The sequence below is a fragment of the Vanessa cardui genome, chromosome Z (assembly GCF_905220365.1).
Source record: "Vanessa cardui chromosome Z, ilVanCard2.1, whole genome shotgun sequence".
Classification (NCBI taxonomy): domain Eukaryota; kingdom Metazoa; phylum Arthropoda; class Insecta; order Lepidoptera; family Nymphalidae; genus Vanessa; species Vanessa cardui.
The window spans coordinates 7007070-7583785 of record NC_061154.1 but is presented as its reverse complement, the minus strand read 5'-3'; the positions used below and the strand labels follow the sequence as shown (position 1 = coordinate 7583785).

Sequence of the window (576716 nt, the reverse complement as noted above, 5' to 3'; positions counted from 1 at the left end):
CATATCGAAGGTATAAACCTATATTAGTTAAAACGTCATTTAAGCCTATCAGACGTTCGATAAAAATCTTTATTCATATCTATAAATTGTCCTTTGTATTAATTTAAAAGTTCTCATATTTGTAAAATAATAATTTACTTAAAAATATATCATTTATTGGGAAAAATCCACGGATTTAAACTGGTTCTTACTTTAAAAAAAGGAAAATTATAACCTGAGGAGTGTTGATATGGTAACTACTACTGTAAAAATCATTAGTGGTTATTTTATTTCATACAGTGGCAACATCTTACCATCAGGTAAACCCACTTTAACAGCGGAAACTATGTCTACATCTTTACAAACTATATCTTAAAAAGAGTTAACCTGAACAGTTGAACGTATGTAAATAATGCAAATCGGAAGTATACTTAATTTTGATTTTATTATTACTTTGCTGTTGATTTTTGTAACAGATAAATAAATCCTTCCTGTTTGTAATACATAATGCGGTTTCCAATTTAAATGAAAATTAATTCAATGCTGAATAATTGATTTAACAGTACCGATATTGATTCTATTATTAAACAATACAAATTGGTACACGTGTGTTAAATACAATAATTAAGCCACACTAATGATATAATTTAGTTAACATGCTACAATGTACTTGCAACGGCTAAGTTAATTTAGTGGTTAATTCGTTTACAAGGGATTATATTACTGTATCGTTAAATATATGCACTATAATGTATTTTAGAAGTAGCAGAGATAAACAAACAATTGATTTACATATTGCATGATATTCGCTTATAGCTCTGCTGTACTGACGGAACTATTCAACTAATGGTATAGTATTTAACTTTACCTCCCGAGTTCCGATGACAATATCGTCGAAATTCAAGAAGTCATTTTTTACAACTGTTTATCATGCATCTTATTCTCCGTTACTAAAATAAGAAACAAATGCAGCACACGAGACGCACGTGCGTGTGTGTCACGCTGTGGTGTGTTGTCTTTTATAAGCGCATAGATTATTCAATGAACCAATGGAAACGTTTAAGTTCAAGATTTATTTTATTTATTTGTCTTTAGTCCTATTATTGTAAAATAGATCGTAATTATGATTTCGTCGCGGTAGCATCAAAAGACGGATTCGGTAATGCTGATTAGATATTAATTGCTCCGTAGCTAACCGGAACACGGTGAGCAAGGGCAAACATTAAGCGTTCTAGGTACCGGCGATTTCCCCATACGATACGATAAAGTAAAATTGATCACTACAAAATACGGACTTCGTGTCCTATCGAAATCGAAAATTCAATCGTAATAATATTTTATGGATTTATTAGATGAAAAATGCAGTTTTTTTTATAAATAATTTATAGTAGACTCTAGTTAATAATACAAGCTCTCTTTATCACGAAATCTGCTTAGATCCCAAAACAATATAGGATGGCGAATATAAATAAAACTTTACTGAAAACTACGTTTAATATATATTCTGTGTCTTATAAGTAAATAATAGGAAAAGTTTTCTTATAATAATCGTAGATCCACCGGGGAGTTGGCATCATTTTCTTCTTAAATATCACTGGCCATGGCGCTATACACTACAGTGAGTACGCGCTGGCCGCCCGTGCCAACCAGAGCAAGGAGTTTTAAAATACAAAAGTAAAATAACGGATACAACTAATAGTCATATATTAAACTAATTCTGTCTCCATTTACACGATTTTCTTTCTTTGCCAAATTTCTTTTAAAATGCTGATTTTTGACTTTTTGGTACAAGTTTATTTTTATACTAGCGGTCGCCCGCGGCTTCGCCCGCGTAGATAACGGTTCATGATCAGTCTTCTAATATCCCTACTGCTGAGGCACGGTCACATTTGAAGAATTACTGCAACCGGCGCTTGGATCTATTGTGATAAACCTCAAATTCGTGATCACATCACCTCAGCCAGACCAACATCAGCCACGAATCTGATGAGGTTCTTAGGGTCGGAGGCCATTGTGCCCTCTAAGGACCGGAGTTAGAACATTTTATAGTTCTATCTATTATAGTTTAGGCATCATACGCAAAAAATCAAGATTAGATTAGATTAGTAGATTTTTTCCTTTTTTGTCCGAAAAACCCAAAATATCTTACGGAACCCTATTTTTTTTCAAAATAAAACTTAGCCTATGTTATGCGGGATTAATTAAGCTTTCGAATGGTGAAAGAATTTTTAAAATCGGTCCAGTAGTTTTTGAGCCTATTCATTACAACCAAACAAACAAAGTTTTCCTCTTTATGATATTAGTGTAGATTTAAAACAACAATTTTGAATACATAATACTAGCTAGTACTACTAGTTCGACTTTGAAAGTAAATTCAATAATAATTATAGGGATATAGGAACTTTGTTATGAATGAATAATATTTCATAACGAACTATTGAATCTTCTTCGGCGCCGGTGATTGCCGCATATGTTACAAAAATATATAAAAGTCTTAATATCTAACAGGGGCTCACAGGTTACTTCGTTGCGCCCTGCGTTGCATTTTATTAGAGGTAAAATTTATGATGTTACTCCAAATATAACATTAGTTTTAAAGAGGTGTGTGGGATTGCATTAATTTCCTGATTTATTAAAATATAGTAAAGATTTAAAAGTTTTTAAATTTAAAATCTGAAACAAAAGCTGTTCTAATAATGACTTTACGACATTTTTTAATTTTAGTAATAGAGTTATTCTTACATCATTATTTTATTTTAACTTGACTTATCTGAAGCATTTAACTGGAAACAACAACTTTAATATATGCAATAGAACGGTATTTGAGATATTAAACCTATTGGGTATCTTTTAAAAATGAGTTTTCTTCTTCGGTAGTCGGTAGTTAATCGATCGCTTATGCAATTTACAATTTTCAATTCTATTTTAAAATTATGATTCTTTTTATTCGTCGATCTAAATTAAGAGACAATTTTCGATTTCTGCGAAAATAGTGAACTAGTCATACGCTAAATCATGTTATATTAATCGGAACAAGCAATACTTGGAAGGAGAATTACACAGTGCATCCGGAAAATATCTCAATTCAATATGTGTGGGCCGTTTGAAATATTTTCTACGAATTTTGTGTCATGAGGGTTGTCGCGCAGAAGAACAGTTTCGTCATATGGTGGTAATCGAATCGTTTTTCTCGCACGCGGCTCATATAATCGAATAGTCAGGTTGTTGCTACGCATCACATTGTACACAATACCCTTCCGGTTGCTAGATACACAGTATGACCGTTGAATCATGAATATTGGACTTTGGATACAGGCTTTGGATTTAATGCTAAGGTTGGCGGTTTACGGGTAAAATTCGAATTAATGTATTGAGTTATTTGTTTTCAAATTTTTTGCCTGTCTAAAACGAGAATTGTCTTTAATGATGAAATAAACGTTCTCGTCGCGAAAACATTACAAACATAAATTATCAATCGACGCAATGATATCACCATTAACTTAACATTGGACGTATTATTTTACTTAAGCGTGAATTTTACTTTTGGAGAAACAAAAAGTTTCTAAGTGAACGATTATTGTGTGATTTCATAATGTAACTGAATATATAAATAAAATTATTTCCTAAAGTCGTTGCATATATGTATACGAGTTTTTGTGTAATTTATTTCTATAAATTATAATACTTTATTGATTCTTATTTGTTTACAGATCAAGACTGATTATCGTTGAGTTTGAGCACGACTATGGTATATCTCATCTTTAAACTCGTACTCATTTTGTTCTACCAAATAAACCAGGGATAATCTTTTAGATCGATCTCTCCATATATTGAAATACATTGATTAATAAAGTCTTTTAATAAATATTACGTAATATAGATGATAATCTTGGATTTAGTATTCGTTGATTCATAAGGGATAAATAATAATTTAACTAAAATACGAAGCGTCAATGATGCAATGGTAAGCCACAGCCTTCCTAGCAATGTAAAAGTCGCGAAATTAATCCTGACCCCTTGGGCCATTGCCTTACCTACTTTTAACACAAGTGATAAGATTAAAATTAGGCTTAAATAGGAGTATTACAAATTACTTAACTAATGGAGCAAAAGAAATGTCCGTGGGTATCTCATAGTATTCATGAAAAAAATTCTATACGACTTGTTCAATTCCCAGATATATTTCGTATTCTTAAATCACCTGCCGGCAGCCAGTTCTCAGCAGATATGTTATGGCTAAGGGGATAAAATATAGATTAATTTAATCCCAGTCTTTAGGAGAGCAAAAACGATTTTCGTAATAAAAAAATTATATACATCCATTGATCTCGATATCAATTAGATAGATGGATGGATTAACTAAATTAGTTTTCAGAGCTGGCATCCATGAAATACTCGTCAGAACATCAGCTGGGTTGTGTCAGACAGCTAGGAAATTGATACTGATATAGAACCTTCCTGGATAATCTAAGTTCCAGGAAATTAGTCGTTTAATTAATAAAAAAAATTATGGCAGTAAAACTAATAAATATAATTAAAAAAAGCCTATATATGTTTATTTCAGGAAATTGTACAAGCTTAAAAATTTTGATACCAATGTGAATGATGACCCATGAGACGAAAACGAAAAACAAAAAGTAGATTAACAAAATAAAAACAGGAATCTAATGACCGACTACTTAATTTTTTTTCTAATCCATAAATTTTCTAGTGATTCCATACAACAACAACAACAGCCTGTAAATTCCCACTGCTGGGCCAAAGGCTTCCTCTCCCTTTGAGGAGAAGGTTTGGAACATATTCCACCACGCTGTTTCAATGCGGGTTGGTGGAATTCACATGTGGCAGAATTTCTATGAAATTTGTCACATGCAGGTTTCCTCACGATGTTTTCCTTCACCGCTGAGCACGAGATGAATTATAAAGACAAATTAAGCACAAATTTGAATTCAAAAGTGCTACATCAGTATACACTATAAGCCTTCGGAGTTGAAAGCTGACGACGCACCTGCACCTGTCAATGCAGATGTCCATGGGCGGTGGGAAACACTTTCTACTAAATTAAAAGAATAAATAAAAATATACATGCACATTCAACCCTTACTTTCATAATCCAATGGGACGTCGATCTAACACTGAAGAATAAACAGATACAGGACCACAGGTTTTTCCGAGATTATAAGTACTTTTTGGTCTCCTACTCAGAAATTCTTGACAGATAAAATACCCTTTCTTATGGTTTTAGAAGGTAAAAAGACTAATGAGTCTTTAAATTTCCAAATACAGCGTACATTGATTTGAATGACCAAAAGCATCAAATTTAAATTTAAATACTCATGTTTTGTTATCTTATAATTTAGTACCTTGGCTTGACTTTCTTGCCTTATTGATTTATGTTTTTGTCGATAGCCTGCAGGCCGTAATAGGCCAGTCGTAATCAATCATTGAGCAACATCGGCGGTGTGGGAGGTCATTTTAAAATCGATAATCTCGTGTGGCTTTTAAATTTATCTCACTTTCATATATAAATTATGTATACATATATACAAACAGGTATTATCGAAAATGGTGCCTTTTGAAAACTTAATAGTTTTATTTATAGAAAGATTTTAGGTAGTAAATACATATTTTCCCTTCGGCAATTTTTACTGTTTGCATTGTATTATTTAAAGTTCAATAAAGGCGAGCATTACCTTATGTTTTTTGTGCTTCTTTTAATTCGTTAAGTCCAAAAATAAAAATATCCGATATTGAAATAAATGTTATATAACTTGTAGGAGCTTAAGTTAAATCTCTTTTGTAGGATGGATTGACGGAACACTTAATGGTAATTGTCATCACCACTTATAGCTATTCTCACCGCAAGAAATTGAAGCCGTTAAATCATTTCTTATATCCCTTGTGCCTGTTGTTACACTGTTTTACTTACCCTTAAAACGTAGTTTATTTTATATACTTTCCGAAACAAATAACCTCTGAACATATAGTTTAATACTTTTAGGCTCAGATTTTCAGATAGGCATTACAAAAAAGGTTACTCGTTTATTATTATAGATATTATTTATAAACTAAATTAAATCGAAGGAGATCATAAAATTCCGAATATACTTTATTCAAGGCAGCTTTCATGAGAAATACGCGAGCATTTTTATGACTATAATATTTTAAAATAATCGTAGAAGTAAAAGATAACGAGGTACCTTATATAGCTCATGTTATTTTACTTAGTAGTACTTTAACATTTCAGATTAGTACCATCACGTTTAAACTACAAAATAAGGTCTGTGCACAAACCTACACAATTCAAAAAAAACTTGTCAATATATCAATGTGTTCTTACCTTAAGAAAAAAAAACATTTTTTTACAATAGTTTTATCGTCTCGTCTATATGTTTTAATTAAATTTAAATACCCAAATAAACTGTGTAGGAATCACACAGCTTAATTAGGTAAATTTCCTCTTGATAAGAGAAGAGAAAGCTTAGTGAACTTGTCCTAACATTCTTAGAATAATACAAGTACTTGTATAATTTTGAACATAAATCACACTAGTTATTTCAATAGTCTTCATTCAAAGCGAATGTCTCTGCAAAATGAAGCTAGTTATATATATAATAATATTAAAATCTAGAACGTTCTTGAAATGCACTGCATCTTCTTGTGGTTTTTTCAGTTCGGCGTTTTAGAAAAAAGCATCGGTTCATTAATGACATTTTATGTTGTTAATAAAATATTTCTGGTAGTTTCAATGTAATACTAAGTCCATTAGGTTGAGTTATTGCACAAAAGCATTAAAATTAATAATATCGGTCCCCTTTGAAAACAATGACTAAGCTCATATATTCTATCGAAAACGATCAAATACATTTAATTTAATGTATCGATGAATCGTGTAAGGTAAAATTTTATGGGCTTTTATTAAATTAGCAAATTATACTAGTATTTGATATTATATACATATATAACTAAGAGATGACTAATTAATTTGTATTTAAATCAAATCATATTATGCTAGAGCGTTCTAGAAAACAATAATGTTTGTATAATGTTGTCTTAAGTTTTCGCAATTATTACACATTTAAACACCCTCTACCCGTGACCACGAACGCTGTAAAGTGCTCGAAACGTCGGGATGTCAAAAATAATTAATATACGCGATTCAAATCCGTTGTAACTAGTTTTGTTTAAATAATGTTTGTTTATTTAATTTGATACAAAAAAATATATACAGAATTTTTAGTACTCGCGCTAATATAATGCCTACATCACTTGCTAAATCTTAATGACGTTTATAAAATTTTGAGCTACGTTGACATTTCAATACATAATATCGGTATGAATATGTTTCAGCGCTTCAGCGCTTACGAGTATAAGCTTAATTATGAAGACCTGGCATCGACTTGACTTGTCCCTAAGCTTAGTAACTGTAAGCCGACTTATGACATATGCATAAGAAGGATTCGGGAATGTTATCAAAGTATTAATATTTCTGATCAATATTGCCTTCGCGCATTGCATAACAAGGTAATATATAATCGAGAGTCGAGATGGCCCAGTGGTTAGAACGCATGCATCTTAACCGATGATTGCGAGTTCAAACCCAGGCAAGCACCGCTGATTCATGTGCTTAATTTGTGTTTATAATTCAGCTCGTGCTCAGCGGTGAAGGAAAACATCGTGAGGAAACTTGCATGTGACAAATCTTATAGAAATTCCACCACATGTGTATTCCACCAACCCGCATTGGAACAGCGTGGTGAAATATGTTCCAAACCCTCTCCTTAATGGAAGAGCCTTATCCCAGCAGTGGGAAATTTACAGGCTGTTACTTTACTTTACTAACTTTACTATGTAATCGATAATAAATTTTATACTACAAGATCAATAGTATATTTTTTAATTGATACTTCATCTAGCATATATTCTGTTATTATATTTAATCTATATTATTATTATAAATGTGAAAGTAACTCTGTCTGTATAATATTACTATAGATTTGAAATTCAGATGCTCAAACTTTTAATTAATAAATAGAACACTTTCAACCTGAAAAATGAGACTCAGGATAATTTAATCATTAAATATCTCAGCAAACTTAAGAATTTTCCTTTAAGGCTACGATTCTTTTCGTGATTTTTTATTTCATAGAACAAAGAACTTCAAATAAAAATAATTTCCTCGCAGTTGTAATTGAATAGCTAAGCTACATATTAGGTTATATGTCAATTAAATTAAAATAAGCTAAAATATCATTAAAAGAAGATACACATATGAAAGTCGAACTATCGACTTTCATTTAAAAAAAATATGATCCTATTGACGTAGATTTAAAATAATAGTGTATAAATCAAGCCGTTGAAATATCGAATTTAATTTTAAGCATTGCAAACATCTCTTCCCGCTGTCGGCGAAAGTTAAACAAATAATAACTTTTCGTACTGTCTGGCGTATTATCATTTAACCTCACGAAACGGCCACTAATTAAAAGTTAACCATTCACTGTGTTAGTTTAACTAGTTAACGGTATTGTACCATACACAAGAATATGTACAATCGTTACTAATATTATAAATGGGAAAATTTATCTGTAACAATTTTAAAATTAAACAGCTGATGTAGATAATGGCATACTAGGCAGGTGTGAAGTTTGTGTGAGGAATAAATTACCAAAATAAAACTAATTACAATTTAAATTTGAATAACGTTTGCGAATTTTTGACCAATCAAATTAATGTATTAAAAAAATCTCATAATTTTCGTGATGTAAAGTCGCGGATTCGGCTAGTAAGTCAGTGGGGTTGATTGTTGAAATAATTTATCATTAAAATAAAACCAATAAAATATGTGGAGTAAATAAGTTAAGACTAGTTCTATAATCAAGTTTATAAGTGTATACGTGACCCGCACACGGAAGAGCAATGCCGACATGGCATGCGAGTCCGATCTTACCCCCAAAGAGTACCAATAGATATATCAAATCAACAGACAACAAAAAATATCTCTCTGTATATCTATTCTAAATATATACATATAACATTTAAATTATTGTCTAAAACAATAAGTCCTTTGGTTTCAAAGTTAAACCTTTTTCTACGTACGTGACCTTAATATTGTTATCGTCATAAAATTACTAAAGTCTGCGTTGGACCTGACCTAATAGTCTACCTTAATTAAATAGCTTAAAAGGACACAATATTCGTTGTCAAAGAGAATCGTTAGAACTTTGATAAACGAAACCGCCCATTAGAGTTTGACTATTTGTGTGAATTAAATAAGTATGTCATAACAGGCTAATTTTAAACACGATAAGAAGATAACGACATCATGACATTGAAAATAAAGCTCCGATGATACTTCGATTCCCATGACAGTTTTGTTGATGTATTGAATATTGTTTTTTTTTTTTTTTGTAACGGCACTAACTCGTTCTACCTTTCAAGCTGGACAGAAGCAAGAAGATTTTTTATCCATTTAGAGAAGTCACTACAGATCGAAACAGATTTTAAGCAACTAAATATTGAGAGGTACCTTATAACGCTATAATTTACCCCTTGTAATGTCAAATTGTAAATTCATAGCTATTGCAAATTGTTTAAGATAAATTATTTATTTATTTAATTGGAGTACATACAATAATACGTCTTCTTAAAATTATATAAGAAGACGCATGGAAGAAGAGGCGTGGGTTGAGTAGTATTATAAGTAGACCTAATTGGAAACAGCAAAGATTTCCTTCATAAAAATATTTGCTTCATACTCGTGAATCTTACATGATTTTACAATTCATATTCTACGTATTTGCTCTTGCAAATGAGCTTATTTAAGTTATAAAGGCATGCATAAACTACCGTATTGGAAGTTATGGTAGAAAAGTATCGAGTTTTGATTGGCCGACGGCGACTATAGCTTGTTCAATTGGTGTGACTAAGTCAAAAGCGATATTAAAAGCCGACCAATCAGTGACCGCTTCATTCAAAATCAAACATCACTGTTCATTTTGTACAATTGTCAAAGAAACAATTGATCCAAATTTGTCCAGTTACGTTACAATGCGGCTAAAATTAGCCCGGGATATTGTATGAAATGAGACGATTGTCAAACTCCGTGCATTTGTAATATTGCTAGTGAAATTATGATATCACGGCTTTTACAATAACGCTGTCACATTTACGTTTCGATTGTGAACAATAAATCATATTTGTATTGTGTTGAATCCGTAAGCAATAAAAGGTACGAAGTAACTCAATATGTGGTTCATTTGAATATTTTGAATGGTGAAACATTTCGACGAACGTACGAGGGCATATACATTTCTGTTCCTAGGTTTTGGCTGAATGCATTATTGATAGTTCGTGGAATCATATTATCAGATTAATCGTATCTATGTTTTTGACATGAAACGTTGAAACGTTGAAATGTTGAACATATTGTGTTGTTCCGCTAAAACGCAACTGAATAACGAACTAACGAGAATAGGATAACAAGAATTTGATGTTTAGTCGCAATTATGTTTAAATTCAATGATATCAATATCATTGGTAATGTTACTGTAATTCGACGAATTATTCAACAAATAACTTGTCAATATTTAATACGTATACAACAAACAATGATAATGTTCGTATATTATATATTCGTAGCTTTTAGTATAAATAATAGGAAATGCAATAAAAGATCTGTCATGGAATTTAAAATAAACATTATGAATTTCCTTAGAAATTATTTATTGTCGAAGGGACAATATTTAATGCGATCATTATTTTTTGCTCGTAGTGCGATTCTGTAAAAAGAAACTCATCACGGAACAAGAGCGTTGAATGTCAGAATGTAATATACGACATTGACTATAATAATTATAAAAATACACGTATTGAAATTGCGAATCACTGTGAGTCGATTTTCATTTATAGGTATGATAGGTATACAAAGAGATTTCCTACAGAACCGTACACGCGAATTGTATTCTAAGACTTTTATTTTAAACAAGCTGTACCCGCGACCTTGTATGCGTTTGAATTTAACAAAAAAAATATTGTAGCCTAAGTTTCTCCTTATTACATCAGTTATCTGCCAGCGAAAGTCCTGTCAAAATCGGTCCAGCCATTCCAGAGATTAGCCGAAACAAACAGACAGACAGGCAAAAAATCTAAAAATGTTAATTTGTTATATGTACCATGTATACATATACAGGGTTACAGGTTAAGTCGACCGAAATCCTTTAAGAGAGGATAGATTCCATCATTCCTAACCGATTTGACTATGAAACCCCATATCCTAAACCTAACCCTTCTCAAGTTATTGGCCTTTGAATTTTTTTTATAAAAATTACAGATTTTTTGTCGATTGCCCCTTTATTTTTGTTTTGTGTCCCAATTTTGTATTCTTTTTGCTAGTTTTGAGTAGAGGGTTAGTTGCTGTATTATTTTAAACTACAAAACTGCCAGTAACTATACCAAATGAGTCGTAGTAGACAGTCAATTGATAAAAAAAATAATTGCAATTTAAAAAAATATTTTTTATTTGTAAGATATCTTTAAAAAAGTCTATGACAGATGTACTGCAGATGTGCTAAAAAATATCTACGGCTCTTCAGCTTTCCGATAAGGTATAATAACATAGGGTATTATTAGAATTCTTGGAAAAAATCTTTAAACAAAGACGCCCGAGTAACAAACGTTAAGCCGCTCGCAGCGTCTATCGTCCTGCAATGATTGCGAGCGGGACATTTTTTAATGTAAATAGGTACGAGAGGAATAGGCAAAAAATATTTTGTTGTTATTGTGTGTGATTTTTGGTAATTCCTTAATTCCTTATTCAGTCTGCTTACGCGATTCGTCCGTGGTAGATGCGATACATAGTGCTCTTGGTTTTTTACTCGATTTGGCTTGTTTTCTGGACCGTTTCTTCCTATTCGTGACTATGCTTGTTAACTGGACCTTGATTTGTGCTTCTGATTTGGAACGGTCGAATTTTGACTCATCAGTCCACAAGATTCTTCTAAATAACAACGGATCTTCTAAATCTGCGTTGAGCATAAATTTACAGAAGTCTAGTCTCCTCGCAGGATCTCCTTCTTTGATGATATGTACTGGCGTGTAATGGCAGGAGTAGATATCAGCAGTATGCACTGTAAACCACACTTTCCACTGTGAGAGTCCAAGTTCTCGAGAAACAACATTAGTTGACGTAGTGGGATCCTGTCGAAATCGTCGAATTATCTCATTATCTTGCTCTTCGTCTTCATCATGAATTCGTGGTCTACCTACGTCTGTTCGTCGTCTTGAAACAGAGCCAGTCTCTCTAATTCGCCGATAAACTCTGTCAAAGACACTAATATTCGGTATACGGCGGCCAGGATAAAGTGCTATGTATTCTTCACGGGCTCGTGAAGATACACAGTTGCAGTACCCATAACAAATCAGAATATCAGCATATTTTTAATTTGTAAAGGTCATTATTTTCAACAGTTCCAAATCAGAAGCACAAATCAAGGTCCAGTTAACAAGCATAGTCACGAATAGGAAGAAACGGTCCAGAAAACAAGCCAAATCGAGTAAAAAACCAAGAGCACTATGTATCGCATCTACCACGGACGAATCGCGTAAGCAGACTGAATAAGGAATTAAGGAATTGCCAAAAAGCACACACAATAACAACAAAATATTTTTTGCCTATTCCTCTCGTACCTATTTACATTAAAAAATGTCCCGCTCGCAATCATTGCAGGACGATAGACGCTGCGAGCGGCTTAACGTTTGTTACTCGGGCGTCTTTGTTTAAAGATTTTTTCCAAGAATTCTAATAATACCCTATGTTATTATACCTTATCGGAAAGCTGAAGAGCCGTAGATATTTTTTAGCACATCTGCAGTACATCTGTCATAGACTTTTTTAAAGATATCTTACAAATAAAAAATATTTTTTTAAAATGTAATTATTTTTTTTAACAATTGACTGTCTACTACGACTCATTTGGTATAGTTACTGGCAGTTTTGTAGCTTAAAATAATACAGCAACTAACCCTCTACTCAAAACTAGCAAAAAGAATACAAAATTGGGACACAAAACAAAAATAAAGGGGCAATCGACAAAAAATCTGTAATTTTTATAAAAAAAATTCAAAGGCCAATAACTTGAGAAGGGTTAGGTTTAGGATATGGGGTTTCATAGTCAAATCGGTTAGGAATGATGGAATCTATCCTCTCTTAAAGGATTTCGGTCGACTTAACCTGTAACCCTGTATATGCAGTTAGTAAAGAGTGTTTATTTTAACATAACAAACAGACACTCCAATTTTATTTAATGTATGGTTTAATTAAATCTCTTAATTTGAAAATTACACACAAAACGTTTTTCTTTTTTATGCACACGGACTTTGGGGTATAAACTAGTTTATGTGGGACCCACAAAAACCATTACAATAGCCATAAACGACACGAATCGAAGAAGCTACGGGATCATGTTAATATAACGCAGTCGCGATCCTCAGTGCTCGAAGGTGATCTTGCCCTCAAAAGCCCACCCTCTCAATCCTCGCATGTATGTGCGGCAGCGCGAGACAATCCTAGCTGTCGTCCTGTATGTATAGGGCTAAATACAAAATCTAACCTTATCTCTTATCAAAAGTAATATTATATTAAGTTTAATATTATCAAATTCAAACTAATCTATATAACTATGTTCCTTATGACTGCTCAAAGTTTTATATAGGTATTTTGAAGACATTATTGTGAATTGTACACCATGATGTAGCTAAGGTTAAGATGTAAGAAAGCTGAAGTACTTGTAACTTCTATAAATAACTTTATATGAAGACGATAGATAAAAACATCCCTGCTACCAGACGAAGTGCAAGTGAGCGTAACGTCTACCAAGTCAGGCAACTCTTATAATAACGTCGCAGTTGTTATGTCTCACGGGTTTTACCGTAGTCGGTAATTCTGTTTCGCGTCAATACCGATTTCATCGTCACCCAAGTGAGATCATACCTATACTTTTAATTTACACCTTATCACGTTTATAATAAGGTATTGAATCGAGTGGTTGAATACATTCACAAATTTAAAAGCATTCTTTATGTACTCATTCAATTGAAATGGTATTAAATTACATTGAATTGTAATTATGTTACACCATTTTAATTTTTAGTACATCAGCCTGCACCCAATCCGTTGCAAATTCGTTGTCAATATAGACAACATTTTCGTACACAATTATTCGATATTACACGCTCGTTGACTACTGAACTGATGGTATTATATCATAGTCTGTTTTAATGTTACAAATAGTACAATATAGATATAAAACGAGGTATATGCTAAATAGGTTTTATATGTTACTAAATATTTAATTTAGCTTCCGTGTTAATTTTATGTGTTTTGTCTCCTATTGAATGAAAGAAATATATTACTGAACGACCTCCGTAGTCGAGTGGTGTGTACACCGGTTTTCATGGGTACGCCAATCTGAGGTCCCAATTTCGATCGGTCCCGGCCGAGTCGATGACGAAGGTTTATTAGTTTTCTAAGTGTTGTGGTACCTTCGTTAATTCTGATTTTCCATAAAGCAAGCGCTTTAGCTACTTATATTGGGATCAGAGTAATGTATGTGATGTTGTCCAATATTTATTATTTATTTATTTTTCTTCATTCTTGTTCTTCCTATCCACTTAACACTAGAAAGACTGGCATTTTGAAGTTTATCGTTCGATAATTTAGAAACTAATAGTTTTGGTGCTTTATCCTCCCGTGACTTTTAATGAAATTGTTTATATTTCAATGTACTGTTGATGTAATTGTTATATTATCACCATATAAACTTAACATTTACCTACAAAGACGGCGCCGGGTCATTTGACCCAAGCGGCATTTATTAATATATATAGTATCCATTTGAAGGTTGGTCATAATATTTACATTATTCTTTTATAGCTGTGGATGTGACATGTGAAACAAATTGTATAGAATCATACCAACTGTTAATTTCGTGGAGCAAACAGTGTTATTTAGTTATTTTACACTGTCAAGGCTGAGCGACCATTAAATATATTTATCGTTATAATCATTGCCTGATGATCAGGCAGGCGGTGACAGTGAAGATGTGGAAAGGAAATAAGATTCAGAAGAGAAGATGAACAAAGAAAGACGTGACATTACTTCCTACGCCAAAAATCTAAAATTAATTTCATATGCAAACATTGTTTTGAAGACAGACGATGACCAATGTTTTATTACTCAGCATACTGTATGATGATACTCAAGTGGATGAAAGTACCATGAAGACTACTCTACTAAATATGGTAATGATGTTGTCGACCAAATGGCCAGAAAATACAGCAGTTAGCCGTAGCTACTGGAAAAAGACGCAACTCTTCTACTTCTAATTGTAAGAATAAATCGAATAAAATATATAATATGTGCAAAAACTATTATGTGGACAATGCAATCAATTAAAAGTATATTTTTGTCAAAATTGTAAATAAATTCATATAAAAGTTCAAGTTATTTAATAACTGTATTATTTCGCAAGAAATTAATGGTTGTAATAATAAGAAAACATAAACACAAGAGTATTTTGCCGTCTTTCTAGTGTTAAAGCGAATAGCAATTGTAAAATAATTCATAATCTTAAGTAACATATTTCGATTAATATTACGATTTTTTGGTGATTCTATAAAACTTCAATAAATACTTAGACATACGCAGTTATTATTTTATTTTTGTGCCTATAATAGGTATATAAAGCGTTTGCTTCCATAGTAACTTAAAGATCAAGGTGAAATAAATATACGAAATAAGCCTTACCTCATAATATATGCTTGTCAAAAAAGTCAACTAATTAGCGCCGTGAGATAGAAAAATATATTTTTTTCGCATGTTAAAGGTAAAAAGAAGAAATATCATATTAATATTCTGAAGCTATTTTGTTATCTTCAGATAAATAGCGTTGCAAGAACATGGATTATCATCGTCTAGGTTTATTGCGAAGCAAAGCTTATTAGTCTCGTACCTGCGCCCATGTTAAAAGCGTTATAATCTGTTCGGCGTAGCTGTGATGTCTGGATTTCAAATTTGCAAGCATCACAAGCACATAAACTTTTTTTGAATATTGAAGTTGCAGTTAATACATTCTCACCTTGGAGTAATAGTACAAAAGCATGTATAATGTTAGGATGTTTAATGTTAGGTATAGATAACTATTGTAATAAATGATAATGCTATTAAGGAAATAATACCCAAAATTTTATACCCAAAACTCTATGTTGTTATTTATATAATATATGTATATATGTATATTGACGACGTCTGTGGTCGAGTGGTGTGTACACCGGTTTTCATGGGTACGCCACTCCGAGGTCCCGGGTACGATTCCCGGCCAAATCGATGTAGATTACCATTAGTTTTCTATGTTGTCTTGGGTTTGGGTGTTTGTGGTGCCGTCGTTACTTCTGATTTCCATAACACAAGTGCGTCAGCTACTTACATTGGGATCAGAGTAATGTATGTGATGCTGTCTCATATTTATATATTTATTTATTTATACCGTACCTATTTTTAATTTAGATTCTTATAGTTACTTCATTTCTCCAATATCAAATTGGATTCTGAAAGTCGGAAATATTTTGATTCCTATGCCTGGAAGACCACGTAAAGGTTGTTCCTACGTCTGAGATCTTTCCGATCGTAACGGATTATCGTCCATCGGATTACGAGACCCTGCCTAGTTAGCTAATCTCCACTGTGAATGATCAGGACATCATATTCAATTAATCCAATAAATTATTGATTAAAATTGTAATTAAACATAGCTCTATTCAAGATTAAAAATAGTACCTGTGTTGTTTCAAATGGTTAAAGTTCATATTTTCAATTCTTTTGAAATACAAACATGTGTAAAATTAAATGTTTCCATATCATGGAACAGAGTTTCTCTTCGCTCTTATTATTATCATTCAGTATTCATTATTTATAAAATGACTGTTGACTTATTATCGATATAAGAAATGGTTCATATTTTACAGCGCCAATGTTAAGGGTCACCATGGGGTGCTCTATTTGTACATCTGCCAAATTATAAAAAATACGTCTTTTCTGCAATACAGGTAAAAAGTTGTTTTTTTTTTTTTAAAAAAAACGTACGTGTTATTTATTTAATGTTACAAGATTTCATGATATTATCAATATGTTTTATCCTATATACAGTATGCACAATGTATACGAAAGTGTTTTTCTTACTTATGTATAAAGTTATTATAAACGAGGTAAAGAAAACTAGTATAGCAAAGCATAGCGTATTCACGAGTATGTTTATGTAGATATACTAGTAACGATATTTCAATGGTCGAAGGCGTATCATTACTGTCATATCTAAATCATCTTTTAAAATAAATTTATATAGCTTTGGTGCAATCCATACACAAACAGACAACACGCAAACACACACACACACACACACACACACACACGCGCGCGCGCGCGCGCGCGCACACACACCCACAAATGCGCACGCGCACGCAATCATACTCATACATTTTAATCCCACATTTGCTTCCTTTTTGGTAATTACTTCTCTTAGTATTACTTTTTTATATCGTTTCTTTATTATTGTTGTACCTTAAATATCTTGTATACTTGTACCTAATTCGTGATATGGAAGAGCGGAGTTTCCTAGCACAGGCTTTTTATATGCTTAAAAGGAGACTCCAAAAACTTTATATTTAAGGACAAAATTGTTAAAGAAAATAAATAATTTTTATTTTTATTATTATTGATTATATCCTTTGAATGTAGTTACTTAGCAACTTATTTGTCGTTACGTCATTAAAAAAATATGTTTTAAATAAAATGCATGTTTTGTTCCATTTGCTGTCGAAACGCTTCATCAAAAGTATAACACCTCGCCTCATTGCCTCCATAGGTGACAGGAGGGCTGGTTCGTTTTTTGCCCAGAGGATCGGAATTGCGATTCAACGGGGAAATGCTGCTAGCATTTTTGCCACCATTCCACTCGATCAAAATTTATACAGTAACTACTTTTAGTTCATATTTGTATATATATAAGCATTTAATGTTATTAATTCTTATGTTAATTAATTGTCAAATTGTATACTTTTAATCAAAATGATATTTTGTTATACATTTTTATAATTTATTAAAAAATTTAGTAAAAACATATTAATTACAATGTCACAATATTTTTATAACCCTTGCTGTTATACTGTAAAATTTTTTAATGCACCATATTGACGTGACGTAGTCGAAAGTATCATAATCATTACTTGTATTATATTGTTTCTCTGCTATCGTTATCGCTTTGGTAACTACTGAGCCGGTTCTCCTCGGTAAAATCTACTTTCCGAACCGGTGGTAGCTTCACGTTATATTATTTTAAAAAATGCTTGTAAAAGCCCACTCTAATAAAGTATATTATGATTTTGATTTTTTTTTAATTAGATCTGTTATCAAAAAAATGTAATCGAGTTTTTGGTAAGGAACCATTTTTTAATTAGCAAATACTAAATTCCCACGTAAAATTAAAAAGTTTAGATTTAAAATGTTATTAAATAAAAATATTTACCAAATAATTGTTAGAACGATGTCATCTCGAAGTGAATAGAACAACTGCAAAGCACGAGGTATAAGGCGATCCTAACTCAGGGTACGACGAAAAATTCATCTGGAAAATGGATGTTTCCATTTTGTAAGTATGACTGTGGAATAACTGAGATATTTCCATATACAAAGTTGCATAGTTTTTATTGTTATGACTACAATTTACGTAAAAATTCGCTTAGAACAAACCAAGGTTATTCAATTTCGCTGAAACAAAAAGTACTCAGAGATTTTTTAAGTCTCAATTAACGAAGATATTTGTTTGATAAAACATTAAAATAAAAACAATGGATCTTATTTTTATACTCGGACATGTTATATCACGTTAATAACATCGTGTCAAACCTTATCGGCTTTAGAAGCAACACTAAATCGAAATGAAAATTTATTGAAACTCACTGCAAAATTATGTGATGAATTATTTTAATACGAATATTTTAAAGAAAAGTCCGAAATAGTCTCGGCCAGTAGTGAAACATTTGACGACTATTACTTTAAGTAATAAAAATGCACTTTAAAACTGCGAGACTACAGAATATACATTTATTTTCGATTGTTTTTCAGTTGTGCAAAGAGCCCAATGACAGTTTTTAAAATTGCTGTCTGAGTAGATTGTAAACGTGTCCGTCTGAATTCAACTGTCAAATTTGTATTAAAATATTTTATATAGATTAATTTTAAAACTCTATTTATTATTAAAACAATATTGGAATTGTTCATTTTGTCGATTCATTGTTATATAACCACAATAACATTTCACATATACATAGGGCTTATGTATTCAATACATTTAAAAAGCTAAATGCAATAACGGTAGTGCAAACATACTTTTGCATTAAGGTTCCTTTTTTATATTTCTGTTTTTATAGAAACATGTAAATTTTCTACCCACGTAGAACTCGAGAAGGATTGCAAACATAAATAACATAGTACTTTTCTAGAGTTCAGTGTTATCTAAGATGCACTCTATCTATCTATGTATCACTCGTCTGTTTATTGATTTAAAGTCATAGTAAATGATGCACGATCGTTAACCAATGAAATTATTTTAAATAGAGAATTCGATTCACAAAATATTGTTTCGTTTTTTTTTTTTTTATTTACAGGAGGGAGGAGCTCCATCTGATTTTAAGTACTAAGTACTATACGAAATATTACCTTTAACACTGCCAACCTTTAAAGAAGTTTTGTAAATTGCATATATAAGTAATTAAGTAAACCAGCCCACTCAATCATTAGACCATAGACAAAAATACAAAGCAGTGCTTTGCAGCTTACTTTTTAATGGTAGAATGGTAGAAACTGTATTCGGTAATAAGACCATAGACAATGATACAAAACAGTGCTTTGCAGCTTGCTTTTTAATGGTAGAAACTGTACCTACTAAACTATTTTTCGCGTAACCTGACACGAATTATTACAATCCATCGATTTTTTTTTGTAATATTCTGTTTATAATATTTCTCCAGATATCTCGCCAGTTCATTACTAACGTCGCTTCAAAATTTTCGATAGCACATATCATAAACATTTCATTATAGTTTATAATATTAAATTTAATACATCAAGTTAATATTGTATTGGTATTGTAGTAATATATTAATCGTAATGAAAAGTTTATTGGTTAATGAGTACAGTGTCTAGTTGAAATCAAATTTTAATGATGTCATTTCATTACAATAGAAAGCTCGAAGCTAATACTATTTTTCATTGCCAATTGATTAACTTCGTCAACCCTTAAATCTAAAGATAGTTTCATTCGAAGTTTAAATTTATAAAGACGTTCGAAGTTTAAAATTATAAATTTCGGCTACATTAAGACATATCATGTATATTTAATCTCATTTAATTATTTATATATATTAATAATTTTGTGCAGGTCAGATGCAATCGAAACCTATCCTAAAAATTCATATCGTCGAGACATTTCGATATTAAATCCATAAAATGCAATGAGGTGACACTTGAACGAGCAGCCATGTTTAATGTTTACGGGTGATATTATAGATGGTTGATAATCACAAAGTTTTTGAGGAATTTATATGTCATATGAATAAGAAATTGATAAAATAATATTATTTTAATAAAATAATATAATGTAATTTCAGTAGTTTGGGATGGCCAAAATAATATTATCGTTTTACAATGATGCTTCCATATCTTTTGTTAGAATGCCACGCTATCGTCCCATTGTTTTATAATGATAGCTCAATCATATTTAAAATAAGAAATAGAGTTACATGCCAGTATTTAATTATATGCCATCTAAAATAAAATTAATTACAGTTGTACAAATTACAATAATAATTGTATATAATAAATTCGATAGCCTCTGCTATATTCATAATATGCAATAATAATGTGATGTAAATTATGATATAGAATCAAATGTCATAAAACCGTATTGAAGGCTAAGGTTACTCTCGTAACAATAGATATATATTTATTTTGAGCGAAGCCGGGAATTCGTATAAATAATTTAGCTTATTTTTTAGCGATGGTCTCATTTTGTTGCGCAATGTATGATAGTCACAATTATGAATACATTATAAAGTATTTAATTATTCATTATGTGTACTAAATTTAAAACAAAATATTTCTTTTGAAATTACTTAAAAATATGCTCGTTACATTCAACTTTGAAAAGCAATTGTATTATGAAAACTATACAAACTATGTATAAAATCTTGTGGATTTATAGTGAATCTACATATTTATTGAATTTTAGTTCACATGTAATACAAGAATAAATTCTTAATAATTCTTTTAAGTCCGCATATACTATCAGTACGAGTACATATCTTTAATATAAGCAATATCGTATCACGTCGAGAGTTATTTTATTGGATATTCTTAAACACAAAGCGACGAAGCGCAAAATAAGATGCAAACAACACGACAGTCGTACATATTTCTTACCAATTCAGATGAGAAATTGAGACACATTATTATTCTTTTTCATTTCAATCAATTAATAAATTCTCTTTTTTTAAAAAAAGAACTCGTTCTTAACTTGGCAGAAAATGAAGACCATATTTATTAATATTGTGCGACTGTTATAAATTCTATTTTTTAAATAAAAAGAAGAATCCACAGATTATTAACGTACATTTTTGTAAAGAATTGATATTTTCAGTATTTTGAAATCTGACAAGCTGTCATTCGAATGCTTAAAACAATTTTCAAATATTCGAATGTCAGTATCAAAAACAAACAATACCAAATATTTAGAAACTCGTAAATAAAATAAGTGCACACCGACCAATAGTATTCTTTAGCGTTCTTTTGGTATAATTTGTTTTTATTTAAATAAGATTATCGATATATTAAAAAGAAAATAATTTAATTATGAATTTGTGTTTCGTGTCAAAAAAGATAAAAATAATAAAGTTAAGTAGTAGTAAGTTTAAGATTTAATCATTATCATTGATTAAAAATACAGACGAATTGATAACCTCCTCCTTTTGGAAGTCGGTTGCAAATAAAAATATAATGATATTTTGAATAGTCATACATTTTTTGACGGCACATTATCTCTTTTTTTGCCTGAATATTTCATACAAAAGTTTATCTGAAGTATAATCTCAAAGATTACAACATGTAAGACCTACTTTGGTGAAATTATACACCCATTTACATTTTTACATTTTCTCCAATAAAGTATAAAAAAGCAATACCATCCCTCTTTCGTAGGTTGTTCAATTACATTGAAAACTAATGAATTGTTTTATTATGCATCTAACGTCTTAGAAAGTTTTACGAGTATTTCTTAGTTACGGATCAATTGGAAAACAACTACTAAGATTTCCAGAATACTAATTAACTATTTTAACCGTAACAATTTATACCCAACTCAACATATAGTTACATAGGGACTATAAATTATATACTTAACTCATAATATATGGAATGTTAAGTGTAAGTATATAATATGTATAGTACGACACAACTTAGATGTAGCATCGACAAATTCAATAAAACCGATTACTGCCGATTTATACAACAAATAGTAATAGCTCCCTATCGCGCCATTCGACGTTCTTCGTCTCTATAGATTATCGGGTCAGTTCATCCCGAGAAAGCAAGTGCATGTAAATCGATGTGTTAAATTGACGAATACAATAGGTCATATGACATTACAAGTTATTACGTTTGTGTAGAGATCATATTAACATAAGAAGTAAATATTGATAATCTTGCATAGTGTACTTAATTCGGATGTGATCGGTTACGAATTTTGCCGATGCTACATCTGAGTTGTGTCATACTATAGTTATTACTGTTTGACTTGTTAGGTATTTTAACAAGCGTTTAATTAACATCACATATTAGTTTGTGTGAGGCAAATCTTGAATTTGAATTATAAACCAGTTCCACTGAAACCGCGGAGCACAAGAACACTCCTGGTGTAATTTCCTATTTAAGTCACCATCTAACAATCAAAGATCGGGGTTTGAACGTCATGATATCGTATTAGTAAAACATCCGTATAATATTTCACGTATATTATTATTATCGGATAAATTGGAAGAGCCTTGCTCTCTGAACAAATTAGAATTAAAGTACTTTTCCTTTTAAAACTATTCTCAGTACCTGATAGCCTCGTACTTAATTATCTTATTTAATGGATTTCATAAAACTACCTATTTGGTGGCAGGGCTTTGTGCAAGCCCGCCTGGGTAGGTATCACCCACTCATCAGATATTCTACTGCTAAACAACAGTACACAGTATTGTTGTGTTCCGGTTTAAAGGGTGAGTGAGCCAGTGTAACTACAGGCACAAGGTACATAGCATCTTAGTTCCCAAGGCTGGTGGCGCATTGACGATGTAAGGAATAGTTAATATTTCTAACAGCGTCATTGTCTATGGGTGATGACTACTTCAGGTGGCCCATATGCGGGTCCGCCAACCTATTCCATAAAAAAATGACAACTAGTTTTGAAACGTAATATAAAGTAAGATGGAGTTAGTAAGTGTTCACTATCGCCCATAAACAATATTGTAGAAGCGAATCGTAGCATTAACCTTCTTACACTGTCAATGTGCCTAACCACAAACCACAGGATTCGACCATGTTCCCTGTGTAGGTAATTAAACTGGTTTACTCGTCGTTCGAACAGAAACACGGCAATATATTTTTTGTCAATTGATGGTGGTGATGGACACTGCATACTGTATCGAAACGAGGCCGTCATCCACTAACATTGAATTAGTAACAAAACAAAACCTCAAAAAAATATTATTTTTATGTGTTTTATTTTTAATAATGTCTTTGCCAAATGTACGTACTCTAAAGTATATTTAGAACGTCATATTATAAAAAAGGGAAATGAATTAAGTTTGACAAAATTATATACACCCCCATATTCGAAATACTTTTAAGTTTTTTTCACTCTACAATGATTTCCGTGCGAGCTTTTATATTCAGCGAGATGGTATGAATGGAAGCGCTCCGAAAATGTAATTCAACTACGCAACGAGTTGCTAAGCGCGGTTTCTCTCGACATACCGAATATTTCTATAAATTAATATTTTAAAATAATTAATGTGAAAGTAACTCTGCCTGTTTGCCTGTTTGTCTATCACTCTTTCACGATCAAACCGCTGAACCGAATTTAATGAAATTTGGTCTGTAGCAAATTTGAACTCCAAGAAACCACATAGGCTACATTTTTTCCGTTAAGGAGAGGCTTTGGAACACATATTCCACCACGCTGATCCAGGTTTCAGGCAGGTTTCCTCACGATGTTTTCCTTCACCGCCGAGCACGAGATGAATTATAAACACACACACATATATATATATATATATATATATATATATAGTGGTGCTTGCCTGGGTTGGAACCCGCATGGCTCATCTCCGCTCTTGATAACCAACACCCTAAAACGCGATGGAAGTCGCGAACGAATACTAGCACGTATATATTTTACATTGCAATCGGAACCGTAACCTATTTTGCATATTAACAAAAAAATCGTTTATAGTGTAACTTTATTACAGAACGCATTGCAGATTATTACGAGGGTAGAACTAAATTAGTGGACACGTGACGTTTTACCGACCCTTCCCGATACATGAATATTGCACATACATCAGTGATTTATACATAATGGTTGAGATAGGGCTGTCAGATCCCCTAATAACTAAGGGGAGCTAAGTGGTATATACAGCTATAGGTTTTAAGCTCTGAATAGTACTGGATTATAGGATGACGAAAATCCTCACTAATTCAATTCTCAATATTATAAATTGGTAAGTTTAGATTCTTTGTATTTTTTTTTTAATTCTCGTAACAATAACTAATACATGAATATTTCCCGTTAGGTATCCTATAGCTTCAGTACACGGGCCATATGTTATCTGTCAAAGTACCAGTGGACTCGCTAATAAAGGAAATGGCTTTGGGGCTAAATCAACGAGCGATGCTTCGGATTGGCCATCATGACTGTAAAGTCCTTTTCGTATGACATTAGACTTCAAATGCTTGTATACTTGTATACTGTATGCATATTCACTCCTATGAACCAAAGATAAGGTTTAATATAGTTATGAAATTGTATTCCAAAGTAAGCCATACAACAACAAACAACAACAGCCTGTAAATTCCCACTGCTGGGCTAAAAGCCTCATCTCCCTTTGAGGAGAAGGTTTGGAATATATTCCACCACGCTGTTCCAATGCGGGTTGGTGGAATACACATGTGGCAGAATTTCTATGAAATTTGTCACATACAGGTTTCCTCACGATGTTTTCCTTCACCGCTGAGCACGAGATGAATTATAAAGACAAATTAAGCACATGAATCAGCGGTGCTTGCCTGGGTTTGAACCCGCAATCATCGGTTAAGATGCACGCGTTCTAACCACTGGGCCATCTCGACTCACAAGTAAGCCATAGTCACATCTGAATAAGATAAGAAATATACAGATTAAATTTTTTCGAACCAAATATTTTTTCACCCTTTTTTATATATATATAGATGGAATACAATATTCCGTCTACATCAACTGAATAGGGATGGAATTGAACAGGAGATCGCATCAAATTTGCATCGTTCCTACTTGAAGTCCTCTCGTATTGACCGAAGCGAAAATTGCCCGAAAATATTTTAAGTCAATACGAATGCACGAACTCGACACAAATTGGTATTTAAAAAAAACGGTATCCCTTTTTTAAAGTGTTAAATGAAATATCATAAAGAAGTCTATAAAAGCCAAAATAATAATAAATAATCTCGCAATAAATGTACGTTTTCTTCATCACAAAACACTCCCTCGGAAAATAATATCGAAGTGGCTTTATCTATTTTCATATTTTCTTAAGATGTTTCATAAAATAATTCCTCGAAAGCTTTACCTACGCTCTTTAAATTATCAGAAAGCTGTTGTTTGTGAAACTAATCTCTCTCGATTGTCTAATAATAAATAAATTCTTGTTAAAAATCAACTGGTGTAGGAATGAATAACATCACAAATAATTTTATTTGAACATTTTACACAACGCTTTTATTGTCTGTGAGGTTTTTAAATAAGGGTGAGCTAGCCAGGGCTTGCCATATTTGATCGCACGGTTGCATGAACATTAATATTACTGAGGGCTTGTCAAATGCCCGCGGCAAATTAGTACCTAGATATATTGTGAGCATTAACAATCTAAGGACCCTTCCGTATCGGAAACATTATTAAATGTTACATCGACCCGAGAAAGATGACGTCGAAAATATTTAGCGTAGTAAGTTATGTTTAGAGATACAAGTATGTTAGGTTTAAAAGTCTTTGTGAAACCATTAACGGGAAGGTGTAGAAATGTTGACTTTTCTTTATTTTGGTGCTAAGATGAGTCTTGCTCAAATTACGAATAAGGATCATTTATGAAACAGATACAAGAGACACATATCTAAGATGAGATAGTGCTAGCTTAGTAAAGATTTTTTAGAGCGTATTTTAACAGATAATAAAACCCGTCACATGACACTAAATGTTTACCGTAGCTAATGTGCATCAGCAATACCACGCCAGCCAATTCTAGAAGAGGAATATTTAACGAAATAGTAATTCTAATGAAAAGTCACAATATTTACATTTGTTGTCATTATAATCTTAATTCTAATAGAAATATAAGTAATTATGCTATGAATAAATTTACTAAAAAGGTGACTTGATACAATTATAAGGCAGGCGATGTCCAATCTAGAAATTATTAACAAGTAAGCGATGCTCCAAACAGGAAGCGTAGTAATTACTGCTACATTAAAGTCTTTGACGTGCTAAAATTAATTTCAATATTCACGCTACAGGTACGAACGAAGTATTTTAAGATGATTACCTCCATTTCTGTGCAGCCGTGCATATCTTCTTGGAACAATGTACGCCATTACAAATAAATCAACTTTATAATTAAGACTACAATTAATTATATTTGATCTTTTAAGCATTTTTATTACTGTTTTCACAGTTTACTTCACTTTTGTTTTTATGCTTCTTTGTTTTTATCTGTAATGTCTTATACTCGATTACATTATATGTATCAATTGATTCATTGTATATTTAGTATTAACACAATTTCAATCATCAAGTTATTTAAATGAACACCACCACAATGAATTTTTTTGTTTTTTCATAACAATCTTTATCGGACGAGTAATTTTGGACACTGTCTTGTTAGAATTTTTAACCATTCCTTAAATCGCTAATGCGCGATCAGCCTTGAGAACTACGATGTCATATCCCTCGTACTTTATTACTCTGGCTACTCACCCTTCGAAGCGGAACCAGAGATGTCATTGGTATTTGGTGGTAGCATGTGAGTGGACAATGCTCAAACAGGCTTTCACACAGCCCTGCCACCATTACCTACATCCATCCAATGACAAAAATAAAATGCTTTATAAATTTGAATTCAAAATTTGTTTAAATAATAGCAACCTGCCCCGGCTTCGCACGGGTGCAATGCTCATACAAAATGTACAACGGAATTTATTTGTTAATATCGGCCATTATGTATAAAAACCTTCTTGTTGAATTACTCTATCTATTAAAAAAGACCGCTTCAAAATCTGTAATTTTAAAGATTTAAGCATACATAGGGATAGACAGCGGTAAGAGACTTTTTTTATACTATTTAATGACGATGAAATAATTGTATGATATTTGTTTGGAACAAAAATTTTTTGAACGTTTCAACTATTTTCTAGCTGAAATATTTATATGTCGTGAGTTACCTATGCTCGCCGGGCTCGCTTAAGGATATCCTTGATCCCAATTATGGTAATTTCCTAGACTTAAGTCGGTGTAACAAGCAGAAGAGATCAATCAGAGCAAATTAGGGGAAGTCTGAAAAGAGATCGTAGACCGTTTACAATTCACGGCCGCATTAAGTATGGTTGAAAACATTAATTCGATAATTTAATTTATACATAACATATTACTTGTATATTTACTCACATTCCAACGTTAGTATCTAATATATACGCATTTCTTTACTAATCTATAAAACTGAACAATTTGTTCCATTGAAAGAGCGCACAAACTCCTCCGATTAGTTCGAAAATATATTTTTGTAGGAATCAATAATTAACAGTTCCGAAAAATAGTATTTTAAATTATATTTTTAAACGAAACAAAAGAAAAATATAATATTTATTGAGCCATCTTTTACTTTTTAATTTCTGGGAAACCTACAGAATTATATAGAACTACAGTGTTTGTTTTTTTTTAAGTAAATATCGAAACCTATAAAATGATGATACTGTTGTACGGTGATCACCTCAATATACGATTCAAATAAATATACCGATAACCAATAAAAATGACCTTCTTAATATAAATAATACTATATGTAAGATTTATTATTTGGATATAAAAGTAAATCACATTTTCATCTGTTGGTTTCTGCAATCAATGAGTTTTTTCAAACTAAAGCAATTTAAATTTTAATGATAGCGATTGCGTTCGATGAATTGTGCCGTGCAACATATTTAACAAGCACTCAACCTTATCTCTCTATTGTGTCGGGCCATTACATCGTATGGTCTCGACATAGGACGTCACCATTCCCTTATTTATTTTTACATCCGCGCGTCAGGTCCACGCCGCCGACATTTGTCTCGCAGCGTATTATCTCTAACGTACGACGTGTGACTGTCGCTTACTTCGGGTACAATCTAGCGCATAAATCATTCTCGAGAAGGCTGTTTTATTTTCTACCTGCACAAATACATCGCTTAATCGTATGTTTTTTTTTCTTTACGACTGTATAAAATAACTCAGTAAAGGGGAAAATGCGCGAGGATATAAAGCATATCATTATGAATTTGTCACCGTTTCCCTTGAGGTTAGTCTTTTGATGTCATCTGTAACTGACGTAAGAACGGTTTTTTGTCGGTGCATTTTCATAATCAACCAGTTGAAATCACTTAAATTTATCCTTTTTTTAAAACAATACTATAATACATTTTATTTCTGAATTCGTTACAATAAAGCTATTTCTATCGTAATAATTTAATGAACATGTTTATGAACATGGAAATCAGGTAACATCATAATCAAAATTTTGAGTATATGTCATTCTCACCAATAAAAAAAAGCATATATATAACTAAGTAACCCTTTATGTGAAAATACACGCAGCGAAGAGTATGACATTTGGCACAGTTAAACTCTATATTATTCATCTGAGCCTAATTTTAATATTGTATATTGGTTACCAATGAATGACTGTCGAAGTTTGACCACTAAGCGACGACAATTTCATTGTAGATAGCAAATAAAGAAAAACGCCACTTCAAGAACCTTTCCCTTCACGAGTAATAAATGATTTTAATTATATATTTTCTATATGGCTCGGAATAAAAGTTTCTATTCTTTGAAATTATATATGTAAATTTCTTTTGTATAACAACAAATGTCTATATTTAACAAGGTTAGCTGGTTGATAATGCATACAAGAGTAAGCGTGCAATCAAGTGCAAATTATAAAAATAAACTTATTTAAGATTAAAATAAAATGATTTTCATTTTCGTCCAAGCGTGTTTTATTTTGTAATTATACACATATTTAACTCTAATTTTTAATTACACGTAAAATGATTCATGAGTATCTTGTTGAAATTAAGTTCGTACAAAATTTTACGTATCCAAAATAAAAGTCAAAATGTAATTAGACAGGTTGTACGAACATATTTGCTCGTTAGTAGCGACGGTAAAAACGTTAAAACGGGAAAAATAAAGCTAGTTTAAATGGAATAATACGAGCTACCTTTCTACTAACAGTAACACAAACACAAGAAAATTAAAATTATACATAATTGTCTAAAAAACACAGGTTCATGCTATTAAAATGATTTTGCCAACATCGAACCGTTACTTGACTCATATTCACCAATTGGTCGAAATTCGACAATACTAGATATTTTAAATGTTGATAAAACTTCATTTTAATAATAAGGTTGCTCAAAGACACAAAAGACAATCGGTTATAAAAATTGACTGTGAGAAAAACTTTCAAACTAACTGTATCTTTCATCTTTACCTATTTTTATATAGTAGTCACACTTTGGTCGAAATTTCGACAACAATTTAATGATAATAAATATATAAAATATAAAATCAGAGTCAAGGTATACCTTTCTATAGTTAAATAACGACGATTTAAATAATCTAAAAAAAAAAAAACTGAGATTCAAGGCGCTGATTTAGTACTGGTTGACTTTTAAGCACGAATTATATATATTTAATTGTTATTAATGATTTAATGACAGAACTCTATGTTCTAAATGTTCGAAAATACTCAATTTTTGGCCGTTTCTTACTGGCAAAATTGAAACAATTTTATAAAATTACCATTGTGAAGTAGTAATGTATCAGAGAGTACCGCGTACACTACACATAATATCCATATCTAAATGTTACGTACAGAGAAAACTTGGGGTATAAAGTTTTTAAGATATTGGGCGCACGGCTGAGTGTGAGGTTTGGCATAGTTAAATTGTATATAGATAAAACGCGCTGAGAGCTAGAATTAGTACATAATATGTGAGACAAATACTAAAGAGAATAAAACATTCAATTTTTTTGTTATGATTTTAGATTAGCCTCATTTTTCCTTTCGAAACAATGCACCTTCTATTTTATTAGATCGGTCGAATTAACATCAAAGGACCGCTAGTGGTATTATTAAGTACACTAACAATTTTAAATGACACAAACATACATTATTTATATGATGTATTATGTAATAGTTTATACATCGTAAATCAAGAAATATATTTATTACATATATATTTTTTATGATATAGGTCACCATCACCCATAGACAATGAAGCTGTAAGAAATATTAACTATTCCTTACATCGTCAATATGCCACCAACCTTGGGAACTAAGATGTTATGTCCCTTGTGCCTGTAGTAACACCAGCTCACTCACCCTTCAAACCGAAACACAACAATACTGAGTACTGTTTTTTGGCGGCAGAATAACTGATGAGTGCCCTACCACCAAGTAAAAGTATTATATATAGTCTAATAAATACTACGACTTGTGATATGTAATTATTTGTTTCGATTATATCGATACGAGTAATATTCTGATATGGAGTAATATGTCTGTAATCAATTAGAATATCCAATATTTTACCCTTAAGCGAGACCTCTCATGAAGTAATAACAGTTTGAAAGTGTCGGCTCGCTTAGCTTTGTCTGCTACAGAAATTGAGGTAACGCTTAGTTGTTACACGCACTTGTCTAATATGGGGTTCACAATGGGCTTTTGATTAAGATTTTGACAAACTACGTTGTATGATGTAAATGAAATACGTAAACGTAATTCAAGTATTTAGGTATTTTGATCTACAAAGGAGTCGTAAGCCAGCGTAATTGTGTTGATTTTATTGTATATATACAACGGAGGTAAATGAAGACTTCGTTACCAGATTCTGTTTTAATATTTTGCTCCTTTAAAATCGTTTATTGTCTTTTCATAATTTTGATAATTCTTCTATTTTTCTAATGATGGCTGTCAACCCGTGACCGACGCTAATCAAGTCGCCGCCGATTTATAAACTTCTCTAAAGCGTACTAAAGACGACAGTGTTAATGCAACTGATGGTATCTGCGTCATATAGTACATATAAAGTAAAACACATAAAGAAAGAGTTTCAGAAACATGTACCATCTACCAGATTTACACATTGTAGATATACTAAGAAATAAAAATAAGTAATTTAACAGCTTTATTTATTTACCAATAAAATTACGATACGAATAATGACAGTAATGATTTTTCTGGACGAAAATTCAACCGTTTCCCGGTCACTTCAAAGGCAGTAAGATTGGGTGGCATAAGTTTTGGAAATGGGTTAGTATTATTATACAAAAGATCAAGTTTTCCGACTGAAAATGGAACAAAAATATATTTTGGTATTAGAAACAAAATACAAAGTGTAATTGATATAATATAATTTTCTTATTAATATATTGTGACGTTGTGGTCTATAAAATCAAAAAAAAGATGAACGTATGTATTTTAAAGAACTAACACATGCATAATTCTTGATTATGGAAATTACCATACTTTACTATGCAGTATATTAATTATATTAAATGTGTTATTTCTTACTGCATTTTTCATCAACGTTTCCATTATTAAAAAGGGACAAATTAGAATTTACCATTAAAATTGAATCTTATGGTTTTTAGAAATGCTTCTTTTTGAAATTTCGTCTATGATGACATTTCATCAATTATCAACAGCAATGAATGGAATCAACATTTTACCAGTAATGCTATGAACCCAGTTTAAATATTTACCAAATTATTAATTAACAGTTTTAACGAGGCTTTTGGCTTTCAAGTATATGTAACAGTGTACAATCATTGATTGCACGCTGATAAATAGCATTGTACCTTGTAAATTGACTTCTCAGTAAAAAAATAATTCGATTTAAATATCTATATCTGACTATAAGTATTTTAATTGCTAAAGGAATTAAAACAAAATAATTTGTTTAGAAAAACAAGTTTATCTAAGAAAAAATAGAGCTTATTTTGACGCAATAAAAGTTTCGTATTTTCGCTTAACATTATGCCACAAAGTTTGATGAAAAAGGTTTTCCTATAAATTTGTGTGTTGATCAGTTTATGGTAAGTGATGACTACCGCCAATAGTCAATGGCGCCGTTTAATCATTTCTTACATCTCCAATACGCCACATTCCACATTTGGGAAAAAACATATTGTCCTTTGTGTCTGTAGTTATACTGTCTTATTCACACTTCAAACTGGAACAAAAGAATACAAAATATTGCGACTTACCTAGACGAGCTTACATATAGCCCTACCACCAAATTATGTATTTACATAACCTATTTCAATACTTACATAAATAAGTAAGTCTCTGACTGAATGACGAGACTGACACTGACCTTTTGCTGTTTACATGATTATGTCTTACTGGAGCTGAAATTGGAAAAAAGGTGCGAATCGATATATAGAGGAACAAAAATTCCGAAAGCTATATACACCTTACCTTTTTCAACCGACTTCCAAAAGGAGGAGGTTATCAATTCGTCTGTATTTTTTTTTTTTTTTTTTTTTTTTTTAATGTTTGTTACCTCATAACTTTTTACTGGGTGGACCGATTTTGATAATTTTTTTTTTGTTTGAAAGGTAGTGCTTCCCGTGGGGTCCCATTTTTTTTTTCCGATGATGGTATCCATGTGAAAACGACATAAGTCTTAAATTTGCCTTATGTATATGCGCGACAAATAGGTGAATAACTGAAAATCACGTTAACCAATTTTGAAAATTCTTTTTTTATTATAAAATATATACTTCTAGGGTAATTTGGTGAAAGTTTGGTAAGGTTCTGAGCACAGGATCCATGACAAAGTAACGGAACGGAAGGGAACGGAACAATTCTGAGGAGCACGTTAGCGATACTCGGTCGAATCTTTTATTTATAGGTTATTTGGATATTTGAGTCACCTTCCGTAATGTGGTTATGTTTATGTAATTATCATAGTCGAATATTATAATCAACTAGCTACCCACCCCGGCTTCGCACGGGTGCAATACTGATACTAAATATACTACAGAATTTGTTTATATACGACATCACATCGCAAACTTCTAAAATTATCAGTGTTTCTTTACTATATTGTTCATGTATTATATACACAAACCTTCCCCTTAAATCACACTATCTTTTAAAAAAAACCGCATCAAAATCCGTTGCGTAGATTTAAAAATATAGGGACAGAGAAAGCGACTTTGTTTTATACTATGTAGTGATGGAACTCCTATACGGCTCGCAGTTAGGGTGCGATATGGGGCAGAATTTCTTACTATCTTTAATCAAATTTTGTGTATGTGATGTGATGTCATATGATGTACGAAATATAGTTGGTCTTTTTCAAAGTTTTTTTGCTGAGTTCGATTACAGCTCTTTTGAGGGATCCTTGTAGTTTACGCCGCATGACGTATTAAATGAGACCGGCTCCAAATATACCAATAACTATAACTACATGATATAATCGTTAATCGACTTTTAAGTAGTCTAATATTTTTCATTTCATTTAACTTAGGAAGACTCTAAAAATATGTTGAATACGCAATTATTTTTATTACTTTTTCGTGCATATTCATTTGTTTTAAAATAGTGTTTTGTTTGAAGTCGGTTTTTCTTTTTGTTAAAATTTTTTAACTATCATATTCAATTGACAAACTATAAAATTACAAAATTAGATTTATTAATAAAAATAATAAATTATGTCATACCGCCATACTATGATTTAAACAAAAATGAGAGAACTTTAATAAATCCATGACTGGCAGGCAATTCAAAGTGAAACCCCTCCCCCCCACTACACCTAAAGTGGACCACAAAACAGTGATATATCACCTGTCAAAGATAAAATAAATACTGACATAGAGGACCAAGAGCATATGTCGAATCAATATTGATAATGTGTTGATTACCATAATGCATACAAGAATGGATGAATTGACAGTGCATCAGTAATATTATTTATTCTAACAATAGTCGAGATGGCCCAGTGGTTGGAACGCATGCATCTTAACCGATGACTGCGGGTTCAAACCGAGGCAAGCACCGCTGATTCATGTGCTTAATTTATCTTTATAATTTATCTTGTGCTCAGCGGTAAAAGAAAACATCGTGAGGAAGCCTACATGTGACAAATTTCGTAGAAATTCTGCCACATGTGTATTCCACCAACCCGCATTGGAACAGCGTGATGGAATATGTTCCAAACCTTCTCCTCAAAGGGAGAGGAGGCCTTTAGCCCAGCAGTGGGAATTTACAGGCTGTTGTTGTTGTAATAACATGATACCTTTATTTACTGACTCTGAGTACATGAACTTTCTCAATAGGATTGCACTCATTGGATGGAAACCAAAGGAACTATACCTTCACGTTCTGTTCACGGGAACATAATTTATGCTTATAAAATTTTAAGCTTAAATTCCAGGGACGGAAAAAGTTAACGTCCTAATTGTTTTCACTTTAGATTTTCGTATAAACCGGTACGAATTTTTCTCAGAGTTTTTCCTCGGGTTTGCTTCTTAAGTGGAAATGAATTAGCGCTACCGTCTAATGGAGCACCTTACTTTCGTCTTATTTTTAGTGGAAACCTATGATCGTAATAAACTCTCGTTTTTATTGCCTTCGCTTAAGAACAGATAGATAATTAAAACTACCCTCATTATTGTAAATATTCATTGAACTTGATAGATTAAGTAATAATTAAATAATTTAATGATTGAAAAACGCTAACATTATTTTCTGTGTTGATTGTATATATAATTATAAATGTATAAAATTTAAAGTATTCACGCTTTGAAAGAGTATATCATAGTTATTGTGTTATCAATTATACGAGCGATTAAAAGTGTTGCTATATACTATTCTTTAAGTATATTGGTAAATAGAAAAAAATACATGCATTTTGTAAATCTAACGTGTTATTAAAAAAAAAAAGAACACGATTAAATGGCCGTTAAAGTAATAGTTAGTTTAAATAAGAAGGTGAACGAGGATGAACTTACTCGTAAGACTTACACACACACACACACACACACTTATTGTGTTATTCATTGTAGAATATACACATAAATATTATTCTCATTATAGTATTTACCTAGTAATGTGAATAACTTTATTAACATAAGAATTAACAACATTAAATGCTTAAATATATATATACAAATATGAACTAAAACTAGTTACTGTATAAATCCTGACCGCGTGGAATGGTGGCAAGAATGCTAGCAATGTAATGTGATGAAATAAATAAAAACAATTCTGAAGACAAGAATGTTCACTGCATAAAATATTCCTTCGTCTAATATGTTTTTTAATATGTCAAGCTAATTGCTGTAACATACATAATTTGTATAATGTAAATCTCCTTGTGCGATATAACAGTGTTTGTTTATATGTATGTATTATTCTTTTGTAAAAAAGAAGTAAAGAAGATTTAATTACGAATAATTTTAAAGGGATTAGTTTATAACTTGAGGTAATGACTAGACGGTTGTATAACATTTTTGGAGCTGTAAGATTTTTAAACGGATATACCCTGATAGGAAATGTTTACTCTCAACCTTAAGCCTTTTCATTGATAGGTATAATGGTTATTTTTATTATTTACTAGTTGTCATGTGTTGTTATATAATTGCTTCTAATTCTTCAAAGTTTTGAAACATAGTTCCAAAATCGGTCCCCATTGGTTGAATATGTCCATGAGGAACTTAACCAGGAGGAGTAACTGTTTATATAACTTAATTTAGTTAAATTAACGTGTTGTTTATTTGATAGTTACAAAGTTACAAAATAGCTGAAAGATTTTTTTAACATTTTCTGTGTGTTTAGTGTAAGTGACTATATGCATCAAATATTTTGCGTTTAGGTGGTAAAAATATTGGTATTTGAGACAAGCTTACTAGTTAAAATCCGGTTTTAACAGAAAATGACCATAAATTTACTAAAAACGTTTAGTATCTTAATCAGATATTTAAATACGCTTATAAACCATTTAAACTGTTGCTTTGTCAGATTACAATTTTCTAATAAATTAAATTTGTTGTTTCCAATTGTTCGTTCACCATTGTATTTTACGGTATCTATTTTGAACAAGCGACTTCAAACAACAGATAGTACGCTAATATAGAGAAGGAACCACAAAATCGGTAAAGACGGAAATCCATTTCCAAGCAGCTTTGTGATTTGTAAACACTTTGACGTTTCCAAATGTTCTTGTAAGAATGCAAAATGAGATGTTTATTTATAAAAGTAAAATACATTATCATAGCATAGTTATTCCAAACGGCATAAACTTTAAAAGTAGCTCAATTAACTTTGTTACAGAAACTATTATACGATACTCTTAGGATGGTTACGAGTTTAAACAACGATATTCTTCCAGATTCATTAATTTATTAATCAATTATTTATAATTATTAATTTAATAATAAATATCACAAAACATGTACGCCGCATTCTATTTCTTGACATTCTCTTTCTTACCGGCCAGTATCAGACATTCGGCCAGTATTAATCGTGAAAAAATAAAAGATTACGTTACAACATATTCTAAAAATAGTCAATCGACATATTATTAACTAAATTATTCTAATAAATTATAGTTATACAGTGTGTAAAAAAAATAATTCTAACAATATAATATAATATAACACGAAAGAGACACTAAGCCCTTATATACGAAAATTTGATAATAATGATAACATAAAACCGTGTCACAGATAAACTATTCCATAACATATCCTCCTTTTCAGTGGATCTTATTTCTATGAAGATTTTTTATAGTTTCAAATTGAATGTTGTTTATATACTAAATTAAAAACCTTCAATCTGTCAAAACTTATTGAGAGCGTTGTGTCCTTCTTATCTTTTTATAATAATACAAAACAACTACTTAGAAATTGTTGGTACGTATTTGTGTATTAAAAAAGAACATTACGGAGGTATTGTGATAGAAAATATAGGAGCACTGGAACCATTTCTATAAGAAAAAGTTCTGAGGTCACTAAAGTACTTAGTGAAGTATTGTGAACTGTCTTTATATATGTGGCCGTTTATCTCTCGTACACTAGTATGCATTCTGCAAGGCTTCCGTTTGTGAGAGCATATAATTTCTCACACATAGTTTAAAGCGACCATCTGACGTCCCATTAACTGCAGAAAATATTACCTCACAGGATATTAATAGCGTCAGCTAAATCTTACTAATACGATGTGAAGTTCATATAATGCGTAACGGATTATTAATAAAAACATAAATTTCTTTTTAATTATTACCTTAATTTTTTTATTATTATGATTGAAGGGTTTTTCGTGTATATTTAAAGTGTGTATCATGGAGGATTTATTAAAAAGAGTTTTATATATATACATACTAGTTGATGCCCGCGGCTTCGCTTGCGTTTTAGGATGTTGTTTGTCATGCTAGGCAAATAAAGTAGCCTATGTCCTTTCTTGGAGTTTAAGTTTACTTTAAACCAAATTTCATCAAATTCGGTTCAGCGGTTTGGACAGACAGAGTTACTTTCACATTTATAATGTTACTTTAGATAATACAATACACAGATTTATATAAAAATTGTAGATGTCTATGGGTGGTCGTTTTCAATCATTTATATGTTCCATCATTTTTTTTTTCGATAAATTTAAGTAAATAAGATTAAAGTACCTATTGTGAATTTTGGTAATTTGAATTATAAAATGATTTGAATACAGAATTTCTTCCCATAGTCACACTTTTTTATTATCAATGAGTTCATAAGTATATATTTTATTTATCGAATACATATAGAAGATAAGTATTAGATTCCAACGTCTCTCGAGTCTCGTGCATTTATTTATTATGCTGGTATTTCTCCTCGATACAGGGTAAAACCACAACCTAACGGTGTACTTTCTTTACTTGTTTCTGCGGCTTGCAAACGTCTGCGTCAGTGTGATTTTCTTTGTAAAAGAAATGCACTCTTCTTACAAAGCAATAAGTCTTCATTATTTCAAATTTCGAATACCTTTCTATAGTGCACAGCGTTTGAATCTAACTTTTACACCGAAATAAATGAAGTACGAGTATTTTAGCATTATTTTTTGTATACATATCATTCGAAAATAAAAGATATGATATTCAAAAAACTTTGAATAAAAATGGTTTACTGTTACAATGAAAAATGCTTTTATATCGTACGTTTGCTATTTTGGGTTAAGCGAATCTGAAAAAAATTAGCTGCCCACCAACCTAAGCTGCCGTTCGTGTCATGATGCAATGATATTGACTTCTTTTTTATGAAACTGTCGATGAATAGTTTAAATTCAAATCTGAAAATGTTATACAAACAGGTACATATAAATATATTTGCCTAACAATATAAAAGGTGGCTATGCATTGGCATTGCCATGGCATATTGTGCATATATACCCTCCGATTATTGGTCAAGATTTGACAATATTGGGTATGAAAGAAGCTTTGTCGGAAGCACTTTTGTACGGTCCTTTGCTAGCGGAGATCATACACAGTTTTGAACTTTTATAATATTGATGGTCTTTTTATCACATAAATAATAATAGTTTTGTAAATTGTAATAATTGTTCTAATTGTGTCTTGACACTGTCACTTTAATTTTCGGTAAATTGTTGTTATATATTTGTTCATGTTGGTATACATGCGTAGATACGCATATTTTATTACTATTGGTCTTAAAAGATCTGTTTTATACATTTTTTAGGTTTATAAATCAGATTTACACTATTTTAAATAAATTTATTAAACGGTTGTGATGGTATTAGTATATGTAAATTTAGAAAAGTGTTAAGGTTTAAAAAACGGTTATTTTATTTATAATTGTACTAACGAGTACTTAACAATTGGTTTTTTAATTATCTTAGATCTGCTTTTTATTAAAATAATATACTGGTATTGGATTATTCTAAAAAGACATCTTAATATACAGTTAAGCAAGTTTTGAGATTTGAATTTTTTAATACTTTTCTAATATTTAAATATTTGTTATTTTTTTCGTCCTTGTAGCAATTTATTGATGACAGTCGACTTTGAATTGACTCTTATTTCTTTTGTACTGGGAACTGTAAAATTGTCTACGGCAAAAATTATTTAATGTTGCCTAAAGTTCGTTGAATATTTATGGACCCAGACAGACTAGCAATTGGCTAATCAAATATGTTAACGTAAATGATTGGAGCGTCAAATGGAGTGCTCACTCGTTAATAATAAATACCAATAAAAGCAGTTCCGTATTGATTCAGGCTTTAATTTTTAAAACGAGTGCTGAGAACTTGTGAATAAAAACGTCGAACTAAGTCAATGAGCTATCTTTGAAGTAAGTCTTGAAAAAGATCCTGAAAAGCTACGTTTTAAGTAAACGAATTTGTTTAAATTACACGCTTTCAAATCACTGTAATCAATTTTTGTACAAATATGTATACGTAATTTAATATATCCTTATTTTTTGCATATCGGAAATGAATATACACGATTTTGGTATTTAAAGACAACATTTCAAGTTTTTGTGTGTGTTTGAAAAACCATAATCTATAACAAATAAGGACAAATAGTGTGAAAGCCTATACATTAGCTATTAAACTAAAATTAGCAAAACTTTATTAAACTAAAGTTAGCTACTAATATTTATTACTAATTAGGATAATTTTATTACATAACGTGATAGTTGTACTATCAATTTATAATATGTCATGGTATTGTCAATTTGGCGTACTGTTTACACCCTTAATATTCGTGTAAAATATTCTTTAATTTCAGTTAGTCGCTTATGTTAAAATATACTTCCATCAAAATAAACTGTAGCGATATAGCCGTTTTACGACATTATATTTGAAATTACCTCCGGCTCGAATTGTGATATCTATTGACAAGAAAGATAATATAGTTACTGTTCCACAAATTAAATTACATATTTGTGTTCAATACACATTAATTATAAATTAATATATAAAACAATTGCTGAATACTGTTAAATGAATACTTATGACTTCATTTTATATTATGGTTTCCCGCCCATTGTTAGTAATTTATTCATTGTTTGCACACGCTCAAAATTGCATTTTCGATATTCATTTGATTCGTGAAAATCAAATAGTAAATGAAATTGAAGCTTATAGTGGTCATGTTCTATCGTAACTTAATTGTTGCATTTTCTGTCGGTGAAAATACTGTGTGTTAATTTTTTCAAATGACGGATTCTTTTTACGCACGGTTGTCGCCGGCGGCGTTTGCTGTGTTGTCGACGTACCGGACAGAACCGACTGAAAGCGATGTTATTATTAAATGGAACGAAAAACTGATCGGTTGTTTCTTTTTCAGTGTGTATCTACGTTATTTAAAATATTCTGCTAGTATTACCAATGTGATGCTATCAACGTCTATTCACTAGAGAATAACAATTAAAAGTATTTAACGACTCATGCGGTGTCGGAAATTAGCGAAAAAATGATTGTTACAGTACTAAATAAAATTAGTAACTTAATCTTTATTGATTGTGGTGATCACTTATAAATCAGCTCGTCTTCCTATAGTAAAACAAAATGCGTTGTAAAGAGCAGGACCCAATTACAGAGTTAAACCTACTATTTTGAAGCAAAATACATCGCCTATCAAAAAATATTTAAATTCGTCAATTTAAAAGCGTCATCGTCATTCCTGAAATTTTAATTTAAGGATACAAATAACCAAAAAGTTTCTGAGTGATTTCAAATTTAAATAAAGCAAATTTAGAGAGCGAGAAGCATGAGTATCAGTGGATTACGATCCGCTGAAAATTCTTTTTTTTAATATATAGAACATGTTTTGAAAAATTACCGTAATAACTACATACCTAATAATATAAAAAAATTAAATTGCATAAAAAAATATATCGTTTTAAGCCTCTTAGATAGATTTGTTTTAAGCCTGCATAAGAGGAAACTGTTACTTTCCTGGAATCTTCTTAGCGCTTGTGTAGATAGCTCATTAAAAATTGTGAAAAATATTTAAAAAAAAACGAACTATGATGAAGCCTGTGGATTGATCCTCAAGAGAGGTCAAGACGTCTTCTCCTTTAAATATCGTAAAGCTAGCATAAAATGGCCTATGAATGCTAATCAGTACTTCAGATATTCGTTTCAGCGCATCAAATGTATCCGTACAGTTATATCGCTGTACTGAAAAATATATTCATTTCCATCGTCTTGATAGAGTGAACTCAAGCCGTTAATTACCAAATATTTTTTTCTATAATTTTATCTGAATACCATAATCACCAAATCGTAAAAACATTTGGAAACTTATCCACCAATAAAAAAACAATAGTTCTTCATTACACACAATCAAATAAGTATTTATCCTGCATGAATATGTATAAATTATTGCTATTGTGTAAAATAAATTTAAAATACAAATTCAAATGATATTATATAATAATATTTGAGTTCTACGCTAGAACTTATTATAGAAACGAACATCAAAGAAAATGAAATTCCTTTAGGTGTTTGGTGACAGTCTTTAGTTCACGTGTGTTTTAAACACTGTTTTTATCGAAGTAAATAATATTATTATGCACAATAACGTTGTGAATATAATGTAAGTATTTTAACATTATTAAGAATATTCCGAAAGAAATCTCAAGCAATGAGACTTAATAGCTCTTCATAAAAAACGATATCTTACTGGCAACACTGTAACTAGTAAAAACGGCTTACACCACACACACACATATAGACTGGAATGCCTTCATTGTGTAGATATCATTTTGAGGGCAATGTAATTCTTTGACTTTCATTATTTATAAACTTAAAAATTAATTTAAATTATTGGAATTTAATAAACGTGTCTTGCTAAAAACCCCCACTAGCACTACCACATATGTACATTATTATATTTTATTACTAGCGAGTAATTTTAAAAATCTAAGCATACAAAGGGACCGACTGCGGTAAAAGACTTTGTTTTATACTATGTAATGTTAATGCTGTTGACGGGTAAGCTTTGTATAATATACATATATGTAGATATAAATTGCTGAATTATTTCACAAAATTCTCTTAACAATATAAATTTAGGAAATATATTTAATCTCTTTTATTTTTAAATTACAACGAATGGCGAAGAAAAGAAAAAAAGGCGTGTGTATTATACAAGGTTGCAGTAAAATTGATTTCGCTATAAATGATGTATTAAATGACAATGACAATTAATTAATAACAGTTTACAATAGAAAGAGGTAGAGGTAAAGAGAACCTACGTGACGATTTCTGTTAGTTCACTCTATTGTGAGCCCCGTAAAAGAGCCTCGTTCGAAAAAATGTATCTTGCATACATCACAAACTTGGCATAAGAGCGCTTTTCCTATGATCATATCATGATAATACTTTGAATGAACAGTTTAATGAATAACACGAATTGTTGTTTAATTATCTTATAATAAAATTTGGTTACGATTGCAAACTACATGCGATATCCAATTAAACTTTATTAATAGGAAACTTAGTAATGGTCCACCTGATGACAAGTGGTCACTATCGCTCATTGTCATTGGCACTGTAGGAATATTAACCGCTTGCATTGCCAAAGCGTCATCAACCGTGGAAATTAGAATGGATGTCCCATATTATTCACTCACCCTTCAAACCGGAGCACAACGATAATCAACGTATAACTTATATCCTGAGCATACGTCAGGGTGGTAACTAACCAGGATAGGATTCCACGAACCCCACACTGAAGTAAATACGTCAGAGATATTTCAATAATTCCAAAAGTTGGTATGTATAAGATTTTTATTAATAGTGATTGTGATTTGTGTATCTTCCATTCGATTGTATCGAATTCAATCACACAACGCCCGATGGGTTTTACTTGTTATAAGGAGCAAAGACAAAAGGTCGATTCTAAGGCACTCGTTCTTACCGCCGGATGCTTGAAACTTTAGTATGAGGATTATTCGAACAAACAATTTTGGAATTCGATATTGTTACCTCACTTAGCCGCAAGTATTTTGGCTCAAATTGCTTCTCCATTACAATACATTGAGTTAGTTAGGAACATTACATAATGTAATTACAAGACGTTCGAATTAATTTAGCACTAAATCGAATAATTTAGTCATTGATTAACAGCAGCCTGTAAATTTGCCACTGCTGGACTAAGACCTCTTCGCCCTTTGAGGAGGAGGTTCGAAATATATTCCACCACACTGTTCCAATGCGGGTTGGTGGAATACATATATTGTAGAATTCCTATGGAATTAGACACATGCACGTTTCCTCACGATGAGATGAATTATAAACATAAATAATTGATCAATGATCTTACCTAAGGTAATAATGTCTTCGTACAAAGAAAACTTCAGTCTGACCTTTCGCGTATTTTCAGCAGTCCTCTATCGCTCACGAATACAGGTAAATAAAGTATAAATCCGCACGTGCCACATTGATGTGTTACAGAGCTGAGATTGTGTAGCCATTGCAAAATAACAGAGCATTTCTACTATAATACGATCGGTGAAAACGAATTCTTATATTTTATTTTTGAATAGTTTTATACAAATTTAGTATATTTGTAAAATATGTTTATCATATCTTTAATTGCGAATTTTGATTTTTAATTCAATATTTTTCTAAATATTCGAAGCGAAATACATATTAGCGTGCTTCTGAGGCAATGCTGACTCGAATGACGCAACGGCAAATAGCATAATGTTTATAAAGAAACCAAGGGAAGAAACTGGCTTATGCGGAATTCGTATCCACTAAAACCAATGCGATTCTGTTTTCTACACGGATTGGAGAGGCTGCGGGAACGAGTTGATGTAATGCATCCGCGTCTAAAAAATCAGTCAGAAGTAATTTCGTATGAAAGTTTGTACAGAAATTCGGATTATTCTCGATGTTTGAAATCGACGTTTAGGATTATATTTGTTTTAAAAAATAGAATGTACAGTCATTTGATGTTTGTTGAAATTTTCAATTCAATATACCAGTTTAATTAGTTTGAAATATTAAATATAAACATTTCTCTTTGACACCGTGACACGTGCTGTAACAGTGCATGGTACATTCTCTGTATTACTTTATTAATATTAAATATTGTTTGGTCCGTCTTATTCAAGTCATAAGAGATAACTGAAGACTAACTCAAGTCCTGATCAGGGCATAATTTGATTTTAAGAAATAGTTTCCTAAAATCTGTCATTTGAAAGGACGCACTGCGCCAGTTCATGTGACCGTGTAGTACGAGTCGTGCTATCCTTACATAGCGAACTGCAACCATAATCGGTCAATTTAAAGGGAACGCGTAATCACAGACTATAAAAGGCCAGCATTATTATAGTTTTAGTATCTATGTGTGAAATTATCCAATTTACAAATAAAATAAGAAAAAATATAAGATCGAGGAAGTTAAAACGGTTTCAGACGGCTTACTTAGCGTTATTGAATAATTACGGAGCAGATTCAAGGACGCGATAACTCACATAGTCACTAATAGATAACGATCGCAGTGTTTGGGATTACGGGGCCTTACAAGGTTACCATTTGGGTCAGGCCCTAAACATCGGGATCGGCACTTCCCATTATTATTACGTCCTTGAGATATTTTATGAGCGTTTAGATTATTTATTTCTAGGAATTCGACTTACGAAAGAAACTCACACTTAATCATAAATATAAGAAAAATTAATACGATGGCAGTAAAATGTGCAGGCAGAAACGGTTGCAGATAAAATAAAAACATGTAAAAACAATAAATTAATTCAGTTGAAATTATCACTAAGCAATCTGCTTAATTAGTCTCAATATAGTGTTATATATCTTAAAATAACGTCTAAAAAGGAATGTCTTTATTCATCAATCGCTTTACTTCAAAAAGGAAGCATGGCCACGTGAAGTGAAATTTTTAAAACGAGATATCTTGCACTGAGACGAGTGGACCCTTTTTGTAAAATCTGACTTTGAGCTTTGGCACGCAATCCTTCCTTCGTGCGAGGCTAAATCCTTAATAGAAGTAAAGAATGTTTCTAGACTGTGACGTATATATTCACGTGTGACAAATAATATAACATGAGATCATGCTTCGAATAAATAAAAATAAAATGCAAAACAATCAGAAGTCATATAATTAACTTTCTAGTACATCATATGTAAATTCACACCCTTTTATTTATAAATAAGAGTGACAAATATAATCAAGTGACTCACACCCGTATTTATAGACAAGTAACTACTTGATACTAAGTTATTTCTTAATGAAGTCATTACTTGAGATTAGAATTCTTAATTACCAAATTATATTCTATAATCGAGCAACACCCATTACTTACTTGAGCAAATGTTTAAGTCATACTTGACGTTTAGTTCTGAATTATATGTGGCAACACTTCTCGCCTGCGTTTCGTTTCATTAATAGGTAAACATAAAATCTAGATTTCAAAGTTTATACTGCCAAATAAAAAACGTTAGCAAAACTATTAAATATAATATATAGAATGGTAATTTAAAAAAATACTTATTCACCATCAACCTTGTTCACTTGGTGGTAGGGCTTTGTGCAAGCCCGTCAGGGTAGGTACTACCCACTCATCAGTTATTCCACCACCAAATAACAGTACTCAGTATTGTTGTGTTCCAGTTTGAAGGGTGAGTGAGCCAGGGTAACTACAGGCACAAGGGACATAACATCTTAGTTCCCAAGGTTGGTGGCACATTGACGATTGTGTATGGGTGATGGTGACCACTTACCATCAAGTGGCCTATGCAGTCGTCCGCCAAGCTATACCATAAAAAAACCAAAATCGATAACCCTTTTTTCGAATATAAGTCTGTAAATGGTGAAAGAAGTCTAATATCAAATACACTTAGGATTTTAAGTAACCGTATGACTCAAGAGTAAACCTCAGAAATCACGAGCCGGATTTTAGGAGAGAGATTTTGTGTTCTTGTAATAAAAAGAAGAAGATAAATATTTTAGAGTGAGTGTAATAATAATCTATATGTATTATATGTAGTTAAAAGTTTGAATATAGTGTTAGTGTAAAATATAATCAATATAAATTTCATTTTTGTATAATATATTTCAGGACTCAATGTCAATAATGAATTCTTATGTTAATGTAATATTACAACTTAAAAATAAGGTATATATTTTCCTATTCCTATATATTTCTTTACCAGATTTCTATTACAATTTGTTGTAATTGGTACCAAAAGGACGTGCAAAATTGCAGCTAAATCAGTCGAGCAAAACGGGCTTAAAATTCAGTTGCAAGCTTAGATTCACACATGCTAAGTTTAAATTGGCCCATTGAATTGAAAACGTGAATCTTAAGCAAAGATAGCTGGATTTAATCCTGTTGAACTATTGAGATCTATGCCGAGTTATTAGATCATTAAACTAGTACGAGTATAACTATATGTTTTCCAATATTGGTGATATATTGGTGATATGTCAATGTCTAGGCGGTGATGACTACTTACGATTTACCAATATTTGCTTACCTATATTTACACACATCGTAATAAAAATCTATAAGCTTTGTAAATTATTATCACAAGAACTATGATTGTCGTGAAATTTTAAAATAATATAATAGTTATATTTGTTCTAATAATGTATCCAATATTAAAAATGCTAATGTCATTAGGACTTAAAACAATATAACGCGTAACTTTTGAAAGGGCCTAGAAGCTTGGGCAGTCTCATCAGTTATTCTAGCTTCAAACATCAATATAACTGTATTTAGGTTTGAAGGGTGAGTGAGTTGCTGTTATTACAAGCACGGGAACATACAACTTAAGCCCCATAGTTAGTCCACTACGCGGTAAGTGGCTTACATTTCTTTCTATAGCAACCGGCATTGTTTTATAAAAAGCCACTTTTACTTAAATAAAAATGAATTGTTTCAAGTACACAGCACGGGCTCAGTAATATTCGTAGAAATATAGTATATATTATTTTACAAATATGCACCAATGAATAAAAATAAGTACCAAACATTTTTCAAATAATAGTAATTATACTAAGCAATACGCCGAATTTAGTATAGATTATTATATCCTAAAAACAAACGTCTAAAAAGTAATACGGATTTATTAAACAAACGCTTTACTTTGCATAAGGATCATGGTCACGTATAGTGAGAGAAATTACATTAAAATTGAATAGAAAAAACTTTCATGATTAAATAAATAAAAAGTAAAGTTTGAATTAAATACGTAGCCAGCTGAAAAGTCACCGGTTCCAAATTTAATTCTTACACTGAAATTCAATAAACGAAACAAGATTACTATTAAACTATCAAGTACGTTCTAAAATGATAATAACGACTTAACACATAACACATTCCAGAACGAATTAGATGCACGAACCATTAGAATAATAAGCATTCGATCAAAACACACTTCAATGGTTACGTACACGTACTAGAGGAAATTGAAAACTGAATTTTCATTTGTAAGCATAAATGAAATTCTATGTAAGGTTCCTCGATTTCCGCTCAAAATAATTACCAGACGAAGGTGAGGCGCGCCATTAGAGGATAGCGTTAATTCATTCCCACTCAGAAAGCAAGTCCGCATCCAGGAAAAATCCGTTGCATTTTATACGAAAGTCAGAAGTGAAAATAATTAGGATGTTAACACTTTATGTTACTGGACTGTACCAAAGATTTTTTTTATTATATACATTCTTAAAACCTGTGAAGTTTTAAGAAAGATTTTATATGTATTTTAGACTACACATATAAACTTGTCTTATTTAGTTGTCTATGTATTTAATTTGGTTCTTAAACACCGTTTGACAACACTGATTTAAATAATCTGATATTTAAATTATTTAAAAAAGAAAACAAAGAGAAAACAAACCAATACATCAACCTAATGTAGCTTATTAATTTTGAAACTACTTAAAAACATTTTATAAAAGATCTATTTTTATAGATTCATTTTTACTGTCCATCTGTTTCATAGATGCAAGGCATGTTGCATTTAGATCGACACTATTATTATATACATAGAGACAAAGGTCTATTTCCAGTTAAGATTCATCTCTCTCAAGATTGATACTAGATGAGATTTCAAATTAGTTATGATTGATTATTTTTTACTATAAGGTATTAAGACTCATTTTTGTTTTTTATTACACCTGCTAACCAAAAGCACGAAGGCTAGGTTCCGATATTCCTTATGGATCCCAATTGAATGAGGTCAGTCGCTTACTCACGTAGTTGGCTACCTTTCTTATGCTAATACTTATTTAACTGAATATAAAGTACAAATTTCGGTATTTATATTAGAAGCGAAATAACGTGATACGTTCAGATTTCTTGAGTATTTTTATGATATAGGCAGTTGAAGGAGCAAATTGACTACCTGATGGTGAGTGGTCACCACCGCCAACACACAATGGCGCTATAAGAAAAATCAACCATTTCTCACATACAATGCGCCACCAACCTTGAAACCTCTGACTTTATGAAGCTTGTGTTACACAGTCTGACACACATTCAAACCGGAACACAACAATACTGTGTACTAATGTCTGGCAGTTGAATATCTGATGAGAGATTGATACCCAGGCGCGCTAGCATAAAGGACTACCAGTTTAAATTGAGTTTTAATAACATCTTAATAGATATATCAGACCTTCACCATATTCGGCATATAAAGTAAACTAAACGATTATCCACAAGCCGATTAGACTCATCATCATTTCAATGGTTAGACCTTTAGTTATGTATTCCACATACAACAGCTGCATGAAACATAAGACCGTATGTTTAATGGTCATTGACCCTTAGCATGATACGAAACATAATGTAAGACGGGTATATAATAATATAATTAGAATATGAAGTGTGACAGAAATCAAATGCGGTACATGATATACTTCAAAGTTATTTATTATAAAATGAGTTATGTAACGAAAGTACAGTATACTTTAATTGTCATGTGGGAGATTCTATGCTTAACCATAACAATGAATAAAACAATTGATAAAGATTATTCTAATAATATATAGTATGTGTGTGTTGATATAAGAGGTTTTTGAACTTAAAAATATTCCATTTAACCCTAGACAAACTATATGAGCTACTTTTATATAAATGGTAGGTACTTATTTAAGTTATAATATTTCGCTCTGTACTACAGAATGCAAATTGAATTTTCTTTAGCTTGGGATCGATGGCGATATTTCTTTGCTATATGTTTTCGTAATCCCATACTTACGTTCTCAGATCAAAATATGAATGTTTGTATAGGATTATTTTGTGATTTCTTTATTTCACCCAGAACTAGTTTCTCGTAGAGTTCAAAGATAGAGTTAAAAAATATAATTCTAGTAAAACCTTATTTGAAAAAAATAAGAAAAGCGGTTGAGTTCTATAATGTTGCAATTAGCAAATAAGCACTCAATTGGCGATACAATAATTTTGTACTTGTAGTATTTTGTTAATTAAGGAGTATTTTGATCCGACACTCTTTATTGTAACCAGTTAGAAATGTATTAGATTATATGATAGATTATATGTGATATGTGAGAAAACGTTATGCAAAATAATCAAACAATTAATCATAATGATACGCGCATGAAAATAAGCTCGTCGTATTAAGTTATTTGTCAAATATTCAAGTGAAATTTGAAGTGAGTTTTGACATACCAGCTCAACAGAATAAAAAAAAAGCAAATTATTAGAATCAATATATTACTGAAACAAAAAGGAAAACACAAAATTCGCTTTACATCTCCCGATCTCAAAGTAAGTAGAAGGTTAGCTAAGTTCAAAAGGTTCAAGACTAAAACTAAAATTTTCACTTACCCAAGTAGCTGGTATACTTCTAGGCTATCAAGATATAAATGGGCTATTATTATTTCAAGCTCACACAAGACTTTAAAATGTGCATTTAAGAGAGAAAAGACTTTGGTTATCTTTTATACTTAGTTCTGTAGCTTGTAGCAAAACCCGGACTATTAATCATGTTTCATTTACATAATATTAAGAAAAATACAGTTATAAGCAGTATTTAAATAGAGTAGCTAGATTGTCCTGATTCTTGACCATACGGCTTCGAGCTCCCTTTGCTATTCTTCTTCAAAGGGTTGTGGATACACAGGGTACATATATTCGAAGCTGAACATAAGTGATACACATGTGATATTGAGTGGACATAAATGATATTAAACACTGTATACAATATCGTGATGCGTCTGGAATTCGTATCTATGTGCTCTGGGCCAAACCGGTATCGAAATAAATATACGTAATAATTTATACATTATAGTTAAACAAAACGTGCCGAAGAGTTAAAGCTGATTCAAAGATGGTGATGTTTTTGTGGATTCCACTGACACGAGTGTGTATTTTTTTTATACGTTCCAGGAAGACATGACATGAGTATCTTAATATACTATCATATTATACTACGGTAAAGAATAAATTCTGTTATTTTATTTCAGGTATGATTACAATAATTTAGGTTGTACAATAATTTCTGGGACAATTCGTGAATTTCGCACGAAAACTATTATTTCATAATAACGTTTCTCAACTTGCTATGATTTACGTGCACAATCCTATTAGCTCTGTTAAGTTGTTTAAGTAAAGAAATTTGTTCGTCGGTAAACCTTACATTTGTCCTTGGTTACCATTTGCTCGAAATGACTTCCACAAAACAGAAATAAACGTATTATATTTTTTTTTACGTTTACGGACATACAATCCGATGATAACCGGTTTGAACCGGTTTTATATTCCCTCATACAAATCGTAAGAAATATTTAATAATTCTCAATCTATCGATCCGTCGCTAACCATGGTAACTGTAACTACCCATTCTCATCATCATTTTTAATGTAGTTGTTGCCTAGCAGATATTTGCTCCCACGTTGTATGTAATATCAGTTCATTAATTGCTAATTTCAAAGCTATATGAAAATATTTTTTCTTATTATGACTATATATGTACATATGTGTATTTTGTTCCAGACTGTATTTATTTTACACACACACATACAATCTTTATTGTGAACGAGTGTGTGTATTTTTAAATAGATTTTATATTTTGCCACATAGCGACAAGTAAATCTTTATGGGCATTATTATTATATTACGATATGTATAAATTATTATTTAATAAATAAATAATTTCGCAATTAAGTAACTTTCAAATGCATGAACCAGCTTAAATGGACCTGCGTTCGTCTTTTTACAATAAAATGACATAAATGTCAATAAATAAACAAACATTAAATTGTCCCTTTTTTTGTTCCAATTGAAGTTACTACTTTGTTACAAAACTTTAGATAATCCCACACTGACAAGTATTAGGATTGACTACAATATTAAATCCCCACATCCTCACCTCAGAATGAGTGATTGGATTAATTTATTCACTTAAGTTATCCTAATTCCAATATTATATAAAACGCACACAAAAAAAAACATTAATATTTTATTTTACTTGAATAAAAAATATAAATAGATACTAATTGTATACTAAATATTTTATAGAAAAGAACGTTTTAAACGTCATTAAAAGTAAAAGACAAAATCGTTCCAAGCAGTCTGGCACAAGTTCTTCGCTAAATGAACTAATTTAACTTAGCTTGCTGAAATAATGACCACGGAATATGAATCTGTAAAATACATTTAAATAAATAAATCATTGGATGGATTCGTCCTCTATTAAGAAGCTATCGTGGGTTGGTTATGCGGTAGAATTTCATCGGATGAAAAATGGAGATTTCCTCACGATGTTTGAACATCGTGTTATTAAGACTTACGTTTCTAAACAGTGTACCTTCTGTACTTTATACAACAACAGCCTGTAAATTCCCACTGGTGGGCTAAAGGCCTTCTCTCCCTTTGAGGAGAAGGTTTGGAACATATTCCACCACGCTGTTTCAATGCGGGTTGGATTGTTGGTTGGGTTGGCAGAATTTCTATGAAATTTGTCACATGCAGGTTTCCTCACGATCTTTTCCTTCACCGCTGAGCACGAGATGAATTATATAGACAAATTAAGCACATGAATCAGCGGTGCTTGCCTGGGTTTGAACCCGCAATCATCGATTAAGATGCACGCGTTCTTACCACTGGGCCATCTCGACTCGACTATACTTTATATAACATATTTATTTCAAGATTCAAATTAATATGCGTTTATATTTTACAAAGAACTCCACCATCGGACTTCACCGTTTATTAAAAGTAATAAAAATATATGTTATTTAGATTTCCAGTGTAAACGGTATACAGACATTTAAAATATTTATGCGAAAAAGAAACATTTGATGAAAGCGGAATAAGCACACGAAGCGAGAAATTAACGATCAAGGTGTTCCTTTTCTTGTTCGATTTTTAAACATCCCTTAATACAACGGAAACTGCTGATCCAGATGATGTAATATAACGACCGTTTTAATTTATATTCGTGGTGTTTCTGTTTTACATTATCTTTGCATTACCGAAATTATTGCTAACATTTTTCAAACGTATTACAAAAATGATAACACAATACCTTTAGCTTCAATATAGTTAAGATTATCACAGTCGTAATTTTAATTTAATTGTGTATTATGAATATTTATGTGCTTAATTTGTGTTTATAATTCATATCGTACTCGGCGGTGAAGGAAACATCGCGAGGAAACCTGCATGTGCTAAACTACATTTGTATTCCACTAAGCCGCATTGAAACAGCGTGGTGTAATATATTCCAAAACTTCTCCTCAAAGGGAGAGGAGGCCTTAGCCCAGCAGTGGTACATTATATTAACGCTTGGACAATGTAGGGATGTGTCATCCAGTACTTAGTCTGTCTTATTGCAACAAATAAGCATTATGACGTAATAATGCTATCAAATTATAAATTAATCATTATCAAAACACTCGTGTTTCCATCTTGTTTACTAATCTTTCATTTGTGAAACCCTGATCAAAGTAGGATTAACTAATCCGAGTAAATACTGATCGCTTATTGGTCACAGGTTGCCATCGCCCAAATAACTATTCAGACCAAATTTTGATTAGTTAATGTAACTTCCATCAGAAACTAGAGGTTAATTGGATCAATTTAACTTGTGTGCACTATTTTTTTCTTTTCATATAGATTTTGGTTGAGTTGAAATTGTAGGCAAAAAATATAATTAAAAAAAATGAGACAACATCACATACATTACTCTGATCCCAATGTAAGTAGCTAAAGAACTTGTGTTATGGAAAATCAGAAGTAACGACGGTACCACAAACAACCAGACCCAAGACAACATAGAAGTCTAAGATAATCTACATTGACTCGGCAGGGATTCGAACCCTCGGAATCGGGACCTCGGAGTGGTGTATCCATGAAAACCGGTGTACACACCACTCGACTATGGAGGTCGTCAAATATAGATGTTAGATTTATTCAATAACTACAAGAAAATTAAAGAAATGTTCACTCAATTAAGTCAGACATTTACGTTATATTATTTTGTATAATTTCTATTTATGCCGATGCTTGTACTGTCGCTGAAAAAAGTACTAATCTAGTTCTAATTAACTATTGTAATGTCCAATCTACTCGTATAACTTGTTTCATTTACATTAACTCACTCGGTTGGTATATACAATAAATATATATATACAATTACTCATATTATATTATGAAATGCGGTCTAATTAATAAGATTGTAAATTAAAGAACAAATTTTTAAAAAGTATTCTAATTTATATTATGTTTAAATTTTTTTATATATTATAATTAGTTATGCTACATATTCCTGTAATTTGGTGAATGTACATGTTCTTAGTAAGACTTCTTATGTCTCTCGCGAAGTAAAACGAATGCTCTTCTAATCCACTAAAGAGTTTTCGTTGCTTCACTAGCTCTTACACTCAGTTATGTCAGTGTAAAATAAATCATAAATTAAGTGTCACAAAGCTCAGGATTTATGTTACCTCAAGGCCTCAACGGATAATCTGCAAGGATTTGAGCCTTATATCGAATTAAGAGAGATTACGGCGCCGAAAGAGAGGCACCTTCTTGCGAAAGGGACACGACTTAGGGTTGGAGAAAGTTGCCGTAATAAATTCTAGTTTATCTCTGTAAGAAAAACGAAATAGATTAACATTGTGGATAAAAGAATTCTGAACGCTTTGTATTCAATGATTTAATAGTTCCAAATTCAAAAATGTTCGATAATTAATAAAAAGGTTATATATATCGAAATAAACAATATGTTAATTCAACGTTTTATTAATTATATGAGTTTTCATTTACTTTTACACTTAGTTATAATAGTTAGTATGATATCGATGGCTCTAAATACGAAACTGTCATTTGGACGCTTCTTGGACATAACGGGGACGAAATAAAGCAGTCAGTTGATCCAGTAGTCAAAATCCCTTTTATTACAAAATAGCGTTAATATTGCTAAATTTAAGGGTCAAAGTCCTCTGACGACTGTACTTCACGTCGCTCAACAAATACAATTACATTTAATCGTGATCTTGTAGGGCTTAAAGAGATTTAATTGAGAGCCCTTCAGTAAACGGATCTTAGATGTTTTAGGTCATTAGAGTTTAGCTCCAGGAGCGTTATTTGAAGGTTAGATAGGACATAAGTGCGTTGCTTTAAAGTACATTAGATTAATTCATATCTCAGTTAAAATAGCACACATCTATGATTAGATGTTCTATTTCAATGTATTATTTCACAGATTAGTAGAGTTTGTTTATAGAAAATTCAAATCAAATGAAATTTAAAAGATCACCAGTAAGTGGCTTTTGAGTGAGATATAAAATGAGTTTCTACAGAATAGCGCTTTATATGTTAACAAACAGTGTAACATTTCTTTCTTTCTTAAACAAATCTATTTCATCATCAATGAGATCTACGATGTTAAACAAAACGGGTTTTTATCAATTTTGTAAGCCTATGTTACGAAAGCGTGACCTTATTTGGGTTTCGTTGACATATTTAATCATATCTCATTAGTATATTACCTTTATTTTCTTTGTCAAATATCATAACAATAATTTCAATTGACAAATTGAAAACAAGAATTAAAATGAAATTATCTTATTTATTTATTTGACAACACCAACAAGTAGTACAACAAAAATACACAGTGAATCAAAAGTCATAATAAGTAAATGGGTAAGTGCTTACTTTTTTACAGGCGTTCTAAGATTACTTGGAAATGAAAATATAAGTCAACATTGTAAAAATTTAATTGATAAAATAAAATTATAGAATTAATAAAAGACAATCGGAAAACATAGAGAGACAATCGGAAAACAGTCTTAATACGGTTTTATGTCAAAATCTTATAGTGTATATGTATTAATCTTATACTGTATGAGTATTCGTTTGTAATATGTTTCGAAACTGTTTATTAAGTACAAGTGTAAGTTGTCACGGCTCATAAATATTTTCTCCGTTGTGATAGCTTTTGTTTCATCTCTAACTTTGTTAGATACTTTCAGTTTTGTTTTTATTTTTTATTTCAAATAATGCGTAATTCTCAAATAGTTAAGGTTCAAGCTAAATTAAGCAACTCCTATTATATACAGTGCTATGAATATTCGAAAGTAATAAAAACAAAAAGCCAACTTACTACGTATTTATAAAACTTATTATTCCATTAATATCATTATAATAAAACCTATTTATATCGTAAACTTTTTGCAAAACATGACATTACAGTACTCATAATCAAAAACAGGATGTTTTCTATTACTGTATTCGTAATATAATAATGTTACAAAACATTTATCTATGAAATTTAATGTCGCTTTTACTCCAATACCAAAACATCAAAACAGCCTTTTATCGACCCCGACGATGTTTGGTAAAAGCTAAAATTATTTGTGTGTACTCTATTGAACTTATATTATAATTCACTAAACCGGCGATAGTGTTTATTTTGACCATCACTAAATAAGTACAAAGCTTCAATATTGAATAAAGAAATTTGAGTTCGAGTTTGAATTTAAGGATTAATCAGTTTAAAAATTCAAAACCAGTAGAGCCTTACTACGGAGATCTTCACATACACACTGTTCACGTCAATTAAAGTGATTATTAATAGAATAAAAAGGAATGATACGCTTTTTATATGTTATTTATTAATGTTGACTTAATTGTTTCAGCTAATAAATTGATTTATAAATTTTCACAATATTCCCACTGAATATTAGTTCAGCAAAAGCACTCGATCATTTATATTAAACTATCCGTCCAGACGAACGACGATTAATTTGGAATATACGATTAACATAGTTGGAAATAGTATCCTATACTCTCTAATAGCTTAAACACATGATAGTGATCGCTGATGTGTATATGTCGACAGGCTAACAGCTTAATTCGTCTGTTTGCGAATAGCTTACGCTTATTGAACGATGTTTTGCAAACTATTTGATGATTGAACATGCATGAATATCATGTGACAATTTCGGACGCTTTTAGGTAGGCTTGCCGACGCATGATATATTGAATTCTGATCAAAGTAAAATTAATTAATATATCAAAGGAAATTATGTCAACTTTGATAGTAAGCCTTGGTTGAGTTGAGCTATTTTAGTCGGATTTTGATTCGCATCAAATTTCGTGAATAATTAATTCTCATCATGGCTGTGATTGTTAATTATTTTTAAATGACTAATTGCATTTATTATATGACCAGTTAACTTAACAGCGTAAACAAAAATAAATCTTTGTGAATGGGCTTACTCGTGTAATCCGGTTTATGTATCAACGAGCAGTGTTTACTGAAAAGCTGTACAAAGGCCATTACAAAAATTCGTTGTGAAAGATTAGCATTAACGAGTGCCACCCGCACACATACATACAAACGGGACGGAGGATATTGAAGAATGAATCAAAAAGGCTTTCAATATTCTCTCATTTTGTCTCTAAATCTTAAACGCGTTAAAATCGTATCTTTATATAAATCGCTTTGTTTTATTTCAAAATATTCTTTTGTTTTAGTACTTTTTGATAATCGGTCAATCTTGTTACAGGATTAAATTAAATATAAAGCTAGCATCGGAATATAGATTGTTCTGAAAAAAATCGGAAATAATTCAGTAGTTACTATAGTTGAAGACCTCCGTGGTCGAGTGGTGTCTACACCGGTTAACATGGGTACGCCACTCCGAGGTCCCTGGTTCGATTCCCGGCCGAGTCAATGTAGATTATCATTAGTTTTCTATGTTGTCTTGGGTCTGGGTGTTTGTGGTACCGTCGATACTTCTGATTTTCCATAACACAAGTGCTTTAGCTACTTACATTGGGATCACAGTAATTACACAGTAAAATAACAACTTTAAATAACATATTTTACATAACATTCAACATATGTATGTCTCTAGTTGAATTCAATTATTTATCAAATCAGACTGGTCTTTGTAAGCCATAAATCGATTGCTGTATAAGTTTGTTCATATTAATCGATTGTCTGTATGAATAATCACATAGCAGTTAACTGAAATCCTGGCACTTGACAGATCAAGTAACATTCAAGTGATAAGCCTCTATTGACATTTGAGTTACCTGAAATAGATTGGACGAACACGTAGCTGTAAATTATTACAAACGTTTGTAACAAGATACAAAATACTTATTAATTTCCGTACTAATTCAATACAGCCTCAACTTCAGCTTTCAATATTTATACTGTATATAAATAAACTTTTAATACATTATTAAATACAAGTATAAGAGTAAAAAGTTATGAGTAATGTAACTTTGTTTCTTAAATACACGAGGAATACGCGTTAGAATATTCTGCCGTTTTTTATTGCTTTTTTTATACTCAACTTTTAAAAATGATATCGTAATATTCTGTCTAGTACTAATTGGTTTTATAAATATGTTATCCTGTAAAAATCTTCAAATAAATGTAAAGAAACTTTCTATATAATTGAAATAATACACAAATAAACAAATTTACCATTTAATACATTGACTGAAAGACTTTTCATGGTAAAAATCGGTTATTTGAGACCCGCGTAAAAAGTATCAAACAAAAAAACAATGTACATACATAATATGTATATATATTTCATACTGTTTTCGTTGCGAAATAATTCATTGTTCCATAGCGTATTTTATATAAAGCCATAACTTATTAACTTTAACAAAAGGATACAGTTTGCTACTAATAATGGCATGCTCTACGCCAACACTGTGTTTATTATTTTTTAAAACTATTAGCTCCTGTATTGTACTTATTTCATTATTGTATATTGTTTTTAGAAACTAAAAGCAAACGAGAAATAAGCAGCTTAAAGTCTCAAATAGAAAATAATATTATAAATGTATACTATATTTTTCTGGAATTACACAAATAAAAATATAACATTCAGTAAACACTTTGTTCGCCTACACGCGGTTTGTTAAGGATTAGTACTATTGAAGATCTTCAAACAATATATTAGCAGGAATCCGGTTACGCCGTATCTGACCCACACACAATATGATAACACAAACAATTTTAGTATTTATAGCCTTTATGTTACAGAGGCTTATTCCATGCGTAGTTTTCTATATTATTTTCAGAATAATATCCCTTAAACGGCTGGAATTGCAAACAGCTGAGGGTTGCGGTCTAAGCTGTCTTTGACAACGAACTAAGGATTTCCTGTACTTTAACGGAAAATACCCGATGAGTTACAGAACATGCCTCATTAGTGAAAATAATCTTTGATATATTTATTTAATAAATATTTAAACAATATCTAAATTTGCTAATCTATACATATTATAAAATTGAACTCTTTAAATATAAAATTAATTACTTTTTACCAAATGCATATGTATACTATTTTGCCAGTCCGTCTGTTTGTTACCGCTAATCTCAGGAGCGACTGAACCGATTTTGACCAGACTTTCACGGGCAGATAACTACAGAATGGGGAGTAACTTAGGCTAATACAATAACTTTTTTGTTAAAATCAAACGCACAAAAAGTCGGTGGCGCTACTAGTTAAATTAATATATTTAGTGTATTGCTTCAAATGGTAATTAAATAGTATGACGTTAAATGATTTTTGACAGTGATATATCGTCTTAGAGCCGCCAGGTCGGTTAATTTACTAGCTACGAGTAAATGTGGATAGGTCATTAATGTCCCAGACGGGCCGCTATATGAGAAAACTTTGCCGGACGAGAATTTATATCCTACTATCAAGTCCAAAATGCGCCTCGAAATGAGACATTTTAGGAAAAAAAGTTACAACAACCTCACAAAAATTAAGACTTCTATTTAATTATTAATGTTTTTTTTTTGTATTTTAATATTTATATTTTACTTTAAAAATAAATGGGGTTAGAAGTTCTCAGTAGTCCGGAGTTAGCAGTCTTACTTAAAAAGTAAATACGTAGTTTCTTCGCTTACTTATCAAACTGCGAGAGTGTGGGTATATAGATTGAAACTGTGTTAACGTGTTGTTCGTTATATTAATTTCAACGCAGGGAATTAACCATTGGGTAAGAACCATTTTTCACCCAGCTTTAGCTGAATACTGATGTCCCGATTTTTAAATTAATCCTAGTAACTATACTAACATTAACACTCAATAAATCGAGTAAATAATTTATGTATAATTATTTAAATAATTTTGCTTGCGAATCGATTTTTTAATTTAAGGATTTTTATTTAACATTAATCTTTATTATATGATAATCTTTGTATGTAGCCTTCGTAACTAGTAGTAACAATTTGTAGAAAGAAAGCTAAAGAAAAACGGAACATTTTTCTAATATAATAAACCTGAAACACCAATATAATGCATGATATTTAATATTATCACAAATAAAACCATATGTAAATGATAATTTTTAATTTATTAAAAGTACCGTTAAATCGTTAAGCGGCTTATCTAAATCGGCTTTATAAATTCGACATTTGACCCCGGTCAATCAAGCCTAATGGTACAACAACAACACAAGCGCTCACCACCCTACTGATGTAGTCTCGACGTCATGAGTCGAGGTGCGGTGTTATAAGAGAACCCCTCTTGATGCACGTCATTTGCAGCCCGAGATAGTTTAAATCACAAGGCAAGTCCAGTACTGGTAACTCGGTGATGCTTCAGCCAGTAGGATTAATAGAAATTAATAATAACAAAATGAATAGCGGGGAGTCGCATACAGCCACGTGCAATACATACAACAGATTAATATTCAAATAAATCTCTACATCATACAATACAAAGTTTCTTATCAACGTGTTACACTTAGATCATTTAAAGTACGCAATAGATATTAATACGGTTTGTCAATAAATAGTGATTAAAGAAGGTTTTATATATACATGTTTTACAAAACAAAGGCAAGATTTACTATACGAAAAAAAAAAAATCTTTTTATGTTTGTTCTTCAATCTAAAAGTTTTATAAGGCATTTATCGTATCCGTGTAAAGCTGGGACGAGTAGTTAGTAATTTAATATAAGCGAATAATGCTCTGTTCTTTATCCACTATGAAACCGGCTCTTCATATTAATAAATTGCCTTGCGTTTAAAAACAAAGTCAAGGGCTAATAAGGGCTAGTATTATAAATTCAATAAGTTTATTCCTTTCTTCTTCTTTCATGCAGCAATAAGTTATAAAAATATATTTCAAATCAAAGTAGAATTATGCCTAAAATAATAACAATAAATTTATAATTTGAGAGAACATAATCGATTTCCACATAACTATACAATTATTATAACATCTTTCATGGTTTGTTTACTCCCTAAAAAGCATAAAGTTAACAGCGATAAAATCTGTCAGAATAAAATATGTGAGCGATTTACTGTTGTCAGTAATTCTCGTCTCTTGTTTGAATAATGACATGAAGAATGTAGTGGGATCCGACGCGATGCGGAATGCGGTGAACCGGCAGCTTTGGTGTACCTTGAAAGATAGGCTCGATTTGCGTTCGTCTGATAATTAACGATAATGTATTATTAATGTTATAATGAGGTTTTTAGTTATAATGTTCGCTGTTAATAACGAGTCGCTTGTGACCTTCTTAATTATCATTACTATGATTACTATGGATATAATACCAATACATTTTTAGACCTTTTAAGATATCTAATCAATACAACGTGATTACAACAACAGTTGAACGAAATAATGTAATTAAAGTCTATATTCCATATTCAAAACTATATAGAATACCTTTTAAGACAAGATCTTCAATCATATATATATACAACGTAATTACAATAACGGTCGAACGAAATAACGATATAATTAAAGTATATATTCCGTTTTCAAAACTATATAAAGTTTATTTGAAATAGAACACTCGAACACCGTGAAATATTTTAAATATTTCAATTCAGTGAGCATAGTCATCGTAATAAAACTGCACCAATTGCGTGCAATACAGCTGCAGTATAATTTGGAAAAAAATGTTAACTGTACCTTTTCACTATTTCACACTATTTTTCCTGGGTTTAGTTTGTTTATTGCGCTCTGATCCATTTTGGAGTATAAGTGACTTTAGCAGAATAAGTTATAATTTGGGTCACCAGTAATACGATTTAATCTTCACAAGATTCGATTAATTTTGACCTTATCTAGCAGCTGATTTTCAAGCTAGCCTTCAGTCGATTAAAACCTTACCAACTTGTATTTATTTAGTTTAGAATATTATTAAAATTGTATCTAATGTATATGATACAAACTTTTGTGTAAGTGTCTTTTATATATTTTTAATTTCAGTATGCCTGCATGTTTTATTACCAGGCAGCATCACGATTTAAGTATTTTATGTTATCAGCCAATCAAAAAAAATATGCTTCACTCAAGAGTAGGCTTTTACAAGCACTTTTGATTCGCATTTTTCAGTATTGTATTCAGCGTAACGTAAAACGGTAGAATGCGGATTCAAAAATTCTTATATAAGCCTACTTGAATAAATATATTCGGACTGATTGCCCTTGTTTAGAGCTATTGATGGTTCATAATGTTGTATCTTCCGAGAAAAACCCGAAAGAAACTGAACCTGAGTCAGGTTCAGTTCGGGGTTCTTTTCCAAATGATGAAATACAAAATTATCTAGAATAAATACAATAAAATTTGAATATTTTAAATCCATATTGATTAATGACCAAAGACCACGGGGTTCAAACATGACTACACATTAGACTCAGAGAGATTTAACAGGATAAAATAATGAAGATGATAGCAATAAAGGCCAATAAAACGCATGAATAATTTTAATTGCAAAGAAAAACTGTTATATGTTAAAAAATCTAAAAGTAAGTATGATAAATTATTGAGATTAAATTGGAAAATGAAAAAAATACCTTATTTCCATAATGATTTATAACGTTTGCCGGAAAATATACGCACGTAACAAATACTCGTAATGTTTGAACCCGAACGGACTGCGAGCAGGCGCGCACACGATCAATTATAGTATTACACCGCGCACTCTGATCCGCCAGGGATTAGAGTGCGCGTCGTGCGTATTAGCCGTCACTCAGGTGAATCATTCAACCATTTTGTTAGCAATAATGGTGAAGAACGAAAACCTACCCAGCATGATTCAGGGATGTAGATATTTTGAATGAGTGCAATCTTGAACTGGAATTAAGGTAATTTACGCAAATAAACAACTTTATTGCAAGTATAAATGCAACAAAATTATGTGATAGTCAATTTATAACATAATAATGTTATAGTGTAAGCCAATTTTTGACTCGTTGATGATGGGACGATAGTTGCATATCAAATCAAATTGTTATGGTCTCATTTTTAAGATACGTGTGCAAAAAAAGTAAAGATGGCTCTTGGCAGCAATTAACTAAATTGATAGGAATTAACGAAGAAGTAATTTTAGAGAGCTGAAAAAGATTGGCCGGTTACAGAGTGGTACTACGGCTGAATAAAAACTGAACGTATGTAAACTATTTGATATTAATTTCATTTAAAAGAGGTTTCATTTTGGCGCAAAATGTAAATAAGAGACTAACAGTTTACAATGATATGAAATCAAAATAAAAACTTGAAAAATTCCTAAGGAATCTTTTGCGTGAACTCGAAGTTTTGCAAAACACCCACAAATACTTTAATTCCAAAAAAAAATGTACTAAACATAATTATAAAATGGAAGATAACATTGTCAATTGCTTTCAGCTATCTCTCACGCGAGCAAAGCGGCTGACATCAATCACAAACGCTTCTATATTTGCTTCGCCTGTAACACATATCACATCAAAATATCTTCGCGTCATTATCGGCATCTGCTACTTGAGAAGCGTTTCTTTTACGACCCTTTGGAAAATTACTCATGTGTATAATCATAACTGATGAATTGTTTATAAAATACGTTACGCTGAATGATAAAATTAAAATTAATTATTCAAATATGCTCATAAAAGCACTTACGATCACGTTAGTGTGGAATTATAACGAAATCTTCAACCACTTCGGAAAAGAGGATTTTAATAAGAACAGGCTAAAAACTCAATTATTACCCCTTTTCACCATATTATTTATAGAGTATGTTAGGAAAGAACAATGGATTTACATATTTGATACCTAGAAATTAACGATTACTGACGTTAACTTTTATTAACTGGTCGTAGGAATTTTCACAAACAGATCAGTCTAGATCAATCAACACCATTCATTTGAATACTAAGTAATTACACGAATATAATACGAGTATATTCAGGATCGAAATAGTAGCTATGTGATAATAAATGTCATTGTAATGACCTTATTTTTCGAAGAAAATAACGTATCTAAAATTAATAAAAGTAATTAATAAGTTAATACGTTGCGAAGTTTTAAATTATTATTGCATACATAAATATTTTTTTTTCTCATGACATTAAAATATGTCTTCTTGTAAGATATTGTCTATGGAATCTTTATCTCATCTGTAAGCAAAATTAACAATATCTTAATATTATTATTTTTCTCGAAATACTCTCGATATAATCTGTGCGCCCTATCGGCTCAAAGTAAGAAACTTATTCTTCATGAAACTCGAACTGTTTTAAAAAAAAGGAATAACTACAGCCTTTGTATGTAATTTGAACTGAATTGAACTATTTTTCCGTTTTTACTTACCACGAACGATTTCAAAAACTTTTAAAGCCGTTTTGCGATACTTGAAACAGACAAGTTTGCTTACAAATAAACTTAACATAAACAAGCTTCGGTACGAGAGATAAGTTTATATTAGTTGGTGCAGTTAGGCTAGAGGCCAAGTCAAGACAGGATAGGACTTAGTAACTAATCTCGCAACCACGGAAACCCCTTTAGGTGCTAAGGTGGGACTTACAATAATTTAATGCTACTACGGTAACAATACTTAGTATTTTATTAGCGTAAGCATAACAATAATGTAAGCATTATGCATCTATTTTATCTACACGGTTACACAAAGTAACTGCGGTGACGTAGCCGTAGACTCAGACGTAGCGCACGCGTAGGCGTGACGTAGACAGTAAAGCAACGGAGAGGCTGATATGTAGGGATAACCTACAAGCCGTGTTATTGTATATATTTTTTGACAGCGAGATTAACTGACAGATTCAGACAGATGATTATACTTACGAACAATTTAACTCAATTTACCGAAGTAAATCATGGGTCTTATAATCCCACTTGATGCGAGACCGACGCAAAGAGTGACATAGAGTGCTTAGCGTTTGAAGTTTACACTTTTCCATTCATGTGATACATCATGAATTATGGAATTTTTTTGAATGAATTGAGATATGAGTATCTTTTTCTTCGTCGGTTTGTAATTTTATGTAAATAGCTATGAATTCGATAGCTATGAATTCGTAGTGCTATAAGTACAATTTATATCCACAAATATGTTATATATTTTGGAAATGTTAATGCTAACGTCGGCGTCGTATAAGTCGTATGACGTAAGATTTTCGTGTTAACATAAACGCAGGATGATAAATACACTCAGATCAAACTCAAATATACGTGCTAGTATAATTATAGTTCAATTATTTTCAGGCTTATCTTTGATATAACTTATTTCTAATATGGTGTACAGGCAGTCCACGTACTTACGGCATGTTAGGTTCTAGTAATAAGCGACGTAAATCGAAACGACGTAAGTCGAGACATATTAGATTGCTTCGTTTCTTTCTTCTTGCTATGACACCTTGACCTCGCGACAAGTGAATCTCTATCTCTCCTAAGCCGGAAATCGAAACAATTGACGTATGATTGAAGGAATAGTATCAAAACATTGTCGGACGTAACTTGAAACGACGCAAGTCGAAACGACGTAAGTCGAGGACTGCCTGTAATTGTTAATATTATAATGTTTTTATTTTACTGAATTTGACACGACTACGAATGAGAAATGGAACGTAATAACGTTTTCAAAAGATTGAAACAATGAAATCTTGAGATCTTGAAATGAAACTTCTAGTTGACTGAACCCAATAACACAGTAAATGTGACTATTTTGTTCTGTTACGAAATTATCAGTAGCAGCCTAAAAGATTTCAGTGCTAATACTCCAGTGCCGTGAAAAGAAAGCAAAGCCTCTGATTTTGTACCTGAAGGTTCTCAAGTTGTCGGATTGTTATCCCGACAGATTATAAGACTGAAGGACTTAAAGGTGTCTATGTTTGTGGAGTGGTTTGTACAGATGTGTGTAATAATGATAAATAATACTAGAATAAAATTAATAGAAGTATGTATCTTTAATTACCGATATAATACATGTTTTTCAGTTAGAAGCCTTCTTGTTTTTTCTTCCTTCAAACGTAAAATATTTACTAATAATCAGCTGACAGAAAAATAAACAGACTGTTGATGATGGTTTAGCATTCATTTACATATATACTTAGGCAAGTAAATAAGTAATGTCTAAGTATAATACAACGTATATTATCAAGAAATTTATTGCCTGTAACGCTAACGCTTGTATATTGTGTTGTTATTCATATTCGCTATGTGTGGTGCAATTCCTTTGACGTGTATAAGCAAATAAATATTTTGCCTAGTATTAATATTATATTAACGATGTTTGATTATAACGGTTGTTTCTTCCTTGAGAACTCCAGGCAGAGGTGTTCGTGGAAATGTACGGACTCTGGGTGGAAGCCGGGATGAGTAAAATATTTAGGGCTCGTGAATTTCCAAAAGACTATCGACGGAGATTTTAGCATATTGTTCATTATTAACACCCTACTCGGTAGTGGTTAGATGGTAGGTGCTCCAAGTATTGGGTCACCGTCTCAGTCGAGGGGTAAGTGATGATGCGAAGTGGGTTCAAAATGAAATGAACGTAATTGGGGCAGATATGTATTATCATAAATAATATTGCAATATTTTCCCAAATTACAGTATTTGTTGAGGGGTTTAAAATGAATATATTGGTAATTAACCAACTGTCAAACCGATAACTGTTTTTATTATCTCTCACGTTCTCGATTTACCTGTATCAAGTTAATAACGGTTTATATGCCCAAATTAAATGGAATAATTACGCAACACTTATACAATAATTACATTATAACAATTAATAGCATATAACAGTTAATTAAAATTGTTTTGATCATAATTCAATTCTAATAAACTAACGTACAATCAATAAATAAGACGATTTTTTTTTATTCTTTAATTAAATACCATAGTTAATCACAAAACTTATCCCTAAAAGATAAAACGAATTTTAAAGTGATTTTAATATTATGTATACATGTATATTTTTGTGCTAAGCTAACAACTAAGCGGTTAGGTACACGCACTCATCAATACATATTATTCCGCCAAACAATACATAAAACTGAAGTACCATTGAATACCAAAAAAATGTGGTACCATTTTGAAGGGTGTATTAGTAACGTCTACAGACGTCAAAGACACTTTTGTTCTCAAGGTTGGTGATGGATTTTCGACGTAAGAATGGTTCTTATTCCTTAAAACGTGCATGTCTGTGTAATGGCCACCACTTACCACCCACCACCCTCACAAACAGTCAACATAACAGACAACGTCTGATAATCGAATTACTTGTTTCATTAAATCATGTAATTACTCATTTTCGTAAAACACACGAGTAAATATATTATAATTTAAAGGTCTCGATAATTATATTGAGATCAAATATGTCAGGAATACAACGACAATAATCTATCTGTATCAGGCGAAGGCAATAGCTAACCAAATTATACCCTTATGTATATAGCACACATGGCAAGTCGACGAACAAGCCTTATGTAATATATGTATGTACTTAGTGTGAACGTGAACGGCTGCGGTTGATGGCTTATATATATTTCAAAGTGAAACTAAGATCACGTAGATAGTGTTTGCGTATGTGAAAGACTTAGCTGCTAAATATCTATAATTGTATAAAACACACCCTACATATACAAAATTTGATTCAATTCTTTTGATCACAGTAAAACATTGGATATATCTCGAGTATTTTATTGCCCATTTAATAATTACTTGATGTTTACATTATAGTTTTCCGATATGTTATTTCAGTGGAAACAAATGGAAAACAAAGACACTATCTTGTGCTCGTAAGATGCTTTTAGCTATTTATACATAAACCAAAAACAGCTTCCCTCTCCCTCACTCATCAATATAACTAATAAAGTTGTTATTTGTTATAATTCCTAAACACCTACATAACAAAAGATAAAATCGAGTTAAAATCAGAAAACTAAAATTATATTACAAAAATTTAACAACACAGCGGCTGTAAAAAAAATGAAAAGGTTATTCTTAGACTTTGTATTACCGCATTTGAAAATCGAATCGCGTTCGGGATGTAACTTTGTTCACATTTTTGTGTTTTCAGTAAAGTTTCAAGAAAAGTTGAAGTTTGTATCTCGTATACTGTAGCTTTTCCTTTAGCCGTTTATAAAGTTTTGTGATCTATTCATTCTTTATTTCAAAATTTGATTGTGTCATAGAACAGTACACATATTTTGAGTGTCATTACCTTAAAATTAAGACCATATGGCTCAGTGGTAGAGCGAGTGCATGTTAACCGATGATTGCGGGTTCAAACCCAGGCAAGCTCCACTAAATATTCAAGTGCTTAAATTTTGTTTATTTCTTTGTTATTTAATTAATCTCATGCTCAGTGGTGAAGGAAAACATCGTCAGGAAACTTGTATTGCATTCCGCCAACCCACATTGGAACAGAGTGGTGGAATATGTTCCAAAACTATTCCTCAGAGGGAGAGAGGCCTTAGCCCGGCAGTGGGAAATTTACAGGCTGTTGTTGTGTTGTTGTTGTAACTTAAAATGCGGCCTCAAGATCAAATTTTCAGTTGGAACCATAGACTGTGTTATACTACGGCATCCTTAAAAGTTCCGTTGATTAATGAGAATGTATAAGTAGTGAATGCAGTTTTTGCGCAAATACTTGAGCACCAAGTTACTTCCTGAACTTTACTTACTTTGACCACAATTCGGCCAGGATATCTTACATTCTTGAATCTTTTTTCAGAAGTCAAATTTCAGACGGACAACTCTGATTACAATTTACTCTTAACCACATAATATAAAATTACGTTTTGTAGTTACAATTCCTCTATTTACTTTTCTACACATGTGCTTCACAAATATCCTAAACATTTTTTTACTAATAATAGAAAATTATAGGATAAAGTTGAGATTCAAACTATTTATTTTTTCATGAATATGAGCCAACAGATGTTCTCAAACTTGCTTATATTCATGCGGAGAAAATATGGATTTAGCGTACGTGAGCCGAGTTCTGAGCGAGAATCCAATCGAAGCGAGCGCCGACCACAGCTGATGTGCTAAGGGTGCCAGTGCCAGGATGATTGTGCAGTTTTATATAAGTAATAACATTTATTCAAATTCGTTGGCAAATCTAAAAAGGTCAATAATCTATTAAAAACTCTTTATTGATTTTATTCATATCAGCGTCAAAAAAATTTAAAAAAAATTTAACTTTTTAAAAATAAAGATCCACCCTTCTATATCGAGTAGTGACTCCATACTTATACTGTACGGGGTCATGATTTATTATAATTTCTTCGTAAATTTTCAATATAAGTGACTACGATAATTCTTAAGCCATACGGTGTAATAGGATTCAAATTTACACAGGAATTCCTTTGTATTAAAATATAATTACTAAATTAAGAATTAAAATATAACGGAAACAGCTAATTTTAAAAAACGTAGGTACTCAATCAGGTGATGAAATTAGATATTCAAATTTTATAAAAACTTTCCTTTTTGACTATCATATCCATATAAAGCGTTTATGTTTTAACAAAATATAACATCCGAGAACGAAAGAATCAAGATCATGTGGCACTTTTTTAGGACGATAAAAGCGGCTGTTGTAAACGTCATCTTGGAAAGGATTTTACGGTAAGAAATCCCTAAGGGAGCGCGTGGGTACAGATTAGAATAGATGACATTCTGTTTGTAACGATAATTTGAAAAATTCAATTTGACAGGTGATCCTTTATATTCACTGAAAATTTTACGATATTAAGATTTAAACAAAAATACCTTGAGTGGATAATATGCCTACGAATGTATGCCAATGTATGCCTATAAATTAATGTATATATGTCGCGGCATCAGATAAATAAATACTTTGATTGTAATCATGCATTGTAGAGATTCGATTCTAAATGGCCAGTGCGGTCAAGCTCTTCGTCATGTTTTAAAAACAAGGAACCGTCAACTATGACAGTTGGTGTCACGTCAGTAGTTGTCAGTATGACAGTTGGTGTCACGGCTTATGATTAAAATATTTTTATTATATTTCTTAATATGTAAAAATCAATATACGATAAATCCAGCTATCGATTTGTTGTATTATTTCGTGAATAGGTATGACGAAGATGATGATCCCGTGATATACGTAGTTACCTCTATAAAAAGTATGAAAATTTTATAAACAGACAGAACTTTTTATTAATGGAGTAATTGTGTTCACTGATACGTTTAATATAGTAATTAATGTTGAAATTAATTGAATTCCCTATTCAATTGGCTAGTGATAATGATTTTATTATTCTAACATCGATATGTATTCATAACGATTAAAATTCGAATCTATAGTAACCGATTTAGTTAGATAAGATATGTGGCCGATCGTTTAAAACGTAATACGAGCGTGTAATATAACATTGAGGGACTTAGATTATTTAACAATCAATTAGTATCACAGTTATGTTGCACTTTCCAGACATTCTCAAAGGGAATTTAAACCATTGCGTACCTTTTTTTAGCCTAGAAAAAAATCATTAACTTGTAGCTCAATTATACAAAAAATAAAATCGATAAACGTATATTTGTTGTTACATCAGTGTCTGTTTATCTATCTGATGATGCGTTTTTGTCATACATACATATAATTATCTCTTTGTCTTATAGTTAATAAATTACAATTGAGGCAATTTTCAGCCAACTAAGTATTTTTGTAATATTAATACACTTTAGTAGTTATTTAGCACTCGTGTTCAGCGCGCTGGGCTACTACTATCTATATTATGAAAAGTGCAATTTCACTCTACGCTTGTTTTGCTCAACCATGCAGGAACAAAATTAAACATTTAAATTAATACGTATTAAATTAAATGAATACGACCTATTTCTCATACGTCGAGCATTCAAAAGTATACAAATACTAGACGAGAATAGTACATCCTTTAATTTGATTTCTTCTTGATCCTCAATCCTGGTTTAATCACAACCTAGATCAGCAAACAACACAGTATTTTAAAGCATTATATTACTGTATATTATATATATTATATTACTGTTAAAATCTAGAAGCAATCGGACTTTTCTACTTTCTAAGGCAGTGAGCGTCTTGAGACAGATTTGTAAATATTGGTAATTTTCATATTCTGGGGCTTAAAGATACGATCTTGATTTAGCGATATTCTAAGCTAAGGAAAAGACTACAGGGTGGGTACCCTTAAAAATACGTCATTTTTATTTAATTTTTTAAGTAAATGTTTTGATTCGATTCTTTTGAGCGTAAATCCTATTGATTGTAACCTGATCGGTTGTAAGAACTTCCAAAGTTATTTAGTTACTATTTTCCAATATTTTACTAACATTTAAATTTTTAACATTCACAAATGTGTAATAAGCCTTACGTTATTAGCTTTTACCAGGCTTCTTTTTAAGTCAGTAAATAAAAATCAGATTATTACTACAAAATGTGCAAATTATACTTCAATCATTGAAATTGGAAAAACCTGACAAACTAATACCCGATCGTCAACGTGTAATGCATGTAAATGGGACGTGACTTCCAAATGTCCGAACTCTGACAATTCGAAACTGCAATCGAGTTTATTGTTTGTATCGAATAATCGAGAAATGAGATTTGTCATTTTGCTTGCACGTTAAAATTAGATTTCAGCCTCCAGACACGACACAGTCATGTTCGACAAATATTGGTATTCATCATAGACAATAATGTTCATGATTATGCTTTGATACACAGAATAACCAAAGATATTGAGATTAAATTTCCTGATAATGTTGTTCGCTCGTCTGGATAGTTAGAGCTAACAAATATTTTAACAACACATTGTACTTTCAAACATAAAATATACTAGACGACAGCTAAGCAAAGTAAAATAAAAGAGGCTTGGCATCATGCAACCTGACCGCAACCCGCAAGCTTCGAATTCCGCCAAGCCGTATATGAGCCTCATGAGTATGTGCGTAACAAAGGCCCAGCCACGCAACAAAACAGATATGCGTGACTGGCTTCCAGTCCTCCCATTATGAGCCTGCTACGACGTAGTCTGCCTGGGTTTGCCCGTAGAGTTGACTCACACGACTGACCATAGACCATGCCCCATGCGATGAATTTAATAGCGTTTTACGAATCTTATTATCAGATACAGGAGAATTAGAAACATTAGATGAAATAAGTTTTAAGAAAGAGTTTATTATTGTTTAGTACAAGTAAGATTTTTTTTAGAAGAAGCATTAGTTGTGACCTTCTTCAAGTCTGAGGAGTATAGGAATATTTGAAGATTCAGTAGGAGATTTGCCGTCCTATTGGAAAGAAATATTTTAAAGTAAATTATTGTGAATGAAGCGGTCTTTGGTTCTGTATAAAGACTTTTGAAGCAAAGTTAAACAATTACGAAACACTTATTAATAAAAATTTGTAAATATGTATGTACAAAATGTAGAAAATTAATTTTTTTCCATGAATTTTATTGAGATGTATATCATTTGCGAAAAAAGTAACTTTGGAAATTCTTGCAATCAACGAAGGTGGAATTAATATGATTTATTTACAAAAGAATCGATTCAAAACATTTACTAAGAAAATAAAATAAATCGGTCGAATTTTATATACGACCTCATATTGAGTAGTGTACTATTTTGACTACGAATAAGTAATTGTAACACTATATTTAATAATTATTTATTCGATTTATTTTTGTAAGAAGTTAACTATGTTACAAACTAAATGTAACAGTAATGTAATTATATATATTTTTAATTAGTTCAGACAAATTTGCACCGTAAGCATGCAAGCTCCACAATTTTCACTTAAACTTTAAACAAACATGTCTTCGCCAAAATTTCCTAGACATGTACGATACTATTTCAAAATTTATTTTATGATATCCCTGTAGACGGAAGTAAAGTACTGATAAATAATAATTTGAAAAATTCATACCTGCCGGATTTTATATCGCAAGAAATAAAACGATGTTTAAAAAAAAAACTAACAAGAACAAGATTACAACGCAATGATAATTAAATAATATAACTTCAGACCTATCTTTACCGAACACATACATACAAGTTGGTATATCGAGGTCTATATGTTTTGTTTTCTATTTAAAATTGTTAATGAAGTGAATGATTATAACATTTATGTGCTTCGCAAGATAAGAAGGAATACTGAGAACGTACTAATTCTGGAATTTAATTTCCTAACCTAAACATTCGAAGTAGGTTTTTGGAAATTTACAGCCAAATACATTACTCATCAAACTAGACATTTTTTAAATTGAATCCTAAATTATTAATTTTTTACTATTGAGACTATTAACTGTACTTAATATTGTGAATACTTTAGCAATCTAAGCAATTGAAATATGCATCTACGTACAAAGCACACTAAAAAGCTTCACCGTTTGTAATTCCTTTTACGACTAGCATATTGATCGCACGGGTGTTTGTAAAAAAATTCACCCACTGCCTGGCTCGCAGGAACAAACGATGTCCGTACAGAGCAGAATATTCAATAAGTCAAAAACGTTTAAATTGAACTCTGTGTAGAAACAATCTTATTAAAAAAGAGGATGTGTGCCTGTGAGCACACGATAAAAATGAAAATAACCAAAAAAACTTAGATTGCCTCAAACCTTTTACAGGAACAAACTACAAAAACTGATGAAGCGGCAGTGGTTCTATTCTTCAGTCCTATTGGTTTTAAACTCCGTGTATAAAGATAGTTTAATATAAACAACCAATTTAGGTACATATTGCTTCCGACTCATGCTGGCTGAACAAACATAGCAAATAGCAATGGTATGATCTATATATTCATATCAAACTTTGATTGTCTTTGAGACATTTTTAAACCAGAATTTATTGTAATTTTTTAAAGTAACGCTCGCGCTCGATTGGAGCCTAGTCGATTAGTGTCGCAGATTATATCTCGATGGTTTAGTTTCGTTCACTTCTAAAAGGGTTTTCTTCTAAAAGGGTTTCTCATTTGATAAATGTCATATTCAAAAATTGCCATGACTTTACATAATTTTATAAGTAATCGTCGGAATTCGTTATTACGTCGATAAATATTCAGCAACTAATTAGCAATTAAAGAGCAACAGAATATTTTAAATATAATATATTCAGATCCATTGATCTCCTTACTTATGTGCCATTGAAATTAAAAAAAGAGAGAAGGAAATATTTATTACATATTTTAGCACATTTAATTTGCGAAGTAAACATGATACATAGATTTTTTTATTCATTTATATATAGAAACATTTGATTTACTTTTTAAATCATAACCAGCCGTGACTGCAACTTCGCACGTATTTGAATTTAGTAGAAGGATTTTGTTTAGTTCACAGATTTTACTATAATTTATTAATTATGTTTTAGACAGCATTTGTGATATTATGGGAGGAACCCTACGTGACGGCGTCGTAGGGCCATGCGCGAGAGTTGGACAGTGTTTGATTTATTGCAGCTAGACTTAATTATTATTTCAAATGTAATTCTAAAATTAAAGTAGCCTAAGTCACTCCTTATTATATCAATTATCTGCCGTCATCATTAATTAGTTATCAGGCAAAAAATTAGTTGTTTTGGTATATACCATTTTCACAAGTTCATGCTGATTTCCCATAAAATTTAATTTACTTTCCAAGGGACTGGAATTAAGGCATCTAAAAATATTTTGGTCAATCTCAAAAATAGACAATCCAATTTAATTATTTGTATAGATTTTCCTAAGGACTAAAAATGTGAAAAGCCGTCTAATATACGTTAAAATGACTAATGGTTTGGGCACGACAATGACTCAGAAGATCAACTTTACGACTTTTCCGTCACCGGCGTCTTGTATCGTTGAGCCGTTTGTCAATAAGAAGCATGTATTATATGCTTTTCATTTGATTTTCAATTTTAAAAAGCAAAAATCTGTACATTTATTTTACACGTAAACTGTTTTCCTCATAGCATCCTAGCTTTACCCATATTTTGTGTCGAATAAGAGTTCACGATAAAAAGTATAGAGGAACGGTAACCGAATTTGTGAACGATACAAATACCAGGTGCGCTACATCCAAACGAGTAATAACGTACTGGAGAAAAAGCTTATCAAGGGAAAAAAGGCCTTCAGTCAAACCAAGAAGAGTCGATTTTGCTGTTCATTTATTGTACTTCTTTGGGTCATCTTTTATTCGGCTGTATATGCTATGTTCAGTCAGTGAACATAGGATGCAAAGATTATTGTGACTGTTATTAGTATGCCTATACCTACATACATTTTGCTCGTAAATATTCGTTCGAAATTTATAATTCTTTTTTGGCAATTTATGTGAAATCTTTTTAGCGTGTATTTCAGCATGGTGTAAGGACCGCCTAGAGATGTTTAAATTCTAATCTCTGCTGTCATTTCCGTGTATTGCACTAGCTTTAATCTTAATTGGGTGGTAAAAAGAAACAGTAAACCAAAAGTAATTCCTTACAGTACCATTGCCACTATTCTATTCAAAATTTAAATAATAGAATTTATTTTTTTGGTAATGTATTTATTTAAATAAAAATAGTGAACTTTTTAAAATAATAAATGCACTACAAATAATAAGTAATAGATTAAAACATTCCAAAATTATCCGAATAAGATTAATATAACAAAGAAGGTGAGGCATATAAACTTACTTAAACCTTCTTATTCCTTCGGTATCTTTCAAAAGTTTAACTTTTGGTTTTAGAATTCACATATATTTATTGGTAGGAAATAATTATCAGTGCGCCTTGGGAGTAAGACAGTATATCGTGACAGGCTGTGTGTGCGTAGTGTACATATAAGTAGCACTACACACACACAAGGGAGGAACGAGTGACGGCGAACGAGATCGTCATGCCATCACGGCGTGACGTCACGACGGATAGTCATATATTTGTTTTATTAGCGAGTGACTGTTTGTTTTTTTAGTTACATTTACTTTCAATAACCATCTTTTTCAATGGGTTAATTAAAATGAAAAAAGGTTTATTTTAATAGCAAATGCATAACATTTGAAATCCACATGAGTATGAATTAAGTTAAAACATAATATAGCATTATGTTTATTAATCTATATTGATATTATAAATGTGAAAGTAACTTTGTCTGCCTGTCGCTCTTTCACAACCAAACCAAAGAACCGAATTTGATAAAATTTGATGTGAAGCAAACTTGGAGTTGAAAGATGGACATGGGCTACGTTTTTTGCCTAGCACATGATACTAGGCTGAATTACTATTTAATTTTCATACCGTTTCAAAGGTGGATTGTTTCACAAAACTCATAAAACTATGGATCTTCTCAACAAAAGTATATATTATAGACTTTAAAATATTTCATTTACACCCTGAGTATGGCACTAAAAAAGCGTTGCGAATGCGTTTTCCAATAGAAAAATAATTAAACTTTTAGTTTCGGGGATAAGTGAGCCTTAGGCTTAAGTGAGCTGAGATGGCCTAGTGGTTAGAACGCGTGCATCTTAACCTATGATCGTGAGTTCAAATCCAGGCAAGCACCACTATATATATGTGCTTAATTTGAGTTTATAATTCATCTCGTGCTCGGCGGTGAAGGAAAACATCGTGAGGAAACCTGCATGTGTCTAATTTCATCGAAATTCTGCCACATGTGCATTCAGAGGAGGCCTTTCTCAGCAGTGGGAAATTTACGGGCTGTTACTTTCGGGGATAATCTATATACATATTATAAAATAACTTTTAGTCTTTTATTCCGTTATTGTGAATACAAATATTCTTACTGATTCTAAATGCTATGGCTATTTTTTTTTTGTAAATACTTTCCATCTTCATATTATCACACAATACACAAAATGTTTCCATATCTGATATAGTTATAACGCCCGCTTGGAAGGCGCCTGAACAAATTTCGCTTCGACTAAGTTGACATAACGCTCGATATATCAATAAAAGGAAACACAAAAATATACCATACTAGCTATATCATACCCGGCTTTATATGGGTAAGGTAAACCTGACAACACCTACTAGTTCCAATATATTTCAGCGAAGAGCTTACTCAAAAACACTAAACACGTGATAATTACTTATTTATTTATGACATTATTTTATTTTGTGATTTTAGTTTTTTTTTTAAATCTTGTAATCGATCAATTCAAAAAATTCTTTGATGTTTTAGTATTTTATTTTTCTCTTCTTTTTTGTATTCATATATTATGTAACAAATATGTGCAAGTGTGTCTTAATCAATAGAGCAATGTCGTTTTCTTGGCAGGCATTAATAACTGCACCACAGTTTTATACTATCGCAGTTATTATCGTTAAAATCTTGTTTTTATTCAATGGGATGCTTAAATAAATAAATTATTATTATTATAATTAGTCCAATCTTTAGACGAGTTGATTGACCAACCAAGTACCAACCTTAGTTGTCTTCGTCTTAGCTCCCAAGGTTGGTGGTGCATTGGCAATGTAAAGATTTTTTAAACTTTCGGTGGTTAACATGAGGTTGTCCAATTTGTCCGTTGGCCTCTCGATACTATAAAAAAAAAAAAGAACATTTTTTTAGAACAGATTAAGATCTCGAAATCGTAATCCGATCAACCACTAACTTCATATTGTATGAAATTAAGCGCAAAACGGTAACCGGCTTAAGTGGCTCTCGGTTTCAATTAAGTTCAACTTATGTACTCATTGTATAGTCTGCGTACTAGGCACTGCATTGCCATGATAAACTTAGTACTACTAACCTCTTTGTCCATATCAAAAGCGAGCCATTCTCCGGCAAAGTGGCTGTATTCTGAGCCGTCATCTGTACAGATTAATACTACGAATGGTCCTTTAGGTCAATGGTATAACATAAACATCAATTATAGATTCTTCATAACTTAACTATTCATTCATTAAGACATTACGATATTGTAACTGCTTTTACTATTAATTAAAAGTGTTTTTTTTTTAAGTATTGATAAATAAGACATTTTACTAGATGGGAAATTATACAGATAATAAGGATTGTATATAGCTAGGTAATATAAGTACGTATAAAAAAAGAGTGACTACTGAGTTACTGGCCAGTTTTTTAGTAATAACCAAGTGCTGAACACGTAAGCTTTAAAGTTCATTTTATATTTAAAATTACATTACAGAATTGCTTAAGCCTACTTGAATAAAATATATTTTGATTTTGCATTCATTAAATACTTGCTCAGAATTTGACAAGCCGTACGTTACTACTGTTATTGCAAAAATTGTGTATTTGGCAGGAGGATAAAAATGTTTTCTATATTTTACAATTATAATATTAGTTTTATTTGTATATAATTTTTAATCCCAGCGTTCAAGTCCCATATCAGGGCGATATACGTATATTATTGGGTTCATATATCGAAAACGAAATCATCACATAAAGTTACATATTTAATAAATTTGTACTTTAAAAATTATTGGATAGCTTGAATTATTTCATTCGAATAGACTTAGCTTCATAATTGCATTGGAGTTTCTCAGAAACTTTCTAGAAAATTAAAAAATATGTAAATCGTAGGTACGTTACAGTAAATTACCACTACTACAAACGCGAATAGAAAAAATTATAGCGCTTATAGCAAACCGACGTAACTTAGCAGTGGTCGCATTTCGTCGAAGAGCAGAGCACACTCAGCTCACATTGCTGATATCAAAGTAAGCAGAGTTGTTCGCTTAATGAAGGCATAACTCAAAGTTTGTAGCATCAACAACATGTATTTCAATATTATGAACTAATCACATAATTGCTAATTTTTTTTTAATTTTTTCTAAATTTATTAGTAACTTTCTTAACTCACATCACTTAACTATTCCAATACTATAAAAAATATTTTTTAAGGATTTTTCTTTGGTGTCCCTTGATAATTAAATTTTTGTGTTATTTCGACAATACTTAGGTATACGCTACAGATAGGAGTTTATTTAATAATAAATAAGTGTATTTTACTTTAGCTTGTAATGGATAAATTTATTTTCTAAATCATCATTAGACTATTCGTACCTTTTTCTTTTTTCTAAACACGACTACTTCGTGGTAGGACTTTGTACAAACCCGCCTGGGAAGGTACCACCCACTCAGCAGATATTCTACCGCTAAACAACAATACGCAGTATTGTTGTGTTCCGGTTTGAGGGATGAGTGAGCCAGTGTAACTACATGCACAAGGGACATAACATCTTAGTTCCCAAGGTTGGTGGCGCATTGGCGATGTAAGGAATAGTTAATATTTCTTATAGTGTCATTGTCTATGGGTGATGATGACCACTTTTCATCAAGTGGCTCATATGCTCGTCCGCCAACTTATTCCATAAAATAAAAAATAAAAGAACGAGATAGATTCCATATCATAGATATACAAAAATATGAGTTTTAAAAACCAATCAGTATCAATAACAGTGATAACAACGTCCAATTTTCTAAATTCACACCCCGACACTTACACAAATGATACATTTACAAATTAACCACATAAAAACAAAAATAATAAAACAAATTTCGCAAAATAAATCCGTGACAAAGTAATATTTTCATTTCAGCTTTCAGTGTGAATTCTACTAAAATATTACATCGAAAACTCTTTTGTTTCCTTTAAAAAATATTGAATCAAAAAATACCTATTTAAAGGCTTTAAATAAATCATAGAAAAAACGGTATAAAAAATTTATGCTTCAATTAAACAGGTGTCAATGAACTATAAAAATATACCATGTATATTTCGACTAAGATAAGAATTACATACTAACTATTTCACGCAACTCTGCGTGTGCCTCTGTAATCGCAATTTAATTCCAAGTAATTACTGGCTCACTAGTCTAGCCGAAATTAAATGATATAAATAAAGACAGACATAATTGGTATCCCATTAATAACGTTCATCGTATTATCAACTAAGAGTCCGCTATCAAATAAGTCTACATATTAAAAAAAAATATTTCTTTTTAGGTATTAAACATAATGAGTTTTTTTTAATCGCCTATATATGAGATATATAATTTGAACAGCCTTTGTCCACGATGTCTGTATCTTTGCTACATTTCAATATTATTGATATTTCCATATATTAAGATTCCTTATAAATGTATTAAATTGTGATTAGGTAACTCTATAGTTTGTCAGTATAGACGGACAAGCTCCTCTTACATCTATAACATTTGTATCACATCACATCATCAGCCCGTTTTTGTCCACTGCTGGACATAAGCCTCTCCAAGTAGTCTTTCTCCGGCTACTCCAGATCCTGCCTGCCGCCTTGCGTATATCGTCACTCCACCGTGCCTGAGGACGTCCTACAAAAATACATCCTATTTGTATACAAAACTTTAATAAATATTCGGTTTGAATTCTCTGCCTAATGCAAAGATATTAAGTATAATATGTGTCGTGTTTGTAGTAAACATTACAACTTAAGTCAAAAATTAGCTTCTATGTTGTCAAGTGAAATAAATTTGAAGAACAAGAAAAGAGACAAAGAGAACTCAGTTATAACAAAGACTTTCTCCGACTCAGTGTCAATAGAAGCTAGCTTGAGTTTTAACCACTAAATTACTTTGACTGCTGTGCAGAAAGCTTAATGCATTTTAACGGTATTCTTTATTTGAAAAAAGAATATCTCATTTCGAACACCACATGCTCACCATTATATAATATAATGCAATTATTATTTAAAAATAATTGCACGTTCACACGGATTCACGTTTTGTGAAATGAATTAAATATTACATTTAATAAAATACGCAATTACGGTAAAATTTAAACTAGCTTTGTTCTGCATTTTCATAAAGCCGTATTTGTTTGTGCGTATGTTTCACCTGATTAATAGTATGAAGCGTCATAATGTATACTTTGTTTAAGAAATTAATAAACTACACGCAACTTTCTGTTATAAGTAATTCAGAACAACAATTCAAACTTTATTCCATTTCTAAACTTACACTTCCTAAAACCAACGCAATAATTTAATTAATTAGAACATACACGAATTGCTAAACTATTATAATTTAATGGTAAAACAATATATATACACAAAAAAGCTATTATAAAAGCCATGCGGCGACCACCGCTACCAAAGGCTCGCACAAAAAGTGGTATGGATGGTGTGATCACTCTGACTAGCTTCATTGGTCTACCCGACAAAGCCTTGATAAAAAATATGAATTGTCTCCAGTCAAGGAATTTGACTCCAGTCAAGGAAATGGATATTCTATGTAATTATCTAAAAATAAGTTATTAAATTGTAAAGTTTGAATTTTCTATGATAAAATGGACAAAACTATCATACTACTATTCATAAACGTAACTTGTAATAAAATTTACTACAATGTTATAAAAAGTACATATTTGGACTTATTCTGAAAATGACATATTAATTTATTTTATTCTGGATAGAATTATAATATCGAAAAAAGGATAAAATATGTTGTATTAAAATACCTACAATGATATACATTGATTCAAGTTTGAAATACGTGTATGTTATAGCCAACTACTGTCTTGTCTATTTACACAGAACAGTAGCCTATATGATATCCAATATGTTTTCCGATCATATATATAGGATAATTAGACAACGCAAAAATAATCCGATTATTCTCAGTTTGAGAGGAGGTTCTACACAAACTTATATACTTTAATTTTTTAGATATATTATTCATTCTACAAAAACGTAATCATCAAAATAATTCAATGAACATATCCAACTCATGCATAGTAAGTCGATAAAGCTAGCTAAATAAATGTATGTAATAAATAAAATGTATGATATTTTATTAAGTCAAACAGAATTAATGTTTACGTCTTCGGACGACACCGCGTGGGCGCGTATGTGGGTGTCGTGTAAAAATTTAATAATATATTTATAAATCTATGATTTTATCTTAGTTATTATGATTTATCTTTAGTACTTCTAGAAATTTTCAATTCTATAAACATATCTGTACTACCTAAAATATTGTAGTACAACAACTTTTAACGCCATCTATTATTTGAAATAGAAACTAACTTACATGAATGATAAAATAATTTCATAGAACATCATAATTTAATTATGTATTTGTAAATTTACAATTTAATTCTTAATAAAACAGCTTACAAATATGTGGTACGATTCGGTTGTATAAACAAAACCGCCGGACATTGTATTTCAGGGGAAACTATAGTTTTTGTTACACAAAATTAGTTCTAGCAGCATGTACTGGCCGTTATTGTAGCGGAATATTGTACACATATAAAACCTTATTTACGGTATACAAGTTAATAACCGGACTAGCAATTCACGTCCGAGGCAGGTAGCGCCATACGTAAGTACGCATTGCATAATTAACGAACGAAATATAGACTATACTTTACCGATATGAACTTATGAAACATTCATTAAATAATCTAGTGTAACGTATGAATGGACGATTTGCTAGATTCGTTCTATTTTATGAATCCATCCTAACAGTACTTACAATTGAATGTATAAGTGCCCCAGTAGCAAGTACTTGATTTAGTTCATTTTTAGTTTTAATTAGATAATTAATATGAGTACCTTTTTGTTGGATTGATTACCTTCAGCTGAATTTACTTGATGATATTTATCATTTATGTAAATAAAACTACCTATTTAAATTATTTGCGTAATATAATCGTTAGCGTGATAAATTTCATTAAATATTATACATTATCGATTACAAGAATGAAGATGCAAAGGCGCTTACGCGGGAATTGTTGATTGGCCGTAAAATAAATTGAAATACAACTACTTATTTTAATTGGCTGTAGAAACTCATTTACGCTTTACAGGTGAAGTGGGAGGCTCGCTGATGTTAAGTACGTGGACATAATTCGCTACAAAACTGACTGTTTCCACTCCGTAGTTGGTGGGGTCATAAAACCGCTTACGAATACTATCGTGATGCTTCAATAGGCGGCTCCGTCCAGACGGCCAAAACCTAGAAGGGAGTGGAGAAGCGTATAGCACCGACGATTTCTCCTCGGTCCTCTCCGATGGAGCATTCTCCCAGTCCAAGGCTTCCTTCAACATAACATTTTCGCAAGAGTCGTTTCAAGGACATTATCAAATTTTAAGAGAGTACTTAATAAAAAAGAAATCAATACCATTACATAGAATTTCTTCTTATCAATTAAACAGTAATCGAAATTAAATATTCTCAACATATTAAAAAATGCGTTCGTTTTGAATGTAAAAGCTAGTAATGAAACGTAGCGATCATATTAATATTTCAAAAATTAAAAGTGCGTCAAAGGGCGTCAAACACACTATAGTGCTTCATTAATTTGAAAAATAAATCCACCAGTTTTTTAAACATTTCACACTTCACACATCAATTTGAATCCGCCTAGCAACAGTAGGTAGCTTAGCAGAGGTATTTTGGCACATTGGATATGCGTCATTGGCAATTTGCTTTGTGGCAAGCCTTTCGAACGCCGTGATTACGTAAAGTCAATATTACGATATTAAAAAAATGTGCAGTTATGCAAAATCCATTATAGCTTTAGCTATTGCAGCGTACCTGTCACGTTTCGTATTACATGTGCCTTTAGCATGCGATTTTTAACCTGCAAGCGTCCCCTTTTCAGAGGATTTACCTAGTTTAAGGTAATCTTGTAAACTAATGATTCAAAAGTGCTTGTATCCTATAAGTCTAGCATCTGGTATGAGAAAATCTTTGTCAATTTTGAATATCGTGACCCAATAAAATACTGTGAGTAAGTACAGTTATTAGTATCGTAGTCTGCCATGATTCGTTTTAATTATACGCGAAACTTATCGATGACCAGTAACGACTGATTCTGATGTATGAATAATAACAAAATTAAAAATATACGCTGAAAGAATATTAAGAAGTTAATCAAAACTACAAGAATAGTTAATCATTCCTTACGTCCCTGATATGTCACCAATTATGGAAAATAAGATGTTATGACTTTACAACTGTAATTATACCAGCTCACTCACCCTTCAAATTGGAACACACCAATCATAAAGTATTACTGTGGTGGCAGGAGAATAATTGATGAGTGGGTGGTACCCACCTTGCAAAGCCTACCACCTAGTGAAGGAAATTACTCTACATTAAACATTTGTTGATCGTTTATGTCAATTTCTTTTCAACTCTCATTTGAATTTTAAATTAACGCGGTGAAATGAAAAACGTATATAATTTTCTATTATATATAATTTAAAATAACTTTTTGGACATTGTAATCATTAGCAATAGCCGAAATGATTTTTGATTAATTTTGAATTTAGAACAGGCCTATGTTGTTATATTTTAAATACATTTTTATGTAATTTATATATGTATTAAATTCACAATGCTTTAAGGTACCTAATTGGATAATGATTACTGTTGTATTGCTTAAAATTGTTTCGTAAATAAATTAATTATTTATTTCTCGTAAAAATTAAACGATATAAATTGGTTATTCTGGGATATTGATGCGGTTTTTATTTTAGATAAAGATAACTCTATCTAAAATAAAAACCGCATCAATATCCGTTCTTTTATACCATGTAGTTATATCGTGATTTTCTTATAATTAATAGATACAAATTGATCTTTAACGCATATTTCTGGTTTAAGCTGGGGAAATTATTGCATCTCATATTATGTGATCGAGAGAATTAAAGGATGAACTTTACTGTACACAGGTAGATCCATCGCATACAGGTATAAAGAGTTTTATTTTCTTAAAAATATTTAACACACTTAAGATATACAACTTTGTTTTGAAGAAGTGTGAAAAGTAGCACACCCACGTAACACACACACACTCACACACACACACACACACACACACACACACACACACACACACACACACACACACACATAAACCTATAGAAAAATGCATATTTCAAAAATAAAAAAAAAACAATTAAGTGTCGCCGTTCATAATATATTTGTCTCATATAAACAGAGTCTGAAAATTCACATTCTATTGAAAGTTTTCCTGTATACTATAAATGTTTTAATATTCATTGAACGCAATAAATAATAATATAATGATACTTTAACTCAGTTAACCGTATTAGATAAATGAAAAACAATTTACCTTTAAACCGTTTAACCGCTTCCGATCGGTTTGCAAAACCACGTTTCAATGTAAAAAGTGAAGTCGAAAAATCTTAAGTGCCTCTTCCTACGTCCTCAGTTTTCCGATACATTAATCTCGTTATCCATTACATTTCAACGATCCATGTAATAAATACTATTGCATACAATCCACAAGAACTTAAATATTATTTACTCTCCTAAATATATATCAATGGCAACGTATACATTTGGCTACAATATAAAGTTATCATTCATTGACATGCAATGTTATTTAATTAATATATAGTTGCATATAATAATTACCCTTAATGTAGTTTGTATGTTCGTCTAGAAAGATAATAATAAAATGTGTTATGAAATCTATTATTAGACGAAACATTTATAAAGTTCTAAAGTCATTTTTAATGTTAAGTTAAGGCTTACTTAATTATTATTTGTACATTTTCCTTAATGGTTCATTAATTAAATTGTATGTATGTTTTGCGTTGATGGTGGAATCTCATCTGTAAATATAGTAACTAATGAGTTTATAAGATCTATATTCGCTTGGTGGATATTAAGAAACGGTAGTTGCTTCATATTTAATCCTATATATAAAGGAAATGTTATTTGAGTTAAAATATATTGCAATTTTAGCCCTATAATATTTAAATTTCCGTCACTTATCTAAATATATTTCTATTATGGACAAAGTAATGGCATTTTTACTATCACACATTTTAAAACAATAAACTTTTTAAAATCTGAATTGACTACGTATTTACTATGCAAAACTATTGCATGATATCATGAAAAAAATTGTAAGTCACATTTGTAAAGAAAAGAAAAATAAATAATTGTACGGTACTTCCTAACTTGCCATTAAAATCAGTCCAAGTAATACTAGCAAAGCTACTGTAATGATTCATTATAATAAATTTATGTATAACAGTTTCAACTCCGCAACAAAATTGAGAAATTATGAATAATTATAATCATTTTGGTACGGACGTGAGAAAATTTTATAAGCTGAACGACGTCCGTGATATTATGATAACAAAAGATCTTAACAATTTTCGTATAATATATTTGCATAAAATCTCAGACACTATAACAGGTCCAAACATAAAATCGACAGGTAGGATTTCTATAGGTTTTAGACAACCGTTAACAATGGATTTTACGAATAACCACGCTTAAATGAGGGTAGGAAGTATGTGTTTTTTAAATTGCATTTAGTAATTTATATTTCTTATCGACTTTAATTTTATAGGTATGTGTGTCCACTTACCATTTTACCGTTGGACTAAAATATGTAAATGTCCAACTTCTTGGCTAAGACCAGCTCTACCAGTGTGGAGAAGGTTGGAACTAACTCCACCTCGTTGCGCCAATGCTGATACACGGGTGGCAGATTTTTTTTGAAATGTAATACATACAGGTTTTCTTACGATGTGTGGTAAAAAAAAGTAAAGTAACAGCCTGTAAATTACCCATTGCTGGGCTAAGGTCCAAGGTTGGGTGGTACAATGACACAAATTAAGTACATAATTCTGTGTTACTTGACTGGCTTTGAATACGTAATCATCGGTTGATACCCCCATCACCTACCGATTTTTAAAAAAATAAATAGAATACTATTAAACATAATATAATTACTTTTAGTACCAGTTATTCAAAAACTGGTACAAATTATTAGTCAAGCACAGAAACTCATAATGTTTTTGAATTGGGTTACAAATTACACCTCTTTGTGACTAATAGAAGCAATGAGACAAGGGTTTAAAACCCAATATAATTTTTATGATTTATAACTCTTTAACTCTAACGTCCTAGAATTGCAATCGGGACAAATGAGTAAATTGATATATGAGACAAATATAAGTGCCGTTTCTGATGAAGCACTGTCTGCTGTGTCCCTTAGCTCTATTTTACTGTAAGTAAAGAGGTGATACCAATTTTGCAATTTCATATGAAAATATAGAGTATATTATACCAATGGAAAAATTTAAAAAATAACAAAGCGTCTAGAAAAAAGATACAATACCTTTGCGTTATTATGCTTTCCTTTATCGAAAAATAACCAAAAATATATTTTATTTAATATAATAGCATATGGTTTCTGCTTAAGATTAATAGGTTTTGACACTTGTTTGTCTCATAACTTGAAAATTGGCACACATGTATAGTTATGTACTTTTATTAAATTTATCATGACATTATTATAAATTATTTGACATTGCGTGAGTACTATTATTAAATAAATGAAGTTGAATAATCGATCCCACTAATTAATTAAGAGAAAACAGTTTGTTGAAAACAGACACGTTTCCTGGTTTTTAATTAATAATTATTGTCGTGGTTTAGCGGTACCAGTGTGGCTTAACAGCAACGGCTTAGAACGCTCTTTAATGAGGAAATACGACGTTTAGGTGTCATTTGCTCATGTCGAAATCGTTAAGCGATAACAATAACTAAGCTGTGAATTAAAACCAGAAAATACCACTTAAATTTATAAAATTTTACTTTTTATAATTATATTTTATTTAACCTCATCAAACCATCTCTCTGCTTTTACTTAGGTTGGCTATTTCCTCTTTTATAAGTACGTGTGAACTGCACGTCAATTTATTTTTTTCTTACGCGTTCTACAATTCCATACGTGTATGTAATCCAAATAATATTATATTTTTAATCTTAATATAGTTACTTAGTATCACGATTGGCTCCTTAAAGATTTTCGAGAGACTTTCTGGGGTTTCTATCCACTCCAAGATTTGACTATGGTCGAATTCTTTGAAAAGAATCCGATCATAAGTGGACCTGCTTGAAGTCTATGATTATCTAATAAAATCTGCCAAACACTACAAAGGTGCGTCTAAGATTAAGCTAGAAAAAGCATAAAGATCTTCCAAATAAATGAATAATTTAATTTAAACCAACTTTCACGAAAAAAAAGTTCGATTTTTATATACATCTTATAAAACATTATAGAAAATTATTACCCTTAAAAAGTCAATAATGATTCATTTATGCGTCTTTATCTTAACAAATGTAAGATTAAGTAAATGCAGGATAACAAGTCACATAACAAAGATCGTTACAGTATTAGACTTACTAATCCAATCGACAGTAATTCCTCGAAGGAACTAGACACTAAACACAAACAGTAATAGATTTTGTTTGATCTTTGATGAATACTTAATATTGCTTGTGGTACTGGATTTATTTATTGCTCGCTAACTTTTTATTTTTCATAGAACATTTTATGTAAGGGAACCTGCAAATGGGGCATCTGAGGATAAGTGGTCACAACAGAAAAGAGACCTAGTTGCCGTAATTTTTTTTTAATATCCCTTACGAAGCCAATGCGCCACTGACTTTGAGAACACTATATGCATCTTATATCTCTTATCCCTGCAGTTACATTGGCTCACATGAGTTCGAAGGGTGACCTTCGAACCATAACACAATGATACTGAGTATTGTTGTTTGGTAGTTGTTAGGTATGTACTGAACACTTAAAAATAGTACTAGTAAAGAGTTTAAAAAAGATTACCTACGGCTAATTTTCATTAATTTAATTATATAAATGTTGTGCTATCAATAGTATTCGCCCAATATTATAGAAATTTCTAGAAATCCAAAAATGGGACTCTTGTGGTGTCTCAAATCAAAATTAACGGATATACCTCATTCACCTCAAATTAGCATATGATGTCATGCTGTTTAACGAGAAGTTAAACAAAAACTTGCCACAAATACCGATTTAAATCGGAGCTAAATGACGATTCAGACCTTCTCTAAGACAATGAGCATCCTTTGTCCAGTTGTGGGATATTTAAAAGTACTTCTTACGTCTTTTAATTTAATACCAAATCGATTACTAAATTGACATAAAGTTTGAACATTCGATTTCGCAAAATTCAAAGCAATATTAAGTTAAATATTTTGTTGAAAACTAAACTACTGCTAACAAAATTCGAACACGTCGAACGCTAGTTCATAGCGTATTGAAGTTACAAACATTTCCATCGTACGTATGTAACTTTTGCGAAAGATAAATTCTGTTAATGATATAAAATCAATATAAGAATGTTATGTTTTTAAGTAGAACATTTAGCAGAACGATCCTTTTTTTTAATTACATTAACTTTACCAATGCTGGGCTAAGGCCTCCTCTTCCTTAGAAGGTTTGGAGCGTTTTCCTCGAAATTGCTCCAATGCTCCAATACTTGTGATAGTATTTCGTTGAAATTAGTCACATGCCGGTTTCCTTATGATTTTTTCCTTCACCTACGAGCAAAAAATTTATTATAAACACAAAATAATGAAAATTGAGTGGTGCTTGTCAGAGTTTGAATCGGCCAATCATCGGTAAAGATGCACGCATTCTAACCACTGGGCCTTCTCGGCTCATAACATCGGCAATAATTTTTTTTATTATTATTATATTTATGTTCCTATGTCGAGAAGCAATAAAACTATTCGATGTAATTTTTTACTCATATTTACGGTTGTCATTTGATATAAGCTTCTTCTTATCTTGAAAAAATATGATCAATTCTCATTCAATATAACTATCATCTGCCAGGTCGACCCGAAGAAGGTGGCAGGACACGACTGGATGTGAAAGCTGGAAAACCGTGATATTTGGCGAATTTTGAGAGAGGCATATCAAGCAGTGTATTATGATTCGCTAATAATGACAGCTACAGTGTATTTCAGGATTATTGCTCAAATCTCGAGGGGCCATAGTAATTTTCTTATGTGTAGTAATTTGAATGAGTATTCGATTTTGTAATGTTGGCTTTTTTTAATTTTATATAAGCTACTTTTTGAATGTACTAAGTTATTATAAATATATAAAAATGTTTAATTTTATTTTTATTAATCCTCATGCTAAAATTGAAAAGCCCTATACTATAAAGTCAATAGGTACTACAAGTTTATTCCTATCAGCTGAGAGCAAAAAGTAGTTATAATTATTGATTAAATGATTAATTGTGACCCACGAAGCGTGTTGTGTATACTGACATAATTGTAAATTAGAACAATATTACTAATATAGCAATTAAATTTATACACACGTCTGCACTTTGATAAAGAGATAACCACACCGTCCTGCAATTACTTTAGCGCACAAATCAATGAATGCATCGATAAATTCTGTGATAACTATGTAATGACCAATTAGGGTGATATTATTATAAAGAAATATTCACCCTCATTAATATATTTGTGCTAATTATTATACAATTTTAAAGGAAATGGTAGGGCTCTGTGCAAGCCCGTCTGGGTAGGTACCTCCTACTCACCAGTTATTCTACCGCCAAATAACAGTACTCAGTATTGTTGTGTACCGGTTTGAAGGGTGAGTGAGCCAGTGTAACTACAGGCACAAGGGGACATAACATCTTAGTTCCCAAGGTTGGTGGCACATTGTCGATGTAAGGAATAGTTAATATTTCTTACAGCGTCATTGTCTATGGATGATGGTGACCACTTACCATCAGGTGGCCCCTATGCTCGTCCGCCAACCTATTCCATAAAAACAAAAAAACAAAACAAACGAAATGATATAATTTTAAAGCGCTAGAATGTTATTAAAAAATGGGTGTCTACGTGTTATCCCATAATTAACAAGACTCTTCATCAATCATAGTAGACTAATATTAATAAGGTATTTATATTATTGTATTTTAATTAGGATATCGTTTTATTTATTTTATGTACAAATTGATAAATGAAAAATATGTTACAAATGTACAGTTAGAGTAAGGAAACCTTCGTCAGTTTTCAAATTCATTCCTTTATTACGTTTTAAACTCTTAGTACCTTTTGAATCTAAACATCAAATCATTGCGATACAAAATGTCATTCTAGATCGGTAAAGTATATTTATTATCTCTCATACTGAGCACATGAATATAGATATTAAGGTGACGAACCTTTTCTTACCTCGACTGTACAAGGATTGTTTTAATTGTATTGTTGTACGTTACGTATTAAATATTGGTTTCTATTATTTTTTATTTATAACAGAAATAGCTGAAGCATTTAATATTAAATGAAGAATTTTAATCCAAGGAAGAACGATTAAGCATTGATTAATTTTAATTAGTTTAAATTTTATCACATGCGTTATCAATAGTGCTTCATTGTATTATTATTATTATTTACACACAGATATAATTATGTAATGTTGCAACCGCCTTCTTTGAGGTCAAGGTTATTGAAAATACATGATACGGGATTACTGCGTCAAAACAATCAATAAAAATAGAGACACTGGTTTTCCTATAGCTGACTAAAGCCGAGGATTGCTAGTGTAATTTGTTCTCTACTCCATCGTATTTGCACAGCACCGATACGACCTTAATTCTATGTATTTTTATACAACAAAGGAAAATATATTTATTTATTATTGATTATCTTTTGTTAGAAAATATTTTAATAAACATTAATTTCACTTTGATTAAAAATGGAAGAACTACAAGCTACTAATAAATTAAATATTTTTGAGGTGTAAAGTTTGTCTGATTGTAAGGCTCTAATTCCATTTCCATTAGAACGATACGTTGTTCCAAAGTGATAGGGTATACATTATATTAATGTATCTCGTGTGTATTAGGCGAGCTATCACAAAAATTGTTTAACAAGTCTTCAAGTAATAATTCTCAAAAAAACGAAAGACAAAAATTTATTCGCTGCAAAATAAACGTTCGAATACATTACCAATCAACTGTTGATATTTTTGGTAAAGTTACATATTTAAAATATATATATTACAGTTATTGTACTCTTAGTGAAAATTATATAGGAATTTGGTTTTTCAACGCCATTTGGTTAACTATTACATTCGACAAATCTCTAGCTATCCGTTTGCCCAACTACGTGACTAAAATGAAAAATAGATTCACATCAACACGGATTACTTATTCAATGTTTTATATTTTATCAATAACACACTCCAAGATATCATATTTTGTAGGGCAAGTCCTTCACGACTTTTCCTCGTATCTTGGAAACTCCCGGAAGTTTCTAATATACGAGGAAAGGACCAACGCTCCGCAGTATGGTAACATAAATAAAACAGAATATTTTTTCTTTTCAATGTATATTTTTCTATTTTTATATAAGTAACACTCTCAATCACATCACATTTTAAGGTTCGACAAAGTGCTTTCTATTCGTGACACAAGCATACTCGTAAATACATTTTATTATATACAAGATTACATATAAAATTAAATAACTAATTTAAAACTAACAATTAAACCTAAGCGTTCAAACATAAAATTAACATATATGTGTGTTATTAAAGATTTTTCTTTAATAATTGTTTTAAAAACTTTTTCCATATTCATAGATTATAAGTAAATTAAACACCTAGAAATAATTTTATATTTATGTTATCTATAACAATGACAATATGTTAATTCTATCAGTTGTCGTGTGCGGTTGAAGTATATGGAAAAAAAAAATATGGATAATTGATTTCAATCCCATTATTAAGTTAAGCGGATTGTTTTATATTTCGTTTTTTTTATAGATATTATTCCAACTCATTATTTTCGATCAACAATCATAAGACTTCTCTTGAACGAATGATGTTATAAGCTTATTTAATTTCCATGTATGTTGATAAGTATTCCTCTTTGCCTTAATTTCAGAACATTTTGGATTCTTCTCTGTTCTTTTATTGCAACAGCTAATTTATTAAGAAAATGATTTAAGATCCTATATATTGATCATTTGGATTTCGATTTTTTAAAAATGAAATGTAATAAATTTTAAATTTCTATAGATACATGTACTTTACTTTAAAATTTAAAAGTAAAATGTAAATTTCTCACAACTGATCTAAGGCCTCTTTTCCCATTAAGAGGTGGGCTTTGAACATATTCCACCACGCTGTTCCAATGCGGGTTGATGGAATGCACATGTGGCAGAATTTCTATGAAATTAGACACATGCAGGTTTCCTCACGATAATTTCCTTCATCGCCGAGCATGACATGAATTATAAACACAAATTAAGCACATATATATGTATAGTAGTGCTTGCCTAAAATTTAACAGTGAAAATTTAAAATAAATTGTTACTCGTAATTGACATTTCATTCTAAAAATAAATTCTATTTACGTAACAGCATTATGTTCTCTTTGCTTACATTATTAATCCGGACATTTTGAGACAAATATATCAAGTTACGTGCAATGGAGCAGTGAAACAATGTAGGAAGGCGGAGTAAGCCCGAAATCCTTAACTCAACAGGAAAGGTCTTAATACAAGAAGGGATAGCGAACTGTGAAATGAATGTCTAACTATGTTATTTGACAAAAACATTTTGACTCGATATTTAAATTCGGTTTTTTCAAAAACATAACTGGAACCAAAATAGTAATTATTAATTAAGCTAAATTATTCAATTTTTCTTTGCATGGCTGGATAGACACCGTCTTTTTATACTAAGACAATGTATTGTTTATTTAATTTTTTTATATCGGTAAAAACGAAGAATGGGCTAATAGATTATGTCACGGAAACAAAACAAACTATTAAGTGGCAAATATGTGTTTAATAATATAAATAACGCAGAGAAAGTAAGTAGCCAAGAATTGACTGGGATAATTATTATGATTTTCACATACATGACATGAATATTTTTTTATGACTATTGAATAAACTATATAGCATATATATACACTAGCTAGCATGTTGTTGTTGTTGATGTTTCAATATCTCCGTCGATTTATTTGACATTTGATACGCCTCCATCGTTATCTTTGTTAACGCACTTTTTGTTACCAAATTTCACCTTTTTGTCAAATTCTTGAAGTAACAAATCAACCTCTCTTCTCTACGAAACAAAGAATATGTGTAAAGATCAACAATAAAATTCTGTGATAAAACAGAGTACTACAAGAATTTGTATTATTAATGAAAAGCTAATCATGGAAGACGGCTCCCTAAAAACAAGACGTACGTACGTATTTGCGAAGAGCTCGTCACGGAAGGATAAAGATTTCGTGTTTTCGTGAAAAAATAAATACGAAAATTTCCTTTTGACTTCCTTAAAAGACAAGTTACAGTCTCCAACCTTATAAAGGGTATACACATACGCAAGGAATTACTGCGTCATACACAAATCATGCGATTTTATTATAGATTTTTCCGTAGACATTTGTTCATTGTATATAATACTTGCTGCTTGGCATGGTTTCACCTTGTGTCTAGTATATAGTGATAATGGAAAGTGGGAGGGCTAAAGTGTTACTTTTTGAAAATGAGGGTTAATGAGAATCATTCCCAAACAGAAATACTTTACTACCGGCACAAGTTACATAACATTTAAAATTCCAAGGTTTGTGGAGCATTGGTAATGAATAGAATGTTTCATATTTCTTATGGCATCATATATAATATGTATGTACATAAGAATTAGTAGTCACTAAGCATCTGGTGCTCTAATCTACCTATCTACGTACAAAAAGTTTTTAGTGTAAATATCTTATAAGTACAATTTTCTCTAACTTTTTTATTCTAATGACGATGTCAATTATCTGACGACCTCCGTGTTCGAGTACTGTGTACACCGGTTTTTATGGGTACACCACTCCGAGGTCCCGGGTTTGTTTCCCCGGGTCATTTATTATTCTATGTTATCTTTTTCCTGGGTGTTTGTGGTACTGTCGTTACTTCTGATTTTCCATAATACAAGTGCTTTAGCTACTTACATTGGGATCAGAGTAATGTATGTGATGGTGTCTCATATTTATTTCTTTATTATTATTATTTATATATTTTAATATGTTTCGATTTTTCCAAACAAACCCACCAATCATAATATTTAATATAACGATGAATAATTTTCTATTATGTAGTTGTAAACGTTTGCCAAAAAGCAGAAATACTGTCCAGTTTCAATGCAGCTGCGTTCTAACATAATAGGCTAGCTCTCGTAAAATATGCTGCATATTATGATAACGTGTCGATTTGTATATTTATGCAAAAGTAACAGCTGCCTGTGAGTGTAGCGGATGTCTCAAGAGGAATGATACGATGCTTATGCCGTCAAGCTGGTCCCATACGGGTGGGTTAATATACATGAGGTAGAATGCGATCCTTTTCTTTTCCTGGCACTGTTTTCTTTCACCACCGCATAAGATGAATTTGAAGCAAAAAATACATTGGTTTTTGCATGGTTAGACTGGGAATTTTCAGTAAAAATTTGGTACATGTATGCTGTTGAAATATTCAATACAATAAAAATTACTGGATTGATATTAACATGGAAACTATGCCTAAAGACTATTTTATCGCGATACCAGAGATTGATTTACATGTATTTTGTACTTTGTACCAACTTCATTTTTACCTACCTTACCTACTTTAGCTCGAACATTATTATAATAGCCTTTAACTGTTGGGCAACGGCCTACTCTTCTTGAGGGAAGCCGTAGCAGCTATATAATCAATCAAAAAAAATATATAATCTACCATGCTATTCCTAAGCGACAGCTAAAATCCAAACACTAAGTAAGATTGAAAAATATTCAATTAACGAGTGAGTCGTATATTAAGCTAAATTTCGTGTGATATACATATATTATTATATACATTAAATTCTAACATTATCACCACATCGTATACGAAACGAAATCAAAAACGTGACGTCATTTCTAATTTCCCAACTCTCCGAGCTCTCTGTTAATTTGGCAATTACCCAGAAAAGTTACACGCTAATTACGTTCTAGTTGCAGAGGAGCACTCCGTCACTGATACAACCTTTTAGTGGATGGTAATTTTATTGTTCAGCTCCTTGAGAAATTGGATGGACAAGTTAAAATAGAGCCAATTACTTAAGTGTTCACAAGAACAATGCTTCAAAAGCAAGTTTTTCTATCGACATCCCATTCGAAGTGCTTCCGAATGTCTTTCCCTTTATCAAAAGATTAAATAGCTTGAAGCGAATCGATGGTTATTTAAAAGTTGAATTTATAAGTTAGATTTTCAACACAAAATATTGGCACACTTTACTACTTTTGATTATTATAAAGAAATTTCGACGAAAATAATAAAACAATTTGATCGTAAAAACGTGTGTTACCGTTTTTCAGTAACAATTGAATATACCTCAATAAGTTATCCAGCCGACTACCCAGATAACAACTAAAATATTTTATAGCGTTAAGCCGCGCTGACACGACACGACAATCAAATAAAGTGAGAAGTGATGGACGAAATCGGTTTTGGAGCGGGTCCGGACAGAATCACACAATCTGCATTTTAGGAAGATATTATTATGAATGTTTCTATATCAAAAAAAAAATATATTATAACATTTTTGCTATAAAATAATTATCTTTATTCTCTATTATTATAATAAATATATCGAATTCTGATTTTAAAAAAATATAAGGATTAATAGTTAAGATTAGATATAGATTTAATGCTTATAAGAGATGTAAGCTACATGTTACATCGTTAAAAAAGCCAAGTGTGTTCACGACACTTTTAACCACCCTTAAGCTAGTATTTGTAGGGCTTTGTTTGCGCATCGACCACGCCGGGCCTTATTGTCAGCTGTCTCTTACCGAACGCCCGTAGCGGCACATAATGGTGGCGGTACACGTATATGATCTATCTGCTATAAGTTTTAACGATACGCGTTCATGTCAAAAGAAAAGCCTAGACTGCATTCATCATTTTTAAAGAACGTTGTTTTTTTTTTATTGTACATTCTTTTGTTAAAAAAGTTTTATTTCAAATATTTTAAGCTTAAACGAACTTGATTTTTTTATAAAAGATTAGAAATATATTTTGACTTCACGAAATATAATACATTTAAAAAGTATTTGAATTCAATTGAATATAACTTTGAAGTTACTCATCTAAAATAATCTCCAAACTAACCGTGAAAGTCGGTCTTAAATTGTCAGCAAATTAAGCATCAAAATAACGCATTCAAATAAGTTTATTTCGTAGATTTTACGATCCATTGAGCCCCGGGAGACAAATTTGCTTCTGAAGGTCTTTGTCTCTGAGGTAGTTCAAGGTCGAAGCGTACAAGAAAAATGTCTTGAATGCAAACGCGCCACAGACTTGGAGCTGATATGTTTACCGCTATATTGTCATGACAACGAACGAATGACAACGAGCGCATTTCGTTGCCATGCTCGAGACAAATGTCTGGGACGGAAGAGATCGTCGAAGTGGCTCAGGGAATTTGGTGCTTGGCGCTTGTAACTTTGAGACTAATAAAAGCGAGACTATTAAAAACGTAAAATAAAGTTTGTAACAAACGTAGAAGATTCTTATTCCTCACTATGGAATAGATGAAGCCCATGAAAAAACGGTAGTGGTGGGCTGGTTGAATCTTTGGCAAAATTTTGATACGCATACGACGCCGTGCAATGCTTCACTCATGGCTTGGCGGTGGTTTCCTCAGGGGGCGAAGGTCTCAAGCTAATCGTAACCGTACTCTAACCGTACTCCTCGCGACGTATATAGTCACTGTACCATCTCGGCTCGCAGTCAATATGTAATCATAATTTCAAAGGTTGTTAAATTGCGTAGGAAAATTAATTTTATAATTGAATTGTGTCCTCCCTTTCTTTGCTCAAAATCTGGCTCGTGTTTCGATGTAATGAAATTTGTTTGTTAAAGTCCTCTCTTTATGCGTATATTTCGAAGCTCTTTATACTATTAAGCCATTAATATATGTGTATAATCATTGAGTATAACAAAATAATTGTTGTATTTGTTAATTCAAATATTGAAATAGTTATTTATGACAATTGTCTTTATATTAAATTTGTTCTATGAAATGAGATATCAGTATGAAGGTATGATTTGAATAAATTATAATATGAATGTATGTGAATTTATATATGCAAATACTAGAGGTAGCAGTTCATTCCTAGTATCATAATTATTACCTACTATTAATAATTCAAGATATAATATCTCATTATGAGACTCGAATGTTCACAACAACTACATTACCAGTCTGTAAATTTCACACTGCTGGGCTACGGCCTCCTCTCCCTTTGAGGAGAAGGTTTCGAGCATATTTAACCACGCTGTTCCAATGTGGGTTGGCGGATAAACATTAAGCAAATTTTTTGTTGAAATGAGTTACAAGCAGGTTTTTTTTTATGGAATAGGTGGCAAACGAGCAGGAGGCTCACCTGATGGAAAGTGACTACCACCGCCCATGGACATCTGCAACACCAGGGGGCTTGCAGGTGCGTTGCCGGCCTTTGAGAAAGGAGTAGGCTCTTTTCTTGAAGGTTCCCATGTCGTATCAGTTCGGAAAAACCGCCGGCGAAAGCTGGTTCCACAGAGTGGTTGTGCGAGGCAGAAAATGTCTAAGATATCGCGCTGTTGTGGATTTTCGGACATCAAGATGGTGCGGGTGAAACTTAGAATTTTGACGAGATGTCCGAAGGTGAAATTCAGCAGCCGGGATTAATCCGAACAATTCCTCGGAACATTCCCCGTGAAAAATTCGGTAGAAGATGCAGAGTGATCCAACATCTCTACGCAAAGCCAAAGGATCAAGGAGATCGGAAAGGGCTTGACCGTCGATAACTCGAGCCGCTCTACGTTGGATGCGGTCAAATGGAAGGAGCTGGTACTGGGGAGCACCCGCCCAGAGGTGAGAGCAGTACTCCATGTGAGGCCGAATTTGCGCCTTGTAAAGTTTTAGGCGATGGGCCGACGTGAAATACTGTCTCGCCTTGCTGAGCACACCCAGCTTTTTTGAAGCCAATTTGGCTTTGCCTTCCAATTGACCGCGGAACTGAACGAGGCTCGAAATATCAACGCCAAGTATTCCGATACTATCTGTAGCGGCTATCGGGATGTTCTCAAATCGTGGAGATACGACAAATGGTGTTTTTTAGCGGTTAACGCGCAAACTTGCGTCTTTTTGGGGTTGAAATGGACTAAATTTAGCCGGCCCCAGTTCGAGACTTCGTTTAACGAAGACTCGATTTCAGACACAAGTTTGTTCCGGTTTTCTTCGACGTTTTCCCGAGTATAAGGTGTCAACGGTACTGTCGTCTGCATAGCAATGAATGTTCCCGATTTGCAACAAATCATTGATATGCAGAAGAAACAGAGTGGGTGATAGAACGCAGCCTTGTGGAACACCAGCATTGACGAATTTTAAGTCAGAGAATGCACCGTCGACAACGACCTTGATGCTCCGATCTGCCAGAAAGCTGGTAATCCAATTGCATAATTTCCCGGGAAGCCCATAGGAAGGAAGCTTCGAAAGAAGCGCTTTGTGCCATACACGATCGAAGGCCTTCGCTATGTCCAAGCAGCCAGCTAATGCCTCCCCCTTGCTCTCAACTGCTTCAGCCCACCTGTGAGTAAGGTAAACTAGAAGATCACCGGCTGAGCGACCCCGACGGAAACCGTACTGGCGGTCACTAATCAGCTGATTTTCCTCTAGGTACCGCAGGAGCTGGCAGTTAATAAGGGACTCCATTATCTTGGAGAGCAAGGAGGTGATGGCTATAGGCCTATAATTGGACGGATCTGAGCGGTTGCCTTTTTTAGGGATCGGATGCACCAAAGCAGTCTTCCAGGAGTTCGGGACGACGCCTAATGCGTAGGATTGCCGGAAAAGACGCGTTAAGACCGGTGCCAACTCGGGAGCACATGTCCGTAGCACGATTGGAGGGATGCCATCGAGTCCACTCGACTTGTGAATGTCCAAGGAAAGAAGTGCTTTCCAAACTGCACTTTGCCGAAATTTAACCTCCGGCATCGTCGTATCACATCGCGGGATTGATGGTGGTGACTTTCCTTGGTCATCCAGAGTCGAGTTCGACGCGAAGAGAGACCCTAAAAGATCGGCCTTCTCCTTCGCGGTATGGGCCAATGGCCACTCACCGCCCCTGTGCAAAGATGGAAAAGAAGGCTGACAGAAATTCCCTAGGACAGCCTTAGCGAGAGACCAGAACGCACGTGTTCCTGATGGGAAGCGCACCAGTCTCTCGCCAATTCGCCTCAGCTATCACGTTTTTGAAGGACCTGGAGGCAGAGTTATATTCCTTTCTGAATGTGCTGGTGTTTGTATCACGAGACGCCGATGCGTTAGCCCAGTCTTGGTAGCGTTCCCATTTTCGGCGTGAAGCCGTCTTACAGAGGAGACCAAACCAGGGCTGGGACTTGCCACCAATGGGCACCGCAGAATATGGAATGAAAAGTTCCATACCCTGAAGCACCACATCGGCGACAGAGTCAGCAACAACGCTCGGATCATCCATCGAGAAACAAACTCGCCCCCATGGGTAAGATGCAAAGAAGGACCGCATCCCATCCCAATCTGCTGACTTGTAGTGCCACACGCGACGACAGCCCGCGAAACGAGGTCGTGAGTATCGTGTGACTGGCACTGTACTCCGGACGAGACAGTGGTCCGACGAGCCCAGAGGGGGATCGACGACAATCTTATAGCCGTCCGGATGCGAAGTCAGCAGAAGGTCCAACAGGGAAGGTGTATGATCCTCCACGTCCGGTATTCGCGTTGGCGAGGTGACCAGTTGTGTCAAATCATAAGCCAAAGCGAAGTCGAGAACAGATCTACCTGCATGATCAGTGGTGCGTGATCCAAGCCACTCTGTATGATGAGCATTGAAATCGCCCAGAATAATGATCTCTGCGGATGGAGTCTGCTGCAGCACGGAATCTGTAGCCAATTGGACGTGCTCAACCAGTCGGTCGGTTTCGGCATTACCGCTATGGGACCTATAAAGGCACGCGTAGATTCGCGGATGGTCGTCGCAGTCTACGCGCAGCCAGATAATTGATAGGTCCTGCCCTTCAAGGCTGCCGAGGCGTCGAGAGCAGATATCATCTCTGACGTAAACGCACACCCCAGCTTGTGGCACAAAAGTATGCTCCAATTTGTACCCGGGGTAAGAGAGAAAAGACGTATCGGCAGGAGAAGATATCTGGGTCTCGGTAAGAAAGAGCAAGGCCGGCTTCGCCGTCTCAAGGTGAAAGTGAACGGCATTCAAGTTGGAGTTGAGTCCCCTTATGTTGCAGAAGTCCACAGCGAGTGTGGTAGGGGTTGCCTTATGATGCCTGCTCCGCTTGCCCCGAACAGTGGCGAGCGCAAAATTGCCCCCCCCAGAATTCGGAGGGCAGCCTGGGCATCCCTGCTCAGGCGGTGTACGTCCTGAGCATGGATGCCCAGAGAGGGATTCTCCATCGCAGTCGCTGATGGTACCCTCCTGGGGTAATGTCACCAAATTCTGCACAACCATGTTTTGGGGGGAGAGGGATCGGGCCTCCGGAACTCTCACTTACCGGACGAAACGCGGTAGCATAGCTACCACTTCACGCCGATTTTAAGTGAGAGAGTGGTACTTCCCCGGGCGTGCCGGCCCATTCGACTGCAACCGAGAGGTATGCAGTGTGGCACTACCACTTGGTCCTCACGATTTTTCACAAATTAAGGTAGTAGCAAATCAGTGATGCTTGCCTGGGTTCGAAGCCGTAATCGTCGGTTAAGATGCACGCGTTCTGGGCCATCTCAGCATTAATATTTAAGTTTTCATTAATTAAGACAATTTCGTCTATGACGCTATGTGGGCATATATAAAATATATCTAAAAAAAGAAACTATAAAATACACGATATAATTAATTGTTTTCCAGTAAATGATGTACCTAAATGCTATGAAATACGAGAGCATTGGGCACAATGAGCTGAGAGCTAGTTTCAAGCTTGTTTAGCTTTCAATTTAATCACACATAAGGACATTGTAACAGGCATATCTAATGCATCTTACAAATGGACCCCCGGGGATATATGACGTTTCCTGCGATACAGCGGTATTTGTAATATTATTGTAGCCACTGCTGCTCTGAACGCCTTTACTGCATTGCCCTGAAGGCTTTGACGTACAACCATAGCTCTTTATGTTAATGATATCATTGTTATAAAATCAATGTCAATGAACAAATAAATTATCAATAATTGATTATATTATCATTATTATATAGTTGAAATGGCTGAGTGCATAGAATAAGTTGTGGCTTCGATAATTACTGTAGAACAGGGTCGCTAAAGCAATGGCCTGAAAAAATCTATATATATAAAAATGAATTGCTGTTCGTTAGTCACGCTAAAACTCCAGAACGGCTGGACCGATTTGGCTAATTTTGGTCTTGAATTATTTGTGGAAGTCCAGGGAAGGTTTAGAAGGTGAGTAAGTATGATAAAAATGCTAGCAATATAATAAAAACAACGACTTTGTTTTTCCTTAGAAATAGATTTAATAGAGAATTATCATTGATTTTCTATGATTATCGATGTTAGACAATAAAACATTGATGATTTAAAATTGATTTTGCATTATTTAAAACATCATTACATCTTTTTTTCGAATCTATATATATAAAAATAAGTGGCATTTTTCTATGTCACTTTATAACTCAAGAACGGGCTCACCTATCCAAACCAAATTATCAGGGTTTGTTTGGACTATTTAGTAGATAGTTTATGTGAAGTTTGCACAAAATCGGTCGAGTGGTTCTTCATTTATTACATTTTTTGTAACAAATGAATACAAACAAACAAATTCAATAAATGGCGGGTCATTTTGTAAATGGAGATTTTTTAGACGGAAAATTGTACTGTCAAATTAAAAGTAAGTATTAATTGAAAATGAGTACACTCATCCACCAGTTTCAATTGACAAAACGTCTTATTTTAATTTATAAATTCCAAAAAAGCATTTAAAATACATCGTTTTTTTTCATGTTTAAATATACAGAAAAAAGTTTGTGCCATTAATTTTTATTCATATCGACTGATGGTTCGTCCACAAGCACAAAATTATATCTCGAGATGTGGTAAACTATATCATCAGTACATCGTTGGTATGTATGCCAAAATAGAAACTGAATGTCTTAATTTTAATCGTTTCAACCAAGCAAAATTAAGATCCGAAGAATATATTCATTTGCAAGATGCGATAGCGAATGATGCTAATGTAAATGATATCGGGCGATTGACTATATTGCCATCTTCGTTTATTGGTTGCCCATGGCATAAGAACGAATGCACAAGACGCAATTTCTTATGTACGAAAAATGGTCGACCGGATCTGTTACATGTAATCCTCAGTAAGATGATTTTAAAAACAATTTATTTGAAGAACAGTCGACATGACATAGGAACACGTGTTTTTCGGCAAAAATTGAAAGCACTTATGGATTTAATTGTAGAATTATGTATATTTGGAGAGGTGCGTTGCAATATGTACTCCATTGAATGGCAAAAAAGGAGATTTCCACATGCACATTGCATATGTATTAATTTGGCTGATACATAAAATAACTCCGGATCAAATCTATAATGTTATCATAGCTGAAATTCCCGATCAAACTCTTGATCCAGAGGTATTTCACGTTGTCATTAAAAATATAATACATGGTCCATACGGTGAGCTACATATGAGTTCGTTACATCTATTTCTCAAATTTCTTTCAGTTGGAAAAAACGCCGATGTTATCAATTAACATCGATGTTTAGAGCTTCTTAAACATGTTTGATATTGATGTCATTATTAGCTCCATAATCATGTTTTTGTAACATGGGTAATCCCTACATTGTCAAACATTTGATGTTGCCCCCGTTATTCAGAAATCAAATTGAAAGAATAGTTATATCTTTATAACTACATATTATAAAGAGAACAAAAGAACCTTAATTTGAACTAACTTCAGTTGTTTACTGTCTATCAGATCATTTTTATGTACATAGATTATTTGATAAATCTTAAATTTTGTCAGAAAACCAAAGTCATCGACATAGCTCACCAGATTAGTAAGCAGAAATGGCAGTGCGCTGGCCATATTTGTCGCAAAACCGATAACCGTTGGGGAAAAAGTGTTCTAGAGTGGAGACCGCGTCTCGGCAAAAATAGTGTAGGACATCCTCGAGCACGGTGAAGCGACGACTTACGCAAGACGGCTGGCAGGAGCTGGATGCGAGTAGCCTAAGAACGATCACAGTGGCGTGCAATGGAAAAGCCTATGTCCAGTAGTGGACGAAAATCGGCTGATTGATTGATTGAAGTTTTGTCACATTTATGAACGTAACCATAATATTTGACATTTGACAACCAATAAACAGATCGATCCTTTATCGTCTATAGATTCCTCTTATGACAAAGAGTGCATCCTATTATCCCCCTACATATTATTATATTCTTTGCTTCTATCTTTGTGAGTTGACGGTTACCGCTACGTAACAGTGATATTTCAAGTTACTTGCTCTATTTTTTTAAACTTTAGTTATAGTGTGTGTGTGTGTGTCCCACCATCAAATCCCTTACGCTCTTTAGTTTCTGGGATGGGAAATGATTCTAAGCATTTCTTAGCCAACATTCAAAAATATAATAGTTGTTTCCACATGACATCATTTGGCGCAACACATATGGTTCAGGACTATTTTATGCCCACTTTCAAGGTATTATAACGCAATACTTTTTTTATTATATTAAAGTTTGTAATGGAATATATATTCCATTACAAACTTTAATATAATAAAAAAAGTCCAAATGTGATGTGCATAGAAACCATCGCACGTAGCGAATATATAATTGATTTCTTAAAGATTTGTTAAATAAATATTTCTGATATATATCAGACATTTGACAACCAATAAACAGATCGATCCTTTATCGTCTATAGATTCCTCTTATGACAAAGAGTGCATCCTATTATCCCCCTACATATTATTATATTCTTTGCTTCTATCTTTGTGAGTTGACGGTTACCGCTACGTAACAGTGATATTTCAAGTTACTTGCTCTATTTTTTTAAACTTTAGTTATAGTGTGTGTGTGTGTGTCCCACCATCAAATCCCTTACGCTCTTTAGTTTCTGGGATGGGAAATGATTCTAAGCATTTCTTAGCCAACATTCAAAAATATAATAGTTGTTTCCACATGACATCATTTGGCGCAACACATATGGTTCAGGACAATTTTATGCCCACTTTCAAGGTATTATAACGCAATACTTTTTTTATTATATTTATTATATTTAATATATTAAATTAACATTTCTTTAAGACAATTACCAAATCTTTAAGAAATCAATTATATATTCGCTACGTGCGATGGTTTCTATGCACATCACATTTGGACTAAGTTAAGCATTTCGATTATGGCAGTACGAAGTTTGCCGGGTCAGCTAGTATAAAATAAAAATTAAATATCACAAATTTAAATACTGATAACTTTAACGTTTTCATGTAAAGGATATCAATTTATGTAATAGTTTACGTCTCGTTTTCAGAGTTAAATTTTTTGAAGAAACACGAAAGTAGATGATGGTGTTCTGTCACATATAAATCCACCCACCCTGCCTAATCGTGTAATGGATTTAACTCCAAAGCGTTTGTCGTTAGGGGAGAGGATAGCTGTATCCAATAGATGCAAATACAATATTATATTATAATTTTAACTCGTTCACTTGTTTCGCTTAGCACTGATTTTTGAATCAAAGAGACCCATGTCATTTCCTCATTATTATAATTCCTTTCAGAAAAAAATATTTTATATAAATCGAGCTATGCAACCAATTTAATTAATTAATTTGTGGGCTTGTCTGACGTTTAGTGATAGCATCCTCTTAGTTAATGGGGTTGTAGTTGATTGATCATTGCTACTGCAAAAGATATATAAACGTATACAATGTATCCTTCACTATATCACTGTATATACTGATCATGTAGCTTATTTTCTAAGTAATATAAATTATTATCGCAAGCCTGTGCTTAGCCAAAGGTAATACAATAATTGATTTAGACTAACAAAAAATAAACTGCTTTATTAATTAGTTGCAGAACATATGTATCAATTAATTGTCCACGAGATTGAGGAAAAATTCACGACGTATTTTACATTTGAAATATTGTAAGCTGTGTGGGTTACGTTATACACTATCCTGATACGTCCTTTAAATGTTATAATCATTACTAATTTTATAGATGATAAAATGCGTGGAGATAATACCTGTTGACTTCCAAGCAGGATATATTAATTTAAATAATTGTATTTAACTAACATGACTTTGTATTTTTCAATGTTAATAAAGAGTAACTACTGAGTTTCTTGCCGGTTCTTCTCGGTAGAATCTACTTTCCGAACCGGTGGTAGTTTCACTTAATGTAAAATGACGATTCAAAAGTTCTTGTAAAAGCCTGCTTCAATAAAGTTTATTTTGATTTGATTTGACTAATATATTGTTAATAATACATTATAATTTTTTGTAATTACATGATATAATTAAAGTATGATAAGCTTTCTAATGTTGACTCATTAGGAAATAGGTACAAAGCCTGAAGCGTCTTCTACAATACAATCACAATCAAGGCTGTATGGCCACAACAGATTACCATATACATAACTGAATAGACGCTAGACAGACTCGCCCTGTTATCTTGACTATGCATCGAACTCTACAACAAACGCAGTAATCGTTTTAACAACGATTACCATGACAAGGTTCCAAAGGCGACTGTGGCAGACGAAGACGATTTTGCTTTAATGTAGTTATTTGTAAGCCATTTCTCACTATGAAAACTAGAAGAATAAATAATTCTCGAAAAACCTTAAAAAATATGTAGTAAAATTAAGCGTCTGATTAATTTCGTCAGACCTTTCTAAAGAATCTCGTATTTTTTAAGTAGTTATAAGTAAATAACAATCAATGTAAATTCTTAACCTGCAATATAATTATTAATTATCACATTGTATATAATGTTACATGTATAGATTTATGTCAGTATAGTAAGCCTCGAATGTAAATATTTTCGCCTGATACGGAAAATGATACTTAATTGAAGCTCCATTGCGGAATGCCGGATATACATACATATGTCAGGATTTATCCGCGCACGTGCAAGTTTTCTCACGCTGTTTACTTTCGCTGCCAAACTGAGATTAATAACATAGATAAATGGAACTCCAAATAGGCTCAGTGGTCTGCAATAGCGGTTTGGAACAGACTTCTTTATTTAACCTTAAGTAAGAGTCGATTAAGATTTCTCAATTTTTTGTCATCTCTCGACATTGTCATCAATTGATATAAGTAGATAAGTTATTGATTCCACATAACACTAATTTCTCTATCTCGTAGTATTCTAAAACAAACATCCTAATTTTAAAGGCATACGCATTTCAAATTATTCAAATCATTGTTTTGCATTAATTCACCGATCCACTGTTCGGCATCGAGCAATTCACAAATAGATCTATGCAAGAGATTAAACCGTGGATTATTTTGGCCAAATCGTACCTATATTGGAAATTCCTGCATTCGAATAGCTCAAAAGTCCCTTTGCTCATTTACTACGTAATTTTGTATGATCGTGCTTCACATATCCATGTATACAACCAATAAAACACAATTATGCAGACGCAGGATGTTCGCGTTTCTCATATTATTACTAAAGGCTTACTAGCATGAATAAATAATGAATAATAGTTTGCTCTATGTTACATAGTAACGAACCTATACCTTTACGTAATGGAAATTTATAATGCGAACATTTCATGATTAAAACATCACTTTACATATTTCTCTCAAAGTGAAAAAATATATACATTTTATAACTTTCATCAAAGAAAAATTTTAAATAATAAATAAAACACTATAAAGTTTAATAAACTGTAGTCGGATTTCAATGTAATCATTAAAACTAAAAAAAATAAATATCAGTGCCATTTCCATGGAACTAAGTGCGTAGTGTTCTTCGGATCAAAAGATTAATTAGCCGATATCAATTATCCGATGTTACTATGACCATGTAATCGTATTACGATGGCATCGCTTTGTGGCTCTAAATCCACTTAAAGGCACGCATTGAGAGACAGATTTAAACCGTTTCATGGATATTAGATGTAACATAAAACGATCGATGTATCCATAAACGATTAATATATCACTAGTCCGATTAAAGGACCACTTCAAGTTGAAATCGAATGTATTGAACATTTATACACAATTATGGCATAGAAGGCAAACGTGTAATTTTAAACGTATACAATTTTATGCCAAATTTACTTAAGTATCATGCTATTTCATTTGCACTTAACACTTTCAAATTCTATTTCTATCTCTTTCTACCTTATTTTAAATTATATATTTGTCTTAACTGACACCAAAATGGACTTAGATAGGCTATTTTCAGTTACTAACCATCACAAACATTACAGATCATGATAATTGTAACTACGGTATTTTATTTCTGTGTTTCATCATTCACAACGGATCTAATCGTTTGTATTTTTCGTTATTCAAGAACATTTGATTCTTAATTCATTAAGTGATGTGGCCTACCCAAGAAGCGGGGTAAAGGAGTTAAGCGACATTCGTCTTATTGTATTAAGTCCGGAAACTATGGTACTAAAACTTAATATGTGAATGAGACCAGATTTTTCCCTGTTTTTGAACGCTCGTCTCTTTTTAAGTGATGATATTAAAATAGTTAAAAAGTTAGCTTATTATAGGTAACTTATACAAAATATAGAGTTTTAGCTAAAACGAAATTTACTTAAATTTTTCGTTCTTTCGGCATGTTAAAATTGTTTTTAGGTGAATTTATGAATGAAGTATGACGTTATTTTCATTCAGAGTAAATTCAATGCATACTAGTTAATTGATAGAGGAACAACGCACCCTCAGTGGAAATGAGTAGTGCATTTCAAACATCCTCTGCTTGCAAATGACACATTCACGACCAGAACGTTGGGATAGTCTCTACAATACTGATTAATTGTGTTATTACATCATCAAAGCAAGGCTATCAGATTTATAATTAAATTTGAATGTGTACGAGACCTCCAAATATAACGTGAATGTTATTTTCATCAGTATTAAATATAGTACATGTAATATTACATATTTGGCGGTAAGGTTTTATGCAACCCGTCTTAGTAGCTCTCTCTCCTTACATTGTCTGAAGAATGTGCCTTGTATGCAGTGATTGACATTTTTAGCACCCATTTCAATGGGGGATGGACCTTTAAATGGCAAATTCACACTTCCTTCCTGATAATTTTAGTTGATTTGTTGAGATAATTATGACGAAAAATTAAGGAGAAATGAAATCTCAGGATCTAATGTGTAAGTGTTTCGCATAAACGAAGTTAATCCAAACGATTATAAAGGTCACACAGTAATGGATTGAATGGGTCGTAAAGAATTTATCTTAAACTCATTAACTTTATGGGTTTCGGTGTTGTATTTGGTTCGGAACTGTTTAGGTCTAAAATAGTTGTAAATAATAAGATTAACAACGACGTTGGTTTTACAATAACAAAAGGTGAGATTCGTGTGAGAACTGTGAGAAAAAACTCATAATCCTCATTTATAGATCTCGATAACTTTTGTCGACTTTTTCGAGTGAAGATAAACGGAAATCAGCGAAAGCAAAGTAGCGGGCAAAATTTAGCTATAATTAAGTAAGATATCTACATATTTCATGGTAACTATATTTTAATCCTCCGAATGTTGACTAGCTGGATTCGCTATAATTTTTTTCGAAACAAATAGATATTCTCGACGATAGTTCTTTTGCCTGTCTGTGCATGTCTCTCGAAAGACGTGAACTGATGTCCAATTGCTTATTTTTTTGTTGAGATCCTTTCTATTTAGTATTTAATACGTATGTATGTACAAATAACAAAGTAAAGGACAAAACGTGCGGAGCGTAATGAACGAAATCAATTTTATTGATAGAGTACGTGTCTGTCATGATGATCGACGGCCATCTATTATTTCAACCCTCATAGTAGAATAGACAGCGTCTATGATATATAGAAATACTTACGTCGCGACAGGGTTTCACTTATTTGTAATATATACTGAAACATGTACTAACCCGTTTTAAAGTTACCTTATGGTAAATCATTTTATATACCTGTTGTTCCTATAATTATAATCCCACAAAAAACATTAAATGTAAAAAAATGCCAAGTCTCTCGATGTGGTCTTTTCATCGTAAAAATTTTTAAGATCTCATAGAAGCCAACTACTCTTCAAAATATTTTGTAGTTATAAATCAATATTTAGTAATTGAATCAATAGTTTTCTTTATATTATAATTATAGTGACTTCGCAATGAAGAAGAAAAATATAAACGGCATATTTGGAGGAGTTGAAAGTTACACACACCGCATGTATATACCTATTGTTCCTATAATTATAATGCTAGAAATATAATGAATCATATATCAATAATAAGAAAATTTAACGCATAATAGCTTAAGACAGATTTTTTTCAAATCTTTTGCAGAATTCGTGAATATTTTATTATATTATACAAATAATTGTATTTAAAAAAATATTATATTTAAGTTTGTTACAAAGGTTTATCTTTTTGCACAGTGAAGAAACGAGTCCCACTTTGAAGAAGCGTATTGCATTCGCCTGTGTTATTAAAATCGCCTAGCGCCTAGAATATGAGTTGTTCAGGAATTTTATATGAACAGTACTACGGTGGGAGCTTAATAACATGATATTTGAATTTAAATGATACTAACATTAATTAAAATTAATATTTCATCCTCAAATATTGAGTATTAATAATATAATCACCCTTATTTCAATTTATTTGTTTCTTGACATTCTTTTTCGAAGAAAGTGGCTCAAGTGCAGTCAGAGCAAGCTGTTTTTAATATGCTAATTTAAACTCGGAGTTTGTATGGCAGCGAGAAGGTTGGGACTCCGTGCTCTGCTATTTATTATTTAAGTTAAGAAACCTGCGCTAATTCTAATTACTATTTCACCCAACTCGAAGTTAAAGATCAAAGATGAACTGTCAACGTAAATTTAACCGTAACGTATTTAAAAAATCATATTTTTTACAGCCAGTAAATTTCCCACGGCTGGGCTAAGGGCATCCTCTCCCTTCGAGAAGAATATTTGGAGCATATTCAACCACGCTGCTACAATGCGGGTTGGTTATGCATATGCATATCATTTGCAGGTTTCCTAACGATGTTTTTATTGACTGCACGAAATGACTTATAAACATAAACTAAGCACAATCATCGGTTAATTTGCACGCGTTTTGACCACTGGGCCATCTCGACTCATATATACGGAGCATTCAACTACAAGCCGTTTACAAGATGATTATTAAAAAATTATGACGACTTCAAAAACTAAATATTTTCTTAAGTAGTCGTAACGTTTCTTAATTGTAAAAATAAACGTCATTTTCTAAGAATTTCGAATCTCAAGAACTTTTATTTTTCTTCGTGGCTACCGCTCCGACTATTACAGTAGAAAATCGAAGTAGGGATTATATTTTGTCCTCGGTATCCGGTCTGTACATATCATAATTGCACTTCAGATGACAATTCAAGAATGAACTTCAATAGTTATATGATTCCCACTATTATATTCCATTTATATATGTTGACTAATATAATCAATACAGTTGTTGTGTAACATTCATTTCTTTAATGCAATTTTCTATTCATGATTTCGTTTTTATCGACGCTACATTAATATGGATTCAACGTGAGATATTTCAATAATAAATTTTATATCGAATAATAAAATAAAACTCATGTCGCGATGGCTATTATTAAATGAAACTGGGACATGCTATGGAAACGGTTGGATTTTCATTTTATATAATATGAAGTTTCGTACATAGAAGATATATTTTTAATGAACTTAATCATAATAATGACAATATTTTGTATATCGTATTATTATTATTTTTTATATAATAAAATTTTATGAATTTCAATCACGTATCTCCTTCTCCGGAAAATTATTACCGCGTATGAAACATTATTCACTTCTATGATGTCCCAACGGATATCCTTCCGAGGGTATTGTGGAAATCTTATTCGATTAGATGTACTGTATGATATTTAAATAAAATAATTTATTACTGAATTCAACATACAAAGATAAATATTATGACGTCATGCTGATAATTTCTGTTATTAGGATATAAAATTTTTAGATATATATTTGTATTCGATTTTTTGCTTCCCTATAATGTACCGCGTGTTTTATTTGTGATTTTTATAACTATGATTTCTTTTCACCGCCTAAGGTTATAGGTTATATACCAAAAATATTAGCTACAACACATACAGGAAAACGTCCAAGGAAAAAGAAAGTGTGGGTCGAAGAAAAAACTCTTGGATAAAAAACCTACGGTACGGAAAAAGCATCCCCTCATTATTTAGAGATGCGGCATCTCTGGTTTTGCCTTAATGGTTGCAGACCTTCGAAAGAAGATGGCACTTCAAGGAATTCTAGGAGTCACATAACATCATAAGGAGTAAAGCAACGCACATGCAATCGCAGCATTATTATGTAATACATCCGTTTTGACTCGATGTTCATTCTTGGCGATAAAAATGCAAACCGATTTCTAGATAATGAATGAGACTGGCGTATTTAACATGTCTGTTTTATGAAGTTAAAATAGAATATTGATAACGAAATGATTCTTAAATGTAACAATTACGAACGTATATCCTAAATTTCAAGCGGCACTGCCAGTCGTTAGTAAATAAACTTCATCGCGCTTTGCTCCTGAGATAGTTAGTAAGTTCAAAGTTCTGAAGTTTCACACATGACGCGAATGACGCGAAAGTTAACCCAACTACATATATATGATTTTCTATGTATAAGTATGAAGTTTTACCTGTATGGATTTTACTTAAATTTTCACGGTAAATAGTTTTATTTTAAACGATTTACCTTTTTTTCTAATTTTAATACTAGCTGTCTTCACGACCTTGTACGCTTTTCAATTTATCAAAAGAAAATATTATTATAGCCTAAGTTACCCCTTATTATGTCAGTTATCTGCCAGTAAAAGTAACGTTAAAATCGATCCAGTCGTTCCAGAGATTAGTCGGAACAAACAGACAGACAGAAAAAAAATGTAAAAAATGTTATTTTGGCATATGTACCATATATACATACATATGCATTGAGTAAAAAAGGGCTATTTTAATATTACAAACAGACACCATAATTTTATTATATGTATAGATTAATTGACAAAAACGTATGTGTAAGCTATATTGATATTTTGGAGTTTAAAGCGAATCAATTAAGTAAATCGTGCTTCGCGTAAATGCAATAGTCTATAAATAGATCACTGCTGGGCATAAGCTCCCCGGATAGGATACGGTTTTGAGCGTATGCCATAACATTTCATAACATGTAGGAGAATTTCAACTGACAAATGCAGATAGCCTCACGGTAATTATTGATTGTGCATCTCGCGTTTAAACTTGCAAATTTTGATTGGGATTTACGTATTCTAATACCATTCTAATTACCCAGATATTTTATAATTTTAATTTTATTAATCACACTCAATACCAACCGATTACCATTTTATACGCAACAGCCTTGCAATAATCAATAAAGTCACGTAATTACTTACTGTCATGATTTCCAGACAAATTATAATTCTTTAAAATATATACAAGAAATATCCTCCGGTTCGTACGCCTGTTTCATTTTTCTCTTGTTGTCATAAATTTTCGTAAATAATTGTCAAATATAAGTCGGTATCTTCCGAACAGAATTTTATCGGCGCTTAAAACTGACTTTCATTTATAATTAAGACACTTATTAATAAATGGCATTTCTAAAATACTCAATGAATATATCTTCTAGTCATACATGTTTATAAAATAATTTCCCTGAGAATTATAGAATCAATAACAATACAAGGTACATTTATACAATGAATATGTTATTGGTAAAGTAAAAATATTTTGAACTTTAAAGGAGAGACAAGAGCCATCTAAATTTATAAACACTTTCCTAACTTCAAGATCGCTGTTCAGATGACTAAACAGCCATTTTAAGCAACAAAATGTTTTAGTCTGTTAAATTGAGTCTACATAACTAGCATAAAAAAATCTCTAAATATTAATTACTCTGGAAATTAAATATATTTATTAAATTTAATGTACTTGATTTAAATTAGTAATTGTTTTCCTCTTAGTTTAAATGCCTGTTTAAATTCTAAAGTGATTGTAACAAATCCAATCCGTGGATTTCTGGGTTAAACGTAGCATTTGGAAACATCCATCCAATAATGTATAAATTCCAGTAATTCATCAATAATTGCAATATGCTGATTGCATTTACGGATTACGAGTAAACAGGGAAGGATATATTCTATGAATTATATTATTTTATATGATATTACTTTATGCATAATATCTCATTTCGCTCAATAGCACTTGATTGCACGGGTGTCTCAGTTAATTATTATCAGCTTCTTCATCAACTGTGCTAATTATCTGTAATTTAATAGACAAGAATTATGTAGAGATCGACGTATAATAATTAAATTATACGTAAAATTTGTTCTATTGCAATCCCAGTATATGCTTTTTAACATCAAATAAGAAAGAAATATACATTGTGCCATGGAGGCGAGATGGCCCAGTGGTTGTAACACGTGAATCTTAACCGATGATTGTAGGCTCAAACAGGCAAGCACTACTGAATATTCATGCTTAACTTGTGTTTATAATTCATCTCGTGCTCAGCGGTAAAGGAAAACATCGTGAGGAAAACATGCATGTGTCTAATTTCATAGAAATCCTGACGCATGTGCATTCCACTAACCCGCATTGGAAAAGCGTTTTGGAACATATTCAGAACCTTCTCCTCAAAGGGGGAGGAGGTCATAGCCCAGCAGTGGAAAATTAACAGGCTGTTTTTGTTATTGTTGTATTTACAGAGGGTAGAGCACACTTGTTAAATGTACTTAAGTGATCGACAATCGACGGCTGTATTTTGATTAACTATTGCAATATCCTCCGTTTTATTCTAATAGTGTAAACATAGTCCAGCTCACTTGCCTATACAATATCTAAATTCGTTATTCTATAAACATTTGTCATTTTTTGTAACTCTAATAACGTACAAGCAAAATTTAATAATGAGAAGTTATGTAGTTGAGACCTAAAAGGGTATTAAACAAATAAATAAACAAACATTGGCGTTTATAATATTCGTTGGAATAGTTAGAACATACATCTAACATCTCGTCTACAAATAAAAGGCCAGAATGTGTAGTTATTAGTTCAAAGCGAAATAGAAGCATAGAGATAATGTGTACCGGATTATAGCCCTTTTTACATATGAGAAATTAAGAGCCTTTGTATACATATAGGTCTTCAAAATATTTAAAAAATGTATCAATAAAAGTTTAAATAAACGACTTACAGGAAAATGTAAATCTTTTATGCAAAAATAATTTCAAGTTTATCAATATTATACATAAATTAAAATAAACATAATAATAATAAGACTTGAATATTTTAGTTGTGGAATTCGTCATCATGGTTACTTCTCATATATATTTATTTTAAATATATTCTGTAAATTAACCCGGTATCAGTTTCTATGAAAGTAGAACATCACGGTGAATCTGTTATATTTTTCTTTACAAGTGCCTATAGAATATAAGAGACCAGCAATCATAAAACATAATTATGCATACATGTATGCAATAGCGATATCAATTATCGAACATTATTTTTTTTTAAGTAAATAATGGACGTAAATAAGTTTAATATTAAAATGAAAATCAAAATAATCTTTATTCACACTTTTGAATCGTCAATTAAAAATTAAGTGAAGCTACCACCGGTTCGGAAAGTAGATTCTACCGAGAAGAACCGGCAAGAAACTCAGTAGTTACACTTTTTCAACGTTTAAAAAATACAAAGTCATGTTAGTTAATACAATTATTAAAATTAACATATCCTGCGTGGAAGTCAACAGGTATTAATTCCACGCTTTTTTATCATCTACAAAATCTTGTATCGAGTAATACGCCTTTTTTACCAATGTATTTTTTATAAACGATTTGAATTTACGAAGAGGCAAAGTTAAAAATGTCTGCGGAATTTTATTGTAAAAACGGATACCTTGCCCAAAGAAAGTTTAATATAGATATAACGTTTTACCATTAGCATATTCAATAATATCGATGAGTGTTTTATTATATAATATGCTGTGAGTGTGTGTGAATCATACAGACGATTGCACGTTTACAACGGGATGAGTACTTATAGTCCTACTATATCATCTCTGTAGAAATAATACGATTTAGAGTACAACAATTAAAACGGTTTATTGAAAAAAGTACAAGTGACATAACGAATTGACAAGCGCATAGAAAAAGTTACGAGATGGACAATAAGAAGTATTAAAGAGGTTAGGCATTGTTTATATTCTTCCAACATCCTCTCTTAAACATAAGCCCATCTTGGAGATACAGAAAACCAGTTTAGAGTGCGTCGTGGCTTTCGTTAGGACATCTGCGACCATCATGTCCGTCTGCACGTAGCGAGCGTCGATTGCACCACCAAGTACTTTGTCACGAACAAAATGATGCCTCACATCAATATGCTTTGTCCTGGAATGATAACCATCAGAACCTGAAAGTTTGATAGAACTCTGATTATCACTGTAAATAACCATCGCTTCATTCTTCAAACGTGGCCAGAAACTTTCTTGAAGTTGCTTTAGCCATAAGGCTTCTTGTACACAAGACGACAACGACATATATTCCGCCTCGGTTGTAGATAAAGCAACTGTAGGCTGCCGCTTCGATTTCCAGCTGATTGTTCCTCCTTGAAACAGGAACGTATAGCCAGTGCAGGAACGTCGATCATCCCCTGGGCTCGCCCAGTCGGCGTCGCAATAACCATGAGTCATTGTTTCTGCTGGTGTTTGCTTATAAGACAGTCTATAATCTCGAGTCCCCTTCAAGTAGCGCATGACACGTTTCAGTGCAAGCCAATGCTGCATTTCAGGCTTGCTATTGTATTTGCTCAACATAATTATAACAAAGCTAATATCTGGCCTCGTTACTTGTGAAACATACAGTAAACATCCAATTATCTCTTGATAAGGAATATCAGTTAATATTTTAGTTTCCTCCGAATTTTCTTTCTCACTAAATTTTGTATTAGCATCCGCTGGAGTCTTGACTGTCTTACAATCCGACATACCATATTTTTGTAATACTTCCAATATATATTTTCTTTGATTTAAGTATATTATTCCATTATTTCTGTCTCGTTCTATATGTATTCCAATACAATAACATAAGTCTCCAAGATCTTTCATTTTAAACTTTTTATGCAGTTCTGCCTTTACATGACTTTCCATATTTTGATTGTTTGTAAATATTAATATATAATCGACATAAATAGCCATAAAAATCATACTTCTTTCATCTTCAATCTTGAAGTAAATACAGGGATCTAAGTTAGTCTGTGATAAATCCATCTCTTTCAGCGTAGAATCAAGCTTCTTATTCCATTGTCTAGAGGTGGCTGCTTCATATAAATCTCCTCTTCTACATCGCCTTGTAGAAAAGCTGATACTGCGTCCATTTGACATATATCTAAATCATATTTTGCAGCCAAAGCTAACAAATATCTTAGAGATGTAAGTCTCACAACAGGTGAAAAACTTTCAGTGTAATCGATTCCAGGCCTTTGTGAACATCCTTTAATTACTAGACGTGCCTTATACTTAACGGTTTCTCCGTTTTCATTTCTTTTTACCTTGTAAACCCACTTGCATGGAATAGCACGTTTATCTGATGGTAGAGTAGTAATTTCCCAAGTATTGTTTTCAATTAAGGACTTGTATTCCTCATCCATTGCTTCTTTCCACTGCTTTGCATTTGGACCTGATAAAGCATCTTCAACAGTTATTAGATCTTTTGGAGTTATTGGAATTTCCATAAAGCCCATGAAATTATTACCTTCCACGTTTTTTCTCCCTGACCTCAATGAATATCTATTTTGTATATATTCATCATGACAATCATCATAATCATCTGTATCTGGATAGTAAGTTTCATCAGTTTGTCTATTAAACATACTACTGTCAAATGAATTCTCATTACTTGTCAATATCTCATTCTGTGAGCTCTCATTGACATCAGTATCTTCTGCTTGATTATGTGAGTCTATACAACCAACATCTGTACTACTTAAAGGAAGTGTAATTGGCTGTGGCACTGATACAGTTTTCGGAGCATTATTTTCCAAATAATTTTCAGAGTTTTCAATAAATATTACATCTCTACTAATTACAATATTTCGTGTATCTTTACCATAGAGCCTGTATCCCTTCGAATTTTCACAGTATCCCACAAAGATTAGTTCACGTGATTTGGTGTCCCACTTACGGCGATTTTGCTTAGGAACATGGACCATGGCCTTAGATCCAAATATCTTTAAATGAGAAATGTTTGGTTTCTTACCAGTCCATTTTTCATACGGCGTTGTTTCAGCCAGTACACGTGATGGGGACCTGTTTATGATATATGCAGCAGTGGCGACTGCCTCTGCCCAGAATGATTTTTGAAGTTTTGCTTCAAACAACATGCACTTTGCACGTTCTACCAGCGTCCGATTCATCCTCTCTGCAACACCATTTTGTTCAGGCGTATATGGAGTACTGGTTTGATGTTTGATTCCAGAAGCTGCCAGAAAATCAGAAAAATCATTATTACAAAACTCTTTTCCGTTGTCACTTCTTAGAATTTTTATTTTCCTTTCTAGCTCATTTTCTACTTCATCTTTAAATTTCTTAAACACTGATGTAATATCCAATTTGTTCTTTAAAAAATAGACATATACTTTACGAGAATAATCATCTATGAAAGTTATGAAGTATTTCGCTCCACCTACTGATGAAGTCTCCATCGGACCACATAGATCGGTATGAATAACGTTAAGTCATTTGTTCATTTGCTCTAGAACCAGAATTTGGAAACGGTAATCGTGTTTGTTTTGCTTCGCAACAGGGTATGCAAACAGTATTAACTTCTTTACCAGAAATAGTAATACCTTCAGTACAAAAAGGTAACCTCTTTACATCGGCCATATTTAAGTGATCCATCCTTTTATGCCATGTAGTTAAATCTGTCACAGCATATGCATTTCCACTAACAACATTAAGTTTGAACATATTGTCCATTAGCCTCGCTGTTGCTACTAAATTCTTATTACCATTGTAAATGTTACAGCCAGTATTTGTGAATTCAACTTTACAACCACTCTTTGTTAATTGACTGATAGATAATAGGTTAGTAGTTAATTTCGGAATAAACAGAACATTTCGCACCTGTATTCGATGTTCATCTTTGTTTAATTTGGTTTGAATATTTACTTTACCCATACTCTGCACAGGGATCGCTTCACTGTTTGCCACCTTTATTCTATGAACCGGAGGTGACTGTTCATCATACATCCAGTCCGAGCGTCTTGTCATGTGCATTGTTGCTCCAGAGTCAATATACCAGTCATCCTGGTTCAGTGTGCTGTAAGCTGAAAAAGCAATACTACCACAGATGTCTAAAGAAGTATTGATTAAATCCTTAAGTAAGCCGACTTTTCTAGAAAGCCCGGAGTCTTCGAACACATTCTGTAGGTTTTCCCATACTTCTTTTGCCGTTTTAGCATTTTCGATGTGTACGTAGTTCATAGGTTCAACCAACAAAATTATCTTCGACGTTGCTTTCACATCTTTCTTTAAATCGACATCGGTACCCGGTTCAATACATTCCCACAATTCTTCTAATTGTAAATACGACATTACTGCAAATTTCCATGTGAAGTAATTATCCCGACCGGCCAATTTTTCAATCTGTAAATTAGGCATAGCCATTTTTTACGGGACCGATAAGTACAATATATCGCGCAATTCTCTACTTGGACTTATTTTCACGGTAAATATTTAATTTTTACTCTAAAAAGTATACGGTTCTGGGCCCATAACCTGTAGAAATAATACGATTTAGAGTACAACAATTAAAACGGTTTATTGAAAAAAGTACTAGTGACATAACGAATTGACAAGCGCATAGAAAAAGTTACGAGATGGACAATAAGAAGTATTAAAGAGGTTAGGCGTTGTTTATATTCTTCCAACAATCTCGTACTCAGCGGTAAAGGAAATATACTCTTGCATATTTTTTTGTATCCGATGATCCACAAGGCGTAGTGGAAATCTAATTCTTCAAAGGAAAAGAGGCAATTTTGGAAGAGAATTGTGAGACAGTCTGTTACTGTATCGAATGTAGGTTTTAAATTTATCACTCATATATCTATAGAATTATGTTGTATTCTTATGCAGTAGTTTTATTGTAAATTCATTAGTAATTAATAATTTGAATTGTTGAGTCATTCATTAACACTTGGATAGGCCTGCTATTGAATTATTACGACAAAATGTGATTAGAAAATTTGTAAAAATTGAATTGGTATTGCAATGTATAAATGTTTCTGACACGAAGTCGTGCAAATGTCACGTGGCTCGGTGTAGCCGCTCTCGTTTTGTTTACCTGTCTGCTATGCACGTGCACACATCATGGGGAATCCGCATTCAAAGGATTTTAATTATACAAGCGCCGGTACAATTTAGAGACACGATGGATGCACAAATAAAGAAAAAAACTCTGAATGAATTTCCAGTATTTGCTTGTAAATTGATTTATGTACGAAATATTTAGATGCAAAACGTACTTTAAATTTTAATTAGCATTTTAAACATAGCCAAGTGGGAATATCAGAATAAAACTGAACTTTCATTTGTGTTTATGAATCAAAGGCTCGGCTCTGAAGGAAAACATCGTGAGTTGACATATGGAGGTGTCTAAATTTATATAAATTGCTGCAACATAATGAAATAAGATCTGAACTTTCTCAAAGGGAGGCGCATAGCAATATTGACAGCATATTACTTGGCATTAATCCATTTAACATTATAAGCAATACACAATTATTATATTAAATAGTCCATTATAAAAAGTTTTGAAACTTGATAGTTCGTTAATCAGCTATTTGATCTTATGTGAAATTGGGTTGTATTACTTTAGACAACCCAATTTTAGACATTTTTTGCCTCGCACAGCAACAGTTTTTGCAGACGATTTTTCCAAAACGATACGACTTTGACTCCGAATTGCAAATTGTAATCACTTTCCATCAGGTGAGCCTCCTGCTCGTTTGCCACCTATGAAATAATTAAAAATAATAATAATAAAAAAATAAAAAGAGTATTAATTAAATCGAGCAGAGATCGTTTCAATAAAAGGTTGTCATTATCAACTATTACAAATCTATACTAATAATACTGAAAATGAGAGAGAGGGAGAAAAGTGTCTCTGGTTATATGATGCTCTTCCCTAGCATTTGCTATAATGGAAGCTTGAATTCCAAAGAAGGACATAGACTACTTTTGGCTTACAAGCGAGAAATTTCTCGGAAGAAATACCCAATAAGTTTCTTTGAGTCGACTTTAGATTTGAATCCGGCAAGCAAGCCATTAGACCAACAAGGAAGTCTAATATAGATCTATAATATATATTATTCTGAACTCGACTAATCGTCATATGATCGATCCACAAAGCGTTTGCAATCTATGCCATGGAAAATCTAGTAAAATATTCAGAAGTGGATCGTGAGTCCTTATTGGTTGTTCAATGCAGTTGTCTCATCCCATACAGCGTGACATCTATAAATACAGAAAATCGATTTTTAATAAATTATACGCAACTTAACCGTTCGTGCTTTTTATTGATTTTCAAACGTTCCTTTCAACGACATCGAACATTAAATAGACTTTATTAATTATCGATATAATTATATATGATAAAAGAGAAGAAACAATTTCTACCTTTTATATAGTAAGGTAAGGGATACCCGGTGTTAAGTGGTCACCACTGCCAAAAGAATTTCTTTCAACCATTTCTATATATCCAATGCGGCATCAACCTAAGGAGAATTAAGATTTACACTGTCTCACCCTCCTACCGGTACAAAACAATACTGAAGAATATACACCAAAAATCAATTAACTAATTCAATTAAGTTAATATGTTTGTTTCTATAAATTAATAATATTACTGACGCGCTTTTAATCGTGATATTAAATCCGAAATGAAATGAGGAATACTTTAACCGCAATATGATCGAGTTAGTGCTTATCTGTGACCCAGTTGGCGCCAAACGAGTTTGAAAATGTCAGTTGGAATCACGTTAAATTAAATATAAGATACTACATTCCACTTCCGTCTTAGCCTGGCGGCTATCTTCTACGAATTAATAGATTATTTGAGAATCATTATCTATGGCACTCGAGGATACATATATGAGATATTAGCTTAGTTACCAGTTTGCATGCAGATCTTAATTGAAAATCTAAGACCAGATACCCGAATTTAAATCAATTATCGTACAATAAATTTCATTGTCGGTGGTCATGGAAACAATAATGAGGTAAATTTCCAACCGCACAGAAGTACTTTTGTACTTTGTTTAGTTGTTTGTTAATGTTTTTTTTATTATGAAATACTAGTCGTCGCCCGCGGTTTCGCTTGTTTTTATGGGTGTTGGTTATCATTTGCTAGGCAAAAAAGTAGCCTACGTAATTCCATAAAGTTCAAGTTTGCTTCATACCAAATTTCATCAAATTTCGTTCATTGATTTGAAAATGAAAGAGCAGCAGACAATCAGACAGACAGAGCTACTTTCACATTTATATTATTAGTATAGATGATCGAAGCAGTATAATTAAGGTGCAAGGGATATTATTTGGTAAATACCGTAATTAGTGGTCCATTATGTTTAAAGAGTGATTTATCCTTATCACACCACAAGCACGATGATTTACTTGAGTACTTTTCGAAATAAAAAGGCATTTGCGTGTTAAAATATAAAAAAATATATTAAAGTATGAAGATAAATATAAACAGATTGTATATGATGCCAACCAGACTGTTTATGAATAAGGAGACCAAAAAGGAAGAATATTCAACCGCACATAATGTAAGTATTATTGTGCACAAGTGTTGGCAAAAACACAGTTGCATTTTTTTATTCTTATACCTTCAAAAGATATGGTAACGGCATCTCTGTCTTGACCACAAAAAGTTCACGAGTAAAACCAAGAACTTAACGTGCATGTCACGGAAGACTCTACACACTTTCCACTTTCAGATCCGAGTTGCCGTCTGGACTGAGAATTTTCCAACAGAATTTTCCAATATCTTCTACTCCCACTATACTTAGATATATAACGGTTTTTTTTCAACCCTTCATAGATGTTGTCTTAGATTTTCGCGATTATTACACATTGAAATAAAACTTTACAGCATTCGTGGTCACGGGTAGACAGTCTACAGGTGACCACGAACGCTGTAAAGTGCTCGAAACGTCGCGATGATAAAAATAATTAATGTACGCGATTTAAATCCGTTAAAACTAGTTTTATTTCAACCCTTCACTGATTAAACTACAAAACTTATGTATATACACAAGACAATGTTTCCGACAGTTTTGCTTATAATTACAAATCGTCAATCTCAATATGTATTCCACGAACAATACAAGTCAATTTTGTCAATTAAGGGATGTTCTGTCATATCCACACATCACAGCCTGTAGTCGGAACCGGAACGACTATGCCACCACATAACATTATAATACGCTGAATTGTATATTATTACGGATTAATTGATACCATGTCGCACCATGTAAACAATATTATGGCTTACATGCGTTTGAAACATGGGCACTAATTGAATGAAACTTCCTAGTATGTTGTCGTACGTGATTTCCTACAAACAATATGTGGTGAAATAATAGAATCTGATAATTCTCATTGTGGTTATACAATAAATATCAAGACTCGTTCGTGAGTATGAGTTGAGATGTGTAGATAAGCGCTAACTTTTCATAAGCTATATTTGTTTATATAATACTTCTCGTGTTAGGAGGTTAATAAAATCACAATGGAACTAGCACTGGATCCTTATCGGAACAGCGTAAACTTCTCTTCTGGTAACTCACATAATCTTTATTCCGTAATTCTCATAATCTCTTAAATATTACAAGTATTCATTCAAGTTGTTACGTTTTAAATTCCTTAATTCCCTCTTGATACACCTATCACTTTTTTTTGTTTGCGTGAGAAAAACACATACTAAAATTTCATTACTTTCGGAAGAATGAATGTGTAGAGTTTTATGTTGTGTATTTTACATCGTTAAATTTATAGCATATGTTAAAAAACATTCTTAAAGGGGTATATCAATCCGTATTTGTTTCAAATTCAATTTCCATAATAGCTGCGATTATTGAGGTATCCAATGAAATAAACCAGGCCATGAAGCGGTTTGTAATCATCAGATAAACGAAAATGGAGCTATCGGCTCCGCTATTTGTTTAACACGAGCTTATATATCGATATCGCTTTATCGTTTGAAAGTATTTTATTAATTACATTGCTAAATTATTTATATTTCAAATGAATACAATAAATTACACCCGCTCTGAAATATCTAAATTGAATTTAAAAGAAGTAAACACTTGGTGCTATGGCTTTGTGCAAGCACATCTGGGTAGGTATCACCCACTCGACAGTTATTGTACCGCCAAACAACAGTACTCAGTATTGTTGTGGTCCGGTTTGAAGGGTGAGTGAGCCAGTGTAACTACAGGCACAATGGACATAATATCTTAGTTCCCAAGGTTAGTGGCGCATTGACGATTTAAGGAATAGTTAATATTTCTTACAGCGTCAGTGTCTATGGGTAATGGTGACCACTTACTGTGACCAGGTGGCCCATATGCTTGTCCGCCAACCTATACCATAAAATAAAAAAAAATTTGGTGGTGAAGAAAATTGTTTTTAAAAAAACTGCACGCGTCCAATGTAATTCTGTCATTTGTATAACAACAAAAAAATTTAACTAACTTTTATTGAAAAAAGCCGTCATCTTTGACGGCTTTTTTTCAATAAAAGTTAGTCTTAAAATTAATTTACAGAGATTTATACTGAAATCTTTGGAATACATAATTAAAATTCCTGATTCTAAAAATTTATACTATTTAAGGCATTTATTATACCTATGTTCATATTTTTTCCTGTTTATATTATTTACATGTATATAACTAAATCAAATAAAATAATAACTTTGCCCATTTGAAGTCTAGAGTACGTAGAATTAATAACCATTTCTAATATATATATTATATACAAATACGTCGCTTATTAATGTAAGCGTGGAATTGTTTTTGTACATTTTTGATTCTCATCGATTACTTTCTTAACTAGCGTCAAATAATTCTCGTTATACACGTATTCTAATATTATAATAATGCAAATATTTTTATATAATGGACATCTTTATTTTATAATATTTCTATAGCGCAATTTGATTTATATTAAAATATTAAATACCTATTAAAATGTTTTTTGTCCTCACAATACAGTTTTATTTATTTTAAATTTGGTACTAAACACTTTTCATAATTCGATATTGTATTTAGTTTTTAAAATACATATTGTGAAGTTTAATTTAATAAAAAGTTTCTGAATTTATTTAACGTAACTTTTCTAACGTAATTTAAAATTCGAAGTACGGCATCAGTTGACTCAAAATTTTAAATATTGATTTAATATTAAAGTTTATCCTCGTCTAATATTTATAAATGTTCACGTACGAAAATAGTTTTTCACAATAAATCCTTGTTTTATTAAAATGGTTTGATATTAATTTAGTTTTCAATTAAAAAAGGTTTATGATAAAGACATTCAGTTTGTCATAAACCTTTTATTTAATTGACGCTTGCACTCAGAAAGGTTAATCTAACTCCTGATAAGAATTTCCTAACTTGTATTAAACTATTTAATTAATGTAAGGACAGTCCCTCACTTGGAGTATTTGCCTGTTTACCAGTTTAGATTCGAGCATTCATGTACGCAGCCGTATATATATTACCTACTTTGATATGTTATAATTGTCATATTATAATCTTAACGAGGTCAAAATAATCGCATCCATCGATATTGCAACAACCGGTTTTACTTCAGGCGAATGCTCAGAATCGATACTTAGATTGTTACGTTACAAATGACATGGGGTTACAACTGCCAGCAGATGGCGCTGTAAGAAATATTAACCATTTCTAATATCACATTGGACCCCAAGTTATTATACATCTGGTACCTGTAGTTTCACTGCCTCACTCACCCTTCAAACTGGAAAGGCAAAATATTGTTGATTAGCGATAGATCATATGATATGGGTAGTACCTAACCAGAAGGGCTTATAGAAAACCCTTTCACAACAACAGCCTATAAATTCCCACTGCTGGGCTAAAGGCCTCCTCTCCCTTTGAGGAGAAGGTTTGGAACATATTCCACCACGCTGTTCCAATGCGGCTTGATGGAATGAACATGTGGCAGAATTTCTATGAAACTTGTCACATGCAGGTTTCCTCTCGATGTTTTCCTTCACCGCTGAGCACGAGCTGAATTATAAAGACAAATTAAGCACATGAAACAGCGTTGCTTGCCTGGGTTTGAACTCGCAATCATCGGTTAAAATGCACGCGTTCTAACCACTGCGCCATCTCGACTCACTAAAACCCTTTCAACTAGACATAAACTGATCGTGTTATTTGGTGACTGGATGGTACCTTTTTCTTAATTCTATAAGGCTCTGCCAACAGCAACTACCACTTTAGGAAGAGTAGGATATTAATATTAATTACACGGATAATCATAACATCTACTTGTTTAAACGACACAACTCAGCAAATATTAAAAAGAAAAGAACACATAATTAAAAACCTTTCGTCTATTTTTTTCACCGAAATTTAAATTTAAAGAAAACAAAACATACGCGCCCAGTCTTTTAAATTTACTGCTTAAATTATTCCCAAGTAATTCTTTTCATTAACATAAAGTATAAATTACATTTGTTCGTTTAAGTAAGTTTTTCCTCTCGGATAAGAAGCGTTTAAAGAAAACCTTTTTCAACTGATATTACCCTAATGTTATTCAGGGATTCGCTAAATGAGCTTATTTAATGGAACAACAAAAATCTCAGAAGTAAAAGTCATCAGAAAAATCGTGTCTTTTTAGATCGGGTCTTGATCTTGTCATACAATATATATGTATGTGTAGGCTTTGGTTTTATATGTAATATATTTTAATATGTTAATACGCAATAGTAAGTGAGCTCAAATATATTGCTTATTAAAATTAAGGGACAAAAAAATATGCATGTGTGGACTGGTATGTATGTACATACATACACTGCAGAGTTTCCTTCCAAGTATGCAAATATACTCGAGTTACTTGCATTTAATGCATAAGACTAATTATATAATATGTCCTGCTTTAAAGTTGCAACTTCTCTTAAGTTCATATTCTCGCCGAGCTAAAACTATAAATCAAAGTCAATATCATGAAGTCCAGTATACGAAATTAACAATAAATCATTAATCTATCATTTCCGCTAAACTTTTGCTTTTGACCTTTTCAAATTACACGGATAACTTTATTTCGTTCTTTTTCCGGTAGCCTTCTGATTGCCTTCTCGCAGTCTATTTCTGACATAATTATCAGATAGTTGAATAAAAGTTTTCGTACCCATATTATTTTATCTCTTAACCATTTTTAAATAGTTGTTTATTTGAATAAATTACATAATAATATTAAATTAGGACCTTATTTTTTTAATGTGAGATTATTGGCACTAAAGGATTGTATAATGTTATAAAATAATTTTTACGTCGAATATAATTCTATATTGTTTCAAAATATTTTTTAATCTGAGATAATTTATGTATGTTCTTAATAAATATATGTATATATACGCTTACAATATATATGTACATTCTCATAATACTTTTTTTATAAGCCATTTATAAAGCGAAAATAAAAATAAACGAATTTTAATATTTATCAATGATTATACGCCCTAGGTATTCGCTTTTCAAAACGATGATTTTTGTGAAGTTTTAAGGTTTCCAAGTCAATATTTGGCAATGTAATCAGAGACAGCGGATGAAAGTTTTCATTTATAATATTACATTTGGAGTATTTTTATTCAATAATTTACGACTGGCTGGATCAAAAATATTTTTTTAGTAAAATTCGTGATGTGCCACGTATTGTATCAATCCATCCATCCATCCTCCTGACCTTATCCCTATTTTATTTGGGATCGGCGCAGCATGTCTTCTCCTTACATACTTCTATGTCGGACGTCATATCCTAAGTAACGTAGTATTGTTTCTAACCATATCGTCTTTCACACAATCCATCCATTGTATCTTTGTATATACTTACTGCCTATCGCACTGGACTGTAATAATATTTAGTCTTATTTTGTTCCGGTTATAGGATAAGTAAGCTATTTGACCACAAAAACGTCTTAAGACATTGGTGGCGTTTTGGTGATGCCTTGCCTAATTTTTCTTACAGCAATTTTATTTTTTTCTAAAGGGCAAAGTTCACTTCAAAAATTGATGTAACTTATGTATCTGTTTCAAAACATGTTACCCAGTACCTCTGCCAGATCAAAATTGCAAGATTGAGGAACAAAAATGAATTAGGTAATTGGTATCGTAGGATATAACACACGAATTCAAGAATAATGAAACAAGTTGTACTTGTATTTAGGAGATGTAAAATTCAGATATTAATAACTAAAATTTCACAAGTGATTGAATTAATTAAATTAAAATATAAATGCAGTAATATTCAAAGTCTTAGCTTTTTTTATAAATAATTTATATTTTAAACTGAAACATAAATACAGATTTTCATATTTCGAGCATCGTAACAAAGGCAAAAATCTATATTTTTACCTAAAATTTAATCTCTTAGGAGATACATTTTTCGGGATGTTTTAACCGAAGCCGGTAAACTTAATGGAAAACTATATGATATTGTAAAACAATATAATTCGTAGTTACCTTAGGTATTCAATATTGCTTAAAATCGTCGTGTAGAAAATTATTCACTACGAATTGGGTGTAAAACGTTTACTTTTATTATTGGTATTCAAAATTATCCAAATTTTAATCTTTAAGTCTGGAATTAATTAGATTAAAAAAAAATCTATCACATTTCTCAACCGATTTCTTGATAAGTGCATGTAATTCTCTTGGAGCCGGGTCAAATCACTGGTTTTAATACTGATTTTAAAGAACAGTCCATAGCAATATCTCTATTAAACTAACAACAAAAATACAGCTGCTACATAACAGGAAATATTAATATAAAATTTAGAAATGTAATAGTTGCTGGGAAAACTAAATCCAAAAAGAAAACCTACGAATATCCCACTATGACGCTTCAGCGAGAGAATCCTTTTTACTGCACAAGCCTTTATGCACTTAGCGGAAATCACTGGTGTATGTACTGAACAAAGAGCCAGTACGATACGTCTTTATTTATATATCGGAATAAAACTAACGTTTAAACTCTTTGTGATGCTCTGTAAGCTGCAACTCAAAGGACAACACTCGCATTTGTTCCCGACAAACATTTTTCCATATAACGCCCTCACACGTCACTCTTCGATGCCTTTATACTTTGCGTCTTTTTTTTACGCGACAAACTCATAGTGTTGAACGAATTTTTGCTTTTGACATTAACTTTGTAACGAGTTGACATTTTTTTTTGTTCTAAAAAAGGTCAGCTCGTAAAAATACTTTGTCGCGTTTGTTCGCGAATTACAAAACCTGTCGTTTAATATGTAGCTCAATTTATTTTTTTAATTTAAGTTTATTTCATCTTCCTTAATCATTATTAATAGTTTAAGATATCTCTATAATAAAATACACTAATAATATTTATATGTTATTAATATTGGCTACAATTGCTTTAATTGAATTCTTTTTTCCTGATTTCATAACTGCAATAAAACGATAATAGCTTTAAAGTATCTCCATTAATATATCCTACGGGTAATATTTTCAAACGTTTACGGAAACTAGATCAGTATTTAAAATTTATGTCGTAATATGCTTCAACCTGTACCTAGCATACAGTAATTTTCATTTTATGATAGGTAGTCTCATAGCGCGACTACTATTCTCTAGCCATTTGATATTATCAATTGATTAAATCAAGATATTAGTTTTATAAATACTAAGTGATTCGCGTAAAAGTACTGGACGCTGAAATTTTTCCAAAGTTAAATATTAAATATACGTTAAAGATTTAAGTAATGTTAAACGCGAAGCATGACTATCGGAGCAATAACGGCAAACCTTATTGTTTTTCATAGTACTACTTACAAATTAAAATAAAAAAAATTAAAAAAAATCTATCTTTACTGGATGGAATGTATTATAAATCTACAGTTTATTAAGTAAAGTGTTAATTTACTTACTGTAACATGTCGTCGTGTTGACCTTTACGAGATTGAATTATGAATTTTTCCTTCAATGCAATGAGAAAAATTATTAAATTAATCCCGATATAGGTATAACATGATTTATTGAGAGTATCAGTAACACACAGACAATTTAGGGCACAATTACACTTTATAGTACATAGAATGGTTTTAACTTTGCCCACTTAAATGGTCATATAATGTTATATACTATATGATTTATATATGTCGACCGCTTGCCTATACACTCTCGTTGGTCTACCAGATTTAATGGCTACTCAATTCCAAGTACTGGGATCACTTTCCCGTTTAGGATTTGTGTACATTCTATTCCTATTAAGAATTGAGTCAAGATTTTGATTGTTTCTTTATTTTGTAAGTAATAAAGCTAAAGGATAAAAGGTTTAGCAGTCAGCTCATCATATGTACTTTTATGTTATTGGCACTTTATATGTACAATTTAATATAATTTGTGCGGTTGATAATCACAGCCGTTGTTGCTGCAATCACAGCGAAACTCGTGTAGGACTATTTATTTGTGATTACATAATATACTTTAGTATGATGGTCGATAACGATGATGAATTTATAAGCTGTGCTACGCTTCCAAGTGATATAACTTTCAATTGTGTAAAATGTTATTATACGTGCCGATCATTTCGAATTTCCATAAAGTATTTATATTTATTTTTCCGTAAAGCATCTCTTTATAGGCATAAATATAGTAAGTTTTACATGAACAATAATTTCCAATAATGCTGTTCTATAATGACCCCCTCTTTAACATATGGAACACGTGAATGCAATAAGTCCCGTTTTAGAATACTCCATTAAAATCACTGTCTCCACTGAGCCATTTTAGCCCTTATTTATACGTAAACACGGTCATATTATTATTCATATACACCTTTTTCAAAAGATGCCCCTATATTATGTAAATATAGTAAAGCTTCCGTAAAGGTGCATACTTGTCCCTCGACGTATTGAAAAAATCTAGTGTAAGAGCAACATTTAGGTTTCCTTTGAGGTGGACTAACCATATTTTCTTTTGAAATCTTTCAGAAATGACTCTTTGTATGTGTACGACATATAGAAGGCGCTCATAAAGAGTAACCACAAAAGGAATACCTAGACAATTCTAAGGACGAACCTTAATAGAAAATGTCCCACCTGTACCTAAGCAACGAAACATGCAAAAATAAACTTTAAAGTTATATCAATAAAAACTACATTTGAATATCGATGTCATGGTACATTGACGTTTTAAATACTTTTACTTTCATTTTGGGTAAGCCAAGATATAGTACAAAGCTTAAAGGGCTGATTAAAAAAACTTTGAAAACTATACATTGTATGTAAGAAAACATGTTGAGAAAATTCAGTGACATATAAAAGTAGTAAAACGTGGAACAGACTATCAATTCTATTTGTGTCTTGATAGAAGTATATTCGTACTTTTTGCGCGGATCTTTTTATTTCTCCAATATAGAAAAACTTGCCAGTTTTATTACTTTATCATCGGCAACCACTTCTAGGCTAACCAATAACATACACGAGAAGAATGATTCCCGAATTTAACGATTATTAAAAAAATAAAAAAACTATGTAAATGTGCTCTAACGAACTATTTTGGAATTTACTTTGAAATAAGTTTGTTTTACCAAAGAAATACCGGTAATTTCAGCACTATTGAAGTCAATTAGTAGTCTCACTTTTCTAATCCCGAATTTTATTATGATGTGTAGATGCGAGAGATGATAATTAATGAAAATTCCATTAGAGCTTTTTATCTTAAAAAAATCCTTATAAAACACCGTGGCATTATGTACAGTGAGATGTCGTTAAAATTTTTTTGATAATAATAAATAACTAGTGTCTTAGTTAATTATTTTAATAAAAAAATATTGGTGTTAAGTTACCCTAGACATTATTATTGTATCACAAATTAATTCCGTATCTCCAATAAAATATAAAGGAGAACCTATAAGAAAAGATAGAGAGAAAAAATGTATTTAATACCAATTTTAATACGAACTAGGAATCAAATAAAGCCATATTCAAGGTCGCAACAGTTATCATCAATAATACTATAATGTATCCAGAATTAATACTTTTGTAATAACATAAAGTTATTCTTAACTTTGAATCAATGTACTAATACTTTACCTTCATAGATTTCTCTGATACATTAGGTACCGTTGTATGTAGATAAACTTGATTAATGACCGGGCTGACAAAGTTCCCTATTTTTTGAGGGTTTCCCGGATGAGATCCATTAACAAACGTCATAGTTTTGTACGTTTCCGCCATTTATATTCCTTATCTGTGAACTATTTAAATCACTCTTTCATATACGAATAGATTTCATTTGTTTTCATTACTCCTCTTATTTTATGTAATACTGAAAACAAATTCAAGTAATTGGGCTATAATATGTCAAAAGCTTTGCTTCGACGATACGAATTATAAGAAGAGATTAAGCGCTTGAATAAACAACTTAGCATATCCGGACTTGAACTCCTGACCTTTGACTAAGATGACATAGTGACATTGTTTATCCACTAGGCCATTTTGATACGTTTATCTATAAAATGTATTAACAGTCTATACAATATTATAAATGCGAAATTGACTCTGAAACGTTTTCACGGTCAAACCGCTCAACGGAATTTTAATTAAATTTGTACTGTAGCACGCTATAACTCTATAGTAAAGACAAAGGCTACTTTTTTAACTAACACCTAACGGTCAAACAATTCAATTAGTATTTATAAATTGTTTTAAGCCCTTTTAAATATATTGTATTGGGCATTAACATTATTTAAAAAAAAACTTATTTTTTTTTATCTTTATTAACGATAAGCAACAGACTAAATGGGAGTTGAGGAAATATATGTTATGCTTATAATAAAATATATTTGTATAGGTAGCGTTTTTTATTCCATGTAATTTAATAAAAACATTTTGTTAAAAGGATGGCCTGTCTGTGAATTCATCACGAGGATATCATTACATGGATTTTAATTAAACTCGGCATGGTGATAAATTATATCCTGGGGGCAATATACAGGATATATTTTATCACGGGAAATAAAAAGGGGTTCCCCGAGGACAGACAGAATACTGTATCTCTATATTCAACATTCACGTAAGCAAAGACACGGAGACAAGTGATCGTTAATGTTAAGTTTTTTTAATTTCGTAAATAAAACTACATTAAAACTTTTTTTTTCAGTTGGCAGCACTGTGATACGACAAAGAAATTTATTTTGTCTGTTGGTTTAATGTACACCTTATAATAACTTGTAAATAACGTGTAACTTATACAAAATTAAGCATAGAAAACCTTTACGTCAATACTAAATTGAAAAGTTAGATTATATGGACTTAATATCGTTAATATTAGAAATTCTAATTAAGTATACCATAATGGAATTCTTCTAAGGAAAAAATGTCGTAAGGTGTCTATAAGTGTTCCACAGCCAGACTAAAGCGTATTAAGCACATAGATTAGAGCTTATCACATTGATCCTCCAATGCGGTTTGATGAATATACACTGGTATAATGTACAGTAAGCAAAATTAAACGTGGAAGTATTTCATCTGACTTATCGGGTGAATGAAATGAAGTCGAAGTCCACTCAAGATTTTTCTTCACAGCTGAGTTGCGTAATGAATTACAAACACGAATTAACGATATGAAAAATCGGCGATGCCTCCATTTCAACTTGCAATTTTCGCTATGTAATCATTACCAGTTAGGGTCATTCCTTTTTCAAAAAAAAAAAAACAATTGCATTAGGTTTATAGTAACAACTTACTTGGTGGTAGGGCTTTGTGCAAGCCCGTCTGGGTAGGTACCACCCACTCATCAGTTATTCTACTGCCAAATAACAGTATTCAGTATTGTTGTGTTCCGGTTTGAAAGGTGAGTGAGCCAGCGTAACTACAGGCACAAGGGACATAACATCTTAGTTCCCAAGGTTGGTGGCACATTGACGATGTAAGGAATAGTTAATATTTCTTACAGCGTAATTGTCTATGGGTGATGGTGACCACTTACCATCAGGTGGGCCATATGCTCGTCCGCCAACCTATAAAATAAACAATAAAACAACTTTCTTGGCCTCTGGTTATGTGTATTAGTTACTTTCGTTTTTTTAGTTAATATTATTAATATAGTTCCCTCTAATCTGATGCTAAATGTCAAACTAGTTTAAGATAGTATTAGTTTAGATTAGCTTTAAAGGTCAGGTTTAATCCCGCGCCTATCAGATCTCTATATAAACGCCTTACCGTTCAACTATCGAGGATTATGTCTGAGATAAATAATTAGAATTTTAACATTATAGAAGAGTGAAACGAGATTACCCTAATCAGGAAAATATGCGGGCTGACTGACAGACTGGCTATTCTTAGATAAAGGTTTTTCGTCAACGCCACAAGCTACGCACCATATAAAATTTACCTAAAAGTAGTAAAGTAAAGTAGCAGCCTGTTAATTTCCCACTGCTGGGATAAGGCCTCCTCTTCCATTAAGGAGAGGGTTTGGAACATATTCCACCACGCTGTTTCAATGCGGGTTGGTGAAATGCACATGTGGCAGAATTTCGATGGAATTAGACACATGTAGGTTTCCTCACGATGTTTTCCTTCACCGCCGAGCTCGAGATGAGTTATAAACACAAATTAAGCACATATATATAGTGGTGCTTGCCTGGGTTTGAGCCCGTAATCATATGTTAAGATGCACACGTTCTAACCACTGGGCCATCTTATGCTCACTTAAAATTTACCTATGCCATCTCATGCTCACTTAAAATTTATCTACATATATACACATAATATAAGCGGCAAACGCACACATAACTGTTAAAATAGTTATTGCTGCACTACAAAGTGCGTACTATTTACTAGGACGCAATATTGTTGGTTCTGAAAATACGGAACCAGAGATACGTAGACTAAAACAAACACTAGTTTATGAACATTTGTCATGAACTGAAACTAAGCATATGACTTTTAGTTCAACCAACTAGTTGCGGTTACCACAGCGCTAATCAGTTCTCTGTAAATAAAACGACCTCAATTTCAATATCAAATGATGACATGTAACTAGCAACATATATGTATATTTTTTATAAGTATAAACACTAGATAATTGGCCAACCCATAGTATATGTTCACTATCGTAGACATTGGCACTGTAAGACATATAATATATCTTACGTGTCCAACACCAGAGGTTGTCAACAACATCGGGAATTAAGAATTTTCGTATACATGTTTTTTCAAAATTAACAGTGAGTTGATTTTGATAATTAATAACATCAATGTTCAACACTGTAAGAGTGAAAAGTGATGGATTAAAGGACGAAATACATTTATTCGATATATAAATCCTTGATTGTTAACGACGACTCATTATAGGCTCGCGCTAGTCCGCTTAATGGCGCACGTTTTCGTAATTTCTTTCTGAGATTATTAATAAAAGTATCTTCTGATGTTCGATGAATTGTTGACAATTAAAGATTGATTTTTTTTGTTTTTTATTTATTTTAAGAGCTTAGTCACCATTTGTGACTATGTCGCTCTGTTAGTTATATTACAATTTTTGCTAATTAAAGATTGATGATGAACGATATAAATAAAAAGAATAATATCAATTATATTGAAGCCTTTCAAATCATACAAGTTATAATTAAAAAATTCTGTACAAATCTAGACCGCATGGAATGACGGTAAGAACACTAACAGGATTTTTCCGTTGGATCGCAATTCCAATACTCTGGATGAAAAATGTATCAGAATTCCTGTCACTTGCAGAGATAATACGATGAAATATTTATATAATTTAGAAACATTTTTATATTATTACTCCGAGATTTAAGCACCGCTCCTGGGATTCCAGTGATTTGGAGCATTTATTCATTAATTTAGATAACTGACTGACTCATGCCGGTAGAGTATACTGATATGTTAATCCACAATTGTAAAATGCCAGTTCCGAGTTTTAAATAAAACGTATACAGTCGTGGCATAAGTTTGAAACAATAAGTACACATCATGAGGCTATGAATTGAATAAGACGTCAGACAAATGACCGCCTCGCCTTTGCTGTCAGACGCGCTCTTTTCAGGGCATTCAAGGACTGTTACGCATAAATTTTGCTTTAATTGTTCCAGGTTTGTTCACATAAACTTTTGAGTTTTAATAGTTCATACAATTTTTCTTTGGCGTTTCTTGATCTGTATGGCTAATATCAAACTCTAAGACGAGAAATAACACGACCAGGAAATTATTCGTGTTTACCCTCTCTCTCTCTCTCTAGATTCGACGATTCTCTTATGATTTTGGTGGCAAACCGGCAGGAGGAGTACAAACTTTCTACCAATGCCACAATAACATTGGTTCTACCTGACGGAATGTAGGAGGTGTTGAATATAAGGAACGTATACGATATCACCTTTTAGAAACACGCTTTTATTAATAAATGCGCTGAGTACTGAACGACATGAGGTTAAAATGATTGAGACGTAGATTATAGGTAATACGGCGATACCCGAAGTGCTCAGTGCTTAATAGTGATGGCTTGATGGCTTTAATTTTGATTCGTTGTAATATTAAAAAAACTCTGGGCAAAATTCTTAAAAATTTATACAAAATCCTATTTAAGAATTCTAATATTTATTAGAGCCTTATTCACAACAATATCAGTTTATGCTTGAACTTTAATTAACCGTCTATAATATGCCTAGATCGCGGGATCGCTAAAGTATTTCAACAATAAATTCATAAGCGTAGAGCAATGATAATTATTTGCTGTCTGGCTAATTTTCTATGATAAGATTTTTTTGTATTGTATATCATACTGCCATCTACGTAATACCACATAGTCATTTTGTGTAAGTAATTTCTGCTCATTCCGGAGGACTCAATAAAAGTAGCGACATTCATTGTTTAATGTTCAAAAAACGCTATCAGCTTCCCAGTGAGGTGGTTGAATCTAGGTCAAAGAAAAAGGACAACACTAAATTGAATTTGTTTTGTTTTTATTAAGCTAGATAAATTCTATATGTGATGGAACATGTTTTTACAAGACAATTTTATATTTCAACGAACATTTATACATTTCAGACAAATACAACTGATAACCAGCTCGGACAGATCGCAAATTCTAGATATTAATTATTTTCACAGTTCTCAATTGGTGTTATAAGGGATTACGGGTGATGTAAAGAAGGATTGTCGGGATTTTTAGACAACTTGCCACAGTAATCTGTTCAAATCGTTTTTCATGGGATTATGCAAATATTTCATTGAATTAATATATTTAGTAAATGCGATGATTTTAAATAATTTAAGACTATTTAATACGATGATGTGCATCATTGTATGTACAAATTAAAAAATAATATATAATGTAAATACTTAAATGTGTTATATAACTCCAAATTGTTTCTCGCAAATTTACCAGCTGGGTGTCACGTATCTGGAAAGAAATTGAAAACTCGAAACAATCATCTCTATTGGCCCCCGTCATTATAGCTATTTTCAAGAATATAATTAGTGAACTTAAAAAGCCATCAAAAATATGTGCACAAAGCCAAGTGCAGTCACTATTACTTAACTCAAAATCCGGTAGAATATCAAATTCCAATAACCACGTACTCCATACACCGGACGATATCCCTTGTAGCTATATTCATCTACCCAGCCATTGAGCCACTTCAAGTAAAATATAAAAATTTCCAATCCTCGGATACTGAAAATACCTTAACAAAAAACAAAGGAAAATAATATATTATAAAGTCACAACTTCTGGGATCTTGGCTTTAAATCTGGATACCTAGATATACTCGGGAGCTGCCACACTATGAAAATCCCAAACTTCTTGAATTTGTAAAGTATCAACTCGTTCACCGAGATTTTGTTCAGTGCACAGCTTACGATTTAAGTTATGATTTGTAAGTTACCTAGCTATTGCTTATTTATGTCATTGTTTTCAAAAATATGAAAGTATAATTTTTCTTATTCCAAAGAATACCGTTACGTGACCTCCATTAGAAAAACAGGATTGATATTTCAAGAAAACTACCAGCTTTAAAATAAAATTCCGTGACATTTATTTCGAAACACCGTCGAAGTGCAGCGAGTTTCACTATTGGTTTATTCAAGACTTGTTTATAGTCATGAGCCAGTTTGTTAAAAGTTCGAACCCGCTATCAGTTTTGTACTGAGCTGTTTGAATTTAGGTTAAAGGTGAAAAGGCAACGCTAATTATTATCAGAGTTAGTTCCATGTAACTTACTACTAACTAATAACACATATGTCTTTATAAAAATTGATTTGAAATATTTACATTATTTTTAACTTTACGTCCATGGTTTTGGTTTCTAATTGCGCCGACATTCGTATCGTTATTGTTTACGAATCCATAATCAGCACCTTCTTCTTCTGCTTTATTATCTTCTTCTCCTGCTCCTAATCTTACCCCATTCATTTTAATTCTTTTCCAAAGTTTTTCATTTGTGTATAATACTGTGATTAGAATAGGCTTTAGATTAATAACACCTAAACGATAGAATTACATAGATAGACTAGTCTAAAGTCTAAAAACCAATGAATCCCTTTATCAATAGTGCCAATTTTACTAATTATCTTAAACTTAATATCCCTTTGTTAAATTAAATAATAATATCAGTTTCATAGAGTAAGAAAAAATATATTCCGTATATGAATAGTATGAAAAAACATTTTGTTGGAAATTTCTAAATGTACAGAATGGAGGATGACAGTACGTGATTCATCTAAATCACTGTTGTTATGACTTGATAAAACAACACAAAGCAATGCCCATTCTCTCGTTTCAAAGCCATTCTAGCTAGCATTATACTCTATATTCAACGTGAAAGCAACAAAAACTTATTTAACACACCAAACTAAGCCGAACAAGCAAACCAAACCATAATTTTGTCTTTAGGTCATAACTTGTATGCATATACAAAATTTTCAAATGACATAAAAATCTAGTAATTAATATAACAAATCATTGTAGTATTTATAAAATCCGTAAACACACAAACATGACAGCTAGCAACATTCAAATAAAGAGCGCACTAATTTTTTAATTATTTTGCGCTGTTCAAGCGTTTTTTGGTAGACGAACAAATTATAGCACACAGAAACCGAAAAATCTTGGTTTTACAACCATTTCATTGCCAAAGATTCCGATGGTTTTCGATTTGCCCCGTTTTACTGCTGATTTGCGAGAAAGCGCAAAAGCCAATTAGAACTAAGAAAACGTTGAGTTAAGAATTTATGCAGCAACTTGATCGCATAAACCTTTTTTGTAGGCAAAACCAGAAAATTTCGAGATATTCATAATATTTAAGATCGAAACTTAAGGCTTGTCCACATCTACAAATCAAGACATTATCAACGTGGAATAATCGATAACGTGCCAGACTCGTTTTTTCTTTATTGGTTTTATCAGTCAAAAATGATTCAACAAACATCCAGGCGTCGGTTTTTAAGTTTTTGTCCGTAAAATCATCTATTGGGCTAAAGTATTGGGCGTTCTTCGAAAAGTGGAATAAATAAATCACAGTCAATTTTGTCGGACGATGTTCTTTTTATTTACAAATCACAACTAATCGTTCAGATAATGAAGCGTTAATATTGGTTTAAAACGAAGACAGACCATTAACCTCGTTGAGACCTCATTTGAACCTTATCTGAGTTTTAATACGTGGTGAGGCTCAACAGAAAAAAATAAACATTATATTGGGACAAACATTATATTACATTTACAGGAGATATATATTTTTTTTATTTCGTGTTTGTTCCCATTTACGCTGTGGGTTTTTAAAACAAAAGCTATTATATTTCATTATTTATGTTTAAATTTTTTATTTCATTATTTCAAATGCAGTAATATTAAAGATTGCATGTTTAACTTATTTGAAAATAAGAATGTGTAGTCACTTATTCAAGGTACAAAGGTACTACACTAAGCGCAAAAAAGATTATAAAAAAAAAAATAGTACCTAAATATTTCCTGTAGCAATTCCATTCGTTTTGTAGCATTATAACAGTCAATGGAAAAACAACCACGGTAAAAGAAATAAATAATCGTTTCATCGAAAAATCCTGCTTGAATCAATCCAAGTTATTTTTTATTTATTTAACTATTTCATCAATATTAGAAGGTCTTATAATATCTTCGTACTCATCGTATTTATAACATTTTTATGGTCTCTCTAATTTTCAATAATACATTTTTCAATGTCGGTAGTACTATTTTTCAGTGTCATTATACAAATAGCTTACCAAGTAGCACCGCGTAGCAACCGCTTGTGTAACCGCGTAGCAAAAGCTTGCCTTAACTTAATTCATACAATGCTTTATTCCATGTTTCTATTTTTAAGCATTTATTGCCCGTATGCTTTAGCGCTCAAAAATAAAAGTCGAAACACAATAATACTAAGAAGTACTTTTTTTTACTACAATGAAATATTTCATTGTCTAGTACATTTATAATAAGTCCACTTGTTCAGATATACTCAGCATAAAAACAAAAATGGATGTGGTAAAGAACGAAAGTAACTAAAAAGAAAATATTAAATAAAACAAAAACCGGTGCAAGCCGCGATTATGGTTACAATGTCCAAAAAATTGCAATTTTGCCAATTTGCAATACCGATCGCAACGATCGCGTACTTGTAATTTGTAAATGCTGGTTGGAACATATAACAGAAAGTTATATAAAATTTTAGTGCTGTTTCATACACCGAAATGAGATCCTTTATTGAAACTCCGATATTTTCCACACCGATTACGGTCACTGCGAACATACCAAACAAAGACTAGACAATTGCACCTAGGTGCATTTGCACCCTCACTATCCTCATACGATGGAATTTTAATAAGAAAAAAGTGCTGACATAGGACATAAATATATCACTGCCAAGTTCTAAATTATTATCTGTAACTAAGATTTTTTGATTCTAATCCAGGCAGAAAACATTGAATAATTATGTGCTTACTCTGTGTTTATAATTCATATCGAGCTCGGTGGTGAAGTAAAACATCGTGAGGAAACCTTTATGTGCATAAGTGACTCCACCAGACCGCATTGGAGTAGCGTGGTGGAATATGCTCCTAACCTTCTCCTCAAAGATAGACCATTGCCTAGCAGTGGAAAATTTACAGCTGTTATTATTTTTAAGATTTTTTGGAAACCAAATCTCAATATAAGGTTGGCCAGACCCGGCTTTAAATCTTAAGCTAAATCAATCGAAGTAATAAGTTTATTTTTTACATTTTTAGAAGTTGCATGCAAAATCATAGCCATTAATATCAAAGTTACTTTTATGACATAGAGTAATATGTCATGTCTAATCAAAATAGACGTTAGGCATAGCGGGGTCGAGGCTCCACCTTAATGTTGTAGCGATTATGTATTCTGTGGTAGGAATGTAAGTCGTACGATGGGATGCTGATTTGGAAGATATATTAAGAAATAATTATGTACTTGCAGAGCAGTTATATCAGTAGCACGGACCTGCTGCTTTCATGTTATCTGTATCCGTTTGATTCTAAATGAAAATCAAAATATTCTTAATTCAAGTAGGCTCATAAAGACACTTTTGAATGATCATATTAGAGCGTTAAATTAAATTTATATTTTAAAAGAACTGACAAGAAACTTAGTAGTTAATCTTTTATATCTTTTAAAATTTTAAATCCTGCCTACAAATCAATAAACACTAAGACCACGCTTTTTTATCATTATTAGATTAATATCCATTATTTGCCAATATTATTTGTTACGAACATAATTTTTATTTTAAAAAGCCAAATAAAAAGCGGCTTTTGCAACCTATTATTGAAACGAATACTAGGATGAACTTTGAGAAGTAGGAAACTAGGTGTTATTAGTTTTCCTTTCCTCCTTGTGTCCATGCAATTGTTTTTATTTTATAACAGTAACTGCGATTTACCGAGTAATCGTTAATTTTTTTTATTTCATATGTTAGTGGACAAGCAAACTACTTGGTGGTAAGAGTCCACCACTGTCTATAGACGTTGGTCCTATAGGGAATTTTAATTATTCCACATATAGCCTTTGCGTTACCAACCTTGTAAGGAAGGGAAGTAAAATGACGTATATTTTGTGATTTTAGTTTATTGCCTTTCTTTATTTATAAAATCAGAATATGCAGAAAACGCAAAAGACTTAATGGTTAGTAAATCTTATTCTTATTTTTTTGTTTCACCAGAGCTACCTATATCCGTTTTCCTATATTAAGAGTAGGCTTTATCGGCGTTGAGTGTAACAGAATACTGACTAAAAAAGTAGTCGCATTACGGGATCGCTTGTGCATTCTACCGTAAAGCCGGTGATTTAATTCGAAGTCCTATTTTTGGCTGACAATCTGCAACAGTACAAAATAAGAGAGACTTTGATTTATATACAAAATATTTTTTGTATTATTTGAAAGATATCAGTCATGAGATTGGTTATGCACAGGTATAACAACTCAATTGAACTAAAAAAAAACGGTAAAGCATCCGTCCAATAAATTCTTTGACCAATTTACAAAATAATTAAAATAAGAGAATGAATAAAAAAATATTTTCCACTGGTACGTGTATTGAATATTCGTGTGGCAGGCTGTTAACGAACATTGAATATCAATTAGTACGTAGTAATATGAGTGATTCATTACGATATTTGTGTATTGCGATTGGCACAGGATATTGAAAAAGAAAAAAAAAGTAAAGTAACAGCCTGACAATTTCCCACTGGTGGGACAAAGCCTCCTCTTCCATTAAGGAGAGGGTTGGGAATATATTCCAAGACGCTGTTCCAATGCGGGTTGGTGAAATGCACATGTGGCAGAATTTCGATGAAATTAGACACATGCAGGCTTTCCTCACGATGTTTTCCTTGACAGCCGAGCACGAGATGAATTATAAACACAAATTAAGCACATATATATATAGTGGTGCTTGCCTGGGTTTGAACCCGCAATCATTGGTTAAGATTTCGCGTTCTATCCACTAGGCCATCTCAGCTCTCAGATATTGAAATCATCATAAAATGTTTATTAATACGATGGCAATGGAAATGTTTTAAATTGCAACAAGAAGAAAGATTTTATTCGCTTAAATCGTAATTATAAAATTGTATACATTATATTTTTTAATCCCTATCTATACTGAGGCGTATATTTGCAAACAAGACTGTGTAATTGTCTCCTTACATATATTCTATTATGTATACATTGCATAAATACATTCGCTATACAACAAAATAAAAACTTACGAAAAAACGTTTCGCTCCAGTTAACTTTTGATGTCCCTTTATAAATCCGGGGCAAAGTTTCCTTTTTTAGTTCATAATTATTTTTCCAGCGACCGCTAGTAAGTTACCGAGGAACAGAAATAAGTAAAACCGGTAAGTCACGAGTTTCGCTTGTTAAAAGAATTTCTTAAGTCAATATGTGATACATTTTTGCCTCAAGTTTGTGTTACTTAATCGTTCGCAACTACCTCCTTTCTCAGTCCAACCAATCTAATAACTTATTAAATGTTACCAAAAATAACTTATAATATAGTTTTTTTTGTAGGTACCTTACGCTACATTCCGAACCTAACAGGAATAATTTCTAAATATAGAACATTTGATAACAAAATGACGCGATACCATTGGTCGAGAGCTTGACATATATTATGAATTCCATATTTAAAAATGACACTGACACTCTCTAACGTCCATGCAAAAATAGTTTGGATGTGTCTCTTTCTTCTCTTTGTTATATTGTAAATCCCGACCACGAAAGTAGTATTGTAAAAAAATTATAACAAATGTTATAGTCATAAATGGGTATAAAATATGATGAGAATTTTCTTTTCATTGTTATTTGCTTGATAAATCAGCGGTATGTTTTATTAAAATCGAAAATCTATAGTCTGCTATTGAGTCGAAGTATTTTATTAAAAAAATATATATTGCTTTCAGAATTCTTAATAAGAAATTCTTCAGATTTTTTATATACAGGAACATAGGAATGGACTAAATTGTCGACTCGAATAATTGGTAAAATAGTTTGTAATAAGTTTAATAAAAAAAAAATCTTCCAATGGTCGACACTAAACCGCTGCGCTGCAGGCGTTCCGATCGTAGCAATATAATTCTCAGTTTCTTGTTAACTTCGATAACAAACCAACTATCGTTTCTCTCGCAATATTCAATAATATAACAAAGATCCTTCAAAGTAAAAGGAATTCTTTTTAAACGAAGTGAACTGCATCATTAGTATCGAGTACTCGTATAATGTATAGTGGCTAGATATAAGACCGCAATTCCGATGTCTTGGATTCAAACCCGTGGTCGGTTCAATAAAAGGTTATTGGGTCTCACTACCGAAAATTGTTAATTAAAGCTTTGGAATTTAAAAGTGTGTATACTCCCGTGCCATTGACTCTGGTCCTGAACTCGCCCATCACCACCATCACGCATAATAATAACCTAGGAAAGGTTCTGCCAGTGTCAGTTTGTCACCAACCTTGGAACATAAGATATTATGAACATTATGAACAAAGATTTCATATGTTTGTTACACTAGCTCACTCACCCTTCAAACCGGAACACAAGCAAATTGATGTTCGAAGTTAATATATCCAGTGATAGGTCTTACCTACAATGATGGTCTATGTAATTGAATATAATTATTGAATTGAAAATAAATTCATAACAAATTATATATTACTATATTTATTTTCAAATAGGATTGACTATATAACAAGTATATAACAAGTTCATTAAACTCTATCGCTCTGATATTTACTGTATTTGTATAATTATTGTAGACAAATAATTTAAATAAATATTTGTAATTTAAATCGATACACATTATGTTTTAATTATAGTTCTGTTTACTGAAGATATGCAATCACTGACGTTTTTATTTATGGTTTGAATAAAAATCGCAAATATAATATCCAATTGATACTTGTAATTTTATCCGATACATACATATATTTGCATTAATAGCATATCCGTACAATAATCTTATGAGCTATGTGAAATGCTTTACACGCACAGAATCAAGAGTAACATTTTATTTGGCGTTATGATATTTTCGAAGAGTATAAAAATATCTATACATATAATAAAATTGGAGTGTCTGTTTGTAATATAGAAACAGCCCCTTTTTACTCAAAGCATATGCAACATATACACGGTACATATACCAAAATAACGTTAGTTACAATTTTTGTCTGTCTATCAGTCGGTTTGTTCCACCTAATCTCTGGAACGACTGGACCGATTTTGACGGAACTTTCTCTGGCAGACAGCTGATATAATAAGGAATAAATTAGGCTGCAATAATCGTTTTTTTGTTAAATTCTAACGCGTACAAGATCGCGCGCTCAGCTAGTTATTAAATAAAAATAAGTATCAACCTTACCTTATTTCCACGGCAAATGTAATTATAATCAAATCATGCTACAGACATCTTTATAAAAACTATCAGAGCTGTCTAGACGAGCTAGATTAATTGATTAATATTTCAAAGGCTAAAAGAAGCCGTCTTTGGAATCAATAAAGAGGTCTTAAGGCGTGGATATACGTTAATTGCTTCACTGGACTTACCTTGATTCCATTTTTCGCGTTAATCTTACCGGTAAATCTTAAAAAAAGACTATGTTGAACTACATTTTATAGATATTAAGCTTCGAAATTAATTCACAAAAATGGTGTTAAAAATTATTATTTTCAAATTAAAGTGTCTTTTTTATTCGACAAGCACAGATCTTAATGCTTCCTGCCTCGACTAAGAAACATTTATGCCTGTGATCTTTACTCTTTGCTATGAATGGCCCAGTGCTATTATTGTGTGTAATGGAACGAGGTTGCAGTTATTAAATGTAAAAGACTTCGATTATGATTTACAGCAACAATTGCATCTGTATTATCTCTGTATATATAATATAAGTTATGACTAATCCATACATAAATTGAAACCAGAATAACGCACACCCCTTTAAGGCTTTCCTGCTTTGGTAAAAAAGTCTTAGAAAGTAACGTCCGCCCAATATTTTTAATTCCATTTTCAAAATAATTTCAATGTTTCTTTTCAATAATGTATTCTACACAGTAGAAAAGTTGCGCCACGATACATTTACAACAATGTTCACAATGTAACATTGATCACTTTGATTAAGGATAAGCTTATAACGCTAAGACTCCGCAAAGTTAATTAATCTTCCCGGGGGAAATGCATTCGTTTCTATACTTTGCTAATATTTTTAACTGTAAGTATGTGTAGGTGTGCATCGTTTTCAAATCATTTGGTTATCAATATGTACGGCATATTATACAACACAAATGATAAAAAAGCGTGAAAATAATTCTTGTCAAAGTTATGAACCGTTTTAGAAAATCGTTATTTTGATTCCCATTTCTCTATTTGTTTTGTATATACTTGTATCGGAGGATATCCCCAGACACAAACTACAAAAACAATTTTCCAACTAAAAAGCTTCCCTATTGGTCTCATTTAAATTTGCAGAGAAAACTAATTACTCCTTTTTTAATTTCGTCATTATCAGCAGCCCATGTTTGTCCACTGCTTGACATAGGCCTCTCCAAATCATAAAATCTTCTTCAAGTAGTCTTTGTTCCGCTACTTTTTAATTTTTTCGTTAAATATTTAATGAACTTGATATGATATATATTGTTATTGAAGTAGCGTATACATACCAAAACATTCTTGCACGAAGCTATGAACTCATTATTAGATATTCGTTGTTGAAGATCCATACAATTTTACTTAAGCTATCACGTGCCTAAGACCTATAAAGCTGAACAGATAAGGCTAGTTGTAATACAAGAACATAATTGATTACTGTAACACATCACGTGCCTAGTATAATGTAGGTTACCATCTTAAAGTGCAGCTCATCAAAACAAGGCAATGGCGAGTCAACAACGCGTGGCGGTGACGTGGCGCGGCGTGACGGCGCACGATGTCACATGACAAGTGACGTCAGCTGATGGGTATTTATGACGTCATGTTACATGTCACACGTTATTGGTTATCGGGGGCTTCTATTATGTATATAGTGTCAGTTCCATTATCATGAGACGAGATGACCCAGCGGTTAACGCGTGTATCTTAGCGATGATTGCGAGATTAAACCCAGGCAAGCACCACTAAATATTAATATGCTTAATTTCTTAGTTTATTTATTCATTTCGTGGTCGGTGTTGAAGAAAAACATCGTGAGGAAACTTGCATGCGTCTAGTTTCATAGAAAATCTGCACATGTGTATTCCATCAATCCGCATTGGAACAACGTAGTGGAATATGTTCCAAGCCTTTTCCTTGAAAGGGAGAGGAGGCCTTAGCCCAGCAGTGGGAAATTTATAGGCTGTTGTTGATGTTGTTGTCCATTATCATGTGTAAGTTTACACTAAATTTAAATTAGGATTAAAACGCATTATTAAATTTCAATGATGGTTTACTTCACTTACAGGGAAGGCTTCGTACAACGCCAGCCAGCTACCTCATTAATTATTTTACCGCCAAGCAATACTTTGTATAGCTGTGTTCCGGTTTGAAAAGTGAGTGGCCCAGTGTAATTAAAGAAACAAGAGAAAAAGCGTCTTAGTCCCAGCGCATTGAAGATTGGTATTTTAAATATTTCTTACACTTCCAATGTTTATTAGCACTCGTGTACATCCCAAGGCACATGCCTGCATATGTTGTTTGCATAAAATTATAAAACTAACATAGTTTCTGGTGCTTTTTATAACGCAAAAGTATTTTTCAAGTTAGACTAATTTGTTAAATTATTTTATTTTATTCGTAATATATTTTATTATTCCAATTGTTGAATTTAAGGTATAAAATAAGACATTTACCTGGTTTTAATTAAAGTGTCCCATCGTCCATATTGTAAAAGTGTATTACTATTTGGCGTGTCATGATCAAATTGCGATTGGTTAAGCTTAGTCCCAGCAAGCAGGTTTAAGAACTAGCGCGCACTGGTATCTTTTGTCACGGTGACTGTTTCGTCACTCTTGTCAAGTCCGTGAATATGTACAGATGCAGACACAAATGTCAGCCAATTGTCACGTCGTAACGTGCGCGCACCTCCATACATATTCATTTTGTCAACAACTTACACAAAAGTATTTGTTTTATTTATTCAGGGAAAAACGTGCATATGGGATTGGTGATGGTAGGTGCACCCTTCACTTCACTTCACTTCAGTTTAAGCAATTTTTGCCTCTGACTTACTCATCATTTAACGAAACTAAGAAGTACAAAGAGGTTTAATCTATTATGTGTAAAGGGGCAAGAATTCATATAAACCATTTAATAAATCAAAGTTGGTTTTATATGTTATTGTTTTATCACGAAACATCGACAAAACAACAGTCGTTTTGGTAAAACTAGTTACATATGATATATATATTTTTATTTCAATCGTCGAACTAAGCAATAGGCTTATTTATCTTTATTGCTTTTTTATTTTTCGAAATAGAAAGTAATAGTTGCATAGACGTTTAATTTAAATAAAAGTTTGATGTATTTTCATTAATTCGTTAAAACTATATCGTGTATAAATACCTTAAAGTTGAGCGTTCCGCTTCGAAGAGCGTGTGTAATTGAAATTTTTTTCTATCCTCTAGGGCGACTTTCGCTCTGGCTTCGCCAATAAACTCTCGTATCAACTTATCTTTGATCCTTAATCGTATTTTCTACGACATTGATAATAACCTCCTTGTAAGCGATTTTTTATTTGCTACATAAAATGTCAGGTATTAATTCAATATGGGCGGTTTTTTATAAACTTTATTTTATTGCCAAATGTAAGTTATGTATTCTAAATTTAAAGATAAGTGAGGCAGTGCAATAACATGTGTAGGTTTAAAGAATTTATTATCAACAAAGACATACATTGTCACTTATAAGATAACTATAAATTAAAGTAATGTTCACTTACAGTCTATCGTCGTAGCCATTATATTTAATATTATATATAATATAATATATATGTATAATTGTAGGTACGCATACAGAACAAAATTTACGAGCAACAAAGAAAACAATAATCAAGTATAATTGATATGTTTGACTCAACCATGACCTCATACACTCAAATTGAATTTAATTATTTTATAACAAAGTAGATCTAGTTATTATTCAAAAAAAAATACATGTATAAGGGGCATAAAATATGAGATCCTCGGACCGCATTGTCTATGTATACTTCTTTAAATATCATATATGGCCACTAATATTATTTACTTAAAAAATAATAATTATATCCTTATCAAGACCACAATCTCTATGACAAATTTTATCACCATCTATTCATATCTTTAATCGCGATAGAATAACAGACAGATAAAGGTAATTATGCTTTTATAATATTAGCATGCCTATTAATAAGATAGCCAATATAGTTTTAAATTAAATATTAAATAATATAATAATTAAATCCATGACAAAATCTAATAAAGGGTTTGATAGATGTACTTATTAGGTTTCGTACACGAGTCCGAAGTTCAAAAATTGGATTCAAAGAGGGGTTCAATCGCAAAATAAATTAAAAGTGATATCTATTTGTACTTTTCGGAAGTACACACTCAAACGAAGACCCTCCGTCCAGAATTCCCCGCTTATATTCATGTAAGCTATACGTCCGACTGTAAGTCGCATTACAAACGAATTGTCACCCACACTGCGAACAACCCTCCTCGTGTTTGTGAATACTGAAAAGATAGTCCTTGATTTCGAACACATTCACAAATATCACAGACGTACTATTCATATATACACACACTCTCACATACTCGAATGTTACCCACGAACAACGCTAAATTTCACAAACTATCAGATGATCTGATAAAGTCGATATATACGTGTAACAAAAGTAAAGAAAAATAAACGTTATTAATTTTATTTAGTGGGTAATGAGTTAAAAATTGGTGTCTCGCTTTTTCAAAATACGTTATGCAATGTTTTACTAACCATCCCCATAATAACAGTTTTGCGATATCTGTAAATGTGTTTTAACAAAATGAAAATTGAAAATAATATTTTCAAATGCACCAATTGGAAATTCGCAGTAAATGAAGTGACTTTATGCAATCCACCACACTCCTGCGGTCGGGGGTGTACCTCAGAAATGCAACGGTTAATTCTGAACATGCTTTCTCGGTATTTTCATACGTTAAAAAAAAGTAACGACTATCGGCAATCTACTGTGCAAAGCCAAACCGAGGCTATGGGCACATAATTATATGTATACATATACTGCTTTACCTATGAGTAGTAGGGTACATGAAATTCGAATTTATTTCATCTACACATAAAATTTCAGTTTTATAATTATATTGAAACTTGGAACATCAAAGCAAATAGACACCTGGGTTGGAACACACACACTCTCCAATATCTCATACACAGTTGAATAGTCCAGTCACAATTACAGGAATCTGTAATGAAACAACTCAATTTGTAAATAACCAGAACTTATTCCATAATTTATTCCATTTTTAAATAATAAATTTAATAAGTACCTAGTTTAGCTGCGAATGTCTTAATCGTGCCACTTATTCTGAATGCGGTTTTAGTGGGAAACAACGCTTGTTCTTTTTTCCGATAGCAAAATTAAAATGGAGAAAGTGCTAAGCCCCTTGTTTTTCGATATTACTCGACTCTGCAAACGTAATAACGGCCGAAGTCCGAACGTAAGTGCAGTCTCTAGTTAAGACAGTCTTGACCCAGAATCTTTGAATAAAATTGTGTAACAGTGAAAAATATCTTCCTATAATTTTTGATAATAGTTAATTATAGTGAAATTAATGAAGTTTGGTGATAAATTAATGAAATTTGGAAGTGAATTGGATGTTCTGTCTGCGATTAGGCTGACTCTACCCTAATCGTTAGAAGAAACTTAATATATATCAGCTTCAGTACTGGTGTAAAGTTTGCTCTTTTTTAACATTTCACTTTCACGTCTCAAATATAAAACTATCAGTGGTTCAGTAACAAAAAAAACATTAAAAACTCCTCTCCCGAAAAGTACTTTTTTTATACCGTAAACCCTCCAAGAGTCTATAAATTGATACGTTCTCGCTAGAGTATAAAATCGACCTTTTTGTAAAGCTGTACGCATTTCTAAGAGGCATATCTGACTCACGTCATAAAATACTAAATCACTCAATGGACTTTGTCCCTTGAGCTGTTCTAAAAAAGGACTTACATATAGCTCATTCAATCGTCTTATGATTCAAACAATAATAAAATATTATCATACTATTTAAATAAATATAAAAACATTTTAGAAATCACTGGCCGAAGTACTTTATTATGGAGTTATACTCAAAGACACATCGATTGTCATCCTTCCTCGAAAAGGTTTGAAAATAGTTCGCATTAACGATTACCAGCCAGTCCTTCTTTGCTCCAAGAAGTTATTCAGTACATTTAAATGTTTTAATTTTTCTCCTTCGAATTACGTCTCGAAGTAAGTCTACGCCGATTGCTCCACAAAATCGCCTCTCGCAGAATTAACGACACTCATTATAACGATCTCGTAGCTAAAACAAATAAAAGTGTTGCTGCGTTTTAAGAATGAGTATTATGGCAATCATAAATAAATTTCTCTGCTCCTTAATGGTGCAAATAAATTTGTTTTACAAACGCAAATTGTGTAAATTAATGTTTAAGTACAAATAATCTGCTATAATTATGTAAATTAAAATTATTCTCTTCGATAAAAGGTAAATATATTTCTACAAATAAAAAAAAGTGTTCTGAAATAGTCATTGTTAAAAATATATATTTTGCGCTGGTTAAGTTTTGTATAAAAAAAAAACCTTTGTTACTGGCTGACTTGTATTAATCCGCGAAGTTTTAATTTTACTAAAACACGTTCCCAATTAGCGAAAATCGATAACATTGTATCGAAGTTGGATATCGAGTAATAATTTTAGTTTTAATTGAATGTACTTATTTTGTTTCATTCAAGTTTTCAAACTTGTGCCTCAACTATTGTATTAGGAGTTCCAATGAACCGATATGTAATTTAACAAAAACTTTATTAATTAATCGTTTCTTATTACTTTTAATTCGTAGCTGAACTTCGTACTAACAAACTACAAATAACTCGTATTATATATCAATTAATGTGGTATTTAACAGATTTGTTTTCTTCGTAAAAGTCGAGACCAATGTTAGATAATAACGCTTACAGGCTGCGAATGCCTCTGAAAGCCAAGAATGCTGATGGCAGACGGCTATGTACCTTGATTAAGTGCGTATTCATTTCCCAATATTATTTGCGCAGCAGGTAATACATACATATATAATAATAGTAATCATCTGGTTGGTAGGGTTTGAGTGATGGGTTGTGCTAACTCATCCAGGTAAGTTAAATTAAATAGTAATTGGATTATTAGTTAAATTGCCAAACAGTTGTTCTTTGTATTATTGTTATGGTCCGAGAGCCAGTGTAACTACAGATACAACATAGGTAATAAGTTCCCAACAACAAGTTTGGCACTACAGATGCAAGGATGCATAAAAAAAATTACGGATCCAATGTGTATGGGCAGTAGTGAACACTTACCATCGACCTACATACTTTATAATAAAAAATAATAGAATTTCAACCCTAGAGTCGATAGAGATTTAAATAACTTACCATAATCACCAAATCACGGAGGATATATTTTTTTTAATGATAAATGTTAAAAACTCTATACGTTATCAATAAAAAGTGAAACGTATATTTATGGAAGGAATTTACATCGGATACTTTCAGTTCCCTATAAAACACAACAATAAAAGTTGTGATGGTTGCATCCGTAGGTTTTATTTGACACTTTCTGTTCCCGACGCCGCATGAATAAAATTAAGAACCGAAGGAAAGCGCTCGCATTTTATCGTTTTAATGAGGGAAGGGAGAATGCAGCTGCAATGTGTTCGACGAGATAATTTTGATTATTTATGTGAACTTTATTATTTTCATTCAAAAATAAGGAAGCCTTCAAAATTGTAATTAATAATGCTTCTTTGTTTATAATTCATTACTTATGACGTTATTCTAAAAGTTCCTTACGTCAAACAATTGTTTTCAAGGAAAACTTTAACTATAAAGTACAATAATTCACATGAACTAACTCATATTTCAAGGAAAACTATAAAATAACAATTCGATTTTCAATTTCGAACAATGAATTCTCTCTTGTGAAAAATGGATTGATTTAAATTTAAAGTATAATTAAAATATATACCGTTCTATTTTCGATTTAACAAAATTTAAATTAACTTTGTCATATTCGTTTCAGTTTAGTTTAGTTTTGATAGTAGTTGAATTATTACAGGTACATAATACCCACGTAACATTGTAACAACATTCAGTAACAATTTCAAAACCTAACGTTTTCAAATATATTAGAACTTTTATTTAAACAACACGTAACGTACTCACAACATATAGCACATATGCAATTAACACTTGTGTTTTAAACAAAATTTCCAGCGCAAACAATCGTACGAGTTAAGTATTTAATAATGTAAATATCAAACAAAGTTTGAATTAGTTAATTTCGAGAGAAAGATTCGGAATGTTTGAATACCATCAGCGAGTATTGCGCCTCGATAAACACACACAATTACACTGATCCGATGCACTGTTTGATATAAACTTTATTAAACAGCGATGGAATTCAGAATTAGTCTAAAAAAAATTAAAAAAAAAATACATCATGAGGAAACCTGCATGTGTCTAATTTCATTGAAATTCTGCCACATGTGCATTCCACCAACCCGCATTGGAACTTTCCTTAATGGGAGAGGAGGCCATTAGCCCAGCAGTGGGAAATTAGTTACTTTACTTTTTTTTTGCTTTACTAAAAAAAATATGTGAAGTATATGTTCCATTGCTAATACCTTCTGTCCTTTTTGAGAGATAGTTTTGGATATTAGTTCATCCGAACCGTCCAGGATCTTTTCCTTCAAAGCCGAGCGAAATGAATTTGAATATGCCTGTCCGGTTTTGTAACCGCAATCTTCAGTTAAGATTCAAGCGATCCTACCATTTATTATTACTGCTTCATTCGAAAAATACTGTTAAACAAATATTGCCACGTGTGTTTTTATTTAGAGCTATTTTCTTGTAAGCGAACTAAAGCGATAAGTTAATCGGACTATATTATATAAAACAGATATTTAATAGTCGAAAGTACTCAAATCTATGGTGTATTCGTAGAGAATACACATTGAATTGAGACGATTTCATGAGTCAATATCTTAAACAATAATCTGATATGATTTCAAAAGAAAATTTGAATAACTGTAAATGGAATAGTGTTGTATTATTAATAAATATATTAATCAAGAACCGTTTGTAAAACAGAAGAGGTACTAGAATATCGTATGCATTATGTAAATCTAGGGATTGTTTATCTCTACTCCGTCTGCGATTGGAATTGGCTGAGTGTATATTCGCTGAGTTGCAGCGGAATTGTGATTGAATAAACTTCAAATCATTATCGTCAAAAAAGTATTTATATTAAACTCGTATACAGGTAAAAAGACATTAAAAATCAACAGGATAAATACTTCTATTGTCGGAGAGCCATAGAGAATATTGTCGATCTTTTATATAGATTAGTTTATGATTTTTTAGATTAGCTGCCTACTAATTTCTTATAATAATTTATGACAACATTAAAACTTTAGCAATAGACTTAGCTATACAAACCTTTGATTTTTTGATTATTTTTTTTATAATTTAGGTATAGGTACACAAATCGAACTTATTATTACTTATAGAAAGTTTTTAGATGATTTGATTATGATAATGATGAGTATTACATATATATTGTGATATCAATCTCTGTAATATATGTTGCCCAGAAGCGTGTAGCCGTTGTAGATAATACACATTACACATAAATAAAATATAAAACGTTAAAAACAAATTCAATCAGCTTTCAATTAAAATTGGTTGCAAGCTATAGTATAGCAAAGGACTTTTTTAAAACAATAATATAAACATAATATATAAATATTTTCATTTCGAACATAAAACACAAGTTAAGCCCTAGCTAGGGATTATAGTCCATCCCCGGTAACAAGTGGTTCGTTAACATCGTTCCACTAATTATCAGACAAAGACTTGCGTCACGTGCGTCTAGCTGGATTTGTTCATTATAATTGGCAATTTAAGCTGGATAATAATGCATTATATGTCATTAAAGTTTTTATATCAAATTCAAATATAGAACATATTTTATCCAGGATTGCTCGTGTAATACGGAATCGTCATTTCGCTGGTTAAATGAAATGTTTTATAGCACAGGTTTTAAATTCTCAATTTAATTCTCTAGAGAAAAACCGTCACCAAAAATTCGGTAGCAAAATTTCATTAGAACTTTCCTAACAATCACCAAATACTATTGCTACGATTTAACTTTATTGGTTTTTATTGAATTATAGTCTTTCAACGGAATAATTACATAAATGTTTTTATTTTTTAATTAATCTATTTGAACTTTTATATTACGACTGAATTCGTGCATCATAGTTTTCATGTTAATTTTTCTGCATTGAAATTGAACTCGTAATATTAACAATATTACTGTATAGTTCAATTCAAAATTTTAAAACAATTTGCTTTAAATATAGAATGTGTTACAAGATCCATAATTTATATAACAACAACAACAGCCTGTAAATTCCCATGTTGGGCTAAAGGCCTCCTCTCCCTTTGAGGAGAAGGTTTGGAACATATTCCACCACGCTGTTCCAATGCGGGTTGGTGGAATACACAAGTGGCAGAATTTCTATGAAATTTGTCACATGCAGGTTTCCTCACGATGTTTTCCTTCACCGCTGAGTACGAGATGAATTATAAAGACAAATTAAGCACATGAATCAGCGGTGCTTGCCTGGGTTTGAATCTGCAATCATAGGTTAAGATGCACGCGTTCCAACCACTGGGCCATCTCGACTCATAATTTATTATTAATAATTTATACATGCATATTCAAAATGTTACATCGTCGTGTCGAAGTCGCTACAAATACTTTACAATATTATAAACTAATTCTTACCGCGCTCAAATAGCCGAAGCGAGTGAAAACGTTTTTGAAACAGTTCTTGCCGTGAAGTAAAATAAGTACGTCACAAAAGGTTTTAACAGCTTCTATTGTACCACTAACTGCTCGAATAAAAGAGGTAAAACTTTAATTCAGCTCTAGTAAAAGCGATTGTCGCTGACAGCTGCCTAAAACGAGAACATTCTAATAGAACTAGGTCGGCCTATGGTGTTGAATTTAGTGGACAATGAACACAATTAATTTTAAACGTACACTCACTCTTTAAACAAATTGTTTTAAAAACATAAAATTACGAACACATTTTTTAAAAGTTATATTAATTTAAGTAGTCCTAAATAAACTGTTCGTCGTCACATACCCAAAATTAATATGTAACAATTTAAAACAGCAAAGTAATTCAAAATATTGAAGCAAAAAAACAACGATAAATAATTATTTATTGTAATTAACATTTTTTTATCTGTGACAGAGCAGCTATGTAAGTGTGTGGATACATAAATTGGTTTTCGTAAACCTAATAAATCGAATGCAGGCCAGAAAAGGACCATCGAATTTAAAAATAAAAATTTAAATTTAGAATCAAATTACAAATCGGTGTAATTTTCATTCTAAATCTTTTTAAATGGTTGCTAGGATTTATAACAGTATTTACTGGGATGGCCAGATAATAAGTGTAATATACGGTGCGTAGCCGTTACAATGTTTTGGCAAGCGACCGATCGCCAAGTGCCGTAAAACTGTTAAGGAGAAAGCGACGAAAATGATTTAAGTCTTCTCGAACTTTCGTTTGCACGGTAAGTTGTTTTCTGAGAATCAAAAGAATACTAACTAAAGGAAAAAGCCGTTCGTTGAATAAGGGCCACATGGAAAACATTCCATTTTCAAATATTAAAAACAGAATGACTTGAATTTTATTATCCTGGTGTATGTAATGACTAAATGATGAGTTGATATACAATTCTAGTGTTGTACAGTTGTCTTGTGCTCATAACATTTATAATTCTATACAATTCTATTTGAATTGTCTTTAAATGAATATATATTTAAGGTTGCAAAGCTAAAGTCGCTAGAGACAGCAATTATACATTGTTTTCTTGCTTGAGTTGAACTTCAGTCATAATTTATTCGTAACAAAGGAGTACAATAAATAGTATTCTTAGTGTTCTAGATATAATAAAATAAAAATATGTTTTAAAGTAACGAAACGAATAAACTGTAAAATACACTGCATTAGAAATAAAGTCAAACGTAAAAAAACACCTTGAACGTTGTAAAGCCATGTGTGTAACGGGTTTTACAATGACGAAATTAGTATTTTTGTTGTGACATGTGAATATGACATTTCTGCAAATAGAACAACTATGCTAGAAAAAAAAAATCTGTATAAGATATTTAACGTCAAAAGAGGTCTTATTCAAGAAAGTCCTATACATATTGCAATAACATTTGCCGTGGAAGGGAACGAAAGGAAATAAAAACTATACTTTCAATAAATCTTCTCCGAAGTTGGCCACTGTGCTAATGTGTTAGAGTGAACACCGTATATATATGATCACGTAACAATATTCTAAGGCTGGGTCTACACTTTTAACCATTATACAAGCTGTCTGACAAAAAATAAGTAAATATTTTGAAACTGAAAGAGTGTCAGTGTACAACTGAGGTTACAAATATACTCAGTGTAAATAATGTGTACCTACAGAATATCTATATTTTTGTGGTTGTGTGGTTTTTGTGTTTATATGTGGGTACATAATAGAAAGGATACCTTTGCTCAAAAACACTGCAAGATATTACGAAATATAGAGCCTCCTGAAACCACAAATTAAAGTCGACATTTATCCTTCTAAATCGTTAACCATTATTACGTTGATACTAATCGTGTTTGATAAAGATAATAATTCTCAATTATATTATATTTTTGAATTATAAACGAGGTGTGTGATCAAATGTCCTTCTTAAGTATTTAATTGTAAAAGTACATAACTAAATGACGTAAAGCAACATTTTTGTTTTCATTGGGCATACTGGATGATCTTCCGCGCAATTTCGCGATTATTCAAAAGAACTGGAGTTTGTCGATAGCAATTTTCTTTAATTTTTACGTTTATCATTTTTTTTTTATACGGTCCTAGTATCGCTCTCTTACCGGCCAGTATAATTTTTCCGGCCTCTAAAGCTTTGTTAAATCGAAACAATTTACTAAATTGAAGTCAAGAATACTCTTTATTTTTCTGCACATCACAAAAGCTCATCAAAATGAGACAAGAACCGATTATCTATGTGCAGCTATCGCCCCAAAATCACGGCCTTTAAAATCGACTTCCGCTATTAATATATGAGACTGTTGCAAGAAATTATCAAAATTAATGACAAATGAGAAGACTCAGATACATATAAGCGTGCACGTGCTTTATATTTCCGATCTCCACAATGAAATTGAGTTAACACACAAAATTAGGAAAACTGAAGCGCACACCAAGTCGTGTTCGTGTATTACTAAAGTTTCATAGAACTACAACTCTATGCAGTCAAACTATCCAACTTCTAAATAATATAGTTACAGCTGATGAACTATTATACAAGACAATATTATACAAAATGATACTCTGGTTAATGTTGGGTTTCCTCTGCTTTGTAGTTGTTCTGAACCTTGTGCGTTATGTACGATAATTTGTCAATATTAATATCATATTTAGTTATGTTCTAGATCGATATAATGATATATTTTTACTCTAATTAAAGTTCCTATATATAATCTCTGATATTTGCATTTATAATACTTATAAGGATTAGCGAAAAACAAGTCAACCTTTTAAATATCATAGATATTTTTGAAAACTTAGAGATACATTTTTTAGGCGTTTCGTTTGATGATTGGAGATCCGCTAAGAGCGGGTTTTGCGGAAATCAACTCGTGCGGTATGCGGAAGCGTTATCGGCTAAATTCCCGGTATTAAGCAACAAAACTGCAAATCGGTAAAAAGTATTTTATATCACGTATACATTCAACGAAATTGGTTTCTCGAAAATCGTCTTGCAATATGTGAAGTGAGGAAACATAAGAGCACATCACAATAAACCATTAACTGTAAAAAATCCGAACAAGTTTCGTGAAAATTAAAATCAAGGTATGTTGACAATAGATCTTTGTTCACCATTCATTTGATAAAAACCAATGTGATCGACTTGGAATGTGGGCAGATGTAAGAAATTGTAACGTAATTGTTATTAATAATAATAATAGTTATTTAAGAAGACTAATATATAAATACATAGTTTAAATATTTTGTTCTTTAATAATAAATACGCCAAGACGAAGAGGTGACGTCACGGCATAAAAAACCTTCATGCCTTTCATCACGTATCGGCCTAACTCACTAAACGCACTTATGATGATTATGATGACTTGCGTCACCATTTTCTTATACTCCATATAAATATATTATTATACAAGTATTTAATATAAAAGATTTTCAAAAGTCAATTTGTAGTCAACAGGAATCTATCAACTGTAAATTGCCTTTTCAAAAATAGTTTTCTGAAGCGTTCAGCGTTCTCAAGCGTTCTACTTGAAAGGTGATTTTTGGAATTGGTTCCATGGGTCATCACAGTTATTGGAAATAATAGACTTCGTTGTAATTCAAAAACAATAATTTTTCAGTTATATTTATATTTACATTTTAAATTGTAATAAATATTATATTTTATGTTCGAAGAATGTGTAGCTATAATTAAATTTACATACGCATAGGGTTCTCTGTATTTCCTCGTGTTCTCGATATTCAAATGTCATTTGAAAGGATATTCCAAGAACTTCGTGTATTGTTTGTCTCTTTCGAATGTAAAGGTGAGCGTTGACGTTCCGCTGTTCATAACTTTTGATATTAAAATCGAATTTATAAATCTGTCTCGCGCATGTGGGATAGCGATTTAAAAATAGAGCTTGTGAATCACCAACACTTTAAAACATGTTCGAAATTGCGTGCCAAGCTCTTTAAATTAAAAGTGGAAAGAAAAGAAAGGAAACTCTCTTTCAACCAAGATATACTGTAATAGCTTTGAATAGTTCGAGTAACTTGCGATGTAATGTATTGATAAAATCTATAATTTAAGTAAAACTTGTATTTCTTTTACGTTTGAATAAGAAAATGCACTTCTTGATTTGTTTTTTATTTACCTTTAATTTAAAATGCAATTAGTAGTAAAAAAAAAATTTCTTTCTTTTAAAATAGATACAATATCACGTCATGTTATCAATACAATCATACAATTTTAATGATTTTGAGAATTTGTATGAATTTTATTGCTTACGAGAACAGACATGCATAATTGAATCCTATATATCTTTTGCGTTAAACCAAGATGTAGCCGTATCGGAAAGAATAAACTTTAATTAGAAAAAGCAAACAACAATTACTTTAATTTATAGTCGATGTATGTAGATATGTGTAAAAGTTAGATATATTTATAATATATAAATTAGAATATAGTACGTAATACAAAAAAAAAACAAACATTGAATTATATGGGCATCAAAGTTTATTTGAGGATAGTTTTAATAATAAGATCATATATCGTCATTTTTATGACATTTCAGGGGAGTGTACAAGGATTTTTATTTTAAACTAGTAGTCGTCGGCGCGGCTTTACATGCGTTTTGGGGCGTTGGTTGACATGTGTCAGGCTAAAACGTAGCCTATGTCCTTTCTTTCAGTTCAAGTACAAGTTTACTTCTTACGAAATTTCATCAAATTCGGCTCAGCGATTTGGTCGTAAAAGAGCGACTCACAGATATACAGAGCTATTTTCACATATATAATATTAGTTTATATTAATTAAAAATCAATAAATCATGTTTAATATGTTAAATATATGTCCCTTTATTGTAACTCAATTTGTTCAGGTTTTATTCTTAAGGGATTTTAGTAATTATGAAGACACAGCACTAAACTGAATTACTAAACTATATTAAGTTAGCGAAACCTGAGCGAGATCTCTTTAATAAAAATGAAACCAAAAAAACTTCAGCCGTACTGTGCGTTCTTATAAAACACTATAGGACCTTTGGTAATTTCAGAACAAGTCCCAAGTCCGAAGGAATCTCCAACTTTACTTGAAGCTTAGTTTAATACGAGACGACTTGGAGGAGAGAAAGTATTGTTTTCAAGATATCTAAGTATTCTCACAATATTCCTTTATTAAAACGCTAATGTTAAGCGCTGCTTAGTCGAAGGATACGCTACGCTATAAATAATTATTAAACGAATTTCAAATATATTAAATTTAAATTATTTTAACACAAAATTCTCAGCCTCGTTCTAATTTTTCTTACATTTATAATATATTGATATTTCTTCAGGAAATTGTAAGAAATTATGGAATAATTACATCACACCAGGAAAATGTCTCATTATTTTATTTTATTTTAACCGTTACTGATGAAGCAATTTAAATTCAATTTCGGCGTGTCCTCGAGGAGGTCACAAAGGACAAATTAATAATGCGTAAGATTAAAACAGATTTTATTTATGCAGCTTTCACCAGTATTTAAGGTCAGGCCACATACCTCGTTAAAGACGCTTTGACAGTAACGATGATCGATGGTCTGCAACATCCTTCGTAATATCCGAACGCCTACCACGTCCGGACACGACTTCAAATCTTAAAACGCGATTCTCATGATCAACCACATATTTTTCTTAATTCATTTAACATACTATTGTAATTAGCTCGCTTTTCATATGATTAGTTTGTAATATAGCAGATTTTAAACGCTACGTATAATAAAAAGTTCATAAACATTTTTGTAATTTAATTAACAGTAGCAATCTGGAATCAATTTTCGCTGTACATGGATTGGCAGTATTTATTCTCGCGTGCCTGGGAAAATAAGTAAAATCGTTGTGCCTGCGTCTAAGCTACTTCCTTCCGGTCGAGTCGGCAAATCTAAATTTGCCATCATATTGGAATATAGATGGATCTTATATTTGCAAAAACCCTGTGAGAATTAAGATGTAGTCGATTCGGAAATTATCATCAAGATTGGTGTATATATAAAGTGTAACGTTTTTATACATTTATTTAACGTTTATTTTGTTCCATTGGTCTTTCAAAGACTGACGTAGAGTTGGTTAGGAGCTGAAACAGTTTCAGTAACATGACTAGGAGAACCCTTGGGAACTCTATCGTTTCTCGATGTCAAATCTTATTATGTTGATCAGAAAAAGATGCTATTAGTAAGTCAACCTTATTCAAAATATATCGTTATGTAAATATATAATTAAATATTTAATTATATGTACTTGTAAATTATATAAGAGTGTACCGTTCGTTAGACGTCAGTTCCTGCTTATACAAATACAGTATTCAGATTTTGTTTCCACATACCCACACTGAAGCTTCTGGTAAAATAAGCACCAAGCAATTAAAACGGGGTTGCCCGTGCCTTTTTTCAAATTATAGTCATTTTTTTTTTCAATTCGTTTTAATTACATGAACAGCCTGAAATTTCCCACTGCTGGAGTAAGGCCTCATCTCGCGTCTCCCTGAGGAGAAGGTTTGGAGTTTATTTCACAACGCAACCCTAATGCAGTGAGATGAATACATACGTAAAATAATTATGTAAAAATAAGTCATATTCAGGTTTCCTTCCAATGTTTTCCTTCATCATCGAGTGTGTGGTAATTATAACCTTTTCATCAGAGAAAGAGAACTTAGCCCAGTGTTGGGAAATTTACAGATAGTAATTGTTAACTATACATTAAATTAACATACACTATAGACATCTATAGCGTATGTATACTTGTAGAAGCCGCGGTATATCACAATTGGTTTAAAATACTTTAATTGGTTTAAAACCTTTACTTATAAATCAATCTAGAGGCAAGTCTTGTTTATATGTCAATTTGACTTGTTTTCAAATAAATATAACTAAATAAGAATGTTATAGCAGTTTTATATATTTATATGCATGATCACAAGAGCTTTCGCGCTTATATATCATAGAAGTAGCTTAAGTTCAACAGTGAAACGTGGATATTCATGAATCTTATGATTACTTTACTAGTAAGCTCCTATCCAGACTAGCATTAATTAAGTAGGTTTAAGCTTCGTATCCATAAATCAATTACCGAACGTACATTAAAGTAAGTATTTCTTACACGCTTGGTTTACCGAACTAAATGGACTTCGTCCTAAAACATCAAACCGTGATTACAATTCGCACAGAGAGAACGTTGAAAGTTTAACATAATTAAAATGTTTGGTTTTTTCAGTTGAAAAAGTACGTTACCATAAAAATGTTTATTTTAATTTGCTTATTTTACACTTAACAATTAGAAATGGTGACTGTTTTTTTTTTAATTCGAGGTAAATGGGTCACCAGGGAAGTGGTCTCCATCTATAACATTAGCAGTTTAAGATAAAAAAATATGCGTTTGTGGCCATTACCATTGCGTCACCAACCTTGAGAACTAAGTTGTTATGACTCTTGTGTTTATAGTTACACTGGCTCACTAACCCTGTACACCGGATCATAAGATTAAAAATTGTTACCTAACAGTAAAATATACCATCGCAATAACGATACTTTATTGAGATTAATATAAGTTCAGTTACATTATGTAGATTGGCTTAGTCCGCGGATCGAGAAGCTATCGTTGCTGCACAGACTGTTGCCTAATCTCGGGGGAACGAATGAGATAGTTCTCAGTCACTATGCCAGTGTCGTGCGATCGATGTCTCTCTACGGAGCCCATTTGGTCGCGAAGATTGATAGACTTCAGAACTACAGTAAAGTTTGCAGGAAAAAGTGGCTATTTGCATAACGCAAAGATAACACAAGAAATTCTACGATGTGGCAGCAGCCCTAAAGCCCTTTACACCTTTGTGCTTACCAGGTACGACTTGTAAGTTGTAATGGACGAGATAGTGCGTTCGAGACATTGCAGCAAGGAAAAAATTAGACAGCTCCAGCAACGTTGTTTGAACGTCTACGAATGATATGCGTATAAACATGACGTCAGCGCTTAGAAAAATTTGACAAATAACTATACAATTTACATACGTAATGACTGATAATGGATACTTTGGAGAATACCTCGACGACGCCAACTGTCGCATGGCATCAACTAGTTTTCCCACTGCAGCACGAAGCGGTATATTAAGATTATTAATTAAAAAAAAAAGTTTGTCCAACTTTACTTTTACTTTTTTACATTCTATAAACAAAGACTTAACATTGATTTTAATATCGATTAAATAAATGAAGATTTCCATATAAACTCTCAACAAACAGTTATACACATATTCATCCCCTTCAGATATTAATTAAAAAATAATACTTCCTTAATGCTAACTGAGGACCATTCACCATTAAAAAAAACGTACCATAAGAAATTAAAGTGCAAAATTTCATTCTATTAGATCAAGGCGGTTTAGCGTTGAACGCCAGTCGCTCTATTTTATTTCAATGAGATAGATACGTTTAAAAATACTGAATTCCTTGTGTATAAAATAATATTTTCTGTCTCATGAAGTACTACTCAAAGCTTTTTAAACGACTAATTACCTCATAAATTTCATTTAAAGTGCCTTAAACAAACGTTAAGTTTATTAGTATTTTCACAAGACTGCAACGCGACGCAATAAGGGATGCGGATTGCAAACAAAGTTACACAACCGAGTCTTTCTAATTTCGTCGGTTTTTCCACGGACTAAAAGTTGTATTATTGACTTAGTAGAATGAAGGAGTGAACAATTAAAAAAAATGAACTTTGAGACCGTATCGAGGAAAAATCTTTATGAACCAATTTTTGTAGCTTAAACTTGATTTTAAGTCTGTTCAGAAGTTTCGAGTCGCTGTCGATTTAAGAGTTATTCTTCTTCTTTAAGAGCCTCTTTACTCCTGATGGTTGGCCGTTAGCTTTGAAAGCCTATCTATTGCCAGGTGAAACAGTTGTTCGTAGAATTTAAGAGTTGATCGAATTAAATCGATTCGACTGAACTCGATTTAAGGGAAACAACACTGACCTAAATTGAGTTTGGCAAAGTCTATAACCGCCAACTTATTATCGCCGCTTATAACTCCTACAATTTCATGACTGATTAACACTTAAAAAAATATTTTCTCGCTATCGTATGACTATAATAACAGTCTTATCTCAAAGTCAAAAGGCAGTTAAAAACGGTATGATAACTTTAAAGAATATTTAAAAAATATTTCCATCAAGAAGAGTTCAGAGGATCCTGTGTCTACAAGAGCGGAAGATTAAATGAGATCTGTCAAGCCCGTTACATCAGCGCAGCTCAGCTCGTGATAAATGACTTAAAAATAATAATTCCACTAAACTCGATTATAGGCAAGTTAAGTAGCGATCATTTTGCATCGATTGGTAACGTCATCAATATATATTACTTTACGGAAAGAAGGTTTTATAACATTGAGAGATAGGCTTAATAAATGGGTTACTAGGTTTAAAAAATCTCAAACTTCAAACACACGGTATTTTAAAGTTTTGTCATAATGCCGGTAATTGGTAAGTGTCTCCATGTTTCTTTTAATGCTCAGAGTATTAAAAAAATACTTATAACTAATTCCTAATATTGAATACCTTAATATTAGTTCAATATTTTTCGCTATTGTTCATAGTGACTGAATACGAGTAGGCTCAGTACAACCCACTCATATAATTTTCTATCACCAAGCAGAATAAAAGTATTATATACTAAGGTATATTGTGTTATACTTTTATGAGCTTGTGAGCCAGTGTATCAATAAATAAACAAAATAATTAAGCATTTTTAGAATTTGTTTCATATCAAGAAAATCATAAAATATAATTTAAATTATTTCACCATCATATTCTTCTTTCATTAAATAATATAGTTGCCTGCAGTTGAAGGCCTCAGCCTTACCATCGTCGCCATATAAATCATCACCATCAACAAAAACAACAGTCTGTGAACTTCCTACTGCTGGGCTAAGGCTTCCTTTCCTTTTGAGGAGAAGGTTTGGAGCATATTCCACCATACCGCTCCAATGCGGTTTGGTGGATACACATATGGCCGAATTTTGTTGAAATTAGTCACATGTTCCTCACAATGTTTTTCTTTACCGCCGACCACGAGATGAATTAAAATATAAATACAAATTGAGCACATGAAAATTCAGTGGTTCTTGCCTGGGTGTGAATCCACAATCATCAGTTAAAATGCACGCGTTCTAACCACTGGACCATCTCCGCTCATATAAATGTCGTAATGAAATAACCTTATAATATAATAATTATCAATACCAATCTTTCCACCAAAAGATTTCAATCCATATTTTAATATACTCCATTGATCAACTCTTGATTATATTTTTGTGCATATATAATTATCTATGAGAATCTATCATTCCCAGCCAGACATTGTATCACTTATCTGTTGCAGCGGCTTTTGAAGTATGACGCTTGACATAATGTCGATATTAAATCCGATTTTGGCGATGCGCCACAAGATCCTTATCGGACTGTAAATTACTTCAGCATACGTCTACTTTATAAAACTGAAACCAAAATGAAAATAAATTCTTAAAAGGTATTAATACAAATAAAGTATATCTAATAATGATGAATAACACGTGTCGCTTATAAATCAGTAGCATCACAAAAATAATTTAATTTATGGGACTTAAAAACCTTTTTTCAGTAGGAACAATTCGTTCCTCATCCTTTAGAATGTAGTTACTTAGCAACCTAATTATTGTTATGTCATTAAAAATGTTTTGAATAAAATGCATGATATAAAATTACAAATTATTTTTAACATTAACATATTACGTTCAAACGCTTAAAACAGTGAAAATTTTACTATAAAATTTCATCAATTACAAAGCACATAAAACTAGCTTCATTCATAACGGTAACTATATGTAAACATTACATCATGTAGATAATTAATTACACATAAACATGAATGAATGAATGAAATACAACTTTATACTTAAATAAAAGAAATTTTTACACAAGATCAAGATATTCAAATCAAATCAAAATAAACTTTATTCAAGTAGGCTTTTACAAGCACTTTTGAATCGTCATTTTACAATTAAGTGAAACTACCACCGGTTCGGAAAGTAGATTCTACCGAGAAGAACCGGCAAGAAACTCAGTAGTTACTCTTTTTTAATATTTAAAAATACAAAGTCGTGTTTGTTAAATACAATTATTTAAATTAATATATCCTGTTTGGAAGTCAACAGGTATAGATACCTAGGTATTAGATTATTTGACAGCGTGAGACTGAGTTTTCAAAAAGAAGCACGTAATTTTATATTGCTCCAATCAATGAAAAAAATGGTTAAATAATTAATGTTGTTTTCAATTTGGCTTAGGAGACACTGAATAGTACCTCTATGCTAGACTCGTGTCCAGTACGTATACGTCGTTCAAAGATTACAACATAATGTCATATTGGAGATCAAATCACTTGCTTTGATTAAGGACGAAATCCTTAGCAAGAAATTCAAAATAACTTCTAGTTATTAAGCATGAACATACTCTCTTTACAGCCTTTAAATTTCTCACTGCTGGGCAAAGGCCTCCTCTCCCTTTAAGGAGAAGTTTTGGAACATATGTGGAATATGCTGTTCCAATGCGGGTTAGTGGAAAACAGATGGTAAAATTTCGATGAAATTTCTCTCTTAGGTTTCCTTATGATGTTTTCGTTCGCCGCCGAGCACGAGATAAATTATAAACACAATTTAAGCGGCGATTCATATCAAGTCAGTTTGAAGCCAAAATTATCAGTGAAGATGCACGCGTTCTGACCTCTGGCCCATCTCGGCTCTTTTACTTTTACGAAAACTACAAATTATTTTTTTTAATTTGTCATTAATATTCATAATAATCATATATCGTTCTTTGTAGAATCGAAAATATAATCAATGAGGTAAATCTTCGAATTACTTACTTTACAGTCGCTCAACACGAGAATGACGTGTTAAGAAGTTGTTTAGACAGCCATTATAGTACTTGACCGCGTTGTAACCCTTTTATGATATGTCATTAGCGAACAGTGGCTACTCTTTTGTTGATAGTGAATGAAATGGTGTAAAATTACATGCTACGTAGTAGAAGCCGTCAACTTGAGTAGTTGATCTATTATCAGCTTTACGTTTACAAATGCCCCTTGCATTAAATTCTCCGGATCACTCTATAATATTATCACTAGAGGCTACCCTAACGAAGTAAGTACAATTCTTTAAATATGTAAACTTTTATATCTTTATAATACATTAGCTAATTGTAAGTTAAAATATTTACCTGCTTCCCACCATATATCTCTTGGTTTAGAAGTTAAGAATAGTCTTCTAAGCTAGGGATGATTTAGGTCTCCTCCTGAAACATGTTAAAATAAATATTACATTATGCAAGTCGTGTTAGCGTCAGATTGTACCCAACGCTCGATTGACTCGCTTATACCTCATAAATTCATAATAACGCAATATATAATTATAAAGCACGTGAGGGCGCTCTAGCTTCTGTGACTTCAAGGTTAAAGTGTTTGAAGCGATATGAATCGAATACTGGAAATTATATTTATACATTGTTACTTAGGCTCTTTTTCTGTAGATGTTTTGTTTTAATAAGCCATACGCCTAGATAAAATAATAATAATGATACTCTCTACTGCGTCTAGGGACCTACCCAAATTCACAGGAATTAACGTCAAAATCGGCCCAGTTTTGAAGGAGTTACACATACACATACAGAAGGAATTAAAATATTGAAAGCAATTAAATAAGTATAGATAAAAATAAAACAGATAAGGAAAGAAATCGAATTGTTGTTATCAAGAAGCAAAATTTGTATAGAATAAAATATTTATTGTATACCTCCCGTCATCTTTACATAATATCGCCGTGGCTTGGGGCCTAACATTTAACGGAAATGGAAGGTAAAAACGTCAGAAACTGGCGGGAAGTTGCAAGCACATCCGGCGGGCCATAGTACGCTCTCTATATACTGCTTCTTTGTTGAGAGCATTTACATAAATGATTTATGAAAAAGGACCCTTCAGAGCAACGCAACCGCCCTACAATTTATATTTCGCGTAAAGTTTTCGATGAAGATTGGAGCCTGAGGCTTATATTAAAATCACATTATAATAATTTAAAAGAACCACTGATTTGATTATTAGATTACACTTATTCCTATTATTTTGGACTTAGGTACTTTTTATTTATCTTAATCTGTATATTAATAGCCAGCTTTATAATCGAATGGAACATTCTTATTAATATGTATTTTTATCATATAAAAGCCCATCAATAGCTCTCAAATATAACAAAAAGGATGTCAGTTGACAAACACAGTACAAAAAGTATTTACCTTTTTTGTCATTTTATAGATTACAAATACAATATATATACGTAAATTTGGGCAAGAGCTTATTTCCATTACATTAACGGAAACCCTACACTTGGCTGTTATTTATTTATTTTTTTGTTCAGTAAGACACTGGTGTTATAACTTAATTCTACTAAAGATATACATATTCTATGTAATTTCATCGTTCATCATGGTGATACGGGTAGCTTAACCCAAGCGTTAGTTTCGGGAGTACCACGGTCCGATGTGCCTACCTACTTTCATTCTTGTTACTGTGGATATCGATTCATCGGGAGGTTCCTTTTTTGTTTGTTCTATTTCTTGTCACCTTCTTTATTCTAGGTTTTTTATTTTTAAATAACCTAAAGTAGCCAAAGGATTAACTTAGACACTATCTTCTAAACACTACTGTCTTGGATGCAGCATACAATAACTCTAATGCGGACAATATACCGATTTCGAAAAAAAAATAATTAATCAAAAACAAGGAGTTTAGCAATTGAATAATAGTTAGTACATACTTCCCCGTAATATATTTAACAATCAATGATATAGTATATATATATAGTACGACACAACTTGATGTAGCATCGGCAAAATTCGTAAAACCGATCACTTCCGAATTAAGTACCCTATCCCAAATTATTAATATTTATTTCTCATGCGAATATGATCTTTGCACAAACGTAATTACTTCTTATATCATATGACCTAATATATTCGTCAATTTGACACGTCGATTTAAATGCACTTGCTTACTCTGACGCGAGAATCTATAGCGACGAATAGCGTCGAATGGCGCGATAGGGAGCTATTTCTATTGGTTGTGTAAATCGGCAGTAATCGGTTTTATTTTCATTCCATTGCATTTTCGATGCTTCACCTAATTTGTGTCGTACTATACATGCAAATGTGGCGCTATAGTTGAAGAAATAACATCGTTATTTGAAATCTGAAAAAAAATCTGAAATATGAAGCGGATACATAGTAGAGAATATTTTTATCTCTCTGTTGAATCTCTTCTGTCCATTAATTCACTCTTAACCTAATATAATACTACTACTGATCACTGCTTTATCAAGGATACAAAATTCACCAGAAATATGGAAATGTTAAAGAAAGTAGTTTTCACCCTACGTAATATAAGAAAAGTAAATTATATCATAGAGTACTGTACAACATTGATCATGATTTATCCGACGCTACTGTATTTTAGAAATCACATTAGATTCGAAACTTTAGTGGAATCCTCATTTATCGTACCTAACAGGAAGACTCTACTCGACGCGAATAGAAAAGTTAGGAAACTAACTGATATTGATACTGTTCCACTAGTATTTTGTTTATATTCATAGTAATATGTTTCAAGACAAATTACTTTGTGGATATGTTACAGATTTTATGTCTCTTTTTATTTAACAAAAGGAAACTATTTTAAATAAGAAAACATATATTGTAGTTGGCCATAAAGAAAATTTTAAAGTAGCGTCAAAAGATATTTAAATTAAATTGTATATGTATACAGAATATTGATAATTTTGATGAAATCCTTGTATAAGCACGAGTAGTAAGGATAAGCTTTTAATGCCGAGTTTCCGACTTCACAAAGACAATAAATCCTTCCTGTGGTTTTATTTACATGAAATTTGAAAAAGTTGTTATGAATATTTAAACAAGACGATACAGTTTTTATATTTTCATATTTCATTTCAACTCCATAACGATAATGTCTAGACCATTTTTTAAATATGAGATATTTAAGAGCATTTATTATCACTGTACTATAAATACTAATTAACTATTATTAAATATAAGAAATCACTACAATTTGTTTCGGTTGGTAATTCAATCATACTATTATTATGCACTTTAATATTCCTAGTATGTGCATGTAAAAAAGGCAAACAAATCAATTTACATATGCTGAATACTGGGACTAGAAGGAAAATTTATTCAAAAACTGAATGCAGTTCAACTAGTGTTAGATAACAAATAAGTACCTACCTAAGTAATTTTATTACGTAACGTTCCGTACGTCACATTATTTCATACATTATTCTTATGTAGTACCTAGGATACTTGTGAGTTATCACAAAATAGATTTGAACCTGACCTAAAACTAAATATACAGTATAATAATAGAATGTAAGAAAAATGGAAATTTATTACAAACATGTCGGGGTCCCTGCTAAATACTAAGAAGTTTTTCAAATAATATCATGGAAAATAAAACAGTTTAGTATTATTTTTTGGTTAGTCTGATATAATCTTAGTTTTAACCTTATTATTATTACATAATACGAAATAATAATAAAATACATACGTACTAATACATGTTGTATTTATTTTGTAGAAAATTTCTTCCATTAATCTCAATCACTGAGCATATCCTAAATATTTCAATTTTTTATGAAACAGGGCCGGACGTGCATATGGGCCACCTGATGGTAACTGGTCACCATCACCCATAAACAATGACGCTGTAAGAAATATTAACTATTCCTTACATCGTCAATGCGCCACCGACCTTGGGAACTTGTGCCTGTGGTTACACTGGCTCACTCACCCTTCAAACCGGAACACAACAATACTGCGTACTGTTGTTTAGCGGTAGAATATCTGATGAGTGGGTGGTACCTACCCAGGCGGGATTGCGCAAAGCCCTACCATCAATTACTGCGTTCTTGCACAGTTTAACCTTTACACCGTCCACTATTCGTTTTTGGTGTACACTTTGCCTTAGAGCATTCCACGTATGTATATACCGCACTATTTGTAATATGTTTTATATCTTTCCTTCTTAATAAACATAATTACGGTACCATATCGTTATATATAACTCTAATAATTTTTATTTTTTGAAGTAGCTATTTACATAGTACCCATTTTAAAACCACGTACTAATTTCCGGTTCCATGCACCTCACTCAATCTCGACGCTTATTCATCTATCTCAACATTCGTGCAGATATCATTTTCAACAGTTACTTTAGTCGCTTAACAGTCCATGTAACAGACCACCTGTAATTGTTTAGTTTAATACCTTTTTCTTAAGCTTCATAGGAATTGGGTTGATATCCAATACTGGTGATCCAGTAAATTCTGTGACTAAATTCATACCCATGTGTAAAAATTTCACCTAAACAATTGGATAATATATTCACCACCGCATCAATACTGTCTAGCTTTTTTCTTGCCTGCTAAACTAATTATATTTTTAATGTGTATATTACATCAATATTTATTTATTTATTACTAATCCGAGGCCAGATAACGAAAGTAGGAATAATACATTTCTAAAGTAATATTCTATCATGGTATTGGAGATGAATTTTATACCAGCAAAATCATAACGCATTAGCTCAGCTTAAAATATAATTATACTCATTCCTCCTACTATATAATTATATACTATGTTCAATGTTTAGTCTGTGCTTATGAAATGAGTTCATGGTACCTCTGAATCGTTTGTCTGATATACAATAAAAAAATAAAACTTGACTATTTCACATTTAATGTCGCATTTTTTTACAATTTCATAATCATTATTTATTCACCTTACCAGCTGAAGTTCTTATATTATACCAAAATATTGTATTGTCTAAATAATTTAAATAGTACTGTTATTCGAAAATCAAAATCTAGTTGCCGTTGTATTCGATTGCGGAGGTCGATTCGATGGTATAATTATAATCTGTTCCATTTCAAATATCTATATTGTCATTGTGACATTTTTACTTTGAATTGACAATTGATTTGTGTTCTCCTTCTGACTGCACGGAAACAAATAAATAACCGGTTAAAACTTTCGAATATACATTATTAATTCGACAATGAAATTTACAACACAAATGCCGAGATCGTGCGACACCTTTGTCGTCCTGCCTCCACTAACGAATAGAAATGTAGTAATATTTGGGAAAAATTCTGACCGACCACAGAACGAAGTCCAAGAAGTCGTGCTGTCAACGGATCGAACTCGAAATTCTAAATTGAAGGTAATATTAATTAACACCAACAATCAAGCTATTAAAGACAATTCTTAATTAGACATATAACATAATATTATGACTGCTACTGAACGCATATAGCTTATCCTAATAAATGCCAACGTTTTTTGAAACAGTAGTCCACACTAAGTGAAATCGATCCAAATTTCTATTTTCGAAAAATATTTTTTTAAATTTTAATTTATTAATCTAAAAGATAACGTGTTAAGAATAAAGTGCTATTATTATGTAAATTAATTAAATTTTAATTATGCAGGAAGAAATTACGTGCTTTGGCGCAATTTTATTAGTATTGTATTTCTTGTTATATGTATTGATATATTTTAATTAAGGGTTACCTTCTTTTATGCTACCTAATACTTTACATGTTCATTTGAAATATTGATTTAACAACTATGCACTTAAAAACGTCTGATGTATTGATTCTCAGTTTTGGGTAAAAATTGAATCCCAAAACTAAATAATATCTGCTTATATATTTAAAGCCTACGAGATTGAGATTGATTCTGTAATTATTTTTCTGTTATTTCTAAGTATATGTTTATATCTTGATAACAAACAGTGCATGTTTACGACTGTCAGTGAAATTGCATGCAAGGCGCCTCCCACTCGTTAGCTATTTTTTCAGCCAAGCATCAATAATTTCTATTACTGTATACTAGTTTTAAGTAATTAGTGTCATTATATATATGAGGCAGGGCTATATTTTGAATTCTATAGTTGGAAGCTAAACGATGATGTAAAGAGTAGTATTTGTCCATTTATACTTACTAGTATGATAGTTACCTTTGAGAGGCAATTGTTCTATTTTCCACTAAATAATATGAAATGGAAATCCTTTGACTAACTAAATAAATTCACTTCAAACTTCATTTAGTTAATTTGGTTCTAATTTAAATTATGCACAAGAAAGTGATCAATATTTTCACTCTCAAATTATTTTTATTCAGTATATATTGAGTAAATGTGTTATGCAGATATATCAGAATGAGAAGTTGAAGAAAATGACTCGGGAAAATTATTTATTATCAAAGAAACAAATATAATGTTGCGTTTGTTGTAGTATTGTTATTATTATATCTTTACATCATTGTTAGACTATATTGAATCAATAATATTAAAATAAAGATACAGATACAGATATAAATTCACACTTACAAATTATTGTCCTGTTTGAGAATGAATTTTCCTTACCTTACATTAGCCATAATCAATATTTCTAAACATGGTAATTCCATATGTTATGACAGCTCTTGCTATGGGTTTGTCTTTAGGAAAATGTCTCTGATATCATCATGCAGTCATCGTTTATAATTTGTTTATTCATTTCATGCTTTACACAACAGGAGTGCAATTTTATTTTATGGAACCTCCTTTTTATTTTAATTGTTAACCTATAAATATGAAATTATAGCTACCATAATATTAAGCTATATTTGGTATTCATTTATAGTAATTTTGTATTTCTATATATTTTCTACTAGACAATTTGAGAAAACAACTTTAATTGGCCACGCCCTAAATATGTTAATCATGTTTGTATCTATAATTTTTTCTCTACCGGTTATTCAGATAAGTCTTTAATGGTTCTTTACCAATTCTTTATTTAATCTCACACCCACTGTTTTTAAATAATCATCTTTATAACTCAAGTTATATAATGAAATCAGTATATTATTTCATGATTTCCAGTGCACATATATAACAATAGATGAGAGTCCAAATCCTTTGAATAGTGTAATTTTAAGTAAACCGGCATGGATGTGGGGTGCTGAAATGGGTGCTAATGATAAAAGTGTAGTTATTGGCAATGAAGCAGTGTGGACTAATAACAATGAAGGAGACGGTGATGCCCGACAGAAACGTCTACTCGGCATGGACTTAGTTCGGTAAGGTGATATTTATAATTCTTATTCTACGGTGACTTTGCAACCAATATACAACTTAGTCAAAAATACCAACACTTATTTGTTATATTAATAAAATCAAAGCTGAATATTATTAAATATTCAAATGTGTATATAAATTTGAATTTTTTTAATAAATTAATACATTTTAGAAGTGTATTCAATTCAATGATAATAAAAGGTCAGGTTGTTTACCTGAGTGAAGTGAAGCGGGAGCGATCGCGACGCAGTTTCTTGTGTAATAACACAGACACATATTTTAATCCGATATATTGAATGTATATTTTTTTATATAATCAGATTAGGTCTCGAAAGGGGGAACAGCGCGGAGGAAGCATTAGATGTGATTACGTCACTGCTAGAGAAATATGGCCAAGGCGGACCATGCTCGGAATATGACGATAGCCACTTCTATCACAACTCCTTCCTCATCGCTGATTGCAAAGAAGCCTGGGTGCTAGAGACCAGTGGGAAACTGTGGGCCGCTGAGAAGATAGCTTCAGGGTACAGAAATATATCTAACGGTCTGACGATAAAGACGAAAATCGACAAACATTCAGAAGGATTATTCGAAAAGGCCGAGTGTATGGGAGTCTGGAATGGAAAGGTGATATAGTTTAATTAGCTCTTGATGGTTTTCTTTATAAAAGTTTAATATTAATAACGTGCTGTTCTTCTATCAGGGAAAGTTTGACTTCTGCAATGCTTTTTCCTCGGGTGGTGATGAGCAACGCCAACAAGAAGGAGAGAGGCTGTTAAGAGAAAGTTCTGCGGCAAATAACTTCGATGTTAAGGATATGTTCAATGTGCTGCGACACAAAGAGAGTGGAATCTGTCGAGCGTGTGACGACACATTCCCCACCCAGGGTAGCCAGGTAGACTATCATTAAATTAACGATGTTCTAATTATGTATCTGTTTAAAAATATGTCCTATATATGTGTAAATGTTATCTTTTAGGTGTCTCTGCTCTCGTCAGACATGAGCGTGCACTGGTTCACGGCCACACCTGACCCAAGCATCTCCTATTTTAAACCTTTCGTATTTACACCCAATGCTCAAGTCTCATCTCATACGGAGAGTCCCAAAGATGTAAGTAAATATATATTTTTTGTTTTAAGAACAATTTATAACACATGTACAAAGTTTATGGTATTCATAATTACATGTTTTCATTTACAGCCGAAAAGGGAACACAATTTGTACAAACTTCACACCGAAAACGTAGCGAAATCCAATAATGATAAAGTAACCGAGCTCCTTCGCGAAATCGAAAATGGCTGCCTCTCCGAAATCGCCGATTTCATCCAGAAATATGCAAAGAAGGAGAAAACTGTCAGTGAACTCGACGATTTGATGAAGAAATGCGTCGAAAATGAAATACAAATAATAACATCGAGTTAAGAAGGTAACCTCGTATTGTAATTTTGATTTAATTTTCGGCCTACCGTTGCTAGCATTAAAAATAATAAATTCGACTTAATTTATAATAAACATCTCGTAGTTCGTATTTAGTTTTGTAATGTTGCCACATTAACGGTAATTTATTATACATCTCTTTTCATAATATCGTGACATCAACCGCGCAACATGGATGTTTCATTATCGATCTAAGTTTTCAAATATGGTACTGAGTTTTTGTATAGGAATTATTTTGACAATAGAAATTCAGTGTTGCCCGTATACGTTATCCATGACTACAGCATTTCGGTATTTTAATCTCATTTAAATGTAACAATTCGTTGAATTTCACTTTCGGACTGTGTATAAGGTTTTTCTACTAGGGGCTTAGTGAATATTTTGAAAATCGAAGTGAGATTTATTCGCCTTATCGCATGCTTTATCTTATAAACAAATAATATAATAAAATATATTTATTACATCTAGTTACAAAGCGATAAATACTTTAATAATAATAGGAGTGCCATGTTTCAGAACTTTAAATATTATATCGTTAGATTAGTCAAATGTATATTCAATCGTGTTTAAGCAAGTTTTTTAGCTTTTTGTCATTAATGTTACTTAAGCTGAAATTGTGAAAAATGCTTATAAATAATCATAAGTGTCGTCAGGGATAGAAAATACTTAAAAACAAAATTAAATTCCAGCTGCCTCAATATTTAGACAAATTTATTAAACTTTTTTTATGTATACGTACATATATATAATACAAAATTCTAAATAAAAAATAAATGTATATAAGTATACAATTTTTAAGCTGATGATTCTGTTTCAAATTTTGGACTAAAACAAATTTGATACTATTTAAATACTAGCTATTTTTAGTGATAGCATACCCAAAGGAATAAGCTTGTCTAAATATCTAGGTAAAGCTGTTTAAAAATATATAACGAAGCGTTTCTACTGAAATAACTGGTAATAAATAAGCGTTTCACTGACATCAATATGATATACATATATAGTATAGATTTTTTTCACCATCGTGTGTAGTCGACTTTCAAATGCCAATTTTCCTTTAGTGGAAACGCGGTTTTAGGCTCAGTTATCGTAAGGATATCTTATCGTTGTCTCAATTATACTTAAATTGTTCACTTAAATTATATATAAAAATCGACACTGTGATAAATAAGCAGCATGCTAGTTATATTTTTTCATTATATATAAAAGACAAAATAAATTTAAATATAAAGACAGGTTATTTACGATCAAGCTTAGGTCTAAGTATAAAGATGGCAAACTAAAATATAACAGGTATTAAAGACAGCCGCCTTGAAATAATATAAATACATCTGTGCATTATTTAAGGCGAATTACTATGAAGGTTGTAATGGAATTTTAGAATACAGTGATTGATTGTTATTTAAAAATGTTTTATCAGAATATAACGCACGAGCTTTGCTTTCAAGAATCCTCATTAATTAAAAACCGACAAGTATTCCTAAGTAAGTTATTATTATGTATACAGTTAACTTATTTGCACAAACCATCGTCAATGTTCGAATGTAATAGAGAATTTTAAAATTTTTCACGTTTTCTGTAATTAGATTTAATAGTCTAATTCATATATTGTTATATAATTTGATGTGTGCCTTATGTAAATTACATAATTATAGGTCAATGTCACACGCAGAGGCTAAAGTATTAGCAGAACAGTATACCTAAGAAAAAATGAGGCTTAAATAATTAGGTTATTGTTTGCATTAGAAAATTTAGTTTCGGTGCTAGGTTTTTTTTATAGTGTGGTTTGAAGGGGTTTCGTTTTAAAATATTTTTAGAATAAATGAATTAATAATTAAAGTGACATTTGATTTTGTGCTATTTTTGTGTTCGCTTTGAATTTTTTGTTTAGTTATTATTTTCACCTTCGACTTGTATGTGTTAGTCATGAATAATATTAATGCAGTCGACAGCCTAAGATTATATATAAAGTTCTATAAAATACAAGGCTGCTATACAAGGTTCTGTAGTATTTTATGATGTAGTTTATAAATACGGATCGATACTATCAGTGGCGTAGCTAGGTTGGGAAGGGCCCAGGTGCATAGAAAAATAATCGGGCCCATACCCCCCCCCCCCCCTTTCCCATCCCTCTTTAACTAATAATTAAAGATACCAAATAAAAAAAATTGTGCGAAGCGTCGTGATTTTCTAGATACAGAAGCTTAAGGTTTAGTTTAGGGCCCCTTGAACTCCAGGGCCCTGCTACACTGCACCTACGATACCTACGGTGCACCGGCCCTACGATAGCTACGCCGCTGGATACTATAGAGAGAAATTAAGCGTGCCAGTACACTTTCTCTAACAGCTCCTCACTTAAGCTATTTTACACATGGCACGTAAGTGTGGTATTGACCTTAATTTGATTTATATAGCAAAGGATAAATGTATTAGAAAAACAGTTGTTACTAATTGATAAGAATTGTCCGTTACTTTACAAGCAATGTATTATTTTCTTTTAAATGTGCAATATTATGTTATATTGTTGAATGTTTTACAATTTTTTTTAATTCAATGCTATTACATTTTGTCACAATTAGAATAATTAGTGTTATTCATTGATTTAATATGCAATAAACGTAGTGAAGAGCTATTGGTTGTATTATTTATTATTCCACATTTGAATTTGTAACCGAAAATATTCGTCTTTCATTTATTTTTTTCATTAGGTAACACAGCACACAATATAATTCTGCTGCCTCCTAAAAATAAAAATACGTTTCACATTATGTAGATACATGCATTTCGAGATTATGTATGATAGTCGACTTATACACAATGACTTACTGGCACAACAGGTTTGTGCAAAGTGCTTCCGAGGAAACGCTGCATCGACGAATGTCCTGCTACACTAAATGTCTCAAAATCTTCTATATATATATATATATATTTTTTTTTTTTTTTTTTTTTTTTCGAGCGACTCACTTTCTTTACGTCCACGCGCTCGCGATTAACTGCGCAATCTAGTTTGAACTATTTAGTAACACGAAGGGTCCTTCAGCTTACAGTTAGTAATATTTTTTATAAGCCAGCATATATAATAACGACATAAATTTTATCGAGATAACAAAATTTAAAAAAAATGTTTTTTCACAAAAGATGGATAGTATGATGAAGAATTTTATTTATCTATTTTATTTCAAAGTTAAAATCAGAGAGATGATAAAATCAGCGGTAGATCAAGATCCCAGAGAGTTTACTTTTCAGCGTTAAAAATTAATAACTATTTATTTTAATCCTTTCCGTCTACTAATTACCTTTTTAAAAAACTATAAAAAAGTCAAAAAATTGAATTGTAACTATTTTACAAATATTACATAATTATAATATATAAATTTCAGTCAAAAAATACCTGAAGTGAGGTAATATATGTGCAGGTCATTAAAAGTAAGTGACTTCACCGTTCGGACAACCATAATTAGGACCTAATATTTGCTAATTTATAGACTGGCACATCACTACAAAAACTTAAAGCGAGTATTTGTGTTCTAAACTGAAATAATTATAGGCAATCAACATAATCACCATATCTGTCCGGTCAATACCGATCTTGTACAATTTTTGTCAGGCTGTCCGTGTCAGTGTCTGTTTGTTCCGGCTCTCTAACGGCAGAACCGTTTTTGACGGGACATTTACTAGCATATATCGGATGTCATAAAAAGTGAGTCGAGATGGCCCAGTGGTTAGAACGCGTGCATCTTAACCGACGATTGCGGGTTCAAACCCAGACAAGCACCGCTGTTTCATGTGCTTAATTTGTCTTTATAATTCATCTCGTGCTCAGCGGTGAAGGAAAACATCGTGAGGAAACCTGCATGTGACAAATTTCATAGAAATTCTGCTACATGTGTATTCCACCAACCCGCAATGGAACAGCGTGGTGGAATATGTTCCAGAACTTCTCTTCAAAGGGAGAGGAGGCCTTCAGCACAGCAGTGGGAATTTACAGGCTGTTGTTGTTGTCATAAAAAGTAGCTTAGGCTACGACACAACTTTTTTGCTAAATTCAAACGCGCACAAAGTTGCGGACACAGCTAGTGAAGAAACAGAAAAAAAAAACAAGTACAGTTTATTCCTATGACAAATTTTCAGTAACTATCTGAACTTATTGTATGAAAGTTAATTTGTCTTTGTACTCATGCTAAAATATATCAGGCAATTATAATACAAAGGTTGTAATTCCCAAATTAATATCTATATTACACAAAATAAGGTTTGCTAGTTCATTATATGCGTCACATTATGCGGTCACGTGCGTCTTATTCTCTATGTTGATGGTACATGTTAGAAATATTGAAACACGTGCCTTCGCTACAATGTTTCGACTTGATCAGATAACCGATGCGCAAACGTTTAGAATACGGACAAATGGATGCATTCATTTTTAAATATAAAAATGACTTCTGACGCACAGTTCACACTAGTTCAGAAGTCAGGGCTGAATTACTGCCGATAAGGTTTACAATAGATTTTTCTATATATTATTGTGTTGAAACTGAAAGAATACGTTGCCTAGAATTTTGTTAGGCGGTAAATTATTTGATTAATGGATGGTACCTACATAGATGAGCTTATAGCCTACCACTAAGTAAAATTTATAATTAAAACAGTATTACCAAATTGGGATGATGTAATGTTTATTTAAATTAGACTGCAATAAAAAATGAAAAAAAGAATAGGATTAACTTTACATAAATATTTTATCATCATCAGATGTAGCAGGAAATGCTTCTTATCCCAAATGAAATGATTGACGCGGTTTTTGTGATATCATTTTAGATTCGCATATTATCAAGCTGTTCTTATACTTATTGTTTACAAATTTAATAAGCAAAGATACAAGTCGTAACCTTGAAAAAACTTAAATTACGGCGTTAGTAACTGGCTAACCCACCACGATAATGCTTTGGACATACTCTAGCAAAATACTTAAATTCTTTGTCAAAACAATATTTTAAAACCTTGCGATAAAAATAAAATAAAGTACACTAGAATCGAAGAGCCTTTATTTCCATGTACTTTACAACTTAGACTGAAGTATCACATGAATTCGTAATCATAGAAGTTTAGTTGGAAAGATAAATATTAAACTACTTAATTGAATTACAATACAGCTTGTACACTGAAACACCACTTTTTGGAGATTATTATTTAAATGCCACATTTTAACAACTACGCTAACTAATTTACAACAATTATTCGAAAATATATTTTACACCTAACGATGATTGGCTTGATACGATTATCTCGATTTAAAATCGAGTGATATGCGATCGGTTACGACGCAAACAATTTATTAAAAAAAAAAAACCTTAAATTGAATCATTGGCGCTTTTAGTACACACAATTATTAAATTTTTTATCAATAATCCTATCCGTTGCATTTACGACATTTCAATATTAATAATTAATGAGATCTTGTTATTTAACGAGTGGACAGTAGCGAATTGTTATACGAGTAACAACGTTCCGAATGATCTCGAGCGTTACCTTATCTTAACCACCATATTATCACATTCGCATATAGCACTAGCCCGAACAAATTTATTTAAAAAAAAAAAATATTATGCGACAATAAAAGATGAGATCCAATATTTTTTTGTAATATTAAAAAAAAATTAAAAAAAGAACATAACCATTACTCGTACAACGCTAACAGTTAAATCGTTGAAAATTTTATCCATCAATCCACTCTACGATGTCTATTTTTCACAATCAGTAGACATTCAACTGCTAGACAATATCGATAAACTAGAACAAACAATCAAACTGTCATAGCTATCTTTAAATTAAAAAAAATATATATACCAATGAAATGACTACGGAAAGTGACGAGAGTAATGCTTTAACGGTGTTTGAATATCTTACTTACACATTATACCTATTTAAAATCTAATATTACATAATTTCACAACAATTAGCCACAAGTGGGTTTATACGAATAATTCTAAAAATTCTATTCATTTAATTCTACGTACCGATAGGCGGTACAAAAATCACTACGAAACAATACTTAATATCAATTTGTGTTGACTATTGAATTATTCACATTGAAACGAATAAATTCAAACATTACAATTTCTATTTATCGCGTTTGAAACCCACTTGTAACATCCGTCATGCGATTTTCGACTGTATCACTAAAACAACTACATAATCGTAATAAACATCAGATGAAAGAAATTCAAAAATACGTAATTACATTACTAAGTTATCATTATCATTTAAACAGAATCAGAATACATCAGTTTTGAATCACTAGATAAAAAATTTATCACATAATATATTTACAATATTTTCATGTAATTATCGAATATAAAAATATTTCCAACATTCGAACATATCGCACTTAAAAAAAAAACATTGGCAAATTAACACAAAACACTTTTTTTTTTTAATTCACTTACATTAAAAGCGTAAAATAAAAATTGATTCTTCATTCCAAGATATTATTTCATATCAATTACTAAAATACGAATTATGTATATATATTTTCATCAACACCAATATTCATTAATATTTTAATTACTTGCTACGTGTAATAAATTACTATATAGGTGTATTTAACTACAAACATATAACAGAGAATAATTTTATGGCAATCCCTAGCATGACGTCATCGGCCAAAATTGACCCAACCGTTGAATTTATTGAATAACTGACATTGGAAACAAATTCGCGTTCCCTTGATCATATAAAGTTGTTCAATTAAAAGGAAAAAACCGACGAATGAAAAATAATAAATTTGTGTACGTACGGTTTCCCCTTACGCATATTGTTATGCTTTAATTTAAAAAAAAAAATTATTACACAACTACGGGAAAATATGCTTCAGATGACGTCATAATAATGTTAAATGGAGATCCTCTCATTCACAAAAATAACTCGTGTTTGTGACATCATACACGTTAATGGGAAAATAGGGAACGAAAAACACAAACTTAATTACGATATTTAGGCATCCATATCTTATATGAATCACTTATTCATTATTAATACTTACTAGACGTGTAAGAGACAATCATAAAAAACATCAATTCTTAGTGCGAAAATATAACACGATTAAGTATTATCTACTTATTTCAGCATATAATTGTACGTACTTAAATGAAATAATTTACACTATATACATTTTCATACGAAATTATTCCTTTCATTTGGACGATGCGACGTTAATTACGATTCAATATCGAGCCAGACAGTCATAAAAAAAAAAAAACTAAACTAGTACGAAACAATGACATTGCGTAATAAATACTACTGGCGAGTCGATTCAGCCGCTTGAAATATACTAATCAACACCCCTATACTACGACGCTCATATCACGAATATTATTTACAAATTAATATTTTGTTGACTGAACATTTGATAAAATGTTTGATAAAATATGTTTCAACTAAATTTAATAATGCCAAATGTTTTTTGTACGGAACCAATATATAAACTAATAACTTGTGACAACCCTATTCGGTCTACGCCACGAAGGGGTAGCTTTAGTACTTATTTATTAAGATATGGGACTAAATATGGTTCTATAACTTTTACACCTTGACTATGAGAATGAAATAACGCGTACAGAATCGACTCTTGTTCAATGCATTCGAAATATTTCGACCGAAAAGTAACTATGATCGCTACGGAGATTACAGCATTATAAAAAATCTATGTACACAATTAATATTGAAAAAATTTTAGTGCATTGAATTACTTTCTGAATAATTTTCTATAAACATTAATTCTATTGGAAATAGTAATGTTGAATTCATCAAATGTGTAATTTTTCTCTAAATTTTAGAGTAGATATATCTGGAATGTAGCATTTTAAAAATCATCGTTATCATATCGATAAGAAGGTTATCTTGATACAACCCTAAATTTAATTATTGTTTTATATAAAAAAAAAAAATAGTTAAAAATATTTCTACAAAAGACTATTTACAATAAGATATTTACAAATGAAGAAAAAAAAATCAAGCGATTTAACAAATATTCACACTAGACTTAAATTAATAAAAATTAAATTCGAATTATATCATTATTAATTAAATCGGTGGTAGTTTTTGACGATACACTTAATTCGACTTCCATTAAAGCATTTTTAGAGAAGTTCCATTAGACATACGAAAATTATATTTATAAAAGAGAAAAAAATAGGCCAATCAATGTACATAAAATTCATTTTACGATTTATATACAAATTTAAAAAAATGATAATTACAAAAATTCGTGCTAAGTCGATTGTGACATTTTGTACATCTTACTTAAAGTTTTATATTAGTTGTTGCATTGAATTCGCTCGCGATCGATACCATCGAAATCTCGAAAGTATTTTTTTCTATTCGAATATTAATCGAGTTTCTGACGTAACGTAAGATTTATTAAATAACTAAATACTGAACGTTTATTGGTCGACTATTATATCATCGCCTCCAACGGACCAATGGCCAAATAAGTCAATATTATATTGATATGAGTTTCAGAATAGAGGTTAGAATTTGAGAAAAAAAATGAAAATTTTATTAATTAAGGCACTTAATTTTATAACAATACGAAAAAAAATCTTTTTTTTTTAATAATTTCATTCTTTCTAACTCACAATAATCAACATAATGAATTAATGATTAAATAGAACTTAAAAATCAGCATTTTTTATGAAAATATCCAAAATTACGTTAGAATTACCAAAATGACGTGACCATACTTAAAAAATAATAGAAAATATTATCGAATGGTCGCTCAGTAACATAAAGAGAGCATAAATTTCAACGAGACCACGATATATATCGACACAAGCGAAGCCAAACGCAACATCTAATCTATCATAATTATATACGATTGTAACAATAATTATTTCAAATATTTCCTTAAAATATTTTTGTCCATCGAAACCAGGACCTACTTTAACCCATTGATGGGCGAACCAGTAACAATAAAGGTAGTTAGTTTAATTACAAAATAAAACGTTAACAACTGTCGGGGTCATTGACCTTGACATGGCTAAATTAATGTTATAGCAACCACTGTATTGCTTATATGATCAAATCAACTGTGTACGTAGCAAATAACATTCACTAGCTAAATATACATTTATAGTTTCGACTACATACTTTACACCTTATAGTGTACTCCTGAGACCTGAGCTATAATAAGTACACTTCCGTAAAAGCCGAATGTCACTTCACGCAGACATCGAGTAACAAAATCTTGAGTCCTGTTCCTTGCGTTGGTAAATACATTCTATACTCAATAAGGGATACAAACGCTTACTACGATTTATATGTAGTAAATGTATAAGTAAATGTTTTTTAGGTTTAATAAATAAAACAAAAAAATATATTCCATAGTTAAATCAATAATAAAGACAGCTGTAATAATCACTGTCAATAAGAAGAATAAACTAGAATTCAGTTAAATTATTTCAGGCTTAGGGCACACGAACGCAACGGTTCGACAGTCGTACGACGACCGTATCTAGTGTGCACTATGCCTGTTTCTTTCCAATAGAGGGCACTGTTCTTATTGTTCGTCCTTAGCTTAAAGCTTCAAGGTCATGTATGTAGATCAGACACGGTATACTTAGAACTTTATCTGACTTACGTCCTTTTGCTTCATAGCCAAAACCTACCCATATATTTTAATTATATATACATATATAACAGCAACCGACTGACAAAGCATGGCACTATAAATTAATAATAGACCAATAATTGTTATTATACGCAAAGTAAATTCATTAATTTTAACATAAAAAATCAGACAATAAGTTATCAAATTTATATGATATACTTACTGCTAGCCTACAACCAAATAACGTTGACCTCTTTAAGAGAATAGAACATACGGATTACCATTGTTAGAGGGGACAGGCTCATTGAATTTAGAGGTCAGTGATTTATGGTTCGAATCAAGCCGCTATTTATCTTTGGTGTTTTACAATTCGTCTGCGTGAAGATAATCCAGCCGTTATGGGCAAGTAATTAGTAACGTCAGGACTAAAGTATCCATTACGTTATATATGACCACGAGGACTCAGGAGGATAAAGATCATGTCCTTGATACTTATTCATATAGATTTAAGTTCCATAGATGCACTATCACGAAACACGCACTTGGCTTGTAAATATTCATCAACTTCTCAGCTGTTCTATTACATAATCCGGAGCAAACCCTCAGTGAAGAGTTTTAGATCGTTTTGATCTCTTCAAAGCTTTCGACGTCCGGACCCATGGTAGCATGAAGTCGCTACAAATAAAAAAAAATATTACATTAAAATTTGAAATAAGAACGGTATATTAATTGATAAATTTATAATGGTTTCTTTCCTAGAAGGTTTCTCGGTTATTAAGAATAGGAGGATAGAACATTACAGTCAACTTTCAACTTTTGTTGGCTCAATACGGAATTCGTAATATATACACCAGATACAGATATTAAGAGTCAAGATGGCCCAGTGGGAGTCCAAACCCAGGCAATCACCACAGAATATTCATGTGCTTAATTTGTGTTTATATTTCATCTCGTGCTCGACGGTGAAGAAAAACATCGTGAGGAAACCTGAATGTATCTAATATCATAGAAATTTTGCCACATGTGAATTCCACCAACCCGCATTGGTATAGCGTTGTTAGATGTTCCAAACCTTCTCCTCAAAGGGAGAAGAAGCCTTAGCCCAACAGTGAGAAATTTACAGGCTGCTGTTGTTTTACACCAGATACTCATTTGATTATAAATAAATAAATATGAGACAACATCACATACATTACTCTGATCCCAATGTAAGTAGCTGACGCACTTGTGTTATGGAAATCAGAAGTAACGACGGTACCACAAGCACCCAGACCCAAGACAACATAGAAAACTAATGGTAATCTACATCGACTAGGCCGGGAATCGAATCCGGTACCACAGAGTGGCGTACCCATGAAAACCGGTGTACACACCACTCGACCATGGAGGTCATCAAGTCAACATTATAACAACAACAACAACAGCCTGTACATTCCCACTGCTGGGCTAAAGGCCTCCTCTCCCTTAGATGAGAAGGTTTGGAACATATTCCACCACGCTGTTCCAATGCGGATTGGTGGAAAACACATGTAGCAGAATTTCTATGAAATTTGCCACATGCAGGTTTCCTCACGATGTTTTCCTTCACCGCTGAGTACGTGATGAATTATAAAGACAAATTAAGCACATGAATCAGCGGAGCTTGCCTGGGTTTGAACCCGCAATCATCGGTTAAGATACACGCGTTCTAACCACTGGGCCATCTCGACTCTATATTAATATAAAATAATAATTGATATTAAATACTATACTTACGACTCCGGTAGCTTCGGTAACGGCTCGCCGAAACCCGTAACCGGCAAGTCACTGGTTATCTCGATGAACCTCGCGTCCTGCTGGGGCCTCGGCCACACCGAGTACACGGAGGGCGCGCTCACCGTGGAACTCCAGGAATCCCTCTGCCTTAGACGTAGGCGTTCGACGTGACGCTGCTCCCTTATCCGCCTCATGTGCCATCTGGGAAATTGTCGATCTTGGTATAGTACGACACAACTTTGATGTCGCATCGACAAAATTCGTCAAACCGATCACATCCGAATTGAGTACGCTATACCAAATTATCAATATTTATTTCTCATGCGAATATGATCTTTGCACAAATGTAATAACTTGTAATATCATATGTCCTAAGATGTTCGTCTATTAGACGCGTCGATTAACATGACTTGCTTTCTCTGACACGTGAATCTATAGCGACGAATAGCGTCTATTGGCGCGATAGGGAGCTATTTCTATTGGTTGTGTAAATCGGCAGTAATCGCGCTCTACCTTGCCGTATTTATTTATTTTGTTTGGTACAGTAACAGATTAAAACATTTAGATACACGAGACAGTACTTAACATACTTAACAATAAATCTGCTTTCCAATTACAACTGTACACAGCACTTCAGTGTGTAAGAGATGTAAGCACAACTAGACGCAATCAACAAAAGGTAAAAAAAATGACTTAAATTACTACAAAAAGATAAAAAAATAAGGAAGCTATACACGCTAGTGAAGAACAAAGCTAGTAAACAGAGTGGTCCAATACTTGTTCTAATTCTTTACTAGCAACCCGCCACTTCGCACGGATGCAACACTGATACTAAATATACAACAGAATTAGTTCATTTACGACACATTAGAAACTTATAAAATGATCAGTTTCTTTAATATATTGTCCATGTATTATATACAAAAATCGAATCACTCTATCTATTAAAAAAAACCGCATCAAAATCCGTTGCGTAATTTCAAAGATCTAAGCATACATAGGGACAGACAGCGGTGAGCGAATTTTATACTATATAATGTAGTATCGCAAAAACCGTCAAAACGGCTGAAACATTTGTGATAGAATGCAATGAATATAATTAATTCGACTATACCCTACGCCAAGGTAAGTGGCGCCATTAAAGCTATTTATTACATAGCCTTGTCGTACGTAGCCTTGTATTATGCATTACTTGCCCGGTCTATTATACGAGTATCATTTTATGGAGTTGTTTGGTAGAGATGATTAGGTACTTATTAAGGCAGCTCGTTCGTTACGCGCTGATTATATAGTTAGTCTTTACTTTACTGTCGATTATTGTTACAGTGACGTATACAAAAAAAACAGGTTAAAACCAAATTGATATTGTTCTTGGGAATGAATTTAAGGATAAAGTTTTATTAAATACATAAATCATTCAGATCTGGAAAAGTGTCCAAGTATTTTAAATCGGCTTTTCTCTTATATAATATGCATGTAATATTAATATAATTCTTACTCTTGAATCAAACTGTTTATTGATGAAAACGGAATATGATGCGGTTTTTTTTAAAAATAGAGAGTTTCGAAAGGAAGATTTTTATAAATAATACAAGGGCAATATAGTAAAGAAACGCTGATAATTAAAGAAGTTTTTTTAAAGGTATAGGTTTGCGGACGAGCATATGGGCCACTTGATGGTAAGTGGTCACCATCACCCATAGACAATGACGCTGTAAGAAATATTAACTATTCCTTACATCGTCAATGTGCCACCAACATTGGGAACTAAGATGTTACGTCCCTTGTGCCTGTAGTTACACTGCCTCCCTCTCCCTTCAAACTGGAAAACAACAATACTGAGTACTGTTATTAGTGGGTGGTACCAACCCAGACGGACTTGCACAAAGCCCTACCATCAAGTAAAAATTTCTCAAGTTTCTTATCTGTTGTCATAAATAAACAAATTATCAAGAATATTTAGTATATCATCATTGCACCCGTGCGACGCCAGGGAGGTTCACTATCTAAAACTAATTTATATGTAAATAATTAACGTTTTTCTTTAACTAAATTATTGTCCAATAACTCGATAGTGTGTACCTCAACTGCCGCCTCTCTTCAGCTTCTAACTTCTGATGTCTCTTCTCGAAAACTTTATCGTCGACATTTTCTGTACCTTCGAGAGTATAACAACTTGTATACGGCTTCTCTCTCCACCTCGGTACCTGTGCAGATCGAATAGAAATTAAAGATAACACTTTCAATGCAATTTATATTGTATTTCAGTTTAATAAGGTTTATATTTCATTGACTCACAAAAAGGAATTAGTTATACAAAACAACCAGCATTAATTCGTTGTCTACATTAAGATTACCAAAAGTGTCAAATACCGGATATATGTATTCTCATATATAAGAGTGGGAACTAAGATATGTTATGTCTGTAGTTACATTGACTCACTCACCCTGGAAATCGGAACACAATAATAGTAAATATTGCTTTTGGGCGATAGAATATGTTATGAGTACTTAGTATCTACTCAGCCGGACTTGAAAAAAACACTATCATCAATTTTATTTATGTACACACCTCAACAGTAGACGCTTGACTATCCGCAGGTGGGTCGACGTCCTCGAGCTTCAAATCTGGATCTAACCCAAAATACCAGGAGAGATCTTTGTCGCCAACCAACGTGGGGTATGGTTTATTCGTCATCATTCCAGGTACAGGGGATCTTTTACCTCGAGTTGCCGCTAATAAAAAAATATGACATATTAAAACAATCCTCAATTTAAAGTAACTACTCAATAAATTGAATTTATTTCTTTGAACAAATTTGAACTCTATGTGAAATGACATTTGAATGATATTCAATTAATTATCAATCCAAGCATCCCAATCACGCAGCACCTTCCACAACGGCCACGAAACAGAATGTTTCTTTACTTACTGTATTAAGGTCTCCCCACACTTCTCTCTAACGTTGCTAATTTATTAACTCTCGCTGTCTCTCCGTACGTATGATTGAAATATTATCGAGCCAAGTCGCAGTTAGTGCAAATATATTGTATGTAATTATTTTTCAATATCTGTAGTTTAACTTTTATAGTAACCATTCTAATACGCATACTTTAATAATATAATACATGTATTATATATATAGTACATAGAAATTAGAAGAAGTACGAAAGTTCGAATTTTTTTATCTTTTTCAGAGAATATTTATGTATGGATAATAATGAATAAGCATCTCTCATTATCTCGTTGACTAAGTGATACTTAACTTTTGAGGCGTGATGTCCAAATATATTAGTGATGTATCGATGAGGTCGTTGCTAGGATGAACTGCATGGTTTCTACTTACCCTTGCCTCGAGTAGCTCTTGGTTTAGCCGGCCCCTTTGCACTTTGTTTCCCCAGACTAATGGCAGAGAATGCCCTTTTTCTACCCCGCGTGCTAGGAGTACCCCGTTTTATTTCAACGCCCTCTTCCTAAAACAAAAAAAAATCAAATACATAGTAATAATTTTGGTTAATTATTCTTATGTTCTAACTATTATATTTAAATTATCAAATAATACTCAGAACGGAATCTGGAAATTTGTATTGGTTCCCGTGCCAAAAAACCAATGGAGCATAAATTGTGTATAATATGTTATGTCAAGTTAGTTCATGTCTCTGTTGAGAATAGATTTTGTAGCCGAAATCGCACAGGAACATTATCACCTATAGACATTGTAATTACAGTAAAACCTCGTTAAGTCGAACCTCGATATGTTGAAAACTTTCAAATTTCGAAAAAACGTTTTATTTCCTTCCCTCCAATCACCAAGCTTCCATTACTCGAAATCTCGAACCTCTATTAGTCGAAATAATCAGTGAGTCTGTCCAAGACATTTTGTTACATATTATCCCTCCATAACTTGAAAAATTAAATTTTACCTCTATATCTCGAATAAAAAAAAGTTACCGACTGTTATCGATTTTTGTATTTAACTCTTTATGTCGAATCAAAATCCGCCTAAGTCGAAATTCTCTGTCTGTCTCGACTTAAAGAGGTTCTACTGTATTAACATCATAACTAAAAACTTGTTACAGTAACGATATATATATCATCATCGTATTCTGGTCTCAATAATCCGTATATTTTTGATTAGGTAATTTGATTAACTTATAAACATTTGTTGGGTCTACTTCCGCAAACTGTTTTGTCTTTTGATACAGATTGTTTTGATAACAACTATGCCATATATACTATAAAGTCAAATCAGAAAGAAAAATAGGACCAATAGGTTCATTTTTTGTTAAAATTTGTTATAGACTAAGAATAAGATGTATAGGGATAAATAATAGTTAACATGTCTTACATCTGTAGGGCTTATTAGACTCGTTGTACGCGCGTTACGTCTCTTAGTTTTTTCAGGCATCAATTTCTCCGTTGGATAATCCAATTGATTCAAATTATCCAAATTCAGAGCTGCGTCTGACGTGAACAATTCCTGAAACTCATTTGCGTCCAACGAGGGTATTATCGAGGACAGATTACTGTTCGTCTCCCCGAACGCGAAATCACAGAGACTGCTTTCATTCACCGGTTTGTCTGAGAACATTCGCCAATCGATTTCCGGTTCGCCCTTGAGCATGTCTTCGGGCGGTTCGTCGAACATCATCGTCTTCTCCGGATCCTTCTTAGCCTGCTCGTAAGCTGACATGAACCGGTTCAGTTTCGTTTTCGTGTCTGGCAAGTCGTATATGCGCCGTGACGTTTCACCGGATTCCGAGCATATCTTCATTCGTCCGTGATTGGTCTTCTGTAACATCAGCTTCGGTATCGGCGATTGCTCCCTCATATCCGCCTCGCCGAGCTGATAAGGGTCCTCCCCTGTGGGTGTCGTGTCGATTAGCCGCAATCTATCGGACAGTGATCCTGTAAATTGGCTCGTCCGCTTCGTTATGCTTGAATTCCTCGACTTCCCGTATGTGTTTATCATTTTCGACTTTTTGTTGACACTATACGACCGATCGTAAGTTGGATCAGTATTTGTTTTATCTGAAATCAAATAAATTATGAAACTTTAACGACAACGAAATTAAAATAGGATATTATTATTGGTAATTTTATTAAGGACTGTTTTTAAAATGGTACTGTGACAAAATATAGCAACACATATAAACTGAACTTTTATCGGTATAGAAACCTCGTTATTGTCATTCCTCTTGAAACATTCCACTTATCCCTCGCTAGAACGCGTCTCGGAAATAAAGCTCCAATTACTTGCATATGTGCAAAACACAAAGATATATGTATGACTATACCTTTCATCAACATATCACACAATTATTTTATATGGATATATTTTAAACAATGTATAAGCTATATTATAAAATAATAAGTAAATAAATTCCTATGGCACATATCACATGAGTTCTGTCAGAAACTTTCGCGCTTATATTCAAAACTATTCATGTATTTTAGTGTTAGAATTATTAATAAGTGAAACTTTTGTCGACTTATATTGTTATAACTCACTTTTAGACGTGGTTGTTTCTGTGGGTTGCGTCTTGGGAGTCTTTGACATGCGACTCAAACTGCCGATCCCAGAGGTCCTTCGTCTATTTCTCTGTATTCTTTGGATAACCGGAGTGCCGCTGAAAACATTTCTTTCATTAGAATGAAAATTATACCACTTCGAGTATATAACATTTCTTTTAGAAGTTTCTTTATATTCATATCAAATACATTTATATATATTTTAAATCATTAATACGGCATTAACAAATACGAAATATAAACTAATAGAGTTATATATTTTTAATAATGATATTTTTATTTAATATTTATTAAATTGTCTTATTATTATAACGAGAATATTAACGATAGAGAGTTGTAGTTAAAAACCGACTTTTAGTATTGAACAGTATACACAACTTCTTACTAAACTTTCTTCAATAATTGTGAATGGAGACCAAAACCTCACATAAATAGTCCTTTATAAAGATTCATATAGTGATTTAGTAATCTGAAGGTGATACTTTGCTAAAACATTTCAAAACTATCACGATATATTTTCGTGCCACTCAGAATATTTCCCAACAATCGAAAAAGAGATTTTAACGGCCTCAAATCACTGTCAAAATAAAGTCAAAGCAATTTTTTCGATTGGTCAGTTGATTGTCAAATGCAAAGTCTGACGATTAATTCTCGTCAATCCTCCGACGTCATGTCAGTAGATTCGTAGCAATCGTATTTGCACGTGAAATGAAATTGGAATATGATTGATGAATACGAACAAAAAATGGGAATTTTTTCGATATTTGATTCTAGAATTGCCAATCACAATTAAATGTATTTGCAACCCTACTATTCCAGAGGAGTCTAAATATTTAGCTACTGCCTTTCTCATCTTTATGGATTTAGGTGTTTATACAGCGTTTCGTTAGATTCGTCTAAAATGCATACATAATATACGATTAAAGCAAGATTTAGAGGAGACCAGCCAGAGCAACAGACCCAAGCAACTTAAGATATCAAAACTATTTGAATAACATATATGCACAAAAAACAAGTGACCGATGCAATACCTCTAACATTTAAAAGTTATTGGTACGAGTCTTGAAAAAGTCATATGTAAATATATTAATAAAAACCCCGAAATACGAAAACTGTTTTAAATTTATTTGTAAACAAATAATATTTAGGGGCTGCCCCAGGATATCCAGATATCTTAGTCTGACCACCTAGAAATCTAAATAGAGCGTTCATATTAGTAATCACAAAAAGAAAACATTTAGCGCTTCGGCATAAAACTCTTTCGAATCGACAGAATTTTAATTTTTCAAGAAACCATAAAGTATCAACTGTTTCTTACATTTCTACAACCAGAATCTAAAGAAAAATCGCCTCTTTTCAATTTTGTTTGAAAATTTTTACTTTTTGTTTTTAATGAGGTTTTTAAATAATATTTCAAATTTCATTCAACACAACATTAAACTCTTTTGTCATTTAAAACAACAGTTTTAACAATAGCTGAAACATATACCGTTAATTTACATTATATATATATTTGTTTTTTGTTATGTATACTCATTCTATCCTAATTACTGAGTAAGCTATGTTGTCTTGATTCATTTATCGAAAATTCATATCGATAATAAACCACAAAATTTCAAAATTTTATTACCATATTTAACTTCGCATAAATAAATTATATAGACAGCGGTAACGTATAGCTTTACGAAAATTTCAGTACGTTAAACCCACGTAGTAAACTGGTAAATTGGGCACAAGCAGCGACTACCAAGAAGATTCTGGACGACCACACAAAATGAGAAGTGACCCCCTAATCCCTATCAAGTCAAGCTGGCCGGAGAACAACCAAACTACCTGGTCAGAGTATCATGCGTCTCACGAAGATCAATAACCCTTTAATCAGAATTACAGATAAAATAAATTTTTGAATCCTGAGATATTGTCTACCATTTATAATATATTATTGTAATTATAAACATCATCAAGTTAAGAGTACACAAACAGAATCAAATAATATTTCGGTCAATCAAACAAACCATTTACAGGGGTTATTTATAAATGTATTTTTTAAAATCACTATTTTAATATAATGAAAAGTATATTACGAAGAGTTCTATTTATTCAAGCAATAATGTAAATAAACAATTTAATTTTAAAACCAACATAACTATTATATTATTAATAAATTATCATTTTACACACCATTTCAGTAATATTGAGGCCATACTCACACGAAGTGTCAAAAATAATACCAGTATTCAACTCCAACGCAACGAGTAACGCGCCGTGCTTTCAACGTGCGTGTCATTCAAACGCCACTTGAAAATGGCGCGTAACTTAAGGTATTCAATCGGTATATAGATCTCATTAAACATTCTACAGACTGATTTTGTTTGTATAATCTGTGATTCCCGCCAAGTAATATCACGAAGTATTCTTTGACATTACGTGTATACCGATGATTTATGATACTTAAAAAGTAAAATTTAAACTATTAAAATGCATTACAATAGAAAAATCGAATTATGTTTATTTATATGTGTATGTAATAAATTGTCGTCCCCCATGCTGTGGCTATGCATCATTAATTTATAAAACATTTTTTTAATATTTTTTTTTACATTATGCGAAAACTATTATTCGATGAATAAGGCATAAAACTACGTGTCATATGTAATACTATGTATGGTGTATTTGGATAACTACATTGTAACATATAAATATTTCATTTTTGTTTTATTTTAATGTTTTTCTCATACATGAATTTTGTTTATATACTTCATACATTTTGTGTCTGGGATACCTGTTTGTCCTTCGTTTTTTTCTTTCCTTTTTATTTGTAACTCTGGGCTATGAACAGCGTTGATTCAAAAACTTATCAAATTAAGAACCTAGAACCATGATATTTGCACCCCTACAGACCAACGAAACACTCAAAGTGTAGTATTTATTTATACCGTATTGTACGTAGAAATGTAAGAAAATTGGAATCAGTATTATTCTGTACTGTTATCTGCTATAAATGCAGGTCAATTTAACTCCATGCAACTCTGTTATTTAAGAATGACATAGACAAGGATTTTATAATTGCATATTAGTGACGTGACATTTCAAACAACTGACCGGAAAGCAATTATACCGATTTAAGCATATACTACTGGTATGCGCAAGTTCATCTAGGTATCAATCATTGACTATTGTACCATGAAACAGCAAAACTTTATGTTTGAGTTTGTTGAATATACCTATGTCGAGCAACTTTGATTACAGGCACTAATTTTATAGAAAATTTAATAATAGCGAGTTGGATTTTTTATGGTATTGGTGGGCAGACGAGCATATAGGCCACCTGATGGTAAGTGGTTACCATCACCCATAGACAGTGACGCTATAAGAAATATTAAGTATTCACACTAAATATTAAGTACATCGTCAATGTGCCACCAACCTTGGGAACTAAGATGTTATGTTCCTTGTGCCTGTAGTTACACTTGCTCACTCACCCTTCAAACCGGAACACAACAATACTGAGTACTGTTATTTGGCGGTAGAATAACTGATGAGTGGGTGGTACCTACCCAGATGGGCTTGCACAAAGCCCTACCACCAAGTAAATTTGTATTTGTATTTATCACTCCCTCACAACTTAGGAAGGCGGCCGTGTATCTTTCCACTGGACACGACCTTAAATGTTGCAGACTGCAAGACTAAACAAAACGGTAAGATCAACTTATAGATAAACTGACGGCCCTAGAATATTTTTCTTCAGTATACAATGCCTGGAGGAGCAAAGGACCTATCTCTGTCGTAACCGTAACCTATATCTCTGAAGTAATTGAGATTTCGTTTTCGATATATGTATATGCAACACAAATGTCTCGTTGTGATTTTGCGCTCTTTTAATATACCAACATGACAGTTTAATTATCAGAAAGAGTCAGTATATAAAAAATGCGAAATACGGATATAATATATGGATAGAAGTAGAGATACAAAGGAGTAGTACATTTTTTCCCAAAGTTGACAAGACCGGGACCAAAGAACAAACAATCAAATTCGGATTGCCTACTTCCAGATTATCACAAGGAACAGCTTTATTTTAAACGAACTGTGCTCGCGACCTTGTACGCGTTTGAATTTAAGAAAACAAAATATTATCGTAGTCTAAGTTACTCTTTATTGCTTCAGTTATTTGCCAGTGGAAGCCCCGTCAAAATCGGTCCAACCGTTCCAGAGATTAGCTGGAACCAACAGACAGATATACAAACAAAAATTGTAAAAAATGACATTTTGGTAAATGTACCGTGTAGTGTGTACACATGCATATGTATTGAGTAAAAAGGGCTATTTTAATATTACAACAACAGACACTCCAATTTTATTATATGTATAGATATACAAATAACACCGCATACAACTCTTTATTGCTTCAGTTATTTGCCAGTGGAAGCCCCGTCAAAATCGGTCCAACCGTTCCAGAGATTAGCTGGAACCAACAGACAGATATACAAACAAAAATTGTAAAAAATGACATTTTGGTAAATGTACCGTGTAGTGTGTACACATGCATATGTATTGAGTAAAAAGGGCTATTTTAATATTACAACAACAGACACTCCAATTTTATTATATGTATAGATATACAAATAACACCGCATACAGGCCTAAGGTGAAGTAAGCTAAAGGAAATTGGGACTTTCATAGCTTCATCAAACAGTAAATCACGATCCACGCTTTGGTAAATGCTCCTCTAGAATGTTTCATTGAAATTTATTTTACTAAATTTTTAGTTCAATTTTAAGTATTTAGTATTTTAATGAAAGTCACAATGATAAAATTATTTTTGCCTTATTTTATTAGTTTTAGTTACCCTGTATTTTGATTATAAAACTAAATAGATTCTTTCTTTAAATACCCTATTCTCACGTCTTATCCTACCACTTTATAAGCACCTGTTAAAGTTATAAACTACAAAATTAAGTTACGAGCAGTAAAGTAAACGCGATCGAAACACAAGCACAAAAGGGTACTTTCGGTGGTGAAAAATAAATTATGAAAGTTGATAAAACTAAAAGGTTATATAGAAATATAGTTAAAATTCATCGATTTTGAGTCATAAAAGCACATGTATTTACGAGTATGGACTGTTATTTTGCAAAATGACTGACAGCGGGAATATAAAGGGTTAAATTTTAATTTAATTTTCGGACAAGAAAAGGAGTTTAATTTGCTTAAATAAACTTTTTGTGGCTTTTTATGACAACATTTTGAAGTGCTATTTTAAACACCGTAGAATACCCTATTGCTACCATAGACAATATAAACAAACCAATAAATTAATTTATCAAAAAAACCATATATGAAATTATAACAATTATTCAAATTAGCGTTTCTAAGTACTTGTGACAGTCATTAGTCTGTCAGGCGGGTTCAAGTTTCAGACATCATATTTCCTCTTCTGCTCGATTATGTAGTTAACACGTAAATGTATCAAATGAACTAACTTTCTTATTATTAAAATTTGTTACAATAGATCTCCACTTGCGAAAATAAGAACAACCATCAAGAAATTAATTAGCTTTTTCCTCCTGACAAACCTTCGCAATAATAAAATAAAATATAATCTAGGCGTTATCATTCTATTTGATGATATAGACTTTAATTTCCATAGTAACAAATAAGGGCCCTAAGTATATATACACGCCTACCTTTCAAATGTACTGTAATATTTCAAGCCTTATAAATAATTATAAAAATTACGCTTAGATTTAAAATGACGATGAAATATAATAATACATAAACAGCAATGAAATCCGATATTGAACTATGCCCCATTATCGCAAAAGAAAAATGACTCTCAATGTTATTATTGTTGATATAAATTGTATGAAATGATAAAATTAAAATACATTATACTTTATTAAAGCTGCTGATACAAGCACTTTTGGATCTGAGCAGTTTAGCACTTTTTATATAAATAAATTGTAAAGCTGTCACCAATTCGATTTGTATATTCTATTGAAAAAGAAGAAATGCTCTAGTCACTATTTTCAAAAATTTAATAATACAAGTACCAAAACTTCCTACAGCCTAATAACTCCTATACAATTTTGTATTGAGTGTCTAATTTATTTTTTATTCGCCCATTTAGTGTTAGTCAGTGATTCAATCAAAATAATCAATTAGGAAGCAATTACAAGATTTCCTTTCTGCAGAAGTAAATATATTTTAATTGTGTAAAATTACTACAAACACATATATTGTAAAAATAACTAAAATATACTAATCAAGTAGGTATATTTTAGTCCCAATATCAATTTTCTACGAACGTACGTATACTGTAGAGCTGAGTCTTTGTTTTAGTGATGATACACGATAATTGAGTATTAAAGTTTCGAATCTAAGGTGAATACTAAAATACTGTAGTATCAGTAACACGAGGATTACTTTAAAGTTGTTAGCTGTTTTAGTTTTTGTTGTTTAAAACAAACTATTTTTTAAAAATATTTATGCACAAATACATAGGCGCATTAACTTTAGTAGATTGTTTGCATCAAGATAAAATATAGATATAAAAAATAAAAATGTTCACTAATTTGTCGTTAGTTCAATTTCAGAATCTTTTATTCCTACTTCCTTAAAGACTGTTTAAACAATGTTTTAACTTATATAAATATATCATGTTCTACACAATTAAAGGCTTCAAACAAATCTATAGATAATAGATAAAAACGTATATTCTCTCTCGTTCGTGTTATTTAAACTGAAGCGTTTACCAGAATAGTCATCTGTCAGAATTTCAAAGTTTATTTTTTATTCTATACGATGCAGTAGACTATGAATTGTTTTCGTGACCTGAAATTATGACATGGTTCTAACACGGTATCATGAACGTACAATAGTCTGCATGCAAGTGGTATCGAACTTAGCTAATTACAAATCAATAAACTGCATTGATATTTCAAAATATTCCTACAATGCAAACACTAACTACACGCGTGACAAATTAATTATTGTAAATGGCTTAATGCCGAGCTAGAGGGTGAGAAACCACCCTTATCGAGTAGATATTACGGTCGCAAATCGTTATTCCTTTTACACGGTTGCAAGCGAGGTCACAATTTAAATGCAACCCCTCTAGCTACTAAAGTATTTTATATATGTACATAGATAGGTATATCTGCTTTTTATTTTTATGTATTTACCTACTTATTATATCATAATCATCTTTTTTATATGGATGGATGTTATATGCCTTCGCTGCGTACCAAAATGTTCACTTTGCTCGATACAAAACGTGGCAAGTACAAGCTATTATAAATAAATTGTATTACTACTTAGGGTAAAGGGGTCCTTCTCAAAGGACGAGGGTAAAACTTGGAAATATATCATTCTAAGCGCGAGTCATACTTATCACACACGATAGGTTTCATTTAAGCTCGATCTAGGTTCGTAGCTAACAGATGGTGTACCAAAATTATTTTAGCGTTTTTACAGGCAGAGAACTATAAATAAAAAAGCAAATAACCGTTTTGAAAATCCATGTAAATGTCTTTTTATAAATAATTTCATGGAATTTATGTTTGAATATGATTTTAGACAAGTAACCGTCGTCGATGGGGAAATACGCATAATATAAAAGTTTTATAGTCCCACACTCTTCACAGTAAATCGAATTTTTCGGCTAAGCGTCGAATGTTGGCTTTTAAGCGACTCTACAGTGAAAAGTGAATAATCAATGGCACCGAATCGCAGGTTCATTCACAAAATTAACGAGATCGCTACCACTTCTAAAAAATATAAATTGATACTAAATAGTCTTATAAAAAAAACATTTTACAGATGATACAAAAATCCCCTACATCACTAAACGCTGGAAATGTCAACGCATACATAAATTCTTTGTAAAAGTTGTAATTCTGTTTTAATATTTAAGGGTATATTTGTCAAATTAACGTATCACCGTGTTGACGTATGTGCCCCTGAAGGTATGCCGGTTACATTAACCGATCTATATAGAAACGATCAGCAGCTTGATTAATCCTTTTGTCTCGCTCATACTCTTGAGTCTACACAATCAATCAATCTATCTCAATATGAAATCAAGAATCGATCGCAGTTGAGGGTAGTTTGACATTTTATTAAATCTTTCACAATTAAATCTTTCTTTTCGTGGTGGCTAGGTTGGTTAGGCTTTTGCATATTTACTATATTTAACATACTCTTACAAGAAGTAAAAATCTTCTATGCATCAGCAAAATAAATATACCCTTTAATATTCTCACCGGCCATTAAGCACTTCTATTAGTGTACACTCGAATACAATAAAACACAACGTTTTCCATTTTATGAAATTGAAATGAAAGTTAACGCTTGTGACTTCGTTCGAGTTTTTGGGGTGGATTATGAGTTGGGCATAAAAAGCAACCCGTGTTCTACTCTGAAGTTCAAACATACTTCATAGCAAATTTTATCAAATTCAGTTCAGTGATTTGATCGTGAAAGAGCAACGTACAGATAGATATAGTTGCTATCGTATTTATAATACCAGTATAGATAATATAGACAACACATTAGAGTTCTAGTTTTCGTTCTAGCTATGTATCTTTGAATTTGCCTAACGTTTTGAGCTAGTTGAATCTAAGCACGAAAATACAGACTGAGAAATATACAGTGCGAAAGTTTAATTTTTAACTATAAATTAATCTAAAGTTGTTTAAAACAAAATATATATCACACACCTGTTAGAAGTAACCGTGTACAGAGCCTCCGCACGATTTTCAGTCTTCACCTCTTTCTTAATAATTGATCTCTTGTTGTCAATCATTTTGTAATTATCACAATTATGTTTTTTATCGAAGGCCGGAACTTTTATGTCACCTGACGCGTAATTTGGTACTTCTGAAAACACTGATTATGTATTAACTAAATCACATAGCCACCAGGCCTCTTCTGGTTATTTACTATACTATATATATTTCTCTGTAGGTGCATAGATCACTGAATTTCTCATTATAAGGGCAATAATGACATAAATAAATACGGTTTTCAAGATTTTTTTGTCTTTTCGTATGTTTAAGTAGATCCTTGGATGATTTCTGGTTATGGTAATATTGTAACAAATAAAATACATATAAAAAGTTCTTATTACACCCACAGGTCGAGTCAGCTATTTACGTAATATTTATCAACCCACGTATAAACGTGGGGGTAGATATACATATACAGTACTATTACCGAACATACATCATTGAAAACATTTTGCTATTAATATAAAGTATAAGCCGAACAAATAGAACACATCCATAGTTTCATGTTTATTTAGACCAAATAAATTGAAAGCTTAAAATAAACAAGGCATAGTTCGTAAAATATAGTGTAGTTCTTACAATTATAACCTTTATTATTTTTCATGGTATAAAATTTGTATGGAATAAAAAAATATGTATGTAACGTTTGCGCGTTTTAAATGAATTAAATACAGAACAATAATACTGTACAGGTGTATTTCAAAAGATTTTATATTTTTTGATGATAAATTGAAAATCAGAAACTTTTGACAATTTATTTTTTATAAAATCGATAGGACTGACAAATGGACAATCAGACAGTAAGCGAAAACAAAGTCGCCCATCGACACATTCTTTACATTGCCGATGCGCCTTTTAGGTACTGAGATATAATGTTCCTTGTGTTTGTAGTTACACTGAGTCTATTACCGAAATATACCGAAACTCAATACAAAGCATTGCTATCTCGGGTCGAACATGTGTAAAATATCAATGTTTTAGAGTAAAAGAAAGTAACTACGTATAAAATTTATTACTCATTAAAATATAGCAAATGCTGCTTACCTGTCTCTCTAGTCGTTCTTGCTATCCCGAATGTTCCCTGTCCAAAAGGTTTATTGTTATCAAAAAGACATGAATTTCCTTTATCTGGTAAAAGTAGTTCTGTAAAGCTATTTAACATAATCTGAAAATGAATTTAATTGACAACATAAGGAGAGGATTCCGCAAATAGCCGATCACGGCTGTGGGAGGGACCGGGGTGGATAAAAAATATAAAAATTTTAATCCAAATAAAGATAATTCTAAGGTTAAACTGGAGGTAAGTTTTTGTCATGAAACAGACTTCAATTGCGTGGTGAGAGCAGCGCCAATTATTCTAATATATAATAGTTCGAAATACTTGTTTAAAATTATTTTTAAGTTTAATGCCAACACTTTTCTTCAATATCATTATAACATGCTTTCGAAGAGCTCAGACTATATATATATTGAATTTCAAGTAAAAACGCCATTTCTCGTGACAAAACTAGCATTCGACATAAATTCCTATAAAAGTTCATTTTATTTCGTCAAACGTCGATTATTTTAGGAGTGGTCAAACTATTTTCATCGCCATTCAGTGAATTCTCTTATTTTAAACTTTAAATACGAGTGAAATTTTCATCATATCAATTATTGATAAAATAATAAAATGTTTAGAACTGTTTAAACGATCAATAAAATAAATAATATTTTATTTAGTAATCGGAAATCATGAATGGATATAACGAAAATTAAAAACTAAGTCAGGAATAAAGCATATCAAAGCTCATAAATTGGACTTACATGAGAAGCGCCTTGTTCGTTCTTAAGGATGCCCGATGTGATCGTAGAAGTAGGTGTGTATAAAGGAGGATTGACAGTGTGCCGTTGACTCAATCCTACTCTTCTGTCCATTCGAATTAATTTTGCCTTAAGCTGTAATCATATGTAGACACTATATAAAATATTTCAATAGAACATATTTTTACATTTATTCATACAATCCCCATCATCCAACAATATATTTGTAGACAATTGCAAGTCAGAAAATAAACGTATATTATAGCTTAATAAGAATGTAGAAAATATATTAATTAATAATAGAAAAAAAAAATTCAACAAAAATAATACTTGTCCAATGTGTATCAAGTGTTTTATTTTAATTTTAAAAACTCATAATAGTTCTAAAATGTTACAACTACATTATATCTTTACTATATAATAGTAACATGTGCTGTTATAATCTAAATCTAATGTATTTATACGTTCTACTATTAAAAATTGCCTAAATAGAGATTCATAAAAATATTCAAACCTATAAGAATAGCTAGCATGCTAGTCTAAAGACGAAACATTCTATTCAAAACTAAATAATCTTTAATGAAACCTAAGATTTGTACTAATTATATATCTTTTAAGTCTAATCAATATTCTACGGTATTATTATACAAAAATGTATCATAATTTATAAATTTACAGTTGCAGCAAGCCCAGTTTATTGAAAAATAAACGTTAAATAACATATAATTATTATAAAATTTCTGTTTAAAATCAAAGGCAGCTATTGACACTGAGTGTTTTACATTTGATAATCAAATAAAACGTCTCAACTGTGCAAGCATAGCAAAAATGACTGACATGTATGTGTACATAAGATGGCCATACAACTATGATATGATATTAAGTGTAAGTAACTTGGATACATTTTCTTTTAACATTTTCATATTATTTTTATCAAATTATTAGATTATTTATGATACCCAACACACCACCTTCGATTTTGTTATGGCTCTATATTGGGTACTTAAATTAAGTATTTCATAACCTTTAGCACAGTAAATGTCAGTTAAGACTGTCTATAGTAAATTCTTTATTTTATCTTTCCTTCTTGCAATCTTTGTTAACATGCAAAGCAACTTTTTCGCTTGATTTGATGTATTAAAAATGCATTTAGAAAGGAATGTTATGTATAGTATTTACAAAATTTGTTGTACAAAATTAATACAATAAATATATATTATTAAATTGGCAGCTGCGTTCATAATTTTCATGTGCATAATTCGCAGAGGCAATAAATATCTAAATATAAATAATTAAATAATTTTTACAGGTATCAAATAGGAAGTCAATACTTTGTGTTAATATATTTTAACTTTAATTATTATGAATTTTCTATCGATATTAATCTTGTAAAGAATTTAGATAACGTAACAGATAGTCATATGACTTTAAAATGTATTTCATGTGACTATATTTTTTTTTACAAAAGTATAAAAATTGTTGTTGTTAATATTTCAAGGTTTGTTTAATATCCATCAATATATTGACAGAAACGCATTGCAACATTTAGCAACAACTTATGAAAATCAAGTCGCAAAGCAATATATTTTAAAATAACAATTTTTTAATTGCATGAAAAATTTTGAAAATCATTGATAAGGTTTCAATCATACTTAATTTTGCTTATACACCTTAAACTTTAACATACTAATTCAATCAATTCCATAAAAACATGTTCAAACATAAATATAAATAAATTTTGAAGAATTCGCAAATTTATTAAATATAATTAATCAAAACTTACTCTTTAAAGGTTTCAAATAAATTCAAATTGAGGCAAATTTAGAAATTGCCCAAATACCTCTGACCTGTCAAATGACAGGATAAACATAAGTAATGTAGCAGTTAGCAAGCTTTTGCAAATAAAGCTGTGGTTTTAACAACCTTGACGCTAGTGGATTAAAGCTTTAACTTATACAATTAACTGTACATACTTCATTGTACTGATGTTGAAATATATATTTTGATTTTACATAAGCTCAGAGTTGTCTACGTAAAAAATACGAATATCTTATACCAGAGATTGTAATACTGCATGTTATAAGCGCTTTAGTAATATTTTTGGGCAAAAGCACTAATTTTGTTTTTTTTTTTTAATGGAGTTTCATTGCTATGTTAATAAAGTGTAGTATGTTTTCTTAATCAATGTAAAGCTTTTAACTATATCTATATTTCCAGTCTTTTAAATATGCTATTTGTATGTAAACAAAGCATAACATGCATAATATAGAGCTCTAAAAAAATTGTATTTTTTGAGCCATATAAATAACTTACTGTATCATTTTCCTGTTTCAGTGTTTGGTACAATTTATCTCTTTTGCTTATTAGTTCGTTTTGTTGCTGTATAAGATCCAAGTGATAGATTAACAGATCTTTAAGCTTTTTGTTCTGATTCTCAGAAACAGTGAGTTGTTCTGATAGCCTTGTCACATCAGAAGAACTTGCATTCTTTTTCTCTTCTGTAGTAACACAGTGCGTCGACACTTCAACTTCTTTTTCCAACAGAAGTGGTTGCCTTCTTTCTGAACTTTGAGAATGACAAGCGTAGATGTGATCGAATGGAAAACTCAGCAATCCATCTTTTGCATCCAACTGGTTTAATGTTGACAGCTCCGCCGAGAAATTCACCAAATTCGTTTCATTTACGCTACTGCGACTGTTCATTTTTATAGAAAACCGATCGTAAATCACTTACGACAAGCCTGCCGGCTGTCAAATCCTAACTAACCAAATTTGCACTTGTCCGTAACATTACAACGGCTTTTTAATCCTTTGTGCCACACATAAGAGTTCGTAAGGAGAAAAATATTGCTTACATTCATCGGGTATTACATTGTCAAAACAGCTACAATTCTACGTACATCTACTCTTATGTTCTGACATATCTTTCACGCACATGTAAAATGATAATAGACGCAACTATACAACTGTTCCGTGGATAAAAGTTAAAGCAAAAATTTATCTCAAAGCAAGACATTCGAAAAAATAAATATGTAATTGAATTAACTGTTTAATTACATCACTTGTACAATATCAAGTTTTCATGTCAATCATATAAAATTTGTAACAAAATTCATCAACTAGCGTCAAGGCGTCAACCGTAGACATTTTTAACTTTTTTTATTTGCATTGTCAGATGTAAGGCAAAGGAAACACAGAGAAAAGGCCACCTGTTCTCAACCATAGACAATGCAACGCATTTTGAATTGAGTTAAAAAAAATAATATTATTAATATTTACGATTGAAATAATGTAACAAATAAATTTAATTTGCAAGAGTATAAAAGAAATCGCCATAGTGTTAACGACCAAAAAAAAAATTTAATAAATATTTTTAATTATTGTCCGAACTGTAGACAAATTTTTAGTGCAATGAAAGAATTTAAATAATAAAACCTATAACAGAATTATTTCAGGTGAATTTGTATAGATATCTAACAAAATAAACTAATCAATATTAACGTATCTGAAGACTTCCTATAACATCTAGGTAATATAATATTCAGTATATATAATCATTCAATCATGGTAATAGTGTAACATGATATTTGATTATATTTTAGTTGCCTATTCAAAAAATAATTATTGGTTTTATATTACTAACTTATAACATTAAATGATTTGATGTCCAATGGAAAATATTAATTTATTTAAGAAGCATTAAACTTGCATTGTGACAGTGAATCTTAAATGTAAATATTTAAAGAAATTAAAGTTTATCAGATCTCATTTTCTCTCAATAGTTATCATAATTACATTATTAAAATAAAAATAAATGGTATTAAAATGAAATTTGAATATAGATTTTAATTTAATTTAATTCATTATTATTATTTTTCAATATTATTAAATTTATTAAATAGGCATACAGTACAATTCATATTGCAATACCTTTTTAAAAAACAGTGTCTTAACTTCGAAATTTGCTTCAGTACGACTTGTTATGAAATTATAAAAGTTTTCAAATTACTATCAAGAAAAAACTAGTGGAATCGTTTCAACGATATATATTACGTATTGCGTTTGAGTAATCAAAACCTAACACTTTGTGGTATACATAATACACACATACAAAAAAAATATAAATGTCATTTCTCTTATGTGTCTTACGCAATTATTTTAATATTAAAAAAAAACATATTTATAGTGTCTTTGGGTTAACGCTGTGTTCTAAAGACATTATATTTTGTAATAACAGTATTGATATAATAATATAAAGATCATCATGACTTGTGCGTAATGTCATAAAAATAAAGTAGGTAATAAATAGTAAATAAATAATAAATTGATAGGTATTTATAAAATAAGTATAGATACAAAATGTATATAGGTAAAATAGATGCCTAACATAATGTCAAGAACATTGGGTAGACTTGCATTTAATGAACGTATTTTTATTATATTTCCCCTTACTTGTTATGGTAGCCGTTTATAAATTTAAAAACTGAATAGTTTCCCCTAAGTGGTACTTAATCCATGATGTAGGTACTTACCGACCCGCGTCTTGCTGGTGGTTGGTTAGGTGTACGGTACTCAGTAAACCGATCGAATCTCTGTGGAGACTCAGAAAGTCTACTATGCCCGAAGTCCCAGCTACTTCCACCAATAGGTGGACTGGGGCTTCTTTGACGGGATGGCTACCAACCAATTGTTTTTATAGCATACAAATACTCATTTTTCATCATAAGGGGGACGAGTTCGCCGATTACACTCACTTTGTCCAACGAAATCGTAGCAACGCGATTTGAGATCTCACAAAGTAATTCTTGCATTTATTTTTGATGAAATTGACTTTTCAATAAAATCTCCCAATTAACACTATTAACGATCGCGTAAAAGCGAGATACATCAAGTTATAATTGAGACAAATGGCAATAGAGCTACGTTTCCGATGGGCGTTTGATAGAAAACTTTTTCGTTTCGTATAAACACAAGAAGAAGGAAAACAATTCAGAACTAGGTCCAAAACCGTTAGATTAATTTGATCTGTTATATTCACTAAACGATATAATTAGGATTAAAACTAATTTAATTAAAATTTCTGAAATAAATTTCTTTTAATAGCATGAAATGAAGAAGTAAATCAGAAGATCTTCAATTAATTACAACATCATCAACAACATCCATTTTTTGATGAACCTGCAAAACACTCACTCAAGATGAATACATTTAATAGGTATTTAGGTACCACGAATAGAATAAGATTTTATATTTTAAATTTATTATTTTCAAGCCTATCTGTATATTAAGTCTATATATAGTAATAAATTCAAGCACTACGTTAGTTAAGATTTTATTTTATTAGAAAACATCAAAAGGGCACGTAATGAATAGACGGCGGCTGCTAAAACGATACGCGTTAATATGATAGCTATAACCACAAATATATCAATGTCTGGTCAATGAGTTTGTGCACGACCGCTAATAATTATGAACCAACCAAACGAGGGGAGACATCCTTAATTAAAATTACACGTATTGCAAAATGCTGATTTAATATTAATGTGCTCGTAGGTATTGTTCATAACAAGTAAATCGAAATACCTATATTTTTTTAATAATGAGATATCAGAATTCTACTAAATTCGTAATCATTCTAAAGTCAGAGGCATTTATTAAATAAATCTATGAATATTAATTTCAATTAATCGACATCCATCTAAAGAGGCTAGAAGATAAATAGCCGGCCGTGCAAATGAGCCCTCTGGTATTTACGAAGTCACCGTCTCCTACAGACATTGGCATCAAGAAGTATAAACCATTCCTTACGTCACCAATTAAAAACATAAGTATAATGTGTCGCTAAGTATATAATCGAAATAATCTCTAAATAATAATAATTTATTAACATAAGAATTAACAACATTAAATGCTTAAATATATATACAAATATGAACTAAAGCTAGTTACTGTATAAATCTTGACCGCGTGGAATGGTGGCAAGAATGCTAGCAGCATTTCCCCGTTGAATCGCAATTCCGATCATCTAGGCAAAAAACGAACCAGCCCTCCTGTCACCAGTGGAGGCAATGAGGCGAGGTGTTATACTTTTGATGAAGCTTTTTGCACCACTACTCCAAGGGCCCAGCGTTTCGACAGCTATAATAATCTCTTGATGAATATTTAGAAGAGATGTATAATATGAGACTTTTCTTCTAATATGCGTGGCTTCAAACAAGTTTTTAGACGACGAACGTAAGATTTGCTCCACGCGGCAGCGTCTTTTTTTATTTATCCGCATAGAAGATATTAACGCGTATTGAATAATAACGTTTTCCGAAATCAGGAGTACGATTTCGGGGGTTTAACACCTATGACTTCTAATTTTAGCTCTATGTAACTTCAACAATGCCGCCCCCTCGCGCTCTATCTATTGTTATCCAAAAACAATAGAAATGTATCAAAGGTGAAATGTACAAATAGTTACAGTTAGTAAATCCACTAAGCGAAACACTGATTCACCCATTACTAGAACTCAGAAACTATAGGTTGAATACTCAGAATCTATAATTTCATGTTCAAATGGAAACTGTTACTTTGTATACATTTTGGCGATATGAATTCGGGATGGGCTACGAATCACAAAATTTGTAACATACAAAGTCATCATTATTCATAGAATCTGAGTATTCTTATAAAATTATATTCGCTGCGGAGATTTAGATTACAGAAATCGTCACCATCCGCCGCATCCTATTATTTCCGACAACATCATAGGTGAAGTATAATAGGAAACTGATTGAATAAACTCAGCTACAAATGCATAAAATGTATTTTAACTCTATACAACCAGCAAATTGACAAACGCTTACAAAGTCAAACACAAAGGGAGTACATGGTTGCGTGAATATATTAACTGGAAAAAATATATAGTATGCCTTTATGATGCGGTTTTTTTGATCTGGACGTTCGATTGATTGAAACTGTTTAACGTGGCTGACAAAGGTGTGATAAATTTATAACTGTTGTGTAAGTACTTTTAAAATAATCAAGTCGCGTTCTTAATTAGCACTGTAGACTGCTATTGGAATTCCATTTTCAAAAAATATTGTATTTCTCTCATTAAACAATATTTAAACGCAAACATTTAATTTTACGTTGTGCAAATCAGGAAGCAGTAATTTTTTTTTAAAACCACCGTAACGAATGCAGCGATCGAACCTCGAGGCAATTAACTCTATTTATTACTTAAATGTTTGTTTCAGAATATATTTTACGCATTTTAATCAATCAGAAAAAAATAGAGATGTTAATTAAAAAAATATGCATTAAGAAGATTGCCTTTTCCATCGTTACATAAAGTTAGGTCCTAGATTGCCATTTCAGAAACTCATCGTATAGTTGAACAAAAACATTTGGAATAAAATCACCAGCTAACTAAATAAGACGTTTATTATTTTAAGTTTTCCTTAATTATCATACTTAAAATAAACATTCACGGCGATACACTGTTAAATAATGATAGTAATGTAGGCAATCGAAAGTTAAAAGAAAATAGCTTCGTCATCATTATCTTGATGTCAAATTAGAACATTTTTGTGCTTATCATCAACGCACAGAAATTGTTTAAAAAAGATAAAAACTACAATAAAAAACGTTGTATCTTTTCAAATGTATATCTAGGCTCAAATAATTTTCAACCAAATAAACATGATCGCATATGACGATAATCGACGTTCGTGAGTTGGCATAAATTGATACGAAAATCATCGATTTCGTCCATGCGACAAATTCGAAAAATCTAATTCTAAATATGTAAACTTCATTTAACGGCAAAAATCTGCTACTGGTTCGAAAAAACATTGAAGCGGTTGAAAGTATGATGAGGGAGTTGTACACACCCAGACGGTCTTGCAAAACCAAAAAAAAAACGTGACATAAAACAGGTGAATTTGATCATTTTGAGCAAATGCATTTTTAATAATAAATCAATAATATACGAAGGTGCGCCCTTCCACACTAAATTATTTCGTGGGCTTGCATTAGTATGAGTAATACTCGCGCTTAAAAGATGTCTAAGTGTGCGTAAGATGGGTGTAAAAACGGACCAAAAATTAAAATTATTTTATATTTGAACGATTTACCATTTCATTTTCATGGCTGATCAGTCTTAGATTGATGAAAAGAGTTGTGTCCTGAATTGTACTTAAGTAAAGTAAAGTAAAAGCCTTTAAATTTATCACTGCTGGGCTAAGGCCTCCTTTCCCATAAACGAGAAGGTTTGGAACATATTCCACCACGCTTTTCCAATTAGCGTTGGTGGAATGCACTGGAATACAATGCACAAATGAATGTGGCTGAATTTTGATGAAATTAGACACATGCAGCTTTCCTAACGATGTTTTCCTTCACCGCCCAGCACGAGATGAATTATAAAGACGAATTAAGCACATGTATATAGTGGTGCTTGCCTGAGTTTGAACCCGAAATCATCGGGTAAGATGCACGCGTTCTAACCACTGGGCCATCTCAGCTCCTACTTAGGTTACTATGTACTTAGGACTTGCCTCATTATTTTTAGCTTTTATTAAACTATCTTTCATTTCAATAAAATCTTTTTATTTAAGACTACGTCTTCATTTTTATTTCATTAAATATTATTTCTTATTACTGTTTCATTCATGTCATTCATATAATTCTATTTAATTAATTTAGTGACGCATTATTGTAAGGTTTCGTAGCTGTCCTTTTTTGCTTTCTAACTACTCAATAAATAATACTAACAGACTCTTAATTCGAATCAATCATCATAAACTTATGCTAAAAAATCGACTCTAAATACATTACACATACTAATACAAACTTAATCTTCTGGTTTACATTTTATGGACAGTTGGAAAAATGAGATAAAAACAAAGATCAACATCCTTCTTTCGTCGTCCTATAGTTAAACTTTTCTTTAAATTTTGTGGCTTTAGGTTGAATAAGGTACGCCCTCTCTTCCAAATTCGATCCGAACTGACGGTACATCTGTTTGGTATGGGAATTGAGGTATTTTTTGTACCAGTCGCGCCCGAAAGGCCTTTCATGCTATCGGGAATTTTCGTATACGTTTTTTATAGATTTTTCTGCTATAGATTCAACACCGAATTCGAACTTCATATTCGATATATATTGAACTAGTTGAGCATTACCTTAAGCTAAAAAATTTCCAAGTTTGAAAAAATATGAACTATATCTTTCCCCGGAACTCAAATTATCTCAATAACAAATTTCACCTAAATAGATTTAGAATTATTTGATGTAATTATTTATAGTAGAGATATCTCTATGATTAGCTTTGTTAATTGATTATTATTAAAGAGTATTTCAATTATTTAAAACACACAATAGTTAGCTATGAAAGTTTTTACTTGGATGCAACAACAACAACAGCCTGTAAATTCCCACTGCTGGGCTAAAGGCCTCCTCTCCCTTCGAGGAGAAGGTTTGGAACATATTCACATATCACATAATAAATTAGACACATGCAGGTTTCCTCACGATGTTTTCCTTCACCGCTGAGCACGAGATGAATTATAAAGACAAATTAAGCACATGAATCAGCGGTGCTTGCCTGGGTTTGCACCCGCAATCATCGGTTAAGATGCACGCGTTCTAATCACTGGGCCATCTCGATTCGTTGCGGCTTGCGAAATTCGACTCTCGAATCTCCGCAAGCCGTAGTCGTATTTATTTTGTGGTTTACAGTGATTTATGACTCGGTGGAATGATTCTCCGAAGTTGAAATTACCTTTTTTTTTGTAAGCTGGACTTTGTAGTTCCAGTAGGAAGTTTTATTTATACCATATGAACTGTCCTCGACGCGCTTTGACCTTTTACCTTAACTTGGGTGATACGCCGATAATGATATTATTTTTAGCCAAGAGATAATGATATTATTTTTAGATAAAGATATCTTAACTAAGGATCATGCATCGCTGCCTTGATTATCTAGAAATCAGTTTTAATTAATAAACTCCGCTGTGCACTGTGTTCTATAAAGTCCTTTCATTTGATGTCCATTTCTCACTTAAATTAACTGTTAGCCAACAATTGGTAGACCAACAAATGTTTACTGTTAAATAATGATAATAAAAATAATTACATAGAATTAATTCAAATTCAATGACGTTATCTATTAGTATAACTAATTTGAAACAATATTCAGGCTTACAAAACATCACATCACCTTGAATTTTGTTTATAATTATAACGCTTCAATTTATCCGTCATATATGTATTATACTCGTATTTATTTATTAACGTGACGTCCTGAAACATTACTCAACACAGAGTAACGATGTATCTTATAAGCTGAAGTATCAAAGCAACTGCGAATGCAGATTTTGGTCACGAGTTGGAGGTAACATTAGTATAAGGCGATTATGTACACTCCACATCTGCACTGTATATAATATAGTGTTTTTATAACTGATGGCACGTACTTATAGGTATATCTGGCACAGTGTCATTTGCCCTCATCGCTATTTAAAAAAGAAATATAAAATTGCCAGTTTAAAAAGTAAACGACTCAATTATTATAGTGATTTGATTGACACGGAAAGTATGATTATAAGTTTTCACAATTTAAATGCGAATATTGGAGCAAGTTACTTAACATCAGGTAACCTAATTTAATTAAAATTATACGTGCTGCAAGTTAATAATATTATATGTGAAGTTATGAAGGTTTTTATACACATTTTTGTAACGAAAGTAATGTAATCGCGAAACTGTCACATTAGTAAGGCTTTACAGGTTCATCACTATAAAGATGTTAAGCTTATTCGTAATTAAAAAAAATCTTAACTTAAACACTCAGAACATCACGATGATTTTATTAAAACACATACATAGATAATGATCATGAGGCGAAATTACATAGGATCATATGACAATCACAAAATAGTATGATCAAGAGGATGTTACTAAAATACAATATCACATTATCAAGCTTAATTACCATCGATCTGCATTCGAGGAGGGAATGGTAAACATGCTGCAAATAAGTACAGTTACACATCAAATTGAAAATACATCATTAAGCTGTCTCGTCACAATTAATATACCAATTGTAAATGACTGACTAAAATAACATTCAGGCGCGATTAAATCAATACCGTGTGTTTGTGTTGCAGATTTTCCTTTGTCTTAACTGAGCAGTTCGAATATTTTCATCGAATCGTTTTATAAATAAATATTATTATACGATTTCTAGTTGCTTTTTAAATGTATAAGATTGTACGGTGAAAGAAAATCTTTTCAGAACTTTTTCTTATTCGTTACAAATCGTTTAATCAATCAATTTTATCATAGAGATTTAGGAAATAAGAAATTTTGGACGCTAGCCAATCAGTCTCACCAAACTTCACTGTATGCGTTACCATCAAAATAAACATCTATGAATAAATTCTCACGGTTTACACATTCAGTTGGCTTTAGCCTCGTTCACCGTGCCGCCTTGTTTCACCTAATTTTCTGAACTCAGTAAAACTGGCTCATCAGTTTTGGATTTCTTATCACCCACCAACTGGTAAATATACGTGTGACAATATAACTCTCATTTCCAATATTTAACTATATTATACTAATTTTACCTGCTTCGATAAAACCATCTTTTAAAATGTGTTTATATCAATTCTGTTATTTAATTCAGTAACGAAAAAAACTTCCGTTGTAACTGTAACTGTGTAGTGTGATAATACTTGTTACGTTCATATAATTGATTTAAATATTTGATCTACGACAATAAGTATTGTTATTAAAAAACCTATATTTGTTTTATAATCAAAATTTAACAATTGAAAAACTAACATTTCTTTAGAAACTACTTTATTACTTATATTAAACAACAACACCGTATGAATAAATATTAAATATGCAATTAAATAATAAATACAAGATGTGTGTCTATAGCCAGCATGCAATGGGAATGACATGAATATGGTCAGGCTTGAGTTGCAAACAGCTGACAAAGTTACAACAGATAGATAAATTTGGTTGCTTACTCTTAAGGAACGCATAATTATCTTTACTACGGGTGTCTATTCGTACAACTTTCACGTCGTATAGGAGACCTTATTGTGTTTCAGGTGCGAAACATACCTCCGGTGGGGATGAAACGCCACCCATCCCGGAGGAAGAACTGGAACAGCAGAAAATTGAACATGAAAAACAAATGCAAAAGGTGTGTTTTTTCTCACAGTTTAAACATAACGTGTTTATATGGAGGTATTGCAAAATGTTTTGACGTCATAGTTGACTGAAGTTACAAAGCGAACGTGTGATAATAACAGGAATGCTTTGGTTCGTTTTTTCTCTCTCGGCAAATTCACTTTTATGCTGCAAAAAATTATTCAGACAAATATTTTATTACTACGACTAAAACGTGCTAAGCTTATTTATTAAAGTAAAATGAATTATAGGAAAAAGAATGCCAAGCAAGAGAAGCAGAGGAAGTCAGGAAGTTGGATATAAAACTCCTTCATCAGCGGGCTATAGAAGCAGAAGAGGAACAAAAGCGTGAGGTAAAATAATGTCTAGCGAGGGAAAGGTTTTATTAAAATATTTTTATTTGAAAATAAAAATGCGATTTTTACAAAACATTTATTGCTCGGATATTGCCTTCACTCGGAAATCTATGAAAAATTAATATTTTTCAGATAACTATTCAAGCCTCACTAGGTTAGATCTGACCTGACCTAGATTTTCATTACAAATATTATATATATTATTATTTAGACATCTATATTTTATGTTGTCTGTTTGTCTTTTTTTTTTAATGAGACTGTGTCCCAGCAGATCGCTGAAGCAGTCGAAGAGTTGCGAGGGATAAGCACTTCATGGTCACATCATAGATTATGTGACTTACAAAGGCAAGCCGCGAGGTGGCGCCACAGTCGGCCATCAATACCGGACACTAAACATTATAGAGTATGATGATTTTGATTATGTGTTTATATGTAATGAAGTGGTATATAGCTTATAGAATTTAAAATCATAAAATTTAACGATATTTCTGCATATATTGTAAAAAAAATTTGGCTTTTATTTAACTATAATTTTACTTATTATATCAAAAGACATATATCACATAATTTTTCACATAATCCATAACAAAGAATTAAGGACATAATTATATTAGTATGAAAGAGTATTTTTTTTTGTTAATTACTAAATGCACTTTGAAACTGAGCGCTTAGAAATATACATTTATAAAGACCAACCGCAGACAAGAGATTCGAGGAACTCATATGAAATATTGATAATTATTTTTCTGATGTGGTTCCGATATATGTTGCGGTCTTATAATAATCTATGTATATTAACTTTATTGCAGTTAACAATAGTCTAATAATTAAATTGCAATGTGGTAAAACATATGAATGGTCCACTCAGAATGCTATGAAAAAAGCCTGCAGCGCCCAGCTGACGAAACCTCAATCTAGTCAAAGCATAAGCGACAATGAAGGGATCTTCATAAACCTGTCGCGGCTCGGATCTTGCAGAGGTAATCTCTATTTATATAATGTCTTAAGTGTATATAAGTATTTTATATTAAATTGACTAAAAATGCTGGTAGTTATGCTATTATGCTTCTTTCTTCGTCGTCTTTGTAATTAATAGCCAGTTATTAAATATTCAAAAAGCTTTATAGTGTAATAAAATCTCAAAAAAGATAGACACGAGGATTCAGGGAGTACCTGGCTGTACTTTATATTTGTAACTAATGTAAAATGCTGTAATTTAAAAACAAAGCAATTTACAACGAAGAAATACATAGATTTCGTGTAATAAAAAGTTTATTGCACGAAATCTATGTATTTTTGAAGATCGTATCGACCACAATGAAAATCAAAAATTAGAAAAACGCCATCTTAGCCAATATACGAGAGGAACTGCAATTGTAGTAGATTTTGTTTCAACTATTATTGATTACAGTTAACATACATATTTAGGCTTATAATTCGTCTCACAGAGAAATTACTAACTCTTATCACGTAAAGCTTAGTGTTTTGTTAGGAATACTTCACAATTTCAAAATAATCTTTAATGAAAATTAATTATTTATGTATACTTATATAATGATAGTTTTTTCTTTGTACGTCAATCGCGTGAATCGCGCAGATGGTTATTGGAAAATTCGCCTTAAAGATTAATTATTCCTTCTATTTTAATTTTTAATGCAGTAAATCTATAATATCAATTATATTAAATTTAAAGAAGGTCTAGGTATTCCATCTTATTGCATCCTCTGCTAACAGAAATATTAGTTTATTTTTCAATTATGGAAAAACACAGGAAAGCTACTAACGATTTCGCAAACATTCCGCGCAGTTATAATTTTTACAGAAGTTGTTTTATCATTTGTATAAGTATATCTTCACTCTTTGTTTTTATTTCATCCTTCAAAGAAAAATTATTATGTAAATAATTGGATAAATATTATTATTGTCCAATGTATTCAATAAAAAAATAATATTGTTTCATGCAGACAACTTAATACCTCGAGTTGTCTGCGAACTAAGCGAACTAAATTCTTACAAGAGAGCTTTGTTATTGAGACGCTTTGAAAATACAATATATCTTGCGTCGTCAAAGGGATAAACTCACGCTTACGTATATGCTATTCATGTATTTTTTATACTGTATTCCACCGAAGCTCTGAGTTTGCTGCAATAAATTTCAATAAAAACTGCATCGATAACAGGTGGCCGGCATTAGTTATATGGAAATGCGAATTTATTTATTAATTTAAAATAAAATATTTGTTGTTGCTTATAAAATTGTCGTATTGAAATAGTTCAATTTTAATAAAATAAGAAAACATAACATAAATAAGGCAACGCGTTCATAGCAAAGTTATGATTCACACAATTATAAACATATTAATTTATATAATTATTAATAAAAATGGAAAAAGGCTATAAACCTTAATAAGGAAACCCAGCCAGTTTTTGGTAAACAGAATCCAAAAAAACACGAAAGTGAGCGAGTCAAAAAACGCCGAACAGATAAAAGTAAGCAAATGCAGAGTTTGCTTACATATAGATATACGTATGTATGCGTACCGGTGGGTCGTAAACGGAACTTTGCGTTCATTCAAATTTTTTGAGGAAATTCAGAGTCTATGAGTCTTTTTTATTTGATTTCATTGCTAACAGCAAGTCGCTCGACTAAATTTGACAGCAAAATTATTTAAAAGAAATTTTAATGTGAAGTTACATTAGTTAAGTTAATATTGGAGTTTGTGTTAACCGAGCATTAAGGTATTTCCGATCTCTAAAACTAATTATTTTTAAATTGCAATCAAGAATCTTTATTTTCCAAATGAGAGCATAACCGATTTTTATGTCTCATAACTACTAGGAAAAAAATGTTTACGCTACTAATATATAAGATATGTACTTCCCTAAATTTATAAAAGTGATTTATTGTTTAGATGAATCTATTGATAGTGATGGCTGCTGCGAAACCCCATGCTGTATCAGTGGGGAAGAGGCAAGGAATTGGAGAGCGTCGGCTAATGATGTCAGTCCATCAGTCAGAGGCGAGCTCGTCAAAGCTCCATCGTGTCCAGGGTAAGCATAGCTATAATATTCTATTTTATATAAAGCTGTATATTTATGATATAATTTATGTAAATTTAAAAGTAGTAAAAGTGGGTAATCAAAATTTTTTCTTTACGAATCTGAATGCAAATAAAAATTCAAAGAATATTAATTTGGATGAAAGCCAAGAGGAATTGGTCATTGAAATATTGGTTACCATGAATTTGAAATCAAAAGTAAAATGGTTTAAACATCGTTACATAAAGTATAAATATTTTCTTTCCCGTCTATACGTTGCCGCCGACTCTAACATAATTAGGAAGTACGCTTTGCGATGGAGAAAGCCATGTTTCTAACATTTATCCTAGTATGATAGAAATCTAATAAATAAGCGGAAGTTTGTTCGTCATAACATCCCGATCAGGATCGAGAACGTAATACAAAACAAGATATACCCAACGAAACCAATATCAAACTCAGCCAAGAAACACTGAATTTTCATGAGTTTAATTTGTGTTTTTCTACTCGTGCTCGGCGGTGAAGGAACGCATCGTGAGGAAATCTTGGTATATGTATCCACCAACCAGCATTGGAGTTTCTCTTTTAAAGGATGCGACCGTAGCCAAGCAGAAATTTACAGGATCTCAATGTTTGTTAAACGATATGACACTTCATATACATTGTGTTATGTACGAGGTTTAAAAGCGTATTCAAGGAAGGCAACTACTGTTATTATAAAATTATGCTCTCATATGTGGCTACTAATGAGCATTGTGTTGAAGATACTAGCGTTACTAATGGCCGTACTATTCTGAATTGGTTTGTGTGATTGGACCGCATTCAGCTCATCTGAACTTATATAAACGCATTAAAAAAATGTCACATGTGTCTCTTCGTATGCTTGTTTTAATCTTAGTTGTTACTTTAGATATTCTTATTCCGTTTTCACTAAAAATGAGATTATAATATTATGTAGATTCATTTTTATGAATATTTTCTGCAAATTATAGTTTAATAATGTTTTTTTCGATATCGATAGGAGTACCTGAGACCATATAGGTATAAGCTAATTAAATAATAATTAAGCATCATTTATCCCTTAATAAAGTGTAAATACAATTATATATTATTTCAATAACCAATTATTAATAACACACTTACAATTTTTCTCGCGATATTGATTTAAAATTAATAACAATTAAATTGAAATTAAATTTGGATTGCAATTTGTTTTTTAAATTATATATAATGAAGTCAAATTAAGCTTTAATTTAATGAGGATTCGAATAAATTATTGCAATACTTTATTCATATTACATGCAGATATAGTAAAATTAAATCAAAATTAAATTGAAATTTGATCAGGAACCGTAGATTGAAAATATAGGATACATACATATATATATATACTTACTTATTATATAATATATCATGTTATTAAATGATAAAAACATAAAAAAACGTCTGATTGAATAATTTTTCCTTTATATTATAAGAATTTTTATATTTTCTTTCCACTGAGTGCTCACTGAGCGGAAAAGTATCGGACGGCAAAGGTTTGAATAAAATGTTCGCTTCAAATGTGATTTTATTAAATATTGAAATGTAATACATTTAAAAGATCTATCTGAACATCTATTATGATTATAGTATTGGTTGTAATTGATTAACAAAACGGCAGTTTTAATTAATTCTTGTGAATTATGTTCAATTTTATTACAACTATGTATATACTTATGTATACTTATGTGTATATCGAAACCACGATATTTTGTAAATGAAAAATACTTTATTCAATTATCTTTGTATATTATACTTTATTATAGGTTAGTGATCGCCCGCGGCTTCGCCTTCATTTAATTTACGTTGGTAGTTATGTGTCAGGCAAAACAGTATGTGTCATACTAAATTTCATCAAATTCAGTTGATGAGTTTGGTCGTGAAAATGCGACAGACAGACAGGGTTCTTCCACATTTATAATATAAGTACAGAAGTATAGATTTAGGTTATCGAATAGAACTATGTCGAATTATGAAAAATACTGATATAATCTAAAAAATAAAATAGCTTAATCTCATTGTGTTTGATGAGTATCTTATAAATTTGTATATTTCTATCTTTTCGATTCGTATCTATGTTTATTAAATTTATATTTTACAGAATTAACGTTTGTTAGGACTTATGCTGAATACATGTATTATAATAATTAGGCATACATTTAATTAATAGTTACACAACGTCATAAGATAATTGTAATATATGTAATATTATGTGCCTGAAGACATTTAAAATTCTGACTTGCTTTCATTCATTAACGATTTTATTGATTGTAAACCCATCATCACTTTGATTTATTGTAAACTTTTTTTAAGTAAATATTAAAACATATACAACCTTTTTAGATTATTTTCGATATTTATAGTAGTATATCGTTTGAAAAATAATAATATTACATAAAGGATGACATAGAAAATGTGATTCCGTTGCAAATATACATCAAAGGCAATTTACAACCGTTCACTCCTACTAATCAATTATGTATATAACCTTCAATGTCAACCAGACCCAGTCATGTCTTCACTGATACTTATGACATAGGTAGACCTACATCGAATTTAGAGGAAAATAGTCCGTAAAGTACGGTAATAAAGACAATTATAATGTACTTCGTTATACGATTTATGACGTATTGAAATCTTAATAACATTATCTTTTGATATCTTAGATTATTTATAAAAAAAAATCTTCAATCTATGTGTAAAAAAAATCTCTCTTAATCTCCTTGCACGTTTAAAAATATGGCCATACCGAGGCAATAAATTGATAATATATTTCATTAAACAATCTATAAATTGAAAACAGTAGACGTATTAAAATCCTATACTAAGTACAACATATTGTGATATTGATTACAATTAGCCTAATTATACAATTACATGTTATCTCGTAGTTATCTAATTAACAGATCGTCCATTATATACCTGAAGGTAGATTATCATAACCCACTTAGACATTGGAATTATATCACGAACTATGTCCGTTACGCCCTTTTGTCTCGAACATAACACAACAGAGTTTTGCTCTTTGGTGATAAAATTACTGATAACAATAGGGGCGATGTCAACCCCAACGGACTGTGACAAAGGACAGCACTATAAAGGTATGTATGTATGTGTGTACATATGTAGGTATCCGTATCATCATATTACATTGTACCAACATGGTTTTCATATTTTTAAATAACAGACTATAAAATTATTAAAAATACTTATTTTCCTATTACCAATAAAATGGATATTTGATTCAAAGCTTCCATAAATTCAAAAAAATCAATATACTCGTACAACTACTGATGAAAAAAAAAATGAAATCGTAAATTTGATTTCATTGCGAAACGACCATTTATTACTAGAAATTTATATTAATTAATTAAAAAAACACACATATTTTTAATCCGTAATGTGGAGGAGTTAAAAGGAGTTTTTTTTCGTTCCAAGCGTTACAAACAGTACATATATGGAAATTGAACAGAAACCATCTCAGTAATATAGCTGATTTTCAAGCCAACAATCTTTACAAACGCTGCCAATACATCGCATAATTTACATACCTAACATAAATATTAACTAAACAACTTAAACGATATTGAAAAGAGCATTTTCATTTTTTCACAAACATTCAACTTTTCCTCAAAGTAATTTTCTACATAAGTTTGTAATCAATTCCATAATTTATCTTTAATTTTTCGACAGTATCGCTTTCAAGTAGATATGCCATATGTCAATGATTATACAAAGTTACCCATGGAACTTTTTGTAGGTGAAAGATAAAAGCTTGTGATTACGATTCACCAAAAGTAAATTATTGATGTGCATATGTCCTTCTAATATCCGATAAAAAGTCATTCGTAGAGCACAAGACAAAGAGTGTTCCTTGACCACAAATTAGTAGGAGCTTCAACAAATGGATGTGGACAATTAAAAATGGTGATATTTCATATTAATGTTGTATTTCGTCAATGCTGATAGGCAGAAGTGCGGTATGTTTACCAAAATTTACCAAAAACCGTCTGGGCTATTTATTGACTCCGGGTTATTGAATAATACATTGGTTATCTAGTTGCCGAAATTATGAGAAATATATAACATACTTTTCACAAAAAAAACTAGATCTAACTGAAACAAAGTACTTAATATTCCTTTTGCGATGAGGATACACCAACACGAACAAAAATCAGCACAAAGTTCGTGTGATAAAAACAACGTTGACCAGTGCGATTAGAGTGACAGCACTTTTGTCGTATTAACAAAAAGACGCGCCGTTTCGCACTACGTTGATTTTGTATTCGCTTCTGCTCTATTATCATTCGCACGCTCCATCTGTCTATTGTTTTATAATCTGAGTACATAAAATAAAATAACTTATGTTGATTACAACTTTAAATTGAAAATCAAGTGTCACATTTCCGATAGTAATTTCTTTAATTTCAAGAATGATACAGAACTATGTATCGCCTCTAAAACGTAAATGCGCAATAAGTGATGAGTATCTAAACACTGTGAACAGAGGCAAGCCTTGAAAATAGCACTGTACAAAAAAAATAATAAGCATTTGGTTAGCGCAAGCAACGTATATTTCAAATTAAAATAATAAACTTGAATAAATTTTATACGCACCGATTTATTCTACCCTTACTCTTCGCTCGTGTAATGAACGACACATTAAATATCACAAATGATCTCTATCGACTATGAAAACGCCGAAACAACTTGTATTTATTGAGAGAAATAACACAGCATTCAACAAGTTGTTCTTCTTAAGTCGCGCGATCTTAATCGTGATGACATTTTAAGGAAAAAAATGACAAACTTGTGAATAAGAAACTTTCTTATCTAAAAAAACCTAAAACGAAAAAAACACACATTATAACTTTGCGTTACTTTGTACTGAATATATAGTAAATTCGAAAAAAAAAAACAATGAAATTAATCCTTCGGGACCAACGCGTTCGCGATGTTGTACCGGGCGCTGCTGCATACAGACTGCATTTTACCTAGGTTACCAATTCCGATTGCCATCAAAATAAAGAGGAAGTATGTATATATATAAACGAAAAGCAAACGTTTCATTGCCCAAACTTATTGTAATGTTTGAATCAATAAAATTTCAACCAAAAGTTTTTTTTTTATTATTAAATATTTAAAGATTTTTATTTTTAATATTATTGTCTAGGTCACGTAGCAGAAAATTAAAGTGAGATATTACTCATGTATCTTCAAGCTTAAAAATAACGTAAAAACATTCGTTCTCATGAGTTAATTATTTGTTATAGAATAAAGTTTTAGTACAAAGTTTTGGGAATCAATTATACAGGTACTTCATGTAATGAACGTAGCATCTGGGGCTAAATCTAGAAATAGGTCAGATCGGTAAAGCTTGAGGCGCATGCGCGGGCTGGCGTCGCGCGCATCCCTTTGTTCCAACCCTACACTGCGTTACGACACAGTAAGCGGATTTAGCAGTTGAAACCTCGACGGCAACGCTACCGATGTTGAGTAATTAAGCTTATCTGGCGATCCGGTGAGTGCTCCACTCACCGACACAAAATCGACAGATTTACATCTAATCTACCGCGATAGTTCAGTGCTTAGATGTTTTTTCGGTGTGGACCACCCAATATAGCGGACTAGATGTTAGCGTTTAGGGCATGCATGCTTATCTCTGTTTATGTCCTTCAGTGTTAAAACTTAACCCGCAATATCCTATCCTTCGACCGTGGGTGTGTACGTTTCATTACAGATAAGATGTTTGTAGGGAGTTAAGATGCTGTTGCTAAGCGTAGGAGCGGAATGAGGCGGCACGAGATGCAAGGCAGGGAGGGCAGCGGCAAAGACGGCATCATGTCGCGCAGCGAGTCGACGGTCAGCCGCTGCACGCCACATACGCCGCTGGGCCCACCCGACTCCGTCAGCGTCGACTCAAATCCCATGCCCACCATATACCGGTAACTGGAACCTTAGGAACGCCGCACCGTCCGGGGAGAAGACGTAACCTCAAATTGGGGCGTGCTGCGCGATCGATAAACATCATTTATTCATTTGAAGACCTCACTGCAAATAATTGATTTAAATCGATCGTTCAGCGCGCCGCGAAGTCTCTGCGCAATTGCACGATATCCAATACGGTATAACATCCCATACATGACCTTCACATTTAATAATTAAAATCATTAGACTGCAGTCCCGATGCGCCATCCCACTATGTCTTCTCCCAGCGGTGAGTAAAGCTGAGCACTCCGCTGCATCGCGCACAGCGACCGACGCATGCGAGTAGGCACCACCGTGGCGACGTATCTTTAGCAAAATTGTTAAGTATTTTTAACAAGTAATGCCGCGGTCTGATCGCTGGCGAATGTCAAAATTGCTTAAAACAGACTGCACTAAGTCAATAACCTGTAAAATGCTAAGCGACACAATTTTCTTACTGACCATCAAGATTACTTTACATGAACAAGTATTAAACATGTCAGATGCGCGGACTTGATGCGATCCGACCATGGCGTTACATAAAAACAGCTTAAGATACCGCCGAACATTTAGTACGAAGCTTGGCTTTCATCATGCTGCTGCTGCGGAAAGGAGTATATCCAAGGTATGGTACCTCAAAGATACACTACGCTTTTTCACTCTGCCCCATAATTCTGATACCCTTTTCCTTGCTATTATTCACTATCTTCTATATTCACACTATCGCTTCATAGTCGTTTGAAATACATTAAAAATAGGAATTCAAAACCTGTAGATTTAATCTTAGAGTTAAATTGTAGATTTAAACTAGAAATTAGAAAACCGTAGTCGTCCATAAGCTTAAATATTATATAGGTTCGACAGAAGAGAGGCTTTATTCACTACAGAGAAATGAATTCTTAAATAACCATTCCTGAACTAATCTTAACATTCATTATTACAAATGGAATATTTAAAGAATTATTTGTCTAAGCTCGTGGCATCGATTTTGCAGTTGCAAAAGTATATTACTTATTATATATATGTACACATGGCCATCGCAAATGACCGTAATTGACGAGGTTATTCTTGCATGTAAATATGATATAAATGTTGCAAGTAGGGAAAGCAAAGTAAAATAAATACTGTCTAAGTACTAATCCACAAAAACAATAGTAAATATAAGAAGCAAAATAATATCCGCGTCACATTAGGTGTTTTTGCCAATATTGATATCATGTAGATTAGCGATTGTTACTGAATAAATAAATAGCGCTTTAGACTTAAGTAGGTTTTACATCATTAGAGATTAGATGAACAATAGCTAAGTTAAAAAAAATAGTCTAAAATAGTCTAATAATTAGTATAAATTATTATAGTATTCATAGCAAGGTAATTATTATTATTTCTTAATATTTAGCTATAGCCTCTTAAACGTACATTAGGATAAAATGAATAAATGCATATGATTAATTTCATTGTTTTATTCGTTTAATTAATTTCCAGAGGGAATACTGGAATTAATATTATAACATTATATAAAAACAATTTGAAGTATTAGATATATAATTTTTTTTGTTAAAATAGTCATGTATTTTTTATTTTTCAATGAGTTATATATACGTTTAAATAGACGTAACAGTAAACATAATTAGTTCATAGTAAAAGGTCGTATATGTTAAATAATTATGTTTTCATTTTAATTTAATTATACCTGTTATAGAACTAAATATAGATAAATACAATAAAATCCACGTGCATATTTTGTTCAGATGTCGCGCTCCAATCGCTTCGCTTGATTGCATGGACGAATTCAGCGCCAATTCACAGCAAATGTTGGATCAAGGTAAGCATTTTAACTTCTTTTATTATTAGTATTATAAACAATTGTCTATTTGCATATTTAAATTTAATATTTTTGACGGACTGATTTTCTTCTGACTATCATATTAAGCTAATAGCATAATTAGAAAAATGTGTACTTTTCGAAATGAGAATTATCACATTCAAAGGCTTTGGGTAAAAATCCGAACAATGAGGCGTGAGGTAAGACGTCGTGTCGCTAGTAAGCGACTAGGTAAGTATACCTAGTCCGTCCGTTTAGCTAGTTGTATTACTTCTTATGTGATGGTTTCAGTTAAAACAGTCTTTCGAAACTTTTACCACGATATCATTACAGGAACCCCTGTATATAATAGGGACCATATGTATGTATAAATTTAGAGGCTATTAATTTGGAATAAAACTGAAATCAAACTAACGTCGTACAAATTTGTGTTTTGCATTTGGTAATTTTACGCAATTCAAGCCCTACGTGGGCTTGCCAACTGTCAAGAAAACAAAGAACTGAGGATGCGAATTTTATCTGCAGCCGGCGAAATGAATTCGTCGAAGCATATGTCAGCCTACATGGGCAACCATGCAAGTATGCCCTCATCAGTGACGCCTGGTCTTCGTTACAAGAACTTGGGAAAGTCAGGCCTGAGGGTGCCGAATATTGGCTTAGGAATGTGGACGATGTTGAGTGAAGACTGCGCTGAAGACATCATCATGACCGCTTTAGAAAACGGAATCAATTTGTTTGACCTGTCAGAGGCGCATTGTGGTAAGATACCTTTCCAAGATCATGTCGAGTTATTGACTCTAGTATTTGATTTGATTAAAATCATTGCCTGGATAATTACAGCCAGAGGTGAAGTTGAACTGGGTAGAATACTGAAAAAAAGAAATGTAAGGCGAACGAGTGTTATTATAACAACAAAAATATATTGGAGTACGAAGTAAGTGAACCTTGGCCAAAACCATCACATTAACCACGTGTAATAAACTGTGATGTTTTAAGTTTTTGTGATAAACTAATTATATTTCTGTAGATAAACATTTATTTAGGGTCCATGTCTTCGTTGTTTATACAATTCTTAGTTTTGTAAATATATTTTTCGCTTAACCCGATACTAAATAGATTTATGTCGCACAGTAAAAGTATATACAGTAATATAGTATGATTCAATTAAAAATAACTATGAATCGATACTAAACCTATTGAAATAAATATTAATTTTAATAAAACTAATTGTGAAGATCCAGCTACACGCACCGACTTAACTGCGCAGTACGGTTTGCGCAGTCAAGTTGCTGCAAAAAATCGGAACACCAGTATAAGTAAGCATGTGCTATTTCCTTCAGTGTGGCAATAAAACCACGCAAACCACAAACTGTGTTTTATAAAATATCAAGCAAAGCAATATTATCACATATATATATTACCACAAAACTGCACGTTTGGATTTAATCGGTCTACTTTTCTAACGACCATAAACACGCGCTTAACTGAGCAAACTGGTTTGCATAAGTAAACTCGAAGTGATACCGGAGTGTGTAGCTGGGCTTTAAGCTTTACTTAACAAGTGATAAATGAAAGGTTATCAAATGAAATGTCCTACGGAAACAAATGGATCAAATATAAAATAACAAGTAAATATGAAAATAATGAATTGTTATCTTATAGAAGAGACAATTTCTACTGAAACAGCTGTCCAGTAAATTGTTTATACTCTCTTATGACACTTTGCTATTGCCAGCATTTCAATTTCTTGCTTTTAGCTTCTAGAATTGCTTTAACGACAACCGGATGCTTTTTAACGTATGCTTTTGGCTTTTCTAGATCCTAATATTATATGTCCATTTACTAGGTTTCCTCATGCTAACAGGTCAGATGAAAGGGGTTTATCTAGAAAACATATCATTGAAAGTGTAAGAGCGTCACTACAGAGACTTCAAGTTGATTACATAGATGTTGTACTTTTGCACAAAACCGATCCGGTTTGTCCCATGGAAGGTAGGCTCCCAACTTGAATGCTATCTGTTGTCTGAAATTTACTAACGTTTACGGTGTTTATTTCAATTCTCATAATTGTTCCCTGGCAGAGTTGGTTCGCGCAATGAACTTCGTGATCAATCAAGGATGGGTTATGTATTGGGGGACAGCTCGTTGGTTGCCGTCTGAGGTAAGTAATTTTATTGATTTCAATTTTTTATGTTAATTTAATTTCTTTTTATAGCAATAGTCATTTCTTAACTATATATTGCAGTTAAAATAATTATTATAACCATACGCGAGTACGTATTGTATAGTGGTATCTCCGATTTAAAATAGATTTATATCTCGTTATGAGTTACTGACTGACTCATCACAAGATCTCCGAAGCTGTAGGTCCAATTGACTTGAAATTTAGCATAGTTACTAAGGACGCTCAGTAAGTGTACGTCCTGAGTGATGGCGCACTGCGTACGCGAAACCGCTCGCATAATGCAATTGATCTAGTGCGCGACCGCTCGTAGTCTGGACAAACATCTCGAGTATGTTGCTCGGTACGCTGTCAGTCGGTACGCACACCAAGAAAGGTTTTTTGCATATTTCAAATTCAAGGGGCGAAAATTGGAAGTGCAACTTGTGTGTTCTTTACCAAACGAAATCAGGACGGCTAATATTTTTGTATGACCTATTTTGTTTTTATGATTGGAACTATTTCAAAATATGTGACAATTTTTTAACAAGTATTTAAAATTAAAAAATGCCTCATTTGCCCCTACTAACATTATATAACTTATTGAAATTACAAGCGTATGATTTCCAGTTCACACCAGACCACTTGTATATTTAGTTAAGTACTATTGTCAGGACATTTCCGTCAGCCCATATCCTTACGAATTTGAGCGCGAATAAGAAGAACGAGATAATATAAATAATATGATTAAACAGATTTTTTTTAAAGTGAAGTTCAATATATTTTTTAATTACTGTAAAGATTGTAAGTGATATTGATATTTCTCGATAAAATAATTTCGATGCAAGCACCTACATTAGTAATTGTATGAAAGTAAATAAATTGTTGTTACGTCGCATTAAACTGTGACATATTTTTTAGAAGTAATACTGACACTTTCATCAACATTTAACAATATAACATATACAATTTTATCTCTACGTCGTTTTAAAACTAAACCGTCAAGCAATATATTAATATTTTTTATACTTTTACAAAATCAGAATGTATTTCAAAAACAACCCATGTTTAATACAAATATAAAAATATACTTGTAAATTTATGAATAACAATATCGCTCGAAATGTAAAGCAATATCAGGTTTATTTTCCGACCAAATAATAAAGTGGTTCTCAATTTGTCTGTGCAGTAGTGGTATTAATGGATTTTTGTTATGAGTTCACTTTTAAATTTTTTGTTTATGAACCGATTCTTATCAAGCATCATCATTAATATCAGATATTTTTCAGTTTTTTCCATCAGTGTTCACACCTGTAAAAAAACACAGAGTAAAAAAAAATTGTACCCATTTTTTATTCAGATAATGGACGCGTACACTAACTGCCGACAGTTCAACTGCATCACACCTATCGTCGAACAGACCGAGTACCATATGTTCTGCAGAGAAAAACCCGAGATATACATGCCCGAACTGTACCATAAGATAGGTGTTGGTGAGTATAAAAAAAACGATGAAACTCATGTTATCCTAGATTCCCAGTCACACGCTTAACTCTCTGCCAAATCAACTCATTCATGCTATATATTTGTAGTATATTATATTTACGCTTTAACCATTTAATTTTTGATTTACGCAGGTCAATATTATCATATTTATGTAAAAATATCATGTAGATTATGTATTTCATTTTATGTATAAAAATCACATAAATACACACATAAAATATAGGTTTAAATTATTAACAATAAATACTTAAAACCTACAAAAACTACTTTTTGATTTAAGTCTCGTAAGTCAGAATGTTTAAGTAGCAACTAGTCAGTGAAGAGATTGTTATATTACTATTTCGAGAATGCCTACATTTGGCAGGCGAAATAGGCGTGTGACCTATCATGGTTTGGTTCTACTTGTTCATAGGCATCATGTGTCTGATCCCAGGGATGATGGCATGGTCTGCGATAACAACTGGCAAAGGTCGTGAAGAAATAACGGGACTCTTTGCAAAGTCGCGATTCAACAGGAAATACAGCACATTCAGCTGGTGTGAGGAAGACTTAGCTGGTGCAGATGTAAGCGAGGTCAGTCCAGTGAGTCGAGTTCATTTTATTTCACAATTCACCAATGCTCACCATATTTAATGTAATCGTTTTTATTATATTTTAATATAAGTGTTTTTCTCAGATGAGGATTTCCAATAGCAAGGAACAGGTGGCTGGAGAGGAACTGCGCACTTATGGAGACAAACTGCGTGATCTGGCTAATCTTGCAGCTACAATGAGTACATACAATTTTCCTAATTTTTATATTTACGCAATTGTGCCTTAAAATTATATGTACAATAAACAGCCTAGTGTTAAAAAAAAATAAGAAGGCGTTGAAAAAAAGTCTGTTTGATTGCTTAATATATATTATTTTCTGCTACCAGATTGCACTATGAGTCAACTGGCTGTCGCTTGGTGCCTCAAAAATGAGTCCATAAACTGCTTACTGCTGGGCGCCACCAGTGTTGAACAATTTAAAGAAAATATTCATGCTTTACAGGTACATGAAGTTTCATATAAATATTATAAATTGGTGGATGTTCATATAACATTCAAGGTCGTAAATTATGTTTGGAATTAACCTGTGATCGCTTCTTGTCCGAAATTAAGCCAACATTCATTGCTAATAAAAATATAAATTACATTGTATATAAGTATATTGGTTGATTGAATATGTATATATGTGTGTATATATCAAACGCATGTGTGTGATTTTTACTAATATTTTTCTAATGCATATTATATAACAATATTAGCTTTTGCTTATTAACTGTCTCGGTACTTAATTTCATACTCCTCAGTCCACGAACTTTTCTTACAAGTGGTTCGAAGTTATTGCTTAACTTATTAACATGTAGATAAGCGGCTAACATTGTATCAATGTAACAGAAGTTTTAGTGTAACCTTAATGATTTTAAAGATAATCTTTTTTTTTAAATTATTTAGTCAATTCAACAAAATCTGATCTTAAATGTTAACAGTTCTTATCCAGTTTATTATTGTCGTTTATTGTATTAGTAATATTAAAAATTAAAACGTTTTGGAATCAGATCGTACCCCAGCTCACTCCAGTGGTGATGATAGAGATCGAGAGATTGCTATCGAACAAGCCACAAAGACCACCAATGGTCTCGACCCTCGCGATGCGCAATCAACAGAACAGTGCCACAGTTCGAGTAGATTTGACGTGAGAACAAAACAAATTATTTATACGACTAAATGAAGCAACCGGTGAAGGAAAACATCTGAGTAAATCTGATATGAGAAAAAAAAACCAAAATATTTTTATATGTGCAAATGTTTTACTGATGTGTATCATAAATCCATTTTAGCATTTGTTTATGTTCAGAGCATCGTTAAACTTTTTTCGTAATTTCTTAACAAGTTTAACATTTTCTTCGGAATTATCCTTCTGTCCTTCGTGTCCTTTTGTGAATTATAACTGTAACACTATTAAATAAATATGCCAGTGGAGCTTCTACATCTGGTGCGGGATCACCTAAACCTGATGCTGAGGGCGCTGAGGTCGAGATCACCACCCCCGCTAAAGAGTCGGGGCGTGGCTTTTGTGAGATTCAGTGACCGTGGTGGCGCGGAAGCACTGAGTCTGCTTCCAAATCTAGTAAATCAAAGGTATTAATGAAAAATCACTTACAATAAGATCATCATCACAGGATATATTATAATAATGACGTAATTTACAGGAATCAGTTAAGGACGGCAAGCCTAAATTCTTTTTGAACAATGCTGGAGAGGTGATTAGACGCGTCGGTGAGTTGACTTAACCCTTCCTTTCCTTTTCCTTTGTTTATCCCGGGCGTCTTGGAAACTGACTGAGTAAATTTGTATTTTCAGAACATAACGGCGTTTCAACTGATGTGGTAGTATCTATTTCGTCATTGAAAGGGAAACAACCAGCATCAGGGGGCAGTAAAGTCAAGAAATCCAAATCGGACAATTCGAAGCCCCGTTCTGCCTCTTTGCAACGTTCGTCTTCAGGACAGCTCTCGGTTTCAAGGGACCGACGTAGGTCACGATTTGACTTGCCTTCACCAGCTGACGTGTAAAATTGAGACACACATAATGTCATTTTGTAACGATAATGGTTCTTATGAAACATGACAACGGCTGAAGAGTATGGAGTTAGTTAAGAATAAAGTCAGTGAACAGTTTCTTGTTCAAACAGACGTGGGATAATTCCCTTGTATCGTATATTTGTACTTATAAAATGAATATGGCAAAATCGTATTTGAATTTCTCTACGCCGACAATTTTTGGCTGTAAACGGGACTGTGATGAAAAGCTGGATTAACTCTAATATTTTAAAATGAATGTCGATACTATGTAACTGATGCTGGTACCGGGTAGTCTTAATAACGTAGTATTTTCGTGCGCAGCACATTGAGACTACCCTTAAGTTAGTTTCGAATTTCGTAGGAACATTATTAAAAGTAGATTTCTTTGACGTTAACGATTGATGTTCTAATGATTCTTAAAATCAACATATTTGCTTTTCGTTATGTATTTAACGCGATGTAAACGATTTCATCAATTTTCTTAATAAAATAATCATTCAACGACTACTTAATTCATCGTTTAGTTGTACTGTTAGTCTTTTCAACGAATAAGTTACTTAAAATACATGTATCGAAGCACTGTTTTGTGTAGAATTGATTTAGGGAATGATAACCTTAAATTTTAATACGATTTTTGAATTATGTACCGGATGTACGAGATATGACTTAGATATTATGTAGTTTGTGGTAAATCTGTAGTCACAATCGTTACAGTGCATTTAGGGTGTCTTTTAATTTAGGCGAAGGAGGTGGAGCTTACTGCCGCGTTCACGAAAAGGTTTGCACATGCTATTGTTATTAAAAAATAATATAAATAGGTGCCATCATAGATTTATGTTTAGCCTAAATAATTCATATATAAATTATAAAATCGAAGCAAGTTCTATTTTTGTAAGCTTAATTATAAAATTTTAAATAAACGCTACTATAATTTTATAATTTACAAACATTAATTTGACTTATTAAATAATTGTATAAATAATTTATTATAAAAAAGGTTATAGTTCGTGTAAAATAAAATGAAATGCACAAGTAGCTGCGATATTCGTCGCTAAACTATCAATATAAATTTATTATAATTATAGTTATCGATAGTGTATTTACGCAGTTAACGGTATAATTAAAGATAAAAATAAACAACGACTCAACCCTGAAATTACTTTGAATATTATATGAAATATTGTACGAAACTAGCTACGAAGACATATATTAATTAATAGTAAACTATGAAATGCACAGCCTTCTAATCCAGGCGAGTGCGACAATCTGTAAAAATTATTTGCCAAATAAGTTAATTGTAAAAAAATGTTTTTTTTTTTTTATATATTTTAAGCCAGAACAGACAAGCGTGGATGCGGCATAATGTTGGGAGATGTGTCAATCTTTTTTAATAAAGAAAATAGATCTAATTGATTCCTTTGAATACTAAGAAGGGAGCTAGTTTTGTAAGAAAAATTCATGAAGTACCGCTTTCCACTGCTTGCATTAACATAGTAAGGTCTGGCTTAAAAACTATTGTTTCTCGAAACTTGGATAATGAAATATTATGAATGTTATTGTAATAAGTATTTTAAATAATCAATTCTAGTCATTAAGTAACTAATATATAATAAAACATTCGTAATTTTACAAAAAAAAAAATCGCACATAAGAAATACTTTTATCATATTTTAAACTATCATGTTAAATATTAATTTTATTCATTCGATTAACTAAAATTAAAACATAATTATAATTCTTTTGGAGATAAGCATCTGGCTATATAGATCATATACGTATATATACGGTTCAATGTTTTGATAATGTAAACATTTTTTATGATTTCACTTGTTTTTACAAAGCGTACCCGGATGATATTTTATTAGTATTCCTCATTATTTATAATTAATTTACTATAAATAATTAATAATAAACTAAGTGTCTGTTCATATTAGAAATAACACGGTAGTAAGATGAATTTTAATCCATAATAAATTTTCGTCTTTTTATAAATGTACTTTAAATGTAAGATTTTATTTCGTTATTGAAACATCATTTATTTGGTTGAATTGAATGCGTTTTATGCGAACGATTTTATAATTGTGTCATAGTAATTTCGAGGCTTTTATGAGATCAATAGAGTAGGATTTTAGGCGAGGAAAACTACGAAATTACTATTTCACAATCATTAAACAGTTTCGTATGCGTTTCAATTGTAACTATATGTGTGTTTATAGAATTAACAACTACCAGTGTTTATTAGACGTATTATAATTAATATATACTTTGTCTCTCTTGCAACTTGTCTTAGTAATACGGCAAAATATATTTTATTTAAAATACGTAATTTGTTATTGAGCTAGCGCTCTTACTATTAAACGTTGTATCGCCATAGTACAGTTGCATAATTCTTTGTCTTCTGTTCTCAAACATCAATCTACTGACGTTGAAACTTAAAAATCGCTGCGTAAGTCACCCGGTATACAACGTTTATTGGTAAGGTCGTTAGAAAACTGCTGTTATACTATATTATATCAGCATTTCTAGATTAATCATAATAAAATCATTTACAATATATGTTTACATCATGATTATCATTAGTGTGTAGTTTATAATCATTATCATAAAAATCATATCATTAGATAAAATTTAAAACTTTGCAAATTTGTCACGCGTAACTTCTTCAACACGTTTGAATAAATATTGATATACATAACCGGATATATGTGATGTGTCAGTATTTACGCGGATGTGTTACACTAACATTAAAAGCACGACAAAATTTATTGTCTTTTATTTCTATACAAATATTAAATGATAATAGTCTAATTTACTTATTCCCTTGCTCTAGCGAGGTAGCGACGGTTGATGCACAGTTTGACGCCGCGAACATCAACTTCAGGTTTCTACTCAGAACAGATCTCAATATATATTTATTTTATCACAGGAGTAATTGATTAACAGTCTTATAAGCCAGCTGCCTAGAACACAGCTGGCTTAATAAAAAAAAATTCATATGACAAAAAAAAATAGTAAACCAATAAAAAGTTGAAACTGACTAACATTATCTATGGAAGTTTTGTCTGTGTCCATTCAGTCTCTTATAGAATTGGCCCGCTCCCTGCCGTCTTTTTAGGACAGATAATATAAATTCGATTTTAATATTTATTAGACTCATATTTCCATATCTTTATCGCATAGAAACAGCTTAATTGACGTGGGAGAGAACTTATTTCTTTAGGATTAATCATGGCAATATCGATGCAACGATGATTATTTACTGTACCTATGTTAAGTTCTTTTAATTCAGACATCTAGTAGAGAACGAGATCTCTTAAGTACATGGTTATACAAGAACACATTAATAGTTAATATTTAAGTCTAACTTTCACTGAATATCAAACAATATTTTGTATGTAAAAAAGGATGAATTTCTCCAAGGTTAGTTCGTAGTCAACAATCACCGGCAGAAAGATTAAAGAACGTGTCACGAGTGCAAGACGCAACAGACCGGTAAATAGTCAATTAGTGAACCTCATCCCTCTAATGGTCCCGTCCGAGATCCTTCGGAGGATAAATATAGCAATAGAACTGATTCCAGTACCTCTCGGGTACTATTGACCGAGAAAAATTTATTAAATTGTCGCGTGGCGCTGGACGAACGCGGACGCCTTCAAAATGGCATTGGAATATTTTGATTGGTTGGATTATCTGGTATTCGGACTGATGCTTCTCCTCTCCGCTCTCATTGGAGTTTATTTTGCGTTCTTTGCTGCGAAGAAACAGAATACAACGGCAGAATACCTTATGGGTGGAAAGACGATGGGAGTTTTTCCCATATCAATGTCCTTGATTTCCAGGTATTTGATTCAAATCGTATTATAAGCATTACAATATAAGCAAAGAGTTTTTATGATAAAAAATGCTATATTTTTGAATAATAATTTATTAATAAGACGAAAAGCTGGCGAATTTTATGCGAAAGTGTTCATTCATATGTGCATTTCTTAAATAACAATATGAGAAATAGTTTTCACTTATCACTTTTGTTTTTGAGAATAGGTAACTTAACTGTATTTAAATAGTCTTAAGTATTTAATAAGCAAGTACACTGAATATTTAACTCATAAAATAATATTAATTATATATATTGTGACTGGTAGATTTATGCTTGTGTATACACCAAATATAAGATATTGATTTAAAGATTTTTCAATACAAAACATACATATATCAAACCCAAAATATTAGTCCCATACATTTGATCTTAGAATTAACTTAATCAGTTATTTCCACGCACCCTCATTACTGATTCATACGGAAGTCTTGAATGCAATCACTGAGCGTGGGTATTGTGTAAGGGACCCATTGACTACATGAAATTGTAACTTATTAATGATTGATTATTACTAAATATTCCGGTTTCACTTATTTGTTACCAGTATTTATTGAAGAAACTTGACTTATACAATCAAAGTTATTTACGAGTGTCATATTTGTGATACAATAATAATTATTAATATTAATTATTATTATTGAATAGCTGTGCCCTCGAGCTTATACGCGTTTGAATTTAATAAAAGTATGTATTATTGTGTGTATCTGTCAGTGAAAGTCCCGTTAAAATCGGTCCAGTCTTTTATGAGATTACCCGGAACAAACACACAGAAAGACAGACAAAAATTGTTAAAAATGTTATTTTGGAATATGTACCGTGTATGTATGCATTGAAAAAAAAGAGCGATTTTAATATTACAAACAGACACTCCAATTTTATTATATGTCGTCACTATCGATTACCGTCATCCTTAAAATTTACATTTATGTTATATAATAGGTTGGGGAAAAAGTTTCTTCGTATTTTATATGAAAATTCAAAAAGTTTTTTTTATAGTTTATTTACATTTGACTAAAGTATGTAGGTGCCATTTTGTTCTATAACTTTTTGCTATCCTGTTGGTAGTGACATGATCCCATTGCTGTAAAAATTTTGGGGCTTCTGATCGAAAAACTGCGACAAGTGGTTTTGGCAGTCCTTTCGTGATGTTAACCTGACACTGCCTAAGGAATTCTGCAGAGACCGAAACAGATGAAAATCTGGAGGTGCAAGGTCAGGACTATACGGCGGATGCATTAATACCTCCCAGCCAAACTCTCGTAATTTTTGTTGAGTGGCTAAACATGTGTGAGGTCTAGCGTTGTCATGGTGAAAAACCACACCCCTTCTGTTGATCAATTCTGGCCGCTTTCTCTCAATTTCTTGCTTCAATCTCATCAATTGTTCGCAATACAGTTCTGAATCGATAGTCTTGCCGGGCGGTAACAGCTCATAATGAATTATGCCCTTCCAATCCCACCATACACACAGCATTACCTTGTTGCGAGTTAATCCGGGTTTTGCCACAGTCTGTGAAGTCCGTAACAGGGCGACCAGAGCGAGATGCATCTTTGATATCAAAATTTCCGGCTTGAAAACGCTTAAACCAAACTTACGCTACTCTCACAGATACTGCATTAGGTCCATAAACATCACAAATTTTTTTCGCGGCTTGAGTTGCATTTTTACCTTTTTTATAGTAAAATTTTAAAATGTATCGAATTTCTTCTTTAGATTCACTCATTTTAACAACAACAAAAACAAATGAAAATCACACAAATTCCTAATTTGAATTTGGAAGTGCCTTCTTTAAAAATAAAACTTTTTAATGATACCAAAACCAGCCAGATACAAATGGTATAGCCAATGAGATTTTATTACAAGTTCATACACACTATATGCGAAAATACTTTTTCCCCAATATAATATTATAAGAGTCGAGATGGCCCAGTGATGATGATTGCGGGTTCAAACCCAGGCAAGCACCGCTGATTCATGTGCTTAATTTGTCTTTATAATTCATCTCGTGCTCAGCGGTGAAGGAAAACATCGTGAGGAAACCTGCATGTGACAAATTTCATAGAAATTCGGCCACATGTGTATTCCACCAACCCGCATTGGAACAGCGTGGTGGAATATGTTCCAAACCTTCTCCTCAAAGGGAGAGGAGGCCTTTAGCCCAGCAGTGGGAATTTACGGGCTGTTGTTGTTGTATATATTATGTGTCATGAATATGAAGCATTCCCAAGCGCGAGCAATTCTGATGTAACTTGAAGCAAGTCAATAATCCTGATATGCTTACGCATTAAAATAAATACTGGCATTAATAACATAAACAGTCTTACTTAAAAAAGGCATTAAAGTATACATACATATTAGCAAAATTTGTGCAACAGATTATTCCATTTTAGTACTCACAGTCAATATTTTCTCAGACGTCTACGCACGTTTTGAATGTATAACAACAACAACAATGAATACTGCATTTATTTTTGAAAAATTATAATATCGTTCCCTTTGTAAACTTGTTTATTCATCGGATTAAGTTCAAACATTACATAGAGACGTCCAACTTCCAAGCTGTAAGCAGTAAATAGAAACATTTAAAACAAGATTTTCCTCTGCCTTCTTTCCTTACATAAGCCAATGCACCAACAAACTTGGAAGCCAAGATATTTTGTTTCTTGTGGCGGAGTTACACCAACTACAACTATTAACCGAAATACAACAATATGCACTTATAATAAAACATCTGGTGACCTTTCCAACACAGGCGGACTTGCACGGTATCTAGGATTTCTAGATTAAGAAGCTCAAGGGCGTTGCACCTAAAACTCAGACAATAACTTCGAAACTGCTTGAAGAGTATCTTATCAGCGGATGATGAAGGAAGAAGAATGGTCCTGACGATATTGCTAAAGGTAGAGAACTACTTCGAGACTATAAGAGAGCCACGCCGAAAAAAGTAGCCTTCCTATCTCAGAAACCTGACCAAAGTATCTCCAGGACTGGAGCAAAGCGATTTGTTCTTAAAAATCCAGAGGTAGTTTTGGGGTATCCGGTTTTAAGAACCTCCACTTTTTATCATGATATCGCCTTTTTCTACGACAAATCTATATTACTGGATGTTCTTTTGGTATATCTCTTTCACAGGTGTTTTAAGGCCCGAATTGTAAGAAATATAAGACCTTGTAGAAGAGTTTAACAATTCATAAATATTAAACAAATATTTTGACCTATATATAGAAAACTTTAGCCGGGAAAGAGTTCTGATGGAAACCAACGAGAATATATCATATTTAAAAATAATTGGATCTAGGGAGGAATTGCTCGCATGAAATATCACACTACCTGTCTGTATGGGCAATCAAGTCATGAGAGTTATATTTCATAGGAATTTTTCTAGGAAATATTCTTGCAGAGACAATTCATACATCACAGATAAACTTTATGAACATACAAAATAAACATCGATATTTCTGGTTGATGACATAACATTAGAAGAATGAAATAAAAATATAGTTTCATAAAAGAAATTAATAAATTTAATAATATATTGTATAAAATGGAGGTAAACAGCGGCGAAGAGAGAGAATTATAAAATAAGAGAGCTTTATATGATTAACCCTAACGGCATACGAGTAGGACTCACCCCGAAGGCGCACCAATAGATATTTCAAATCAATAAACATTTCACTACAATAATTATGTATTTACTATAAAATATTATATATTAAACACTTTAAGTGTTCCACTTCACCGAAGCACACTGTCACATCTAGTTTTATGTATATAGACTTGTTTTTGTAAATTAAGAAATCCAAAAAAGTCTTCTCCTAAATCAATGTACATGGATATGTTTCTCATTTAAAATCATTTAAAAGTAAATGCCAATTAGAATCATCATGTCTGAGATATTTAAGATTATCAAAATATAAACTGCCTTTGTGTGATGAACAATTTAAAGACGATCTGCATTTGCTCAGCTTAACTTATTTGGTCCATTAGACCCTAACGCTGTAAAAAATATGTGTGTACCTTGCAACCCTTGGTATATACTCATATCATATTATAAAGTCTTGTGTATCCTTTTCCTATAAAAATTATGTTGCTATTTTACATTTGTCGATTTTACGTCAATTACATTTAGAAAAGTGTAAAGAAGATCTTCTAACTTATGACCTTTTTATTTCAGTTACATATCGGGAATTTCTCTTCTGGGTCTGCCAGCTGAGATGTATACATACGGAACTCAGCTGTGGACGATAGTGTTGTCAGAGTGGATCGTATCAGTAACTATATCTGTGATCTACCTTCCTGTGTTCTACAATCTACAAATCACATCCTCTTATGAGGTAACCTCCTTTTGTCTTATAAATTACTTTCATAAATTTGAAGGGATATTCTTATTTTCATTTAAAAGCAATGCTTTGGTTAACGTTAGTTTCACAATGTTTAAGAGGTCGTAAATGCTTCTTTATTATGATTTTTTAAAATGAATCCAGCTAATTATCTATTTGTGATTTTGTGACCACATAAGGTTACTTATAGAAAAATAAAACAATATAATTTAAATCATGAAATAAAATCTTAAATATTTGGACAAAATAATTCAATTAGCTTTTCAAGTTTAGATTTTCATGAAAAAAAACACTCTCAGAGAAATTGTCGAAATTAATAGTAGATTATTGAATTTTAAATAATTTACAATCATTTTAGACACCGTTACAAGCGATCATAATTGTGGTAGCTTTTTTTAATAAACTTACATCCAAAATGTTTATAATTCTTCAATCGCAGAATTCCAATAAAATTCATCCAAATTCTATTTGCTTGTATTTATCTCTATTGCTTTTATATGTTTGCAGTAGCATTAGAGTACACATTTTCATTTCAAAATTTAATTCGGGGATTTTAAGACGTAACAATATACCTAACAGCAATGCTCTTCCCAGAATAATACGCGATCGTCATTTCTTTCTTAGTCCACTATACAATTAGAAATTGTAAATTAGCAATTAATTAATTAACTTAATGATATAATCCAGATCGATTTCGGCTACGGGGGGTTATGTCATGAGAGACACAGCAAGCTGGATATATTATAGTGCACAAGTCAGTGAGTCAGTCAGTGCACATATATGCTCTTTACTCTCACTCTCACGAACCGGTGGGACGGCAAAACCTACACGATCGCTAAGGGTTTAGACACAGGACCATCAACTTTAGGCGCTTCCTTAAGCACCAATGTATAATCTCATTCATTCCTTATTGAGATTTTTTCATAGACAAACCTAATTACTTTTTATCAACCCGACCCAAAACCATGGGAACTGCGTTATATCTAACCACTAGGCCAACAAGGCATTCAAATGTAATAATAAATGTTTAATTATATTATTTGTTATTTTAAACCAGTAGAAGCAATAAAATCATTTGTATGAACAATAGTTTTGTTGCGAATCGCCTACGTGCCCACATCTAGGTTAATTTTAGACAGGCAATTTTGGAGTCTGGAAACACGATCCCAGCTGATTCATAATACACACTTCACGCTAAGTTGTTAAGTAATAATATGACTCTTTATACAATATTTGAAATATTAAATGTAAACTAATGTGTATTACTTCGAAATAATAACGGATTTGACAAGGCTTTATAAAATTACACCTTAGTCTGATTATATTTCGGTCCAGTAGCAACAGATGTTTTAACTCAATTCCATAGCGAGTCAATTTAAATTACTGGATTCGTTGAGGTAAGAATCGATAGGAAAAAGCGATCGGATTCTAATGAAATACGAACCTTATGAATTCTATAATAAGACTGACTTTAGATTTAGGACTTTCCATTTACAGTCGAAGCTTTAAGTCTTATTAAAGAAGACAAAAATAATAACTTTGAAGCCACTTAAACCAATCATATTAATATTAGTTAATATGAAGCTAAACATAAGTCAATATGACCTATGTTATTTAGTATCATATTGACAGTCAATAAATATATCCCAAATCGATTTTGCTGCACGTACTACATTACTAAAATATATGATAACTCTGGATGATGATCATGTTCAACCTAATATTCTTCTTGACGCTTTGGGAACTTTTCTCAACAAAATGATCTCTGTCTAAGGCAGTAAGCTGCGCTTGTCCACTTTCCTGTTTTTATTTCGTTCGTTTATTCTTTCTATATCATATTGAGAGCATGTATCATGTTAAGTATTAAGTATAAAATAATATATGCCCTCAACATTAGTTAGAAATGCAATAAATAGTGTATTTTTCGTTTTATTTTCAGTATTTACGCTTACGTTTCAATCAACACGTTCGTTTACTTGGATCTATAATATTTATTATCAAAATGTTGCTGTATATACCAATTGTTATATATGTACCTGCCTTAGCATTAAGTCAAGGTATTGTATTATATTTATATAATTACATTGTGTAGCAATAACTGAAAAACACTTTTAATAAAAAGATTCAATATAATGGTCTCGTAGCCATCCAATAACTTTATATGTATTAGTTTTGTATAATGACTTGAATAACTACTAAACATTCCAATTTGATCGGACGATAACTTATGTATTTACAACGCTGTAACTAAGTATAGAAAGTATCTTTATGTATTTTACATAAAAATAAATACGTAATATTACCTACGAATCTTATTAAATATTTTTTTATATTTCATTGTCATATATAAATAGTGGTAATAAATTAAAACTAAATCAAGTTATATGTGTGTTTACAGTGACTGGAATAAATCTTCACATGATAACACCAATCGTAAGCATCGTATGTATCTTCTACACGACGGTGGTAAGTTGAATTCGTACACTGGTAATCATTGCTTATTTCCTTGGACCCTTGATTATACTGACCTTATGTCCTTCAGACTGATTTTTGGCACGACGGGCATTCATAGGGGGAACTAAAAAACTGTGACGCTATTATAGTGCACAATTCAAATTTAATCTCTTATTTGTATCATATAGCCAATCCAAAACGAACAGAAAGAGTTTCTGCGGAATGAGGTTTTATATTATTTTTAAAGGAGTGTAAGCAACTGCATCTCATTGTACGGCTTTTACTAAAAATCCTTAAAAAGATACCCAATAACTTTGAACCCAGAAACTAGGGATCTACTGGCCTTATAAGCTAGCCGTTACGAGACAGGTCTCTTAATAGAATGGGGTCGAGTAAATCATTACCATGTTCAAAATAGATCTATTGTGTTCCGCACTGATACTACATTGAAAGGACCAATAACAACGCGTGAACAATATCATAATGGAATTTTATACATATACTACTACTTATCGAAAGGTACTCTGTTATATGAAAAAATATTATCCGTCTGTTTGTCCAGAATAATCTTTAAAAAATATACTAAAAAAATCTTTGAAATTATACTCAATTTAATTCTTAATAAAAATAGAATTATCATCATCATAATTGTGTACTTGCTGGATAAAGAACTCTCTTAAGAGTTCCGTTACCGCCTCTCAAGAAATAAATAATGTAGTCTAATCATATTTTTATTTCTCTAAATTCGGAAACAATTTTCCAGGGTGGATTGAAAGCAGTAGTGTGGACCGATGCTTTGCAAACTATATTTATGTACTTCGGTGTGATATTTGTACTGATTTATGGAACTTGTCGACTCGGAGGTATTGGAGAAGTCATACGAATAAATCAAGAAGGAGATCGACTGGACTTTTTTATGCAAGTTTATCTTTTTGTTATTTATTTAATAAAATAGGCTCTTATATTTATAAGTGGTTACAATAAGCCATTGTCATATTTATTTAATCAAATAATATCTCCAATGCGCCCTTAGAGAGTTAAGTCATTATGTGGTTGGGCTTTGTGCAAGCCCGCTTGAATAGGTTATTACCTACTTGTACAACAAATCCAATACAATTTCTACCAAAGCAAGACCTGGTATTAATAGGTTTCAGCTGGGTAAATGTGCCAGTGTAAATACAGGCGCAAGGGACATAAAATCTTAGTTGAAAAGATGGCGTGTTGGCTACGTAAGAATAGTTAATATTTCTTACAGTATCAATATCAGTTTACATTTTCCAAAATAAAAACGAGTCATATAAAGCAAAATATAAAGAAAAACGATTATGATTAGTGTTCTATTATCAGCCCATGTAATGAATCGCATAAGATATAAAAGACTATTACAAATGTGTGTCAATATTGATATAACAATGTATAGTTTAAATATTAAAATGATTATAGAATGGATATGGATCCAACAATTCGTCACACGTTTTGGACAACCGTCTTTGGGAACTACTTCAGTTGGCTGGCGTCGTGTTCAGTCAACCAAGCTATGATACAGCGCTGCCTTGCCCTCTCCTCTCTCAGAAAAGCGAGAGTGTAAGTTCAACATAAATTTATTATCTATTTTCAAAATACCAATCTAAGCAACAACAAAAACAATCAAGTAAATGTAGTGGTAAGGAAATGCATCCTTACCATAATGTTAAGCTTGAAACACAAAAGTATTTTAAAAGCTGATGTACGAATTGAAATCCAGCTCCTCTAAATCTGTTATCAATCTTTAACATTATATAATTAAATAAATTAATTAACATAATAAATATCCAGAACAATCTTCATAATGGCTGCGGGGATATTCGTCATCGTTTCGCTCTGCTGTTACACCGGTCTTGTAATCTACGCGACGTTTTCAAAATGCGATCCACTCAGCATTGGAGCTATAAAGAAGAGTGACCAGCTCCTGCCATACTTCGTGATGACGATAACTGGTTCTATTCCTGCTTTGCCCGGAATTTTTATGAGTGGAGTCTTCAGTGCTGCTTTAAGGTACAGTCCTGGTTATATATTAAATTATATATGAAGGCACCAAGATCGCCCATAGGTTAGAACGCATGTATCTTAGCCGATAATCGCTGGTCCAAAGCCAGGCAATCATAGATGGATATTCATGTGCTTAATTTATCTTAAGGAAAACATCATGATAAAAGCTGCATCTGTCTAATTTCAACGAAGTGATGTAATCTCTAATTGATTAGCGTAGTGTAAAGTGCTCCTACCTCAAAAAGGAAAAGCAGACCTTTACTTACTTGTCTTTAGTTACTGTCTTGGTTATTTGCTTTTACACCTTTCATGTATGTAGTTGCCTTGCTTTTAAAACTACACGAATTGTTAACTGATCGAATGTGTCAACTTAGTAATTTCTGATGATATTGCTCGTTGTTTTCTATCAGGATATTTATAAAAGATGCATCGTTACATAATCTTTTAATTAATTAGTGATGTTTTATAAAAATTATGTGTTTTAAAATTTAATAAAAAGTCGAGTAATTAAATAGTAAATTTACTCCGTTTTTAATTAAAAATCGGATGCATTCGTTTTTCTAGTTTAATTATATTTAAACAAAAAAAACACACTATAACAAAACCGTATATATATATATATATATGTCATAAAGTATATAAAGTTTAATGTATAAAAATTATTTCTTTAAAATACTTCAATCTTTATAAAATATTAAAGCTTACGCTGAAGTGGTACAATAATTAGTAAAGTGAAGTAACAGCCTGTAAATTTCCCACGGCTAGGATAAGACCTCCTCTTCCATTAAGGAGAGGGTTTAGAACATATTCCACCACGCTGTTCCAATGCGGGTTGGTGGAATGCACATGGCAGGTGGCAGAATTTCGATGAAATTAGACACATGCAAGTTTCCTCAGGATGTTTTTACCGCCGAGCACGAGATAAATTATAAACACAAATTAAGCACATATGTATATATAGTGGTGCTTGCCTGGGTTTGAACCACCAATCATCGGTTAAGATGCACGCGTTCTAACCACTGACCCATCTCACCTCTCAGCTGCAGCAGTTTTGGAAATATTTGCCTACATCAACTAACACACTAGTACTCTTCTCTACAATCAAATTTGAATGTCTGTTAGTAATATTAAAATAACCACTTTTTATAAAAATGCATGTACGTATATATCTAGACGGTACATATAATAAAATAACATTCATTATAATTTTTGTCTGTCTCTCTATTTGTTCCGACGAATCTCTGGAATGGCAGATGAAGGAACACGTAACTTAGAACAAAGTAGCAAGAAAAATACTTATATATAGATTGATTTTTTTCAATATATAATGTACTGATAGAATTACACTAAATAATTACTGAGTGGACCGTATCAGGATAGTAACGCAAAAACTCTCTGTTTCTATAAATTTCCAGTTCAATGTCAACGGGCTTGAATTCAATGTGTGGTGTTATATTTGAGGACCTGATCAGGCCAGCGTACAACAAGCCCATATCGGAGAGAACTGCCAGCTTCATCATGAAAGTCATTGTAGTGATAATTGGTATGTATTAGATAGACTTTATTAATGATATAATATTATATAATATTTATAATTACAATAAGAATATATTGTCATATTCATTTGATATATCTTTTACTCGGCGGCGACGGAAAGTATCATAATGAATCTGGTTAGGAGCCAATGGATTTCTACATAAATACTATGTCACCGTCAAATTGCGTTTGATGATTTTTATGATATAGTTAGGCGATAAAGCAAGTGGGCCACCTCATGGTAAGTTATCGCTTGGTGGTGAAGACGTTATTTCCCTTGGCGCCTGTAGTTGCACTGACTCACATCTTTCAAACCGAAACACAACATACTATTTGAGTAACTGCTGCTTGGCGGTAGAATATCTGATGAGTGAGTGGTATAGTGGCTAGCATAAACCCCTACCACCAAGCAAAATTTAATCGAAAAAAAACTTTTTTTTACCTAAAGAGGAAACAGCCATAGTAAAGTATTGGAACATCAGTTTATACAAGTATGCCCTTTTCTTACTATCAAGTACTATTAAGAGTAAACTCTTGGCATTAACACTGAAAGGAATATACCGTTACCACAGACGATGTAAAGTAGCTTGACAATAGGTAATAAGGTTAATCAAATGAATAATCAGTTATTTTTAGACTGTGTTATAAATTAGCCAGTTCAAGTGCAATTCTCTTAGCCATTATGGCTATAATGAGATGCTATAATGAAACAATTTGCAAACATAAATGTGGTATTACGCTAAGTAATATGATACTATATAATAGAAAATTTAACGTTACGTTTTGTTATTAGTATAAAGTAGTACAGTTATACGGACTAAACAGCTGTTATAAGAAACGGAGTGGCCAATAATAATATAACAAATAAAAAGTGAGTGCTTTACAAGCATTTTTTTATTTAAATATATTTAATCACAATTTACAAACATAATTGAAGCCGCTGATAAAGAACAATACCAATAATAAGGTTAAATTCGTAGACGTTTAATAGGATAATTTTTATTATAACATAAGACTAGTATTATGCATATGTAGCAAATACTAGTAAAAGTTTGTACTTGTTAAATGTATCCTTGCTTTTAAGGTGGTATTTGCGTCGCCCTCGTCTTCCTGGTGGAACACATGGGAGCTCTCATCCAAGCTGGCAAAAGTTTGGCTGGAATAACAGCAGGCAGCCTGCTCGGATTGTTTACAATGGGACTATTTTTGCCGTGGATTAATGCTACCGTGAGTTAGATAGTAATTTCATTTTTCTATAAATGTTGGGCTTACTTTCGTTTGTCTTCAAATTAATAGATATAAATTGTCCAGTTGTTAAATTTTAATTTTAGACAGTTAGAATTAATTAAAAGGAACGAAACACAGAAGGAACCTCAAACTATTATCATAATCAGGAAATGAGATAAATTTAGTACACATTTCTTAAGCTATTAATACTTAATAGAATTTCATATCATGAACATAACTACCAAAAAGTCATTACTCAAATATATTACTCTTGTCAAATAAAATAGAACAATAAATTTACCAACTCAGGTATAGTACCACACAACTTAGATGTAGCATCGGCAAAATTCGTAAAACCGATCACATCCGAAGTAAGTACGATATCCCAAACTATCAATATTTATTTCTTATGCGAATATGAACTTTACACAAACGTAAAAACTTGGAATATCGTATGACCTAATATATTCGTCAATTTGACACGTCGATTTACATGCACTTGCTTTCTCGGATTGAACCTCGGGACGAATAGCGTCGAATAACGCGATAGGGAGCTATTTCTATTGGTTGTGTAAATCGGCAGTAATCGGTTTTATTGAATTTGCCAATGCTACATCTAAGTTGTGTCGTACTATAAATTTATTTACTTTTTCATTTTATATCGTTGCTATTTTATTCAGGGCGCATTAGTCGGTGGTATTACCTCGACAATTCTGGTTGGCTGGATATCATTGGGCACTCAAGCGGCCATGTTGCGGGGAGAGATCGTAGTAGCGGCAAAACCAGTGGATGTGTCTGGTTGCGCCGCAAATTACACGTTTCATGCTTCCCCTACACCAGAGACTACTGTAGAATTTGACAGGTACTTTTAGTGTTTATTTTATATAAGAAGATGTGACACATTCATTACAGAGAAGTAATGAAATTATCACATCTTCTTTGCGAGAGCGAATTTGTTGTTTTCTAATGGAACACATTTTTAGGAATACAAAAAATTACGTAGTTTACGTAACACGTGGGATTTTTTATACAATTTTAGCTCTTTGCTTCTTATTCTTAGAACTTACTTTTGATTAAATGTTTTTTTCCAGGTCTGGAACTTTCTTCATGTACAGGTTAAGCTACTTGTACTATACATTTGTAGGAATGGTGGTGTGCACCGTAACTGGTGCTCTTGTGTCATACTTCACTCAGCCTAACGATTCTTCAATGGTAATTGATTACACATCTATCTCTGCCTATCTATCGTTACGAGAGTATTTTACTTTAAGTTTGGTTCGTTCTCATTAGTCACGTTAAGAGAAGGCGAAGAATTATTTGCCGAATAATTTGATACAATTTGTTTTCTATTAATAAATATTGTCAAGTAAAGTAAATTAAAATATGTATCCAACTAAAATTTTATTTCAAAAAAGAAGTATGTTTGGGCCTGTTGTTAACCGGTAAAACATCTTCAATATCAGAATGTATTTCACAGCTGTTCTAGCTTAATTTATGTCAATTGTTTTTCTAAATTAACAGTATAATATCAGTGAGATTATCCTAGTGGATACAAGATTTGCATTTATTACTCATATCGGTACGGAAAACATCTCGTAAATATCTGTTTAACATCTCATTTGTAGGTATATTCGTATATCATTAGTATTAATTCACGTCGTGGAATAAGTACCAAAATCCCGTTTACAAAGGCAACAAAATTACAGGTCCACCGTGACCTCCTGACTCCAGTGATCCATCGCTGGCTGCCACCACAGAATATCCACTGCCAGAGACCGCGCCTCACACAGCATGACATCGATCTGCACGCGAGGGAATTGGAACTATTACATCTTCGTACAGCATATTTGGTAAATAAAATAAACTAACAGATACCACGCGATGTGGCTAAGTAATCTGTTGAATTTTATTTTATGATAAGATTAAGATAAAAAGCTTTTTAAAATAATTTCGGACTCAGCAGTGAAGAAAAAACACTATGAGGAAAACAGCATGTGTAATGTCAATGAAATACTGTCAAATGCCTACTTGCCCACAAACACGCATTTGTGTAGCTTGTTCTCAGAAGTGCAGTGGGAAATTTAATAGTTGTTACTATTTTTACTGCGTCATTGTCTATGATTCAATTTCTAAAAGCAGCTATTTATGTCTAATTTGATATGAACCCGTAGAATTCTTTCATTTCTGCTATTGTCTATGATTACTTTATTATATTTACGTGTTACTTTATTACTTCTAATCATTCCTCAGTTAAAAATAGAATGCAATCTTAAGTTTATGTTACTACAAATATTGAACAAATTAATTAATACTACATATGTTTATTATATATTATTAAGGCGAGCTTAGGTATTTATTTCTTCTTGGATATAATTAAAAGGGTCTCATTCTTTTCAATATATGATTTTATTGTTGTTAATATGAATACGTTTTCTTTTCAGAAGGATGACAACAGTATTGATAGCGAGCTCCTATCTCCAAGAAATAACATTTATAGTTGATTGATTTTTATTATTATTATTCCTGGTATGTTCAAATATTACATATTTATAATTTCGTAATAAAAATAAATGTTTTTTGAATGAAAGAATGTCTTTAATTTATTTGTTTAAAAGAGGTAATAATCATTTTATATGTAGGTATATTAATCATTTCAGTGACATACTGGCTGTCAATAACTCAAGCACCGGTTAGGAAATAAGCGCTCCAGACCTACGCACAACCAAGAAAATGAGCGGGATTACGGGATAAAATACTTTGTACTTTAATTAGAAATGGTCCGATGATCGATTAGTTTCTAAATTATGACCTAAGCAGTCATTTGTAATTCACCAAAACTTACTTAACTATTTTTTTTTATTTTGTAGTTGCATATGTTCAATTTTTTTTTGGGCACGTGTAAAACCGTATATATTGAGCAAATTATGGTACCTTTATTTGTAAATATATAAGTAATAAGAAAAATAGAACAAAGAAAATAAGAAAATGAAAATTAAAAATCATATCTTAATACTTCAACAGGAAAAAATTACTGGTACTGTTTTTAATTCAGTAAATGTTTATTAGCCTAGCATTCTCGTAAATTTTTTAATTGGAAAATGTATTCTATAAAATCCTTAATATTGTTTAGGATTAAATGTGGTGGAGCGTAGGATTATTTTCAACTGAAATAATACTGAAAATAAAAATCTATATATTTTATATTTCTTAATTGCTGATACATTAACATCGTACGTATTTATTTACAAAACAATTTTTCCGACTTAAAAATACAATGTACCTCTGTTACAAAGGTAAGTTAAAAGGTATACAAAGTATTAGCATTGACTTCGCACTCTGATCATTAGCTGATAATAGATGTAGATTATAAAAAATATTTGGCATTAAATTCAGATAATATTCTATATAATTCCAAACTCTTATTCTTTTAAACATCAAATTATATTTTAAGACCGAAAAAAATAATGTAAATGAATAAAAAATAAAACGAAATCTAAAAAAACTATGCCGCTTAGTTCCCAATCAAAAAGTTAAAATTAATAATATCATTAATAATAAACTTAACTTTATTAATCTTTGTTTGTAAAATTGTGATCATCGATATCACTTTAAAACTAAGAGTAAAAATTTAGTACGGTTTGCGAACAACATCGTGTTAGAAAGCTGGTGCTTCCTGTGGATCTGACGTGAATGACATCACTGGTGAGGCTTCATTCATATCACTGCGTTTGTTTAGTAGTTAAGATTTCAGTTCGTTTCTCCTGCAAGTACGCACGTTCACCGGGAAGAAAACATTCAACTCGATGAGAGTGGCTAGTACCAAGAACATAGCGTACATAGCTAAGCACGCCCGCCCTACCGCCGCGTCCAGCTTAAACTTGTTCAACCAGAACGTGAGGTACAGAAGCAGTAGCGTAGACAACAGGGATATTGCAGAATATTCTAAACCCATCGAATTTATCTTCACCTAATGGAAGAACAAAAGTTTTAACAAATATATTATTATTACAATAACATGCGTAGCAAAGCACTTCGAAATTCAAAAGAGTCGTCCAATTGTGACAATCACTCGAATATTGATATTTTCCAATTAAGTATTAAAAGCTTTATTTAATCATTTTAAAAATTATAACAGAATGACATATTAATCGAAGTTTTATGAGTGATTATTCATAATCAAACTACGGGCCCAAATCGCTTGGCAATATATTTTCGCTGTAAACATTCGCTTTGTATAGTATAATTCGCATTTGTAACATTCATATAACGGTAATAACGATCTAACCCAATAGTTGCCAGGTTCAGCTGGAGTTAATGAAGCTTTGATTAACCACGGTAGACCCAAACACAAAAGTATATCGAATGTGTTTGATCCTATTGAGTTGCTAATACCCATTGATCCATGGCCTGAAAAAATATATACACACCACAGTGAACAAGATTTATTTTTGTTAAATGAAACAATAGATATTCGGACAGTTTTTACTATTTTTACCTTGTTTAGCTACGATCACACTGGAAACAGCTTCTGGGACCGACGTTCCAGCAGCTAAGAAGGTAATCCCCATAACTGAATCTGGTATCATCAGCGTATCACCTAGGATTTTTTATGATAGAAATCACACAGTTATTATTCATTACTGTTAATGTAAAAAACATCTGGTAAATTTACAAAATCCTACCGATAATGGTGATCATCCACGCAACGATATACGACAACGAGCCTATCCAGACAATGCACATGATGAAGGTCAGTGGAAACCAGTTCTTGAAACGAGGTTTCTCGCAATCGGGTATCGTGAAGAGATACACCAGATGTATCGGCCATGTTATAATCCACGTCGTCTGAAATAAACAGCTTTAATATTATTGGAAAATAAATTAGAATCAAAACTAGTTCACTGCAAAAAGTATTGCTAGGGTTGTATTATATTAATACTCCTTGTTACCCAAGATTCGCTCGCGTTTTTTGGGTTGTTTGTCATAAACATAATATCACAATACAATCAGAAGTTTTATTTTATTATTTCACGATAACAATATCAATATCGTCAAAGAATAATACGAAACTTATAATTGTAGACGAGTTCAAAATCTCATCACTTTTATTACTTATTACACTGAGCATATAACTCAAGCTTTTTTATACAAATTGGAAACATTACACTCGCTCATTTACAGTAAAATTAAACACTACTAGCGATTCAGAAAAGAAAATACCCTGGCCTGAGAAGTACCAGCAGAAGAAACTCAGCGGATCTTTTTATTTTGTCCCAAAATATATGAACCTTATTTAATAAACCCATATTGACATCATTATAAAGATCATCATAATGACATTTAATCTTATTTTCCTTTGCTTTCAGACTTTTTGAAGCAATACACTTAAATTTTACTACCTTTGTAAGTTTACTTCTTCCAGATGGCCACTTCCACAAAGAATGACGATATTCTTCCACTACTTCTTTATTCCCTTCTTCTACGTTGCCTTGATTAGCTTCTTCTTGACATGCAATTTCCATATCACTGACCTTCGGTTCGTTTTCCCCACTCACACTTTTATCATCATCATTTTTAATCTTTTCGACTTGGAGAGACGCATCCGAGGAGAGTTTCTTTTCATTTGTATCCGTAAATAGGGATACACTCTTAACATTCCCATTGTGCTGATGATGATCTAGTGGAAATAAATTGAACTTTAATTTTATATCGTTTGTAAAACAATTAATAATATGATTGCTGTTTTTCTATAATGTCAATAAATACATAAATCTATATATACCATTGTCCACTGGTAATACGGAGTCCTGTTTTTCATTATCTTTCTTCAAAAAATTTGAAACACAGATCCAACTTCCTGTTGTGAAAATATTTGAATAAATTAAGAGTTAAAATTGAATCTATTTATAAATAGATCATAAATACTTACCTTTAGCAAAATTTTGAATAGATTTGTCGTAATACATAATACAGATATATACTCCATACAATAACACTAGAAGGAAAGCTTCGTACCACTGCACATATTCGTCGTGCATGATGCAAATAAGTATAGAGACTGTTATTCCATATGCCAGACAATCTCTTGTTAATGGCCACCAATCAAGAGGTACCACCTAAAATGAAACAGAAATAAATATTTTACTTAAACATATATTTTTCTGCTATCTATGAAGTTACAGTACAAAAAGATGAATTAAAAGTATAAACACCTCGCCTTATTGACTCCACTGATAACAGAAGGGCGATTCAATGGAAAAATAATGCTAGCATTCTTGCCACAATTCCATGCGTTCAAGATTTACATAGTAACATAATATTAAAGTGCAGATGCAAACCCTTTACCCCACAAATAAACAATCTTTAATCTACATATGTATGTTTCGATTACTCTAAAAAGAACGATATCTAATCAAATAAATAAGAGAGTCAGTTGTAACTCTCAAAATAGCCTGTACTGGCTACTAAAAAAGCACAAAGCAAGGACATTGTCTCAGTTAAAATTATGGGACGCTGCACTTTCTATTAACGTTGTTTACAGGTTGATTCTAGATAATTAAATAATTTATCTTGTCTGTACGCGCCTATGTGGTTAAATATTTCAGCGTTTTTTTCAAATGATGACAGAAACAAAAAAAATCCCGGTGTATGTAAACCAAAATGCCGCATCTAAATACTGGAATATTATTCGTACCATTCCCGCGCCTATGCCACAGCAGGCGGCCACAGCCAGGATATTGAAGACGGCTGAACCAACGATGGTACCCACGCCGATATCACCCTCAGTTATAAAGGTCCCGATGACGTTCACAAACAATTCCGGCGCCGACGTAGCTGCTGCCATAAATGTGGCACCAGCCACATCATTTGTCATATTTAAAGCTGAAAGTATAAACGAATTATTAATATTTATAATAAGTTTTTATGGTATTATAACTGGTCACTTATCATCAAGTGATGATAATCAGTGGCAAATTTATCGGTTTCGTAAACAATTTTAACTATTCTTACATTGCCAATGCTTTAATGATCGTCCAATGATGTTATGTCCCTTGTGCCTGTAATTACACTGTCTTACTCACCTTTCAAACCGAAACACAAAAATGCTAAGTAAGACTGTTTGGCGAAGGTTTTAAAATATGAAGAATTATATATCATTTCCGTATAAACAAACTCAAAACTCACCGCAGAGTACGAACGCCAAATCCGAAAGTGTATTCTACGTTGACTATAACAATTATGGTAAAATTACAAGGGATACTTCAAATTACCGTTATTACGTCTTTTTATTACGTGTCATTATCGATTTCCAAGGTTTTATTTGAATGAGAAACAAAATGAGTTCTTACAGAATACCACCATTGTATACGGTTCAGTAAAAACTCTACGGAAATTTAAAACAAAGAGGGCTCAGCATTAACTCACCCGTACATATTCTATCAACGGCCGGTACAAAAAATTTATCGCATACAACAGCGAGTGCCAAGAAGAGATAGATGGATATAAATGCGTGTAAAACGATAGCGCCATGCTGCCTCTGAATCTCCGTGAAGAAGCCCGCTGGAAAATCGTCGATGGCCGGCGGCGTGCAATTGCGGAGATATCCGTCTATATCAATAAGAAAAAAAGACATATGAAATAAAAATGACATCCCATTGCAACGTATAAATCTTATTGAATAAATCAAATCAAAATATTCTTTATTGCACACAAGAGGCGGCGTTATCGCTAAAACAGCGATCTCTGCCAGGCAACCTCAAGGAAGAGCAATGAAATACGTGTATAATATGTTTATTTTAAATATATCTTATTAAAACGACCATATTCTCTTCTTTCTAACTACATTTTATTACATAGTAGATATATTTTATTATAAATAAATTATTAACTTCCTTCATCTAATCGGACATCGATCGAAGAAATTAATAAATGATTGATATAAGCCTCGATGATTTGTTCCCATTCACCAGCCACCACATAAAATCTCCTAAACACCAGCTGTAAGAAGTATTACTAATTGTATTAAGGACATTGTCTATACACCATCACGTGTTTCTGTGCCTGTAATTAAACTGGCTTTCTTTGAGCTAACGTCAAAACATAATAATACGTAAAATTGTAATTGTTATTAATGAAGAATGATACAACATGATTTTGAGCATATACTAATTATACTGTCGTATGTATATGAGATGGCCCAGTGGTTGGAACGAGTGCATCTTAACCGATCATTGCGGGTTTAAGCCCTGGCAAGCACCACTATATATAATTGCCTAGTTTGTGTCTATAATTCGTCTCGTGCTCGGCGGTGAAGGAAAACATCGTGTGGAAACCTGCACGGGTCTAATTTCATCGAAATTCTGCCACATGTGCATTCCACCAACCCGTATTGGAACAGCGTGGTGGAATATAATATACCATCTCCTTAATGGAAGAGAAGGTCTTATCTCAGCAGTGGGAAATTTACAGGTTGTTACTTTACTTTTATATATATATAATGTATGATTACAAATTAATTGTTTTTCTTTTAAATTTGAAAAAGTATCTTTTCATAGCTTCTTAAATTATAATACCTGATAGAGAATATTAGCAATAACTCCACACAGAATACATTTTTAGTGATGAAGGAAATAAATAAATAATAGTAACAAACTCTTGAGAAACATCCATCATTTTAGTATTAATAGAATATATTGCGAATTAATATCATGAAACGTGAGCCGATAACATTACAAATACATTTCCTTTGTAATTTTTAATCAGTTAATTTAAAAGCAAATAATGATTTACTAACAAGCAACAATTAATAAAATAAGTCCAATTAAATGTTATTTATTTGAACACTTTGTAGCGCTCACTGTAAGGTTTACTTCCGATGCAAATTTCCTGTGTATTTAGTACGAATATATCATACACATATTTACAATTTCTTCCGGGTTTTAAACATTTGTAATATTTTATTTTTAATTTTAAATAATATAAAAATAAACTTTTAAATTTTTAGTCATGCCAAATTGAGATAAATTATTTTTAAGTCATACATCCATGTAAGAATCAAAAATCTTATATATAAATAAATAATTAACAAATCCTCAAATTAAACCTAACAAAACCTCTCAACACAGGCGCTGCGTGTGATCTTACACAAGGCGTAGTTGCATCTCGTATCGAAATTAAAATAACTTAATTTTAAGTGTACATATTACCAATATTCCCATTGCCTAATCTGATTTTACAAGAATAGTCGATTTACATACATTAACACGTACATATAGAAAGTAATGATTCTTACAAATAAATAATTAGAAATATCTATATTTAATGTATATTAGGTTGCATTGATTTACATATTTTTCAATTTCAACAATTTACAAATATTCAAAATTTTAATGATAATAATAATCATAATCCCCTCAAGAATATTGCACACATAAGAAGCAATTGAATAAAAGACAATATTGCAGTTCACAGCGGTATATTCACGGCACCGTGCGTGTACGCATAACATTAAGTCGTAACAATTAGCATATCTGCTTTATATTCATAAAAAAGTGAGAATCTCAACTAGGAACTTAAAATGCGAGACTCATTAACTTAGAACACGCAATACATTTCATTTACAAGATAACATGCTTTATTATTATCGAAAAAATCTAATTAGTTGTAACTATAGTTTGACAACGTTTATTATTTTCACGTAAATTTCGCGTGGGACGCTTTCATTTATAAAGTAATCTGATATCGAATGAACACGAAGTAGTTTTTCTGGTAAAAAAAGTATTTTTTTAAACTGTTACCTGAGGAGGCTTTTATAATACGATTATATGTAATAATTTAGTGTAGAGCATGTGCATAATAGTTTCTGATCTCGGGTTTAAAAATGAATTAAAAACTGTATATTGAACTATACGTTTTATATGATTAAAAGAATTACTTATGTATTCTTTATTACGGATTATGCATATATTATTTTAATACGAAAAATGTCAGCGTGGGCCACGTCTTCCAACAAGACAAGCTTGAATTCCAGCGGAGGTCTGCTGATGTTAAGTAATACCTAATATAAAATATACAACGACAAAATGTATAATATATACTATTATATATACTATTATACATTTTGTCGTTGTATATTTTATATTAGGTATTACTTACCATCAGCAGACCAACCAGCCAGAACAAAAAAAAACTCTATGTGTTTAATACATTCTAATAAGTATGTTATACTATCCAAATGTTCGCCCCCTTCACAAAACCCCTACTGTCATAATATCTAACTTTTACCAAACATAAAATAATATATAGTTAATTCATAAATAAAGACAAACCCGAAAATGAACTGACATAAAATAAGAAATTCATGAATAATTAGAATGTCATTCGTTAATTTAAATACGACGTATCAACATTTATCATCAGTATGTAATTTTCTTAGACATTGTCACGAAAACTCATTTGATCACGCAATTTGTCACGTGCTTAAACTATATTTGAAAGTGAAAAAATAATTATTATAATTTATTGTTATTCGAGTTATTTTTTTAGTTACCATCTTTATTCCGCTACGATTTTTTAAATGCAAATCGACTGTATGATAATTGTCTGATAAGTCTTCCCAAAAACATTTAGATAATTAATCTTTATACATAAAATATTTAGTAAACGTAAAAGTCACTTCGCATAACACGATCATAAATGTCAGAAAATTGTATGCGACTTTTGCTTATATAATTAAAATGAGGTACACGTATTTCATGTATAGAATATATAATACTATATTTTGAAACCCAAATTGTGCCAGGGATGTATAAAATTAGGTATATATCGAGAGCGACCTAGTTAATAATATTTGTTCAATTATAATCAAACAGGTCTGTGTGAATAGAATATAAATAGGATAGAACTGCTGTCCCTTGTATAGTTTTAACAGCGACTTAACATTCGTACCTAATTAACAATATAATAACATAACATTAGAAACATGATATTCACGATGAAAAATCAACATTTACGTGATCGATAAATTAAAGTAATGACGGCTATGATTTTTTTTCAACATTTAAATATCTCAATCAGGTATCAACTTTGAGGACCTAGCTAGCATGAAAAAACCAAAATTCCGTACGGATTACTATGAATTGGCAGCTCAGCCTTTCCAGGACATCGAGTTAATGTGAAACATAAATTGATATAGTACGACACAAATTAGATGTAGCATCGGCAAAATTCGTAAAACTGATTACCCTATCGCGCCATTCGACGCTATTCGTTGCTATATTTTCTCACGTCCGAGAAAACAAGTGCATATAAATCGGCGTGTCAAATTGATGAATATATTAACTCATATGATATTACAAGTTATTACGTTTGTGTAAAAATCATATTCACATAAAAAACAAATATTGATAATTTGGGATGGCGTACTTAATTCGGATGTGATCGGTTTTACGAATTTTGCCGATGCTACATCTAAGTTGTGTCGTACTATAATTATTGTATGAATTTATGATTAAAAGAAATCAAGAAATAAATGCGCAATAAAATTAATAAACATAATACACTATTCTTCAGTTAAATAATAACAACATATAAAATATAGGACCACTTAACATACCATCGAATTACGAATTAGTCTCAAGAACAGAACGTAGCCAAAATTAATTATATATTAGTAAGGGCACACCAATTGACTTTTTTGTGGGTCGGAATAGTTCAGCAACCTGCCTCTTGAAATAATCATTTAAACGATTCTGATTGGTAACCCGTGTTAGAATACTAGGTATTGTCCTTGGAATTGCTTGAATGAAATCAAATAGTTCAATCGGAAATGATGTAATTAAAAACAATCATTATTTATATTCATATAATCGAGTTGAGATGGCCCAATAGTTAGAACGCGTGGATGTTAACTGATCATTGCAAGTTCAAATCCGAACAAGCACTACCGAATTTTATATGATTTCATATAAATAAAGGAAAACATTGAGAGGACGTTTGAGTAACGTGTATGAATTAGCTCCAAAACTTCTACAAAAACAGGACAATCCTTAGCCGTAGAGAGACTACAACTATGTATTCCCTATACAGTAAAGTAACAGACTACTGTTACTTTACTTTTTCGTCGTTTCTTTTTCGAAATTTAAATGAACATATCATATATGGTTAATAAGGTGGTAAAAAACATACTTCCCTATTAAAAATATTTTATAGCTTTAAAATAGTACCTACTATGAATCGAGATATTCTAAGGACAGAACATTATTTAAATTAATTTCTCTCCAAAACTTTACATGAGTTATCTAAAAATGTATTAAAGTATAGAGCATTTATTTTAAGACATATTTTTTTATTTTTCAAACATAAACACGAGTAGTTTATTGAAATCGACAAGTCTTTTAGTTACTATAAAATCGAATTACTTTATTACATCCCGAAACACGCATTTTAACACTCTTAAAACATTTACGCGTAAGTTAAGTAAAGTAACAGCAGGTAAATTTCCCACTTCTGGGATAAGGCCTCCTCTTCTATTAAGGAGAGGGTTTGAAACATATTCCACCACGCTGTTCCAATGCGGGTTGGTGGAAAGCACATGTGGCAGAATTTCGATAAAATTAGACACATGCAGGTTTCCTCACGATGTCTTCCTTCACCGCCGAGTACGAGATGAATTATAAACACAAATTAAGCAAGGCAGGCAAGCACCACTATATATATATATAGTGGTGCTTGCCTGGGTTTGAACCACTGGGCCATCTCAGCTTCAGCATTTACACGTACATATGAAAAACTTTCTAATACATCTGTAATAAACGTTTAATTGTATTGTAAAACATTGACTAGTTATAATATCGTACATCATTTAATTTATGAAATATTTATAATTGGCAAAGTATTACCCATTCTGATGTGAAAACACAAAGTAAATCGTATTACTTAAGTATTGTTTAGGAAGATGGGCTCTCATTGATCCATTTCCTCCACACTCGAGATAACTTGAAGTTATTAGACGAAGCAATTTATGTACTTGTACACTGACACGGCTTTACACTGTTTTAACAAGCGAACACTTAGAACTTCGAAAAGCGAATAATGAATATTTTTTAAACTTTTTTTTTTATTGTGTTGCATTTATTTCTAGGCTCCATAGAGATCGTATATAATTTTTCTGTGGCTTCTTTCCTTTTCATAGGAGACACGTAAATAGTATTCAACCGATTCCTTGTTTTTATTGTATAAAACACGTGTGACACTTCGGTTTATATTAACACTAATAATTTATATTAATTAATGGCATTATTTTAAAGATATAACATTTAGTAACATAGTCACTTATAAAACATAAAATTTCACTAAAAGAAGAAAAAAATGATAGTCGATATATAAAAAGCAGTTATGTTATGCACTCTACTATTATTATAATAAGAGGATAATATTATCAGTAAGCGCTAAAAGTGCTAAAATCAGTAAAAGCTGTCTGAACAGCTGGCTTAAAAGCTCTTATTCACATTTGTTTTATTTTCAAATCAATACAATAGTATTGCAATGAATTCATTGTAATCTTGTAAATTTATAATAAATTGATTTTTTGTTGTATAAATTTTATCATTTTTATTTAGGATATTTAATCGTACCACTAAGATATTTTATATAAAATTAATATATCACTTTTAAGATCAATTTATTCACTGATAAATATTAACCAGATAACCGAAAGTCTGGATGAAAACGTTTAATAAATAACGAACATTGTACGTACGTTGGAGCGAACGCATTGCTGAAGACAAACAAACAAAGTGACTTCCTCACTAAAAACGCTCCGACAAATAGCAAAGTCAACAGGCAAATTATCTCAAATGACCACTGCGACAACTTGACTAACCGGATTAACCGATTTTAGAAAATAACGTCAACCTCTTCTTAATACATACAAAACGCGTCTAATAAAAAGAGGAATACTCTGAGTTTTTTTCTTTTTTAAACAACCCATTCTTTCGCATAAGTATCTATCTCACTTCAATTGGCGACTTCGTTTTTCTGGAAATTAAATATAATTTTATTCTATTTTGAATAACTACGTTTTTTATATCAATAAAAGAGCTTTTCGACTATTTTTTTTAACTTTTTTATTTTGAAACAGCTTGAGCAGCAAAGTGCATGCAAGCGAAGACTTTAACTAAAGCTCGTCAATGCGTAGTTTCTTTGTTTCGACTAATTTATTTAATGTGATGATGACTTAAAAATTAAATTATTTATAGTATGTTTTTATTTTTTAATCTGTGACACAGATTTTTATTCATTTATCTCAATGAATTTCAGACAAGAACTCCTCGTTAGCATATTTAACCAATAAGTCATAATTACCGATCATTATGCATTGCACTTTAATCTTTCTTTTCTATATACTTTATTGCCGCTCGCGCTCCGGCAATTGTATGCTAATATTACTAAGTACGCTATGTTTTATCGTTTGAAAAATGTGTTAGTGTATGTTTTATTATGGATTGTTGTTATTGTATTTCTTTTACCTCGCGTAACAGAAGACGATATATGTATATATATAACTATAAACTTCCTTCATCCGATGCTTACCTAAATATGTATAGAAATCTAGTATCAAAACAGTTCGTGAAATATGAAGGAAGTTAATTATTAACAGCGTGGATACACCTAATCGCACTCGAACAATTTTCCAGCGATAAAATGCATTTTTTTTAATTCCAAATTTTCATAATCTGAGCCAATCAGAATCATGTTTGACTATCAATGGCTACTGTACTTTAGAGTCGAGCATTTGGCGACGTTAATGATATAATTGCAATGACTTTATCCAAAAAATCGAGCTACAGATGTTTAATTTTATTATAAGAGAATGGTATATCACAATGATCTGATCAATAAGGGTAAATATTAGCTTGAAAAATTCACCGCTACAAATCTCGATATTTTAATCGAACGCATACAAGATGCAGCGCCCATTGTACGGTGATCATATTATGCCAGAAATATACTCAATCAGAACGAGTCGCGAACGCACGGAATAAGGACATAAACAAGCATTATTTTTTAATATAAGATTAAATTTCCCGATTACTGTCTAATATTACGTAATAATTAATTAAATCTATGTTCCCCTCTCTCTCTCTCTCTTCTTGGCGTCTAGTTAAAAAAGTGTTTATTTTTATAGTATTTTAAGCGTATTTTCATCTACATATTATAGCTACGTAAACTATGTAGTTATCATTTTAAAGTTTTTGTTATATTTTTCGTTAAAATTATATATACCTAATGTTGAATTATATTTACAATAAAAACGAATTATATTTAAAATACATGGATATATATTTTTGAAAAACGATTAAATAATACAAATATATTGAGCCGTCTAACCGGAAATTTTTCGCGCCAAATGTCTTACAGATACTAAATTAATATTAATATACAGATACCGTAAATTTTTGGAACTTAATGCCAAACTCCATAGAGTCCTGACTTCATTGTGTTTTCATTTATATTAATACGATTACCAAATACCGTAAAATAATTACAAACCGAAAAACTCCATCTATATCATACATATCGATACTTATGTAACAGTTAAACATGCGAACCGGTAGTTTCTTTAAATGTCCAGGAACGTATGTATTCCACTTAACCGATGTTTCAATGCTACGACGTATAATAAATTAAGCTTTGTTGACGTAAACTAGATCTAATAGCTTTAACGTGACATACTACGTTTGAGGAATAGTGCGTGCCTCCACTCGTTGAGATATCATCGAATGCATTACGAAGGAAATTGACATATGAAAGAAGGCAGGAAGTCCGCATTAAGACCTCTTTGATATTAGCTTCTTTCGATATACCGCCAGTTAGCTACAAACGTAAAGTACCTATGGACCAATGAACGTTTGAAACCACCGTATATATATCTATAGTTAGTGGTTACGGATAACACGAAGTCAAAATACTCGTATAATAATTGTATAATCTTAATATAAAGCGAGGGAAATTGAAAAGCTGAGCTGCTTTTTTTAATAACATTATATATATCCTAAGAAACACGCTTCTATTTCTGGTATATGTTGGTTATGTTGTAATTCAATATACTTTGTATTGTAAACTTGAATGAATTAGTGAAATTCTAAGCATAGACTATTTCAATTTTTGACCAATGGTTAAAAAGCTTTGTTGGTTTTGGTAGTGGTTTATAAGTAATTTTTGCGGTGACAGTATCTATTATAGCATTATTCTCTTTAAAGAGTGTTTTTGTTGTATATACGAGTGACACTCATTATATACACGCCGATGAAATGGAGGACGAGAAGGGTCGTGAGTGATTAGACCTATAGTACATGTGACGATTCCCATTTTTCCATCATAAATAGGCAATTAGGCAATATCGATTAAATAAATATCAATTTTTAATATACATCAACTTATTTAAATACAATTATGTATATTTTTTGAATCTCTGTATCGCATTATACGTGTCCATATGTACAAGTAATAAAATTAGAAACAACTTATTCAAATTTAATGGACGAAGGAAAGGATTTCGATCAATTTAGTTATATGAGGTATAATAAGATAGCGTTTTCACTTAGTTTTACTCGCGCAATATATAAATAAATGACTTTCTAAGATTACCCAAAAAAGCAAAAAGAAATGGTTATTTATAAGTTGGTGGTATACATTTATATTGTTGTCATGACGACGCATTCGCTTCTACGAGTACTACACGTCGCCTCGCTACGGGAAGTTAAAAAGTATATCATTACGTTTGCAGCGCAACATCTAAACTGAACAACGTAGTATATGACAATTTCTTTGTTTCAGTTAAAAAAACAATGTAAATTTTAACGAATTATTTGGAAGAAGTTGAGTGCTAAAAGTCTACAGATGTATGACTTATTGTTAATTGTGTATACATGACTTAACAGTCAGTCACTTAAGAGTATGCCTCTATATAGAATAAATGGTTTGACTGCAACATAAAATAGCTACATTCAAACAAAGTGTTTTACAAATAAGATAAATAATAATGGTCAAAAGACAATTTCAATTATTTAATCTCAAATAAAATATTTAGATAATGTCTTTTAAACAGTTGCGGGCATTTTTAAAGAAGAGAATCCGACTGCGCATAGAACAGTGGCGTGTACTTGGAGAGGCCTATGTCCAGCAGTGGACGGGTACGGGCTGATGATGATGTAGATGATGATGATGATGATAAAACAGTGACATTATTCTGGGGGCCTAATCTAGTCAAGTATAAAGTGTGCAGGTGTAGAAACAACGTTTGTACGTGTTTCTCAAGAAACTGGAGTGAGAAAGACTACGAATTTCTAGACCAGCCTTCCAACCAACGCAGAAAGCTAAGATGTTCATTAGTACAGAGAGCTGAACACAGCTACTATCGATGCCTTTTTTTGCTGGAAAACACATTGATGGTTTTCTTCCACATGGGGTCTGGCTATTTGGCCTGTACACCGTGTGCGCTGGGTAAACACCTAAAAACCCACGGTACCAATACCAGCTGTTTTTAGAGACTTATTGGAGGCATGTTGGCGGAAAAGAGATTGCATATATAAATGACCGAAGCTGGTCTTTTTCAGCAGTCTTTTAAGTAGCGACCAAGTGTGTTAAATCTAGGAAAAATACTAATGAATTACTTTCAATCTTTGAGTTGCTGCTGCAATTTCTCGACAGAAAAACTGGTTTTCTAAACGTTAGCCCTGAGTTGAACATTAACAGTTAAGGAGTCTAACATTAGGGTTTGTGACACGTACAGAGTGGTTGAGCGCTCATTAGGAATATATATTTATTGATTTAGTAAGTTAAATATCATAAAAATGAACAATGTATCAAGTAAATCTCTTCTTTTCGTTTTACAAATACTCCCTAATCAAACAAAATACAACAAAAGTCCAACCAAATCCATCAGGATCAAATACAAACATGAGAAAATGATTAAACTAAATTGTCTACAGCAACAGTCTTTAAATTTCCCAATGCTAAGGGCTAAGGCTTCCTCTCCTTTAAGGAGTAGGTTTGAAGCTAATTCCAAGATGCGGGTTGGTGAACAAAATTATTAACGCTAACTATTTTAATAAAGCAAAACATTTGTGAAACATAAGACACTAATTTACCAATTTACTCGAAGCATTCTTGATTAAAACTTTGAATAAAATAGAAAATGTAAGCATTTCAAGAGATATTAATGAGCGCCAAACATTTCACTACCATTTGTTTCCAGTAAAAAACATATATGAAACCCAATTAGCCACACACTTTAAGGCACAAAGTAAAGGCAAAATATATCAGAATATTTAACAAACAATTTCTACAAACTAATAAATATCCTAGGGCGTCTAAAAAGTTCACTCCAAGCTTTCTAGGGCGTACTGCACCATGAGTTTTTACATAAGAAAATATTACCTACTTACTTTGTACAACCTTTTTGGATAATGTTTAAATTATAATTTTTTCCCCATAATTTAAAAACAACTTATTAAAAATATTAATATGTCTATCGTTGAAGATCATAAAATTACAATTATGAAAAGTATCCTTTGATAAGAATACTATACATACTTAAATTCAATAAAATAGTAGTAGTATTTTTAAAAACTTTTGAAAAAAAATACAAGTTATTTAATCATTTTAAGAGTTAGGTATATTTAATAGCAATTTGATAACATCATTATCAAACACAGAGTATTTTTTTAACTCGGACGAATATTGGCAAATTTGTACAAGTCAATGATAGCGATCTTGTGGAATTTTTGTTTGATTTGAATTAGCTCGTAAACTATAAATATGAGGTAAATATGTTCATATTCACTTAAACGTTATCCCACGACTGACACGACAGACGTTTAGAGAGCCTTGTCTTAATGACGTAACTCCAATAAGTAATAGTAAGCTTAAACAACTATTTTTTTTTAATCTAGATCTTTGAAGTTCGTATTTCAAAATTATTCAAAACATTTTTTTTTCAGGTAGGCCTTTATAAATACTTTTGAATCGTCATAAATGTAATTTACTATTATTTCTGAACGACTATTCTACCATGAAAACCTGGCAAGCAATCTAGTAATAAAACAATTTAGTACATAAATATGTAAATAAATTTAAGTGAACTGTTATCATGAAAATCAATGAAAACTAAGTTCAGATTTTTATATCAAATATATCATTATTAATTCATATGACATTTCTTAAAAAGAAAAAATTTCAAGACGTTTGTTTCATAAAATACGCCAATTATGAAGATACGGTGACACCTCGAGGTAGGTTTCTTTAATATAAAATAAATTTAATTTTATGATATTCATTTTGATCAGAAGTTTATAATACACAAATCTAACAATAATTTATTTCATAAAAATTATAAAACCTAAATGTAACTTTTCTTAGCGATATATATTTACAAATAATTCTTTCGAATTTAAAGTAATAATTATTTTTTTCACAGAGTCATTAAAAACAGAAACAAAAACTTGGCTATTCCCGATTACGTAAAGCAAGTTAATGAACTCACTTTAATGGCTTTAATTGAAATTGTATACAAATATTCTAAAATTAAATCCAATATTTCATTTATTAAATAAACGAAATTGAAATTTATTTACTGTATATTTGCGCTGCGTTTTAAAATAATTCACAGGGTCAATTAAATAACCTGAAGTAAAACGGAAGCCTAACTAGAAGTAACGTCTACACCGTCACTTGTCACTCAGTAATGATCGATAGCGGAGTTTTCAGGTGGAAACAATAGAAATTTAGGCAGATAAAGATGAACGATGATTCCACCATCGCCAGCCCTGACAATTTGTCAATTGTTAACCGGATGAGGCGCTAATCCTGTGCCTCCCCTACTTCTAACTTTAGGAACGCTTGCCGACGCAAACGACCGTAAAATTAGCCGCGGACAAGAAAATTGCTACACTTTAAAAATTATTAAATGTTACATGATGAAATTAAACAATTTTAATATTAACTTCAGATAAGACGTTGATATTTTGCTTCGCGAACAAGAAAATACTGTAAACAATATTATTATTTATATAAAATAAATTTGTTACGGAACCTAAAATATAAATTGTACATTTAAACAACAAACATTACATGCTTATCATGTAATGTTTGTTGGCGCACAGCAAATAATGTAATTTATAAAGTATATCAAATTTGCAATACAATAGAGAAAATGAAATTGTATAAGTTTTCGTCATTTTAAATTTATTTTATTGAAGTCTAAATTCATCCATAATTATATGGAAGAATTTTGATAATGATTAAAGTCAAAAACATGATATAAAAATGTAAACACATTTACACTTTGGAATAAAACACATACGAGATGTAAATATGCTTGTAACAACATAGGCCACTAAAATGTATTACAAAATGTATTTGTGTATTTGTTGATATTGTTAAGTAACCTTAAATATTCATGAGGACATAATAATAAAACGCGATAAAATGCTTGTATTAGATCGTTGCGCCATAATCGGTACTAATTCGTTTACGAATAGTCATTGTCCAGGCTGATAGCCACACCCGTAATTTGTGAGTTACATGTGATGACTTCTATTTTCGGGTCAATTAAATAGGATTATTTCTTTCAAAATTGTTGTAATTTTAACGCGTTCTTGGAACTGCAAGGAGGTCGGACGCGATCGCGACAGCACATACCTGTCGCATTGTAAGCCATGACGCGTCTTCAGTCTTCCATACTTACGGGCCCCGGCCGGCGTCTCGGATGCCACAAGCCACTACATTCACTTCGAATAACAGGCACTCGGGCCGCCGATATAATCTTCTCCCCTGCCCATTAGCTTCGCAATAGTGTGACCTAGCCATTCACAGAGAATAGGACGCACTTCCGACCTGTTTCGATGTATAACCTTGCGGGTACGCGGTGTGCACTTCACAGTCCCGGCTGGGGACGGCTACTCGTTTAATGTAACGTACCTCGTTCGGAGGCATTCATCGTGGTGGCGGAGGGATCGCGCGGAGACGACCGAGAGCGTCGTCAGTGGCGTCCAAATGCCGCGGCCAGCGCTCGACGGTACATAATGGACCGGGCGGAGAGCTCGTCAAAAGAAGAATACGGGATCCAATTATATATTCTCATACAATACACGTACGTCGGGCGGCGCACGGGCGCAGTGATGAAGTGACTCCGAACGCAGCTTCTGCCTTACCGCATATTGTATATGAGCTGGCTACGATTTTTTAACTTCATATGTAATTGAGATCGTTTTGTAGTATTAAATGTCATACCTGAAGCTAATTAATTATTGTTTATAGCTGTAAATGACTGAGAATTTAAGAAAATAAGTCGTAAATGTTGTTGAGCGAAAATCCCACAAATGCAAATATAAAATAGATTGTTGTGTAATTATTTGTGTTTATTGTAAGATGATTTCAAAGATGATATACCTATAACTAATTTAAGTATATAACGATTTTTCTAATCCTCGTCTCCGTCAGTAATTGACGGTACATTACTAACTGCCTTATCTCATATATCGACTTGAAATCATTTTAACCAAACTGCAGATATAATGTCCGTTATTTCAAATTCCGTAGTTTGTAAAAAGTGGCCTATATATTAGTCATTGAATATATTGAATATTTCCCGTAGCATATAACTTTAAAAAAACTCTCCACAACTAATTGAAATATTACGTCAATCAGATTTAGACGCAGTACTTATTTTGGGTAAGTTCCACTACATTTCATACTTGAGAAGTGTATGACAACAAATTGTATAAAACATCATATAAGGTCCAAGCGTGGAGAACATGATATACGTAACGGACACCAACAGCGATTTCACTAATCTAGCGGGTTAAGAGTTCGTCCACCTCCCCCCACTGCACCCACCCTGCACCGGCACGCGACAACACAATTACATTTAATTGCAACAGATTGAGTAGTAACGTATCACGGTTCAGACTCAAGCGACAATTACAATTATAAGAGGAATGAGAAACTAGAGTTACCGCTATGTACCGTACCGTATAGCGAATGTAGTGTTCCGTTATGTCGCCATATTCTTAAGAAAATTTAACTTATGTCCTATTGCTTTTAAAACGACTTTTAAAAGCAACGGGAAGAGACACCTCGCTGCTCTTAAGCGGCTTTATGAAAGTCATGCAAATATCCTTAAGAGTTTTTCCTCAATCACAGTGCAGAAGACAAATACAAATTAAGTACATGAAAAGACAATGTCAATCTTACGTAATATCCAGCCATAGAAATGTCAAGTCAATGCTTTAATTGCATGTTATTTCATCTATGCATGAGTACCAGTATAGGCGATGTACGTTGTTGTACGTAAAAAAAAAATCTATAGTTTAATTGCAAAAACAATAATCTCATTTAGATTCATTAGATACTTTTTGTATGTTCCCTAATTAATTTTGGCAACAACGAAATATTAAAAAACCTAGTCTTGTTAATGATAAACTAAGAAAAGAGGTTGGTTCCGATATTACTTTTAGCCGAGACTTGCGTTTCGACAAGATATGCTGAACAGAGTTCTATATATATATTTTTTCTTTTATGAGATAGGTGGCAAACGAGCAGAAGGCTTATCTGATGGAAAGTGACTACCATCGCCCATGGACATCTGCAACACCAGGGGGCTTGCGGGTGCGTTGCCGGCCTTTAAGAAAGGAGTAATACTTAATGTACCATACGTATATACAACCATATATTATTATATTAAGTGCTTGTTTATACGAGTATCGTAGACTAAATGCACGGGTTCATTTTATATATTTTATACACGCCAAATCTGACTTGCCCATAAAAGTTCAGATGCAAGGTTATAAGGCATTACGTGTTTTGTGAGACATTTGCAAAAATACGACTTACTATTAATTTTTTTCATTAAAAGAATGGTCTTCAAATGACCTGAACTCTATTCGGTCTTGTTGGAAGGAAAATGCACCTGTGTTTGCCACACTTATGCATTGTAATATGGCTTGAGTTGGGTGGTCCCCCTTGAGATCGCCGCCGTAACCACAGTCGACTATGAAGACGACATCCTGCTAGGAAATCCAAAAATATTAACCCCACGTTGTTAACAAACTTCATTAAGAATATATTGTGAAATGATTAAAATGTTTTAATGGTCAAATTGAAAGGGATTTGATTTAATCATAGTAGTTTCGAGAGACGACCTCCGTGGTCTAGTAGTATGTACACCGGTTATCATGGGTTTGCCATTCCGAGGACCCGGGTTCGATTCTCGGCCGAGTCGAGAGAAATAAGTTAATTAGTTTTCTATGTTGTCTGGGGGCTGGGAGTGCTTTAGCTACTTACATTGGGATCAGAGTAATGTATGTGATGTTGTCCAATATTTATTTATTTATTTATCACCACATATTATAAAACAAAGTCCCCCGGCCGCGCCTGTCTGTCTGTACGTTCGTGATGAACTCCAAAACTACTGAACTGAAGGGATTTTCATGCGGTTTTCGCGAATAGGCAGTGAGATTCATAAGGAAGGTTTCGGTATATAATTTAGTATGATATTTTTGTAAATAAGTTAAAATAGAACGATAAAAACAACAATATCCGAAAAAAAAGCAACAAAAAAATATAAAAAAAAATTATGTCTACCCGTGCGAAGCCGGGCGCTATTTTTTTTTTTTTTAAATTAATTCCATCAACAACGAGGTTTTACTTACTCAATTAAAGTAGGACGTCCCTTACGTAATTGTCTCGATTTAATACGCGAGTGTCTTGAACAATTTATCAGTTACGTCTATCATCCTCAGCTAAAGATAAAGTTAATAACATAAAGATGACACATGCTCGTAATAACCAATTTGGCGGTTGTAGAAAGGTTAAATTATAAATTGTTAAAAATTCTATTACAATTATTGAAACTATATACTTTATTAACATAAGAATTAATAACATTAAACGCTTAAATATATACAAATATGAACTGAAACTAGTTACTATATACATCTTGACCGCGTGGAATGGTGGCAAGAATGCTAGCAGCATTTCCCCGTTGAATCGCAATTCCGATCCTCTGGGCAAAAAAATAAAATTACACTTACAGTAAATAGGTTAATTATGGTCCATAAAAATAAGGAAAAGTTAAATATTTAAGTATAAAATAAGTTTTGGTATTGTTAATGTAGAATAAGAACTCCAATTTCGACCCTGAGGATGACGTTTTTTGAGAATTGTAACATCGAATTACACTGCACTATAATATAACACATCTGCACTATAAAATATAACACGCAACACTTGAGATACTTAGTACTTTTAAAAGAGCACATATTCAAGTAGCTCGGTAACATTTCCAAACCTTGCCTCGACTCACACTCTGCATACATGGCCAAAGGTACATACCATCTTTTCGGCCGTTACTCCAACGCGTACGTGTGCATAACATGGGGTGTGGTTCAGTTTTCCAATGAAACAGAAGCATATCCTTACCAGAACTATTCTTTATGATCGCGAGTGATTCCATGTTGATTTTACTTTATTGAAGTAGAGCCTACACAATATATTATTATGTCGCCATTTTACAAGATTTCATATTATACATTAAGAAATTCAACTAAATTTTACAGTTCAAAAGCGCTTGACGTTTTTGAACTGTAAAATACTATATTGCTTGCTTTATTTATTAATCATATCTGAACCTACGCTTAAAATTATTTCATTGTTAAGTAAGTCTTCACTAATAATTGATTCGGATACTTACTCGAGCTATTAATTTTTTTTACTATGATTGAGCATAGTCGCACACCTCACGCAGACCAGGGACAAAAGTAAGGCGCAGGTGATTACGGTAAGGCAGAGCACGCTCGAACCAAATAATGGCATTTGATGATTTAAGCAGTTCTTAAAATGCAGCATCTGAAGTTAATGATGCTTAGAACGTAGCGTTTTTAGTAATGATGACATCATACACTTCTGGGGAAATTTAAAAACAGTACAAAATAGTTTTATCATCTGCAATTGCATTCTATACAAAAAAAAATGTGTATCTCAAAAACACTGCAGGCTGATACGCAATATTGAAACGTGCATCCTATAAATTTAATGATTATTGTAAGTAGTCAATGTAACACATTCTGACATTTCAGTTCTAAGATGAGGTTTGAGTTCTAACAGAAGGCCTCTATTGCTAATGAGTGCCGTACCTTCAAACTTAAAAATATTGCAACAATTCTTAAAATAAATGGCGTATAATGTTTCATTTTCATTTTCATTTTACGCTATTGGCACGCCATTGACTGTACAATAAATTCAAAGTGCATTCTATTTCCAAATAAATCTTAATAAAATTATTGCATACATAACATACACTAATGTCTTATAATATTTAACAGCTCTGTTCTCCTTACGAAAACGAGGGCCATTCTGAAGGGAGACTAGTCAAGTTTAGCACAAGTTTGTGCGTAAATAACACTCACCTATCTCCTCATTTACCGACAAACGAAACTTGTAACTTAAGGGGAAAACCCAATAATTATCTCTTGACCCGGAATTCGAATCCTGGACTTTTAGATCTACGGTCTTATAAGCTACAGTTTATTCTTAGAGGGAATCTAGCTAGCCATTGGAGCAACGAGAAGAAGAATTTAATAATCGAAGGTAAACATGGGTCAAAAGTTATTTCACGATAAAGGTTATTCGAGGTCAAAAGAGTTTATAGATATATTAAAAATAAGTCATAAGTAGAGAAGAAGTGACTGCATAAATATCTTAGCAAGTGAAATCTGTTGCGGTGCGTCGCTCGTACTATTTGTAGCGTTGTATGTTTGACCCAGATACAAACTGACAACGCAATCGACTCAACAATACCAGGCGACAATCTTCTGTACAATCAATCAACGTGGTTAATATTATCCATTTAAATATATGATAAAATTGCCCAATGATCCAAAGTTCTCCCTTTTCTAAGAAGTATTCACATTACATTTGCAAGTATTTTTTGCGTTCATTGTAATCAGACATACACGACAGAGTTGGACTATCAAGTATGACTTTATTAAGGTAAAACGAAGAAGTAATGTTTAATAATTACCAAAACAAATTGTCCCTTGTTGATATAACGATTATGGTAAATATTTTAACAACGTTATGGATATTGATTATTGATAAATATGTAAATGATTGGCTTGACTTTAACTTGACTGTCGTTTATTTATTTACCAAGAATTTTCAAATTATCAAATACTAAACATGCTTACTACAAATAACAATATTGTAATCAAAGGTGAAATAGGTCATAATATGATTTTTCTTTACTATGCACACGTATATAAAAATGGAATTATAATGTGATAAGTCTTGTATATATAGACTATGAAATACAAATTCATAGCTTTTATCCTAAAATTTTTAGTACATTGAATATGAAAGAAATTATTTAGATTTTGGGAAATTTAGTCTCATAATAGTTTATGTCTATATAATGAAAGATTTCTAAGAAAGTACTGAGATAATAAAGAAATGTGTTTTAAAATATGAGCCAAAGTTAGTGGTTGTAGCTAGTTATACGGTAACATCCGTTGTGTACAAGCTGACGGATACTCGCTTAAGTGGCGGAATGTTACCCACTTAAGATTCTCATAATCTGCTGATTAACTACTGTTTTTAATGGAATATTTTTAAAAGATAACGACTTTAAAACCTTGAATAAATTTGATAGGAATTGGTCTGTTAACATTTTAACAATGGAATACTCTAACGTTAGTATATTTCGAATAAAAAACTTAGTTAACTAACTAAAACGCGTAGTTTCTTTTTCTCAAGCACTGTATCGCTATTGTTAACGTGCTTATAAAGCTGTTAAGTAAACTCTATTTCTTCCGTTCCGTCATTATTAATTTGACATTCAAACAAAGTCAGGCCGTTGTTTAAGTAATCCCCCGTTAAACAACGTTATTATGGGCCATAAATGTTAAGGAGAGCGGACTATTCCTGTAATATTCGCCTCAGTATCCCATTATTTCATTCCATCCTCTAATGTGAATTCGTGTGGTCACTGTTTTGATTAACTTATTTACCGATCATAAATATATAGATACGCAAAACACACTTTATTTTAAAAGTACTATATGAACGTTACAAGTAACAGTTAAAAATTTTGTAAGTTTGTTTGTAATTAAATTTCGTACAACTTTGTACCGAGATTTCTTTTTACTTTTTTTTTTCAAGTACATACTATATTTGTTTTATTTTTGTATCAATCTTTATTCATGTCATGACTGGAAATTTATTTATAGTACAAATCTATTTAAAAAAAATTCAATAAATGTTACGCGATAATTTTGTTGTAATTAAAGTAAACAAATACGTTGCAGATTAATAAAATAATAACACAGATAACAAATGTTATTAGAACAAAATAATCAATATTGAAAATATTTTTTTTCGTTAAAATTATATACAGATCAAATTATACATTTTATACTCTTAAAAATAATTAAAATACATTATTTAATAGTGGCAAAAAATCTGAAGCTTCTATTTGTAGAAATAAAATAATGGTATCATAGTAATGGAACTATGATAAATTATATTGGTTTTCGCATTTGCGCTTTTTCTGTTTTTCTTTCTGTTTAGCATTTGCGTTGTTTCTCGATTTACTGATTTAACAATACGCAACTCTTTTCGTCAGTAGTTCTTAGAATATTTATATGTCTATTGAGTATCACATCACAAAGAAGTAAAATTACAGGTGAACTTTATAATGTTGTGCGCGACAGCTACGCATCACACTTAGCATACTACTCTACTGGTGTGTGTTCTTTGTAGCCAACTATTGGCCACTATTTTTTCTTATACTCTGCTTCGACAGCCTAGACATATAAATAATCAAATTATTTAAGCATGCATTTAAAAACTTGTTATACAAATGCTTTGGGATGGAAAACTCGTAGGGTATGTTTTTCATTTATGTCCCTCGTACGTTTGGGAAGTCGGCATTTGTAAATACACATAAGCGAAGCCGCGAGAAGTAACATACACAAAATATTTTGAAATAAATGTGTCAACAGAGCAGTGTGTGATAGCTTTAATCCCTGCAATTCGAGTGACGAAAACATTTTGAAAGTCAACTGTTGGTCAACGGAATAAACCTGCCAGTAAGATATCGATTACCTGAGATTTTTTTTTGTTTACCTTACAAGTGATAAGCTAGATAAAGAAGACCTAATCGATAAATTATATCGATAAACAGTTTCTTGGCCTGCTTGATGAGAACAGTAGTATTTTCATCGGCTTACAAATTACTCGTCTATGAATTTCTGCTCCAATACAATAATACATTTGCCAATGAAATTGAGCTGTGAATACGGGGAAATATACGAATTTTTCATTTGACAAACGATCAAATTAGAATTAAAATCAGTTATTTAATTATTTTTTTTAATTTTCGTATTCTAGTCACATTCTGTTGTTTTGTTTTAATGGCTACCATGTTGTTAAGGACTAGCAGTGCGTGTAAATACAGGGTGGCAGCGCTTGTAAGAGTGCTCTTCTTTTTCAGTATACCATTACTTTATTTCATTGCGAGCGATAATAAGCAAGTGCTAGTAAACGATATTGATTCAGGTAATTTTTAAATGAATACGTTATGAAATAATTATGAATAAAATTTTAATTCATTTAAATAAAATTATTTATAAGTTTTGCATGGAAAATATTTCACGTAAAAATTGTTAAAATAAATATACACTTTTTATGGAATATAAGGGATTTTTTTTTTATTAAAAGATTTATTTTCAGCAGATGATGATTACACGGCGCTTCCCGTTCGACATCTGTTAGGCCTCGTCGATAATCCGAATATGAACTGCACACCGCCTGCCATTCTTGAATTCCCTTCGGATGGTCTCACGAGGTTTCAGAGACAGCATGTAAGAGTATTTTATAAATCCATATTATTCAATAAAATATCTTCGTTAATGCAGTAGTTTTAATTATTATAACAGCAGGCGATTTTAATTTTTCACTGTGTTTGTACATCTTTATAACATAAATGCCTAGAAGATAAGATTGAATAAAAAATATATATAATAAGATATGCGACCTTTTTATATCAAATTGTAAATGATTAAATATGTAGTCGATGAATGTTTCTTTTTATTTAATTATGACATTGGTTGTCTAATATGCAACATAAAGAAGCATGAAATAATCATTATAAGGCCATTCATTCATTAATACCAATTCATTCATTCATTTAAATGTATAAATGATAATAAAATCGAAATCATAATAATGAATACAATAATGTATCGCTTAGTATTAATTTGCGAATGATTTTAGAATATAGAATATTCTAAGCCAATGCGATGTAATTACAGGAGATGTAGCATTAGCATAATTTACATTGTTTTCTCAGGGTTTTATTTTAATTCATTGCTTGCTGGCGGTGTACTGCTTCCTACTGCTCGGAACTGTGTGTGAACAATATTTCGTGCCGGCGATCGAGATTATCTGTGAACGTAGGTGTCACATTGCATAATTTACTTTCTTACATAAATATATGTACCTGGTAATATGGTACTTATAAATTTATCTTTCATTTCAAACATTTATATAACACTCTGCACGTTAGATGTAAATATAAATAGATCTCTACACATAAATAGATGTTTTAATAAACGTTGTTAATAAACGTAACGTAAAGATATAATGAGTAAGTGATCTTTATCTTTTCATATTATTTATTAGTAATATTGTCGTTAGTTATGACAGGTTGCACATATACAAAGATCGATATCAACAAACATGCAATAATAGTATAATATATAAAAATACGATTGCTCTATGATAACAACGTGGATTGAAACACAATATAAATATCAACAGAGCTCATTAAGCGTAAATAATTACCTACGATAAAATAAAAATGCACCTATTTTTAAAGTACTAGTTGCATGGTTAGCAAAATAATATATGAATTATTCTAGTCGAATCAATTCTAAATCAAAATAACCATCCCTTAACTATGTCCTTTTTTTATTAATATTATAAGATCAGCAAAAATCTGAAGCCGATTATTTTCTTATTCGATTGTCATACAGACTTTGAATTGGTTTTCATACACTTATTATATAATGTCAAAAGTTCGTATGAAATAAAAATTAATACTAATAATTGTGAATGAATTGACGTCTGGTTCTCATAAACAGCTCAAATGAGTAACAATCAGTCAAGTTACCAGTAGAATGAAAGCGCAAACGGCTCACAAAGTAGGCATAGTGCAGCTCAGGACACTGACCGTCCCGTCCATTGAATCTTGAAATTCCTCTCGATACCACTTTTCCAATCAAATTCAATTACTCTAGGTACTCATCTTTTTCAGATATGAAAGTTGTAGAAAGAAACGTATGTCCATGTATAGATTACATTAAGATAGTTTTATCTAACGTAAAGATTTTTCGCATCTAGCTTCCTTGCTTTTTTAAAACATCATAGTCCTTATTGACACTAATTACGTATAAATACGACATAAGTAATCGTTCTATTTAATTTGAAATATTTATTTAACACTGAATGACACTAAATCATTTTTCGAAACACGATCATTTTTACTTACTACACAATACTTAACAAAATAATTAAGCAAAACTTTTTTTTTTTTAATTGAATATAATTTAAATATTTACCACAATAGTGCGATATGTTAACCGTTCTTTTTTGTATTCAATATTACCCACTAGGCTTGAATATGGAAGCCGATATAGCCGGTGCGACGTTCATGGCTGCTGCCAGTTCGAGTCCAGAGTTATTTATTAATTGCATTGGAACCTTTGTCACCGAAGGGGATCTGGGTGTCGGCGCAATTGTCGGATCTGCTGTCTTTAATGTTCTAGCGGTACCTGCATGCTGCGCTCTTGTAGCGGGAAGGGTAAATATTATGCTACCTTAATTAGTACGTGTCTGTTTAATATTTCCGCATTGAGGTTGACAGCATTAGGTATAATTATATTAGACATCAGGAATTATAAATAATTTTACACGTAAAACGTAAATATCTTGATGGTAACATAAATAATAATGGGGAAATAATAAAACGGAAATTCTAATTAGTAATGTAGAAATAATGCCTAAAAGAAACAAGTATTATAAAAATACTCAAATGTATTACGATATTAGTCGATATTTAATTTTTTATGCCTTATTTTTTCATAAAATAAAACCGTACTTTCTGACACAGGTAATAGAGTTGGACTGGTGGTCGGTATCTCGGGACTGTATGATGTACGCAGTTGCAGTGGTGGCCCTGATCTTAACGCTTCTAGATGACAAAATATATTGGCACGAGGCTCTACTGCTTGTGCTTATGTATACATTTTATATCCTGGGTAAGGTTTTAGCCAATTTTATCGGTTGCTATACATTGAACCTTGCGTACATTCGTAATGTTTTCCAGCTATGGTGTATAATGGCCGGCTTGGCGATTTCGCTAAAAGTGGTTGCTGTTATATCAATAAGAAGAAGAAGACATATACCGAAATATCTCCTCTACTAACCAAGGGTATGGCTACCAATATCTATATTTATTTTACCTACACGCATTCGTCATTAAAAACTTGATATTCTTAAGTATACCGAAGTTCACGAGGCAGGCTTGTGAACAAGATATTCGAAGATAATGTCAAAATATATCTAGCTCCGAATAAATGTAATAAAAATAACAATGTTAATTTAAAATATTATATCATTAATTATGTTAATAATTATTGTCTCTTTTTATATATTATTTAATTATCTTGTTATAATGACATTAAATTTTAATTTCTAGATAAAAAAAGTCCTTTAGAAACGTCGCATCAAATGCTCAACTCAAACCAAAACGTCAATGATATCGAACAGGGGATAGTGATTACGAAGAGGCACAATTCGACTGATTCTGGTAAGAGGGCTCATAATTATTAACTTTAAGATCCCTCCAGGTCTTTTTGACATATTTAATAATGATGACACATTTAAGGGTGTTCTATATTTAAAAATATTTCTAACCGTACGATATGACATTGACATAATCGAGAAACAGCCGGTCATTTAATTCTTACATTACTTTTATAGGCTTTGATAGCTTTTGATTACTTTTTGGTTTATGATTAATAAACATGTCAGGTATAGTTTTGTTGGTTATCACCGAGTAAAGCCTAGACATAATGTATATTTTGCAAAATCGGCGTATAACCTAAGTGACTTCTCTATATATATAGCAAAGATTTAAATCTATAGTATTTACGATTATTTTATAAGTATAATACAAATAACAAAATATATATAAAGACTTATATTTTGTCAGGACAATATATAGCCCAATTTTATAAAAGCTAAGCTAAAAAAATGTTTAATAAAACCAACCGAATAATCTAGCAAAAGAAATAAGTTCCAGTTAGAAAATTCTTCATGACTTATAGAGATTGTCGAATAAGATATATAACTACTCCAAACTAAACTTTACTTCAATAACACAACTTTGTTTAATTATAATAATTTTTATTTTCTTTTGAATTACTTTAGAGTGTAGTACAAGTTCCGTGTGGTCATGGCCGGATGAGAAGTCCTCACTGATGCAAAAGTTCTTCTGGATCATCACTTGGCCTATGAGCTTGCTTTTATGGGCTACGATACCAGACTGTAGGAAGCGCCAACGGCTGTACCCCCTCACGTTCGTGATGTGTGTCACGTGGATTGCTGGTGTCTCCTACCTGGTAGCTTGGATCATCACTATAGTCGGTAATAAATTATTTTTATTGGAGGATAGGGACAAAAATAGCAAGAGCTCGTTGCGAATTGAATTTACCGAATGAGTTGATATCTTAAGAAACTATTTCAGAAAAGATTTATAGTAGCTGCAAAACTCTTTTATAGCAAAAGACATACGGCTTTTTCTTTTACTAGAGATTAAGTTTTGCCTATAAAAACCATTTAAAAACCCAACAAATATTTTCTAATAAATTACGTTTTTTATGCTATTGGTTGGCGGACGAGCATATAGGCCACCTGATTGTAAGTGGTCGCCACCTCCCATTGACAATGGCGCTGTAAGAAACATTAACCATTCCTTTCATCGATGTCATATCCCTTGTGCCTGTAGTTACACTGGCTCACTCACGCTTCAAACCGGTACACAACAATACCAAGTACTGTTGTTTGGCGGTAAAATATCTCATGAGGTACCTACCCAGACGAACTTGCACGAAGTTCTATCACCAAGTAATTTCCAAAACAAGATCTATTTTAATTCATATCTTTGGCATAACTGTCCATCTTTTCTAAATATGATTTGTGTTTGCATACAATGTTAAATACCGTCGTCATTTTTAGTGTCATTGATTATGGATTAAGAAACAGTATCGTAAAAAATTCCTTCGGCTCACTTGAGCTATATGCTAATATCTTAATAAAGGCATACCTACTTTTAAAGTGCTAACACTATCCCAGGTTTTATTAGTATGACCTATATTTTCCCTGTTGTTGTGATCATCGCCATTCACTAGTGACGTTGATACGTTATCCTTTAAATTAACTGAAACGACACGTCTCGCGTTCGAAAACATTTTGACCTGTATATTCGATTAATATATTATACCATAATGTCATTGGCAATAATCCTCTTTAAAAAATGAAAACCAACACCAGGGCACGAACGATTATAGGAAATCAGCTTAATTATAATAAACGAGATGATATTGTAATATTTACTGAAAATTATTAGATCTCCCGTGAAAGTTCGCGTTTATTCAAAAGTTTTTTTAAGAATTTCAAAACCTATGACACGTTTTATGATGATTTAATTGAATTGCAAACTGCAAGTTAGTCATAAATTTGGCGCCAAATTTATGAAAAATTATTTAAATGAAAAATTTTAATACTTTACTTTAGTTCAGTTAGAATCGAATCGATCATTTATCGAAAATAATTTACTTTAATTTGGTTTACATTTTTCATTTTTTTTCTTATACAGTGTCTGAAGTACTACTCAAGTACTCTCTGATAGACCAGTAACTTATTTCTGCTCTCTAAAATTAAGTCTTTGTTAAATTGTAACAATTTAGTAACTGCATACAAGGATCTGATAATCTTTTTATTTTTCTGTACAACGGCTAGAAGCACCTACAAAATGAGACCATATCAGTATATAATTATTTGGAACAAAGATTTTTTTAACTGTCTAATTAGTTTAACCTAACTACTATGAAGGTTTTATTGGATATATTTTATTTTTAAATTTAGTAATTTTGATTATGTAAATACAAAAGTCTTTTAATTCCAGGTGATACCCTGAACGTACCTGACAGCATTACAGGCTTGACCATATTAGCAGCTGGAACTAGTTTACCAGAAGCTGTTTCCAGCGTTCTTGTAACAAATCAAGGTAAGATGTGTTACATATATTGTTTTGGTAGGGTCAGTGTACCCGTGACCACGAACGCTGCTCGAAACATCGGGATGTTAAAAATAATTAATATACGCGATTCAAATCCGTTATAACTAGTTTTATTTCAATGTGTAATAATCGCGAAAATTTAAGACAACATTAGATTGTTTTTTTATAAAACCCACACGGCGATTCCGATTAAAAAATGAATGAGAATTTTGTTAAATTTGAATTGTTCGTTGAAATTTTATTTGGTTAATTAAAAAAATTGAGAAGTCTTAAGTCACTTCAAAAAAAGTTTGCTACCCAGAATGTCTTAATCTTGAAATAATTTCCTTTACCAGATCTTTTTTGTTAATTAATTACGAAATTTCTCATTGGAATCGTATTGTATTTTAATGTCTGGCGTGAAACTTTCTAGATGTTTGACCAAGATACTTATCATACTTATCAAATGGTATTGATGTATAATCTTTTAAATACTATAAAGTAATAAAATAATTATCTTCTAGGTCATGGTACAATGGGTATTAGTAACTCAATAGGATCTAATACATTCGACATTCTACTGTGCTTAGGATTGCCGTGGCTTATCAAGTCCTTATTCTATCCTACATTTCCTGATAACCATTGGGTAAGTCAAAGCTATGTTTTTTTATAACAAGTAACAAATAAAACTCAAATTTGTTTTATTCTATAATTAATATTTCAAGATTTTAAAAGTATCAGAAAAATGTTTATTTTTTATTTTATGTTTTTGTATTGACTAATATTTATTTTTAATCTGTATATGTATAAAGTTCATTTTATTATCTGTTAAATAAAAATGTTAGATTTGTTATTTTTTTAATTCCAGGTTAAAATCAACTCAAGCGGCTTGTCCTATAGTGCTGTCTCCCTTCTGTCCACGTTAATTGCGCTATACGGGTCTCTAGCTCTAAATAAATTTCAGTTGGATTGGAAGGTTGGACTGACATGTGCATTAGTTTACGCGGGATTTCTTTCAATGGCTGCGCTGATTGAGCTTAATATACTATTCGTTGTGAATTTACCAACATGCCCACATATATAATTATCGAAATAAATATGAAGCAACTTGTTTTTTAGTACTAAGTTTAAAGATAAAATAATTATATTGTTGTTGCATTTAGAAGAAATGTTTTAAATTAAACAAGTTACATTCTCGACCATCGATTTGTTCCGATGACATTAGAAACATAGATTAAACAGACAAACAATTAAGTATGGTATTAATTTTAGTGTTTACAAAAATAGATAATGTTTGTTAGTTATTTTTTGTTATAAATCTTGAATTGCTGTATCGAATATTTTTTAAATAAAATTAGGTAGGTATATTTTTTTAACAGGTAATTTTAGATTTTTTTGTAAGTACTTAAAAATTAATGAATTTATATATTTTAATAACTTAAAAATTAATGAATGAAAAAAAAATAATGTGCATGAATTGTTCAGTAGGAACAATTATTACAGTAGGTATCTATGCTTAAGACATATGGAGTGTATTTTATAATAAAAATTAAAAATAACCTTTATAAAAATACTCATGTTTTATTTATAGACTATAATTCTTTCTAAGTACTATTTACCTTTTGATATTTACTATTTAGATGCACATGATTAATAAAAAAAGAAAAGAAACCAAACGAAAAGATTTTGATTTTGATTATACAAATTACTTACCACCCTTTTCGATTTTATATTAGTACAATGAAGGTTATATACGAAATTTTACATTTTCAAATTTAGTGGCTGGACAAAAGTGCATCTTTGCTCTAATCTCATAGAACTAAAAACCAAGAAAGCACCTCTGACGAGATTTTAAAAAATTAATCTTAAGGCAACAAAAAAGCAAGTATTTATTAAATAGCTAGCACCGATTTCTCACAGGATAAAAAAGGGTCTACTTAAAATGTTTAAATCATAATCTTCGCCACACTACTTTTCTAAACCAAAACACTTGCTTTCCAATTTCGAAAAGATAATTCATCCTTTGGGACACATTTGTTTCTTAAATAAGATTCGATTGTTACTTAAAAAAAATATATGTAAAAAAACTATGATAAAGGTTACATTATACAATACAATTATTATTTATGACAATAAAGCGTGGATAAGTATCTATTGATTTCCACTCACTACTAACTATTGGGTTCTTCTCTTAAAGAGGAAATAAATACTTGAAACATATTACGTTTTCATATTAAAAAAAGCAATAACCGGGTACGTGTTGCAATGTTTCGTTAATTACTATTCCGAATTTCCGAAAAGAGGCAGCAAACTATAATTAATAAAGATAGAAAGTCATATTTTGAAACAAACACAATATCCAATTAATAGCTATTGAAGTGACAAAAATTTTAACATGTTAACAACGAAGAGTTTTGTAGCTTGACTATAATAAAAATAAAAATGATTTATCTCTTATCATCTTTAGCCTGTACTTTTGCATTCCTATCGATATCATTATTTATCATTCTTACGTCCAGTTAAATCCAATAATAGACGAATATAATAGGAAATTATACCTTATTTTTATGTCATAGAAAATATCCTTTGTAATTGCCTGAAATTAGAAACTCCATAAGTTCATCGTAATCTTTAAAAAAGTTAGTAGATATCATCAGGAAGATACATAAAAAGAAACAATATTGAATTATGTAGCGTTTTATTTGTATACTTAAGTAATAATCACTTGTATTTTTTTATAATTATATTCATTTTCTAATAAGCTCTGAAGTTAAATATTTTATGTTACTTAATAATAATACTGTAGCATTAAATTATATATAAAAACAATAAGAGAAAAACATTGTTCTATCTTCTTAAAATATTCGTATCCCCGTAAAAGTAACGAAAAGTGAAAAAAATACATCCATATAAGTAACCAGCTTTCTCCGCTATGATCCCAAAAAAATAGGTAGCAAATATTTTTTTCGCTAAGCTTTTACCACCTACGACTAATTTCTGAACGACCAATTAAAATTACGTGGACTGTATGTTACTTTCTTTTTAACGTTGTACACGCATTTTTATTGTCATTTCGATCTAGTGACTGAGTTAATTGACATAACGTGATCGAAAATAATAATATTTATATTGTAATATTTTACAATATTACAAAAGAAATCCGCCTAAAGTTATCCAATAATATAATTTTTTATAATAAAACCTCGAAAAAATATAATTTATAAAATATTTTTTTAAAAGCAACAAAGAAGTATTTAATAATATCATTGAATACTCACATAGGTATTATGTAGGTATATATTAACTAAAATTACTCAAATAACAAAAATGAAAAAAAATCGTATAACATTTAACTTTTCCATTCTGAACTAAGTACTAAAAAATAAACAATAACAATAAAAAGTAGGCATCTCTAATTACGAACTGAACATGCGATTATATGGCGTTGTATATTGTCTTGGCGACACGCATCGCATCTTTTTAATCGCAAAGGCGTATTCATATCGAGTGTATTGTTTCTTCATAGAAATTCTGAAATTCCCGCATTGGAATAGCGTGGTATAATATGCCTGTTCTAAAAAACCTTCTCCTCAAAGGGAGAGGAGGCCTTTAGCCCAACAGTGGGAATTTACAGGCTTTTGTTTTTGTTTGTTGTATTTTTTTTAAATATATTTTATGATCTGATCTGATTATGATAAATGTAATTATTTTTATCACTAACACAACGTTATTATATATTTAAAAATGTAACAATAGTAATTATAATAATTTAAATAAGTTTCTTGTTGTTAATATCTAAAATAAATGTATTCAATAATATATGATAATTAATTAGACTAATGCGAATTCTCTCACAGATTGTCATCATGAGATTCCAGTGCAATATTTAATAATAACCTCTTACTCTGTTGAAATCGAGGGAAACAGCTATTAAATATATTTGCCTTAATAAAAACGTATAAATTCGGTTGTTCGGTGAAGTATTAATAGCTACTATTTCTATTGAAATAAATCAAATCGCTCTTAATATACTGATGGTAACTGTGCAAGAGCCTTTATAAGCGCAGCAATAACGAGATTACTCTCGCTTTCCGTGCAGCGACAAAACAATGAGAAATCAGTTTACAATATAAAATCACTAAGTGTTACGTGGTGCTATTAGCACTGGATTACGTAGCGCTCGGTGGTTTAAGAACTTGTATTCTTGTATACACTATCTTGGTATTATTGATTTAAAAAGACGCTCCCAAAGGCTCGGACGATGTGTAGTCGAGGTATACGGGAAGGGTGATGACATACAAATTCTTACTGGTTGACGAGAAGATGCCGCCGTGATAAATGGATAAGGATGTCTAACTAATGGAGTGACAGAGGTTCCAATCAAACTTAAGGTCTGTCTATGATTCTTTGGAGGTGGGCTTTTTATTGTATGCTTACGAGTTGCACCACCCAATAAGACAATTGGAATACCCTTCGTCGGTCTAGAGGGTTTTGTAGTCGTCGGCCTGCTCGTGGTAGTAGAGGATGTCTCAATGATTTCAGGGAATATGGAGTCCTCGTAGTCTTTTGGCTCGTCAGCCAACGGAGCGACAAACATAACTTGCCGGAGACCATTTATATCTTGGACTAATTTAGCGTGTTCTTTCACAATATCCTCGCGGTTGGGTAAGAGGAAGTCTATTCTCCTTGATAATCCAGGAATATACGGTGTTGGATTTGATCGGTACTTTTCTATTGCAGGTTTTCTCGCTAGACCCCAGCCTGTGTAAGATAGTTGATATTATTAATAAAACAATCCATTATTTAAAATACTTTCTCTATTTTAATAATTGTAATGATATATTTACTTAGTTACCTGTCTCAAATGATCTAATCGGCATTGCAACCGGATAGTCGAAGCAGTCGAACTGAAATTAAAATAACTGTCATTAAACTTCATTTTCAGAACGTTTATGATACTTATGACGTACAACAATGCGTTACTAAAAGCAGACATTCGCAAATTCCGCTTCAACAACGAACATGATATAATTATACAAGCAAAGCAGTTCTGTCATAATTATCAATAAATAACAATCTACTCATTTAATAACATACATAGCAGCAATAATATGTATACTGCCGGTACAGTTAAATTTAAAATTGTACATGATTTTAAACTTGCAAACATAACTAATTAATTTGTTTGAACTCACGCACCGCATGCAAGGATAATATTCCGGCAGTAATTAATAAATAACATCAAACATTACATTTCAATTAACTCGCTCAAGCTTTTAATAAATATAATATTTTTTTCGCTTAATTAGCAGTATTGTAGCCACTGAAATATTAAAACGCTAGCTCGTCAATGTCATTCTTATAATACCTTTAAATTAATAATAATAGTGTAAATACGCAACGATCGAATTTCGTTAAAAAATCGAAAACCACCCGGGAAAAATGTTATAAAATTGCTTATTCCCAAGTACAACCCTACTTGCCCTTTCTGCCACTGCCTTTGCCCAATAGCATAACCAAACCAAGGTGGACAATCTCATGAATATATAACATATGTATATGTAAATAATTATCCAATAATAATATATTTAACCATTACTTTAAAGTGATTGGTAGATGGGAGACTTCGGATTTTTTGCCAAATTGAAAACATGATTCGTCTTAAAAAAGGCAAAAATTTAAAATAAAAATAAATGACAATAATATAGCATAGCACCAAAATTCCCGTTTATATGTGTTACAATTACTAATAGCTTGAAAACTGCAAAATAAATGCTTTATAATAATTCTAAATAAAGCTTTTTTTTTAAAGTAATTTAGCCGGGTAACAGCAAGCTTTTAATCTTTATTTATGTTTATACAGGTACTTCCTCAATAAATGGATTGTCACATGCAAAAATAACTATTTAAATCGTCCTGATAGTTCCGGAGATAAATGCAAATAAACAATACAGCATTGTAATAAAAACGTAATGTATGTAGATTATGTATAAAGTTGAAAAAAATATAACTTAATAAGTATTAAATATATAATAATAGTATTCCTTTTTTTAATCTAGAGTGCCAATATCGCAAATACATTTGGAATTTTATAAAACTTAGTGTTACCTATTCTGGTTATTTTTACTATTTACTTTTAACAAAGAATTAGTTCTGCTTGATAAAATAAAGATGAAGGGTCACGGATTCTCCATGTTTTTAATCAAACACGCCGCACTCCCAATACAAACTTTGCTATTCTTATTTTATCCTCATTGGACAGGAATTTCTAAAAAGTTTGGTACAATTGCGTTTCATATACAGTGATAATAAGTCCAAAAACGCTTAGCTATACCAAAACTCACGACGACGACGACGAACTCTCGTACAAATTTTTGAACAATTTATTTTTGTAAAACCTATCCTAGTTCTCTTCTTCATAGTACGGATGAAGTATATTAAGTTTCTGTCAGTCAAAATTGTAAATCAGTAATTCTTTATGACTACTTTTCAAAGATTAATTTTTAATAAAATGTGTAATGAGGCTCATGCTCTTGTGTTAAGGTTTCTTTGTCAGCTGTGAGAAATTTACGGATTGTCAGTTTTGTTTACATATAAATATTGTTAATTTAGTAGCAACGATAACATGTTTATTTATACAAAAACAGAATATATTGTATTTACTATTAAATTAATTGGACGTTTACATGTAGATATTTATGAAGCATTATACATATATATTCTAAATGTTCATATAAATGTTCCGCATTCTTGTGCGTTTTATCAACCGCACGCAGAGTTAACAAGCGATTTAAATTACACAGCAATTATTTTATATTTAAGAATATTATCTTCCTATTGTAAACGGACGCTGCCTACCATTCAACATATTGTTAAACAACATAATAACAACAACCTTTCTACAATTTTGTATATTATTATAAATTAAGTAAGTACCAATCTAAATGCAAGCTGTGTTTGAATATTTTGTTTTAAAAGTTAAAAATAGAAGAACAAGTGAACCCAAATCGTATTTCATAAATACGTCAAATCTCTAAACCATTTTTGAGATCGACAACATAATAATTGTAGCTTATTTTACAACAATATTAAGTATTCCAACAAATTTTCTTAGTGCAAATTTAAAGAGCCTAAACCTATAACTTTAAATTCGGCTTCCATATATTCAGAGTTAATTCTAAACAAATACTGTAAGAGTTCAAAGGCATCTCGTTCTTATTAACTACTCTACGAATTAGTTTGCTTGTTCTATGAATTAAATCTCTTTTTTTAACGATAATAACGTACAATTGGGATTATTAGTGCTATTATTAGCTCTATAAACAAAGCTGGTTAGAATTATTTATTTACTTCTATTGATGTAACAGAAGCGAATTTTTCACTCACAGATATTTAAATTACTAGCGTTAGAATACAAGCAATCGGTCCTTATTACTAACGGATTTAAATTTGAAACACAAATATTATATTCAAAATTGTACTATTATAGTGCCTTTTGTACCAACTGATTAGGTACTATCAAGAAAAAACACAAAGTTTTTAAGATTTCGTGTATTTACTTAGTGATTCAATCTTCCATTTGAGTCGAGGGTTAGATATACTTGTCATTAATGGGAATTAATAGGTATCCTAGCAAAGAACCACATAAGCAATCTTCATTAGGACACCGTATTTCTAAGAAAATCAGAATCAAGACGTAAGAACATATTTCATACTATAAATATGTTATTGCGTCCTGATTCTGATGTCCTTAATTTCATTATCGTTATTGATGCTAGTTGTAGTCTGCACCCAGCACCACGGATGTCCTAATTGAATATAGGCCGAACTAACTTCGAAGTGATTGATCAATCTGTCCTTTGAAGACTGATGGATGTACGCCATTTTTAAAACAGAAAAACTAAAAACACGTATTTGAAAACACACTATTTTTGTGTGATATATACAAAAATATTTTTTCTCCAATTAAAGGTGAATATACTTATAAAATACTTTTATATCTAGTTTAGTTTTGATCAGAGCGAAATAGTTCGTAATGAAGCAGTGGTGTAAATAGAGTTAATTTATCTTACCTGCGAACTGGCATAGCGCGAGTTCAAATACCGCATGTCCAAAGTACCACTCACTAACAACAACGACGCCTGCCACACCACCAACCACCGCCACATGATTACACAGACTAACTAACCAGTGCTTTCCCCACACCACTACCACTACTAATACCAACTCTTCTTTTCCCAAACATTGATTTCTCGAACTGTCTTGTCATAATAGTCACTAATGTTGATTGCTTTGGCTAGTTAAAAGAATCGTCTAAGCTGGCGGTAGTACGAACTACTTGGTCGGTACCACTCATCGGATTTACTACCAATAAAATACTTTGTATGACTTAGTATTGCTTTCCTCTGAATTTAGAAAAAAAAATCTATGTAACCTATTCATGTCAATCCTTTTTATTAATAAAACACTTATCATGGTAAGGTATCTTTATTACAAATACTTAAATGATACCAAATATTTACATGATAACAAAAATGTTACAAATCTTCATAAACGGCGTACGTTCACAAACCGAATACGCCGTATCTACACATCGAAAAAGAAAAAACATCTTTAGACTTTAGACTAATATTAAACAATCTAAATTAAATAATAATAAATATAAACCATGCACCTTTGATATTCTACAGAGAATTTTATTAAGGAATGCCTTGACATTACTTTCTCCGTCTCTCGCTATGTTTAGGTATTCTAGATCGCAATATAAATGAAGTGGTGAACAGTCAAAACAAATCTATGCTCATATTAGTTTAACGGAAGCGGTATCTCAGTCATTACCCATTTGTAGAATATCTTATTAGTAACAAATTACATTTTAAAATAAATAAGTGACGGTAAGGCCAAATAAATACTCCATGGATCAAAATATATCTCAACTAATTAATTACGACTAAAAAAAAACTATTTAAAGTTCAAGAAAATAGTTTATATATATTTTCATTTTTATTTTTAGCCGACTTTAAGAAGGAGGTTATCAATTCGACCTTATATTAATGTCTGCGGGTGATGAAAATAAATCTTTAAGACATCATGGCTGATATTCTTATATACCAACCGTTTATTTAGTATATGTAAAAGTTGCAATGAATAATGAATTAAGTAAAATATGATTGGTCTATAGCAATGAGGTATAATTATACCTGTGAGTTTAACTAGCATGGTGCTCGTTCGAAAACAATATAAAACTGTTTAATAATTACAACGAAATTTGTATTTCTTTAATAAGAGAAAAATATATAATTATTTTCTATTTCAGTACACAGCCTATAGAATTCAGCCGCAGGAACACGGTCTTATATAAGTTTGTACCTTAGGTAGGATTACAACTCGATGGTGTAATCAATACAACCCAATATATGTATTTTCAAACTCAAGTTTGCATAAAAACGTATGGCAATTATAATATAAGTATATCCTGAACGGATTATATAAGAAAAAAAAATATTATAGTTCCATGGCGTAGTGCCTAACTGCGCTTTTTCGCAAATGAGCGGAAATCCTTAGGAAATTAAAAATACCAAAACCGCTTAAGCGGCATCTGTTTGGTATAATTAAATTTTCATATATTATATGACAAATATGTACACACAAAAAAGGCACAGTTAATGTCCCGATAATACGCCTTTTTTTCTAAGTAACCTTAATAACATTTGAAAGAAGATAAATAAGATTCAGCATTGATAAACTTGGCATTGAAGTTTACGCTTGTAACGAATGATACATTAGCTTAAAATCTGAAAATACAATTTTCCGGGATCAAGGCAATTTACAACAAGTCGATCAATCTTATTGAATTAACAGTATAATTAATCAACTGGCCCTTTTACTAAATAAACTGAAATTTAGTAGCTCAAAACCACTAAATTCATATATTTATTTCTTTATAAACTAACAAATGATAAGACTGTCATAAATTGGCAGCAAACTTTGTATTCTTTCTTACGTGGACCAGACGATTAATTATTGTAATGACAATTAAGATGCAAAATCACTCAGTAATCAAAATTATTTTTATAATCTATTATATTAATGGTAAACGTGCACGAATCTGGTGCTAATGCTACTAAGCCTCCATATTCTATGCTTTTATATAAAATAAGCGATTCGTAAAACAATACTAAAATATGTATATCATAACAATATTGAAAAAAGAAAAGTGTGCTGTATCAAGAAGCATTTTATCATATCGGACTATACTTAAATATTATTTGACATTATATAAATTAGAAAACTATCGGATCATAATATATATTAAATTTGGTACTTGGATCCGACATATACTTATCTATGTTACTGTAATAACCGAAATCCCGAAAACAGAAATCGCAAGTCGTTATCATTTAATAAGAATATACTCTTGAATATATTTAATGCTCGGTAGGTACGTTCTAGTTACGCCGATTTCAGGTTTTTACGGTAACATTCACATATGTTAATACTATCTATATATATTCTTCTTTATATTAAACTACATATACCTTTTCGAATATGTTATCTTACTCGAGGGGGATTCTCAGAACAATTACAAATTCTTGAGGTACGTTTCTGGGCTGCGACTGTACGTTGATATACATTCCAAAAGTACATATATTATTTATATATATATCTAGTCTCTTAAGGCGATATGGAAATATAGCGTTTTGGATGGATGTTTCAACTAGGTAGTCGTCAGTAATTAATTATGTAAAAGGCAAAGGAATGAGGATTCCATTACATATTGACAATATGGTAGTAAGCAATTAGCCCCATTTTGAATGGGTAATGTGTTTCAAAATTGTTACATAATTTAAAATTATATTAATTTTTTTACGAGTATTTATCTAAAATTAACTAAACTTTTTGCTACAAGTTTCGTTCTTTATATTATTTGTTTTCATTTCTTTATATCTCCGGCAATGTGACCCCATGGATATACTGAGCCCTAAAATACATCATCTGTATATCTCAAACATTCATAACTGTGTGTGTCAAACATTCCTTGGATCAAGTTAGCCCGCTAATCAATCAAGTTTGTGTGCCAAATGGGGTCGTTTTTGTACCGCTGGATTACTACGAATTACTATTAATTTATTAAAACCAAATAGTTCTAGTCATACATAGGTTCATTGAATATTATAAACCTTCCTTCTTAGGTACAGTATAATCGACGTCAGATTAAAATTTATGTCGATGTGATATAGAAATAGCCATGATAACGATCATTTTTAAGTATTTTAACAAAAGCATTGTTCACTTGACATTACAATATTCTGTAATCTCGTTCATCAAATTAATTAAATAATTAATACTTTCTGTAGTCCTCTTTCGGAATAGACGTACGCTTTACTTTCTTCTATGGACATCAATTTTATGTACATTTATCCAGCAGTGTCTTTTAAATAGATTTTTAATGATTTTTTTCATAACCTTCAAATATCACATTCGTTGTGTAAACTCAACTTCAAATCTCCATGCAGAATAATCAGTTACCATAATTCAATACCGAAAAAAGATTCAGAATATATAAATATCCGTACATTTAAACTCTCCTGTGAGCTCGTTATGACTCATTATTTTAACACATTGATTGTATAAATTTTATTTTGCTCAATATATCACTGGCTTTAAGCCGTGGCAGTGACATAACAGTGCTTTAAACGCTTTGTATAATCTACCATAGTTTTGTGAGTAATTTACATATGCCTTAGTCTACGGGGCATTTTATACGACAGTGTGCCTTTCTTGCACTCGAACATCAGTCTCTAAAAAGATATAGAATCGGTGTTAGTACTACGACTCGTAACGAGCTAATCATGGCTTCTGAAACTGTTATGTGTGGGTGAATGTATGATATCGCTGGCGAAAACTGAAAGTATTACATGAGACACCTCTATAGCAACAGTCAGTCTAACGGGTCGTTGTTATTTCACATTTTTGACCTATGTTTGTAATGGAAATGTAATTCAATTTAAACTAGTCCTTGCACACAGCGACGTAGCGCATTGCTGGTGGGTGTACACTAGGAAACATTGGAATGTACACTAGTAACGACAAGGCCTGAAGACCCGAACCATTCTTAAGAATCGGCGAAGACATCGGCAAGCTCACGGCTTTGTGCCACTAACGGCACTGCATATATCTGAAACAAAATTCACTTATGATTAAAATTTGAAAATAAACTTTTATTATTAATGCAATTACATATAAGTTTGAGCGGTTACATTTTATTTTAATTTGTATTAAAATAACGTAAAATCATATGTAACTCAATCGATCAAATATACTTTTTCTTTGTTTAATAAAAAAATAATTTAAAAATTCGCGCTTGCTGCCATTAAAATGCTCTAACAATATTATCTATATTTATCTAAAGCCAAATAAAAACAAAAGTTAAGATAGTACTAATTTGTTGCATGAAATCTGCGCAAGTAACATAGTAAGCGGAGCCTTCGCATTGTGAAAATAATTAATGCAATTGTAAATTTATTATAATTATAATTGCAGCAGCGACGAACATCTGATAAGTAATAATTATTGCTTTGATAAGAACGTAACTTGACAAAGATCGACTTTAGCTTCTATACATTATAAACGCTAATACAAGGCTCAGCAGTTATTACATAACATTTATTGCTTTAGCAGGATCTAAATTAAGATCTAAAATATTTAGAGGAAACATTTTTTTTTGATAAATTAGTGCACAATTATATGCCACATCAGAGTTAATATTTAGATTAAGAAACATATTTTATTTATGTAAATATTAGTCATGTTTTGAATTAATTAGTATAAAATTTAATTTTTGCTTTATTCAATTTAAGAGTGTATTCATCACAAAGCAAGAAACAATCGCAATGCAAACTCGACATTTATTTAAATAAAACAAGCAGCTTGCTTTAACTCGCACAGGCACAATGAAAGATTTTCATTATTTTATTTTTTTTGCTGAATACAATATATATTCCAATAAAAACATAATATTCTTGCGCAAAGCAATTTTAAGCAGCAGTGTATTATATAGGATGCCCTAGTTTATATTAATTAGTCAGAAGAAAGTAATATTAATGTTCATGATAGTCCTAAATATAAAAAGCAAAGTTTAAAAGGTACTGTATATCGATTTCTTGTTGTTGATGTTTAATCATATAACATATTTTAAAATTTAGTTTCAAATAACAAAAATGTTGCTCTAATCTATATAAGTCTTAACAAACATTCGCAAGAAATTCTCGCAGTCTGCAAATTTCTTCTCTATGTTAACATAATAATCTCATAAAATATACAGAATTATTTTATGCAACACATATCAAACATCATAGTTTAAATCATATTATTATTGTCAAACTATATCAACATATGAACCATTTAAGCTTTTTAATATAATATGATCATGTTAACTTAATATAAAAAATATATATACATTAATTTTTGCCTGGTATTTGTGGAACCAATGGTATTACTAAATATAATGTAGAGAAGATTAATTAAAAATGTCATAATGGGGCTAATTACATATATTTGAATATAATATTAATACTATTAAAACATTTCATTGTTCAGGACAGAAAACCATTATTCGAATATACAGATTGTTAAAATTCTATTCTAGCTTTAATAGAATTGGACAAATATCTTACCTATTTTTCTTTTATCGGTGGCGTAGTTGACTTCACTGGTTGAGGTATAATCGTGATTTCGTCGTTAATTTTGAGCGGTTTGAGTAACGACTGACCAGCTTTTACTGGTGCTGCCGTCTTGCCCTTGTCCATTACGCGCTTGGCGACAACACTGTGTGCGGAGTACACGTGATTTTCGAACTGCTTGTACATGCCAAATGTTGCTGTACAAACTGTGCACTTATATGAGAGATGGGCTGGTTTTAATGTAAGATTGTGGTCCCGTGCGACATGATTAAGGAGTTTCCACTGATATACCTGCAATTTAAATAAATGTACAATTTAAAGAAATACTTTAATGAGGTTAAAATTCAGTAAAGTGTATGCTAGTAGTGATAAATAGTTACTTACCCTGCCACACACCGGACATCGACCAGCATCTTTACCCTTGTTCGCTGCTTCTTGCATAGAACTAGTAACTAAGCCGTGTGAGCCAAGCAAATGCCTTTCTAATCCTTGGTCTGTGAAGAACCTGAAATTATTTAAAATTATTAATTACACAATGTACAAAAATTTGATTTAAAAAATAAAATGATCCTCTATTGTGTAAATAAAATATTCCAACTCATAGAAATATTAATTAAATTATTAAGCATTCAAAAAGTTGAAACTATTATCCAATAGCAATAATAAAGTTATATACTATATACATACATCTACTAATACATTTTATGCATATTATTTAAATGACATTATATCTTCATAATTTTGGTATATTTTCACATAATTTACCTGAACTGACACTTTTGGCAGTTAAGTGGAGGCCTGTTGTATATCATTTTTGGATGAATTTTCACTTTATGTATCCATTGCATATGATTTCTTAGTTGCTCCAGATCTTTAATATAACCATCACAAATCTCACAAATAACACATGTACTCTTGTTCTGCTGAGGAGGCTGTGGTTGCGTTGGAACTGGTTGCCTTGGTAATGGTGTTATCGAAATGGATGGCTGGTGCAAAGATTTAGGTATAGATGCATTTTTTCCATTATTCTGTTGAAAAATAAAATAAAACAGATACAATAAAGTGAAATGCAATTTTCACATATATTCACTTTCATGGCTTGGTATTGATTTCTCTCTTTGTATATTTATATTATTAAACAAATTTCTTATACATAGAAGAGTATCTTTATTAAGAAAATATACTTACACCTCCCGAAGGATAATTCGGTGACACCAAAACAGGGGAGGGTGTGTTGTGCCTCACCATTACACCACTCCGAAGAATTGGTATGCCCTGAACAGGTGTAGATCTGGGTGCGATACCCATAGGAGACCGGCCTCGCGGACGGAAGCTGGTACTCGCCATGACGCCGCTCATTGGTGGTCTTCCTATATTATTTCCTACTTGACCCCGATGAAAAGTATTGTGGTATGAACCCATCATAGCATTACGAGCCCGAGCAATCTGTAAAATTATATTTTATTTCAACATATAGATCCAGATCTTTAGGAGGGAAAAATTATATTAATAAATATTTAAGACCAAAAATGAAAAGAGATATCAATATATTGAGGTGAATAAAATATTTGACTGAAAGGCTTTTAAAGAAGGTCTTTTTTCCCACCTTGATGAACAAAACGGTTATTGGGTATTATCAAAAAAAAACTAATAAATAAAAATCATAGGTTATATTACCTTTGGTATTTTTGCTGGCGGTTCCCATTCAATAGGTGGCGCGAGATTCAGTTCGGGCTTGAATTTCTTAGCGCATGGAATAAGATGGCGCGCCAGTTTGCCTTTCCCATTATCTTCAAAGGGACAGTTGGCACACTGGTGGTACGCCGGTGCCCTTTCTAATTTTCCACGAGTACTATGTTCGGCTTCCATATGATACAATATATCGTGCGGACTTCGACTTTCGTAGACACAAAAGTTACATTTATAAACACTATTCTTCATGTGCGGAGTCTCAAGATGATGAGCCATCACCAGTGAAGACTCAGTTTTAAAACTACAAAATTCACATTTATGTTGCTTAAAGACATATGGAGCATTATTTTCTTTACTGAACTCTAAGTTCTTCTTAAGTGATGCAATAGAAGATTCTGTAATTTTTGTACTATGACCTCCTTTTTTTTCTCTATAAAGTTTCCTGTTTTGTTGCTTCAGTAGATCATTTTGTACATATTCTTGAACAAGGTTTAGGCCAATATTCATAAAAAACTTACCAAGGGAAAGGTCAAAGTAATTATCAGACTTTCCGGTAACTACTTTATCAACAGTTAAGTCAGTCACACCCTTTATGTCATCAATGACATCTGCTTTGTCCTTTATGACAACAGTCTTATCTTCTTCATCACTACCTATTTCGTCATCAGAATCTGTCGAAGATTGACCATCCCAAGAGGCATCATCGTCATCGTTTCTTCGTCTTCTACGTTCTAAAATAAGATTAAACGAATCTTTATATTCCATATAAATATGTATATCATTTTGTTATATTATTTTTATATTATAGAAACTGAATGTAAATAAAATGTTGAACTACTAATTGACACTCCTCTATTTCAAATTCAAATTCCACTTCTTGGTTCTCAAGGTTGGTAGCGAATTGGTGATGAATTGGAGAATGATTAATATATCTTAGCGCCAACTGTTTATGGACGGTGGAGACCTCTTACCGACAATTACAAGCCCGTTTGCTAGTAGGTCTAACTATTACAAATAAAAAGAAGAAAGGACCTATAAACAAATTTGTCATTGAATTTGCATGTGATTGGAAAGACTTTTAAAGATGTCGGCAAAGTTGTAACCGGATCTTGAAAATAAAATTAAAGTGGCGTTATACTATAAATAAAGATATATTAATCCGGAACTGTTTGTAGTACTACTATATAATATACCGAGTCAACAACTAATCGAATATGTAAACGTAAAGTAAGCTTATTTTAATCTACTTGCGCTTGGAATAGACTATACACATTCACGTTTGATTATATTAAAGGTAACAAATTAATGCTCACCCCTCTTTTCTTCTCTCTTTTTTTGTTTATTTTCTTCTTCTAAATCTTCTTTTGTTTTGGTGGAAATTTCAGTTTCTGCATCTGATGCTTCTTCATCGTCGTCTTTTTCCTTGTTTTCATTTTTTTCACTTTCACTTTTTTCTTGTTCTTCTTTTTCTCTCTCCTTCTCTTCTTCCTCTTCTTTGGCTCTTTGCTCTTTTAATTCATTACCTAAATTATCTACAAATTTTCTAAACGGCTTAACAGAAGGTTTTTCATATACATAAGGTACAATGAAAGAAGGTGCCTCAACAACGTACATATCGTCAGTGAGAGAAGGCAATATTGAGGTTTGAGTGTTGCAGGAACTTTGAGAAGCCATGCTATTCTTATTGCTTATCGGAGTTACAGTAGTACCTCGAGCAACTATACTCTGATATAAATTCTGTGCGCTTAATGCCGAATTACTTGGCGGAATGTAATTTTTCCTAATTGTATTCCCTTTAACCGAAGACATAGAATTTGTATCAATAATAACTACAGTTGGTTCTTTTTTTTGAATTCCCGATTTTATTTGTTTTGCTGCCATTTCGACTAAGGTTTTTGTATCGTTGATGACAATTGCTTTAGATCTACGTCTTAAAGCGTCTCCCATAGCAATTTCTTCAATATCTGATTCGTAATCTCCGTTTTCAATGTCATCGTCGTACCTCTTTCGTTTGATAGCTCTACTACTTCGTCGTAACTGTACTTGAGTTTGCGTAGGCTTTTGTTTTTGTTCTTCTACAACACAGTCTTCATTATCGCTGACTATTTCATGTACCTCGGGACTGGAACATTCATCTGCATTTCCATTTTGACTACCAGTTCTGTCACGTTCCAATAGCAGTAAATTTTCGTTTTTGTTTTTATTTTGACTTTCTTGCGAGGATTCGTCTTGGGCGTCCATCTCTGATTCAGAGTTAATGCTTACCGTTTCCTCTGCCCTTTGCTCGCCCGACGCCTCAGAAAATACTTCGTCATCGGAATCAGCTTCTGAATCCGCTTCATCGGAGACCTGAAATATAGTACGTTTTAAGTACATATTATATTTCAGATTCATTTTATATGTAAAGATCAATATTAAAATTTTGTCAATTGTAGAAATATAGTGTATTGTTAACGAGAGATACAGCGATTTACAGCAACCATATAATTATGAATGGATGGTCAACAAGAACCGACATTTCAAACATAATTGACATAATAATTTATCATGCGTTTAGTCAATGGTGATATTGCCTAGCGGGTGTAGATTAAGACTCATTTACAACAAACTACATTAATTTACCAAAAATTAAAATGTTCCAATATAATAAGTTTAAAAGAAATCCTAAAAAATTAGACCACACGGTCGTATTCACATGCTCCAACCTATATTATACCGAATGATAAGGCGTAACTCCAGCCCCATATCTTAAACTTATGATGAACACAACTTTTTCCGCTGATTCACTGTTAAAACTTTCTTTATTCTTCATTGTAACAATAATCATGTGCTTTGCGTATGTATGACAACGTTATCATTTATTAATAATTAACCTGGCATTACATATGAATAATCAGTATTATACCTATGTTATCCTGAGTTCGTTCTTAACTAAAAACTGTCTACATATTACGAAATGTTTTAGTATTTTCTCGATTAATTATGTATAATAATTAACAAATTTTCTTTACGTAACTGATATCTTGATAATTAAGATACAGATACAACTGAGTAAGACACTAGAGAAGAGAAGGCAGCGTATCAATCAATAAAATCCATGGTTTGCAGAATGTCGTCGTATAATAATACCAACATGCAAATTCAAAGTATGTATATTAATAGTATATAAGTAACATGGACAGCGTTGCGCCTGCCTCCCCTATATACCTCCCGTACCTCCCTCTATTATAACTTTGTATGTTAAAGTTAACAATATCGATGTATTATGTACGTTGATGACATTAAATTAACAAGTAAAGAACTTTTTATTAGCATCCCAACATTGTTAATATATACTGGCTTTTCGTTTTATTTAGTATACTTAAGAATTGGTGGTAATGCTTTGTGATCTTCTGGGAAGGTACTACCCAGTATTTTGCCGCCTAACAGCAATACTTGGTAGTATTGTGTTTCGGTTTGAAGGGTGGGTGAGCCAGTGTGTGATTACAAGCTCAAAGGACATGTCACCTTAGTCATCAAGGTCGGTGGCGCATTGGCGATGTCTATGGCCGGTGGTGACCACTTTACATCAGATAGACCATTTGCCGTTTCGCCTACCTATTACCTACATAAAAAAGTATTTTAAAGTTATAATTAGGATTTTTAGACAAAAATCTGTTACCTATTTCCAAAGGAATAACTGATATACTTTAGATTTCCTAACAATGATTTAATTCGATAAGTGGGCACATGTTTCATATCGTAATTAAGTAAAATCTATTATATAAATTATTCACAACTGCTCTGCCCTGCTACGGTATCGCGAAAACAAAACATAATTAATAATTCATTCATAATCAATAGTCAATTAGAATTGAGCTTAAAATATTCACTTACGTTGTGCCAATATATCGATATGCAGAAAACGAATAACTATGTCAGGCGTGAGAGATAAATTGCATAAGTTTATATTTTTAGGATTCTATATTCGGAAACAAGTTAATTTAAGCCTCGATCAATCAAACTTTTGATCATAATTTATAAAGAAATCAACCCAATAGACATCAAAATTAAGAGAGTTTTAACCCATCATTTATTTCATTCGAAGTATCAAACCACCATATACATTGATATACTTTATCTTACTGTCTCATATAAAAACTAAACATTCATGTTTCATATAAAATCCTGACAACAAAATACCTTCATCTTACGGGATCGAAAGTGGACATGAAATAGATGATTTATGTTAAAACTTTATAAATAATTTATTAAGATTGATATGTACAATTTTAGTAGTTGCATACAATGCGAAAGTTTATTTTGCATTTTTGTACTCAATCATGCTTAAAGCTCAAATAGATTGATAAATTCCAATAAAATCGAATATAGGTGTCGATAAAGTCGTGATAGGATACGAGGCATTTTGTTTCATTAATTATTTACGCCGATCGAAGGGGCGGCTATGAGCGATGAATCAAAACAATTAAAAATATATTGTGCTATATTAAATAAACACCTTTTTTTTGTTAGTAAATTCGTTGGGAGAAATATATATGGATTAAATTCTTTAATTATTTTATACGAAATTGTAGTTTACGTTTTGTTAACTAAACTAAAATTTCGTTTTCGAGTTGGGTTCTCTTTCTAGGTAGTCTTTCTAAAGAGTACACAATACACAAATTGATTGTAGTTTTAAGTAATAAATTAAGTCTAGAGTAAATAGTACAGAATACTAAAGCAAACACATTCGACTTTGGGATATTATTGAATAGCTATTTAAAAATATAAAAAAATAAATTATATTATTATCAACATATGTATTTATATTCCAGCATACTCAGATCATTATTATGAAAAATAATGTTTGATTTTGAGACCTTGACCTTTTGGTTAAGGACCTTTAATTTACATATAAAATATATAAATTACTTATTGCTTTAAGGTATATTGCTTATTTTATTATTTAAAATATATTTTAATATTTCACACTGATCATTCAGTATTCCAAAAATGTGTTGGGATAATTTTAATTTGTTTTTTTTTTGTATTTATGTATGTTTTGTTTTTGTATCTCTAAAAGTTATGTTTGTTAAGGATACAGTTATTATTTGTATTACTTTACTGTGAAATTTTCCAGAATTGATAATTTTAGGATCTAACATTTACAGGAGAATTCTGAATGCTGATCTTATGATGTTTATTTGTTTTATTCGTACTTCATTATATCAATATACATTATCAAGTAAACAACTTACATCATATTCAAACCTATTTCTTATACATTCAGTACAAGAAATTTATTGTAAAATTGCAGCTGCATTGTTTTGTTTTTAATATTATATAAAAAAAAATTAAGTGGACCTTATAGAACTGTTCACTTACCCCATTGTTGGAAGTCACCTTACTACTGTTATCATCAAAAACCCTCGAGCATTCATTTTTAAAATCATTACTAAAATTTTGTTGAGATGATAAGCAATTCTCTTGTTCAGGTATGATTTCGGATTTCGACTGACCGTCCAAAGTATCTACAAATGATTCATTGCTGTTGCTACAGTGGTTTGTTAAGGATTTAGTACTGCTATTTTCCTGTAGTGTAGGTAATGATGCAGTTTCTGTAGAATATTCATCAAGTTCATTTTCAACGCTGCCGAGACTGTTAGTGTTTTCAGTTATACCAGCGATTGAATTATCTGCAGGCTCATTACCACTGTCTAAATGACAGGTTCTATCTGAATCAACCGTTTCACATTGGCTATTATCTGGATCAGCCTCTTCAGAGGCATCTATTTTGACCTCTTTTGAGTCTTCTAGAGAGTCATTGTTAGACACTTCCTTTGACTCCTCCATCATTCCATTCACTCCCCCATTCATGTTGATACCAAGCTACATTCCATGTGGCAAGCACCTGTCAAAACAATCATTCAATAAGGTTATGTTTTTAATAAAATGATGGTCATGAAGTGATACCAAATAACTGAGCGTCACATTTTTTTATAGTGAAGACCGCCCCCTCCCGCCGTCCCCTCTCCCCTGGCAAGGCGCTAGCAATCAAAATGGCGGTTCCATGGTACAACTATGTAGAGCTACGTGTACACGTCTTTGCATATGACTTCAAAGGTCACATCATCATGATTGGTTTCCACACAAATGAATGTCTTAATACTTATTATCTCACTATTTACATTCGTCACATAAACAAAACAAACAGAAGGTTACGAAAAAACTTTCGCTCAAAATTTTGTCAAACTGATTTAGCGTAATTATTTTTGAAGCTGTTACTAGATTTGGTTATAGTATCATATTTAAATTCATCTTCAAAATATTTTACCCATAACACTTCGATACCATAAGTTTTTTATACTTTCGTAAAAGTAAACAATCAACGCCGGTATTTAGATGAACTTCACAAGTTAATTTAAAATAATGACAAGAATTTCTTTCTGTAAATTAAAAGTAACCAAGAGAATATTCACTACCTGATCCAGTCTCCGTTCTGTGGCTGACACTTTTCTGGTAGTCGTTCGACGTTCACTAGTAACTTGGTTATTTCAATGGTATTACCCAGGGCGATTTTACTTTTCAAAATAAGCGAACACCAAAAGTCATATAAATGTTAAAATACACACAACACTACGGAATCTTATAACTTCACTTCGGAAACAATCAGGTCGATCTACTTAATAATATTATAAATATTTAAAAAATCAGGGACAGTGCGACATTATCCCTCGCCACAGCACAAACGCAATATGGCGGCGATGAGTCAAGTCAGTCACGTGACTTCCAGCCAAAATCGAAAATAATTTTCTATTTTAGAGTAATATATTTATTTCATAAAAACACTTTAATTAATATCCGATTCACGACTTTCCAGTTGAGTCGTTCTGTTTGTTCAATGTTCAAAATAAAAAAATAAAAAATACTTTTTTGAAATAAGAAAAGGCGGCAACGACTAAATAAATTATTAAAATAATTTCAAGCTATAATATTTAAGGATTATGATATGAAATTGAGAAAGGAAACAGTGTTTAAGAAAAATTAATTGACTTTTTCCTCAGTTATAGAATAAAATCATAACAATAAGTAAAAGTTCAATATTATTAAGTTATAATTTTACTTTTCTGAAATATAATTACACACCCAGATTTATTTTAATATGAATTAAATATATAGGTTTGTCAACTTTGTCTTATACATTTATATTATTATATTTAAAAAATTAGGTGCCAAAATTAGGGCGTAGGCTATTACGTATTAAAATATCGAATACCAAATATTCATAACCGTGCCTCTCACTCTACCTTCATTTAGTTTAGTTTGTTGAAAAGAGAAAGATACAAATTCTATACTCAGACTCTATGAATAGGTATGCTTATCTGGCAGGGCAAGCCTGACAGAAAAACATATATTATGTATGTATAGTAAATACAGCTATACTAATTGAAATACATCAAAGCAAATAGTTCTTATTTACATATACTTAAGAGCTACTATTTCTATGACCTAAATTTTCAAATGTGGACCTCTGTACAGAAAAGCCCAAGGCTATTATAGATCTTATAAAAAAATAACGTACATGTGTTTCACTTGTGGGAAAATGTATATATGAGAGGACATAGTACATTTTATACAACCTTTAAGATCTTAAGGTATCACGTATATTTTACCTATGGGTATTACTTTGTTACTTTATCGACATAGATTATTTATTTATCGACGTAAAGGTAGTCATCTTTTTTTAAATACTATCTTATATTGTTCAATTAAGTAAGTATATTATATTGTTCAATTCAGTTCAGTGTGCAGCAACGATAATTAAAATCCGAACATTTATAAATTATTCCTGTGTGTACTTATTACCTTACCTCTCTCAAACAATTTACTTTACATAAATTAAATAAGTTCGTTCAATAATTTTAAAAAGTCGGGCAAGACTAATTATAAAACATTTTTTATTTATTCATTATAATGTTGAGTAATACACAAATTCTATCTATTGGTCTTGTCTGGGTTATAGATGGAAAGAGGAATTTTCGATGATTCCTTGGTTGTCTAATCCCCGAATGTAACTGAGATGAAATAACGAATAAAGTGGGTTGGTACAGGCACACAGTCAATATAAAAATATCAATACCGTTGTCATTTACGTTTTATAAACTTTGCAAAAATATTGCAATTTATTAGTTCCTTAAATATCCCTCTTTTGCAATTCCAGACTAATATTAAATTTCTATGCTCGACATTATTATGCTTAAGTATAAAATAAAAGAACGCAATTAATTTTATTATTACCGCAAAAGTAAAATAGGCATGAATTCTATGCTAATACTATTAGATAATAAAATTTTGAAAGAACACTCTGAAACTTAGTTCTTTCTTTCATTAGCAAACCTAGTGAATATAACAAAATGAATAAGTAACATAAATATATTAAAAAGGTGTGTTCGTTATTGTGAATTTATTAAGTTATATAATATAATTAATGCGATTTTGAAAGTACTAACTACTAGCTTGCCCAAAACTATTCGGCCGTATTGGCAATTTAAAGAACACCTATTGATTTACGTAAAATTATTTACCTTATATATACTCGTAGTTATAGTTTCAATACTCATAAAGACTATATAGAGGTGTAAAGTAGACTATAAATGATATTTCTTTCCTTATGTATTATTCGCTTTCAGGCGCAATATCTATGGAGCTGTACACTTTAATGACAGAAGAAGTGAATCTTAGTAAAATTATTCAGTTTGAAAACTTCATTTATAAGTTATATTGTACCTAATTTAAAAATATGCTTTTTAACTTCATCATAAAGCCAGTAAAAATTGTTTATAAGAAACTATAATATAAAGGCTTTCGGTACTATTTTTGTATTGTTTAATTTATTTAACAGGAAGAAAAAAGGGGACATAATGAGTAATTATTGTCAACGAAATAAATATAACCAACTAAGTTGGTATGACCCTTGAACTTGGAACGTTATAACTTATAATTAATTAGATGTGAACTAACGAAACAGCAAAAAATAAAAATGATATCTTTGACGATATAGATTTAGTATACATAACCAGAATCTTCATAATCTAGGTTTACTAAAAAAAATTGTTCGAGGTAATATTGGGTAATGTATAAAACTTATTCAATCTGTAACTGTTGAAACTGGATTCTAAAGTGGTAAAAAGTTTTCAAAAGGAGAACGTATTACAATTATAGCATGAATAAACGTCGACGTTTTAATAATATTTTGTTATTTTGAAAACATTTATCAATCTAATTGAATCTTATTTATATTGTGTTTAAATTAAATTGTTTCAGCTATAACATAATTTTGTTACAAAATTTTGATTTTTTTTTAATAACGTAGCTTTGATTACAAGGACGAGAGTATGAAAGTAATCTTAAATTGAATAGAATCAATAACTTCAACTTGTAAAACCAAGAAAATGAGTAACGCAGTTCGTATGGTACAATATAAACGTAGAAACGTAATACAATACAACTTTAATTGCTGGAATAATATTTTGAATCAACATAAAGATTTATTTTTCCACACGACGATGGCCAGAAATCCTATTACGTAACCGGATCTTCTTAATTTTACATATTAATACGAATGTAAAGTGATCGAAGATAGGTATATCTAATTGTTAGTATGTTATCGTATCTGTTTTAAACGCTGTCAGGTGTCCCAATGCCCGCTAGACGTCCTTATTGTCAGGTCTATTGACACGTCCCGTCCGTTGCCAGGTTTCCCGATTATAACAACATTGTCATAATAATACATGCGATTTTCTCGTTTAGACCATTGGTTTAGACCGCTTAAAAATAATTATCAATTTGAATTTTGTTTATATCTTTTGCACGTGCGGATTTTGATAATTCATATTTCAATAAACAGGTTACATTGACAGAGGTCCTATGTAAATTAAAATATAAAAGACTTGTACAGAGTGTAATAGTTATTGGAATTATTGAAAGAAGCTGTTGATTTTTCCTCTTGTTGTGTCTATAAACTCGATATCTTTGCCTATTGAAATCCCAATGCAGTACTTAATTCTTTTTTTTATTGGATAGGTCATAGATAGGACTAGGGATTTTCCTAGTCCACACTTAACTTTTTTGAATGCATGTTGATTTAATAGATTATATTTTGAGAAAAATTAAAGAAAATTAGAGAAATATTGAAAAACTAGGGTTTTCCTCTTTTTCATGTCTAAACACTAACTCAAGACACAATATCCTTTTAGATAGCTAGCTAGGATTCGTCTACGTTTAGTTATTATAAGACTATTTTTATGTGTCAAATACCTATTATTTTATTATTTGAGGCGTTAGCGAAAACTACCTATGTAGAATAAATTTGTTTCAGTACATCAACAAAATATAATTATTTGAAGTAATACATTTTTTTTGGACTCGATACACACTTTATCGAACTTAAAACAGGTAATCGCAAAGTTAACTTATCTTCCAGTGTCGGATCCAGAATCACAGTTGAGAGTTTTGTCAAAAGTGAACATTTTATTTTGATTAACACATATTATAACAAGCCTCCTTGGATTACTTGAGACGTGATTAAAAAAGTCGATTTTTTTCATTCATATCTCTTTTAATATTCTTTCAGAGGTTTCAAGTGCATTTGTGTTTAGAATTTTATTAATATCGTGTTCTAAAGGAAACTGTAGTGATTCTGTATGAGTTAGATGAAAATCTGATTTATTTGTATCCAATTACCAATTGGGGCAGCTATATAATAGGATTATATTCAAACCTCATTCATTTATGTCTTTGTCGATATATTTTTATTTAAATAACTATAAGTACTTATATTTGGTCATTAAAAGTTTATAGTGAAATATCAAGTTTTTTTACTTTTCCTCATATGGAATTGTCAGAAATACTTCTTTATGCTAATTCATTTGTATTATTATAATTATATATTTAATAAACTCATATTTTTATTAGTGTATCCGATTTCATAAAAGTGTAATCGATTTTAGAACGTCATTGGTATGGGTGTATCATAAAAATAATACAAGATGTTTTCCCGCGCAAATGGATTACTAAAAAAACAAAAGAGAGTCGCGCATGGAACAACAATTAAAGATTATTGTAAATTTGATTTGTTACCTTCAAGGCAATAATATTTTATAAAAATAAAAGCAATAATAAATAAATGTAAATTCTACTGGCGTATTTATCACAATAAAAGTCGAGAATCCCACCAAAAACATTAAATGTAAAAATATGCTCTCAAATAGTCTCTCGAGGCAATTTTTCCATCGTAAAAAATTTTGAGATCTCATAGAAGCAAAGTCCTATCCTATATATCAAATAATATTGTAGTTATAAATTAACATTTAGTAATTGTATCAATAATTTTCTTTATATTATAATTATAGTGCCTGTCTGGCTGGGCCACTGCCGTGCCCCCAGATGAGGCTTTTGTGTGTCGATACTGTGTGAATGGTAAACTTCTTACGACGTTAATTAAATGATTTTTATAATTTAAAAATAATCAAGACCTAAAGAAAATTATGTATTATTCTATAGCAAAACATATAAGGTGTTTTGTTATCACAACTCGTATATGATACTAAGTCTACTGAAAACCAAAAAAGTATGTTTATCAAATTACCTAAATATAACTTTTAAAATAGTTGTAAATGATAAAAAGAAAATTTCCTATCAGTAATCTTTAAAGGTTTTCAATAGAACAATGTCTCTCGATAAATTTTACAAATACATATCCTAACAGAAAAATATATAGGTACTTACATAATTAGCAAAAATTGTTTTTTAATAAAAAGTATAGACCTAATGTTGATGGATATTAACTCTTAAATTATAGTTTATGGACTTTATATTATAATATAGTTTATGGACTCTGTAGAATCGATGTAGTGTGCACATTTTTTATTGCGAGATTGAATAAGTTTTCATAACTTATTCAAGCTCTCTATCAAGTAGGTATGTATTCATAATGTTTTTTTTTATGACATAGGTGACAAACGAGCAGGAGGCTCACCTGATGAAAAGTGACTACCACCACCCATAGACATCCGCAACACCAGGGGGCTTGCAGGTGCGTTGCCGACCTTTAAGTAAGGAGGAGTGCGTTTTTCGACGATACTTATATCGAAATTTAAAGGTAAAATTAGGATGGATATAATTAGTTAACAGAATAATATACTAGTAGTTGTTCTATAAATAAATATATAGAGCTAGTAATAGTGCACAATTCAGCTGAGCTATTATCAAATCACGAGACAAATGTAAATTTTAATTTTACGCCTGAGGTACAGACATTTGTATTTTTTTTTTTTGAATCGCATCTTTAAATGAAAAATATTTTCGATTCCAGCTGAAGTTAAGACTAAAAAGTCTCCGTTCTACGTCATAATAACCAGAATTTGCTCCGACTGATTTCGAAGGGCATCGGCAATAATGGCCAAAGTCTTGTGATAGTTTAAATATATTACACTTTTTATTTTCTATTCTTAACAAGTAAGTTAATTTTATAAATTGAAAAAATAACTAAAGAGTAATGTAACTATATAAATAAATTTATTTGAAGATATTTTTTACAGAAGCGAACACATTGCCTAAGGAATTGACTTTGACAAGACGGAAACCTGTTGTTGTTGGAGTTTTTACAAAGTTTTTATTTGTTTCTGACAAAAAATTAATAATTTTATTTATACAAACAACATTGCTTAAGGTACACCAACTATTGTTAACATAAGCTTACTAACCTATTAAAAAATATGCTAATAAGAATCTCGGTCTCTGGAGCTGATAATAACCCTAACGGCTTTTTTGAATGAATCAGTACTTATACATGCATTTTTTGAATTATGATATGATACTTTGCCAGAAACTTTCTCATACATGCCTCAACAATAACTCGCTACAATGTCTCAACTCAATCTTAGAAACGATAAGCCGTTCGCTAATAAAATATGAACAAAGTGAAATGTGCATTTTCGATGCCTCTAAATGTATTTGCTACTGGACTGTAAATGTATTTACTACTGGACTAAAGCCCAAGAGACTGACCTCTGTTGGATTGGAGCTAAATCGACAACGAAGCTTAAGCTAGTGAACTCATTAGTGGCTGAATTTCATCCGGTATACAGGTTTCACGGTGAAATGTTTCACTCCACCGGTAAATTTGAAATGAATTATTATAAACACAAATTGAGCACATGAAACCCATGAAATAATCTTCGGTTAAAATCCCTCAATACAATCCTAAGTAACGCGTTCTAAAATAGATTAGGTGGCCTCGGAATATGAATAAAAGTTGTTTATATATAAAGGATCTATGAAAATTTATTTAATAGTTTCTTGAAAGCCTATTTGAACATAAATATTAAGCTATAAGAGGAAGAAGCAATAGTTTATTATGATACAATGATAATACTTACTACTACAATAGTATCGTATATACAGAAAAAAATGGCATAATTTATATACGTTATAAAAATCTATCAAATATTTAAGGAGCAGCTAATTTTATAATTTAATAGAGCATTTTCAGCGCATCACCTTTCTATTCCAAAAACCTGCTCATCAATTTTTCATTATTTAATAAATTAAATGTAAATTATCCATATTGCGTCTCCCGTCGTTCATCAGGCTACGCCATTTTAATATCGGAACAGTGCTTCAAAATCACCGAAAACCAAAGACCGTTAAAAACCGGTTGACCGTTTCAAATGAAAGTTCAAGATGTCGAAAAACAGCCAATGTTCGGACATAGCCGGCTTCAAGGCCATTTGTGCAACTCATACCCTGAACACTATTTCCTCAGTTAGCATCGGCGCCGTACATCGTATTAAACCAAAATAAAGCATATTATAACATTAACTATAAGATTTTTTTCTCAGACAGAGGAAAAAGCTATAAGATATTTTTTTCAGACAGAGGAAAATAGCTGATTGTAAGATCCTCTACTAATTTAACTTAATTAAAATTTTTAGGTTGTCCGTCTTTTGTTACACACTAGAACATCTGATATACATATATAGAGATACATATAATACAGCCGAGCACAGTACCAAAAGGGAAACCTTTTGGTACTGTGCTCTGCTTTGGTACCCTGAAGCCCTTCCTGGTCAGCAAAGAAGTATAATCATATCTCCGCGCTTATCGCTCGAAATATTAAAATAATTAAATGTGCTTTATAATCACTACTCTAATTACTGATTAAAAGAAACACATACGATAAGTAAGTAGTAAGTAAGTAAATTTATGAGTTAACTAAAAAAAAAATCGCTTTTAGGATTTAATCAACCCATAATGAACCTATGCTTTTATTAGATATTGACGAATATTATAGTTTCGAGAAATAAAAGTAAAGATTATGTTTTAGTACTAAATCGACTGATCCTATAAGTATCTAATACTTTGGTATTGTACAGTATTATCAGATGTAATGACCTATAAAACCCCCATAATTTAGAACACAACGCTAGAAAAAACCATTATAAATGCTGTTCTATTGCAAATAAGATAAAAAACTGAAGATAAAAAAAAGCTGAAGATAAGGCGACAAATTCTAGGCGTGGTCAGCGGACAATCAGAATAAAATTAAAAACACTTCTATACAACAAAATATTCTCTAACTTAACAAATCACAAATTTTTGGATACTTAACTATTTCAAGAGAACCTACTTTACGTTTACTTTTAAATTGGTATTAAATATTGTGGTCATTTTAATAAGATTCGTAACTTGAAATTTCAAATGAACGCACCTAAATGAAATAATCAATTAAATCATTCTTTCATTTATTTAATTTAATTCTGAAAATGTTTTTTTTTTAAACCACGTTTAGCTGTGTTTTTCAGACATTGATAAATAAGTAATGTACAAACAGTCCACTGTTTTGATCTTGATCTACATGCTCAGTCTATCTTATTCTTTGGTCTGATTTCGAATCATAATAAAACAAATATGGTCACTACTTTTATGCTATTTTATATACTTATATTTTTATTTATACACATGGTGGCTCTTACATGAAGCATAAGGGAAGCATGTTTATAATTATAACCGAACCAAAAGTGTCAACTCGGTTCCGTTTTAAGAAACAAAACACAACTACATTTTAGTTTATAGATTATAGTTACAAATTAATAAAAAAAACTATTTACAAAGACATTCCAAAGCAAGTCCTTCATGAAAAAAATGTCAAAATTGATTTAGTGGTTTAGCTAAAGCGTAACAAACAGACAGGCATAGGTTTTTAATGAAATTAGTACAGACATATAGACTGATCCTTTTTGTTTGATGGATTCATTTGTAATGAATTCGTTTTTATAGAGTCTAAAATAAAAAAAAAAATACTAAAAATAATAAAACAAAATTTTTCAATGAAAAAATTTTATTAATTGTTTTTGTTTTCGGAAATTCTTTATAACGTCACGTAATTACCTCTGACTTTTTAAGGACGCTATTGTTTAATAAAATTTCGCTAACTTTGATGGTAAAGAAAATATCGTAAGGGAATCTACAGTATTAGAGACCTCGGACAGTAGCTTAACTAAATTCAGAGTAAAAATTAACACCGAAAATAGATAACCACCCTTAACTATGTGTCAACTGTATTATAAACTACTGTTGATATAAAAGGAAATTTGATTTCCCTTTGATTTCCCATAGAGCTATAATATCACAGTTAATGCAACTTAATTCTACTTCCAATTCTGTAAGATCCTCGTCCAGTATGAGATAGATTCCTTTATACGACGGTCAGAAACAGTCAGCGTTTGTGGTACCCTGCCATAGCACGGGGATTCTTATCACCTCCATCACACTGAAACCATAGCCGATACCTAGGCCAGAAATAATGAGTTTATCGGGAAATGGTGGCTGTGAATTTATGTCAGTATAAGGGGTAGAGCCATTTTGGCTTTGTCACCACGCTTAACAGGCGGTTAGGTGTCTGCATGCAGTTATTTGGATATTTTTTGCTGGCAACGCTGTTGCCCACTGTTCAAGTAATAGCAGCAGCGCTACTGCTTTTTCGGTTTCTACTACTACGATGGTTACTTCAATGATCTTTGTTCACCGTCCAATTGAGGAAGGTGATCAAGATATTGTAGATCTACAACACATACATTCCTAATTTTGTTAAGTAATAGTAAATTGCAACCGGTAACTGGTACGAGCCGCAAGACTGGCTTGCCTAGTGCGGGACCACTTGTGCGCTGGCGAATTGTACAAGCGTATTGAATGGATCTACTTATACATATTTTTAACTTCTGCTGAATTCATCTCACACTACTCTTAGCCGAGATGGTCCATGGTTAACTGATGGTTGCGGGTTCAAACCCACGCAAGCACCACTGAATATTCATGTATTTAATTTTTTGTTTATAAATTCATCTCGTGCTCAGCAGTGAAGGAAAACATCGCGAGGAAAACTGCAAGGTAAATTTCATAGAAACTTTACATGTGTATTCCATCAACCCGCATTGGAACAACGTGGTGGTATAATACGTGGTTTTTATTTATATAAAAATTTTATAAGGTAGTGTTTTTAAGAGGATATTTAAAAATAACTTACTATAATTTAAGTTATATGAAATAAAATAAATTAAATAATGCTATTCTTTAACGCATTAAATATTGATTAATCATTTAAAAAAGACTGCAAAAACTATCATAAAACGATTTAAAGCACTCAATATTATAATGATTAATAAAATTGCAACGATATGGGTTATATGGGTAAATGTGGTTCATAGATAAAATCATATATGATATTATTCCGTATATACGTAGCAGTAAAATGTTATAAGTATTAACCATTCTTAAGACTGGAAATAGAAGCGATCCTAGTAATTGCAGACCCATTTTGTGTACTTCCATGATGAAGCATAATATTTGAAAATTTTTGTTTTTCAAGTGTTTTTTCTTTGCGAGACAACTGACAACTTATTAATACAGTTAATAATTGACTATGTATCTCAAATGTTGGAAGAGAGTAACTCCTAAATTTCTTGCCGATTCTTCTCGATAGAATTCATATTTCGAACCGGTGGTAGTTTTTTCTTCATATGGTTCTGCAAAATAACTATTCAAAAGTGCTTATAAAAGTTTATCTGAATAGAGTATATGTTAATTTAATTTTAATTTAAGAATAAATTTGCATAACTCTTGAACTAATATTTTCTATAGCAAGGTTGTATCTCAACCATATTGTGAATAATACTACTACTATATGTACCCACAAATAATCACAGGAAAATTACCTTCGCAAATCAATTTGAAACACGTCATTTCATATTACTGGGTATTTAAAGCTTTTATGCATATGCATATATTTTATATTCTGTCCGTATTGTATTTTATCTGTTACAGAACCAAAAACGTTCCAATTCCAAAGTCCACAAATAGCAAACTTTAATACCGTATAAGATTATTACCAAAAATATCATCAAATATGATTCGTGTTTACACTTTTGTTTTTAAAATTTCGTCAAAATTGTTTTTCTAATATGATTATTTGAAAATTATTTGACATAATACAGATATTACGTGTAAATGAGCTATACTAAACCCGTCTAATCCATAGGCATTAAATCCGATCGTTTAAAATAAAAAAATTCCCATTAGAATTTAAAAAACTGATCACTTGCTCTATTTTTTGTTAAAAAAATAATTGAAAATATTATTTTATTTAACGGATTTGAAATACTTGTTTAGGTGTTTTATGGTTATAAATACGACAATAACGTGAAAAAAATATTTAAGACATATTTTTTCGATATTTATCATACCGTATTATTATATAAATTATCGTTATATTTTATATATTTTTATATATAGGGTAAAGTGAAAGTATGACATGGTAACATTCATTCGAAATTATTATTGACCTGATGACGTTTTATTTTTGTTATCTGTACAACAAATATGAGAGTATAGATAGTATAAAATATTGTGTTGAAACGAAGAATACTGTTTTGTTTTATATTTTATTCTTATCGTTTTGCGATGTGAAATTTATTTTTTGTTTAAATACGAATTTGTTATACCTAAGTTTATTTCATATTAATAACGAAATCTTTTCATATTGTGTGAATTTATGTTAGGAAACTAGTCATTTGAAAATAAAGTGATATGGAGAGAATGCCATGTTATAGTATTTTATTAGTTTTTATATTTGCTATAATATACGTTAAGACTGATGAAGAGGCTTCGTCGCATATGTCGAAGGCAGAGAGAATAAGTTTGAGGTATAATTTTTTTAATGTGTTTTTATCTTCGTAAATATTTCGATATTTCCTTTGCCATTTTGTGCTGAAGTTTACTTGCATATTCCTGGATAATTCATCTCGTATTCATTGTAAAATCAATAACTTCTTAAATGTTGTTTTATAAGTATCCTTTTAGATAGATTTTATTTTTTCTTATATACAATAACGCAATCTGACGAGATGCACACGTAATGTAGGAAAACTTTTGCCCTAAATGACATATAATTATGTATAAGCATTTGTTGTATCAATTTTCCTCTGAAATTGATGGCTTATTGTTAAAAAGGTTTTATTTGTTACCATCTATCAAATGGAAATAGATTATTCAAGAAATAAAATGATATAAATCAATAATCCCTATTTTAAATACTACTATACTTTTGCTATTTTAAATAGAAAAAATAAATGTTTTATGTGTGAATTTTATAACAGTGGGTGAACTTAATATACTCTTTTGCTATTTAGTTAAAATATTAATAACTAATCCTTCATCAAACTAATTAGTTACCTATTTTTGACACGCTAAGTATTAATACTTAATATATTCTATGTTATTAATCTAATCTAAATTTTATCTTTCTTAATATTCACTCACACATACAAGTGCTACAGATTATTTATGTTGTTTTTATATATAGTTATGCTTTGCTTGTTTGTGTTTGTGTCAAGCACCCTACTTATTATATTTTATATGTTCACCAAATTAATTTCTTCTTATTTTTTATTTAGAGAGGAATCACGTCAGATGTTCTATCATGCATATGACGCGTATATGGATAATGCTTATCCAGCTGATGAATTGATGCCCCTAAGCTGCAAAGGAAGATGGAGAGGTGTTACTCCGAGCCGCGGGGATATGGATGATGTACTCGGAAAGTAAGTTACAAAACATCTGATCACAAGCGTAACCCAAATAAACAACTTCGACATTAAAATGTAATCACTTGAGGCTCAATAGCTTGGCTCGTTGCGTTCATTGCATTTAAACAAAAAATTGTGCTTTTTAAAGTTAGCAAAGTTGTTAATTGAACTTTGTAAACAAATCACATAGTATTCGAATCTAAAGATTGTTTGTTTCTATTTCTTTGATAATAAGTGGTAGCATTCCTGATATGCCACAGGTAAAGGAAAACATGTGTTTTAATTGAAATAAAATAGTGCATTCGCATTATTTAAAATAATAATTACTTATAATAATGCCCTAATTAGGGTTTCTTTTGGTTCAACAGCATCTTGATAATGTTAGTTGCAGCAGTTTTCTCTTTACTTTTTCCTTATAAGATACTTAGTTATACTGGTATGATTTTATAGCAATAATCTACAAATTTCTTTTGAAAATCTGCGAGATATGTATGCAATGACCCATATGTATCCACAAAAACATTGTGAAGAATTTTGATAAGCCTAAAATTCAGCCTTCTCAATATTCCTTTGCACAACTGTGTAACATTTTTAAACCGATACTTCCTTAACAAATAATTTCTTTCTGTCAATGTTGCTTATGTAAATTAATTCAAAACAAAGTACACTATAGTATTTTTACTAATTACCATGATGCCTGAGGCCCACAACTCGTAACTATATGGTAAAAACTGATGGTAGGACATGTTATAAAAAAATATATTTAAATGATTATTTGTTTTCTAAAAGTATACTTATATAGTATCTCAGGCTTCAGACCTCATATTAAGTTTTTTTTTTATATTATATTTATGTTAAATTTACTATGATTCCATTTTTTTATTACAATCAAGTTATCTTAATTTTAATTAACTTTTTATTACCTTATCAGTAAAAGTGTTGAATCATCGCAGCTTCGGACCAATTAAGACTTTTGTAAATACCAACGTTGTTTGTACAATTATATATACTTATAAAAGGGGTAATATAAGTTATAATAATTTTAAAACATCGGCTTTTGTTTTATATTCATTAATTATTAGTTTGAAAAATAAACTGGTTTTAACTGGTTTTAAAAAGTAACAAACAAACTTGTAACTACTGACATGTGACTACTTTTACCTGTCCTAAAAGTATTATTCAATACTTTTATAAGTTGTAAGAGGTATAGAGAAAAAAAGGTTGTATATTTTTTTTGGTGACCAAAAAGCCATGGAATAATAAATTACCACAACACAATTTGAAATGAGAGTAAATAACAAAAAAAGGAAAATTAACCTTTATTTAAAAGCAATATTACAGGACTTTGTGAAATATTGTTAATTTGTTAAGAAATAAGATAGTTATATATATTTTAAATTAAGAATTAACTTATTACTACCAAGAATACTATAATCCAGCATATAAAAAAAAAGCAATCCGGGAAAAATGGCATTGTACATTTTGTGTGTGGATATTATTTTCAAATGAAAGTTAGTGTTTAATATACAACTAAAAACCTTTTGATTAGAAAATTTGTAAATTTAATAAATTACAATAATTATATTTTCATTTTTTTATAAATAATGTCGGCCAAATTGAAAAAGATAAAAGATAAGATAACTGAAATTGTAATAGATTACAAAGTAATTATGTAATTATGTAGTCAAAAGATATTTCATTAAAATAAAAAGGATAAAGTAGTTTTAATTTGTTACGAAAGTCTAACGAATCGTTTATCAAGCGAAAGTACGAAATGATACAACAGTAACAGCATCGTCTTTTCTAACTCGAGGAAAGAGGTAGAAGTCAGAAGGATATCTGGAGAATAAAATAACTCAATAAATTTAAACAAAGTTTTCTGATACTGCACTGACATTGAACTCATTAGTTATCAGAATCAAAAAACCTGCTCTCCAATAAAGAGACAATTTAAAGCCTTTTTTTTTTTTTTTTTATTACGCTGGAAAAACGCTTTGCGCGCTTCCCCCACGTGATGGAAAGCGGGGGGGGGGGGGACTCCCCGGAGCCCTGAACGCCGAGTGCGCCCAAGCACACCGGGCTTACCCACTAAAAAACCAGCAGTACCCTCTCCGTCTTTCGGCGGACGCCACGGGATCGCTTACGCATGCTACCGTGACGCCCTGACGGTCGGCCCGCTTATACGGGCCTTCAACAGCTAGGGGGGATTCCCAGGGTACTGGGACCCCCCCTGGTCCCTACGGCGCCTATTGAGGCGGAGGGAGAAGATGCGCGTAGCGCCTTTTCCTTCTCCCCGGTCGTCTTCTGCGGAGCGAGTCAGCGGCGGCAAGACAATTTAAAAGCCTGGCCTGATGGTGGTTTTCAAGATTTCTTTTGGGAATGTCACAATTAATGTCTTGCTCATTAGACTTGTTGGTACCTGACGGGTGAAGATCAATAGGCTATTTGACTGGTTTTTAAAATCCATTTTATATTATTTAGTAGAGCTTAAGGAACCCAGTAAAAGTAGATTTTTTTATTTCTAGTACATATTTGCCGAAAAATATCATATTAAAAATTCCATATTTAAATGACGCGTGAAAACGCTGCTTGGACAATATGGCGCTGCAATGGGGTCGGTGACGTCACTTTGCTATATTTTAATCTGTGGTGCATATAGTAGAAAAGCAAGGTTTACAAGAAAGTGACTTCATCATAAGCCCGGCCAATCAGGAGCGTTTTGTGTCACGTGACAAACGTTTGAAAAAATGCATTTTTATTTATTGATTTTTGAATAAATTAAGTATTATTTCAAGTTTCGTTAGTAAATAACCATTTTTAAACTCATAATATACACTGATTACAATAATTCACAATTTATTTTTCGCATTGTCAAATAGCCTGTATATAGTACTTCTTCTGTATTCATTAAATGCTGCCGTTTTATTAAATCCTTTGACCATATAATGTCTCATGGAAGCAGGATTCGAATTGTTTTTTCTTTATATTTTCGTATCGGAAGCCGATATTTGATTCAAATTATTAATATCATTTCAAGTTTTTCGCCAGTCCAACTCATATTTCCTTGCCTCCCAGTTCCCCAAAAAGATCTCCCAGATTTTACACCTATATATTAAATAGATATATTTAATATTTATATACATATATATTTAATATTTATATATTTTTTTCATAAATAAAAAGATTTTTTATTACATACTTTTTTTTTATAATATTGACATGATAAAAATGAATGTAATCATGTGAAATCTTTTAATATTTTTTGTAAAAATGTTCTATATTCGTTAACATTCTGTCGTTATAATTGCAATTAATATAAAGGAATTGCCAGTTATTTAAAAATAATAAAATAGCTTACTTTCTCCTTGTTATATAATTAAATCCATCAATAAAATACAACAGACGTAACTGTGCAAATACAACGTTCGGGTAACTATAAAAACTCAATGTAGGTCACCTGAACTGCAATTGAATGATGAAATTAAAAACTTCACTCGGTTAAGACCTTGAATCGTATTATTTTCCAATACTTTTATTTTAAATTGTAAATATGTATATTCCACAGATTTTTTATTTCGGTCGGTTTTTCATGAAATTACATCGGCACACTCGAATTTACTAAAAAAAATGTGAAAGTTTCCGGTGAAATATGATGGAATTGATGAAACGGTTTATAATTACAAAAAACCGATAAGTAATATACCTAATAAAAACAAAGGTTATTTCGTAAAATAAATACATTTTCTTATTATTATGTTCAGTACGTATTTAGGAGATATGCACAAGTAAGTGAAGGGGGTAACGTGAAGGTATAAGACAGCGTAATGTCCCGTCACGGCATACGAATCGTTCTTATCACCAAGGCACGTCTATATACATATATATACTATATATATAGATGGCGTACATAAAAATAGGATAAAACTTATCTCTATCTTTAGAGCTTTTTTAGGTCCTTAGATTAGACTGATAGTGAGACGATATATATCGTGGCTCTACCTTAATTCATATCAGGTGACAGCGGAACCAGCTTGACAATGAATAGCTCCCTAGCAGTATAAAAAAGCATCCGTTGCTACAAAATATTTTGTTATTCATAATAAACAGATTTTTTAGGTCATTTAAATACGCCCTTCGTGTTTATTAACGCCATATTTGTTTACAGAACTACCGATAACAATGTCGTGATCTATAGATTTTTATTTGTATTATAGTGCTTTGAAATACCCTTTAAAAACCGGTACTTACTTATTTTCCAGTCCCCTTATGTGATCGCTCAGTAATGACCACATCATTGATTAAATAGAATAATCAAAAAAAGAAAACAATGTCTCTCGTAGATAATTTATTATTCAGACATTTATTTATTATTATTGTATATTTCATTTTGTTCCAAGTGAAATCATTCTTTATATTGTACATTAATTGTGTTGTAAATATTTTATAAAAAATATGTTTGTTATGTGAAAGTTGCGATAACGATTTATTTTCATGGTTCGAGAAAATTCTAGATATGGAATTAATTGTTTTTTTGATAACCCTATGTATCGTAGAACGTATTTATACATATATCTAGATTTATTTTGCATAACATTTATCGAGAACAGTAGTAAACAAAATTAATTAAATTTAAAAATAACTCCTACTTAAATGCTTTCAATATTGCTGGCAGGTTTTTTATATATATATATCATTCATTATATTTATTTTTTCAATGTTACAAATTTACCAAATCATAAATATGTACTACATTAAGACATTTCTATTATGACATTATAAGACCTAAGTTTTTTGTAATCGTAAATGTAATGCATGATTCTTTTCCAGCTTCTCATTGACGCTCGTCGACAGCTTAGACACATTGGTCGTGATGGGCGACTTCGCCGAATTCAGCCGAGCAATCAAGCTGGTGATCAACGATGTAACATTCGACCACGACATTGTCGTGTCCGTATTCGAAACGAACATTAGGATGCTTGGGTTGGTCACATAACGGTTACACTCTTACCATCCAGTTATACCTGTTTCTTTAGACGTCCTTTTATGAAAGATAATTGATTTAAATATCTATTTAATTGAATTTAAATTGTAAAATGCAGAGACCCTGGCGAGCATCTATGATTTTTCCTGTGCTTAATTTGTATTCGTAATAAATCATCTCTATCTTCGTGGTAAAGGGAAAAATCTGGAAGAAATCGGCATTAGCTCAATAAAAGTTATCCAAAATTGTATTCACCTTTTGGATCACGTGATAAGATCAAGGATTCTTGTCACATGACGTTACTTGACTTAATTTATTTGATTTTCAGAGGGTTATTGTCAGCTCACGTGTTAGCTGAAGCACTTAAAGGCGATGTTCCCGCTCTGGAATGGTACGACGGCGAATTGTTAGCGATGGCCGAAGATCTAGGTCGGAGACTGCTACCAGCGTTCAATACTTCCACTGGAATTCCGCATGGAAGAGTGAGTACATCTCTTCTAATTCTTTTGATCATTCGTTCATCCCTAAGAAAAGTATTCCATCAAGATTTTAATAAAAAATAATTATTATTATTATTCACAATAACAAGTACTGGATGTGATCTGTACAATTAATATACAATTTATCCTTATCCAATATACCCGTTTTATATTAAATATAGTGACCGTTTAATGTAATTTTATAATGCTCGTAAAAATGCACAGAATAAAGCGATTGGGCGAACGATTACCTAATAACGTTATAGGGATATATTCGACCACACGCGATATTAGTAATCTCTTATTCGGCTATATATAGTAATAATATACATTAGTGAATCGGGTCGCTTTTATTAAATTATAATATAAAAAGTTATATGTAATACGTGGAGGTAATGTTTGGGGTAATCTTAGGAACTAGTAAGGTTATTTAATGCTACATTATTTCTCAGTGATATAATTATTAATATTATTTAATTATCTGTACTATGTATTATATAAAAATATATAGTTGAAGATACAACATACTAAGCAGTGCAAGCTGTTACTTTATACATAGTTATTGTAAATCTTATGTGATTCCATGGATTCATGTACAAAGATTGTACAAGAAGCAGGAATATCATATCGTTGTTGCTCCTGCAAAAGTCGCTATGTGTTTTTTTCATATTTTTCGATTGCTGTGCCCTTTTAATCGTAATTTCAATATATGAATATTTCGATGTATGAATATCGCATAGTTAAATTTGTAAACTTTTAAACTGTAGAAGTAATAACAAAACTGTTATTACAGTTCGTGCGTATTGAAATAATGATTTAAACGGTATAACAATCGAAAAATATAAAAAAAAAAAACACATTTGCAGGAGCAACGACGATTTATCAATGGTAACAATTTAGGCGCCATTTTGTAAGCACACACTAACGTTTATAATAATAAGCTATTTGACAATGCGAAAAATAAATTGTGAATTATTGTAATCAGTGTATGAGTTTAAAAATGGTTATTTACTAACGAAACTTGAAAGTAATACTTAATTTATTCAAAAATCAATAAATAAAAATGCTTTTTTTTCAAACTTTTGTCACGGTGACTCAAAACGCTCCTGATTAGCCGGGCTTATGATGAAGTCACTTTCTTGTAAACCTTGCTTTTCTACTATATGTACCACAGATTAAAATACAGCAAAGTGACGTCACCGACCCCATCGCAACGCCATATTGTCCAAGTAGCGTTTTCGCGCGTTATTTAAATATGGAATTTTTAATATGATATTTTTCGCCAAATATACAATCCAGTATGATTTGCCTTTACAGGTGTATACAACATATGAATATAAAATAATATGCATATAATACAACATATAATATGTACTAGAAATAAAAAAAACAACACTTTTACTGGGTTCCTTAACCTCTACTGAATGATATAAAATGGATTTTAAAAACCAGTCAAATATCCTATTAAAATAAATATTAATATTAAATTTTGTTCGACTTGTGTATCAATATCTGCAGTGTGTACTAAGTGTCATTTGTTAGTATCAAAATTTTCAAGGGTGTGAATATTTGTAGATAAACCTACGACACGGTATTCGCGGTCTGTCGGAGTCTCGAGAGACGTGTACCGCCTGCGCCGGCACGATGATCCTAGAAATGGCGGCCTTATCTCGTCTGAGCGGTAATCCAGTATTCGAACAGAAGGCCCACAAAGCTATGGATCGACTATGGAAAATTCGTCATAGGTACCTGAAATATTGTATTTAAACACATATGAAGAAGTACTACTTTAGTCTTTGTGAATAGATCTGTTAACTCAGAAAGACTGTTAAATTTTCGGCGCGATTTGACATTTTTGTTTTTATATTTACTTTAAGCATCTCACACACATTACGTCATATTGTAAGTACGATTGTCACTCACACTAATACACGCTGATAACTTAAGGTATTGGCGCGTGAGTGAGTGAGTGAGTGAGTCCATATGAAAATAGCCACTTAATAAGTATAAAATTATAAATCTTTATTAATCATCAAAACGATTACAAAAGTAACATGTTGAAAAAGAGTAACTACTGACTTTCTTGCCGGTTCTTCTCGGTAGAATCTAATTTCCGAACCGGTGGTAGCTTCACTTAATTGTTAAATGACGATTCAAAAGTGCTTGTAAAAGCCCACTTGAATAAAGTTTATTTTGATTTTGAAAACAAAAAACTTTATTTAAATATTATTTCTATACAATTTATGTTTGTGCTTTATACTCTTACACACATTTTTAGGACTTCGGATCTGATGGGTACAGTCATAAATATTCACAACGGAGACTGGGTAAGGAAAGATTCAGGTGTCGGAGCGGGCATCGACTCCTACTATGAATACTGCCTAAAAGCTTACATCCTTCTCGGAGACGAAAAATACCTGGCCAGATTTATCAGACATTACAATGCCGTCATGAAATACATAAGTAGGGGTCCCATTATGCTGGCTGTTCATATGCATAGGTAAGATTAATATAGCACATATAATTATATTAACTTTTACATATAAACCCTGAATATGACTTATATTTTGGAAATTGGATTTTTTTATTCATAATCTAAAATCAATTATATTTCATTGTGAACTCTCTACTCTAGAACAGTTATACTAAACTAATATTTTTTCAAAATTATTTACAACCTGCTATAAATAATAACCCCTTAAGAGTTTGTAAAAATATTAAAGGTCATCCAGATATTCATTTAGTGAATAAAACATATTGAGTGCAATTATTGTACTTAAGGTTTTACCTTTAGAATAAATTGCCCATCAAATGACAATAGAGGGAAATTAGTACGACTTGTATCACTTCATTTGTAGTCACGAACTTTGTTTTTTCTATTATTTTTCTTTTATTATTCTTTCTTTTATTATTCTAACTATGTTTTTTGATCAGTAAATATGGCTAAGAGCAACATTTCACAAATCGAACGTAACATATATATGTAGAAAATGTTAACAAGCCATTCAAAGATTCCCTACGGAAAATCCTTGGGAGTATTTCTGGTTAGATTGGTGTGTTTAAAATATGTTTTGTTTCCAGACCTCATCTTCAATCGCGTAATTTCATGGACGCCCTACTCGCGTTCTGGCCGGGTCTGCAGGTTTTACTCGGCGACGTTCGCCCAGCTGTTGAAACACACGAAATGCTGTATCAGGTTATGCAGCGCCATACGTTCATACCGGAGGCATTTACTTCTGACTTCCAGGTAATTAAGATCTTTCTCATTTAAATAAAACTAGCACTTTGCAGTGTTCGTGGTCACGGGTAGACCACGAACACTGCAAAGTGCTCGAAACGTCGGGATGTTTAAAAATAATTAATATACGCGATTCATCCGTTATAATTAGTTTTATTTAAATGTGTAATAATCGCGAAAATTTAAGACAACATTAAGATCTTTCTCATTTATGTTTGATATCACCGAGTGTTTATTTTTGTCAATTTTTGTTTTTTTTTTGTATTGTGTCCCAGAAAATATTTATGAATAGTTTTTTTTTTATGTTCTTAAGAGCAAATGTCAATGCGATATGTCAATGCCAAAACTGTCATAGTATCATTCATAAATAGTTCCGTATATATGTACGTACGTTGCTCAGTTTTAATTTAAAAAAAAAAAAATAGTTTGTTGTCGTTCAATAGGGTTTGAAACATATTCCACCACGCTTTTCCAATGCGGGTTAGTGGGATGCACGTGTGGCAGAATTTCGATTAAATTAGACACATGCAGATTTCCTCACGATGTTTTCCTTCACCGCCGAGTACGAGATGAATTATAAACGCAAATTAAGCACATATATGTAGTGGTGCTTGCCTGGGTTTGAACCCGAAATCATCGATTAAGATGCACGCGTCCTAACCACTGGGCCATCTTAGCTATATAATATATACAACATTGTATTTAGGTCCACTGGGGTCAACACCCACTCCGTCCAGAGTTCCTAGAGTCAACTTACTTTCTCCACCGCGCAACTGGAGACGATCATTACCTCCAAGTCGGCAAAACGGTCCTGAGGGCCCTTCAAGCTCACACGAAGGTGCCCTGCGGTTACGCCGCCGTAAACGACGTAAGGACGAGAGTGCACGAGGATCGAATGGATTCGTTCGTGATCGCCGAGACTTTCAAGTACTTATACATGCTGTTCGGGGAAGACAAAGACTTGCCAGTGAAACTAGAAGACTACGTTCTCACCACCGAGGCCCACTTCTTGCCGCTGTCTCTGGCCACAGATGGGAAGAATGGATCCTATATGACTATTAAGATTGACGACGAAGACGAGGATAAATATAAACGGTATGAATTATTTCAGATTCGTGTTGAAAGTAATTGCAAGATCTTTTAAATAAGGCTTATGATCGGTTTTTAGTATAAAATGTATTGGTAGTCTAGCTTAGGTTATCATAATAAGTCGTAGAATTGAGTTCCGATTTCTAATTAGTCTCATAATTTTTTATTATATTTATATGGAAAATGAGCAAAATTCCATAGTTTTAAATGTTCGAAGAGAGCATAACATTAACCAAGCTACTTATCAAAATTGTATCATAATGTACGAAAAAATAAAATGAAAGGTATCAGATTTCCAAACATTTCAAAATCTATATCCATGAAACATATAAATGAAGTGGAAATCGTATTATAGTAAATTATAAAACTGTCTGATTTCAGAACATGTCCGAACACAGCATCTCTTGTGGCTGAGAAGGTTCGTCAGCCTATGAGACAGATGCTCGGGTCGAAGGCTGCGAGGCCGCCCGCGAGACTGCGACCCCTAAACGACCCGCGCCAGATACACGCACTCTCCGACATGGGCATATCCGTACTCACACTGCCGGACGGCAGAGTGCAGTTGCTCTATACCGTTAACACGGTCAGTTAATCAACATTACATAGTATAAAACAAAGTTGCTAACCGCTGTCTGTCCCTATGTATACTTAGATCTTTAAAATTACCCAACAGATTTGGATGCGTTATTTTTTTTTGATAGATAGTGATTCCAGAGGAAGGATTTGTATATAATATATAGACAGTATAGTAAAGAAACACTGATAATTTTAGAAGTTTTAATGTGATGTCGTAAATAAATAAATTATGTACAATATTTAGTATCTTATCCGTGTGGAGCCGGGGCGAGTTACTAGTTTGAAATAATAAAGACAAAACAATTACTCTATTCACATAGTTTGGATCAAACAACAATTATGATTGACGTCACAACATATAAATTTATGGTTGTTGTAACTTGTCTTAACAAGACAGTAAGACGTCGTTATTTTAATTATGATTGAATTACTGTTGCGAGGAGGTATGTATGATCAAACGTAGGTTGTGTTTGACCATACATACCGTACTATAGACATAACAAACTTAGTAGTATTCCTAACTGTATACCACATTTATTGAATGCTACTGCGTAGCACATGTTTGCAGTTAGCATGCTTCTAGGTTATAATAGGTTTAAGTGTACTTATTTTATGTTTTAGGCGAAATCAGCCAAAGACGCAGCAGAGGGTTTAAACTTCATGCGAGAGATGTCAAAGTTTAATTCTCTAAGCGATACCGAAAATGGCGTCGTGGCCGCCGGCATCAAGATCAACAATAAAATATTCCCAGCCGGACCGGGACACTTCGGCAAAGATCTAACGGGATCTACCATGTATTCAGGGACTCCAGCTTTCGCCGTACCGATAGACGCTTGCACCGCTATCGAGAATAGTAAGGACGTGGCAGGAAAATTCGTCATAGCAACGCGTGGTGACTGCACATTCGCCCAGAAAGTTCGATACCTTCAAGAAGCTGGCGCCACACTTGCTATTATACTGGACAACGTTAAGAGTTCCTCTCACGAGACGACGGCTCTCTTCGCCATGTCCGGCGACGGCAAAGACGACATCGAGATACCCGCTATTTTCCTTTTCTCACGAGAAGGCTTGTACTTAACAGCTTCCATGCAGGAGAATCCCGAGCTCGTCGTCACCGTCGGTGAGCTGAGGTCTCTTAAACAGCAGTTCGAGGTTGGTTGCGACAACGGTAACTGTGAGCCAGTTACCGACGCTGTACCAAGCGACAAGGAATCGTTCGACCATCTCAAGAAAGTACTTAGCCAAATTGTCGCCCAATTCGAGTTATCGCTGTCGAACGAAGCGACGTCGCAAAAATCGTGTAGTGAGGAACCGAAGGATTTGTTAGTGTCCAAGGATAATAAGTTTGTGAATGAGGAAGTTCGCAGTCAGAAGGCGTGCACGAACGGCTGCGACGACGATGACCGTAGCAGCGAAACGGTCGACGTGCACACGACCCCTCCCAGCACGAATAAGTTTGGTGACATCTGACCCGACCCGAGGGCTCTGTACAAGGATGTTTTGTATATAAATTGACAAAGTTTATTGTATAAAATTGTACATATTATGTAAGGTATACGTTGAGGAGATTTCGTGCCTTGTACAACGACTCAGCCACGATTTTTTTTTTTATGTATATGCAGTCTACATGGGTTTGTATCATATATAACATTAATATTATTGAAGACATCAAATGACTAATTAATACTCATGATGTCGTCGATTATTAAGTAGAAATATTTGTCATAAATTTTTAAGTAAAAATATTTAATTAAGAAAAGTTTATATTTAAAAGTATCAATCTGTATTTATTTATTTTGTCTTTAAATGTTAATACATCTATTGATATGTAAAATATTTAAATAATATGATCTATGAATAAATGATTATATGTAAATAACAGAGGTCTATAGAACATCTGTTAGGAGAAGCTTAAAAGTAAATCATATTATATCGATTCAAATACAAGAAATGTTATATTAAGGCTCAGTTTAATTTGGATAGTTGACATCTTAGCTGGATGTAACTTTACGCTTAAATATTTTCTCTAATCGGGAGAGACGCATATGGGGTGCGTGCATTTTATTACTGTATTTGTTGTTATTATTTGAACGTCACACCCTACGTTGCTTCCGAAGAGTTCCTGCGTGCTCTAATCGCGAATTTTACAATTATAGCCGTCACTATCACAAATCCGACGAAACCCCATTACAGACTAATGAAAACGAGCCCTAAAGTATAGTTCATTCTATTGATTTTGCATGTGTGTGTGTCCGTCGCTCCATAGATTATATATGCATACAGATAAGTTTATAAATGTTGTGTCAATTGATCCCGAGAAGTGTTCCGCGTGTAGATAATATTTGCACATTCAAAATATCTCAAAATGCCTTATATTTTTTTATAAGTGGTAGTAATTCAACAGACATCAATTATGACCGACGATATATTCGTATCGAACTATTGAAACTGTGTAAACGAATTGAACGATACTATTTAAGAAAAAGCATTAACAAAACAACATTTATACTAAGCAAATATTTAAAAAAAATGTAATTTGTTCCACCTAAAATTATATTAAAAATGATTTGAAAAATATCTTATGTTTTTCTTTGACAACTGATCACAGGCATCAATGATAGCCAGAGCCCCACCTCCAGGGCCGTATTTAGGGGAGGGCAACCGGGGCAACTGCCCTGGGGCCTCCACATTAGTGGGGGCCACAGTTTTCAGCAAGTTAACAATTACCTAGATATAGTCAAATTATAATAATGTTATTATCTAATATTTTAAAAGTTACCGATACAAGTAAATAAATCATAGCTTACTGATTGAAATAAAAAAAATAGTTAATTCATGATAATATAATTATTAGGTTGTTCACGCTTCTGTTTGTCTAGGGGCCCCACTGCTTTGTGGCCCGGGGTCTCCAGACCTTTAAATCCGGCTCTGCCCACCTCTACTAAGAAATTGTACTAATATAAATAGCCAGTTACGGTTCGGTCGAAGATGGATCGGAATATAATTGGGGTCGTATCGTAACTGATATGAATATCTAGAAATTGACCCTCAGTTACTGAATTAAATTGACGTTATTTTAGTGAGGGATAGTCGAACTTGTACCGAATGAGAATCGGGAACGCTTCATCAATTAGTAGAAGTTAGTAGACTAAGTTGTCAAACTTATCAACAATGTTTGATATTGAGACACATGGTCTTCAACACATATGGCATAAAAGATGGAGTCACTACAATTAATTTGCATTGATATATACTCGGTATTATTTCCTCTTCGGATTTATGTCTGTATCAATCTGCTTCGAATTTTATGTCTTTAAGAAAAAAACTTTTTAACAATATAATTAAGTATGACCAATGATGTTGTAGTAAACAGATGTTATTAACGCGCAAAAAGTGAAGACTAGAAAACGTCCTAATTGGGACGTTTGCCTTAGTTGTTTTACGTAGTAATACGTTATAATACATCATAATTACGTAGTAATAGGTTTTGCGTAATTAAAACATTTAGTTTATCCCTTTTACTTATTGTTTTTATCAAGCTATCCTTTTTAATTTTAACGAAATGTAAAAATAAACGGTCCCCGGCGCGTCACACTTTTTTTCTGTTGTTTAGGGGTATAACATATCTGTTTATAAGAATATCATTGGGTATGACTTTTGCAGGCAAATTGTATGGGAAATAAACATGGAATGTATTTTTCTTGTCTTTTTCTTCCTTTTCAACAGTTCTAATAAACGCACTTGTAATTAAGTTGAACAAGCTATAGCGCACTTTGATATCTTTTTCTTTTTCACTCGTTAGGAATATTCTATAGCTATCTTTTTCTTACAATAACAATTAAATAAGGAAAAATATAACTATTTGTTACCGAATATAGTAAGAGTAACAAAGTGTATAAATAAAATTTTAATATTATTTTACGTTACTCTAAAGCCTTACATTAAAATTTGGCTAAATTCATTAGAAAGTATGAACACTGTTAATAATAAGAATATAACACCAATCACTATGCTAATAACACTTCCCTCAGATTTAGCATTTAATCAGCCTATAATAATTAGTTATACTTTTGTGAGAACCACATAGCTGATTCAGCTTTTGTTACTATAAGTCCGAGCGCGGTACTGGAGTCGGTACCAAAACTTTGTATACGTTTGACGTTTATAAAATAATTAAATAAACACCTATTAATTAATGCAATATTTAATTTAGAGATCCGTAATATATATATTCTCAATACACGACACATTTACAAATAGCAATTTAATGGTAATAAAGTTTAGTTTTTTAACATTCTATTTATTTATTTGAAGATAGCTAATTATGCAGTATAATTGATTATCTTATTTTCATTTCTATCAGCAGTCAAATTATATTTTATGCATCCTCATAGTCACCAGGAGATAGCAAACATGCCATGTGTTTGAGACTATGTCACTTTTAGAGGTAAATCAACAAGTAAAAATAAAGAAGTTGTAAAATATCTAAATATCATTGTTTTTGATTTGCTAAAAAAAGAGGTAACTTTTAATTTTTATGTTTTTATTGATTATTAAAAATGATCTCTACTAAATATGTAGCAAAGCATTCGCAGGTAATGAATATTATTATGATACAAAAAGTACAGATAATATGTTATTTTAATAATTGTAAAAAGTAACAAACCTTAATCTTCCAGGAGCTGGGCCCCGTCCTCTTTTTGAAATTCACAGCTTCTCTACCTCCAATACGGGTCAATTAATATTTTTTGTAATATACATTAATATTATAAACAATATACACTAATATTGTAAACAGTTCATGGTCTGTTTAATGCCATGGCTTCCAGCCCGACTGGTCCAATTTAAAAAAATGTATCCACGGGGGCGGCCCCGTAAAGATTAACAAGTGCGTAGGCGCGTAAAACAGCTTAATAAATTACTTTGAATTTTTCTTGTAAATTATAACAAAATACGCGGACACTTCTGATTTTTTGTTAATCTCTAGCTTTAAAATCAATTTAGAATATTACTTTTTGAGAAGTACTTATTTATTCAAATTAAATCCAAAAATACGAAAATAAACAAGTAAAGGTTTGTTTTGATTTACATTTATTAGAACTGAAACGTCTATTATATTGGATAGAAGCAAAAAATTGTAATTTTTTTCATATATTATGTCTATATGTCTTAAAGATCTAAATAATATCTAAGTATTTGTGTGGTGTAGCAGAGCAGAAAGGCGGTCTATAGTAGCAAGTGGCGAGAAGGATGCGTTCAGACATTGCATCTACCGCTCAATCGCCACGTCTCAGTTGCGACACATGGTTCGATGTGAACTCGAATCTCAGAAACGATATCGAATGACTTTGTTGTCTGACTGAGTAGAATACGAGAACTTTTTCGGCATCCTTATCTCCGATAACAGACAGTGACTACCCAGTCTCCCCAGAGCATTTGATTTTTCTTATTGTAAATGGATCCACTGTTTTCCTTTTCAAATTATTGCTTTGAATCCAATCATTCGACATCAGACGCTGGCGTGTAAACAGTCGCATTACACAGATGAACCCCCCATAGATATATAATTACTATGCGGGGATCAACTGTGTCACACTTCCGTTACGACTCCGAAGTCGACGATTCGTCCGACGATTTTATATCCGCGCCCATTTCTTTAAATGCCTGTATGTGTATGTATTTTTTTTAAAGAATACTAGCATTGCTCCAAATTAATTAAGTAATTACTAATATTCCTGTAAAAAAACTACTACTAATATTCTTAAGCTGATCACTTGTGTTAGTAGTGTGTACGACAATAGTCCAAGGGGTCCTGTTTGGGGTCCGGGAGCGATCTTGTGACTTTTACATCACTAGGTAGCCTGTAAACCATTGCGCTCTTGACAGTCTGTAAATTTCCCACTGCTGGGCTAATGCCTCCTCTCCCTTTGAGGAATAGGATTCTTTGTATTCGTATGTACAGCATTATTTTTGTCACTTAATGTAGAAATGCATATTAACCTACTGAGCCCACTGATGGCATTTGGCTACCATTGTCAATAGACAACGACAATATTATTTGTAAACTAATCATTTACTTTATTAAAAATGTTTCGTTATTTACGCGCGTTTCTTTCTTAATGTGAGGTCTCCCATTCCCATAATTAAATTATTTTATTCTTACACGGTAATGTATCATACAAAATATTGGTGGCGATAATACATTATTTATTGTCTAGACACAGTTTAAATCATTTCATTATCACACAACAAAATCCATATACACAAATTTATGTAGGTACACAATGCACTTAGTTTATTTATTACATAAACAATTAAATAATTACATAAATAATAAACTAAATTATTTTGTTAATAATAGTCGTCCGCCCGCCCGCCTAATATAACGGAATATAAAAAAGCCTATAAGACCTTCCTTGGATATCATGCTTGCTTTATACCATAATCCACAAAATTTGACCCAGTAGTTTGGCCGTGAAAGAGCAAAAGACAAACAAACAGGGTAACTTTTTAATTTATTTTTCCGTAAAATTAAGAGTTAATCTAAAATCATCAGGTAAGAAGCTAATCTTAAAACAGTTCAGGGTATAGAAAATTGCTACACAAAACTATTCAAGCTGTCCACAGCGTAGAGGTAACGAGAGCGACAATGCGCTCTGAATATAGGCCATCCGATTACTTAACCCTGATTGTGTCTGAGATAAAGATAATGTATACTTTTTAAAACCAAGGTCTTGACAGGAATTCATTTATTTATTGTCTATGCTTTTATATTCTATGAAATTAACTATGTATAAAAAATATAATTCTAAATAAAAATAAAATTATTACATCAATAGCATATGTATAATACGTTAATTATAATGAAATTTTTACCATTAGGAGAGAATTCGTATAAATTAAACGATATGTTCCGATTACTTTAGTGAGCAAACCTTTTTAATATGAAGACATCATTACAAAATTACAATCCTAATATAATTTCGTAAGCACTGGTGTAGCAATCACAGGGCCAGGTGGTGCAGTGCACTAGGACCCCGGAGTTCGGGGGGCCCTCTAAATTAAGCCTTAAGCTTCTGAAGCTAGGAAATCACGACCCTGTGCACAAGATTTCTTATTTTGTATCTATAATTGTATAGAGTAATTATTAGTTAAAGAGGGATAGAAAAGAGGGGGTTAGAGCCCGATTATTTTTCTATGCTGCGAGGCCCTTCCTCACCTAGCTACGCCACTGTTCGTAAGTTCCTCTTGGAAGATTCTTGCAACGCGTGTCTGCTTCATAGTTGCCGATAAACCTGCTTCTATTCTTATACAGTTTATTTCATATTGCCACTGGTTCCGGAATAGCAAGCGGCTAATTTATTATAAAATGATCTAGAGTTAGCGCCTATGTTCCATTAAGAGAAATTGAATGAAAATAGCACACGACCTAATTCAGTCATACTAATATATAATTCCTTATACGTTAGCTTCTATTGGTCTAAAACACGTTTTAGGCGGTTATTATGCTTTATTAGCACCTACCTATTTGCATTTGCGATTAGGTCGGTATCACGCTCATACCGACGCGTACATCATATAGCATAAATTTTGTTTCACTAAATGTACGTGATATTTATTTCTTAGCATATAACTAAACTCACAAATAAATATTTAAAAAAAAATTACATCCATTTTGGTCGCCTCTACAGGTGAAAAACAGCAATAAAAATTCTGCTGCTAAAACATACCTACTATTTTTATTGTTCTATTTATAATTCCAGTGAGAGTTTACATGCATTTGTTTTTTTTTACTATATAGATATCTATCAAAATGTGTAATTTTTGTTTAGACGCGGGACTAGGATTTTACCACTTTCATAGATGACTATATCCGTTCAAGGACTTCAGAAAGGCTAACGCTGCACCCATATGTGTAAAGCAAAAGAAATCTTATGAAGTCTCGGCTAAATAAACATCAAAAAACAAACAAGTCACTCCTTTTGTTATATTGGAACACTACACTTAGTATCACGGATAATGTCGGATGTGGATTCATGACCATATTCAGGAATATCAAATAATACAGGTATATTAATACTTACCCAAATTCAAAACATCAGCAATAGTTGGACTTTCAGTTCAAATGCGGTCTGCATTTCAAATTTTTCAGATTACTTAATACTCACCATTATGTATTGATTGTGAACAAATATAATCCTTGACTCGATAAAAAATGACTCGTTTGCTTCACTTCTATTTCGCACGAAATCAATGGAAAAAAATGTTGATATTTAACAGATATTTTGAGTGATTTTGGTGAACAAAAATGGTAGGAAATTTTTGTTAACCGAAATTACTCAGCACATTTGTTTAATGTCGGCTAATGATATTTTTGTAGCTGTAAAATAATAATAATAATCACATCTTGAAGCTTTAATCAAAATAAAAAATTGTAAGTAACACGCCGTTACTAGACCACACGGCACCCGTAAATCGAAAGTTTTATATAATATCGAAATATCGAGCTCCACCGAATAAAAATGGTAAATATCCCGAAATTAATAACTTTAGTAATAAAAATAACCATGTTAATTTTAAATTAAATCTACGATGTCACCGGATGGAAAAATCAAATACATACAGAAATCACAGGAAAGCGACAAAAACACGCGCGAACTCAACAAAATAGCTAAGTACAAATTATAATATGATAGTTGTTTTGATCGACAACTGTGTACACTAAAATGAAACAGCAAAACAACAGCAATTATTTTCATGCAAATTAAGCTATTCGGGTATATCATATTAGGATTTATAAACATTCATTTTCATGAACGCTCTTGACTTCCCGAAAACGCTTGACTTTAACAGGTGGCTTAACATTACAATTAACTGTTACAATGCCGGTCCGAACAAACTTAGAACCCTATGTATATAATTAGTAACCTTAAACAAAATATTAAAGAAATCGAATGGCGGTCTAGCATCAATGTGTAAAACGTGTGTGTGTACTTCGAGAAATATTTTAATGGAAAATATTTTATTACGTACTCGTAACATAATAGAAATATCCCTCCTCTTAGGCTAACACTTTGCGCAAAAGACTTGGAACTTATTCCAGCACGCCCACTGTTACAACGTGGGTTGGTGAGCATATGGCAGAATATATTTCGACTCATGCACGTTTCCTTATGGAATTTTCCCTACACGAGATAAATCGTAAACACAAATGAAGACCATAAATTTTTTATGGCGCTTGTCTGGGTATTAAGTCCACAACTTTAGTTCAGATTCATTTCTGCTAACCACTAGACCAACTTAATCCTTTTTATAGTTAGTTTAAATTTGTAAAATATTAATTAAAAAATATATATACTTAAAAACAAATTATCGCTTACCAAATACGAGAGCCGCTGTCGATTAGTAGTAGTATGGGCGACTAGGCATGATGATACTCGTCATTGTTAAAACTGGATTCACCTGAAGGCAACCCCTGATAAAAATATTACATTTTAATTAGTTTATTAATACTCGTTCCACATTAAAAAAAATCAATATTAGCTAAAATTACTATGAATGGACATCAATAGTTATGACTCTAAATTCTCACCAGAAAAACAACATAACTGTTTAACAGCGTAAATGTTGAAGCATATATTTTTCACTGGAACGATATAAAACTAAAAAAAAAAACAAAAAATATATGCTCAAAAAGCTATATAGCCCATTCCATTCCCCAGTAACTTTATGCCATCGTAACCTATCTAATACTGAATTGATTACATAAACGCTTAATTCCATATATATATAATATTATAGTCGAGAAGAAGGGTATGCTGTATACTCACCAATAAAAGTAAATACCTCATACTTTTACGAGGCGCAACAGTTTATATAATAAAAGTTATTATCACTACGCTGGCTAATGGATTTGCTCGGTCATCATAATTAATATATACATTACATTAACATGGGCTTCAAAAATATCTCTTGAAGTGTTGCAGTTGATGATTCGAAAATAATCGATCGCCACTTACAGTTTTAAATTTACTGTGATATTTGTTTTTGTTTAAAAAATGTGTCACAGATTATTCCGTTTTTTAATAAAACCATAATAAAAAAATCATGTCGATCATTCAATTAAAAACAAATCTCCTTATTCCTAATTACACGGTTTACTAACATTATACAGACAGGATTTATAAGTAAGTTTTAAAATAAGAAAAATCTCAGAGCACGCGACCAAGTTGCTCTGAAAACAAAATGTGTATTTTATAAAAGTTCTACAAAGCGACCGAGGCGCGGTGGGCGCGCGCTAACCGCACAAATATGCTCTACGACGTTATTTCTACGGAGCACGCTATTTGTACAGTGACAATAAAAAAATACATCTCACATTGAAGTGGCCACTAATCCATCGCTTTCAGGATATAAAAACATGCATTATATTATTCGAGTGATATTTAATTATTGTTCTTAATTGTATATTTGTATTTCGTTTTTCATTATTGATTGTATGATAACTTCACAAGTTTGGTAATACGAAAATGAATAAAGATAGAAGTGCGCCTCCTAAAAATTGGCGCGTTCTTTGGTCTCTCCCATCGAATGCTCACTTTATGTTATACTAATAAGACAGGCCTGAAACAAGAGATTGTGCAACGTCCGACAATCTTAAGAAATATGGAGATACATGAGACACTATTTTAATGCAAATAGTACACACTGAATAAAAATAGGTGCCTAGAGTAATCACTAGATCAATTATGAGTCTTGTTTTTTAATTAAGCGAATTATCTGTATAGTCGACCCTTGTCTGAAGCTCATGACAATTTTTTTTTTAGTTGTTAGGTTATAGGACCCCCGCAGAAGGAAGCTGCGGAGCGGTCCGGGGAAGAACCGGAAGAAGCGCTTTGCGCACCTTCTCGCCCCGCCTGAATAGGCGCCAAAGGGCCAGAGGGGGTCTCAGTACAATGGAAATCCCTCCTAAGTGTTGGACGCCGACCCTCAGAGCGTCACAGTAACATGCGAATGCGATCTGAGGGTACCGCTGGATTTTAGTGGGTATTCCGGTGTACCTGGGCGCACTCGGCGTCCAAGCTATCGGGGAGTCCCACGTACCCTTTCACTTACATCACGTAGGGGAAGCGCGTAACACGTATTTCCAACGAGAAAAACAAGGCTATAGGACCCTCTCGGAATGCCTCTTGTATGGCCATCTATCATATATTTTTGGTTAAAAGGAATATGACATTCTAGTTCCCAAGGCGATGTGATAGCGCATTATTAATTATTTGATTAAAATAACTTATTAGGCCAATGTAAGTAATATTAAGCATATACGATTATGGGCATGCAGTAACGATCACATAAATAAAAATATTAATAGGTATTTATCTCGTAGGTGTTCATTAACATCACTCTTTTTTAGATAGCTTATTATAGTATTTTAATAACCTCCCTTGGGTTCTCCTTAATATATAGTTCATATACTCATAAAAGACTACTCGTTTGTATAAAATGCTTATAAGTAAATAGTTATACACGTATACCTTTCTATAGAAAATGTTCTACGAGCATATTTAGTTTTATATAAACATTCCATGGATTAAACGAACTTAAGAATGAACGAAATTAAGCGGACGAAACATTTTTCCTGCTGGGGAAATCGCAAACTGGGGAGGAGCGCTTATTGCGTTATTACTAATTGATTCAAACATTTCAACGTCATAAATTATTCAAATGTCGTAAAGGGTATTTTTTTCTTCTATAGATGAAAATATTTTTAATTTTCATATCTCATTTAGTAAAGGTCACATTGGTCTAGTATTGTCATTTACGTTACGAACGAAACGTTGTCCAGGTTAATTTTTTCATTGTAACGTGTTAATTTTTAGTTGTGCTGAAAGATAACAGATCATTTCTCCAATGTCACGTACGATGGAGAAGACACGAAAGAGCTTGATCGGTAAGAATAAGTCCAATGACAATTTTTATTGTATTAACGCTATAATATAAGAATATATATATCTATAATGAATGTAAATCATTAGTCAAGCAATCGTATAATAATATTGTATTAAATATTATGCAATTTTCTCATGAGAAGATTTTATTAATTTTTTTTTATAGATTTGCAGCCAATAAATCCTTGATCCGCCCAACTCACTGACGTTATAATATTGCATTATTGGTTTTCTCTCGATTTGCTTTCGCTCACGAGCTAATAATGCAGGTGAAATTGAAAAATACCAATACCGTGTATTCCAAATATATAACGAAATATAGTGAATTTTATTTGACTAAATAGATACTTCGTTTCTTAACTGGTACCCAACTTCCTTCCGATTGAGGACACAGTGGTGTATTTTGATAAGGAATTGGCGCCCCTAGGGGATAAAAACGGCTCCTATGCTGTGATGGTAACGGTGTCCACCCTACTCTCTTGTTTCTAAATGGCTCGTATATGATACACTAGGTTGCATTATAATTATAATACATTTTCATACACGAAACACTTAGTAAACAGTTTTTATTTATTCGATCGTAATGTTTGAGTAATTGAAAGTTTTAAATGGCAATATTTATTAATGTTTTTTTTTGAATTAATATTTTACTAATTTTAAAACGATTTCGTTATTTATTCAATTTCATTATCATTACAATGCTTACAAATATAATATATACTTTCTAATTTTGATATATTTTCTATAGCGGCCGGACCTACGATATTCTCGTAACAACGACTTGTCATAATAAGCAATATCACAAAAAGTCTGAACCATATAACAAATTAATTTTATAAGATTTTAAATTATCATGGTTAATTTTATTATTAAAGTTATTGATTTCGGGATATTTACTTTCATCTTATTTTAATTTCGGGATAAGGATGCCTTGTTCACGAGACTGAAGACATTCGTAAATAATGTCAAAACATCGAGCTCCAACGAACAAAAATAAAAAAAACATGGTAAATATCATGAAATCAATAACTTTAAAAATAATTTTATATATATATATATATATATATATATATATATATATATATATATATATATATATATATATATATATATATATATATAGATTTAAAATTATCATGGTTAATTTTATTATTAAAGTTATTGATTTCGGGATATTTACTTTCATCTTATTTTAATTTCGGGATAAGGATGCCTTGTTCACGAGACTGAAGACATTCGTAAATAATGTCAAAACATCGAGCTCCAACGAACAAAAATAAAAAAAACATGGTAAATATCATGAAATCAATAACTTTAAAAATAATTTTATATATATATATATATATATATATATATATATATATATATATATATATATATATATATATATATATATATATATATATATATATCTATACTACTCTTTGTAGTATAATATGATTTTATTTAGTAGAAAATAAAATTCAAGGATGCATCCAATGCACATTGAAGCTTGAAGTAGATATTAACATCAATATCGAGAATAACCATCTAGCCCTACAAATCACCATAAGAAATACTTCAAGGCTAAGGACAAATGGAGGTGCATAAATATTTTATGACTGAATATTTTCTCATAATGATAAGATATTCCTTTGACTGAAACATGGTTGTATTGAAAAATATATATGAAAAACGTTCATACAATTATCATCTGTTCCTGTTTGTTGTTCAGGGCCGGATTTAGAGAAGGGCAACCGGGGCAACTGCCCTGGGGCCTCCACACAAGTGGGGGCCACAAACGTTTTCAGTGAGTTAACAAATACCGAGATATAGTCAAATTATAATAGTCTTACTACTTAATATTTTAAAATTTACCGATACCAGTCAAGAAATACTTACTGATTAAAATTAATAAAAGCTTAAGCTAATCCATTAATCCATGATATAATTATTAGGATCTCCACGCTCCTGTTGGTCTAGGGCCTCCACTGCTTTGTGGCCCCTGGGCCTCCAGACCTTTCAATCCGACTCTGTTGTTGTTATTTGTGTCCAACTAAAAGTTGTCCTCGTCTTCGCTCGTGATTTAGGGTAGGTATTGGTTGTCATGTGTTAGGTAAAAAAGTAGCCTATGTCCTTTCTTGGAGTTTAAGCTTGCTTCGTACCAAACAACAACAACAACAGCCTGTAAATTCCCACTTCTGGGCTAAAGGCCTCCTCTCCCTTTGAGGAGAAGGTTTGGAACATATTCCACCACGCTGTTCCAATGCGGATTGTTGGAATACACATGTGGCAGAATTTCTATGAAATTTGTCACATGCAGGTTTCCTCACGATGTTTTCCTTCACCGCAGAGCACGAGATGAATTATAAAGACAAATTAAGCACATGAAACAGCGGTGCTTGCCTGGTTTTGAACCCGCAATCATCGGTTAATGCAATGCACGCGTTCTAACCATTAGGCAATTTCGATTCGAGTTGCTTTCACATTTCTAAAATTAATACAGATTATTATTTGACGCCCTTGCACGAGTTTTGATTTGTGAGTACTTCTTTACTTATGGGCTAAACAATTTATCTGAAAGTTAGCAATATTTATAATTTGGGAACAACGAATGCAATTTGAAAGACGCAAGTGCCAAATAAATCAACCAAAATAAAAATATACTTTAATTAAATAGGTAATACTTGTATTAACTTTTGAATCGTCATTTCATGACTATATTGAGTAATGCTGCCACTGATACAGAATATAGATTTTACCGAGAATAATCGGCAAGAAACTCAGTAGTTAGTATTTTAAGAAAGTATTGATTTTATTGATAAGCGCTTTATATTGGTTGGCAAATACATGTTGGAATAAAAAGACAGTGTTTCAAGACAGAATTGAAGACGAAGCAGATATGTCAATATTATCCTATCACATTTTTACTTTTATGATTTAGAACAGCCTGCCTTTATTGATAGGTTGTACCAAGAACGTATAGTTATTTTTTTTACATATTTTAATGCTTAGTAGTTATTTTAAACCTACATACTTCATCAAACCACTCTTTAACATTTATCAAATTTTCAATAATATCATCTACTTTACCTATTAATTTTCTTACATAAAGTTCTATACATTCAATTTAGGTTTAAAACCTAAATTGAAACCTAAATTGAAATTTGAGATACAATTACACGTAGGCTTAGTAATACAGGACTCAATATACATCCATGTTGAATTTTAGGCAGATAAGATGAGAGTTAAGCAAGGTTGCACTTTTCATTACATGCTCACCTCGTCTTCGTCTCCTTTCTGAAAAGTACGAGTAGACGTATCTCAGGTTTATAGCCACCTCTACATGCAAAATCGATTTGTATTGGTTGAAATTGTATCTTTATAGTGGAAACTTTCTACTTGGTGGTAGGGCTTTGTGCTAGCCCGTCTGGGTAGGTACCACCCACTCATCAGTTATTCTACCGCCAAATAACAGTACTCAGTATTGTTGTGTTTCGGTTTGAAGGGTGAGTGAGCCAGTGTAACTACAGGCACAAGGGACATACCATCTTAGTTCCCAAGGTTGGTGGCGCATTGACGATGTAAGGAATAGTTAATATTTCTTACAGCGTCATTGTCTATGGGTGATGGTGACCACTTACCATCTGGTGGCCCAAATGCTTGTCCGCCAACCTTTAACATAAAAAAAAACTATATACGAATTTATATCTACCAAATATTGGAGGGATACTTCCATTTTTTTATAAAAGGCTAGTACCGTAAACGTTCTGTCATGACCCGTAAAAGGGCCCAACAAGAGTCACCGGAAGGAAATATCATGTATTATGTTTAGGTCATCTTAAAGATCGATCTTTATCTAGATTTTACTCTCACAATATACATAATTATCAACAGGAATCATTTAGCAGCAACAGACGAAGGTAGTCTTGACTAACTGCATCACTTCAAAAAAACATGTTATAGAAATGAAAATTGAAATAAAATAAGAAACAATAAATACAAACATTTGAAATAATATTTATCCTTAAAGCTGCAATGAAGCGGAATAGCGAAATCGGGCTTATTGATATTTTACTTGGTGCTCATACTTCTCAACGAGGAGAATTTTACCGTTCTTGAAAATGTATCCACAGCAAGCAGAAATGAGGTGAAAATTATAAAGAACGAATTCGGGTCTTATATTAGAACTTTATAAACAATTTGAATGAAATACTTATTTATACAAATCATATCGCACATGGAATCAATCCGCGAGCGGAAAGCTATCACGACACAATCGTATTGACTAATATTTATCTTATGTTACCCATGGACACGCACGTCATTAAGGACTAAGATTTCATTCAGGCCGTATGTAGATTTAATCACGAAAAATTGAAATATAAGTCCTATGCTTCTGTAAAAAGGTCGTTATTCCAGGTTTACCAACATATCGGATGCACAATCCTGTTTAATGCTTATTCGAAGAAGATAGTAAGTCCGTAAAATAACATCTATTTCAATGGGTTTAGATTGCTAGTATTATCTGGAATGGGAGATATGACATTCTGTTTGATAGTAGGTGGTTATCATGTGGGCGGGTATCGATCGGTGCGCGAGTGCGCGACAGGACTCGTTGCAAAACCAGTAAACATCGACAGAGTGTACACGACACTTCGAGCCATGCACACCTTGCTGGCGCTCGTCGCTTCGGCGCTGGCGTGCGCCGTAGCCCGCCCACCTGGTAAGTAAAAAAAAAAAGTTTTATGTAGTCGCGAAATTTCAGGATTCTATTATGCAGTGCGATTAAATATTTCCATTTGTCAAGCTATAGCGAGATTTTATTTTCCGACGGGACTGCGAGCGACTGACACCTGTTACGCTTCGTGCATATGATTTTGTTAGTTTTTGTACCTGTGAACGGAATTTAATTTGTGATGGTGTTAAAGTTATTTTTTATTTTTAGCTTTACGTGTTTTTTATATTTTTCAGAAGTATTTGATATTATGTGTTATATTTTTTTTGGGGTTATTATCGGAACATGACATGCAATTGCTGTCGTGGTTTAAAAAGAGGCTTGGTGCTTTCATTAATAACATATAGAATGATTTATATATGTTACTAAGCTTATTCAAAACAAAAAACTGACTACATGTGTACATGTAGGTTAGGCATAATTGCGTCAAAAGATAAGAGCGGTACTGAACATAGTGCGAATATATCACTAAATGTACTAAATATGTGATCACTACACATTTTAACTTCTTAGTATAACATAATTTAAAAATTAATTAATTACATAAATTAGAAATTAATATTTTTTTTTATTAAATTATCATAACTATAAATGTATGTCTTTGCACTGCAAAGGAACTCTTGATTTAATTTTCGTCAGCATCAAACTTTCATTATCTTTAAAAAGAGCCTTGGCATATTTCTTAGGACATTATAGGCACATCAACATATAAAATAAAGTACATCCTGCTCTAAACCAAAGATAATTTTAAAATGTATTCACTAAACATTTTCCTTGTTTAACTTAACAATTGAAAAACGCAAGTACGACTACAAAAACATACAAACAAAGGTTGCTTTCTGTATTCCTGGAAATGAAAAACGAATAAAAATGAGAAGCTTAAGCCTTTTCCGTGGAAGCGAACCTAATCCGTAAATCAATAAATATTTCAATATTGAAAATGCGAGCTATTGTATCAAAAAGCTTTCAAAGGAATATAAAAAAATCGTCTGTGACGCAACATGTACGAAACAGATCTATTTCAGTGCAGCCATTTGTCACAAATCAAAGTTTAATCTGATCATTTTAAAACAACGATGAAATCTTCCCAACTGCAAAATAAAACTATATTATTACAACAAATTATAATTAAATAAAAATACCATATTTAATTCAAAGTACAGTATTTTCTCTAAATTATTAACGGAGAATATAATTTTTTAGTAAATCAGGCTTAATTTAAGATTTCTATCGGAGGGATTCAAATACTTTGAGAGGAGGGGAGTCTTGAGCCGACTGTCAGCTGAAACCTCTATAGCTTAGACGCATATCTATTTTACTCCATTACTTAAACATAAAGCAATACAAAAATTAGACAAATTCAAAAAACGATTTATCACTTCTGATTAGTCGTCATGGCCCTGCCCTACAAGCTGCATAAACGTATCAAAATAAATTTCCTTGATCATTGAATATTTCACTAAAACAAAGTTTAAATTCATTTCGCTATATAAGATCACAGCTCCAACCCAATTAAGCCATCGATTGATAACTCGATTGAATTTCAAAATAAAGTTTGTCTGATCGAGAATGTATTCGCGGCTGCCGCACGTTTCTTCGTTCAAAATTCAAACCAGATTTTTCGATATCCGCCAATATCCGGTTTACGATAAAATCCACAAAAAAAAAATTAGTAAGAGAATTACACGTTATTTTTATTGCTGATATAAATAAAAAAGATTAGGGCTACACTATCAGGGTGGACAGATTATAATCAGCGGTAGAATAAATATAACAGTATTCAGTATTGTTTTTTATTACAGTTATGCGAACTTTCACGTATCATCACTTTCATGTCCAAACTTGACTTTTACAGAACACAAAATTTCAAATGGCCAATGCACAGGATACGGGCAAAAAAATGCTAACTTTTATAAATAGAAATATTTTAATGTTTTCATTTTATACATAAGCTATTTCACAACACACTATATTTTACAAATTAGATCCACAATTTCGACTGCTAATATTGCTTCAACTTTATCTTCAATTCTATTGTTTTGTGTCACAATTATTTATATTATGTAAACAAACAAGAATCTCGGTATATGAAAGACAATCAAAAATATTTATCATTGCTTGTATCAAGGCGGACTCGAGACTTTTTCATTGCCTCCTGGACCATATTGTTTTCAATGAACACAAATATCCTACACGTTGACCCAGTTTCAGATGCTTTACTTAACCGAGTCTCATTGATTAATTTTCTATAGTTTTGAGACGATGCTTCAGAGTTGATCTTATATGAAAATATTTCACAACTTTTTCAACATCGCAATCTATTTCATATCACGACCTACAAAATCATCATACATGTTCATATACCTTAAAATATATGAATACGAGTACATTGAGTTCCATTGAATTCTTTTCTATGGTTTCCACACATTCCGTGGACAAAGATACGGATTTACAGCATTCTTTTGTTTGATATAACACATTTATCCAGTTCTATTATATGTATTGTTTTTAAGTATTTCATGTAATTTCGAGTTGCAGATGTGAAAGTTATTCAAAGCAAAGTTAATGCAAATTTCAGTTCCAACCGAACTATGGCTTTTAATAAGCCGTCATGAATGATGTAATTCAAATCCACAAAGTTGTTCTCTGAGTTCGAGAGTCAACAATTTCACTGCAATATTTGCGAAGCACTTTAAAATAATATTCCAGAAGCCTATTAAATACGTCTCTTTTGAAAGACTAAAATTGACACGATAATAGTTTTAGGTACGTAATGCGCGTAATTTCCTCTATTTTATAAAGAAACTAATAACAATTGCTTTCGTTAACAATATTAAATCTGAAAATAGAAAGCCTACGTTCTCTCCTTTGCAAAGAATTTCTTTGTAAGATACTTTAATAAGCTTACGCGATTGCAGAAAATGCATTCTTAAAGAAATTCTCACACACAAAGCTGTGATACCTTCTTGAAAAAGGTACTCGACTAACAAAAGAACATACGTATGTAACATAAATGAAACAAGAATCATTTTTTAAGTGACTCAAATGAATAAAAATTTCTACAGAGTATTTTTAAAATATATGTAGGAACTTAATTAATTTCATAAACTGTAAAGCTTGTTCGTAACTGATATCCTAAATGCTTAGCAAAACGAATCAAGGATTTAGCTGAAATTGTGAATTTATGATTTAAAAAAAAATAATCAATTGATAAAGAAAAACGATTTTATATATGCCAGAAAATATTTTTTATAAATGTGCCTGTTTAAACTATCAATTATAACATCAATATTAATTAAACACACTTAAAATAATTTAGTATTTTTACTAAACATTAGTAGATTAAAATATTGTTTTTGTAATCGGGGCTAGTCAAATTAAATTCATCAGAATGTGGTTATAAATTGTGGATCTGCATACAATCATACAGTACATTTTCAAAAAATATATTATCATTTGGGTTTAAGAACTTTATTTAAAAAATTTACATTCACTTAAAACAATAATTCAAATTATAAAAATTTTGTTAGGTAGTTCGACATCATTGAGTATAACTACCAGATTAGATGTAGTTAGAAGTTACGTGAGTAATATTCCTTCCATATGAAATGCAGAAAGTTGTCCCCTTGTTCCTTTTTTTCCATCTTCCCTATGGAATCTAAAAACTTTCAAAAGTGTGTTGTAATTTGAAGATTTCTTCTTCCTAAATTATGTCATGAAGGTAATGATTTTCTTACCTTCTATACGAAATAACTAACAAATTTCATAACTAGGTCGCCTTTGGTTTGGTTTAAGGCATTTTCCCAAAATTTATAGGAATTTGTTTTAATTTAAAATTTATAGGAATTTCTTCATGCATATAATGGTTCAATGTCTTTCAAATGATACAAATTTTATTATGTTTTAATAATGTTCGTTGGTAATTCTTTTGAAAACGTCATATTTTTATTTTAAGCTTTCTTTCTTTGAATACTAACCATTATCACCTTTCGGGTGTTGCATTTTTTCTATGAGACGTAAAAAAAAAAACTTATAACTATTTTAACTAGTACCGACTTTGGTCACAATTGCTTCATTTCTTAATCAATCAATGTGCACTGTGTTATCATGTGGATATTTCCTTCTTATTAGTGACAAATTTTATTTTTAAATATATTTATATGAAATATTTTAATTTTTTCAATCAACTCAAAAGCCAAAAAATCATAACCCTTTACAGGTAGAATAAAAAAAGTGTATCTTTTCATTGAATATTAAAATATTTACTCATGTACATGAAAAAGATAAGGGAAATGAACAGGTTACCTGTTTCGGCTATCGAGAGATCAGTCAAAAGATAAACCATTTCCTATTTCCAGTGTATTGCAAATCGAATTCAGTATTCTCTGTAAATTTAAGGACTGAATTCCCAGCCTTTGTCCGATATAGTTGCCAATGTTGATTAGTCTGTTCGACCAATATGTTTGTACTTCGTATGTCAAACGGATTCTAAGACCTTATTGACTTCAAAGTCGTATGTGAAATACTTGATCTGGTAAATTGGTTTTGATAGTAAGCGTAATGCTATTTCGATTCGGATTCAGGATACGATTTTCTGAATATTTCGCTATATAAATCTATATTTTTAGACAATGCCTGTTATTTTGCACTATGGTAGAAAACATAGCTAGCTATCATAGTAACTCCTTGAAAAACGATCAAATTATCAAATGCAGTTTCGAATTAATTATTAGAACAAAGCTCTGAAAATTGAATTTCCAATTTTACACTTATTATTAGTTTACAACATAAAGGGTTCATATTAAATAAAATTTGAATTCCAGTATTACCTATTGAGTTATATGAAGTACAAATAAAAATTAAAGACAACAACCTAACAGCTAACGATACATAAATATATAATTAAAAACTTAACAATTGTTATACAACCATTTAAACATTTTTATAAACACCGTAGTATAACAAAGCTAGCGCTAATAAATGCTTAAGGCGATATTGTAAATAGTACTGTTTCTTCTGAAGAATATTTTATAATTTCGCTATTGACAACAATTAATTGTATTTATTAATGGCTTTCGATCCCTTTTTGGTTCAGTAAGCCATTTGTTTAATGATTCAAGAAGAAATTCCCGAACTACTGTTGCTCCTAGCGGATATTAAGACAGACATTTAAATAGACCTCTGATTATCCAATTTTTCCTTATCAAATTCTGGTGATTTTATATGGAAAACTCAATTATTTAAAGTCAAATAGTGTACATTAAGAACAAAGATATGCAGGCTTATCACAGATAAATTTTGACGACCTCCGTGGTCGAGTGGTGTGTACACCGGTTTTCATGGGTACGCCACTCTGAGGTCCCGGGTTCGATTACGGGCCGAGTCAATGTAGATTATCATTAGTTTTGTATGTTGTCTTAGGTATGGGTGTTAGGTACCATCGTTACTTCTGATTCTCCATAACACAAGCTTTAGCTACTTATATTGGGATCAGAGTAATGTATGTATGTGATATTGTCTCATATTTATTATTAGTATCATTGGAAGTCTAAATTTCGAGAAATGTTTCGATTTGATTAATATTATAGTATAATGTCAAATTCACAAGACTAAACAAAGACTGGGATCAAAACTTTAATGAAATATCAAGACTGTTTGTTATTTATATAAACAAAAAGAAAGCAATTTGAATTAAACAATGCTATAAACCTCGGTGTAATTATGAACTAACGTTTTCGCTGCGAAACCGATCATGTTCTTAACACGGTTTAAAATTGTTTTGCCTCCTACATGCCCGAACGTGTCCGACTATGTGACACACTAGAGCTGTCCAAATTTAATTATGCAAAATCTATGATGGGACCGAGACTATTTGTTCGTACTATAACCTATATACAAGGTGTCCCAGAAATAAACATCAAACCGGCAATGGGCGATAGGCCAATTGATAAAAAAATAATTTATATATAATTTAAAAACATGTTGGCTTAAACAAAATCGAGAAGTTGACATCCTGTACCATGCGTTGATTTTTTTTTTTGTGTAACGGATCTCGGAATAACCATTTTATAAAGTGTAATCTAAAATCGATACCAAAATGCCTCAGTTTTAGAAAAACATCATGTATAATATAATGTGCAAGTAGCACACGTTTCTGTTTTAACAGATTTAATGGAATATTCATTATATCCACGAAACGCAATACATAAATAATGCCATTATAATGAGGATGAAATAACTGAGGCAGTTAATTACACTATTATTTGGTGTTATAAAATTTAAAATTTCGCCATACAAACATATTAATCTGGCTTATTAAATAAAATATAAATAGAATTTTCAGTTTTTATTGAAGTAAGTGGATTGGTCGCTAATTGGTACCCAATTGCTATTATTTGTAAACATTGGGTGGTATTATTTAATATCGCTATAATGTATATGTAATGAAGAATGTATTGTGTATGAATATTTTTAAATATTTTATGCAATAACTGTGTGTCGTTGAGTTACTGAAATCTGAGGTGTTCTTACAAGTTTTTAACAAGCTGAGTGGTTATCTTAACCTATTTGTGACTTCGAACTTCTATGAAAATCAAATCATATCAATTTATTCTTTTGTACGGTACTCCTGATTTCTTATTTCATATATACGGCTTCTTTTGTAATAGTATATATTCTTTTTGTTGTGTAAAAATATATAAGTCTATTGTGTTTTAAATCCCGGAGTTCGTACCTTCGGGTTCCAAGTCCAATAATCTTTGCGATAAGAAAACTACAAGGTCAACGAATGTGTAATAATCGCGAAAATTTAAGACAACATTAAGGTCAACGAAAAAATTAAATAAATAGGCACCTAAAAATCTATTTAATCGATATTGGAGCCAAATTTTATCTCCAGTTTTTCAAGAATCCGAAAATCAAAGAATTTGGACCACGCATCGTTACTGCTGCAGCGTGCAGATGAAATCACTGTAGACAACGGACAGCCACGAACACCAAATTGCACCTGGTTACGGCAAAATAGACCTTTACTTTGGCAAATAGAGAAATTTCGAAAATTAGTCTGAAAGTGACAAAACCATAGCGATTCATTTGTTATCACAGATAAGTTTATTTCGACTTTGAAAAATATCATAAGGAAAACCTAGTGATAACGTTCACTCAAGTAAAATAGTAAGGATCACAGGGGGAGGGTCATAGAAAGCTGGCATTTATTTAGGCTTGAAGATAGTTACAATTTGTCTTACGCAAAATAGATGACATCAACTTTTCTAAGCCACAAGCATCGCGATCTACTGCTTCAATGCGCCACTTAATAGTGTCTGAAAGTACCGACTCCAAAAGTATTCAAACTAAAATAGCTGAGTAATGCCCAAGGCGGTATAACAGAATCTCACAAAGATTGATTAAACAGAGAAGCTTTTAACACAGCATGAAATGTACCTCTGCTCCAAAAGGCAGGTAATGTCCAGAGCTCTGAAAGCTAAACATATTAATCTGAAGAGTGTACATTTAGCCGAGAAGCAGCGTCGATGAATTCACAAACGTCTAAAAGTTTTTACACAAAGGCAAATATGGGAATGCTGAACTTCCAAATCAAGGGTTGGAGTGAGATTTGATAATTTTTTTTTTAGTTTTAAGCTATCACAAATGCAACAATGTTGATATTTCTGATATCGACAGTAACAAATCCAATACACCTGTATAAACACAATTATAGACATTATAGGCGTCAGAAGCACATGAAAAAATGCTTTTATTGTCCGAATACCAGAGGCAATGCAACCGACCTTTTCATCCGGAAGTCAGGACAGCTCCGATTTTTCTTTTAATTTTAGTTTCATATATTTCCTATGACGCTTTTATTCGTTGTTTTTGTATTAATAAAACAAAAAAATCATTATATCAAATATAAAAAGAGTGCATTATTTTGCTTAATCAGATAAAAAAAAAGTTGTAACAAAGTAGGAATACTCACTGTTACATTACAATGTAATGAGAAAAATAGCATATGTATACTCACAGTAAATATTGATCAGATTGATTGAATCAGTGATTATGTACACGAGACATAATCATAAAAATATCAACATCAGCCAACATTTGATCAATGTTGCATTAGATTTACTTTATGACATATTTTGTTTATTTGACATAATGACACATGAACGCTTGCGATGATAAAAAAATCTCTGCATTTAGCGAAATGTTTTGTAAACCATTTATGGACTTTTGCTATAGGTTGACAGATTTCATGAAAATGGGCCACCGGATGGTAAGTCCCCATCACAACAATGGTGCCGTAAAAAACTTAACTTTTTTGAATAAAATTTGAAAACTGAGAAGTTATGTCCCTTAATCATGGCTCCATCACCTTTCACCAAACTGGCCTAACACTAAAAATTGGTACTTGGTGACAGAATACCTAATCAGACTGACTTACACAAAGTCCTAAGCCACGTTGTAAATACTTCATTGAATGTTTAATTGGAATCCCCTTGACAGAGCGCTCATGGCCTCCGTTTCCAATGAAGTCTAGCTGCGTAGGAGAGATACTGCCTAATTAGTATAAACACTCTATTGTATCGATACGATGGCAATGTGAGTTAATTAGAGAGAATTCATCAACAGCACGAATAGCTTAGGGGCTTACTGAGGCATCCTGTGTCAGCTTCCTCTGACATCGTCCTATACCGTAACATTGTCCTAAGTGGGGATACTTAGGGCGATGTTACAATATCCAAGCAACCATTCATGTGCATTTCTTGCATTCCATGTGTCTTTCCTGCATTTGGCCATTTGTGTCCTTGTGCCGGTAAATATAAGTAAGACGTCCATCGTCCCGTATAGTAAGACAACATGTAGCAATTAAAACCGTCTTTATTTATTTTTTCTTTAAATTTTAAGTTGTTGCATTTTGATGTAGGTAGATATAATTTACAATCCGAGTGAAACGTGATTTTATTCGGACACGTTGCGGGTGAACTAATCTGTACTTACTTAAAATGGTTTATTCTCGAATCCGGTAAGCCAGTTGTCACGTGTATACAAGTGGAAATGTTGTGTGTAAAATATATTTAAATATATTTTTCCAGAGTATTTGTAAAGTTGTTTTTTTTATAATCGTTATATAATGACGTAAAAATGTCTAATTTCAATGCAAAATTAATTTATGCGAAGCTAAATATACTAATAAACAAAGTCGCTTACCGTTGTCTGTCCCTATGTACGCTTGTCGCAACAGATTTTGATGCGGTTTTTTTTATAGATAGAATGATTTGAGAGGAAGGAATTTGTATATAATACATGGACAATATAGGTAGTAAGAAACACTGATCATTTTAGAATTTTCTAATGTGAAGTCGTAAATTAAAAAAAAATCTGTAGTATATTTAGTATTAGCATCGACAGCGTGCGAAGCCGGGGTGAGTCGCTAGTATGTTTATATAATTTATATAAATATAAATTAGTTCGAGCAAAAACCCTTACTTCTCAATATTATTATACGCTACAGGGTATAGACGAGACTTATGTATAACGTTTGATGAGTGAAATTAATGAGTAAGTAGTTCAAACTCTAAGAGGATTAAAATTGCACGACATATTCCTTGAAGTTTATAAAGGATGCGGGTTTTGAATAGCGAGGGTAGCAACATATTTACATTTATTTTAGCTGCACTATTGCGTGTTCTCTCTATGTAGTTCTTACGTGTTACATAACTGATATATAGACAAGGATTATATTTGTAAGCTAGCATTATCCTTGGGTAATCTGGAAGAGATGACAATTTATCTCTAAGTCCGCCTCGTGTACAACACATTAAACATGTCATAACATAGTATAAATAAATTTTGGGACTAGAAAATAATGAAATAATTAATACTAAAAATTAAAACAAAAAATATAGAAATGTTTAATGTGTTGTACACGAGGCGGACTTAGAGATAAATTGTCATCTCTTCCAGATTACCCATAGTGTACACCATAGTGTACAATAAAGTATTTTAAAATGTTTCTTCTCTTATTAGTTTTTATTATACGAAGGTAGAAAGTCATCAGTCAATCATTTTAAAAAGCTTGACAAGTCACCAATGATCAATTATTATCAGTATCAATTACAGATCAATAATTTCAATGATGGTCAAAATATTATGATATATCAGTCACACAAAAGATAATCACTTTTTCATATTAAAATATTTTGCTTCGTAAACCTTAATACCTTAAAACCGATATTGTTAAAGTTCAATGTTTATGAAACGTGCTCCACGTTTTGGTTTCATCAACACAACACACTGAACACTTTTTTTAAATTAAATGGAAGCACTTTGTAAGGTTTTTATATAAATAAAAAATAAAAACTTTATTTTAATAAATTTTACGTTAGCATTTTTTCTTATAAAGGACCCGCCTTATTGTGCAATTTATGAATAAGAAATAAGTTGTTAGCTGAGTAGGAAAGTATCAAGCAGGTATAACTTTATTTCTTATTATTTATATATCTGTCTTTTGCTAGGGGAAATCCCGTTGTGTAATTTTTAGACTTAATTTTTTTAATTAAATACTTGAATAGTATCTTATGCTACCATTTCGTTAACAAAACAATTCTGTCGAATTTAAATGACGTCTTTATATTTACAGCTATAAATAATAATTACAGCTACAAACAACTTCTATTAGATAAATTGGGTTTCGCTTAGTTCCTAAAACTTGTTGCTCTGTTGACCTTTGAAACTGAAGCGAGTTATTTTTCAGTAGCTACCAATGCTCCGCCCGAGGGACTTCCCGGACCGCAGCGGCAAAGAGTGCCCATCCCACCACCGCCCGAGTTTCTAACGGCTTACATTTTACCGAGATTCCTCCTTCCACACGACATCGGCTATGACGACTCCCCGCGCATCCCTCAACCACGTGAAGAAAGCCTTCTCGATCGGGTAAGTGCGAATTATTTTTTTAGAGGCGTTAAATAAATTTCTTCAGCGTGGAAAATGTAAAAAAACGTACAATTTTTTTAACTATAACAAGTAAGGTCTTACCTGAAAGATTTGAAAACTTCAAAAGATGCTTCCGTTACAGAAACCAAAAACTTAACAATAATAATGGTTTTTTTCACGAAAACCCAACACTAAATCGGTTAAGAGCGTAGGCTTTATACTTTTCTTGTTACATGTATTAAAAATTAGTTCCAGTAAAATGCACTCAACAATTAAATAATATATTGCGGCCAGCGAAGTGGCCGGGTCAAATAGTTGTTAAATATGTATGAAGCTGATAATATTTTGAAAATCATGTATATTAAAGGTTTTAATGGAAAGCATTTAAACATTCATTACGTGACTACATAACAAGTATTGATGAATTATTACGTACAAACATTTTCACAATGTATGTAATATTTACGGTGAAATGACTAATTATAACGGCTGAACAGTTTTATACAGCTGTCGCTTTCGTAACTTCTAACGCAATTGTTTTTATAATACGTAATGATAGAGCAACGAATGTATAATATGAGTTGATAAATCTAAAAAGTAGTTGAGTTTCAAATAACAAGAATATGTTTATTATTGTATATTGTAAATTGACATTATAAAAAAAAATAGATCACGCTGAGTTTCTTTCGCCGTTTCTTCTCAGGTCTGAGATATTATATGTATTATAGTGGTCGATTTTCGACAGTCAATAAGAAAGTGTAAACACTTCTATTTTGAATAAAGGTTTTTGACTTTGAGGTAGTAACTAATACACACCCCAATGCATATGCCTCTTACGCCTTTTTCTCGAAATGAATATGTTTGTATTTTTTTTTATATTTCCTTTTTCAAAATTATTATAATGTGATCAGATAAGGACATATCTTGTAAGATATTTTTATAAGCGGCTTCAGATACTTGATTTGATATCGTTAAAGACATTTAATTCGATGAGCTAATATTTGAACACCTACTATTATTATAGCTCATTAATTCAAGAAATGTGTTTTAGTTTTAAACAATGATATTATTAGTTATATAAAGCTACAGCTTCGACAAGTTAATGTCAGCTTGAGCGCTACGTCTGTTATCATCAACTTGAAACTTGAGCATAAGCAAACTTGATCGTTGATAGAGTAAGTTTGATCTACGTTTTCATCTATAAGCAAGAGAAGTTTGATTAAATTATGACACAGCACTAGTTTATAAATAATAATTAAAAAATTAACAGTCGAAGTATACCATTAGAATAAATTTGAAAAACAACGCGTACTCTATGAATTATCAAAATGTGATAAGCTCTATGATATTGATTGATTAAGATTTCGATCTTGTGTTTGCGTTATTGGGTTCTATATCATTTACAGAATCTCTGACGAAGTACTTGTAAAATTTCAAGATATATGCTTAAGTAGTTAAAACGTTAGTATAACAATTAACAAAAAAGCACTTTCCTCTTTAAATCAAATCTGAGATAGGATAAGGTTAAGGTATATTTTTTTAATAAATGTTCACCTTATTTATGTGTAGTTGCAATACTGAAATAGCGGAAATAGTTTTTTAACAGTTTCACCGGCAGCAATGTCGCAGAATAAACAATTCCAACTAAATTTAATACAGTATATTTTTGAACTTTTTCATGCTACGTTTGCGTCTGTTTTTGTACGAAACTTGTATTTTATTCTATTTTGATAAATACGGTTCTTCAATTATGATAAAGTATAAAAAAGTAATAGCCTGTAAATTTCCCACTGCTGGACTAATGGCCTCCTCTCACATTAAGGAGAACATGAGTGGAGGGTTCGGAACATATTCCATCACGCTGTTCCAATGTGGGTTGGTGGAATGCACATGTGGCAGAATTTCAATGAAATTAGACACATGCAGGTTTCCTCACGAAGATTTCCTTCACCGCCGAGCACGAGATGAATTATAAACCCAAATTAAGCACATATGTATGCTAGTGCTAGAGTGGGTTTGAACTCGAAATCATCGGTTCAGATGCACGTGTTCTAACCACTGGGCCATCTCGGCTCTAAAAACATCATAAATATAAATTTATCATTTATGATGTTTAATTAAATAATAAAGACAGAAACATCAAATTATTACGATATTTCTAAAGAACAATATTATAGGTGTATTAATAATGCACAACGATTCTTTGAACGCGTGGTAAGTAACCAGTATATAAAATTACAGTAATCGTTAATCCAGGGTAAATGTAATTACACTCAGTAGAGTAGGTCATCCTTTATTTAATTTCCACATAATTCATATAAATCAATAACGATGAAACATCAAAATATGTTTGACTTTCATTTCTAATTCACATAATATGAGTTTCTTTTTCATAATGATTACAAACGAAACGTTATTTTTACATGTATTACTGAATTATGTGATTACTGTGGTTTCATTTAAATTTAAATTATAAGTGCCTTAAATGAAAGAGCTACATAGTAATATGATAAAAGGCAAATAGATTGCCTTGGCGAATTATTCTTGTTAAAACAATAAAAAAAATACACAATTCGTTATTTGAAAATGCAATTTTCTTTGATACATACGTTTCTAAAAAGGTTATATTATATTACAAGCATTTTAAAAAAATTATGTTCACATCTTTAAGTAAATTTAGTAATTTATCATACAAGTAAAGTATTCAGAGAATTTAAATCTACTTATTTTATTATTTGTATGTAAACAGGTTTTAGAAAATGAAAATATCAACAGAAATTTAAATAAAACGATTCTAGCAGTTCTTTAGAGATCCTTTTATCCTTTATCTCCAAGCAACTAAATATTCTCTTTTGTTCTCGGATGAAAGGTAATTGTGATTATTGCCAAGAGACATAACTAAAGTAGGCAGAACTACAGCCATTCTGTAACAAGTCAGTACGTATTTCACTTTAGTATAGTAACAGACTTTCCCGTTGAGCAGAAGGTTTGGAGCTTTTTAGTGCGATTAAGCGGCTTAGTCGATACATTTATGACAGAATTTTGTTGAAAATAGATAAATACAGGTTTTCCTAATCACTAAATAAGCACATAAAAAATCAATGGGATTTGAAACCGCATTCATCGATTAAGATGCACGCCTGGCCCATATCAATCAATGAAAATTTATATACTGATGCAATAGTTTGTTTGAATTTCATAATTATTAAAGTCAGTGAGTGAGCCAGTGTAACTACATGCACAAGGGAGATAAAATCTTAGTTTCCAAAGTTGGTGGCACATTGACGATGTAAGGAATAGTTAAGTGGCCTATATGCTCGTCCGCCAATCTATAACTTAAAAAAGTCCATCTTCTACAGTGATATATTTTAAGAAATCCTTTTTTTAAAAAGTAGTTGTTATTTGTGTTTCAATAAATACTTTTTAATACAGTAACTACGCCTCAGATTGGCTATAACTTTTTAAGTATTCATTACTTCATTTCTAACCTACATGCTGACGTTGACATGATAGTTACGAATGAAAGCATTAAAAAAGTATAAATGTCAGGACAAGTGATTCTACTCGTGCAATGTGGAAAATGAAGAGATTTAATTTTTTTTTCTATATGTTGGAATGACGTAAGTTAGTGTATTGTGTTGTCAGGTATTCAGCCAACCGACATTTCCGATTGAAAACTCAAATCCGGATTTCAGCAGCAGGCTGAATTTAAATATTCACCGAAAACATGTTCTTAATGCGTTATATAAAATATCGATATAAAATACAATTTAATTTTAACTTTTTTGTTTAACGTTCTATTTTTAAATTTATAAGTATTTTTTTATATTTTGTACATGACGGCTAGTCGGCAAGATTGTTTGGGTCGGATTCGTCATCTTTGACACACATAGTCACAATAATACAACAAATCTATTATGTTTGTCACTGGCCATTCAGAATCAAATGTCTAAACCAAGCGATTTCAATCAAAGTATTTAATTTTTTGATACTGCGAAGTCTAGTCTGTTACACACAAACACACTTATTGTGTTCGTAACTGCATATTGTTAGTAACAACCGCCAGCATAATGCACCGGATCGTATGCTCTGCTCTCAGACCGGACAGGTTCAATCATATCGATTATTTTATAGGCTCGCAACGAACCCAGCGTACGCGGTTTGCCGTCACTCACAGACTGAGATCTAGTGATCGGCAGACTTACGGAATAGTAGCAAGCTCCATATTACTGCCAGGTATACTACTTCACCTGCTGTTGGGAAAATGGAGGTTCGCTATTCCCAACGAATCCTATAAAAAATATAGTAGAAAACAGAATTCCATTGGAAGTTATGATCGATAGCACACCTTGGGAATGAAACGATCGCCTCCTGGCTATTTCATCTCATATTAAATTGTTTATCTAATATATGAGACAAATAAAAAAAAAGACCCGCTGAGTTTCTTTCGCCGGTTCTTCTCAGGTCAGGGTATTTTCTTTTCCGAACCGGTGGTAGTGTTAGTGACCATCAATAAGAAAGTGTAATGCTTCTATGCTTCTTCTTCTAATATTGAATAAAGTTATTTGAGTTTGAGTGACAATAGGAAGTGTCTACCCTTAGTTTTTCTAATATATTTTAAGACAACAAAATGGCAGACATACTGCGATCACGTTTTGAAAGTACATTTTTATGCGTTTCAACTCTTTGGCACGCTAAAAGGAAACCTCGCAACTATACCGTAAGTCTACCTATCACTGGCTCTTAGACTATGAGGGTGCACACTAAGAACAGCTACCTTACATTAGAATACCGACAATATTATTAGGAAACCATTGAGACAAAGGTCACATCAATAGGATACCGAAAGCTTAAGGAAATGCTTAATATAACAATGTGGAATTAAATTCACTCTAAACTAATTAATGTTACCTGTATAATTAATCTATTTGACACATTAAAATCTGAATTGACGACTAAGACTCAGAATAAGCCAATAAAATAACTAATTATATTAAAGATTTCAGGCTACGAGGGTGACAACAAAGACATTTATTGACAAAGGAAAATTTAGAATACATTTTAAGTCGTATCTAAATATCCTTAACAGAGCAACGATAACCAGACAAATGAATAACAGTTTTTTCTTGACGGCAATAGGTGTGCCGCCACCTTCAATACATAAAATCTCACGATCTCTGGTAACCTATGTACACATATGTATGTATGTGCCAATGACAAAGTATCAATTACATTGGTATCAAATATCCTTTAAATAAAATACATAAGATCAAATCAGTAGTCTCAGTAACAGCCTCTACAAATAAGGTCTCCTCACTATAAGGAGAAGGTTAGAAGCATATTCCACTACGCTGCTCCAATGTGTGTTGGTGGTTTCACATGTGGCACAATTTCGTTGAAGTTAGACACATGCAGGTTTTCCTTCACCGCCAAGCTCGAGTAGAATTATAAACACAAATTAAAATCACGAAAATTCAGTGGTGCTTACCTGGTTTTGAAGCCACAATCATCGGTTAAGATGTACGCGTTCTTACCACTGGGACATCTCGGCTCGTAAGAACGAACAGTTATTAATAATTTATAATATTAACTTTTCATATAGAAAGGATACATATATATGTATACACTAGTTGATGTTTATAACAGATCAGTCAGCATTCTAAGTCGGCTTGGCTCGTATCAAATACAATTCAGTATTCGTCGCACGTCAACTAATTGACGAAATCGAATTACGCTTGATCATGTATGGCAAATGAACTTGGTAATCCATTAAAACACGGCGCGTATAATTTCCCCAGTCTCGTGGAAATTGTACTAAATCACAATATGAAAGTGCATGTTGAAATATGCATTTTCAAATTACGAAAGCATAAAGAGGCTTAGTTAGCGGATTTCAGTGACAGGCCCATTGTATGTACAACATGTTTCGTTTTAAACGTTCCGTAATAAAACCTCATTATTATTGTTTGTTAAAACATTCTGAAAGAACAGTTCGTTACTATTTACCAGTTAATATGAATTATATGATATGTGATTATTTAATTTTTTTGAATATTTATGTCATCATAGTTCCTATTTAAAAGTTGATTATCTTGATCTAATGAGTAAAATAAAATAAATATGTTTCAAATATCAAATGTTTCAAATGTTTATCGTAGATCTGAACCGAACGTCGTACGATCATTTGTAACAAGAGGCGGACCGGCAATTGCCACCTGATAGTAAGTGGACACCTCCGCCGATTAGTCAATCATTAATGCACCGCCAATCTCAGATGTTACGTCCAACGTTTTTGCCAATAATATCACCAATTACACCAACCAAAATAGAGATACAACAATATAAATAATTGCGTATTCAACATATTTTTTAGAGTCTTCCTAAGTTAAATGAAATGAAAAATATTAGACTACTTAAAAGTCGATTAACGATTATATCATGTAGTTATAGTTATTGGTATATTTGGAGCCGGTGTCAGCCACGGTGCCCTTGCCCCAACAATCAAAAGAAAGAAGCGATACGAGCCCCTTGATTGATCCAGTATATTATTGTGTAAAAGGTAATTTGTAAAAAACATATTTGTCAAAGTATTCTCGTATTGTTTTTTGATAGATATACTGTAGGGTTTTATTGGCTGACACCGACTCCAAATATAACAATAATTATAACTACATGATATAATCGTTAATCGACTTTTAAGTAGTCTAATATTTTTCATTTCATTTAACTTAGGAAGACTCTAAAAAATATGTTGAATACGCAATTATTTTTATTACTTTTTCGTGCATATTCATTTGTTTTTAAAACAGTGTTTTGTTTGAAGTCGGTTTTTCTTTTTGTTAAAATTTTATTTATTTTTTGATTTTAAGTGAAGCTGATGTTGACTAACTAATTTTTTTTAACATGGATAGATTAAACGTTCCGTTTATATGAGTCAGAAACTACTTCGAGGACAATTTCAAAGGAAACTTGCGAATAAAGCAAAAATAGACTTTCGAAAATGCGGATTTAATACGTCACGCGGCGTAAACTACAAGGATCCCTCGAAAGAGCTGTAATCGAACTCAGCAAAAAAACTTTGAAAAAGACCAACTATATTTCGTACATCATATGACATCACATCACATACACAAAATTTGATTAAAGATAGTAAGAAATTCTGCCCCATATCGCACCCTAACTGCGAGCCGTATAGGAGTTCCATCACTACATAGTATAAAACCAAGTCGCTTTCTCTGTCCCTATATCTTTAAATCTACGCAACGGATTTTGATGCGGTTTTTTTTAAAAGATAGTGTGATTCAAGGGGAAGGTTTGTGTATATAAAACATGAACAATATAGTAAGGAAACACTGATAATTTTAGAAGTTTGCGATGTGATGTCGTATATAAACAAATTCTGTAGTATATTTAGTATCAGTATTGCACCCGTGCGAAGCCGGGGTGGGTAGCTAGTTGATTATAATATTCGACTATGATAATTACATAAACATAACCACATTACGGAAGGTGACTCAAATATCCAAATAACCTATAAATAAAAGATTCGACCGAGTATCGCTAACGTGCTCCTCAGAATTGTTCCGTTCCCTTCCGTTCCGTTACATTGTCATGGATCCTGTGCTCAGAACCTTACCAAACTTTCACCAAATTACCCTTAAAGTATATATTTTATAATAAAAAAAGAATTATCAAAATTGGTTAACGTGATTTTCAGTTATTCACCTATTTGTCGCGCATATACATAATGCAAATTTAAGACTTATGTCGTTTTCACATGGATACCATCATCGGAAAAAAAAATAAAAAAATGGGACCCCACGGGAAGCACTACCTTTCAAACAAAAAAAAATTATCAAAATCGGTCCACCCAGTGAAAAGTTATGAGGTAACAAACATAAAAAAAAAAAAAAAAAAAAAAAAAAAAAATACAGACGAATTGATAACCTCCTCCTTTTGGAAGTCGGTTGATAAAAATAATCACATTTGATTATTTTTATGTACCGTATCGTCGTCCTTACATATCATTATTTTGATTATGCAATATATTTTTATTAAACTACCCTACTTTACATTACAAAATATCAATACTTGTTTGCACTGTACTCATATTATTTAGGTTATTGTAATATTAATCGTATTATGTACGCCTATGCGACTTAACTTTTCTACATTGGTGTTGTAATTTTCTCTGTGAGTGATTTAAATGTAAACGTTTCGAGCAAAAATACTGTTACTAGTTGTAGTAAATGTTTGATCATGTTGTCTGCAAAGGCGGTGTAAAAAAACAGTGACTACATTTGTGGCAGAATTTCATCTGACAATTTCTTCATGTTGATTCTAGCCAAGGCTGAACATATTAAAACAAATACCTACGAGCACGAACATTTATTTCACTTTATTCATATAGTTAAGTTTCATCTACCCTCATTTATGGATTTTCTTTGTATAAAATACTAACTATAACTGCAAACTTAATCTTACACAGCATCCTTGAACATTATAAAGCTCCCGGGTATAATAGATACTCTCGGAATATTAAGGTGGGTTTTCACTGTAATTATTGGAAATTTCTGTTATTGTATCTGATTGCAATTCTTCCCAAACTCGCTGACTGTTATTAAGCTTTTAGTTGAAATTAAAATAAGTAATCGACAATTAAAATTAAGCTTCAAATTCGACATAATTATACACCATCCCCCCCCCCCAATACCTAATTAGAATTAACAGTAATCGAAATAGGAAACTCAATTCTGGATGTGTGTTTCATCAGCCCACTGCTTTCCACTGCTTACCATTGGCCGCCCCCAAAGCGCGTTGCTCAGTCCACTGCTTCCCTCCTCCAGCTTCTACTGGCGATCCTGCGAATGTCGTCGGATCCTTCATATAATACTCTATAAAAATAAGTTCCTTTTGTGGAGACTCGACTTTAAGCAATGTAATAAGCGGCAAAACCGCTTCATAATGCGCGTTATTAATAAACGAGCGAGCGCGCTAATTACGTAGAAATTAAACATAAATTTTGTGCAATAAATAGCACATTGTTTATGTATTATATATCAATAGGTATTAAATTTGCTTTTAACGTAAAAGTATTCGCAGACTTACGTGTATTTATCGATTCCAACAACTGAGTTATAAATTAAACCAGGATATATATATATTTTTAAATGAGCTTTCATTTCAAGACACCTTGTATGTAGTTTTTTGACTTATTGAATTAAAAAATCCAAATCTATATATTTCTTTGTATATATATCTTTTAAAAACCCCCTTTGAATAGTTATTTAACAAACTATATTAAGTGAAGCTATCACCGGTTCGGAATCCAGAATCTACCGGGAAGAACTATGTTGGAAACTATGTTGTTACTCAGTTTCAAAGTTTAAAAATACAAAGTTATATTAGTTAACTATAATTATATACGTATATTGTATGTACAGCGTGCCTGGAAGTCAACAATAATTAGCTCCACACTATTTTATAGTCTACCGTATAATCTTTTATCGAATAATATTTATATTTACCAATGTATCTTTTACAAATAATATGAATTGGCATTAAAACAAAAATCCTTCTTTTTATGATTCATCGTTTAAAATTTTCTATATATCGATATTTATTTGCTTGTATTTATTATTTCCCTACTTATAATAAGCCTGTTTCCTCTTTTGTTGTTGCTAATACGTGTGCAACTCTTGCTATTTGGAACTGGAGTTCCACACTTGAATTAGTGTCATATTAAAGATATAGGTAATATTTATTTGAAAAAAATGGCGCTTAATTTAGTTTTCCCTAGTAGCGGTATTTTGTACCAAGAGGCTACGAAGCCATTCCGATACAACATTATCTACAATGTGTGATAATTAGGGTTGTCACCCACAAACAAGATTCGTGAGCTCCCCACCTCTTACGTCGGAGTCTATATTTACCTATACTTAAATCTTGAGAGAGTCGAGATGGCCTAGCGGTTAGAACGCGTGCATCTTAACCGATGATTGCGGGTTCAAACCCTGGCAGGCACCGCTGATTCATGTGCTTATTTTGTCTTTATAATTCATCTCGTGCTCAGCGGTGAAGGAAAACATCGTGAGGAAACCTGCATGTGACAAATTTCATAGAAAATCTGCCACATGTGTATTCCACCAACCCGCATTGGAACAGCGTGGTGGAATATGTTCCAAACCTTCTCCTCAATCGGAGAGGCGGCCTTTAGCCTAGCAGTGGGAATTTACAGGCTGTTGTTGTTGAAAAACCTTGAGAGATGAAGGAAGCCTTGGTCTTGTCCGCCAAGCATGATAAGCCCTTTCCCAAACCCAATCCGCTATTTTCTCGTCACCACGGATCTCAACGATTTATTTTATCGAGTATTTCCGCTGAAGTATACTGTTAAGAATTGTTAATTAGTAGAGAGATATCAAATTACCAAGATTTATGAGTTCCGTCAGTTAACTGTTTTTTGCGGCAACATCGTTTTAAACTCAAAATGTATTTTAATAAAGGAAGCCTGTATAATCTACCATGCTTCGCGGACATTTTCGTCTTAATATTATATTATAATCAAAAAAAACAGTAACACATTTCTCAGACATCATTTTGAAACGGCTAGACATAAAAAATAAAGAGGAGTTAATGACTAATTAAACATCCTCCTTGATATTGAAAAAGAATATTTTTTAATTCCACCTGAATTAAAAAATATTCTTCTGTCCACAAACAATTTTTTATTAATATTTCTTACTTGAATGTATATTACATAGCTTATTTAAAAATAAATCATTTTGTATTAAATTTTTATAGCTAGCAATAATTTTATTTACCAAATGTATTGCATTTATTAAAACTAGAGGATGCTGGAAAGTGTTGTCAAAGCGAATCGTTAAATTTTATCGTTTTCATTATATATACTTACTTTAAAAGAGTAAACTTAAAGGAATTTAGCAATAATTATTTTGTCGCTATTATCGATAATTTTTGGCCCGGTTTTAATTTTGTAGGTCGGATTTTATTTTGGTTTTTGATTAGTTACCAAAAGTTTTATATTTCTTCTGATGTTCCCAATGTCTCCTATGAATTATTATGAAGATAATATGTAAATTATAGACTATGATTAAGTAATTAGTTAATCAAGGGTGGATATAATTATAATTAAAGACTTTTGAACTCGAACAGTATATTATTACCACATCTTATTAACTAAATTTTTTTTCGCTTTATTTAACACAATTAATAATTGAAATGAAATCAGTTTTTATTTCGTTATTCGAAATTTAAAAAAAACATACTTTTTGATATAATTGACATGATATCCTTTAACATAGGTAATGGTTTCTTGGGGTAATATTTTTGAGCTCGTTCATCTATTCTGCGGACCAGACATCATCCAACCATATCGAGGTCGAGGTCGAGACTTTAAGCTTTTTTACTTTGATCAATCCAAACGACACATACCGACCTCTGAAATTCTGTATATACGCTTCAACAATTACGGAATATTCGGAACGGGCGTTGTCATCCAAAATAACAGAATTTTCTACAAAAGCAGCAAATTTTGTAACGCGTTCTTTGTAAGGATCGCATGTATCGTGCATTATAATTATATTGTCTGCATTTAGTTTCATGCATTATCAATGAATATCAACTCTGTATAGTCCAATAAATAATTTACTTCAAAGAACATCGAAACACGCGTGCTACAAAACAGTCCGCTCCATATAGAAGTAAACCGCCCATAGTCTTAGTCCTTATGGTATAGGTTGGCGGATGAGCATATAGGCCACCTGACGGTAAGTTGTCACCATCACCCATAGACAAAGAAGATGTAAGAAATATTAACTATTCCATACATCGTCAATGAACATTGAGAACTAAGATGTTATGTCCCTTGTGCATGTAGTTACACTGGCTCACTCACCCTTGAAACCGGAACACAACAATACTGAGTACTATTATTTGGCGGTAGAATAACTGATGAGTGGGTGGTACCTACCCAGACGGGCTTGCACAAAGCCCTACCACCAAGTAAAGTCCTTTTGAGTCAATCGTACAATTTCAAGTAAACCTAATTCTGATAACGCGATGCTTACGGAATAATTTTGTGCTAGTGTAGGGTGATGACTCGACAAAGCCCATGACAACATCTCAGTTATTTTCGAGATCAATACATACATTACACAACACTTCACGCAGTAGGAAATATTTTTTAAATAATAAATGTACATTATTTCAATAGAATATCGTTATTAATAGCTCTTATTTATTTCACGAAAACGTAATACGCCAATTATACACACAATATTGTATAAATATACTTTATTGAATTCCATGTATCGGTAATAAACAAACAATAATTTTAATGAATATTAAATGAAAATACTCTCTGCACAGCTTTATTAATCAATCACTTAATGGTCGGTACAAATACTATAAATGCTACTTTAATCATAATATATATACTACTACTATAATATATATTTTTATAAAATAACAAGTCCTTACCGACTGATTCATCATCGCTCAGCGTAAACTACTAAAGTTAGGGCTTTGAAATATGGTGAGTAAGATGGATTTATTGAGTAGACACCCACTAAGATAGGAATTTTGGAAATTCTACCCCTGAGGGGTTGAATAGGGGTTAAACGTTTGTATGGATGTCCGTCAGTTTTTAAGTTAGAAACATGAAATTTTACTTTTTTATACGGATACTGATTAAAAATAAGTCGATACCTATTTCAGCGATTTTCGATATTCTATCCCTAAATGGGTGAAATAAGGGTTGAAAGTGAAACTTTATTTCAAGATTAATAATTAATTAGAAATGAGTAAATACTAATTTAAGCGTTTTTACAAGGATGGAATGGAAGTCTGTTACTTTTTAAGGTAGAAACATAAAAATGTATTTTTGGGATACTGATTACAAACGATAAGATTTTTATTTATACGTTTTTGGATATTCTACTCAAATGAGGTGAAATAAAGGTTGAATGTTACTATAGAAAGTCAGTAATTTTTATTGCGCAGAAATAAGAATCTTTAATTATGGGATACTGATTAAAAATGAGTCTGAACCTATTAAAGCATTTCTGGATATTCTACTCTTAAGAGTTCCCAGCAAAGGTTGATAGTTAGAATGAAAGTCAGTAATTTGAAACAGAAACATGAAACAGTATTTTTGGGATACTGAGTACAGTAAAAATCATTTAATAAAGCACATGATCAAAACTTTAAAATGGCCGGACTAAAACTAAGAGAAGAATGGTTTTCGTCTGAAAATTCTTATTAGCCTTGTCGAGAATGTCTTTTACCAACTTCTACCAAAGTTGAACCAAAAATGTTCTTTATGAACTAACGTAATGTTTTAAATTAGACTGTTGAGTTATTTATAACCATATTTTACGAGCAAAGCCGCGTGCTACAGCTAGTATATAATATAATAGTAGCAAATGCTATTATTATATTATGTCTATATAAATATTGTATATGTGAAAATAAATCTGTCTCTCTATCTCTCTGTCGCTCTTTCACGGCCAAACCGATGAATCGAATTTGATGAAGTTTGGTGTGAAGCAAACTTGAACTTCGAGGAAGGATATGTCCTTCTACTACTATGACTACGTTTTTTTCCTAACATATGATAACAACAACAGCCTGTAAATTCCCACTGCTGGGCTAAAGGCCTCCTCTCCCTTTGAGGAGAAGGTTTGGAACATATTCCATCACGCTGTTCCAATGCGGGTTGGTGGAATACACAAGTGGCAGGTTCCCTCACGATGTTTTCCTTCACCGCTGAGCACAAGATGAATTATAAAGCAAATTAAGCACATGAATCAGCGGTGCCTGCCTGGGTTTGAACGCGCAATCATCGGTTAAGATGCACGCGTTCTAACCGCTAGGCCATCTCGACTAACACATGATAACCAACTCTAAAAGGCGAGCGAAGTCGCGGGCGACAACAAAAGTTGTGTGTATATTATAATATAAATATATTTTTAGTTTAGCTTATGGTTTTGTTGTTGTAAAACAAAATTATTAATAGACTAATTATACTCGCGCGTCCATTCGTGTGGTCTTTGTACGTACTTTGTACAACCCGTTATCAAGTTATACACATCTATGAAATATCATTGAAATCGTTTAAGTAGTGTAGAAGGTAATCGCGGGCCAACATCGTAGCCCGATATACATTTACATGTTTTTCTTCATAGGTAAACATTCACTCGTTGAACTGTAGTTACAATGTTTCAGTCACCCTTCAATTAGAAACACAATAATACTAATTATTGCTGTTTCCTGGTATACCATTAGGGCGGTGGATATTTTGTTAATTCTGACATGGTATATATTAGGACGCAACATTGTATAGTACGACACAACTTAGATGTAGCATCGATGAGTTCAATAAAACCGATTACTGCCGATTTATACAACCAATAGAAATAGCAAGTTCATATAAATCGACGTGTCAAATTCGGTAAAGATCATATTCACATAAGAAATAAATATTGATAATTTGATAGCGTACTTAATTCTGATGTGATCGGTTTTACGAATTTTGCCGATGCTACATCTAAGTTGTGTCGTACTATATAACGGTATTTTCCATAGTAAATGATAAATTTGACGGCAACACGCGGCGGTTAAAAATCCGTATCATTATGATATTCTTCGAAACAATTGACCAGCCGAAAATTAGCCTAAATAAATCTTCCACTTTTAGGGTGTGACCCTGATATTTTTTGATTGTCATTGTAATGTCAATTTTAATTGATGTTTTGGAAAGTTTTTTCGGGAAAATGTATAAACGAGGAAACGTCGAGAACGTTTTCATTGCTTAAACAGGAATAAATGAGAGATTCTTTAGCAGTTCTCCAAATAATTATGGCTTTCGTAATGTTACTGCCCAACTCTTTTATATGAAGCTCAGCGCTGTACAACATTATTGGCGCCTAAAGTTTTCTCATCAACAGAACTAGAATGATAAATGCTAACTTTAAGATCGAGCTTATAGAACGGCACGGCCATTAATTCTAAGAAGTTAAGAACTTCAAGCAAGACTATTGTCATTAGCCATCACAATGCTTATGTATGTATATATGTACTAACGAATCACCCACGATCGTTTCTACTAAATGTTTAATTTATTTATTTTTCCATTCCTGCTTTAGTGATGCAGATGTTACTCCATCAAATTGAGAACACGTGTAAGATAAGCTCATCCGCCTTAGACACTGAAAAGGAAATTTCTTAGAATGATAGAATTTTTCCATCTGCATTCGATTCGATTATATTAACTTGAATCTTCAGAATTCAGAATCAGGTGATCTTGAATAATCTATGGATTTTTTATGGACAGAGAGAAATTTTATTTTGAATTTCGGTGAAGTTTTTTAGAAAAGGATAAATCTTGTTAAGTGGAATGCTATAGTAAATAATGCTGTATTAAATATTAAATAAAGGCATTAATCAATCATAATTTGTCGTGCATAATACGGCAGATTTATTCAAAACACTTGGAAAATTTTAGTCCAAGCTAATAACCTTAACGCCTTATTCCATTGATGTGTACGATAAACAGTTGCTCTCTCTAATCCCAACATTTCACAGTTCAGTGTCACGACAATCTGACTTATCCAGCTCAGGACTTTATTGTTAGGACTCCGAGATCGCCTAATCCTCATCCGTCGGGTAGTTGAAGAAAAATTATTGAAAATAAAATAATTTTTAAATCTTTCTACACAAATACTGTTATAAACTCTACAATTTCTACCTTTAATTAATAACCTTCCTTAAAATTATTTTCTTCTTTTCTCAAGGTTATAAGGCAATTCTGCAGATGTGTCATTTTAAAATGAAATTAGTTCAAAAATCTTTCCCAAAATTAATTTAATCGGACCCAATTAAGAAACATTACATAACAGCAGCCTTCTTGTTTGAGAATGTTATGTATGTAATAAAGAACATAATTATAACCAGATTATGTTAAGTAAAACTTTACTTGATATCTCAAGCAAATAATAAATAATTTTATTTAAAGCCTAAGCTATTCTATCTTCTGTAATGAAATAAGCTTTGTATAGATGGTAAAGAATGACAGTTTTGTCCTCTTCTATCACCGATAAATATAGAGTAAGAAAACAAAGAAAAACAATCCCTTTATTACAACATATATTTCCTTTCATTATAATAACATATAGCGACGAATCATGTTCTACTCGGAGTGTATGCGCCTCGAAAACACAAGGGAGTAGAGAGCACGATGGAATACGAGCCGCCAACCTCTCCTATAGTATTTTCAAAGGAAAATGTTGGTATTTTAATAATATCAGATTTGTTTTAATGATATTGGTTACCAACTGTTGGAAAATTGTCGCCACCGCCCATGGATATTGGTGTTGTAAGAAATGTTATTATTAACTTCATATTACCAATGCGCCACCAACCTCCAAGTTTGGTGGGAGCTGTTGATTTTGGCTGTTGTTACTCTGAGTCACACCGGAACACAACAATACACTTAGTATTGTGTACTAAAATCTAATGAGTGTGTGGTACCTACCCAGACATGCTTACACAACGCCCTCCTAGTTCCTACCAAGAAAAGCAACAATGTATGTTAATATTCTATAAGGATACAAAACAATTTGTTACAGCTGTTCAATATATTTGTCTAATGTCAATTTTACAGTCAATACCAGTGTTTGTATAAGTTCAAAACTATACCAGCTATTATAAAGTAATTTGTGACCAAGTGAATGAACCTATGAGTATTATTTATCATGGTGAATTTTATTGGCTTCAATTACAAACATATTAGTGAGCTTAGTGTGAAAAATAGACTCAAGCCTCAAATGGTATTAAAATAAAACAAAATGTATCAAATATATAACCATCGAAAATTAAATAATTTTACATATTTATTGGTTTTCGAATATTACTTAAATATTTTGAAGTTTTTAGTATTGTAATTAATGCGATGTCATTAATGTAATGCAAGTACTGAGTCAGAGTAGGCCAGATACCGCTATGGTAATCTAATTGTACGAAAATCGATTAGGTCATTTTTCGATGTACAATGACGTCACTAGAGGCTTTACTGGTGCATGGATCTGATTTAAGTGATTAATTTGAACCCATAAAGTCCGGATTGTTTTGAATAATGCTCAATATGAACGTGCATAATAATTAATTGCTTATTTAATTAAAATGAATAGGCTTTATGAATTATGTTTTAATCTACTGGCGAAGAAATTTTTTTTAAAAAACCAGTTTTGACGAGGTTCCTTTAATGATAAATGATAATGCTTCTGTACTATTTGATATAATCAAAAATTTAGATCAAATATTTATATGTTGAGTCGAGATGGCCCAGCGGTTAGAACGCGTTCATCTTAACCGATGAATGCGGGTTCAAACCCAGCCAAGCACCGCTGATTCATGTGCTTAATTTGTCTTTATAATTCATCTCGTGCTCAGCGGTGAAGGAAAACATCGTGAGGAAACCTGCATGTGACAAATTTCATAGAAATTCTGCCACATGTGCATTCCACCAACCCGCATTGGAACAGCATGGTGGAATATGTTCCAAACCTTCTCCTCAAAGGGAGAGGAGGCCTTTATCCCGGCGGTGGGAATTTACAGGCTGTTGTTGTTGTTGTTGTTGTTGTATTGGAATATGACAATAACTATAAAATCCTTTAACAATTTGATAATAAAAATAAAATTGATAATTCATAATCTTTAATCTTATTCTATCCATAACATCACAAAATTATAACTTATTTACGACCTACTCAGTTTTTTGAAAGGGAATTCTGAAGTTAGTAACAACACACAGACTATGGGTTTATTGGCAAAAAATAGAAATAAACCGTTCGCGAATGTTAGTTTTTAATTTTAAAGTAAATTGTGAACTGCCCTCTGTATCGAGCTGAATCGGCCCCGATTGGTTTGGGCAAGGTACATGTTTGTTCTTGTTCCCAGCACCAAATGTATCTGGGATTTAGCAATATTCAAGATTACTATACACTGTATATTATATAAATCAAATTAAAATGAATAATTATTACATGGCTCGTCTTGGCGTGGCAATATTAAAACTCCGAGCATTTTTCATACAATATAAACATCGTTAATTGATCGTTGATCGTAATTTCGATCTAAATAAATATATTTTTGGTTTGGTACGTATATTTATTTTCTAATAATAAATAAATAATGCAGTAAATTAAAATTAAATATAAGAAAACTAATAAATAATAATTAATTTATTAACATATTAAGAATTAACAACATGCTTAAATATATATATACAAATATGAACTAAAACTAGTTACTGTATAAATCTTGACCGCGTGGAATGGTGGCAAGAATGTTAGCAGCATTTCCCCGTTGAATCGCAATTCCGATCCTCTGGGCAAAAAACGAACCAGCCCACCTGTCACCAGTGGAGGCAATGAGGCGAGGTGTTATACTTTTGATGAAGCTTTTTGCACCACTACTCCAAGGGCCAAGCGTTTCGACAACAAATATTATATAATCAATAATTGAATTATATAAGTGTACAATAACATACATGAGGATTTTAAAAAAAGTCGAGCTTTTTCTACTATTCGTTAATTAATCCAACTTTTTCTGTTATCAAAATAGATTTAATGGCTTGATATAAGACACAGATCTCTTGATATAAGATCGCAAGGTGTCTAAGTTATGGGAGTGACATCAGCATTATAATATGTTCTGTAGTAGTTGCTTAGTCTGCCAAGAGATTGGCTACGGCCACGTAAATCGGTCGGACACGGGACAACATTACCATATTTAGTTACATACAAACCCTTTTTAATTTAGGATTATTAGTAGCATTTGACCTTTGTAATTTAGCTGGGTAATACTGTTTAATTTACGCTTTGATGGACTGCTTGTTATATCTGGTCTATTTCCAATGCGCGAATACGACGTGTATAAGTAGGTATGACTCGTCAAACGCAACCCCGACTATTTTAGCGAGATTGAATGTTATCAATGACTATAATGGTACACGACAAACGCTCACTATCAAATGTGACATAGGTATACATATTTATGTTGTTTTATAATATATATTTTTTTTAACTTGCCCTTAATTTACACAATACAAACTAAGTTGTTTTTTTAAAGTTTTACATAACGGAAAGTTACATAGTGACTATTAATATTTTAAATATATATTCTGTGGAATTTTATTTTATGGTAAAAATAGAAAGTTTCGCTGACCTTAATCAGAGGCGATTAAGTTAATCCTCATAACTTGTATCATATTTTTTAGGATACAGTCTTACCTACTTTAGAATAAAATTTTCCTTGGATTATGCCTACATAATCGCGTTGATCAACCTATTGATCAACGCGATGATTAATTATAGTATGTTATATAGAAAGCTATGGATTGGATCGTATTGGAAAACTTTCGGAATAGGGATAACCGTTCAAGCGACGGATCATTAAATCAATACACGGAATTAGTCTGTTACATACATTCTTTCCTTTTAAGCCCTATCTTTGATATGTCATAAAATGTATTATTTTAAGGCGTTACTCTAATACCGTAACCTTATTCTTAGCTTATATGTACATTTACTAAATTTATATTACATTTCAATTTTCATGCATAATAGCGTTTACTGTTTTACATTAATTTACGAAGTTCAAAGCCATTATTTATAGTTCGAAAATTGAAAATTTTATAATTTAATATTCATCTACAAATTAATTCTGAAAGAATAATGTTTGACTAATGTTTTAACAATTTTTCTGATATAGAATTAAAAAATAAAATTCAATGTTTAAATTTCTGATATAGATATATGTAATTAAAATAATAATTCATTTAAACATTTCTTGGAAATCTATCCAATAACAGCATCGAAATAAATGTTCTCGATAAACGTGAAAAAGAAATTAAATATACGAAAACTTATGACATTCAATAGCTAGAAAGAAGTCTCGTATTTACATTTAAAATACGTCATATTATATATCAAGTTTTGTAAAGAAAGGTTAACATTATTTATAAAGGTAAGGTCGTGAACTTTAAACTTTTTAAGTACAACAATGGATAAGTATATATTTTCAAGATCAAATGACATTATGCCAAATAATCATTTAGTTTATGATTGATGATGGTCAATAGATGGCGTTACATGTATTTTACATCGCGCTATAGAAATGTTTTTTCTAAAGTACAATACAATTTTTGTAATTTCATAAAAAGAGCAATTACACTATCTGACCAGCAGTACATACTCGGTGGTTTTATTTTGAAGTCTCACAGTACCAATACTCCCGGGTAACAGCCCTAACAATATATGTCGTGTATAAACATAAATTCTTAGTTTGGCTATTCCTTATTTACTTAATATTATCTATTAGAAGGGTGGGATACCCCCCCCCCTCCTACCCGGACGTTTGGCTTCCTTAACTATTAGGTAACGAGGACAACTGTATATTTAAATACTTGATTTTTCACTGGAGTACTCTACTTGGTCACATTTATTTGATTACTATTTATAAATACTACTTAGCTTAAAATGCTGCAGGTCCTAGAGTACCAAGATTAGATCACAAAATTAGGAAGTTTGCTTCTAAGTGTATTTTGAAAAGTACACAAAAAGTTTTTGGGTATGCGTCTGATCTCTTTGCGACCGTATGAGGATTCGATCCTATAGGATTATAAAAGTCATGGATAGAAAGATACACCACCCATCCATATATTTGAATGCCATTACAAATGGACACTCCTTGCATCGCCAAAACACGACAACTGTTCGAACAAAAAGCTCTTTGTGGCTGTTTTTACACTGGGGCGTTTTCCCATTCAATCGTTATAGAACATTCAATTAGTGATATTTAAATTTCAAAGTAAGAAATATAGAAATTTTATGATTTCATTTTAATTTACAAATGATTCCTGAAATAATATCGTTGGAAACATAGATTAAAAATATCTCTGCTACCGTTGAGCTGTGGAAAAACCTCTGCGGGTTTAATTTTTTATCCATTAAAAAACTTTAAACCAGAAACATATAAAACAGAAAGAAAATAGCGAAACTAAATGGAAATAATTTCAAACACCTCTTGTGCTTGCGTCATTTTACAATGAAGTTTTTAACTGAAGTTATACTTTCATTGAAGTTTCTTAATTCCATTTACACAATTTTTTTCTTTTTATTTTAATCAGACTTTATATTATCCTTATGTAATCATAATGTACCACTTATCGATGGTAAGGCAAGCCTTTGTGCAATCCTGTCTGTATATGTACCACCCACTCGGCAATTCTTTGTGTTATTGTGTTTGTGAGTGAGCCAGTGTTACTAGAGAAATCTAAAACATAACATCTTAATTCCCAAGGTGATGTAAATAATGGTCAAAGAAGCATTGTTAATGTCTACTAGTAAGTGATCACCACCACCCAGTGTAGGCTACTTACCACCATTTGTCGGTCCAACAAACTAAATCATAAAAAAAAAACTTTTTAAAGTTGAGGATATAACCATAAATAAAATTATTTTATACGACATAATATAATAGCATTTAACGAACTTTATACGTATTAAATGTGCGCGTAAATCCCTAGGGTACGGTATGCGATTATTAACACGTTTAAAGATAGTAATGACTCGGTTCATTTTTCAGCACGCACGACCTTAACCTTATATTTATGTAGAAACGTGTAATAATCTCTCGCAGGCTATTTATTAATTAAATAGCTCACTAGCATTTAACAAGGCATAGCACGTTTGTTAAGTAGTTAAATATTTTCGTTCCCTTACCTCCTTGACCGTGAGCGCCGGATGGCGACAATCATTCTCATCTATCTTTAGAGAACAAAAGTCATTACAATTTATTGTTACATATCTAAAATTGTGTCGCTAATTTAAATTTAAGATACAAACGATTCTTTACGCTGATAATAATAACAATATTTTCTATTGATATAAAAATACAAATTTAAAAAAGTTGTCGTAAATTTCAAAATAATTATTCACCAAATTATAACCTTTGGTTTTTTTTGCACAGGAAATAAACATAATTAATCAAATGGAAATGCAAGAAATGGAACCCAATCCATACGATTATGAATATCCGCGATGGATTCCCAACGAGACACCACCAAACTACATGATCCATATGCTGAAGAAGCCAGCTGTTTCTCATCGCTACCCTAAGCAGAAACCTTCCAAAGACTTAGAAAACTATCCCCTTCGATATATTGAGGATAAGCCGAAGAAAGAAGACAAAGAGTTTGATAGCGTTGATGAAAAACAAGACCAACCCGGCCCTTTGAACGCCAGTGGTCTCAAAAAATCTTTCGCTTTGACACCTTTTGATTCTGAATACTACAAAAAGGCAACTGATTCAAAGACAAGTAAGTAAAATATTTTCGTATAGGTATACATTCTATTTTCCTACATATTCCCCTTCACTTCTTAAACAAAAAATATAATAAATGTAGTAATTATTTATATTTTTTTCTAGTGATTTGCTTTTTGTAACAGAGTTAACTATTGGTTCATGGATCTTTTACTAAAAGGTATAAACGGTCAGTTATAAATTGTAATTGTTTATATATACACTAGTCAAAACTTGAGCAAGTAGTTTGAAAACTTTATTTACCTGTCGTTACTTTCACACAACTAGAGTACAGAGAATTAGAAAATATCTTTATTTATATAAAATATATCTAACGAGGGAATCACACACGTCCGATGAATATTTTGAAAATACATACGTTTTTCAATCATAAATATATATCGTTAGATTATAAATCTTTATGTTTTATGGTTTTGCAAGTATAGTATTCTGTGTATTTAATTAACCCTAGCCAAAAGCCGAGATGGCTCAATGGTTAGAACGCGTGCATTTTAACCGATGATCTTGAGTTCAAAGTAAGTAACTAAAGTTCTAGGCAAGCACCACTGAATATTCATGTGCTTAATTTGTGTTTATAGTTTATCTCGTGCTCATCATTGAAGGTAAACATCGTGAGGAAACCTGCATGTGTCTAATTTCGTAGAAATTCTACCACGTGTTTATTTCAATGCATTTAAACAGCGTGGTGCAATATTTTCCAAACCTTCTCCTCAAAGAAAGAGGTGGCCTTAGCCCAGCGTGGGAAATTTACAGGCTGTTTTTTATTGTTATAATTAACCCAAATTTTGGAAATGCTCTGAGTGTTGAAGATTTCATCAAACATGGGTAGGATGTTTTGTATGGAGCATAAAAAAGGCAAAGGCTCATTCTTGTGCTTGTAAAAAATAAGTTGATGAGACGCTGGTATTTGAACCATTGAGCTATACAAGCGAGCACATTGTCGCCCGCCTGGCGGCGGTAAAGGCGATTAGACCCACACATTGATCGCTATGTAATTGAGGGGTATGGTCCACTTTCATGCAAGCCAACGCAGGTATTAACCGATACAGTTGTTTCCATGAGTGCCTGCATTTTGTAGCCAGGCAAGGTCAGCTAGTCCACGAACCATGCAATCAATTTAGGCCCAAAACCTTTCAATTTTATTATATAAATACGTTGAAGACAAACTATCCCTTATACTTGTTAATAATAATAATAATTATTATTATTATTATTAACAAGTATAACTGTATATTATATTAAATGTAATATTATATGAGTGAAAATAATTAAAAAGAATAATAATTAAATTAGGTACGTAAATTAATAAAACTTATCAGAATCGTGTAATATCGGATATGAGCAGAAAATAGAATGTCTAATCCTAAAGCAGATATCGATGACTGATTTAAGTGACATTTTTATGTCAATGGTAGGTAAATCAGCTTTGAAAATGTGCTTATGTTTTGCGGTCTTGAAAATATTAATATTTTGTTTAAATTTTATATAAAAGCAAATTATATTAACAAGACAGTAAATAAGATACAGACCGTTTAATTAATATTCCTAAGCCACACTCATGGTTAGGTTACACAGTTCACCTGATTACCTTTAAACCTACGTATTACGTGAAAGAACTACTTGATGCTCCTCAGTTGCAATCCTTTGGGATTCCACGATAATCAGCTCAGGATTACCATTCGCAGTGCTGGTTTCGCAGAAGCTTACATTATTCTGCTTTTGAATCTTAGTCTGCTTAATTTGTCAGTCTATTGGATTGTAATTAGCTGTTATATGTTTTAGTAACTTGGTATTTCGTACTCGTGTTCTAAAATAGAATGATGCTGAAGTTAAACGACAATTAAGAATTATTATTCAATAAAATCAAGCCGCTACGAACTAAGGTTCGGTTTAAAGATTTATTGAAAGCGTGATGACCACACCACACAATCATTTGTACTAAAATCAAATTTAATAAATATGGAAGTTACGCAAACGTTTGTTAGATTCACATTAAATGAAACAAAAGTTCTGGAATGTGGAGAATACAATAAGATCTAAACCAGCGGCCGCGGAAACAGAACCTTCCGACGGAAATCAGCCGCGCTAGACTATAAGCTAACCTATTTAGAAATCCGCCACTCTTATAGTGCAAAAACTGACTGTATCGTTATATACATTAAGCTTGAAGATATTATATGTACGAAATATTGTTTGGGTAGCATCTATATTAAATCTGAGTGAAGTTTTGAATTTATAGAGGTACTGGTTCAATTATTCAACAGTTTGAAAGTACAGTACAGGATATTTTTACAGGCTCGATAAGGATTATATATCTAAACTTTTATTGATTTAAACATTATCTTGTATGATCAAATAGAGCAATTATTATAGTTTATCAAAAAGCGTTGTTAAACAAACCAACAATTTAAAGAATAGAAAACTAATATTTATTTAATCGAATAAGATGTCTAAAAAACATTTTTCAGAACGATATCTTTTGTATCAATTTATTCGAAAATCTGGCAAATGGGCACCAGTATGTTAATTGTTAAAAATATTAACCAATTACCAACCTTACATAGCCAATACGCCACAAACTTTGGATAATAATTATGTTATGTCCCTTTCACTTTGAGCTGGTGTAACCTAAACGTAAGTTACACTGGCTCCTTCACAAATGACTTTGTACCAACTGGGTAACGACCAAAGTACCAAGTGAGAAAATCTATTCAAAAGTTGCAAATCGATTGAAAATGAGCCTTTGTTTGGATAATTTTTTGAAAATAAGACTCGCATATCGACCTTTATTCAGAATAAGATGAATGCTTGACTTGAGTTATATAGATTAAATTTTAATGGAAATCGTTCCCTGGGAATCCTAAAAAATTAACTGGATAACATAAGCTACAACGTATATGTAGTTCCTTTTCTTCTCCAAAAAAAATATAACACAAGTAAGGACAAATAATAATAGTAAAAGAAAGCTATTTTACATTTTTAAGCTGTAAGAGTATATCACAAGATTTATTCTCTACCTTTTTGCAAAATCATTAAAAAAAACAATACCCCAATGTGTATTATGAATATGCGGGGGTTTTTTTTTGTTCTGAATTAACATGGAGCGGGAGGCTTCATCGCGGCATATCGTTAACGCCCAATCGAGCAAGTTCAACAACGATACGCTGTAAAGTCCTTTGCAAGTAACTAATTAATGCAAATGCTTGAAGTTAAAAATTAGTCAATAGAAAAAATTAAATTTACTAAACTGTCTAATTCGAATTAAAAATTTGCTATAAAACTAGAAAATATATATTATACTGGACTACAACTTAAAACGTCTCCTTTCTGAAGCTGAAGAATATCACATTACAAATGGGTGTCTGATAATAGTGGACAGTTTTATCAGTTCATTTAATCTAAGAGTAAAGTGTGACATTAAAAAGAACAAAGGAGAATGATACCGAACATTTAATTTATCGACATTCAATTTAAAAATGAACTAGTTATTACCACGCTTAACGCATTGTGGTTTTTCTAATAAACGAGTGTCTAAATCGTTATTACTTAAGTACGTTTATTAATTGCATTTAAGCTGATTACATTTTTATTGTTTTGTGATTTTTACATTTCTTGCTCTGTAATTGAGAGTACGGTATTGTGTGTAGCAAATCTTTGTGAATAATTTTTATTTAAAACTTTGAGTATTTAAAAATGAGAACAGTATGGTTACTAAAACCGTATCAGTAAAACCTTATGATTATCTGGTAATATACAGGGTTACGCAATTATTAGAATACGAATTTCCAAAAAATAACTTTTCTTTCAGAGACTTCTTCCTAAGGATAATAGTAGATGGATAGAATCCTGCATTATTCATTGTAGAACATGCTGTGTGTGCTATGCTCTGTTATAGAGAGTTTCTCGGATTCGCTTATTAATACTTTATTTAGGCTATATTATAAAATGTCTTTTTTATAACTTAGGTATTGAACTGTTTCTGTTACTAAATTTTATTTTAAATTTTCATTAAGTATGTCAGTTTAATAAGCAAGATTTTTTTAATTGGCTTTTATTTTTAGTTAATTTCGTTCATGTTCGACTACGAATGTCCACCAGCGTCATTTCTGGTGATTTTATTTCGATTGATTTGAAATAATTTCCTTCTTTTTATAAATTTTTGAAAAGCTAAGAAAAAGTTTATAAAATAATGTGCAGGCCAAGTTTCATAATATTTTTTTTAGTTTTTAAGGCATTTTCGAGGAAAAAATATCATAAAAATATTGACATAAATTCGTTTTTCGTCTCGCATTTTTAAATTTGGAACGATAATTATTGTTTCAATATTGACAAATATCCAGTGTTTAATCGTTTTTTATAAAAGAAAAGAAAAAAATAAATTTAAGTTGATATTCTTTTTAACCGACTTCAAAAAAAGGAGGAGGTTCTCAATTCGTCGGGGCCTTTTTTTTTTTTTTTTTTTATTTTTATGTATGTTACCGAATTACTTGAAGATGGCTGGGCCGATTTTGACAATTCTTTTTTTGTTTGAAAGGGCATGTTTTACAGGTGGTCCCATTGTCAGGAGATCAGGATCTGATGATGGGATCCTGGAGAAATCGAGGGAACTCCTCAAATTTTATAGGCACACCTATAGTGATTTCGGTTTTATTCAAAGTGCCTTGGTCATATGCTCACAAAAAGTGACATTTGATGAAGTGGAACTGATGATGAAGACCACAACTGGTAATTAGAACCCATTAGTACCTAAGTAACTATTTTACGGGTTTAGTTCTATTTCTTTAAGATAGTCGCCAAGCAATTGATGTTAATAAACATGCCTATGATGAAGTCTAGCTGATGGTGGACTACCAGGAGAATTCCTCAATGTTTAACGGCATTGCACCGGTATTGTCTAATTGGCGATGAGCAGTTAACATTAGGCTATTGTAACTTAGGTAACGCTTAATTTGAGTTGCAGTCCACATCGTATTGAAACGGCGTTGAGTTATGTTTAGAGTCGAAAGCCGAAATGTACTGAGTATAATAAAGTGAATGACAAACACTACCAATTGTAATTATAAATTACAAAACAACACTGAAAAGCATTAAATAAATTTTTATAAATAAAAAAAAACCGCCTTCAAAAATAAACTAAAAAGAAAAAAATAATCAGTTACATCCATATCCAATTTACGATTTTTTAATCACCTTTTGAAGTCGGTGCCAATAAATAGATTTAGTTTTTGTATGTATGTAATATGAATTATGTATCTATATTAGCAATGTTGGCACCGACTTTGAGAGGTGATTAAAAAATCGTAAATTGGATATGGATGTAACTGATTATTTTTTTCTTTTTAGTTTATTTTTGAAGGCGGTTTTTTTTTATTTATAAAAAAATATTTTCATAAATTTTTGAAATTGCATATTTGACAAATTTTGAAAAAAGCTAATAAACGCGATAACTCAAAAATGGTTCACTTTTGGATTATGCATATGGGGTTTAAAATTATTGCAAATATGTCACCTCCCCCTGTCACCTCCTAACGGATATACGTCGAGTTACCAATAACCCTGTATATAATAATGTAATAAGCTGTCGTCACGGTAAATTTTACTTACTAGTAGAATTATATGATTGTAAAAAAACATATATATCTCAGTGACAATAAGAAAAATCCTGTAAAACATCCACTTATTCCTATAAGTTCCAATGATTTCACTAACTAAATGGTGCTTTTCGGGCTTGAATACGAAATCTTCTTTTAATGTTCATTTTTTCTAGCCACTGGCCGTTTTAGTGACAGAAAAGTAATTTTTTTATTTTGTATTAGAACTATCAGGATCTAAAATGGCTTAGCATAGGACGTGGCTTTACACTTCCGCCTTTTTCGAAATTTGATCTGAACATTTCGCTTTGATTGCGAGCAATAATGTTTCCCTTTAATGAACACCAAAACGACAAAAAACAAAAAGTGTCAATTATTTATATACTTCTCAATAAACATATTATAATATACTGTTGTGTTTAAACTTCTATCTCGTAAATCATTACCTGAACAAAATAAAATTAATTAAGTAAGCAATACAAGTACAGCTTATTCCAATTACAGAGGGAAGACAAATAAATTTTAAGTTTGAATTGGCGTGATGTCGCTTTTTACGATATAGGTAGGCGGACGGTAAGTAGGTCACCTAGGGGTAAGTGTACACCATCGCTTATAGACAATGGCGCTGATAGATGTGTATACCATTCCTTACATTACATTGGTTATGTAAGGAATGGTTAATATTGAGCAATGTACCCCACACTCCCTTAGGAGTTAAGATGTTATGTGTCTTGTGCCTGTGGGCTCAGTCTTTAAGACGGAACACAATAATACAAAGCATTTCTGTGCTTAGAATATCTTATCTTTGAACGATATATTAATTGGACTGGTATGGGTTGTTTTTAGGGCTAATAGAAAATAAAAAGCTAAGAACATCCGTTAGTCTTTAGTTTGGAGACCCATAAACATTGAAACGAAATAACTCTCAGACAGTTGTTTGAAGTGTTCTCTAAGTCAGCTCATAACAATGCTTTGGTCGTACGCATGAGCTCTTATCGTCCTGAGAACATTATGAGAGCGAGGAAAATAAACAGTTGACTCATGTTTGCGCTCAAACTTAAGGACTCTAATATCTCTTGCACTAAAGCCCTATAAAGATCCAGACTGATCCTCCTTTTGGCTATCCTCCAAAGAGAATGATTGCTGTAGTCGTAGGTATATCAGGAGGTTAAGATCATTTACTACTGAGAGTAGAGTTCATCATTCAATAGCTTCCGTTTGGGACAATATAATTTAAGTATACAGAAACCGTTACTTACAATTTTAATGATTGATTTGACATTTATATTTGATTGCATATGAGTGCTATAGAGAATGACTATGTAGGTCTCCACGTAAAACCACAAAAGAGTTGATTATCCGTTCAATTATTATAAGTATAAAAGTATTTAAAAAAAAAAACAAAGTTATTTATTTGGTTACATTTTTACGCTTTATCGATAGATACATTTCATTTTTGTAACCAATGATAATATTATATAAAAAAGCTATTTAAACCACACATTAGAAAAGGGCATGAGTATTATATACCTGCCAATTTAATGTGTGTGAGGGGTGATGTTTAATTATAACTTTTTTTTAGTTTCACCTCAACCCGCAATCGAGCAACGCAATGAACTGGACTCTATCGTTGAACCTCGTCAAATCCGACAAAATCCTAACTTGAGTAAAAATAAAGCGCTCGTTGCTGGCAACCTGGAAAGGCTTCGCACTGGATTGTGAGTACCATTCTCTTTTATTTTCATAGAATATATGCATCGTTTTACCATGATTCATTTAATTTACTTTTCTTTAATGTTTATTATATATTTTATATAAACCTAAGACAAAGGCAATTTCGTCCTTCTTATTCCTTTGGTTAATCGTTTAATCAAATATACTTCGTATTATATTTAGTATTCATAGCATGACGGTGAATTTGATATTAATCATTTAAATTATTATGTATATAACACATTTAAATTGTCTTACATTTTAATGGAGGCTTTGATATAAAACATTTACGTAAATTGCTTGGAATTGTTATAACGGTCATCGAAGGAAAACAAAAGTTCTTCAATCAATTTCAAATGAATTGCATGAAGACGTAATCATCACAATATAATATATAAATAAGCAGAAAGTAGACTGCAAATTTCAATATTTTACATGGAATTTTATCAGAATTTAATTTACTTCAAAAATATAATATTTCCCTTAATGTAATTAAATACAAAGCATTCCAATTACATAAAAGTATTGACACAAAAGTAACTTGTGTTCCAAAGAAATAAAATACATTTTCATATACACTCGAAGCCATAAAAAGCAAGTGCAATTCGTCTTTCAATATCGTGAAACTCTTGAAAGGAAATGTAGGTTGATGAATTGCTTCCATTTTCTATTACGTTGAAGTTTCAACTCAAACGGTGACGTGTCTTTAACATGTAGCTGAACAAATTATACTCGATAAGTTTTTGTTTCAAGTCGTACATTCGTGTGCGTTTCCTTAGAGTTATTAAAGTCTTATTAAACTACGAGCCGTTTGCATAATTAAAAAGACTGGGCAGGCGAGTATTAAACTTACGTCCGAGACGATAATAAGAAAGATGACGTCGTATTCCCTTTGAATAAGTCTGCACGTTCTTGCATTATTAGGTATTAAATATTCTAGCTTTTATATTAAATGTTTTTGTCCTTGATCTTGAATACTGTTTTATTGACTACACTTTTTTCATCAAATAATTCTGGATTGAGATTATACTACATACTTATATTTATTTTAAAAAATACACGTTTTTTTTTAAATGCGAATGTTTTCTTAAATAATTGTGTACAACTTGAATGAAAAACAGACATCAAAATGTTGTATTCAATCTATTAGGGGTCGCCGTCGGAAATATGCTATCAGCTTCAATTCCATACGTTTTCCGGGCCATTTATACTTGAGTGACGTTTGGCTAATGCAGTTAAAGGGAAACTCCGTTGTGCCACAGGTGGCTACAAGATCACGTGTGACTTTTACTGAGCAACGTGCATTGCGATTGTTAACCAATAAACAAATATAAGTAGTATTAGTAAATTGAAAAAAAAAAATGGTTTTTTTTTTAATTTTTCACCACATCGTAGGCCTAAACATTTGATAAATTCTTGTATATTTATTTATATGATACCATATTATTATATATATTTATCTTAATAAATGTAATGTTAGTGCATTATTATAAAATGTAATTCATCACATTAATGAAACAGTAACGTGTTATATATTATCTTCCCTCAATCTCGGGTAGTACTTTCGTCGCCAACGTAGCCTATTTAATCTGTTTACTTTCCTGTCAGGTGCACTGCAGATTGAAAATGCTTTATAATTAATTCTGAAGTCAAGATTTCCCGTTACCTCGGGGTTTAAAAAACCGTGAACATTTATTTTCAGGAATGTTTAAATTTGAAGTTTTTAAATTTTATACAACATAATGGCAGTCTATTGTTTCGTATTAAGTTTAATGAGAACTTTAAAAAATGCAGCAAGAACATTCAACTGCCTAAAAATAGCTTGACACAAGCATCAAGTGATTAATTCTGAAAATAACATAAGCAACAAAGAAAAGCGCCTCTATGTTTTTCTAATCTGGTGCACAATTTATTTTGCGTGACAGCCCACATTATTTACTTTTTTTTTAATAAAATAGACTATGAAACAACTAGTAGATACGCACCGCCCATAGACATTAGCGCAGGAAGAAATTTTCAAACATTCCTATGTCACACATTATATTCTGTCTTAGAATCCTACATTTTTTTGGCATATAAATTGCATTACGATGCATAGATTTGTACTTGTTCTGAACTGCGACTAAAATAAGAAAAACTATTATAGGCGACCCAACAGTCTTGACAGTCTTAAAATTTATTTATGATCGGTTTTAATCGAAAGTTTAGTTTTAAGAATTTATTTTATATTGTATTTTATTAAAATAAACTTGATAATATCCATTTAATAAATTTTGAAAATTCGTTCGACTAATCTACGTAACAATGTACGTAACATTCTACGTTGTTGGGAAACATTTTGAAGAAACCATGTCGTGGATACATTCCGGAACACGTGTACTAGTCACCCACACACCTCCGTAAAGGAAGTTTGTTAAACAAATTGTTTTTCTCACTCTCAATATAATCTAAATTCTTACAAGCCATATTAATCAATGTATCGATATACTTTATTAATTAAACAAAACCAATTTAAAGGTTTAAGATTTGTCGGATGTCGAACCGGTTTACGTTTAAAACAATACATCTACTTACTATTTCAATAAAAAAATATATAGTAAATCTTGTAGTATAAGTGCTTAATAATTAAAAAAAAGAACAAGCGTTTCACAAAATTAAGCACTGAAGGCCGAATATGCCATTCGACATTGTCAGTGGATTTAGTTAAAAAAAAATGTTCTTTTTATACAGATCTATTAATCTAAAAAAAGAAACTTCATAAACAGATCAAGTTTCAGTTGAATGGTTTTATTTGATTGCAACGTATGAAGCAACTGTTGCTTTGCTGATACATATGTACATTGTACATACTTTCATAAATAAATCCCTTTTGATATTACATTTATCATAATGCGTCTAGTAAATTCATTGTTTATAGATTACTCTCGAAATTAATTAATCACGTTCGTCGCTATTAGTAAAGTTAGGCAATGAATGTAAAAAATACAGTTATGAAAGATAAAGTTAGAACAATGTTCCCGATTCCAAAGAATTTAGCAGAGAGCCTAAAATTTCCCGCTAATGTTCTCTTTTTTTTCTAATGTTGCCCTCTTCAAAAATTGTAGCGACAACAGTCTTTTATTAAATAAAATCTATTTTACACTTTTAATAAACTTATTTTTTAAGCTTTTAATATGAAACTGTTTGATATTTTACGACAAATTAAAATATGTTTAAAATTATCCATGTCCATCCCACGTCATAGAAATAAAATGACATCACTGTAAACAAATATGGCGGAGTAAGTTTTTAATGCTCGCCTATGATATGAGTATCTAATGAAAGGACTTACTGAAAATACGAATGCGAGTTATAAAGTAAAAAATGTTTTTAAATAAAAAGCTTTTTAAAACAAGTAATATTAAAAGTGGTTTTTAAAAAGATTTTTTACGCTTAATTTATTTTTGTGATTAATTTTTTGTGGAAAGTCATATTCGAAACCACATGGAATGTTTGTATATCGTCGAAAACATATCATGTTACAAGATATTCTGTATACTAATAACATAATTATAAATCATAAAATCAAATAATATAGATAATAAGCAAAAGCTTATTTAAACTATTAATAAAATAAAATTTATAAATTAAAACTTATTTTTCTGAACAATTATTTGTAAACGTTCACGAGTAAACCGATATCGGAGATATTAAATTTCTTTGAATTAAACTGCTGGTTCTTTTCTATTAAATAATCATTTTAGATTAAAAAAAAGTTATGGAATATTATCATGAGAGATGCTGAGGACACGTACGGTACTGAGACTTAAAAAATGGTATAATAATTTCGGAATAATAACTTTAATAGTACTATACATAAAGTATTATTTATATGTACATTTTTTGAAAAATAGAAATAAAAAAACTACATCGTAATACGATGAAATATCAATGTTTTAATATAGACATCATCCCCGGGATGGACAAAACGGTTTTGTGGAGCCGTATACTTGATATAACTTCATCATTAGTTCTCATGTTTGTATGGATAGGTCCCGTATGTAAGGGCTAAGGGATATTTTCTAAGGAGTCTCTCGACGATATAGTTTGCCGTATTGTTTACATGCTGATGTTTATGATCCTTTGAATATCTGACATCTATATAATTAAGCTATAATAATTATTTCTTAAATGATATACTTCAGGTTTTGAGTTAATAAAAAGGTCTAAATAAATTTCCTACATACTACATACTACCTTTAATCATAATTTCTTTACAATTTTAATAACTTATTTATTCGTCGTTTTTAAAACAAAACAAGTCAGTCTCGACATTATTATTACCAGTGATTATATTGATTAAATTCCGACACCTCCAAACGGTTCAACGGCAATAATATACAATTTATTTTTAATTATCATACGAACTATTCTTTCGCGTCGACTTTCCGAGTCCGTAGACTGGCCCATTATCTTAACGATTACCTAAGTTTTCGTACTTAGTAAAAACTGACCTAATATGCTAATCTTATTAACTTCAAATTTAATCTTTTAATCTCAAGTAGAAGATTAATTATATAAAATGGAATTATAATATTTTCACTCGCTGTATCACTACCTCAAAATAATACGCTGCAAGACGTACTCGTAATTCTATAAAAATATACAAATCTAGCAGTATTAATATCAGTTACGTGTCTAACTTCTCCAATCGAGTTTGCAGTGCTGAGTTTCCTTCTAAGTATGATAAATAAAATTTCCAGTGAAACTTGTGGAATAAATTCTTTTCTGGAAATACTGTAGTATCTTATTCACAAGGACTATAATTTTAAATATAAATTTATAATTAATCCTATTTACAATTGTATGTAAAGTGACCAACGATAATCATGTAAAACAATAATGTTTATATTTACATAACTAGCTTTTTCTTTAACGATTTATTACCCTACTTAATTACTAGTCGATACACAATATCACAGAGACCTTTAATAAGACAGGAAGATCATTAATAAGGATTATCTTGTTATATTATTCCGAATGAATATGTGTAATAACTAAACAATATTATCAAATAATCTTAAATCAATTACGGAAAAACTAATGTTTGTTCTGGAAAAATTGTAGGTCGTAGGATGAAATAAAAATAAAGATTATTTTTCCTGAATGTTTCCAAAGGTTAATTTCCATTGTATTACGTTATTCGTTCATCCATTAAGTTTATTTATAAATGCGTAAATAATGTAATTATTTTGTTATTCTCTTACAGACAGTTAGTATGATCCGTAAGAAAATCAACTAATACGACAACTTATAATATCGTACATAATCTTCTAACGAAGAATTTGAACGTGACGATTTACGCGTTTATTTTATTGTATATATTATATATAATGTTTTAGCTATTATATATGTAATGCGTGTTTATAAAACATTTATTGTATGTATTTATGATAAAGAATGTTTCCAATTCGTTGTGTTTGACATTTTATTTAATTCGGTTTAAAAGAAATATAGTCAGTAATCCATTTTGAATCTGTAGCCGTTTTTTGTATGTTATCTGTGACAACGATGTAAATTATGAAGCAATCGATTTACTGATTAATTTATAGAAATCATAAAATTGTTATTATTACTAGATATATAACATGACATGTATAGCGATAGAAAACATTTTTATATGATGTATAGGTGTACTACTAATAATAATATAGGATCGCTGATATTTAATATTGGAGGGCAAGAGCATATACACCTTATTATATTTCTTATGACGCAGGCAGTGGCGTATTTACCCTGGGACCATGGAGGCCGCCCGGGGCGGTACAAACCTCAACATTGAATACCTTTCTAGACTAACTACCTATTCATATATTATGCTTTGCCGTAATTCGCATTAAGAAATTTAAAAAAAACTCTTAAAATATAATAATGACAGGCGTAGGATTTGACGTAGTCGCCACTTATATATTTATATAAATTAACTACTATATCTCAAGAAAATAACATTTAATAAATCTCTAATCATACTTGATAGACTTTGACTACGCCTAGACGACGAATGTGTTATTTTTTTTAAGCCAATCCTTAACGACACATTCAAACAAAACGATTATGATACTTCTTTTCATAATTAATTATTAATAAAAAAATATGGACAGTTAAATCTGGTTGAATACAACTCACTCACTAGGTTTAATATTGCCAAAACGCGATACTTCGTATTGATGTATTTCAGTTGAAATACCATATTACGAAGTGTAACCAGGTCTAATTTCAAGCACTTAATGTCTTAGGTCCGCGGCGAATTGGTTTATGCTTTCTAAAACGCAAGTCTGATGAGCGTACGTGCTGGTTCTCTGGAAAATTCTGGAGTAATTGGTAAACATATGAAAGCATGACAGACATCTATCAGGAACCTTATGTAAAATGACGCAAAAAGTAATTTAAAAAACTATTCAAGCAGAAATTACCTCATTGAAACTATATTTCGAATAAAACGAGGATAAACACCGACTAGAGAAAACGCGTTCCAAATTCAAAAAATTAAAAAATAAAATTTTAATTTTCTCTAAAAAACTACACAAAGTACATTGCATTGGAGTGTTCGTCACACAAACAGAGAAAAACTTATATTAAATCTTATGGGACAGAACGTCAAATGATAAAATACGCCACTGCGCAGTGCTCCGAATCCGGTTACTTGTAATTTTACTTATGTCAATATAATTGCAGGGTATTTTGTTACTTTTAAAGAAACGACGAATCAAAACGTGTGATGGAAACTAGGATATTTACAGTTATACTAAATATATTCAGTGATATTATTTTAATTTAATTAACTAAAAATATTTTGATATTGTACGAAATTATGACGATTGACGAAATTGCTTGCAATTGTAATGTTGCCAGTTTATATCATTGAGTTTACAACGACTTGTGATATTTACACCAATATAATTGAATTACAATATATTCAATGAATTTATTTTAAATTTACACAACAATATTAACGACAGTATAGTGGTTTTTGTATGTGTTCTTTTAAATATTATTTCTTTGTTTGTTGTTTGTTATAATGTATGTTTTTATATAATTTCATACTATGACTTGAAGATGAATGATATGTATTGATATAAAAAAAAATGTTAGTTTTAAGAAAGATAGATAAAATTTGATATCACAAATGATTACAAAATGTCATACTAGCAATAAGATAAAATCTGTTTCAAAATATTAATTAAATAATAATAAAGTTTACGACGATCGTTCACTTATTTTATGTACACAAATTTTCAATAACATTATGTTGTGAGAATGAAGTTTCCTTCGGTGACCTTTGCTCTGCTATAAAGGTATCACTTGTATTGCATCTAAACATGTTTATGACATATTATAAGTCATATAATAACCTTATTTTGCTGGTATATTCTATTAGTGCAGGTTATTCAATACTGTAATGCATTCAATCGCTTCGCAGATTATATAATTATGTTCAATCAGAGCATTTGTGATTTATTAACCCATTGTTGTGTACATACATATCTGACTTGTATAAATAATTCAAATGATGATGAATTCGAATTGAATGCTTTCAATATATTCTGAATGGGAAAATATTTTGCTACAAAGCTTAATTGATGTTTATTAGTTCATTATCAATGTAATTTATTGTGAATGATGTATCTATTTGGATCATTAGATATTAACTCTTATTTCCAAAATCATTTTACGATACGATCACAATGATGAATTCTTGCATTTAAGGCAACTTGCATGTTTGACAATTTGTTTGTAAAATTCAAACCAAAAAATGTATATTTTATTAACAACACGAGGAGTAATTTAAGAATGAAATGCAGAGCTATGATAACGAATCTATATAAATATATAATCTATTTTGGTTATGAAGAGGGTTGTCCACCACATTTAAGACGTTGCCTGATCAAGTCATAACCATAATAGTTATTACAACTCGCTGCGTTGGAATGCACTGCTGTATTCGTAAAGATTTTGTATTCCAAAGGAAATAAGACAGGATTTTATCTGCATTTTCCTATGAACAATTAGCTAGTGAATAATTTGCAGGGCTAATAAGGACTACCGTTTACCTGTCTCCTTACTGCCCAACACTCTACGCTGGTTGAAAATAAACCGACAGAATCTAAATGTCGTTAATGAGAGGTGAAATTCCTATTTTAACACTTAGTGATCTCCTAGACATCCATTCCTGTAATCCTTTAGTGGCATGGGAACAAAGAATTTTTAAACTAGGATCAATTTATGATAATTTATTTCGAAATAACAATTGAAATTAATCATCGGTAGTAATCATTACGCATATAGTCTTATATTTGCACAAGGAGTGTTGTTGAGTTTTGTTTGAATAATCAGTGAGCATAGGTTGTGTTTTTTGCCCGAAGCTTAGCTTACGATGGTAAGTATAATTTGCATGATCACTTCTCCCTCGGTTACTTTCACTTGAAATACCACCGCCAGTTTATGAAATGCGAAATAAAGTGAATTTGACTAACTTCTAAATTGTTATTGGCTTTGTCAATCGATGACGTCATAAGCGACCAATGAGCGTTTGATACATAGAGAGATCAGTAAATTTGAACTTGAATGGCATTTCATAAACTGAAGATTAGTGACGCTTCCGAGTAGCATGCTTCAATAAGACCGTGCGATTAAAATATTTCTTCCCTATTTAATTATTTGGTATTTTTTTGTTTTAAATCTCTTTTGCTTCTTTCAAAGACATTCGAATTAAAAATACTAAGAAATATAAACGGAGAGTAATGCAGCTTTGCGTTGTAATTTAATCGCACTGACTTAATAGTATTGTAAAAAGAATCCCACTAAAGTTTATAATATCCTGTAGATTGAGTATTTATATAATTAACTTTGTGCGCTTTTGTAATAATAGTGCTAAGGATTTCGTGTTGAGCACACTTCTGAATCGCAATCTAGCCTTTTAGTCACTCATTGCCCATACTTGTGCTGTTTAATTGAATTCAAAGACAAATTTTTACTTTTTTTTTGTTAAGAATCATAACTTTTTTTAACATTTGGTCGTTTAGATGTTTAACTAATCCAAATTTTATTCACAAAGCCCAGAGTTTAAAGAATAAATAATAAATTAAAAAACAATAACGAGCCCAACTGCTCTTGTAAAAAATCCTCTACTTTTCTTAATATTTTTTTGTTTTACTTAATGAAAATTTACAGTAACTTAAACAGTAGTTATTTTCTTTTGTATTGAAAAAGAAAATTCTGCAAAAGGAAAAGCAGTCACAGAGTCAACTGTTTGTTTCATTAAGGAAGAATGTCAATTGTTATTTTAAATCGTTTGACGTACAATTTGTTTTTGTTTTCTCTCATTACTGTAGATCTACTGCTTCCGATTTTATAGTTTAAGGCAAATGGCAATTATTTACTGACACTATTTTAAACACTTCGATAAATTTTCATTTAGTAACAAATATTCAATAACTACAAAAAAAACTGTCTATAGTTTCACAGGCCAATTATAAATACACACACAAGCGCGCACATAACGTACACAGACACAGGTCAACTATAAATACACACACACACACACTAACACACACACTCACACACACACACACACACAAACACTAACACACAAACACACACACACACACACACACACACACACACACAAAAGCGCGCACATAACGTACACATGTGTGTTCAGTTTCAAAGTCGTCATGTTTATGCACACATGATTTCTTTAAGACTTAGTGTAAAACGTTCACCATGATTGATAAGAAAAGTTAAGGTTATTTTTGAGAATTCGATTTTAAGTACCTCTAGTAGTACTAATTACATTGGTTATATTTATTTATTATAACATATTTGTAATTTGCAATACACGAACATTATAAGATAAAACTGTGAAGGCAAACATCATATGAGCATAATTTATGACACTTTGAAACAACATACACAAATAAGTTTGGAATATTCTAGAAATCGTGGAGCTCTCGTTTTAGAAATTCATATCTTACTATACATACACAAAATAGCTCGAAAAGACTAATAAACCAAACGATGATTATATTTGAGGGCGACAGTATACATATTCAGATATATGTCAATTGTCAAAGTTCTGTCCATCACACAACATGCACATACATTCGACACGTCCACTATATTGCATGCTATGAATGTTTTTTGTTCCACCTCAGTACCCATGAGGATGTGGAGAGCACTGACAAACCGCATCACATTCACGTTCTGGAGACTCCGACTACGGACCCCGCCAATTCGATCTATGGAATAGCTCTCCTGGCCGCGGTCGGCGCTGCTCTTACAATGGCGATCATCGGTTTTGCAGTTGGATGGTATACGTAAGTGTATAAGTACACATATACAAAATTGAATTAATTACTTTATAATAAAAAATCTTTCATTTTCAGCTTCATCTACTTTCAAATATTTTGAAGGCGTTAACGCAAATCACAAATAACCTCACTATTTATTTCAATGATATACATATTACTAAGTAATATTTCGTTAGTAAGATATAACGGCGAAAACAAACAATTTTTTTTTTTTAATATTGTTTCCGTCATAGCTTTGTAACGTTCCCTAATAAAAAACACAATTGAACGTGTTGCTTTTAGAATATTCAAATATCGAATGCGTACATTTTATTTCCAATATACCATTTCTAAAGCCTTTTGATGTTGGATTTTTATTTCATGGAATTCTAGTTTTGGAACTACAATGCTACGGCAAATACACTGCAGCTTATGTCCTCGGTATCATTATAAATGTCCTAATATTGTTCATGCAGGACTCGCAGTTAACATTTGACGATGCCTTCGCAATTATAATACATATATGATGCGGTCGTTTGTTACAAATTCTCCAAAATATTATCATGGCTGAAATTGTATTGAATTATTATCATCTGGATTAATAAATAGAAAAAGATTAAATGGTTTTATATGTATTGGTAAATTTTAAAATTAGTTACATGTTTTAAAAAGTAATATGTAAATGGAATATGTTCCAAACCTTCTCCAAGGGAGAGGAGGCCTTTAGCCCAGCAGTGGGAATTTACAGGCTGTTATTGTATGTAATTGTAATTTCTTTACAAAAATATAATCCCTTGACATTCGAAAAATATTGCAATTCGTTGTAAATCGAAAGATAGTATATTTTAAATCCGCTTAAATCTGCAATGAGCATCGAGATTCCTTTCAACGCGTGTTTTCGTTTAGAATATCGATCCAAAAAGTTTCATTTATTAACTAGGCTGCCATTCAAAGGCTACTCGGGTGGATGTATATTTAATAATTAAATCAAATCGTCTTTAAAAATGGAAATAGCTCAAGGCGGAAAATTTTAAGCGTAGCATTTAATTAAAAATCTGGTGTTTATCGAAACAAAACATTTACCTTGACTTAACTTAATATCTCACTTGCTGAACAGAAAAATCAACTTTCACAGTTTTATACATTTATATTTATATTGGCGGCCTTTATACAATTCTAAGGTTATCAAGGAAGGCAAAAGCAGCAGCTGATGTGGATTACCCCGCTTATGGAGTAACAGGACCTACTGTTGACAGCTCTGGGGATAGAAAGCTGGCTCAGTCTGCTCACATGTACCACTACCAGCACCAGAAGCAACAGATTATTGCGATGGAAAGGTGAACTGTCTAATGATATCCTTAAATTAAAAAATATCAATGATGTACTGAAATTCGTATAAAATTACCTTTATATTTTAAGGAACGGCATGGATCATCGCAATGGTTCTGTTTCTGACCCCGAATCGGAAGAGGAGAACGAGGAGGGAGATTACACCGTCTACGAATGCCCAGGATTTGCTACGGTAAGAAGATTTACTGCAGTTGTATTGCTATACGAATATCTCAGTGATTTTTGCGAATTTCGAAATATTCGTGTAAATTTAACATTCACGTACGTGACAAAAACGATGCAAAGAGTGAGAGTGTATTTTACAATAGTACAATTTTTTATTCTTATTTCCATTTTTATTTAATTATCAACTTTCATTGTTAAGTATATTTTCCCCTTTTCCTGCAATCTGTAGGAGTGACTTCGAAAAAGAAAAAATTGTAACAGTAAACCAGGGGCGCGCTCAATATTTGATTTCACGGTGCAGCTTCTTAACATAATTGGTCGTCAGATAATACATACTGAATTTCCAAATAGATATCATTTTAAAATAGATGTAATATGTAACTAATATAAGGCTCGTTATACATATTCAGTTACAAGTTTTGGTTAATGTTATACACTTGTATTTTTTTATTATAATGAAATATAATGCTTTGTCGTATACTTAGAAAAGTATTGGTGTTTTCCAGACTGGTGACATGGAAGTTAAGAACCCGCTGTTCAAGGAAGAAACGACCCCCGCTACCCCCGCTAAATGCGATACGGGAAAGTCGCAGCCCCGTGAATAATCGCGACCCCTTCGCCGCTCTGGCGATGCCCAACGTATCAGCGTTAACATGCTGTCACCACTTTTCTTGATCCGACATTTTGGGACACCGCAATTTTTCATTCACCTCATGAGACGCCATAACCTCCTCTAAATATGAAAAGTGGTTGAACAATTACGTAAACAGTGGTTTACTTTATCATCTCGAATTCGTCTTTTATTCTGCAACGCGACGACTATATCATAAATGAAAATGTATCATGGAAAATTGCATAATCGTTTACTGTTCTATGTAACGTAACACATTCGATATATTATATACAGCAGATCTAGAAACATGTCCCATTATAAGAACATAAACTAACCTAAGATCATCGTCATTCGCCAAAATAATTATGTAACTAAATTGAAACATTTAATTCCATGAGGCATCCATAGATGCATTTGAAAAATAAAAATTTCACAAATATCGCATATTACCATAATTTCACTGAAAACCAATCATATACAAAACACTCGAAGTGTTTTGAGGTTTTTAACAAAAAAATGTTGCCAGTTTTTGTCATCATTTTAAACTAAATTTTTAGATAGTATGGTACAAATGGATTTATTTATTGACTAAATTTCATAAACACGACAGGGAATCAAAATATATTATTGAAAGGTAATTTTGTTCAAGTTTTTGGTGTTTAAAATAAACGGCCTATTCGGATCATGGCTATGGACATGTGATTCTCTCTAATATCGGTGACAAATTAAAAAAAAAACGACCTTTGTGCCACGTTTAAATTGGAAAAAACAGGTGTACATAGTTATCTATATCAAATTATATTAAATTATACTATAATCATTATCTTGAATTATAAACGTCAATTGCTTCAAAAGATTTTTTTTTTATTGAAAATATATAAATCTATATTTACATAAAATTTTACGTAGTAATCAGTTTTGACTTTGGATATATTATACAAACATTTTGAATGAAACTAAAATATTTATATAAATATGTATATATTTAATTTTAAAGGTATAAGTTAATTTAATAAACTTTAAAAGAACCATAAGCGGTTATATAAAACTAAATTTAAATTGTTCTAAAAAAATATAGATATAATACTTTTTATTTTTACAAGAAATTTAAACTTTCAAAACATATCTTATTATTGTCTCGCACAATTTTAACATATATATAAATAAAATGTGCGTTTAACATTATAAATACATGAGTGCATTGTACGAATATTTAAAACATAATATATATTTATATATGTTATATGTATAACCGATCTCGTGGCAATCTTGAGCTGAAAGGATGAAATATATATTCATCTTAGTAGATATTAAGTGTCTTAATTATAGTGTGCTTAAAGTTTAAATTGAAAAGGAAAAAAAAATACAAAACAACTGAAAAAAAAAACAAAAACATTTAGAATAATTTCTGTTCATCATATAATCAACTACCACAGTAGATAGTCTTCATCATTTTACAATAATTGAATCCTAATAAAAATATGTACCTATCTGTTTACTATACTATATAATATATATTCAAAATAAAATATATAAATTTACACATACATAAATATATGTAGCATGTAATCAAGGGTGAAACCCACTGTAGTAAAATATTTTTTGATGAATGTTTGCATTAAGTTGAGAGAAGAAATTATTAATCGATCTTATGTTTTTATCAAAATTTTAACGCTAATTATTTTATGTAATAACCTACTGATAAACGTTGTATAGCGACTGCAAGGTTATAGTATTATTTATCTTGTTTCATGAGTTAAATGTGACCTATGACAAACAGATTGAAATCGGTCTGCTTTCCTGACCAGCTATACATATGTAAGCTTCGTTTATCAGTAAGACCGCTACACCATTATTTATTTTATGTATTGATCAAATTATTATACATTTCATTGCAGTCTTTTAAAAACTATCGAAATGTATAATTAATTTTGTTAATATTGATTTATTTATTTAAACAAAATAAGTACATGAAAGGTCGATATTTTCTTATTTCGATGTCGCACCTTATCACTGACGACTTGATCTCACTTTAATCTATAGTACAAAGTTATCTATGACTAATACCCTATCAGCTTACTGACCAAAGTATTTAAAAATCTGTTAAAGAAGTTAATATATATTTATTCTTATTAAGAAATTATTAAAAAAAATACAACGATTTCAATATTATATAGAAGATTCGGACGTACTATATATTAAAGACACTTTTTTCATATCTGGACTAAATGTAGAGTAAGTTAACATCTCAGATATATTTTCTTGTCACATTTATTGTAAGAAATAGTATTAATTCAAACGGTTTATTTAAATTAATATTCCTAAATTTAAATAAATCGTTAATTTCAATTGAATGTATACAATATATAAACAAGGAAATGGAAACCGAACGAATTACCAGCGACCTTTTACTAGCTGACAAGAGTCCTTATAGGTGAGACACTCACCTCAGTAGGAGGCGTTTTTTGAACGTGTATAATGGGTCAAACTATAACGTCATTGGTTTAAATGAGAAACGAAGACGTTATGATTGTTACCTGCGTAGTTTTGCATTCGTTTAACTTTTGTACACATTCCGTTGAATAATAGCATAAGTACATAATTTTACTAGATGTTGTAATCATTTTGTTTTGCACGTGCTTATATTCAATGTCGCGCAATAGCTGCATTTATCGCCATAAATATATGACGTGTGACTAAATGGTATATTTATAATTATATATTTTATTCATTCATTGTAATTGCATAAGGAAATTTTAAGCGATATCTATTTCCGTGTCTATATTGTGGTCGGCTCCAGTTCCGCTGTTCAAATACGACTTTATGTTATTTTTATATATTGTCTTATATATATTTTATATAACATTCATTACATATTTAGCATTGCTTTGTATGCAGTACAAACTATTCATTGTTTATTTAGTTGCAGTCATGTCGCAGTATTATCATCAGTCATTTATTTAAAGCTCAAGTTTTAAATCAATTTATGGTTTGTTTGTTGTTTTTAATATATTAATCTTCGTTACCTTGTTATGATTTTTTTGTTTTCAATTGAATATATTTTAAACATCAAAGCCGACCTTTATATTTAATATATTAGATCACTTTTGGTCAAACCAATAAATGTCGTACGTATTAGTAGCAAACATTGTTTTACTTTCTCTTTAGAAAACCCCTCCCCCTTAAAAGAACTCCATGTAATTATGATTATCAATCATTTGGATATTAATTCATGATTTTGATTCAAATACAATTAAATCATTTGTGTATATATTCGAAGAAAAGAAGGTCATAATTGAACTAAAATACTAAGCTGATTGAGATTCAACTTAAGGATTTAGTTATTTCAAGATCCTGTACAAATTAGTTATTTTATGAAGAATAATAAAGCTTTAAAGTACATCTTACAAAAAACAACAAGGAGACAATGATTTTTTTAAGAAACTTGTGATACTAAAACGGAATAGTCACAAGCCTTAATAACTTACTTGCAAACTACATTAAGAACTTAAATATGCTAGGAACTTACCTTTATAAGCTAATGTTATGTAAAGTAATACCGAGAATAACTGAGATATGAAACGATTTTAAAAAATGGTAAAAATACGTATGGTGAGGTGAGGTAATGGTAAGGTGAAAAAGATCCTATATCAGGGTAGACATTTCAATAATTGAGGGAATTAATTACTGTTTGTGAACTATCATATCATATAATCAGCCCACTGCTGTCCACTACTGAACATAGGCCCCCAGAGCGCGCCACGTCGCTCAGTCCTCTGCGTCCCTCATCCAGCTTCTACCGGCGATCCTGCGAATATCACCAGCGGGTCGGAGCTCGTCATGCATTACGCTTTGGTAGTGGAAGGGTTCCCACCAACACCTTGCGGACCCAAGTCAACCTCACCTGCTAGCGGTACACCCTGCTGATCAACAGACGAGGCTCTGACGCAGGCTTTATTTTTTTTCCAGTGGTAATCTGAGAGAATGGGCAGCAGTGTTCTCTCAAATTGTCGAAGATCCGACCTCACACTGCGGTCACCAACCCGCTTGCCCAGCGTGGTGACTATGGGCATAAGAATAGAATGAGGCACATAAAGTAACGGCCCTCAGATCCCGGTTTGTGACCTGTCCGCAACTAATATCCATCAGAATAAATACTCGAATTTAGCACCGACATCACATTATCCAGCTACGTCAACTTGGGTATTTTTTCTTTGTGCTTTAGTGGAACAAAGCTCTCAAGCATAGACTGTAGCAAATATATAAACTCAAAAGCATGTAGAATTGTTAAAATAAAATCAAACTCCAGACATATAGTATTGATAGTTGAATATTGTAGTCAAAGCGTATGTTATCTCTTCTGTAATTTGAGAACTCTCAGATGTGCAGATTCACTTAAGATGTTTTCCTTCGCCGTTAAAGTCAGGGAATATTAGTAATTCATACGGGCATAACTTCGAAACGTCAAAGGCAGAACTTTTGCGCTGCATTCAATGTTCCATAAAATATTCAATATTCCGTAGAAGTTTCGAAGTTTTTTATTTTCAGAATAAATGTAATTAACGTGTCAGATTTTTTTGTCATATTTATTATAAAAAAATGACGTATTTAAATTACATGTATACAAGGAAGCGAAAAGACCTTATCTATCTGATGGTATTTAAATACTCGTCTTATCAGAGGAAGTAACTTTTGACGTGTATAGCTTCAAGATAAAACGTTATTGCTATAGAAGAGTAACGAAGACATATTGATAGTTATCTGCTAAGTTTTGCATTCCTTAACCTTTGTACACATTTGAATAAGTAACAACAGCAAAACTGCATCGTTGTACATGATATCCTAATATGTATATTTATCTTACACGTGTGTATATTTAATAGTACACATTATTTGCTTTTGTCATGCGTATGATTAAATATGATTTTTTTTTTGTAGGTTCGTAAGGAAATTTTATATAATATTTATTTAAGTATATGTTATCCATTTTGACTGATGTTGTAAAGACGTAGTTCAAAAAAAGACGATTCACAAGTGCTTGTTAAACTATAATAACTTGAATATTTGAATTAAGTATATTTTGATTTCGAACGATGTGATGTGATTTAATGTTCACAGGTGGTGTTATAACTGAAAAATAATTTTCAGTAACAACACCATCTATGAAAGTTATTCTACAACGTTTCGTGTCACTATGATTTATGAATACAAATATAATATATTACATACACAGGAAATATTATGAAGCCCAGGCTCCATCTGTTGAAAAGTCCAGGCACGACACAGACTAGCAACGTGATGCAAGACCTCAACTGACGTAGCGCTTCACTACGCAGTACTGCAGAGTTGTAAGACTTCTAACTATCTAGACACGAGGCAGTGGGTCACACCAAGTTTTAATTGATACGGCGCAAACTTTAACTTCTGACTTGAAGTTATTTCTAAGTAATTAAGCATCTAAAATTTTGAATTAAATATCTTCAAATCTCTTTTTCACCCATTTAGTAAGATTTCTTCCATTGGATATTATTTTTTATTAATTTTGTGGGAATTTTAAAGAGTACAAATTCGTTAATGTTCGAATACGAATTCCTACCAGCGTCCTTTCTTTTCATTTTATTTCGGCAGCGTTGAAATAAATTCCCAGTATTTATACATTTTTGGAAAGCTAAGAAAACGGTTATGTTTTTAAAATAATCGGCAGAACAAGTTCTGTAATGATTTTTTTAGTTTTTTAGACATTATCGAGGAAACAAAATTTAAAAAATATTGAAATAAATTCGTTTTCCGTCTCCCATTTTTAAATTTGGGCTGATAATAATTGTTTAAATATTCACAAATATCCAGTGTTTATTCGTTTTTATAAAACAAAAGAAAAAAAAATGATTTTAATAGATACCGTTTTTTAAAAAAAAATTTGAAGTTGCATTTTTGACAAATTTTGAAAAAATCTAAAAAACTCAAAAATTGGTTTACTTTTGGATCATGCATATGGGGATTAAAATTATTTCAAATAGTTACCCCTATCACCTCCTAACGGATATACGTCGAGTTACCAATAATCCTGTATGTTTCAACTAAATTACACTATACGCTTTTGATTTTTGATGCTAATTTATTTCTTAATGAATGAAATTTACACTTATTAATAATATCTAAGTAATAACTGCTACTGGTTCTGAAAAGAAAATACTGGCAAAAGTGACAAGTAGGACTTTATGCCTCATTTTAATAGTTTAACAGATTTAACATAATGGAGACATGATGTAAATCATTTTATAATATAACTGAATGAAACAAATACCACATTTTGGTAAATTGGTCGTATCACAGATCCACCTCGAAAGTGCTCCAAATTTTTTTAACGTTGTTTATTAGTAGTATATCCTAAGCCCCTTAAAAATATAAAAAGAGCTATGATATTCGTTAGACGATTTGTACGATACTCTCCTAGTGCGCAGTGAATTTCAATTGTAACCACACATAAACACACACGCCCAAGTCCAAACAAATATACACCCACCCGCTCACTCACATTCTCATTCTCACTCACACACTCATTCGTCACACACATACTTTTCATTTGACAAAATTACCACATTTTATTTTAGCATTAGCATTTTACATATAGAGGTTTTTATCGTACCATCTATAAAAACATACAATAATTTGGTATGTGCGTATATCGTAAAAGGTTGATTAATCAGCATAATTTATTAGCCAATTATATTAAAAATCATGATTGCTAATGTTGTTGTGAGGCTACAGAATCTTATTAACTGTTATACACACATCTGTCTTTAGCATACACTTAGGGCCGTATACACTTCAGACACAACGTCATTGGTCAATACACATCACACTAGCAAACGACTTCAACATTATACATTGTATAGCTACGGTCTCTTCGTACAAACATAAAGTTTGAAGTTTGTGGGAAGTCTGTGTCTCCTATAGACGTTATCAGCCATTTAAAACTTTACGACACATCAGAACAGGAATGCTATAAAAATGTCTCTTCTATTAGTCGGAGGCGAAGTTGAAAGACTTTATTTCGCCTCTCTAGTTATTTAAATATTACAGCGTAAAGTTCGTGTAAACCGTCAGCATAAAAAGACAATATTTTAGAATATACTTTGTTACTTTATTTTTAATAGAAATATATTTATGTGTTCTTGGTGGTAGGGCTTTGTGTAAGCCCGTCTGGTTAGATACCACCCTCCCCTCAGATATTCTACCGCCGAACAACAGTACTTAGTATTGTTGTGATCCGATTTGAAGGGTGAGTGAACCAGTGTAGTACTTAGTTCCCAAGGGTGGTGGGGCATTGGAAATGTAAGGAACGGTTAATATTTCTAACAGCGCGGCGGTGGTGACTATTTACCATCAGGTGGCCCATAAGCTCATCCGAAAACCCATAGGATAAAAAAGGTATACGTTGAAGTCAGACGTTACCTATAATAAGTACATGTTGTATCAGAAGATCGTAGCCTAATCGATAGAATCGACGTCTGAAAGCAATTTACAGCGTCAGTAATACGCATCGCAGCAGCGAACGACGCCTCGAACAGTAGTCGTAAACAGTCCTCGCTTGCAACTCTTTTGCTAAAATAGTGTTACTTAATTTGAAATATATTACTACTATAAAGGATGTATAAGTATAAAGAAATCCATGCACTATAGGCAAACAAATACAGGATAGGTCTGAAATAAGGCTATGGTCTCCGATTAAATGGCTTACGTAATATCTGAACCGTAAGCTTCCTATCGAAGTTTCAAGGCCCGTCACAGAGTCAGCTGTCTATAAATCATGTTTAAATGCTTCGAAAGCTTCTGAAATGTCTGCGTGATATCACTGACACTCCAGTTGGCACAAGTGTGATTAGTTTTTGATTACACATCAATTAAAATTCAGACATTTCTTAAAGTACTGTTTATTTCTTGTAGGAAAAGTGTGATCGATTTTAGAAATTCAATCGTATGACTTTAATAAATAATACAGGATGTTTTCCGAGAATCGCGCACGGAACGACGATAGTAGATTTTTGGCGAATTGGATCTGTTAACTTCAGGACTATAATATTTATTAAATAAAACAAATAAAAAATTAATATTCTGTGTACTGATGTATTTATTACAACGAAGTAATGAAAATAAAACAACACCCTGCGAGCTAAATTTGAATAATTTATTGATAAGTAAATTTGAGATAGACATAATACAATATCTTATTCTATACGCCTATATCAATACAAATATGGGAATAAATATTAAGACGTCGTGACGTCAAAGGTTACAGTTACGGTAAATGTTGTATAGATAAAGAAATTTCTAATATTGTATGTGATTCAGCTATCGAAGCAAAACATTTACAAAATATTGATAATATTGTAATTTTAGATTATTTAAGGCATGAATTGTTTTATCATCGAACAATAATTATCTTTTTTAATAAAAATTGAATAATAGCAAGGCATCTTCATGAAAATGCTAATATTCCTATTTTGTCCTCCAACTCTTGTAGATGACAGCAGACCAGTGAGGATCGATTATGACTTTCACATACATTGTTGATTCATTGAGATTTCGTACGAACAATTCAACAGATTAAAAATATTGATTACGAACCTCTTACATTCGATATTTTTACAACGACTTTCTGAAACGATATTAAAGTCGAATTATGGATTTTAATTCAACACTATTTATTGGTCAACGACAGACGATGACGCCAATTCACGTCTCAACAAATATATTGTCCGTGCATTTTGGTGTAACTTATTATTGTTGTATCTTTGTTGTTTTAGCGAGCCCGCACGTTTTTGATATCAAACTATATCACAATCATCGATTAAATTATTGCGATTTATTACTGATCTGACTTTAAATATGTTCCAGAAACTGACGTTTAGTGAAAGTTCAACACGTGGCATACCAATATAAAATACAATCGTAGACCGTCTAAAAACAATATTTTTAATCATGGAAACTATTTTAAACTTCCCGACCTTCAGAGAGCTCACGTTTCTATATTTAATAATTTTGGTTACACTCTAATACAAAACTATATTTTAACTAGTACAAAAAATAAACTGTAGAAACATAGATTTAAATTTCGTTTAATATAAACGTCACAGTACTCTAAACATTACGTGTATATACAACTATAAGATCATGTCACTAGCGAAAAATTGACTAATTATAACTGAGGGTAATAGGGCTCCAAAGGATTCGTTTGTGCAGATCTTATATAAATAACTAATTTAAATGATACAGCATTTTCAAAAGCGAATTATATTTAAGACAAAACAAGACTTATTAAACAAATATATTTATAATAACGATAGAATAAATTTTATACAATTTAAGTAACCTTTCCCATGTGAAAAGATTTAGACAAAAATATATAAAAAATTAAATAGACAATTACAGTACACTTTATCCTAAAAAAATACAAATTTTTATATACAAGAAAGATCTTAAACTATATGGTGAATTAGCCATGTTTTCTTTTAATTCAATCATAAACACAGAAAGCCCAATACCCCAGCATAATTTACATAAAAGTACCGCCAACAAGTTTTGTTATAATCGATTACAATTTGCAAATTGAAAGCGTATTAAAACAATTTGATTTGAATATATTTTCGTTCTACTTTATTCAGCATGCCTGAAAAGTAGTTAGACATCAGTATCTTGAACCACCCAAGGCCTAACCACAAAACGACATAATTACATGATCATTTCAAATCCTTGAATATCTGCGTACTAGCTAATTATTTAACATACAATTATTAATAATTGGAGTATTAAGCGATATTATCAAATTTAGAATATACATAAGAATTTGTTTATTTGTCACTATGATTTAATGTAACATTTATATTAATAACAATCACTTTGATAACATTTATTAAGAGATACATAATAAGTAAATACTTAGATGATAATTTCGACAAATATTTCAATAAATTGACTGTATTCTGAAATTCTATATTTATTCCAATATCATTTGTATGGTAAAATTGAATACTTATTAAGAATATTCTGTAATACTTTGTACGTAATGTGGCAGGCGGTGACATAGTAATGGCAGTATGTTGACGACGATGTAACTTATTATAATTATTGCTGTTATACACCTGTTGTAATATAATATAATTATTTGATAGTGAAATGTATGTGAAATCTACATCAACACATAGTTTAACAAAAGTAATCATAAAAAACTGAAATGAGAAAGATACATTTTTTCTGCGCGTTGACGAACGAAAATTTTATTTATGATTTATTTTTCACATTAAAATTTAAGAAAAGATATTATTATTTCATTGAGTAATAAAAATACTTAATTATATATAAGAAATACTTAGATAATGAACGTTAAGAATTATTAAAAAATATTTATTTCAATGTAATTTAATAAACTGTTAGTAACTTGAAATATTTTATAACGGAGATACTATATCGCAATTAAATATTGTTTGTGTGAATATACATGCTGATCTATAAGATTATTTAGTAATAAGCACCTAGTGCTGTAGTTTCTATATCTATTGTTCTATTGGCTGCTGCACAGGCTAATAAACTGCAATGAGAGCGCATGTTTATAAAAAAAAATATACTTAGTGGCTAGGTTTAATCTATTTGTCATTCTCTTTACGTTTATGAAATTAATTAGAAAATTTTTTTAACTAAAAATCGATTTTTTATATTTTATAATTTAATAGATTTTAAATTAAGCTGCAAATCCAATATTTGTAAGTTACAATTTAGTTTTTTAAACAATAAATATTGTAATATATTTCGTTATAAAATTACAGAATTCAGTAAGGAATATAAAAATACAACATTTGGCATACAATTGTGACGTTATCTAAATTAAATGTAACGTTACTTGAATTGATCATTTGGCATTATACCGATTTGAAAATCACATACACAAATACACACAATTACTTCCAGACATCCTACGAACACTTTTACAATCAACAACAATGAATCACTTTTAAACTATCACTTACAAACTCTAAATGAACTACTACCTTATTTATTTTTTTTAATTTAGAATATACGAATAAGGCTATTTTAAAAAATAAATAAAAATTCATTAAATAAAAGTTAATTTTTACGAGAAATATTTTGTAAATATATTTTTTTAAACTAGCTAACAAGGCAATGGTATATGGTCAACTCAGCCTGAGAACGCTGGCGTTATTAGAAATATGCAGATACATTAACAAATAGCTACTACGATCTTAGTTCTGATTTATGTAATTTGTATGTATAATTTAACTCACTTAGTTAAATAAACTGGAACACCAAAATGCAAAGTATTGTCGCTTGGCAGTACATTAAGGCCATAGAAATTTATAACATTTAAACAGGCTATATACGAGAAAAAAACTAACATCAATTTACTTTAATGACAACGCATTAGGTTCCATTTTTGAAACAGTTTAATTCCAATAAATAATGTTTCGTTTTGTTTAGCTAAATTATTTTCTATTCCAATTTCAATAATTCCAAGAGTTAATAGGAAAACTGACAGGATTTTCGAAACTACGTAAACAATATTTAAACCGAATTGTCAAAATAATTATTGTTACAAAAATAGATCGACCATTTTTTTTAATAAACATAGGTCTAATTTTAACGATTTCTTTATATACGTATATTCGTTTAATACTAGTTTCTACTACTAATTACCGCATTACATTTCTAGATTCGGTTCGAAAGTGAAACAAATCTAAATAAAGCTACAATCTATATACACGTATCGTATCATAGTAAACACATCTAAATATAAATCTAACGAATACGTCATCCACGCTGGAGAATCACGGCTTGATATATTTTAGGTACGTAGTATGTTTTGTTACTTGACACAATTGTTATTTAAATACTATAAACAATATATGAAGAAATGAGAAGTTGTAGGATATAGATTTATTATGATAAAGATGTCTTTTTATCAATGTACTCGCTACCAACCATTTTATTTTTGTATACATCTGCCAACAGAACTTCTACCACCGTTAATCTTCAGATTAATTAAATTATTTTTTATATACTGTCTATCGAATAATTCCGAAAGTTACGCATTTATAAGACTTCTGGTACGTTGATAATATACGAAACATTTTAAACATTGACTGACGTTATGTTAAAATTATATTACGTTTGATAATTTTAACTTTATTTTATCCTGTAAATACAAATATTCACCATTATTGTATTTTCTTTTATTAAGATATTATACGAATCTAAACGATGTCTGATAAACGTGAAGCAAAGTATAGAAAGATACTACGCGAATGACCTTAATTTACGTTATTATGATAACAGTGTGTTAAGAGGCATTAAGTATTCATTTTAAACACAATAATTAATCTCAGTTCATTTACAATCGTTTCCTCGCTAAGCTACAAACTATGACTACTAAAACTATGAAAGTATTAAAGTAAGTTATTATTAACAATGTATTAAATAAATTTTCGATGTGTCTAATTGAATAAATAACGAAGCATTATGAATTAATGGTTAAAAGCAAATTTCGTAGCACTAATTCTACGTCGTCTCAGAGTGTTTTCACTGTAAACTGACCGTAGATTTGCGTTTAAAACTAAATATATTTCACGGAAGATCGGATTTTGTTTCATAAAATTTATAAATAATATAGATTAAATTAGCCTTAGACAAATTAATTTTTTGCTCATCTAAATCAAACGTGTGAAAACCAAGTGCAGAAATTACAATTTAATTAAATGATTATTAATTTATTTAAATTATACTTTTTTTATAAAGTGATTTAAAAATATATTAACTATACTAAAGAGAAATATTCCTTACCAATTTGCATCGTATTTAATCTTAATTCATGTTTATAGAATCGGCGATGCAACGAAAAGAACAAGTGAAACCCTACGCTTAAAAAATAACGTCATTAATATTATTTCAAAATATCTATAAACTAAATTTGAAAAGTTAAATAATCAGCTAGGTTTTTATATTAATGTGCGCTTAAAAATGCTTGACAAAATTCTAAACGATATTTAAAGCGATAATGATCGAATAAAATTATTGATATTGATAAATTTATAAACAATCTTTTAAATTTATTAATCAAAAATAAAAAATGATCAATGTTTTCGAAACAATTTAAATCAAGTTACTATTATAAGAAATGTTCAAAAAATATCTATTTATATCTTCAACATATTTTAAATGTATAATCAAATTTATATAATATTGCTTACATATACAATTTGCCTTATTATTTTCAAATAATGTTCTTTAAATGCGACCAACGACAAAGTTTGAAAAGTTTTTTTTTATATATTGTAAGTGAATTTATTCGGTTTAAACACGAGGACGTTAATTTACTTTAATTCAAAATAATTATCGGATTTATATTTACAAAACAAAAAAAAACTCGTTTCGAGTTTAATTTAATATCTACCGATTCAAAAAAATGATATGAAACCATTATTGCATACTCAACAACACAAGGTCAAAGTATCAATTATTGTCCAAATATTATATAATATATACAAATATATATCGTGTCAATTTGATCAATTTCAAAGAACTCAATTCGTATGTATACATATAACATAAAATGACTTTCAAACAGTGAACAAGTGTAAATATACTATGCTCTATCTTAACTTAAGGAATGACTTTGGTAGTGATTGTTGTTGTATTATAACGAATAAATAAATATTTTCAAAGGTGACGCTGAGAGCAGACATTCAATTTTTGAAATATTCGTGATAAACATTGCAAATATCCTAATAAATACAGAATGAATAATCCTTTGTGAATCGTTTTAAAGTAACCGCTATAAATACTCAATATAATAATAATTTACCGATACTTAAAAACTGGACGTCTGTTCTCAGTCTTATATTATATTCTAACATTTTGTGTTCGCATTATGATTCAACTTAAGCAAAACAAAACGATACATAAAATAGGAATCAAAAACCCTCAAAGTTTTACCTCTAAACCCTCAATTCACCAAAAATAAATAAAAAATTCAACATATATAAACATTGAAAATAATTTTAGAATTTAGTGAACCTTATGGTCATTTAAATTAATCATCATTGTCCATGCCAATCAATTCAGCTTGCAGGCGGCCTTTCGTTCGACAGCAAGCTGTTAAGCACAATATCCTTAGTGCGAGTCGAAATTGAGGGCTAAAAGATATGAGAATGACGATTTTCCAAAAAGAATTTAAAATCCCGAGCCATACGACGCCGAAGTGAAGCATCGGTATCTTAAGCTCCTGATCAGTGAAGTACTCGTAGAGCCTGACGCCTGAATACGGAGCCCAGCTGAGCCAAAACGCTGTGACAAGGATGAAGCTCATCCAATGACTCGGGTTAGAGAGGTTCTCAGCTAGAGCGGTCGCGTATTCCTTATCGTGGATCGGAGCACCGCTATTCAATTTTCTTTTCATGGAGAATATGTAGAAGTAGTTGTACACTATTGAAATAACGCTCGGCCCGAGAACGAGAATGACCAAAGTCGCCGTGTAAGCATACGTCGTTCCCCAATCCAACATACAAATAAAGGTTTCCTTATCGAAATTAGCTTCCTTTTTGTATCCAAGGAGAGGCGGACAACAGAGCATAGCGGCAGATATCCAGGTGAATACCATCCAGCATTGGCTTCGCGTGCGAGTTTGTACCTATATTAATGTAATAATATTGTTACACATATTTCTTTATAAATTATTTGTAAGTGCAATGCTAATCAAAATATGATAAATCTGCAAATTTAATATTTCAAACGATACTTGGCCATTTCATTTATCCAAGACTGAAGTTTGATTGATATCAATATACATTATCGAAACTGCACATAGAATTTTTGAAGAATTCCTGCACAAAAAAAAGAATAAGTTAAAATACGTTTTATTATCAATTGCATTTTCATTGAGTTAACAAAGCTTACGAGACACACATAAACGATATTCGTTTAAGTCCCAATGAACAAGGTGAAACGTATTTAAGCTCCAGTTATAATAATTAACTTAGTATTGGTTTCCTCTCTCATCCATCAATCGATAACATTTTCCAATAGACCTCAAAAATGCATCTGACCTTTTATGATATATTACTTAAAAATAATACGTTTTCAAAAACATATTTTTAAAATGAACCTAGAATTGACCAGTCACTAAATAAATAATATGTAGACCGGTTAACTAGAGCAGGTCACAACTATTGACCAGAAATTAAAGGTAAACGGGTCAACATAAATATATAATTTTAAAATTCTGTAAGTACTGTATTGTTTTCAGGAAACTATTTAAACCATTTATCATGACCTAAACCACTAATCTATCGCTATTCTCCTATTAGACTCAACATCATTACTTTCAAGACATTGAATTATAAACCTTTAGATTTATATTGTAAGTATTAAAAAAGTGTTATATTTTATTGGGATTTATATTTCAATACCTTGATCTTTAAAAACTCATTATAAATTTAATTTTTCACTTGCAGGGCCAATAAATAGAAATTTTAGTTTCTATTGAAACAAAACATCTCTGTCTTGGTTTTAATTCAAATTTAACATGACTAGGACAAATGTGCAGATTGTGCTTATTTATTGTGACATTCTGGCTCTAGATGACAACATTCAAGAATTCTAACTAAACGAAAAGTAATTTAGTATTAGTTTCATTTACATGCAAGGCAAAAGGAAAAATATAAAAGTATGGCATATTAAGGATTTTCTTATATTCATGCAAAAAATGTTCATGATATGTTCATGACAATTACATCTGATTTCTCCATCAATGTAATAAAAGTATGACATGTAATGATTTCAAAATAAGTCTCTGAAAGAACTGTCACAATGCGTCTATATAATCGCTGTTTATATTGCTCTCTAGGAAAATATAAAAATCATTACATTTAATTTGCTTATATTTCAACAACATTTAAATATTTACTATCAGGAAGTAAGCTTGGGCAACTAAGACATTGGCCAGATTATAAAAAAACTATAAACAGACATAAATGAACAGGCCATAAATAAGAGAAGAGGTATTTAGTAAAGAAGAAAATATTGTATTCTACTAAGCTATTTAGTTTAAAAAACTGACTTCATTAATTTGATGGAGACCCGATGTTAACGCCCTGAACAATCTCTTGACGTCAGTAGAACCAGAGCGCCCAGTTTGTGGAAGACGAAAAGTAATAAGAAAAGAGATATCTACCGTCAAACTAACCGTCTCATAACGGAGAGGTTTCCTCACGGCGAGATACCGGTCCACAGAGATCCACATGAATGTGTATACTGAGACGGACCAGAGCGTAACTTCGACATATCCGGCCAATCGACACATGAGGTCTCCAAACATCCATCGGCCAGTGATAGCGGGGTAAACGGATAGAGGGACCACGAAAAGGCCACATAGCAAATCTGCCACTGCCAGCGACAGGAGGTAATAGTTGATAACCTCATTCGATAAACCTGCAAATGGTATTCTTCGATGACAAATGTGTACTATTACTGAAATTAACCAAAAACACAAGTGTCGCTTTCGACTTTGATATGAATGATCTGTGATTCTTATGTACAATACCTTTGAAGTTGAGGAAAGCAGCGATGATAAGAAGGTTTGAAACAACGATGGCCACACCCATAACCGCGATGACGGCGGCTTGTGTGAGCGACTCGAAGGTGGCGAGCGGGCTGTCCGCCACGCTCACCTCCCCGCTTCCCGTTCGCGCACTCAGCACGCGGGACGGCATCGTTATTCTATATAATAAAAAAAAAAACTTACAAACAACGAAGCAAATCGTATCAATTTCTAGCAAAATGTAAAATTTAATTTTTTTTTAAAAGATGCATGTCAAGTTAATTTTCAAGTTACTACATCCCTCATCGAACTCTGCAATTAGAATTGTCATGTACGTACTTTAAAAGTTTATTGCTATGTAAATTTAATATAATGCTATGCTCCTCTAGAGAGGTCTCGATGAAAGCATTTGGGGCTTATTTATATCCACCATGCTACTTTAATCCGAGTTGACGGAGACGCACGAGACAGAATTTCATCCGACACGTGCGGGCTTACTGGGGAGATTTTACTTCACCACTAAGCGGGATTTGAATCATGAAAACAAATTGCATGTTTGTACGAATTTGAATTCACATCTTTGCTCAAAATGTTCAAATTCTAGCCGATTTGGCTTAAGTGTAAATCACTGAAGGCTTTCAATATATTTATATAAATAATTTCATACTAACCATGCAACATATATATATATAAAGTTAGGTCATAAAAATTTCACTGATAAAAAAACACGGTAAATAACCTAACCGGTATGGCAGTTACCCTTTAATCGCCAGTTAGCATACGAAAAACTAATATTTTTAAAAAAATCATCCCTTGAATCCTGTTACGCTATTTCGCAAATATTTTTGTCACTTTTTTTTATTGACAACTTTCATGCACATCGGCAGATTGCAAATCATGCATCGGCCGAAGATTGATTGTCCCACTTGACACAACTATAAGCGATTGAGTGATGAATTCCATTGATATTGATCGATATGTTCCCGTACATAGTCCATTAACCCCAGCTTTAGCGTTTAGAGATTAACAATGCCAATTTAACTGACCTCAATACGGCTGATCATTTACGTCTGGAATTACGTCGATTCATAGGCTATTCTCATCAGTAACTAATAATAGGCATTGTATATTGGTTATGAAGCTATTGTTATCCGCACTATTGTTATGTCAACATCCACGTCACCTGCACTCGCCCAGCGGATAAGCCTTAACATCAATAAGAACTAACAAAGATAGTGTTAGCATTATTAGTCTCGTATGACTTTTATTAGATACGTACACATTCGATATACATGATAATGCTTACTTGTAATTTTCAAGATGTAAGTGCGAAAGTGTCGTTTGTAGCCATCTTCTCAAAACTGCTTCATATCTGCAAACAATATACCTCGTTATTTAAAAAAGGAAATAACACAAACAAAGTAATAAATTAATCAACATTAATATTAAACTTAATTCAATACTTTTTAATGTTATTAGATTTAGTTCGGATTCTTGTACCTGAATATCACTAACACTAATTCAAAAAGTATTTGTTTTAAAAGCCTAAAAACAGATAAGTAGAAATTAGTATCTATCAATATTCATAAATATGATGTTCCCATAATTGTTTTTGACAGCGCACATTCTTAAGGGAGAACATAAGTTCGTGCGGAATATATTAAGGTGCACAAATGTGGGCGCAAATAAATCCATGTTTGTGAGGGAAATAGAAACTGCCTCGCATCTGCACTTTATCTTCCTTCACTCTTATAATCTGATAGAAAAGCTAAAACGATATGACAGCGAATAAGTCAGGAAAAACGGGCGTTTGTGCTTTCCGAGAAGGGGAATTTCTATTCTCGGTACAGGTAACCGACATCGTATAATCGTTATCGTGAACCGATGTACCACTTTCACTATTATGTATTTAAATAAAGTGAAACTAGATGAGTAAAATTGTATTAAATTTGCAGAAAATGTGTTTTATGTTAAATAATTTAAGATAATATAACCTACTTAAATTGCATTCTGTATATTCATGTTATTTATTTTGGCGAGACTAATGCAGTACAGAGTATAAACCGATTAATGTAAAATGTACGTTAATTCATCTCATTATTTGTTGAGAGCAGTAATAAATACGAGTATAGAATTAATTAATCTTAACTCATCATATATTCTTAAGCAGCAATAATTTTAGTTGTTAATAAAACCACTTTCTCATACAATTCATTGATTTTTATTATTGTGTTACAACTTACGATCTGTTTATGTGCGACAGGTCAGCCGCCTCAAGAAACATAATAACTTAGTTACCAACTTTTGTGGTACTGTTGATGATCGATCTCAAACTCAAACTCAAATAACTTTATTCAATATAGAAGCATTACACTTTCTTATTGATGGTCGATTGAAACACTACCACCGGTTCGGAAAAGAAAATACCCTGACCTGAGAAGAAAAACACAGCGAGTTTTTTATTTGTTTGTCTCATATATTATATAAACAGAAGCATTATCAATAGCATCAATAGCATTATCCATCATCGATAGATAGTACATTTAAAATAAATAATGATGATAGCACATTAATTACACTATTTAGATTAGTCAGCAGATTCAATACATAAAGACATAACATCATAGATTGATCCATGTTGGACATGGCTGGGAGCATATTGGTGTGAGGATTGGTTCACCACGATATCCAATCAGGCACCGATAAATAAAAAAAAACTGTGTTTTACATATCACGCTATTTAATCATGTACACTCAGGTCAACGACACTGAATCACTGCAGAATTTTATTTTGATATTGCCGTCAATATATTTATTAAAACATTATTAAATGAATAAAAAATAAAAGTCGAGCAGGTGAACTGCTAATATAATTTGAATAAACAATGAAAATTGACGACGTTCAACGAAATATAGTATCGTAAGTTGAAAGGATCCTCAAACCAGTCCAACGTGTAACAACATTCGGTGAATACACACACAAACTATTATAACTATTAAAATGTTTATTTGGCGAAATAACGAACCAATTAAAATAACAAAGCCATTTCCAAAAAAGATGGACATTTGTTTATAACGCTTTTAAATCGATATTTACACATTGCACCGTTTTATAAAATAAATAGGGAAAATAACTACAACGGCGCTACGGCCGCGAGCGTTTTCCAATAATTGCTACGTCAATTGAAGCGAAGACTCAGCGAACCGTATTTTACTTAAAGGAAACAAACTATTGCATTTGATTAATTTCACAGTTAAAATGTATCGATATATTTAAAGTATTCTAAAAATGTTTTAAAGGTGAATGCACTCAACTAAGTTACCGTTTCACCGTCGGGTGTAGTTCTAAAAACGGAAACGTGTTCGATTCAATCTGCGAAGCTTCTGGCGTCTAGTTTAAGAAACAAATACGTATTTCTTAAATGTTTTCGCTAGATTTGAAGGTATTCTTTTTATTTATTGTTTTATTTAATAATATAAAGCAGAACAGTAAGCGGACGTTCGTACGACGTACGAACAATTATGCTTACTCAAAAAAATTAACTAACTCGTCGTCATGTTTGTACAATAATATTTGTATTTACAATAAAAATTGTATCTATAATCATTTACGATACACCGTAGTAAAAAAACTAAATTATTGTTGGTCTTAAACAATAAAAAATCTAAACAAAGCGGAACCTCAGGACTTTATAAGAGCTTTGTTTTGTTGAGGTACACTCGTACACTCACAGAAGTTAAAATGAATACGATCCGTTGTTACTGAAACTATTGTTAGTAAAACTTTAAACGAAAGTAGTGGAGGTCCCCTTGAACTGATTTTAAGTTGATGCTGGTGACATGTATTGTACTATTTAACCTATTTTCACTTTTAATACTTTTAACCTATTTTTTCGTAATGCAGAATTTGTTTGTTTTTTTCTTTTAACAAAGTTTTGAATATAAATATTTGTTACAAAATACTTAAAGTAATATATTCCTATAAATACTTCAATTAAGATTAATATTCAGTGCGTGTATACTTTCAAAAAGAGTTCAAAATTAAAAATGGATTCTATAAATTAAATGGCATGGTTAATGAATGTATGAACATTTACACAATGTGTTTGTAAATTATTGTCTATGCGTTATTTTGATGAATTAGCTATATTATTGCAATGCTTCATTTAAATTCCGTAGTAACGCACACACACACACACAAATTTTGAAGAATGCTAGCAGAATGTATGCGTTGTATTGCAATTCCGATGTTCTGAGCGAAAAATAAACTAAACAGTAGGAGGCACTAAGATCGTGACTAGCATATAAATTAGAAATGTTATCTCAGTATAGAATCTACGATATCACCATATGTAAATCCCTGCATCCTATGTCACTGTATTATATAGGTACTCGTACTGCTTTATAAAGCTACAGCAAGCTAGCGTAATGGAAATCCCGAAGGACATTAGGACGCTCGATATTAGTATTATATACGATATTTGTATATACGAAGTAAGTACCGAGTTATATTAATAGCAGTTACATCCAATATTCAAATAAATCGTACAGAATACCAAGACAACTTAGACTTATCGATAGCAAGTTAAATTTTATTTCTATGTAAGTGAGTAATCTCCAAACCAATGATAAATATAATTAACTGGTAACAACAGAAAACACATTTTTAATTTCTTGTGTTCTATAACTACGATATCTTACGTGATTGGTACGAAAATAATCAAACATATATATTTACTTTTTGCTTATTTGAAAAATAATTCGATTCAACAGAAGAATTGTTATATTCATATACATGTAAAAAAATAATAATTACACAACTACATAAATAAAATTTTAACAAAAAGAAAAACCGACTTCAAGCAAAACACTATCTTAAAACAAATGAATATGTACTAAAAAGTAATAAAAATAATTGCGTATTCAACATATTTTTAGAGTCCTCCTTAGTAAAATGAAATGAAAAATATTAGACTACTTAAAAGTCGATTTACGATTATATAACGTAGTTATAGTTATTGTTATATTTGGAGCCGGTGTCAGCCACGGTGCCCTTGCCCCAACAATCAAAAGAAAGAAGCGATACCAGCCCCTTGATTGATCCAGTATATTATTGTATAAAAGGTAATTTGTAAAAAACATATTTGTTAAAGTATTCTCGTATTGTTTTTTGATAGATATACTATAGGGTTTTCTTGGCTGACACCGACTCCAAATATAGCAATAATTATAACTACATTATATAATCGTAAATCGACTTTTAAATAGTCTAATATTTTTCATTTCATTTTACTAAGGAGGACTCTAAAAATATGTTGAATACGCAATTATTTTTATTACTTTTTAGTACATATTCATTTGTTTTAAGATAGTGTTTTGCTTGAAGTCGGTTTTTCTTTTTGTTAAAATTTTATTTATTTTTTGATTTTAAGTGAAGCTGATGTAGACTAACAATTTTTTCTTAATATGGATAGATTAAGCGTGTCGTTTATATAAATCAGAAACTACTTCGGGGACAATTTCAAAAGAAACTTTCGAATAAAGCAAAAATAGACTTTCGAAAATGCGGCTTTAATACGTCATGCGGCATAATTTACAAGGTACCCCAGTAAGAAATTCTGCCCCAAAACGCACCCTAACTGTAAGCCGTTTAGGAGTTCCATCACTACTTAGTATAAAACAGAGTCGCTTTCTTTGTCCCTATATCTTTAAAACTACGCCACGGATTTTGATGCGGTTTTTTTTAATAGATAGTTTAATTCAAGGGGAAGGTTTGTGTATATAATACATGAACAATATATAGTAAAGAAACACAGACAATTTTAGAAATTTGCAATGTGATATCGTAAATAAACAAATTCTGTAGTCTATTTATTAGTATCAGTATTGCACCCGTGCGAAGCCGCGGTGGGTAGCTAGTTGATTATAATATTCGACTATGATAATTACAGAATCATACTCACATTACGGAAGGTGACTTAAATATCCAAATAACCTATAAATAAAAAATTCGACCGAGTATTGCTAACGTGCTCCTCAGAATAGTTCTGTTCCCTTCCGTTCCCTTACTTTGTCATGGATCCTATGCTCAGAACCTTACCAAACTTTCACCAAACTACCCTTGAAATATATATTTTATAATAAAAAAAGAATCATCAAAATTGGTTCACGTGATTTTCAGTTATTCACCTATTTGTCGCGCATATACATAAAGCAAATTTAAGACTTATGTCGTTTTCATACGGATACCATCATCGGAAAAAAATAAAATTAAAATGGGACCCCAAGGGAAGCACTACCTTTCAAACAAAAAAACAATTATCAAAATCGGTCCACCCAGTAAAAAATTATGAGGTACCAAACATAAAAAAAAAAAAAATACAGACGAATTGATAACCTCCTCCTTTTTGAAGTCGGTTGAAAATTGTATTAAACGCAATTCAATGACATTTTATTTCAACTCTTTCGAATTTCACTACGGAAGTATTATCCGTCGTGTTTTAATTAATTAAAAAACACGACGATAATATTTTCTATTAATTAATCATGTATTAAGCTGTCGTGTAAAATTGTATTGAAAATTTCTGGTACCTACTTCTGATTTTCCATAACACAAGTGCTTTAGCTACTTACATTGGGATCAGAATAGTGTATGTGATGTTGTCCAATGTATATTTATTTTATTATTAATTAGAAATATGAAAATAATATAATATAATATAAAAATTAGATGTAGGGAGGAGGAAGTGTCCAAGATAATATTGTAGAAATTATTTGCTTCAAGATAGTTCAAGACCGCTAAGGTGCTAGATAAAATTCATTGTTTAGATTCCTATCTAAATAAAATATTTATTACTACAGGAATACGTGCACATGCAACAGCTTGCAACATTGTTTTTAATTTAAATCAATGTAAATCCTGCATAATATAAATGTATTAATGTTACTCTCTAATAAAAACCAATGATTTAAATGAAAATTTAAGGAAAAATAAAAGTCTTGGTCCCATCGAGTGGCATGTATATTTCTATACGAGACTATTACCTATACATATGTTACGTCTATTTTCAAGGGGTGAATGTCATTGAATATCGCCATGATGTAAAATCGATTGAATATCTTCTCGAGATAGCTTATAATGAAGATTAAATCGATGATAGCGAGAATAAAAACGCTAAAGAAAAACCGAAATGAGATTGATTAATTTATTAATCATCTTTTATGCATTCTTAGTAACACCCGTGGCAGACTCACATGTAATATTTGAATAATATATATCTAATCTATTTATCCACTCTGTTATAATATGACTGTACTGCTTTAGTAATTCGAAATTAATTCGAAAAAAAAACAGATAAATGTTATCTGTTTTTTTTTTCGAATTAATCAACAATCATTGGATTATTTTAGACAATTGACACAAAACTTTAATGAGTTATACTCAAACCTCCTTGGACGAATTTCTGCGTCGATGTTGAAAGCTATCCAATAATTATCTTTAACGTTTGTAATATACTTTAACAAATCAATAATGTGTTGAAAAAATACTAAAAATTAAAATGAGATGACAAAATGCATACGAAAACAGATTTATCAATAAATTCAGATTATTCTGATTTACGTGTTTTATCGGTCCGCAATAGTCTGAAAAACGGCATTTCAATATATTTTACCTTTATAAATAGAATTTATATTTCCGTAGAGCCGCGTGTGCTTTCCCTTTCGGTATCAGTGAAAGCGATCTATTTCTTAGAATGTATTTCGATGTTGGATAGTAGGTTTTCACAAATATTAATGTATTATTCAAATACGACCACAATTATAACACATATCGTATTCGTGTTTTCATAACTTAGTTATATAAATACAAACTATTAAAAATCCTTACTTATAAATAAATTATTCGATTCATCGATCAAACACATCGATTTAATCGAATAGACTAATTAATTAATAAAAATAATTTTAGAAATTTAATAATAGACTCAGTTAAATCGACACATTAATAATTTTCTTTTAGTTCCCGAAGATCAAATAACTTAACCGATAATCATTTAAAAATTATAAAATTTAATCATGAAGCAAATTCACTGTGTGTTGTTCTATAGGATGAATTATACGGAGACCTATGTATGTAGGCGTACCCTCAACCACAGTATTGATCCAAAACCGCGGCACTTTCTGGCGCAGAAATATTTAGGGCATTTTAAGCGCATATCTTCTTGCCAAATAGTATTTCATATTATCCCAATAAAATCTATTTAATATTTGAATACTATGATATCATAATCTGTTAATATAAAAATGACTTTTTAATAAATTCATGGGATTACTTTAAAATTTAAAGTCATCATTTCATTTCTTATGTATAGTATATATATAGAAATAAAAACACGATATTTGATAGTTAAAATTGCTTCGTAAATATTCGTAAACTGCTCATATCCGTAAGAACCTTTAAAATGAAATGAAATAATTACAGTAAATTTTAGTACATAATATCAGTACAAAAGCTACATTTTAATTTAAATAACACAGTTACGCATATATATATGTAAATAGAGTCGGTTCTTGTTTTAATGGTAATCGAATATTATTTGGGGGCTATTCTTTAATATTCAATACACACTATACATATACACTATTACACTCTACATTACTGCAACACCTTTAGATCACTTAATAAACGAAGATGTATAAATAATTAATTGTCTCTTGTAAAAATCTACTTAATTAACTTAACAAATTTTTGAAATGCCCGGCTAACATACAATGCACAATTGCACAGCCTAATCCGTTGAGTCTAATAGGATGTATTTTTGCACAGGAATTATTTATGGAATGTAGGCAAGCTCTACGAAATAATTTCACTATCTAAGGAGATTAAATGGAGGACGAAAGTTTTCTATGGAAATTCACCATATCTGATATTCATCTTTTGGGTTTTGATATTTAGGCTTCAATAAATCATTAAATGAAAGTCTATAGTGAAGAATAAATAAAGAGTACTTATAGTGTTCTAACGTTTTTACCCGTTGAGGGTGGAATTTAGGATGAGATTTTGTATGTTGGTACACCGTTTTTGAAAAATAATATTAAACCTCGTAATTATAGGTAGAAGTTACACATAAGTACTTTTGAAATTACATCCCTTAATGAAATAAAAACGGGGATGTAAGTTTGCATGGAAGTTTGGCATTTTTTAAGTAAGATATAGTTCATATATATCGGTGTTTAAGAATCCATTTATATTATAAAAACAGTCTTCGGATCTTACTCAAAAATTATAAGTATAACTAATCAGTTGATTATGGGGATGTAAAGTGCATGAAATTTCTCGCAATACAAACAATAAATTAAAAATGTATTCCACTGTAATTGATGTATTTTATTTTGTAACTCAAAAACATATTTTAGTTTATTTAGGCTTAGTTATTTATACCTTTAACTATTTTATATCGTTAAAAGTATAAATGTGACTAAAATTTAGGACAAAATATATTATAATAAAATCTACTAAAATCTTAAATATTTTTATTCATATTTTTTTTTCGTATGAAACAATATTTAGAAACAGCTTTCTTCAATCAGTAATAATTTCGTTGCTATGTTTATGTAATGTTAGCATTGAATGTGAAGCCATACTTTCGCGCGGTATATTTAAAGTATTTTTTCTGTAGTATTTACCGTCACGATTTTGCAAATAAAATAAAGTAAAAATATCATTTATTACATCATGAAAAATAATAATTAACTTAAAAAAAGAGAACAAATTTTCTTATTAACAAAACAATTAAAATAGTATAATCTCTGGCCATTATTTTAAACAACTCTTGTCTCATAAAAACAATAATATTTTACATAAAATACATTTATCGAATACTGAGAGGCTAATTCAAGAGAAAATTTAAAACCTAATAAAGATTAAAGATTTCTAAAATATTTTGTTCTTTAAAGATTTATCGACAATGGATTACTATGGGTTAATGGAATGAGGTTAAAGTCTCAGTTTATTGCAACACGACAGGCTGCCCGTAATCGTTGCTTTAAGCATTAACACGACATCACGGTCTATAAAATATTTCTTACTAAACGTAAATTTTTCTAGATAGTAAACGATATAATGCCAACAAGTTGCGATGGCCTTAATATTCTGCTTATTTTGGTTTTAGGGCGGCTTTCGGCATATTCAGACGGCTTACCGAACATTCAAAGTCGAATATATGGTAAAAATTGGGACATAATTCCTTTAAAAAGTTCATTCCGTGCATGTCTAGTTGTGTTGTTGCGTTGTGAGACAATCCTAACGATTCTGTTAATAAAAGCATATTGAGGCATTAAATTTATATTGAATTCTATCTAGAGAAAAAATTTAAGTTGCTTACACTTAAAATACATTCCACGGAAAGCACGAACTAAATTTTACGCGGTCAAGATTTATACAATAACTAGTATCAGTTCATTTTTGTGTATATTTAAGCATTTAATGCTATTCATTTTTATGTAAATACAAGATAAAGTGTTCGTTTCGTTTAACAAAAAACTATAGTAACTATAAATATAGTAGCTATATTTCACAGGAAGCTAAATGTCAGAAACAGGCCCAGCGACTAAGATAAGGTATTATATCCCAATTTCAACTTCTAATACAATACCATACCTTGATTGATCCAGCCACCTCGAAGTCGAAAATTTGATTGACGAACATTTTTAACGAAATCTTATTACGCCTAATTCGTATTCAAATCAACCACTCTAACGATAGAAACAGCTACAGAAATTTATTTGTTATAGAAACCGTATTCTGTTAAATAATAATTCTCAAAGATAAATAAAGCTTACGAGTATATAAAGGTCTTATACTTTGATTGTATAACGTGTCTTATACATGACAAAGTGTTACAATGACGTATTTAAATATGAAAGGAGCCTTATGTACGTATTTAATATCTCACACATTTGTCGATTGTAATCGAGAGAACTTTGTTCATGCATATAATGTAATGTAATACATAATTTATAATAATAATATTTTTAATAATTTATTTCATTACGAATTTTGTACATTTTAAGATAATATGAATAAATAGTCAGCCATAATATTTTCTTATTGTTAGTTTTATTCATGTAATATTAAATATATTATGTAAATAGTATACAGCTGATGCATATTTTTGCAAAGAAGTATAGTTTAAGGGCCGGAGAAACAAGCTATATTTAGTACCGAAAAACGCACGAAAGCAAAACACGGTTTGATTTTAGGAAGAAAAATCACTAAAAATCAGCCTCACAACCAACACTTTTTATAAGTACAAAGTATAAATTTTAAATAATTTTTATTCAAACTATATAAAAAGAAAAAAACAATTGGTTTAATTTTATATGATATGATATGCTTTCTACAGTTCATATTGTTTTTATATAAAATTTTACCGAATAACAGCATTCTGATTCTGTGTCTATTCACAGATCTCAGTCGTGTAATGTTGACATTTTTACAGCTATTTTGTTTCACATTATGATTATTTTTTCTGTGATTTTTTGGCACAAATAAAAGACACAAAGAAAAAAAATATTATTACATATTTTAATAATTATATAGGCTGTAACACTAACTCATGTTCTAAAGTGAATTTAAATATTTTGTTAAAGATTTCTTTTATTCCACTTTTTAAATTTGAAGTCAAACCTATGAAACATGTATTGTGGTTAATTATGAAGATTGAGTTTTCTAAGGTATTCAACAGCTTCTATCCTTTTAAATTTTAACATTATCCTACAAGTAAACGTAAACGTTTTACTTTCATAATAAATAATAAAATTTTAATTAGTTTTACCAATAATTTTTTTTATTTCAAAAGTAACATGTTAAATAACGGAGAAATCAGTTATATTGAGATTTTTAGTTTGTATGTATGTGTAAATACAACAAATACATGTGTTTGTAACACATAAATAACAACTTCAATTGAGCTTGAAAACTTTTTAAAAAAAATAACGCTTAAAATTTTACGATTTGCCGAGGTAAGACATTATTATAGGTATATTTACTTTTTTATATAAGTGAAACTTCAATGAAAAATGTACATGTATTGTAGAAACTGGTTTAAATTGTAATCATAACAATTTGTCCACAACATAATTGTGTTATCACAGAGAACGATTCTTGGGTTGCACGTAAATTAATATATTTTCCAGAGTATTCATTCCAAGGATAAAGTTTAATTACAATTTTAATATGTACTAAGAACATTTATCTTAATAAGAATAAATAATGAAATAGAGATAATCGCTTCGCACATGACCTGCAGGTTTTTACTCTGTAATTGTCGGCAATTGTTAATTAGAGTATGCTTTAAATAATAAACACAAGCTTTGAGATATTTATCTGTAGTCCTGTTGAAATTTTACGTTTTTCTATAACATTAATTTGATTGACACGTTAGGCATGTAGGTACAAAATATTTACAATTTTTACATTCAATGCGTTGTTGATTGTGCCTGTTACCTCGCAGACAAAAATAGCGTCTTCTATTATTGAAAACCACATCAAAATTCGTTTCAAGAAGTGATTTAAAAGAAGTCATTTTAGATACAGACAGGGGTGGCTACTTGTATCGACGATTTTGATAAACAAACAATCGATACATGCATATCATTGACTATTTTTGGCTTGGAGTATGAATAATATTTTTTTTTACTATAATTGCAGTGAAAATTGAAATGCAATAATAGTTTAACGTTTGAACATAGTAAGGGAAAGTACGTCAGCATCCAAACGTGCATTAAAACTTATATAGCACAAGCGGTTTTAGACGGACTGAAGTTCTGACTGAACTTCATTCATTTAGAAAGCGGACGGAAAGTAAACAGCTTTTAAAAAATAAAAGAAAAAAATGTTTACGCTCCGTTTCAATAGAAGTCGTAGCGGACTTAAACAAAAGGACGCGAAAAGGTATCTATCTATATTTAAAACATCTTAATATGACATTTTATTTATTATACTTACTTTAATTAAAAAAAAAATACAAGTACAATAACAGTTCACCCATATTTCAACTCATATTTTTATAAAAGTTATATTAATTAAAATGACGTAGTAAAAATAACATATTGAAACGGAACGACATTGTACTCAAAGCTATTTATACTGTATTGCTCTCCAATTAACAAAATACATAATATATTTTCGAAAGCAATTATATACAGTCCATTTAAATTTTCGTTGTTCATATATAACAACACGCATTCGCTTCGCTAGCATCACATGTAAATAACATTCGCTATACTACACGTTGCAATAAAATAAATCAAGCACTAATACAAAGGTAAAAATAAATATACAAAGAGATTTTAATACAAAAATTTAAAGCTATGTCATACTATGGCCTGCAACCAACAATTCTTAAAAAAAAAAAACTAAAACAGAATATTGCTAGTAAAATTTTTCGAAAACGTTCAATTAGTCTAATATTCATCAAACATGGTGTTACATAACTTTCATTCCTAAATAAGAGGAAAAAGTAAATAATTCAAATCTACTGGTTGCTTTTTTAATTCATAACACTACAATTCTCGTTTCGTTGCGTAGTTTGTAAAACTAGAACTTATAATAACTTAATACTTTCTTTGAATATTCCATATTACAGCCTTCAAAAACTGCTCCTTTGCGCAGATATCGATGGCGTATCTATAATAAATTAATGGTGTGTGGACAAATAATATTATGCAAACGATAAAACAAACGTTATCACGGACAAAACTTGCTAATATTTACTGAAATAAATACTTTTATTCTATTGTCATACATATAAGTATTTTATAACGATAAAATATCACTTCTCATAAGTTTGTTATTAAACTGATGCCTTAAACGTTTGGCAAAAAAGACAAATTTTCCTGTTGCTATCTCTTTCCCACGTTTAAATTACGAACTTTTCATTCCTCAATCGATAACACCAACCGAAGAGTAGAAGGTTATATTTACAGGCCTCTCAGTCAATCAAAACTCTTCAATGAGAATGTTATAAAAAGCTACTGCTCTGTAAAACATTATTATAATTATAACGCATAATTTTGTATATTACGAAAAGAAAATTGTGTAGTATTGAAAAAATCACTTATCAGTAAACACTTTGTTTTCGTGATGAAAAAGGACCAAATTAGATAAAATTTGATTAGTCAAATCTCATACCGAATAATTATTGGAAAATAAAATTAACAAGAGTTTTCTTTATAATTTTGTATTGAAATAATAAGTTCTACTCCATACCACATCACCAACGACGTTTCACGTTTCAATAACATGTTATTTTTTCAGAAAGTTAGGCGTCAAGTTATTGTAATACGTAATGTTATTAATTAACTCACGTCACTTCATAAACACATATTAACTGGTAAATAACACAAAAAAATAAATACGTACCGTATCTACGTGTAGACTACGCGAGCGTCGTGTTAAGGGCGCGGGGATAATGTGACGTGGTCTCGGGTTAGAGCGTCTTGTTATTCTAAGGGGGGACGCGCGCGGCGCACATACAGGAGTCAAGGTCGAACCGAGGAGCTCCGCTAGCGGCCGGACGCCCCAAGGTTAGCATGCCCCTTCTACAATCGATATACATTAAAAACACAAGCCCTCACTGCCATGACAGCAAATTGCACCCTCTGTGGAATTTTCATTCTACCACCCTAACATGTTCTATTATGAATGTACCTACTGATTTTCTTAAACTTAAATGTAATCTACAATACTATATAAGCAAACATTAAGGTAATGTTATTATGTCATTATACCCTATTTCAATCTAATATTAATAAAATTAAAGGATTCTTATAATTTGTATTTTATAAACTCGATTTTATTGATAGAGATATGTTGCAATCTTACGATTTCGTTGAAGAAAATAGAACAAATCCTAATCCTTCGATATATCCGAAGAACACGCCCTGCACAACTCGCAGTGCAAAAAGTTAATGTATCGTAAATTATTGTGCACTAGTTTCCAGAAATCCACGGATAATAACTGATATTTATTTCAAATAGAAAATATGGAATTAAAACGTTAATAAAAATAAAATAATTTCAAAATGTATTTTAACAATTTAGGTCAGAAATATAACACAAAAAGAATGAATGCACGTGTGTGCATGGCTCAGCTGCAATCCATTAAAAACGGTGCAGGAAATTTGAATAAAGCCATGGCAAAACCTCCAAAAAAAACGAAACTCAATCATATAACTGACGCACGTGATACGGACGGTATCAAAGCTATCAAGGTTATAAAAGATTTGGGTCAAATATGTAACATCAAACAGATTAAAACTCGAGCCGAAATAAAGCCGTCGATACTTTCAATATTTTAAATAATAGAACATACACATTTTGTACATGAGTAACATATTAATTTATCTTATCAGGAAATTAATTTTCATTTTAATTTTTATTATTTAATTTATAAAGTGATTGTACATTTTGTAAAGTACCTTTTAATCTCCAACACAGTTTGTATAGCTTTAAATATATTTATTATTATTATGTATCAATTATATATGTATTATATTATTAAGTTTTTTATTCACTTTCGTGGTATTTCTTAGTACATTTTCCGTATAAAATATGATATACAGAAAACTAATTCATAATGTTTTGAAATTCGTCCAATCTAACCTTATAGTATGTAGAATTATTATTGATTTTTTTCTCGCACGCGGCCATCTGTAATAAGCCTATTTTAAACCAATATACAAGTTTAGATTTACGTTCGTCGTATATTTATTTATTTATATACTTAAAACTTTGCTTATAAATAAATTACTAAAATAAATTGTAATTTTAAAATAGAAAACTATTAAAAGAATAAAACATAATTTTATTTATAAGTACATTGTCACATTGTGTACATTGTTGCATAAATATATATTATTCAATACAGCTAATTATTAAATATTTTCATATGAATTGTACATTTAAATCCCATTGCTTGTATACATTTTACTACGAAAAGTATTTACCGCGATATTGTACGATATTAAACGATAATGGCTCAAATAAAAAATATTACCTACTTGTCACCAGTGATTTATTTTAATATTACGAGTTATCAAATTATTAATTTAAATATTGTTTATTTAAATATATTTTAGCTTTTACGTAAAGTCGTTATATTATTAAGAGAATTTTCAATAGAACATTACCATGTTCATCAAATAAGTATTTTTATTTAAACATAATTGTTTACACGAAAAATAATAACGGAAATATTAAAGTTCCAGTCAAAGGATAAGAAGGTGAAATATTATAATAATAACATAGGTTAAGTAAGTAAATGCGCTTTAAATATATAACAAATTTATTGGTTAACGAAAAATTGTTACTCACAATTTTATCTGACAGTTTCAATGAATACTCATAATAGAGATTACGTACCGTACCATCTCTAGTATTAATTTAAGTTCTTTTTAAATCGATGACGATTATAAACTACTACATCTATCTCTACGTAACGTAAATGATACGATAGACACGAATTGGGAATTAAATCCCCACCAAGCTATTTCATATATTAAAAATTACAAGCAATTATGAAAATTAAAAAAAACGCTTTGTCTCTTTCGCTGGTTCAGTACGACTGTCAATAAGTACGATTATTGAATACAGTACGACATTTTTTATCAAAAACTTAATGCTACAAAATTTACATGAAAGTGTTCGGCGACGAAAAAGGTTATAACAAAATATTAAATTCATTCATAGAAATGAGAATACAAAAAAGTATTAACGATCAAAGCTAATACGGAATGTTTTTCATATGTATTCGTAGACAACGAATTTCAATTGACGCCGCGTACATACAATTCAAACGACGCCCATGTGAAGAAATAACATGACGGAACAACAAAGTTAACAAAATATATTAATCACTTATTCTTTCATATACGTACAAAAAACGCTTAAAAAATAATCATCATTATTCTGCACATTTCATAATTAACCGTATATATAGTAAATTGACAGTCGCAAAGATCCAAATAGTGTATATTATATTTAAAAACACATAAATAATATAAAAAAATAAAGTTCGCAATTTCATAAACTAAATATGAACTAGTTCAAAAACTTTTAAATTAGCTAAAACTTACCCGCGTCATAGCCAGTCCGCGTGAACCAAGTGGCGTAGCAAGTTGCGTAGACGAGTAGTTCTCTGGGGCGAGGGATCGCGGGTACGGACAGCGGTGCTCTACCACTGCAGAGGCGAAAGCGCGCGCACTCCTCGCGCCCCTCCACGATCGCAATGCCGCTCTCACCATCGATTCATCGTTTAGCTACTGTTTATCACTAAAAGTACAGCCTATTACGAATTAGGTCACTTATATCCATAACTATCGTAGAATTAATCGTGAGAAAGTCATGAGAATTAACCCTTACTATGTCAAGGAATTTAAGAGAGAACGTAAAGAAATTTCTTAAGATTCCTCTACTTTTAATAGTGTATTAATATATCTTTGTTTTTAAAAAGTTTGATAATAACCTTTAACCTCATTCCGAACTTTTATTTGTACATTATTATGTACAAATAAAAGGAATGCTGAATTAAAGAGCAAAATATAAGTAAGTATTTTGTATACAATCTGTGTCTAGTACATCTTTATTTTCATAAATGGATTTTTAATACATTCTAATTTTCAAATTAAAATATAATATAATCCTTTTGTAGATAAGGCTTTGTTAATATTATGTTATTCAAGTAAACTCAAATTTATATTATTTATATCTATGGGCCGCGTGGGCTACGATGGTTAATGCCAAGCCTTCACTTTAGCTAAACATTTTAATTTTCTTTATACAATTTCATACAAATTTCTCATTTCTCTTTGACAACCACACGAAGCTTAGTCGTCGTTACCACAGACTAAACTAAACCAAATCTCGCCTTCTATACCCATTGTTTGTAGAGAGGATTAATTAATGCTTAATTCTGCTCGATAGTATTTAGATGCACTCATGTGAATAATACGATGCTTCGTTAATAATTATAATCGATGTATATGAATACTAGGCAACCAAGGCAAGTGTAGGTTACGTTCAAGTGAAATTCTCTCTTTTTTTACCTCTCTCTAACAATTCGATCGGGCGGCAAATTCTACATGATTGGAAAATTGAGGCACAGGCCGAGGCCTTTTCCGCGGAACCTAAACCAAGAAATAGCGCAGAGATTATATTCAGTACTTTATCGTTAGCTGCGATGGTAGATACTGAAAACTTATCGAGAAAGAATTTAGCAATCACCCTACTTTCTGCTTTTATCTTCAATTATTACTTACAAAAATAATAAAAAGGCATTTAAAAAATAATCATAACTTATTGCATTTTATACTTCTTACAAACAACAATTCAAAATATTTGTACCGTATAATATTGTTTATAAAGGTAAATAATAATATAATACCAATAGTGCATCGCCTTTTATGAATTTATTTATTAATTCCAAGCGTTCTGTTTTATTATTTTCGTTAGTCATCGATTTACAAAAAGCGAACTCTTTATTAACGACTTTATCCTCCTATTGTCCTATTGTCCTCACGAATAGCATTCCGAATGAAATACCTATATATATGATATTGACTGGAAGCTTATATTAATTTATATACGAGTTTATATTAATTTGAATAACGATAAAGTGAATAGTAAGAATTAATGTGTCGTTGCTGTACGATCGCTGCCTATTAACCTTTTTGTGTCATGACCGTATTTTTCAGCAACAAAGGCTCAACCAGCATCTAGCCTAAGCCTTTAAGCCTAAGCAGATAACGTTATGGTCGACAGAACAAGCCAGAATTTTTACCGTGAAAACCCAGCATAATATACATAGTAGAATAAAAAACATTTTATAATATTTATAAAATAAAACGCACGTTTAAATAATATACAAACATATATAATTGAAACAATCGACACCACCCTTTTTTATATAACGATGTGGATGTTTTGATTTTAGACATCTACTTTTGATTCTTACTATTGTCTGTCTACTGCGCGAATGGTTTGAAACATTAGGTATACAAAAAAGTAATATAAGACTTTTCTTATTAAATATTTCATACTTCTGGTATCGAGCTTGCTTAGCTAAAAGACTGAGTCTAACAGTTCCATGAGAAAAAGTGTTACCAGTATCTTAGATACGTTTTCAACCGACAAACTTTTGGACGACGTATGATTTGTATTTCATAATAATTAAATCCATTTTAGACTCACTGAATAATAATCAATGTTATGGTTCAAATATTAATAATATAAATTATAGCGCTTATCCGCAATATGAATGATTGACGTATGCGAAATTAATTCATCGGTTAGCTGTCACCAGGCTGTGTCCAACTTGGCACTGCTATATTAAGCCCGAGTGTACATCTAACAATATCAGTTAAAATATCTAAATTTTAATTTTGATACCTCGATAAATGTTTTGTAAAAAAAATATGTAAGACGTCATTGATTATTCAATTTTTCTTCGACGACCTTCGAATTTTCTATTTGATATTAATTTATTCAACTATTTTAATTTTAGGTACCTTCATTTAATTATATATTATTTTGGCTATGAATTATATATAGTCGGAAAAAATATTCATAAATATGAAATTCTATTATTGAGAATATACGAATTTCTTTATAAAATTCATCCCCAATTTCACACTCTTGGGTCTGTCCTCTACGTACAAATCTAAAGGCTCAATTTTGTATATCTAAGGTTCAGAAATAACAAACTCTCAGCCTTCACCCCCTTAAGTGATGAATTTTCACAAACAGTTTTTTTTTCATACTAAATAAGATATCCCGTATTTGTTCCTTATTCCCACTTACTTTATTTGACTATTTGCCTAAACAGTTTATGCTGAGCGTTGTATGTTAACCAGTCATTTTAAAATTTCACTGAGTATATTACGCAAATCCTTCTTTTGAAACCACAAATATAGCATGGGAAAAGTCTCGAATAATTCGATACATATTCCTAAAACCAAGCAAACCTCTCAGTGACTTTGGTATTATATGGTCAGCGCCGTCTTTGGCATTCATACCTCTATCTATCTTATTAATATCCATTAAGGCTTTCAAATTCGATTGATTGAAGTAGTCGTGAAAGATTTCACTGAGGCTGAGAAGGCTTGCTTAATATTGTACTATAATGAAGTACTTCCATTGAAATCAGCTTACTTGAAGAAGATGATGATGATGATATGCCAGGTTAATTACTGTGGATTGTATGTGTCAGTGTTTCTTCCATAAAGATCTTACGTAGCTTGTAGTCAAGCTTCAGGACTTTCAGCACTAAATCTGGTTCAGTGTATGCTTTGTATTCGATTTAAAAGTGTGAAAGCTTCACTTACACTTTACATATGTCAACAATATGGTGACTGATCCTATCTCGATGGAACTCTCTCCGTCGCGTAAAACAAAACGACCGTAAGAGAGTTTAGAGTAAGAGAAGTTGCTGCAGCAATAGGTCTTTTACCATCACTTTTGGAAGAACCGTTTAGCTCTAATGTATCAGAATCAATGCTTGTACTATAAAACCCCAATTGGAGTGATTTTTTGAGGCATTAATCGATAAAGTCACCGTGCAGCATAGAACCAGTGTGATTAGTCCTGAACCAAGCTTGCCCTGTGAGCTAACTTAACTTAAGAGCGTCCCGTCTTATTCAAAAGGGGATTATCCGGGTTTATACAGATACGATGTAAGGAAAGATCGTCCAATATTGTCCACGGACCAAGCACTGTTACAAAAACAAAAAAAGATAGAGAATGAATCCTGACATTAATGGTATTTTTTGGAAATATTTAGCAGGGGTACAGAGACTGCAAGTTGAGAAAAGACCCAAAACCACACATATAAATCATAGCAAATCATAGGTTTATTAATGGTAAATCCAAGTTATTTTTTTCAGTTATAAAAAATAATAAATTACCTTATCGTACCTAATCACAGAGCTCTTTCTGTGATGGAAATGTTTACTGGAGCTGGGAGTAACGACTTTGAACAGTTAAAGCTCCCCGATTACGTAGCAACGTAATATGCAGCAGCATAGATAATTTCTGAGCAGTATTATGTTCCTAGTAAAACAACAAAGGGGAATACAAATCATAAGTAAGAATTATTTTTTGTTGCTTCAGTTCACTATTTCGTATGCTCAATCTTTTGTTTAATAATATAAGAAGTAAGTAAAGTTTTTGTTGAATTTAAGTAATAGTTTGGATGTTGAACGAATGACTTCATATAAATAATATACTCTCTGTGGCTTCTAGCTACCAATGCAACAACACAACTAGCAAATTCCAGAACGCGGGCAATAAACATTTATTTATAATAAGATTTATTAAATTTATTTGCGATTACCCAGAATCGGATATTCGGTCTTATACATTATCCATCAGACATAAAAATTATATTTAGTAAAAAGTAATAAAAAAGCTTCTCAGATCTGAAGTATTTCAAAGCAGCCGATAGTCGTACAATTTGGACAGTAAAAAAAGTAAATAATCAAATGTAATAATTACACAATGAAACATTTGATCATTTGTTTAAATAAGTGGGCAACAAACATTAGTTATATTTTCTTTAAATGATGTCAGTTTACCCACTAACACTTGTGATTACGATACCATAATATATAATGTATTTTGACCTTTAAAGGCGCTCTGTAATCTCGGCGAACATTTAAAAATAAATTTTATATAAACTTATGTACCCTTGATCCAGCGTTAGTATTGATTATTTTTAAATTATTAATTTTCAAAGGTCTTTTGCAAAGGTTGCAGTCGACATCGTCGTTGCCATTAGTAACAATTCAACAACGCTGCACTTATTGCCAAGGAGACTCTGTTTGTATTTCGTGTGTAATGGGACACGACATATATTCAGGCTAGGCAAATATTTGCCAGAATTTAAAACAGTTTAACAAAATCATCGATACACATTCAGTTTTATCATACATGTACGTTCTCATGAAATATTTTAGCAAAAATTATGGAATATCATATTAAAAGAAAACCTTTAGGTACATTGTTTCAATTTTAAACTAGTCATAGCACCGCTCTCGTACCGAACAATAACTTTTTTCCGCTCTCTAATTTAATCCTTTATTAAATCAGAACAATATACTATATTAAAATATACTAATAAAAAAATATCAATCAAGAATCCTTTTTTCTCTGCTCGTCTACAGCTGGAGCTCTTCAAAATGAGACCATAAACAATTTTTAATTGCAGCTATCGTCCCTGCGATACTCACTGGGACAAAAACCGGCTTACTCTATTAATATATAAAAAATAATATTATAATACGCTGGAAATTACTATCTCTTTAGGCAATAATAAAAATAATGCAAATAAGCATTTCTCTTCACATTCTGTACTTGATAGTGTTGATAAGCATTACACGCTTAATATTCTTTCCTCGCAACCAACTTCTATATTTCCACCGTTTACATTTTCCTCTATCACTGAATGTGATGTTAAGAAGAACATATTATCCACGTCTTCGAATGCCGTTGGTACTGACTGCATAAGCCGTAAAATGATTATTCCCATCCTTGACATTATTGCTCCTACTTTAGTACACATCCTAAATTACTCCATCACCCGTAGCACATTCCCTGATGCTTGGAAAGGTGCACATATCATACCACTTCCCAAAAAACCTAATCCTATTAACAACTCCGATTACCGCCCGATTTCCATTCTTCCGTTTCTTTCCAAAATTTTAGAAAAAATAGTCTTTCAACAAATAAACACTTTTCTTAACAATCACTCCACCCTCAACTCTCTCCAATCGGGCTTCCGCGCGGGTCATAGTACGGTCTCTGCTCTGGTGAAGGTTACTGATGGCAGTCGTGCAGCCATGGATAATAAACAACTCACAATTTTAATTTTATTGGATTTTAGCAACGCATTTAATTGTGTTGATCATGACATCCTTTTGAGTTTGTTAGGTTCTATTAACATATCTCCATCAGTGGTAGATTGGTTTCAAAGTTACCTCAAAGGCCGACGACATCGTATTCGCCATAATGAGTCTTTCTCCTCATGGTGTGATGTTCAGGCAGGGGTTCCTCAAGGTGGCGTCTTATCTCCTTTACTCTTTTCAATTTTTATTAATTCTATCACTTCAAGCATTTCTTCTCTCTACCATATGTATGCAGACGATATCCAAATTTATCGACATGCAACACTTCAAGATCTTCCTGCAGCGATTGATGCTATTAATGACGATCTTGTTTCAATCTCTGAGTGGAGCAAGCGATACGGACTTAACATCAATCCAAGTAAATCGCAGGCAATCATAATTGGTAGTCCAGGCATGATCTCTAGGGTAGATTTATTAAATTTACCATCTGTGGAATTCAGAGGTACTACAATAGCCTACTACTCTAACGTTAAAGATCTCGGTGTGTATTTAGACCAGACGTTATCATGGTCAGTACAAATAAAAGAGGTCAGTAGGAAAATATTCGCTGCGTTGAGCTCATTGCGGCGACTCCAATCTGTACTTCCAATTCCTACCAAAATTATGCTAGCAAACTCTCTCCTTTCATCAATTCTAGATTACGCAGATGCAAGCTATCCTGATCTCACCGAGGACCAACTGAATAAACTTGAGCGACTTCAAAATATTGCTATTCGATTCATATTTTGCCTACGAAAATATGACCATGTCTCCGAATATCGTTCAAAACTCAAGTGGCTTCCTATACGTCTTCGCCGGAACTTACATATTCTTTCTCTTCTGTACTGTGCGCTATTTAACTATAGTTTTCCTGCATATTTAAAAGATAAATTTGAATTTCTTGGTGATCCTTCGTTTTTAAGATCTAAGCGGTACCTAACACTTAAAATGCCTGTACACAAAACTAAATTTTTAAACAAATCGTTTACTGTACAGGCCATAAGGTTATGGAATGCCCTTCCAGTAAACATTAAAAAGGCTCCATCTATTTCAGTTTTTAAAAGAGCCGTTAAAAACTATTACCTAAATAATAATTCAGACGACTTTAATTAATTATTTTATATAACATTTATTATGTAATTTTATGTATTTTTATATCATTTTATTATCTTAAGTATGTATTAGTGTATGATAGAGATATATATTATTTATACATAATATATATGTATATATTTATATATATATATATAAGAAGTATAAGTATTAGTGTGTAACTATTTGTATGTAAGTTTATGACTGCACCGCCGACGCCGATGGTTTTGGATTCTCCCTTTGATTGGGTTGTCTGGAAGAGATGGCTAAAAAGCCATAAGTCCGCCCGTTGTACAACACTTTTAATGTACTTCTTTTGTTTTGTTTTGTTTTTTTTTTAATTCTTTTTTTTTGTATTTTATTAATTTTATGTTACTTTCTTTTTTGTTTCTGTTTGTGGTGTGCAATAAAGAATTATAAATAAAAAAATAAAAAATAAAAAAATAATGTGATCTTTGTGATAAGTCAAGACACAGCTTCAAGAATACGAGAACATCAAATAATTATTAATTCTAATAGGTAATTATCAAATTACTTTTTGGTTCCATTCGCAGTCGAAACAATTGGCCCTTGGAGTAGTAGTGCAAAAAGCTTCTTTAAAAGTTTAATATACTGGGGACAGGAGAGCTGGTTCGTTTTTGCCCAGAGGATTGGAATTGCGATTCAACGGGGAAACGCTGCTAGCATTCTTGCCACCATTCCACGCGGTCAAGATTTATGTAGTAACTAGTTTTAGTTCATATTTGTATATATTTAAGCATTTAATGTTATTAATTCTTATGTTAATAAAATTTGTCATTCTAATAGTTTACAGTATTTATGTTTTCCAGTTTTTGCCACAAGAAATTTTCAAATTCTAAAAAAATATTTTAGCATTTGAAATTAGAATTGTTCTTACATTTACAAAAACGTCAAACCAAAAATCTATTACATTTATATAATTTTATGATAAATCGTGGAGCGTAAATTATCTGTCAAAATGAAAATTTAAAATACATATACTTTATTCTAGTTAGCTCACAAACATTTTTGTATCATTATGTTCAATAGCTCGACTGGAGTAAAGATATAACGTTTCGAAAGATTTATTGCAACGTAAAAACTTATGCCTACACATATATATTATTTTCAAAAGGTAAATAAATAAACAGTCCTTAGTATTTTATCCTTTATATAAACGTCCGCTAAAACCCAACTAATAAAGGTATATATAAACATAGTTCTAATAATATTGGAAGTTGCGATCATGTTCATATACTAAACTATACTATACTGTTTTTTTTTTTCATTGCAAATAAATCTCAGAAACATTTAAAATAAACATTATAAAATTCTGAATAATAACAAACCGATACTACAAAAAACTTATTCTTAGTTGAGACTTAAAACCGTGCACAATTTTAAATAAGAAGAATTCTATTATTTTCATAGAATAACAAAAGTTGAAACGCCCAACATTTTAACCTTTAGACATAGTGTGGTACTTGCAATTATTATATCCGTATGAATAACATACGAAATAATTATCTTTTTATTTGTTTACATATTTGTAAAAAAGACATTGACATCTACAAATCAGTTCAATATATTAAAGTATGTTGGTAGTAATGTCCAATATATTCTACTTGGTGGTAGAATTTTGTTCAAGCCCCTCTGAGAAGGTACCACCCACTCATCATATATTCTACCGCCAAGTAACAATTCATAGTATGTGCGTACAATTTTAAAAAAGTAATAATATTCGCCAAAATAAAGTTGCTATTGATTTTGTTTTACTTATTACTTTTGATTCTGATATTATGTGACAATATGATATTATTATTAATACATCCCCATCGCTTTTTTGGCATTTTATTAAAACCTGCACGAATTTTGTCTATCAAAAGAAGAAATCCTAACAGTATAGTGATTCTTATACAGACATAAAAAATTAACAATTGTCATGTTCTTTTGTTTCTAGATTTATAAAAGATATATGAGTTCATTCCGTTGTCAACCTAGACATCAATCCGTATAAATCCGTAAAATTATTCTATCACATACGGAAAAAAACTTTGTGCTATCTAGATTATATGCGAATCTATGTAAAAGCAATTAATTTTATTCTTCAGACTTAAGGTACAAAGCGTATTCTCATATGCGCAGTGTTGTATTCGCACAATGTTGCTCGCCTTCGAGCTATTCAAAACTATTCCCCATGTATGAACTCGGGCTGTCTGTGATACATAATCATAAGTAACGTTAATCCTAATGAAGATTTTCGATTAGATTCTATCTCTAAGGTAATTCAATAAATACTATCATATGATACTTAGAGGGTCTCTCTAGACACTCATATCCTTAAATAGTTAATGCTTGCGAATATAGTTCCCTGGAGTTTTCTATTTCGATCCGTAGGCGTCCCTAATACGTCTACGATCGTTGCTGTAGTATATCGATAATGCCGTTAACTGACATTTGATCGATTTCTACTTTTGATTCCATATAAATAAGAAAACGATTCTCTATTGACATATATACGCGGTTTTTAATATATTTATTGGTTTTGGAAACAATTGAATGGTCTTATCAGCGATACAATACATTGATATACATACATTTATACCGCGATTTTGGCTCATAGCTCATCATTTAGTTTATCTATATAACGACATTATAGATGGACCACGACAGAACAATACTGTCACGTTACCTAATAGTACAATTAATCCCGACTAAATCCAGGGTATAGGAATCAGCTTGGATGTCGCTTCGCCGATGATGAATTTATTTATTAATTAATATATTAAATGACCAAGGTAACTAATATATTAATCTAAATAAGGATCAATAATTAACTAGTTAACATGGCTTCGCGATTTATCTATACTTTTACTAATTTTAATGGATAAAGAATCTAATAATTACTTTATATGTATCTCCTAAGGATATATCTTTTAGCATTAGCCCCGTAAGCGAATTTAACCGGGTTTAAAGTAAAACACTCAGACAATCATATCGCAGCGCAATACATACAAACCTTTCTCGCCTCTCATTCTTTCTACCAAAATTTATTGACATGTTTAGAAGATGAAAGCGGTAATCCAGACAGAAAGCGACTTCGATTTAAACTGTTTATAAATTTAGCTTATATTTGACAATACGAAAAGTTTATTCAAGGAAAAGATAATAAATGTAATAATGAAATACTAACATTATGTCGATCCTGACCTCAGGATCGGCCCTTCGACCTGCGCTCGGCACTTCCTCTATGCATCATTTATTGTTTGGCAAGGTAGTTGTAAGCATTCTTATAATTAACTTTGGAAATCAAATGAATTAGTAAAATCAATCATGAATATGAGCTATCACGCAATCATATTTTACTACGATGAAAGATAATTTATTAATTGAATACCTCGATATATTTTATGTATTATTATTTTGGTAAGCTTTTTATTAATTTTCAATCTGGGGTCTTAACTTGAAAAAAATTAATGTATTTTAATTTTTCTTCTAAGAGGAGATCAATTTACTATGAATAATTTAGACGTTGTTTAATCATACTTACATTATCGATAGTAGGTACTTAATCTTGAAAATGATTTAAATTTTGTTTAGATTCCTCGTAAGGTAAGGTTACGTATAATTATTTTATACTAATAGAATAGATTAAGTAACTATTTGCTTATTTTCAAGTGATTTTTCTGCCCGATCTCAAAAACCAAGTCAGATAATCGGTTTTTTTTTTAATTACGACCAAGCTACGTGAATTTCGAGCAACAGTATATATAGTAACGCGATAAAGCACAGTATCCAGCGACAGTCTACAGATTCGTTGTATGGCATAAATAGAGTCATAATATAGAGGTTGATGACAACAGCGCCCTAACAGTACCCTCTCCGTCTTTCGCCGGACGCCACGGGATCGAAATTAACATAATTCCCCCAATTAACAAATTAATATTATCTTGAGAACTCGAACGGCATTTTGTATGCAATAACTCGGAAATACTGCGCCACTGGATACGGCTACACGCCGTCTAAGAATGGCGTTTTTTGTTTTTTGTGTTTGTTTCTGTTTTGTTTTGTTTGTTTATTATTATTACTTTTTACTAACATTAGTAATAAGGTTGCCATGTAATACTAAAATTAAAATATGGACTATGTATGAGACAAAATAAAAAAATTAAAAAAAATACGTCATACATATTTAAATTTCGAATTAATTATAGAAAAACAGATTATACTGATTAGCAGATGTAGGATATAATGAACTTATTTATAGAATGTTAAGAAAACCATATCTTTAACCATGTCTGAATAACAACGTTAAACATTTCTGAACTGCTTGACCTACATTATATTTTACTTCGTGACGGGAATTAATATCAGTCTGTTGACAACTTCGGCGACACCATAGTGACGGACGTTCATTACGGCAACGGCACGGCTACGGTCCAACCGCAAAATGCCAACTATGTAAATAAATACGGCCACAGGCTACTTCATACCACTGTTGAGAACTGGTATACTGAAATAGTTAGTAAAATATTGTAAATACTAGACATTTCTTTTAATTTTTATACAACCGTTAAAGCGGTTGTCTTCAATTTTTATAATAAATTGTTATGGTATTATTATCGTGTCACTGATCCTTTAATGATGATGACTGCATAAATATTTTATCGTAAGGAATAACAGTATACAAAATATTTGTGTTATAAATATTTGTGCTACGTCCAAATCTGGGATGACCATACAAAACTGAAATATCTTGTCAGCTCCTATGATCGAAAAGGCTGCATCTCTCAAGTCTCATTTCTGCTTCATTATGTTATATACGCTTTGAAATTCGCTACCAAGCTATAATTATATAATTTGACACACCTAAGTACAATTTCATAAATATTTGTTTCATTAATATCCTAATAAAACTAAAGTATTTAGTATCATGTTATGTTTACAAATCGGACGAGATAGATTATAATCTTGCGGTATTTACAATCTGTATATTTGATGCCGCCATATTCGAGCAGCAAAATAACAAAGTTAGTATAAACTTTCTTAGTAAAAAACGGATATGTACATACTCTTCTTCATACGAACGTATATGTTCTGTACTTTTATTGGGAAACGATTTAACAATAATGATGTGATGTCTGTGTTAATTCTGATCTTCGCAAAATTCGAATATTTCCATACAATTTTCTCTAATTATAATTATATGACTTCCCAATAAAAAAAATGTCTTCAGGGTTCATGGGTGTATGTGGTAAATTTATAATCCTTTTATCGTCCAGCGTGAAACTTGACATACATTTTTGAAATAAAATTCGGAGTCTCGTTTTTTAACAATATTTTTTTATTTATTTATGCTTAAATTACTGGCGCTTGCAGACAGACCAAAATTCATTCCATGTTACTCTAAACAACACATGGTGAACAAGAAAAAGTCGATGTAAATAGACTTACCTATATTGTTTCAAATTACTATGTTATTAAAAATATAGACAAAACAAAAACTACAAATTAAAAAAAAATACAAATTTATTTTAAGATATTTTATTGAGTATAGTTTTGAAGATTATTAATAAAAATGAGATATAACAAAAAGATCCTTAAACATAAAAAAAAAATACTATACACTATTGATGTATACAGGAGAATCAATATCATTGGAATAATTTATATTATTTTGTCGGTGGATTCGAGCATTACATTTAAAATATATATTTATAAGTATTAAAATAACCTTCTTCGTTAATTTACAGTACAGTTGCAATATTGTGACTGAATAGTATATGAGTAAAAAAAAAAAAGCGATACAAGGTAAAATCAGTGACGCGAGGTAGCCACGAGACAAGATCCTTTACGGAGATCTATAAAATTACGTATAATTTAATTTGGACATTTATCGTCCAATTGTTAATTACTATAAGAGTATATTAATCAAATAAACAACTTACACAATACGAAACGGTGCTGTGTATCAATTTAATATTTCATGATTAGACGGATAGCTTATATTAACATACTATTCTAATATATCAGGAAGCATTACAGTTTTTTTTTTTGTAAACATAATCATAGCCATATTGACATTAGCAAAAAACTTAATTTGAACACCACAAACTCACGACAACACTTACCTTAACAGAACGTCGGTTTAATATAGAACGATAGTTTAGTTGTTTCGACAATATATACGATGTATCGAACTGAGCAATTTATAATTATTAAGTTTTTTTTTTTTCAACAGTACAAAAATACCTACGTGGTACTTATTTATAAACACAAAATGAGAATTTTATACAATGACCTCTTTCGTAAAATCCTGTATAGATATAAAATAGAAGTTAATACGATATGTGTTATCGTACATTAAAAGTAAATCAATTATACGTACTAGCTGCACCGTTATAACGTTAATAGAAATAAAACTTCGTCAGATATCAACTAAACTATTGGTTTGTAGTAAACCTATATAATGCGATTTAATTTACTTTTTAGTCTTTTTAAGTCCACGTGACGGTTTTTTTAAATAGATCACTTGATACTTTAGGCCCATTTTTATCGATCGATATGTGAACTTTTATAATATAAAACTCACAGATGGAAAACTTATCTATTTTATATAGAGATTTGTTTTTAAAAAATATTTTGACGGTTCGACCAATGAAAACGAGCCCTTACATGGACAGATTAGACTCGATGATTATTCGAACGACATGAGATTAGCTGGAAGTGGTTTCACCATTTTGTACGTGACGTCATTAATTTTCTCGACCCATTGCTTCGCTGTTGATTCACACCCCGTCCTGTAGTAAAAATATATTTAAAAATTTGAAAAAGCATATTTAAAAAAAACTGATTCATAGATTATTTAAGAATTTGCTTTATCTTTATTTGAATTGCTGAATCATAATTATTACAAATTTTAATATTGTCTTACGATGTTATAATTTTACCAAATGTTATCACGAAAACATCCACTAACAAAATTTACAAGGGGATTATGTATGCTTAGATCTTTAAAATTACGCAACAGATTTTGATGCGGTTTCTTTTTAACAGATAGAATGATTCGAGAAGAAGGTTTAAATAATACTTTTCTATATTGTATAGAAAAGAAACAAGAAACAATCTGTAGTTATTTTAGTATCAGTCGCTAGCGTTCGTTAAATATATAACAATACTAACTTAAACTTGTAGATGGTACCGACGTGGTGGTCGATCAACTGGAAAGCGTCTGAAGCCTCTCCCTCGAGCCACACGGCGCGCCAGCCGTCGTGCAGCGGTAGCACCTTGCAACGCTCCTTACTGAAGTCGCTTCTAGCTGTCCTATAGACCACATCGATTCATTCTAAATTGTCTTATTTAAGTATACTATCATTATGTATCATCATTGACCTTGAGCGTGAATGTTGATGGATAGAGGTGGAAGACAACCAATAAAACGATGGATGGATTGTGTGAAAGTCGATATTATTATAAAGAATTTTACTTGTGAGATGACGTCTGACAGAGAAGTATGGAAGGAGAAGAGATGCTGCGCCGACTCCAAATAAAATTGGGATTAGGGCAGGAAGATGATGTTGATTGAGTGTACTATCAAAACAGTGATACTACAAGAATTTAATGAAGTTTTTAGATAAAAGATAAGAGTTGACTTTTTTTCTTACACTTAATTTGATTTAAACGCAAATCTAACTCGACTGCAAAAAGTTCAGAAACCATCAGCTTTACGCGCTTTCCGAGGCGTGAATTGAATGAATTAAAAATACTACTGACTATCAGAATATAAGCTGCTACTGAAAATGTTCGCACAAAAAAACCACTGAATTGTATCTTTCTTAACGACCACCGAATAGACAGTACTATTAATACTTTTAACAAGTAATATTAAATTAAGATTAATATATAAAGCAACTAATTGTATATTAATAGTATCGAATACTTACCCCTTAAAAGTCTTCGAGCCATAGAAGACGAGAATGTTACTGGACAACTGCAGCCAGTAGCGCTGCCACGAAGACAACGATATCTTCCTGCCGTCTTTGATTATCGTTTTTCTTCTGACGTAGCTTTGGAAATCACACTCCGCCGGATTTATTATTGATAGCACATCACTGTAACACAACAAAAATATATTTTTAATATATTTTGAACTACAGAACACCATGTACAAAAACCAAATAACAAAATCATCGCGCGTATTTTTACTGCACTCGCGTACTTTTTGTAATTTCAAAAAGAACAGCTCACAAACTAGTTAAAGAGTGTTTTAAACACACTTAGCATCTTAACTTTGAGTATGTAAAGTGAAAGTGTTCACATTCAAAAAATATAACATACATGTTATTATATAAAATAATCCACGATACACCGCCTCCTTTCTTAATGACAAATATTTAATCTAAAATTTGAGGAATACCAAATTTGAATAATACTTAAATGTAGCATCGGCATTTTCAATAAAACCGTTTACTGACGATTTATACAACGAATAGAAATAACTCCCTTTCACGCCATTCGACCTTATTCGTCGCTATAGATTCTCGCCTCAGAGAAAACAAGTGCATGTAAATCGACGCGTCAAATTGACGAATATATAAGTCATATGATATTACAAGTTATTACGTCTGTTTAAAGATCATATTCGGATAAGGTATAAATATTGATAATATGGGATAGCGTACTTAATTCGGATGTGATCGGTTTTCCAATTTTTTCCAATGCTTTTCCAGTGCAATCTATGTGGAGTCGTACTATACCTTGTTTTAAGGAAACACTCGTATTTTAACTCTACGAAAATATTCAATAAAAATGGTTTACACATTGTTTTAGCTTAGTTGCTTACAAAAATAAGCTTATGCCCAGATTTACATACATATACAATAACAACAATAAAATGTTCAACCTGTATGGTAATGATTGTGACATCTTAGCACCAGAGACGGAACTGGGGGATTCCAAGAGCGTGTCGTCCAAGAGATTCACTGAACCGGCCGGCGTTTTCTCATCCTTGTCTTCACTGTGACTCTTGCCAAATATACTATAATAACAAGACAAACGTGTTATTTTCTCGAATTAAGTAAACAAATTCTAATATAACTAAAAAAAAAAATACTCTACAAACTAAATTTAAAGGAGATTCACTTCGACTTAATATTACAGATAGTCTGTTTCCTATGGTTTACGTTTGGAATCACCAACAATTACGAGTAGCAAATAATATTTGTGTATACGTCCTGCCTGGACTCTGAGAACGAACAGCTAAACTTAATCGATAACTTAAAATCTACCCGTTCTCTCTAACCTCGTCAATTAGCTTAAATCAAAACACTGATCATTCATTTCTCAGTGTTAGCCTTCAGTGATTCTTCAGAAGGTTATTAAAGAGTTTTTTAAAAAAAGGTTTTATGTAAAAATACAAATTATTTTACAAAAGATAATTATTCACGTTCTGTGTGTCACTGTGTGTATACTTATATGCAGTTGATATGAACTAATAGGATAATACAATTTTGCCGTTTGTACAACAATCATCTGTTTGTCTTTTTTTTTATTTTATTTTTCTTTAATCCAAGGACGGGCGCCATCGATCTATTAAAAGCCAATCACTTATGATGTTATTACATTATCTAACAATTTACGTATTACATTTATCGGTGAAGAAGTCGATTAAATCAATATAATACAAAATAAATATGAGTAATTTTAAATAGAGAAAATGATAGTCAATATCTCCATAACGTACATATACTGTTAGCATGCTGTGTTGCAAACAATTAACATTAAGCTGTTACAAAGTAATTTGTACAAAACATTTCACGATTAAAATGTATTTATTAACTACAATTTCTCTACTTTTTTTTTACTATATAATTTTACATGAATATGATAAAATAAGTAAATATTGTACAATATTTGAAGGAATAAATAAAATAAATCCGAATTATTTGGTAACATTTTGCACAAATTATTTGAAAGTGATTAAGTGTTAAGGTGAAAGTAAATTAACAGTGAAAGTAAGCAGAACGAGGTACTAACATGCATTTGTTTGAGTAGCCACTAAACTATTGAAAAATTATAGACCGCATAAGCACACGTGTTTGAAGCACATTGTATATTGTAATATCACCCGATAATATGACCAAACAGTAAAATAATCCTCCATTTAGAATAAGTCAGAACAAGTCTATAATTCACTACGAGATACTGAGACAGCTTCCTAAATCAATTAAATAAAAATAAATATATTACCAACATGTAAAATGTATTATTTAAAAAGGGAATTGATTTAATTTTTAATGACATATCGAGCAATATAGAGGCGATAATTAAAAAAAATAACATTAGCCACAGCAAGCAGGTGCACAATATGGTTATGGCCTTATTCACAAGACATAATCAATCATACCTTATTTACATTACGTTAAAACATTTACGCCCAACTGTTCATGTTAACGAATATTCCAAATTACCTAATCAACACGATTTAATTACATTTATTTTTCGTTATATACTAAAAAGCTAAATACTATTTAATGAAAGCCAACTGTAATTTTAAAGGTATATACATACGTCTAAACGAGGAATTTTTTAACTATTTATGATATTTTCGCGTGAACGTTTAGAAAATAAACAATAATACCATTCATATGTAACGTAGCTCGCTCCTTTTATTTATTACATTTATTCGCGAAGAAGGCATATTGAAAACAAAAAAAAAACGTTTTGTTTTTCGTCAACAAAAGAACCGGGTATCTTTCGAAACAATTTAGTATTATTTATTAAAGTATTTAAAAACAAAAGCGACTTTGCTCGCGAGCGGGGGGGAGGTGGGCAGGTGTTAGGTATAAAATAGTATCTTATGACTTTCTTTGGGGATTATGTTTGCTAGATGGAAAATTTCATTAAATTAACAGACAGCGATACTTTCACGTTTATAATATTAGTATATGTGATCGTCGCATTAAAAATAAACATATTAGTTATTATATTATCTGTTAAAACGTTATTAGGTCTTACTTAAAACAAATAAAATCAAAAAGTTATATATACATCGTTAATATTATATATATTATCTGTAATTAATATCGCTACAGAATAAATAGTACAACAATTGTTTTTTGTAATTGTTTTCAAGCCGATAATCGTGCCCGGTTCTTATTGTCATTTTTAGTATAATCTCTAATAATCCATGCATTTTTTACTTTTCATTATAATACCTTCCTCATATCACGTAACGCGCATTAAGCATGCATTTACTATTTATATATATATATCATCTAAATACAACAAAATGCAAGCCGTCATTCAATTAACCGTTAGGTATTGAGTACACTCACCCCACACCGAAATTGACCTTGTGAAAATTTCTTGGTAAGCTCGCGCTTCGAAACCTATGATTCGATTGCCAGTGTGAAATATCTCTATATATGTGTACGGATTTTTCTAAATGAATGCCATCCCGCTTAAACGATATCATTATTATTACTTTTTAAGGCCCAATAATAACACACTGTATTGTTTCAAATATACATTTAAGTGAGACAGCATTCAAGTTATATTTATAAAAAACGCACACACCATAAAAGCAAATTTATTATATTCTATTAAGTTACGCTATGTGCTGTTAGTCAATAATAATTATGTCTGTATAGCGTACAATAATGATTATGTCTCGGTTTTATAACCACACAGATATCGAGTTCATGCGTTGACAAATAATGATGAGGGCCGAGTCGGACCCATCGACAACATCATGAAGTACCTATAGGGAAAAGTTTGAAATGAAATGTTTCCAGAGCCGGATTTAAAGTTCTGGAGGTCCCCGGGCCACAAAGCAGTGGGGCCCCTAGACAAACAGAAGCGAACAACCTAATAATTATATTATCATGAATTAATTACTTTTTTATTTCAATCAGTAAGCTATGATTTATTTACTTGTATCGGTAACTTTTAAAATATTAAATAATAACATTATTATAATTTGACTATATCTCGGTATTTGTTAACTTGCTGAAAACTTTGGCCCCCACTAATGTGGAGGCCCCAGGGCAGTTGCCCCGGTTGCCCTCCCCTAAATACGGCCCTGAATGTTTCAATAGAAGCGGGACTTATACAGTTGACTGCCTGACGTAACGCAAAGATTCCAGAAATTTCTTGTCATATTAATCTTTTATATATTTTTAATCAGACGTATACCTCTACCAATGTATCTGTTAAATTTCAAGTAGTCGACTGTATAAAATATACCAGGATAACAGAAATACCAATGACCATTCACGCAGAACATTACAAAAAATATATTTAAAAAATCAAAATTATAATTGAGCGTTTAATAGTGAACGAGTCAACGAGAAAATAATAAAATAAGTTATAAAGAGGAGAAAAATAAATAATGTATTGTTTTTGAAGATTTTTCTCCGAATTCAAATTAAAACAAATCCCTATTAATCGATAAGTTATTTAATGTTTGTTTGATTCTCATGGCCGTATTACATTTGATTAGTATAGTTGAAGACATATCTCTCGAAACTAGGACGTAGACCGAAGATACCGAACGTGTAAACAAAGTTAACTACTATTTTATCGCTCGTGTTGCATTTGGTATGTAAGCAAATAATCATAAGCATTTCTTAACGGTCTTCAACTGTTGCATTGATATTTAAAAAATACATCATTTAAATATAGAATTGATTCTATTTTTTTATTTTATTTTATTTATGAATTGACCTTGATCATTGCACAACTTACTATTACTCGGATTTCAATTATATATTTCATAACAGTTTCATCCCTTTTTTTAAGTGCTATTTTAAAATATACATAAATATTCGTATTACTATTAATAATTATATTATTTAATAAATAATTAATTCGAATTATTATTGGATATGAATATAAAGAGAATACTTACTTAGAACCGAGCGAACGACATTTCCTATGAGTTGGTATGAATTTAGTTTGGCTGTACGAGCCTTGGATTCTCAGTGAACCTGAACCGAGGCGATGCGATGGCGACAAAGTGAAGGGCGTCGAGGAACCTTGGACTTGGACTTCCTTAACCGACTCCTTAGAACCGACGCAGCTACCGATCGGGGACGGCGGCTCCAATTTCAGTGACAATCTGAACACAAAAATTTACAATACACTTTAAATGTATATACATATAATAAAATTGGAGTGATTGTAATATTAAAATAGCCCTTTTTTACTCGATGCATATTTATGTATACACGGTGTATATATATCTGTGTCTGCCTGTCTAACTGTTTGTTCCGGCTAATCTCTGGAATGACTGGACCTATTTTGAGGGGACTTCCACTGGCAGATAAGTGATATAATAGGGAGTAACTCAGCTACAATATTTTATTTAATTCAAACGCGTAAAAGCTCACGGGCACAGCTAATTAATAATATTTTTGTACATATATATGCTTTCTAACTTACTTATATTGATCGTCTTCCAAAAATTTCTGAAGCTCTTCGATGTATCGCACGCTGTTTAGGTAATTGGCGACGTGAGGGAGTGGTTGGATGTCGTACTCGGAAGTCTGATAGCGTTCCAGTGCTTTCAAAACTACCGTCATTTTGGCGACGCGGTGAGGGGAACCGGATCCCACGGGATGCGCCATGTCTATATAGACTAAGTCGGTAAGAAATATACCTGGAATACGAAGTAAGACATGTATACACGAAACGACAACATCTTTAGTTAAATTTCAATTGAATAACAGCAGTGTACCAGAAATTTTAAATTGAAATATGTCCTCCGTATATTCCTCCATGTTTATATTATACGTGTTTTTGTTTATATAATATGAAACTAGAGTAGTAATTTAAATACTGTTGGTTTTATGTGCTGGATAAAATATCGATACGATCCCATTTTTGTACCAGGTAACATTTAATAAAAATGTAAAATAAATATGTGATCGATTCATAATCTGGATACTCAATACACAAATAAAAACAATAAACATATGTATAAAAACAGGTGCACCATGTTTGAACCTAACTATTTCTGTTTTGAGCAGTTAATAAGTAATAAGTATGGCACCATTTCAATAGAACCCCAACATTTTTTTTCAAATATTATATTTAGAACTAACGGATCTATCGATTTTGTATTGAATGGACATTTTTTTAATAATTTTATATTTAAATTGAGTCATTAAATTACATAAGGCATGATCGATTTCCTATAAAAACTTCCGACCCCTTTCCACACCCTAAGCGATAATACCTTCGATAAAGACTCCAATTGTCACCATATGAAATTTCATCGAAATCGGTTCAGACATTTAAATGTGAAGAGATAACTGACCTAGTTTCTTTTGCATGTATAATGTTAGTATATATTCTATTAATATACATAGCATGAAAAACATTAATATCACATGAAACTTGTGACCAAACTCAGTGAAAGTATATTCATATAAAAACGAATACCGGAAATTCGACGAGACCTTTGACCGATTAGGCGTGTTTAATTCGTTCAAACAAAACGGTCCTTATTTGTCGAGTCATGATGTTCGAAATTCTGTTCTACGATTGGTTTAATTTTCTAATAAAACTACATCACACACTACATTTACGCTTGCATTTATAACAATCATACGATCAAATGACGATGAAAATTATAATAAAGTAGTAATTTACTTTAAAATATCCTTTTCTCTAAACAAATCGTAGATCGATAATCCGTCTACTATCATTAGTAATCAGAATTCGGAGAAAAAACATTCAAATACAATGACAAAAATGCATAGAATTTTCGTTGCAATGGTAATGACCTTTTACTTAAATTGTAAACGTAAACGCTTTTCGGTCCTTCGAACTGTTATCGTATTTTTTTATCTCTAATACACATTCTATTAACTTGGACTACAGCGACCTCGATAAGGGATGCTATTTATGATTAATGTTTGTGTAAATATATTTATAAAATGACATGATTACAATAATAATTAGCTTATTTATCGTTTCCGGTGCATGAGAAAAAAATATTTATTCTATCAATGCGATAAAAACAGTTTATAATCAATTTTATAATGAATTCATTAAAAGTACAATAATTACAAACTGATTATAAATTTTTTTCTAAATGCAAGCTTTTGTTTAATCCAAACCAAATTAACTTGTATCGATGTGAGTAATACATACAACATTTCACCTCTATCATTGAAATTCAACACATGATTAGAGCTGATTTAAGCATTCTTTTAATAAATTTGAAAAAAAAAAACAAATCACAGCTGCCGATGACAAATTTAAATCTTATCAGTTTACTTTTAATGGTTTATGATTTTTTGTAAAAATATAAGCAAAGCTGCTTTGCCTTTTTATATATATTATAGTTATGTTTAAGATATTTTATGTTATCTTATTTCTTTAAAAGAGAAAATGCTGACAAATTCCAATGAATCTTTTATTGTAATTTACAAAACAATAATGGTGTGTATTTAATCGTAAATCAAAAAACAAAATTACTGAACATTGGCTAGTAATAATAAAACATAATAAATTTTTTTGGTAATTAATATTTTATTAAAATATGTTTCTGTATAACGTCTGCTAAGGAATAAATTAAGATAATGCAAGTCGCAGAGCGACTACAACATATTAATTATTGATAACTGGCACAGCAGAAATATTAGAAAAACAATAATGTTTTAAGATGTATTTGCATCATATTTCGTTTGTTTAGGCAGTTTCTAGTAGAGCTAAGCATAACTCTACATATAAGGTGTGGCGGCATTCTATAGATATTGATGTAATAGTAGACACCATTTGTAATTTAAGATTTGTTTATCGAAATAGGGTTTAGAATGTAGCGCTCAAATTCAGGAACTATTTACAACTACAATGATAAATTTATTCTGTTTATACTAGGAAATTATCTTTTTTTATTTATCTTCAAATGAGTTTAATTAGTGTAATACAGGCTAATTAGTTTTAAGAAATCACTGAGTACACAAAATTCCAAGTAAATACATTATGGTATTCAAAGTATCTGCAATCTATAAATTCATTTCTTGATATTGTTATATCAATTTATCAGATTATCAATAATACATGCAAATTCAATTAATAACTAATATGTTATAGCTTACCAAGGTAAGGTATGCATGGTAGAGCAATAGACCTCATGTACTCTCGGAGAGCTGTCCAGTTATCCTTCTCGCCAAACAATTCTGCCAGCTTGTCAAATTGTTGCTTATCCTTTTTGGACAAGCAGGACCAAGTTTTTGTCAATCTGTTCAATGTTTAATAAAGAATAAATCAGAAATAATTATATATTAAAAAATATATTGAACTGTAAGTAGCATTATCTGTACAAAATATAATTATGTCGGCATATATCTATAACTAGAACTACTTGCAATGTATTTGCAACTTTCGAATGTTTTAGTTACAATTCAAAGTGAAGACGAAGCTTTTTGTAATTTTTTACATTGAATGATAAGTGAAACGGCAAAAGTTAGTAATATAAGGGAAAATAGTTTTACTAATCATGTAAGAAAAAAGCTAGACAATTTGTCTATATTTAGTAACTATCCAATCATTTTAATTACCTTACGAAAGTCTTACCTGTATATACTAGCACTATGCAAAGCTGAAATTACTGCGAACAGTGAATGGAGATTATTCAAGTCATATAACTTCTTTGCCACCTTTATAAAGTGAGCCAGCGTCTCTGCTCGAGCCTTTGGTGATTGACCATTGAGTATTTCTTGTACTGTCCAAAAACTCACCTACAGGATAATAAAATAATAAATTGTATAAGTGATATGTATAACTACATATGTAGTGATTGAGTATAAGTAGTGTGAAAAATGTATAAAGCTTGAAGAAATAATTACCCTGTTAAATCTTTTTGTGAAAGCGACAACATTTGGAGCCACAGTCAATTTGTTAAGTTTCGTCCAGCCACATGTGGTAAGTTCTTCTGGCTGAATTGATTTAAAACATGGCAAGTCAAGAAGTGACAATTGATTAGCAATATCTTCAGGGGCTATCCGCAATGCTGAGCACACTATTTCATCCCAGGACTGATTGATAGAAGAGGCTGCCGGAAGACTACTTGTCTTATATTGATATATTGGATCATGCTGGCGGTTGGCAGCATTATCGCCAAGTCTATAACAATTGAATAAATCCATCAGCAATTGAAATTATACATCAAAACCTAATTGCTACTATCACTCTGTTGATTATTGTTTGAATTGTTAATATAAATATTTATAGAATAACTTGATTATTCCAATTCTAATATTCATTTAGCTTGGCATATGGATCTAAGTTCAATATTGGAATAAATCCAAAGTCAATTGGCAGTTGCAACAAATGTTTCAATAAGCTTATACAAATTTACTTATAACAATTTATATATGACAAATTGTAACCCATATATTATCTGAACAAATCAAAGTTTCAAAAGCACTTACGCATAGTTATAGTAACAAGCACAGTCATCTTTAGTGTATGTTTCGTCATTGTGAGAGTTTATGGGGGCATTTGAGACTTTCTTACTATTCTGCTTGCATGATGTTTTATCTTCCAGCGGCCAATTTTCTTCATCTTCATGCTATAATAATTTTAAAGGATATTTTTTTTATCAAAAAAATTGAGATATTGAAATCAGGATTTAATCTATAATAAAGAGTCAGTGGAGTAATTAATCAATATCTACTAAATTAAAAAGTGTAAGTCTAATAAAATTTCATTAATAGCAAACAGATGAAGTAATTCTTGTATACAAAACGCGGTAAACTAAATAAACGTTTACAACTTAATCAAATAATCAAGCCCTTTTTAAAGAATAACAATAACCAAAACTTAGAGTAAATTTCTTACCTCTACAATCCTAAGAACAGCCAGGCTATCGCTCAAAATATCCCGTGGCATTTCTGGCAATAACAATTATAGCACATAACGCAAAATATTTTAAACTTATTAAGATTTAATTGAATAATTGTTGCACATTACAATGGCCACACAATATACACTGACATATAACTCAACTGATACATTGAAGGGCTAAATATCCTGTTTACGATAGCAGATAGTCAAAAGTAAACGAAGTGATAATGTATGAGAGAACATTTGTAAAAACACTCCTATAATGACAGCGACATGATTATCACTACAAAATTTATCACATTCACAGCATACTAATTGTCAACTATTTATAGGTACTTATTACTGTAAGTTTAATAAACAGTTTTAAAACGATAAGGAACAAAACTTTATTCACATTCGGATTTCATAAAAGAATATATTTTTTATTAAAATCGTTACTTTTATTGATTATTTAATTAAGCTCAACTTTTTCTAATATAATAGTTAAAGGTTAATATCAGGACTTAAATTTTCGTTCATAATAACAAAATTATAACAGAATAACAAAGTTGTTAAGAATTACAGAAAGCCCATAATTAAATTAATAAATTAAATCAAACAAGTGTACATATCAATTTGCAAATTAAACTTAAATAGTTCGTTCTGAAATCTGAATTCTGCATTTATTTTTTACAATCGATAATAAAGAATAAGATACTATTTATAATCTGTTACTTTTATTTGTAATACGATTTAAAGAAAGCTATTCATTAACTTATATAACTGATGTTAGATTATCTCTTCAGTAATAATTATTTAAAAACTAATATTTTGTTATTTGTAAAGTTATTTTAGCGTTGATTGATAAAGTTCAATGGGCAAAGATAAAAATTATCTTATAGATATACTACCAAGAATAAATTCAATCTCATATAAATATTACTTGGGTATTTAAAATGCAGAAATATATAATTTAATAAATCTATTTGACCTTCACTTATATAAGTACTTATTCAAATATTACTAAGAATATTATGCATACTTTATAGATTTTTTTTTGATCTTAATAAGAAAGGAGCAGTCAGGTCTAATTTAAAGTAAAATTAAAAAGTTACAGTTATGGTACAGTTCTGTAAATTATTTCATTTAAAAAAAAAGGTTAACACTATTGTGAAATAGTTATCAAATCCTGAAATACATTCAAGAGTTAAATTTAACCCTCACTAGTATAATAAGTTACAAGTTCAGTATAGACGTAAGTGATTTTTTTACAGAACTACTTGCAAAATCGAATTTCGCTTGTACAGTCTTTTTTAATGCAGCATGACATTAAATATTGGTGCCTATATTCAGATTGATTACTACAAAACCGTCTTATTACACAAAATTTTAATAACTTAAAACTAACTTTCAATAATTCTTTGCTTTGTTTTAACAGTATGCGACAAAATACCATAAAAAAATATAATCATAACATTATACCTTAATCCAGCTTCAATACAATAAAATTTTTAGTGATACAATTTTTTCAGTGTTTTAATTGTTATAACATTATATGAATATAAAAAAAGATTAGGTACTAGTAACAAAATTTAATTTCAAATTCACATTTACTTTTTGATTTTCATCATTATAAAATATTTAAAAGTAGGTTCCTAGAAGTCCCTAGTAATAAAAACCAATACAATAAAAATCACTATCTAGGCATAGATATGTCTATATAAAAATAAATAGAGCAACGCAATAGCGACGAATAGAAAAAAAGCAATGGCTGAATAAACTTCCGTTAAATGTGGAAACAGTACCTTTCCTTTTAAATGGACAATTTTATATATGTTATTTTCACCAAAATATTGCAATAAAAAATCTTTTATAAATATTATTTTGTTTATTCGTATATAAAAAGTGCAAATAATGTTTTAAACTTAAAACATGTTAATGTAGGAAGTTTTTCAATTGTACATTTAGTAAACTGTTATGGCGTTTGTGTTCTGATACACAACGCATATAGTGTCTTGTCCGTAAATTTGAAAGAAATATCGGCGTTTATAATAATTACGAGTTCCCGAAAAGTTTTAAAATGGGTATTTATTCATTATAATAATAAATTAATACATCGGGAGTGTTCATATTTAAGGTTATGTTTCTGTATTATATAGATAGCTTAGGTGTGTTTCAGTGAATCGAAAGATCCAGTAGGCGTTTTTCTCCAGGCCAGTACCGATAAAAGTGATGTCTGAATGAATTTCTCACGCTTTTTAGACATTCAGTCATGGTGGGAAGTACCCAGCATTGCATACTTTTGTTCCTTATTCAGGACAGCTTTCAATCTTCTGGATTTTGACATCGAAGTAAGTATATGATTTTTTTTTTATTCAGTTAGTGTTTAATATAAAATACAAAGTGTGTTATGATGTATTTGTTTATTTAATAGGAATTAGAAGAGGCTCTTCTGACAGATGGCACAGAAGAATCGGGTAATTCTCTTTTGACCGAACTGATAGTGCGCCTCTTGAACGGTTGCTTAGGCAACAATGACATCTCTGCTTTCAATTATCAGGTATAAATTGTTTACTTATAATGAAATCTAACTTCTGCATTATCTTATCATCAAACTTGATTTTCAGATGTATTTGAGGCGTTTGTTTAGAAGAAAATGTCAAGAGCATGGAAGATACAATCCATTCAATACTGATATTGATTTTCAATTCTTGCCTCTTCGGACAAAAGTTGAAATATTGTATGCATTATGTGATTTTCGGTTAGATGCCGAAGATGTATTTGACCTGTTCAAGAACTTAGAAGCTGAAAGTCTACGTGTGGAGCCACTAGGGTGAGTTATTGCATATATTCATTAAAAATCTAGAATATAGTGATAGAAATATTTGTTTTAGGTCCTTTTACTAAACCTAAAACTATTTATAGTACATTGTTGGAAGTATTGATTTTATAGTTCTCATCAATGTTTGTACTTATTCCTCGCTGAAAATTAAAATAAAATTTTGGTTGAAACCACAATCCAGATTTAATTTTATTTATTTATTTATGTGTATATTAAAAGATATTTGATATCCAATCAGCATTGGATAATTAGATGTATGCAAATTGCAAAATATATAGAGTTGGACAGGTAACATTAAAACAACATGATCTTAAATAACATGACACATTTAAGTAATGGTTTTGTTTTATTATAGTCACTACTATTTAATTTAACTTACAATTGAATAGATTCTAAGTATGTTTTTTTGAGATATTGACTTATTTAAAAATATTTTTTTTTTAGATTAAAGTTTTTTTCCCTCAGTGTTTTTGATATGGACCATAGATGTATGGGGATCATACCAACATATCAATCAATATTCTAATGTTATCTAAAGAATTTTATAACTTAATGTTTTTAAAATAGAGACTTGACTCTGTGATGAGACCCTCAAATTTGAAACCGTCTACACACAAGGTATTCTACTATTAAATAACAATGTGTTGTTGTGTTCTGGCTTGTAGGGTGAAAGAGCCAGTGTCTTAAGAAGCTCAATAGACATAACAACTCAATCTCTCAGTTGCAGTGCATTATCTATACAAAGTATGCTGAATATCAACCATGTTAATTTTTTTGGATGAGAAAAGAAAACAAATTTGATAGTTACCTGATCAAATAGAAGAATTTCAGCATATGATAACTGTATTTAGGCATTTGATATATTTCAAGATTAATAATTAATTACTTTCATAGTTATAAATCATTTGTTTTTTTTTTACTTGCAGATGGGATGACAATGATTCTGCTTACTGGTACTTTTATGGCACAAGATTATATAGGGAAGACATAATAAAGAAACCGAGGACCAAAAATAGGAGAAGGAAAAGGGAGAGCAGAAAAAGAGGTTGGTTTTATGGAGATGATTGGCTTGACGACGAAGATACCGATCGTGTTTGGCAAGTGGTGTGTTTTACGGAGGAAGATTGGACCCACCTGACAGAGAAGTTCAATGATGCTACCAGCAAGGTTGAAAAGGAACTTCATAGATCTCTTTCACAAAATTTTCTGCCAGAAATACCAAGGCTATTTGAAGAAAAGGAACGCTTACAAAGGAAAAGGTGAGATATTATTTTAATTTTAAGAAAACAGACTGACAACAGACTGATGGTAATTAGTGACCACCACACAAAAGGTGTTGGTACTGTAGCAATTTTAGTTGGATGTTTGTCCCTTTTGCTTATAACTGCACTATCATTCTCACTTTATAATATTGAAACATTGCAATACAAATTATTGGGGAAAAGCACTTCTCTAAAAAAATTAGCAAGGCACCAGTATGCTTAAAAATAAAAGAACTATCACATTTGATTATTTAAAATTGATTATTTGACTACTTTGTTAAATTTGGCCTTATGTATTTAGTAAAATATATTTATTATAATATTGTGATTTGCCCTCAAGTTTCTATGCTTAAAAATAAGATACATAAACACAGATGTAGAAAAGTTTGAAAGGCTGACGTCTAGCATCATTTTACTATTTAAACTAAGCAAGTTTTGATTAAACTAATGATTAAAACTATAATTCAAAGTATAGAACATTTTTTACAAACTTTTTTACAATTGTAATTTTTGGCTGTGCGTATTTAATTTATTGCAAAGCAATTTTTTTATTTCGATTTGTTTCATTGTAATAGCTGTATCATTGCAAAAGTTGTATTCATTTTTAAAACATCTTCAAAGAGGCAAAGCTGTTGATAGAGATTTAATGAAAAGATTGCATTACAATTGAGGTACAGATCTCTTGTATCCAATTACATATACTATATTTTAAACTCAAATAGAAAACATTCTTGTAGAAAAATATATTGTGTTTTGAATAATACCAACAACTAGTTAAGTAGTAAAGTCTAATTTTCCAAAATATTATTAGGTATCTAGTTTTTTTTTTTATGGAATAGTTTGGCCGACGAGCATATGGGCCACCTGATGATAAGTGGTCAACATCACCCATAGACAACGATGCTGTAAGAAATAATAACTATTCCTTACATCGTCAATGCGCCACCAACCATGGGAACAAAGATGCTATGTCTCTTGTACCTGTAGTTACACTGGCTCACTCACTCTTCAAACCGGAACATAACAATACAAGTTAAATGTTTATTGAATATATAACATATAGAGTAGCGATCGTATTAACAGAAGAAGCTGTAGATTACCTTTAGCTAATATACTGTTTATTTATAAGAATATTATTATGCGAATTTTCGACACTGCGAAATCAAATTTATTTGTTAATTTTAATATTGTATTTAAAGCTTAAGATATATTAATTCTTAAAAATAAAACATTCTTGTTGACAAATAGTGGACTTGATTCATTTATTTTTTACAAGCATTTGCGAGTGAATTTTGAATTTTAATGTCTTGTCATATACGCGAATATATTCAAACAAATACAATAGACGTGATACAAATTACAAACAATACAAAATAGTAAACTAACTGTGAAGTGACTAAAATAAAAATATGTTTCAATAAGCTTTGTAAACAAAGCTGCTTTTGCAATTTATTGAATTATGTAGCTGATAAATTTAATAATAGTATTTTTGTTAAGCACTTAAAATACAGCGCTTTTTTTACTTTGCGCGTCGCGTTATATTACGAGTTAAAGCAAATTGTCGATGTATAATCCTATGTTCACTGCATTTGTTTATGTTGAAAAGGTATTTATTTAACTTTTGATGAACTATAGTAATTTTAAACCGTAAATTAAAGGTTACTAGAACTGGCACCGCGTCGTACATCAAGTCGTGTGCTGCAGAAGATAAAGCAGAAGGAAGAAGAAATAAAACAGAGTGCTTATGACTCTAAGGACGAAGACAGCAAGGAAACATCAACAGTCGCTCGAGAAAACCGAGCCAAACGACGCGAACAGCTAAGGTACTTATAACGTAAACTACATTTACAATTATTTCCTAAAAATCATATTTGAGACGTAAGTATGTAAACACATAAACTCCATCTTTCATAAAAAAGGAATGAGCAAACTCCCCTAATTTACTTCACTACACGTCTTCGACTATTCCGCGCCAAAAAAGTCTTCAACTCTGTGTGTGTGTGTAGACTGGAGGAGGAACTGGAGGTCAATTCGACTAATTTATATCAGTATATGGAATACTATTCTGATTCGGCTTTGAAAAAAACGCACACATATGTGTATTACGATAAAATTGCGAAAACGTGACAATTTGTTAGTAGAATTATCCAGGAGTAAATTAAAACACAAAGCTGAGATGACCCAGTGGTTAGAACGCGTGCATCTCAACCGTTGATTGCGGGTTCAAACCCCGGCAAGCACCACTACATATATGTGCTTAATTTGTGTTTATAATTCATCTCGTGCTCGGCGGTGAAGGAAAACATTGTGAGGAAACCTGCATGTGTCTAATTTCATCGAAATACTGCCACATGTGCATTCCACCAACCCGCATTAGAACAGCGTGGTGAAATATGTTCCTAACCCTGTCTTAATGGAAGAGGACGCCTTATCTCAGCAGTAGGATATGTACAGGCTTACTTTACTACTACTTTAAATTAAAAATAAGTTATTAAAAAAATAAAATTATTATCAAACAGCATATTTTAATATTTTAAAAGCATTTGTAGACTTGTTTTGAAACAATACAGACATTTTTACTAAGCGAAACATTGATGAACTTTAAAAATAAATTAATTAAAGGGCATATTTGCAAGTTTGTACAAGACTTATAGAAAATCTCTTCCCGATTTTTCGTGAATATTGGCAGATAATTGTAGAAAATTTTCTACTCAACTTTATCTGTTAGAGTTTATTTAGTCAATTATCAAATCATCTTTTCCTTTAAGGTCAAGAAAATCTTTAAATAGATAACAATAACGATATGCAATCAGACGTTCGCATCGCTTCGAATTGTAGGTGCATTGTTAAACTATTAAGTCGTTGGAGCTCGGTCTAAGATTAAAACGTCAATACGCTTATTTTTGCTCGAAAATTGAAGTACATTTTTACTTTAAAAAATTTTGCAACTCGTAGCAGCGGTGTTTCTAATACTTAAGCGGATATTATGCAAAGTTTTTATTCCTTAACTTGGTTTGACAGGTATTCTATGTATTAAGAAATACAATTTCAAGAACGGGGTTTTATTATGAATATAATTAGTTTAAAAACACAAGTTTCAGACGCTTGCTACATTTTCTATTCACGAGAGACAACATCTACTATTATGCACGTGTTAAGATAGCTCAAACATATTTTTTTCATAAATCAGTCGCAATTGCCCCGTTGAGGCGAAAGGACTACGGAAATAATTGTGATTTGCGTTTTTTTTAATAATATTTTATTAATTTTGAAAAAGTACTACAATCTATTTTTTGGAATAATTTGTGAAACATCGGCAATAAGAAAAGTTTTGAAATACAATATTTGTTGTAGTAAATGCATAGAGATTAGATCGCGTACCGCGGATGAGACGCGTGGGTGATGTCTTAATTCGGGCTTTATTGATAATATTATTATTATTATATAATTATTAATACCATTGTACCAACAATTATTTAATTACTTCTGACAATGTTCTTCTACAAATAATGTATTTTAAAATTTTTAGATTCTATTTAACGAAAATATTTAGTTACATATACAGCTGCAGATGATAACCTATTTTATAAAAATAGTTTCTTAATTACCTTTGAGAAAGACTATTCAAATCGTGAAACAAGTTGGGAGTCAATTAACGAAAGCAATTTCACTGCTTTATATGTATTTCTATCAATAATAATCGTTTATTTTGACGTTGAAAAATGTAATCCTACTCTATTAAACTTTTCCCCCCGGATACTGTTCTGTGGTAGTAAACGTCATGGAACAAAATAATTTATAAAATAGTGGCGTGCACAATTCGGTATCTATTTAAAGTAATAGTAATTATTATTACGTACTTATGTCGGTTTGTACTTTTAAAAATGAGGTGTTTCAGTTTTATATAGAGCTATAACAATGTACACTGTACTCGAAAGTAGTGAAAAAATAAATAACAAGTTTTATTTTGATAAATTGAGTGTTGTTGCGTAGAGTGTGTTTTTAATATTTTTAGTAGCGTCAACATTGAAAAAAATACAAACCGTAAAGAATTATATTAAATGGTAAGTACAATTATCATTTTAGTGTATATTTTTAGTTTGACTGTTAAAGGTAATAATATAAAACACGTAACTGGATATGCAAGAGACAATAATCATCGAAGGAAATTTTATTAAATCAATTCTTATATTTCGTTGCAGGTCATATTTTCAAATGTGCATGGACAGTTCTAGTTGCGGGAAGGAGTTGGCAAACGATATTGATGGCAGGGATGTTTGTGAGAAGATATTGACGTGTTGACTTGAAATTAAACCAAGCTTATTGCCTCCACTCACTACACCATTTTCATGTGATTCAACACTAAGATCCAAGCAATAGAGAAACATAATAATTCATATGAGAACAAAGTTCAGGAATTATTATTCACCTGGGCTAGGATGGCCAAAAGTGTAACGGGATACAATTTTGTTGAAAACTAAAACTAGATTTAACCAGTTACAAAAATCAAGATACCTTAAATTACCAACTTGTATAATGAAACAAATATGTCTACAACAAACGAACAGTATGAGAGATAAACTGTGGCGGCGGGAAGACGTTTTTTCTTGCTATTATAATAAATAAAAATTAAATACACGATAAGGCGAATCTATAGTAAAGAGTTTAGACGCCCGCCTAATTTAAAATCAAGTAATCCAGGGCTTTCTATGAGTCGTCGAGCTAATACAAGAATATAGAGAATTATGGAGTGGATGAAAGACAAAAATAAAACACTTCCTGAGATAATTTCGACATTCAGGTATCGCGATGCATAATTTGTATATAATCAACGGCATTTTGCACGATGTAAATCGTCTTAAAGGAACAGTTAATGTGTCGGATAGTAATTGTGTTTCGTTTGCCAAAAGACCCTTGTAAGTTGTTACAGAAAACGCAGAACACCTCTTCCTGCAAGTGAGTAATAGGAAAAGCCGTGTTGAAAATCACACGAATAACACATTCGCCACATGTAATGTTCATCTGTATATGATATTTCAGAACGTATATATTTCGTTAAATACCGTAATATTTTACGTAACGGCTTACACCTGTCATACTCTCATATCTGCATACGATGTTTCTTGAAAGCCTGAGATTGATCACCAACAAATAATGCAAGGCGTTGCGGATTATTTTGAATGAACGAAGGCAGGGTCGCGTCGAACATCTCTGGGATCTCAAATTCCAATCTCGCTTAAGAACGAGGGAAAGACGGTTGATTACGTTTAAGTTACGCGGGACATATGATCGTAAAATAAATAACTTTGATTTGTAAAAGTCGTTTCAAGTCTAACATGGTACACAATTAAATAAAGTGTGAAAACTGTCCTCTTTATCTACATATTGTGTCCTGCTTACCATAACAAATGGCGCAGAGCTGTGGACGCTCAAGCATGTGTCTGTGAATAAAGACAGAGCTATGTAGGGATCCATAATTGGAATCAAATTACAAGACCATGTTCACAAAGCGTAATCCAGCGAAGAACCTTGTCCAAGACGTCGGATACGTGCTTATGAGAAGGGAAGTTGGCCACTTTATTAGAAGAAAGGGCATCTGGTGGAATAGTTGTTAAAATGACGGCATATATAAGAGAAGCGGGTCGTTTGATGTCCAGTCACATGATGGGCTAGCTGGTTTGGACTGGATTTAAGTAGACGACCTGATTGAGCTGCGGGGAAGCAAGGCCTACATGCAGTAGTAGGATGAAGAACGCTTTGGATCATAATGATCATAGCAGCAATGATTTAGCAGCGCGAAATACCAAAATTGAATAACAAACAATCAAGTCAAGAATTTGAATTAAGGAGCTCGTTCTGTCTCTAAGCGATCAGTATCCCTTAGATGTATAAGCTATTCTTTAAGTTCATACTTGTTATTAATATATTAGATGGAATATTAATTAAGGATTTTTTTGTATGTACCTACTCCTTATGCCTTTCCTAGTTTAGATCTAAATATTAAACCAATTTAACGTAGATATAAATGAACAAAATAATTTTACTATCTTTAAATATAAGTTTTTAATAGTATTTAAGTTTTAATATTACTTAAGAGTGTAATACTTTGTATTTAATTTAACAGTGCTGTAAATGCCTGTAGTGGTGTAGCACACTGCACTGGTCCGTGTACTTTTATTATATATGTGTTATTGTGAATATGCCGATGGTGTTTCAAATAAATAAATAAATAAATAAATATATATTTATGTGTATATAAGAGCCAATGAAAATGCCTTTAAAAATAGCAATAATTTTTTCGGGTAAGGGCTAAGAAAACATTTTCGTGTAGTTTTCGTAAATAAGAGTATTATTAGTTACATTTGTAAGTTATTTCCAGTGGTTTGTTAATTCGATACAAATCGCTACAAAATGTCAACGCTATCGAATAATTCAAAAGAAATAAGATATCGCATAAAGCTGCAGCAGAGTTAAAAACATCGAACGAAAATGTTGCTTTATAGGTATATAATTGAGTGTATTTTAATCTGCGGAAAGAAATATTAAAAGTTTAATTCTTTTTGAGCTGCAGATTTATGTGGCTTAATTAACAGTTGATTGCTCGTTCAATTCTTCGAATTCAAAACGCTTTACTAATTAGCAAAATTAAGATTTTGAGCGTTTCTCTCTTATGACAAAATTTTTAATGAACTATTCTTATCTTATCTTTAAGAAACATGAGGATGTATTAGTTGTTAGTTATATATTTTAAGTAAAATGACAACAATTAAATTTAAGTAAACAATAGACGTCTGAAATAGTAGTCATTTGATTACTGTTATTTAATATTTGTCGACTTTGTTGAGCCACATTCATAATTTAATAATTTATATTTTAATGTTATGAAAAAAAAACCGTGTACTTTTATGTATGCGCGTGAGAGCTTCTATTTCTGCGACGTACATAAAGATTATATTTAATTTAACACAAATAATAGCAATCTATCTTTATCATCACAACATAGTATAAAACTAAGTATGTATGTTTAAAATTACGCAATGGATTTTGACGCGGTATTTTTAATAGATAGAGTGAATCCGAGACGAAGGTTTTTGTGTATAATACATGGACAATATAGTAAAGAAATACTGATAATTTTTGATATTTCTAATGTGATGTCGTAAATAAATAAATTCTATAGAATATTTAGTATCAGTATTGTACCCGTGCGATGGCGGGTCGCTAGTTATAATAATAATTAATCATTATAATAAGATAACGTTTGAAATTGCCTATTTCGACCTACTTGATAGTTATTGGCTGTGCCACGGGCAAATTTTATCATGAATAGGTCAACATTTAATATAAGGTAAAATAACAAATGAATGTTGTTGTTGTGATGTTAAGTAAAACCGCCGCGCCGACGTTCATTTCGCGCCATAAGATCTAACAAGTTGATTAGTGATACTCCATGGACGGTTAACGTATGTGTCTGATTCATCGTCAAGATCTTATGATCGTAACGGATAAGAAATGTAATTATGAAATCCAACACCAAACTTGTAACTTCCACTATGAGACTTCCTAAAGGTCTCGTGAAAACGTAAACTCTTAAAACTAACTAAAGATCATAAAACTGTATATAAGTTTTCAAGTTTGTTATACAGTCAACTATATATACATATGTATATCTAGTTGACTTTACTTACATTTGTTTATTAACTAGTAAATCAACAATTGAAATCGATTTTGACTTATCACTATTAGTGTAATGTCATAATGTATTTGAATTTAATCAATAAATCATAAACAAATGATCATATATGACTGTAAATACATGACTTGTCATATGACTATGTCTTTAGAAGTTTTAATTGAATCTTCAATACACATTTAGTATTTCAACAGCAAGAAATAGTTTAAATATTAATTTTTAGGAGGTGCGAAATTTATAAAATAATTTAATTATTATAAATATCTTTTAAAAAGTGAAATATTACTTTATTAAAGTTTTATTATTTCATTTCTAACATATTCCTAAAAAATAAAATTTTGAAATTCAAAACAATAATTATGTCAGGAAAAAAAGTTAACATTTTTTTCATATTTTTAGGTCAAAATCCGAATCGTCAGATTCATCGGACAGTTCGTCTAGTGACCAGGAAGAAATGCCTCAAAAAGTTACTCGACCATCGAGGTCAAGAGATAAGAAATCAAAAAACTCACCTGCTACCAATAAAGGGGAGCCACCTCCAGAACCAGTGGTTAAAACCGGAAGAAAAACTAACAATTCGCTAGCAGCTGCCACTGGCCAGATAGTTATACCAGAAAATGACGAGCCAGTCAATAGCACTCGGCGAAAGCTCAAGACGTCACAAATGTAAGTTGCGCCTTTATTATTGAAAACGACACATTTCTTCTTTACCTAAAAATGCCATTACTTTCACATTACAGTAGTGCCAATTTTAAATGATGTCTTAGCAAGCCCAATACTGATTTTATAGCTGAAATTTCTAAAGAATTAAAGCATCCGTCAACGATTAAATTATTGTACAATGCTGAGAACTAGTTAAGAGTGTTCTTCAGCTGTCTTAAATCCTCAGAATTTTAATTAGATCTATAAAATTCCACATATACATTAAAGCCTTAAAAGCCCTTTTCCAAATATCAAAAATTAATATAAAAACAAATTAGTTACATCAATGTCGGCTATTACCGTAATGAATGAGTTCAACTATTATATGAAATTATTAGCGACACGTACCATCATTAGTTGCTAGTTCTGAATCTGATCTTTAGTTCCGGACATTTTTCTGATCTTCTAATCAAACAATTTGCAGTGTTTAGGTATCAGTGAGAAATTGTGAGAAATTAAACTTTTGTACCGTAAAATTTGTTTAACTAACTCATAAATTATTTGGTTCACAATCTTTTTAAAATAACTCGTAAAAACGACTAATACTCTTTGAGTAACAATTGTTGCCTTATTAAAGAACTCAAATGCGAATACGGCAGTCATTTCAATCTAAATAAATTGCGCTGATTGTTATACTTTTTTTCCGTTAAATTTAAACGTATGTTCAAATTATTTCGAACATTTCATATTTACCAAAAAAAATATTTCTAGTTTCAGTCAAACTGAAGAGGATGTGCAAACTGATATGTACAAGGTGCTCGAACAATTATCAGCGCATGAAGATGCCTGGCCTTTTATGGACCCCGTTGAAGAGGAGTATGCTCCTAATTATTACGCTGTTATCCGGCGGCCGATGGATCTCCGCAAAATGGAGGAACGTCTAGATAGCGGATATTATTCCGATTTTTCTATGTTTAAGGCAGACTTTAAACTTATAGTTAACAATTGCCGATTGTACAATGGGCAGGATAATGGTAAGTGTTAATTCACATAAGAATAATAAAATATTTAATATATGCAGACGTTTGAGATGCAATATTATATTTTTCAGAGTATACGACTATGGTAGATAACTTGCAAGCGGCTTTTGATCGTCTGACGGAAAAATACATTCATCGGCTTTCTTCCTCTGATGAAGAAATAGCAGTTGAATACCAACTGCCGACTCCATCAAGAAAGCATAAATTAAAAACGAGTGAAACATCACCTATTCGCCAAAAACGAAAGAAACAAAAATCGCAATCTGAAGCTGGTAGATATTTTTGATATTATGTAGATTTTTTTTCTATAGTACCCATGTTACCATTCTAAATTTACTTGAAACTTTCTTAGAGAACTGTCTATCTATTCATTAATGGGATGTATAATATGCATATGTGTATAAATATATAATGCAATAACTATACATCTTGCGTATATATTCAAGATATACGCAAGAATATTTTTTTGCCATAGAAACTAACTATGAAAAAAAAATCGAATGACTATAATGTTTATTATATATAATTGTAATTTTCCAGTTACAGACGAACCTACATCAAGTACGTCAGAAATCAAACAAGATGAAGAGCAAGTGACAACAAAAGAAGCAGAAGAAGAAGAATGTGAAGAACCTGAAAATAGTGAAAATAGTGTTGAAGTAAACAAGGAATCTCACAAAAACAAACATGACAAAGGGAAGAAAAAACGTAAAGGTCACCGCCATGGGAAACATTCCAAGAATCACAAAAAGAATTCTTCCAAGAGACACAGTAAAAAACAAAAGCACGGAAAAAGCAAAGACAAAGAAGGCAAAAAATCGAAGCGGTCAAAAAAGAAAAATAAACACCATGATACTGAACCACCGGAAGAAATAAAAAGAAGTGTGTCCCAAGAGTCTTTAGAAAGTTCAAATAGAAGTAGAAGTGCGAGTCCTCTGCCGTCCATACACACTCCATCGCCGTCTCCCACGGAACTCGATAAACCAGAGCCGAGCGATCAACTTACCGATCCAGACTTTCTTAAAGATAAATATGATAAAATTAAGGAAAGAAGAAGACATGCTGCAAAAGATGCTTGGGAATCGCTTTTTGACTATAAGCAAAAAGTTGATAAGCAAAAACAAACATTAAACCTACCAGAGAAAGAGAAAAATCAGAAATTACGAGAAACAATCGAAAAGTTAAAAGCCAAAAACGAAAAATACAAAGATTCTTCGCTTTTCAATAGTCTTTTTGCTCCGGGAGGATCAAATAGTGCCAAGTATAAGGAGAGTAAAAGTACAAATATAGAAGACGAAGATGAGTTTTCCGATGATTCCATTGACAGTGTCAAAGATAAGCCTAATAGTAAAAAAGTGAAAAAGAGTTCAGCCAAGAACGCTTCAGCCTCCGAGGCTTTAGAGCAAGCTGTAAAGGATATAAGCAAATGGCTTGACGACGCTCCTAAAGGTTCCGCAGTTAGTTCACCTTGTGATAGTCCTGCCCAAACTATTTCGACAGAAGAACAAGATAACAGTCGAATGGACGACGAATCTTCACAGGGAGAGAAGCCAATTCTATTTCGGAAAGAACTATCTCGAAAACGACCGTCATCTCGTGAACCAAAAATTTTAAGGCGAAGAGAAATTCAAAGAACTATTGATAGATTACAACCAGGTAAAAGCAAGGGAAATTTACTTACTAATATGTTGTGTAATAAAAATGGTGATAGATCAGAAGACGCCATTCCCCTTGGTCCTCTTAGTAGAGCTCGTGATGTCACCAAATTAGACGAATGTAGTCCCAAGCTCAGCTTAGGTTCCGTTTTACCATGCGTTCAATTTTCTCTTGGATATGACAATAACTTTAAAAATGGGGAAATTAAAAGTGACAAGGTAAAAGATATTAAAAAAGTAAAAGAAAATACTAAAGATGTTAAAAAAATTGAAACAATCACTCATTACAAAACGGAAGAAAAAGTTGTTACTAAAAAAGACGCAGAAGTAGAAACAGATGATTTACCACTAATGAAACCAAGTCAAGAAAAAGCTACTCCTAATCTAAGTGCTTGGTTTAAGGCTTTTGGAGCTCCAAAAGCTACCACTACTTCTAGTAACACCAAAAAGAAGACAGAAGAAACAGAAAACGAGGAAAAAGTGTCGGAGATTTCCAATAATGATGTAAAATCGACGAGTCCTAAGAATACAACCGCTAAATACGACTCTCCTAATTTAGATCTTAATTCTCCTACTCTTGATGGGGGCGATAGCCCACACCCAAGTGTAACTGCGACACCAAGACAGCGAAGAACCAGCACAGGCAGCTCAATTTCAGAAAGATCTTCGTTTAGTCAAGATTTAGATTCTCCTAGACATCAAATGTCCCACACTTCACCCTTATTACGTTCACCAGCATCGCCTAGAACAGATGATTTTCAAAAGATTACATACCCCATTATAAATGGTACAGTTCGTGCAGGGTTCTACCAAGACACTACTTCTGTTAAAAGTAGTCCTGAGAAAAGTTGCAGCCCAAGGGATGCACCTCAGTCTCCTTATTCACCATACTCCCAACATGTCTACGCTTCAAACAGTGCTGCGGGCTCTTCTACGCCTAATTACTTTATTGATCACAACAAAAGCCCTTTACCAACATATGGCCAAAATGCTCCACCTTATTATGATACGTCTAAAGCACCTCAAGTCAGCAAACCTGCAAGAGTACATGACGATTACACGGCTCTAGGTCCTGATACTTTTCAACCAGCTAATTATAACGGTCCATTTTCACCAACAGCGCCGCCCTATCCTCCCACACAGACTACTTACTCGCAACCTCAAGTATCTCCACAACCCTGTGTTACAACTACACAAACATCAAGCCCCGTACAGGTATTACCTGACCCCAAAACAGCCTTATTCCCGGTCAAAAAGCGAACATACAGTGAACCTGAAATTTCATCTTCAAGGAAGCCATCTGAAGAAAAAGACGAGATAGTCTCTGCACCGGCAAAAATTGATTACCCAAAAACTACAACTGCATCTAATTCACTTGTGTTACAAAGTACTCCACCTACTTCAGTAGATGATATAGCTTTAGCTTTAAGTGAAAAATCTGAGGCATTAAAATTGAATACATTACGTGATAAAAATAGCACCCTTGATTACTCGGAGAGACGTACTGCAGAACCAAAAGAAAGCGGGTCTTACGAAAGCAATGAATTAGTACGTGACTACAAAAAGGAACCTATTCATATTGATCTTACGAAATCAGATTCCATCAAAAAAGATAATATAGATATGATAAATATGGGTTATATGAATATTGAGGATAGAAAAGCCAATGGAGATTTACATGGAGGTGAATTTTCTGAAAGGAGCCGGGAACCAAAGCCAAATGTAGTTCCACAACAACAAAAAGGATATGAAATTGAAGCTATTGCTATTAACCTTGGTATTAACAATCACCAATTACCCAAACCATTATCTAAGCCAACTGTCACTTGTAACTTAACACCAGCTCACACACATGAAAGACCTCACACTGATATTAGTTTGAACCAAACCATACCACTTGCACATCACAATCAATATGATAGCTTGCCTCCTAACCAGCATATAAGTAATTTCTCATTAAATGACATTGAGTTAGCAAATAAAAAACTTTATTCCTGTAATACCGCCACATCCGCAACCGCAATTGACTATGGTAATTGGAAGGTAAACCAAATGCGGAAACCGGAAATACAACCATCAGATTATTCCGCCAATGGATATACACCTAATAGCGAAGAAAAATTAAAAGCAACCGATACATCGAATTCTACTGCTATAAACTATAATAAAAATGTACAACATCAACAGTTTAATAACTACAATACGGTACCTAGAGCGAGCATTACACGAAGTCAAGATATTCAACCAAATCACTCAGCTGAATTAAGGATACCTAATCCACGTGGCCTACTTAAGTGTGACCCTATAAGTGTAAATACGACAATAAGCGAGAGTGATCCACTTCCTAAAAATTTGGAAATGGTTGGTAAACCCCAAAAATCAGAAAAACTCATTCAAAATCACACATTGGTATCATCTTTGCCGTATAAAACACCCTATAGTACACATTCCGCTCTTCCAATTGAAACCTTACGAAATTTACCAAATATTCCTCAAATGCTAGAGCGATATTCAAATGATGAAAGGTATTTGTCTAGCTTTGCAAACAGTACTACATCACTTTATCATGACAAAACTTTCCAAATGGCACAAATGTTTAACAAAAATATTAATCCTGAAGCACACCCAGTTAGCACTTCTACCAGTATATATTCTCAACCATCAATTGCTGCAATGAGCAAAGATAATAATCTTTATAAAAGTCCTGTCAGTATTGCGAGCACTCAAATGGATGTAAAAAAAAATAAACGAAAAAGAACATCGGATGCAAAACAATCTTCGACATCAATTGGACAACCATACCATACATCTACTTGCAGCAGCGATGTTTTGTCATCGGTCAAAACAAATATGATACCAGGAAATCCGTTTAACTTCGGAACTACTCCTAACATAGCGCTTGGTGGAATGTACGGCGACAACGGTGGTTTCACAATCGAGGACTTCCGAAATAGTACGAATCAAATAATGGCCGCTAACTATATGGCTGCAGCAGTTGCTCATCAACAAAGGAGCAATGAAGCAAATGCAGAAAAACTAGCAAAACCAGCACATCAGAATTCAAACCACAGTGCAAGCCCATTTCCTTTCATAGGACACTCACAGGTTCGTGCTGGTTATCCATTTGTTGCAGCGGAGCAGTCTTCACCATTATATCAACAGTACTTACAGCGCTACCAGGAAGAATTACAGCGACAGACAGGAGCTCAAATAATGGGCCTTTACCCATCAGCCTATTCAACACCACTTGGTGTTCGACAACCATATGATGCCATAAATCGACCTTCATGGCTTTAATATTATCTACCTCCTCATTATGATGTGAGGAACCAATTTTACAGTCCTTATGGATATGACAATTATTATTAAAATAATTTATGTTGTTTGTAGAATTATAGCATCCTCGTGGAATATTTATCAATTATCATATTAATCAATGTTGTGCAAAATTCATGACAAGTTTAATGTTATTATATTCCATGAGAAAAGTATTCATCTTGTCAAATCTTCTACGATAATGTTTCATAACCTGTCGTGACAAAACACTAATTTGTGTTGATACTAATTATCTTTGTTACTTGTTAGTAAAAAAGTATCTTTCTTTCAATGTGTCTATTTAAAAATAAATCATATAATTGTCAAGGCAACTACTTATGTTGCATTTAAATGTTTACAGTAAATATAGGACACTTATTTCTCTCTGTATATTTTTAACATAAGATAGTAAAAGTATATTTGTATTAATTTTATTTGTTCTTAAATATCAATCAGTAGAGCAGGCCTTGCAATAACATTAATTATTTAATTATTATTTAATTTTGATAAAGTACATTTTATGTCACTTCAAAGTTATATAGCTTTATTTTATTGAACATACTGCTTATTATTATTACAAGGTCATAAGAAATTGTATTGTTATTCTATAATTTTAAATTTTATGTTAGAATTTCTTAAATGACATTGTTGTGTAAATAATTTGAGATTTTGTTTTAATTAAGTTTTTATTAGCATTAACTAAGTATTTCTGCTGAATAAAAAAAGTCTTAGATGTTTAGATGTATGTTTAATGAAATTAGGATTATATGAAATATTATTCTAAGAAATATTGAAAACAATTCTTCATGTGTAAAAATGGAAATAAAAATTTTCAAAATATTTTTTACTTTTATTTACATGTACAAACATTTATGTGAACAATAATTTTGGGCTTAACTTTAAATACTATTCTTTAAAATGGAAACTCAAGTTCTTGTAAAAACATACAGTATCACAGAAAAGATGGACCAAAAAATACTTAAAAAATATCTCATTGATCTAATACATATATAAAGTTGTCCAACCTATTGAATATAATAACAAGTTAGTCTATCTTATTTTAGAAATACTTTCAAAAAATGTACTTGAATACTTCTCCCAATGATATTCTAATAAACAGATATGTTATATCCATACTAAACAACAGAAAAAAGTGTGCGAAAAAATTTCGTTAAAAGTAAATAAGATAGCTTGATAAAAACAATAAGTAAAAGGGATAACTAGATGTTTTAATTACGCAAAACGTATTACTACGTAATTATGATGTATTATAACATATTACTACGTCAAACAACTAAAGGCAAACGTCACAATTAGAACGTTTTCTAGTCTTCACTTTTTGCGCGTTAATAACATATCTGTTTATTTCAACATCATTGACTTCTCCCTTTTAAAAAAATGCATAAGGCAATAAAACTCGAGTTGATGAACGTAAGGAAGACTTCAATAGCGTAATTTTTTTGTATTAAATTAGTATTTCCAAAAAATTAAGATGTATGTAACCGAGGTGATATATTTCTAATCTTTTAGCTTACAAAGGGGTCTATGTGTAATATTTTGTTACTATAAGGTGCTTTCGTATTATTTTTCTATAAGGTTAGGGCTAGGGGTTTGATAGGGGTTACGGATTTAATATCTTATATCACCAATGACATTTGGTTGTTTCACGTTTGACTTTGACACTTGCAAGCAACATTTTTACTTAAATAAATGTTATATGTTTAATAATCAAAATCAGAATAAATTTACGTACACCTTAAAATTTAGATTTATGTCAATTAAAAAATCTCAGGTTCGGAATGAACAGTTATAGTTATCTAGTCTACAAATACAAATAATAATTGTATTATTATTTGCACCATAATCACAATGAAAAAAGTGATTGTTAAATATATATTTCGATACTATTTAAAAAAAACAATGGGGACACGTTTGTATTATAAATTATTCGCTTACTTTTCAAATTATAAACAAATGTTGCTTCTATAAATTTATACAGATGTATTAAGTAAAATCTTTGTAAAATCAATAATATACTAATTTTATTTTTATTTGACTAATTAATTGATAACTGTCCTGATTTAATCAATTTTGACTATTTTGATTTTAACGCTTATATCTAATAATAATAATCATAAAAGCTGGCAGCACTAAAAATATTATATTCAAAAAGTCGATTTTAAGTACTGAAATAAAGATATACAACGAAGCGCGGAATTTGGAAGAAATTATTAAATTATAATATTTATTTATACTAATTTTATTACCCTTAATTTTTTCTGTTTGTAAAATTCTACCATTACATTAATTTTTTGAGATCTGTCTTGAAAATTTATTGATTATTGGTATCTTCCATAAAATTAAATAAACAAATATTTCATCAAGGATACTTGCCTAAGCCGTGAGGAGGCTTATTTTAAATCTATTTGAGACTTGTTTTAAATAAATTTGTAAGTATTATTTTCCTAGTGTAAACCCAAACAGTACAATAAAATATTTATGTATAAAAAAAAACAAAATATTCAAAATCAAATAAAATTTATATATATAAAAAAATAGTTTTGAAGATCTAAACATTTATTATGAATGTTATTTTAAATATGTACATTAACTTCATAAGATTTTTATAATATAATCTTAATTAAATTTAAATAGGACTTAAAGCAATAATATCTAAAAAATATTTCTGCATAAAAGTTATCTTTCTATTTAGGACTGAAGATAACTGGAAGTTATAATTATAAACATAATGGAGCAAGTGGCTTAATAAGCCATTCAATACATCATTATGGGTGATAATGTTTCTAACACACCATCCATACAATGGCGTGCCAAGGTGTTTTGGATAGGGTAAGTATAAGAAACAAATTTCTAATTATCTCTATAAGATTTTGGATACTAATAACCTTCTATGATGCCTGTCTCCAAGATGATTCTGCTTGTATACAGTATGGTACAATATACAATACATATAATAATCAGATATATATGCTGCAGATATTGCCTATTATCTACAGCATATTAAATGACACTGCGAGAAATATATTTAGTACTTTCATCTATCTGAAAGACACCATCCTTAGTAATATTTAATAGAGTGGAGTCCAGGTGTAGGGATGACTCGCTTCATGCAAATCATTTGGATAGATTTAAGGTATAAATAAAAATCAGGACTATTTTGCTTTTGACCCTATAACTTTTTTATAATATTTGAAATTTGTATATATTTAATTAGATTTAAATATTACTTTTATTCAATAACCTTCTAATTAATTATAAAAATTGTTAACAGTTTTTAAGTATCTACAAAGGGGTAAACAATTTAATTGAAATATCATTAGCATAATGCAAAATATTTATTTTGAGGTGACATAAGAATTTAACATTACTAAAATTAATATTACAATTACAATTTAGTAAGTTTGTGAGTATGTCTAAACATTTGTTTCAAATATTTTAAAGTATAAATAAAGCGAAGATTATTCTATTAATTAATATTGATAATAACTAATACAGTAGCTTAAAAGGAAAAAAAAATGTTATATAGCTGAATGTTAAGTGGACTTCATTTCATTTTGTTCCTTTCGTTGTTGTACCATTTCTCTGATGTTGTCTTCGCTTTCTCTGAGATTTTTCTCTAAATACTGTTTATTATTCTCTAAATCGGAAGTACGAGTCGATAAAAGAGATATTCTGTTCTTTAGATTACCTTTAATCTCATCTAAATCTGTTAAAAGAAACATTCTTCCCACTGATTCGTAGGTTTTAGTTCCAGGTGGTAAGGTACTGATTTCACGCTGAGTGATATCTGCATGTTGCAAAACTCGTTTCAATACTCCGATTTGACTGTCTATTACTTGTATTTTTTTACTTGTCTCGACCATTTTGACCTGCAACTCCACGAACGCTTTTTTTAATTCCAGATCCACAGGCTTAGACATTACTTAAACTTTCAAGGATCGTAGCAAATCTGAACTGAGTGTTGGGCGTAAGGTTATGTATAATTTTGTAATTTTTTTTTGACAATTCACAAGTTGATGTAATATTTCATTTGGTTTATCTGTCCTCTCCTATTCATTTTCCACCCTACAATGTTACCAGTATAATATAAAAAAGCAAGTAAGCTTTAGACTGTATTTAACGACAAGTTATTGATTTTGATTTATGCTATAAATAATAATATAATATGCTACAGTATTTTATTTGTTATATAATATATATTTTGTTTGTAATATTGATATATTTAAAGGTAATTTTTTATATTTTTTGTGTTGTTCACAATCTTAACAACTATAAAATTTGTTTACAAGTAACTAAAAAACACGTTATTTTTTTGAAGCGTGGTTCTTAGTGTATATATTTTAGATTATTTAATTAATTTTTTTTAAAGTATAACGATCATCAATATTTTACATCATATTTATATGGAGCATATATAATTGATTGAATTTTGAAGCTAAAATATTTGTCTGCAAGGATCTTATTTGTTTTAGACTTTTAACATAATAAATTAATATATTTTTATTTATATATCTACATACATGAAGTTGGTCACTCTAGGCTTTACGCATAGACAAGACTAAACAATCGTCGGATATCCTCGTCGTTTCTCTACATTCTACGTTGTCGGTATAGTTTTTATCTCTTTCGCGTCTGTATCGACTCTCTCTTGAGTGTCTCTAATGTGACATGGCGTCCATCAAGATATATCACGGCCTCCTGTAAAACTGTTTTAATGACAGTGGGCTTTTATTGCATTTTATTTCAGAGGCCGTAATAAATAGTACATTTGCATTGATGGTAATGCATGCAAGGAAACCTCAGCGAATAAGCGATGGGTACGATATGTTTTCAGATGCTTCGGCTTTGCAATCTGTAGATGGCGGTCGCCGATTGAGTTTTACTGTAACTCTGAACTGAAGGACTAAACGTTTATGTTTGTTTCAGGTACTTTGAGAAGCACCAGACCCATCCGTATCAGGTAAGCGTACCCGTGATTGTTATAGAATCTATTTATGGGAATTGGATCATGTATACAAATTTTTAAAGAAAATGGTTTTAAGTTGATTTAGGTACTACTCTACGTAATGACACCCTCCAAACATTCTTTTATTACTGCTCTAAATAGTTTTTTGCTATGAAAACATTCAATTGAACTTTGAAACTGATAATAACGAAATTTTGCTGTTTTACTAATTAAATTATTTGGGCAGGATTTAGAAGTTTTGAAGTTGAAGTGGAGTGGCATTCTGTGTACCTTTACTAAAAACATTAACACATATATATTTTTATTCAATTATTTTGTATAAAAATGTGACACATGTAATGTGTCACAACAAATAAAGATTTGTCCTAAATGTGCATGCAGCTAAGTATACCTATGACAATACAATAACAAATTTTAGTCACAGTAATATGCTGTTAATTGCTTAAAATTTGATATGCTCTAATTTATTTTTCTTCATTTATATATTTTTTTATCATATGTCTTATTATAATTGTAATGAATTGTGTATTTATGATACAGAAGTACAATTCCAAGAGAACTGTTAATGACTACAGTACTTCTGACAACCGCTACACACCACTTAGATCCCCCAATGGCAATGTCTCGGGACATGGGCATGGTGCCCATGCTGGTCACACAGGCCACTCCGGTCATGGTCACCACCACTACAGTCACATGGCCGAAGAAAGAGAATATATCACACACACATCAAGAAACTCCTATATCCAGAAAGGTTCCGAAAAGGAGAGAGATAGAGACTACAAATCCTCTAGAAATAAGTATACAGGTTAGTTACTTTATTTTAGTATAAACAATGGTTTCTCCTAGCAGGTAACTCCTGTTGTTCTTTTTTAAAATATACCTTTATATTAGATAGCACCATTCTGTCCAGTGTATAAGTTGAGTTAAAATGTTTAGCATTTTACTTATATAAAATATTGTCTAACAAAAATAATATTATTTCAATAATTTTGTTCAGCTTTTCTAATTAAAATTATAGTTAAGGGTATTTCATTGTCATTTACATACAGTAAATGACATGAGATGATGTGAAAAAATTTGTTAATTTTTGCATTAAATTTAGGGAAAGATAGCCTTTTAAGTTTTACTTTGTTTTTCTGAATGTAATTAAAATAAAACTGATTTGTTTTGATTAAAATGTTATAAATTCTATATTAATATTAATCTAACCTATGTTCAATGATTTAAGAATAAAACTAGCAATGTTATGAAAATTTCCCATCATATGTTTTAGGCTTGCGTTCTGCTAGCGTATAATTGTTTAAATAATAACAAATTAAATTTAAATCATAAAGATTTTTATACATATGTTTACTATCACTTTAAACGACAATTTTAAAATATGTTCACGATAGACAAAATTATTCATATAAAAATGGCAGCAAGCGAATTCATTTTTTGCTTTAATTTAATTTTACTTAATAAGTAAATAACTTTGTGAGCGAATTACTGATTTTAAATTTTATCTGAATTTGGGGGCTTATGTAGTAAAACAAGTTTGAAAAAACATTTGCAGATGTCCGATCCCCGAAGGAGAAACGTATCAAAGACAGTGAGAGGGAGAAAAATAACCATGAAAGATGTGAATCGGAGAAAAAAAGTAGGACTAGTGGCTTGAATAGTAGTGTTAATAGAAGTAGTAAATATGACAAGAGAAGTGCACCATGCTCATCAAGCGTGCCTGCAGGCAGTGAATGGTCAGAACATATTAGTTCATCAGGAAAGAAGTATTATTATAATTGTATCAGTGAAGTGTCACAGTGGGAGAAACCTAGGGAATGGGAAACAAGAAGAACATCATCCAAAGAAACATATACAACAAGAAACAGTAAGTCTTAAAATATTGTTATTTTTTTTAATACCACAGTAACTTTAACATTTTTGTAATATTGCTCTTACATTATGCATTTCAACAGATTGTTTTGTAAATTTACATGACTGACCCCAATTCTTAGGAGAAACTTATTCATCCACGGTGAAGTATTTAACCTAACTGTATTTCTTTTTTTGTTTATGTCAGTTTTATTATAAGTTCTGTCATTCAAACTAAATCACTATAATAAGATCAAATGAAAAAATATGTATTTGTTGTATTGAACTTATCACAGTCTATGTTTTTTATACTTTGTTGACTGTTTTTCTATAGCTATCATTATGCTATCAAAATTCAGTGGTTCCAAATAAAGTTGTGTAAACACAATATTAATACAATTACGTCTATGGTGATGCGCACAATAATTGATTGTCCAACAGATATTTTTGTATATAGATGCAACTTTTTGGTGCTTTATATGTTTATGTATAATGGATCACAATCAATTATTATCAGGCAAAATGATTGCTATAACAATTTCGAATTTCAGTACATGTGACACATTCATTATTTTATAATCATTTATTCTTATATCCATTTCAATGTGATAGAGAGTGTGATTATTATTTTTGTTTTATTGTCCTGCTTTCATAGTTCTACCCTATGCTGATGTGACATAACACAGATGTGCTTGAGACTTAGTGTCATATAAATATTATTTTTACACAGAACAATTCAGCTTCAAAATCGAATACAGCTACCAAACAAATTAAAACTACTAATAAGATTTTTAATATCTAAGGTGAATTGAAGTATTTCTCTTCTATGCTTATCCAAGACGTAGAAATGAAGTCAACTGCTACTAAGTGTGCTTCTCTAACTCTGCTTTTACCTTTGTTAGATTAATTCCTATTCAGTTTGTTTTGATTTTTTCGATGTTTGTTTAAACGGGAGAAAGACGCTCCGTGTTTACGTCAATTTCGTCATTGACTTTAATATGGGAAATTGTCGGGATGTTTACTGAGATTGTAAGGTACTAGGTATTGTAATTATTGTCCACATACATCATTATTTTATATCTTAAGCATCATGCAATACTTTGCATCAAATTAAATTTTGAGTACTTAACATCAACAGGTATGGTATTTTCTGTTATTCCTTTTTTCGATTTTGTCTAAAACTGTTTGTACTATATTGATTTAATCTGAGGTGTTCAATGGGAAAACACTCTTACTTTGCTATGCTTACCAATCTAAAGATATGGCCATTCTAAAGTAAATATTACACAAGGAAAATGCATTCCATAAGGCTTCCATGGTATTCAATGAGGGCTTTTTAATTGGCGTTTTAATATACATAATGTACTTCCAATAAGCTGTTTGGATATTAATTACTTAGCGCTAGTCCAATTACTTTCATTGGCCTACAAATAGAATAGTTTTTCGTCAAATTAGTTAGTATAAAAATACAAATATTGTTTATAGACTTTAAGTACTTTCGCCATTAAATACCATACATGTCTAACCAAGTGAAATATTAAAACAAAACGAAATATTCGGTACTGAAACGAAGTTGTCTAATTTACAGTTTAATTTAATATGTAGGCCATAAAAAATCCTAAAATCGGTTCTTCTACGATATACTCGTAAAATTTTAAAAACGCTTTTCTAGTTATGCGAGCACCTCCAGAATTGTAGCGGTTTTCTAATTATCGAACTCCTACTACTACTACGTATCGGTTCTGCTGTATAAATTTAATGTTATAATAAAAAAATGTATCATTACTACATAACAAGATTGATTATTTAATTCTCGATTTCAGTTATATCAGCTTTTACTTTTTTTTTGTTCACAATTTTATATTAAATGTATGAAATAACAGTCTGGAGTCAGACAAAAAGGCAACATTTTAATTTTGCTAGTATTTATTTTGTTTACTAACAATCACTTACATCGAGAGCTAGGGAACAAAATCTTAGTTCATTCAAATAGCTTAATATAGTAATTGTTCATTGGTAGAAATTCGGTTATGATAAATTGTTAAAATAAATTGATTCGAACGGTGGGAAAAATGACAACTACTTGGATGATAATTTAACCTCATTACAATAAAAAACAAATATGAATAAAGTGCGATTTTTTTACTTTGTCATTGATGGTAGGAACGTAAATTAATAATATATTTTAATTTATTTTTAGTGTTATATTGCTAACGCACAATGCGTTAGACGCAATAAGTAAGGCGTTTTTAATAATTAAATATATGTATCTTAATGCATATAGTATAAATACAAAGTATTATCTTTCTGTACTCCTTCAGATAAGCTTCAAATGTGCCAAATTTCGTACTCTGTCTGCGTAGTTGACGTAAAACGAGTTAGAGTTTTTGATTGTTTTAACGCTTGAAATATATGTACTGGACATTTATTTTTTACTATTGCAATTGTATATTACTAGAAAGGCGAAATTGATAAAAGACTCTCGCAATCCAAAGTTAGGGGTTAAACGATTTGCTTTGGATATATGTTAACGTTTTAAAAAAATTTTAGATAGTACATATAATATAGATAGTTTTTTTGTGAAATTTGCATGTAAATTACATGGTTTTCGGTTTTTTGGGTCCAAAAACCGAAAACCATGTTATTTGCCTATGGTGATCTCTGATCTAGAACAAGTTAATGCTCGGCATAAAAGCTAATGCCTGTATAAGTTTTGTTGAAACAATATTCCGGTATGACAAGCGCACTATCGATTCTACGTTAAAGATAAAAACATTCACGCCTGTGTGTCAAATACAATTGTACCAAAATTCCATTAAAAACAAAACAAGCTTTTATTTAAGACAGTAGTAATGGTTACTAAGCATTAATTTTATTTTTGTAAAATTGTTTCTCAAACGTTTGGTATTATTTTAATTCGTCTGTTTTCTGACAATTCAAGTCTATTTTATAAATATTTACCGTTTTAAATACCTATATGGCGATTTAGAGGGTGAAATATGGTCCAATGCTTAAATGTAAAATGAGTTATGGATTAAGTTTTTCTTTAATCGATCCAGCAGATATTACACAATTCGATACTAATATAAAACTGTCAAATGTGTAACTAAATTTTAAATTTAAATTTTTTTCTTTCCGCACATAAGATACATATTGGTAGATATAATCCCCCGCCCCCCCTCAAAGGACAATTGAAACATGTTTAATAAACGACTGTAGGTTGCCCTTTATCAAATGAAACTCACACACGATGTATATAGCTTAAGAGGTTGCAGATGCCGACTCATTCGATGTGTGTGCACGAACGAGCAGTCTGTCAGGCTTGGATTGTGTATAATTTTACTGCTATTATTAGTATCGGTGTGACGTATTGATTATTGTAAAGTTATAGCTATACAGTTTGCGTTATGTATTATATATTATAAGCAAACTACATATCATGTATGATTGAAAAACTTTAATTTTATCCTTTTTGTCCTTCAGCTGAAAAAAAATTATACGTAAACACGAAACATCGTATCAAATTTTCCTAAAGAAATATCTTTAAGCCAATGATGACCGCACGTACTACTCTTGTTGTAATAAAAATCTAAAAAATATTACGGGGGAGAGTATCGGTGTTAAAAATATAAAAAAAAGCAATTGTTTTAATTTCATAGTTAAATGTATAACAGTCATCAGACAGTGGTTAAGTTATGTTGTTTTAATACAGATCAACTGTTGTAAAGTCTTTGGGAAATTACAACTTTTTTGTTTCTATCTTAAGTATAGTATGTCTGCATGCATGCGGTATATTTATTATACAAAACTTCTATATGGGTCATATATTTATTTTTAAACTTGAATATAACTCCTATAGAAGTTTTACTGTTGTCGTACATTCGCTGCTTGATAATTATTTGCAATCGTTTTATTTTTATTATTATGTAGTAATGCTTGTATGTAACTTACCAACTCAGTGTGTAATCAAATCTAGGAAGTTTATATATAACCCACCCCTTATTGTCGTACTGCTTTAATACTTTGCAAGGTATGATATGTAGTTAATAAGGAATAATTGGCAGTTGTGGAGCTGAGCTGAAAATGGAGCTACGAGTACTACTGTTCTTTATTATTTGGTAGAGAATTTTTCAATGGCTTTGTTTGAAGTCAATCTTAACTAGAGTAAAAAATTGGACTTCGAGATCAATAATTGGTTACAGTATTTAAAATGTATCTTTTAAACTGTAGTTTATAATATTTTATAGGTTTGAAAAACAATTAAAAGAATTTTTTTTAAATAGTAACGTAATTTTGCTAAGGTTTTCTTTATCTTATCTACATTGGAGACGCCACACTGAGTGTAGTTATTTAAATATATGTGTATGTCGTAATAGAGCTTATATTTTTTACCATCTAAATTAGAGTCTGTAGTTAATTAAAAAAAAAAAAAATATTTCGCTACGCTAAAGTTATGCGTTTTACGAGCACCGTTTTAAAACATGTAGTTTTAAATCTGCGAATTCGTAGTGTTTTGTTTTAAAACAGTTAAGATGCTACTATGGAAGTCTAATATATATATATATATATATATATATATATATATATATATATATATATATATATATATATATATTTATCAGGATAAATACATCCTAATAGGAATATTATATTATATTATATTTAACATCATTATTATTTTTAATATTGCATTTACTTTCTGCCTTACTTTTTGTTAAAATAATAGGCTAGATTTTTTTGTAATATTTTTGGACTCGTTTTATATTAACACAGAAACGAAAAGAGGTAAAATTACTCCTAACCCTAAGTTACTAAGTACACACCTTGTGTAAATCTGTAATCACATTGATAATAATGTAAATTTATAAAAAATTACTAGACTATGATCACAATTTAAATCTTAACCCGTTTTCAAACTTATATAAATATGAATAAAATATAAAATGAGAAACTTAAAATCTTCAAAAAATATACATAATTTCGTCTAGATACCAGGGATAAAATATATTTTCATAAATTTACCAACATCATCAACATTATACAACATTTAGTTTTTATTTTTTTTCATTAATGACCAATTTCAAACTCATATAATATTGATGGCATACAAAGGCAACTTTACGTGATCGTGCATCTATTAATTATTCACCACTGAACGTCCAATTTACAGTCGGAAAGGTTGAAAAATTTACCGCTATTACTTTACCAGAAGGTTTATTGTGGTTGGTTGACTATACTTATTGTGTATGTTTATCCGCCTGATATAGGGATGTAATTTTACAATAAAGTTATAAATATTGGCTATTTTATTGACGCCTGCCAAGCATACAATAATATATGTAACTTTGCGGCGCTGATATTACCTTATAAACTCTAAAAATACACTTAGTTTCATGTTCATTGAAAATCTCGTTTCAAAATGATGTAGATGCCGAGTGTAGAAAAGAGGCTACAGTTGTAGTCCAGTGTAGTAGATAGTCAATCTCCATCGGATGAAAATCTTTTATAAAGTATACATGGCTATAAGAAAAAGCGTACAGAAAAATACTTATTGCTACAATATGTGACTCCTTGTCATTATATATGAAAGTGTCGAATTAAAGTAAAGTAGCAGCCTGTTAATTACCCACTGCTGGGTAACTCCTGGCTGGCTGCCTCCAAGGCTAAGTGTCGACTACGTTGTAATTTTTAAAAACGTTTTCCAGATCCAAAAATACTTCTCTATTTTAGATATAAAAATACTTTTAACTTTATGTTAATTTGGTATAATATATATTTTATCGTATAGGTGATTAAATAGGACCAACTCATGATAAGTGCCCAAAGATAGCACCGTGAGAAATTTTAACACTTTCTTATATCTTTAATACGCCACCAGCCTTGGGAATCGAGATGTTCCTGATGTCCCTTGTAAATGTATTGTATATTCCATACGAAGAAGGAATAAAGATAAAAACACCTATATTGTACATTTCTAACAGTTTTTGGCTGTGCCTTAAGACAGCAAAAATAAATAAACATATGAATGTATTTTTACTTATAATACTCTTTTCCAGTCAACTACTTATACCCTCCTCAATTTTCATTCCAAAATTCCGTTAATAGTTTCGTCGACGTACAAAACGCCAGCTTTTTGATCCATAATATATATCACTGGTTATTCCATATCTCAACCAATGATATTGCGTCTATTTGGAGTCAATTGTCAGCTATTGTGTTTTTGGCTTTTATCAGATTTTTCTTGAAATAGACTATATTTACAGGGGCTCACTTCCCCTTCTAACCTAATAATGCTATAATGAAATACTATAATAATGAAATACTAAGTAATGCTGCTTGGTGGCAGACGTGATGTTTGTGTGATACCGCCTAAGGTTGGCCAAGGTATTGCTCGCACTACAACTCATCTATAGAAATAATGACAAAGTGTTCCGCAGTCGGCTGTCTCGACTTAGCTTGGAGTGGTTGCGTAACACGTCCCACATCTCCTAAGGTTTGCTCAACTTCAGTAAGCATGAGACGTGCGTAGTATAATATAGCGTATTGTGCTTGTGCATATAATATTCATACGATCAATATTTACGCCAGAAAAAATGGGATATGTATTTGAAATCATTAATAGATAATAGAAAGAAATAGATTTTGATGCGGTTTTTTTTAATAGATAGAGTAATTCGAGAGGAAGGTTACATAATACACGGACAATATAGGAAAGAAACACTGATGATTTTAGATGTTTCTAATGTGATGTCGTAAATAAACAAATTCTCTAGAATATTTAGTTTAATGTTAGAAAAAATATAATACTTTAAGACTGTTTGAGTAAATTGACGTAGTAATTAAAAAAAGGATTAAAAATCCTTTATATCTTATTAGTGCAATAAACTTCACGGGCCACTCCACGGATTGACTGTTTGTAGTTCATACGTATATAATGCAAAATATTCATTACAGTTAATGTATTTGATACATTTATACATGAAACGTATAAGCAAATTAAGTATATATGATAATCTCTTCCCTGGAATGTAGAATACTGTCTACCGGGAACAGCTTGCAAATAATAACTTCTTAGTAACAACTATCGGTCTGCTTAACAAAACATTTCTCTGACGTGGAACACGCACCCATCATTATCTATAAATATAACGTGGGTACAAATTTAAATACGAATAATTATTTTAATATATAGAAATTTCTGTTGATGTACATACCTCGCGATTATCTTTTGTATGATATTTCTACCATGCGTTTATTAACAGGCGTTTGTAAAATAATTGGTCTGTCTCGTTCAATTATTAGTAGCGAAAGGATTTCCTTTAAGGAAAATTAAAGTAGAATTAGTGGGTATGGTACGAGTAATTGCTTTTATAAACTGTCATGGGCAATGGCGATATGAACAATATTCTTACCAACTTTTGTGCATATAAAATATGGAATGTTTTTAATGTAAATCTAAGCTTATTTAAAATCGAGCTTCTATGTAAATTTTATTATTTAGTTCTACTGATGATTTTGATTGAGCATACAGATTTGACAGCAAAAAGATTGCTATGACAGATCTCGATTAGACTTGAAGGGGGTAAATAGAGTATTTCGGTTTCTAAAGTCACTCGTATTAAACCTTGAGAGAAAATGTCTTAAATTAATAAATAATTTCTGGGTATGGATGTGATTATTATCTTCTAAGATAGAGCTAATGTTACTAATGTTACTCTACATAAAAAAAATAATTGGAAATTCGTAGCATTTCACCACACAATTTCTCTATAGACATTGTAGTAGACAAGCGTGTAAATACAGGTGAAATATCCATTTCCTCAATCCGTTGGGAAGGCAAAATGACACGATCGGACGTGAAATTCAGGTGCAGGTCCGACTACAATACGCCGACACTATGGCATGACATCGAACACAAAACTGCCCCCGTTTAAACTCGAACTTATTGTGAATTTGTCAGAATAAACCCAATCATTATTTATTGTATTGGCGACTAAAACCCAGAACATTGCGTTCTTGAGTTGTTTCAAATAACTTTCCGATGTACTTTTAAGGCATATTAAAAGTTGAAAGTAATATTATAAATAAACACCTAGTTTATTTATTGATTAATTCGTATCGTTAGTTATGTCCATTTTGTTGATCTCTTCATCGGCACATTTATCGACATCCCAACTATAAATATTATATTTATATATTAGCATATTTCAGTTTGTACATTGTACTAAAAATCAATTATAGAATTGTATATAAATGAGTGATAGGTATAAAGCCTGGTTGTGATTGAATCATGAACACGTCAAATTAAAACATCCATTTGGGTATGCCTTCCAACAGTTGATAAAAAAATAATTGAATATTTATAATAACATTGACACTTAACATTTTTATTTTTGTACTAACATGTACGAGTTTCACAAACCAGACCTTCGGCACGAATATCGTCTTAAGGGCTTTCTCCTTTCCCTATTTTGATTTGATAATATTGAAGGAACAACAAATATTGGTTAACAGCCACCATGTCTTCATAAATGATTTTTTGCTCTTGTTCGTTTGATTTTTCTCAATATTGTCGGGTCAGATTTTCTGGATTTCTTTTTCACACAAGGTGACAATGGCCTGTTTTTTGTATTCATGTTCTCGGGAGTGTCATGAGATTCAGTAGCCTTCATCACGACGAGTTTGAATTTCATTTAAGCTCTCGTTTAATTTGTGAAACACAAATATGTACTCATGCTAACTCTGAAAACTGCCTTTTTTCAAAATATGAGACGTTAATTCATTTTTATTAAAAAATAAAACTATATATTATTTGTGCCCTAGAAAAAAAAATCAAGAATACATACTGCATGTTCTTGGATTGTAAAAAAACGTATTTGTTACTTTATACCAAACAAACTTAAATTTTTTGTCATTCTTCAAAATCACCTTTTCTCCGACCTCTGAGTTTAACAGCAATGGTCTAAGAGGTACTTTATGTAAATCTAGACATAAACTAATCTCAAAATCACTCTGTTTTGATATTTTATTATATTTGAACAAGAACATTGTTGCATCGTTCAAAAGAGACATTCTGCCCAAATAGATACAAAGTTTTTTACCTGTTTCTCGTAAAATTCCATTTTAAATTATATATATGTAACTATAGCAACAGTTGTTTCGCTGTTGTCGTCCGAAATGGTGGGTGACAAGGTGTCTAAACCAATGTAGCCACGAGCAGTAATTGTAGTCAAACGATTGTTAATTAATATGTCACAAAAATGCTAAAACAGTGTTACACTGTGTGACTACATTCATCGAAGAAAATCAGGGGTAATAGTTTCATTTAATAAATGATTATTAATTGTTATAAGTCATCCTTGTAAGAATATAGGATAGACATGAATTTGCTAATTGAATTAATTAATGCATTAAACGTTACTAGTAGTGAACGACTTGCTATTGACGTCGCTGTAGGTTGTCCAAAGGCGTGTCTTCTAATCTTTGCCTTAAATTAATACCTTCCCAACGTATGAAGCAGTTGTAACAAAAGTTTTTAATAAATAAATTACAAATTATTAAATTGTCTTTTGACCTCACAAAATGCGTCCAACTGTTTTCAATTGCATTTTAAACTAAAATCAGTAAGTAAAATCGAATGAGTCCTTGACTTAAAGCAATAACAGCTACCCGCCTAAAGGTTTTTAGAAATTGGTATCCTTTAATTTGTAAAGAGTGTAATTTACCTTCCACTTGAGTTAAAAGTACCTAATGTATTTAAACGAAATGCTATTTGTTTTCCAAATAACAAACATCGAAAAAAAAGTATAAAAAAGGCTGAAATCTCCGTTTCATTAGCGTTGCTACAATATCGGATTGTATTAGCGCGGTGACCGGAAGCGATTGTATTAGTTCAGTGATCAGCGAGTGAGAATTATAGCTACACTCTATACAATTTTGTTAATGTTTTCTAGTTCCGTAGCTTTTGGAAGGGAGTTACGTCATATACATAATACGATAACTCATAGAATTCGTCGAATAAATACTTGCATTTTTCAAGGAATTACTAGTATTTCAGTTTTCGCCCTAGTTAAGCATAAAGCTTGTGAGTTATGTTAGAGATTGGCACAATAATAGTCCGAACGGTTAGTATCGGGCCTGCGTCTGTCACATCCCTAGGCGGTCCGTGTCGCGTTCGTCGTTGTTATACCTGAGATATTAATAGAGTTCTTGCAGAATAGCTCCGTTGATGCTAGTGAAATTATATAGAAAGGTACCACCCTCTTTTCCAAGTGAGAATTTATGGTCAGTGAACCACTATAACTAATATTCATATAGGGCTTAACGTCAAGTGTGTTTGGACGGCAAAAAGCAACGGTCACAGGGATGGTTAAAATTCGCTTGTTAAAATTCAAGACCAAGGCATTCCCACACTGTCTAAAAAAACTATAAAATAAATAAAATATAAATACTTCATTCAAGTCAATCTGCTCTAACAGGCCACAGAGTATTTGGTATATAATACGGGATTAGAAGGATTATTCTTGACTATACTTTTGTTTCTTTTCAATAACCTATTTTTTCCAGGTTAATTAAAAAATATATTACTCGCATTTTGGTAGCAGTAAATAATTTTAAAAATTAGAGAATTATATGACTAAAAACTTTAACCACATCTCACAAATGTGATTCTTATGACATAACGATAACTTAGGTTAAAAATGTTCTCAAAAACGTATTAATAAAACGTACCGAAATTGCAACTTCTTTTGTTTCATGCACCTTGATAGGAACTTACGTATTTGCCGGAAAATACAGAGGTTGGTAAACATTTTGTTGTATCTACGTTATTAATAAAAAGTTAGATTATTTATAATTTAATTAATTAATATTTTATGATTTTGAAATATATTACTTTCCGTAGAAAGAACTTCAAGATTTGAAATGGGAATCAATTTACTTTGCACATTTATTTTCTTGAAATTTATATTATGTAATAAATGCCTTTGCCATTCATGTAGCCATTGACCTACATAAGCAGTAAGCTAACCCTAAAAAAGACAAATGACTGCGTCAAATCGTCAATCATAACTGTGCTATTGTGCAATAAATAAAAATAAAATAATTGTCGTTCTCTAGGTTATATATTATATTCCTAAGAGTTTAAGTATATTAAGAAATTAGGTGTTCTTTCTAATAAGAAATTATAATCATTTGAATGTGTAATCTTAACAGATCGAGAGCGCGATAAAAGATCGAGCTCTAGATCAGGGAGGAGAGAAACTGAGAAGTCAAATAAGCGGACGAATAGTACGTCGGAGAGATATTGGAGCGGCGGGAGGGAAGAGGACAGTCACGAGAGGACGAGGCAGAAGCATGCGACGTCGCAACACGACGGCAAGGGTATAACCGTGGCAGTCAGTCACATCGATTGTATTAGAAAACTCCTCCAAAACGATTTGAGTTTAATTTGTAGTATTATATTAATATGAATAACATTTGTAGTATATTAAGATAAAAATTATATTATTTATTTGGTCCCAAGATGGACAAACATTGCAAGATATGGACATATCTCCGGACCGGAGTACGCCTCTGTCGGAGAACTCTTACGGCGCAAGGGAGAGCGCGGGCCGCAGCGATGGCAACGCAGTGCCGCCCGTCGTCGTGCTCGATAACTCCAACCAACAGGTAATACAATTTAGATTTTTATGTATTACATTGAATATTGGACGTCTATTCATATAATTAAATAACCGAATTTAATTGCTAATTTCAATTGCATTCACAAATAATTTATTAACATAAGAATTAACAACATTAAATGCTTAAATATATATACAGATATGAACTAAAACTAGTTACTGTATAAATCTTGACCGCGTGGAATGATGGCAAGAATGCTAGCAGCATTTCCCCGTTGAATCGCAATTCCGATCCTCTGGGCAAAAAACGAACCAGCCCTCTTGTTACCAGTGGAGGCAATGAGGCGAGGTGCACGCGTCCTCTCCGGCACGGCCAGCTCTATACCGAAGCCAAAGGCGCCCGGCGACACCCCCTCTTGGCTTTCGAATTAACTCGTCCACTACATCGCTTATTTCTAAATCTACTTTTGATGAAGCTTTTTGCACCATTGCATTTATATCTAAAGTAAAAAAGTAAAGTAACAGCCTGTAAATTTCCCACTGCTGGGCTAATGGCCTCCTCTCTCATTTAGGAGAGGGCTTGGAACATATTCCACCACGCTGTTCCAATGCGGGTTGGTGGAATGCACATGTGTCAGAATTTCAATGAAATTAGACACATGCAGGTTTCCTCACGATGTTTTCCTTCACCGCTGAACACGAGATGAATTATAAACACAAATTAAGCACATATATACAGTGGTGCTTGCCTGGGTTTGAACCCGAAATCATCGGTTAAGATGCACGAGTTCTAACCACTGGGCCATCTCGGTTCATTTATATCTATTGACTTACTATGTACAATGATTACAGAGTGGTTCATTACTGGCTGCGGCGTTACCGCGTATCGTGGGCACGGTGCTGCCGAACGTGCCGGTGGCGTCGAGCGCGGCGGCGGCGTCCAACAACGGCGGCTCGCCGGGCAGCGGGGGCGACACGCCGCACCGCGACGCCGGCCCGCCCACGCCGACGCACTCGGAGAACATCGACCCGCACGCGCCGCCCATACATCTCGACAACGCGCTGCCTAGGAAAAGTTAGACATTATATTGTTATCCTTTTATTTAATCGACAATTTTTTTTGGCTTTTAGCTTAATATATTGCAATTGCAACAACAACAGCCTGTAAATTCCCACTGCTGGGCTAAGGCCTCCTCTCCCTTTTGAGGAGAAGGTTTGGAACATCTTCCACCACGCTGTTCCAATGCGGGTTGGTGGAATACACATGTGGCAGAATTTCTATGAAAATTTGTCACATGCAGGTTTTCCTTCACCGCTGAGCACGAGATGAATTATAAAGACAAATTGAGCACATGAATCAGCGGTGCTTGCCTGGGTTTGAACCCGCAATCATCGGTTAAGATGCACGCGTTCTAACCACTGGGCCATCTCGACTCGTTTGCAATTGCGTATTATCTAAATTATTTTATAGGTCATATCTAGAAATAGTACAAATTTATGTTGTACGTTTTTAATATATTTGTTATAAAGTTACAACTATTGATGTTAATATGTGTGTGCTCTGTGCCGTAGTGGAATGTCTCGGCAGCTACTCGTCTGTTGTCGGCGGGTCGCTGCAGCACGGGCCTCCGATGCTAACGCCGTCGCTTGTCAACTACGTGCGCGCCGACCTCACCGCGCATGTGACCGGCTGGGCTGCTGACATACTTGAGAAACAGGTCAGGATTATTTATTATGTCAAACTTGTATCATGTAAATGCTTTCCCTACATTAATGAATCCATTATCCCTATCCATTGACCTAACATGTATTCTGATTGTAATAAACACAGAACAGGCTATTTGACTGGTTTTCAAAATCCATTTTATATTATTTAGTAGAGGTTAAGGCACCCAGTAAAAGTAGATTTTTTTATTTGTAGTACGTATTTGCCGAAAAATATCATATTAAAAATTCCATATTTTTTAAACGCGCGAAAACGCTACTTGGACAATATAGCGCTGCAATGGGGTCGGTGACGTCACTTTGCTGTATTTCAATCTGCGGTACATATAGTAGAAAATCATGGTTTACAAGAAAGTGACTTCATCATAAGCCCGACCAATCAGGAGCGTTTTGTGTCACGTGACAAGCGTTTGCAAAAATGCATTTTTATTTATTGATTTTTGAATAAATTAAGTATTATTTTCAAGTTTCGTTAGTAAATAACCATTTTTAAACTCATAATATACACTGATTACAATAATTCACAATTTATTTTTCGCATTGTCAAATAGCCTATTATATCACACTTTCACTCCGTGGTTATCACGATTACAGTATACGTTTCTAAGAATTAATAAAAATGCTATTTAGTAAAATAGATAGACTTATTTATAGCCTTCTTCAAACTGACATTATTATTACAGGCCAACAAATTCACCGAAGAAGCGTATCAGCTAGGCTGTCTGCAGTGCACGCGGGTGTCGGCAGAGCTGAAGTGTTCGCGGTCCGTCGTGCGCCACACCGAAATACAAGCCACGCTGCAAGAGCAAAAGTGAGTGATTATTAGAAAGCATAACTTATATTGATTGTATTGCCTCATCCAAAAAAATATCGGGATTTTTAAAATTGGTGAAATGGTAAATTCGTTCAATTTTACCTATACTTGTCCGCATAAAAATGACATTCTTAAAAATTTAAAAATAGCCCGTAAATAAAATCATAATGTTTTACCTGCAGGTAACCGTTTCTTTTATACAACAAAAGACTGTTCAAGTGTCAAGTTTAAGTATCATTCACTGTGTTCCAGAATAATGTACCTACGTCAACAAATATCCCGGCTGGAGGAGCTTAAGTCGCAGAATTCTTTCATGTCGGAAGACTAGGGTCCGCGGTGGGGGGCTCCCCCGGCGCCCCCCACCCGCCTCTTCCTCACATCACCACTCTCGCCCCGAGAAGACGACGCATATTATCCATTCCGTTATTTTTCTATGTAATGTAGATCAAATGACTACTAATTGTGTTGTGTGATTCGATGTTAAATAATAAGCAATCGTTCTCGTGATCATACGCCGGGGTTGGTCAATTTAAACAGTGCGATTTCTTCTTAGCTAGGCGATTACCACAGATTCAATTAAATAATTCGCTCCGTAATGAATTTAAGACAATTTTCAAGGAATAATTTAATCAAAAGTGGATATCTTTTAAGTAGGTAGGTTAAGTAGTGCATACGTTATTTGAAAAGTGATCAGTGCACAATATGGGCGTTATAACTTCAATTTAATGAAACAGGATACGCAGTGTTGATATAATTAGTAGAGAAAGGAATGTGTTTAAGCAGAGCGCGAAAATAATTTTATAAGCTTTCTATATGTACTAGACAGTTTCATTGACTTACATCTTCTGTGAAATGTAAGGGTGCAGTGTTTTGTAACGTGTTTATTGTAAAGGTTTAAATTATTTAAAAGATACAGTCGTAGAAAATTATCGGTTTTTGTAATGAATGTATTAATGATGCGACCGCGCGATCTACACAGCGCGCGACAGGCGCCTGCTGTTTGTTTTCGACCAATCAATGTATAAACTTTGTAAAAACAAGTATTTTGTAATAATTATTATTAAGTAACCAGAACTTCTTGTAGCTTATGTTAGTTGATTTTAGTGAAAAAATCATATAAGTCTCATAAGTCACATCACATCTAGCTGCCTGCAATCCTTATTCTACTTGAACCGGTTCTGTTTCAGTGTCTTGTAAAATACTAATACAAAAACAACGATTACATTTCTCAAGGGTACTCATCATTAACAACTCGGTGAACTGAAAGTTATTTTCAAAATCATCTTCCATGTCTCGTGTAATATCTTGCTTGTGTTACAAAAAAAAAACTTCAATAATGCTTGAGCTATAATCATATTTTTAAGTCTGAAAATTATATAAATACTGCTTATACTAGTAATCAGTGTTTGTATGATGCTGTTGAACTATAAAATATTTATAAAAAAATGTTGTGAAGCCGTACCTTAATAATATTATTTATATTAAAATGATAATTGTGTGATTCCAACTAGAAGATAGTGCTATGATGTTGAAAATTTTGTATTAGTTATCTTGTTTTCTGTGTAATGTGGTGTAAATGTGAAATCAAACAGAAAACTCGTCTTAGATAATAGTAAAGAAGCAATAGTTCACTAAAGAACTCTGCGTAAGATGTGTTCATAACGAAACCCTAAGCTACTTCAATCATTTGAGATTTGACAAAGTCAATTTAGACAATTAATATTGACTGCAGAGCAAATACCTAAATAAAACAAAATGATTATCAATGTAATTTATAACTAAATATTTTTAATAAATGTATGGAATAAATTTCTATAAAATAATTGCAATTAACAAACGTCTATCACCTTGACAAAAAATACTACCTCGCAGTTTCTTAATTTGTAAAGAGTAACAAGCTAGTGGCTAGATGTGGTATGGCCGTAATTGATACCGATCACAAGATACGCGCCGGCGGTCGGAGCGCCAGCTTCGGGTAGTAGCCACGGGGCGCCACTAACAATAGCGATAGGTAGGTAAAAGAACTCCGGTCTAGGTCTTTTTATTTTTCTAATATAGGGATATAATAAATCAATTGTACGGCTGAATTGACATCAATCCATGTAATATAATGTCAGATTAACGGAAGTACTGTGATACTCATTCACGTTCACACGTAATGATAGCGAATAATTGTACTATGTAAATATGTCTTTCTGGAGCAGTGCCTGTAGAGTTAGGTGCTCGCTGTGTTTATAGATCTATATTTATATAAGAAGCCGTGCGGGGCCCGGGGAGCTGGCCCCGGCGAGGGTCGGGTCGCCCAGTCCCGCGGCGGCTCCATTCACAGCTCGCCTATCTCAACGTTTCCTTTTCGTAACATCGTGACATTTGTTTTCTGATATTGTTCGAAATACAAAGATTTAACCAGTTTAAATAAATCAGTTTCAAATAAATATTACTTGTGTCAATTGCCTTTCCTAATGTCTTTGATTTGTATCGTATTTTTAATACCGAGTACCTACTTCTTGTTATTTTTTTCATCTTTAATTCCTATCCTAAATTGTTAACAAGATTCCGAAATCGTGTGCTACAATTGTCGTTTATTTTATAAACGACTTTCAGTAATACATCCGGTTAAGCTTTACGCCAGTACAATCCGCGTCCGAGCAGAGTGGGTTCAGACTTTGGAGCTGAGAGACGCGAGGTCGACAATGAATAGAATAGTTGTCACACTTTTATGTTTAAATATCTAAACCGGTTTTGATGAAGTTTGTTAAGAAATGAAGTTAAACTCTTAAGAAAGCAAACTGTCAACTCCTGATGGCTAAAACAGATGACAAATGTGCAAGTTTAAAATTTTGAAGTTCTAAATGTTTAAATGATGATGCAGGCTTTAGAAAAAATATCCTTAATATTAAATATGCGATATTTTTGGACATTTCATTTATAATAGAAGTACGCAGTGATTAGGGATAAAAATAGTTTTGTGTTTTAATAAAAAATAAGCCAAAATGGGTGTAAAATAATTATATATACTTAATTTCGAAGAAAAAAAAAGAATGAATAAATACATTATTTAAATACATACTATGTATGATTGAGTATACCATGTACAGGTTACGTCTTTTATTATTAAATAACAAGAATACCTATTCAACATATACTTTATTTTTATTAAGGTAACATTTTATTAATTTATTCGACATGATATATGCTAAAACATACTAACATAATTGATTGTAACAAACAGTAATTATAACAACATCAAAATAACTCAGTGCCCTGAAAATTGATTATTAGTTTAGTTCAAAAGTGAGTTTAATAGTATTTCAGCCTTTCATTAAAAACTATCGTAAAATACATTAAAATCTTATAAAAACATAGTGAAATAGCGATATTAAAAATCGATAAGCTTCAATCCGTTATTTGTGTAAGTAGCGCCGTCCCGCGTACGATCCAGAAGTCTGAATGCATGTTAGAGGGTAGTAGTACGGGTAGTACGAAGTTGGTGCTGTGCCCTGTGGTGGACAGCGTGCCAGCGCGCTCCGACGTCTTGTAGAGCGGCGCCTCGTAGCGAGGGTCGGGCTTGGGCAGGGACAACACCGGCTTGAACCACACCACCGGTAGGGGTGGGTTCATTTGACCTAGACGAAGCACAACGTATGTCAATTTGGTTCCAACAAACCAAGGAATTAAGGGAATGGGGTAGGGAGTACACAGGGTATGAAATATATTGAAATTTCGAAGTCAGAAATCTTCGATATGCTAGAAAGACATCTGATGTCTGAAGAATAAAACACTGCCAGCTTTAGTTTTAGATGCTTCGCTCCGAGAAAAATAACGCCGTATCAAAGGAGTACTTAATGTCAGTAACACATTGGCTTGGTACATTGAATGCGGATAAACATTTAATTACGTCATTAAAAGCGATACCTGGTAAGGCATCGATCAGTAGGTTATTCGTAGGATCCCAGCGGCCCGCGTCTATGAAAAGGCCGTGTATATTCACGCCATCCTCGGGCTTTTCGAGGGAACCGAACACACTCTTGTCGTCATCCTGAAACCGTTACGAATGTGTTATGAAGCTCGGTAATACATGTTACAAATTCTATGACTATTGTTTTATCTAACTGGTCTTTATTGGTCATTTGTGCTGCAGTATTGTTAAGAGTTTGTTATTACTGCATCGTATCTATATAGCCATTCAAATTTTCAGTTTATCCGGTTCTAGTATCTCATATAAGCGCTATTGTTTCCAACGACTATAAATACGACGAACCTTAGTCTTCTTTTTGTTATACCGGTATACGTCCTCCTGGGAGAGGAAAAACCGTTGAGGTTCAAAGTCGAACATCAGAGCATCGATTGGTACGCGATACCGTCTTGCATAGGCTTGGAGCGCACCCGTCAGCAGCCCCTGCGGGAAGAACAACCCGGAAACCCAACTGCTTTCCTGGGCGCCGTCTATTAACCATTTCTAAAAAAGACATACATTTGAAATAAAGTAAATAATAATCTTTAATAACATATTTTAATTACACTATAAATAGTAATACAAAATGATATATCGATGTTTATTTATGGTATATGTTGATGGTATAAACTTGTCATAGATAAGGTTGACTTAAAAAGATCGACTACTAGATGTTCCGTTTCCATCAGTAACGATTTATTTAAATAATAATATGAAAGGCAAGGCATAAATTCAGTAATTTAAGGGCTCTACTTTAGAATAGGATTTGAGTTTATTCCACAAAGTTGCACTAATGCGGTTGATTTGGCATCAGATGATATAAACAGATTTTTCTCTAACATACGTATGTATATAGGTTACGATGAAGTGTAATAACAGACACATAAAATTTATTAGTGCTTGCCCGGATTAGAACCTACAATCTCAAATTAAGATTGGCTTGTTGGGAAACTAAGCAGTCAATATGGTAAAGTTATTGTACTTAAAAAGTATATTTTTCATTCCAATTACATTATATCATATTCTGCAAGCATGATAGGAAATATTATTATGTAACGCTTTAATGCGCATCCAAACCAATAAATCAATACAGAAAACGGCGCATCAGGCTAACATATATATATTATGTATCCATATATGATATGCCACCACCACCTACATAATTAGGTTGAAATTATTGAACCCTACAATTATATCATAACATAGTATTAAACACAGTCGCTAGCTGCCTGACCCTATGTATGCTTAGATTAAAATTACGCAACAGATTTTGATGCGGTTTTTTTAATAGAGAGTGATTCGAGAGGAAGGTTGTTGTATATAATACATGGAAAATTTAGTAAAGAAACATTGATAATTTTAGAAGTTTCCACTGTGATGTCATATTGTATCTGTGCGAAGCCAGGGCGGGTCGCTAGTTAAATTTAAAATAGAGTAAGAAAACCAAATTAAGTTATTAATATACCTCCACAAAGTCGATTCGAAGAGTCAGGTCATGTATCCAGCTACCGAGAGATTTGAGCGAGTTGTAGCCGCGACGGTGCCACATCTCCGGCACCTTGTTGTTGAGGAAGGAGTTGAATACCTCCTCGTACGCCTCCGACATAACAACGATACCCTGAAAAAATAAGCCATTTGCATTACTTAAAGGATCATCAGTGCTGATGTTTTGACGTGTCTATCTTGAATGAAATGAATCGTAGACTTATAAGTCAAGTGTAATTTTGAAATCGGCTAATATGTACAATCGTTATATTATTTATTGCGTACTTGATATTTCAGACGAACAAAATTTGTAGTGTGGCAATATATTTCAACCTTTCTACTTGTCACAAAAGATTTTTTAAAATAATTGCCACTTCAGGTCTACGTATATTAACTGTTTACCAGTGTGTAGTAGTAAAAATTTGTGATTTATGGTAATGCTATTCTGATTAAGTTCGATCAAAACAGGCAAGGCAGACAAATAACGGACACTAGCCAACGACAATTTCTTCATTCCTATCTTATATGAACTAAACAATCTGAGAGTCATTCCGCTGCACGGAACTACAATAATGCCCAAATATTCAATAACTTTTTGATGAAAGGGACAACGAACTAGTAGGTCAATTCGAAAGCTTAAGTATTTTGAAATTCGCCCTAGATTTTTTTTTGAAAAATTTCACAAATTTCATTTTCAAAATCACGTCGTATCCTACCAGTTAGATTTAACTTAATTATCATATTGAATTGACCAATATAACGTGACCTCCCGGGACCTGGGACCGGATCTGTGTTATCCAATTATACGTAACTACCATTTAAATAAACAGTACATTTACAAAATGGCGTATGTACGTTGTACGCAGGCTCAGTATCCTTTTTAATGCCACCATCGATTAGATTGCAGTTGTTATGTAAGATATCAATTATGTATTGCGTATTACCTATATTACGTGAATTACGTAACCTACGTGTTGAGTTTATAGAAACGTCAATTCACATGGTATTATATATTTTGATATTTATTTTACATTTTTTGAAATTTTAAAACATTGCTATATTATTAGCACCTCACTATATTGTCACTTATTTCACAAGAACAGAAAGTAATTTTATAGGTCTAATTTTCTATCTACACAAGCTGTTTAAAAAGTCTATTTTAGAATTTACATTATGAGCCTATTCTTTAATGGTCTTCTCAAAAGGATATCTACTAAACAAGTCTTCAAATTTTAAATCAATCTTCAACTCTTTTTTTATCAGCAATTCAATAATAATAAACTACGTCCTATTAATATCGCTCAATATTTTTTCAAACATTGCATGTTTTATTTGTTTCGATAGTCTTTTTTATCACATATCAAATTAGTGAATTGCAATATATCCATTTGATTCCTACTTGCTTACTTTCTTTTTCAGGATTTCTTTCTCTCTCTCTTAGGTGACTATACTTCTAGAAATTGGTCTAAGCGTTGAACCTTGCAGAACTCCTCAGGTCATGAACAAATCGCGGAAGAAATTAATAGTAACTTTTTTAATAACGTAGGTTGGTTACCTAACAGTTTGTTTTCCCTATATAAGAAGTTAGTGGAAGATTTTACTAATGAAAAGCTATAGATTTTGGAACCAAAGTCTTAAAGTTCAGCGTTGTCTAAGGCCTTAGTAGGTACGCAATTTAATAACTCAGGAGTTTTAGATCCAATATTTGTTAAATGAACTTGTTGTTTGTCGATTCATGTATGTATTTTATTTATTATTGTAGAAATTATAACATATCTCCACTATAAAAAAGTTATTTTAAGTCACCAATCTAATCTGCTTCGGTAAAAAAATTACACATGTAAATAAACTCGCTGAAAGTTTAGCTTAAGGCAAACTTGTCTAGTAGGAACCGAAATTAAACGAACTTCTACAATTACGCGCCAGACATGCTACAAATCAAAGTAGTTAGCGTGGGCCTTTGATCATCTAAGTAACACCGCTTTAATTAAAATTTTCAGACAGAATTTGTTAGATTTTTTTTGCAAGTCTAGTTTCATCTCTTTGAGAAAAACTGAACCTTATTGTGATATTTAATATACTTTTAAATAAATAAATTTTATAATCAACATTATTCCTAAGATATTACTTTTGATAAGTTGCAAAATGATTTTACTGATGTGGTTGAGTTGTTTTACCGTCACCAAAAATGTAATTATAAAGACTTATATTGTAAAATGGCATTATTGTATTTACTTAAAATTATAGTAGAATTGAATCTTAAAAAGCTTTGCGTTCGACATTCGATTTGGTTTCGCTTTGGTTTTACCAAAAGATGTGATGACATAACTTTTGGTGACTTCGGCCTAATATAGTCTGATATGCAAAAATTATATGAACTAAATGGTAGCCTGAGTTTCCGAGTATGTGTATTGCTGTTTATACCAAAACCGCCGTAGCGTACGCCATCACTGGTGGTATCTCGAATACTCGAAAAAAGTATGTTTCAAATGCTGCAAACGCCATGTATGTAGGAAAAGTAGGTATAACATTGGTCATCGCTTAGTTTGCCACACAAATGTTGTTGGTACAGGTACTATTTATTGGCTTTAATACTTGTTGACGGAAGTCAAAGCCTACCTGAAAAGGTAGGATATATTTTATACAACAAACATAAATAATTGTATTTAACTAACATAACTTTGTATTTTTAATGTGGGAAAAGAGTAACTACAGATTTTTTTGCCGGTTTCCCTCGTTAGAATCCATATTCCGAACTGATGGTAGATTCACTTAATATAGTTTCGTAAAATGTCGATTCAAAATAGTAGTAAAATCCTACTCGAATAAATTATATTTTGATATTAATTTTATATAATAACTATATTTTGATATTAATTTTATATATAATATTATGCTTTTGGGAGATTCGAATCTAAGTGCGCATGCGTTAAAAGTTACAAGGAAGATGAAAAGCAGTGATGCACCAGAATCACATCGGCACTGCGTAATTGTGTATCCTTCATGTACTTATATTATTTGAACTAGGTCTAATTGGTTATTTACGCATGCGTCAGATGCTGTAACCAGATAATATTTCTAGAACGTTCGAATTCAAGGACGCATGCGTTGGGAGTAACGAGGGGTAAAAGGCAAGAATGCATTAAAACGCATCGGCATTGCGCAATTGCGTCTTGTATGTACTTATATTACTAGAACTAGGATTCATTGATTGGATTACGCATGCGCCAGATGCTGTAACCAGGGACCGGTGACGCGTAACGCAGTTATCTATGATATGTTTGTACTATAGTACTTTATTTATTCAAAACGAAGTTTCTAGAATTTTCGGATTCAATTACGCATGCTCAGAATTCTGGAAGGGGGTTTAAGAGCGCATTGGCAGGTGCGTCCTGTTCGCTGTATTGATTTCGGTCAGTTCCCACCTGCAGTTTCTATGCACAGCTAGATGTTTACAAAAACATAATTCCTAGACTTATGAGTCTATTGCACGCATGCGTCGGTAGCTGGAAGCGTGGGCTAGGACGCGACCAAGGGCGTCCGGAAATTTCAGATTGAATGAATCTCTAAATTTTACCCCTAACTTAGCAATTATATATAACTTGAATATTGTCCACTGCTACGAAGTACTTCGAGCAGTTATTTTGATGAATCGATGGAAATATACATATATCATGAAATAATGTTGTTCTGTTCTTCGAGCCATTTATTGTACAGAAAAAAATACAAAGAATTGTTATGTATGTAATATATGTTTTTTTGTTATTTGTCACTACGCTGACGACATTTTTGGTATTTTCAAAATACGATTTACTCTAAAGATAATCGTATTTTTAAATACATAATTTTATTTAATTATTTTTTAAAAAAGATTTTAAGGTCGAATGTTACAAGTACAAGTCGAGATGGCCCAGTGGTTAGAACGCGAGCATCTTAACCGATGATTGCGGGTTCAAACCCAGACAAGCACCGCTGATTCATGTGCTTAATTTGTCTTTATAATTCATCTCGTGCTCAGCGGTGAAGAAAAATATCGTGAGAAAACCTGCGTGTGTAATTTCATATAAATTCTGCCACGTTTATTCCATCAATCCGGTTGGAAAAGTGTGGTGGTATATGTTCCAAACCTTCTACTTATAGGGAGAGGAAGCTTTAGCCCAGCAATGGACTTGTTGTTGTTGAATGTTATACAAGAATATATTATTTATTCCAGGTACACTTAATATTATAAGATGAAATTTGTTTGTTTGTAACGGTAAAATTTACAGAACTAATGATCTAAATTATTATTTATTGGGAAGGTAAGTTACATTGTTCCCGAGTGCTACGGTATAAATTATATTCATATAATTTTATTTACTAATGATTTGCACCAGTATGTTGCAATTGTGGGTCGCTAGTTGAGAATTTCATTTATTCATAAAGATAAGTAGTAAAATAATCGGCTTTAAATAATCCACTGTTTTAATGTACATTAAAGTAATCTGGATTTACACGTAAAACCTATTTAGGTTTGATAAAAAGTTATTTTATCATACGTAATAGGTTTTTCATTGCAGAGTGTGAGTTAATTATTTCCATTCTAATTATAAAAAGTGAGAGTTTCTGATATTGGACATTTTTATTGGACAGTGTCAATAATATAACATGAAGTAGACATTTTTCGTTAAGATTTTCAGTTCACAGAGTTCCACTTTTTTATGTTATAGGTTGGCGGACGAGCATATGGGCTACCTGATGGTAAGTGGTCACCATCGCCCATAGACAATGACGCTGTAAGAAATATTAACTATTCCTTACATCGTCAATGTGCCACCAACCTTGGGAACTAAGATGTTATGTCCCTTGTGCCTGTAGTTACACTGGCTCACTCACCCTTCAGACCGGAACACAACAATACTGAGTACTGTTATTTGGCGGTAGATGAGTGGGTGGTACCTACCCAGACGGGCTTGCACAAAGCCCTACCAGCAAGTATAGTACCAGAGTTCCAACCAGTCCATTTCATCTCACCGTATAATCATGACTAGTTTACAATCTAAGCGTATAAAAGCCCACGTTTTAGTTCTCACCTTAATAGCCTTCTGGAGTTCGTTGAGGGAGCTGTGTATCAGGGCTAAGAGCACGTTGAATCTATCCGTTTCGTGCAGCAGCACCGTGGTGAGGGAGTGCAACTGGCCGCAGTCGTCAGGCTGCATCAGTAAAGGGTTGACCAGATCTTTGTCCACCTTAGTCACGACCACGGCTCGCGTCTGCTCACAGATTCGCCAAACGATCTGGTCGGGAGTGTCTCCCCCGCCGCCGCCGCCGGCGCGAGGTTGTACGTCAACTATTGTCTTGATCAATGTACTGGTCTCCTTGTGCTAAACGACAAAACTCACATTGTTTTAACTGTTGCAGCAAATACGATAAATTTTATTGTTCCTACCCCGGAAATAAATTTCACACGCCATTTTAGGGAATTCTAGTAATTTCCCGAAAAGAGATTTTGTACTGACAAAGAACCGTCACCTGTTGTTGAGTTGAATTTTTGTGTTTACTGAATAATATTATCAGTGAAGTTAGTCTAAAATACTTTTTTTGTACTTGAATCTGATTAAAATGGACAAAAAAGCCCTAAAATTTAAACATAGAAACTAATTCAGTACTTTTAACTTGATAAAAAGTTAATACAACATAATGTTGAAACACCAGGTTATTATTGATTAAATTTATGACGAAAATAGATTCGGTATCGTCGCCTGGATATAACTAATTAAAAAAGGTTCATATATATTTTTTTTAATATTGGTTTCGCTGTGTAGGTGTGTCATAACGTGCGTATCAAACCTCATATGCAATATTAGCGTTCTCGTGCATTCCAAACACTTCCGGATCCTCGATGACTGGTAGTGTGTCGATGTAATCCCGGACATCATTCAACTTTTCGAAGCGCGGGCAGTAGTAGGTGCCGGACGGAGAGTAAGTGTAGCTCTCCTCAAGTGTAGCCGGCGAGAAGAACTGCTTCAGAATTGTGGTCAGGCATCTTTGATCCCACATATCCGTTACACGACCGCCGTATGTTATCTGACCTTAAAAAAAGTTTCTAGCATAAAGATGTTTTCCTTGGGGATAGGTCAATGATATTCTAATAAACAGATATAGCCATACTAAACAACAGAAAAAAGTGTGCCACGCCGGGGACCGTTTATTTTAGTTTATTTTTACATTTCGTTAAAAGTAAATAAAAAAAGGATAGCTTGATAAAAACAATAAGTAAAAGGGATAACTAGATGTTTTAATTACGCAAAACGTATTACCATTAAATAATTATGATTTATTATAACGTATTGCTACGTAAAACGACTAAAGGCAAACGTCCCAATTAGGACGTTTTCTAGTCTTCACTTTTTGAGCGTTAATAACATATCTGTTTACTACAATATCATTGGGGTAGGTAGAGATTTCCAAGATTAAAACTCACTAGTAATATACTCTAACGCGTCCCATGGAACGTGTCCCGATTCGCAGAACATTTGTAGATTGAGCATAGCGCACTCGCGGTCGCTGTTATTGAATTCGTAAGTAATATTCCAACCGAGCGGACCGAACTTTTTCCTCTCTTGTATGATCGCGTGGAACATACATATACCGAATAGCATTGTTCGCCAGTCCTGTTCCAGCGCTGAAATACATGATTATAAAAGATCGTATCATGCCTGAAAGATTTTTTCGAATATCGTTTTAATAATCTAGGCGAATTGGCGTGTCTTATATGTAGAAAAATGGAGTAGTAGAAAACGTTCAGTTTTGATAAACAAATTTTACGGACGTCGAAGGCGCGTAGAAAAGCCGCTGAAAAGCGATCGCGCTTACTCGTGTAATAAACGACGGAAGAAGAATCATTCGAATCAAATCAAAATAAACTTTATTGTACAACTTGTAAACCAATAAATTCATAAATCACATTCAAGATAGATGCACAAGAGACCTTATCGCTATAATGTAAATACACAGAATTTTGTCGAATCTCTGAAATATTTTTGTATAATTAAAATATATAGAGCTGAGATGGCCAATTAAGCATGCATATATGCACTTTAAACTTAATACCTTATCGCTATAATGTAAATACACAGAATTTTGTCGAATCTCTGAAATATTTTTATATAATTAAAATTAAAAATATATAGAGCTGAGATGGCCCAGCATGCATCAGCATGCATACGCATGTATGACCTTAAACTTAATAACAGCGGATTCAAAGACCGCAAAACTGCTGAGTTTTCAAATAAAATCAAATTTATTCAAGTTAACTTCATAATTAAGCGTTTTTTGCATCGGCGACAATTTAATGTCTTTAATTTGTGTTTGTAATGCATTTCCTGCTCGATGGTAAAGGAAAACATCGCGAGGAAGCTTTCACGTGTCAAATTTCAATGAAATACTGTCACATGTATATCCAATAGCCTGCATTGGAGCAGCGGCATATGAAAAGCTTTTAACTTTCTTTCCACAAGGGAGAGGAGGCCTAAGCCCGGTACACAAAATTTACAGGGTTTTACTTAAGTGACTTAAAAATACATAAATGAACAGTTAAATAATTTTTAATACAATAAGATGAGAGATTACCATTATTTTCAAAGAAATCTTCTTCGATCTCTATGAGAGCTCTCTTCACGTTTGCTTTGAGACCTTTCGGTGGTTCATTGGTCACTTTCACAGAATTCTGGAGTACAGACACTGGAAACTTTGGTGTTGGCATAGAACTTAAATATAGTCGGAAATCTGTATGCAGATTTGATGGGTCACTGCTCATATTAGCCACTATTACTTCAAGACTGAGCATCCATGACGCCGCCAAGTGACAATTCTAATAAAAATGGTAATTTTGTTAACAAGGCAATCATACTACTCTTCTTATTTATAAACTTGCAAATATTTATATTTAATTAAGTCAGCTGTTTTATAAACTGTTTATCACCTGCAGGAAAACCCAGTCTCCTTTAGGTTTGGCGTTATTTATCAACTTTTCAGCAACGGGACCTTGCCCTTGTCCCAGCGATATAGAGTGAACTCGGTCTCTCACGCCCATTTCGGTTGCAAACTTCTGGAAAGCTCCAAACGGATCCGAACCAGTACTCAGAACAAATACTAAAGGTATTGTACAAGACGTGTCAGCGTATCTAAAAATATCAAACAAATTTAATAAACAAGCATTATTTCATTTTAACACCTTTTGTTATAACAACGAGTAATACAAGTGCCTAGGAAATTTTAATAGATTTGGAAGTCCGTACAGGTAGGTGCCTAGTGATGTGAGTCGTGAGTTCGCTACTGACATTTTTAGATTTTATTGTTTCTTCCCCGTATTTAAACTTCACACACTATTGAAGGGAAATAAGAAACTCTAGCAATTTCTCAAAAACTGATTGTATACTGTTTGTCAGTATTACAAGAGTCATAACTCATTTTAAATAATAAAATCAACGTTTTCGGTACTTTTATATCGGCCTATCCTTATATCATGACGAGATGTTAGCCTAGAATACTGTTTTGATCTTTAATCCGGTTAAAATAGACAGAATTGCACAAAAATGTAAACATAGGAACAATTTTGTACATTTTTATAGCGATTTTTTATTCTTGTTGTTGTTCACTTGTTTGTAAACATCTGTGTTTGATTTCTCTTTGAACCACTGCTATATAGTGTTTGTCAGCTTATCCATTATTTACCCGTCAATCTGCACGTAGGTTCAAAAGCAAACATCGCATGACGTAGGCGTGCGTTTTAATATTTTAGATTTATAAAATTGTTTTATATCACATTAATTTTTTGATCACGCTCATTCATAATTTCTAAGACAATGTAAAAAGCCATACTTGCCCTTGCCCTTTGGTGTTCAGTAATTTTTAGCAAAGGTAAATTGGGTTCGGTAGGTATTTTTGATGTGTAATTTATAATAAGAGTAATAATCATCATACCATCGTGCGAATTATTTTTTAGTGCAAAAATTTTTTTGAACTAACTACGTTCTTATTATATACTATTATAGTATTTATTTAAAAATGTGCACTAATTATTGAAACAGTATAGAGGATAATAATTTTAATTTTTTAGATTTATTAATAGTGTATCGTCAGCAAAATAATATGACAGCATATACAAATTTTATTGCATAAATGTGGGTGGAGGGATGTTAGCGGTTGGGGTGCACCTTCCCATCCACGTTGCCATGCATCCTGCACCCTGCACTACCCCAACACCCCCCACCGAAGCAATGTGGTAGACTCGGCGAATACAGAACTCAGTTCTCTCGCTGTACCGACCGAAAAGGGTTGGTACGGCAAGAGACTCAATAATACACTTAGCTCAGACAACTGATATTAATATGTCAGGTGGTATGCTCAATGCGACGGGAATTCAAGTAAAGGATATTTACAATACTAGATTATCCTAAAGTAAACTCAGTATGATCAACCTTCTATAACTTACATTTAAAGAGGCTATGTATGGTTATGAATGTGTGTTTGTGTTTTCGTGCATGTGTGCGTGATAAATACTTGTAAAACACGACTCCTTTATATTTTGTACGATAACATCGACTCTTTTCAGTCTGTGTGAATTTGTATCATAATATCGTAGATAATCCACGATCTCGACCAATGGCATCGCGTTAATTCTTTGTAAACATTATTTATTTGTCTAGATTATTCTTGTAGTTAAAATAAGTAAATCTATAAGCTCTTCATTCATTTAACCAAACATTATTTTTACATAGCTATTAACTAGAAAATAGATGAGAAAGTTTTTTGATATTATTTTAAATACTTTTTTGTTTTTTATCGTTTTCATTTCAACAAAGTTTTATTAACTTTGATTATCAAATAATTTGAGTTCAAATTTATGAATTTATTTAATAATAAATATTATAAATACGAGAACTATTTTAATTAATATCATATCAAAATCAATGTATCTTGTAAGTAGGCTTTTTAAAGAACTTTTGAATCGTCATTATACATTACTTGATTAATTTTACTTATGAACCTCATCGATTCAAAACTAAATAATTGTTTTGTTAGCGAATCTTAATTTGGTTAGTTCTTGTTTAATATATAAGTACATCAAACCATTACTAATAAAAGTTAATATATCGAATTTGCCTTATACACTTTAACGCAAATCTCTTCTATATAATTTAAAGTATGCAACAAAAACAAATTATGATAATAAGTCCTGTAATCAAACCGCGGTATACATATTGATACAAATTGCATCCCAGGTCCCTGATATTCTATTAATAGTCTAGACCCCTGCGCACTGATCGATAAAGCCTTTCTAGCGTTCCTAGGGACGGCTGCTGCATATTGCACTCACTCTTTGTGGGACTCCGAAAGGAACGGACGTCATTAATTTCAGTGTAATATACAACATTAAACTAATTATTATTATTTTTTTTTAATGAAACTTTAAAATAATAACATTATACATTCATTTTAGATTTTGAATTTTACGATTTTTATTGAGAAATGGCTAAAACAGTGAATTACGGTGATATGAATTTCGCATTAAAGAATGGAATCAATATGCCGGCTGTGGGATGTGAGTATTTGATAACAATATCTTTTGTTTTTGTTATGTCAAAATTGAATATAAATATATTCGTATTATCGCAGTGGGTACATACCGGCTCAACACTCAGGAGCTCATGTTCCAGACAATAGACTACGCTTTGGCCTCAGGATACCGTCTTTTTGGTAAATGCTCAAACCTTTTTTTTTATTTTTTTAATATCTTTTTGACTCTTAAAAAATTGTCTCAATTTTATTTTTTTAAAGATACTGCCCCAGATTACGGGAATGAGAAGCTTATGCGAGACGCATTTAAGCAACTGCTTCCGAAGTATGGCTTGACGCGGAAAGAACTATTCATCACTTCAAAGTTGTGTAAGAATACTTCTTTATGTTTATTATGATTAGTTTATTGAACAAATGATTAAAACAACGTATTATTTGCAGCGGTGCATTCGAGGGGAAGTAAATTCATATCCAAAGCCTTCGAAAGATCTCTGGAGAATTTAGGATTAGATTATATCGACATGTATCTCGTCCATTTCCCCGGCCCTCCGAACTCCGATTCTAGGAGTACCAAAAATGAAGCGTTACGCGCGGATACGTGGATGGCAATCACCAAGCTTTACGATGAATCTAAAGTGAATGCTATCGGTGTGTCGAACTTCACACTCAGGCATTTGATGCAACTTACAGAGATCATGGCTATTGGCCCGATGGTCAACCAGGTAAGTAGATAACATGATTTAAAAAAGAACTCCATTACATGAGATTCTAATCTGTTTATTTATCTTTTGTAGATTGAATGGCATCCATACTACTATCAACTCGAGATGTTGCAATACTGCTGCGACCATAATATCCGCCTGCAGGCATATTGCTCCTTTGGCGGCCTATCGCGTGGCCACAAGGCCTTGATGGAAGACCCCGTCGTGAAGAAAATTGCTCAAATTTACGATTCTACAACAGCTCAAGTTTTACTCGTATGGGCCCTGCAACGCGGAATAGCCGTCATTCCAAAATCTACGAGCCTCTGTCACATGCAGCAAAACAAGAACCTGAACTTCAGACTCTCCGAAGGGGATCTCAACGCCCTCGATGCTCTCAGCATCAAGAATCGAAAATACGCCTGGGACCCGACGGGGATCGCCTGAATGGCAAAGCTGTATCCTGATATTTTCTTTGAAATATCGGGGATACTGCTCTCGATCAAAAGTGTCATTAACTTTCCTCCGTGGTTTATGTTCAAGGTGCCACACCACCCGACAGTGATACCCATGTTTTAATTAGAAGTGATTAATGAATGCTTTATGTTTTTTGTTAATGAAATTTTGTCGCGGATTAGAAATTTTTGAGATTGTTATGTAACTGACTATCATAACGATGTAAGTTGAATATCTAATTGTGCTTTATGTGTAGCATCGATGTGTCAATGTATAGGATTTAGTGGTCAATTGGGTTGTCTTACTGCTGAGTTAACTCTCCTTTCACTGACTGAAACTGTTTAAACGATTATTTATACGAACTATTGTTTGTTTATATCAAAATGTATTTTCTCTATTCCGCCTACTAAAACATTTATCATGTGATACTATGGATTTAAAAAACTTATTCTTAGATAAACTTAATTTTAAAAATTCGACCAAATCTTGGGAATACTTATTACATTACTGCTATATTTTTTTATAATCTTTACAGCTGTTCTATACCGAATAATATTGTAAGTTTTTTTATAAAGCTTCTTATATTATATTGTATTTGTCAAATTTATTCGATATAGATATATTTTTCCTCTATTTGTTTTGATACGTTACTAATTTATTAAAGTTCTGTATTTGTAAGAATATATGTAATGAATGTTGTGTGACAACTATAAATGTAATCGTATTTAACCGATACGTGTTAGCTTTAAGAAAATTATAATCAATTTTAGCGTTTTCTCGTTCAGGGTAAAGAGAAACTTCAATTATAGGAATTTAATTCTATTGATGTATACGCTCCTCAAACTTGTTTCAATAAAAATGTATCTACGTGTTGTCATTTGATAATTATTTCACACCCAAAACCACATATATAACATACTTTAAACATGCAACATTGCGAATTGTTTAAACGCATTGCAGCTTGCGCGAATATTGATTGTTTAAGCATTAAGTAAAATATTAGCGACATTAACCCAAAAATTGTTGCTTAGAAGAATGCGATTATGAAATGATATTATATTAGTAGCGTGTCGCCGGCGACTTTGCATATAATTCCATTGCAATGCAATGTATTCCTAGATTGCTATTAACCCAATTTCTAGTTTCTATGGGCACAAATTGTCTGACACAGTTAGTCTTGACTGTGTATTCATATTCCTCGTTTCAATATTTTGGGCTTGGCAATTATATTCTAGCCATATATAAAAGAATAGGACTGATATACTGCTCCTATTTATATAATAATATTGAGAATTAATTATATGTTGTAAATCGGACCTAAGTAAATATATGAAAGCTATTAAATCAAAGTCAATGTTTCTTAATTGCAATATATGTGGAAGTGATTGAAATTAAATTGAACGCGTCTGCTGCGACAATCTGTATTTTAAGAGGCTTTAGTCTTAGGCAAAAAAGCGTCTGTAAATACAATTTGATTTGATGCACTCTTTTCCACGAATTATATTATTATTTTGCATATGAGCATATGGGCCACCTGATGGTAAGTGGTCACCATCACCCATAGGCAGTGACGCTGTAAGAAATATTAACTTCGCTGTAAGAAATATTCCTTACATCGTCAATGTGCCACCAACCTTGTGAACTAAGATGTTATGTCCCTTGTGCCTGTAGTTACACTGGCTCACTCACCCTCCAAACCCAAAACACAACAATACTGAGTACTGTTATTTCGCGGTAGAATAACTGATGAGTGGGTGGTACCTACCCAGAGGGGCTTGGACAAAGCCCTACCACCAAGTAAATAAAGTAGGTAAGTAAGTAAAGTATATTTTTAGAATTGAAAACTCATGTGCAATTTGTGTACTAAATTCTAAGCGGTATTGTGACCAGACTGGAAGTTTCAGTCTGTGTAGTAAAATCATTAAATAAGTTTTAAAATGCCAATTAGTTATTGGCAACCCTTAAACAAAATGATTATCTGTATCCCTCTATGGTATATTACATTTCATAGATTAAATAAATCAATAATTTTGGTATATACATTTTAAAATATATCAGCAAGAAGGATCACATCTTATCCTCCTCGTTTCCCATCAAAACTTTACTTTCTTCATTTTTATATACAAAAACTTTCCTAGTCCAAACATTCAATATAACGATGCTGAGAAATACTTAATAAACTATATATGCTTTGGTCATCAAACAGTTGTTTATCGCACCAAATACTTTTTGCCGTTCCGTCGGCCTCTATTAATTTACTGTTAACGCAGCAAAACTATGAAACTCACTGTCACTCTGATTATAATATGGAATACTAAATTTTACGTGCTTTGTTTTCCAACTGTCGTTTTTAATAAAACGATTCACGGGGAATAGGATGCTTTATATCAATTATTACAGGCAGATAAAGCTTGGTTAGATACTGATCGTAGCGGATAGGCTTTATATCAAGAGTAACTGGCTTTACTAAAACAAGAGCAAAGGTTAAAATTTGTAATTTCAGATAACTGAATGTAATATGAATCATTATAGTGTTGTTGATATTGTTATGTAAATAAATAATACAATCATTTGTAAATTGTTATTGACATTTACACAACTACTTAATTCCATTATCTTCTAGTGATCTAAAAGCATTTTGGAGTCGCAACAAAATGTGCAATAAAAGATAAAAGCAATTGAAAACGTATAATAAAATTACAAAAATATATCATATCGTATTTATTAAATCTACTGATGTAAATTATGCAATATTTACATACATTACACGTCAGGGTATGGATCAGTAGGGTAAAGGTTTTACTAATTGTACTACAAACATATTGGATCACCTTTCTTGATATTGTTTCCTACGCAATAAAAGGTAAGAGAACTACTTCTATTAAAAAATATAAAAATTGGTCTTACCCTATTCTTGGTGCAGCCTAACATAATTTCCACTAACTAAAACATAAATTAACTAATAGCTAAAATGGTAATTCTAACTCACAATGTATTGAGCTGTACAGTGGGACTCTCTATAAACACCGATCCCAAACTCGTGCTCACATACTGGGCGATGGCAAACACAAGTTTTTCTTCTTTCAGAGATTTTATTAACATCAACTTTTGAAATGTATCCAATATCTCGTCCCAGGCTATTTTTGCGGGCGTTTTGTCCGCTCTGTTTATATGAATTTCCTACAAATTGTTTAATAAACAAAGTTACCGTTGTGTGGAAGTTCGAGATGGCCCAATGGTTAGATCGCGTGCATCTTAACCGATGATTGCGGGTTCAAACCCAGGCAAGCACCGCTGATTCATGTGCTTAATTTGTCTTTATAATTCATCTCGTGCTCAGCGGTGAAGGAAAACATCGTGAGGAATCCTGCATGTGACAAATTTCATACAAATCCTGCCACATGTGTATTCCACCAACCCGCAATGGAACGGCGAGGTGGAACATGTTCCAAATCTTCTCCTCAAAGGGAGAGGAGGCCTTTAGCCCAGCAGTGGAAATTTACAGGCTGTTGTTGTTGTTTGTTCTGTGGACAGTACTATATGTACTGTCTACAAAAAAGCAAATATACTTATTTATCATACCAAAGCAAATGTGCCTAGTTTAATGGGAATGTTTCGGAGACAGTCCGCAGCGAGCCCTGCGAAGATGGGGTCGGAGTCTTCCAGATAGTTGACTGCAAGCCACATCTGTTCCGTCAGCGATTCTACTGGAGGTTTCTTAGGTGGTACCTGTTTGCAAGAAATATAAAATAATAGTAAATATTTGAAATAAAAATATAAGGAGGTTAGAAGACTAGTTTCATTTTAACTGTTATTTTGTTATGTGACAATAATTTCATAGATGCATTCTATATCTATGTATATACATCTCTCTATAGTTTACAATTTAGGTAAAGGGTCCGTATCGGTAGGGGATCGGAATCTAGAAAATTAAGTGCGGATTTTCTAAAACTATAACAAAGACATTCTAAATTACCTTACGTTTTACTTTAACAATAATAAAGAGCTGAAGGTATTGCATAGTGCGTATATCTTCGAAAGGAGGTATGTGTTCAGGCAGGAGGTCTGCATTATTTTTTTACATACCAAAATTGGTTCAAGACATTCTTAATTACCTTACGTTTTACTTTAACAATAATAAAGAGCTGAAGGTATTGCATAGAGCTTATATGTTTTCGTAAGGAGTAATGTGTTCAGGCAGGAGGACTGCATGAATTTTACACATACCAAAATCAAAATAAGTGCTAGTTCGTACCGTACCACTTGGTGGTAGGGCTTTGTGCGAGCCCGTCTGGGTAGGTACCACCCACTCATCAGTTATTCTACCGCCAAATAACAGTAGTCAGTATTGTTGTGTTCCGGTTTGAAGGGTGAGTGAGACAGTGTAACTACAGGCACAAGGGACATAACATCTTAGTTCCCAAGGTTAGTGGCGCAGTGACGATGTAAGGAATAGTTAATATTTCTCACAGCGTCATTGTCTATGGGTGATGGTGACCACTTACCATCAGGTGGCCCATATGCTCGTCCGCCAACCTATACCATAAAAAAAAAAAAAATAAAAAAAAACCAATTTAGTGCCGGCCGGTCCTCTCAGCACGAAGTTCCACTGCTGCTGCGTGATGCGCCCGTCGTGCAAGTATATCGCCACGTTGAGCAGGAAGCTGAACACGAGCTTGTGCCGCTCGAACAGGCCGCGCGACACGTTGCGGTACACGGACAGCGTTATCTCGCGGTACAGGATCTCCAGTCGCTCTTCCAGGATGTCGCATTTTTCGCTCTTCTCGATGACTAGGTTGAATACCTGTGTTAGTATATCCTGATTAAAATCATCCTCACATTTTGGTAACCACCCACCATTGAATGCTATACTTCTTCCCTGTATATCAATATTAATCAAATCAAATCAATTTATTCAAGTAAACTTCACAAAGAAGCGTCTTTGGATCGTCAACAATTAAATACTACCACCGTTTCGGAAAGCAGCTTCAGCTAAGAAACGGCAAGAAACTCGCATAGTTGCTCTTTTTAAATAAACAAATTTACAATGCTGTTGTAAATGTGCACTTTACAGTAATTAGTGTCCTACGATGGAAACCGAGCCTATCTTTCTAAAAAGTACTCTTTTAATGAATAATATGATTTATTTATTAATTTAGTCTTAATAATCTTTTTAATAACATTTAGTCTGGTATGTAATTATATAACTATTTAACGAGAGGCGTTATATTTGAATGGAGTTTCTAAAATCATACAATAATAACTATACTCAAAATATAATAAAAAGCATATTTCAATAGAATTACCCTATCATAGCCCGTAAGTATAAACTCAAGGGCTATCACAGGGTAATTCTATTGATGGACAGTTTATCCCATGGGCTTATTGGATCCCAAAGACGATCAATCGGGAGCTTTTGGGATAGGCTATCCATAAAAACGATATGCGATAGGAGCTCAAGAATAATGGGTAGACGTCTGACAGGAAATAGCTAGATAGATAAAAGTCTACTAATCCAAAAAAAAAAACCTGTCATCTACCAAATATGAGAAAGGGACAGCATTTCTTGGTGGTAGGGCTTTGTGCAAGCCCGTCTGGGTAGGTACCACCCACTCGTCATTTATTTTACCGATTAATAACAGTACTCAGTATTGGTGTGATCCGGTCTGAAGGGTGAGTGTGCCAGTGTAACTACAGGCACAAGGGACATAACATCTTAGTTCCCAATGTTGGCGGCACATTGACGATGTAAAGAATAATTAATATTTCTTACAGCGTCATTGTCCATCAGGTGGCCCATATGCTCGTCCGCCAACCGATACCATAAAAAAAAACAGCAATAGAAGATAGTAACACAATATGATACGGACCTGATTGAAGTATTTCAACGAGAACTGGTACATGGGATCGATGTCAGCGAGCTGGGCCACGGCGAAGTACAGTACGGCGCCCCGGGTCGCCACCGTGCGGTACTTCTCGCGGGCCGTCGATATTCTGATCTCCGTCGCTTCGGTCTCTTCGAGTCGAGCGTTTATTATCTCTGACGTTTCCTGTCACAAAAGCAATGTCGTTTTAATACTCTATCTTCACACAGAAGAACCTCCATTTTGATTTACATTGTGAACTGATAATTGACGCTCTAATTGTATTATTATACAATACTGTACTACTGAGTTAAACTTTAGTTCAACTTTTTCAATCGAAACGGATTAAAGACGGTTTGGAATATTATAACCAATGAGCAGTAGACTAAGTCCATCTATAAAAATCAAAATGTTTACAGATATGAACATGATTCTTGAAATGTTTTTATTTCAATTTACCAGACAAAATATCTATCTATATGTTTTAATATTACATTAGGATAATGAAACCGTTATAATTATGATTTTTGTCCAAATAACGTAATACATAATGAATAGGAGTCTTATGTTGCGTTTCAATAGTGTCCTGTATTTCTAAATCTATCTATCCTTTTCTAATTAAAAACCAATGACATAAAGAAATACTATTATTAATTTAAAGATAAGAAAAGGACGATACACGTTTATCGTTATTAAAATATATGAATTTGTTAGGAATCCTCGGACAATACACACCTTGCTCTCGTTAAGAGTTTCAATGAGCTCTTCGTCATCAAGGATATTCCCTGACGACGCGTATAGAAGACGCAGTATTTTATCCTCGATCTCCAATAATGTCGCCTTATCGGTGTTTATGCGAACGATCAGTTCTGATCTCTGCAGCTCCAGATCTGGACGTTCCAGACGCACCACATCCCTGATTCGAGAAATATTTTCGATTGAGAAATTATTTACAAAAATGTTTTAGACAATATTTGGCACCAAAAAAATCTGAGTTAGCCGAATGGTTAAAATGTTCCAAAGGTGGAACATATTCCAAAGCTTCTCCTAAAAGGGAGAGGAACCCAGCAATGGGAAATTTACAGGCTGTTGTTGTTGTTTGTACTAGACGAGTGGTTAGTAACAATTGTGGATTCAAGTTAAGACCAACCACACGGTCTTTACCGACAATAGCCGTTGTTATACTTTTACTTTATAAATTAGTGGTAATATGTATCTCAATATACTCTCTCTTATCTATATCAAAGCTTCGAACTGAGTTTGCGTGTTTAGCTACTCTGTACGTAGCAACATAATACATTACACACTTACTGTGTAGCGATTGAGAAATTTCTCAATTCAAGTACGGTATGTAAACAAACAAAATAATATTTCATATTAAATTGGAAATATGGTTACAAATCACAATTTTTATAGCAGGTTTTCAGAGTTGGTTGAACTACCTACATTCAATGTTATTAATCCCCAAAACACTTATTTAATACGTATTCATGTAATATGAACATACAATAAAGCTTCAATTCCTTTGTCAGATTATTTTTTAAATTAGAAATAATATAGTCTGTCATTAAAGAGTCGAGATGGCCCAGTGGTGAGAACGGGCAAGCAGCGCTGATTGATGTACTTAATTTGTCTTTATAATTCATCTCGTGTTCAGCGGTGAAGGAAAACATCGTGAGGAAACCTGCATGTGACAAATTTCATAGAAATTCTGCCACATGTGTATTCCACCAACCCGCGTTGAAAAAGGGGTGGAATATGTTCCAAAAACCTTCTCATCAAAGGGAGAGGAGGCCTTTAGCCCAGCAGTGGGAATTTACCGGCTGTTGTTGTTGTTAGTCTGTCATTTTCCAGTTCTGTATATATTGTATTTAACATACGCAAGCAGCTGATCCTCAAGTCCAGATAGAGTTACGGTGAAGTTGACCAGTGTCACTTGTATGCAGATCTCGGGCAAGTAGTGAGGATTTGCCAGTTTTGTTGTAAGATACAAACGGAAGTTCGTGTCGTACTCTATGTCGCTGTCGCCGAGGTGGATTAGGAGACGACCTGCCTAAGAAAACAAATACAAAAAACATAGAAATACATTCTTCAAGCTATAATTACATTTTTAAATTTAATATATATTGGTTACAGACCAATAAGGTGGTTAATTCTTAATCATCTCATAGCTCTATTAACTCCTGTAAGCGATGTCCTACGTTTATTTCTTAGGTCAGATCAATTAAGTCACATTTGGAAGAATTACCGTCACCTTTTAAGAATAGTTTCTTTTTAAATCTAAAGACATACTTGTCTTTAAGACAATTAGTACCAGATATTTATCATTTGGCACGAGACCAACTCAAGTAAATATTTTCATAAATAAACATACATAAACAAAGTCCCTCATTCTCTTTATTACTATTATAATTGCGAAAGTAACACTCTCAATCCGTTTGGCTGTTGTTCTTTCATGAGAAATCGTCTAAAGTAAATTTGATAAAGCTTGAAATCTAAGGAACGACATAGGCTGCTTCTTACTTCTTACGACCAGCTATTAAAATGTTACTAATATTTTATAATTGAATACCTGAAGGAACGTCTGCTTCAGTAATACAGGTGAGAGGGTGGCTTCAAGCGTTTCGCCCAGATCCTCTATGAGCATGGGCCAGCCCAATCTGATACAGTTCTCAAGGATACGAAGGTAGGCTGGATCATTTAGCTTCGTTATTTGTATACCGTTATCGCGCTCCATATTTTTCACCCACCTATTTGCCTATATATAAAAACTAAATTGTAGCACACGTGGGCAAAGTAATCTCTCATTAATCCTACTACTATTATAAAGGCGAAAGTTTGTATGTATGGATGTATGGATGTTTGTTACTCTTTCACGTAAAAACTACTGAATGGATTTGAATGAAACTTTACCACAATATAGCTTATACATTAGAATAACACATAGGCTACAATTTTTGAGGTTTCTAATGTGAGGTCGTAAAAAAACACATTTTTTGCGCTTACATTGCAAACGCTGACTGAATCCTACAAGATAGATCAAAACAATGTACCTACTACAGTATTGTACAACTTAAAAAGGTCTACAAAAAAGTCCGTGATGGTGTATGTTTATCTCTTAGGAATAACCCACAATAACCATTTTTTATCCTTTACTTTGTACGAGAAATAATAACTTATTTACGAAGCGATTTTAAGCGATTACTAGACTAGACGGGACGAACCTGAAGTCCACGCGAACGAAGTCGCGGGCAAAAGCTAGTAAATAATATTTACATGCTTGTACACACAAACTGCAAAATTTCTTCAAATTTCTTTCCAAACATTTGTTGTTTGTAATTCACTAAAAATAGTTAAATATATTTACTGTTCGATATATAAGACATATAATAGCACCTGTTCTTGTGGATCAATTGTAAGAGGCCATCTTCCTGCACGAGTTACCAATATACCATTTTCAGTGGAAATAGCATCGCGTGGTAAGCCTTGTGCGTTCCATGTACGCACTGTGTACGAGTCCGCCATTACGGTTATCAAACTGAAAGTATGCCAATTGAGTATAATATATAAACAATAAAAAATAAAAATAACTCACTTTAAGTCAACACATATAAAAAAAATACTTATTCAGGTTGTTGGTCAATATTACATAAAAAATATATATCATAAAATATATTATAAAAAACAAAACCAAACTGTGTCAATTAAGTATGTCAACAATAAAAAATAAAAATTACCTACTTTGAGCGAATAGATGTACAAAAAATACTTATTCAGGTTGTTGGTCATTATAACTACAAATATAATATTTATTGAAATTAATGATCTCCTAGAAATGTTAACTGCTAATATCTACTAAGAACTACTAAGAAAGAAATATAAAATATCATAGGTATTAATCACTCAAAGGTAGATGAGGAAGGTATCTCCAGTTCCTGGCACTGCAGCACCCATTTATTTTCGAGTTCACGACGATATTGCGACGGGAAGGCGCCGAAGTAAGCGATGCAACCCGACGCTATTATGATGTCACCTGTTGTACATTTCAGTCTGAATGTTGCTGCCTGGAATTATTATGAATCATCAGGATTTTCTATTTCGTATACCATTACTGTTCAATGGAAAACTATCTAAACTAAAGTTTCCCTTTATAACTCACTAGCGATCCGCCCCGGCTTCGCATGGGTGCAATGCTAATACTAAATATACTACAGAATTTGTTTATTTACGATATCACATTAGAAACTTCTAAAATTAACCGTGTTTCTTTAATATATTGTCCATTTGCATTTTATACAAAAACGTTATTCTCGAATCACTATCTATTAAAAAAACCGCATCAAAAACCGTTACGTAATTTTAAAGATCTAAGGATACATAGGGACAGTGAGCGGTAAGCGACTTTGTTTTATACTACGATGTAAAACTCTTCCTTAGTTACATAAATACAAAGTTAATTATTGTGGACAAATATAATTTTTGCCAGTAAGTACAGTCGGGGTAAGAAAAGGTTTCTTAAGATCTATTTTCGTGTGCTCAGTATGTGCGATAACCTGCTTGACCAATTGACAATAACATAATGATTTGATGTTTAAATTTAAAAGTTACTTTTGAATTTAACACTTGGTAAAGGAATGAATTTGAAAACTGACGAAGGTTTTCTTACTCTTGACTGTATATATTGTGGAGACAAATTACCTTGACACCGTCTTCCCAGCGCGTCTTCTCGTCAGCGAGCGCCTGCGTGAGTTTGCCAGCGCGTAGCAATCGAGCTGCCGCTAAGTCTACGTCCGCTTGAAGCTTCAAACGCTCCTCTTCTACAACCTATTATAGAGATTTTCAATGTAAAGAAGAACGTATTTCATCATAATTCGCTTTTCAACAGACTTCAAAAAGGAGGAGATTATCAATTCGTCTGTATTTTTTTTTTTTAATTTGTTACCTCATAACTTTTCACTGGGTGGACCGATTTTGATAATTTTTTTCTTGTTTGTAAGGTAGTGCTTCCCGTGAGGTCCCATTTTAATTTTATTTTTTTCCGATGATTGTATCCGTATGAAAACGACATAAGTCTTAAATTTGCATTATGTATATGCGCGACAAATAGGTGAATAACTAAAAATCACTTTATAATAGTCTAATATTTTTCATTTTATTTTACATAGAAGGATAAAATATGTTGAATACCCAATTATTTTTATTACTTTTTAGTGCATACTCATTTGTTTTAAAATAGTGTTTTGTTTGAAGTCGGTTTTTCTTTTTGTTAAAATTTTTATTTATCTACGACATGAAAGCCATCAAATGTATTAATAGTCGGCGCATTGTGACTTATAATTCTGCAAAGGGATAGCTTTGGTATACTTTTACGGGTGTCCGCCTGCCTGGAAGCCCTTACTTTAATACGGTTTCCCTAAAGCGCTTTTTTTAATTATATTATGGTTTAGCTTAATACATGACTTTATTTATCTTTACAATATAGGTACTTTCAGAAGGTTGTTCAATTAATAAGTGGATTTATATCTGCTTAAGAGCCAGTTTGTAAGCGTGGGAGTTTATTTTCGAACACACACATACGTAGTTTACAATAATACATTCACATAACACAGTGTATCGTACGCAATCCCTGAAATAATTAGTTGCTTTTTGTCGTTGCAACGAATAAATTATATTTTCATTGCGCATTCAAAACGTAGGATTTATAAGAATACATTTAAATACGAGTAATGTATTAGCTATACGGTTGTCACTCGTAAACTCAATTTTAAATTGTTAGTTAGCAAAGGGTGCGGTCAGAGTGCATTAAGATGCCTAATATACATTATGATGTTTATGGTTTCAACAGCTTTCGTATAAATAAATTATAATTATTTTTTGGATATTTTAAGGTTGGTAGGTACATCGAATAAGAGCGTAAGACCTATTAAATAATCACTTAAATAAAAATAAGGGAAGTATATATTATTGAAATTGTTTTTTTTTATTCACTAAAATCAGAGCTACCTTCTATTAAATAAACACGAAAAAAATTACAAATTAACAATTATTATGATGACAAGGATTATAAAATAATACCTAACACTAATAATTTTTTTTTAATTAACAATCCTAATTAGAAAAATCCAATAATAAGTACATTTACAACAAAAAAAATACAACAATTGTTTGGTGTCACGGGGGATAATAAAATCTTTGTCTTGGTTAAAAAAGTCTTTATTAAATAAAGAATAGACTAGAAAACATTTATTCTGAAATCAATTACTTAAAAATATTTTACATTACACAAAAATCGGTGTGCGTAGGCCGTTGACGGTATCTGGTCATGAAAGGTATAAAGTACGAATAGCATCAATATACAATATAATGTATATCAACCGGTTTCGCATAGCACTATGTTTAATTAAGAATTTAAATAATTAGGAATTAAGCAGATGAGTTAAACGACATGAGTACTGGTATGAGTTGGCGTTAGTTTTAAATTTCGAATTTAGAAAAAAAAATGAGCAGGATAGCAAACCCTGAACTCAGCGTCCAGAAATGATATGAAAATTATTTCAATGCAAAAATAAAAGCAGTGCAATGCGGTAATCAACGACAGTAATCGCAGCAGAAGCATCGGCAGCAGCACTGAACAGGCAGAAGTTACTCCATAAAAATTGCAGCTCAAACTCAGCAAAACTCTTCACTACAGTCCACCAAGCAATATATTAATTTGGATTATAATTTTTAAATTATATAAAAAAACACTCCCTGTGAACAAAACAACGTATTACCTATCTTGCGTAAGTACTAAGAAGGTTAAAGAATGCCCTAGACAGAGGTACAAACAAGAATACCTTATTAACACATTGAATAATATTCTAAACTCATATAAGATTGAAGTTACTAAATTGGATATTTCAAGTGCTATAATATGGGAAAGTAATCCTTAACTTGCAATAATACAATATATAAAAGCAAAATCTATATTTATACTAACGAAATCATGCATTTGAACGGTTTCAATGGGATTCGACTTAGGTCATCCAGTACATGAACAAAGTTTATGTTCAGTTTGAGTAAAATATGAGAAACTGAACAGAAATTATTATTGAGCTATGTAGGATATTGATTATCAAGTAATGCATGAACTCACCTCAGGAGTGTTTACATAAATGAAAATTCGGCAATACTTGTCAAATATTACACGTAGCCAGTTTTTATACAATTGAACCCAAGATTGAGTGAGCACCATTAATTTGCCGCGACTAAAAGAATAACATAAAGAGAATGATAAAAATAATTATTTTTATTTTAGTTGCCGCTTGGTAGTTTGGCCATTACATTCAACATTTTCACTCTTCCGTTTTTTTTTATCTTACTGCTCTATTTCCATTTTTCTATCCAATTTAGAGTAAATTATTTCTGAAAGAATACAATCAAGATAGAATTTTTAAAATTTTTCTTTCATATTTTTTTTCCAGAATCGTTCCAGAAGCATTTGCTTTAATTATTTCAATTTTCGCGTCTACGTATGTCCAAACTATAAAAATACATTCGTTTTTTCGGGTGATGTGCAGTTGCCCTTGGACCTGATAACACCAGTCATGATTAGTGTTCATTGTCAGATCTCCTGTTTGATGTTATTTTGTTTCCAAAAAATATTTTTTTCATGTTAATACCCTCGTTTATGGTAATATTTGAACAGGACTATGGACACTTAATTTCGACAATTTTATGGTTATACACTATTCCATCGGGAGTTGCACCTAAGTAGACGATTTCTGCATCTACAAATAAACCGCATTTTTGTATTCTGCAAGGAGAACCTTCAATACTTATCAGGGTTTTCAACTGCTCTAACGCAATGTGTTCATGATCTTTGCCATATTGGATTGATTTAACATTTTCTAAGTTTGCTCCACAAAGCAAACTTTTTACTAGCGGTGCGCATTTAATAAGATCTTTTTTGCAAACTTTTCTAAAACTAGAAGGTCAATCGTTGCTTTCTTTCTTGGATCCATTCCATAGAATCTGCTTGTAAAGTAGTTCTCTTTCAAGTGCTTTGCGTTACACTTCTGTGAGATTAATCTTTTTTAAATGATCTGTTTTTAAGAATTCGTAGTCTACTTCATTTAAATCTGGCCTTTGACAAAAATAACCATACTCTTTATTAGTACAATAATTGTCACATTTTGAAGAATTAGATTTTATTTTGCGGCTCAATTTAGATTTTAAATGATCCTTTTTTTAAACTCTAGACGACTTATGAAATTATTGGGGTTTTTGAAAAATAATTTATTGCAGAGGTACGTTTGTGGCCCCTTTGTGTTAAATGCCACAACGGGTGTAGCACAACGGGCTGAATATAATTGCCTACTTGAAAAATTTAATCGTTTATCTCCCACAAATTTTGCTACAATACCGTTGAATACTTCAGCAATGGTTCCATTGACTTTGTATAGCAAACTTTTCACATTATTAACTAATCTTGACACTATTTTCATGATTGCATTGTAAAAGTGCAGGCTTTCATTTCCGGCACTAAGTTTCTATATTTATTCGCCTTTTTTCATATGTGGAATTCAGATGCTTATAATAGTAGGGTTTACAAGCTGCGTGATTACCAAATACATGATTTGGTCCATTCAGTAAGTCAGTTTTGAGATATACAATTCTTTCGTCTAATGTTTTTTTCTCTTTGGGAATTGTTTGTTATACTGCACAGCACCAGTGACTGACCGCCTCAAACGTAGAATATTTTGAGAGAGAATTTTGCGAAACGGTAAGGGGTGTATAGTTGTTTTAGTAAGTTCATCCATTTTAGAGCAGTAGTTACGAAGCAAATGATTTGTGCATTCAATTTTTTCTACAACTTTTCTTGGATACGGATTAGTATTTATTATACTTTTGTATGTACTTGCACCTCCATCAGCGATTAAATTAGAATATATGATGCCATTCATTTCTAAAGTGTTCTTAAAACCTTCTGTTATTGAAAGAGCTTCCATCCCGCTAGAGGAACTTCTGTAGTTTTTAAAACAAACATGATCAGGGCAAAACATATCCCGATTTAGGGCCCTAGCACAGATTGTGCAGTACTTATTTTTCACTGCCATGTACAGTATTTTTTTAGTTTTATCACAGCAGCACCTGATAGAGCCTTGTAGGTTTTTTGTTTGATCTTTTAGACCAGCATGCATCAGCTACTACTGTGATCATAGGTATTCCATTGACGTCTAATTCACCGTCACATACTGCCCAATCAAATTCTTCCATTGCAGCCTTTTCCATGCACTTCTGTTTGGCTAACTCCCACAATGCACAAACCTTTGTGTTACATTTAGCGTACAGGTTTTTAGACATGCAAGGTATTGCAAGAGAAGATTAAACCTGTTCTAATCCAGTATAAACAGACCCTATCGACAAAAAACCAGACACAGCAGTCTCATTTAAATTCAGGTCTTCACTTTTACCGTCCTTACATATTTGTATTTTTAATTTTATATTACACATTTTGCAGAGGAAGGTAAATTCAGAAGGCAAACCCCCTTCTTTTTTTCTTTTAAAAGTTCAAGATGCTTAAAGTCACATCCAAATGCCGAATCGTGATTTGCAACTTTCTGCAATTGTTCGTACATGAAGTCAATTATCCTACGTCCATCTAATCTAAAATCTTCTTATTCTAGTGCTTCTTTAATGACAAGTTCTGGAGTATTTCATTCCGCTTCCAACGATGCCTGAAATATAAAAGTATAAAATATAGAGTATAAAGTATATACACGTACTGGGTTAAATTTTTAATTTACATGTTTGTGAGAATATTTAATAAACACTAAAATTATATTTTAAATGTGTAATCAAATAAACATAATTAAATGTTCCATACAAGTTTCGTGTGTGATACTATTTTGAACGTTTTGAATTTCCTGAAATGGAACTTTGTAACGCCTAAAACAATGAATTATCCATTAAGAATCAGTTGAGAGTTTTTGTTCTCCATATTTTGTAGAATAAAACGTCGTTATTATAAATTATTATATTAATTTAGTAATATAAGTGGGAACGTGGAAAAATTGGTAAGTAGTAATTCTAGGGTTTCATACATAGTAGGTAAAAACGGGACCCCATTATATATAATAAGATTTCACTGCCCGTGTAAAATTTTCAAATAAGGTTTTTTAATTAGTACATACTGCTTTTTTTTAATCTTCCTATATTTTTTATGTGTTCTATAATTTTCTTTTCGTATTCCCATTTCACTCTGAAATAAATAGAAATTAAATATATAGAAGCAAACATAAGTAAAACAATAACCGATTAATGATCATACTTACTTAGTTTATCTGGTTCTTCGAAAACTAAAAATTACGGTCCACGACACTCACACCCTACCCTTATGTTAACTTGTCTGTGTGCGTAGACGTTTCGCGTAATTATAAGATTATAATTATAAAATTAAATTATAAAATTTATTGACAGCGATGTCAAATAAAAATTCAAAACCGTCAAATGATTTTCTCCATATTAAATTGTATTGACGACGAATATAAAAAAGTAAGCAATATTTAAATAAAAATTACTATAATATTGTGAGATGTAATAGAAATTCAATATGGTATACATATTATTTACACTTTTGTGTCCCTATTTAACCAAAAATACATGTATAATCTAGCAGCTAAATAGCTCAAAAAAGGCAAATAAAAAAATGTCGATTTCAGTGTTTGGAGTGATGTTGACGATGAATGACCTAGGTTATTGATGATTTTAGAAATATTATGCTTTGAAACTAGAGACATATCTATTAAGATATTGAATGTAATTTTGTATCCATAATAAATGCTCCAGTTTTCAAATATTTAAAAAATTGTGAGTGCTATTTTAGCGTTCCGTAAGGACTACCTCCTTAAGGATGAACGGCAAAATACATATAAATTATTATTATACGGAATACCTTTAAGTTATCTTTAATCTTTTATTAAATATAAGGGGTTCCAGAAAATAGCTCTACATCTTCAATTTATTAAAATAATACTAAAGACAGATCAACATCAAGTCAAATCAATCATCAAGAGTCGAGATGGCCCAGTGGTAAGAACGCGAGCTTCTTAACCGATGATTGCGGGTTCAAACAAAAGCAAGCAGCGCTGATTCATTTGCTTAATTTGTCTTTATAATTCATCTCGTGCTCAGCGGTGAAGGAAAACATCGTGTGGAAACCTGCATGTGACAAATTTCGTAGAAATTCTGCCACATGTGTATTCCACCAACCCGCATTGGAACAGCGTGGTGGAATATGTTCCAAACCTTCTCCTCAAAGGGAGAGGGGGCCTTTAGCCCAAAGACAGATGCTATAAATATTTTACCTTCAACTCGTCCATCATTTTCGCTAGCTGAGCTTCGATAGCCTCTACTTCCTTTTGTTTCGCTCGTAGTACCGCCATCACACTTTTCAATATGGCCGCAGCTTCTTTATGCCTGAAAAGAAATCAAAGAATAAAATCGTTAGTCTAATTCGACTATTTAAAATGTACACGTCAATATTTTCAACTTACTTCAATATCTTCGGCTCCACAACTCTGAAGACTTTAGCGTACATATCAATTGCTTGCACCCACAAGACCATAGAACGGCATACCTATAGCAATAACATCAAAAGATTTTAGTAGTTGAACGCAATTCATTTCATCAAATAACAGCAACACCAATAATAGATCAAACAGGTATTTTAGAGTCGAGATGGCCCAGTGGTCAGAACGCGTGCATCTTAACCGATAAAAATTGCGGGTTCAAACCCAGGCAAGCACCACTGTTTCATGTGCTTAGTTATATGTTAGGAATATTTTCCAAACCTTCTCCTCAAAGGGAGAGGAGGCCTTTAACCCAGCAGTGGGAATTTACAGGCTGTTGTTGTTGTTGTATTTTAGTCGACAACAAAATGTTTTGCAAAATACATTGTAAGAAGTTTTTTGGAAAACATTTCTATATAAAATATGTACTCTACAAATAATGACACCTTACTTTTCGAAATAAGGGCGTAATTACACTCAAAATAACACGCATATTCTACAATAATGAAATGTACTTATTTTAAAAACACGTCATTACCTTGGAAACTTTGACTACGGTGTCGGGATTGAAGTCCTTGTGCGTCAGATATACTTTTATTTTCTTGAGCATCGCTTCGGGAATGTGATCTTTATCGTATTCTTCCAAGTTTCGTATGAAGTTTACATCAGCTAGCAACTTTTTCGTCGAATCCCAATCTGGTCTAAATTATTTATTAATATATTATATCCAACTCTGTATTTGTATAGAGAGGTGAAAATGAAATATTTTAAAACAAGAGTGTAAATGGTAAATTTAAGGTTTAGTTTTATTTAAATATAATGTTTATATGTCTCTGAATTTTAACAGAAAATACTGAAACAACTCTTCCAACAAAAACCCTGTAGGTATTTCTGTATTGATAAAATATAAATTACAGATATTAAAAATAATAGCACACCTTAGTCGAATAACAATATTTAAAAAAATGCTATTGATTATTATTATGAAATATATAACTTAGTTACAGTTCTTGAATATGTACATTAGAATTTTATGTATGTACATTATAAAAGTATCATTATTGCCTGCCTACCGCTGTACCGCGTTACGCAACCCTCACGTAAAAGTTATCACTTCAATATAAGTATACTATATATATAATAAAGTATAGTATAATAAAGTATACTACAACACAACTTAGATGTCGCATCAGCAAAATTCGTAAAACCGATCACATCCGAATTGATTACGCTATCCCAAATTATCAATATTTATTTCTCATGCGAATATGATCTTTGTACAAATGTAATAACTTGTAATATCATCATATAACCAAATATTTTTGACAATTTGACGCGTCGATTTACATGCACTTGCTTTCTCTGACGCAAGAATCTATGGCGACGAATAGCGTCGAATGGCGCGATAAGGAGCTATTTCTATTGGTCGTGTAAATCGACAGTAATCGGTTTTATTTTCATTCCATTGCATTTTCCGATGTTACATCTAAGTTGTGTCGTACTATACACATATCAAAAGGCAATCAATTTCCACTTACTTGCCTCCAAGGAGTATGCACACAGGCTCCATAACGAAGCGCACTAAGGGCGGGGGTTTCTGGAAAGCCTTTAGTTCGTTGATGTCTGCCTTATTGAGCGCTTTGAGCGCGTTCTGCGCGGCCTCCATCGCGGGCATCGCCAACGCCAAGTCAGCCTTCGCTTCATCCGCTATTTGTTTCACCTCCTCCGCTTTGATCTGCATTGACACCGTGGTTCTTATTAAATAATAACACTCAAACATTTATATTTTTAATCTATATTAATATTACAAATGTGAAAGTAACTCTATCTGTATAAGAGTTTAAATTAACATGGGTATTTTTATTACTTATAACCCCTACCAATGTTACTAGTTGTAATTATTTTATGTACAGTTATTTTATGTACAGTACAGTTCAGTCTCGTGAACAAAACATTCGTAGCTAATGTCGAAATATCGATCTCCACCGAATAAAAATAAAAAACATGGTAAATATCCCGCAATTAATAACTTTAATAACTCTGTCTGTTTGTTTGTCGCTCTTTCACGACCAAACCGCTGAACCGAATTTGATGAAAATGGGCATGAAGCAAATTTGAACGTCAAGAAAGGAAGGCTACTTTTTCCAAACATATAACACCCAACACCATAAAATGCGAGCGAAGCCGCGGGCGACGACTAGGAAATAGGCTACTATGCAGCAGTTATCTATTATATTAATCAATCAATCATCCCATTTTCGTCCACTGCTAGACATAGGTCTCTCCAATTGCTCGCTACTGTGATCGTTCGTGAGCCCAACTCGCATCTATCTATTATATGTAAGTGTAAGAATTGTTGGTCACCTTTGCTTCGGCTTCATCCTTCATGACGGCCTGCTTCACCTCATCAGCTGCTTTCTGTTCCACTTTAAGACGAGCTACCAGCGCCATACCCTGGAAATATTAAATTACTTATTTTCATATTCTTTCTTAATAGTGCCTGCTGTCGTCTCTTATAATTGAGGGAGAACAAAACTTGTAACGTGTAGTTTATTTTTAGAATATGTATTTAATGTGTATCTTTTGGCGGATACTCATAAATTAAAGAAATAAATTATGAGACTGTGAAGATGAGACGGCGTATTTATAGGATGAAATAATTTGTTTTAGTGATGGTTATGCATTTTAATAAGTCACGTAGTATGCAGCACGTAGTGTTATTATGGAATATGTAATATCGAATATGTAATTTTATTATAAGGCTCGCGTTTAAGGCTTTTGTACCATCCGACTTGGTCGACGTTTTAACAAAACCCTCAGCTTCAGAATATTATTAAAGAAAATAGATAAATTTAATTACGATGTAAAAAGAAAAATTTAAGACATAATATTCATACCTCCTCAGCTTTCTTTGCGAGAACGGGTTCCATTTCACGTACTTGCTGTTCCATCACGCCGACAACCTCGTACGTTTCGTATAGCTTCTGCAATCCATAAAAATTACATTTAGATCATACTTTTAGTGTCACGTTATCGTAAAAATATATGTGTAATCGCCCTTGTCACATTAGAGAAAAAAGTCGCTTCGTTGAAATATTTATATGTATATTGTATCTTGTGAAAGTCACATATTTATAAGCGTACCTGAAGTCCACAGGAGATACGATCTCTCCCTCTTATAATCTCTTGTTGTTTCTTGTCCAATAGCGAGAGATAGAGCTTCAACAAATCGAGGTAACTGCTTGGTGTGGTGTAGAAGTGCCGTCTCATCTCTTCATAGAGACGCTCCGTCATGACATCCACGTCCTGGCCATTGAGATCGTTTATATATAGTATAAAATGACATAAAATAAGATAAATATTAGTTTGAACAGTCTTGGGACAATGCCAGGAAAGGCTTCCTCCAATCTTAAGAAATTTTTTGGTGTTTATTCAGTACACTGTTTTAGTTCCGTTTGTGGATGAAAATGAATAATAATTAATCAGACAATAATAGTATAGAGATAATCTGTTGTTTTGTTTTAACATTTTTTTTTTATATTGAATTTTTTCATGTTATTGCTTCTGTGATGGAGATGATGATGAAAAAATTTACATCTTCATTTATTGTATCTATATTATATAAATAATTACTATTTTAAATTTAGAAGATCACCTGATGCATTGACACAGCGAGCATCGAAATCTTATCTACAATGTTTTCATCTTCAAGCGGCTGCAAGCACTGTATGGCGACTGAACGCAGCGCCTCCGGCGGCCACTTCGTGAACCAGTCGATCGTACAGCAATTCACTAAAGACGGAAACATGCGGCACCGGCGTCTGAAAGATGATTTTGAGCATTTTGAAATCCATAGATAGCACTATCCATAGATGGCTTCGCACGGATATTTTTCACATAATGTCTGAATTTTATATTTTATTTTATTATTATTTTATTTTTTTTCTTGCATTTGTATACAAGTTCCATATACCAAAATAGCATTTTTTACCATTTTTGTTAGTCTATCTGATCCGGCTAATCTTTGAAACGGCTGGACTCATTTACTTTGAATAATTTAGAATACACATTCCTAACTGGTTGTAGCTTTACTTTTAATATAGTTATATATAATGACAATTCCAAAATATTTGTGAAACTTGAATAAAGTATATTTCCTACTTGAATACTACTACTTCAATAAAGTATAATATATCCATTTTGATTGTTTTTATATATTATAAAAACCGCATAATAAGTGCATTTAAACGATTACTGGCATTATAAAACTTAATTACCTGAACGCTTCCCCCACAGGGCTCATGCAAATACAAAGGTGAAGTTTACTGCGAACTTTGTTGATGAAATAGTAGTAGACGGCGTCACGGTCGGCCGGATTGATACCGGCTTTGGATGCATCGTTGCGACAACCCGACTGCACTTGCTCGTACGTATCGCCTTCGAAGAGGTTCGGCACCTCACCTAGAATTATGTCACGACGTTAATTATTCACAAATAAATAATAATAAATATTGGACAACATCACATACATTACTCTGATCCCAATGTAAGTAGCTAAAGCACTCGCGTTATGGAAAGTCAGAAGTAACGATGGTACCGCACTTTTTCTCGACTGGGCCGGGAATCGAACCCGGGACCTCGGAGTAGTTGAACTCATAAAATCCGGTGTACACACTACTCAGCAAAATGGCAGCCATCGCCTTCAGAAACGATTAAGTTGATAACTAACATGACTGTATTTTTTTAAATGTTGAAAAAGAGTACTGAGTTTCTTGCCGGTTCTTCTCGGTAGAATCTACTTTGCGAACCGGTGGTAGCTTCACTTAATTGTTAAATGACGATTCAAAATTCACGATTCAATTCGTGTTTTTAAAATCCCACTTGAATACAGTTTATTTTGATTTTGATTTTTGATTTTAAAAGAAAAGCGAATCAAACACGACATATTGACCTGAGTTGAGCATGTTATTTATGTCCTCGAGGAACTCCTCCTTAGTGATCTGCGTGTCGGTGAAGAGGAAGACCGTGTCCTCGTTGCCGACGCCCGCGCGCATGTACATGTTGCGGAGGTCGTCGTGGAACTCCGGCGTGTCGTAGTTGCGTTTCAACTCCATACCCATGCATCTGTTATTATATATATGTCGGAGACGGTCATGAATTCCTTAGCGTAACGAAGCGCGGCACGAATCCCGCGAGGCGGCAGCACTATCGTTACGTCACGACGCGACTAATTTCGTGCTACGACGGAGCCTACCCGGTGGAGGCGCTCAGAGACGACTCACTTACGATTCCGCTCTCGTGAAGATCGGTACCTCCATCTTAGGAACTGTCATTCGCTTCGTTGCCAAGTGTGATACAGTGTTTTACTGAATAAGTGTCTTAAGTACTTTAAACGTAGAATAAACGTGTTTTTGTATTCGCGGTTTCCTCTTTGCTCGATCACCCTAGTAATACGCCCCTATGATGTCTGACGATCGTACTGATGTCGCTGTCGATCCGACATATAAATAAATATGAGACAACATCACATACATTACTCTGATCCCAATGTAAGTAGCTGAAGCACTTTTGTTATGGAAATCAGAAGCAACAACGGTACCACAAACACACAGACCCAAGACAACATAGAAAACTAATGGTAATCTACATCGACTCGGCGGGAATCGAGCCCGGGACCTCAGAGTGGCGTACCCATGAAAACCGGTGTACACAACACTCGACCATGGAGGTTGTCAAATTATATTATTTATTACCTTTATGAAAGACTAGCTTGCGTCGCGACTTCGCGTCGCGTTTTAGGGTGTTAGTTGTCATTTGTTAGGCAAAAAGGTATGTCCTTTTGTAAAGGTCAAGTTTACTTCGTCCGTCGTGAAAGAGCGACAGAAAGACAGATAGAGTTACTGTCACATTTATAATATTAATATAGATTGGACGAGACGAGAGACATATACGTTTACAATTAACATATATATCAAAGCTTGAAAAAGTTTATTTAGAATTTGTTTATTTTTTATCGTAGATGCTGGCAGCGTGAATATGACGTAGAACATATGACAGCGAAAAAAGGGATATTTGAAAGAATATCGAAAGAAAATATTACGATCGTGAAGGAGTAGTCATATATTTTCGAATTTCATCACATCAAATGTCTGACAACGAGTATATGCCTAATAGGCCTAATTGTGAGTTATTGTAATCAGTGTATATTATGAGTTTTTTATGAAATTAATAATTTATTTATTCAAAAATCAATAAATAAAAATGCATTTTTTCAAAACACAAAACGCTCCTGATTGGCCGGGCTTATGATGATACTATATGTACCACAGATTAAAATACAGCAAAATGACGTCACCGACCCCATTGCAGCGCCATATTGTCCAAGTAGCATTTTCGCGCGTTATTTAAAAAATGGAATTTTTAATATGATATTATTCGGCAAATATGTACTAGAAATAAAAAAATCTACTTTTACTGGGTTCCTTAACCTCTACTAAATAATATAAAATGGATTTTAAAAACCAGTCAAATAGCCTATTCCTCTTTATATATAACGAAGAACGAAATAGAATCGTCTGTCTATTTGACTAAGGAAAATTTCCAAAAACCTCAGACGCGTATACAAAATACAATAAATTAACTTCAGGAGTCTCACTTGCACTCGTTGACGTGCCCGGCGAGCGTGGCCACGGATCGCCTGCCGGAGCCTCCCGGGCCCACCATGAGGCAGTGCCCTCGCTCGGCGCGGAACACGCGCGCCACACGTACCACGTGCTCGATCGCGTCGCGGAACAACACTAGATGCATCTCCGCGCGAGCCGTCGAGTTATATTCCTCCAAGTATTCCTAATGAATAACAATACACACGCATATTGATTGTATTGTATTTTTATTTTGCTTTAAAGTACATTTATTCTTGACCTTTAAAGCTTTTCTTTCACCTTTGAATGTAACACAACATGTTTATACTGTTAAGTACAACACACATAAGGTCTTGAGAATAAAAGTGGATGGATTGTGTGAAAGATGATATGGCTGTTACTTGTGAGATGACGTCAGATGAAATGGTTCCCCGATTCCAAGTAAATTGAGATAAGGGCATGAGGATGATGGGTGATGACGTGACCTATTTATAAACTAGCCGTTATTAATTTTGAAAATTTTGAAATATACATGGCTATGTTATAAAGTTCTCTTTGTTGGTTGAAGTTACTGTTCCGCTCCTTATAACGATAGTGCGAAATAAGGTCAATAAGCGATATTCCATTGTATCCCGGGATGTTAGTGTATTATATCTTAGTGGAAAACCGGCTTACGTAGAGAAAAAGACTATTTTATACTCACCTTTAATACAACGGTCAATTTGTCAATGTCAGGTATTTCTTGATAAATCCTATTCTCTTTGGGCGTGGACGAATTCAAAAAATCTCCGAACAGAAGTATGGGCGGCTGTAGGATCACCGGGTCGTCTGGTATCTCGAGTATCGGCTGTTGGAAATTCTTCTGGCAGACGGTGCTCATGAGATGATAGAAGTAGCTCTTGTCTTCGATATTAATCAGTCGGTCGTGGAAGACTCGGAGGCATTCGTGATAGAATAATCTGAATAAAAATATATTATTTAGAATGCATATTCCTTAATATCTTACTTGGTGGTAGTGCTTTGTGCAAGCCCGTCTGGGTAGGTACCACCCACCCATCAGTTATTCTACCGCCAAATAACAGTACTCAGTATTGTTGTGTTCCTGTCTGAAGGGTGAGTGAGCCAGTGTAACTACCGGCACAAGGGACATAACATCTTAGTTCCCAAGGTTGGTGGCACATTGACGTGTAAGGAATAGTTAATATTTCTTACAGCGTCATTGTCTAGGGGCGATGGTGACCACTTACCATCAGGTGGCCTATATGCTCGTCCGCCAACCTATACCATAAAAAAATCCTTAATTATAAATTGGCTACATGATACGTGTGGGATTAAATTGAAAAGTAAAAATTTTTGAATGGGATTTGCATCATCATCATCTAACTAAGGCTTGTGTATACATTCCCTCCTGCTTTGTATAAATTATACTAATGTTTTGACTTTTTGAGGCGAGCCGCAACGCATAACAATCAGTTTCATACATTTTGTATGGGCTATCGCACACCTCAGGCTGGCCGCAACGGGCCGCATCGCAACGCATTGGCGCAACACTAGCCAGGCGTATTTTTGCGGCGATGTTATGCGTTGCAATGCGGCCCGTCTCGCCTAGCCTTTAGTTCGTACCTTAGCATCGCTTGGGGTGCTCTCATGTACGCGGCATTAGCTTGCAACACTCCCTGCATAGATTTGGACAGGTCTCGCAGGTTGAACACGTAATGCGACTTCGCCGGAGTCGGCAGCAGTTCCGAACATATCTTGAGGTACACTTCCACCGCTGCGTTTACTATGGAGTCGCCGAGTACGGATACTTCCGTTACGAAGTCTTCCATGTGCCCGGAGAGAATCGCCTATGAAATTAAGTCTTAGTTATATGTATTCAAACAGATAATACTATATATTCCGTCTGCTAATTTTAAAATGTTTGATATACAAATAATACGGTTGTATCTATCAAATTTGTAGAATATCCCATTTTTTTTTAATTATGGCCTATTAACATAACTCCAATTTTCTTTATATTGATGATGCTAGACACTTTTTAGCAACTGCTGTCAACAAGTGTACCAAATTTCACTTCAATAAGAAATTTCACTTAGAAGGAAGGAAAAAAATGTTTTTAAATGTAGTTAGAGAAAACATTTAAAAACATTTTTTTTTCTTAATTTAAATATTTGCATCAAATTGAATAGTTATTAATTTTTTCATTTTTAATGAACAATTGGTTGATTTATTTTTTGTTCGTTAAATGATAAGGCTAATACGCAATATATTTTTGCAATAATGTAACTACGATTTGTGACGAGATATGTATACATGCCGTTTTAATATAACGACGCCGTAGACTAATAAATAGGGTTTAAATATTAGAATGTGTTTACCTTAAATATGGTCTTCATAGCATCAGAATTAGGTGCGGATATATAAAACATAGCGAAATGCCTCACGAAGCGCCCAGTGAGCGGGTTACGTCCACCGCCGGGAGGTGCGCAGGCGCATGACAACACCACGTCTAATATCTCTTTCCAATAAAGCTTATCGCGGTCGTATAAGCCACCGAAGTCTAGAAACTGCCTACAAAAGAAAAAGACAAGTAAACAAAGATATCTCTTCATACTATAAATCGCACTTTTTAACTACACAGATATTAGAAGTAAAAATATATTATATTTTAGAAGTAAAATTGTCAATCTCATTAGCTGAGGATTCGAGTAAGTAGCTTTATTTATTCTTTTTGTATATAGACCCTTATTGTACCTGAGAGAAGGCGGTACAGGTACCTAGTATTATATGTCACACATATATAAACTATCAATCGACTTATATTAAATTGTTAGGTGTTAGGCAAAAAAAGGTAGCATATCCTTTCTTTGGAATTTCTGCTTCGTACCAATTTTCTTACAAATATCATCAAATTCGGTTCAGTAGTTTGGTCGTGCATGAACAAACAGACAGACGGAGTTTACTTGACTTGACGACTTTGTGGTCGAGTGGTGTGTACACCGCTTTTCATGGGTACGCCACTCCGAGGTCCCGGGTTCGATTCCCGGCCGAGTCGATGTAGATTACCATTAGTTTTCTACGTTGTCTTGGGTCTGGGTGTTTTTGGTACCGTCGTTACTTCTGATTTCCATAACACAAGTGCTTTAGCGACTTACATTGGGATCAGAGTAATGTATGTGATGTTGTCTCATATTTATTATTTATTTACTTTCGCATTTATAATTTAAGAATAGACAATTTTATTACATAAAATATCAAATTGTCCAAAACTTACCGCAGCAATTCAATGGTGGGCTGAGCTCCATAGACGTCGAGACGAGGCATGTTGACGTCGTCAATGAATATGATAACTTTTTTACCCAGCGGAGCGCCAATTGCTTTCCTTGGTCGTTTATCTAAACGCAGCTCTATAACCTCCTGTAAAAATGTATATGTTATAACAAAACAAGTAATTACCAAACAACAACAGCCGGTAAATTCCCACAGCTGGGCTAAAGGCCTCGTCTCCCTTTGAGGAGAAGGTTTGGAACATATTCCACCACGCTGTTCCAATGCGGGTTGGTGGAATACACATGTGGCAGAATTTCTATGAAATTTGTCACATGCAGGTTTCCTCACGATGTTTTCCTTCACCGCTGAGCACGAGATGAATTATAAAGACAAATAATGCACATGAATCAGCGGTGCTTGCCTGGGTTTGAACTCGCAATCATCGGTTAAGATGCACGCGTTCTAACCACTGGGCCATCTCGACTCTAACTAATTACCAAGCCAAAGCTAAAACATTTGCGATATATTTTCCGTCACCGCTTATTCGAAGCTGATGTTGTGTTGTGCTTAGTACCATAAATAAAAAAATGATTCTAGTGCAACAAATAAATATCGGACAACGTCACATAATATAATACTAGCGCAGTATTCTTGGTGGTAGGGCTTTGTGCAAGCCTGCCTGTGTAGGTACCACCCACTCATCAGATATATTACCGCTAAACAACAGTACACAGTATTGTTGTGTTCCTGTTTAAATGGTGAGTGAGCCAGTGTAACTACAGGCACAAGGGACACATCTCAGTTCCCAAGGTTGGTGGCGCATTGACGATGTACGGAATAATTAATATTTCTTACAGCGTCATTGTCTATGGGTGATGGTGACTATTTACCATCTGGCTCATATGCTCGTCCGCCACCCTATTCCATAAAAAAGTAGCGTACTCCTTAGCGTAATACCTCGAAGAGGCGTATATGATAACCGGTACACACACTACTCGACCATGGAGGTAGACAACATAAACGTTTAATGAACGTTTAATGAATCAAAACCATTCTTTTAATTTTTATACTTTGATTCAGAAAGATCGTACTTGTTAATTGAATAATATTTAATATAATTACATCAAAGATGGATATTACATTATATGCAATTATAATTCACTGCCGCAACTTTTTGGGTAAGTGACTCACTCAAAAGTTTCGTTCTACTAACCTGCGTTCTTGGACTGCTGGTTTGTGCAGAGAAATTCAATATCATCGGAATGTATATGCCAGTTGTTGCCATCTTCTTAAGAATCTCAGCGGCTATGCAAGTTTTCCCTACCCCTACAGCACAAAGCGATTAGGCGTAAGACAGAATTCTTTTTCACGATATAGCCAATGACTGTTAGCCGAAAAAGTCTCATGAGTAATATTAATTGTAGTTTTCTTTCTCGTATAAATATTTTTACAAATATGAACTCCACCTTTTTTATAAGCTATATATTCTAATATTACCATTATCAGTTAATTATACTTATAAATAGGCAAAGTCCTACATTCTTATAGTAACAAATGTGTGAATTCGCAGAGATTTTTTTTCTATTACGTTAAATTACCCATACATAATATATTTAATTGATTATTTTGTCTTTATTATTTCATTAGTGATCACATACACATTCACAGATAATACACACCGTTAATTACAGGTGAAAACGCTCGTTTTCGTTTATGAACAGATTTATATAAGTTTTCCTTCACATCTAATATTTATACGATACTTGGTATTTGCTTAATTGTTTTATGCAATCTTACCAGTATTTCCAGTGAACATGACTGGTTTTCCAGCAGACAGGAGCTTCTCAAAGAGATATCCATAACGAACGGTATCTATAGTCGGCACTAGGGTCTCGAAGAACGGCTGATTGCTGTCGTACAAGAACTCCGGTATTATCTCCGCCCACACTTTCAGCTTGCGCTGTTTTGTGTCCATAAACATATCGAAGAAATTGAAGCCTTGAGGGAAACTGGAACAAACGATATTGAAACATTTAATCACTGATTCATGATTGGTTAACTGTAGAAAAATTACAACAACAACAGCCTGTAAATTTCCCACTACTGGGCTAAGGCCTTTTCTCCCTTTGAGAAGGTTTGGAACATATTCCACCACGCTGTTCCAGTTCGGATTGGTGGAATACACATGTGTCAGAATATCTATGAAATTAGACACATGCAGGTTTCCTTACGATTTTTTCCTTCACCGCCGGCTACGAGATGTATTATAAGTTAAATGTGTAAATAAGTACATGAATATTAATTGGTGCTTGTCTGGTTTTGAATCCACGACCATCGGTTAACATGCACGCGTTCCAGCCACTGGGTCATATCGGCAGACGAAAAATTAGGTTAACGGAAAATGGTCCAAAACTTACTACTCAGATTCCTCAAATTCCTCGAATTGCCGTTTAATGACCTCTTCGAAACCCTTGCGGTTAGCCTCGAGGATGTTGCTACCGATGCACCACACGTAGCAGAAGATGAAGCAATGCGCGATATAGACTTTAATGGCGGATTTCTCTATGAACCTGTCTCCCGGCTCGGATAGCAACGCCCCGAGGAGACAGCACAAAGCCATCACCTTGCTTATATCCACCTGTCAAATATAACTTAACTAAAATATTGCTACTTTATATTGAATACATATTTGTTGTTATACTTAATTTTGTGAATTTATGGTATTATCTCTAAGAATCCTAAATTGTCATTTGTGTGTATTTATTATTCGTTTTCTACTTCATTTATTTTTATTTTTTTATCAATTGTCTAAATGTTAAATAATTAATAAGCGTGTTATTATTGCAGTTTGTAGTATTTATTGAATAGAGTATAGTTAAAAAATTGTTATTGGAGGCTAATGTAACTATTAATGCTGTATTCTTGTTTTAAGTGTTATATTTCAAATACTGTGGTGTATCGATTAAATAAATAAATAAATAAATAAATCAAAATGAAATACTTTTTATTTGAAATTGGTAACTGCCAATTTAAATAAAATTAGTTTAACGGATTTAAATCGCGTATATTATTTTTATATACACTATATAAAAAAAATTAATACATATAGACTACCCGTCAGTCTACCCGTGACCACGAACGCTGTAAAGTGCTCGAAACGGGATGATAATTAATAAACACGATTTAAATCCGTTAAAACTAGTTTTATTTCAATGTGTAATAATCGCGAAAATCTAAGACAACATTAACTGCCAATTTATTTACGTCTTACCATCATTCATTTTTCTCGCTATGCAGTTTGAAAACGGAACTAACCTGTTTAATTCCAACACTACACTTCGTATTAACATGTGTAATTCCAACTTCAAGCATCTTGAAGAGTTCGTATAGGAAATCCTGATTTTCTTGGTTAAGGATGTTTTTCTCAATGATCCCTTCGAGCCACATGCGTACATATGGTAAGTAACCAAGCTCATTCGGGTCGATGTACACCATACCGCACCGAGACACTGTGGCGGGGGAAGCTTGTGCCAAATCTGCAACCTTTAATTGGAAAAAATCACACTACTATCTTATCTTCTCACAAAATTTTTGGACTAACTGTTGTATCTACAAATTTTAAGAATTTAATATATTCTGTGGCATAATTTGAGCAAATTTAAACTGTTCAACAACAAAAAATATTTCTCATTATGGTATATGTATTTGTTTGAAATTTAAATATTTCATAAATCAACGAAGTGGTGATTACTATGAACATGTTTTTTAATAGAGATTTATCCACGTTGTAACTCACCACTCAATGGCTTAAAACACTACAAATCAAGGCATTGCATTGGATGTTAACAAGTTATATAAGATGACTTTTTTATGTTATAGGTTGGCGGACGAGCATATGGGCCACCTGAGTAGGTGTCACCGTAAGTGGTCACCATCACCCATAGGCAATGACGCTGTAAAAAAATACTAAATATTCCTTACATCGTCAATGTGCCACCAACCTTGGGAACTAAGATGTTATGTCCCTTGTGCCTGTAGTTACACTGACTCACTCACCCTTCAAACCGGAACACAACAATACTGAGTACTGTTGTTTGGCGGTAGAATAACTGATGAGTGAGCGGTACCTACCCAGACGGGCTTGCACAAAGCCCTACCACCAAGAAACTTTAAGACACATTTTGAATTTGAAAATTAGTTAGTATTTAATAACTTACCTCAAACACCATATGGACGTAGGGCGTCAGCTTGATGCGCTCGGAGTTGGAAAGACAGAGCATCTTGTTATCGTCTAGCACGGTATTCATGTTCTCGATCCAAACCGCATCGACGGGACCGTCGCATATCAACCATTGATGGTCTGGTTTCTCACACTAAGACAATAAACACACACATATTATGATAGTGTTTTATATTACGTTACACACGTTACGTACTCTCAATGTGATAGCAGACAGAGTGGATTTGTTTTGTTGCAGCCTGAGTGAACTCAAAATAATTGCTGCTTGGAATGTATCATATACAATTTAATGTTATATTATAAAATGGATAGATAGATAGATATTTTAATTTTTTTTTAAATGCTGTAATATCGAATTGGGACACAATCCTGTAATGATATTTATACAATATGGCGTAATAAGTAAATAAATATTTTACATATTGAAAAGAAAGAGGTTTTATTTTATTCGCCAATCAAATACTAGATTATTCGTAACATATGATCGACGCTGTCGCAAATCAACACCCTAGTGACAGACAATTCTTTATTCTTCTCCAAAATATTATGTCTCAAAACAGAACACTATAAGATGACTTCAAAATTTCATCCATAGATTGGCATAACATTGGCATTGGCGTTGGCTTCGAAATGTTTACAATACCTATTATTTATACATGGTTATTTTAGATAATTTATCGCTGGTTTTAGCTTTATTGTAAGCAATACATAATGTGATTTCTATAACAATAGGTAATCATATAGGTACGTTACCTGCACTGCAGTTCTTAAAGATAAGGGAAGTATGCCGTCGTGCCATTCCAGAGTCTGCAGATTCACTTCACCGTACAGTTCGCCAATGCTCAGACTCTTCGGATTCATAATGTACTTATGTACTACTTGATACTGCGGACCGACCACGCCGTTTTCAAACAACCTGGTATAAGTGTCGGCTAGCACCTGACGAGACGAAGGTAATTACAATTAAACCTTAAGTATTGTGAATCTTCCAATGATGTTCTAGTAAACAGATATGTCATTAACGCGCAAAAAGTGAAGACTAGAAAACTTCCTAATTGGGACGTTTGCCTTTAGTCGTTTTACGTAGTAATGCGTTATAATACATCATAACTAAACATCTGGTTATCCCTTTTACTTATTGTTTTTATCAAGCTATGATCTTTACGCGTAACGAAATGTAAAATAAACGGTCCCCGACGCTGCACATTTTTTTCTGTCGTTTAGTATAACATATCTGTTTATTAGAATATCATTGGAATCTTCACAATAAACAAAACACTATCACCATTCAAATCAAATTGATATATACTTTATTCAAGAATGCTATAACAAGCACTTGAATCGTCATTTAACAAAGTATATCAAGTGAAGCTTCATCGGTTCGGAATGCAGACTCTACCGAGAAGTACCAGAGAGAAACTCCTTACTCTTATTGTGACGACCTCCACGGTAGAGTGGTGTGTACACCGGTTTTCATGGGTACGCCACTGAGGTCCCGGGTTCGATTCCCGGCCGAGTCGATGTAGATTACCATTAGTTTTCTACGTTGTCTTGGGTCTGGGTGTTTGTGGTACCGTCGTTACTTCTGATTTCCATAACACAAGTGCTTCAGCTACTTACATTGGGATCAGAGTAATGTATGTGATGTTGTCTCATTTATTATTATTCTTTTGACAAATGGTATCAACCATATTTACGACTTATTGCAACTATGTTGAAATGTTACTGCGTTTTTTATACATTCGGTGTATAGTATAGATGTGTGTGTTATGTGTAAGTATGTGTGAGTTTGCACTGAGAATAAAGTAATACTGTAGGTAGACTAACGTGTAAGACGATAGTTTTGCCGCCGCCGGTGGGTCCGACGAGCATGACACCCCAGCGCACTATCATTGTCTCGTGCAGTTGAATCACCTTACGGATTTGACATTCCATTATTTGCAATTTCCTCTCCAACAAAATGGTTTCTGTGTAATAAACGAAATACATTATATAGTTGCCACGCCATTAATAAGACAACCTTGATACTTGATAAAGTATCAAAACACTTCTTGTGTTAAAGTTTTTGAAAAATTTGAATTTTATCAAAATCAATAACTTAAAGATATCACTCTCACAGATTAGATCACATTTAGTACCAATCAAGTAGCACAGTAACAGTAGTAGTATATGATTTTATTATTGGGGTAGCTTAAGGTAAGCTAAAATTATTATACCCAAAAAATTTGCCGTATAGGTATTTTAAAACTATTATATGTTTATTTTTCAAATACTTCACTAAATATATGAATATTTACTATTCATAATTCAGATAAATGTTAAGGTTAGACTTACTTGAACTTATTTTACTTAAATTCCCATTTATTGACTATAAACACATTATACAATGACACAATTAATAATATTAACAATAATATCTTAGAAATTAATTCTACAATAAAATCCAAATAAGAATTCTTTCTTTACATTACTTTTTCATTTCATTATTAAAGTAGACATTAGATTATAGTACGACACAAATTAGATGCATCGGAAAATGCAATGGATTGAAAATAAAACCGATTACTGCCGATTTACACAACCAATAGAAATAGCTCCCCATCGCGCCATTTGACGCTATTCGTTGCTATAGATTCACGCGTCAGAGAAAACAAGTGCATGTAAATCGACGCGTCAAATTGACGAATATATTAGGTCATATGACATTACAAGTTGTGATTACGTTTGTGCAAAGATCATATTCACATGAGAAATAAATATTGATAATTTGGTATAGCGTACTCAATTCGGATGTGATCGGTTTTACGAATTTTGCCGATGCGACATCTAAGTTGTGTCGTACTATACTTACCGATAACATCTATCATGACGCCGTAATCGCGCTCAGGCAAATCAACGCCCGGGAAGAGATCCGAGAGGATACCCGCGAAGAGTATCGCGTCCGCCGCCAGGAACTTCGGGAGGTTACTGTCGTTGAGGGCGCAGAGCAACGTCTTCTCCTCGTGTTGGTCCGGACTTGCGCGTTTCAGTGCACCGGCCATCACCTATGAGACAACATCACATACATTACTCTGATCCCAATGTAAGTAGCTGACGCACTTGTGTTATGGAAATCAGAAGTAACGACGGTACCACAAACACCCAGACCCAAGACAACATAGAAAACTAATGGTAATCTACATCGACTCGGCCGTGAATCGAACCCGGGACCTCAGAGTGGCGTACCCATGAAAACCGGTGTAGATACCACTCGACCATGGAGGTCGTCATACCACTCGACCATGGAGGTCGTCAAACCTATAATACTACACATAGTAAAACGGTACTCTCGTTCATATTCACAGTCGTAAACATTTTTTGTAATATAAACCACCCAATTTTGAGAAAAATTAAACCCCAAATAAATTTAAGGTTCTCTGACTCATGTTAACATTGTATAATGCTGCTATCCGATGTAGTTTTGTGTTGACTGAGCTAAAGAGAAAATATGTTAGGAAAAGCCGTCGTGCCAAACAAAGGAGACCAAATATTATTTCCTTTGATACTCCCGGTACTCTCGCGAACAGGGCCGTATTTAGGGGAGGGCAACCGGGGCAACTGCCCTGTGGCCTCCACATGAGAGGGGGCCACAGTTTTCAGCAAGTTAACAAATACTGAGATATAGTCAAATTATAATAATGTTACCATTTAATATTTTAAAAGTTACCGATACAAATACGAAACAATTCATAGCTTACTGATTGAAATAAAAAAAACTAATTAATTCATAATAATATAATTATTAGGGTGTTCACGCTTCTGTTTGTCTAGGGCCCTCACTGCTTTGTGGCCCCGGGGCCTCCACACCTTTAAATCCGACTCTGCTCGCGAACATGTAATTCTAAGAAGTAACTGGCTATTACGCCATTAAAAATGTATATGGATTGTTACTGTACTTTAAGCACCTAGAAATATAAGTACTTACAAGTACACTTTTAACAGCTCTCATACCGAAGTCGTAGTGATCCTGCTTGGAGAGTTGTTCACTTGACAACTTGTACATCTGAACCATCTTCTTGGCGAGGCCCTTTGACGACTCGAAGCCCTCAGAGTATAGAATCACTTCCGCGATCAAGGCTAAGAGAACATATATTTATAAAACATGAACAATATTATAATATTAAAATAGACCTTTTTCATTCAATGCATATGTATGTATATACATAGAGTACATATACCAAAATATATTTTTTATAATTTTTGTCCGTCTGTTTTTTTGTTCCGGCTAATAACTGGAACTGCTTGACCGATTTTGGCGGGACTTGCACTGGCAAATAATGTATATAATAAGGACTAACTTAGGCTACAATAATATTTTTTCTTTGTTAAATTCAAACGCGTACAAGGTCACCGGCACAGCTAGTTGCATATAAAAAATACCAAAATAATAAGTAAGTTCTGACCATAGTCTGGCACCATCATAGATATGGGTCGGAACAATGCCTTCAAGTTGTCAGGCAACTCGGTCCGGCCCGCGTAGCCGGGATTCATCGTGATGAAAGCGGCGCACGTACGCACCAACTTGATCTCGCGACCCTCGAACATGAATCTGTAAATACATTTCAATAATATGTGACATACACACACACACACACACACACACACACACACACACACACACACACACACACACACACACACACACACACACACGCACGCACGCACGCACGCACGCACGCACACACACACACTAAAGATATGTATTACTTTGTAAATTAAATTCGAAGAAGAAACTATATTATTTTTACTAATCAAATTAACATTTTGATATTTTGTAATGAAATTCTTATAAGATAAAATACAACATTAATGATTTTATTTTTAACAATTTATTGATCTTTGAAATGAAGCTTTTGTATGGTAAAATTCGTTTGATGCGTGTTCTTTTATTCTTACCGAGTTTGCTTAGCTACTTTAGCATTTCTGATAGTTATGAGCTGTTGAGCTATTACGGAGAGCACTTCTATGTCAATACGGTTAAACTCATCGAAGCAGCACCAGGCACCGGAAGTCGCTAGGCCGGAGAAAAAGCGACCCATCATCTTGTAGTCCAAACCTTGAAGAATTATTTCATATAACACAAACCGCAACAAATACTACGAAGAATATAACACCAATTTCAGTACTATTTTAAGTACCTTCGGAACAGTTGAATACCACACATTGAATAGCGAGCGCCTTAGCGAGATCCTTAGTCGTTTCAGTCTTGCCGGTGCCCGCGGGGCCAGCCGGAGCCCCCCCAAGGTCCAACTGGAGAGCGCCCATCAGGCACAAGTAACATCTATCAGTTAGCGGTGTTATTACTAGTACACCTAAAATGTTTACATTTGATGTTTATTTGTTCTCTTTTAGCGTTACTACATAATATATTATTAAAAGGACTTCATTCACAATATTATTTAGAGTATTATATTAGACTAGCTGTTACCCGCGGCTTTGCTCGCGTAAAATATGAATTCACTGAGTGGGTGTCATGATATGATATTGTATATGATATGAGGATTTATGCTTCTAGTAGGTACTTAAAACGACAATTCATTCATCCCCTTAAATCCCCTTTCTCAGCCTCTGGCATGTGAGTCGAGATGGCCTAGTGGTTAGAACGCGAGCATCTTAACCGATGATTGCGGGTTCAAACCCAGTCAAGCAACGCTGATTCATGTGCTTAATTTGTCTTTATAATTCATCTCGTACTCGGCGGTGAAGGAAAAAATCGTGGGGCAAGATTGCCAGCTAGGTGTTTGAAACTTTGTATTTATATTCGTTATACCTCAAACTTACAGGAAAAATAAGTGCCATACTGGTACAAATCGTTCGAATTACGAATAAAATCTTAGGATTTTGAAAAAATATTGTTCACATTCGCCGCCTGCCACAGGTATGGCATTATCAGATTTCTATTTATGACCATACAGGGAACTGTTAAAAAAAGTTTCAGGGTGGTACAAATCGTTTGGCGACATAAAAAAAAATTACTCCTTTGCGGCGGCCATTGGGAACAGTCGGAAAAGTATGGCAAGGTGATTTTCGTGAATGGCTACTCGACGATTATTAGCTATGCAAAAATTAGCCTGGTACAAATGGTTGAATTGTTTTATTAAAATTAACGACGGTGCGAGCGCTACGACCATCATTTTCCTTTTTGCTTTTACGTTATTAGACCCCTGAAGAACCGTCATACTGGTACAAATGAAGAAATATTTTGTCATTATCATCTCCCGGTCTAAAGTAATCATTATGCATAAAAATAAAATCATTAAAACCAAAAATTCTAACCTCCTGCACCGAGGTATTCGTGTCCATATATGTACATAGCGATCGACATCCGAGCAACACAATTGTCGATGTCGTCTTCCCAGTAATAGCGAATCATTTTCAACCATTCGAAATCGTCTCTGTAATATTAAAATTAATATTGACCAATTAGAGAGTAATCAAAAGTATAACACCTCGCCTCATTGCCTCCACTGGTGACGGGAGGGCTGGTTTGTTCGCCCAGAGGATCGGAATTGCGATTCAACGGGGAAATGCTGCTAGCATTCTTGCCACCATTCCACGCGGTCAAGATTTATACAGTAACTAGTTTTAGTTCATATTTGTATATATATATTTAAGCATTTAATGTTGTTAATTCTTATATTAGAGAGCCATAAATTCAAATAATATAACTTTAAAACGTCATTGAACTCACGCCTTCTGCACATGTTTTTCGACCATATGCGTGATGGTGTCCCGAGCGTGCACGTCGACAGTAATGAGGGCGCATAGAACTTTCCTGAACAAAGATGTGAGGTCCTTTCTCGTCAAGGCGGCGAGATCGTTCAAATCTGAGATACACTTGTTCTCGTAATTCAGAAGACCAGTGTCGATACGTAGAGGTATATCCAGGTCCAGTATTTCATGCACGCCCTTTGCCCACATTATTTGAGACACCGTTAGAACCACCTGTAAAAAAATACTTGAAATATCTTGCGATTTGAAATTAATTATATATATCGAAATCTTTATTAATATTATAAATGTAAAAGTAACTCAGTCTGTATGTCTGTCGCTCTTTCACAACCAAACCGCTAAACCGAATTTGATGAAATTTGGTATGAAGAAAACTTGAACACCAAGAACAGAAAAGAACATAGGCTTCTTTTTTGTCTAACACATGACAATCGACACCCCAGAACGCGAGTCAAGCCGCGGGCGACTACTCGTCTTTATATATATATATTTGTTTATGCGTTGGTTAGAACTTAAATTATTTGTAGAGCTATTACCAACTTATCCCAATAAGACTTAAAAATAAATATATATTTTGTATGAATATAACATTTTAATCAAAATGCTCACTTGGTTCGGATGGAGTGTAACCCAGTCGACTCGCTCGCGTTGCATGTAGTCCCGCAACGCAAACTTCATGCACCGCTTTACCGACGCAAACATTGCTTCCTCTACTTTACCGAGCCAGTCCTCTACATTGCCTCGAGCTTTGAGACCCTGTGCGTCACATACAAGAAATTATATTTATGCGCACTAACTATTATTGTTATAGTAATATTTCAGATATAATCGCTTTGAGTTTTTAATGCTACAATTAAAAATAGAAGGCTTAAAGGGAAAGTTAAAGAGTTATGAGTATATTATAAATGGGTATCAATTCAGAAATTAAAGTACTGCTCTAGTGCCTAATGGCGTTGTTGACCATTTGTAAGTCCATTTACCTAACATGAAAACCTGTTTACCTTTCCCAAATTAACCCGCTCTCCCTCCGGCGAGAGCATGGCGACAATATCGGTGGTCAGATCTTCGGGCTTGGCTGTCTTCGCCAACTTGGCCTGTAAGGCATCTCGCGTGTTGAAGGACATCTCCTTCTCGACCAAGTTACCGTCTTCTGTAATTTCCATCTCACTTTCGGGGAGTTTGACTCCGAATTCGAGTTTAGCGATCGCGTCGAAGCATTTGCGGAGATGAGGTTGTACTGCGTGCGGATTGCGAGTCTATCGACGTACAATTTTACACAATTAGGAAAAATACGGTAATTTTTAAATTATAGTATGATATGACATTATTATAGAAATCCCATAGATACTAATATTAAAATGTCTCCTGGCGAGAACGTACGCTATACATTTTATATTTGATCACTTAATAGTATAAAACAAAGTCGCTTTCTCTATCCCTATATCCCTATGTATCTAGGTATGCTTAAATCTTTCAAACTACGCAAGGGATTTTGATGTGGTATTTTTACGAGATACGAGTGATTCGAGAAGAAGGTTTTTGTATATAATAATACATATACAATGTAGCAAAGAAATACTGATAATTTTAAAAGTTTCTAATATAATGTAAATAAACAAATTCTGCAGTACGTATATTTAGTATCAGCAATGCACCTGAGCGAAGTGAAAAGGGGAGGGTTGATAGAAAAATATATAATTCTTATACATTTATTTACCTGCGCCAATATCTCGAGCAGTTCATCGTTAGACAAGAAGAAGAACCGCGGGAAGGCGACGCGTTTCGTTTCCAGATACGCTTCCAAACACTTCATTATCTGGTCGAGCATCTCGTTGTTCCGTACAAACTCCTCGTAAAGTTTCGGTTGTGTGGCTGCCGGCATCGCAAGAGGTACCTACGAACAAGAAAAAATACTAATGGTCTATTGGACACAGAATATAATTCAACTAAATAAAAATTTTTGATAGGAAATCATTTTATAAAAAAAAAAGTAGTAAAGGCTTGAGTGTTTTTTTTGTGATAGTATTAGTGTATCACTCATTAATATAACAACAGGAGTTATCCAGGAAATCTAATGCATTACCAAATTCGCGGCTTGTATCCTAAAATGTAACTCTGTGTCACATATATTTTTTAAGAAACTTAATTTTTTAAATAAAGTATTTGGTAAAAATTTGAACATACCTTTGCTAGTTTGCGCATTATGTCCTTCCAAGACTTATCGACGATTGTGAAGAGTCGAGTCTCATTAGGAAGCTGCCTCTGAATATCCGGCGCGGAAAAGATAACTTCCAGGTAGATCCAAGTTTGCTGGCACAAATACCATTCTTCCTATTATCGAAAAAAAAAGTTATTTATATAAATTGTGAAACTCACTACCCTCTTTAACGTTAGCGAAAATTTCCTTGACATAACATTTCTAGACTGAATACTAGATTACATAAGAGACTAGTCATTTGGTTAAAATTAAAATCTTTTAGAAAAACTTTAAGCTGCCTTTTTCATTTTACAATATTAAATATTATGACTAAAAATATCATAATGTTGTCTTAAATTTTCGCGATTATTACACATTTAAATAAAACTAGTTATATCGGATTTGGTGGTCGTAGTCACGCTGTAAAGTGCTCGAAACGTCGGGGTGTCCAAAATAATTAATATACGCGATTAAAATCCGTTATAACTAGTTTTATTTAAAAATATCATTCAATCTATATCCGAGGGAGAAAAGCTCAAAAGTTGTTCATACCAATAGCCTTTGAAAAGCCCTTAACCGGTGGCAAAGTCACAAAAAATCACTCACGAGTGTTCTGGCGAATAAGTCCAAGTTTTTCGCCCACTCCTCGACCCTGCTGCGTATGGGCCCGCAGTTCCTCGAGCTGAGGATCGTGCTCACGTGGATGTTGCTCTCGTCCACGCCGGCCTGGATCTCGTCTAGACCGCCCAAGACGTACACGTCTTTGGCGTCCTTGTGTAATATCACTGGAAACTCTAATGTCGCCCATATTTCTTCCACCTAAAATATAAATATGAGACAACATCACATACATTACTCTGATCCCAATGTAAGTAGCTGAAGCACTTGTGTTATGGAAATCAGTAGTAACGACGGTACCATAAACACCAAGACCCAAGACAACATAGAAAACTAATGGTAATCTACATCGACTCGGCCGGGAATCGAACCCGGGACCTCAGAGTGGCGTACCCATGAAAACCGGTGTACACACCACTCGAACACGGAGGTCGTCGAAAAATATGTATACAACAACAACAACAGCCTGTAAATTTCCCAATGCTGAGCGAAGGCTTCCTCTCCCTATAAGAAGAAGGTTTGGAACATATCCCATCACGCTTTTCCAATCCGGATTGATGGAATAAACGTGGCAGAATTTCTATGAAGTTACACATGCAAGATTTCTCACGATGTTTTCCTTCACCGCCGAGTACGAAAAGAATAATAAACACAAATTAAGCTCATGAATATTCATCGGTGCTTGCCTATGTTTGAACCCGCAATCATCGATTAATATGTACACGACAAGAGTAACCACTGGGCCATCATGGCTCTAAATAATAAAAAAAAATCTATATATCATATACATACCCTCTCTTGATGCCTAACCTAACTCTAGATTTATAGTAATTTATATAACTTGGATTTGGTATAATCTTTCGCTTAGGTACTTGTGGGTAGTATCTGATACCATACCTTTTTCAACAAAGCCTCAAGGCCAGCTTCCGAACTAGCTTGTCCAGCCACCTCCATCAATTCCTCCGCATGCTGGAAAGCTTCCAAGTCCTCCAGAACCTTCAAAGTCACTACCATGTCGGGCGTAAAGCGAGTGTGTAATATTTCCTCAATCTTCACCCAGTGACGCGGTTTGAGAGCAGGATTTCGAAGATACGACATCACTGGCAACTATTCACATAAAATTTACGTTTTTATTGATTTTACAGACTTTTTTTCTAATTCATATATTAAAGGAGGATTTATCAAAACTATATATGTATAATATACACACATACTATTAAAGTTAGCTAGTTTAAGGGTATTAGACAATATTAGTATGGCTTTATATGGTTTAAATTGCAATAAAATTGACTTATTAATTCCTTAAGGCGGAAAAAGGGGCATACCCATAGGTTTCTTCAAATCTTTCTCAAAATGTCGTAGAGTACTTAAGACGTTAACGATAGGAGACTTCATCAAAGACATCTCTAGTCTTACTAATTATATAAACGCGAAACTTTGAATGAAGAACTAATATATAACACTTGGGGGGATTCTTGTCACAAATTGAATACTAATAGGCTATTTGACTAGTTTTTAAAATCCGTTCTATATTATTTAGTAGAAGTTAAGGAACCCATAAAAATTGATTTGTTATATCTAGTACATATTTGCCGAAAATTTTTATATTAAAAATTCCATATTTAAATAGCGCGCAAAAACGCTACTTGGACAATATGGCGCTGCAATGGGGTCGGTGACGTCACTTTGCTGTATTTTAATCTATGGTACATATAGTAGAAAAGCAAGGTTTACAAGAAAGTGACTTAATCATAAGCCCGGCCAATCAGGAGCGTTTTGTGTCACGTGACATACGTTTGAAAAAAAAGAAAAGAAAAAAGTATTACTTTCAACTTTCGTTAATAAATAACCATTTTTAAACTACACTGATTACAATAATTCACAATTTATTTTCCGCATTGTCAAATAGCCTATTGAGTGAAAACGAGGATATCGTTGTAATCTTATAAAATTTGAATACCTTTTCCTTAATGATATCGATCGTCTCCTTGCAACCCGGCACGATCTTGTTAGGCGGCAGTCCCTTATCCAGCTGATTGATTATTTTACCAAAGTTAGTTGTCGTCGTCTGTATCTCGTCCATATCTAACGTGTTGAAAGGTGCTTCATACCTTATTTAAATATAGATTTCGTTTAGTATTAACAAGTTCACATTCAATGCATATATGTGTTGATGAAACATTCGTTACCATGTTGTGTATGCCTCATTCCATTCCTTAGCTGTCTTCCAGAGCATTTGGCGTAACTTAACATCCGTTATCGCTTCGTCGAGCTGCTCTAGTCGTGCCGGTGGCATCTACGATTGGTTCACATTCAATAAACATTATTAGCAGAGTCGGACTTAAAGGTCTAGAGGCCCTGGGGCCACAAAGCAGTGGAGGCCCTGTAGGGGCCACAAAACAGGAGCGTGGAGATCCTAATAATTATATCATGGATTAATGGATTAGCTTAAGCTTTTATTAATTTGAATCAGTTAGTATTTCTTGACTGGTATCGGTCTTTATTAAGTAGTAAGATTATTATAATTTGACTATATCTCGATATTTGTTAAATCACTGAAAACTTTTGTGGTCACCACTTATGTGGAGGCCCCAGGGCAGTTGCCCGGTTGCCCTACCCTAAATCCGGCCCTGATTATTAGATGCATTTTATTACTACAAAACCTATTGAAAATGGTTATTAAATTATCAAATCAAATCAAAAAAATCAAAAAGATCTTTATTTGGACATACACATTTTTCAGACCATAGAAATATATACACACAAAATAACAAAAGACACAGAGAATGTGATGCCCAAATTGGTTAAATTATAAAGCTGTTATATATATTTTTTTATGTTTTAGGAGGCAACCCGAATCCTCACCTGATGGAAAGTGATTACCACCGACCGGAAATGTTGCCGGAAAATTTAAGATGCTCATAATGTACAGTAATGTATAAGTGCTCATAATGTACAGTCGTCGTAAGAAAAGATTCGTCACCTTAAGATCTATTTTCGTGTGCTCAGTATTAGTGATAATCTGCTTTACCGATCGAGAATGACATATTGCGTCGCAATGATTTGATGTCTAGATTCAAAAGGTACTAAAAGTTTGGGATTTGATAAAGGATTTAATTTGAAAACTGACGAAGGTTTTCTTACTCCGACAGAACATCTATATTTGACTTACTTTAAATATTTTCTGCCATTCTCTTATCTGCTTATCCCTCGCAGAATAGCTGACTAATTTCTCCATTAAATCATTCAGAACCTCCATAACTTTCTCAATGTCAGATTTCTCATCATAAAGCCACGGTTGCTAGAAGTAATGAGACATATTCACAATCAACTGGAGTTATACGTAGATTTTTGTTCAAGAACTCGATAAAGTGCCATAAGATTTACAAAATAGAATAAAAAAATATTATTTTTTTATTTCTGTAACTTATACCTAGATACAACAGATAAAGCTAGGGAGCTCCTTTTAAGTAATGGAATTAACTTATTTTAGGAGTCCCCGCTCTTCCACAAACGGAAACAGGTACATCAAGGTAAAAACAATGAAAAAGTAAAATTGAATCTCGCGTAAAGCTTTTTTAGGAACATTTTTAAATAGTTAATAGACTTAGTAATTGTCTATGGGGTTATCCTTTTGTCTTTGATAAAATTTATATATTTGACAGTAGACGAAAATGCAGTGCGAATAGAGTATCCCAGATGCTCTCAAATCACAAAAAAAAATCTTGATCAATATCAATTAAATGTCAATGTAGTCTATTTGGCAACACTCTATAGTCTATTACTTACTATGTACTTGACTTGTAATAGACTATAGTGTTCAAAATCAAAATCAAAATAAACTTTATTCAAGTGGGCTTTTAAGCATACAAGCACTTTTGAATCGTCATTTTACAATTAAGTGAAGCTACCACCGGTTCGGAAAGTAGATTCTACCGAGAAGAACCGGCAAGAAACTCAGTAGTTTATCTTTTTTTTAACATTTAAAAAATACAAAGTCAAGTGCATTACACGAGAAGAGAAATTTAATGTGATCATAATACACATGAGCTAGAAAAACCTCATACCGCTATTTCATCCCTTAGCTTGTTAATATCAAGTATTAGCTCCATTATATCCTTTCCGATTTGGCTTGCGAACAGTCCGGCGAGTTTGCTTCTTGTTTCCAGGCGCGCGTCTACATTCGTACGCAACGTGCCCAATATCACACTTAAACCTAAAGAAGGCAGACATAACATAGAACTTGTGTATATTTCATACAGTTTTGATAAAAAACTAACAGCCTGTATACCCCGCTGCTATGCATACGCCTAATTCCCTTTTTTGGAGATAATTTTGACCTACTCTATTCAAAATTAACATGTGGCTCATTCTGATACGATGTTTTATACATACGTATATTTAAATTCAATTTAGGAACGAAGGTATTGATTAACACCAAAGTATTGTGTATTGTTAACATTTTAGTAGCTGTATTTGTAAAACTTGTTATTTACTACTTGTAACCCGCGGTTTACCTCGCGTTTGAGGAGTTGGTTGTCAAGTGTTAGGTAAAAAGAGTAACCTATGAGTAACCATGGAGTTCAAGTCTGTTTCATACCAATTACATCAAATTCGTTTTATTAGCAGTTACACAACGACAGACAGACCGACAGATAGAGTTACTTTCACATATATAATATTAGTATAGATTTGAGTACACACCGAGGAATTCATTCATGTCATCCGGCGGTATCCCGATATTAAATTCGCCCATCAGGTCGTACAACTCTCGTAGGTATTCCAGCCGCTCCTCAAGACGCGCCACCCTACTCTCGAGTCCGTCCAACAAGTAATTGAAGGCGACCAGCTCGCCGGCGCTCTCTGGCTCGTTGGATATGTCATTGTTGATGGACTCGATTCCGGCCAGGATATCGTCGATGCAATCGCGACCAATACTGATAACGACAGCAATTTTTAATGTTTTTTTATTACATTTTTTATGTAATGTATAAAAAATTAACACAACAGATGGCAACACTTAAACTGTCAGTTGCATTGTTGTTGAATTTCATAATATTTTGTTGGAATATAACTAAAACTTAGTTAATATTTATTTAAATGATTTCATAAGTAATCGTTTATAATATAAGTACTAATTTAGATTTCAATTTAGAATAAAATTATTTAATAATGGTTGACATTACAGGAATTTCTGTGTGTAAAGGGATAGTTAGTATATAAGATCGATTCATCGATTGATACAAATCTCCCGACATTTAAATTAAATATTGGATTGTCCACATGATACTAATTTCATCTATAATTGGACGCGTGAGATACAATAATATTATAATAGTTTAATAACACAAAACAAAGCGAAATAAATATCGATCATCCGACAATCTTGTCTTAGAAAACATACGTATTTACAGTCCATTATACTTATGTATAATCATAGATGTATATCGAGTTTAACTACTTGTTTAATTTAATATATACTCACTCGGGGGTGACGTTGCTAACGACATCGAACAACCTCCTCGGCTGAGGCCTGAATAGTTCTTGGAAAGGACAAAGGTTGAGGAACAGCAAGCCCAATGGCTGATAGCTGACGACGTCTTCGATCTCCTCCATTTGCCTCACGAGTTCGCTACACAATTTCCGAAACTCATTGACGTCCCTTTCATTCTTGATCACGTTCAAGTCCATTTCGTGGGCTTCCCTAAAATTCGCCATGAAAACATTCAGCCTTCGCAAGAAAGTCCAGAGGTTGTCGAACGACTGATGCACGGCTTGCGGTATGAACGTAATGTCGTTCATCATTCTCTTATCCTGATTCATCAGGAAGTAAAGGTTCGGCGATTGCCCCGCCGACCACTCCATCTGTTTGCCCATAACCGTCGGCTGAACGAACATCTGCAACGTCTCTTCGTTCAGGAAATTGTGGAATGTTCTCACGTATTCGTCCCAGTAGTTCGTAATCTTTCCAAGATATTCAGAAATTACTTTCTCGCTTGGGTTTAGTTCGACTTCACCGGATTGCAGGACATACGCGTCGACTTGGAAAAGAGCCCACTGATCGAGAGAAACATTTTTTTTTATTTCGAACATTTGATTATTTTAAATCAATCTAATCTATTTAAAATAACATATGTATACTAATATCTAACGCCTCGTTTTTTTTTATATACCTATCTGAAAAACTACTAATCTAATAAACATGTAACTTATATCAGAACACTTAGCGAATTTCGGAGATTATGAATGTATTATATTTAATTATATTTAAGTAGGTAGTATATAGTATTATTATTATAAATCGTATAAGTAGCTGCAATTCACAGATTTGTGTGTATTTATTTTTATTTAGTATTGTGCCGTATATGCACATAGGTATTAAAGTAAACAGTAAAGTTACATATTCTATGACTAAAATATTTCACATCTGTGTATCTCATATTCTTTGGCATATATCAGGTATAAAAATCGAAGCATTGCATATGTTACACAGAGTGTCTATCAAGTGCGTCACAGTCCGTATAATTGTACTGTCCCGTTAATAAATCGTGAACCAGTTAGTGACTTTCATTATCCTCTTCACAATCCCAGCAACAGTATTAATTATTGACATGACGAGCGTGAATATTATGTTATTGTATAGACATATAAGCAGACGTTAGCATGTTATTGATCGATTGGATTGTTCTAGATCAAAATTTTAAGTAAGTCTTAGAATAGTACGTCAAGTATTATTCAACCGACTTCAAAATTTAGAGGAATTTGTACGCTAACACGCAGACCAATTGACATCCCATCCGTATATTAAACAGTAGATTAATGGGATATGTTGACCAAATTTTTTTCTAGAATTTTTTTTTAATGGCTTTGGTTTGTGCCAAGAGGGCACAGATTATTTCGCCAATGTCACGTGCGATGGAGAAGACGCGATGGAGATTGAACGATGCAGTCGAGATTGCAGGCTTAAATTAATTTTAAGGGCACAATAGTAGTGGACTCGCTTTTAACCCATAACCTATAGTACTTATTTAAAACTGATCACGAGAATTAAGTTATTTTCAATAAGTGTTGTGTTCAAGTAATGCCTATACACAAACCTTGCACTTATCCGTCTCTCGGGGTAAAATCTCCAACACTTCGTCGACGGCGCTACCGGCGAGGAGCTCTGGCGAGGGTGTGAATTCCATGTGTTTTCGGAGCATGTCTGCCATTATCATGTTTGACCGTTTCGTTAGTCGGTGAAGCATATAATTTTTCATATAGTCCACCAATTTTATAAAACTGTAAAAACATAAAATATATTATTACTTTTATGTTTTTAATATCATATTGAAACTATTATTTTATTCTATATTCGGTTCGCGGAACAGATAATTTTGTACGTGGATACTTCATAGCTTGTCTCTGTCACTCGCATGTAATATTTTGATAAATTTCTTACTATTGCACTCACACAGGTGCAGATTGCTATACATAAAAACGTTAATTACATACCTAAATTTTTATTTACATAGGTACACGAAATTTAGATTTCTAAATCCGTTGAGCATTTGTTTTGGTCACGTGTTTCAATCTGATAATGATTCTGGGATTTAAGGAATATATTAGTAATCAACGACGAAAGTCGCAAAGTTATGTAAAGATAAGTGAAATCACGGAGCAAAGCTAGTATTGTTTATAAATTAAGTTATTATCATTTTAATAGTGTTATTTCCTCTTAATTTTCAGAATCTATATTCATTGATATTTGCAACACGTGAATCTCAAAATGATGATTGCTGGTACAAGCCCAAGCAAGCGCCAATAAATTTTCACGTGATCTAATTGTGTTTATAAATTTGAATCGAATAACTAACGACTTAAAGAAATTGATATTACGTATTTATAAGGATTTATAATAATTGTATCGATGAAATTTTAGTACAATCCACTTTACATCACTATTATGTTAAAGAAATCGTAACATTAAATAGCTCTCCAAAAAGAAGTAAAATTTGATTTTTTTTAAATAGACACATAATTTAATCCCTTATTAACAGATGACAAAAACATTTATTTATCTTAATATTAAAAGTTATTATTACATTTTTATAAATAACAATATACACGATTCTTCTTTTATCGGCAAGGTTTATCAGAATTAAAATGTCTTAAGTTCATTCGACTGTCAGAAAAGTAACATGCCACACGCTGAAGGTCTGGACTCTGGAGTATCTACAAACCCTTTGAAGTAGCGTGGGACATTTACATTCTGATACAATAAACTACTATTTTGGATACTACTTACCACGCAAGCCTTTCGCAGTACTTCCTCTTATTTGCCTTTTCAGTGTAAGACATGCCCCCCGTCGGTTTGCCCCGTATTATTTGAAACGGCAGTACGTTTCTGTCATCGTGAGTAAACCCCTGCTGGAAGAGAGCCGCATGGCACGCAGCGGTGACTACTTCCAGAACTATTGATCGGAACGCCAAGAGTTTATCACGAACGTATTCGACGCTTTTCATCTGTTATATTAAACAATATATTTAAATTTATGACGACCTCCGTGGTCGAGTAGTGTGTACACCGGTTTTCATGGGTACGCCACTCCGAGGTCCCGGGTTCGATTCCCGGCCGAGTCGATGTAGAAAATTAATTAGTTTTCTATGTTGTCTTGGGTCTGGGTGTTTGTGGTAGCATCGTTCCTTCTGATTCCATAACACAAGTGCTTTAGCTACTTACATTGGGATCAATAAAAAAAAAAAGTGAATTTCAATTCTGGACCATCTAATTTCAAGTTGAAGCCCATAAACATTGACGCTATAATAAATATAAACCATCGCTTACATAGCTCATACATCACCAACCTTTGGAGCTGAGTCGATATGTCTTCTATGCATGTAAGTATTGTTGTTTTGGCGGATGAAGGTATGATGAGTGGGAGATACCCACATCGTAATCAAATTTCATGTTCCATCAGATACTGACCTGAACTTCGATGAAGTAAAAGAAAGCGGTATCCATGTCCCGCGATACGTCGGCGAAGCTTTTCATGTACATGTCACAGCACATGGCTTGGATGCTCAGCAGGGCTTTGCCCAAGACAGGTGTAAGAGTGAATAGCTTAGTAGCAATCTTCGTTCGCGTTTTACTAAACTTACGAAACAATATTGACTTTCGCCAAACGTAATAAGCTTTCCAGTATCGATAGACACGAAAAAATTTGATCTGAAATTAGATAAATTGGGGGCTTATGGATTCAAAATAAACACAACCCTAGTATTTTAACTTTGACTGATTGATCTTTAGTCATACTCATGAGCCGTAGCCAAGGAAAAAGAATATCAAAACACTTAAATAAACCTAGTTATAACGGATTTTAATCGCGTATATTAATTATTTTGGACATCCCGACGTTTCGAGCACTTTACAGCGTTCGTGGTCACGGGTAGACTACCCGTCTATAAAGTATAAAATCCGTTATAACTAGTTTTATTTAAATGTGTAATAATCGCGAAAATTTAAGACAACATTATATCAAAACACGTTCTCCAATCACTTCAACATTTCATAAAAGGAGGATGGTAGGATGGCGAGCCGTAACTAAAACTACATTCCTAAACAGCAAATGATTAATAGTTTATCTCTTACACTAGTTCTCAAATACGCAAAATTCACAGTTCTAATTATCCCAATCTGAGATGAAATCAGAATTAAATTACATTAAAACGATTGTTCTTGAGAGGAACTCACATCTGTAAGTTGTACAAATATAGTGTACTCCTGTTCCCATTCCGACAATTTCGTAAAGACCATTTCATTCGTATAATGTGTCACACCACAAGGACTAATCGTGAGAAAATTATTTTTGTCTATCTCTTCGTAAGGTACAACCCTGTTGGGAGTCAATTTGGTGATTAAATAATTTTGTTTTAATATTATTTAATTAAATAAATTGTCAAGCAATAACTTATAACTTATTATAATGTAAGTCACATTCAAACATATGAGACCATACCAAAATATAAATCTATTAATTAAATTTAATAAAATCTCACTTGAGATAATATGGTGTGAAGTAGACATTTTGAGGATGTACAGCGTAAATCATGTACAAAAATCCGCCGGTAGGATCACTACGAACTTGTTTTATTACTTCCTTTTGTGAGGCAACTTCGGGTTTAATCTTTAGAGGGTCGCTTGTGCCAGGGACCTTTCGATTCATATCAGAGCTGCTGCTGGATTCACGGATCTTAAGTGTCTTCTTCTTTTTTTCTTTAAATCAATATATGAACATTAAAACTATGCATTAAGTTATAAAGGCTGTACCCACCACCAACCAAAAACAATTGCATGTATTTATATGTTTCAAATGTAACTACAGGCACAAGGGACAGGGTTGGTGGTACTTACCATCAGGGTGATGGCGACCACTTACCATCAGTTGGTCCATATACGCGTCCGCCAAACTATACCATAAAAAAAATGTTAAGAACTTTCAAAAAGGAACATAGTATGCCGTCAAATAAAGCAGGCTATCTTAATCCATGCTCTGCAATCAACTCACACATTGGATCGCCTCACTGTTATGGTCAAGTCTTGGACAATTAGTGAGAGTCCCGCAAGTTCTCTAAACATTTATTGGGGAAGAAGCACACCTGAACACTGGCTTCAAATGGCTGCTTGTTATGCTTAAAAGGGATTCGTCTGTCAGTTAAGTAAACTTGTTGACATTGTTGTTTTGATATTAACCAAATGTGTGTGATCGGAAGAAAATATTCAAGAAATGAACTCAGAACTCATGTAAGTTCAAGTGATTGTGTGAGTAGAGCATTAAGATTGATTAGAACACCAAATCTTATCAATAGACCTTGCAAGCAAGCCCGGGCATGAATTACTAAGTTTTTATTTTTCTAAGTTAACATTAAATGATAAACATAAGAATTAACAACATTAAATGCTTAAATATATATATACAAATATGAACTAAAACTAGTTACTGTATAAATCTTGACCGCGTGGAACGGTGGCAAGAATGCTAGCAGCATTTCCCCGTTGAATCGCAATTCCGATCCTCTGGGCAAAAAACGAACCAGCCCTCCTGTCACCAGTGGAGGCAATGAGGCGAGGTGTTATACTTTTGATGAAGCTTTTTGCACCACTACTCCAAGGGCCAAGCGTTACGACAGCAAAGATTTCATAGAGTTTCATTAAAATTCAATCCATAAACTAATGATAAATAGACATAGTAAATACACTGACCATGGTCAAACTTTATGGGTTCTAAATGCAGTTTCCCAATTTTCCTCTCATTCTTGAATCGTTCTTCCTGGGCAAGAGCAAATCCAGTCTGTAAAAAATATAACTTAATTTAAAAATCATAAGAAATACTGAAATTTATTATTATTAAATGTTAAATTTGGCCATTATTTTTAAATAACCAACCATTCTAGAGCCATACAAACCAGCATTACTCTTTTTTGAAAATAGCACAATCTTTTACAGCCTAATATAGTAAACAATGATTAAGGTGGTATGTAAACTAAAACTTGCATATTATGAATATACAATTTATATTATATACATAGTCCACTTATTTTTTTTATATATTCCATATTGCCATTAAATATGAAAAAATGAATGCCCCGTCTATTTTTAAAATGCACTTAGAATTAATAATATATTATAAAAAAAACTGGTGATAGATTTACCAAAGGTTCTGGTTCTTTTTCCACAAATTCTATTCTATCCATAAGTTTTTTATGAGGTAGGTGAAAAGGGATATCTCGAGATTTCCTAAAATAAAGCACAATGTTATCTCATTATTATTGTTATTTTAAGATCAATAAAATCATATCATAGGCAAGTTATATTCTCAGGAACTAAGTTCTTGAATTAGTTAATTGGGTTTTATCATGTCATCAGTACACATCTCTTGATCAAGTATTATATAGTACTACTAACAATATAAACAACAATTTTTCGATTATAGTATATAAATACAACCTTAAGAATACTTGATATTTACAATCTATATCCATTCAACCATTACAAAATATTATCGTATAATAAATAGCAGTGAGTATGATTTTTGAATGGCTTTGTAGGTTTTATATCATAGAGCTAATATTTTAGAAATTAAGTAAATCATATTTTGATGAATATATAAAATTAATATTTGAAGATTTTACTTTTTATAACAAGTAGGAGCTTTTTTAACATTTCTTTGTAGAGTTTCTATTGCAGGTAACGTCGTGAATGTTGATCTACGTCTCTCCATTATTCAAAATATTCCAATTATTATAAGTTAACAAACACAGTTTAATAAAACAGAATAATTATTAACATAATTAAGCTATTATAAGGCACTTTGAGTTATTTGTTATTTCAACATTAGGGTTTCCATGGACACACAATTCATTATACGTTTCTAAATGAACTAAATTCAAAATAAATACAAAAACGCGGGTTAAACTGTCAAAACAAGAACAATAGATCATTTCAATTTTTATTACCAACATGACAAAAATTGTGTTTTCATAGAGTTTCATTAGAATTCAATCCATAAACTAAATAATCAATAACATATTAATACCACTGTGCCTGTCCATATGCATTTTATTTGCATCATGTTATAATACTATATCAAATATAAAAAGAATAAGCGTCACCAATTGAAGAAAAAAAGCTTATTTTATTCGTTTGTGAAAAAAATATTTTGATCAATATGGTTCTCAAAAGTAATAACTAAGAAGTCTATTAAAAAGAAATAATTATTACGAGATAAATAAATTTTTAATTACAGATTTTCCATAATCCTTTAGAGTGGCTATTTAAAATACTATAAACTTATGTATCTAACTTAAGTAATGGTTATATTTTTACCTGTATTTTTTGAAATTATAAACTGAATTACACATTTTGTTTTCTGTGGGAAGTAGACAAAACATAGTTCTATGAAACTATGGATAAGAAAAGTAGTGCCAACCAGAGTTAGAACAGAATTGTATTGGCATTGGCGCTAGTTTATTTGATAAAATCTTATTTTAATTTTTATTGAATTAAATGCGTGTGTATTTTCTAATGTAAATTTTCATTCATAAAATTTTTGTTACCCGCATAAATTGTTACAGGTAAGTACAACAACTTAATGTCGAATGTAACTTTCACTGCATCCAGATGTACGACGTACGTTAAACGTTTTATCAATAAAATGAAACATTTTCAATGTTTTACCTGTAATAACTTATAAATATTACTAAATAATAACAAAATGCAAAATGTTTTTTCATATACATATCTGCAGTGCCAATGTACTATAACTTTTTATTGAATTATCTTAATATTTAAAACGCATAAGAAACATAACAATAACTATTGTACCATGAAAATTATATTTATACACCAAAATCAAAAACAATTTTCAACGTTTCTGTTGGCGTTTTCGAAGTTACAAATATTACTTATTTTAATACTTGAGTAATATTTGGGACGGTTGCAGTCACAATTTCATATATATTCATAAAAATCGATGTCTAGATCGTGTTTTCTCTATTTTCTAAAGCAGTGATTTTACACTGCGATCTTTGTTATTGCTATTGTTTTTATCGGTGCCGTAAATAGTAGGGAGTGAATTTTATGATAATATTACATTTGGGTTAATAAGAGTAAAGAAATAAATATATGCAATTACTTGGATTAAATTAAATAACACTAAACATAACACATATAGTCACTGCCATTCATATTTTTAAAATTAGTTACACCTTAATTACTTACGGCAATTTATTCTCAGGTATTCAAATGGGATATTTAACTTAAAAGCCATCTGGGCTTCGTAAGAAGCACATATATATTTTGGTTGTTAAGTATTGAATGGCTATGTATTACTACGCAAGTAAATTGAATGAGGCGTCATGTAGTGGATGCAATGTGAAGGTAAGAATGAAAATAAATTGTTAATGTTATTATTATTTTTATTATATAATATATATGGGTGCTGGCGTTTTATAATTTAATATAATGCAAAATATTCGAGGTGCTGGCGAGGTGATCTTGTTGTTCATGTTTGTGTGGTGTATATGTACATTAGGAGTTTTATTGGGATGTATATCATAGTGTGAATTTTAATCTGTGCTTGCTATTATTTTTAATATTGTAAAAATATAATGAAATACACATAAAACAAATATCAATGAGAACTCTGATGCTCCGTAGTTGCCACCTCCACCATCTGAGCCTGCTCCACCACCACCCGATCATTCTTCTATGACACCCGATACTACACTGCTCCACGGAACTGGTCTTTCTTATTATGACGTAAGTTTGTTTACTATTTCCATCTGGTTAAAATAATTTCAATGTATATTGATACTGATAATTTAATTTGTATAAAATACAATGTAAACTAGAGAATTGAACAATGTTTTGCAAAAAATTTATCCTAGTGCTGTGCCGGCTATCCATATCTTTGTAGATACAGTGAGAAAGAAAAAGTGTAAAATTAAAATCAAATCAAATTCCTTTATTCAAAATAGAAGCTTACACTTAATTATTGATTACCAAATCAACTACCATAGGTTTATATATATCATAGGAAATTCTTCAGGTTTTAAACCTGATTCAGATTTTGACTTTAAAATAGAAATTTTAAGATTCATGCAGAAAAAAGCCACTGAGTTTATTTATTATCACAATATCTATACCTTATATCTAAAAATAATTCATAGAAAGTCAGCATGTCCAGGGATCTAGAATTTTGTATATTGTTTAATTTTTTCAAGTATATGAAATTAAAATAATTGGCACCAAAAGATACTACTTAATTACATTTAGACTTGCATATATCATTTAGAATCACATATTTGAAAAATTATATTTGTTAAAATTTTGTATCATAATTTTATATTTGTTTATTTTATTGATTTACCAATGTAGTAAGTTATGAGGTACTAATTAATTTTTATAATGAGATCAATCTTACTTGCGTTATGATTATTTTATCAATGAAATAAACAGTTCATTGAAACATTGAAACATTATTATAGTCTTGAAGTATCAATAACATAATAGAGATCTGTATCCATATTCCCAGATCTATTTATTAATGATCCAAATTCAGGGATATACATATTTAGAGAACCAGCACATTATTTATTGCTATATATGCTATATATATGTATATACTTCTAAGCTTATATATTAGCATACAACAACAACAACAGCCTGTAAATTCCCGCTATTGAGAAGGTTTGGCACATATTCCATCACGCTGTTCCAATGTGGGTTGGTGGAATACACATGTGGCAGAATTTCTATGAAATTTGTCACATGCAGGTTTCCTCACGATGTTTTCCTTCACCGCCGAGCACGAGATGAATTATAAAGACAAATTAAGCACATGAATCAGCGGTGCTTGCCTGGCTTTGAACCCGCAATCATCGGTTAAGATGCACGCGTTCTAACCACTGGGCCATTTCGACTCTCGATATATTAGCATATAATAATTTAACTATATGTTAGTAAACAGTTCATAGCTGAAGATCCATCTTTGTTTTACAGAATGATGATTACTATTCAATGGTAAGAGGAAATAAATTTATGTCTGAAAATAACTGCAAACACACCGCAATGAATGGTGGTATCAATTTTTCTAGTGCTCAAACTGCTGAAGCTCCCCAGGTACGAAAATTGTCCATATATATTTATTATAATGAGGTTAATTTTATGTATATTATAAAAATACAGTTACAATTTGATGTTTACAATATGATTATATATCTAAGCGATAATTATATTATCTATTTTCTTAATTTTATCAATATTTTAATGATTTCAGTTGGCAGCTGTTGTGGCTCCTACTGTAAGGTCAGCTATTTCATATCCTGAGAAAACTGAAGTTGAGTATAAAGATGGGCACCTAGCGAGTGCTACATTTGACACTTTAGTGGAAATGCTGCGTCCTGGAGCCAGCAAATCCTTCACCTTTACATTCCTATTATGCTCTCGTCTTTTTGCTAAACCTCATGAGCTGCTCTCCAAAATATCTAAAAGATATTTCAAAAGTTACGACAGTGTGGTAAGTTAAATTTAATATTTTTTACTTTAACACTAATTAAATTGATTGGACCTGAATATTTAATTCATATTATTTCAAAATAAAGCATAAGTGCAATTTGTTTATTTTTGCCTACATTCTTTCTGACATTGGGTTATTAGGTCAAACTTATTGATACCTGAAATAGATCTAGCAGACTAATAGTTATTTCAAGATAGATTTTCACATTTCTCGTTTAGAATTTATCTCACACTGACGTTGGTTGTATATTGTTTATTTTATTTAACCAATGAAAAAATATTTGATTTTTAAAGTGATTATTGGTGTCTTTTGCTACGGACTAGAAAGCAAGAATTCAACATTTTCTAATTTTTAGGGGAACGGTGAGACGAGGGAGTTGCTTGAAAAGGAGGTAGCTGATATGGCGTCATTAGTGCGGGTTCTAAGCCAGTGGACTGCTATGTTTCCATATGATTTCCGTGACGAGAGGGTTATGGCACTTGTGAGGAGTATTACCCAGAGGTAATTCATTATTAACCTGTCTTATTTATGTCGTTTTATAAAACATGCACTGTGTTTTCAAATATGGTTAGTATTCAATTGCTTGGACTTTTATTTATAATAAATAATATAATTAATTAAGAGAATAATATTTTGTTGAAATAAAATTGGTTTATTACAACATTATGAAGAAATTTCAAATGAAATTAATATTAAATAACAACAGTAACAATATTTAATAAAATCTTTTATTTGGACATAGATGTGCAGCTGAACATATGTCGTCTATAAGATCAGAAGTGTCTAGCATGCTGGAGAGGTTGCTTGACAAGTTAACCGCACTTGAGCAGTATGAAGAGACATTGGTAGAGGTTCCACAGGTCAACAGTATTGATCAGATTCCACTGGTAAGTATCATTTATAAACTTATATTATTATACACATATATGTATTATTGTTATACAATAACAAATTGACAAGAAAACTTTTGAATCCAGTGTATTTTCTATTCCATTTTTTTTTTTTAAATTGAAATGTCCGTATACATACCTACACTTTGAAGCTGACCTGAGACAGATATATCTCTAAATTTAATTTGTTTTCATATATGAGAGCATGAAAGTAAATAAGCCTTCATTAGTGATTTTATTAAGTATGCGTTCATAGCTACATTTGTATTAATGATTCATTTTTATTTTATCCAGGGCGATATTCTCACGCTTGGTCTGACTCCAGTAGAGCTTGCAAATCAGCTGACCATGGTTGAACTCCACCGGCTATCATTTGTGGGTCCGGAAGAGTTTGTGCAAACATTTGGTCCCGCTCAACCAGGACAGTCAACGTCTAGAAGGAACATCAGCTTACATCACGTTGAATCCAAGAGCACGAAGAATTTAGAGGCCTATGCTGACTGGTTCAATAGGCTCAGCTACCTTGTGGCTACGGATATTTTGAAGGTGAATAGTTCAATTATTCTTGATATAATGTAATTTGATGAATAGAATATTATTATAAGTTACAAATTTTTGGTGTATTAGTGTATTAATTGTTGTTTTATTGCCTCAGGCGGTAAAGAGCAAGTACCGCGCTAGGGTTATGGAGCAGTGGGTGATGACTGCACGCGAGTGTTTCAATTTGGGCAACTTTAACTCGCTCATGGCCATTATAAGCGCGCTTAATATGGCACCAGTTTCGCGTCTTAAGAAAACTGTAAGTATTTGATGTTATAATTCGTATAATGAAATTTTAAAAAAAATCTTGTAATAAATACAATTTAAAATCATTTGAATTTCCTTACAAACAAACAAACAAACAACAGCCTGTAAATTCCCACTGCTGGGCTAAAGGCCTCCTCTCCCTTTGAGGAGAAGGTTTGGAACAAATTCCACCACGCTGTTCCAATGCGGGTTGGTGGAATACACATGTGGCAGAATTTCTATGAAATTTGTCACATGCAGGTTTCCTCACGATGTTTTCCTTCACCGCCGAGCACGAGATGAATTATAAAGACAAATTAAGCACATGAATCAGGGGTGCTTGCCTGGGTTTGAACCCGCAATCATCGGTTGAGATGCATGCGTTCTAACCACTGGGCCATCTCGACTCTGAATTTCCTTGTGACTTATTAAATATTATTGTACGAATGTAGTGGAGTCGCACAAGCGCCGTCTGCGGGCAACAGCTGAGGCAATTGGAGCTTTGTGTGGAACCCAGCGGTAATCACGCCAGGTGAGAATAAATTAAATTACTAACATAAGGAACTAATTTACTAAAAACACTCAAATAACTCACTCTGATTCGGTAGAAATTGTAAATACAGTGGTTTATTGTAAGTACAAATATTCTATTGTATTTTTAATTTAGTTAAAATTCAATGATTGTTTTAAATCAATACAACAGTATTTAAACTAATCTAAGATTAGTAGTCTACTGCAATGAATCATTGTAGCAAAATGTATATGGCAAATTTATGTTAATATATTTAAACAATGGGATCCGTGAGTCGATGAACAATATATTCTTATGCATGACTATATTATATCCTATTGTTTTCTGACCAGGTACCGGGCCGCGCTGGCCGCAGCCCCCACTGAGACGGCAGTGCCTCTCCTGTCTGTCACATGCAGAGATTTGCATTTTGCAAATCAGGTTTCGCCTACAAAGTTAGTATGATTTCATTATGATTTGACGACCTTCATGGTCGAGTGGTGTGTACACCGGTTTTCATGGGTACGCCACTCTGTACGCCACGATGTAGATTACCATTAGTTTTCTATGTTGTCTTGGGTCTGGGTGTTTGTGGTACCGTCGTTACTTCTGATTTCCATAACACAAGTGCTTTAGCTACTTACATTGGGATCAGAGTAATGTATAGTACGACACAAATTAGATGTAGCATCGGAAAATGCAATGGAATGAAAATAAAACCGATTACTGCCGATTTACACAACCGATAGAAATAGCTCCCTATCGCGCCATTCGACCCTATTCGTCGCCATAGATTCTAGCGTCAGAGAAAGTTAGTGCATGTTAATATACGTGTCAAATTGACAAATATATTTGGTCATATGATATTACAAGTTATTACGTTTGTGCACAGACCATATTCGATTGAGAAATAAATATTGATAATTTGGGATAGCGTACTCAATTCTGAATTCGGTTTTACGAATTTTGCCGATGCTACATCTAAGTTGTGTCGTACTATATGTGGTGTTCTCTCATATTTATTTATTTATTTTATTATCAATTTCTATTATAAAATTGTGTTCAATTACGATACAAAACAATCAAATTAATGTATGGACAGATCAGTATACAGCATACCACCAGGTTTATCATAGTGACGATGTTAAAACTTTCAGATTGGCCGGGAACAGAGTGAACTTTGAGAAGATGACGCTGCTGGCGCGGCACGTGAGCGCGCAGCTCGCGTCACGGCGCCTCCTCGGGGACGGGCCGCCCGCGCCGCCGACGCCGCCCACCCCGCACGTACACCTCCCCGCCTGGCGCTTCCTCTGCGACCGACCCACTCTCGCCGAGTCAGGTCGGTATACACAATGTACCCAAACACGGTAGTACTAGTGAGAAACTAGTCGCACTCACGCTGAGTCAGGTCAGCATAGACAATGTGGCCAAACATGGTAGTACTAGTGAGAAACTAGTCGCACTCTCGCTGAGTCAGGTTAGTATAGATAATGTACTCAAACACGGTAGTACTAGTGAGAAACGAGTCGATAGAGCTCGAGTCGAGATGGCCCAGTGGTTAGAACGCGTGCATCTTAACCGATGATTGCGGGTTCAAACCCAGGCAAGCACCGCTAATTCACGTGCTTAATTTGTCTTTGTAATTCATCTCGTGCTCAGCGGTGAAGGAAAACATCGTGAGGAAACCTGCATGTGACAAATTTCATAGAAATTCTGCCACATGTGTATTCCACCAACCCGCATTGGAACAGCGTGGTGGAATATGTTCCAAACCCTCTCCTTAATGGAAGAGGAGGCCTTATCTCAGCAGTGGGAAATGTACAGGCTGTTACTTTAGAGCTTGAGCACCAAAACGGCTTAAAATGCTCAGGTATATAATAAGGCCAATTTCATAACGGGCTATGCTGTCACTAAGAGTTTCTTGACAGTCCATTCGGGTTTTTTAAGATCTACAGTCAGTAAGTCTTAAAAATTACTAAACCAATGTGGCAGTTCGCTCGTATTCCAGTACTGCTATTCACATGACAATTCTTATTGAGGGTGTGCTTGTAAGGTACTGACGAGCAATAACTTTGCACTGTTATACGTTGGTCAGCAGGCTTAAGTAGGTCAGTGTAAAGGCGCAAGGGATAAAGCATCTGGATTCCCATGGAGTTGATTCATTCCGCTTTCATAGTAAAAATGTAAAAACAAAATAAACATTATAATGTTTACATCTGGCTTAAGTAATATTTAAATAACTTATTTGTGAACTAAAACCTCCTTTAATTTTATTACAGCACTAGAACTCGTTTCATTCGATCGAGAACCTCCCGTCGATCACGTCGAGAAGGAGCGACTGAAGCGCCTCCGAGGAGCCATGTGAGGGTACCGCCGTTGAATTGTAAAATAAACATATATTATTTTTTGTCAAATTGTTAAATATCGAAGTCTACATCCTTCTGAACTAATGATCTATCCAAAACTATACCGTGTTCATTTCCAATATGATACATACTATAAATTTCATAATAAATTAGTTAAATAGTTTATAAATTTTTGCACAAATAAATATTAATAGAAATCTCGTTACATTATCAAAATAACAATCAAAAATAAGGTAATTTCAGTAGTTTTTAAAATCTAATACTTACTATTGTTCATAAATTCACTTGTTTTTCTCGATGCAGTCTTATAAAATTATGAATAAGTTTTTAATTAATAATAATTGAGATATTGTATTGACAATGAACATAGTGTAGTTGTATCAACTATTCATCGGTTTCTCTTTTAAGATATGAATGTAGACAAGACTCAGGTCTTATGTTAAGGTTTTAAGAATAACAAAAAAAATAATTGTTTATATCTATACATAATATAAACTTTGTTGCATATTTAGATAAGAGCGAGGTACGAACATTACTTCTGATTGATGACACTAATTGTATTCTTGCTCTGATAATTTGTAATAGATGT

The 576716-nt window shown here is 32.0% G+C and overlaps 19 protein-coding genes and 1 long non-coding RNA gene across 38 annotated transcripts; 10 read left to right on the top strand and 10 right to left on the bottom strand.

Moving 5' to 3' along the window:
• Positions 1-117797: 117797 nt before the first annotated feature.
• Positions 117798-120437, bottom strand: LOC124543428 (retrovirus-related Pol polyprotein from transposon TNT 1-94). The gene is made up of 2 exons (XM_047121651.1): positions 119370-120437; positions 117798-119002 (listed from the first exon to the last, which is right to left on the bottom strand). Exons 1-2 carry the CDS (start codon positions 120187-120189, stop codon positions 117798-117800), a joined length of 2025 nt encoding a protein of 674 aa, XP_046977607.1. The 5' UTR covers positions 120190-120437.
• Positions 120438-142952: 22515 nt separating this feature from the next.
• On the bottom strand, positions 142953-176435 carry LOC124543097. The gene is made up of 3 exons (XR_006967431.1): positions 176378-176435; positions 169199-169273; positions 142953-143163 (listed from the first exon to the last, which is right to left on the bottom strand). It is a non-coding gene; the product is annotated as an uncharacterized LOC124543097 (long non-coding RNA).
• LOC124543096 (secernin-3) lies at positions 174005-180226 on the top strand. The gene is made up of 6 exons (XM_047121137.1): positions 174005-174263; positions 175968-176164; positions 176483-176789; positions 176866-177057; positions 177142-177273; positions 177364-180226. Exons 1-6 carry the CDS (start codon positions 174099-174101, stop codon positions 177583-177585), a joined length of 1215 nt encoding a protein of 404 aa, XP_046977093.1. The 5' UTR covers positions 174005-174098; the 3' UTR covers positions 177586-180226.
• Positions 180227-187384: 7158 nt separating this feature from the next.
• LOC124543248 lies at positions 187385-208220 on the bottom strand. Of its 2 annotated transcripts, none has more exons than XM_047121393.1 (11): positions 207401-208220; positions 205091-205222; positions 204329-204449; positions 203216-203375; positions 194475-194593; positions 193312-193994; positions 192310-192436; positions 191535-191698; positions 191045-191169; positions 188963-189163; positions 187385-187882 (listed from the first exon to the last, which is right to left on the bottom strand). In XM_047121393.1, the coding sequence occupies exons 1-11, from the start codon at positions 207788-207790 to the stop codon at positions 187810-187812; spliced, it is 2295 nt and encodes a 764-aa protein (XP_046977349.1). In that variant the 5' UTR covers positions 207791-208220; the 3' UTR covers positions 187385-187809. The 2 variants fall into 2 exon arrangements, with proteins under 2 accessions (XP_046977349.1, XP_046977350.1); XM_047121394.1 differs by having other exon boundaries at positions 204329-204365.
• Positions 208221-216552: 8332 nt separating this feature from the next.
• On the top strand, positions 216553-235584 carry LOC124543288 (voltage-gated potassium channel subunit beta-2). Of its 8 annotated transcripts, XM_047121457.1 has the most exons (19): positions 216553-216641; positions 217201-217295; positions 217534-217635; positions 217910-218041; positions 218507-218618; positions 220551-220689; positions 228438-228511; positions 229037-229270; positions 229352-229445; positions 230358-230503; positions 230593-230672; positions 232033-232165; positions 232591-232751; positions 232855-232951; positions 233099-233214; positions 233765-233901; positions 234185-234347; positions 234419-234485; positions 234570-235584. In XM_047121457.1, exons 2-17 carry the CDS (start codon positions 217287-217289, stop codon positions 234294-234296), a joined length of 1878 nt encoding a protein of 625 aa, XP_046977413.1. In that variant the 5' UTR covers positions 216553-216641; positions 217201-217286; the 3' UTR covers positions 234297-234347; positions 234419-234485; positions 234570-235584. The 8 variants fall into 8 exon arrangements, with proteins under 8 accessions (XP_046977413.1, XP_046977412.1, XP_046977409.1 ...); XM_047121456.1 differs by lacking the exons at positions 216553-216641; positions 217201-217295; positions 217534-217635; ... (1 more) ...; positions 218507-218618; positions 220551-220689 and adding exons at positions 226152-226240; positions 226475-226664 and having other exon boundaries at positions 230376-230503; positions 232612-232760; positions 232843-232951; XM_047121453.1 differs by lacking the exons at positions 216553-216641; positions 217201-217295; positions 217534-217635; ... (1 more) ...; positions 218507-218618; positions 220551-220689 and adding exons at positions 226152-226240; positions 226475-226664 and having other exon boundaries at positions 230376-230503; positions 232591-232760; positions 232843-232951.
• A 2825-nt stretch (positions 235585-238409) lies between these two features.
• LOC124543140 (sodium-coupled monocarboxylate transporter 1-like) lies at positions 238410-252831 on the top strand. 2 transcript variants are annotated; one of them, XM_047121208.1, is made up of 13 exons: positions 238410-238629; positions 242842-243001; positions 244947-245064; positions 245406-245473; positions 246225-246379; positions 246905-247045; positions 247277-247495; positions 248905-249032; positions 250110-250252; positions 250933-251114; positions 251344-251464; positions 251959-252102; positions 252694-252831. In XM_047121208.1, the coding sequence occupies exons 1-13, from the start codon at positions 238448-238450 to the stop codon at positions 252751-252753; spliced, it is 1821 nt and encodes a 606-aa protein (XP_046977164.1). In that variant the 5' UTR covers positions 238410-238447; the 3' UTR covers positions 252754-252831. The 2 variants fall into 2 exon arrangements, with proteins under 2 accessions (XP_046977164.1, XP_046977165.1); XM_047121209.1 differs by having other exon boundaries at positions 252697-252790.
• A 597-nt stretch (positions 252832-253428) lies between these two features.
• On the bottom strand, positions 253429-271447 carry LOC124543268 (sodium/potassium/calcium exchanger 4). 3 transcript variants are annotated; one of them, XM_047121429.1, is made up of 10 exons: positions 271235-271447; positions 257678-257860; positions 256947-257134; positions 256182-256368; positions 256035-256109; positions 255652-255929; positions 254935-255097; positions 254748-254849; positions 254538-254659; positions 253429-254219 (listed from the first exon to the last, which is right to left on the bottom strand). In XM_047121429.1, exons 1-10 carry the CDS (start codon positions 271251-271253, stop codon positions 253992-253994), a joined length of 1545 nt encoding a protein of 514 aa, XP_046977385.1. In that variant the 5' UTR covers positions 271254-271447; the 3' UTR covers positions 253429-253991. The 3 variants fall into 3 exon arrangements, with proteins under 3 accessions (XP_046977385.1, XP_046977386.1, XP_046977387.1); XM_047121430.1 differs by lacking the exon at positions 271235-271447 and adding an exon at positions 270956-271167; XM_047121431.1 differs by lacking the exon at positions 271235-271447 and adding an exon at positions 264012-264103.
• Positions 271448-278521: 7074 nt separating this feature from the next.
• On the top strand, positions 278522-285746 carry LOC124543267 (sodium/potassium/calcium exchanger 3-like). Of its 2 annotated transcripts, none has more exons than XM_047121428.1 (11): positions 278522-278869; positions 279047-279174; positions 279663-279765; positions 280987-281174; positions 281484-281631; positions 281700-281804; positions 282072-282182; positions 282806-283021; positions 284562-284663; positions 285179-285300; positions 285523-285746. In XM_047121428.1, the coding sequence occupies exons 1-11, from the start codon at positions 278725-278727 to the stop codon at positions 285736-285738; spliced, it is 1584 nt and encodes a 527-aa protein (XP_046977384.1). In that variant the 5' UTR covers positions 278522-278724; the 3' UTR covers positions 285739-285746. The 2 variants fall into 2 exon arrangements, with proteins under 2 accessions (XP_046977384.1, XP_046977383.1); XM_047121427.1 differs by having other exon boundaries at positions 279044-279174.
• Positions 285747-288356: 2610 nt separating this feature from the next.
• Positions 288357-292941, bottom strand: LOC124543278. Its single transcript, XM_047121441.1, has 3 exons — positions 292727-292941; positions 289510-289561; positions 288357-289415 (listed from the first exon to the last, which is right to left on the bottom strand). The coding sequence occupies exons 1-3, from the start codon at positions 292820-292822 to the stop codon at positions 288868-288870; spliced, it is 696 nt and encodes a 231-aa protein (XP_046977397.1). The 5' UTR covers positions 292823-292941; the 3' UTR covers positions 288357-288867.
• Positions 292942-293125: 184 nt separating this feature from the next.
• Positions 293126-306756, bottom strand: LOC124543277. The gene is made up of 9 exons (XM_047121440.1): positions 306490-306756; positions 305393-305918; positions 301342-302377; positions 300014-300759; positions 299525-299782; positions 299102-299364; positions 298721-298841; positions 298331-298627; positions 293126-296832 (listed from the first exon to the last, which is right to left on the bottom strand). The coding sequence occupies exons 2-8, from the start codon at positions 305882-305884 to the stop codon at positions 298331-298333; spliced, it is 3213 nt and encodes a 1070-aa protein (XP_046977396.1). The 5' UTR covers positions 305885-305918; positions 306490-306756; the 3' UTR covers positions 293126-296832.
• An 11193-nt stretch (positions 306757-317949) lies between these two features.
• Positions 317950-332089, top strand: LOC124542972 (ER degradation-enhancing alpha-mannosidase-like protein 3). The gene is made up of 10 exons (XM_047120937.1): positions 317950-318267; positions 319018-319164; positions 323977-324129; positions 324459-324612; positions 326185-326354; positions 326888-327109; positions 327691-327856; positions 328554-328942; positions 329318-329519; positions 330134-332089. Exons 1-10 carry the CDS (start codon positions 318152-318154, stop codon positions 330980-330982), a joined length of 2568 nt encoding a protein of 855 aa, XP_046976893.1. The 5' UTR covers positions 317950-318151; the 3' UTR covers positions 330983-332089.
• A 13883-nt stretch (positions 332090-345972) lies between these two features.
• LOC124543427 (protein cab-1) lies at positions 345973-402416 on the top strand. Its single transcript, XM_047121650.1, has 9 exons — positions 345973-346165; positions 356934-357112; positions 379163-379511; positions 386690-386825; positions 394888-394983; positions 397014-397175; positions 398330-398485; positions 398568-398670; positions 399170-402416. The coding sequence occupies exons 1-9, from the start codon at positions 345973-345975 to the stop codon at positions 399266-399268; spliced, it is 1473 nt and encodes a 490-aa protein (XP_046977606.1). The 3' UTR covers positions 399269-402416.
• Positions 402417-412543: 10127 nt separating this feature from the next.
• Positions 412544-433108, bottom strand: LOC124543165 (G-protein coupled receptor 52). 3 transcript variants are annotated; one of them, XM_047121236.1, is made up of 5 exons: positions 433022-433108; positions 417189-417254; positions 415886-416061; positions 415517-415773; positions 412544-413974 (listed from the first exon to the last, which is right to left on the bottom strand). In XM_047121236.1, exons 3-5 carry the CDS (start codon positions 416052-416054, stop codon positions 413378-413380), a joined length of 1023 nt encoding a protein of 340 aa, XP_046977192.1. In that variant the 5' UTR covers positions 416055-416061; positions 417189-417254; positions 433022-433108; the 3' UTR covers positions 412544-413377. The 3 variants fall into 3 exon arrangements, with proteins under 3 accessions (XP_046977192.1, XP_046977194.1, XP_046977193.1); XM_047121238.1 differs by having other exon boundaries at positions 415529-415773; XM_047121237.1 differs by lacking the exon at positions 433022-433108 and adding an exon at positions 430308-430469.
• A 12353-nt stretch (positions 433109-445461) lies between these two features.
• On the bottom strand, positions 445462-458403 carry LOC124543108 (ras-specific guanine nucleotide-releasing factor RalGPS1). Of its 2 annotated transcripts, XM_047121160.1 has the most exons (12): positions 457769-458403; positions 457360-457499; positions 456775-457051; positions 456503-456666; positions 456025-456167; positions 453359-453575; positions 452826-453035; positions 451252-451305; positions 448818-448952; positions 447859-448026; positions 447098-447238; positions 445462-446715 (listed from the first exon to the last, which is right to left on the bottom strand). In XM_047121160.1, the coding sequence occupies exons 1-12, from the start codon at positions 457817-457819 to the stop codon at positions 446613-446615; spliced, it is 1803 nt and encodes a 600-aa protein (XP_046977116.1). In that variant the 5' UTR covers positions 457820-458403; the 3' UTR covers positions 445462-446612. The 2 variants fall into 2 exon arrangements, with proteins under 2 accessions (XP_046977116.1, XP_046977117.1); XM_047121161.1 differs by lacking the exon at positions 451252-451305 and having other exon boundaries at positions 445463-446715; positions 457769-458400.
• Positions 458404-459657: 1254 nt separating this feature from the next.
• Positions 459658-476799, top strand: LOC124543377. 4 transcript variants are annotated; one of them, XM_047121581.1, is made up of 10 exons: positions 459658-459837; positions 459933-460104; positions 460188-460313; positions 460381-460586; positions 461522-461854; positions 463516-463680; positions 469950-470216; positions 470964-471226; positions 471304-471504; positions 471773-476799. In XM_047121581.1, exons 2-10 carry the CDS (start codon positions 459994-459996, stop codon positions 476182-476184), a joined length of 6084 nt encoding a protein of 2027 aa, XP_046977537.1. In that variant the 5' UTR covers positions 459658-459837; positions 459933-459993; the 3' UTR covers positions 476185-476799. The 4 variants fall into 4 exon arrangements, with proteins under 4 accessions (XP_046977537.1, XP_046977535.1, XP_046977536.1 ...); XM_047121579.1 differs by having other exon boundaries at positions 459917-460104; XM_047121580.1 differs by having other exon boundaries at positions 459913-460104.
• A 2744-nt stretch (positions 476800-479543) lies between these two features.
• Positions 479544-480284, bottom strand: LOC124543026 (prefoldin subunit 1). Its single transcript, XM_047121037.1, has one exon. The coding sequence runs from the start codon at positions 480141-480143 to the stop codon at positions 479757-479759; it is 387 nt and encodes a 128-aa protein (XP_046976993.1). The 5' UTR covers positions 480144-480284; the 3' UTR covers positions 479544-479756.
• A 519-nt stretch (positions 480285-480803) lies between these two features.
• On the top strand, positions 480804-499641 carry LOC124542925 (WW domain-containing adapter protein with coiled-coil homolog). The gene is made up of 10 exons (XM_047120867.1): positions 480804-481040; positions 481150-481183; positions 481730-481997; positions 482748-483059; positions 494258-494425; positions 494568-494713; positions 495520-495742; positions 496240-496385; positions 497076-497203; positions 497459-499641. The coding sequence occupies exons 1-10, from the start codon at positions 481000-481002 to the stop codon at positions 497532-497534; spliced, it is 1542 nt and encodes a 513-aa protein (XP_046976823.1). The 5' UTR covers positions 480804-480999; the 3' UTR covers positions 497535-499641.
• A 742-nt stretch (positions 499642-500383) lies between these two features.
• LOC124543357 (dynein axonemal heavy chain 6) lies at positions 500384-567845 on the bottom strand. The gene is given in 68 exon segments (XM_047121556.1): positions 500384-500832; positions 501122-501245; positions 501468-501665; positions 502627-502779; positions 507719-508009; positions 508476-508717; positions 509110-509310; positions 510258-510498; positions 510610-510811; positions 517353-517543; positions 517946-518092; positions 518934-519167; positions 520234-520413; positions 520963-521143; positions 522108-522280; positions 522800-522985; positions 523624-523765; positions 524131-524291; positions 524926-525051; positions 531576-531687; positions 531765-531847; positions 532318-532480; positions 533318-533514; positions 534144-534233; positions 534677-534763; positions 534924-535085; positions 535435-535600; positions 536057-536240; positions 536731-536903; positions 538435-538625; positions 539124-539379; positions 540044-540267; positions 540799-540991; positions 541695-541837; positions 542904-543016; positions 543488-543699; positions 544108-544328; positions 545006-545233; positions 545908-546063; positions 546684-546869; positions 547758-547897; positions 548782-548974; positions 549895-550046; positions 550373-550518; positions 550866-551025; positions 551108-551281; positions 552246-552364; positions 552661-552914; positions 553311-553457; positions 553703-553957; positions 554419-554595; positions 554886-555032; positions 555505-555717; positions 556414-556623; positions 557477-557627; positions 557706-557812; positions 558689-558817; positions 559584-559732; positions 560221-560453; positions 561002-561573; positions 562614-562797; positions 563804-564021; positions 564485-564724; positions 565250-565391; positions 565555-565819; positions 566753-566846; positions 567208-567292; positions 567688-567845. Coding segments are annotated over 68 exon segments (12288 nt in total). The 5' UTR covers positions 567777-567845; the 3' UTR covers positions 500384-500602.
• On the top strand, positions 512734-514926 carry LOC124543356 (uncharacterized oxidoreductase YtbE-like). Its single transcript, XM_047121555.1, has 6 exons — positions 512734-513049; positions 513130-513231; positions 513306-513386; positions 513468-513575; positions 513648-513928; positions 514001-514926. The coding sequence occupies exons 2-6, from the start codon at positions 513159-513161 to the stop codon at positions 514352-514354; spliced, it is 897 nt and encodes a 298-aa protein (XP_046977511.1). The 5' UTR covers positions 512734-513049; positions 513130-513158; the 3' UTR covers positions 514355-514926.
• A 630-nt stretch (positions 567846-568475) lies between the features above and the next one.
• LOC124543341 (ras-GEF domain-containing family member 1B-like) lies at positions 568476-576271 on the top strand. Its single transcript, XM_047121540.1, has 13 exons — positions 568476-568629; positions 569292-569434; positions 569714-569815; positions 571058-571177; positions 571335-571574; positions 571930-572075; positions 572317-572461; positions 572759-573010; positions 573120-573263; positions 573703-573782; positions 574115-574216; positions 574919-575100; positions 576041-576271. Exons 2-13 carry the CDS (start codon positions 569372-569374, stop codon positions 576124-576126), a joined length of 1662 nt encoding a protein of 553 aa, XP_046977496.1. The 5' UTR covers positions 568476-568629; positions 569292-569371; the 3' UTR covers positions 576127-576271.
• The last annotated feature ends 445 nt before the right edge of the window (positions 576272-576716 follow it).

Excerpts from the sequence above, each read along its gene's own strand:
- LOC124543428 (XM_047121651.1), bottom strand. The coding sequence starts at position 120,189 with ATGGCTATGCCTAATTTACAGATTGAAAAATTGGCCGGTCGGGATAAT. Across the intron at positions 119,003-119,369 it reads GTTACCTTTTTGTACTGAAG|CTTCTGGAATCAAACATCAA; the intron begins GTATTACTATTT and ends ATTTTCTGGCAG.
- LOC124543096 (XM_047121137.1), top strand. The coding sequence starts at position 174,099 with ATGAAATTTACAACACAAATGCCGAGATCGTGCGACACCTTTGTCGTC. Across the intron at positions 174,264-175,967 it reads CTCGAAATTCTAAATTGAAG|TGCACATATATAACAATAGA; the intron begins GTAATATTAATT and ends CATGATTTCCAG. Across the intron at positions 176,790-176,865 it reads TGGGAGTCTGGAATGGAAAG|GGAAAGTTTGACTTCTGCAA; the intron begins GTGATATAGTTT and ends TTCTTCTATCAG.
- LOC124543248 (XM_047121393.1), bottom strand. The coding sequence starts at position 207,790 with ATGAACAGTCGCAGTAGCGTAAATGAAACGAATTTGGTGAATTTCTCG. Across the intron at positions 203,376-204,328 it reads AAGAACGACTAGAGAGACAG|AAGTACCAAATTACGCGTCA; the intron begins GTAAGCAGCATT and ends CAGTGTTTTCAG. Across the intron at positions 191,170-191,534 it reads GTCAAGCGTCTACTGTTGAG|GTACCGAGGTGGAGAGAGAA; the intron begins GTGTGTACATAA and ends CGATCTGCACAG.
- LOC124543288 (XM_047121457.1), top strand. Across the intron at positions 218,042-218,506 it reads CGGACACTAAACATTATAGA|AATGCTATGAAAAAAGCCTG; the intron begins GTATGATGATTT and ends TGGTCCACTCAG. Across the intron at positions 232,166-232,590 it reads GTACCATAAGATAGGTGTTG|GCATCATGTGTCTGATCCCA; the intron begins GTGAGTATAAAA and ends ACTTGTTCATAG.
- LOC124543140 (XM_047121208.1), top strand. The coding sequence starts at position 238,448 with ATGGCATTGGAATATTTTGATTGGTTGGATTATCTGGTATTCGGACTG. Across the intron at positions 247,046-247,276 it reads TCTCTCAGAAAAGCGAGAGT|AACAATCTTCATAATGGCTG; the intron begins GTAAGTTCAACA and ends ATAAATATCCAG. Across the intron at positions 251,115-251,343 it reads ACTACTGTAGAATTTGACAG|GTCTGGAACTTTCTTCATGT; the intron begins GTACTTTTAGTG and ends GTTTTTTTCCAG.
- LOC124543268 (XM_047121429.1), bottom strand. Across the intron at positions 257,135-257,677 it reads CGTTGATAGAATATGTACGG|CTTTAAATATGACAAATGAT; the intron begins GTGAGTTAATGC and ends TTATACTTTCAG. Across the intron at positions 255,098-255,651 it reads GAAGAAGTAAACTTACAAAG|ACGACGTGGATTATAACATG; the intron begins GTAGTAAAATTT and ends TGTTTATTTCAG.
- LOC124543267 (XM_047121427.1), top strand. The coding sequence starts at position 278,725 with ATGGCTACCATGTTGTTAAGGACTAGCAGTGCGTGTAAATACAGGGTG. Across the intron at positions 281,805-282,071 it reads ATCTCCTCTACTAACCAAGG|ATAAAAAAAGTCCTTTAGAA; the intron begins GTATGGCTACCA and ends TTTAATTTCTAG. Across the intron at positions 282,183-282,805 it reads GCACAATTCGACTGATTCTG|AGTGTAGTACAAGTTCCGTG; the intron begins GTAAGAGGGCTC and ends GAATTACTTTAG.
- LOC124543278 (XM_047121441.1), bottom strand. The coding sequence starts at position 292,822 with ATGTGGCGGTGGTTGGTGGTGTGGCAGGCGTCGTTGTTGTTAGTGAGT. Across the intron at positions 289,562-292,726 it reads CGCGCTATGCCAGTTCGCAG|TTCGACTGCTTCGACTATCC; the intron begins GTAAGATAAATT and ends TTTTAATTTCAG. Across the intron at positions 289,416-289,509 it reads GATTAGATCATTTGAGACAG|GCTGGGGTCTAGCGAGAAAA; the intron begins GTAACTAAGTAA and ends TATCTTACACAG.
- LOC124543277 (XM_047121440.1), bottom strand. The coding sequence starts at position 305,884 with ATGAATGGGGGAGTGAATGGAATGATGGAGGAGTCAAAGGAAGTGTCT. Across the intron at positions 302,378-305,392 it reads AGGTGACTTCCAACAATGGG|GTCTCCGATGAAGCGGATTC; the intron begins GTAAGTGAACAG and ends ACTATATTTCAG. Across the intron at positions 298,628-298,720 it reads GATGTCCGGTGTGTGGCAGG|GTATATCAGTGGAAACTCCT; the intron begins GTAAGTAACTAT and ends TTTAAATTGCAG.
- LOC124542972 (XM_047120937.1), top strand. The coding sequence starts at position 318,152 with ATGGAGAGAATGCCATGTTATAGTATTTTATTAGTTTTTATATTTGCT. Across the intron at positions 327,110-327,690 it reads CTGGCTGTTCATATGCATAG|ACCTCATCTTCAATCGCGTA; the intron begins GTAAGATTAATA and ends TTTTGTTTCCAG. Across the intron at positions 329,520-330,133 it reads TGCTCTATACCGTTAACACG|GCGAAATCAGCCAAAGACGC; the intron begins GTCAGTTAATCA and ends TTTATGTTTTAG.
- LOC124543427 (XM_047121650.1), top strand. The coding sequence starts at position 345,973 with ATGGGAGATATGACATTCTGTTTGATAGTAGGTGGTTATCATGTGGGC. Across the intron at positions 394,984-397,013 it reads CTAAATGTCGTTAATGAGAG|TACCCATGAGGATGTGGAGA; the intron begins GTGAAATTCCTA and ends GTTCCACCTCAG. Across the intron at positions 398,486-398,567 it reads CAGATTATTGCGATGGAAAG|GAACGGCATGGATCATCGCA; the intron begins GTGAACTGTCTA and ends TTATATTTTAAG.
- LOC124543165 (XM_047121236.1), bottom strand. The coding sequence starts at position 416,054 with ATGCCGTCCCGCGTGCTGAGTGCGCGAACGGGAAGCGGGGAGGTGAGC. Across the intron at positions 415,774-415,885 it reads TGCTTTCCTCAACTTCAAAG|GTTTATCGAATGAGGTTATC; the intron begins GTATTGTACATA and ends TACCATTTGCAG. Across the intron at positions 413,975-415,516 it reads ATGAGACGGTTAGTTTGACG|GTACAAACTCGCACGCGAAG; the intron begins GTAGATATCTCT and ends ACATTAATATAG.
- LOC124543108 (XM_047121160.1), bottom strand. The coding sequence starts at position 457,819 with ATGCCACGGGATATTTTGAGCGATAGCCTGGCTGTTCTTAGGATTGTA. Across the intron at positions 448,953-451,251 it reads AAGGTCAATTTCGGTGTGGG|TATATTTGGCAAGAGTCACA; the intron begins GTGAGTGTACTC and ends TTGTTATTATAG. Across the intron at positions 448,027-448,817 it reads TCACAATCATTACCATACAG|TGATGTGCTATCAATAATAA; the intron begins GTTGAACATTTT and ends GTTGTGTTACAG.
- LOC124543377 (XM_047121581.1), top strand. The coding sequence starts at position 459,994 with ATGAATTTCTCACGCTTTTTAGACATTCAGTCATGGTGGGAAGTACCC. Across the intron at positions 460,587-461,521 it reads CTACGTGTGGAGCCACTAGG|ATGGGATGACAATGATTCTG; the intron begins GTGAGTTATTGC and ends TTTTACTTGCAG. Across the intron at positions 470,217-470,963 it reads AAGCTCAAGACGTCACAAAT|TTTCAGTCAAACTGAAGAGG; the intron begins GTAAGTTGCGCC and ends AAATATTTCTAG.
- LOC124543026 (XM_047121037.1), bottom strand. The coding sequence starts at position 480,143 with ATGTCTAAGCCTGTGGATCTGGAATTAAAAAAAGCGTTCGTGGAGTTG.
- LOC124542925 (XM_047120867.1), top strand. The coding sequence starts at position 481,000 with ATGGTAATGCATGCAAGGAAACCTCAGCGAATAAGCGATGG. Across the intron at positions 481,998-482,747 it reads CTCTAGAAATAAGTATACAG|ATGTCCGATCCCCGAAGGAG; the intron begins GTTAGTTACTTT and ends AAACATTTGCAG. Across the intron at positions 494,714-495,519 it reads TCGATAACTCCAACCAACAG|AGTGGTTCATTACTGGCTGC; the intron begins GTAATACAATTT and ends CAATGATTACAG.
- LOC124543356 (XM_047121555.1), top strand. The coding sequence starts at position 513,159 with ATGGCTAAAACAGTGAATTACGGTGATATGAATTTCGCATTAAAGAAT. Across the intron at positions 513,387-513,467 it reads CTCAGGATACCGTCTTTTTG|ATACTGCCCCAGATTACGGG; the intron begins GTAAATGCTCAA and ends ATTTTTTTAAAG. Across the intron at positions 513,929-514,000 it reads TTGGCCCGATGGTCAACCAG|ATTGAATGGCATCCATACTA; the intron begins GTAAGTAGATAA and ends TATCTTTTGTAG.
- LOC124543341 (XM_047121540.1), top strand. The coding sequence starts at position 569,372 with ATGGCTATGTATTACTACGCAAGTAAATTGAATGAGGCGTCATGTAGT. Across the intron at positions 569,435-569,713 it reads GTAGTGGATGCAATGTGAAG|TTGCCACCTCCACCATCTGA; the intron begins GTAAGAATGAAA and ends GATGCTCCGTAG. Across the intron at positions 571,178-571,334 it reads AAACTGCTGAAGCTCCCCAG|TTGGCAGCTGTTGTGGCTCC; the intron begins GTACGAAAATTG and ends TAATGATTTCAG.